Source organism: Phacochoerus africanus, chromosome 2 (assembly GCF_016906955.1).
Source record: "Phacochoerus africanus isolate WHEZ1 chromosome 2, ROS_Pafr_v1, whole genome shotgun sequence".
NCBI lineage: Eukaryota > Metazoa > Chordata > Mammalia > Artiodactyla > Suidae > Phacochoerus > Phacochoerus africanus.
Genome location: NC_062545.1, coordinates 243,596,641 through 244,173,356, shown reverse-complemented (window position 1 = coordinate 244,173,356; position 576,716 = coordinate 243,596,641). Strand labels below are relative to the sequence as shown.

The following is a 576,716-nucleotide window of genomic DNA, read 5'->3' as shown; positions in this document are numbered from 1 at the left end:
TTGTGTACTAGGCTAAGAGCGCCACATGTATTATCTAATGTAATGCTCCCAAAAATCTAATGAGGAACCTATTATTATCCTCATTTGGTAGATGAGAAAACTGAGGTTTGGACAAGTTAATTATTTGTCCAAGATTACACAGCTCATGGGCAGCAGGACTGGGACTCATCAAGATCTGTCAAAAGAGCTCATGTGGAGTTCCCGTCGTGGCGCAGTGGTTAACGAATCCGACTAGGAACCATGAGGTTGCGGGTTCGGTCCCTGTCCTTGCTCAGTGGGTTAGCGATCCGGTGTTGCCGGTGTAGGTTGCAGACGCGGCTCGGATCCCGCATTGCTGTGGCTTTGGCGTAGGCTGGTGGCTACAGCTCCAATTAGACCCCTAGCCTGGGAACCTCCATATGTCGTGGCAGCGGCCCAAGAAATAGCAACAGCAACAACAACAACAACTACAACAACAAAAGACAAAAAGACAAAAAAAAAAAAGAGCTCATGTGAGCTTACTGGCCACTAGAGAAACCTACAGGAGGGCAGCTAGGTGACTGGCAGGGGCAGCCAAGCTACTGGAAGGGAAAGATGTGACAGTTAGCTAGGTGAGTCAAAGGGCAGGGACATGGGGTTACAGTCAAGAGCCTGGAAAATTGAGAATGTCACCCATTAGACTAAGAATCCTGAAAGCGAGATAAACCAAGGAGGAGGAATTAGAGTCAGTCAAATGGAGCTAAATAATTCTGTTTTACCACTGTGTATGTTTAGGTATGTCAGCTTGACTCTGTATGTACACATATGTACTGAGCATATGTCATTTGCCTGTGTGCGTATATATGTAATGAGTGTGTCAGCTTGCCTCTGTACATATGCATAAGTGTGAAGCATATGTCCTTTCACTTTCTATGTACATATGTAGGGAATGAGTATATATAAGGTTGCCTCTGTGAGTGTGTATTCATGCATATTTTAGTGTGACAGCTGGACCCTGTGTTTGTACATACAATGTACATGTATGTACTCATGCATACATTACTGTATATAGCAACTCATCTGTACATGCACATGTGAGCTTGAATTGAGTCACTGATTTTCTAACTCTTCTCCCTTAGCAACCAGCTGAAAATTTTTCCCTACAGCCTGATGGCCTTGGGACTCAGCATCAGGGTCAATAGTTAGACTTGGCACTCAGTCTGGGTTCCTAAAGCTGTTTCTCTCAAAGCAGAACAACACTGGTAAGTCTTTGCACAGCTCTGATAATGGTGACTTCAACAACAATGGGAGCGGGGGCAGAGCATGAAGAGTGGTGACGGTAGTGCCATTCATCCAACAGTATTTAGAGATTGCCCATCATATGCCAGGCAACCGTGTAAGGCAGTGAGGATGCAGAGGTGAACTAGACAGGCACAGTCCCTTTCCTATCATCTAACGGGGAGTCAGACTTTACACAATCACAGTTAAGAATGGATTTGCAGGAGTTCCCGTCGTGGCGCAGTGGTTAACGAATCCGACTAGGAACCATGAGGTTGCGGGTTCGGTCCCTGCCCTTGCTCAGTGGGTTAACGATCCGGCGTTGCCGTGAGCTGTGGTGTAGGTTGCAGACGCGGCTCGGATCCTGCGTTGCTGTGGCTCTGGTGTAGGCCGGTGGCTACAGCTCCGATTGGACCCCTAGCCTGGGAACCTCCATATGCCGCAGGAGCGGCCCAAGAAATAGCAAAAAGACAAAAAAAAAAAAAAGAATGGATTTGCAAAGGATGTGTGAAAGCATCAGACAGAGACCCCTAAGGTCCAAGAGGTTAGAAACAAGAAGAAAAGAAGTGATAAGCTAAGGCTGGAAGGCTGGTGATGGGTTAGAAGGAGATAGATATGGAACAGTATCTTGGGAAGAAAGTTCAACATGTAAAAATGATAAAGAATATGGAAAGTTTAAGAAACAGATGAAAGGAAGCTGTGGTTGAAGCCTGGAGAATGAGAAAGAGAATGACACAAAGGATGAAATTAGAGACCAGATTATACAAGGCCTTTTAAGCCAGAATAAGGATTCAAATTTGATCCTAAGATTATGAATGGGGAATAACCTGCTCAGATTTGTGTTTCTCAAAGATTACTGGGAGAAATGCATGAGCTGCAAGGTATGTTAATTACATCTCAGTGACACTATGGGAAAAAAATCCCTTGAGCTGCAGTGCACAGAATGGATTGGAAAGACAGAACATACCCAAGAAAACCATGGGAGAGCTATTGCAGTGAGTGGTCTATGTGAGTGATGATGGTGGCTTGAACTAGGGAAGATTCAGACAAGTAAAAGAATTAGGTTAAGGAGGTAAAATCAACAGAATTTGGTGACTGACTAGATGTGGGAGCTGAGGGAAAGAAAGGGTCAAGCCAGGGTTATCCCTAGGTTCAAGGACACTTAGAAAAATAGCCATCTCTCAAGGAAAAGCAGGTTTGAAAAGAGGATGACAAGTTCAGTTGTAGGCACTCATGAGTTTGAGTGAGGCATCTGTACAAAGCCATCCAGTGGCATTTGGATTTAGAAGCATGGTGCTCATAAGAGATTTACACAGTGTAGGAGTCACCAGAGAAAAATTATTTGAAATCATAAAAGTGAGTGTGATGACAAAAGTATATAAGATACAGTTGACCCTTAAACAACATGAATTTGAACTGCAATGGTCCACTCAATTTTTTTCATGATGTAATACTAAAGTACTATACCATAAAAAGTTTACTGACGCCTCAGACAGAACTGAGAATACAGAAGGCCAATTATAAAGTTATACTCAGATTTTCAACTGTGAGGAGGGTTGGTCCCCCTAGCTCCTGGGTTGTTCAAGGTTCATCAGTACTATAAAATTAGAAGACAGCCTAGGCTGAAGCCCTGAGGAACTCCGATGGGAGGAACTGTGAAAAACTTCCCAAAAAAATTAGGAGGAAAACCAGGAAAGAACAGGGTCCAGTGACCAAGGAACAAAAGTGTATGAAGAAGGAGGCAATGGCCAACTGGTCAACTGCTGCTAAAAGGTCAAGCTAGATGAGTACTGAATAATGTCCAGTGGATATAGCCACTTGAAGTCATCAGTGATCTTAACAAGAGCCATTTGGTAAAGTGGTAGGAGCAGGATCCAGACTGGAGCCTACTGAGACAAGAGTTGGAAGTAGGAAGTGAGGACAGAACGTTTGGACAGCTTGGCTGTGAAGAGAAGAAGAGAAACAAAGCTAGAGGTGCCTGAGCGGAGGAGGGACTTTTTGAGATGAGACTGTGAAATATTGAGACAATGATGATAAAGATCCTAGGGTGGGGGAGCTAATTATACAACACAAGATAAAGGATCATCAGTAGTGTAAGATTCATGAGATGACAAAGAGGGACGGGATTCAAAGCACAGATGGAGGGGTTGACTTTTGAGGTAGACACTTTCTTCTCTGAAATAAGAAGGAAGGTAGAGGAGTTCCCACAGTGGCACAAACAGAATCTGCTGCTTCTTGGGAGCACTGAGAGACAGGTTCCATCTCCAGCCCAGCATAGTGGGTTAAGGACCTGGCATTGCCACAGCTGCAGTATAGGTCACAACTGTAGCTAGGATCTGACCCCTGGCCTGGAAACTCTGTTTGCCACGGAGCAGCCGAAAAAAAGGGAAGGTAGAGAGAAGGCTGATGTGGGTTGTTGGTGGGAGGAGGTGTTTGAGAATGTGTAATCGAGATACTGAAGCACACCTGAGATCTTGGCTTCAGTGTTCTCCAAAGACAAAGGGGATGGGGTGGAATAGAGATAGTAGGTGGGGAAGTGGCTGCATCAAAAGGTAACTTAAGGCAGCTTTGGCCCCTCTATGATCTCCATCAGCTTCCTCTCTGCCTTTCCAACCCTTCATTACCATCTTTGATGTGGGCAGTTGCATTCTCTCCATCTTATGTCTTTTTTAAAAAAAGACTTGATCTATGATATGCAATATATACAACAGACAACACTTCAAATCAAACATTCTGACCCCTTCCTTTCAATCAGATTACTGCCCCAAGTCCCTATTACACAGAAATCTGGGGACAGATTTGAGAAGAGTGGGAAAATTTTTGAAGTGGTCCTTTATGATTAGGGGAGAAAAAGCATGAGATTTTCTCCCACAGAGCTCCAGAGAGATGGAAAGTCCCAGAGCAGCCACGAGAGGTACCCTGGAGCAGGAGTGCTGAGGAAGAGAAAGTTAGGAGCACTTTTCCGCAGGTGGGCATTTATTGGGAGAAAAAAAAACAAAAAAAAAACACCTCCTACTACTCATCTCTGGGTCTGGAGTTCAAAGGGAGATATCCTCTTAAGAAAGTTGGGGCAAAGTAGACCCTTTGCTTTCTGACTTGAGGTGACCTAAATCCAGATTTTCCCCAATCCAGCATAGCTTCTTCCCATATAAATGCTGGCAAATGGTCAAGACTGATTTAATCACCATCTTGCAATTGCCGTGAAATAACTGATTCCTGTAGTGATCATCAGTGGAAGCTAACAGCATGGGGTGAAAAGTTGTTGGGGACAGGATATTCACAGTACATTAGAACATCACCCCCCAGATAACTTATTACCTTCAAGTGAAAGAAATAACTTTATAATGGAGAGATCTAGCAAACGCTCCCTTCACCAGGTGATCAAATTTAGCCTTACCAATGGTGAGGCAACTTTGGACCACACAGCTCCTAAAATGATGTCATGAGAGGTACCTGACATTATCAACAAGATAGCCTTTGCCAAAGAAGTTTAACCTGAATCTAACCATGAGGAAATAATCAAATCCAAGATGTGGGCACATTGATGAGGCCTGGACCTGAAAAGAAATTTAATGTCATGAAAAACAACAAAAGAGAGAGGTTTGTTCTAGATTAAATTAGGCTAAAGACTCAAAACAACCAAGTGCAATAAACCTTGATTGGAACTGAGAAAATAAACAGCAATAAAAGACATTCTTAAGACAATTGGAGAAATTTGAATGTAGACTGCATATAGAAGATATTACCAAATGAATATTAATGTTCTCTGAGGTGATAATGGGACTGTGGCAGTAGGAGTATGTTCTTATTCTTAGTACATGCACGCTGAAGAATTTAGGGGTGAAGTGTCAAAGTCTGCAATTTTCAAGTGGTTCAAAGAGAGAAAAGCCAACTTAACAATTGGTGAATCTAGGTAAAGGTACAGGGAAAAAAAAGGGATTTAAAAAAAAATTCAATGCAGTTATTTCATTACTTCAAATATTTTTCTGCCATGATCTTGGATAGCTTTATGCTTATAAGCATAAACTATGCTTCTTAATATGCTAAATTAGATTGAAATCTTTGAAAGCATCATAGCAAGAAAATTGCTCTGCAAAGCTTTTTAGACATGAAATAACTTCTAATCTGTGTAGGAGTAGAAGTGAAAATCTGGTAAAATGAGAGAGCCGTAAAATAAGAAGAAGAAAACTTTCTGGGAGGTGAAGACCTTTGGGTCTAGCACTTAACCACTGCAGATGTGTTTTCCTAATCAGCGAGGTGGAGCTAATGGTATTGCCTTCATCATCCTGCGGTACAGGTACAGAAGAAACAGGATATGAAAAGACTTTGTAAACTGAAATGGGAATGGAAGTAAAGTGATTTTTATCATGCTATGGTAATGTGTTGTTAGCAGGGGTTCTTGAATTTTATTATATCTAACAAGCAACTAGGAAGCTTGTTGAGTGGAGGTGCCCAGTCCTGCTCTCAGAGATTCTGATTTCAGTAGGTCTGGGTAGGGGCCTAGAACTTGCTTTGGGAACACACCCAGATTCTCTGATGCAAAGGATCTGAAACACTTAGAGAGCTGCTGTGGAAGTTACTGGGCTCTAAAATCAGTCCTTCTCAATGTGTGGTCCATAGACCAGCAACATCACTAGCACCTGGAAGCTTGTTAAGAATGCAAACTCTGGCCCTACCCCAGACTTATGGAATCAAAATCTGCACTGTTAACAAGGTGCCCAGGTGATTCTTATCCACATAAACATTTGAGAAACACTAAATGGCAAGATTGATTGGTGACCTCTCATTTTTTGGCCTTTGTCACTTAATCTCAACCTGCTGTCAAACAGAACTGGGGTACCACCTTTGTCATTGCTGATATCTTTAACCTTACTTAGCTCTTCTCTCTGCTTCTCTTTATTTCTGACTCATCAGTCCTAGCAGATTTTTTTTTGTCTTTTTTTGGGGCCGCACTCACAGCATATGCAGAGTCCCAGGCTAGGGGTCGAATCCGAGCTGTAGCTGCCAGCCTACACCACAGCCACAGCAGCGTGGGATCTGAGCCGTGTCTGCAACCTATACCACTGCTCAGGACAAGGCCGGATCCTTAACCCACTGAGCAAGGCCAGGGATCGAACTTTTGACCTTATGGATACTAGTCATATTCGTTTCTGCTGAGCTATGGACAGGAACTCCAGTCCTAACAGATCTTTATAAACATAACCAGCCATAAACAGACTAATGAACACATATTCGAATCAGGACCTAAATCTAGTTAAGCTAGGTATGCGATTTTTTTTTTCTTTTTTATTGTGGGAAAAAAATATAAAATTTACCATTTTTAAGTGTAAAGATCAGTGACATTAAGTACAAATATCTCTAGAACTTTTGGTATGTGATTTTTGAATAAGATACTTAACTTCTCCAGGCTTCATTTCATTTTTTCTTATCTTTAAAACAGGGATAATATTACCTACTCCTACAGAGTATTTTAAGAATAAAATGAAATAATATTTGACCATGCTTAGGACCCATAGAAAATATTCAAAAAATGCTAACTTCATTTGAGAAAGTTTTTCAGGCAGCACTGAATGTTTACAACAGATATCATCCGTCAAAATCAACTGATAAGAGTTTTTAAAACATATACAACGATCTACATATTTCGGGCACATTATTGCCTTAGATCAGGGAAATCTGTAAAATAGAAGAATTCTATAATCTATAGAAGTGGGCACTTTAAAAGAGCTAAAGTAAACAGCAGCCAATTACATCTTGTTGAGAAAATTACATTTTGGGAAGCAATCTTTCTGCACCCATTACAGAGAAATTCTTGTATTTAGACTGTGTTATAAACAGTTTAAATACAATCATTATGCTCATATCAATAACTTTCACAAATGGCACTTTCAACCTTGGAGCTGATCCACTTGGATGCATTATTTGAATTCCATTTGTGTACATATTATCTTTTAAGGAGAATGCTAAATTGAAAATTTTGTGTTACATGCAGTAAATTGAAAAGATTATTTTAACTTCAGAATTAGACTAATTAGAACATGGGAAGGGAATTTAGAGATCCTCTCCTCCAACACCCTTATTTTACAAACAAGGAAATTATATGATATTAATCCAAAGAGTAATGAGTTACCAGCAAAGCTAGAACCAGAGCCCAGGTTACAAGAGTGTGTCCTGGTATCACTTGACCTTGAAGGATGGGTGACACTTGAGCAACACAGGTGATGGGAAGGGACTGTGGAGAGGCTGAGAGCACTCCAGATAGAGGGATCATCAGAAGTAATTTCACAGAGCCTGGCTCTGAAACTGAGATATGAGCATGTGTTCAGGGGTTGTTACACAGGGGGGAGGCTGGAAGGAGAGATTAAGATGAGGTTTTGGACTATCTTGTAACAGTATCAGAAGAAAGTTTTAGAGACATTAGGGGTTTTTGGTACTTTATATCCTCATGTAATCACTATAACAATCTTGGAAAGTAGGTATCTTACAGATGACTGTCCGCTATTCAGGAGGCATTGTTCTTTGCAAAGCAAATCAAAGATTCAAACTCAGGCTGTGAATAGAAAGACTATATATTCTGATTCTTAAAAGCATGAGCCCAAGAGTCTGACCACTTGAGTTCACATCACCCTGGCACTATTTAGAAGTCAAATGACCATAAGAAAAAAAAAAAGGCTAAAATTTATAATGTGTGTGCCAGGCTCTGTTCTAAATACATATAACTAAATGCATATTGCTCATTTAATCCAACATCCCTAGGACATTTATTCTATGATTATCACTATTTTAAAGCCTCCCCCCTCCAAAAAAGAAAAACAATAAGGAACAGGAATACCTTTCCCCTCTAGATAATCACCTGAATTTATAATATAATCACAACTACTTGGTAGTCTACTTCCCACAGCCTTCCCACCTGTGAACTGTGGCAGATGAGATTATTGTTCAAAATTTTCACATCCTCCCTTCACCTTCTTAAAAGGAGTCTGTTTCCTTCCCCTTGATTTTTGGCTCAGCCACATGACTTGCTTTACAAAAGGAGATATTAGCAGATATGACCCTGAAACTCGAAATGTGTTTCCACATAGGTGGGCTTGCCTGCTCATACTTTTGCTGTTACTGTGATAAAAGCTTCCCAGGTCAGCTCCTGCCCCTTCACCCTGGGGCTCAGAGTGACCACGTGAGAGCAGATGTGCCCCAGAGTGACCACATGAGGAGATTTCCCAATGGCTGAATTTCTGGAGGCATGCTCCATTCCTGCAGAAAGTACAGTGTCTGCCCATCCAAAGATACTTTTGAGACTCAGGGATAAAAATCTTGATCCATATGCATCTCACCAGCCAAGCACCAGCCTGAGTTTCCTTCTCGGTTACTCTGGAAGCTAAAACATGATGAGACAAAAAGAAACTGGAACCTTAATTTCTGCTACTACTTACAGTATTTCCACTTTAACAGGTGTCCTTTGACTAAAAATAATCAGTTTCTTAAAAACAGGGTACAGAATCGTTTTCCCAACAAACCAATAAAAGATTAAAGTCAAACCAGAACCTAATTAATTCTCTTGGCATATCACTAGGAGTTAAGAAAGGGAGCCCAAGTTTACGACTAGAGAACCCCGCACTCTAATGAACATGCATGGTGAGTCCTTCCCCCCATACACACTGGCAGTGCTGTGAGGCTGTTTTGCGAGTGGAACTGGAGCTGCAGGTCCTCTCAGAAGTAGCAGGATTCCCATTCTATCTGTTCTCATCAGTGGCAACAGGGAAGGAGCCTTCATGCACAATCTGGGCACCAGGATAATGTGGATATAAAAGTTCCCCCCTAATGATGATAAACTGCACTGTTAGGTTAATAATCAGCTTGCAAACCCTACTATTATATTGGATAATAGAGGTTCAATTGAAAAGTTCTTTAAAAATCTTACATAAATCACTCTTCTATAATTGACTCTCATTCTTAATGAACCAAAGGGATTTTTAAGGAAATGTATGTTGAAAATTTTCATACACACACACACACACACAAATCACACTCTTACACCTGTTATGAACGTTTTCTATACTGGGTGTTCCTAAACCATGTATATGCAGGGTGCTTCCCCTACAGAGCAGCATCTCTACAGGTGGGCATTCATATCACAATGACAACAATAATGTTAAAATGCTTTACATCACTCTTTATTTCAAAAGTGGACTAATCTTCACAACATTCAAGGGAGGTAGATAAGTATTACACCACTTTCACAGATGGGGAAACTGAGGCAGAGACCAGTAAATTGTGTTGAAGGGCATAATATATGGCACGATTAGCAAAAGAATCTGTTGCAGTCGCGAGTCACTGTGACCTTCCACATGACTTCCGAGTCCCATTGCAAAAGTAGCAGATGCAGCATGGAAGCAGATGGTCGATATTTTGGCTAGTCTAAAGCTACACTTCACCTTGTTGATACCAAATGGTGGATATGCTGGTTTTTGGCAAGTATCTCCCTCACACACATTATCATGTAACTCAAACTCTAAACAGGAAAGAGTGGAAACTATTGTGGGTGCAGAAGGAGGGGTTGGAGAAACAGGGTTGGGAAGGAGGAAGACAGGAGAGAAAATATGAATGACATCAAAGTAAGGGTGAGGAAGAACAAGAGGACCAGCTAGGAAGCAGCCCAATAGCAAGGAAACCCCCAGCAGAAAAGAAATGTCATTCCACTTGAACAGCTCAGGCATTCAGAGATCCTATTAAAAGGGTAATTCTTAGCAATGACATTACAGAGCCACTCGTCATAGTTTTGCCAAATATAATTATCAGGCCCTTCTGACATTCCCAGGAGGCAGAGCCATTCCTTTCCCCTTGTCCAGACCCAGTGCTGATGTAATTGACCTGACATTGCAGAAGCTGTTGACAACTCAAATGCACTGCCCTGCCATGCCACCTCTCCTCTGTTTGCTTTTTTCTTAAAAAAAAAAAAAAAAAGCCAAGGTACTTTAAGTTTCTCCCGGAAAAATTCCTAAAATATTTCCTAATTTTTTTATGCATGATAAGGTACAATTCTATGTTTGGTATTTGTAAAGGGGCTGTAATAGGAATACATAAGAATTAACAGCCCCCCTCTGCCAGCACTCCTTTATATAACATGGCACACTTTACAAAAAATAGCCCTAAAATTTGTGGATGCCAACAAGAAAAGAACTGAAGCTCAATATGAAGAAATCCCGTTGACCCTTGAACAACAGGGGTTCGAACTGCACAGGTCCACAAACTTGAATTTTTTTCAATAAATGGGTACGTGAGCACTACACCATCCATGGTTGGTTGACTCCCCAGATGTGAAACTGCAGACATGAAGGGCTCACTGTAAATTTATACAGAGATTTTCCATAGCCTGGCGGGGGGAGGGGTTGGCACCTCTAGTCCCCCAGTTGTTAAGGGTCAGCTGTAATCTTTCCTGATCTGTCAAATGTGAAGCCATTCTAAGAGGCGGTGACTGACGCATCACCAGCTGCAATGAAGGTGCTAATGGCAGAGGCAGAAGCAGCATCCAATGAGTGGGGTGACAAGCACCCAGCAGGGAGGGCTTAAAATGTCAGATGAACAGGTGGAAGAGGCAGCATAGGCAGCTGAAGAGGCAGAAGTCAGAGTAAAGAGGTGACAGCTAAAGACGAGATGGGAGGAGGTGCTGTTGTTTGAGGCTAGTGGGAGGCACTGCATTAGCTTGTGTCTAGGCCTCTCCTAGGACAGGTCAGCTAGAAATGCATTCTTTCTTTATTTCAATCAGTAGCATAATGCTTCCAGGCTTCTAGCTTTAAAACTTTACCCCTCATCTCTATCCAGAGCAATCTGCTGCCAAGCCCAAATGATTCCACTTCTGCCAACGACCTGCACATTGGTCTCCCTTGTTTCTGCTAGCCTCCTCTGGTTCCTATCATCTCATCCTAACCAGGGCCAAACCCTCCTCCTGTCTCCTGGACCCCACTGTTTTCTAAATTCAGCTCCATCTTCTAATCTTCCTCCTGGAGCACAGTTTTATGTTACTGCCCAATTTGGAAATTCTCCCATTTTCTCCCAATTATGTCACTCATGGTCTTGAATCTTCAACAGGACCCTGCATCTAGGAGTCCCTCTCCCTTCTGAATCTCCATCTACCAAAATACCAACTCTCAAGATTTGGCTCAAATGCCACCTCCAGGAGGCCTTCCTTCAAAGCTTCTTTACTCTCTGCTCTGAGTAACAAATGCACTAGAAGACATGCACTGATGGCAGCTGTGTACAAGCCTTACCTCCCCAATGGGGCTGTGTCCATAATTTGGCAGGGTGGAAGATGGTCTACTGTGTCTTAATATTTATCAGTCAATTCTCTGCAACACCTACCAAGAAATGGTTACTGCATTTACACCACAGGTAAGGAACTGCTCAAAAGTGGAATGAATTGAGATGTACTTGCTTCTGAGTGGAGGCAGTACAAACACCCTATAGATGTGCTGTGGCTCTTAGGATAAAACAAATCCATGCTATAGCTTTGTGGGATGGGTTGGGGGCAGGCAGGCAGGCTATTCATTTTCGAGCTGAGACCTAGGTCTGAGGTTCTGCTTTGCCGTTCACTACTGTTCAGCCTAATGCATGTGCTTCTTCTCTGAGCATCATCTCCTCACTTTTGCAAGACCTCATAGGACTAAGGACCAAAAAAGACACATTTGTGAACTCTACTCCAGTGGTTCTCAATCCCAATTGTGTATCATCATCCCTTTCAAAGCTTTCAAAAAAGACAGTGGACCATGCCCCAACCCAGCTAAACTGAATCAGAATCCCCTGCGAGAGGGACCCAAGGGACTAATTATTTATAAAATACTGTTTCTAATGCATAGCCAAGGTTGGAAACTGTTATAAACTCATAAATACCATTAACAGTAGAACAAGGTGCTTTAGCCTGCTGGTTTAATTATCCTTTATTTGTTCATTTAGGAATTAGTTAGATGCTTTTATAGTTCCATTATGTGTGCGAGCATTTTTTTTTGTTGTTCTACATTGTCATTTGTGTGATTAGGTGGTAAATTCTGAGAGAGGCATAATATCGGGCACAATGCTATACACAATAATGTACCTACTGCAGTGGGGTTTTGTTTTTTGTTTTTTGGAGAATATGTAAAAACTTCACAGGATTCTCTAAAACCTTGCTACATAACTGTGGTGCCCAGACAAGCAGAACCGGCATAACCTGGGAGGTTGTAGGAAGTGCACATTCTCAGGCCACACTCCAGAATCTGCATATTAAGAAGATTTCCAGATGGATCGTAGGTGAAGCAAAGGCAAGCTTTTCTCAGTTCACATCTCTGTTGAGAACATGCCATTCCCTGCCCTAATCTGTCTCTCGTAAATCAGTTAAGCTTGGGACTTTTTCTAGATGCCACTTCCCTTAAGGATCCATTTGGAAAAAACTAAATGAAGAAGACAAATCCTTACAAAAGGATTTGAAAGAAGACTAGTCTTTACAGGGTTTTTTAAAATAACTAGTTCCCTAGAGATATTTAAAATATGATCAGAGTATAAAATAAACTGATATCCATTTGCGTTTCCAGCAATGCATATGAGTTTCTATGTACTTCACTGAATTTACAGTCCCCAGGACCCCAAATTCCAAAATTACGAAAGGAAGGAAGTTTAGCCAATGCAGTGAACAATTTCTCCCTGTTGACCCATGCCCTCTGGACAACTGTGATGTCAGCCAGCACTCATCCAAGACTACACAGACCACATCATAGTCAAGGAGTTGTAGCAGATTCTGAACGTTATCTAGACCAATTCTTTTGTTTTATAGACAGGAAACACCATGGGCAAAGACTAAATGGAGTTAATCAAGGTCACTTAGCACATGAGGAAGAGCCAAGCTCAGAATTCAAGCCCTGACTCCTAGTCCTACACTCCCTATATAGCCTCGGCCACACACACTCCTCCTTCCCCACCACATGGCCTTGAGATTTCATTCTCAGAAACTGCTGACTTGCCTTGGCACTTAAGTGTCACTTTGCTCTTCCAGCCACTGCTATGCCTAACTCCTAGTGTTTTAAACACTAGGTTACAGGAGAAGTTATATCACAACTCAGTCAAAATATCCATTTATTAATCCATATTCCAAATATATTGGTAATGGATTTTGAAAAAGCTCAATGCTAACTGTGTAATGCAAGCTACGCAGCATTACTATTAGCTGGCACCAGGAACATGGTGAGGGAAGGACCTTTCCTTAGGTGGCTAAAGATTAAAAACAAGGACAACCATGAGCTCAGTAGTACAAAGCTGGGAGGAAACTACAGTGGGAAGACACAAACTGGAGCACACTGGGGGAGGCAGCACCTTTAAAAAACATACACAGTGTGACTATAAAATTGCAAGTCTTGTCTTTTAATAAAACAAGCATGACAGAATGTAGAACTCTAAGCAAACATTTCTCCCTCAAAGTAGTTACATCCTTAGTTCCAACAAAGCTACTCTTCTTTGAGGAAAGGAAGGCCCTTCAAAGGCAGTTTATGAGCCACCTCTTTCCACATATTGGGCTGTTTAAAAACAGAAAATTGACACTCAGAAGATGACATGGGAGTTCCTGCTGTGCCGCAGTGGGATCGGCAGTGTCTCTGCAGCATCAGGACACAGGTTCAATCCCCAGCCCCAGCACAGCGGGTTAAAGGATCCTGTGTTGCCGCAGCTACCACTTAGTGGCTTGGATCTGATCTCTGGCCTGGGAACTCCATATGCCGTGGGGAGGCCAAAAAAGAAGAAAAAAAAAACAAAAAAACAGATGATATTGAGAAAATGAAGTGTGCCGCAGCTCTTGTGGAGGTTTCTGAAAGACCTCTAGCAAGTTCTGAGCAACAGCATCACCCCTGGAGAAACGCATGTCCTCCCAGGATGGCCACTTTCAGTGGGAGGGCATTTGTTTGGATAGAAAAGGTCTGCTGTCTATTAAAAAAAAGCCCACAAAACCAGCCACACTCCTTTAGGGTCACACTTGCATCTGATTAAAAAAATACAACAATAACACTCACACATGGTTCTTGTATGAATTCTAATTAAGAGACATTACATTCAGAATGATAGCACTCATAGTGAAAATTTCAGAAGACGCTAACAGCTTCTTTGCCACTTAAGGGGTACACAGGGTGCAGCTGTTTACCTGAATGTATTCTTAAATAAGTGACTACTACCACTCTAATTTTCCTAGTTGTAGCTCTGTAACAGGTTACTGACCGCAGGTTCATGTTCCAGACTTTGTCAACACAGATTAATTACAAGAGAGCCACCCCCACAGTCTCAGGGTGAATTGGGAAAGGGCCGGTTAAATGAAGAAACAGGCCATTCCTTGGTAAAAGTTTGTAGTTTTCTTTCCCAATACATCTTCTTTTTATTGAGAACTTCCATTTTTATCCTGTGTTCCTCCTCTGCCATCTCACACTCTCGCTCTATCTGCTGGATTTTGGCCACATGCACCTCATTCATTTGTATCAGCTGCAGTTGTAAGATGGACATTTGTTGATGGTGTTCTTCCTCATGCATCTTTTTTAAAGCACCTTCCTGAGAGGTTTTGCTCCTGTAGTTTTTAGTGGCTGTTATTCTGACAGCTGAACACGAGGGTTCAGGTTGAGAGGTCCCCTCACATACTGGAAAATGTATGAACTCTTTCTCATCATCGCACAGTTCTCTATTTGAAACAGCAAATGATTCTGAAAAACAGTAGCAGAAAACATGTTCAAAGATTTTACAGGCAGAGAGTAAATCAATCCTATTTCAAATGACAGGGTACCCCATTACAGGATGATCTGAGATAGTATCTGCTCTGGTCTACATGTCTACAGGTAGCCTTGTCACACCTGACTTTTTTTTTCTTTTTAGGGCTGCACCTGCGGCATATGGAAGTTCCCAGGCTAGGGGTCAGAGCTGCAGCTGCTGGTCTAGGCCAGAACCACAGCAACACCAGATCTGAGCTGCATACGCCACAGCTTGGGGCAACATGTGATCCTCAAACCACTGAGTGAGGCCAGGGATCAAACCTTCAGCCTCAAGGGCACTGTGCTGGGATCTTAACCCACAGAGCCACAAGAGGAACTCCCACACCTGACTTTTTAAAAACCCATAGGTCACAAACAATTTTCCCTTAAGAAGTAATGCTAAAGGGTTTCATCATGTCATTTCTGGCACTGCAAATATGGGAACTGTGGTCAGAGACTGTGCTTATCAAGAACTGGTGACCTGGTTATGTTGATCTAAGTTCTGAAATGAAAGGTGCACAACTCCCAGTGAGCAGAAGACCATAGTACGAGGCCAACAGTAGGTCTTTAGATGAAGTTTTTCTTCAGTCTGATCACCCTTTCTCAGTTTCTCCTTCAGCCACGAACACTTGTGTTCAATCTCCACAAGGGCACCATTGCTCTGGATCCTGGTCACAGGTCTTACCCCTCAGCCTGGGTAACCATCTTATAAAGGTTCATCCTTGAAAGAGGAGCCTACACTCCCTCACTTAACTCCCTCAGACTTCTTTTTAGTCTCCTCATCTGCCTGCTGCCTCTAGCACTGTCATCTGGGGTCAATATTCAGATTCCAAGGACACTTTCCCATGCCCCTCTTATGTAACTTCTCTCTGACTTGACAATCCGTCTTGAAATGTCCTTCCTCTATTAGCTTCTGAACCATTGCTCTCTCCTAAGTTTTCTTCAGCCTCCTCTCTGACTGCTCTTTTCCAAGTCTCCTTTCAGGCTCACACTTCAATGTTCCCCTGGGGCACCTATCTTTAGCTCTGTTTTCAATCTACCCTAAGTAACCCTCATAATCTGGTTCTGACATTCCTTTATCTTTCTTGCCTTATACTCTTCAAAATACCCTGTGTACCTTCCAATCCCACCACAATCTTTAAAGATCATGCTTTTTTTTTTTTTCCATAAATTCTGTCTCACTGCTCCTTCAGCCTGAAATTGGCTCATGATTGGTCCCCACTCTTCACTCAAACACACACTCTTACTCCAGTCCTACCTTTCTGCCTCCTCCTTAACCCCTACTTCATTCAGGGTTGATGCCACTTGCTCTGTGAAACGTCAGCCCTCTCCTTTCTCTATACGTACTCTGCTGTTACAGCACTTACCACATTCTAGTGTTACTTGGGGATCACACCTTATTCATTTCTTTTATCCTTGGGCACCGATTATTTTGCATGGTACATAGTGAATGCCTAGTAAATATTTATTAGCTGAAGCTTTGAACACAAGGGGAAAAGGGCTTCTGGATACAAAAGAATGCCATGTTTGTACTAGTATTTTTATAGGGCAATGATATGAGTATCAGTTGGGGAGTTTCCATAAGGAAACCACTAACTCCACTAACCCGTGGAATCTTCTAACAGTGACTCAAATGCCTTCTTGGGAAGCTTTATATTTCCAATAATGAGAATCATTTCCTTGGAGAAAAATAATATCAATTCATTAACAGAGTTGATTACATTATTATGTCCACTCCATTATTCCATAAGATGGGATGCCGGGAATGTTAATGGCTACAGGGGGAAACCTAACTCGTAATACTCTGTTAATAAAAGCAAAATGGCTACTGTTAAGATTATTTCACTCCAAGGGGTTAGGTAACAACCATAACTAGTCCCTAATTAAGAGGAAAGAAAAGGTGAAAATCTTACTTTTGAAAAAGAAGGTTAAAAGGACTTCTGTGTCATCCAGAGATAATGAAAATGTCTCCCTGGGAATCTGTCCCAACTCCAGCGGCTACAGCCTCAATTAGATGTGCTTCCTTCATGCTCTCACCGCCTCCTGAGCCTGCCTCTGGCAGAGCACTTGCGAAAACTGGCGGTGTGACTACCTTCCCATCAGGTCTCTCAATTCTTTGAAGACAGAGACTGCCTCTAATTCATCCTCCTGGAGAACCCTGCGCACAGCCCCATACACTGCTGCGCAGGTAAGAAATGCGTGCAGGATGAATTGGCTGCAGTGGGTCACATCCCTCTCAACACAGCACAACTCTGTAGAAAGAGCAGTGTTCTGAGTGGAGCCAAGGCACAGGACAAAGGAGTGGGAAAGGCTTAACACTGAGAATAGGGTCCCACAGATGTGATCAAATGCAAAAGAATTACCTCATCCATTTCCTTTCTAGTCTCAGATCTGAAACTGTCTTCCTTGAAGACTGGATACATTAGATGTTTTTTGGGGGTACCTTTAGCCTATTTTCTCTTTGATTTCATTCCAGTGGATAGTTCTGGATACTCCTCTTGAGTCTTTAAATTCCTGCTCTCACAATACTACTCATCTCTCCCATTTTTTTTTTTTTTTTTTTTTGCCATTTCTTGGGCCACTCTGGTGGCATATGGAGGTTCCCAGGCTAGGGGTCTAATCGGTGCTGTAGCTGACAGCCTACACCAGAGCCACAGCAATGCGGCTGCAACCTACACCACAGCTCACGGCAACCTACACCACAGCTCACGGCAACGCCGGATCGTTAACCCACTGAGCAAGGCCAGGGATTGAACCCACCACCTCATAGTTCCTAGTCAGATTCGTTAACCACTGAGCCATGAAGGGAACTCCCAGCACGCCTCTCCCAATTTTTAAATGCTCATTTTTATCTCGATATTTCCTGGCCCTAGGGGCTTTTTTTTTTTTTTTTTTTTGCTTTTTAGGGCCGCACCTGCGGCATACGGAGATTCCCAGTCTAGGGGTTGAATTGGAGCTACAGCTGCTGGCTTACACCACAGCCACTGCAATGCAGGATCCAAGCCATGTCTGCGATCTACACCACAGCTCACGGCAATGTCAGATCCTTAACCCACTGAGCAAGGCCAGGGATTGAACCCGAAACCTCATGGTTCCTAGTCGGATTAGTTTTCCGCTGCACCACGATGGAAACTCCCAGGGGCCTTTTGATGATGATGACGAAGGTGATGATGATGACAGCTGCTACCGTTTTCTAAATATTTAGGCACTAGGTTAGTGCTTTGTAGCATTACCTCATTTAATCCTTACAACAACCCTCTGAGGGAGGTATTATTATAGAAAACCAGACACAATGTCCAAAGTCATTTGACTAGTTGAAAAAACCACAACTCCAATCTGGGTCTGCATGACTCCAAAATCCAAGCTCAACTACTACAACATCCAGCCTCTCACTGTCACTTGCTCAGCTATTCACTTATGTATTTTGAAATGCAGTCTCCAAGGCGTATCTGCTACTAAACTATCTATCATTAAGAACATGGGTGTAGGAGTTCCTGTCATGGCTCAGTGGAAATGAATATGACTAATATCCATGAGGATGCAGGTTCGATCCCTGACCTCACTCAGTGGGTTAAGGATCTGGCGTTGCAATGAGCTGCAGTATAGGTTGCAGACATTGCTGCGATCTGGTGTTGCTGTGGCTGTGGTGTAGGCCAGGGACTACAGCTACGATTTGACCCCTAGACCAGGAATCTCCATATACCATGGGTGCAGCCCTAAAAAGACCAAAAAAAAAAAAAAAGAATATGAGTGTATATTCCAAATTTTGATCTCCAAATTTCTCTCCAGAATTGTGAACATGAAGGCAATATAGTTTATGTCTGGGAGCAGAGAAATGCCTCTACTTTAAAACTAATTTTTTTAGAATAAATGTGTGCTAACATACATTTTAAATTTTTTTAAAAACCAGGCCTCTTAAGACTCTGGCAGAAGCTAGGGCTTAAAACTGGAGAGGCCCGATGGAGTAGTTAATTAACATTCACACAAATATTAGCTCCAATGAATGGAAGCTAGTGTTCAGATGGGAGAATCTCATCTTAATTGGAAAAAGACTACCCTGGGAATGGCAACCTACTGCAAACACACTATATAATCTCTCTCCCAGGTAAAACAAAGATACCCAAAGTAGAAAACAACTCAATCATGTGCAAAATGGATAGGAAGGCCTAAAGGCTTTCCTGGGTGCAGAGAACACAGTCAAGGGGGTATTCTTCCACTTGGTCAATTTGAGTTAAGTTTAATCTCAGCAGGAAAACCTACTAATGCAGTAAAGGGATGGGAAGGAAACTATGCACAGGCTAAACCCCAGCTCTTCTCAAGAGAGCAAAGGAAGCAGGACTGATTGGGAACATGGATAAATAAGATGTGGTGGAAGCATACTCTGGAATATTATGCAGCAACAAAAAGAGACAAATTAGATTTACACACTGCAATGGGCATTGATTTTAAAACATTCTAAGAGAAAAAAGGCAAGATAAAAAAGGCAAAAGAAAAAGGAATGGTATCTATACACAACTTTTAATTTACATAAATTTAAAATATACCCACACGCAACATCAACACATGCTTTCAAGAACATATGAAAGCACCCACAAGCACACTGGAATGATTAGTGTGCAGGAGAAAAGAATGAAAGTGCTGAACAGGGATGAAAAAGGAATGAAGAGGGAGTTTCTGTCATGGTTGAGTGGGAACAAAGCCACCTAGTATCCATGAAGATGCGGGTTCAATCCCTGGCCTGGCTCAGTGGGCTGGGGATCTGGCATTGCCGAGAACTGTGGTGTAGGTTGTGGATACGGCTTGTATCCCACGTGGCTGTGGCTGTGACGCAGGCCAGCAGCTGTAACTCTGATGTGACCCTAGCCTGGGAACTTGCATATGCTGCAAGTGTGGCCCTAAAAAGCAAAAAAAAAAAAAAAAAGGAATGGAAAGAAGAAAGAGGAATGAACATGTAACACACACACAAAAAAGGGCTTTTCCAGATCAATGATGCTAGCATGCCATGACTACAAATATAAAGCAGTCCCATGTACTGGAGTTCCCACCTCCCCGAAATAGATTTGTACTAAACAGTGATAATAATGCAATCTATTAAGACATGTTTGCATTATTTAATACAGCTTTTCATACCTATGCTTGCATTACTAGACTGTAGCTTTACAGTAGAGAAATAATAGCGTATGAATTAAATGTAAGTTCTCTTAAAATATTTGAGTACTACCTGAAAGTTTAGTTTTCTTAAATGTATTTGACACTTGGCGACCTTGCCTTCCTGACCATGCTTAGCAAATTTTGTTGGCTCCCTTAGTTCTGCACACCTGTTCCCCAAGGATAACAGAAGGTAAAGTGTCAAAGCCAAATGATCACATATCATAAATCTACAAGGTATGAATTTTTTAAATATGCTTAAGGGAAAAATACTGGGATTTTGTTTACAAATACACTCCTACATGTTAAATTTTAAGACTACTATATTGGAATACAAGATGTACATTTCAGCAAAGTCACTGACTACAAACATAGGGGACGGTGATCAAGATGACACAGCTGAAGCCATCTCACATGAGAAATAGCTGGAGGGAGGCCTCTAGTGGAATCTGCTAGGCTTCTTCCTGTTTAACAAATTCCAACAAATCTTTGAGCACCTAATTCTGTCACAGGCACTCTGTAAAGTAATAGGACAGTGCTGTCTGAGGGAAATATGAGATATACATGTAGTCAAAATTTTTCTCATAGCCACATGAAAGTAAAAAGAAGTTAATTTTAGTAATATATTTTTAATCCAGTATATCTAAAATACTGTCGTTTCAACATTTAATCAACATAAATGTTGTTAGTAAGAAATTTTACATTCTTTTTTTTTTTTGGTCTTTCTAGGGCCACATTCATGGCATATGGAGGTTCCCAGGCTCAGGGTCAAATCAGAGCTATAGCTGCTGGCCTACACCACAGCCACAGCAATGCAGGATCCGAGCCACGTCTGCAACCTATACCACAGCTCATGGCAATGACGGATCCTTAACCCATTAAGCAAGGCCAGGGATTGAACCCGAGTCCTCATGGATGCTAGTTGGGTTCGTTAACTGCTGAGCCATGACAGGAACTACTACATTCATTTTTTTTTTTTTTGGTACTAAATTTTCAAGATATAATGTGTATATTTATGGCACATTTCAATTCCATCTCCCCACATTTCAAGTGCTTACCAGCCTCATTTGGCTTCTGGCTACTGTCTTGGACAGCACAGTGTTAGAGATATTAACTACACACACACAGTCCATATGTCAAAATACACACAATGGAATGAGAGCCATAACCCTACAGTAAGTTTTCAACCTTTTTCCCAACAAGACCCAGAAGGGATGATTAACAATTCCAGCCTTCTTTTTCTTTTTTAGAAGTTGAAATGCAAAATGAGTGAGGTCACCTCAAAGCTGTTTTAACATATGGAAAGAGTTCCAGGACCTTAACTACTAGAGTTTATAGATTACTTTGGCAACAGTTCCCAACTGACAAAGCAGCATAGTTCTCTACCACTCCCCAGATTTGACCTGGAAATAGGAAGCACATAGCATGTGGTTGTACTTCAATAATCACCAGCGAAAAGGGAAGTCTCATGTGTTGTATATTTACAAACATCCAATTTAAAATAAATCTCTTCTACAAGTGAGTCTCTAGCAAATGCCACTACAGGAAGGACACTGAGAATTCACATTTACTCCCTTCTTGCTAGAAATTTAGAAATTGTGTTTATGGGTAAGTGAATTACATTGTTTCCTCCAAAAAGAAAGCAAAAACATTTGTGGAATGGACTTTCTAGATCCTACCCTAGAATTTGAAAATGGGGAACTAAGACTGCCCCCTTAGAATAAGCCTATGAAATCAACACGCAATAATCTAGATCACAGCTTTTCAAAGTGAACTGAACGCAGTCCATACCAGCATCTTCATGGATAACATCTCCCATGGAATATAAGCCACTTGAAAAGCAGCCCTGCCTATTCACTTCCCTCCCTCCCTCCCCTAGCACCATTCCTTTCACTGCTTCACAAACACTGAATTGCTCCAAGGCCAGCATAATAGAGAGGAACTGGCTGAAGCTATAAACATCTCCAAAGCAAGGACACTGTCAATTAGCAGCGGGCCCTCTCCACCACAGAAGCAGCAATGAGGAGGGGTGAGAGAGAGCTGGCAGTGTTCCCATAAACAATGTCTTCTGGGAGGTGCCCTGGCTGGGAAACTCAAGAATCCAAACTCAGACACAGGGTTCCTATGCTGAGAAACAATGCATGAGTTCCTAGATATTCACCACTGTGGTTGCCCAACTGGCTCCTTAGACTTAACCTTGGCCAAATGATCAGCAAACATTTGATTGTAATTTCGCTTCCCAGCATGATCCGCAGACAGGGGGAAAATATTCTAATCAAAACCGTATTCTCCTCACTTGGTTATTATCTTTTCCACTCTACACAGAGAATATTCTTGGTTTTAGACAATTTCCTTTGACTTTTAATTAACCAGTCCCTCAGAGCTTAATTTACTCTGGGGATAGTAATAAGTGAATTTCTCAGCCTGCAAGCGAAGAATTGGATTTTCCTAGGCAAATGCTTCCTGGTTCCTTGGAGCACTTATGAGCAGCCCTCTGGCCTTCCTAGAAATCTTCCTCTGCTTCAAGGTATTATTTTCTGCAAACTGCAATGCATTTTTTTTTTTTTTTGCCCACCCTATGGCATATGGAGTTCCCCAACAGGGATCAGATCCAAGCCACAGTTGTGACCTATACCACAGCTGCAGCAATGCCAGATCTCAACCCATTGTGCGGGGCCTGGAATTAAACCTGCATCCCAGGGCTCCAGAGATGCTGCTGACCCCATTGTGCCACAGTGGGAACTCCTATATGCACCTTTAAATAAACTGGTTGTTTCTATCTTAAAAGAGGCAGGAATTACTGGCAATTTATCTGTATGTTTTCCCACCCTCCTCTTCCCTGGAGATATTTCAATAGCCCCTTAATTCCAACCTTTTAAAGCCACGGCACACCCTCATTATGGCCTCGATTGTATGAGTTTTACCTTCTCTAAGAATCATATATGACATATTTTTCTCTTTTCAATGGAAGTATATTAAAACTAAGACAAATTTTTCCCAGAATTTCTCAAGTCTCCTGGAGTGCACAGACCAAAACTACAGATCACAATATAATAATGGGTAGAAATGCTGTTTTTCTTTTTTTCTTTCTTTTTTGTCTTTTTAGGGCTGCACCCACGGCATATGGAGGTTCCCAGGCTAGGGGTCTAATTGAAGCTACAGCTGCTGGCCTACTGCAGCCACAGCAACACCAGATCCGAGACTTGTCTTTGACCTACACCACAGCTCACAGCAATGCCAGATCCTTAACCCACTGAGCGAAGCCAGGGATCAAACCCGAAACCTCACGGTTTCTAGTTGGATTAGTTCACGCTGCACCATGACGGGAACTCCAAAATGCTGTTTTCAACCTGGGTGACTGCAGCGCTTTGCACATACAGGCCCTCAACAAATATTTTTTGAAAAAAAGAATACAATATTGAGTAAGTGAATACAAATCCTCAAATTGAAGTTCCTGTTGTGGTGAAGCAGAAATGAACCCGACTAGTATCCATGAGGATGTGGGTTCCATCCCTGGCCTTGCTTAGTGGGTCAAGGATCCCATGTTGTTCTGAGCAGTGGTATAGGTCGCAGAAGTGGCTCAGACCTTGTGTTGCTGTGGCTGTGGTGTTGGCTGGCAACTGTAACTCCGATTTGACCCTTAGCCTGGGAACTTACATATGCTGCGGGTGCAGCCCTAAAAAGCAAAAATACGTACATAAATAAAACCTCAAATTCTCTTTAGTACATTGAGATAGGCTAAGATAAGCAACTAGCGTACTTCCTCAATAGCCATATTAATGTAACCCCTTATTTTTTCTTCTTAAGGAATAACAGAGATAAGTGAGATCTAGGAGAGAGAGCACAGGGAGATGAACAAGAGCTCCCGTTCTTAAGTTCGACTTGAATGTACTATCTAAACCGGAGATTTTGAATTGGGAAAGTCAAGTTTGATATGAAAGTTTCTTTTTTTAATAAGTTCCCTCAAAATGAAGGACTATAAAAAGTGCAGTGTCAAACAGGTACCTAAGGAGAACGAGCAAGCGGGCGTCAGGCACCCATACCTTGGGCAGCGGCATCAGCGTGGTACTCAGGCTCCTCCTCAGGAGGGCTCTGCAGAAAGTACAGCTGCTCGGGCAGCATGTTGGCGATCTTCTCCTTCCCCAGGACGTGGGTGCTCAGAAGCGGGCTGACGCTCCGTTTCACTTTCTCTCTCCTTTCATGGGCCATAATCTTTTTGGTCCGAGCCTTGATGTTCTCCCAGCACTTCTTCAGCTGTTTGAAATCCCGCAGCGACACGCTGGGTTGGGAGTTATATTCGTGGGCGAGCGCCTGCCAGGTACGCTGCTTGAGGGCAATAGTTCGCGCGTCGCTTTTCTTACACTCCAGCACATACTTGTACTTTTCTACTAAAGCAAGCAGGATGCTCTTTTCCAATTCTGAGAAGTATTTGGCAGGTTTTATGATTTCGTTGTTTTGCATTTTCCACTATGTTTCTCCTGGCTGTCAGCTATCCTGGAACAGGAAGTTTGGAACAATCCATTACTAACTCCAATAATTATAAAAAAAAAAAAAAAGTCAGTGAATCACGAAGGTTTAATCCCTGACTCGATTCCCTGGTCTGAAATTTAGTACTTTCTTTTCCATTAATGTTGGATTGTGATATTCTCAAGAAAACATTCGAGTTTAACAGGAATGGGGTTTTACTTTAAAGTGGATCCTTTTCTGTAAATCTTGCCCATTTTGTGATTATCTGGTACAGAGAGCAAAAAAAAGAAAAGTTGAACATCTGTGTGGAACTCTAATGTATTTACTTCTGCTCAATGTTAGGGAACTGATAATTCCCAATTCATAATGTTAGGCAGCTTTTGAATGAAACAGCTCTCTCAAAGTTTTGTCACAGCTGAAGACACGAGAAGCTACTGTGTGATCAAATATGACGGATAATGTAAATACTATCAAGATTTTAGAATCATTAAGAACTCACCCCAAAAGATGTGACATTCCCATCACTATGTCTGTCCTTGAATAGGTCCATGCTCCTAGAAGAACCTCAGTTTCTTCATCTTTAAAATAAGGGCTTGGAGTCTGTCATCCTTAACGTCTAAAGACCACTTTTAAAAGGGTACAGTTCTGGAGTTCCCTTCGTGGCTCAGCAGTTAATGAACCTGACTAGGATCCATGAAGAGTCGGGTTTAATCCCTGGCCTCGCTCAGTGAGTTAAGGATCTGGTGTTGCCGTGAGCTGTGGTGTGGGTCACAGACGCAGCTTGGATCCCACATTGTTATGGCTGCAGCTCCAATTTGACCCCTAGCCTGGGAACCTCCATGTGCCTCTGGTGCAGCCCTAAAAAGCAAAAAAAAAAAAGTGTACAGTTCTATGTAAATAATGAATATGATTTCAGAGGTATAAGAGCCTAAATGCTTGGAGATTGAATCCAATGTCCCTCTTTTTTTTTCCTGGACATTTCATAAAAATGGAATAATTCAATATGAGGTCTTTTGTGACTTGCGTCTTTCACTTAGCATAATGTTTTCAAGGTCTGCCTACATTGTAGCATATATCAATACTTCATTTCTTGTTATTCCATTTTATAGATGTAACACAGTCTACATCCATTTACCAATTAATGGATTTTTAAAATTGAGATAGCCTTGACATATAACATTAGTTTCAATAGACAGCCAACAAGGACCTACTGTATAGCACTGGAAACTATATTCAGTATCTTATAATAACCTATAATGGGAGAGAATGTAAAAAAAGAATATATATATATATTCAGTTTTATATATATATCTGAATCACTTTGTTGATACCTGAAGATAACACAACATTGTAATTTAACTATATTTCAATAAAATTTTTTTAATTTTAAAAAAGAATGGATAATAAAGATTTTATAACAGTAACTATTTTAAAACATTAGTTTTAGATACACAACATAATTATTTTTTATATATATATAGTGATATGATTACCACAGTACATCTAGTTAACATCCATCACCACACAGTTATAATTTTTTCATTTAAGATATATTCTCTCATAAACTTTCAAATATACAATATAATATTATTAACTATAGGATACCTGCAGTATATTGCATCCCCAGGACTTATGTATTTTATAATTGGAAGTTTATACCTTTTGGCCACGTTCACCCATTTTCCCCACCCCCCACCTCTAGCAGCCACCAGTCTGTTTTCTTTATCTGTGAGTTTTTCTTTCCTTCCAGATTCCACATATAAGTGAGATCATATAGTATTTGTCTTTCTCTATCTGATTTATTTCACTGAGCATAATACCCTCAAGGTCTATGAATGTTGTCACAAATGCCAGGATATCTTTCTTTTGGGGGGCTAAATAATATTCCTTTGTGTACATATATACCACATTTTCCTCATCCTTCTTTTCAACTGAGGGAACTAAGGGCCAATAAGGTGAAATGGACCACACAAGATCACAAAGATGGTGACTTTGAGAAGTCAAGAACCTGGGCTGTCCGAATAGTTTGGTAATTGTTTTAAACACAAAAAATAACAGCCATTTTTATTATGTATATTCCATTAAAGTCTTTGTTTACAAATTACAGGAAATGTTATCAATTTTATATTATTTTACAAATTTGAAATGACATTACATTTTCTCCTTATTATCAAAGTCTACTTACCCTTTTATATATATATATTTTTTTTGTCTTTTTGTTGTTGTTGTTGTTATTGTTGTTGTTGTTGTTGCTGCTATTTCTTGGGCCGCTCCCGCGGCATATGGAGGTTCCCAGGCTAGGGGTCCAATCGGAGCTGTAGCCACCGGCCTACGCCAGGGCCACAGCAACGCGGGATCCGAGCCGCGTCTGCAACCTACACCACAGCTCACGGCAATGCCGGATTGTTAACCCACTGAGCAAGGGCAGGGACCGAACTCGCAACCTCATGGTTCCTAGTCGGATTCGTTAACCACTGCGCCACGACGGGAACTCCCCTTTTATATTTTTAATAAAAATTGTATATATTTCAACATACATTAATTTCATTTGATATACACAGTAAAATGCTTACTACAATCAAGCTCAATAATATAACATTTTTCTCATGTAGTTACCTTTTATGTGTGTGATGAGAGCACCTAAAATCTCTTATCATATTTCCAATATTCATACACTATTATTAGCTATAGTCATAACTGCCATACATCAGAGCTCTAGACATTAATCCTACACAACTGCATTTTGTACCCTTTGACAATCATCTCCCCATTTCCCCCACCCCCCCCATCTCGAGTCCTTAGTAAGCACTGTTCTACTCTCCGCTTCTATGAGTTTGAATAATCTGGTATTCTTAAGATCATTTCACAATTATCTCTTGGGCTCTCACCTTGAGTGATTCCAAATTACTCAACCATGACTCCCTAGGTCATCTTGCCATCCTCCTCAGTGCTGAACTAGCATCTTTCACACAATGGATGCTTAATGAGTGTCTTATTTCACTGAACTTATGTGCATTTTACGACCTCACACTTTCCCACATCTTTTAATCACAGTATACTTCCTAAAAAATTAATCTCTCAGATACATTATGGCAAGAATGTCTCCAAGCAACAGAGAATGTGGCAATGAAGGAAGCTTTGCGTGTCCTTTTAGTGGAAAGGGCCAACATGCCCAGTCCTCCTTATGTTCTCCAAGCCTCTGATTTTTCAGAATAACAGGGAAGCATCAAGTTACTACCGATGTAGGCTATTTAAAAGTAACGAACCTGGAGTTCCCATCGTGGCGCAGTGGTTAACAAATCCGACTAGGAACCATGAGGTTGCAGGTTCGATCCCTGGCCTTGCTCAGTGGGCTAAGGATCCAGCGTTGCTGTGAGCTGCGGTATATGTCGCAGATGTGGCTCAGATCCAGCGTTGCTGTGGCTCTGGCGTAGGCCGGTGGCTACAGCTCCAATTAGACCCCTGGGAACCTCCATATGCTGCAGGAGCAGCCCAAGAAATGGCAAAAAGACAAAAAAAATTAAAAAAAAATAAAAGTAACAAACCTGTAGCAAAAAGAATTAGAAAGTAACTTGAAAGGAGTTCCTTGGTCAAAAGTGGGACATTCAAACATCGACAAGAGTGACGGGTACTCAAAGATTCATTAAATTATTCTCCTGATCTTTGTGAACATTTGAAAAGTTCCATAATAGACAGTTAAGGGGAAAAGTCTGTGGCAGTTAAGTTTACAGTACACTGATTTAAAGTCACACTATAACAAGTAAGCTATTCACGTACTATGCCTAGGGAGGGATTACTGTAGTTGTAAATAACTGAAATCTGTTAGACCTGAGCCAGATCCGAGAGCCTTAAAATTGAGGCTAAGGAATGTGGGTTTTACATGAGAGCAACAGAACCTGATCAGGGTCTCCCACTATGTACCATGCCCTCCCAAAAGCTAAAGTTGGGTGTGATCAGTGTCTCTAGATAGAAGGCATCCTGCCTCACATTCACCATGGACACATCAGTATCAGAAATCAAGAGATTTAGACAAGTCACAGATGGTTTGGCCGTCAGCTCTTCGGCAAAGTTAAACAAGGGGAAATTTATCTTTGGAGATATGTCCCTGCACTTCTAAATTCCCAGGCCTATGCTTCAGTCATGTCCCTCTAATGTTCCTAGGATGATCCAACCCAGGCCCCTTCCTCCCCAAAGGCCCACAATTAATTTTCTGCTTTCATCAATACTCCTATTTCTTAGAAACCAGTGTTCCCAAATTGAAATTTATTAACACACATTCTCTTCTGTATTATCTTTATCTGCCAAGACGTCTATGTCCAACTTTATGTCCTATGATTTTTATTATGAACTTAACAGGTATACTAAATGATTTTAAACTACACAGTCTCTAGAGCAGATTCTGATCTAATGCCTTCCAACTCTTCTGTCCCCACCCCGGAGAGGTCTACCTTCCCCCATACCCCACTCTTTTTAAGAATCCCTGCTATAGGGAATTCCCTAGTGGTATAGCAGGGTAAGGATCTGGCATTGTCACTGCAGCGGCTTGGGTGGCTGCTGTGGCACAGGTTCAACCCCTGGCCCTGGATTCCACATGCCACAGGCAGGGCCAGAAAAAAAAAAAAAAAAAAGGAATCACTGCTATAAGGATTGAGAATCTGATTCACAAATGAAAAAGGGATTGTTCCCTGTTTCATTCCTCCCCCCACCCCACTCTCCATGGCATGTGGAAGTCCCCTGGCCAGAGATCGAACATGTGCCACTGCTGCGGCAATGCTGGATCCTTAACTCACTTACCACACAAGAACTTCCCCTCTTTTGTTCTATTATAGGTAATGCTATTTTATACATTATACATTTTTTCTTTTTGTTTTTTGTCTTTTTGCTATTTCTTGGGCCGCTCCCATGGCATATGGAGGTTCCCAGGCTAGGGGTCGAATCGGAGTTGTAGCCGCCAGCCTATGCCAGAACCATAGCAATGTGGGATCCGAGCCGAGTCTGCAACCCACACCACAGCTCACAGCAACACTGGATCCTTAACCCACTGAGCAAGGTCAGGGATTGAACCTGCAACCCCATGGTTCCTAGTCGAATTCGATAACCACTGAGCCATGACGGGAACTCCTACATTTTTTCTAAGTAAAATTTTTTTCTATCTTTGATTATTTCTTCAAGATAACTTCCTAGAAGAGGAATGGTTGCCACAAAAGATAAAAACACTTAAGACTTCGTTTCATTACTATCTGTCCTCCAGAAATGGTATACCAATTGACATTACCATTTCCTTGACTTCTGCTGTTAACATTTTTTAAATCTATGCCAACTGTGGAGGTGAAAAATGTCCCTTCATTGTTTAGTGATACATGAATTGCAGCTCTCAGGCAAATAAGCCACACTCTGACTGAACAAAGTCCCTGTGATACTTAGTGGAACTGAACTCACATGGAATTAGTTCCCGGCAATAATTCTTCCTCATAATGTATGCAGTACCACTAGCTGCCACCAGGTGGTGGTGGGCTAGTGAGGCATCTAAATTTATAAAAGACTTTAACCTAAGTGTGGCCAGTTGAATCTCTAATAACAGCAATAATAACAGTAGCAGATAACTTTTATTGAGCCTTTACTGTGGGTTTGACACTATACTAACTGCTTGATACTCACTATAGCATTTAATCCTCCCCAAAATAGTCCCTGAGAGCATCATTTGTTACACCGGTTAAAAAAATAACTTTATGAACAGTACCAGAAGAAATTATACAACCACTCTCAAACGCAAATACTTAGAATTACCAACACCTGGGGACCATTAATAGCCCATTAACAAAACTGTTATTTAATCACTAGCTAAGTAAATCCAGAGTTACCAATTTATTTTGCTTAATTTTGTAGAACAGCAGGCCTCCCTCAGCCATGTGGTTGCATCCTGCGGGCTATAAAGGGATTCTGGGATAAGATAGTGTACCCCAAAGGTCCCCAATGGCTCCCAACAGTCTCATGAGGCAGGCTGTTTATCCCCAGTAACCAATTATTATTCCTATTTCCCAGATCAGAAAAGTGAGGCTGTTAACTTGCCTGTGGTCACACAAATAGTAAGTAGCAGAACCAGGATTCAAACCCAAGTCTGACTCCATGCCGGCGCTGTTCCAGGCTCTGCTTAGCCTTCTTCTTGCAGACCTAGTGACAGGCTCTAGGGCCCAAATTACATGCTCAAATTACATGTCAATTAGCAATCTGTCAGCAGGGACAAGTCCTAGGGTAGAGCAACCAGGGGGAGCTGTGCAAGCTTCTGTCCACATCTGTTGATTCTTCCCTCCCCATACCCATCACCTCCCCACTTCTATGTCTCAAGCCAAGGGTCTACCACTCCTCGCCCCCACTCAGGTGCACCTCTCTCACTCTAACCAGGATTCTGAAGTAAATTCCACTGTTTATCTGCTAAGAATGTACATTTGAAAAGTAACTGTAGCAATAATATGAAGCTTTAAAATGGTCCATGCCTCAGGGGAACAGAACGCTGACATTCTGCTTGAGCACCTGACAGTCCTAAGTAAACAAACATTTCCCAAAGAAAGAGATCTCCAGGCGAAGCTTATTAATAGAAACTTCCAGGCTATAAAGCACATTCTAGCTTAAAATGGCTGAGCAATGTCCATAATTGGCTATAGATGACAACATAACAAGCCTTTTCCCACTGTATCAGCTTTTATTAGCAACTGCCCTACCCTGCCCCCCAATTCTGCTCAGTACTAATGATCTTTTTTTGTCTGCTGTTCTGCTAGACAGAGGGGCTACCCTTTCTTATGCATGGTTGTAGCACAACAAGCAGCCCAGAGTGTAGTAAAAGAGCCCTCACATAGTGAGCCCTCAGCAAAATTTAATGAATGAACGTATTATGATATAAATATAAAACTGCCCACCATGCAAGGAATGAGTAACATACATGATAAAACAATCAGGACGCCAAAAACTACATTAAAGTAAAAATGTTCATCTGAAACAGCAAAAATGAAATGCAATGGAAGTTTGTCTCAGGCTAGGTAAAGACCCATAGACAAGACTATGTAAAATAGCAGGTATTCTAATGACTGTGAAAGAACAAAGAGGAAACAATAAGCACAATTCCCTGAATTGTAACACTGACTAAACCATGAGAAGATTATAATGAGTACATTTAATATTCACCTTAAAAATCCATCTGTTATGGACTGAATGTTTGTATACCCCCCAAATTCATTTATTGCAATGTTAACATTGACTACATTAAATACCATTGACTGTATTTGGAGGTTGAGCCTTTAAGGAAATAATTAAGATTAAATGAGGTCATAAGGTTGGGCCTTGGTTCAAGAGGATTACTGCCCTCATAAGAAAAGACAGAGAGCTTGCCACCAACCCCATGGCTCACAAAGAGGGCATGTGGGCACACAGAGGGATGGCCACCACCTATAAGCCAAGAGAAGGGGCCTCAGAGTGAAACTTACCTTGCTGGGCACCTTGGTCTTAGATTTCCTAGCTTCCATAACTGTGAGAAATAAATTTCTGTTGATTAAGCTTCTCAGTCTATAGTATTTTATCACGGCAGGCCTGGCTAATATACCATTCAATGATGTTTTAAGTCTATCGAGGATCAAATTAAGTTCTAAAATTTGAGCAAAAACGAGAGAAAACTGGTTAGATCTTAATTCTACTGCCCTTTGTAGAAAAAGGAGTTCTATGAAATCAATACATAGGGGGTTCCCTCATGGCTCAGCAGATTAAGGATCCTGCATATCGCTGCTGTGGCTCTGGTTATAGCTGTGGCGCAGCTTCAAATCCCTGGCCTCGGAACTTCTGCATGCTGTAGGTATGGCAAAGAAAGAAAGAAAGGAAAGAAGGAAGAAGGACTCAGGATGGGAACCATGACTAAGAATTTGTGACACAGAGACCTCAGACAGATGTTAGGATCATAATGCACTACTGCTCTTAAAGTGAGTGAGGAGTCCCCTGGTGGCCTAGTGCCTAAGGGTCTGGCGTTGTCACTGTTGTGGCTGAATCACTGTTCTGGCATGGGTTTGATCCCTGGCCTGGGAACTTCTGCATGCCAGGGTCATGGCCAAATAAATAAATAAAATAAAGTGAAGTGAAATAACCAAGACACTGCATGCAGAAAACCTGGGTTCGAATCCTGATTTTAGCACTCACCTAGCTGTGTGACTTTGAGCAAGTCAATTAACCTCTAATCCTTCATCTGTAGAATGGGGTTAATACCCCATCCAGCCTTATCTCTACACAACTGACCTGCAAATGGGAGGAAAGAAGCAGCACAGACTAGAGCTTCAGTAAATTTTAGTTCTCTCCACCCCTTTCGCCCATACTGAACTGTTTCCAAAAGTAGAACAGTGGCCTAAATACAATATATAGTCAAGTGTTTATGGGCTCTTTTATTTGCTAGACACACAATTCAATAAATACGTAATGAATCTCATCAAAGGCTCAGAACTACCCTAGAATATGTGGGAGATAGAAAGACAAAGCTGAACCACGTAGTCTGGAAGGAGCACCGGCATGCAGAACCAAAAGGAGAGGCACACTGAAACAGATGCCATCATAAAGGCCAAAGCACCCTGGGCCTTCAGAGGAGGGAGGCGGTGAATGTGTACTCTTCATGAACAAGAGGATGGAGCGAGATCTTTAAGCATATACAGGGTATGAACAGAGATAGCTGAAGGACATCCCTCAGATAGATGGTTGATAAGCAAGGGCCTGGACTCTGCGTGGTGGCTATGTTCATGGAAAGGAGGGGGTGCACACCAGGGACTGTTTCAAAGTGAGAAATGGGCCAGACATGCACGTGTCCACATTAGGGTGGGGGATCAAGAGAAAGCAGAGGGAAAGAGGATACGCAGAGCACTTACATATGCAAACACTGGAGAGAGGGGTATTCCTTAAGATCGAGGGGCTCACAGTCCAGTGAAGACAGAACACAACAGTGTACTGTGGATGCTCTGGTGACAAGACAGTGTGACAGAGATGTGCCCAGGATTGGGCAGGATCTAGAATAGGGACTGTAATTCTCATCAGAATAGACTGGAATTAGAATCAGCATTAGAAAAAAGGAGGGCCACTTGGGAAAGAGAGAAGCAGCAGCATACAGAATTGGTGGGTGAGCTGCTGGGAATGTGGCGCCCACTCCCTGAAGGGAGGCCTGGCCACAGGTTATGGGTGCTGAGTTTGCTCTTAAGAGATGAGAGGCTATTTCCTACCCTTGTCCATTGACTCCGTTTCCTGACTCAGAAACAACCTAGAGCCTAACATGTTAAAACTAAAAAGGGACTAATCCTCTCACTTTAGAGACGAGAAAACTGAGGCCCAGAGCAAAGTGTGGGGGTTCCTGGGGGAGCTAAACGTGAAGCTTCATTATTAGTTTTCAACCCCTCCCTCCACATCTCCTCCCTCCACTATCTCACCAGCAAGATGCCCCTTTGCTAGGTATCCTCAAGCCTTTCCCCACTACCCCAAATGAAAACTCACTTTTGTGACATCAGGCAAGTCCCCTTTCCTCCCTGACTGTTGATTCCTCATCTCTAAATGATAAAGCTTAAACAGGTGTTCCCTAAAGCCCCATCCAGTGTTGACGACGGTCCGCTGCTGCCACAATGGCTTTCCTGCAACCTGATTTCCACAGTTTTCTGCCAAATATGCATATATGGTATTTTCTGATTATTTATGAGGTTAGTGGATCTACTAGCCAATGAAAAAGAGTATTACCACAGTATAAAGTGATCTCAGCACTTTAGAGGAGTTAAGGTCCATACGAAGGTTTAACTCTATTATAGGTTAAAGAGTTCCAAGTGAAATGTCTAAAGCAGGTGCTCTGATCTCTTGTTCACTACTGTAGCCCCAGCTCCTTGAAGAGCCTCGGGTACACAGTAGGCACTCAAATATTTGTGGTATATATGTTGACACTAATCTGCTTGCCATCTGCATTTTTTATTAATTCTTTATAGACATTCTACTACCTTAAATTTCTCCTTTTATAAAGGATTTATCTTAATAAAAGTCATTTCCTGACTTCTTGTAAATACTGTTGTATTGTATGCCAAATTTTTAAGCCCCTCGCTACAACGAAAATGCTGTCATGATTTCATTTCAGGCAGCGGTAAAACTAATCAGACATGACTGTTCCAAGTACCTGCTGTCACATGTTCAGACATCTTACTCAGGTCGGCCACTCACCTGTGCCCTCTCCATCTCAGTTTTCCCCTTTGAGGGCTTTTCAGTCTAAACCTAGCACTACACTTGTTTCCTCCAAGGCTCTCCCTCCTCTTCCTCTCCAGCACCCACTCCAGGCGGCCCTGGAACGTGGAGGGGTTTATTTTTACCATCTGTGTCTGAGTGCGACGGTGCCTTGTGTTTAAGGCAAGAGCTCCCGACTCCCATCCTCCTACCCTCACAGTGCCCTCTGTAAACCAGAAGAAAGTTCTTAAAAGTCCCCACCCCTTCCTTCCCCTCCTGACAGCTCCATCCTAAGCCTTCTCCCCACCCCCTCCCAGTCTCCCTGAGATTCCCTCGTATCACTATTACAGTACCCTCCACAGGAAGTGCTTCTACAATGCAGAAAGTCCCTGTAGGCAGGTGCTCTCACTCCAGCCTGCTTCTCATCTGTGAGGACTCTCTCCTCCCACGACTTCAGCAACAGCAGCTCTCCAATCTCTGGGCCAAGGGTCCCAAGTATTTACCTTTCCCTGCAGCCCTCAGAATTACTCTGTACTGCAATCTATCCATACTCTCAAGGGTCCCCCTTATCTAAGTGTGAGCTCCTGAGGCTTGGAATCATATGTTATGTGTATCTCTGGCACACAGTTGATTCTTGGTGTTTGTGCAAAAGAAAGTGGGGGTGTCAAGGAGAACATCTCTCCAGCCCCATCCTCTCTAGCACCACACACATTTCCAACTCTCTGCCCACCACCTCTATCTAGCTGTCCATTATGGGGACCTCAGGAATCTCCAAAAACAAACAAATTATTGCACCACCCGCAAACCTCCTGATTTCTGATGACTTCAGCCACATTAACTTGGCTCAAAGCAGAAACTTCAGTGTGCTCTTCCACCACATGGAACCAAGCCCTACTCTACATTTTACCTCAACATCTCTTCTCTCTCTGCCATCCTCCCTGCCTATGTCCATCCCCCAAAATGATCACCCAAACTTGCGGCTCCTCCATACAGCTCCCAGAGGGGTCTTCCTAAAACACTGTGACGATGCCATAGTCCTACCTGTAAACCTCTGACATCTCTCCCACTGCCTAAGTGATAAATCCAAACTGCTCACATGGCATTTGAGGCCTTTCCAGGTCTGTCCCAGATTACAGTGAGCCCCCATACCCCACCCAAACCTCCCTTTCCTCCCATGTGCATTTCAACTCAGTCAGACCAAACTCACCTTCATGCCCTTGAACCTGCTGTGTTCTCATGCCTCTGGACATGGGGCTTCCTCTAGCTGGAATCCTTTACCCCAAGGTCCACCAAGGGCACATCATCCCTCAAGGTCCAACTGTCATGAAAATTTTCCAAAGCCTTCTTCAACTAACACCCAGGTTGTTATGCTTATTTTATTTATAACAGCTTCCTTCTAAAATGAGTTTTGAGGCAGTTTACAAAACTATGCACATACTGCAACTAGATTTTTTTTTTTAAGAGAGAGAATATCAGAGCAATGACAAGACAAAGATATAAAAGAAGGTAGGAGGTCATGTAGCATTCAAAACCTCTATGATAGGAATTCTCTTGTGGCCCAGTAGGTTAAGGATCCAGTGTTGTCACTGCAGTGGCTTGGGTTGCTGCTGTGGCACAGATTCAATCCCTGGCCTGAGAATTTCCACATTGTGCAGGCATGGCCAAAAACACACAAAAAACCTGTCTATGATCATGTCTCCCCTTGTTAAATCTCATTAAAGAGATAGACTGGCCCTCAGTATTCTATCCAGAATGAACAAGTTAATATTCTGTGAGCTCACTGCCAGGCGTACATGACTGTACTGTAGCACTTCCTATATTTTCTGTAATTTGCTCATTGTGTCCATCTCCCTTACTAGGCTGGGAAATTCCTAAGGGAAATACATAATTTCTGACTCATCTCTACATCCCTGGCATGAAGCATATGACTCAGCGTAAGATTGGTATTCAGCAGGCAAGTGTTAAGCAAATGTCACCACAGACAGAGAAAAAAGTCCAAGAGCTTATTGAGCTCCCCACTCCGCATGCGAAGAAACATTGTTTAATCCTCACGAAAATCACACAGCTGAGAAATGACAGAGCTAGGACTCGAACCCCTCACTTGTGTTGCTCCAGAGCTACTGCTCTTTCCACTAAACATACTGCTTCCTACCTTTATCACTACATGACCACACACACTCTCCTTCCAGGACTGGGTTGGTTTTTTTTGCGGGGGGGGTTCCGCCTTTTTTTTAGGGCGGCACCTGAGGCATACAGAGGTTCCCAGGCTAGTGGTCAAAGTGGAGCTGCAGCTGCCAGGCTTACACCACAGCCACAGCAACGCAGGGATCCGAGCTGCGTCTGCAACCTACACCATGGCAATGCCAGATCTTTAACCCACTGAGCAAAGCCAGGGATCAAACCTGCGTCCTCAAGGATGCTAGTCAGATTTGTTAAACACTGAGCCACGACGGGAACTCCATGACTGGTTTTAAAACAACCTTTCTCCAAGAAACCTTTCCTGCTCACTCGAGAAAAGTCTGGCTGAGTCCAGCCCCAACTTTCCACAACACTCCAGTATGACATGTTCACACACTGGGAGAGGAGAGAGTGCCTTCTGGGTAGCTGAGCACTGACTGGTCTGTGTGAGCATTCTGCGGATGGTATTATGGAGTCCTCAGCTCTCCTTCTACCCTCTGTTCCCTTGGTGCAGTCCCTGGGCCTTCCTGCCTTTCCCTTCCTTCTTCAGGGTCCAAAGCCTTCCAGTTTTCCCCATTCCAAATTGAACCCCCAGATAATCTCCTCAGGCCCACTCTTCTCTAGCCAAGTGAATTGTATTCAAAACACACTCCTTCTGGAGTTTCCCGTTGGGGTTTAGCAGGTTACGAATCCAACTAGTAACCATGAGGATGTGGGTTCCATCCCTGGCCTCGCTCAATGGGTTAAGGATCCGGTGTTGCTGTGCACTGTGGTGTAAGGTGCAGACACAGCTCAGATCTGGCATTGCTGTGGTTGTGGCGTAGGCCGGCTGCTGCAGCTCTGATTCGAACCCTAGCCTGGGAACTTGTAAATGCCACAGGTGCGGCCCTTAAAAAAGCAAAAACAAAACCCTACTCCTTCATTACATCATTAGGTCTTTGTATTTTAAGCATCTTACCAACCTTTAGGGTGGGTGAGTGTTCCAATATCCTCAAGCATATTAAAAGAATTTCAAGAATCATGAGAAGAAAAACCATGACATTTTGGGAGGCCTCATCACTGAACTCTCCATCCATATGAATATTACGGGAGTGGCTTGGGAGTAAGAAGAGACAAGTCACTGATCTCACCCCAGGATCCCTTCCTCCCCTTCCTTCAGACAGGATGCTTGGTCTCTAAAGACAGGACGGAATCCTGGTCCAGAAAGCTGTTGGGGTGGTGGATCCTGGTCCCTTCCTCCAGATCCTCTTCCAGAGCTTTAGAATCCTCCCTTCTCCTCCCAGTCCACCCCTTGTCTCTCTCTGGCCCCAAACTCCTATAGCATCCTCAGTCCTGACTCAGGAACTATGTCACAACTGACTTACCTGACATGCATGCTGAAATGAAGACCCCTAGCCCTGATATTATCCTATCTCCTGGATTTGAAAGTGTGACAAACACATCCCTGCATCCTATAATCACTCTCCTGATACTGCAGAAACATTTATAATCTAAAATGTTATGATGCCTAAGAAATACCCAATCTCCTGAATCAAAACAGGGAGACCAAATTCTTCTCCATTTCCTATTCCTAAATAAAGATTACTTGTGCAATTTACAGTAGCTACATCCACAGCGCTAGTGCGATGACTTAATTAGGTAACTCATGCCAACTGTTTGGTACTTAAGGCCTGGTACATAGAAAGTACTCAAAATTTAGCTATGATCATTTATGTACATTAAATGATCATAGGTACGCCTCTCACAATAGCGACTGGGAGTGCAGGCATTACCCCGAGCACTCCACCGCCACTGGCCCCCAATCTCACCCCCATTTACAGAAGCAGCACCCAGGGCTGGGAGTAAAGGCGCTTTCCCAAGGTCAGGCAGTCATCGATGGGATGCTCTGCTTTCGGCCTCCGAGTAAGGGATCCCTCCCCATTACACCCCTGAAAGGGGCACAAGAGGTCTTAAAGGAGACAAGTATGGAAAAGCGCCGAGCACAGTGCCCAGCATACAGTGGGGACCCCGGGATGGATAGACCTGGGGACTGTGGGTCATCTGGATTCCTCCCAAACGGCTCCTCAGTCCCCGGAGGTCTAGAGTCCTCCAACCCCAGTGCGCCGCCTCATCTCCCGGAGATCTGCGCCCTGGGGCTTTGTACGCTGCAGGCCGGCTCCACTCACCGAGTCCCATCAGGACGCGCGGAGTCTGCCACCGGGCCTGCGGGGCAGGGGTCGTGGCGCCTGGGCCGGAAGCCCGCCCAGGCTGCCCCGCGGCCCCGGCACGCCTGGCCCGCGCCTCCGCCGACCCCAGGCCCGCGCCCCCGCCCCGAGGCAGCCAGCCCGGCCGGGGAGCCTCCTACCTGCAGCGGCGGCGCGGCGGCCGCGGCGATCGGGGGAGGGGCCGGCGAGATGCGAGCGCGGGCGGCCTCGGCTCCTCTGGCAGGCTGGGCCGCCGGGAGGGCCGCGGGCTCCGGAGCGCCGGGCAGCGGTGGCGCGCCCCCGGCCGGCCAGGTCCCGCCACGCGCGCAGCGGCCACAAAGCCCGGGAGCCGCCGCCCCCTCGCGGGCTGCCGGCCGCCTGCGGGTCCGCCGGCGCCGAGGAGGGCGGGAGCGCGGCCCCGCGCAGTCCCCACCTCCCCAAGCCTGGGCCGCCGGCTCCCCTGCGGCTCTGGGCGGGGCGCAAAAGGGACCCCAGCCTACTCACCCCTATCCCTCTAGGCTGACTTTCTTGTGCTAATTGAATTCCCTCTTCCCACCTTAGTGGACAAGCTCCTGAAGGGCCTTAAAGACTGTTTCATTTCCATGAAGAACAACAAAAGAATGCATTTGTCGCAAGGGATTTGGCGGCCATGGGCACAAATTAGCTCAATCCAAGCTCTCCGTCGGATAAAGGCTCCTTTTCTTTCCGGGTACCTGACTACTTGAGTAGCCAACACTCTGCTGGGTTCATCTCGGAGTTTTGTTTTGTTTTGTTTTTTTAATTTGCGAGATGTGTCTCCCCCTAGGCTTTGCGCTCAGAGGGTAGACTATAACTCCTGCAGCCCAGGACCTGGTTCAGTCACTGTATGCTGAGTAAATTGGAATTTATGTGCTGACGAATGAATTTACAACATATCCAACTGTAGGACAAACCACCTTTCACCGTACCCCGACAAGGATAGGGGCTAGGTGTTTCTTTTCCCAGAATCCTTGGGAAGATTCCAAGCTCAGAAGGGCAGAGAGGGCTGTTGAGCTTTCCCTTGTTCTAATTAACATGACATTCATCTGACATAAAAATAACCTTTTTAAAATCAACAATCCAGTGGTATTCATTACATTCACAATGTTGAACAACCTCATCTTCTCTGTCTAGTTCTGAAATATTATTACCCCAAAAGGAAACTCCACACATAGCACTCACTTCCTATTCCCTCTTCTCCTCAACCCTGAGTAAACCACTAATTATTTTCTGTCTCTCCAGATTTGCCTCTTCTAGACATTTCACATCAATGGACTGGTATGTAGTCTTTTTTGTCTGGCCTCTTTCATTGCACATGGTGTTTCAGGGTTCCTCCAGATTGTAGCATGTATCAGTACTTCATTCCTTTTTATGGCTAAATAATATTCCATTGTTTGTATACCACAATGTGTTTATACATGTATCCATTAATGGATATTTGTGTCATTTCTACCCTTTGACTATTGTGGATGGTGCTGCTCTGAACATGCCTGTAAATGTATTTGTCTGTATATATGTTTTCAGTTATTTGGGGTATACACCTAGGATTAGGCTTGCTGGATAGGGTAATTCTATGTTTAGTTTTTTGAGGAACGGCCAAAAAGTTTTTCCATACTGGCTAAATGAATGATTTTACATTCCAGCCAGCAATACATGAGGATTCCAAATTCTCCACAACCTCACCAACACTGGCTATTTTTCTTTTCCTTTCTTTTCTTTTCTCTTCTCTTTCTTTCTTTCTTATTCCTTGAATATACATGAGGCTATTGCCACCCTCCCAGCTCCCACAACCTAGCTGCACATGACCCAGACGCTAAGAGGCTGAGCCAGGTCTTCTGACTGCAAAGAAACACCTAAACACTTCTAGGGAGAGAAGCACCAATTAAAAATAAGGACCCTTTCTCTAACTTAGAGTTATACTGCTCCTTTTTTTTTAACAATTTGTCTGGTGTCCAAGTAGCTTGAAATTGTCCAGAGAACTTGGAAACCAAGACCATCTGGAGGGAGCTGCTATTGGCAAATAAATTCCGTGACACTCACTTCACTGGAATCCAAGGCAGTACACCATTTCCACTTAGAGTTTTCCACTGTAGAGCCATGTTAGACATCCATGACAATTTCCTTTTTAATGGGGATACAGTCAAAGGAAAACTATTGAGGCGTGAAAACAGAAAGTTGATTTAGATTGGAAATTTGATTGACAGGTGGTACCATGGGGGGAAAGTACTAAGAAACAGAAAGTAATGTGAATCCTGATTTCACTGCTTATATTTTTGCAAACTAAGTTAACCTCTTAGATCTCTTAGTTTTCTCATTTCTAACGTAGGAATAATAATACCTACCTGGCAGGGTGGATGAAAGCATCTAGTCTTGACTTCAATAAGTGATCAGTATCATTATTATTTTTGTTGTCATTGCTTATTTTAAATAATGATGATTGACATGAACCACATGCAGAAATGCTGCTAAGGAAACAGAAAACTCAATATTTAATCATGTATCTCCTCCTCAAATCAAGAGAGTAAACTATCTCCAAAACAAATGTTTCAGGGGTATCTTATGATGTGCGATGTGGTCACTGCCCTCCCAGCTCTCTTGTTCCCTAACTTAGCTCCCTCCTTATTCTCTGCTTTTGGACAAGCTTCCTAGACTTTGTGAGTCTTATGTGTTAAGTGACCCTACTTAATAGGATTGTTTGAGAATTCAATAAGGTATTGCATTTGTAAAAGGCTTAGTACAGTGCAAATTACATAAAAGTCAATAAACATTAGCCATTATTTTTTATTATTATTATTATTATTATTATTATTATTATTTGCTGCACCCACAATGTGTAGACGTTCCCAGACCATGGACCCAAGCCACTGCAGTGATAACACTATCCTTAACCCACTGTGCCACAAGCCAACCCCATATTGTTAATAATAAAGCTGCTATAACTTCTCTGTGGAGTTAATAAAAGGGTGGAGTCAAAGGAAGCCATAGGAGTCACTCATCCCATGGTGTAATTTGTCCCTTCCTCAAGTACAGGAGGTCTATTCCCATGATGGAGGTGAGTGATGCACTGAACTCTGATAGCTTATTGAGAATAAGCTATCTTATCATTACCAATATTAACCTTGATCACCCAGCTGAGGTAGTGTTTGTCTGGTTTCTCCACTAAAAAGTTATTCTTCCCTTTCCCCCTTTCGAGATTAGTCTCCCTTTTGTTGAAATTCATTGTCTCACCAAGCAGTCTTGACATATGAGCTTGTTTCTACTTAAGTTTTCTTAAGAGAGGGAAAAAGCACTGATCATCCAACCTGACTACTCCAGAGTTCTGAGAAAGTGCAGATCTCTTTGTAAATTAATACCTTGGGGTTTAGTTTATCCACCCATTTCAACTGGCCAGATCCAGTCTCCCTAAAGTTGAATTAAGTATGGGCATTAGAGACTGTGTTCATCAGGCTTTTCTAGTGGCAAGGAACAGAGATTTATGCAAACTCTCTAATTTTAGGTGTACTGAAAAATAGTAGCCACCCAAGTTAAACAAAGCCTCACAGGAACCTAAGAGCCACTAGGAACCAATTTTTTTCTCTCTCATGTGAGGTCAATTTTTTGTGCCTTTCTATGTCTCTGCCTCTGACTTTCATTGTCTCTCCATTTCCCTCTGTCTGTTACACCTTTGTCTCACTATATACATACATACTCCTTCTTCCCTAACTCCCCTTACCTTAAGTGTGGGCTGTGCATAGTGACGAAAGAGTACAGAACCGAAAGGGGGAAAGGGAAGAGTAACTTTTTAGTGGAGAAACCAGACAAACGCTACCTCAGCTGGGTGATCAAGGTTAATATCGATAATGATAAGTGATGCTGAGAGTCTGTACCTGTGAAATGAGCTGATGAGAATGGCAGTTTACCCCTGTGTGTTTCCACCCCCAACCCCCAAATTCCAGTCTAATTGTGAGAAAAACACCAAAGACCAGCTGAGGGACAAAATACATAACTAGTACTCTTTAAAACAAGAAGGGCATCAAAAACAAGGAAAGTCTGAGAAACATTTACAGCCAAGAGGAACATAAGGGGACATGATGATTAAAGACAATAATGTGTGATTGTGGAGGGACTCTGCAACAGCAAAAGGATACTACACAAACACTAAAGAAATCTGAATACAGTATGAGCTTGAGTTTATAATAATGTATCAATATTAGTTCATTAACCGTGAAAAAGTTTCCATACTAATGTGAGAGGTTAACAAAGAAGAAGCTAGGTGTGAAGGTATATGGGAACACTGTACTATCTTTAGTTCACTGGACTTTGACAATTTTGAGGACTATCAGTCAAGTATTTTATAGGGGAGTTCCCATCGTGGCTCAGTGGTTAACGAATCCAACTAGGAACCATGAGGTTGCGGGTTCAATCCCTGGCCTTGCTCTGTGGGTTAAGGATCTGGCGTTGCCGTGAGCTGTGGTGTAGGTCACAGACGCGGCTTGGATCCTGCATTGCTATGGCTCTGGCGTAGGCCGGTGGCTACAGCTCCGATTCGACCCCTAGCCTGGGAACCTCCATACGCTGTGGGAGCCGCCCAAGAAATCGAGAAAAAAAAAAGTATTTTATAGGATATTCCTAAGTTTTTCTCAATATTAGACTGGAGTTATGGATTTGGAGGAGGGCAGTAGCTATTAGAATTTTTAAATATGCAATTCTAGGCATCTAGAAAAATACTGTTTGCACATATGGGGAAAAGGCATGAAAAAAGGTCTACTGAAGCATTATTGGAAAAAAATTTAAAATTTAACAACTATTGATAGAAAAATGGTCAAACTACGGAATAGCCATAGCATAGAACATCATATTTCATCCACTTCAAGATGTCATCAATTATAGACATCATTATTCTATGTATCATTAAGAAAGATGCTCCTAATTAAACTGTGAGCAAAAGCTTTTTTATCATTTGTAGTTTTTCTTTTATACTTACTCCAAAAGCCAAATGAGACTTAAGACATAGGTTTTTAATTTCATAGCATCCTCATGCATACATTAAAATGGAAGTGTTCATAAAATAAATTGATTAAAGCATATATAAATCTTCTTATAGTCTGAACCTTCCGAATCATGTTTAGACTCAGAATCATCAATATTCCAGGCTGCTAACATCCATTCTGCAAGTTTTGAAGCATATCCAGCAGGCAATGATAACTACATCACTACTGCTGCCTAACTGACAGCAACTATAAGATCCATACCAATTTTAGAGATCATAAAATGTGAATGAAAAAGTGCATCTTAGAATAATGAAACAACGGTATTATGCAGCAGCTAAAGGAACCAAGGAAGTATCACATAGGCCATATTGGAAAGTTCTCATTCATATGGCCAAAAAAACTCAGCAAGTGCAAAAAATCTATACAGTGTGAGTTCATCAATGGAAAAAGCAAAACCATTACCTGTATTTCTATGGCAGACACTAAAAATTTGGTTACCCAAAAGATAGTCACAGCTCACTTTTACTATGCCATGCTATACTTTAAATACTTGAAAGGTAAATTACCTCCCTAGATCACCTTGTTGATAGAGGGGTTCATGTGATATGGTATGGCCAACGAGTTGTACGTAAACATTCTATTAGGGCTTCCTTCTTTTCTTTGTTTCTTTTTTTTCTTTTTTTTTAATGGGCTGCATCTGTGGCATGTGGAATTTCCCAGGCTAGGGGTCCAATTGGAGCTGCAGCTGACAGCCACAGCAATGCCAGATCCAAGCTGCATCTGCGACCTACACCACAGCTCACAGCAATGCCAGATCCTTAACCCACTGAGCAAGGCCAGGGATCGAACCGGCATCCTCATGGATCCTAGTCAGGTTCATTACTGCTGAGCCACAACAGGAAATCCCTAGGCTTCCTTGCTTAAATTAAGATATAAAGCTTCACAAGATGGCTTTTGTCCTTCCCTGTCTAGTACATGGACTCACTTTTAGAGAAGCAGTAATCACCTTGTGACCATGAAGACAAGCCTGAGAATGGTGAAACCAAGACAGAAAGAGAATGCTCTCTCTGTGCTGCCTGCCCTTGGGCTTCTTTTGAATGAAATAAATAAACTGCTTTCTTCTGTTGGGTACTAAGTTGGCAGAATAATGTCCTAACTGCTACAAATCCTTGTAGAGATAGATTTTTAAGTATCTGAAAAAGATGCACACTAAACTGATGAGTGTGGGTGGGAACAGAATTAAGAGGGGATGTTGGGGGATTTTCTCTTCATTTTGAATTTCTGAATTTTTTACAACATAAAGGTATTCACATATTACCTATGTAACTAAAAGTTATTTGTTAGGATTTATGTCAGAAATGGAAAGAGATGGAATAGATAACCAATGAGGTCCTACGGCACAGCGCAGGGAATTATATCCAATCTCTCAGGAAAGAAAGTGATGAAATATAGTATGAGGAGTTCCCGTCCTGGCTCAGTGGTGAACGAATTCGACTAGGAACGATGAGGTTTCGGGTTTGGTCCCTGGCCTCGCTCAGTGGGTTAAGGATCCGGCATTGCTGTGAGCTGTGGTATAGGTTCAAGACATGGCTCAGATCCCACATTGCTGTGGCTCTGGCTAGGCTGGTGGCTACAGCCCCAATTTGACCCCTAGCCTGGGAACCTCCAAATGCTGCAGGTGTGGCCCTAGAAAAGACAAAAAAAAAAAAGACAAAAAAAAAAGAAAGTATGAGAAGAATGTAATATGTATGTATGACTGGGTCACTTTGTTGTACAGCAGAAATTGGCACAACAAGTATAAATCAATTATACTTAAAAAATATAACAGGAGAAAAATTTTTTTAAAAAGCTGGGAAAATTAAAAAAAAAAGAGAAATGGAAAGAGACTTGCTGACAGGAAAGGCACTTACAATGGGGCAGTATTTTAAATTCTTTTTTCCTTTCCCTTTTTAGGGCCACACCTGTGGCATATGGAAGTTCTCAGGCTAGGTTCCAAGTTGGAGCTGCAGCTGCTGGCATACACCACAGCCACGGCAACACCAGATCTGAGCTGCATCTGTGACCTACACTGCAGCTGTGGCCACATTGGACCCTTAACCCACTGAGTGAGGCCAGGGATCGAACCTGCATCCTCATGGACAGTATGTTGGGTTCTTAACCTGCTGAACCACAATGGGAACTCAGGGCAGCATCTAAGGCTGAGATCTTTCTTGCAAAGACTTAGATCTAGAAGAGATAGAAAGTTTTCCCACTGAGCAATCAGCTTACTATTCACCCAAAAAAGTTAATCTGGCTTGCTTTATTTGTTCTTCGAGAGTGCAGATTGCTTCATAGTGGATATTGGTTCCTTTTATAAAGATTCACTCTGCCTTTGGTATGATCCATCCTGGGTTTGTATTGGTGCTCAGTAAAAGTCAAGATTACCAGACTCCATTTTTCAAGATCTACTTTTTTTTTTATCTTTTCTAAAATCAGGACATCTTCTAGTCTTTAATTTCCTGTTATTTTTCATGTTCTCTGATATTTTCCAAAGATTACCAGCATAGCAGTTGCATACAAAAGATCCTGGCACACACACAAAAACATATTATGATAATTATTATGCTATTAACACTGATGACAATAATAGCACTTACCACTTATTGGGCATTTCCTTTGTGCCAGGCACTATGCTAAGCACTTTACACATACTGTTAAATGTAATCTTCACAAAAGTCCTGTGAGGGCCATAACTATTATCAGCTCCATTTTTATAGAGATGACAATGAATCTTGGCCAGGTAAATTGCCCAAGGCCACAAGGAGGCTCCCATTCCATCAGAACAGACTGGGCTCTGCAAAGCATCAGTTCTTGACCACTAAGCTTAATTGGGGGGGAAAAAAAAGGCAAAATCAGTAAAAATGTAAATTCAGGTAAGTTCCCAACAGGTTCTCTTTGAGTACCCTGGAAACAGCCGCTAAACTGCCCCACTGCCACTAAACGGATCCAGCTGAATGCCATTCCGATCCTTTCCATATTTTCCTTATCATCTCAGGCTGAGCTCCGCAGGCCCCGCCCCTCCTCTGCTCCGCAGGCCCCGCCCCTCCTCTGCTCCGCAGGCCCCGCCCCTCCTCTAATCCGCAGGATGTCCGGCGCAAGCGCACTGTGGCCCGGAACTTGACTACCCCTCCGCCAGAGTGTGAGAGCGCCCTTGCGGCCTGCACCCGAAGGTGGGCGGGGCCTTCGTGTACCCGGCGGATAGATACCGGTTTTGGACTTTCGGAATAAATGGTGGGGATTTTACGGATTATAGTTCTCGCCGGGGAGGAACTACAAGAAGTTTCCATTGAGCAAGTATTTCATCCACCTATCCATTTATTCCAGAAATATGTGTTAGTGGCTATTGAGTGCGGGTACCCGGGGCTCCCCCGCTTGATAGATATGAGAGAACGTGCGAGAGAGGAGAACTGGGAAATGTGAAAAATGTTCCTTGAACTCAACCCCCACCTCACCCCCATTCCCGCAGAAGAATTCCTAATAGTGTAGGAGGAAGAGCAGGCCCAGGTCAGTGTTCAGGTCTGCGCCTACCTGGGGAATGCCCCCTATAGACTTGTCACTTAATGCATTTCTGTTCTCCAGGGCGCTTGTACTTACCCGATCCGCATTTATGTCAGGATCCCATCAGTCCTGCTCTCTAGAAGCTTACACTATAGCGAGGTTAATATAAGTTGAAGAAAGGGGGCACTCAGCAGAGGGGCAAAAGCTAGGGATCAGCAGACCATTAATCCTCATGCTGGTCCCTAAGATTATCCTTGTGGTTCAAAGGAACTAGGTAATGATAGACCCAGGATTCAGAATACTTGGGAAAGTGTGGGCCCTCCCTCACTTTCCTCACAATGTTTAAAGAAAGAAAGAAGGAGACAGAGAGAGGAATAAAATAAGTAGTGGAAACAGGAGGCTGTGCTGTTCACTAGGAGGAAGCACAGTAAATGAATAATGAATGAGAGAGTAATCATTTTATTTGCTTGTTTATTTGTATTTTGTGGCAACTGTTTTATTGCATTTCCATTTTCTCTAAAGTTGAATCATTTCTCGAATCTGGAGCACCCACTGCCATTTTTGCATAAGTTCCTCTTTCCTCAGTGTCTCCTTCATGTTGCCCCTCTGCCTTCCCTCCCAGGTCTTCATCTCCATATTATCCACCTTCCTCTAATAATTGTTTAACAAATGTTAAATTTTAGAAATGGTTTCTGCTCTCATTGTTCAGCTTCTAAACCATCTTTTTTAAAATTTCTGGAGTATATAGTCTTTAACTTACTAAAAACAGCCAATCCTTCTCTTTCTCCTCCTCCGGTTCCCACCTCTTCCTCCTTTTTCGCTTTATTATTTTGCGATTTCTCAGTAACAAAAAAGGTTTTCTTCCATTCAGTCTTACAAGTAATCTAGTGGATTCCTTGACACTGGCATCACCACCACACTGTTATATCCCATGTACTATTCTCTGTCTTGCCATGTCCGCTCACCTTTTTAGTTCAAGCTTTATCTGAATTACTGCTATACCACCTCTATTTCATTTTTCCCTTCCTACTAATCCATTCTCTCCAAAGTAGAGTGATTTTCTTGATACACAAAATCTAACCTGTCATTGAATGACTAATACCAAGCTATCAATGGCTTACCTTTGTTTTAAGGATAAAAACCAAAACCCCTAGTGGGACCTGCAATGTGCCCCTGCCAAAATCTTTACTCTCTTTGACTGTTCTCTCCTTTATCTTTCTTTTTCACTTACTGGCCTTCTTTCTGTTCCTTGAATATGCTTTCACCTCAGGGATTTTGCACATGCTATTCCCTCAGTTTAGTGTGTTCTTTTCCTTGTTCGCAACGTTACTTTTGTTAATTTTTTTCCATTATTATTGAGGAATAATTAGCAATTATAGTTGTATATACCTAAAATGTACAATTAGAAGATTCATACATTGTGGAATGATTACCAAGTTCAAGATAAGTAACACCTCTGTCACCTCCATAATTAACTTTTTTTTCTGATGAGAATGCTTAAGCTCTACTCTTTCAGCAATTTTTGAGTATACAATACCATATTATTAATTATAGTCACCATACTGTACATTATATTCTCAGAACTTAAATCTCAGAACTTAAAAACCAAAAGTTTTTACTCTTAGACCTGTATCTCCCCGTTTCTCCCTCACCCCAGCCCCTGGCAACCAGTCTAGTCTCTGTTTCTGTGAAACTGGATTTAAAAAAAAATTGGTTCCACACATAAATGATACTATGTAGTGTCTTTCTCTATCTAGCTTATTTTATTTAGCATAATGACCTCCAGGTTATGTATGTTGTCACAGATGACAAGGTTTCTTTCTGTTTCATGGCTGAATAATATTTTATTGACTACATATACCACATTTTCATTATACATTCATCCATCGGTGACACTTAGGTTATTTCCATATTTTGGCTATTGTGAATTAAGCTGCAGTGAACATGGGGTACATATCTCTCTTTGAGATACTGGTTATATTTCCTTCAGATATATATACCAAAGGAGTAGGATTGTTGGGTCATGTGGTAGTTTTTTTGTTTTGTTTTGTTTTGTTTTTTGGGCTTTTTAGGGCTGCACTTTCAGCATATGGAAGTCCCCAGGCTAGGGGTTGAAATGGAGCTTTAGCCGCTGGCCTACACCACAGCCACAGCAATGTGGAATCCAAGATGAATCTTCCACCTACACCACAGCTCAAGGCAACGCAGGATCCTTAGCCACTGAGTGAGCCTGGGGATCAAACCTGCATGCTCATGAATGCTAGTCAGATTCATTTCCTCTGAGCCACAACAGGAACTCCCGGTAGTTCTATTTTTAATTTTTGGAGAAACCTCCATAGTGTTTTCTATAATGGCTGTACCAATTTACATTCCCACCAACAGCAAGGATTCCTTTTTTCCCACATCCACACCAACATTTGTTGTCTTTTTTTTTTTTTTTTGCCTTTTCTAGGGCCGCTTCCTGCGGCATATGGAGGTTCCCAGGCTAGGGGTCGAATCAGAGCTGTAGCTGCCGGCCTACTCCAGAGCCACAGCAATGGGGGATCCAAGCCGCATCTGCAACCTACACCACAGCTTACAGCAACACCAGATCCTTAACCCACTGAGCAAGGCCAGGGATTGAACCCGCAACCTCATGGTTCCTAGTCAGATTCAGTAACCACTGTGCAACGAGGGGAAATCCTGTTACCTCTTTTTGACTATAGCCATCCTAGCATGTGTAAAGTGATCTCTCATTGTGGTTTTAATTTTCATTTCCCTGATGATTAGTGATGTTGCGTGCCTTTTCAAATACCTGATGGCCATTTGAATGTTTTCTTTGAACTTATTACATTCTGAAGGCTTACCATCCTTTAGCTCTCAGGTTCAACATCCTTCTCAAGAGAAAATTTCTCAGATGCCTAGCCCAGGTCATTACAAAGATAAATTCTGGCAAGTAAGCATGATTAACACTAGAAAGGGCATATGTTTGGAACGCCATCTCCTCCTCCAGATGCAGTCTTCACTTTTCTTTACCATCCATTATACTCAAGGAAGCCAACCTGCGTGGACCACACCAAAGTCTCCCTCCCTGCTGGTTTCTTATCAGGGAGAACAATCTGAGTGGGGTACATAGGCAGGAGCTCAGAGCCAGATGGGGAGTTTTGGCTTTTATCTCAGTGCTCCCTCCTTCAAGGTCCCTGCAGGCTGGCTGCTCCCTCAACCAGGTGCTTACTACAACTACTGTCAGCAGGGATCTCCACTGAGCTTTCTTAATTTCCAGGTTCCTGTGACTGTCCCTCCTCCCTTCTCTCGCCCCTTCAGGCCAAGGGGTGCCATGAGCAGTGTGGTCACATACAGCATTATTACTTGTGGTTTCTCTGTTCCCTACTCACTCTTTTGTAAATGGATCTTGTGTTAAACACTCCTCAAATTACTCTCTTAAAGTGTACCATCTGTTTCCCTCAAGGACCCTGACTGAGACATTGCCCCTGGGAATATTCATGTAACTAAAATTTACATTATTGGTGTCAAAATTTTTTCTCCAGCCAACAATAAAGGATTATCTAATCCATTGTATTTACAAAATGGAATGTTATTGGTTATTGGTTTTTAAAAAATAGAAACAAGATTCAAAGAATATGTTGAATTTGACCTCAATTTTATAAAACAAAACAAAACAAAAACCCAAACTAGAACAAATGTGTGTGTATAACACATTCAACAGATATATTCCAAAATATTTGCTTTCAGAGTGACAGGATTTTTTTTTTCTTTATAATTTTCTACTTTTTCCCCATTGTCTGCAATAATGCTACATTATTACAGTGATGAAATATATATATGTTATTCAAAAATATTTTACTTGATCTAATGCCTGTGTAAAAATCATTAAATTAAAGTGAAAATTAAATAAGACAATGAAAGTATGTTGCCTGGCACATGTGCCTATTGCTTGGGACGGAGCAGGCATTCAGTATGTCAATAACTTATTACAAATCATGTTTTACCTACTTCTCTGCCTTGTGAATCTAAATACAGGGAATAGATATTAGCCTTTTCTGGATGACTCAGGAATATTAATTATTATACTGTGCTTTAATAGCATGATGCTCTGAACTCAGTTCAGTCCTATCATTCAAGATATAAGGAAATAACATAAAATGAAATCATCCCCAGAGAGATTACGTGACTTCCCTGAGGTCATATACAGCTAATTAGTGCTCTCAGCTCACCCTCTCTCTCTAAAGACTTCCTCCAAGATATCCTTCCTTCTCCCTGGAGAAATAACTTCTTTTCCTGTATTTGTCACTACCCACAACTTAGTTAATTCTATTACAGGCTTTTTGTTAAGTAATTAAATCTATTTCTATCTTTATCATAGTACATCATGTACAATTTTTTCTTCTCTCTCCTAGTCACAGTTCTATTTTGATTCTGGAAATCAGGTGAAAAGGTACTAGAGATAGAACACAAAAGAAGAAATAAAGTTTCAAAGTAAAATCAAATTTAATAAAGAATGAATGCTCTCAACTTTTTGAGCCCATTAACATGTCTTGCACTCCCCTTCAAAACTCACAAATGTCCATTGTCACCTTTCTCCAACTCTTTATCCTAATAGTTCTTTGGTGAAGTACACTTTATGTATTTAAAAATGTGTGAAACTTAATGAATTTTGACAAAAGTATATACTTGTGCAACCGTTGTCCAGATCAGGATAAAGAAATGTCTTATGAACAATGAGTATTGCTCACCACCCAGTTCAGCAGAGATTAGCCTGCTGTGGTTGTTGACTGACAGCACACTCTGTGCTTCAGACAGAGGATATTAAAATGGTAACAGGATGCTCTGTACTTTGGACAAACAGGCCCTTAGATAGTTAGATGTATCTCAGAAGAATTTTAATGAATGTGGCTTCTTGCACCTCCCCATAAATAGAAAAACACCAAAATCATTAACTCATTATATCTGTTCTTGGTAACTAGTAGTAATCTGTTACCAAGATGAATACCTGACTGGATGTATTTCACAGCCAAAAACTATGTATAAACTGGCCTTCCTGGTTACCTCTTCAGAGCAGTTTCTCAGAACTACTGAAAGGCTATCTCCAGGGCTATAGTCCTCAGTAAGACCCTAAATGAAATAGCTTACAACTCTTACATTGTGCATTTTTCTTTCAGCCAACAGTCCTTCACCTCAGAAAATCTCTCATGTTTCCTCCCTGTCTTTCCATGCCCTGCACCCTCTCTCTCCCAGCCCCCTACCATGGCACAACACAACCACTATTCTGATTTCATAGGTGGGTTTTGTCTGTTCTTGAACTTATTATAAATGGAATCATACATGCCACCATAATGGTAAACTGTTACCATGTATATCAATATTTCATTCCTTTATATGCTGTGTAGTATTCAACTGTATGAATATGCCACAATTTCTTTATTCTCCTGCTGATAAACAGTTGGGTTGTTTCAAGTTTGGGCTATTACAAATAAAGCTGCTCTAAATATTGGTGAGGATGTGGGGGCATGGGACAGAGCATTCTATACAAGTCCTTTTTTGGACGTGCGCACTATTTCTTTGGGCTCTATGCCTGGGAGTGGAAATGCTTTGTCAAGAATTGCTCTGTTGGAGTTCCCCTGTGGTGCTGCAGGTTAAGGATCTGGCATTGTCACTGTGGCAGCCCAGGTTGCTGCTGTGGCATGGATTTGATCCCTGGCCTAGGAACTTCTGCATGTCATGGGTGTAGAAAAAAAAAAAAAAGAATTGTTCTAACATGGTTCATATTTCATATTCTAGGAAATTACCAAGCAGTTTTTTTTCCTTCCTTTCTTCCTTCCTTCCTCCTTTCCCACTCTCTCTCCTTTTTGATTTTTAGGACTGCACCCTTGGCATATGTAAATTCCCAGTCTAGGGGTCGAAATGGAACTACAGTTGCCAGCTATGCCACAGCCACAACAATGTGGGATCCAAGCCATGTCTGTGATGTACACAACAGCTCACGGCAACCCTGGATCCTTAACCCACTGAGTGAGGCCAGGGATCAGGATCCTAGTCGGGTTCGTTAACCACTGAGCCACGAAAGGAACTCCCCCAAGCAGTTTTTCAAAGCGGTTGTTATATTTTATGCTCTGTCCCATTCCCCCACATCCTCACCAATATTTAGAATTACTAGTCTTTTTTTTTTTGTCTTTTGTCCTTTAGGGCCACACCCTTGGCAAATGGAGGTTCCCAGGCTAGGGGTCTAATCAGAGCCATTGCTGCAGACCTGTGCCAGAGCCACAGCAACACCAGATCTGAGCTGCATCTGCGACCTACACCATAGCTGGCGGCAACGCTGGATCCTTAACCCACTAGGCAAGGCCAGGGATCAAACCCGAAACTTCATGGTTCCTAGTTGGATTTGTTTCCACTGCACCACGATGGGCACTCATAGAATTACTAGTCTTAAATTTTCGCCATTTTGTGTTGTGTGGTATCTCATCATAATCTCAATTTGTTGAGCACTTTTTCATAAGTTTAGTAGTCACTAAGATATTTTATTTTGTGAAGCCTCTATTCAAATATTGCCCATTTAAAAAATTGTTGCCTTTTTTGGCCACACCCATGGCATGTGGAAGTTCCAGGGCTAGGGATCGAAATTGCAGTATAGCTGTGACCTGAGCTACAGCAGTGACAATGCTGGATCCTTAACCTGCTGAGCCACCAAGGAGCTCCTGCCTTTTTCTTATTGATTTATTGTGAAAGTTCTTTAGATATTCTACTAACTTGTCCTTTGTCTGATATATTTATTGTGAACATATTCTTCCAGTCTGTACCTGCTGTTTCACTTCTTTAAAGTGTCATTTAATATGCACAATTTTCACTTTTTATAAAGCCGTCATCAATTGTTTTTTATCCAGTTAGTGAATTGCATTGTAAGAAATATTTGTCTACCCCAGAGTCATGAAGAGGCATTTTCCTGTGCCTCTGTATGGCTTTAATTTTCACATTTATGCCCCTATTGAACTTGCCTTTCCTAGATCTCTGGTATACATAATAATAATCCTCAAGTAGTATTTAAAGCCAGGGGAATGGATAAAATCACCCAGAGAGAGTGTAGAGAGATAGGAGAGGCGGAAACAATATATACCAATTGAATTTCCAATAGGATTTTCCGTGTAATTTGACTAGCTGATTCTAATATTTGTCTGAAAGAGAATTGTTCAAGATTAGTTCTGAGACTTTTGCAAAGAACAAATTGATGGGGTTTGTGCCACCAGATGTTAAAGATATATAATTTAATATGTACATTACTGTGAAGAAATAGTTTTAACAAAGGAACAAAATAGAGTTCAAGCATAAGTAGGAATATTAAGCAAAGGATCTACAAGTCCATAAATGGTATTGAAACAGCTATCTATCCATTTAGAAAAGAAATAAAATTCTTACCGTACACTAAGACAAGAATAAATTCTGAGCAGATTATAGAGCTTAACAATAAGGATTTATACAAGTACTAAAAGCAAAAATAAGAAATTTGTTGAGGAGCTCCCATGGTGGATCAATGGTAACAAACCCAACTAGTATCCATGAGGATGTGGGTTTGATCCCTGGCCTCTCGGGTTTAAGGATCTGGCTTTGCTGTGAACTGTGGTGTAGATTGCAGATGCTGTTCGGATCCTGCTTTTCTGTGGCTGTGGTGTAGGCCAGCAGCTACAGCTCCAATTCGACTCCAGCCTGGGAACTTTCATATGCCGCAGGTGTGGCCCTAAAAAGGAAAAAAGAAAAGAAATGAAATTTGTTTATAATCTTTATATATACCTTAGAGTAGCAGTTAACTATATAAAAGTTGTCTTCTGCATGAGCTCATAAGCAAAGTTAAAGGACAAGCCAGCTAAATAAGGGAGTTCCTAGGTGGCTCAGTGGGTTAAGGATTCAGCATTGTCACTGCTGTGGCTCTGGTTACAGCTGTGACTCAGGTTCGTTTCCTGGCCCCAGGAACTTACATGCTGTCGGTACAGCCAAAAAAAAAGAAGGAAAAAAAGGAAAGGCTAAAACAGTAAAGATACTGTTTTTCAAGATCAGATTAACAAAAATGAATTAATCAAAAAATACCAATTGTGTGACAAAATTGATACCTCATTACATTGTTAGTCCACGTTTATATTGATATAACCTTTTCGTAAAACAGTACCTAAAATTTAGAATTTTATTTTATTTATTTTTTTTAATGTACAACATTCTATCAAGTTCTGTTATACAGCAAAGTGACCCAGTTATACATACATACATATATATATATAAAATATATATACACATTATTTTTTTCACATTATTCTCTATCAGGTTCCATCATAAGTGATTAGATATAGTTGTCTGTGCTATACAGCAGGAAGAGTTAGAATTTTTTTTTTTTTTTGTCTTTTTAGTTATTTCTCGGGCCGCTCCCGAAGCATATGGAGGTTCCCAGGCTATGGGTCGAATCGGAGATGCAGCCACCGGCCTACGCCAGAGCCACAGCAACGCGGGATCCGAGCCGCATCTGCAACCTACACCGCAGCTCACGGCAACGCCGGATCGTTAACCCACTGAGCAAGGGCAACCTCATGGTTCCTAGTCGGATTCGTTAACCACTGCGCCACGACGGGAACTCCGAGTTAGAATTTTAAATGTGCCACCCTGGAGTTCGGTCCCTGCCCTTGCTCAGTGGGTTAACGATCCGGCGTTGCCATGAGCTGTGGTGTAGGTTGCAGACGCGGCTCGGATCCCGCGTTGCTGTGGCTCTGGCGTAGGCCGGTGGCTACAGCTCCGATTTGACCCCTAGCCTGAGAACCTCCATATGCTGCGGGAGCGGCCCGAGAAATAACTAAAAAGACAAAAAATAATAATAATAATAAATAAATAAATAAATAAATAAATGTGCCACCCTATCAATCTAATAATTCCACTCCTATGTATCAGAGTAATACTACATATGTGCTCTGAAAGGCACATATGAGGGAGTTACTAGAGCTTTAATATTGATAAATGGTGCTTAAAAAGCTACAAAGTAACCATACTAAGTAATAATGTATAACATTAAATCTAATATGACATCAATTGTAAGACCCATCATTAATCAATAAGGAAAACAAAGCTGCCAATCAAGCTATTACATATTTTCTTATTACATAGAATTTATATTTTGTGTTTAATGGAAGAATTCTTTTAGATTTCTTTCACTCTAGATTTGTAAATCACAAATCACTTTTTTGCACTTAGAAAAAAGAGAATAAGTAGAAGTTTCCTAGTGGAACAGTGGGTTAAGGATCTGGCATTGTAACTTCTGTGGCTCAGGTCCCAGCTGTGATGTGGGTTTGATCCCTGGCCCTGGAACTTCTGTATGCCACGGGAGTGACCAAACCCCCCAGAACAACAACAACAACAACAGCAACAACAGCAACTACCAAAAAAAGGGAATAAGTAGGTTATGGAATTCCTAAAACAACTTCACCTTAATGCTTCTACATCACTTTTGATTCAGCCATTACTGATGTGCTTTTCCCCATCAAGCTGTTCTGTGTGCCACCTGAAACATTGGTGACACAGCATTTCTTTTTTTTTAATTTATTTTTGTTTTTTTATTTCTATGTTGAAGTATAGCTGATTTACAATATTGTGTTAGTTTCAGGTGTATAGAAAATTATTCAGTTATGTATATGTATGTATATGTGTATATATATGTATAGTGAATTTGTACAATTATAAGGAATAAGAAAAACTTAAAGACTGTAATACAGAAATACAAAATGTATGCAGCTGAAGTCCTCTTTCATCTATCCTGTCAATATCACTTCCTTCTCCACCAATCAGCCTCATTAATAGCTTGGTGTATGAGTGTACCTCTGTATTCATATCCATGTCAATATCTATATATATTATAGCTATCTGTATTTATACAAATATATTACGTAGTCAGTGTGTGTGTGTGTGTGCAAATAATCTGCTACTTGTCTTTTTTATCTGTTATGATATTTTTCACCACATCAAAGCTTGACAATTTTATAGAATGTAAAATTTTTCTTATGGATTTAGGGTTTAGTGATTTTCTCAAACATTATGTGCCCAAGAAAATATTGTTTTGTATTTTCTAAGGATTTTTTTTTAGTCTTTTTGATTTTTTAGGGCTGTACCCGTGGCATTGGAGGTTCCCAGGCTAGGGGTCCAACTTGAGCTGTAGCTGCTGGCCTATGCAGGATCTGAGCCTCATCTGCAACCTACACCACAGTTCATGGCAACACCAGATCCTTATCGACCGAGCAAGGCCAGGGATTGAACCCATGTCCTCATGTATGCTAGTCGAGTTCGCTAACTGCTGAGCCATGACGGGAACTCCTCTAAGGATATTTTTTTAATTTAGATGTTAGGTTTGGATATAAATAAAATTTTGATTTTTTCAGAGTTCCCTTGTGACTTGTGGTTTAAGGATCTGGCATTATTACTGCACCGTCTCTGATTACAGCTATGACAGGTGTTCGATCCCTGGCCCTTAGCATTCCACGTGTGCAGACAAAAATTTTTTTATTTCTCGGAACTCCCTTTGTGGTTCAGTGGAGATGAATCCCACTAGTATCCATGAGGATGTGGGTTCGATTCCTGAACTCACTCAGTGGGTTAAGGATCCGGCGTTGTTGTGACTGTGGTGTAGGCCAGCAGCTGCAGCTCTGATTTGGCCCCTAGCCTGGGAAACTCCATATGCTGCAGGTGCGACCCTAAAAAGCAAAAAAAAAAAAAAAAAATACATATTTTTTTGATTTCTCAAATCCATAACCAATATCATTTATTGAATCATGTTTTCCTTCATTAACTTGAAATGTGTACTAAATTCTTATATATATGTATATCCATAATACATGTGTATATATGCCTGTAGATATATATCTCTGTGTGTGTGTGTGTGTGTGTGTGTGTGTGTGTGTGTGAGTGTGTGTGTTTAGAGATCTCAGATCTCCTACTACAAGAGAGTAACCAGTAGTTCCAGCTCTTACACTCTGAAATCCGTCATTGTTTTTGCTCTGAGGCCTCATTCCCATGGGGTGCTCCTAGTTAGTGGCTGAGTATCCACTAAGGTAGTTCCATTTCTGTGAGACAAGGATTCCTTTGACAAGTTATTTTGACAGGAAGACTTCCTGTTGGCCTTGTCAAAACTTTTTCTTTTTCTTAGCTTTATTGAGATATACCTGAAAAAACTGTATTCTTGTTCATATACTTCCAGCTGAACTTGTCTCATAAAAAGTTTTTTTTAAGTTAGTACATACTCAGGATGACAAAATATGTGAAAAGAAAGTTTCCCCTCCCTTCTCTGACCCCCACTACCAGAGGAAGGTTCCCTTCTCAGAGGAAACCACCTAAATTATTCTAAATCATTCCAGAAATATTCTGGATATATACAAGCAAGTGTGTATGGTAAGTGTGCGTGTGTGTGTGCATACATACATATACATAGTACATACACATCTCTTCCTTCATGGCCCTGATTATGTGCACTCTGTTCTATACTTTGCTTTTTTAATTTACCAATAGATCTTGGAAAGCTTTCAGTGTCAATATTTATAGTTCTGCCTCCTTCTTTTTAATAACTACTTAGCATCCTATTGTTCCCTCGCAATGCATATTTAAGTGGTTCCCAGTCCTTTGATGTTACAAACAATGCTACAGTGAATCAAAGGAACTTTAGAATCGAGTTCTTTCTTTTTTAAATCAAATTGGGATTTTAAGTTGGAGTTGCCTTAAAATTTATAGATTTAATTTGGGTGAAAGAAACATCATTATATTTGGATCTTCCAAACCAGGCCACATAGAATATCTGTCTTTCTTTTCTGTTGGAAGGAAAAAATTTTATATTTTTTGGCCAGCTTTTAGAGGTTTTGTGAATATAGGTCTTGCACTTATGTTTAAGTTTTTTCCTGGGGTTTGGTTTGCTTGCATGGTTTTTTTTTTCTTTAATGATTACCAAAATTATTTTAGTGAACATGCATCATCGCATACAGATATAAAATAAAAGGAAAAAACTATTTTTTCTGGAGTTCTCACTGTGGTGCTGTAGGTTAAGAATCCAACTTCAGCAGCTCAGGTCATGGCAGAGGAATGGGTTTGATCCCCTGCTGGGCACAGCGAGTTAAAGGATCTTGCATTGCCACAGCTGTGGAGTAAGTCAGGCTTGGATTCAGTCCCTGGCCCCGGAATTTCCATGTCACAAGAGCGGCCATTTAAAAAAAAATTTTTTTTCCTTTGTTCTAAGAACTCAAGATTTATTCTTTTTTTATTTTTCCTTTTTACGGCCACACCTGTGGCATATGGAAGTTCCCGGGCTAGTGTTCTGTTGGAGCTGCAGCTGCAGGCCTATGCCACAGCTGTAGCAACACTGGATCCATAACCCACTGAGCGAGGCCAGGGATTGAACCCCTATCCTCAGGGACACTATGTCAGGTTCTTAACCAGTTGAGCCATAATTGGAACTCCAGGATTTACTTTTTTTGAAAAGTTTTTAATTTTTATTGAGGAATAGTTGATTTACAATATTATGTTAGTTTCAGGTGTATAACATAGTGATTCAAATTTTTTATAGATTATACTCCATTGAAAGTTATTATAAAATATTGGCTATAGTCAGTCCCTGTGCTGTCCAGTATATTCTTATGGTTTATTTATTTTATACATAGTAGTTTGGATCTCTTAATTCCCAACACTTATTTTCCCTCCTCTTCCCCCTCTCCCCTCTGGTAACTACTAGTTTGTTCTCTATATCTGTGAGTCTGTTTCTTTTTTGTTATATTCACTAGTTAGTTGTATTTTTAGATTCCACATATAAGCGATATTATACTGTATTTGTCTTTCTCTGTTTGACTAGGATTTACTCTTTTTTTTTTTTTTTTTGCTTTTTAGGGCCACACCTTCAGCATACGGAAGTTCTCAGGCTAGGGGTCAAATTGGATCTACAGCTGCCACCCTGTGCCACAGCCACAGCAACTGGGGATCTGAACCGCATCTGTGACCTGCACCACAGCTCACAGCAACGCTGGATCCCTGACCCCACTGAGCCAGGCCGGGGATCAAATCCGCATCCTCTTGGATACTAGTTGGATTTGTTTTCGCTGCATCACAATAGGAACTCCTAGGATTTACTTTTAAAATTTTTCATACATAACACAGCTTGGCATTAATTATATTAACCATGTTGTACATTATTGCACCCCCAGTGCTAATTTACCTTATAACTTCAATTTTGTACCTTTTCACCACCTTTATCTAATTCCCTTTCCTCCCACCCATTGCCTCTGATAGTCACAAATCTGATCTCTTTTTCTGATTTTGTTTGTTTTCTTTTTGAAGTTATTTTGACCTGCAACACTGTATTATTTTCTGGTGCACAACTCAGTGATTTGATATTTCTCTACATTTTAAAATGATCACCACCATAAGTCTAGTTACCATATGTCATCAGGCAAAGATATTACATAATTATTGACTGTATTCCTAATATTGTACATTTCAAAGTCAAGACTCATATATTTTAGAACTGTAAGTTTGTACCTCTTAATTTCCCTCACCTATTTTACTCATCTTCTCACCTGTTCTCTTTGCAACCACCTGTTCTCTGTTTCTGTGACTCTGTTTTGTAATGTATGCTCATTTGTTTTGCTTTTTTAAATTCCATGTATGAGTGAAATCATACAGTAGTTGTCTTTTTCTCTCTCACTTGTTTCACTTAGCCTAATACCTTCGAGGGTCCATCCATGTTGTTGCAAATGGCAAAATTTCATTCACTATTATGGCTGAATGCTATTCCATTGAATACATATGTATATCATATCTTCTTTATCCATTGATCTAGCCAATGGATAATTAGGTTGATTCCATATCTTGGCTGTTGTGAATAATGTTGCAATGAATATAGGGGTGCATATAATCTTTTCTATTAGCGTTTTTGTTTTCTTGGAATAAATACCCAGGAGTGGCATTCCTGGATCATATGGTAGTTTTATTTTTAATTTTTTGAGGAATCTTCATACTGTTTTTCACAGTGGCTGCACCAAATCACATTCCCATCAACAGTGCACAAGAGTTCCCTTTTTTCTATATGCTTGCCATCACTTGTTATTTATGGTCTTCTTGGTAATAGACATTCTGACAGGTGTGATGTGATATTTCATTGTGGCTTTGATTTATATTTCCCTGTGATTAGTGATATTGAGCATTTCTCATGTGTCTGCTGGCTATATCCATGTCTTTTTTGGAGAAATGTCCATTCAGATCCTCTGCCCATTTTTAAATTGGGTTGGATTCTTAACCCATTGCACCACAGCAGGAACTCCAGTGCCTTGCTTTCTTGATTACTGTAACTTTGTAGTATAATTTGAAATCAGAGAGTGTGATACCTCAGCTTTGTTCTTTCTCAAAATTGTTTTGTCTATTGGCATCTCTTTGTTTACATACAATTTTTTTTTTTTGTCTTTTTGCTATTTCTTGGGCCGCTCCCGTGGCATATGGAGGTTCCCAGGCTAGGGGTCTAATTGGAGCTGTAGCCACAGGCCTACGCCAGAGCCACAGCAACGTGGGATCCGAGCCGCGTCTGCAACCTACACCACAGCTCACGGCAATGCCGGATCCTTAACCCACTGAGCAAGGCCAGGGACCGAACCCGCAACCTCATGGTTCCTAGTCGGATTCATTAACCACTGTTCCACGACGGGAACTCCTACATACAAATTTTATATCTCTTTGTTCTTCTGTGAAAAATCCTATGGGTGTTTTGGTAGAGATTACATTGAATCCATGGATTTCCTTGGGTAGTATGGAAAATACTATCCAATATAACAATGTTAATCCTTCCAGTCCTTGAGCGTGATATATCTTTCCATTTGTTTGTATCATTTTCAATTACTTTTATCATTGTCTTATTATTTTCTGAGTATAGATCTTTTATCTCCTTAGATTTATTCCTAGGTATTTTGTTCTTTTTGGTGTGATAGTGAGATTTTCTTAATTTCTCTTTCAGATACTTTGTTATTAGTATATAGAAATACAGTAGATTTCTATATATTAATTTTTGTATTCTGCAACTTTACTGAATTCATTTATTTCAATAGTTTTTTTTAGTGCTGTCTTTAGAATTTTCTATGTATAGTGTCATGTCATCTGCAAACAGATTATTTCTTCCTTTCCAATTTGGATAACTTCAATTTATTTTTCTTGTTTGATTGCTGCAGCTAGGATAGCTAATGCTATGTTGAATAAAAGTGGTAAGAATGAGTCTCCTTGTCTTATTCCTTATCTTAGAGGAAATGCTTTCAGCTTTTCACTATTGAGTATGATGTTGGCTATAGGTTTGTCTTAGTGGCCTCTTCATGTTGACGTATGTTTGCTTTATATCACCTTTGTTGAGAGTTTTTATCATAAATAGATAATGAGGGAGTTCCCTTGTGGTTAAGGATCTGGCATTGTCACTGCAGCACCTCGAGTCGCTATTGTGGCTCAGGTTCATTCCCTGTCCTGGGAACTTCCGCATGCTGTGAGTGCAGCCAAAAAAAAAAAAAGACGTTGAATTTTGTCAGAAAATTTTTCTGAAGCTATTGAGGTGATCATACAATGTTTACTCTTCAATTTGTTAATGCAATGTATCACACTGACTGATTTGCATCTGTATATATAAAGTCTTCCTGCCATACCAGCAGTTTACAAGTTTGCTAAGCAGAACAGCCAGCCTGGCATCTTTGCCCCAGGTTGATTCTGGGTCCCCTCCTCCTAAAATTCCTTCCCCACCCCCAAACAAACACGCACACACAATCTCACTTGCCACTGCCACCACCAGCTCCACCCACAACACCAGGCCCCAATCCAATAACTAGAAGAGGCCTTCCTTGAGGAAACATGACTGTCCCCAGTACCATCCCTAACACTGGCCCTGTGCTGACTCAGGATGGGGGAAACCCCGAGATGCTCCTGCCCAGAAGAGCTCTCAGTGTGAGGAGGAGACAGTCCTAGAGGCATGTGACACTGACCTGCTCTCAAAGAGCATCTCAGTTCTGGGGTTCTGGGCCCCCTCCACAAAGACCCAACTGCCCTCCCCACTCCATACTGGGAAGTGGGTACCTGGGAAGAGGGTGTTCCCAGGCAGCTCCAGCAGGGAGAGGAGCTAAGAAAGTCTCCCTGACACCCTGATTATCTCCACTCCATTAGGGGCCTCAAGTCTTCCTCCCCCCACCTAGCTGCGGAGGCTGCTCGCCTGTTGGTGGGTGGGGCTTGGTCATAAGGCAGCCAGTTGCAGAGCCCTGGGAGTCTTATGGCTATTGCTGGTCCACTGGTAGGTGGAGCCAGGTCCCAGGTTGGCTGGCTGCAAGGTAGGGTGTCCCAGAGCTAGTGCCTGCTGGTGGGTGTGGTAGGACCCTGCAGTTGGCTGAGGGGCCAAAGGCGTTCTAGAGCTGGGGTTGGCCTGCTGCGTGGGTCTGGTCTTGAGATGGCTGGATGAGGGGTTGGGGTAATCCCAGGGCTGGTATTCCCCTACTGGTGGATGGAGCTGAGTCCTGGGGTCTCTGGCCACAAGGTTTTGGGTTTCCTGGAGTTGGTGTTAGGCCACTGGTGGGCAGGGCTGGGTCCCCATGTGTCTGGGGGCTCAGGGGGCCCTATGGCAGCTTGCCTACTAGTAGGTAGGGCTATGTCTCCAGCCAGCTAGTTGCTTGGCCTGGGTCATCCCAGGGCTGGTGCAAATGTGCTGATGGACAGGGCCCATTCCAGTGCTAATAAGCTAGAGGGAGGATTCCAAAATGGCTCTTGACAGCACCAGCATCCTCATAGTGGAAACAAGCCCCTCAAAATGGCTATTTACAGGAATTCCTGCTGTGGTGCAGCAAGTTAAGGATCTGGCATTGTCTCTGTGGTGGCTTGGGTTCAATCCCTGGTCTGGTGCAGTGGGTTAAGAATCCAGCGTTGCCACAGCTGCAGTGTAGGTCATAGATGCGGAAGCTAGCTAGCTTTACCAAACTAGAGGGACTGGAGTTCCCTTTGTGGCTCAGTGGGTTAAGAATCCGACCAGTATCCATGAGGATGGGGGTTCAATCCCTGGCCTCACTCAGTGGGTTAAGGATCTGGCATTGCTACAAGCTCTGGCGAAGATTGCAGATGTGGCTCAGATCCCACGTTGCGGTGGCTGCGGTGTAGGCCAGCAGCTGCACCTCTGATTCGACCCCTAGCCTGGGAACTTTCATACCCCACAGGTGTGGGCCTAAAAAGACAAAAACCAAAACAAAACAAAGCAAAAAAAAACACCAAAAAACTAAACTGGAGGGATTAACAGCCCACTAAAGTGGTCTGAAAGCTGTCTGAAAATTACTTTAAATTGGAAACATCTAACAATTAGCAGCCACAGAAAGAAATATCTGAACTTAAGCAGAACCTCTAGGAAATACAATTGTCATTAACCTTCCTCCAGGAAAGTTTCCTTCTTGGAAGAAGATTGACCCTTAGCATTAGGAAGTGTGAACTCAGCGGCCATTAGTATCAAAAAACCCAGTAGAACTTCCTTTCTCTGGAAATTAAATTTCCCATTGAAGCCCTAAAACCATCCTCCTTTAAGCTATAATATAAACCTTTCTCTCTGACTATTCAGAGTACTCTTCTGACTATTCTGACTACTCTTGCGTATATGATAAACTCTTCTCTGCTAATCTATCATTAGTTAATTTGCGGTCCCACCCCAACCAGCAACCAGTCAGACTAAATTGCTAGAGAAGTTTTCTTCCCTTCAAAAATCCTTATTTACCTGGGGACACAGTTTAACTCTATTCTCTATATTACCCCTGTGGCTGTGACTTTGTAACAGCCAATGGAACATGAATGTTGAGGAAATAATTAAAAATAAATTTACTGTCAACCCAGGAAACATCTCCACAAAGGTACTCAAGAAAGAAAAAGATTCTATTATTATTATTTTGTTGTTTGTTTTGTTTGATTTTGGCTGTACCCAAGGCATACACAAGTTTTGCATCAGGAATCAAACCCATGCCATAGCAGTGACTGGAGCCACAGCAATGACGATGCCAGATCCTTAATCTGCTGAGCCACCGGGTAAGTCCAAATCTTTATTATTGAATAAGCATTAAACAATGCCTATCACAGGTAGTGGCTAAAGAGATTGCAAAATTAGAAAAAAAAATCTTATCCTTATATATATATACGTGTTAATTATCCTTATCAAAAGGGAAAATAAAACTTCTCATATTTTTTCAACCAGCAGGAATCATGTGTTGGAGCCAAGCACCGGTGGTGGAACAGGTAAGTAGGAAGTTGTGCTCCCGGAGGTTTGTATTTCAAGAAGGTGGTGCCAAGGAAGAGGTTCCTGAAATGTAAAACTGGCAAGAAGCCGAATTTAGCTTTTAAAAAGTTGTACATACATCTCTAGGAGACACAGAAAGCATTTATATCTTCAAGTTTTCCAAAGGAAGTGCTAAATTGAAGGAAGATTGGGAAATCTCTTTTTCCCTTTTGGCACCACAGAAAATTTTAAATTAAAACTATTATTATTATTATTATTTTACCTTTTTTAGGGCCTCTCCCATGGCATATGGAGGTTCCCAGGCTAAGGGTCGAATCGGAGCTGTAGCCGCTGGCCTACGCCAGAGCCACAGCAACACGGAATCTGAGCCACGTCTGCAACCTACACCACAGCTCACGGCAACACTAGATCTTTAACCCACTAAACAAGGCCAGGGATCGAACCTGCAATTCGATTGTGGTTCCTAGTCGGGTTCATTAACTACTGAGCCACGATGGGAACTCCCAAATTAAGACAATTTTAAACATTTGGTTTGTATTTACCCTCATGTGTTCAAAAGTAATGTGCGCCTCCTGCAGGCCTGGCCCATTAATATGCTCCGCACATGATAATCCATACTCTTTTAATTCTTCTAACATCTTGATTCAAAAGAGTTCAGGAGGGGTTCCCATCATGGCTCAATGGAAACAAATTGACTAGCATCCATGAGGACGCAGGTTCGATCCCTAGCCTTGCTCAGTGGGTTAAGGATCCGGTGTTACCATGAGCTGTGGTGTTGGTTGCAGATGTGGCTCAGATCCGGCATTGCTGTGGCTGTGATGTAGGCCGGCAAGTACAGCTCCGATTCAACCCCTAGCCTGAGAACCTTCATATGCTGCAGGTATGGCCTTAAAAAGACAAAAATTTAAAAAAAAAAAAAAAGAAGAAGAGCTCAGGTGCCGTATTTATATGATTTCCCCAGTTGTTTGTTGTTAGTATGAAGAACACACACGGATACTGATAGGTTAATATGCACATAGACAGAATTTCAAACAGTATTGAAGGACATTGTAGTCAACACTCTTGGGCCACCCAGGTCCTCTTTGCCAGGCCGGCTCGCCCATTCCCGGCTGTTGCCTATTGGCTACAAAGGCTCATAGTTACTCCCTTCTCCAGAAAACTGCTCTTGGCCAAACAGGAGCTTCTCCTGGGTGGTCACCCCATCCTGAAGCGCAACCACAGCCAATGATTGACCCAATGCAGGAGTACAAAATACTGGCTCCTTTGCCCAAAGATGGGACCAGTCCTTTGCAGCAATCCATGTTCCTGCTTCTACAGTGTAAGCAGATTGAAGTAATGTACTGAGAGAACATCCTTAGCTACTTTTTTTGCTGTATCTTGCTTTCTTCAATCCCTTTCACCTGAAAATATTCCTTCAATAAACCACAAGCATGCTATTTCCTGTTTCAGGCTTAGCTTCTAGAGAATGTGACCCAAAACAGTTATACCATAAAGTGGGTTATCAGTAATGGATGCAATGACTCTTCTCAACTTGCTTTGGCCTGGTGAATTTTATCTAAGATACACTGTGAAAAGAAAGGAAAAAGACTGGAACCTACATATATTCTCTATGAAATTGCATGTCTTAGTGCATTGTTAGACATAGGGTACCGATCTCCTCTTGCATGCCAACTGCCCAGTGTGTTGTGTTGAGAAGGATTCTGAGGCCTAACCTGGGCTTAACATGAAAGACTGCCAATTGATGTGATGTTTGCTTTAGGCAAGAGACAGACAGAGGTGTATAGAAGGAGGCCATGAGGGGTAATTTCAGTATAGTTTTGCTGTTAAAACAGACCCTTCTCTTTTCTTAACATTATTCCATTTCGGATTTTGTTTTTGGTGCCAAACAGAATGTGGTAAATTCCTTAATAATTACCTTTCGAAACAAGTGTGTATTTGATATTTGAAAGGCACTGGTTATGAACACAGGCTCAAAGGCAAATGCTAGGGATGAAATTCTGGCTCCTCCACTTACAAACTGTGTAACCTTGAACAAGTTATTCAACCTCAGTCTGAATCTGTGAAACTACAATAATACTGTCTTCATAGAATTTTTATGAGAATTAAATTGTTTTATGTTAAGCTCTTTTTACAGTACCTGGTATATATTAAGTACTCAGTGACTGTAAGTTTTTATTATTTTCATTTAATGATTGCAAGGAAGTAGAGTCTTCATCAGTAAGTGAATATTCTTTACTTAAAATGTGTTTTTGAAATCATATAACTGGTTACTTGTGCTAATGTAAGGGAAAAACTTCTATACACTTTTATAGGTGTATAATTTCTAGTCAATGAAATACAACTAATTAAACCTTTAAGTGACTAAACTGCTTAATAATGCTGGTGATTGACCTCATTATCTAGGATTGATCAGGTTAAGGTTGGGCAATTTGATCCTTCTGCCAGTTACAAATGCTAATCACCTTAGGAAAGGGAGTGAAGGAACAAATGAAACTGAAAGAAATTTAATCTTAGAGATTGAAGCTCCTAGAAATAAGGGTGAGAAGACCTTTTTTTTTATTTTTGGCTTTTTGGCTTTTTGGGGCTGCACCCGTGGCATGTGGAGGTTCCCAGGCTAGGGGTCAAATCAGAGCTGTAGCTTCAGCCTATGCCACAGCTACAGCAATGCAGGATCCAAGCCATGTCTGTGACCCACACCACAGCTCTTGGCAACACCAGATCCTTAACCCACTGAGCAAGGCCAGGGATCAAACCTACATCCTTGTGGATACTAGTCAGATTCGTTTCCACTGAGCCACAATGGGAACCCTTGTGAACATGTTTGTACAAAGTGCAAGGGACTTGAAATGGGGCAATGTAAAAATACTATAATGTAGTTGGATAAATGGGATTTCTCAGTGAAAAATGAAACTGTGCGTCTCCCAAGAAAAAACAAGTGTGTATTTGATATTTGAAAGGCACTGGTTATTGAACACAGGCTCAAAGGCAAATGCTAGGGATGAAATTCTGGCTCCTCCACTTACAAACTGTGTAACTCTTCTCAACTTGCTTTGGCCTGGTGAATTTTATCTAAGATACACTGTGAAAAGATGCCCTGTCTTACATATGTGCCAGTTTGGCTATTATCAGCCTGAGAAGGAAGGTACTAGAAAATTATTGCACAAATAGTTTACATTGAGTTTTTTTCCAAGCTACATTTTAAATTCCATTATGGTAAATACTTGATTGTAACAAAAAATAGCTTGCATTTGCATTAGCATACCTCATATAGCACCTAATTGGCACATAAATTTCATTGAAAGGCAATATTCCTACTTCATTAACATACTTGCTGCAAGAATTCTTTGATGAAATAATTAAACAAATTTCAAATAAGGGCAAATAGATAAGTTATGGTTCTGGGGAGGGTTATATGTTCAGGAAACAGTTGCTGAAATCTAGTTCTACAATGCATTTTAAAAATATTTTTCTTATAATCATCATTTATTTTTATGTGTACCATAATTGATTTTTTAAAAATATAAGTGTCTTTTTCCTCAACTGGAGATAGTCTAAATAGTCTTTTATATTGATTGTGTTAATTATAACCAGGGTCTGTAAAGTCATAGTAGATAGTTAAATATTACAAGATTTATGAATGAATTTAAGTTTAATTTCCCTTAATACACATGGAATGAATAGATAAAATTTCCTACACCAAACAAGGAAACAGGTGCTCTAATCTTAAGGTTAAGTGCTATTTAGCAATAGCTTGATATTAAACTCTCACATAGAATTTGGCACAAAGTACCCTCTTGGCAAATGTCAATTTCCTTCCCTCTCCCCTCTATATTATATTGAATTTTTCTTATTAAATATGGCATTTGGGGGGTTATTTAAAGAAGTAAAATTTCTGCAAGCATTGAGCACACATATGATTACCACTCAGTCTTCCAACCCTCCTGGATGACCCAAGCTGAAGGGAACACAATTTGATAACTAAGGAAGGAGGGGAAGGCACCTGTAGATTAACAGGTGCGGACACTTGTTTCACCCAAGCCTCAGGAAAATTGTGGGGAAAAGACAGGTAGTTAAATCCTTTCCCCAGATCTCTTTTATTTTTAGTTTTTAATTAATTAATTAATTATTTTGGCCACACCCATGGCATAGGGAAGTTTCTGGGCCAGGAATTGAAGCCAAGCCTCAGCTGTGACCCAAGCCACTGCAGAGACAACACTGGATCCTTAATCCACTGCACCATAGCTGGGCTCTTTCACATCCCTTTTAATGTAATTGTATTACTCACATAGTTGATTGTGTGAGGGGAGCTAAGATTTTATTTGTGAAGTATATACTTTGGGTCATTTACCGTGATACTAAATAACAGCTGAGTAGAACTTAAAAGAATGTCTTAGACTAGAAAATATAAAAATCCAGAACTTGCGGCTGGTACATCCATTCATTCTTATTAGTAATTCACAATGAAAACTTTGAATTTCCAAAATCTCTCTCTCTCTCTCTCTTTTTTTTTTTTGCTTTTTAGGACTGCATATGTGGCCTATGGAAGTTCTCAGGCCGGGGGTCGAATCAGAACTGCATCTGCCGGCTTAGCCATAGCCACAGCAAAACCAGATCAGAGCTGCATCTGTGACCTACGTGCCACAGTTCATGGCAACCCTGGATCCTTATCCCACTGAATGAGGCCAGGGATCGAACCCATATCCTCATGGATACTAGTCAGGTTCTTCACCGCTAAGCCACAACAGGAACTCCTGAGTTACTTCACTTATTATAAAGTATTACTATAATAATTTATATTATTATTTTATCTTATTTATCTTATTATATATTGCTATATAATAGTAATACCTAAACTATAGACTCATACATTATATGAGAGTGCTTGTAACAAAGTGTATGTAAGAATTGTTTAGAATAAGGTAAATGATCAATAAATGTTAAATGAGTAAATAAATATTTCTTTAAAATAGAGGAGATGACAGATTCCTGTCATGGCTCAGCAGAAATGAATCTGACTAGTAACATGAGGACGCAAGCTCAATCCCCGGCCTCGCTTAGTGGGTTAAGGATCCAGCATTGCCGTGATGTGTGGTTTAGGTCGCAGACACGACTCGGGTCCCGCATTGCTGTGGCTGTGGTGTAGGCCAGCAGCAACAGCTCTGATTTGACCCCTAGCCTGGGAACCTCCATATGCCGCTGGTGTGGCTCTAAAAAAGACAAAATAAAAATAAAAATAAAATAAAATAGAGATGAAATAGCTGCTTACTCCATAAAGATATGTCTTAGATTTTTCAAACAGTGATACGCACACATTTTAAGAATACAGTTGATGAGCTTTGACAAATGTATATCCCTCTGTAACCCATATCCCAAAGTATAGATCTTTTCTGTCACCCAGTAGTTCCCTTGAGCATCTTCAAGTCATTCCTTCCTCCCTTGTGAGAGGTAACTACTGTTCAGCCTCCAAAAATTAGTTTTGCCCGTTGTTGAAATTCATAGAAACGGAACCATATAATATGTACTCTAGTATCTAGCTTCTTTTGATTAAAATAATGTCTGTGAGGAGTTCCCTAGTGGCTCAACGGCATTGTCCCTGCTGTGGCATGGGTTTAATCCCTGGCCCAGGAATGACTCTACGCTGTGGGTGATGCCAAAAAAAGTCTGTGAGATTTATCCATATTGTTATGTGTTTCAGATGTTCCTTTATATTGCTGAATAGTATGAATATATCACAATTTCTTTTTCTTTTTTTTTTTTTTTTTTTTTGCTATTTCTTTGAGCCGCTCCCGCGGCATATGGAGGTTCCCAGGCTAGGGGTCCAATCGGAGCCGTAGCCACTGGCCTATGCCAGAGCCACAGCAACGCGGGATCCGAGCCGCGTCTGCAACCTACACCACAGCTCACGGCAACGCCGAATCGTTAACCCACTAAGCAAGGGCAGGGACCGAACCCGAAACCTCATGGTTCCTAGTCGGATTCGTTAACCACTGCACCACGGCCGGAACTCCTATCACAATTTCTTTATTCATTCTCCTGTTGACGGGCATTTGGGTTGTTTCCAGTTATGAGCAATCTTGAACATGTCTCATGGATGTAAGTTTTCGTTTCTCTTGTGTAAATACTTAGGAGTGGAATTACTGGGTCGTATGATAAGTATACATTAAACGATTAAAAACTGAGGAACAGTTTTCAAAAGTGGACGTACCATCTATAGACCTCCCAGCAAAATATAAGAATTCCCATTACTCCATTTCCTTGCTACTATTTGTTCTTGTCATATTATATGAGCAAAGGAAACTAGAATATGTCATCCCAAAATGTTTCACGTTGGCATGTTGATTATTTTGAATTAAAGGCACTTGAGAAACAGCGCAGCAGGTTCAAACAAATATATTTTAAAACATCAGGAGTTCCCATTGTGGCTCAGTGGTTAACGAATCCGACTAGGAACCATGAGGTTGCAGGTTTGATCTCTGGCCTTGCTCAGTGGGTTAAGGATCCGGTGTTGCCCTGAGCTGTGGTGTGGGTTGCAGACGCGGTCGGATCCTGCTCTGGCGTAGGCCAGTGGCTACAGCTCTGATTAGACACTTAGCCTGGGAACCTCCATATGCCTCGGAAGCAGTCCTAGAAAAGGCAAAAAGACAAAAAACAAAACAAAACAAAAACAAAAAACAACCACACACATCCAAAAAAGAAAGAAAGAAAGAAAGAAACAGCAGATTCAAGGACACTCTGACTCTCCTTTTTCTTTCCTAAAGTAAGAGATAAAACTCCCATGTGAAAAGTACCCACCAGGAGGAAAGAAGACATTCTTATTAGCCCAGAGACTAGAGGAACTGCAAACAAATCTTTCTCCATTTATTTCCTCCCATATATACCTTCCTACAGTTGGCTGACCTTGGAAGCCTACAAGTTTCCTTTACCCTGTCATTTCTCTAGATACTTGTCCTTTTTGAAGATGCTGTGAGCTGGAATTCTAAGCCACCATTTTAAGTTGTTTTTTGTTTGGATTTCTCCCCTATGGTCTGTGATGTGCGCTGAAGGTGTTAACAGTTTTTTTCTTGTTAATCTATCTTTTTGTTGAAGAGTCCCAGTTGAAAACCTAAGATAGGTGAAGTTTTGCTTCCTTTACAACGGGGAATGTGTGCAATTCTTCCCCCACAATTCACGTCTTTCTGTCTATATATACACATTTTGTTTTCACAATGACCCAATAAAGTAGATGCTAATAGCACCCACATTTTATAGATAAGGAAACTAAAGTATATCAACATGAAACAATTTGTCCAAGGTCATACAACTTTCAAATTGTGGTGCAGGGAATTTTATTTGGTAGCCTGTCTCTAGCATTGCTCTCATTCCAGGTATAGTTTACAGAGAGAGAGAGAGAGCTGTAATATATATGATTGCCATGTATTAAATCATATTTTATATGCATACATTTTATGTAATCAATCCAGTTATTTCATTCTTACCTACAAATCATGAGACCTGAATAGATGATCTTATGAACTTGGCACTTGTGCCCTTTGCTGTTCCTAAACTTCCTGGTTGTTTTTCAAAGCTGTAGATGCCTAGGTGTATATTTCCATCCTGAGTCATGACGATGATTGAAAAGAAGAAAGGAGGACTGGGGAATAGCTGTTGGGTCAGGGCAGAGTGACAATATTCTTAGGTTTTTCTCTTAACTTCTAACATCTGATTTACTGCTTTACAAAGAAACTAATTGCTGTATAAATAAGAAATATCTGTGAACATTTGCTAATATGGAAGGAAAGTAAAAATGGAATTGGTGTTGCTGAGAGAGCTCTCTCAAATGGAGCCAGGAGAGCACTGAGGAAGTATGACTTATGCAAGTCTCAGCTTGGATGGAATCTAACCTTTTGACCACTTATTGGCCTAACAATAGCCTCCAGAACATCTGCCAGAAACTCAACGTACTTATTTATGGAGTCCTTATCCTAAAACAACTCATGACAGCCTATCTACTCATCTGACCTTTACCCTAAAACCACTGGTGACACCCATCCCTTAAGGACAAATACTTCCTATCTTGTTTCAGAGTACATCCTCACAGCTTTTGATAAGCCCCTGACTCTTTCTTTTCTCCAGAACAATCTTTTGGTTTTACCTGAATCTGTGTCTCCCTAATTGCAATTCTTAAGAACCCAAATAAACTCTTCTTATTTCCAGGCTTCATTTTGTTCAGTTTTGATTTGGTTGATATTAAAGACAAGTTAGCTATTTTATTTTGTAATTATTAGTCCCTGTAAACATATTTCATACAAAAGAATACATGGTGCAGAAAAGGAAAAACATTAATTTGAAATATTTTTCTGGTTTTAGGTTGCAACTGATATAAATGTGCAAATATTTGTGAATGTATGAATGCATGTGTATATATTTTCATAACCTAAAAAATATTTTGCTTGAATAATTTCTTTGTCCTTTCCTGTACTCTGTGAAGACAAATGAGAACATTTGTATTTTCTATTATCTGATGTCCACACTGAAAACAGAATCAAAATTTAGAATTTAGATTTAGTGATAGTAAAATTATTAAGATTCATAAATTATAAAGATGATGTTTTACAAGGTCTCAGAGTGTCTAAGTATATGTTTTGGGTTTTGCTTTTTGTTTCTTTTTTATGGCCACACCTGAGACATACGGAAGTTCCTGGACTAGGGGCTGAATCAGAGCTACAGCTGCAGACCTGTGCCATAGCCACAGCAACGCAGGATCCGAGCCGACATCTGCTACCTATGCCACAGCTTGTAGAGAGCTGCATCCTTAACACACTGAGAGAGACCAGTGTTCAAACCTACATCCTCATGGATACTAGTTGGTTTCTTAACCCACTGAGCCACAATGGGAACTCCTAAGTATACCTTATATCTAACAATAAAATAAATTTGTTTTGCCTGAGTATTCAAAAGGAAACTTCAAAATTACTAATTCTGGTTTTGTATAACTGTATAATTAATGGTGAGGTTTATATGTATGTGGGAGGTGGTAGTGGTGGGAAGGCCCAACTGGAAATTATAGATAAGAAAAATAAAATTCCACTTTTTAAAGTACAAAAACGATATCTGTTGGATTTGAGTTAGGGATGTATCACTTAAAAAGAAAGACAGACTTCTGGATTGCAAGACTAAACCTAAATTGAATTTATTTTTATAGCTAAAGGAAGAATGTGTCAATCAGAAGAGGAATTGATGGGCCTTTTAAACAAAAGAAAAGGGAAATTTCCAAAGAAAATGTTGGCTATACTCATTTAACACTGCTCCAGGGAAGAAACTTACTTGGAAAACGTCAAAATCACTTTCCCAGTGGCAAATCTAACCCAATTTTGAAAGTGACTCTGTTAAGTCTCTTAGCAGTAATCATCCAGGTTAACGTGTTCCTTTCGTTCCATTTCCATGTCCACCATTCAGCTGTGTGGTCAACTTCTTTCTTTCTTCGCATGGAGGTGTGCCTACTGGAAGAGAATGCGTTAGGCTTATTGCCTTGAGTGTTCAGGTCTCTGTAGCAGGTGTATTTTTATTATAAATCCAAACATTGACACTTAGCCTTTGGGCACTATCTCCTTTGAGCTTGGTTAATGTAAGCTTACACTAAGCCTGCCTAAAGTAACCTTTAAGCCTTCAGGGGGCAAGAGTCAGACTCTGCAGGCACACTAATAAAGTTATCAAGGTAATGGCATAAATTACCAACATTTCTCCCCAAAAGACCTCTTTGTCATAGTTTCCTTTCAAAACATCAGTGTGGTGGTTGCTCATCTCAGGAATCCATTGAAATACAGTAAAATCATAGAGAGGTTTTCTCTCCTAGAAAAGAAAAAAAGATTGCCATTTGTTACCTCACAGAATCAACATTACAGGAACTCAGATAATTCTTTTTTTTTTTTTTCTTTTTAGTGCCTGTGGCATATGGAAGTTCCCAGGCTAGGGGTCGAATTGGAGCTACAGCTGCTGGCCTACTCCACAGCCACAGCACCTCGGGATCTGAGCCGCATCTTTGACCTACACCACAGCTCACTGGAACAATTCTTTAACTCCCTGAGCAAGGCCAGGTATCAAACTCGAATCCTCATAGATACTACTCAGGTTCTTAACCCGCTGAGCCACAATGAGAACTGCCTTTTTTCTGTTCTTTTAAAACATCTTTCTATATTGCAGATGGGATGGCTTCTAATGATGCAGAGGAAAAACCCTATCTCTAAAATGGTTTGAAAAGTTAGAAGAAATTCCTGTTGTGGCTCAGTGGTTAACGAATCCTACTAGGAACCATGAGGTTGCAGGTTCGGTCCCTGGCCTTGCTCAGTGGGTTAAGGATCCGGCATTGCCGTGAGCTGTGGTGTAAGCTGCAGACACGGCTCGGATCCTCCATTGCTGTGTCTGTGGTGTAGGTCGGCAGCTGCAGCTCCAGTTGGAGCCCTAGCCTGGGAATCTCCATATGCCACAGGTGCGGCCCTAGAAAAGACAAAAAAAGAGGAAAAAGCAAAAGTTAGATGAAGATAAAATTGATGAAATATTCAAAATCTTAAATATTATGAAAAACCCCACAAAGAAATCAATTATTTGGGAGGCAAGTTTTTGAAAATAATTTTTTTTTTTTTTTGGGGGCCACCCTGTGGCACATGGAGTTGCCAGACAGGGATCAGATCTGAGGGGTATCCTTTAAGAAACTGTGCTGGGTGGGGATGGAACTTTCGTCCCTGCGCTCCATAGAGGACCCCAATCCCATTGTGCCATAGTGGGAACTCCTAATTTAAGAGTTGTGAAATGAACAGATGAGAAATAGCAAAATTAAACTTTTGCAATTTCTATTTAGAAAGTTTATTTTTAAAAAATATATTAGATATATACATATATATTCCTAAGGATAATATTAAAACCTGAATCTTTATTAATAAACATATCTGTCTGAGAATAATAGGTTTGTTCACTGCAGGAAAAATGTTTGTCAGATGCTACTTTGAATTGCAGTGGTAATTTCAGATAGAATAAAGGAAGTAATAATAATGCAAACTAACATTTAAAATTAATGCTCTCTTTCTTTTTTGTCTCAGAAAGTTGATTTTCCCAATAGTCCTTATTTATACGTGAGACACCTAGGACCTAGTGAAGTGAAGTTGTCCAGTCATAATGCCAAAACTAGTGGACTGTGATCTCCACCCAGATCGCCTAAAGAGCTCAATCCTTCATTCACTACAGTATATCCCAGAGAACTGATGCTTACTTTATAGTGCAGCCGTTTGAGCATATCTTTCATTGCTGTTATGTAAGAGAATTCTAGGTGAAGCATTGTCGACTGAGCTGTCAGATGCAGCTAACATTTCAAGAAGGAACTTGAATACTCTCTGACAATCCGTGATGACCATTGGTAAGTCAGTTTAAATTCTTTGCATGTGATAGTACAAATAAATACAGTTAAAGTTTGAAGTCAGAAACCCCAAATTCAATTGCCTACCTATTCTTAACGTTCCCCTTCGCAGCTAGATTTTCACCAGAGCACTGGGAAATTTTATTCCAAATACATATTCCACAAAATACTAATGTTATGAAATGTTAAAATTTTTTAAAATTTCCTCCCTCTTTTTTTTTTTTTTTGTCTTTTTGCCATTTCTTGGGCCACTTTGGCGGCATATGGAGGTTCCCAGGCTAGGGGTCAAATCGGAGCTGTAGCTGCCGACCTATGCCACAGCCACAGCAACATGGGATCTGAGTCGAGTCTGCAACCTACACCACAGCTCACGGCAACGCTGGATCCTTAACCCACTGAGCAAGGGCAGGGATTGAACCCGCAACCTCATGGTTCCTAGTCAGATTCGTTAACCACTGCGTGACGACGGAAACTCCTCCTCCTCCTCCTTCTTTTTTTTTTTTATTCTTTTTAGAGCTGCACCCAAAGCATATGGAGGTTCCCAGCCTAGGTGTAGAATTTGGAGCTAGAGCTGCTGGCCTACACCACAGCCATAGCAACACCGATCCTTATTCCACTGAGCGAGGCCAGGGATCAAACCTGAACCTCATGGTTACTAGTCGGATTTGTTTCCACTGAGCTGCAATGGGAACTCCTAAAATGTTAAAATCTTTAAGCAAGTAAATTTAGGAGATGCTGGACTAAATGAAAATAGAATATATTTCTTTATTCAAAATTTTTCAGAGCATTAAATTGGTAATGTACATGTTCTAAGAGGGGAATGAACCATGCAGCATTTCCTAAGTTTATTTAATTTATGCAATTCTTCTTTCTTTAAATGAACATCTTGATAGAAGATAATTTGAGAAAAATTATATATATATGTATATATGTATATATATATAGAGAGAGAGAGAGACTGGGCTACTTTGCTCTACAGCAGAAATTGACAGAACATTGTAAGTAAACTATAATAAAATTAAAAAAAAAAACCCACCCATTGAAGATTACAAAAAAAAAAAGAACACTGTAAGGTTTACTGTTTTCCCAAACACCCTGTTAAGAGCTGCCGTAAGCCAGTTTTTTGGTGCAGCTATGAGGTTCTTTTTGTTAGACCAGTGAAGCCTCTGGTAGTTGAGTAGGTGAAGACTAACTATGTCTCCTTAATCTCAGTACTAGGTTATAAGGAAAGCAAGTTGGGACACAATTATGAGATGTTTACTAAACAGAAATATATTATTAATAAAGCAAAACAATATGATCTCAATAAAATCCAGGTCTCTGTCCTTTTAAATGCTCTGATCACAGCCTGCATGCAAAGATTGACTCAAAGCAGAACTAACAATCAGGCAGGGTTGTTAAACTTGTGACTGGCATTAGGCTATCAGCTGAGTGTTAATGATGGACTCAAGATCTTAGATCTTTTACAGATCTAGCCTCATGTACCATCCCAAAGGTTACTGGCTACAGGGCTTGCTAGATTTTATTTCCTGTTTAAAGAATAAAAGGGATTATTTTAAAATATTTCTTCTAGACAAAAAAGCTTGAATAACAGTTCACCGGTGACAGTAAAATCAATTAGCACACCTTTATATCATATTGTACTGAATTATGTTAAAGACATTATAGATATCATTATACACATTGGGAAATGTTGCAGGAATAGATAACGTTACCCTAATTTGTATCTTAGAGCAATGTGGTCTTGTGTGAAATTAGGAGAGGAGAGAAGGGAAATAGCTACATCATCAAGCAATGTTGCTAAATGCTGTGGTCCATGAATCCGCTGCATCACAATCACCTATAGTTCCCTTTCAAAATGAAGCTTCATGGGCCTTACCTCAGACCTGCTGAATCAGTTTGCATGTTTAACAGCTCTCCAAGTAATTATCATGCACACCATATCTGAGTGCCAGTGGCATTGAGAATATGGTATAAATCTGTAAGTGGCTTCAGAATTTTGTTCCTACTCTACTTTTGGAGGTGTTTTATCTCTGAAAACCTCTTTGGCTAAAGCAAAGGGAGTATGATGACAGTAAAGATCTTTAAAAAAATTTAAAAGTATTACTGATTGGTAGCTAAACCAATATGATTAAAGAAAATGCCACTGTTGTCCTTTCCTCATCGCTGGCACCAGGAGTGAGATTTATAAGATTTAATAAATGACATGGCAATGATCACCAGCTAACCAGAATTGATGCCTCCAGCTTGCAGGATCAGTGAACTGGCACCTCCTTGTACCTGTTCATATCAGCCTGTAAATAACAATCTCCATGGCTGGCATACGGATTACCGCCATATATATAAATAGTTGTAAGGTGGTTTTGTTTTGTTTTGTTTTTTTTACTTTCATGTTTTGTTGTCTTTATTAGACTTACTGTATACTGATGGTTGCTTGGTTTGTTGAATGGAGACAACAGTGTGCTTGAGCCAGCCATTGGCTCTGGAAAGGCAGTTGTTAACATCTTTTCCCAACTCTGCATTCAGTCATATCACACTGTTGCTTGAAATCAATCATTGTGGGAGTGCTTCTATAATAGTAAATGCTACAAATCTGCCTCCCTCCCATAGCTGGTTTTAAACATTTACCAGAACACCACTGGAGAATGATATTATTTTTTCTCACCACTCCTATAATATGTGTAAATATATTAGATATAACATAAAATTTATCATTTTAACCATTTTAAGTGTACAGTTCACTTAAAAGTTCAGCGGTAATAAGAATGTTCGTACTGTTGTACAACTGTCATCACTATCTCCAGAATTTTTTCATCATTTCAAACAGAAGCTCCATACCCATTAAACAACAACTCCCCAGGCTTGGTAAGCACTGTTGTTCTTTCTGTCTCTATGAATTTGCCTATTCTAGGAACCTCATATGAATGGAATCATACTACAGTTATTCTCTCATATCTGACTTTTTTCGCTTAGCATAATGATTTCAAGGTTCACCCATGTTGTAGCATGTCTCAGCATTTCATTCCTTTTTAACGCTGCATAATATTCCATTTCATATATATACCATATTTTGTTTATCTGCTCATATGTTGTTGGACATTTGGGCTGTTTCTACTTATACAACTTTATTGAGGCATAATTTACATGTAACGAAATTATACATTTTAGTTGTATTATTTGATATGCTTTGAAAAATCTATATACCCATACAACTATCACCACAACCAAGATACAGAATAGTCCCACCACTCTAGAAAGTTTCATCCACTTTTATAGTAAACATGTTTCAAATCTCTTCTAACAAGCAACTACAGAACTGACTACTATTAATAGAGATTAGTTTTCTTTGATCTAGAGCTTCCAGTAAATAGAATCAGACAGTATTGTATTTGTTTTGAACCTGGCTTTTTTTACTCAGCATGTTTTTGAGATTCATCCATGTTGTTGTATGTCTCAGTGATTCCTTCCTTTTTATTACTGATCAGCATTCCGTTGTCAAGAACTGTGAAGAATCTGAGATTTTATCCCACTTGCAAACTGGTAAGTTAGGCTGCCATGGGATCATGCTTGTGCCAGTTCAAATGCACATGATTTTGTTGCCTCTAAATTATGCCTCAATAAATTCGAACAAGTAGAAACAACCCAAATATCCACATGAGATTTAGATTGCCCTCAGTGAATGCTATCCGCACAGTAAATCTGAATCACAGCTGAGCAATCTCAAGTTTAGGAGACCTCAGCCTTATAAGAGACTGAGGGGAATCTTCCCTGCGTTTGTCCTGGAGGGAGACATTCTCTTTATCATAGTGGGCACCAAAAAAATTTGCCCTCAACTCCAGATGGAGAAAACATATCTACCAAGTGTATCTGCTACACAAGCATTTTTGAAAGGATTATCTGGAGCAAAGCTGTCATTGCTGTTGTTCATAACACATGCAAAACACAAGAGACACATGGAGAATCGTTTTCCAGTATCTAACTTATAAATGCATTTTTTTATCCACTCTCCTATTCATGGACAAGTGTGGGTGGTTTACACTTTGGGGTATTATGAATAACATTGATATGAACATTCTTGTGCAAATTTTTTGGGTCTCTAATGCTTTCATTTCTCTTGGGTATAGTATAATTGCTAGGTCATATGGTAAGTCTGTTTTTAACATTATGCAAAAATTGCCTGTTTACAAAAACAGTCATAACTTTTTTTACTTCTACCACTAGTGTGTGAAAGTTGCAGGTGCTACTCCTTGCCAGAAAATGTTCGTGTTTTATCATGTCTGCTTTATTATTATTGTTTTTTTCTTTCTCTCTACCCCCCTCACTACACTTAAAGCAAGTTGCAGACATGACACCTCTTTACCCCAATGTTTTTGTGTTTTTTATTTTTAAAACAGACTTTTTTCTTACATAACCACAGTACTATTATTAAAATCAGGTAATTAATATTGATGTAATACTGTTATCTAACTTATAGATCTAATTCAGAACTCACCAACTTTGCTTATAAGGACCTACATTGCAAAAGAAAATCTGGGATTATGTGTTTTATTTAATTATAATAGCCCTTTATATTCTTAATAGAGTGATTTGCATGAGTTTTCCTCTTACATTAGGAGCAAATGGCCCTATGATGCTAATTTCTTTACCCCTTTTTAGGCATTATGATCCCATTTTAGTCTTTACTTTTAATAAATTAACTAATTATATAAAACAATACATTCACATGGTCCAGAATTTAAAAAGCACAATATATTCAAAGGGAAAGATCTCCTTTCCACCTTCTCCCAGGCTCTCAACCTCTTTCCCTGAAAGCAATGTTTCTAGCTCCATGTGTATCCCTCCAGAGATATTTTATGTGTATAGAGGAAAAAGTTAAGACTACCTTCCACCTTCCCCTCAATACAAATGCTTAAGTTTCCTTGTGGAAGATAATAAGATCCTCAGATATTATTAGAGATCCTTAGATAATAAGTCCCCTAGTACTCTTGACTTTTAGATTTTTTTTTTGAATCTATTGAAACTCAATCCTATAGAAAGAAAATCCAAGCTCCATTATTTGAGATAATGTTATACCTCAAAATCCTCCTTCCTAACTCAGTTGGTTTTAGGATCAACCTCTACTTCCAGGCCAACTACTCTTCACAGACAGCTCCCATTCTGTCTATTTAGGGATTTTTCTACTGAAAAAAAAAATCTAGAGATTTCCAAAATATTAATTTGTGTCTCTAAATGGCTGTGTGTGTGTGTGTGTGTGTGTGCTCACTATTGATTGCCAAACACTTGAGGAGGAATTAATTGTCTTTTAAAGCAATTAGGTAATCTGGCAATAATGAGAAAAGGGATTATTGTAAATCAGATTCTTCTTTTGAATTAAATTGACCTTATCCAGCTTAAGGGTTATTTGCTACCTGTCTCTACTTTTCTATCTCCTCTAGTAGACAATTACTGGGCTGGGACTACTGTTACTACTACCTGATACAGAAGCCTGTCACACATTAGGGACTTTGTAAATGTGCCTTGAATGAAAGGATAAACAAGCTTATCTACCCAGGTGATTTTGAGTGACTCCAGAATACCTCAGCATTTCTCCTCTTGTTCTTATGTTACTTGGGAAAAAGATTCTAGAGGACTGAACTAAATGAGGACCATGTTTGATTTCTGGAGGAAGACTTTCTTTAAGACTCTGGGCTAGGAGGCTCTGGGGTCAGTGCCACTGTTTTAGGGGAGATTTGTCTAATGTCCTGAGAATGGTAAAGTCCCTTGGCAGTGAAGACCCAGATGCCCAGATGCGTATTTTCACTTGCCCTCAGGCATGACTGTTGTATTTTTCAAATACAAATTCAGAGGTATATGCTAAAAAAGAATGAAAGAGATAAGACAATTTATGTTAAAATTTGCAGTAGCATAATAATTATATATTGCTATTTAGAGGTTATGTATTCATTACAAAGCATAAAAAATATAGTCCAGGAAATCTTACTCTTTTGTGAGCTATGTGCCCTTTTTGTAAGCTAGTAAGTCTCCAAATTTTTTTAAAAAAGATTTTAGTATAGACAATTTCACATGCAAAAATAAAGAATGAATCTCCATATTTTTATTATTCTCCAGCTTCAACAGTTTTCAGGGCATGGACACACTTGTTTTATTTCTGCCCCCCCACCCCCACCCCATACAGATATATGAAGCAAATCCTTCATATCATCATTTCATCCATGCATATGTATGTTTTTCTAAAAGACAGGAACTATTTAAAAAATTATAATTCCTTTATCATTATCCATTAATATTAACAATCTAGTGTTCATATTTCCTTCACTGGCATAAACGTATACTTTATGGTCTTTGCTTGAATTAGGATCTTTGGTTATGTCGCTTAAGCGTCTCTGATCTTTAGCTTCCTACTCAGTCTCTTTTTATTCCTTTAAACCAAATTTTTCCCCCAAAGAAACCAAACTGTCTTGCTGAGTTTCCTACATCCAGGAGATGCTGGTTGCATTGCCATGGTGTAGTTTCATATGCTTCTCTGTCAGTAATTTCCATAAATTCGTAGTTAGATCTAGGCTTGATCAGATTCAGTTTTGAAATTTTGGGCAAGTCTTTTAAAAGGTAGTATTTTGTACTTTAATAAGGTAAATAATGTCTCTTTCACTCTCTGTGATTTAAGCAACTATTCATGATCATTGTCTAGATCCATGTGTTTACTAAGAGCTGAAAAATGGTGGTGTTTTAATTTTTTTCATTGTCTTCATTTATCAGCTGGAACATTTCTAATAAAAAAAAAATCTTCCAATCAACTTTTTGGTCCAACTTTTCCATTGAAAATTTCCCCATATTCCTAAGTATTCTTAAAAATGCTTTAAGGAGGGAGTTCCTGTCGTGGCGCAGGGGTTAATGAATCCGACTAGGAACCATGAGGTTGCGGGTTCGGTCCCTGCCCTTGCTCAGTGGGTTAACGATCCGGCGTTGCCGTGAGCTGTGGTGTAGGTCGCAGATGCGGCTCGGATCCCGCGTTGCTGTGGCTCTGGTGTAGGCCGGTGGCTATGGCTCCGATTCGACCCCTAGACGGGAACCTCCATATGCCGCGGGAGCGGCCCAAGAAATGGCAAAAAGACAAAAAAAAAAAAAAAAAAAAAGCTTTAAGGAGTTCCCGTCGTGGCTCAGTGGTTGATGAATCCGACTAGGAACCATGGGGTTGCGGGTTCGATCCCTGACCTTGATCAGTGGGTTGCGAATCCGGCGATGCCAAGAGCTGTGGTATAGGTCTAAGACGTGGCTCCAATCCTGCGTTGCTGGGTCTCTGGTGTAGGCTGGCGGCTACAGCTCCAATTAGACCCCTAGTCTGGGAACCTCCATGTGCCTTGGGTGCAGCCCTAGAAAAGGCAAAAAGACAAAAAACAAAACAAAAAAATCTTTAAAAAGTTTTCAGCATATTCATTCTTAAGGATTTACCATACTTTATATACCCACTCCCTAAGTGCTGGACATTTAGACTGTTTCTGATTTTTCACTCTGTAAACATTGATAGGATCAATATTCTTGTACCTTTCTTCCTTTCCCCCTTCCTTTCTTATGGCCGCAGGTGCGCCAATGGGAATTCCCAGACTAGGAGTCTAATTGGAACTGCAGCTGCCGGCCTACACCACAGCCACAGCAACGACAGATCTGAGCTGCAACTATAGATCTGAGCTGCATCGACGACGTACACCACAGTTCATGGCAATGCCAGATCCTTAACCCATTGAGTGAAACCGGGGATTGAACCTGCAACCTCCTGGATGCTAGTCAGATTCATTTCTGCTAAGCCGTGATGGGAACTCCCTCCCTGTACATTTCTAATACACAAATCTTTTTTTTTTTAATTTTTTTTGTTTTTGTTTTTGTTTTTTGTTTTTTGTCTTTTTTTGCTATTTTTTGGGCCGCTCCCACGGCATATGGAGGTTCCCAGGCCAGGGGTTGAATCGGAGCCATAGCCATAGCCACCGGCCTATACCACAGCCACAGCTGAGCCTCATCTGCAACCTACACCACTGCTCACGGCAACACCGGATCCTTAACCCACTGAGCAAGGCCGGGGATTGAACCCACAACCTCATGGTTCCTAGTCGGATTCGTTAACCACTGCGCCACCACGGGAACTCCTCTAATACACAAATCTTTATTTATGTATCTGGTTATTCTTTTAGTTGGAGTCCTAAATAAATAGGAGTGCATTCTATTCTTTTAGTGGAAGTCCACTGGCTAAACAATCCTGTAGCTTCTTTTCACATATTGAGAAGCCCCAGTTTATTCCCTTCACTGAAGAGAGTGTCTCTTTCCCTCTATATCCTAACCATTCTCACATAATTAATGTGTTTGTGTTCCATGCTTATTTTAAATATAAATTGTAATAAGTGAATTAAGAATATATCTACCATTAATATAGTAAGAATATTCAAGGCTTGCTATTTTATTTTATACGATGCATAGAAGTAAGAGAAAATAATTGATTACATAGGAGAAAATTAAAAATTAATAGAATTTCAAAACCATGGAAAACTGGTGACATGCTGTTTTTGGACCTCATGTTTACTCACCTATTGTTTTTAGAAACTACTGGTAATTATAAAGTAGCTCTGTGTGTGTGTAATTCATTGTTCTAAAATTTTTGAAGTAATGTTTTAAAAAAATAAATTTCTGGAAGTTCCTGCTTGTGGCACAGTGAGTTAAGAACCCAACTGCAGTGGCTCGGGTCACTGTGGAGGCAAGGGTTCAATCCCAACCAATGGGTTTTTAGCCAGTGGGCTAAAGCATCTGGTGTTGCCAGAGCTGTGGCATAGTTCAGTAGATCTCAGCTGTGGCTCAAATTCATCCCTGGGACAGGAACTTCTGTGCACTGCTGGTACAGCCATTAAAAAAAAAATTTAAGAATATTTCTGACTAAATGTAATCTATTAATTGCAAAATGCTGTTCTAAGGTAAAGTATTTTAGAAATAATGCCTCAGGCTGTGCAGTGGCCATTTTCTAATTTTAAAGTTTTCTTTGGTGGCTGTAATAAAGAAGAACGTCTTATTTCTTAGCCTGTAAGTTTAGGAGTTTTGATATCTGGATTCAGAGCTTTATAGTTTCCTAGGTATGCACATCTTTGAACCTTACTTTCTTCAGGGCTGATATTCAACTGGGAGGCACTAGGGTAGCTATTTCGGTTATTTAAGGCTGGCCTCTTGCTGATTGTTTAGAGCTCAGCAGTATCAGTTGCTAAAGCTTTTGAACTATCATCCTATCATTCTTGGGAATAGGAATATCAACCTGGTAGTTGTACCTTCTGCCTTTTATTGCGAGATCAAGGATGCCTACCTGAACCCCTGTAGAGCCCTTAATTCACTTTCTAGCTGTGAAAATTGTCAGACTTTTTCTGCTTAGCAGAATTGGTGAGAGGGGCAAAGTGACATCCAAGTTTGGGAAAATATTTACAGAGACCGTGAATACGTGTAGTATCTGCAAGGTGTCAATTTAACCTCTGATGATCACATGACTTTTTGTCTTTTTGCCATTTCTTGGGCCGCTCCCTCGGCATATGGGGGTTTCCAGGCTAGGGGTGTAATAGGAGCTGTAGCCACCGGCCTCCCCTACAGCCACGGCAACGTGGGATCCGAGCCGCATCTGCAACCTACACCACAGCTCACGGCAACGCCGGATCCTTAACCCACTGAGCAAGGGCAGGGACCGAACCTTCAACCTCATGGTTCCTAGTCAGATTCATTAACCACTGCGCCATGACGGGAACTCCGACTTTTTCAAAAAGATTTATTAAAGGATGTACTTCCTTACATAAGTGGTCTGTTTGCTTTTTTAGCTTTTTAGGAAACAAAATTTTGAAGTTTGCTGCTTAAGGTGAATCTTCTTCAGAATTTTTTTGGGGGGGGGGTCTTTTGTCTTTTTAGGATCACAACCCCAGCATATGGAGGTTCCCAGTCTAGGGGTCTAATAAGAGCTACAGCTACCTGCCTACTCCAGAGCCACAGCAATGCCAGATCCGAGCCACATCTGCAACCTACACCGCAGCTCACAGCAATGCCGGATCCTTAATCCACTGAGCGAGACAAGAGATCGAACCCGCCACCTCATGGTTCCTAGTCGGATTCATTTCTGCAGCACCACGATGGGAACTCCTTTTTTTGTTTGTTTGTTTTTGTTTTTGTTTTTGTGCTTCAGAACTTTAAAATGGGATTTATAAGTGTGTTATATAGGGTGTGTTAATGTCTCAAGTTTTGGGCTATGGTTAAGTAAGCATTTAAAAATCAATGCTTGGACGGATAATGTATGATTATATGTACATGAGGTACCTAAAATAGATAACACAGAAAAGCAGAAAATTGACTAGTGGTTGTCAGGGGGACGGGAGGAGCAGGAAATGGGGAGTGATATCACTGGGTATAAAGTTACAGTTATGCAAGATGGATAAGTTCTAGAGATCTGCTGTGTAACCTAGTGCCTATAGTCAGCAACTTGCTGTTGTGCATTTAAAAGTTGTTAAGAGAGTAGATCTCATGTTAAGTATCCTGACCATAAATTTTTTTTAATTTGAAAAAAAATAGGGTAAAAGGACATAAGGAAACTTTTGGAAGTGATGTATATATTACCTTGATTGTGGTGATTGTATTGTAGGTACATACATATATCCAAACTCAATATATTGTATACATTAAATATGTGTAGTTTTTTATATGTTATTTATTCCTTAGTAAAGCTGTTAAAAAAATCAATGTTTATTGTAAAAACTGGTAAAGTCCAAATATGATCTATACCTGAGTTAATACTGTTGTACCAACTTTAATTTCCTGGTTTCAACAATTCGCTCTGTTAAAATAAAAAGTAATGCTTAACATTAGGGTGTTAAATGTTTTTACTTTTTGATAGCCATCCTTTCAACCACCTTTTTATACTATTTACACTCCCCTCTTTCCTTCTGGTCATCCCAGGTAACTAATAACATTCTGACTTGTTATTTTTCACATATTTCTCCATGTTTATATGATCACATACAAATATATACAATATATTGATGTTTACTTTTTCGGTTTATTTCATAACAATGTAATTAGATTACAAATACTTTTTCTTATTTGAAAATACATTGGGAAAAAAAATCTCTTCAAATTAACTGGTAGTTCCCACATGGTGTAGCAGGTTAAGGATCCGGCATTGTTGCAGCTGTGGCACAGGTTGCAACTGGGACATGGGTTCCATCTCTGGCCAGGGAACATTCACATGCCATGGGTGCAGCCAAAAAAAATTAACCAGTAGAGATGGAACTATGTCTTTTTAATAGCTCCATGAGAGTCAATGTATTAGGAGTTCCCATTGTAGCTCAGCAGGTTAAGAACCCGACTAGTATCCATGAGGATTTGGATTCAATCCCTGGCCTTGCTCAGTGGGTTAAGGACCCAGTGTTGCTGTAAGCTGCAGTGGAGGTTGCAGATGCAGCTCAGATCTGTCATTGCTGTGGCTGTGGTGTAGGCTGGCGGCTACAGCTCTGATTTGACCCCTAGCCTGGGAAGGTCCATATGTCATAGGAGTGGTCCTAAAATGAAAAAAAGAAAAGGAGTCAATGTATCAGAATTTTTTTTTTTTTTTCTTTTTAGAGCTGTACCTGCAGCGTGTGGAAGTTCCCAAGCTCAGGGTTAAATGGAAGTTGCAGCTGCCAGCCTACACCACAGCCACAGCAATGCAGGATCCATGCCTCATCTGTGACATACACTCCAGCTCATGGCATCGCTGGATCCTTAACCCACTGAGTGAAGCCAGGGATCGAACCCCTGTCCTCATGGATACTAGTCGAATTCTTTACTGCTGAGCCACGGGGCAACTCCCAATGTATCAGAATGTATTCAATTATTTCCCTTTTGATTAATAGTCATTTTTTTCTAGGGTTCTGCTACTCAAATATTGTTGTAATATATATCTCATAAATATGTATTTTGGACTGATACTTTTGTATCTATGGGGTAAATTCTCAAGGGATGGAACGACTAGATTCAAAGAATATAAATTAAAGAAAAATTTTAAATATATTTCCAGACTTCTTCCCAATATGGCTGGAGTATTTTTTTATTTTCAACAAAGCATGAAAAGCAAAACAAAGCATGAGACTACACTTTTCCCTTCATCCCTCCCGGCAGTAGGTGTTATACTGTCTTATAATTCTTGTGAATCTGATAAATGAGATGTTATATCACACTGTGATATTCATCTTACCTTTTCCTGACAATCAGTAAGTTTGAGCCAGTTTGCAAAGTTTATTAATCATTTTAATTTTGGGGATTTAAGTTGTTATTCATAGCTTTTGTCCTTTTTTCAATTGGATTGTTTTTGTCTTTTTCTTGATAATTTGGCAGAATTCCTTGTATATTACAGATATTAATAATTTATCATTCAGGTGTATTGCAAATCTTTCTCTGGGCCACTGCAGTTGGATATTTAACCCATTGCACCAGGGCAGGAACTCCTTGCCTCACCCTTTTTGCATTCTCTTATTGTTTGTAGTAGCTTTTCATTTGATATTGTCTTAGGCATACAGTTGTATCTGAAAATGTAGATAATTTTACTTCTTCATTTTCAATTCTTATGTCTTGGACTGATGTTGTGGTATAACAGTGGTATTACTGCTGGCTCCTGACTAGTCTCTTTCCTTTCTTTTTTCCATCTCTGAATTGGCAGCCTTCCTGGCCTTTCTGTATTATTCAATATTCTCTCAATAAATTCCTTTTAACTTAAAGTCAGAACTGGTTTTCTGTTACTTAAGCTAAGTAAGTTGACTAAAGGTTTCTTTTTGCACAAAGAGGGCCCAATGATACATCATCAATAGGAATATCTGTTGCCATTTATTGAAGGCTCACAATGTGCTGGGCAGTGTGCCAAGTAATTTGCATATAATATATCAATCAATTCCTGGAGAATGCACTTTGAGTTCTTGTCCCTGGTTATGGTACTAAATTTCAACTTGTCCTTTTGGGCTTTCTTCAAAGAGTCTCTGCTTTTGTGTTAGTAGTGGCTCTGAAATGTAAGATAAGAGGCAGTTTAATATATTTATGCTTTTATTTATCTTGACATTATAAAATCAAATTTATTAGATTAACAGGGCTTTTTTTTTTAAGCAATTACACCCTATTTTCAAAGCAAGTATCAACTGGAAGCCTGGTATAAAAAACAGAGAAGCTGCAAAGGTTAGGTAGAAGGTGCTGTAGTAAGTTACTTAGAATTTTGTGATGCTTCTGAGCATAGACAAAAAAGAGAGGATGTTCAGATGGTGAAATATAGATATTTCTGGACACAGATCTTGGTGACTGTTATGGGTTGAACTGTGTCCCTCTGAAGAGATATACAGAAGTCCCAACTCCACTACCTCTGAAGAACTTATTTGGAAATAGGGCCTTTGCGGAGGTAATCAACTTAAAAGATCATTAGGGTGGGCCCTCACTAAAAAAGAAAATTTGGACAAAGAAACAGACACACATCAAAGGAAGATGATGCAAAGACAAAGAGAATGCCATCTACAATCTAAGGAATATCTATTGGCTACCAGAAGCTTGGAGAGAGACATGGATCAGATTCTTCGCCAGAGTTTTCAGAAGGAACCAATCTTTCCAACACGTTTATTTCAGACTTCTAGTCTCCAGAATGGAGAATCAATAAATCTCTGTCGTTTAAGCCATCCAGTTTGTGATGCTTTGTTATAGGAGCCCCAGGAAACTAACCCAGGTGTTTATGTGGCACAGCGTTTTAAAGGTGGAATGCATGTTCACTGTACATATTTTTCTGGTATAGATCAATGACCCTTGAATAGTTTTTATGCTTTTATTTATGAAAGGTCTATTTGGCTCAGCTAAGTGGACAATCCTTGTAATTACTGAGTATTAGAGTCTATCTTCAGGTACATACTTTTCATGTCTTAAACCAGAGGCTATAAACTGGCAACCTGCTTGTAAGTATTTTGTTTGGCCCACCCAGTGTTTTATTTATTTGTTTTTATTTTTATTTTTACAGTTATACCTATAGCATATGGAAGTTCCCAGGCTAGGGACTGAATCAGAGCTGTAGGTGAGGCCTATGTCACAGCCACAGCAACGCTGGATCCAAGCCACACCTGTGACCAATGCTGCAGCCTATGGTGGTGCCAGATCCCTGACCCCTCAAGACCAGGAATCAAACCTGCATCTTCACAGAGACAATGTCAGGTTCTTAACCTGCTGAGCCACAACGGGAACTCCCTACCCAGTATTTTATAGTAGGAAAAAGATGTACTTGCTTACCAATATTTAAAGATCAGATTTCTTTTATTTTAAAAAAGTGGAAGCAGGCAGACATATTTAGAGGCTTTTTAGTGATCATGAGTTGGCTTGGACCATGATGGTACCAAGAGAGTTGTATTAAGTGGTGGAAGTCAGGATATATTTGAAGGTACATCAAATCTCCTGATGGCTTAGATGTGAGGTAGGAAAGAAGGAAAGAAGCCAGGCCAAAACTCCAAAGGTTTTGGCTTCAATAACTGGAAGGGATGGAGTTGGAATTTGAGGTGAAGAAGCTGTAGGAAGAGTAGTTTTCAGGGGAAAATCAGGAGTTTCATTTTGGACATATTGACCTTGAGATGTAGAGCAGATGTGTGTCCAAAGAAAATATTGAGTGTCAGACCTGAGTCTGCAGTTCAGGGGTATCTGAACTCCTCTTCTGACTCATAACTTTCAATGCCATGTAACACTGATAATTCCCAAATGTTTATGCTGGATTCAAGGCAAATTATGGTTGTATAGCTGAACTGCCAGGGAAGGGAGAGGTGGTTATTTGGGTCTGACTTTTTGTCTCTGATCATAGACTAGGAATAAGAGTGGTCTTAGTCCCAGTGCTTGGGTCTCCCCCCACTCAGAAATCATTACTCTGAATCTCTACCCGGCAAACTGAGGCTCATTCCTTGTCAACTTTACTAAGTTTTACACTTTGGTAAACTGTAGAGAAAAATTTAAATCAAATTCTAAAATCTACACCAGGGGCTTCTTCCTCCATGCCACCAGTCTTTGGCAGGGCTGTCTTTCAAAAGCCTATTCTCTTTGCTTTCTCATCCCCTTCCCAGGCATTTAAATTTCTCCCTTAACTTCCCTGGGTCCACTTAATTTCAGTATCAGGAATCTTAGTGCTGAGAAACTGAAATATTAGGTAAAATCTTCAACTAAGACTTTCAGGCTCCAGCTACTAGGTGTATTTTCCTCTCAGTCAACTAATTCTTAATTGCTCCATCCAGGTTAAAGTTCCCAGGAATTCCATGGTCCCTTCAATCTCAAACTTTTCACTTTCTCGATTCAGTTCAACTTAGACTCTTTGAATGTGGCTCCAGGTCTGAAGGACAGTGGTCTAGCATGGGGAGAAAGGAATGCTCCCTACTAGCTGTAGCTGGGGCAACGCCCCCCGAAAGGCAGGCCCAGGAAGTTCAGAGCTACACTTAGAACCAAGCTTTGTCCTTGGATCCTGAGCCCTCCTCCCTCGGCTTCCCGGAGAGTGGGGGGCTTCCGGCGCTTTCCCCCTCCTCCCGGGGGCGGGGCCTGCCGCTCCCGCGCCCGCCTCTCCGGCTGCGCGCGGCTGCGGGCCGCGATCACGTGAGCGCGGCGCGGCGGGGGAGGGGCCCTGATTTCCGGGCGGCGGAAGGAGACGCGGCCGCGTGAGGACGAGGCGATTTGAAAACACGCTCCGGGAGCAAGAGGCTGGGGCCGGTGGCGCACGCTGTCGCCCCGTCGGCTTCTCCTCGAACGTTCTTTCCCTCTGCCTCCGCGCCCCGGTCCCGGCCGGGCTCTCAGGTGAGCGGCCGCCAGCCGTCGGGCTGGGCCCTCCTGGGGAGCCGGACGGCGCGCGGGGCCGTCGCCCCCCCGGTCTGCGGCCCAGGCGGACAGGGCTGGCTGGGGCTAATCTGCGCCCCAAGGGGCAGGGCCGGGGCACCCCTGCAGAGCCGGGCCTGGGTGCGGAGCGGGGCTTTGCGGGGGCGGGGCGCCCCGCGGGCTTTTGAAGCGCCTCAAGTGACTGGGCGGGTTCGCGCGGTTTCGGGTCTCCGAGACTTTTAGGCCGGTGTACGTTGATTGGGCCCCACTTCCCCAACTGTGGTCATGACTGCCGTTCACCGGGGAAGGAACGGTAGTTTCCTAAAATCTCAGGGTCTTCACTTCTGGGATGCGGGACCAAAGTCTTGGGGTGGGGATGAGCAGTCGTCTCCTAATCGGCCCTCTTCTAACGTGTGGACAGGGTTAAGCGATCTGTACGGAGCAGATTCGGACCGTGGGCCTTCTCGAGTCGCTCCACTCATGGGTATTTGTTTTTTGGGGAAGTATGGTGCCTCCAATTGGCCCCCTAGGTAGAGAATTTGGAGGAACTCAGAGCGTAAAGTGCTGGAGAGGAAATTACCAAAGGCCAAGTACAGTGTCCTTTCTTTTTTAGAGGGGGGGAAGAAGTTGGATATTAGGGGAGGGTAATGAGGTGGCAGATAGGCTAGCTGGAATTCGGTTCGGTTGAAATCCTCATACACTAGAATCTCCCTTTTGTTGAAATTAGAAGACCTGCAGTTGGAGTATATGAAATTCAGTTTTAAAACTTTTGAGGCTCACCTGGTCCAGTGATGTGAGAGTTCAGCCCTGAGGCTGGAGTTCCTGTCTTCTGTTCAGTGCAGGCTACTGTGAAAGTGGCTTAGTCGGACCGTTTGGTTTGCTATACTAAGAAAATCTTTATTTTATTTATTTATTTATTTTTAGAAAATCTTTATTTTAGATGAAAATAACAGAAGTTGCTGGTAGAACTTTAAGTTTCTGGTATAACAATGTCCTGTGTATACCATAAAAATAATCTCACCAACTTTAAAGTAAAGGAAGGGCGATCAGCCCTCTAATTTTCCTCACAGAGGGGGAACAGAAGAGTGATTAATACAAAGTAATGGATAATATGGCATAAACTGACAGTAAACTTTGTTGGACACCAATCAGTGGCAAAAGATAGCAGAGAAGATTGGGAGGTTGGAAGATTCATTGAGTCCATTTTTCTGAATGTCTCGTACCATTTCTTTTCATCTCTGGTACCAGCTAATGATAAAATTTCAGGGAAAGCTAACAAAATGTGCTTGCTTAATTAACGAAAACAATTTTTATATTAAAAGAGGCCAGGTGAATATTAGGGCCTTGTTTTTAGGTTTTACTCATTTTATTTTAGACTAAAATAACTAGAGGTGTGAGTGGGATGAAAATTTTGGGATTGGGGGTAAATGAAATAAGGCAAGCCATTTTGGCACTGTTTTCCAGTCCTCACCTTAATTTCATCATGTGTAATTTGAAATTGGTTTTGCAGAGCTCAGGCTTGTGTATAAATCCCTCTTCAACTCCTTAATAAAGAACTGACAAACCTTTCTGAGCCCCATCTTTAAAATGGTTTTATTGCCACCTTCCTAATGTGGTTTTGTGAGAATTGAATGCTGTTGTGCATAATGCATCTATTATGCTTGGTATGTACTGGTTATGAGACTAAGAAAATATATATGTTTGTGATTATAGCATATCTTTATAACAGTGTGCCAAGCATAGTTCTGAGTGTTTTACAGATATGAGCTCATTTGTTCCTCATTCATCCTACCTCATAAGAATTGTATGTTGTAAGCATTAATATCCCTATTTTGTAGATAAAAACTGAAGCCCAGTGGTTAATTAATTACAGCCAGAAAGTGGCAGAGTCTGGATAAGAACCTAATCAGTCTCTCGACTCTGCTCTGAACATATGTAGCTAAACCCTATATCATGAGACTCTAATGAAGTAAAACCTTGGAATTTTTTGAATTTGGGTATAATGTCATAGGTAATTGACTTCTGGATTCCTGGAATTTGAGTTGTCTCATCTTGCATCAGCCATTTTATTAATCTCACAATACTGCAGACCTTCATTTTACTCACAATTTTTGGACTCTTCATGTGTAGCATTGTGATTTAAAAAAAAAAAAAGCTGGGCATAGGATAATTACAGTAGGTCAGGAGAAGTTTTATTGATTTCAGAGATACCTATTCCAGTGGGTGTACAGTGCAAGGCAGTAATAATTATTTGTGCAGTTTGTAGAAAAGGCTTAAAGAAGGGCTGAGCTGGTTCCAGGTATAGAAGCCTATTTTTTAAATAGAGGTTAGTTGGTGGGAAGATAAAGCTGGAGGGGAATTTAGGAAGAACTGATAGGTCACCTCAAGTCATTTTTACTGTAAGGGGTTGAAGGAGCAGAAGAAAGCTCTTGACTGATCTTTGGTCAGATTGTGTGTAGAAAGAGCCCTCTGGTGATTCTCTAGCAAATAGGCTCATAGTAGAAACAAGAGGCAAGGCAACAAGACTGTTGGGGAAACTATTGAACAGTCAAGGGTAGAAATAAAAGACTTAAGGGGCCCTGGAATGGGTAGGAGTCACAGATGAAAGATTTTGTGTGTAAGTGGGATGATTTGGATGTAGAAAGAATGTGGTGAAGAGGGGGAAGTGCAAGATGACAGGGTTATACCAGAGTTATTTATTGTGATAGTGGCCTTGCTGGTCTTTTTTGCTTATCCCTCTGTTCCACAATATTTCCTTTTATATTGCTTTTTCTCCTGTTTTTTTTTTTTTTTTGGATATTGTTTCCTGTTTATATCTAGTCTGAGTTTTTCTTGGTGTTCAAAATGCTGGTACTTTTCATTTTTTTTTTCCTACACCAGGCTTACCCCCTTCTTGTTGTCCTTACTCATGAAATGCTCTTTAACTCTCCTTGCTGCATATCTGAATATAACTCATTTTTCAAGCACCCAGCTTAGATTCATTAATCTTTTCCAAACAATTACAGGCTGCGTTAAAGTAATAACATTGGTTTTCAAACTGTTCTGCTTGAGGTTTTTGAGGGGCTTCCAGGGGCCAGGAGCTCCCAGCAGGTGCAAGATAAATCTCTAGCAACTCTGCGCTGCCTCCCCCTCGTCTTCTGAGTGCAAAAAAATATTCAAGAGTTTTCTGTTTAGCACATTGCTTGACAAAAGGTTCCATGGCCAAAAAATCTAGACAAACCAGTAATAAGACCGTTTTCTTATTTTTAATGACTCCCCTTTACGGTATCAATTCACTAAACTGACTTTTTTGGTATTTTATAAAAATAATTTCCATTTAATACTTTGATCCTTTAGTGTGGTTGCAGTTGGTCTTAATTCTTTTTTTTTTTTTTTTTGCTTTTTTGGGGCCACACTTGCAGCATATGGAGATTCCCACGCTGGGGGTCAAATCAGAGCTACAGCTGCCGGCCTATGCCACAGCCACAGCAATGCCAGATCCAAGCCAAGTCTGCGACCCTACACCACAGCTCTTGGCAACGCCAGATCCTCAACGCACTGATCGAGGCCAGGGATCAAACCCACAACCTCATGGTTCCTGGTCAGATTTGTTGCTGCTGCACCACGATAAGAATTCCAGTTGGTCTTAATTCTTGATTATCTTTGAAATAAATGTTGGAGTAATGTAAATGTTCTCTGTTCTTTTATAACTTATCTTTGTCTTTATTCATTGTTTTAAAAGTAACTCTTTTCATCATAGCACTCAAGAATGACCAAAAAAAGAAAACGCCAAGATGATTTTCAAAAAGTAAAACTAAAAGTTGGTAAAAAGAAGCCCAGGTTAGAAAATGCTACTGTTACAAACTTTAAAACGAAGACCATACATCTGCCGGAGCAACTCAAAGAGGATGGAACACTTCCAACAAACAATAGAAAACTTAACATAAAGGTAAATCATAAATATTGCTTTGTTAAAATAGAATTTTTCTTGAAATCATCTAGAATGTGAAATTTTGTGAAAAGTTGTTTTAATTCTTAGGTTTTATTAATGGCTGAAATTTGGAGTTTATCTGTTACCCACATCTGATGTTGCCATTGCAACTTTCCCACTTCTTCCTTCCTCTTAAAGGCTTGCCCAGTTAAAGCCAAAATGATTTCTCTTGCATGTATTTATTTGATCATTTAATACGTCATCTGGAAATCATCACTGTATTTGACTTTCTGATGTTTGATGTGTCAATTTGTTTTTATTTTTGTTTTTGGCTGCATCCATGGTATGCGGAAGTTCCTGGGCCAGGAATTGAACCCATGCTACAGCAGTGACAATGCTGAGACATCAGGGAACTCCCAGGTTTTATTTTTTAACTTAATTTTATTGAAGTATAGTTGATTTACAGTGTTGTATTAGTTTTTGCTGTACAGCAGAGTAATTCAGCCATACATATACACATATTCATCCCTATATAGGTTATCATAGATCATTGAGTAGATTTCCCTGTCCTGTATAGCAGGTCCCCTTTGACCATCCATTCCATAATCAAAAGTGTGCCTTTGCTAGTCCCAAACACCCAGTCCATCCCGCCCCCCGCCCCCAGTATGTCAAGTTTTTGGTATGACAGTTTTTTTAGCTGTATTTACAGCTCATTAAGATAGCATCTTCTCTTAACCTTTTTTTTTTGTCTTTTGCCATTTCTTGGGCCGCTCCCGCGGCATATGGAGGTTCCCAGGCTAGGGGTCGAATCGGAGCTGTTGACGCCAGCCTACTCCAGAGCCACAGCAACGCGGGATCCGAGCCACATCTGCGACCTACACCACAGCTCACGGCAACGCCGGATCCTTAACCCACTGAGCAAGGCCGGGGATCGAACCCGCAACCTCATGGTTCCTAGTCAGATTCGTTAACCACTGCGCCACGACGGGAACTCCCTCTTAACCATTTTTGAACCATTTCAGTATACAGGTTATTACAGGTTCATAGTGAATGCATGAAGTAAATTGAAATCTAAGCAGTTGTTTTGCTTAAAACTTTTAACAGCTTTATTGAAATGTAATTTATATGTGATAAAATTTACCATTTATTTATTTAATTTCTAAATTTTCTTCTTTTTAGGGCCATAACTGCAGCATATGGAAGTTCCCAGGTGGGGCCAAATTGGAGCTGCTTCTGGCCTGCACCACAGCCATGGCAACACCCAGTCTGAGCTGCGTCTGCAACCTATGTTGTAGCTGTGGCAGTGCCAGATCCTTAACCCACTGACTGAGGCCAGGAATGGAACCTCTATTCTCATGGATACTAGTTCAGTTCTTAACCCACTCTGCCACATTGGAAACTTCCAAAATTTACCATTTAAAGTGGACAATTCAGTGGTTTTTAATATGTTTACATTGTTAATGCTACTATTAAAATAATCTAATTATAGAACATTTTTGTCACTTCTGAAAGAAACTTAATACCTATTGGAAGCCATTTTATTAATCTCACAATAATGAAGCCACCCCCCCATTTCTTCCCCCCAGCTAGATAGCCACTAATCTACTTTTTATCTGTAAAGATTTGCTTATTTCATATAAATGGGATCATACAAAATGTGGTCATTTGTTAGTGGTCTTTCACTTAGTATATTTTTGAGGCTCATGAATGTCATAGCATGTATGAGAACAGTCCTTCATTCTTTTATTTATTTATTTATTTTGTCTTTTTGCTATTTCTTGGGCCACTCCCACGGCATATGGAGGTTCCCAGGCTAGGGGTCAAATCAGAGCTGTAGCCACCGGCCTACGCCAGAGCCAGAGCCACAGCCACAGCAACGCGGGATCCGAGCCGCGTCTGCAACCTACACCACAGCTCACGGCAACGCCGGATCGTTAACATCGTTAATCCACCGAGCAAGGGCAGGGACCGAACCCGCAACCTCATGGTTCCTAGTCGGATTCGTTAACCACTGCGCCACGATGGGAACTCCTAGTCCTTCATTCTTTTATATTGTCAAATAGTATTCCAGTGCAGGGTTATAACATTTTATCATTCATCATTTGATGGCAGTTTGGTTGTTTACACTTGACTCTTGTGAATAATGCTGTTATGAACATTTGTGAACAAGTCTTTGTGAAGATGTACATTTTCTTTTTCTTTTCTTTTTTTTTTTTTGTCTTTTTGCCTTTTCTAGGGCCGCTCCTGCGGCACATGGAGGTTCCCAGGCTAGGGGTCTAATCAGAGCTGTAGCCACCAGCCTACGCCAGAGCCACAGCAACACGAGATCTGAGCCGCATCTGTGACCTACAACACAGCTCACGGCAATGCCGGATCTTTAACCCACTGAGCAAGGCTGGGGATTGAACCCTCATGGTTTCTAGTCAGATTTGTTAACAACTGCGCCACTATAGGAACTCCGAAGATGTACATTTTCTAGTTTTGCTTTTAAGCTCTGAAGATTAATATCAAAAAGGTATTTGAAGTAATGTTTTTTTTCATAGATTATATAAATTATTCCACAAATAAAATTGCCCAATGTTATAGTTTGAGTAAAATACACAGACAGTATGAAAGATCATTTAAAATAGGCAGAAAGAACCTGTTAAGTATATAAATACATATACCATATATTTGGTACATAGTAGATCTTAAAATAGTGGTGATGATTGCTGTCCCTTTAAATGATAGTGTGCCTTATGCTGCATAGGGGATAATTTCAAAAAGAAAATTCCAAGTGAAAGTTATATAATGTTTTATTAAGTGAAAACTGTGTTAAAGATAAAACTGTTTCTGATCATAACAAAAGCTCATTTTTCTAAAATGAACATTTAGAAAATTCTTACTGAAGCAGTCCTTAATCCTCCCGCCATGGAGTGTTAGTTTATTAGCATAGTTTTAGTTAGCATGTTCATTGAAAATGGTATGATGTATATACCTAAAGCCTGTATTTTTATTTTTATTTGTAGGATTTGCTGTCACAGATGCATCATTACAATGCTGGGGTTAAACAAAGTGCTCTTCTTGGACTTAAAGATCTTTTGTCTCAATACCCATTTATAATTGATGCACACCTTTCAAACATATTAAGTGAAGTGACTGCTGTGTTTACAGATAAAGATGCTAATGTACGATTAGCAGCAGTTCAACTTCTTCAATTCCTGGCCCCCAAAATACGAGCTGAACAAATTTCTCCATTTTTTCCTTTGGTAAGTGCCCATCTCTCTAGTGCCATGACTCACATTACTGAAGGAATTCAGGAGGACTCTTTAAAAGTTCTGGACATTCTGCTGGAACAGTACCCAGCTCTAATTACTGGCCGTAGCAGTATATTGCTTAAGAATTTTGTAGAACTTATTTCTCATCAGCAGCTGTCCAAAGGACTGGTAAATAGAGACAGATCCCAGTCCTGGATACTTTCTGTAAATCCTAATCGGAGACTCACTTCTCAGCAGTGGAGGCTGAAAGTCTTAGTGAGACTCAGTAAATTCCTTCAGGCCTTGGCAGATGGATCCAGTAGGTTGAGAGAAAGTGAAGGACTTCAGGAACAAAAAGAAAATCCCCATGCCACTAGCAACTCCATTTTTATCAACTGGAAGGAACATGCCAACGACCAGCAACACATCCAGGTTTATGAACATGGGGGTTCACAGCCAAATGTCAGTTCACAGTTCAGGCTACGGTAAGAAGGATTTCAGTTATGTCCACACTCAGTTTTCCTATATTATAACTGCTGACCGTTGATAGCTAATGGTGGAAAGACATGCAGTTGTCTTTCATAGTTTTCATATAGTTACTCATAATTTGATTTTATTTACTGATGGGAGGAGTCATTTCAAAGTATATTAATGTATTCATTGCTAGCAAAGCCTAATGAAAAGTAAACATTGATAGTCTTTTGGCTTTGTCATCTTGGATTTCTGTTTTTCTTACTAGTCTTGATCAACGTAATTATCAATTCACGGTGCTTCATTTACTGGTTCTTTATATTTAAGATTTAAATTAAGTAATAATATTTCTTAGTCATTAAATTTTGTTTCATTCTTACCTTTCCTTATCAGGTACCTGGTTGGAGGACTAGGCAATGTGGATGAAGGTCTGTCATCTACTGAAAACTTGAAAGGATTTATTGAGATAATAATTCCGTTGCTAATTGAGTGCTGGATTGAAGCTGTGCCTCCACACCTAGCTGCTTCTGTTGGAAATGGTATAGAACGGGAGCCTCTGCAGGTTATGCAGCAAGTTCTTAATATTATTTCCCTTCTGTGGAAACTCTCGAAACAACATGATGAAACCCATAAATTGGTGAGAACTACTTGACTCTTTGTTTTCTGAGTGATACCTTTTATCATAACTGGATAGATTAGAAATCAGCATATTACTACTAACTGGTAATGCATTTTTAAAAAATTCCCAAGGTTTGGCGTTCCTGTCGTGGCGCAGTGGTTAACGAATCTGACTAGGAACCATGAGGTTGTGGGTTCGATCCCTGGCCTTGCTCACTGGGTTAAGGACCTGGCATTGCTGTGAGCTGTGGTGTAGGTTGCAGAGGCGGCTCGGGTCCCCAGTTGCCTTGGCTCTGGTGTAGGCCGGCGGCAATGGCTCTGATTCGACCCCTAGCCTGGGAACCTCCATATGCCACAGGAGTGGCCCTAGAAAAGGCAAAAAGACCAAAAAAAAAAAAAAAATTCCCAAGGTTTAACTAACTGTAAACTTGTTTCTTATGTTTTCTCAAAACTGTAAATTAAGGTGTTCTGTCCTGGCTCTGTGGAAGTGAACCTGACTAGCATCCATGAGGACGCAGGTTCGATCCCAGATCTTGCTTAGTGGGTTAAGAATCTGGTGTTGCCATGAACTGTGGTGTAGGTTGCAGACTCAGCTTGAATCCTGTGTTACTGTGGCTATGGCATAGGCCAGCAGCTACAGTTCCAATTTGACCCCTAGCTTGGTAACTTGCATATGACATGGGTGTGGCCCTAAAAAGACAAAAACAAAAAACTACAAATTAAAATAGTTTGTGAGTTTATAACCTATATGTTTAATTTAAGTGAAATGCATAGCTTAATGTGCTTGGTTTCATTTGTTCTTATTAGATAATAATTCATAGTAGTGTTACAGTATATTGTTTGTGACAGCTTGATCATGTAGGAACATTCTGATTTCTCTAGGCCTCTTAGAAGATTTAAAAAGTTGCTTAAGGAAGTTCCCTTGTGGTGCAGCAGGTTGAGAATCTGGTGTTGCCACAGCTGTTGCCTAGGTCCTGGCTGCAGCACAGGTCTGAGCTTCCCACATGCTGTGGGTGTGGCCAAAAAAAATTTACTTGAATATCCTCTTCCAGTTTTTGTCACATTACCAAGTTTATGACAAGAAATGGACCAAATTGAAGATCTCATAACCAGCCCTGAGTAGTTTTTAAGCTACTACATTTTTGACAAGTTATACATTCGCTTAGTGCATATTTTTTTTTTTCTCTTAATAAGGGATATAAGATCAGAAAGCATTTCCTTTTTTTTTTTTTTTTAGGGCTACACCCGCAGCATATGGAAGTTCCAGGCCAGGGGCTGAATCAGAGATGAAGCTGCCAGCTTACGCCACAGCCATAGCAGTGACAGATCTGAGCCTCATCTGCTACCTTTGCCACAGCTTGCAGCAACACTGGGTCCTTAAGCCACTGAGAACCTGCATTGTCATGGATACTAGCCAGATTTGTTTCTGCTGAGCCACAGCAGGAACTCCCAGAAAACATTTCTTAAAGTTCTCTTTACTGCAGGTAAGCTGTAGTTGTAGGTATGGTATGAGTGAAGTTAAAAACCTAAGTGAATTTGGAGTTCCCGTCGTGGCGCAATGGTTAACGAATCCGACTAGGAACCATGAGGTTGCGGGTTCGGTCCCTGCCCTTGCTCAGTGGGTTAACGATCCAGCGTTGCCGTGAGCTGTGGTGTAGGTTGCAGCCGCGGCTCACATCCCGAGTTGCTGTGGCTCTGGCGTAGGCCGGTGGCTACAGCTCCGATTCAACCCCTAGCCTGGGAACCTCCATATGCCGCAGGAGCGGCCCAAGAAATAGCAACAACAACAACAATAACAACAACAACAACAAAAAGACAAAAAACCTAAGTGAATTTGATGTTTTTCTTACAACAGTTTCTTGCTAGAAAGCTGATAGCAAAGACATGTTTCTCAGTGAGTAAATGTACCTTCTATTTGGGGAAATTTGAGCATTGTTGGCTTTTTAAAAGTGTCGTAATACGTAGTGGCATGATGCAAGTAAGGAAGAACAAGTTCTAAGATTAATAAGTGCTAGATTAATGTGGTAGCATACTTTAAAAGGGTAACTGCAGGAACAGTACTTTCAAGCTTGAAGCATCTATTCTGTAGAATTTCTGCAAGGACTTGACAAGGCAGAAGTGAATCCTTGGAGTTGCCTGCTTACGTACAAAACTGATAAGGTGGTTTTCAGTTTGGTTTAGTTCTTTTTAGTTCAACCTCACTTGAGTTAGTATGCCATGTAAAATAAGACTAAATTAATATAGTATTTGATTAAAAAATCATATTTAATAATCTTGAAAAGCATTACAGAATCATACTAAGGTGTATGTTTCTTTTAAGAGTTTACTGTTATTAACCCATTGTATGTCATCTGTAGATGTTTCATGAATTGCTTTCTCAAATAGGATGGCATTTTATTGATTATAATTCTTAATGATTCGTTGCATACATTGGCAAGAAATTGATGATTAGAGGTATAGTGTATGATTTTATGAAAGTATAGCTTTCTTTTATGGCAATTAATTTGTGATTGTAGGCTAGTCACAGTGGTAATGCATGCAGCTTCTTAGAAAATATATATATATATAATTTGAAATCCTGAATGGATCTGTTTTCATCTGAAAGTCTAAGAAAAGAAGTATGCTCACAACATTCGACATCGATCAGTATTCAACATGGATCTTAAGTTCTAGTGTCTTTCCATTCATTTTTGGAAAGCTGAGATATACAAATTCCAGGCATTTTGGTGTTTAGTTATTCATGGGCCCTGGTTAATTTTTATTATTGCTTTAGTAATAGTATTTGTAAATAGAATGTTAGGGCCAAATGCAAATTCATTAGTTGTGCTAGTTTCGAATTATCTACTATCTTTCAGATAACACTGCCTAAGGGTCTAAACACTGCCTTAATTTTATGGATATTTAATGTAGTATATTTTAGAGCTATCCTGTGCTATTATAACATGACTGTATTTGTTAGCAGTTCCTTAACATAGGAGACTAAGTTCAGAAGACTGTTTTGCATAGACTGTTTTTTTTTTTGAGCTGTGTCTGGTATGTGGAAGTTCCCAGGCCAAGGATTGAACCCCTGCCAAAGTGACCCAAGCTGCTGCAGTGAATCGCCGGATCCTTAATCTGTTCGGCCACAAGAGAACTCTCTTGCATGGATTCTTGAAGGCTATATAGAATACTAAATTGGGCTACTCTATAATACTGAAATAAAATGAGGGAGTGGTTAATTCAAATGGGAATAGTATTTAAAGAATCCACTGGTAGAATTCTCTAGTTTACCTTGGCAAATTTATGTTGAACAATAATAACTGGAAAAGATAAGATCTATTATCTTAGAGACAAAATATGTGTTAATTATACAGGGTGACATTAAAATGCACATTAGTTTATTTTTTGTTACCATTCCCACTCTTAGTTCCTCTTCCTCATTCACTTTCAGTTATAGCTTAATAGTTAAGACATTGGGTGACCTATGCCACCTCAAACTTAGAGAAATGAAATGGCATTCCTTGGTCTTAAACTTGAATCACGTACCACAGGCTGAGTTATAGCTCTTTTCTCTCAGGAAATGTAAAAGTTTTCTGTTGATAAATTGGCATCTTTATTAGGTGTAACTTTAGGATTGCTGACTGATTACTTTTAGGTTTTGCTCTATGCATGTAGTATGTTCTTATTTTGCTGCACAGTTGAGAAATTTCATTTTTACCCAAGTAGAATTTTTTTTAAACCTTTTTAAGAACTTGAAATCTTTCACCTTTGTTTTGAAAGGAAATCTCAGGTTATGTTAAATCTTATTTTCTCAGTGGTTGAGTACTCAGGTCCTAACTGAGGTTGCCTATTTCTGATATGCTGTGTGTATACCTAATTAAGTTTTGAAAATGAAATACAGTTTAACTCTTTAATACTTTGGTTTTTGGAGTTCTGTATTAATAGTTTTAGGTCAGTATTATAATTTGACACTACAGAAATTTTATTGTCTTAGCTCTGTATTTTAATGTTTGCTACTTTTATTATTAATTAAATAATAATTTTTGCTTTCTAGGGCTGCACCTGCGGCATATGGAAGTTCCCAGGCTAAGGGGTCAAATTGGAACTGCTGCTGCTGGCCTATGTCACAGCCACAGCAGCCGCAGATCCGAGCTACATCTGTATCCTGCACCACCCCTCAGAGCAATGCTGGATCCTTAACTCAGTGAGGCCAGGGATTGAACCTGCATCATGGACACCAGTCAGGTTCTTAACGTGCTGAGCCATGACAGGAACTCCTATCTTTTCTTTTAATGTTTGTCTAAATGTCTTGTCGTTTTACTGTGAAGATTAGAATTTGTGAGGAATAGTTAGATGCAATCATATATCAAAGATTTATTGAACATCTAAAAATGTGGCTATTTAAGTTAATAAAAATTCAATTCCCCAGTCAGATTAGCCATACTTTAAGTGCTCAGTAGCTTCATATGGCTCGTGGCTACTGTATTGGACAGCACGGATACAGAACAACTCCATCATTGCAGAAAGGGTCTTTAGAATGGCTCTGCTCTGCAGTTCTCCTGGTGCTTTTCTAGGCTCTGGGAATATAAACATGACTGACCCCTCACCGTACTTAGCTTCTGGTGAAGTTGATGGAAGGTAAACAAACACATGTCAATATTAGGGAGAAAGACAAAGTAGGATAAAGAGAGTGTGGGAGAGCAGTGTTGGGGGGAGCTATTTAAAATAGTTGTTGGGAAGTGCTTTTTTGAAATTCGAGTGTCACTGAATGACATGGAGGAGCAAGTCTTGTGAAGACCTGTGGGAAGAACCTTCTGGTACAGGACCAGCAAGTGCAAAACCCTGAAGTGAGAACAAGTTTGACTTATTTGAGGAATGGAAGGAAGGCCTTTGCAAGTGAAGTATTTGGAGAATGGTAGATGATGAGGGAGAGAAAGTGATAGTAACCAGATCATGTGGTACCCTGTGGTCCATGGTACGAAGTTTGAATTTCAACCTAAGTGCGGTAAAAAGACATTGGAGCTTTTAAGCAGAGTGACATGATCTAACTTACATTTATTTAACTTAAATAAATTTGTAAATAAAACACTAATGAACTCCCATGTGCTCACTGTCCATCTGTAGCACAACGGTAGAGGCCAAACTCACACCATTGATCTCATGGACGACCATTCCTGCCCTATATACACACCGATTTCATTTGTCTTTTCCTGTATTATTAATTACTTAATTTTTGGCTGCCTGTGGCATATGGAGTTCCCAGTCCAGGGATCAGATCTGAGCCTCAGTTGCGACCTATGTCACAGCTATGGCAATGCCAAATCCTTAACCCACTCTGCTGGGCTGGGGATTGAACCTGCATCCCAGTGCTGTAGAGATACCGCCGATCCCGTTGTGCCACAGCAGGATCTCCTCCTATATTAGATTTTGAAGTGTGACTTATGTTTTAAAAGACCACCCTGGCTGCTATGTAGAGGATTGACTTTGGAGGAGGGGACAAGAGGAAAAGCAAGGACACCAGGAGGCTGTTACAGTAATCTAGGTAAGAGGTAATGGTGGCTTAGAGTCAGGTGGTGGCTAGTGGTGGAAGTGATGAGAAGCAGCTGGATTCTGGTAAAGCTAGCAGGACTGCAGCTGTGCATAGTGAAGGAAAGAGGAGCAAGACTGATGCCTATGTTATGGTCCAAGTCATAGTGTGATTTCTGGTGAGAATTCAGTATGTTTGTGTTAAATTTAAGATGCCTGTCAAAAGTCCAAGGGGAGTTCCCATTTTGGCTCAGCAGGTTGAGGACCGGACATGTGGGTTTGATCAGTGGGTTAAGGATCCAGTGTTGCCACAAGCTGTGGCGTAGGTTGCAAATTCAGTTCGGATCCTGTGTTGCTGTGCCTGTGGCGTAGGCTGGCAGCTGCAGCTCTGATGTGACCCCCTGGCCTGAGAACTTCTAGATGCCTCAGGTGTGGCCGCAAAAAAGAAAGAAAAAGTCCAAGAGGAATTGTCACATAAACATTTTTAGGTCAGGAAGAAGAGAAGAATGCAGTGAAAGCAACTGAGGAGCTATAGGGTGTAGGAGCTACTTTAGCACCTGAAGTCCCACGTCAAGAAACCCCTCATTCTCTGGCACAGTGGAATGATTGGTCCTCTGGATAGGAGGAAATAATAGTGTTGTAATCTGGAACTATCTGAAGATAGTGTTTTCAAGTAGGAGGAAATGATACATTCACCAACAGTGCTAAAGAATTTTAGAGAAGTGCCTTGCTTTGTGAAAGTGTTAAATATTTTTAATGGGAAATAGAATTGCTGGGGAATAGAGTTTCAGTTAAATGGAGCACTAGATGGAAAACTTTCTTGTATATTTTATAAAATATTGTATTCAGATTCATAATTTTCTTAAATCTTGTTATTTTCTCCCTTTTTTTCCTTTTAAATAGATAAAATGCAAGTAAAAATTAAGGACCAAATAAATAAGCACCAAAAAGATCTGTGGGTGAAAATTTGATGGCTTAACAGTTTATTGTGATTTTAAAATTTATTTACATATTTTATTATTAGCAGATGGTATAATGGTAAATTTATCGTTGACAAGTTGTTAAATTTCTGCTTAGATTCTTGTTATTTTAATATACTGTTACTTATAAATTTTCTAATCTTTGCTTATTTTAATAGGAGTCATGGCTTCGAAAGAATTACCTTATTGATTTCAAACACCATTTTATGAATAATTTTCCATATGCCTTAAAAGAAATAAGCAAGCACAGAAGGAAAGAGACAAATAAAAGGTATTGCTGTTCTTTTCCACTGTTTAACCTGAAATTATCAGAAAATAATTAGCCTTAAACTGGAACTTTCTACACTGTGAGGTGTTTTCAATCTAGATTTTGTGAAGTAAAGATAAAAGCAGTAGTGTGGCTGATCTTGAACAAGTCACTTTAAGCCCTGGGACTTAAAATTTTTTTAATTTTAATTTTTTTTATCTGTAAATTGAATGTTTTGTGCTAAATGAGTATCAAGTATCAAATTAGGTAGATAGGAATTTAATAAATTTTGCTGAGGCAGGTGGCTTATTTGTGAGAAGCACTAAATATATAATTATTGAATCTCTAGGTGAGAGAAAATCTTAAAAGTCATTAGTTCTGCTCTCCTTTATACAGGAGGAAAGTAGTAATGAGATTGGTACTAGTATCCTGAAGGAAGAGGAATAATTGGAGAAAAATAGTGCTCTTTTCTAAAATAAATGGGGTTATAAATTAGAAGATAGAGTTTTAAAAAAGTGTAAGCCTGGAAATTATTTAAAATATTTACCTCAAGTGAGAGGAGATAAATGTGAAAACAAATTATCTAATGAAATTTGACAAGCAGGTACAAGCTAGAACACTAAAAGGTCACTTCCTCCAAATGAGCAAACACTTAAAGGGATCTTACAATCTGTCATAAGTCTTTAAATTGATCAAAAAGAGGAAACTACCTGGAGAGTCATTGAGACTCCTTGCGCAGGAGTCAAAGGATATGCTCAGAAGTGATACAGCTATTGTAGGCAGATGAGCTTTTCATTCACTCACTCAGTAATTATTTTCGATGCTTACTATAAACAAAGTTTGGAGATGGAGATAATCACACATCTTAGGTTGTACTTAAGCAGTTTCATAAATTGCTAAAATTGGTACAGAATCTTAAAATTGATAAAAAGAGTGTCATGGTCTAGTCAGGAGACAGAAATTATACCAAGTGATTTTAACAGAAGAATTTTTTTTTGTCTTTAGGGCCACACCTGCGGCATATGGAGGTTCCCAGGCTAGGGGTCCGGTCAGAGCTGAAGCCACCGGCCTACACCACAGCCATAGCAGTGCTGAATCTGAGCTGCGTCTGCAACCTACACCACAGCTGACGGCAATGCCAGATCCTTAAGCCATTGAGCAAGGCCAGGGATTGAACCCGCATTCTCATGGATGCTAGTCGGGTTCCCTAACCTCTCAGCCACGACAGGAACTCCCTTAACAGAGAATTTAATACAAACAGTTGTTAACTAGGTATTAAAGAACTGGAAAGACAAAAGGGAACACACTTACACAAAGTAAGGTGTTGTGGTGTTGCACCTGCAGGAAGTGGCTGGTATCTCAGGCTGGGAGAGCAAAAAGAAGAGGGAAAAGAAGCTTGGAGGAAAGGCTATCTGGAGCCAAAACTCAGCCCTCGAGGAAGGGATTGGTGCTCAGCTGGTGCTGATGTCTTTGAGATCAGAAGAGGGGCCCTGTGGGGCAGGGGTCCAGGATTCTGCAGAGGGGGTTCTGGCTGGCTGTTGCAGGTGTTTTTAGGGGCACAATGATGCTGGTTCTGTGTCAGAAAAACTGTGAGCTGGAACCATCTCTGACTGCTGGAATGAACTGCTGCTGGGCTGAAAAAGATTTGTTTTACAGTGACAGCAAAAGAGAGCAAAAATAGGACTAGGAAGCAAAACAGAAAGGAAAGTGTCCTATCTTCCTCCTATAGCTTTCCAGTCTCTAGTACCCCTTTGTTGGCAGAAGCTAGCTATAAAGGAAAAAATGTGGCTCACAGAGTCTCAGTCCCAGCATCACAAAGCAGGGTGTAGAAGGGTGATTTTGAAGCTGAGAAACATTAGTTCAGTAACTTGCAGGAGGAAAAGTGAATTTATGTATATAACACAAGGCATGTGTAGGTGTCATTAGAACTTTATATTTAAGAAGTGCTGTAGGAATCTGTAGGAAGAGACATCCTTGTTAGGGTAAACAGACAAAGCTGTGTTGGAGAATAGTATTTTTTCATGGATATGATTTTAGGAGGCGGAAGTGAAGCAGGGGATGAGAGATTACACTAACTGGAGGAGATAGCATACGAGAAAGCTATAGGATTAGATGGAGAACATGAGACAGATCTGGGTTAAATCTGATTTCTGCTGTTGACAAGAGTTCATGCTGAAAGTCATTTCTTAAGTTCATTTATCTTTCAGCTTTGATCCTTTGGCATTGGTTGGATCAAAACTATGTTGTAGAAATAATTTAGAGAGTTTCTGAAGTTAAAGGGGACAGAGAATCAGATGGGGGATATATTCTTGAGCAAGTAAATTGTTATATAATCCATATATAATTTTCTTGGTAGAGCAAAAGTTTTAATCAAGTCCATGGATAAGCTTCAGAATATCCTTGAACTCCTGAATAGAATTATATGTGTGTATATTTTGTCCAGTAAGAAGTTTCAGATAAAATTTTCATCAGAATGAGATTAAATAACGGTTAGGATGTTTGGAATTTGATAGACCATTAAATGGAAGTAAAGTATTCAAGATTGTGTGGGTATATTATCATTATTCAATTTATTGGACACTTAATATGTACAAGGCACTTGCTATACCAGGTGCTGAGCGTTTAGTGAAAAAGAAGATTGGTAGAGTGCCACTTCTCATGGAGTACAGTCTAGGGAGGGAGACATTTATTTTTGATTCTTTTTAGTGACCAACTGTGATAAGGTTAATGAAAAAGAGTTTAGAGTAATAGAAAAGTATGTAATAAGGAGCTGATCCTGCTCTTTCTTGAGGGAAGTGAGGTAGTTCTTCAGGGAAGGCTGCCCTGATGATGTAATTTGTGCCAGGATATAAAAGGGGGAGAAAAGGAGTTAATTGTCAAAAGGCTGAGGTGGTGCAATGGTGGAATTTTTAGCAAAAATGAATTGGCTGTGTAACTTATTCTTCATAAACTTGCCCAGTGATTTGTTTTAAGGGACCAGAGGCTGCTCTTTTACTTCCATAAGGAAGTGCATTGTACACTTAGCAGTAGCCTGTGGAAGGCAACACAAGTTAGGGAGGCCAACGTTGGTCTAGGCCATTGGTCTTCACACTTACTCAATATATCAGTCTCCAGTTAATTTTTATACTTTATTTTTTTTCTTTTGCTTTTTAGGGCCGCACCCACAGCACATGGAGGCTCCCAGGCTAGGGGTCCAATGGGAGCTACAGCTGCTGGCCTACACCACAGCCACAGCAACTTCAGATCCGAGCCATGTCTGAGACCTATACCACAGTTCATAGCAACGCTGGATTCTTAAGCCACTGAGCAAGGCCAGGGGTCCAGCTTGCAACCTCATGGTTCCTAGTTGGATTCGATGGGAACACGCTGTGTTCCCGCTGTGCCACGATGGGAACTCCTGTCTTTTTAGGGCTGCACCTGTAGCATATGGAAATTCCCGGGCTAGGGGTCCAATTGGAGCTACAACTGCCAACCTATACCACAGCTGCAGCAATGCCACATCTGAGCCTCCTCTGACCTACGCCACAGTTCACAGCGTTGCCAAATCCTTAACCCACTGAGTGAGGCCAGGGATTGAACCTGTATCCTCATGGGTACTAGTGGGGTTTGTTACCGCTGAGCCATGATGGGAACTCCAATTTTTATAATTTACTTTCATTTTTTGGCCATGGCTTGCAGCAGCATGATGAGGGATCCCAGGTCCTAGACCAGAGATTGAACCAAGCCACAGCAGTGGAAGTGCTAACCACTAAACCATCAGGGAACTCTCTATCCCCAGTTAATTTTTTGACCTGATGTCTAATTTTTTTTTTTTTTTGCTTTTTGTCTTTTTAGGGTCGCTCCTATGGCATATGGAAGTTCCCAGGCTAGGGGTCTAATCAGAGCTGTAGCTGCCAGTCTACACCACAGCCATAGCAACCCTAGATCTGAGACAAGTCTGCGACCCACACCACAGCAACATCAAATCCTTGACCCACTGAGCGAGGCCAGGGATCGAACCGGCAACCTCATGGTTCCTAGTTGAATTCGCCTCCACTGTGCCACGATGGGAACTCCTACTAAATTTTTTTTTTTTGTAATGGCCATGGCATATGGAAATTCCTGGGCCAGGGATTGAATCTGAGCCACAGCTGTGACCTATACTGTAGCTGCAGCAATGCCAGATCCTTTAACTCACTGTGCTGGGCTAGGGATCTATCCTGCACCTCTGCAGCTCCCTGAGCCACTGCAATCAGGTTCTTAACCCACTGTGCCATAGCAGGAACTCCTGATGTCTAAATTTTTTTAATCTTAGGTTGTAATATTGAATTACAATATTTTATTTATTTTTATTGTGATAAAATATATATAAATTTACCATTTCAACCGTTTTTAACGTACAGTTCAGTGGCATTAAGTATATTTACATTCTTTTGCAATCATCACCACATTCATCTAGAATTTTTTCAGTTTCCCAACTGAAACTCAGTGCACATTAAGCAATAATTCCCCATGCTCCCTTCCTCCCAGTTCCTGGGAACCACTCTTCTACTTTTCTGTCTATTGATTTCACTGTTCTAAGTACCTCATATCAGTAGAAGCATACAGTATTCTTTTGTGTCTGGCTTAATTTTACTTAGCATAGTATCTTCAAGGGTTTTTTGTTTTTTGTTTTTTACGGCTGTTCATGCGGCAGATGGAAGTTCCCAGGCTAGGGTTCAAATTGGAACTACGGCCACTGGGCCTACGCCACAGCCACAGACACACAGGATCCAAGCTGTGTCTGCCACCTACACCGCAGCTCACAGCAGTGCTATATCCTTAACCCACTGAGCAGGGCCAGGAATCGAACCCATATCCTCATGGATACTAGTCAGGTTTGTTACTGCTGAGCCACAATAGGAACTCCCTTCAAGGTTTATTCATGTTGTACCATGTTCTAGCATTTCATTCCTTCATTCCTTTTTTTTTAAATGTAGTTTTTTTAGAGCAGTTTTAGATTCATAGTAAAATTGAGCAGAAAATAAATAGTCCTCATATACTGTACTCCTGCCCCCACAGATGTATAGCTTCCCTCACTATCAACATCCCACATCAGAGTTACGTATGTGTTATAATCTATGGATCTAAGTTGACACACATCTTTAACACTCAAAGTCCATAGTTTCTGTTAGGGTTCACTCTTGGGTATACATTCTATGAGTTTTGACAAATGTGGAATGACATGTACCCATCATGTAGTATCATACATGGTATATTTCACTGACAATCCTCTGTGCTCTACCTATTCATCCTATTTTTCTTTTTAGTGCTAAAAAATATTTCATTATATGGATGTGTCACGGTTTATTCATTCACCTACTGAAGAACCTCTTGGGTGCTTCCACTTTTGCATTACTTTTTAAGGCTAAATAATCTTCCACTGTATGTATATACCATATATCTTTTCATCTGTCAGTGGACATGGGGGTGGTTTCCACCTTTTGGCTGTTGTGAATGACGCTGCTATGAACTTTGGTCTCCAAATGTCTGTTTGAATCCTTGCTTTCAATTCTTTTGTGTGTATCAAAGGATATAACTTTGGCATTATTGAAAAAAGAAATGTCAATTCTTAGAAAGCTCTAAGAAAGCTTTCTTTTTGCAGTCTACCTTATGTGATGATTATTCTAGTAAGTTGACTAATATGTACTGGGAGGAGATACAGCTAAGTCTTGCCTTTGGCTTACAGATCAACTTGTGAGAAAGATTCACTGCTGACTAGTCTACAGTTGGGAAGATTTTCCATTGTCCTGGGAATAGTAGTTTATTTTTTCAGAGGGATTGGAGAGCTTTGATTGATTTATTTTTAGCAGGTTTAGATTGACCTAGTGGTAGTTGGGTGCTTGGGAATTTATTGCAAGGTGTATTGGGAAGGGCTGATTTTCTCTTTATGGTAGTGATAGAAAGTTTCTTTTAGAAATATCTGTGGGAGTTCCTGTTGTGGCACAGCGGAAACGAATCAGGCTAGTATCCATGAGGGTGTGGGTTTGATCCCTGGCCTCGCTCAGCGGGTTAAGGATCTGGTGTTGCCATGAGCTGTGGTGTAGGTTGCAGATTCGGCTCAGATCCCACATTGCTGTGGCTGAGGTGTAGATTGCAGACTCGGCTCAGATCCAGCATTGCTGTGGCTGTGGTGTAGGCTGGCATCTGTAGCTCCCATTCGACCCCTAGCCTGGAAACTTCCATATGCCTCAGATGCAGCCCTAAAAAAGCAAAGAGAAACAGAAGAAATATTTGTTTGTAAAAAGTGAGTTATAGGAATTCTCTTGTGGTGCAGCAGGTTTGGCATTGTCATTGCAGCAGCTTGGGTCCCTGCTGTGGCCTGGGTTCAATCTCAGGCCCAGGAACTTCCACATGCCATGGACACGGCCAAAATATAAAACAAAAACAACAAAGGAGCTATATTAAAGAAACAGTGGGTAAATAATAAATACTTCAGACAGTATGTGAATGATTACATTTGAGAAAAATGTACTAACAAATAGATTTTTTGTGGGAACCTGAGGGTAGAATGAGCCCCAGAGAAAGACAGTGCAATAGGAATTGAGTACAGTTGATCCTTCAACAACTTGGGGGTTGGGGTGCCAACCCTCTGTGCAGTGAAAAATCCGCATAGAACTTTACAATCAAGCCCTCTGCCTCCTTGGTTTAGCATCCTCAGATTCAACCAACTGCGGATTGTGTAGTATTGTAGTATGTTTTGAAAAAAATTTGTGGTGTTCCTGTTGTGCTGCGGTGGAAATGAACCCAAGTAGAATCCATTAGGACGTGGATTTGATCCCTGGCCTCACTCAGAGAATCAAGGATCCGGTATCGCTGTGAGCTGTGGTGTAGGTCACAGATGTGGCTCAGATCCCATGTTGCTGTAGCTGTGGTATGTAGGCTGGAAGCTGTAGCTCCAATTGAACAACTAGCCTGGGAATTTCCATAGGCTGCACGTGCGGCCCTAAAAAGCAAAAGAAAAAAATTTGTGTGTAGGTGTACCCACACAGTTCAAACCCATGTTGTTCAAGGGTCAGCTCTACTTAAGCAGAAATCAAAAGGAAATTGATTTGCAGTTTCATCTGTAGAAGAAATCTGGGCTTCGTATATGATTAAATTGAATAGAAACGTTTGGTAAGGCTAAAAGAAAAGATCATCTGAAACAGTATAGAAGGTTACTTGGTAAAAAGATATTTGTTGGATGTATTGTACAAGTATATATCGTTGTGTTTCACTTTATTGCTCTTGGCAGATAGTGCATAATTTTTTTTTAAGTTGAAGGTTTTGGCAATCCTGCATCAAGCAAGTCTGTTGTCATTGTTTTTCTAACAGCATTTGCTCACTTCATGTCCGTCACATTTTGGTAATTCTTTGCAGATTTCAAACTTTTTCACTCATATTTTGGTGATTGGGTAGTATGAGTCCTCCAGCTTTGTGCTACTTCAGTCTTATGTTGGGTAGTTTAAGTATTTTGCCCTTCCACATAAACTTTTGAGTCAGTTTGTCCATAACTACAAAATAACTTGCTGGGATTTTGATTGGAATTGTGTTGAATCTGTAGATCTAGTTGGGGAACATGTTACTTTAACTACTGAGAGGATGCAAGACTGGGATTAAGTTTTGAGTAAATTCTGTTTTAATTCCATTTCACCTTCATCCTGAAAGAGAGGCCTGTAAGGATCCAGCTTAGAGTAGGGTTAATATACAAAAGTCCCCCTGTTTGGCAGGCCCAAAAGCATGGTGGGCTTTTTTTTTTGCCTCTTCTAGGGCCGGACCTGAGGCATATGAATGTTCCCAGGCTAGGGGTCTAATTGGAGCTATAGCCGCCAGCCTATGCCAGAGCCACAGCAACACTGGGATCTGAGCCACGTCTTTGACTTACACCACAGCTCATGGCAACACCAGGGATCGAACCTGCAACCTTATGGTTCCTAGTTGGATTTGTTAATAGCTGAGCCAGGGAACTCCAGGCCCTGGACTTTGACTTTTTTCTGGGATGCCTCTAAAAGGTTACTTCAGTTTTCCAGTTTTTTTGGGGTGCATTAGCACTTGTCCTCAGGACTAGGCCTTGACCCCTGAGATCTTGCTTTTTCTTAGAATTTGGGGCCCAGTAAGTGTTCATTATCTTGTTAGCTCTTGAATGCTTTTGAGTTGTTAAAAACTATTTCATCCAGTTTCTAAAAGTTATTTTCAGGAAGGGGATTAGGTCTAATTACCTACGCTATCATTACTGAAAGTGAGGGTTTCTCTAGTGGCCCACCTTCCTCATAGAATTAGTGGTTGGAATATTTAGACTTTAAAATTCTGTATAAGTTATTGGAGGAGCCAGGTGAATTCTCCCAAGTTGCAATGTCTAATGAGATCTTCCAGACAGTAATAGAATATGCTATTTGAGATAAACCTAGGTAGATCTTGGAAAGCTCTACCAGTGGTGAAGAAGTGTTGCAATTGAGTTTTTGTGTGGTCCACTTAGTGTAAAATGTGCTTTGGCTTTGGGCACTGAGCATTTTGGCAAAGAGAACCTACTAGTAATTTTGGGTTTGTGGTATAGATAGATAGCTAGTCGTCTGTTCCAGTTTTCATTCATTCTCCCCTCTCTCAATGATAAAAGTACTTGTTTTTGGTTGGGCATATGACTACACAAAATAAAAACTAGATTTCCCAACTTATTTTCTAGTTGGGGTGATTGTGTGGATAATTTCTATTTTTTTTTGTTTTGTTTGTTTTTAGGCCATAGGTGTGGCATATGGCAGGTCCCAGGCTAGGGGTTGAATTAGAGCTGCAGCTACTGGCCTACACCAGAGCCATAGCAATGCCAGATCCGAGGTGCATCTGCAGTCTACACCACAGCTCCTTGCAGTGCCAGATCCTTAACGCACTGAGTGAGGCCAGGGATCGCACCCACATCCTCATGGCTACTAGTCAGATTGGATTTATACCAGAGACACTTTAAGCTCAACATGTCATCAGTAGAATTTGTTTTTTGGATATTTTACTCCTCTCTGCTATATCATCTCCATTTACCAGTGTTGGAACTCTTGATTCCTTCATTCCTCATCATCCCAAAACTCACATGCATGTATATATTTAAGCAAACTTCAAATCCAGATAATTTTTATTCTTCCTAAATGTCCCCCTTTCTCCTAGTCTGTGCCAGCATTGGTTCGTGCACTTGTCCTGTCTTGACCATATTACTCGTGTAGACATGCAACTGCTTCTTCGTTTAGAGTCATACAACTCTGATTTTTACTTTTCCATCCACAGAATTAGCCATCTGGAAGAAGTTTTTAGCCATGGTACTCCTGTGCCTGCAGAGTTGATTTTGGTGTCCTTAGCCTTCAACTCTTCATAATCTTGTCCCATTTTACTTTTTTAGGCTCATTTGTCATTCCTAGCACTACAATTAATGTCTTGATAGCACCAAATTTATTTTATTTCCCTTCTCATGTATTTGTGTTTCCTCACTGCTGTGTCCTTGCTTATGCCAAATCCAAGATTATTTTTTTCTTTTAAATCAACTATATTCCAGAATTAAATACATAAGTAAAATATAAGTATTTTTAAATCAACATTACATGTTAGTAAACATGAAAATAAGCATGAAAATAAATGAGTATTTATATTCGAAGTTGCAAAGACATTTTATTTTTATTAAGGTATTCTATTTGAAGTTCTCTTTGAATTTCTTTTGAGCTTTTGAAAGATATGATTTGGCTAGAAAGAAATGATTTTAATATGTGAATCATAAAACTAAGTCATTTCATGATAATGCTTATCCATCTGGTCTCTTATTTCACACATAAGGAAATTGTGACCAGGAGAAATTAGTGATTCTGTTAAGTCAAGATTAGTTAGAAGCTGAATCAAAGTCTGCTGTGACCTCCATCCTAATATAAGTATCTGCTTAAAGAAAATCTTCAAATGTGTTGAGGTTTTCAAGTCTTAACTCCAAGTTACGTCTAAAATTACCAAGCAGTGTTTTAAGGGCCTGTACTTTTCATGTGAATAGCAACTCAGGTAATAAACTGAACAGTGTGCATTTTTAATTTATGCCTTGATGACCCTGATTCCTTAATGAATGGTTTATTTACAAAATGATGGCTTTATATACCTTCCTTCTTGGCAATTTATTCTAGGAGGAATATTTTTTGACCCATTGATAGATTACTTTAAGTAGTCTAAGTGAAGCAGGTGTGGTAGATATAACACTTATAGATGTGTGTGTGTCTTTGTTTTTAGCATCAAGCATTGCACAGTGCTCTCCAATAATGTAGATCATCTCTTACTGAATTTAACATTGTCTGATATCATGGTCTCCCTGGCAAATGCCTCAACTTTGCAGAAGGATTCCAATTGGATAGAAATGATAAGGAAATTTGTAACAGAGACCCTTGAAGATGGCTCTAGGCTAAATAGTAAACAGCTGAACAGATTGCTTGGGGTATCCTGGAGGTTAATGCAGATACAACCAAACAGAGGTAAGTGCTACTGCTTTGTCCTTACTTGAGTCAGGAGCTCTTATGCATTCTATTTAGGGTCTAACTTTGAATTGATTACTTTCAAACATTTCCTGTGGTCATATTACTTACATTCAAGCCATAAAAGGTAGCTAAAATAATTATAAAGGAATATCTACTTGAACACAGAAATGTTTCATGGGCTCAGCTCATCCCCTTCTCTATGGGTAGGTTGACTCTGAAGCTAATTGGTAGGATTTCTACTAGATTACAGAGTTGGAACAAAAGGAGGTAGGTGTTACTAAGATGAAATGGCATTGAGCCTAATGCTAAAGAAAACCCTCTTCTGAACTGTTTGACTAGAAATTGCTAAATTCTGTTTATCTCCTTACCTTTCTTCTAACTTAAAGTTATGTTGCATTATATCTGTTTTTAGCATGACTTAGCAATTTTTTTCATTCAGAAATAGAACTTTCCTGTTTGGTCCCCATCTTCTCCACCTTTCTAGTATTCTGGTTTTTCCCATTGTTACCTAGGTTTGCTGTCTCTTAGGAAAATTTATTCTGTAATCTCTGGTTGTTTGACTTTTGTATTAGGCAACATTGCTGTAGGATTTTGGTGGCAGGCATCAGTTTGTGGCTGTGATCTGCTTTGTCATAGGAACAAAGTAAAGTATTTCTGTGCTTTTTAGAAGAATTTGAGTGCTGGTGAACAAACATTTTTGATTCATATTCAGTTATTTTCTTTCTGTTTTTAGAGGCCACGGAGTCTCTAATAAAGGCAGTTTATACATTGTATCAGCAGAGATGCCTTATCCTTCCAGTTCGGACTTTGTTACTGAAGTTTTTCAGTAAAATTTATCAGAAAGAAGAACTGAGATCTTATAGAGTCAGGTAAAATTTCCTTTGTTATTTTGCCTTTTTCTTACCAAGTGATTTTGTAGTCTGTTTAATTTATTTTTAATTTTTATTATTACTATTTTTATCTCTTTAGGGCCATACCCATGGCATATGGAGGTTCCCAGGCTAAGGGTCCAATTGGAGCTGTAGCTGTTGGCCCACACCACAGCCACAGCAACGCCAGATAGGAGCTGTGTCTGTGACCTACAGTATAGCTCACAGCAACGCTGGATCCTTAACCCACTGAGTGAGGCCAGGGATCGAACCCATCACCTCATGGTTCCTAGTTGGATTCTGCTGTGCCACGATGGGAACTCCCTAGTCTGTTTAATTTAAATAAGATGATAGAGTGATTAATTCATACTTTTTAATCCTATTTGGTTGCATTTAGGAAAAGATAAAATTTATGAAGAAGCATACATAATAGTGCCAGTAATCTTTATATACATAACTGAGCAGATAGAGCATATGGTTCCACTTGTCCACTTATAGCTGAAGGATATTTGGAATGACCTGTAGTAGCCTCCACCTTTTCTTTTGCTTCCTAGAAAAATTAATAAATGTTGAATCACTAGCCCTTAGTGACATATTGGGACATGGTATAAGAGGGTATACTGCCCTCGTGGTATAAGAATGAGGGCAGTAGAAGGGGGTATGTGAAATAAGTGAAGAAGATAAAGAAGTACAAACTTAGTTATAAATTAAGTAAGGGGATGTGTGTATAGCATAAGGAATATTGTCAGTGATACTGTGATAACTTTCTATGAGGATTGATGTTTACTAGACTTAAAATGGTAATCATTTATAATATACGCAAATGTCATATCATTATGTAGTATATACCTGAAATTAATATAATACTGTATGACAAAAATATGTCAATAAAATTTCTTTTTAATGAGAACAAAAGAAGATGAGGTTTCTGGCTTAGTTTGGTGCTATCAGGTGAGATAGACAGCATGAAGAGTAGAACTAAGGAATTTTTTGATATGGTGAGATTGAGATTTATTTGGGATAGTCAGAAGATGATGACTGGATAGAAGATAGAGATTTGGGATACCTCAGCATAGATAGGTAGTTTCGGACATCTTTGAGTCCTTACAGTAATTGTTGTACTTTGAGGTGTAGGTACTATTGCTTCTCTCTTACAGAAAGAAACAGAAACTTAGGTTAAATAAGTTGGTGAGTGTCATGAAACTAAAGGGCAATAGAACTGAGACTTAAGTTCGGTTCTGAGTTACAAAGTTCTTGCTTAAATCACTAAACCCTTGGCAGAGAGCAAAACTGCTTATTGTTACCCGAATAAGGAAACAGCAGAAATATGAAAGAACTAAAATAACACAAGTTATGAAGCCATTTAGTGTGGGGACACCCTACACTAAATGTATCAGGGACTTAACATGGAATAGTAATTAACACTAATTAGGATAAATAGTTCATGGAGAGTTAGGTAGGATGTGTATGCTTTAAGATAAAAATGCAGTTTACACAGTGCCCCAGATTACATGGACTTTTTAATATAGTGGGTAAAACCTTGGAAAATGCTACAGCTGAATAAATAATGATGGCCATCCTGCAGGCTCTCAGATGTTTAAATAAGTGAATGTGGGGTTATTGGTAAATGATTTGTCACTTTTTAGTGTATTTAAGCTTAAAGTATTTTTCATTTAAATTTATTTCCCTTGTCTTTGAAAATTACACTTTATTTTTCTTCCTTGGCCTTTCTTAGGTATCGTAGTAAAGTGTTATCCCGTTGGTTGGCTGGTTTACCATTGCAACTTGCTCATCTTGGCTCTAGAAACCCTGAGCTCTCAACACAGCTTATTGATATTATCCATACTGCTGCAGCACGAGCAAATAAAGAATTACTAAGAAGTTTACAAATTGCTGCTCTCCGAATCTATGGTAAGAGTTTTGTTTAACTGTAAGTAGTAATTGGTCTACCCTGATTTAGGAAAGAAGTGTCAAAGAGGAGCTCTTCAGGCTTGCTTTTCCTTTAAATTATTATGTTAATTTATATAGTGGTGAAATTAACAAAACAAACAGTAAATTCATTTTCTGTAGTAAGTATTATTTATTAAAATTGTTTTAGAAAGTTAGTGGTTACATTCCCTTCCTGCCCTATGTGGAAGTTCCTGGGTCAAGGATTGAACCTGTGCTATAGCAGCGACCCACGCTACAGCAGTGAAAACACCAGATCCTTAACCTGCTGTGCCATGAGAGAACTCCTTGTTGAATTCTTAAATTGTCTTTTAAGCCACGTTATTCATAAATTCAGAACTGATCGTGTATTTTTATAAAATTCCTTTGACACTTTGGTGGCAAATTTTATTTAATCATAATTAATTTCTTGTGTGACTTGCATATATTAATAGTTCTTTATTCACCCCTGGTATTATTTCATTTTTTAAGGAAAAATATCAATTAAGCAAACAAATATATATATGGTTAATTTACATTATTGGGATGTAATTCATATACCATAAAATTTGCCATATTACAGTATGCAGTTAATTGATTTTTAACATATTCCCAAGAATGTGAAGTTGTCACCATTGTCTAATTCCAGAATATTTTTATCATGCCAAAAAAGAAACTGTACTATTCATTAGTCGTCCCTCCCTATTCCCTCTTTCCCCAGCTCCTGGCAACCAGTAATCTACTTTTCTGTCTCTGTGTATTTTCCTATTCTGGACATTTCTTACGGATGGAATTTATAACATGGATCTTTTGAATCTGGCTTCTTTCACTTAGCATACTATTTTTAGGATTCATCCATTTTGTAGTATGTATCAGTACTTCATTTCTTTTTAATGCTGAGTAGTATTCCATTCCATAAGTGGATATATCACTTAATATTTATCCTTCATTAGTTGATGGATATTTGGTTTGTTTATACCTTTTGTGGATAATATTTCTAAATCTGCATTTTTCAGTATTGCCACTGTGTGTTTGTGTGTGTATACACAAACAGGTGTTTGGCTTTAAATTAGGTTGGTATGATAATTGTAACTCTTTGGCAGAAGTGCCTTTTTTTTTTTTTTTTATTCTCTTTGTGTCCAGTCCCTTTAACCTCATCATAGTTCTTATTTCAAATAACACATTTGAATGTTATGAAATTATTACAGGGTAAAATGTACCTTATTGTTTTCAGCATTTTACTTTAGATAATACTTTAAACCATACAAATATGCTTTGTGATGAAACTTTTTTCCATGTAATTTATTATTTCCTATGTAATTAGATTTCAATATGATGGTGAAAATAATCACTTAATCTGCTTTATTAATTTAACTCTGGTTTGTATATCTTTTTTAGTTGAATTTAATGTCTTCCTACCCCACTAGATCCACAAGAAGGCACTGTGGTGGTTCTCCCAGCAGAATCTCAGCAGCTTTTGGTTCAGCTTGTATATTTTCTACCCAGTCTGCCTGCTGATTTGCTTTCTCGGTTAAGTCGTTGCTGTATTATGGGAAGACTAAGTTCAAGTTTGGCTGCCATGCTTATCGGGATACTGCACATGAGGTAGCATGCTCAAGTGAGCTGTATTTTAAGTGGATAATCTTTCTCCCCTCCCCCCTGCCCTTTTATTGGAAGTGAACTACAGAAGGCTTTTGAAGTGTGAATACTGCTCATCCCTGCATTTGTTCTTAATGCAGCAATTAAAACTGTTGATATTATTGCTAGATAGAGGAAGTTCACTAGAATAGTAAGACTATTTGAAGTTAGTGAATTGTATAGGTAGGTTAGAAGAAGGGTTAAAATTGTCAAAAGTATATAATAAGGCGAGGAGGAGAACTGTGCTTAAAACCTTAGGTGTTATAGGGAGTTCCTATTGTGGCTCAGCGGCGTCAAACCCACTAGTATCCATGAGGACACGGGTTTGAACCCTGGCCTCACTCAGTGGGTCAAGGATCTGGCTTTACCATTATCTGTGGTGTAGGTTACAGGCATGGCTCAGATCCCTCATTGCTGTGGTTGTGGTATAGGCCAGCAGCTGCAGCTCTGATTCAGCCCCTAGCCTGGGAACTTGCATAAGCCGCAGGTATGGCCCCTCAAAAAGAAAAAAAAAAACCTTTGGTGTTATAAAATTGCGACACAGATCTTTTTTTCTGGAAGGGAGCTCAGAATTTAATGTGGCCGGTGAAATAAGTAAGTTTGTGTACTCAGACAAGTAATCACTTACAGTATCTTTGTATGTGTGTAGCAAAGTGTACATCACATAAAACAACCTTTAAAGGTATACAGTTAAAACTGTTAAGTGGCAGTAAGTATATTCATATTGTTTTGCAACAAGCACCGCTGTTCATCTCCAAAACTTTTCATCATCCCAAACTTAAACTTCCCATCGATCATTTCCCCCTCCCCCAGCCCCTATTTATCACTGTTTTATCTTCTTGATTTTGATTATTCTAGGTAACTTCATATAAGTAGAATTATACAGTATTTGCCCTTTTTATGTCTTATTTCACTCAGCATAGCTCTTCAAGGTTCATCCACATTGTGGCATGTCAGAATTTCGTTTTTTAAGGATGAGTATTCAATATCCTATTGTATGCATATACCACACTTTGTTTATTCATCTGTTGATTGACACTTGGTTGTTTCTACCTTTCGGGCTGTTGTAAACAGTGCTGCTCTGTGAACATTGGTTTACAAATACCTGTTTGAATCCTTTTAATTCTTTTGGCTATATACCCAGGAGTGGAATTGCCAGATCATATGGTAATTTTCTGTTTAATTTTTCGAAGAACTGCTATACCATTTTCCATAGTGACTGTACCATTTTACTTGGGAAGGTTTTATAGCTAATAGTGTTTCATATCGTGAGTGTTCAGAGTATCCTTTAAAACCTTATATTTGTATCAGGCATAGTACTTGAGTATTCAGCAGTATTTATTACTCATTGGCTCATACATACAGGGTCTGATACAGTTTTAGGCAGAAATTGAAATCTAGGCTGTAGCTGAAAAGTTTAAAGACTAGCTTCCTTGTGACTTCTTATACAGATTCCCCTATCCTGGTTAAATAGTAGCTCACTTTTAACTGGCAGATTTTCTTTAGTTTTATTTGCCAGTCTCTTCATAGCAATATAGGATATATGTTTGAATATTGTCACCCAAAGTGTGTTTTATAACTTTTCCTTTTAGCAGAAGAGAGCTGTTTGCAATGTGTTATTTACATATGGAAATTCAAGGTTTATTTCTTGTTTATGTGCTTTAGAGAAAGACCTAGTCTTATCTTTAAGTACTTTAAATATTTATTAGTTTCCCATGTGTTTCTTCCTTAGAAGTTTTTTTTAAAAAACCAAAGCCCTGCTCTTTGTATGTATATGCCATGCTTTGTTTATTCATCTGTTGATTGACACTTGGTTGTTTCTGCCTTTTGACTATTATAAACTGTGCTGCTGTGAACATTGATGTACAAGTACCTGTTTGAATCCTTTTAATTCTTTTGGCTGTACTTACTTTGCAGGCAGTTACTTAATGCTAGGCCTTTAAAGAGGTTATTTCATTTTCTATAACTTAAATGGTTTCATATTTATTAACTTCCAGTAGAGGGTGCTCTGTTCCTTTGATATTAACTAGTGGAAATTTGCTTTAACATTGGAAATCTGCTTTAATATTGTAAATGAACTATGCTTCAGTTAAAAAAAAAATCAATGTGAAAATGAAAAAAAATTAAAGCACCTTTTGAATACTGCTTGAAATTAGAAGCTATATTTAATATCTTTATCAACATCACTTATGATTGACATGCATAATAACTTTTGTCAAGGATTTTCTTGAAAAGCCTTTTTAATTTTTTTGGATTTGTGGTGGTATTGAGAAAATGAATTTACAAACAGTGGTAATAGGGGTTTATAATCATTAAGAGCAGATTGTCATTGTAGTTAAAAGTCCTCCAAGTTAAATTTTGCTTTTTAGTATTTGCACAGAGTCTATTACTAGACTTCTTTCTGTAAGTGTGTTGTTCCTATTCAGAGTAATTTCTTTTTAAAAAATAATAAAAAAATTGGGACATTTCAACTTTTGCAGGCTAATGGCATTATTATTTTATTACTTTTCATAGATAAAGAATTTAAGAATAATGTTTGTTTCCTTAGAAATAGCCTGGGTTATTTCATAGCTTTGGTTTTCTCTTCAAAATACTCCCTTCTCTTCTTGATCATAACTATAAACTAGCCAGCTTTTTCATTGTCTCCCACCTGTACTATTACAGTAGTCTTACTGTTTTGTGCACCATTGCCAGATTAATTTTCCTGAAATATTACTTTAATCATTTGTGATTTTAGTCTCTTAAATTAATTGGACTGTGAGATCTAGCTCACTTCATGTATTGTAGTTCTGATGCTCTGCTGTCTCCAGTAGAGAGAATTTATCTAAGAGCAACTTACCACCAAAAAATATCCGTTTGTTCCATGTGTGAAAAACCTATAACCAAAAACTTTTGGTGTTCATTTCATCTTTTAGAAAGTGTACTTAGAATTGCTCTTCTTACCCTTTTTACTATCCACTTAGAGGTTTTTAAAGTTTGTTTCCTCCCCACCACCCATCTATCTGTGTTCTACTGGCCGTTACTCATTCCTTATCCTCTCTGTCCCTAATTTTACAACTGGGTTTGGGAACGTAAGACATAAATGTGGAAAAGTAACACTGTTAGATAAAAATATCAAAGAAGGGAGAAGTTCTTTTTATTTTTTATTAATGTTATTAATAATGTGCCAATTTCTGCTTTTAAGCAAAGTGGCATATATATGTATTTTTTCTTTTTTTTGTATTCTTTTCCGTCATGGTCTATCTCAGGAGATTAGCTATAGTTCTCTTTGCTATATAATAGGACTTTGTTGTTTACCCATTCTAAATGTAAGAGGAACAGGAATTCTTTTTGCCATTTCTTGAGCTGCTCCCGTGGCATATGGAGGTTCCCAGGCCAGGGGTCTAATCGGAGCTATAGCCGCTGGCCTACACCACAGCCACAGCAACGCAGGATCTGAGCCTCATCTGCAGCCTACACCACAGCTCATGGCAACACCGGATCCTTAACTCACTGAGCAAGGCCAGGGATGGAACCCGAAACCTCATGGTTCCTAGTCGGATTCGTTAACCACTGAGCCACAGCGGGAATTCCAGAAACAGGAATTCTTGAATTGAGAAAATTGGCTTGGTTTTTAAGTAGGGTGAGGAAGTGAGCTGACGAACTGCGTGGAACAGTTCTGGTTTACTTCTTTGTCTCAGCATAATTAGTAATAGCATCCCCTTTTACTCTCAGGAGTATTCTGGCTTAGACACCATATATGGTCCTCATAGTTTTAAGGACAATGTGATTATTTGCTTGTCTTTTGGCCAAACTAGACTCTTAAATGGATTTACTACCCCTTTTAGCCACTGGATGGCACAGTTTTCACTGGGTTCAAGAAAATATCAGTTTGGGAGTTCCCGTCGTGGCGCAGTGGTTAACGAATCCGACTAGGAACCATGAGGTTGCGGGTTCAGTCCCTGCCCTTGCTCAGTGGGTTGACGATCCGGCGTTGCCATGAGCTGTGGTGTAGGTTGCAGACGCGGCCCGGATCCCGCGTTGCTGTGGCTCTGGCGTAGGCCGGTTGCTACAGCTCCGATTCAACCCCTAGCCTGGGAACCTCCATATGCCGCAGGAGCGGCCCAAGAAGTAGCAACAACAACAACAACAAAAAAGACAAAAAGACAAAAAAAAAAAAGAAAAGAAAATATCAGTTTGGTTTCTAATCACCATTTTGTACTTCTTTCCATTGAACATCTCTGACTTTTTATAACCTCTTAGTTTGTGATATTTTTCTTCCATAGCCCTTTACTTATTGTGGGAATGATACTCAGAAGAATGTTTCCATTATGTTTAACTCCCCAAGTTTTAAGAATGTTAATAAATACAATTATTTTAGTGGTTTAAAATTTTAAGTGGTTTTAGTTGAATTAGAAACTCCTAATTTTGTCTGACATTTATTCAGATTTCTGTGATAAAAATTTAATCTCAGCTTTTTTTATATGATCATTCTCAGCTTTATAATTTTATTTTGCCATATCCATGGTTGACATTTGCTCTCTTCCTTCTTAGCCTTACCTTGAAGAGAGTTTTTAAAGGCGTCACAGGAAGCCATCTCATAGCAGGAACCAGATAATCCTCATTTAATGAGAAGCTGCTTTACATTTAACTATTCCCTTGAGTCCCCTTACCAATACTTCAGCTGCGCTATTGTGATGCAGACCTAGTTACAGTTTAGCAAAGTATAGGAACACATAGTTACCTTAGAGTGGCTTTAAAGTGAAGTATTCTTTGCGTAATTAAGATACTTTTGCTTAGGTAGGAATTTGGAGCTTGTTTAACTCATTTATATAAGCAAGGTAAGACTTTTTATAAAGTAGTAAATCTGGGAGTTCCCGTCGTGGCGCAGTGGTTAACGAATCCAACTAGGAACCATGAGGTTTCGGGTTCGGTCCCTGCCCTTGCTCAGTGGGTTAACGATCCGGCGTTGCCGTGAGCTGTGGTGTAGGTTGCAGACGAGGCTTGGATCCTGCGTTGCTGTGGCTCTGGCGTAGGCCTGTGGCTACAGCTCCGATTTCGACCCCTAGCCTGGGAACCTCCCTATGCCGCGGGAGCGGCCCAAGAAATGGCAACAACAATAACAACAACAACAACAAAAAGACAAAAAAAATAAAAATAAAAAAAAATAAAGTAGTAAATCTGTAACAGCTGAACCTACTACTGAAAAACAAAACTTCATCTTGGCTTCTTCAAGTAGGGTGGAAATTTTTTAAGGTGTACCATGTATATGGACCAATTATACTTTTCATGAATCTTTACATAGATATGTGTTAATAGTTAAATTTTCCATATTATGGTAGTTGAACCCTTATATATAAAGTTAATACATACAGTGGATTTTGTTTTAGCTATTAAATCAGACTTTCTTTTTTTTCTCCTTTTTATGGCCACATGTTCAGCATATGGAAGTTTCTCAGCCAGGAGTCAAATCAAAGCTGCAGCTGTGGCCTGTGTCACAGCAATACCAGATCCCAGCCTCAACCACAACCTCCTCTGCAGCTTGTGGCAGTGCCATATCCTTAACCCACTTAGGCCTGAGATTGAACCCACATCCGCAGAGAGACAATGTCAGTTCCTTAACCCACTGAGCCACAATAGGAACTCCCCATACTTGCTTTCAGTAAAGAAAAATGGTTATATACTGTGCTTTATTCTTGAGTCTTCAAGTTGGTTACTTTTAGTAATAGTTCTCCCATTGTTTATTATAGATCATCATTTTCTGGATGGAAGTCTTCAGTTAAAGAGTGGTTGATGAGTGATGTGGACTATTTCAGCTTCTTATTTTCAACACTTACAGGTAACCACATTCACCTGCCAAGTTAAGAAAAGGAAAAAAAAACTAGTTATGAAGATTCTCCTAAGATTTACTGTCTTAGTTGTTTAGCTCTAAGTTTTTGTTTGTTTGTTTGTTTTTTGGCTTTTTGGTATTTCTAGGGCCGCTCCCACGGCATATGGAGGTTCCCAGGCTAGAGGTCTAATCAGAGCTGTAGCCGCTGGCCTACGCCAGAGCCACAGCAACTTGGGATCCGAGCTGCGTCTGCAACCTACACCACAGCTCACGGCAACACCGGATCCTTAACCCACTGAGGAAGGGCAGGGACCGAACCCGCAACCTCATGATTCCTAGTCGGATTCGTTAACCACTGAGCCACGACAGGAACTCCTGGCTCTAAGTTTTGAAACCCATTGCATACTTTAAAAAGTTGATGAATAGAATATCCATTTTAAAATGTATTTAAATTTAAGCATGATGGAAAGAACGTCCGATTTCAATTAACCATTTTTTACTTTCCATTTACCTCAAAGCAAAGTTAGTAAAACAAGTCTAGAAATGTTATGTTACATGCCTAAGTATTATTCCTATTGTATTTTTGTTGTTGTTTGTTTGTTAGTTTCGCTTTTTAGGGCTGCATCTGTGGCATGCAGAAGTTTCCAGGCTAGGGGTTGAATCAGAGCTGCAGCTGCTGGCCTACGCCATAGCCACAGCAATGCCAGATCTTTAACCCGCTGAGTGAGGCCAGTGATCCACCTGTCATCCTCATGGATAATAGTCGGGTTTGTTACTGCTGAGCCACAACAGGAACTCTTCATGTGCTTTTTTAAACCTGCTATTTATTAGAGTGATTATGACTTTCACATTTATTCAGGTAAAGTAGTAAAGCCCCCGACATAAGGGGTAGAACTTGTTTCTTGCTGTATTGTAGATTGAGTCAGATCACATCTTTTGTGTACAAAATTATATGAATTTTACTACATTACATTACATTGCTTGCCTTTCATTTTTAAGTACTATGTGAAATGCAGAGGTTCAGAGAAAACAAAGGTAGCTTGAAGAAGGATTTAACTTGAAGAAACATGTAATCTCTATTTTTAAAAAATTAATGAAGACTGTCACTTGCTTTGTTCTATTTATTTTTTAAAATTGACTTTTTTGGTACCCAAATTAGGGTTTTCAAAAGAGGAGTTGACTTGGCTTCAGAGCCTTCGAGGAGTTCCTCATGTCATCCAGACACAGCTTTCACCTGTGCTGCTTTACCTTACTGACTTGGATCAATTTTTACACCATTGGGACGTAACAGAGGTAATTGTGCATTTTACAAGAAACTCAGGATTATTAGGATTCAGTTTATCAACTACTGATGGTTACTATATTTCAGGGTTTCCTTGTATAAGATACTTTTAGAGATTCAGAGTAGTATAAAATACAGTCCCTGTTCTGAAAGTGCTTATAATCTTTCGATGGGAGATGTACGTTTCTAGAAGAGTGTTTTCATTATAAGTTATGCCATTAGAATAGAATAGCAATCTGAATGATACATACAAAGTTATTTTCTTTTATCTAGCATAAGATAGAAAAGATAGGTCAAAGTTATTTTCTTTTATCTAGCATAAGATAGAAAGGAAAGGAGGCTTCATGGAAAAGGAAGAATTTGACTTGGGTATTGAAGGGTGAATAAGAGTTAAGTAGGATTTATTATCCTTGAAGGTGGCTTTTTTTCTAAACAGAAAAGAATATTTGGCATTTCCTTTGGTTTTAAGAATTAGTGTGTAGTTTTATTAAAGTTAAATTTAAAATCTTTTCCTTAAGTTTTAAAATTCAACTTAATTTTTTTTTGCTTCTTAGGGCCACATCTGCAGCATATGGATGTTCCCAGGCTAGGGGTCGAATTGGAGGTGTAGCTGCTGGCCTACACCACAGCTGTAGCAATGCCAGATCCAAGCCATGTCTGTGACCCACACCACAGCTCAGGACAATGCCGGTTCCTTAACCCACTGAGTGAGGCCAGGGATTGAACCTGCAACCTCATGGTTCCGCCTCAGATTTGTTTCCACTGTGCCATGACGGGAACTCCCAACTTAAAAATCTTAATTGTTTAGCTAAATATAGTAAATTAAGCAATCATTTTAAAGGGGGACTTGGATTATATTTAATTCCTTTTACAAACTTATTTAAAACTGTTTAACTTTTAATATGTTCACTATTTGTCAGGTAGTTTGATTTTCTGAAAAATCTTCACAAGTGTAAATTTTAAATATTTAATAAACTTTAAATTTTAATATCTTAGGTTTTGGTACAGTTTATAGTGAAATTCAAATTAAAACCACAGGCCTAAATTAATTATTGACATGTTTTAGATTGGAATTAATAGGGCTGATCTTTTACCCTAATAAGTCAAAATCATATGTTAGAAATATGTAAAATATGTAAAAACATCATAAATGTTAATTCTGAGAATTTGATTCTAAAACATTTATAATTTCTGTTATTTATTTCTTCAATTTCTTTTTTAAAAATTTTGAGGTTATGTTCTCTGGCTATATGCTGGCTAATACATTTTTTTAAACAAATCAGAAGGCTTCTGACCAGAACATTGACTAAATAGTCTTTTCTTGAAACTCCTAATTGCTAGGCCAAATGCCCTTTTTTTCTTTAATCCCTCTGTCAGTGTCCTCAGCAGGTTAGTCTCTAGAACCTTACATCTGTTTTGCTGCTGTACCAATTGATTTTATTCAACTGATCTCTTTACTACTTCTTCATTCTATTCCTGTATGTTCTTTATGTTCTTTCTATCTCTGAGGGCTTATACCTTTGCAGATACTTAACACATTTCTCTCATGGCTTTGTGTGATTCTGATTATAATACTTAGGTCATGCCAATGATACTTTCTTCTCTGCTACCCTGGTGCTTGGTACTCTGTTCACGTGTAGGCTCTCAAAAAAGTTGGCTTTGAGGAGTTTGCATAGTGACTCAGAGGAAATGAATCTGACTAGTACCCCTGAGGATGCGGGTTTGATCCCTGGCCTAAGTGGGTCAGGGATCTGGCATTGTCGTGAGCTGTGGTGTAGATTGCAGACATGGCTCAGATCCTGCATTGCTGTGGCTGTGGCGTAGGCTGGCAGCTACAGCTCTGATTCGACCCCTAGCCTGGCAACTTTTATATGCCTGGGTGCAGCTCTAAAAAGAAAAAAAAAAACAAAAAAAAACCAAAAACTGGATTTTAAAAAGTGAAAAATAATGAACTGGGTAACCAACCTAATTGTTTGATATCTGAAATTTTATCTTAATCTCCTGAAATGGAGATAGCTAATAAGAAAGACTGAGTTTAAGGCCTTGAGTACTAGAGTGGTGTGGGTTGGGCTTGCCAGCAGTAGTATTAGTCGTTGTTTTGTAGGATAGGCAGTTTCTGATGTTTTTAAAACTATTATGATTTATTGGAAGAAGCATTATGTGGGAATTAATGGGCCTCAGATTCCAGGCATAGATTCATTAGTGTCTAGTTTGGTAACTTGAGCAACCCTGGTAATCTTTCTGACAATTTTAATTTTTCATAAGCACATCGTCTGTGTAAAGCCATACTACAGTTTTCATTAAAATGTGATCAGCTATATTTCTGAGTGAGCATTGGGCAAGAACATGTTTTTTTTTTTGTCTTTTTGTTGTTGTTGTTGTTGTTGCTATTTCTTGGGCCGCTCCTGCGGCATATGGAGGTTCCCAGGCTAGGGGTTGAATCGGAGCTGTAGCCACCGGCCTACGCCAGAGCCACAGCAACACGGGATCTGAGCCGCGTCTGCAACCTACACCACAGCTCACGGCAACGCCGGATCGTTAACCCACTGAGCAAGGGCAGGGACCGAACCCGCAACCTCATGGTTCCTAGTCGGATTCGTTAACCACTGCGCCACGACGGGAACTCCCTTTTTTTTTTGTTTTGTTTTGTTTTTAAGAACATGTATTAAACTTTAAGCTTTCTGTCTTTGGAATGTTAAGACATAAATTAGGAAAAATCTGAAAGCTTCAGTTTCAGTTTTTGAAGTTTTTTTGGGGGGTGGGCGCTGGGCCTACAATATACAAAAGTTCCCAGGCCAGGGATCGAACCTGCACCACAGCAGTGACAATACTAGATCCTTAGCCACTAGGCCAACAGGGAACTCCTTTGTTTTTTGAAGTTCTTAAGTGAAGATTTCAGTTTTATTTTGGATAAATTTTACTATAATTGAGTTGGCCTTTTCATGTGTAATTTTTTGAAATATGTGTGGTTTTGACATCCTTAGTGTAAAAATTAATTTTTCTAGTGATTTCATTTGAAAAATATTAGTAGAGTGAAATTGTTTAGTTGTTTTGTTGTAGTTTTATCTGCCTAGGCTGACACGATTCTGCCTAGGCTGAAGTGATTTTTTTAAAATTAGACTTTTTTTTGAGTAGGTGTTCACAGAATACAAAGGGTAATAATAAAAGGTATTCTTCCCTTTCCTATCTCCCAGCCATCCATTTTCCCTCCCTGGTTTCCAAATGTATTCTTTTAGATACCTTTGCAAATGAGTACATGTATTATTTTGCTTTTCTCCTATTATGGCGATAACATACTCTATACATTGATTTAGACCTTGCAGTTTTCACTTAGTATCTATGTGATCATTTCTTCTGAGCACTGAAGGAAGAATTCTATGATCTTGCTGTTAATGATGGAAAAAGTAGTTAACAGGGAAAGATCGCTAAGGGAAAAGGAATCTGGACGGAGATACCATTCCCAAATGGAGATTTCTGTTCCAGAGCCAGTGAAAGGTTTTAAGGTTGATGTTGTCATTTATAAATTTTTCAGTGGTTACAAAAGAGTACTTTTTAACATAGATATGTTCTGAAGGATAATAATAAAACATTAATCCAATTTAAGAAATAGAACATTTTCCATTATTTTTGAAACCCCTTTGTGCCTTTCCCCTCTCCCTTCAGAGTAACATCTTAAATTTTATCATAACTCTTGCTCCTTTATAGTTTTACCACATTAGACTGTAACTCCGAACCATATTGTTTAGTTTTACATTATTGAACTTTTTAAAAGTGGAATATTTTTATAGCTTCAGTAATTTGAGCATTCGATTTTATCTCCACTGTTGGCATGTTAGCTATGCTTCTTTGTTTTATGTTTTTAACTATTTGCTCTGTTTTTGTTTGTTCTTGGTAACACCTAGGGCATGTGGAAGTTCCCAAGCCAGGGGATTGAACCTGCTCCACAGCAGCGACCCAGGCTGCTGCAGTGACAATGCTGGATCCTTAACCTGCTGCACCACATGTAGGGTCATTCTTATTTTTGTTTTTCTGTGTGTAATGTGAGTGTTTTTTTTCCGCTACATGCTTTTGTTCCTACAAGTTTAAAAATTTTTTCCTTTTGTCATATTTTTTCAGCTGTTTGATTATATTAATACTTTTATATTCCTTTCATCATGTCCAAGATCACTGATTCTTTCTGTAGTTAATCAATTAATTTTTTTTTTTAAATTAAGACTCTTTTTTTTTTTAGGGAGTTTTAGGTTCACAGCAAAATTGAAGAGAAGGAACAAATATACCCTTCTATATACCTTCTGCCCCCACACTTGCATAGCTTTCCCCATCATCAACATTCCCCACCAGAGCGGTAGATTTGTTACAGTTAATGAATTCATGTTGATATAATCACCCAAAGTCCCTAGTTTACATTAGGGTTCACTCTTGGTATTATACATTTCTGGGTTTGGACAAATGTATAATGACATGCATCTATCATTATGGAATCATATGGAGTATTTTCATTGCCCTACAGTCCTCAGTGCTTTGTTTATCTTCTCCTGCTTCAACGTCTTTTCAGCCACTGATCTAACTACTGTCTTCATAGTTTTGCCTTTTGCAGAATGTCATATATTTGGAGCCATACAATATATAGACTTTTCAGGTTGGTTTCTTTAACTTAGTAATATTTATTTAAGGTTCCTCCTTTTTTTTTTTTTTCCCCAATGACTCTATAGATCTTTTTTTTTTTTTTTGGCACTAAGTAACATTTCATTGTCTGGATGTGTCAGTTTATCCATTTACCTACTGAAGGACATCTTGATTACCTTCACATTTTGGCAATTACGAATAAAGCTTCTGTAAATGCTCATGTATAGGTTTTTGTGTGGTCATAAGTTTTCAGCCTCTTTGAGTAAATACTAAGGAGAGCAATTGCTGGATCATGTGGTCAGAGTATGTTTAAATTATAAGAAACCACCAAACAGACTTCCAAAGTGGCTGTTCCATTTTGCATTTCCACCAGCAGTAAATGAGCGATTCCGTTGCTCCATATCCTTGCCAACATTTTGTATTGTCAGTGTTGCAGATTTTGGTCATTCTAATAAGTGTACAGTGGTATTTCATTGTTTTAGTTTGCTTTAATTTGCATTTCCCTGATAGCATATGATGTGGAGCATCTTTTCATATGCTTATTTGCCCTGTGTCGTCTTTGGTGAGGTGTCTCTTATGGTCTTTGGCCCATTTTTAAATTTGGATATTTCCTTATTATTGAATTTTAAGAGTTCTTTGAGTATGTGGATAACAGTCCCTTATCAGATATCTTTTGCCAAGATTTTCTCCTAGCCTGTGGCTTGTCTTTTCATACTCTTTTTTTTTTGTCTTTTTGCCTTTTCTGGGGCTGCTCCCATGGCATATGGAGGTCCCCAGGCTAGGGGTCGAATCAGAGCTGTAGCCGCCAGCCTGCGCCAGAGCCACAGCAACATGGGATCCGAGCCATGTCTGCAACCTACACCACAGCTCACGTCAATGCTGGATCCTTAACCCACTGAGCAAGGCCAGGGATCAAACCCGAAACCTCATGGTTCCCAGTCGGATTCGTTAACCACTGCGCCGCGACGGGAACTCCATACTCTTGACATTATCTTTCACAGAACAGAAGTTTTTAATTTTAATGACATCCAACTTTTCGGTTATTTTATTCATGCATTTACCTTCATTTTGTGTCTAAAAAGTCATTACCACACTCAGGGGCAACTACATTTTTCCTGTGTTACTAAGAGTTTTATAGTTTTGCATTTTATGTTTAGGTCTGTTGTCATCTATTTTGAGTTAATTTTTGTGATGGGTTGAAGGTCTTTGTCTAGATTATTTTTTTTCCCATATGGATGTCCAATTGTTATAGCACTATTTGTTGAAAAGACAGTCTTTGCTCCATTGTTAAAGATCAGTTGACTGTGTGGGTCTATTTCTGGGCTCTCTGTTCTATTCCATTTATTTATCTATTCTTTTGCTAGTATCACCTGTCTTGATTGCTGTGACTTTATAGTATTTTTTGAAGTTGGTTAGTATCAGTCCTCCAAAATGTTCTCTTTAAATGTATGCTGGTTATTCTGGGTCTTTTGCCTCTCTGTATAAACTTTAGAATCAGTTTATTATTTTATTTTGTTTTTGAAGATTTTTAGAGTAGTTGGTTTTAATTTTCTATATGGTTTTTCTTTGTTTCTTTTTGGCAGCACCTGCAGCATGTGAAAGTTCTTGGGCCAGGGAATGAACCCAAGCCACAACAGTGACAATGCCAGATCCTTAACTTGCTGTGCCACCAGGGAACACCCTGCTGGGGTTTTGGTTGGATTTGTATTGAGTCCATAGATCAAGTGGAGAACTACATCTTGAGAATATTGAGTTATTCTATCCATGAACATGGAATATCGTCCATTTATTTATTTATTATTAAATTTACTGGCATATAGTTGATTTACAATATTATATTAGTTCAGGTGTACAGCAAAGTGAATCAGTCATACGTGTGAATATATCCATTTTTTTCCCCATATAGGTTATTACAAACTATTGAGTAGATTTTCATGTGCTATACAGTAGATTCTCGTTAATCATCTAGTTTATACAGTAGTGTGTGTGGGCTCTTATCCTCCATTTATTTAGTTCTTTGAATTTGGTCATCAGGGTTTTATAGTTTACTTCCTATAGATCTTAGGCATATTTTATTAGATTTATACCTGAATGTTTCATTTTTGGGATAATATATGTGGTATTATGTTTTTAATTTCACATTCCGTTTGTTCATTGCAGGTATTTAGGAAAGCAATTGACTTTTTTATGTTAATGTTATATCCTGTAATGTTGCTATAATTGCTTATTAGTGCCAAAATTTTTTTCTATTGATCCATGTTTTTATAAAGATGACCATGTGATCTGTGAACAAAGACTAACCAGTGAATTTTAAGTTTGAGATTATGTGTTTTTTAATCTCAGGAAATTTTTTGGTTCATCTTCTGTTTCTCTTACATTAATTTTTCTTTAGCTACTTGAACATATTTATAATTGTTTTAACATTCCTTTCTGCTAATTCTGTCATCTCTGTTGATTTTTTTTCTCCTGATTATGTGGCACAGTTTTGTGTTACTAGTATGTCTAGTAGTTTTTGAGAGGATATTGGACAATGGAAATTTCACCTGTTGGATTTTGTTTTCTTTTAAAGAGTGTTTTGTTCTGGCAGGCAGGTTGCTTGAGTTATGAGCTTTATCCTTTAGAGTTTTGTTTGTAAATTTTGTTGGGGTGGTTTATTAGAACAAGTAGCCTTTACCAAAGCGCAAGGGTTAACAGACAGCCGTCTACAGGCCAAATCTGGGTTGGCCCTGTTTTTGTACCATCCTTGAGCTAGAGTGCTTATGGTTTTTTTTGGTTGTTGTTGTTTTTTTAAGCCATTGTTAAAATGGGAAGTGGAGGGAACCCACCCTAGAATCCTAGAATATGTGGCAGAATCTATGTGGGCTGCAAAGCCTAAAATATTTACTCTTTGGCCTTTACAGAAAAAGTTTGCTAACTCCTACCCCAGTGCTAATGTATGTTCGACTATTGATATGTTCTCTTTTTGAGTATCATCTGAATGATCTGGGTTTTCTATGAAGACACTCCATTCTGGCTGGTTAGAACTCAGACATCTCTGCCCCGTTTGAGCTTTGGGAATTATTTTGCTCACAACTCTGCTGATTCTTTGGCCATGTGGAATTTCATCATTTTGTGCATATACAGATTTTTATTCATCAGCGTACCTAAGGAGACTTGTCTCTCAGGCAAGAAGATGAGAATGTGACTTTGTCGTATTGCCCCTATAGGAGGATGGAGAATCCAGTCAACCTTTTGACCATCTTGCTGGGCTGGATTGAGAAAATAGGTGACACAAGGGGCCTCTGAGGGGTCTGATCCCCCCAGCATTTCCCAAATTCTTAAGTGGCAGATGTAGAGGGGCTTAAAGGCTAAGCCAATAACCTCTGTGGCTCATGGTCCTAAGAAAACAATGATTAACTTAAGTTCCTGGCCTGGAAGTGGGTTGTGTCTTTGGTGCACACATCAGCTTACACTGTTCTCTTGAAAGTTGTACCTTAGCAATAGGGATACACACATACACACGCACACACAGATCAAAAGAGAATTTCACCAGAGAATTGCTGAAGACCTCTGAGGACATGGAAAACTATAAATATTACTAAGAGATATTAAATATGACCTAAATACTTGCAGGAATATATAATGTTCATGGATTGGGAGGCCCCAATATTATAAAAATAATAGCTCTCTCTGTAGTATAGATATAGAGTAATTCAAATCAAAATCAGAGCAAATGTTTTTGTGGAAATTGAAAAGGTGATTCTAGGAGTTCCCACCATGACGCAGTGGAGACAAATCTGACTAGGAACTATGAGGTTTTGGGTTTGATCCTTGGGCTTGCTTGGTGAGTTAAGGATCTGCCATTGCCGTGAACTGTGGTGTAGGTCGCAGATGCGGCTTGGATCTGGCGTTGCTGTCGCTGTGGCGTAAGCTGGCAGCTGTAGTTTGGATTGGACCCCTAGCATGGGAACCTCCATATGCCTCCGGTGCGGCCCTAAAAAGACAAAAGACAAAAAAAGAAAGAAAAGAAAAGATAATTCTAAAATTTATCTTGAAATGCAGAAGAATAAGATAGTGTTGAATAAAAATAAAGCTAGTGGGCTTATATATCAGATATCTATTATAAAGCCATTTTAATTAAGCAGTTGGAATAATAGGAAAAAGCAAGTAAGGCACAAGAGGACTCTGAACACAAACATTCTTCCAGTACCCTTGGGTGGTCTTTAGAGGCAGCTTGGTTGAAGTGAGTTTGTCCCCTCCACAAGCCGTGGTACATAAAGGAATAGTGGGGTAGGGAAAGAGAGAGCAGGCTCTCTCTTTCTCACTTTTTTTTTTTTTAATTATTCGTTGATAATAGTTGAGAGATGACTAACAGGGGAAAGGTAAAATGTAATCTGCCAAAGGTAAATTTGATGACACTTTCTTAGAACATTGAGCCCTGTTTTGTTGTGTGAGTATATGGAAACTGTCACTCTGTAAATATATTCTTTGATGTAATTTTTTGGATAAGTGAAAGCATCTCTAAATCTGAATTTTAATGTTTTAATAATTATAATTTCTTTTACCTGTTCTTTTTAGCATTTTAATATAGCAATAAAATGATTTTATAAAAAGTTCTAGCAGAGTTCCTGTTGTGGCGCAGCAGAAATGAATCCGACTAGTATCCATGAGGATTCCGGTTCGATTTCTGGCCTCACTCAGTGGGTTGGGGATCTGGTGTTGCCGTGAGCTGTGGTGTAGGTCATAGACGAGGCCCGGATCCTGCGTTGCTGTGGCTGTGGCTGTGGCTGTGACCGGCAGCTGTAACTCCAATTTGACCCCTAGTCTGGGAACCTCTGTATGCCATGAGTGCAGCCCTAAAAATGCAAAAAAAAAAAAAAGTGCTAGGTGCATGACATTTCTGTATGTATTCTGATAAATTAGGTAGAAAATTCTTCAATATAGATATTAAATGTATAAAACCTTCTTAAGAAAAATAAAGAAGTTTTATATTTTTATTTAAGTTTTTGGCTGTGCCCACAGCATATGGGCCAAGTTCCTGGGCCAAGTTTTATATTTTTTTTAAAAACCCCTTAACTTCCACATTGGACCAAATTACCATGCCTCTTCCTGAATCTTGCAATGTCAGGTCAGGTTCTGATATATGAAAGTTTCTGTTAACACTGTAATTGTAGAAAGTGAGGACTGCCTCTGTATGTGTATGTTTTTGTGTGTATAAACTCTGTGGGGGTTTTTTTTGTTGTTAAAGTGTAGTTGATTTACAATGTTGTGTTTGTATCAATATTTGCTTACTTTTATTTTGAAACAATTTCAAACTTAGGGAAAAAATTACAACTACAGTACAGAATATCTGTTTTCTCAGATAATATAATGACCATAGCCCATACTTGAGCATATAGGCTTACTTTGTTTTATTGCTCTTCACTTTATTGCACTTCACAGATACTGTGTTTTTTACAAATTGAAGGTTTGTGGCAACCCTATACTGGGTTGAGAACGTCTGTTGTTGCCCATTTTTTCCAATAGCCCTTGTACACTTCATGTCTCTGTGTCACATTTTGGTGACTCTCAGAATATTTCAAAATTTTTAATTGTTATTATATTTGGCCGTCTCTGATCAATGATCTTTAATGTTACTATTGTAATTGTGTTGGGGCATCATGAACTGCTCTCACACAAGTCAGTGAAATTAATCAGTGCTTGTGTGTGTTCTGACTGCTCCACCAACCCACAGTTCCCCTTCCGTCTCCCTCTCCTCAGGCCTCCCTATTCCCTGCAATAAAACAGTATTGAAATTAGGCCAGTTAGTCACCCTGTGTAATGTCTTCTAGGAATGTTCAAGTGAAAGGAAGAGTTGTACATCTTGTACTTTAAATCAAAAGCTAGAAATGATTATAAGCTCGGTAAGGAAGGCATGTTGAAAGCTGAGATAGGCTGAAAGCAAGACCTCTTATGTCAGTTAGCCAAGTTGTGAATGCAGAAGAAAATTTCTTGGTATTGAAAGTGCCCTCACAGTGAACATTGGAATGGTATGAAAGTGAAACAAGCCTTATTGATGATACGGAGAAAGTTTGAGTGGTTTGGATAGAAGATTAAACTAGCCGCAACATTCCCTTAAGCCAAAGCCAAATCTAGAGCAAGGCCCTAATTCTGCACTTCTTTGAATGCTGAGAGAGGTAAGGAAGCTGCAGAAGAAAACTTTGAATGTAGAAGATGCTGGTTTAGGGAAAGAAGCTGTCTCCATAACACAAAAGAGCAAGATGAAGCAGCAAGTGTTGATGGAGAAGTTGTAGCTAATTATTCCAAAAGACTGTTTAAAGTAATTGAAGGTGGCTACACTAAACAACAGATTTTCATTGTAGACAAACAGCTTTATATTGGACAAAGATGTCGTCTAGGACTTTGCATATAGTTAAGAGAAGTCATTGCCTGGTTTCACATCTTCAAAGGACAGCCTTGACTCTTCTTAGGGGCAAATGGAGCTGGTGACTTTTAAGTTGAAGCCAGTGCTCATTTACCATTCTGAAAATTCTAGGGTCCTGAAGAACTATGCCAAATCTACTCTACCTTTGCTTTATAAGTCAAACAACAAAACCCGGATAACGGCACATCTATTTACAACACAGTTTACTGTATACTTGAAGCCTACTGTTGAGATCTACTGTTCAAAAAAGATTCCTTTCAAAATACTACTGCCCATTGACAGTGCATCTGGTCACCCGAGCACTCTGATGGAGACGTACAATGAAATTAATATTTTTTTTTCATATCGGTTTGCACAGTATCCATTTTGCAGTCCATGGATTGAGGAGTCATTTACACTTTCAAGTCTTATTTAAGAAATATATTTCATAAAGCTATAGCTGCCATAGATAGTGATTCCTTCGATGGATCTGAGCAAAGTAAATTGAAAGCTTTCTGGAAAGGATTCACCATTCTAGGTGGCATTAAAAACATTTGGAATTCATGGGCAGAGGTCAAAATATCAACATTAACAGGAGTTTGGAAGAAGTGGATTCTAACCCTCATGGATGACTGAGGGGATCAAGACTTTAGTGGAGGAAGTAACTAAATGTGGAAATAGCAGGAAAACTAGAATTACAAGTGGAGCCTGAAGATGTGACTGAATTGCTGCAATCTCATGATAAAGCTTTAAGGAATGAGGAGTTGCTTCTTACGAATGAACAAAGAAAGTGTTTTGTTGTTGTTGTTATTTATTTTTGAGATGAAATCTCTTCCTGGTGAAGATTCTATGAAGATTGTTGAAATGATAACAAAGGATTTAGAGTATTTCATAAATTTAGTAGATAAAGGAGCAACAGCGTTTGAGAAGGTGAACTCCAGTTTTGAAAGAAGTTTGATTTGGGTAAAATGCTATCAAAAGGAAGAGTCAGTCTTTGTGGCAAACTTTATTGTTTACTTATTTTAAAAGAAATTGCCACAGCCGCTCTAACCTTACCAACCACCACCTGATCAGTCAGAGCTTTCAGCATCAAGGCAGGACTCTCCACTAGCACAAAGATTATGAGTCACTGAAGGCTCAGATGATGGTTAGCATTTTTTAGCAACAGAATATTTTTAAATTAGAGTGCGTACATTGTTTTTATAGACATAATGCTATTGCACATAAGTAGACTGCAGTATATAGTATAAACATAACTCGTATGTGTATTGGGAAACCAAAAAGTGCATGTGACTTGCTTTATTGCTATATTCACTTTATTGTGGTGGTCTAACTAAACCCACAATATCTGTAGGATATGCCTGTATTTATCTTACAAACAAGGCCATTCCATTTTACATAAATACAATATAGTCATAAAAATCAGGAAATTAAAATTGGTCTTACTGTAATCTAGTCCTCAAACTTTACTGATGTTGTGCTAGTTGTTGCAATAATATCCTTTAAAGGATCCATTTGAAATTATTAATTGCATTTGGTTGTAATGTATGTTTAGTCTCTTTCAAAATCTGGAATAGTTCCTCGGTCTTTCCTTGCCTTTGGTTGACCTTGACACTTGAAGAACACAGGACAGTTATTTTGTGAAATTACTCTCAATTTGGGTTTAGTTTGTTTCCTCACAGTTAGATTCAGGTTATACAAATTTGATAGGAACAAGACATGAATAATACTGTGGGTTTCTGACTGCATAGTTTGGGTGGTGCATGGTGTTGATTTGTCCCATTAGATACTGACTTAGATCACTTGATCAAGTGGTATCTACCCACCTTCTCTACTTTTTCCACTTTGTAGTTAGTAATATTTTATGAGGAGATGCTTTGAAACAATGTTAATATCCTGCTCCTTTTTGGTCTCTCAGTTTATTCATTAATTTTTTATTTTTGGTTTTTTTTTTTGTCTTTTTGCTATTTCTTGGGCCGCTCCTGCGGCATATGGAGGTTCCCAGGCTAGGGGTCGAATTGGAGCCGTAGCCACCGGCCTACACCAGAGCCACAGCAACGCGGGATCCGAGCCACGTCTGCAACCTACACCACAGCTCACGGCAACGCCGGATCATTAACCCACTGAGCAAGGGCAGAGATCGAACCCGCAACCTTATGGTTCCTAGTCGGATTCGTTAACCACTGCGCCACGACGGGAACTCCTCCTAATTTTTTATTTTTGTTTATATGGTTTCTTATATTATTCAGTGGATTAAAATTCTGTACTATCCTTACTAATTTTGATACTGTCACGTTAGCCATGGTCACCTCCTGGAAGCTGATTTCTTTGTTTTTTTTTTTTTTGTTGTTGTTGTTGCTATTTCTTGGGCCGCTCCCGCGGCACATGGAGGTTCCCAGGCTAGGGGTCTAATCAGAGCTGCAGCCACTGGCCTACGCCAGAGCCACAGCAACGCGGGATCCGAGCCGCGTCTGCGACCTACACCACAGCTCACGGCAACGCCGGATCGTTAACCCACTGAGCAAGGGCAGGGACCGAACCTGCAACCTCGTGGTTCCTAGTCGGATTCGTTAACCACTGCGCCACGACGGGAACTCCTCTTTGTTCTTTTAATGTGTCCTCATTTATCTCTGAGTACAGTTGACCCTTGAATAACACAGGTTTGAACTTTTCCGTAGTAAGTACTACAGTACCATACTTTGGTTGGTTGAATCCACACATATGGGGTGGGGGGGGGACCTTGGATATGGAGAGGTAATTATTAAGTTACACACAGATTTGCTACTACATGAAGGGTCTGTGCCCCGATCTCCACATTGTTCAAGGATCAGCTGTACTTCCTTACTCTGCCCCACCCCCTTTTCCTTTGTTGGTGGCATCTGAGGCATATGGAAGTTCCTGGGCCAGGGATAGAATCTGAGCCACAGCTTGCAACAATGCTAAATCCTTAACCCACTGCACTGGGCTGTGGATTGAACCCGCGCCGCCACACAGATAATGCCAGATCCTTAACCCACAGCACCACAGTCAGAACTCCACTTCCTTACTTTCTTGTACCACGTATTGTTTTGGTTTCATGCTGTATTTTCCCCGTCTCAGCCCTGCAATCTGGTTTTTCTTTAAGAAGCCCAGTTTTCCTTTAGGAGTAGAGTGGATTTTAGAAACCATCTTCTGGACTGTTAAGTGTGTTTGTTGCTATTAGATGTTACTGTTTCTAGACCCTGTCAGTGAACAGAAATCAGGAATTCATCACCACTGGGTTTGTTCCAGTTGTCTCCTTTTGTTCTTGTTACCTGCCTTTTCTGATGGTGAGAAACTTGGCTCCCATTATACTTAATATATTTATCCACTTGATCAGTTCCTCTGTCTGTAATCAGTCTCTTTTTGTATCATCCCTTTCCCATGAAGGTATCTTCCTTACCCCTTTGAACTCCAGCTCTTGGGGAGAGTGTGCCTCTATTTGTGATAGATAGCCTGCTCTGGGCCACTGCAGCTCTCCTGCCCACTCTAGAGCTAGCTTAGCCTCATGCAGTGGCTTTAGAATTGAATTATTCAAGGAGGGGAGGCAGAAGGGGGGAGATTGCGGTGATCACTAATTATCGAATGGGCCTTTTCAATGATCACTTACCTTTTATTAATGAAAACATTCACTGAGTTCCTATTGTGGTTTAGCAGGTTAAGAACCCAACATAGTGTCCATGAGGATGTGGGTTCAATCCCTGGCTTCACTCAGTGAGTTAAGGATCTGGCATTGCTGCAAGCTGTGGCATAGGTCACAGATGTAGCTCAGATCCCAACCTTGCTGTGGCTGTGGTGTAAGCTTGAAGCTGTCCAGTTCAACCCATAGCCTGGGAACTGGCACATTCCTCAGGTGCAGCCTTAACAAGAAAAACATTCACTACATTCATTTTGAAGTAGGAAGGCAGCATTGGAAATAATGTTGTTTACTTTGTTGCCTATAGGTTTAAAAGATAAGACAATTTGCTAGTGAAAACTCTTTAGTGGTATCAGTCTACAGGGGGTTTTATAGAGACATATGCTTAGAGCTATTGATTTTTGAGGATTGACAGTCCTCTTGAATGTACTTTAAGTACCCATTCTCTTCATAGAGTGGATAGTCTTTCTGCTGGTCTTTGTCTCTCCATGGCATTTATCTACATATTTTATTTTTGGTACCACGTTCCATCAGCTCTGGAGTTGTCTTGTGATTCTCTGAAGGACCTGATGCTGTCCTTCCCTCTTTTTATTTTAAGAACTTAGAAAATTAAAAATGCTAAAGATTTAATCCCACCTCATTCTTGTTTTTCTTCTTTTACTGTAGACTGATTTCTTCCTTTTACCTTTGGGGAATAGGCAGCATTGTAATTAATTTGAATAGGTACTTTGGACCACAGTTTTTTCTGTAATATGTTTTTTTTTTTAATTTTAATTTTTTATTGAAATATAGTCGATTTTCAATGTTGTGTTAGTTTCAGGTGTATTGCAAAGTGATTCAGATGTGCGTATATCTGTTCTTTTTCAGATTCTTTACCTATATAGATTATTACAGAATAGTAAGTAGAGTTCCCTGTGCTACACAGTAGGTCCTTTTTGATTATCTTTTATATATAATAGTGTGTATATGTTAATCCCAATCCCCTAATTTATCCCTCCCCCCCATCTCTTTTGGTAACCATAAGTTTGCTTTCAAAATCTATGAGTCTTCTCTGTTTTGTAAATAATTTCATTTTTATATTTTTAAAATTAGATTCCACACATAAGTGACATGATAGGATATTCGTCATTCTCTGACTTCACTTAGTATGATAGTCTCTAGATCCATCCATGTTGCTGCAAATGGCATTCTTTTTTACAGCTGAGTAGTATTCCATCATATATGTGTACCACATCTTCTTTGTCCATTCCTCTGTTGATGGACATTTAGGTTGCTTCCATGTCTTGGCTATTGTGAATAGTGCTGCAGTGAACATTGGGCTGCCTGAATCTTTTTGAATTACGACTTTCTCTGGATATATGCCCATGAGTAGAATTTCTAGATCATATGATAGTTCTATTCTTAGTTTTTTGAGGAAATCTCTATACTGATTTCCATAGTGGTTGCACCAACTTATCCCCTTATATTCCCACTAGCATTGTAGGAGGGTTCCCTTTTCTCCACGATAGGATTCCAGTTTTATTTCTCCGCATGTGATGGCTGGTTTTCCCATTATCATTTATTTGAAGGACTACCCTTTATCCATTGTGTATTCTTGGTAAAATACTAGAGATTTGATTCTCACCTCATTCATATTGTTCTTTTCTTGTAGCCTTTTTTTTTTTTTTAACCTTTTGAGGAATAGAAGGCAGCATTATAATTAATTTGAACAGGGTATTGTTATTTTTTGGATCACAAGTTTTTGTCTATATTTTTCCACCACATGGGACAGAGACTTTTGTTAGCCCTTTGTTCACATCACCGAGGTCTCCCTATTGTAGCAGTTACTTAATAGAAATGTAGCATGTGCCTTGGTAGATTTTAAGCTACTCAAAGGCTGTGGGACGGAAGAGTTTCTTCTTTCCTTCCTGTGCAGAGCATCTAATAGGACTAGGTTAATGCTCAGTAAATGTTTAACAAATGAACTGTTTGGAAAACTAGCCTATATATATGAGGCCTGATTGTTTGACATTTGCATTTTTAATGTCATTTTTTGTTAAGTTTTCTTTTAATTAGATTTACCCCCCCCCCCCCCAAAATCTGTTGAACTTGTTTCTGGCCTGAAATGTTCTGATTTGGTTTTGGTTGTTCTCCTTTTCTGACAGACAGTTTGTCACAATTTATTGGTTATCCCTGCCCGAAGCCAAAGCTTTGACGTCCTGCAAAGTGCCATCAGTAAGCATTTGGTAAATATACTTAAAATTTTTTTCTGTTACACCAGTAAGCACAGAGATTCATTAGTTAAGATTGAGTTTGCCATGGCCAAGGAGAGAGTGAGTCCAGAATTCTAAGCTTAATAATTTCATGGCCTCTCACAGCATGATGCTTGGGTGTCTTTTTCTGGCTGTGACTAATTAATTCTATGACTTGGGGGACATCCCCTCTTTTCCCAGGACCTTACTTTGTACAAGTGTGCAGTGTAATACTTTAAAATTATATTTCAGGTCCTTCTGACTAAAATGCTTTAATTAACATGTGCCCAGTGTCAGTGTAGAATTCAGCATCCAGATTATGGTCGAGTGTCCACCTACAAAGTTTGAGGTCTAAAGGAGGGATGTCACCTGACAGGCCTAAGGCCTGGTCACTGGAAGCGTAAGCTCAGCCATGAAACTGACTTGTCTTTTGGCCAATGGGTATCTCTTGTTCCCACTGGTAGTAAATTCACATTAGGTATTCCTGGGTCGTGCTATAATTTCCTCCAACATTTACACTTTGACCTTTGGGTTTTTAGTATAATGTACTACAGTATAAGGGAGGACTCCAAAAAATTATTTCCCAGAAACTCTCACTTATTTGGATAATTTTATAGGTGCAGGCCCCCCCCCCCTTTAACTTCTACTCCAGAAATTTATGCCCTCTTTTGACTACATTCACTACATTCTAGTAAAAAATAGCCAGTGTTGGCCACTTTTTTTCAGACAGCCTGATGGAAAGGTTAAAACCTCAGAGCTTGCAGACTTTAGGATTACTCCACAGTAGTTTGTAGGAGATTTAAACCGTATACACATAACAGCTACAAGTTAGAGTCCACCTTGATGATAGTTTATACAGTGGAGTCCAGAGAAGTTAGCCTACCATGATGTGCCTTATCTGGGCTTTGAGACAGTGAAGCAGTCAAGTCTAAGTAGAGTATTATCTTACTCCAGTACAGGTATTTTCCTTAGTTCTGTCTGAATGACTAGTTAAGTCAAAGGACAAGAGAAGGATAATTGTAAAATGAACTCTGGTTTGTACATTTAATTATTAGGGATGGGGGTGGTGCCAGATACTGGTCTTTCCAGTCTAAATAATCTAAAGATCATGTAAGTGTGATTATTGGTATCAAGATTTTCTTTGGATGCATGAGATAATCCTTTTAAATAATAGTATTTATGACCATTGGTAGAAATTGTAACATCTAGAAAATTTTAGAAGATTTTGTCATGAAAGGGAGGCGGTTGATTGGGTTAGAAATACTTCTTGAGTTTGCATATTTTTAAAGTCATTTAATGTAGCAATTAAATTCTCAAAGAAAAACAGGCCCTTGAGGTGTGGTAGGTTTTATGGCTTGTATTATATATATATTAATTTCCATCGATAGAAGTAATAGAAGGTTAACTCTCCACTTAATGGTGTTTGGTTTTATCATGAGGAAAGCAGCTGTTGTAAAGAGGTCATTAATCTCATTTTTCTCTGTCCAGGTTGGGTTGACTGTAATTCCTGACAGCACAGCTGGCTGTGTTTTGGGTGTTATCTGTAAGCTCCTGGATCATACATGTGTACTTAGTGAGACGCTACTGCCATTTCTGGCTTCTTGTTGCTACAGTCTTCTTTATTTTCTGCTCACTTTAGAGAAAGGAGAAGCAGAACATCTAAGAAAGAGGTAATAGTTTTTGTGTTTCTTTAATTTTATTTCTTCCTGTACAGCTCCCTCTCTATCCAACAGCCAGTCAGTCAGTAAATCAATCCAAAAAAAGATTATTTCCAAAATCTAATTCTCTTTCAGAGTTTGGATAAACCTAGCTAGTTTTTTCTTTGTTCTCTTGTGAATCCCCTTTGTGTTGTGGGCAGTCTTTTTGTTTTTTCCTTAAACAAATTTGAAAAGTTAGATGGCATTATTATAAAATTTCTTGTGAGCTTTCCTTATTAACGTTGCTTAGAGATCTGGCAAGAAGAAAATTTCTACTTTTAGAAGGATGGGCTTATTGGTACAAGCCTTTGTATTTTGTTTGGAGCTTTATTAGAATTAGCCAGTATGCAATTTAAAATTCCTGGATTTAAAGAAATTGTTCTAAGATGCTAGTGTTTTTAATTAGTACTGTTGCTCTATATGATTTTTAGGCCAGAGCTTTTAGGATAATACAGAGGATTTCATTTTAATTTTCAAAAAGTATTCTCATGCTTATGTTCTTACTGGTATGCTGTTAAGAATTCCCTACAGAAGGTTTTTTAAAAATCTAACAGATGAGCAAATATAAGAAAATAAAAATCATTCTATCACAGTTTAATATTTGCTTTCTGTTCTTCTTTGAGCTTTTAAATGTCATAGAACTAGACGTATATAAAACATTTAAATAGTTTAAAGACTACGTATAAACTGAACATCCATGTAACCAACCTTCAGGTTCAGAGTGGAACATCATCAGCACACACTCTGTCCACGTACCTTCCATGTTAAGTTTCTCTTCTATATCCCCACACATCGCATTTGTGTTAGGTCACTTCCTTGCCTTTTTATATAAAAAGTTTATATGAATTTATAAACAGTTTCAGTTTTGGGGCATTTTTAAAGAATTTTATGTAAGAGGAATAATTTTGTATTTATATTTTGTGATTTGATTTTCATCATCTGTGAGAGTTTTTTATGTTGATTCAAAAATGTATTTCATTTTTCTCTGTACCAGGAATCAGCAAACTTCTTTCTGTAAAGAGTCAGAGAGTGAATATTTTAGATTTTTCAAACTAAAGTCTTGTCAGAACTGCTCAGCACTAGCCTGGTCTTGTGAAAGCAGCATTAGATAATACATAAACGAATGGGTGTGACTGTTCCATGGAAGTTTTGTTTACAGATCAGATACAGGCTGTGGGCCAGATTGGCTGTGGTCTAGTGCCCCTGCTTTCTAGTATTCTGTTATATAAATGTACTATAACTTTTCCATTTTACTGTCAACAGACATTTGGATTTTAGCCTAAGTGTGTGTGCATTTAAAACTTTGTAGATTTTGCTGTTAATATATTGTAATATTTACACATAAATAAACAGACTTGATGGTATTTTTCTTACACATTATTAAACTTTAGGTATGATAGGTCAAGAAAAGGCTTTTGTGGAGTTCCCGCTATGGCACAGTGGGTTAAGGATCCGGTGTCTTTGTAGCTGCTCTGGTCACTATTGAGGCAAGGGTTCAGTCCCTGGCTGGGTGCAGTGAGTTAAGGATTCAGTGTTGCTGAAGCAAAGGTTGATCCCTGACCTGGGAACTTCCATATGCCATGGGTGTGGCCAAAAAAAAGAAAGGCTTATATAAATAGCAAGGAACTTTTCAAAGTTCTAAAAATTTTATAATAAGCATCCCCATTTATGAAATATGTGTATTTGTATTTGTCTTTTCCTGTCACTTGAAATACAGCCCTTTTGCGAAGCACTATGATGAGAAATTTCAAAGATCTCTTTTAGTTTCTTATAGAACATCCCACTTTGATTTTATGCAGCTGGAGTGAACAAAGTTCACTGTATTTAATACATTTTTCCCATTTAAAATTCTGTTTTAAAAGTAATGGTTACTAGGAAGTTTGGTATTGCCAGGACCCTTTGCATCTTTCAAGATGACATTACTTAGTCACAAAGAAGTGTTGGCAGCCAGTCTTAGGTGTACTTAAAATTCCCTTTTGGGTTGCTCCTGCCCTCCTTGAAAAGATGTTTGTGAGATTACAAATAATGAGAGTGCCAGTCAAATTACTGGGAGCTTTTGATCACAAGTACTGACTGAAAAAATCAGGCTTGACCAATTGTTCAGAACTGGCCACTGTACTTTGAAGAAACTGTTCTGTTGTCTTTTGGATTCATTGTTAGTAATGAAAATCTTTTTGACTGAGCCCTCTGGTTTGTAGGTGATAGGTAGTCTTTTCTGTGGTTTCAGTGCTTTCTCTTTGTTGTGTTGCACACCAGCAAAGTATCTTAGTGTAGGTTTATTGTTATTTATCCTGCTTGCGGCTTCGTGTACTCCCTTTTTGGGGGGCTACGCCCATGGCATGCCAAAGTTCCTGAGGCTAAGGATCAGACCTGCACCACAGCAGTGACAATACCAGGTCCTTAACCCACTAGGCCACAGGGAGCTCCCTTTAGTGTACTGCTTCAATCTGAAGACTTCATATGTTTTTTCTTCCGGTCAGGAAAGTACTCTGATTGTTTCCTGTCACCTCCCCCACTGTTTCTGTTCTCTCCTAAAAACTCCTTTAAAACACAAGGAGCCTCTCATTCTTTCCTCTTTTAACGTCTTTAATTTTGCTAATTCTTTTATTTAACCCTTTTATTGAGTTTTTATTTAATCAGCTATTACGTAGTTTTCTTTGATGTATTTTGAGTTCTTACTTAGCTCCTTGTCATTCTTGATTTATTGGTGTTAAATTCTTGTCCGCTTATTTGCTTTTTTTGCCCCTGGTGTGGGAATTCTCCCTTATTTTGGGGAGTAGGTGGGGCTGAACAGACAGACTCATGTTTTGGGTTATGTGACTTTCTCTGCATGTATTTTTTGTGAGGGAACTGTGGAGACCTCCCTATGAGGCAGTTTCACATTTGCATTTTCCTGGCTTTCAGCTCTATGCAGGGAACCTAGTTCTAGTTAACTACCTTCCATGTCTGGATTGTGTTTGTTTTTGTTGTTGGCTTGGGTTTTTTTTTTTTTTTATTTAAGTATATTATCTGTGTTTCTTTGTGTTTTGGGGGCAACACAGGTGGTTGGTATTACCTGACAAGACTATATCAAAAGTTTGCAGAGTTAGAGTAGTTTAGAACCATTGCTTTATGTTGAGCTAAAATATCTACTTCAGGGGTTCCTGTCATGACTCAGCGGTTAAAAACCTGACTAGTATGCATGAGGATGTGGGTTCAATCCCTGGCCTTGCTCAGTGGGTTAAGGATCCGGCATTGCCATGAGCTGTGGTGTAGGTTACAGACGTGGCTCAGATCTGGCATTGCCACGGGTGTGGCATAGGCCAGCAGCTGTAGCTCTGATTGGACCCCTAGCCTGGCAACTTCCATATGCCACAGGTGTGACCCTAAAATGCAAAAAGGAAAAAAAACCCTCTACTTCATTGGTCCTGGTTCTCTCCTCTGAACAATTTATAGAAAAAGTAAAATTGTTTTTGTACATGACAAATCTTAGAAAACCCTGCAATGGCTCTTCACATGGTTGTGCTTCCATGATTTGTGGTACCCAGATTGCTCTTCTTTTTGGCCTGACAGTTTTCTTTAACAGTGGTGTGTGAAGGTGGAATTCTGAACTTTACTCACCTGTTCAGTATACTTGTATTTGGTATGATGTAGAATCCAGAAGCCCTTACAGCAGTTTTGATTCACAACTCCTTAAAATCTACTCAAGTTCAAGTAGAAAGTGAATAATTTGGATCATTACAGGAGTAATTTATTTCAAAAACCCAAAGGGTAGGAATTGTGGAAGTAGAAAATTGAAACCCAGCAGAGAAAGCCCAGTTGCTTTCTCTTTTTGTTTGTTTGTTTTTTTAAAGGGTTCCACCTGTGGCATATAGAGGTTCCCAGCCACAGCAGTGTGAGATCCGAGCTGTGTCTGTAACCTACACTGCAGCTCATGGCAACACCAGATCCCTAATCCACTGAGTGAGGCAAGGGATCGAACCCACATACTCATGGATACTAGTCGGGTTCGTTACTGCTGAGCACAATGGGAGCTCCTCTATTTCTTCTAGATTGTGTAGTCTTTATCTTTGTGCCTTTGCCTCATCATTAGCTATGTCTGAATTCTGGCTTTTTCTCCTCCTTGCACATGGCTATCCTAATTTGGCTGTGCATGAGTCTCTTCAGATAAGAGCATCTGGTTGGCCTAGAGTGGATTGAGTATCCACTTTTGGTGCAGTTGCTGTATGTGGCATTGGGGTGAAAAGGTTGCTGCAGGTTTTCTTGGAAAGACTTGGAGACTGGGAGGATTATGTACAGAAACTGACAGACTAAGGTCAGAGCCTTTAGCAGCCAGTGGACTTTTCCTCCAAGTGGTTATTGCTCTAAATTGACACTCTTCTAGAATGTGGTTGCCACTACCTCTATCATAAACATTTTTGTTTCTGCTCTATAAAGATACCAAAAGAATGATGCTCATTTAACTCTAATGAAACCCAGTTCTTAATAGCTTTGGTTTGTGGGATTTTATGAGAAAATATGTAAAGGGACATTTTCAGTTTGTGGAAGTGTGGAAAGGGCACTTTTCCTGTATGTGTTGGTTCACTAATTAATTTCTCTGTTATTGAAGGGACAAGCTGTGGGGGGTCTGTGTCTCCATCCTGGCTCTCCTGCCTCGAGTCCTCAGGTTGATGCTGCAGAGTCTGCGAGTGAGCAGAGCTGGGCCTGAGGAGCTGCCTGTCGTGGGCCAGCTGCTTCGTCTGCTGCTTCAGCATGCACCCCTCAGGACCCACATGTTGAGCAATGCCATCTTGGTGCAGCAGATCATCAAGAACATCACAGTAAGAAGCATGGGATGAGGGCTGTGTCCTATTTGCACTAGATTCACGGGCATAGGCGGTGCTCCTAGGAAGCCCTGGTTCCTGTGCATTGATGGACTCCTGGAATTAAATTAAGCTCAGTGTGGTCATTTTTTAGAGCTTCCCCTAGTACCTGTCACTTAACAGGGGGGTGGCTCTGGTTCCAGAATTGGTAATAAAAGCCTTAAAATACTCAAATTGAATTAAGGTGACAGCTCAGTTGGAAAAGGTACAGGCCTCACAGTAACTCCTAACTGGATTGTGATCCAGATTCTATGATAACTATGATAGTTTGATGGTTGGTATTTTTTTTTCCCCTAGCTGTAGAAATGGGAATAATAGCAACTTTTTGGGGTTTTGGTGACCATTAAATGAGATCATCCTAATAAAGTTTATACTTTTACGGACATTTATTAAGTGCCCAACAAATGTTATCTGTCTCTAAGGAAATTTATTAGGAATAAACTGCAGGCCTATTTCTGATCACTTAACTGGAGAGGAGGAAAAAAGTTGGAAGGTACAGGCTTCAGCTTTGTCTAATGGTTCTCTGTGCACCTGGGGCAGGCAGCTCTGTTATCTAGGAAGCTTTTGGTGTTTTGGTTTGGGATAAGAGAGAGTTTTTGTGTAGGTATTTGATTGAGGGGGGTTTATTAACTGATTATATATATATATACACATATATATACATAAAATACTTCAGAGTAATAGAGTTTATACGTCCATATAACACAGGTATGTATTCTGAATTTTCTCAGTAATGGAGGAGAATGCAGAATTCAGAAATAGGACGGAAGAAAAGTCAAGAATCTGGTTTATTCTGAGATTGTAGAGTCTATCTCTATGAATGACAAATTGAGACCTGTAGACTTATTCTCAGAATATTGGTGCAAAGATCAAGGGATTCTAGAATGCCAAGTGGAGGAAGTACAGAGTGCAGGGATGGTTAATGGAGAAATTTCAGTAGTTCCTAGCAAATATGGGAGGGAAAAGACCCGGGAGGAAATTGGTAGCCCTTGTACCTGAGGATGTAGTTAGGATTTTTCACTACCTGTGGTAACATCCAATTAATGGGTTCCCCTTTTCAGTGAGATTTCTTGTGGATATTAGATGATGGGACTTGGCAATCTTACTTAAGTGTGAAGAAAAACATCAGGCAGCAGTTTTGGTACAGCTCTCATATTACTCTTGTTTTTCTCTGCAGACATTGAAGAGTGGAGGTGCTCAGGAGCAGTGGCTCACAGACTTACATTATTGCTTCAACGTGTACATTACTGGGCACCCCCAGGGGCCCAGTGCGTTGAGTACAGTGTATTGAAAAGGCACCATAGCACCTCCTGTTTGAAATTGTTTATTCACATCTAATTTTGAAGAGAGACTGATGTAATAAATGTTTGTCATTAAAGCTGAACTTTTAAAGAAGTTGTTTATGAACATTCCTTTGGACTAAAATAGGAAAATAATGCTTAGGAGTTCCAACTGCTGAACAGGCTGGCTTCCTGAACCAGCATATGATACACAGTTACAGGTAGTGGTGTATTTTGTATTTCATAGCTAAGTCTATACAGAGCATAGAGCAATAAGATGGTACCTTCTATTATACACTAAGAAATCAGCTTTATCTTTGAAGTTGTATCTAGGCACACTTCACTGTGTTCTCAGTCCCACTTCAGACAACAACAGACTAGTTTTTGGTTTGGTTTTGTGTGGGAGTAGTTGTCCTTATCCATCCTGACCTGAAGCTTCTCTATTGACAGGATTTCTAACAAGATTTCAAGACAGTGTTACAGCTATTGTGGGTTTTCCTGTACCTAAAGGGTCTTTGATCTGAGCCAAGTAACTTTTACAAAATGATTTTCTACTAGTGAGCCATTATAATAGTTCTTAATTTATGTTGTAAACATTTTTATAGTAATGAAGTGATTTAATTAGCTAGCTACAAAAAGTCTGGTTAATTAACACTTTATTGCTTCCTGTCTGTCAGGACAGAGGTGGCAGTAATCTTACATGGAAGCAGCCCTAGAAATATTTGTGAGCCTAACAGGCCACTGTTCTGCCTGTCTGCATTTCTAGTAGCTTTGCCCTTAAAAAACGTGAAAACGTCCATAGTCACTGGATTTTATTTAAACTAGGTGTTCTTAGAGAGCTAGAGTATGCACAGTTAGCTGCGTTTCCTGTGTCAGAGGAATGGCATTTTGATAAGATTGCTCACCTCTGCAGGTCAGTCAGGAAATACAAGTGGAATGTTAAGATCTGAATTGACACCTTGTGTGTGAATGATCCCGTCTGTAAAGCTGCTTGACTGAGGCCTTGGTGCTGTGATGCTGCTGGTGCTCAGCACTGGGAACGCTGTTCACAGAGAGGACATGGCAGAACCTGTGGCCTTCAGAGGCTGACACAGGAGCTGTAAAATTTAAGCCATCAACAGAGCACCTACTGTAGCCTTACAATTTCTAAAAGCAAACACTGGGTAATGATTCTGGTTTAAAAATGAAAACTGATAATGTTGGAATAATAGGATGAGGTGTCTCTAATGAAGTTTGTTGAATTAGGTTCCAGAAAAGTAGTGAAATGCAGGCAGCTGAAGGACAGGCTCCTCCCCCATTGCACTCAAGTTCCTCAACTGGAGCCAACAAACCAGGCTTGCACCAGGTGGCGAGCAGAGGGCCCAACCCAGCAGCCCCTCTACTGCTCATGTTCTTAGTTTTACTGTTATTAGAACTTTTCCTTTCCAGCTGTACTGTATCACAAGGAGGCAGACAGGCAGTTTTGCACAGGCATAGTATATATCCTGGTCCTTTCAGTGCTGGCTAAAAATTTGCAAAACAGTGCTGTGTAAGAGCAGAAAGAAAACAGACATTTTCTTTTAATTGTTACATTTTCAAGCTAATAATAATTAGTAAGGCTTTGGGCATAGATAGTTTACCACAAGAGTAAAAGATAATCGGCAGAGAACCAGAACCTGAACTCTGCACTAGCTATTGGAGCGTCCCCAGGCAGTTTTCCTCCATAGGCAGTCGAAGCTTTGTCTTGATTTTTGATGGATTAGCTGATTGCAGGTTATAAGAAAAATTCTTTGATCTTCCACTGTTGTCAAGGAGGTGTATACACTGCAAGTTGCTCACTGTTAAAAACAAATACCAGATAGATACTCAGATTATTAATTTTATTTTTGTCTTTTTGCCTTTTCTAGGGCCGCTTCTGCAGCATATGGAGATTCCCAGGCTAGGGGTCTAATCAGAGCCGTAGCCACCGGCCTACGCCAGAGCCACAGCAACGCAGGATCCGAGCTGCGTCTGCAACCTACACCACAGCTCATGGCAACACTGGATCCTTAACCCACTGAGCAAGGGCAGGGATCGAACCCGCAACCTCATGGTTCCTAATCGGATTCGTTAACCACTGAGCCACGACGGGAACTCCAGATTATTAATTTTAATGCTGAAGGGAAGTTTGTTGGTGGGGAGGAGAAAGTGTTTAGTTTTTGGACTATCCCTGGTGCTAAAGTAATAACTAGTTCATTGTAGAGAAAAGGATGGTATCAGCCTTGCATTTTCCATCATCTCAAAGATACTTGCTACTCTTTTTTTTTTCTTTTTAGGGCTGAACCCACGACATATGGAAAGTTCCCAGGCTAGGGGCAATTGGAACTACAGCTGCTGGCCTACACCACAGCCACAGCAACATCAGATCCGAGCCACGTCTACAGCACAGCTCACGGCAATGCTGGATCCTTAACCTACTGAGTGTGGCCAGGGACCAAACCTGCAACCTCATGGTTCCTAGTCATATTAGTTTCTGCTGCACCACAGCAGCAACTCTCAATACTTGCTGTTTCTTTAAGGAAGAACCTTGACCACAAGGGGGCAGGTGCTTGAGGAGCTAGGACGGGAACCTAAGTCTTCAGTCTGGAATAACTGGCATGATACTGCTTTCCTGTGCATCTTTCTAACATAACACAAACATATATACCTATCTTTTACCTTGCTATGTGTCTCATACTTGGCTATAGTCCATTCTAGGAAACAGGTTCCTCTGAAGAATATTCAGGTGATAGACTAATGGGCATATCAAACTTGAAATGGATTTTTTTGAGTTTTATGACTTGGAAATTACAAACTTACAGGATGCTACAGTTGGAAACTAGTGGTGTGCTTAACCCTCTCACTTGATAAATGAGGCTCCTGAGACCCTAAACATTTAAGACATCTTGCTGAGGGCATGCTGTATGTTGCTTCTTTGTGTGGAGCAAAGACGCAAACATTGAAAGGTGAGTAGTTTTTTTAAAGTTGTAAAAAATAGTTCTTACTCTCTTCTGGTTTTATTACCATTACTTCAATAAAGTGAACTGTTTTGGAACTCTGGTGTGTTTGTGGCTGCCTTTACTGTGTCAAGCTTGAGTTAATGTCTGCATACTCCTCTAGGTGGACAGAGATACTGTGTATCATATGAAGGGTACCAGTTTTTAGTAATCACTTAAGTTATGGTTTTTATAGTCATTGGGGTGGAATTTTTTAAAGGAAATTTTGTTTTGAAAAAGATGGTCCCTCAAATTTAAGACATTGTTATATATATGCTCTCTGATCCTTACTCTGCTGCTGTTCTTTGTGGGTGTGGGTGGGTGTAGAAGACTGGGTAGAATGTGATTGTGTCCTGGATGTATGTAGAGAAACAGTCCAAGGAGTTTACTGCTAAAGCCTCTCTCCAAATTCGAAGTTGGGAGCAACAATCCTGACTCAATGTTTGAGCCCCTATAGTGTGCCAAACAATTTACTAAAGCTAAGTAGAACAAAATCCAAAGATCCTTAACCACATGGAGTTCTCAAAGCAAAAGATGAACTAACATTTCTATTCAAGGTAAAAACTAAAATTAATGGTTTGTCCTTGATTCACATTGGCATCTGTGATTCCACACTGCAGAAACTTATATGTCCACATCATTCCCATTTTCATGGAAATTTATAAACATGTGTTCTGTGTAAAACAGGCTGCAGCTAAACCAACTAGCAGCTCTGTCTGACCATAAGCCTTATTCACAGATTAATGAATGGTTAATGTGGGTAGATGGGCTTCATAAAACCTTGTCCCCCAAGTTCAGGTTTATGGAAAGATTCTCTTTAGTCCTTGGCCGTTTTCAAGCCCATGTGGGACTAACAAGTTTATTCATATGAGGCCCTATTAAGTATTTATTTGAATTTGTTTATTTGATCCTTTAACTAAAAACTTTTTATGTTGGAGTTCCCGTCATGGTGCAGTGGTTAACAAATCCGACTAGGAACCATGAGGTTGCGGGTTCGATCCCTGCCCTTGCTCAGTGGGTTAAACGATCCGGCGTTGCTGTGAGCTGTGGTGTAGGTTGCGGACGTGGCTCGGATCCCGCGTTGCTGTGGCTCTGGCGTAGGCTGGCAGCTACAGCTCTGATTGGACCCCTAGCCTGGGAAACTCCATATGCCGTGGGAGCGGCCCAAGAAATGGCAAAAAGACGGAAAAAAACAAAAAAAACTTTTTCTGTTGCTAAACACCTTCATTTTTAAAGATTTGACAGTCCTGGACTTTTAAGACAATGAAAAAATGTTCTAATTTGTAATGTTTGATTACATGCTATTTCTTTAGTAGTTTTATCTGACAGTTCTCTTTCTGAAACTATTCAATTCACTCAAGTATATTATTTTTTACATAGAACTACGGGCCTGATTCCTTTGAAAGTTTCTACTTGCCCCACCTACAAATCCCGATCAGCCTGCCTGTATTACAGTTGTACAACTCTAATTAAAGCTTTGGCAGTAATTGCTGTCCCCCTACCTCCAGGATCACCCCCCCGCCCCGCCTCAGTCAAAAGCTAAATGAATGTAAAAGTTCATGCTGACAGTCATTGTTCACTTTCCCAGCTGTGCCCTGTTCCTGCAAGATGACTGTGGATTAGGGACTGGGGGGAGGGTGTTGCCATAGCCACCCATGAGAAACACTGGACCTGGCATTAACTGCTGACAGCACTGAACTTATCACCCAAATTTAATGCTGGCATGAATGAAGGAGCCCTAAGTAAAACTTATCTAGTGGCTAAAAAGAAAGTTCTCTGAGCTGCTCCTGTATGAGTGAAAGTGTGCAGAGTTGAGCCTGAGCTGGACATGGTTTTATATATTAAATGACCTCCTTATGGGACTATAAAAGGCAAAAGCCAGAATTTGTGGACAAGAGACTTCTTCCCATCTTTGGGAAGGAGATGGCTGATCTTAATGTGAAACCAAAATAAAACAAGAACTCCCATGCTATTACTTTGAAGAATGACAGTGTTTGTATCTCTCTCTCCTTTGTGTTAACAAGTATGTCAAAGTGATCAATTATAGGCACCATTTACTGCTTCCACTGGAAGTAATGTTAACAGCTTTTGGTTGTTAAAATAACATGCCTCTTCTGGAGAGATGTTGACTGCACTGATAATTCTAAGAAAGGGAGATGAAAAACACGTGTATACCTGAAATCAAATGATACTGGAATCCCCTGGCAGTCTGTTCTAATGTCTTCTACCTTGGAGATAAAAAAGGGAAGCATTTCCCTACGTGGTCTCCCCAGTTTGCCCATGCAGTTGCTGCCTTACCTGAGTTGAGACTCAGTACAGCGTGGGCTTTTGAAGATCGTGTGGGTTGACGTAGTTTCCCTTCTTGAGAACCTGAAATCAACCAACATTGATCATCTGTTTCTGACCAGTGACAGCTTTGGCCTGACCCAAATTCTGAATTCCCTACTGAGGTGGAAGCTTGAGCTTGTGGGTATGTGCCAAGATAAATTAGGTAGGGTATGGAAAAACTATGCAGGCCCAGGGCCATGGATCTGTTTCTAAAAGTGCCCAAGTGCCGCTGGGGGGCTAGCCAGGCTTGTTCTCTCTATTGAGTTTATTTGGACAGGCACTTTCCAGAGCTGAAAGTGTTTCAGTATGCAGTTCATTCTGCTAAATAAGTATTTACAGTAGTGCTTGGATTTGGGGCATTCCCACAGATGGGCAACCCCGTACTATCTAAGCCTAGGGAAGGCCAATGTGAAGCATGCAGCGTCTGCCTGTGCCTGGAGTCCTCTAAATGGGTAATTTAAGGCCTGGATAGGATGCAATGGTGAGGCTTTCAGTCCTGAAGCCCAGCAGACAATCTTGCCTGGAAGGCTTTCTGCGTTGAGATGCCCAGAATTGCTGGAAGGGAGGAACTAAATGTGATGCTGAGAATTCTCTTGGTGCCTGGAAATGTAATAAAGTTCCTACCTGAATGGAAGTTTACTCAATGTAATTAAATCCTGTTTTAAATTCTGATGTGACACACTCTGGGGATGCCTGTTGTAAACTACAAAGGTCCCAGGAGGACAGTTACCGTAGATTTGCTTGAGCACTGAGTGCCTGGTGAGCTTTGTGGCTGAGCTGCCCTTGGGTGGACTCTTGGTGGTTCTGCTTACTGCCATGGCTTTTGGGGGTTTCAGTTCCAAGTTCTTCCTCCAAGCGTGGAGGATCAAGGCCATGCAGTTTCGATTCCATCTATCCATGTCTCTGGTTCCAAGCTGCTTCATGTACAGAAGATGGGACAGGTGCTTCCTGAGCTGGTAGCTGGTGGGGGCAGAGGAAGAGATTTCAAGATCACAGTACTGAGAAAACCAACTAGAGGAATAGTATTTACTCAACTTTTGGGCAAGGTCCCCATTCCTAATTTCAGAGGCAGTATGTTGAATATTGAATTCTGTGTTTGTCCACCAGTACTTCCTAAACTAGGAATCAATCAGATCCCTGCCTTGAAAGTGTGATAGGCCAATGTGTAAACAAATATACACAGTATGAGAAGTACTGAGAGCAAGGAGGTAGATGGCTGATATTTGTGCTAGGTTTTAAGAGATGAGTAGGAGCTTGCTAGGCAGAGAAGGGCATTCGGGGTAGCAGAACTGGCCTGAGCAGAGGCGTGGGCATTTGTGCAGGAATGTCAGTAGTGTGAGATGTGTGTGGAGCATTGTGTACTTGGCAAAGGAAGGAGGAATGGAGGGTGTGCTCTACTGTGGAAGAAGCCATTTGGTCAGGGCCTACTGTATACCAGGCACTTTGCCAATGGTTAGGCCTGAAAATAAGTCTGAGAGGCAGACATTATGAAAACGACAAAGGCCAAGTGGAGGTGACATAATCAAAATGGTAACATAGATCATTCCTGACTTTGCTCCCTGTCACGGGAACAACAGCTAAAAACTATTCATGGACAACATACCAGTGAGAAAATCCTAGAACATGGGGGTGAGGCTGAAGAGACCAAGGCAGACCGTATTAGAAGGGTAAGAGTGCCAGCAGCCACAGGCTGACAGCATTGCCCCTCCCCCAGGCTGGCACAGCCCACAGTAGGAGATCTTCCCTGAGCCTGTGATTCTTCAAGTGGGAAAAGAGATCCCAGAATGGACATCCAGCTCCATCACCATTGTGGGTTACTTCTTAGGAGCCTCCATCCCAGTCTTCGAGATTGCAGGGGACTCTGTGGGGCTAACTGGAAATCCAGTTGTAACAGAGAAGAAGATGAGGGTCTTGCAAAAACCAGCATGTGGATCATGGCAGATCCTACCTGTAGAATCAAGGCAGTGGCTCAGTATGACCAGCAAGCCCAGCAGTGTACAAGTTTTCTTTGATCCAGGTCCTTAAACAAAAAGCCTTGCTGGCCCTGGAGTTTAGTCTGATCCTGCCCAGGGGAGCTGAGTCAGAGTCCAGTTATTTCTGAGTGTAGCTCCTGGCCCCTACCCGACCAGAAAGGCTGGACCACATCATTGGGAAGCTGTGTAGGCCAGCAATGTTCAAGAAACTGCACAGTGGGCAGAGAACTGATCATCCATAAAACAAAACGAGTAGCACTGTTCAGCCAAGGAACTTGGGGAGCAGTGCCAGCTTAAGTTAAGACCATAAACAAAGAACCTTGACCCTTAGAACCAGTTCTCCCACTCTCTCTGGGCAGGCAAAGCACTTCAAAGCCCCTGCCATTGCTGAATACAGCCTTCAGTCCATCCATTCAGGGAACTGTACTAGAGCACACAAAGTGTGGAACCCCATCCAACAGCCTTCCTTAGAGTGGCACCTAAAGAGAGCACAGCCCGTGGCTTTCACCCTCTACGAATAAAACTGGTGGCTGTGTCTGGCTAGGGAATCTGGTGTGCTATCTTGCCTGATTTGTGTCCCCAATGAGCTGTGCAGGTCCTTGGGGCCTGTCCTACTGTCCCACCAGAGGAGGGAAGCTAAAGCATAGCCTTGCTTACTGCCAAGTATAGTATCCGGTCCTTACTGTCTAAGTAACCCTGACCAGAGAACCCAGGCAACTGAAGAGCCTATCCTAAAGCCTCACTTGAGCAGGGAATCAAACAAGCAGTCCTAGACAACTATTCTCATTTAGCAGCAGCAGCACCCTCTTTCTGCCCCTGTTCACCCCTCAACCCCAGAGCTTGGGCAGTGGCTCTGTCCAAAAAGAGAGAGTAAGCCCCACCTGCCCAAGGATGTCACAAGGAGACACATCCAGAAACCTAAACTGAGCTGAATGGTGAAGAGTTATCTCTGTCAAAGCAAAAAAGGCAGGGGGGTGGGGGTGTAAACATGACACCAAAGGAAACTAAAAGAAGCTCCAGTAGAAACGGAGATCTGTGAGCTATCAAAGAATTCAGAATTCTCTTAAAGAAGTTCAGTAAACTACAAGAATACATAGACAACTGAAAAAAAAAATAGGGAAACAACGGATGAAGAAAATAAAAGCTCAAAGAAATAGAAACATTTTAGGCCACTGTAAACCAGCTATGATGGAAAAAATAAAAATCATTAAAAAAAAAAAGAAACATTTTAGGCCAAAACAAAATCCTAGCTGAAAAATACGACTGAAGAATTCAATAGAAAGCTTCAAAGGAAGACTTAATCATGCAGAAGAAAGAATCAGTAACCTAGAAGACAGTTATTTGAAATTATCCACTCAGATAAGGTGAAAAATAAAAAGAAGAAAGAGAATGAAAAAAGACTGAGACTAATGGGACACAATTAAAATAAACAGTATCTGCATTATTGGAATTCCAGGAGAAGAGAAAGAAAGGGACGAAAGTATATTTAAAGAAGTAATGGCTGCAAACTTCCCAAATCTGGGAGGAGAAATGGACATCCAGACTCATGAAACCCAAAAGACCTCAAATAGGTTGAACCAGAAGTGGGCTACAATGTCACACATTATAGCAGTCAAAAGTCAAAAACAAAAATAATTTTGACAACATCAAGAAAAAAGAGAAGTTACATACAAGGGAACTTCCATAAAACTACAAACAGATTTCTTGATAGGAAATTTTCAGGAAAGAAAATGGGATGATATATTTAAAACATTAAAAGAAAAACACCGTCAACCAAGAATACTGTACTCAATAAAGTTGTCCTTCAGAAATTAAAGTAAGTTTTTAAGTGAAGTAAAAGGACATTAATCATTGATAAGAAGGTAGTGTAGGAGTTCCCTTCATGGCTCAGCAGTTAACAAACCCAACAAGGATCCCTGAGGATGCAGTTCTGACCCCTGGGTTAGGATCAGTGGGTTAGAATCCTGCGTTGCCATGATGCTATGGTCTACGTTGCAGATGTGGCTCGGATCCCACATGGCTGTGGCTGTGGCCGGCAGCTGTAGCTCTGATCTGACCACTAGCCTGGGAACCTCCATATGCCACAGGTGCTGCCCTAAAAAGAAAGAAGGAAAGAAAAAAAAAAGGTAGTGTAAAACTCACAGGTAATGGTAAACATATAGTCAAAGTTAGAGTGATTGTGTAATATGGTAATGGTGCATAATTCACACACGACTCTAGTGTAAAAGTTAAAAAAAGTAGTAAAAATAACCATAACTACAATACACAATGTAAGAAATATGTAAAGCGTAACATCAATAACCTAATAAAAAGGGGGGGGACAAAGTATAAAATTTAGGAAAGCTATTGAAGATAAGTTACCAGTTATCAGATGTTATTTTAAAATATTCTATATTATTTTAAAATAGTTTATGTAAGCCTCATGGTAACCACAAAAGAAAAGCTTGTACAAAAACACCATGATGAAGAAGTCAAAGTGAACTGATAACAAAAGGCATCAAAATACACAAAAAGACAGCAGAAATAAGGAATAATGGATCAACAAAACAGCCAGAACACAATTAATAAAAAGGCAAGAGTAGATGCTTACCTATCAATAATTACTTTAAGTGTAAATGGATTTATTTTTCCAATCAAGACACAGAAGAGCTGAATAGATTTTTTAAAAAGATCCAATGATGCTGTCTACAAAAGACTCACTTTTGACTGAAATAATAAAGATATTTCAAGCAAATGGCTACTCCCCCAACCAGGGAGGGAGTAGCCATTATAGTTAACAAGGTTAACTATAATTATATCAGACACAACAGACTTTAGAAATGGTAAAAACAAAAAAGAAGGTAATTATATAATGATAAAAGGCTCAAACCATCCAGAAGATATAATGATTGTAAATATTTATGCACCTAATATCAAAGCACATAAATATATAAAGTAAAATGACCTGACCTAACAGGATAAATAAATAGCAATACAGTAATAGCTAGGGATTATAATACTCTACACTGAACAATGGATAAATAACTCAGAGAATCAAAAATGAAACAGCAGATTTGAACAACACTCTAGACCAAAATGGACCTAATAGACACATAGAGAACAGTCTATCCGACAACCAGAAAATACATTCTTCTCAAGTGCACATGGAACATTTTCTAGAATAAATCATGTTAGGCTACAAAACAAATCTTAGCAAATTTAAGAAGACTGAAACCATACCAAGTGTCTTCTCTGATCATATGGCACTAAGCTGGAAATCAGTAATAGGAGGGGAATTGGAAAAAACACAAAACATGGAGATTAAACAACACTCTTCTGAACAACCAATGGATCAAAGAAGAAATTAAAAAGCATCCTGAGATAAGTGAAAATGGAGACTACCCAAACTTATGGGTTACCAAAACTTATGGGATACAGCAAAAGTAATTCTAAGAGGGAAGTTCATAGCAATAAATGCCTATATTAAGAAACAAAAAGATCTCAGATTAAAAAATCTAATTGTATACCTTAAGGAATTAGAAAAACAAAACTGAGCCCAGAGTAGAAGGAAGGAAATAAAGATTAGATCAGCACTGGGAACTATATCTAGACACTTGTGATAGAGCATGATGGAGGATAATGTGAGAAAAAGAATATATATATATGTGGCTGGGTCACTTTACTGTACAGTAAAAAAATTGACAGAACACTGTACACCAGCTAAAATGAAAAAAAAAACCCACAAAAAATAAAGATTAAATCAGAAATAAATGTAATAGAGAAAAGGAAAACAATAAAAAAATTAAAAAACTAAGTTGTTTCTTTGAAAAAATAATCCAATGGACAACTAGACTAACCAAGAGAAAAAAAAGCAACAGGATTCAGGTCAACAAATCATAAATGGAAAATGAAACCCTGCAACTAATATCACAGAAATACAAAGGATCATACGAGACTGCTATGAACAAGTACATACCAACAAACTAGACAACCTAAAGGAAATGGAAAAATTCTTAGAAACAACCAACCTACCATGATAATCAGAAGAAATAAATCTGAACAGACCAATAAAATTTCTTTCATTCTATTAATATAATGTATCACATTGACTTATTTGCACATGTTGAATCATCCGTGCATCCCAGGAATAAATCCTGCCTGATCATGAGGTATGATCCTTTTTAAGTGCTGCCCAACTTGGTTTGCTAGTATTTTGAGAATTTTTGCATCTGAATTCATCAGAGATATTGGCCTATGATTTTCATTCTCTGGCTTTGATGTCAGGGTAATGTGGCCTCATGAAGAATAAAATATCATATGATAGCACTTATATGTGAAATCTAAAGAAAGGATACAAATGAACTTACCTGCAGAACAGACTCTGAAAACATACTTATGGTTACCAAAGAGGACAGCTTGGCAGGGGGTGGGGGTGGGGAGGATGGACTGGTGGTTTCGCACACACACACTATTGTATGTGGAATGACTGGCCAATGGGGACCTGCTATATAGCACAGGAAACTCTACCCAATATTCTGTGATAATCTATATTGGAAAAGAATCTGAAAAAGAATCAATGTGTGTATATGTATAACTGAATCACTTTGTTGTACAGCAGAAATTATCACAACATTGTAAATCAACTACAATAAAACTTTAAAATGAAAAAAAAATGTTAAAAAAAAGGAAGGGAAAAAAAGAGTATGAAGATTGAACCAGTAATTTAATATCTCCAAATGAAGAAAAGCCCAGGACCAGACGGTTTACTGATGAATTTTACTGAACATTTAAAGAAGAATTAATTCCAATCCTTCTCAAACTTCAAAAAATGTGAAGAGGAGTGAACACTTTCAAAATCACTTCATGAAGCCACATTCTGACATCAAAGGCAGAAAAAGAAAATCATAGGTCAATATCCCTGATGAATTTAGATGTAAAAATTCTCAAAATACTAGCAAACCAAATTAGACAGCACTTAAAAAGGATCATTCCCCGTGATCAAGCAGGATTTATTCCTGGGATACAAGGATGGTTCAATACATGCAAATAAGTCAATGTGATACATCATATTAATAGAATGAAAGAAGAAATTCATATGATCATCTCAAAAATTCAACATCTCTTTATGATAAAAACCCTTAAATTCAGTATGGGAGGAATATATCTTAACATAATAAAAGCCACATGTGCCAAGCCCACAGTAATCAATCACATAAGGATTAAAACTTTTCCTTAAGATTAGGAACAAGGGAAGGGTACCTACTCTCACACCACTCCTATTCAGCAAAGTGTAGAAAGCCCTAGCCAGAGGAAACAAGAATGCAGTGTCTTGGGTTGCTGCTGTGGTGCTGGTTCTATCCCTGGTTTGGAAACTTCCACATGCCATAGGCATGGCTAAAATCAAACTTATGCACAGAAAAAGAGTTGGTCAACAAAATGAAAAGGCAACCCATAAATGGTAAAAAAAAAAAAAATTGCAAACCATGTATCTGATAAGAGGTTAATATCCAAAACACATAAAGAACTCATGCAGGACAAGATGGTGGAGTAAAAGGACCTTGAGCTCACCTCCTCTCACAAGCACACCAAAATCACAACTAACTGCTGAATAACTGTAGATAAAAAAAGACTGGAATCTACTAAAAAAGATATTCTACATCCAAAGACATGAACAAACCCAATGGTTGGAGGGGCATACTCATGATATAAACAAATCCCTTACTCCCTGGGTGGGTAGCTCACAAACTGGAGAACAAATGCAGAAGTTCTGCAACAGGAATGAGAGTTCTGAGCCCATGAACTGAGATCTGAGATTCAGAGCCCCTGAATCAGATCTACAGGATCCTCAGCCCGTAGGTCTGGCATCAGGAGAAAGAGCCCCCAGAGCATTTGGCTTGGAAGGCTAGAGGGTTTAAGTGCAGGAATTCCACAGTACTGGAAAAAAGAGACTCCACTCTTGGAGGGCACATATGAAGTTTCACGTGCACTGGGCATAGCATAGCAGTGACTCCATGGGAGCCTGGGCTGCTGTCTTGAAGGGTCTCTTGAGGAGAGAGAGGGTTCACTGTTGGGACAAGGACTCTGGAAGTGAAAGTCCTGGGGAACATTATCAGTGTGAGCTTTCCTGCAGGCTGCCATTTTGGAACCAAGAGCTTTCCTGCAGGCTCTAATGCTGAGATGCCTAAGGCCAAACAACCTATATAAATAAAGCCCAACCCATTAGCAGATAGGCTTCCCAAAGACTATCTGAGCCCACAGCCACCTCTAGACACATCCCTTGCCACTGCTCTGCCCACCAGAGGACCAAGACCCAGGACAACCCACCAGTGGAGAGGCAATGAAGGCAGCCCACACAAGCCTTTAGACCAGCCTCACTTACCAAGGGACAGACACCAGAAGGATAAAAACTACAATCCATCAGCCTGTGGAACTGTGTCTGCAAACACAGATCAGAATATACCATGGGTCCAAGCTAGTCCCTGGTTATTAGGTTATAAGAAGGGAATATATTTCTGAGACACACAGGACATGCCCTAGAGAGGGCCACTCCTCCAAGGTTGAGAAACATAACTAACCTTCCACATACATAAAAAAACAAATAGAAATTTAGACAAAATGAGATGGCAAAGGAATAGGTTCCAGATGAAGGAACATGAAACAACCCCAGTAGAATAACCAAGTGATGTAGAGACAGGCAATCTACCTGAGAAGAGTTCAGAATAATGATCATAAAGATGAACCAAGGGCTTAGGAAAAGAGCAGGTGCATAGAGTGAGAAGTTACAAGAAGTTTTTAACCAAGAGTTAGAAAACATAGATAACAGCCAAACAGAGCTAAAGAACACAATAACTGAAATGAAAAAACATACTAGAAGGAATCAATAGCAAAACAAATGAGATGATGAACAGATAAATGAGCTGGAAGATAGACTGGTGGAAATCACTGCTACAGAACAGAATAAAGAAAAAAGAATAAAAAGAAATGAAGGTAGTTTAAGAGACCTCTGAGATAATGTCAAACACATCAACATTTGTATTACAGGTGTCTCCAAAAGAGAAGAGAGAAATGGCCCAGAAATATATTTGAACAGATAATTGCTGAAAATTTCACTAACATGAAAAAGGAAACATTCACCCAAGTCCAGGAAGTGAAGAGAGTCCCAAACAGGATTAACCCAAGGATGAACATGCTGAGAAACATAGTAATCAAATTGACAAAAATTCAAGATAAATTAAAAGCTACAAGGGAAAAGCAAAAAATATATAAGGGAATCCCCATAAGGTTACCACCTGATTTTTCAGCAGAAACTCTGCATTTCAGAGAATATGGCACAATATATTTAAACTGATGAAAGGGAAAAACCTATAACCAAGAATATTCTACCCAGCAAAGCTCTTGTTGAGATCTGACAGAAAAATCAAAAGCTTTACAGACAAGCAAAAAATAAAATAATTTGGCACCACCAAGCCAGCCTTACAACAACTCCTACAGAAACTTTTCTAGGTGGAAAAGAAAAGGCCACATTTGGAAATGAAATTATAAAATGGCAAAACTCAGAGTTCCCATCGTAGCTCAGCATAAACAAATCTGACTAGCATCCATGAAGACACAGGTTTGACCTCTGGCCTCACTCAGTGGGTTAAGGATCTGGTGTTGCCATGAGCTGTGGTGTAGGTCACAGACACAGCTCAGATCAGATGGTGCTGTGGCTGTGCTGTAGGTGAGCAAATACAGCTCTGATTCAACCCCTAGCCTGGGACCTAACATACACTGCAGGTGTGGCCCTAAAAAAGACCAAAAAAAAAAAAGAAAAAAAAGGAGAACTCACTAGTAAAAGTAAACACACAATAAAGGTAGGAAATCATCTACATATAAATATATCAAAACCAGTAATTGTGAAAGCAGGAGAGTAAAAATGCAGGATATTTGAAATGCATTTGAAGTTTAGAGATCAGTAACTTAAAACAATCACATATATAGAGAGACTGCTATATCAAAATCTTATGGTAACTGCAAACCAAAAATCTATAACAGACACATGCATAAATAAGAAAGGGAAATTCCAACACGACACACTAAAGTTGTCATCAAATCACAAGGAAGGAGAACTAAAGAGGAAAGGAAGAAAAAGCACCTACAAAAATAAATCTAAAACAGTTAAGAAAATGTCAATAAGAACATACATATCAATAATTACCTTAAATGTAAACAGAGAAAATGCTCCAACCAAAAGACATAGACTGCTGAATGAATACTAAACAAGACCTGTATATTTGCTCTCTGAGAGACCCATTTCAGATCTGGAGACAAATACAGACTGAAAGTGAGGTGATGGGAAAAGTTATTCCATGAAAATAGAAATCAAAAGAAATATGGAGTAGCACTACTCATGTCAGACAAAATAGACTTTAAAGCAAAGACTGTTATGGGAGTTCCTTCTGGTGGCTCAGCAGGTTAAGAACTCGACTAGTATCCATGGGGATGCAGGTTTGATCCCTGGCCTCACTCAATGGTTTGGGGATCCAGCATTGCCACAGCTGCAGTGTGGGTCACAGATGCAGGTTGGATCTGGTGTTTCTGTGGCTGTGGCACAGGCCAGCAGCTGCAGCTCTGATTGGACCCCTAGCCTGGGAACTTCCAGGCTGCAGGTACAGCCTTAAAAAAAAAAGACTATTACATGAGACAAAGGACACTCCATAATATTGATGAACCAATCCAAGAAGATATAACAACTATCAGTATATATGCACCCAATGTAGCACCACCAATAATACAAGGCAAATTTTAATAGACATAAAAGGAGAAAATGGTAGTAACACTATACTAGTAGGGGACTTTAACACTCCACTTACATCAACAGACAGATGATCCAGACATGAAATCAATAAGGAAACACAGGCTTTAAATGACACATTATACAGGATGAATTTAATTAGTATCTACAGAGCATTCCATCTGAAAGCAACAGAATACAGATTGTTTTCAAGTACACATGGAACATTCTCCAGGATAGAGCATATGCTAGGCCACAGGACAAGCCTCAGTAAATTTTTAAAAATTGGAATCATATCAAGGATCTTTTCTGATCACAACGATATGAGATTAGAAATCAACTACATAGAGTTCTCTTGTAGTTAAAAGGATTAAGGATCCTGCATTATTACTGCAGTGGCTTGGGTTGCTGCTGTGGTGCAGGTTTGATCCCTGGCCCAGGAACTTCCATGGGTATGACCAAAAAAGAAATCAACTAAGAGAAAAATGCAAAAAACTCAAACATGTGGAGACTAAACAATCTCCTACTCAGCAACCAGTGGATAAGAAGAAATCAAAGAGGAAATTTAAAAAAAAAACCTAGAGAAAATGAAAGCACTAAAACCTATGACATGCAGCAAAAGCAGTTCTAAGAGGGAAGTTTATAGCAATATAAGCTTAATTTAGGAAACAATAAAAATCTCAAACAACCTAAACTTATACCTAAAGCAACTAGAGAAAGAAGAACAAACAAAACCCTAAGTTAGAAGGAAATAAATAAAGCTTAGAGCAGAAATAAATGAAATAAAGACTACAAAAATAGAAAATATGAGTGAAACTAAAAGGTGATTCTTTGAAAAGATAAGCAATATTGATAAACATTTAGCCAGATTCACACACACAAAAAAAGAGAGGGTCCAAATCAATAAAATTAGAAATAAAAAATAAGTTACACCTGACACTAGAGAAATACAAAAGATCATAAAATATTGCTAAAAACAACTACATGCCAATAAAATAGACAACCTAGGAGAAATGGACAAAGTTTTTAGAAAGATACAATCTCCCAAGATTGAATCAGAAAGAAATAGAAAACATGAACAGACCAATCACAAGTATCGAAATTGAATCTGTGATTTAAAAAAACTCAGGACAAACAAAAGTCCAGGACTGGGTGGCTTCATAGGCACTTTCTATCAAACATTTAGATAAGAGTTAACACCTACCCTTCTCAAACTATTGCAAAAAAACTGCAGATGAAGGAACACTCCCAAGTTTATTCTATGAGGCTACTATCACCCTGATACCAAAACCAGAGAGAGATGCCACAAAAGAGAAAACTTTAGGCCAATATCACTGATGAACATAGACCAAAACTCCTAAGCAAAATACTACCAAACAAAATCCAACAACATATTAAAAGGATCATACACCCATTATCAAGTGGAAGTTATCCCAGGGGTGCAAGAATTTTTCAATATCCACATATCAGTCAGTGTGATACACCACATTAACAAAATGAAGAATAAAAACCATATGGTTTCCTCCATAGATGGAGGAAAAAGATTTTGATAAAATTCAACATTTTATCTTGGAGATAAAAACTCTCCAGAAAGTGGGAAGAGAGGGAACCTACCTCAACATAGTAATGGCCATACATAGCAAACTGACAGCTAACATACTCAATGGTGGAAAGCTGAAAGCATTTCTGCTCAGATCAGGAACAAGACAAGAATGTCCACTCATGCCACTTTTATTCAACATGACAATCAGGAAATAAAAGGAATCCAAATTGAAAAAGAAGAAATAAAATTGTCACTGTTTGCAGATGACACGAGGCTATATGTAGAAAATCTCAAAGACACTAACTATCAGGAAATGAGTAAAGCTCATCAATGAATTCTATCAAATTGTAGGATACAAAAATAACACAAAAAATCTCTTGCATTTCTATATACTATGAAATATCAGAAAGAGAAATTAAGGAAACAATCCCACTTACCATTGTATAAAAGAGAATAAAATACTTAGAAGGCAAAAGACCTGAACTCTGAAAGCTATACGAAACGAAAGGAACTGAAGATAACACAGACAAATGGAAGACTATACCATGTTCTTGTATTGGAAGAATCAATATTATCAAAATGACTCTACTACCCAAGGCAATCTACATTTGATGCAATCCCTATCAAATTACCAATGGCATTTTTCACAGAACTAGAACAAAAAAAATTTAAATTTGTATATAAACACAAAAGACCTCAAATGGCCAAAGCAATCTTGAAAAAGAAAAATGGAACTGGAGGAATCAGGCTCCCTGACTTCAGATTATACTACAAAGCTACAGTCATCAAAACAGGATGATATGGGCACAAAACCAGAAATACAGATCAGTAGAACAGGATACAAAGCACAGAGATAAACCCACACACTTATGGTCAACTAATCTTTGACAAAGAAGGCAAGAATAGACAATGAGGAAAAGATACTCTCTTCAGTAAGTGCTGCTGGGAAAACTGAACAGCTACATATAAAAGAATTAAATTAGAACATTTTCTAACACCATACACAAAAACATAGACAGGACACTCTTTGATATAAATTGAAGCAGTATCTTTTTGGATCCATCTCCTAGAGTAATGGAAATTAAAAAAAATAAACAAATGGGGAGTTCCTAAGGGGCTCAGCAGGTTAAGAACCTGACTAGTACCTATGAGGATGTGGGTTTGATCCCTGTCCTTGCTTAGTAGATTAAGAATCTTGCATTGCCATAAGCTGTGGTATAGGCTGCAGATGTGGCTTGGATCCCACATTGCTGTGGCTGTGGTGCAGGCTAGCAGCTGCAGCTCTGATTCGACCCTTTGCCTGGGAACTTTCACATGCCGGGGGTGCACCTTCCATCCCTGCCGCCACCAAAAAAACCCCACAGAAAAACCCTGAACTACAATGAAATATCACCTTACAGTGGTCAGAATGGCCATCATCAAGTGCTCACAAACAATAAATGCTGGAGAGCGGGCGGCAAAAGGAACCTTCCTACACTGTTGGTGGGAATGTAAATTGATACAACCACTATGGAGAACAGTAAGGAGAGTCCTTAAAAAACTAAAGGTAGGAGTTCCCGTCGTGGCACAGTGGTTAACGAATCCGACTAGGAACCATGAGGTTGCGGGTTCGGTCCCTGCCCTTGCTCAGTGGGTTAACGATCCGGTGTTGCCGTGAGCTGTCGTGTAGGTTGCAGACGCGGCTCGGATCCTGCATTGCTGTGGCTCTGGAGTAGGCCGGTGGCTACAGCTCCGATTCAACCCCTAGCCTGGGAACCTCCATATGCCGTGGGAGCGGCCCAAGAAATAGCAACAACAACAACAACAACAACAAAGACAAAAGACAAAAAAAAAAAACTAAAGGTAGAACTACCACATGATCCAATCCTACTCTTGGGCATATATCTGTAGAAAATCGTAATTCAAAAAGATCTATGCACCCCCAAAGTTCATTATAGCACTATTTACAATATACAAGATATGGAAGCAAACAATGTCCACTGACAGATGAATGCATAAAGAAGATGTGGTACATTTATACAATGGAATATTAGCCATAAAAGAATGAAATAATGCCATTTTCAACAACATGGATGGACCTAGAGATTATCATATTAGGTGAAGTCAGTCAGAGAAAGACAAATATCATATCAGTTATATGTAGAATCTAAAGAAAATGATACAAATGACCTTATATACAAAATAGAAACAGACCCACAAACATAGAAAGCAACCTTATGTTGACCAAAGGGGAAAGGGGGCGAGGTACAAATTAGTAGTATCCGATTAACATATACACACTACTATATATAAAATAGATAACCAATAAGGATATACTGTATAGAAAAGGGAATTACACTCAGTATTTTGTAATTACCTTTAAGGAAAAATAATCTTAAAAAAATAAATGTATGTGTGTATAATTGAATCATTTTGCTGTCTACTTTAAAGTAGCAACATTGTAATCAACTATAGTTCAATAAAAAATAAAAATTCAAAACAAAATCTATAAAGAACTCATACAGCTACATATTAAAAAAAAATTAATGGAAAAAAATGGGCCAAGGACCTGAAAAGAAAATTTCCCAAGACATATGAATGCCCAATGGTTATGTAAAAAGTGCTCAACATCATTAATCATCAAGAAGATAAAAATCACAATGTCTCACCTCATGCCCGTTAGAATTTCAGCTGTCATCAAAAAGACAAGGGAAAATACTAGCAAGAATGTGGAGAAAAGGGAACTCTTGCACACTCTTGATAGGACAGTAAACTGGTGCAGCCACCATGGAAAACAGTATGGAGGTTCTCAAAAAGTTAAAAATAGGACTACTGTATGATCTAGAATTTCTTTTTTTTTGTCTTTTTTTGTTGTTGTTGTTGTTGCTATTTCTTGGGCCGCTCCCACTGCATATGGAGATTCCCAGGCTAGGGGCTGAATCGGAGCTGTAGCCACCGGCCTATGCCAGAGCCACACCAACGCGGGATCCGAGCCGCGTCTGCAACCTACACCACAGCTCACGGCAACGCCGGATCGTTAACCCACTGAGCAAGGGCAGGGACCGAACCCGCAACCTCATGGTTCCTAGTCGGATTCGTTAACCACTGCGCCACGATGGGAACTCCTTTTTTTTTGTCTTTTTTTTGTTGTTGTTGTTGCTATTTCTTGGTGATCTAGAATTTCTAATTCTGGGTATATATCTGAAGGAAATGAAATTAGTATGTTGAAGAGACATTTGCACCCCTATATGCATAGCAGCTTTATTTACAATAGCTAGGACACAGAAACAACCTAAGAGTCCACTGATGGACAAATGGATAAAGAAGTTGTGGTACACACACACACAAGAATATTATTTAGCCATAAAAAGAAGGAAATCCTGCTATTTACAACAACATGGTTGGACCTTGAGGGCATTATACGAAGTGAAATAAGTGAAAGACAAATACTGCGTTATCTCACTTACATGTAAAATCTTCAAAAACAAACAAAAACCAAACTCACAGAAAAAGAAATCAGATTTGTGATTATCAGAAGTGGTGGGTGGAGCAAGGGGAACTGGACGAAGGTGACCCAAAGCTTCCAGTTATAAAATAAATAAGTATTGGAAATATAATGTACAGCATGATGACTACAGTTAACACTGCTTTATGGCATATATGAAAGTTGTTAGAGAGTAAATCCTAAGCATTCTCAGCACAGGGAGAAAAACCTTTTTCCTACACAAGATGATGGGTGTTAACTTACTGTGGTAATCATTTCACAATATGTGTACATCAAGTCATTATGCTATATACCTTAAATTTATATAGTACCATAGGTCAATGACGTCACAATAAAACTGGGGGGAAAAGGCTAACTTGCAGAAGGTCACTCAGCTAGGGCCACAAGAGGCCAACTTTCAAAAATCAGTGCTGTCTGGTCCAAGAGCCAAATACTGCTGAGGATTTAGTCTGTTCTGTTCTTGGAGGGGATGCACAGAGGTTTTTAAGAATAGTGGCAAGAGCAAAAGCTGACTTCTACTAAGATCATTCTGCTGGAGAGACGGGCGCAGCACGGGGATGATGGCTATGTTTACGGTTTTTCTGATGGTGTTTATCCCGAGTGCACTCCCAAACCTCTTATTGAGCTCAGCTGCTCTGTAGCCTCTCAAGGAACGCTGCACCAGTGTTCCTTATCTGTAGCTGACTAACTCCTCCTGGTGAGCCTACAGGGTGCTGCAGAGAGTAGCAGGCCCAATGCCTGGTCTTAAGATACACCAAATGGGAAATAATCTTCCCATGTGCTCCAAGCTTCTTGCAAGGCCTGATGCAGCCCCTCCCTTCTGGCCTAAAGGCTGATTTCAGCTGAACTACATAATTCTTCCTTTCTTTCCTAGAGAGCGACAAACCATGGCATCACTTTACTAGAATATGTACCACATTTCCAAAAAGCTAACTGTAGAGAAAATCAAGAATCATGAGACAATGTCATTCCACAGCTCAGTTCTTCCACACTCCGCTCTGTGGGCAGAGGACTCGCTGGGAAGCCCCTAGTGCCGGCTGGAGCTGCCACAGCTTAACTGGCTCTGGTACGGAGACCCAGTCTGTGTCTGATGGTCCTAGGGGTCGGCATCATAGCCTCTATTCTTCTCAATGATAACATGCACTCCTGGTTCATTGAGAATCCAAACAGCCAATTGTCCCTTCAGCCCTGGGCTCAGGGCTCTTGTTGTGTCTAGCCTACCCTTGCTTATTGACCTTAGAACATGCCTGAAAGAAGCTGAAAGAAAGTGGCTTACCCACAGCAGCACCTCTTTGCCACAGCAGCTTCCCAGACCATCCTAGCTCATCTAGTAGGTGTCCAGTTTCAATCTTTAAAATAGTCAAGTCTTTGGAAAACAGACTAGTGCCTGCCTGATGGGAGAGGGAGGGGGTGGGAAGGAAGGGAGCTTGGGCTTATCAGACACAACTTAGGATAGATTTACAAGGAGATTCTGCTGAGTAGCATTGAGAACTATGTCTAGATACTCATGTTGCAACAGAACAAAGGGTGGGGGAAAAAAATGTAAGGATAACTTGATCCCCTTGCTGTACAGTGGGAAAATAAAATAAAATAATAAAATAATCAAGTCTTGATTGGAACACTTTGAGATGAAGCTTCATTTTCTCTGGGTTCAATCTGCTCACCCCATCCTGTCCATCTTCCAGCTGGTCTGCCTCCCATGACAATGGCCTGCGTTTATGGGGGCTCAAGCACCAAGCCCTGTTCCCTGCCCCAGCCCTCAGTGCCCCTCAGGTTTGGCGTCTGACACCACACATTGTCCACCGACAGCACCTTGGGCTTCTGCACTTCAAGTGGAAGATACATATGGCTATAGCACAATCAATAAAGGCTTTTTCACTGTCACCAGCCACAGGACGTGCCACAATGTGCAGCTTCCCAGAAGCCCTTTGGGAGTGGATGTCCCGGGTCTCAGAATCACACAGAGAGGGCCTGTGTAACTGCCTCCCCAGCCGGGATGCAAACTATGGGCCCACTGTTCTTGGGGGGATGACTGAAGGCTCATTTGCTGCTATGGGCATTTACTGACAGGATTTGTCAGTGCCTGACTCTTCAAAAGAGTCAAAGGACAGTCTGACCAGGAGACACTGCAGCTGGGGAGCAGCTGCGGGGCCTGACATGGCAAACCTCATGGGCTTGTTTGGATCCCAGGTTTCGGCTAAAATACGTCACAAAAAGCTCCTCTCGGGTGGTAGCCAGTGCCCGTTCTGGCAGAGCGCCCCAAGCAGGGGGAGCAAGGACCATTCCCATGTGTGGTTTCAGAGGGAGACAGTCCCGACTGAAAGCCAGCACTGGCACTTACCAGCTCTGAAACCTGGGGAGGTTAATGAAGCTCTCTGTACTGGAGTTTCCTCACCCGTGGAATGGGGAGAATAGTATCTACTTCACAGGGTTACTGTGAGAATGAAGCGAATTAATACATGTAAAACTACTCAGAGCAGCGTCTGGCCTAAGTGCCCAGTGAATGCCAACTACTAGTATAAAAGAACAGCAACAACAACATCCCCTATAACAATATTACCTTGATGCAAGTGAGACATCCAGGCAGACTGTTCTCCTCCAGCCTGTTCTGAGGTCAAGAGCATGAGGTTGGCCTCCGCCTCCATTATTCTAACCAGAGTGAACTACTGAGGATGTAAGGGAAAGGCCCCAGGACTCAAGACAGGTAGGCCTTCAAGTGCTGGGTCTGACTCTTAGAACAAGTCATTTTCCCTGAGACCATCCGCTTACTTGTCTGAAAACCCTGATACTAACCCCTATCACGAGGGCTTCCTCATGTGGTTGGGAAAGGAGAGGGGATTGGGCACGAGATGACTCTGTAAATGACCATGAGCTTGAACAGGTGAGAGGATGCACTACAGCAAAGGCCGTGCACGCATGAGGAGACTGCCCCGCTCTGGACTAGAAGACTCGGGTACGACAGTCCCCGAGGCCTCTGCCTGGACCTCACAAGACGCTCACCTCTGCATTTGCCGATGGCAGGGTCTCTCTGGCCCTTTTATCTCCTGACACGGGCGCTAATATGCGGCACACCTGCACTCTGCTAGCTCGTGATTTGCTAGCTTTGTTCCCTATCAAACTTCCTCTAGCTGGAAATGGAGGCCACGGGACTCCCACATGTCAACAACGGGTCTGGCTCTCCCCTGAGCATGGTTATTGGTAAAAGGCCTAATCTGGATTTAGGCCCTAGTGAAGCGCCTGCTGTGTGAAGGAGATTATATATTCGCAGCAAAGGGCTCCTCCAGTATTCCCCTAACTACACTCCGCTAGTACCCGTTTCAGTAATTCAGGAAGCCTCCACTACCACTCCCCGCACCTACCCCACATTCTGAGCTTGGTCGTTGCTCACACAGGCTTTTGTGATGAAGTTGAGTCAAACAATCTAATTCCTGGGTAGTAAAAAAAGAAAATATCTTGCACGTGTGGTGCTTTAGAATTTACAAAGCAGGCATGATCTCATTCTAGCAAACTGTCATATAAGCAGGACAGGTGTGGCATTGTTCAATCCCATTTTTACAGAGGAGGAAACTGAGGGTCAGGGAGGCCAGGTGATTTGCTCAAGGTCAGATAACCTGGTAGAACTTACCTGAAATTCGGGCTTCCTAGTGTTTCATTTACACCAAGCTTTCCTGGGTGCCTTCCTATCTTTCTGGGTGAAAACACCTTCCAAATGACTTACCCAATACAAATTACTAAAATCTACATGTGTGTGAACCTCATGGCTAGGTTCAATAACATTGACCTTGTAAAAATACGCCAGCACATGGGATTCACTAGAAAGTGTTACAAAGCACAGGGACCAGGACAACCACAGAACCAAAGATGCAGTGGCACCCCATCTTCCTACCTTCTCCAGGCCCGCTGGATGACGGCCGCTGCCTTGTTCTTTTTTCGAAACAGCTCTTTCCTGCTTCGTTCTCTCTGGATTATCTGCAGCCGCAGCTCTACGGGGAGAAGGTCAATATTCACACTCTGCCCAGACAGGAGACCAGGTGCTGGATCAGTCTCCTTTGACAGCTGAGCGTCCTCAGACAGGGCAGATGTCCCCAGCTTCCTGACTCCTGACCTCAACACCTCTGTGCTCTCTGGCAAATCTGAGTAAGTCCCTCTTGCGAGCTTGTCCTGAGTCACTGTGTTTCTTGGTGTCCGGTGGTGGAGAGGACTCTGCCCAGCATGGACCGCCTCCCCTTTGGCACTGCCAGGCCGGCTGGACCCAGCCGGGGAGCGCCTTCCTCCTCTGAGCTCTTGGATGCGCCTTTTCTGGGAGGCACATTTGGCTTTGGGTGCTGCGTCCTGCCGCCGGCTGGGCTTCTGGTGGCCGTCCTGCTGTGGAAGGCTTGCAGTTGCCTGACTGGGTTCCTCTCCCTCCTCGTCAGGCCCAGCCCCCCGGACACAGGAGGGCTGCTTCAAGGAGCCTTTCCCCTTGTCACACTGCTGCTCGCCAACTGTCTCACCTCTGGACTTCTCAACAGAGGACACCCCTGGACGCCTGTTTCCATCATTGCCTTCTTTGGGACTGAAGTGGACACAGGCAGATCGGCCTTTAGAATGTTCTCTGGCTTTCTCTTGGGGAGACAAGGAGAAAGGGGGAGAATCTTTATTGTCCAAAACTTGCAGAGTAGAGCAGTTCTGCTCACTTGTTCACATAAAATGTTCATACCTGTTCTTCTCATATCACCATGACAGTGCTATTTATGATTATGAAAAATTGTTTAACTTCTATTTCCAGCAATGGTAGGTTAGAGAACCTGAAAGCCTTACCTACAAATACCCCAAAATGCTGACTAAAATACAATAAACATTATTTTAGAAGCACTACAGTGACTAAGAAAATAAATGAAATTCCTGGGTGCCAAAAACAAAGAGAAAATGGAGAACCCGAGTGAAAAGCATGTAAGCTGATCCAGCGACTGTCAGGCAGGTAACAGTGGTGAAGTGGCAACAGCTGGTCTTCTTAAATGATAAGTTCCATTTTAACATCCAGCTGAGAACAGAAAATGAAGCCTAGCAGGCAGAAGGTTAACTGGAACCAAGGCCCTGCATGAAGCCAGGACTCCTGAGGTGGTAGACCCTTGAGAAATGATAGTCCAGATTTTAAAAATCTGCTTCCCAACACTGGGAGATGACAAGGAAGTTTGTCTCAGCCTAGGTTCCGGAGGAGGTAAGTCTTCCAGGAGAATCTGAAACCAAAGTCCTGTGCCACAGGAAACATTAATATAAAAAAGCAAGTCTCAGAATGCTGGTATGGCAGGATGCCTCCTAGACCAAACACAATACTGCTTAAGGGTGGCATGTGCTCAACTCAGGCTGCACAGAGGAGACCTCCTGAAGATAACTTCACAGTCCAAAATGACAAAATTCACAAGGAAACAATCTACTCTGAGGGATGGTTAATAGAGAAAATAGCAAGGTTACATCAACAACAACTTCATCGAACAGAACAGCGTGTGTGTGTGTGTGTGTGTGTGTGTGTGTGTGTGTGCACGCGCGCATGCATACACACACACACACACTGACTAAAGACACAAAAGAAATTTTAAAATGTGAGAAAAGAATATACGTATTTTAAAATAACTAAATATAAAATCTAAAATGAAAATTTTAGTTTCAATGTAGAAAACAGTGAAGGAACTTCTATAATGACAGAATTGAAGCACACTTAGCACTAAAAACAATAGAAAAGTTGAACAAAATATTATAAACCACCTGTCTGAAGACTTAACAAGGCAGGAAAAAATGTGGGGCCAAGATCCAAGAGAATCAAGAAACCAAAAGATGAGCAAGGCATCTGGGGTATGTATCCCTAGGGAAATAAGCCTAAGGTTTGGAAGACAAAATTTGGAGTCTAGATCCTGCTGAGAAGCACTGTTTTGGACTAGGAGCTAGAAGACTATGTCTTAGCAGAAAAGGTGAACTGGCAATGGATTGACCCTTATAGGGACTGAAGCCCAGCGATGCATCATCTGGATTAAGGTGACCTTGGATTGATCTTGCTCCTGAATGTGTGACAGAAGCCAATGTAAATCCACCCTGGAGGAATTAATTTCACCTTGGGCTTCAAGTTATTTCTCTAACTTTTTATATTTACTAGTCCAGTAATTAATGAAAAATATACAGGGAGATGAGACAAGACAATTTTGAGAGAGGGAGAGAGGGAGGGAGTGAGGAAGGAAGAGAGGAGGAGGGAGAGAGGGAGAGAGACAATAAAACAGACATGCAGGTTATCTAGATAATGTGTTTTCAGAAACAGACTTTAAAATAATTACTCTTAAGTGCAAGAGTATATAAGCAATGCTACTGTTCATGTAAGAAAGAAGGGGATATATGAAATATACTTATATCTGCTCATTTGCACAAAAGAAATACAGAAAGGATAATCCAGAAACCAAAGAGACTGGATCCCTACGGGGATGGAGTGGGAAAGCGTAGAAAGAAGAGGGAAATGGAAACTGAGGAGTAGGATGAGGCAGGAGAAGCATCTCTCTGGGTTATCCTTTCTGTATAGCTCTCTTAGAACGCCTATAATGTTTCACACACACCAAAACAAACCAAACCAAACCAATTAATTAAGGCCACAAGCTACCACTACACACTTACTAGAAGGGTGAAAATCAAAAACACTGACAACACCAAATGCCGATGAGGATGAGAAGCAAGAGAAACTCTCATTCATTGCTGGTGGAACGCATAATGATACCGCCACTTCAGAAGGCTATTTGGCAGTTTCATAGGAAACTGAATATATTCTTACCATACAATCTAGCAATCCTGCTCTTTGGTATTTCTCCAAATGAATTAAAACCTTATGTCCACCCAACATCTTGCATATGGATTTTTATAGTACTTTTATTCATAACTGCCCAAACCTGAAGCAACCAAGATGTTCTTCAGTAGGTGAACAGACTGTGATATGTCCACAGACAATGGAATATTATTCAGCAATAAAAAGAAACAAACTAGGAGAGGGAGGACAAGATGGCGGAGGAGTAGGGGGACACGCTCGCCCTCTCCCACAAACACAACAAAAAAAGCACATCTACAGAATAAATGACTCGCACAGAACAGCAACCAATCGCTGGCAGAGGAACCCAAACTCCAATAACGGCAAGAAGTTCGTGACATTACGGGGCAGAACGGGAGAAAAGAGGAGAGTTAGAGAAGGTGAATCCAAGCGGGACGGGCGCTCCCGAAAGGGAACTGCGGAGGAGAAAGGGATCCCGCACCCTGGAAAGTCACCTACTCAGGGGAAAGATCAAACGAACCGGAGGAATTTCCAGATGCAGAGAAGAGTGTAGCAGTAAGTTGGAGTACGGAAAAGCCGATCAAGAACCGAACGGACCATCTGAACTACGGGCAGAGTCACCAAAAATTGAGACGCCTGGGTGGGGGCTGGGCACCAAGTCCTCGGCTCCAGAGGTTAGTCCCTGGGAAAGGGCCGGGGGACGCCTGGGGGGGGGCTGGGCACCGAGACCTCGCCTCCGAAGGTTAGTCACCGAGAAAGGGCCTGGGGGATGCCTGGGTGGGGGCTGGTCACCAAGACCTTGCCTCCAAAGGTTAGTCGCCGAGAAAGGGCCGGGGGACGCCTGGGTGGGGGCTGGGCACCGAGACCTCGGCTCCAGAGGTTAGTCCCCGAGATCGGGCTGGGGGGGCAAGGCAGAGCGGAAACTGCTTGGGAGGTCTAGAAACATTTGACGGGGCAGAGACTGCCTGGGAGACTAGAAAACAAAGCTGTCACAGAGGAAGGGAGCAATACTCTAGGGGCGGGGAAGTGGAAAGCCGCATCAGAGGGAACCTGGGAGAAGAGCCTGGTGTGCGCCCGTGCTGGGGAGGGGAGAGAAGAAGGGGTGGGTCCCCATAGAATACCCCCCACGCCACAGCAAGCTTACAGGCCTGCTAGCTAGCTGAAAGCAGTGCTTCCCAGTGCATCCCCTCCCCCCACCCCCACCACCCCCTACGCTCTTGCCGAACCTGGGGCTGCCTGCCATCCAGGAGGGCTGGCCTCAACAATTGCCTGAAGCCTACCACCGCAGGGACTGACCCTGCACAGGCCTGCTTGCCCTAGTCCAAAACAGTGCTTCTCAGCAGGATCTAGACTCCAAATTTTGTCTTCCAAACCTTAGGCTTATTTCCCTAGGGATACATACCCCAGATGCCTTGCTCATCTTTTGGTTTCTTGATTCTCTTGGATCTTGGCCCCACATTTTTTCCTGCCTTGTTAAGTCTTCAGACAGGTGGTTTATAATATTTTGTTCAACTTTTCTATTGTTTTTAGTGCTAAGTGTGCTTCAATTCTGTCATTATAGAAGTTCCTTCACTGTTTTCTACATTGAAACTAAAATTTTCATTTTAGATTTTATATTTAGTTATTTTAAAATACGTATATTCTTTTCTCACATTTTAAAATTTCTTTTGTGTCTTTAGTCAGTGTGTGTGTGTGTGTATGCATGCGCGCGTGCACACACACACACACACACACACACACACACACACACGCTGTTCTGTTCGATGAAGTTGTTGTTGATGTAACCTTGCTATTTTCTCTATTAACCATCCCTCAGAGTAGATTGTTTCCTTGTGAATTTTGTCATTTTGGACTGTGAAGTTATCTTCAGGAGGTCTCCTCTGTGCAGCCTGAGTTGAGCACATGCCACCCTTAAGCAGTATTGTGTTTGGTCTAGGAGGCATCCTGCCATACCAGCATTCTGAGACTTGCTTTTTTATATTAATGTTTCCTGTGGCACAGGACTTTGGTTTCAGATTCTCCTGGAAGACTTACCTCCTCCGGAACCTAGGCTGAGACAAACTTCCTTGTCATCTCCCAGTGTTGGGAAGCAGATTTTTAAATCTGGACTATCATTTCTCAAGGGTCTATGGAGAACCATAGAATCAACTGGAACACGAGGTTCAAATGGCAATAAATAATCATCTATCAATTATCACCTTAAATGTCAATGGACTGAATGCCCCAATCAAAAGGCACAGAGTGGCTGAGGGGATAAAAAGGAAAAAACCTTCAATATGCTGCCTACAAGAAACTCACCTTAGGACAAAAGATACATATAGATTGAAAGTGAAAGGGTGGGGAAAAATATTTCACGCCAATAGACATGACAGAAAAGCAGGAGTTGCAACGCTCATATCAGACAAAATAGACTTTAAAACAAAAGACATAAAGAAAGACAAAGAAGGACACTACTTAATGATTAAGGGATCCATCCAAGGAGAGGATGTTACTATCGTCAACATATATGCCCCAAATACAGGAGCACCCAGATACATACAACAAATATTAACAGACATAAAGGGAGATATTGATGAGAATACAATCATAGTAGGAGACCTTAATACCCCCCTCACATCAATGGACAGATCCTCTAGACAGAAAACCAATAAAGCAACAGAGATCCTAAAGGAAACAATAGAAAAGTTAGACTTAATTGATATCTTCAGGACACTACATCCAAAAAAAGCAGAATACACATTCTTCTCAAATGCTCATGGAACATTCTCAAGAATCAACCACATATTGGGACACAAAGCTAATCTCAATAAATTTAGGAGCATAGAAATTATCTCAAGTATCTTCTCTGACCACAATGCCATGAAATTAGAAATCAACCATGGGAAAAGAAATGACAAAAAACCTACTACACGGAGACTAAACAACATGCTACTAAAAAACCAATGGGTCAATGAGGAAATCAAGAAGGAAATTAAAAACTACCTTGAAACAAATGATAATGAAGACAAAACCATTCAAAATCTATGGGATACTGCGAAAGCAGTGCTCAGAGGGTAATTTATAGCAATACAGGCCTTTCTCAAAAAAGAAGAAAGAGCCCAAATTGACAACTTAACCCTCCACCTAAATGAATTAGAAAAAGAAGAACAAAAAAGTCCTAAAGTCAGCAGAAGGAAGGAAATTATAAAGATCAAAGAAGAAATCAATAAAAGAGAGACTCAAAAAACAATAGAGAAAATTAATAAAACCAATAGCTGGTTCTTTGAAAAGGTGAACAAAATTGACAAACCCCTGGCCAGACTCACTAAAAAGAGGAGAGGAAGAACTCAAATAACCAAAATTATAAATGAAAAAGGAGAAATCACAATGGATACAGCAGAAATACAAAAAACCATAAGAATACTATGAACAACTATACGGCAACAAGTTTGACAATCTGGAAGAAATGGACAATTTTCTAGAATCTTACAGCCTGCTGAAACTGAATCAAGTAGAAACAGACCAACTGAACAGACCGATCACTAGAAATGAAATGGAAGAGGTCATAAAATCACTCCCTACAAATAAAAGTCCAGGACCAGATGGCTTCACAGGTGAATTTTATCAAACATATAAAGAGGAATTGGTGCCCATCCTCCTTAAACTCTTTCAAAAGGTTGAAGAAGAAGGAAGACTCCCAAAGACATTCTATGATGCCACCATCACCCTCATTCCAAAACCAGACAGAGATACCACCAAAAAAGAAAACTATCGCCCAATATCATTGATGAATATAGATGCAAAAATTCTCAACAAAATCTTAGCCAACCGAATCCAACAACATACCAAAAAAATTATACACCATGACCAGGTTGGGTTCATCCCAGATACACAAGGATGGTTCAACATACGCAAATCAATCAGCATCATACACCACATTAACCAAAAAAAAGTCAAAAATCATATGATCATCTCAATAGATGCAGAAAAAGCATTTGACAAAGTCCAACATCCATTCATGATCAAGACCCTCGCCAAAGTGGGTATAGAGGGAACATTCCTGAATATAATCAAAGCCATTTATGAGAAACCCACAGCAAATATAATCCTCAATGGGGAAAAACTGAAAGCCTTCTCACTCCAATCTGGAACAATATAGGGATGCCCACTCTCACCACTGCTCTTCAACATAGTTTTGGAAGTCCTAGCCACAGCAATTAGACAAACAAAAGAAATCAAAGGCATCCATATAGGAAGAGAAGAGATCAAACTGTCACTGTATGCAGATGACATGATACTATACATAGAAAACCCTAAGGACTCAACCCCAAAACTACTTGAACTGATTCATAAATTCAGCAAAGTAGCAGGATATAAGATTAACATTCAGAAGTCAGTTGCATTTCTGTATACCAGCAATGAAATATTAGAAAAGGAATACAAAAATACGATACCTTTTAAAATTGCACCTCACAAAATCAAATACCTCGGAATACACCTGACCAAGGAGGTAAAGGACCTATATGCCGAGAACTATAAAATTTTGATCAAAGAAATCAAAGAAGATGTAAAGAAATGGAAACCTATTCCATGTTCCTGGATTGGGAAAATCAATATTGTAAAAATGGCCATACTACCCAAAGCAATCTACAGAGTCAATGCAATCCCTATCAGATTACCCATGACATTTTTCACAGAACTAGAACAAACAATCCAAACATTTATATGGAACAACAAAAGACCCAGAATCGCCAAAGCTATCCTGAGAAACAAAAACCAAGCAGGAGGCATAACTCTCCCAGACTTCAAGAAATACTACAAAGCCACAGTCATCAACACAGTGTGGTACTGGTATCAAAACAGACAGACAGACCAATGGAACAGAATAGAGAATCCGGAAATAAACCCTGACACCTATGGTCAATTAATCTTTGACAAGGGAGGCAAGAACATAAAATGGCAAAAAGAAAGTCTATTCAGCAAGCATTGCTGGGAAACCTGGACAGCTGCATGCAAAGCAATGAAACTAGAACACACCCTCACACCATGCACGAAAATAAACTCAAAATGGCTGAAAGACTTAAATATACGACAGGACACCATCAAACTCCTAGAAGAAAACATAGGCAAAACACTCTCGGACATCAACATCATGAATATTTTCTCAGGTCAGTCTCCCAAAGCAATAGAAATTAGAGCAAAAATAAACCCATGGGACCTCATCAAACTGAAAAGCTTTTGCACAGCAAAGGAAACCCAAAAGAAAACAAAAAGACAACTTTCAGAATGGGAGAAAATAGTTGCAAATGATGCACCCGACAAGGGCTTAATCTCTAGAATATATAAACAACTTATACAACCCAACAGCAAAAAAACCAATCAATCAATGGAAAAATGGGCAAAAGACCTGAATAGACATTTCTCCAAAGAAGATATACAGATGGCCAACAAACACATGAAAAAATGCTCAACATCGCTGGTTATAAGAGAAATGCAAATCAAAACTACCATGAGATATCACCTCACACCAGTCAGCATGGCCATCATTAATAAATCCACAAATAACAAGTGCTGGAGGGGCTGTGGTGAAAAGGGAACCCTCCTGCACTGTTGGTGGGAATGTCAACTGGTACAGCCACTATGGAGAACAGTTTGGACATACCTTAGAAATCTATACATAGAACTTCCATATGACCCCGCAATCCCACTCTTGGGCATCTATCCGGACAAAACTCTACTTAAAAGAGACACATGCACCCGCATGTTCATTGCAGCACTATTCACAATAGCCAGGACATGGAAACAACCCAAATGTCCATCGACAGAGGATTGGATTCGGAAGAGGTGGTATATATACACAATGGAATACTACTCAGCCATAAAAAAGAATGACATCATGCCATTTGCAGCAACATGGATGGAGCTAGAGAACCTCATACTGAGTGAAATGAGCCAGAAAGACAAAGACAAAGACCATATGATATCACTTATAACTGGAATCTAATATCCAGCACAAATGAACATCTCCTCAGAAAAGAAAGTCATGGACTTGGAGAAGAGACTTGTGGCTGCCTGATGGGAGCGGGAGGGAGGGGGAGGGAGTGGGAGGGATCGGGAGCTTGGGCTTATCAGACAGAACTTAGAATAGATTTACAAGGAGATCCTGCTGAATAGCATTGAGAACTTTGTCTAGATACTCATGTTGCAACAGAAGAAAGGGTGGGGGAAAAATGTAATTGTAATGTATACATGTAAGAATAAACTGACCTCCTTGCTGTACAGTGGGAAAATAAAAAAAATTATTTAAAAAAAAAAAGAAACTAAAAGGAGGTGAGCAAAAAATGAGATGTGTACTAAAAAGAAACGAGGTACCAATCCATGAAGAATATCATTAAGTGAAATATTACTTTACTTGCGTGAACATAACTAACGCACATTACTAAGTGGCGGAAACCACTCTGAAAAGGTATGATTCCAACTATATGACATTCTGGAAAAAGGCAAAATTATGGAGACTCTAAACGGATCAGTGGTTGCCAGGTGTTCAGGGAGGAAAGTGATGCACCGGCAGAGCACAGAGGATTTTTAGGGAAAAGTGATGGTCACTTTTATGTGTCAACTTGACTGGTATAGGGATGCCCAGATAGTAAAACATTATTTCTGGGTGTGTCTGTGAGGGTGTCTCTGGAAGCATTTGAACTAGCAGTCTGAGTAAAGAAGATCACCCTCACGAAGGCAAGTGGGCACCGTCCAGTCTGTTCAGGGCCTAAAGAGAACAAAACAGTAGAGGAAGGGTGAATTTGCTCTCTTTGCTTGGGCTGGGGCATCAGTTTCCTCTGCCTTGGTCACAGGTGCTCCTGTTTATAAAGCTTTTAGATATGGATCAGGATTTATATTGCCAGTCCCTCAATTTCCAAACCTTTGGACTCAGACTCAGAGCATCTGCTCTCCTGTTCTTAAGCCTTCAGACTCACTCAGTCAGGGCACTGACTTCCCAGGTTCTCAAGCTTGCAGGTGGCAGACCATGGGATTTCTCAGCCTCCATAATCAAATGATCAGATCTCCTTTTACACCTGCTGATTGATCAATTGATCTATTATCTGTCTATCTATCTGATTGGTTCTGTTTCTCTGGAGACCTCTAATACAGGGAGTGAAACTACTCTGTATGACACAATGTAGGATACAAGTCTATACATTTGTGAAAACCCACAGAAAGTATAATGCTAGGTGTGAATCCTGATGTCAACTGAACTTCGGTGATAAGGATGTGTCAGGTTCAAATGTACTGCTCTAGTACAGGATGTTGATGTTGGGGGAGGCTGTGCATGTGTAGGGTAGGAGTTTATGGGAGCTGTCCATAGTTTCTGCTCAATTTTGCTGTGAACCTAAAACCTAAGAAGTAAACTCTAGGAGTTCCCTGGTGGCCTAGTGATTAAGGACTTGGCATTGTGGCTGCTGTGGCTTGAGTTGGATTTCTGGCCCAGGAAGTTCTGCATGCCATGGGTGTGGCCAAAAAAAGTAAACTCTTAAAAAGAAAAGAAAAAAAAAGGGAAAATAATGAAGAGATCATTATATATTAAGAGATATGGATAACTAGTAATGATAAAAGTAAAGTCATTTGACTATCAGTAGGGATAGATCAGTGAGAAAGAATAGAAAACATTACCTCATATGAGAATAAACAATAAAGATGACATTTTCTTTGGCCTTGCCTGCAGCATGTGGAAGTTCCCAGGCCAGGGATCAAACCCACATGATAGCAGTGATTCAAGCTGCTGCAATGACAACACCAGATCCTTAACCCACTGTACCACAAGGAAACTCCTAAAGATGGCATTTTAAATCTTTGGTGGTGAGGAGCTGAGGTGCCCACAGGCCCTGGGCATGACCCCAGAGATCGGTGCTGTACTCCTCCAGAAGCCATTATCCACAAAGCCCACTGCCAGCACTGCAGCTCCAAATCATTCCATGTTTATGCCTAGAACAACTGCTTAGTCTCTAAAAAAAAAAAAAGTCATTCAATTCCAATCTCACTATATGACAAATTAAACATGAGATAGTAAAAATTAGCACATATATGTGTTTATTAGATCTTAACATGGGAAAATCTTTTCTTAGCATTAAACCACAAAGAGAAAAATCTCTCAAGAAAAGAATGAAACAGAATTAAAAGGTAAACAAAATGTTCATTACATAAAGGTAACTATCCTCATTATATAAAGAGATTTTAGAAATATGATGAAAATGAAAAACCAACACAAAAACTGACAAGAGGAAATCAGTGAATAATCCAGAAAATAAATAGGCAAAGCCAATAAAAATATGACAAAATTCCATCTTACTAACTAGGATTCAGTATTCACTTATTTGCTTAAGTGTTTGGAAAGAGATTTTTGGTTTTTGCTTTTGAAAAGGTGAGTCAAGCTTCTGCAACCTTCCTAGAAAGAAATCTGGGTATAAACATTAGAGATCTACACAAAAATTTATGTGAAAGGCCATATTTAGCTTATATGTCCTACAACACAGGCATGATTAAACGAAGCATGCTGTATTTATAATCTGACATAATACTAAGCAGCTACTAACATTTTTGTTGAATACAAAAACCTGAAAACAGGATGCCCACAATTTTCTGAATTAAAAAAAGTAATAGAAGCGTTTGTACAGTTTTTTTAATATTAAGGAGGATTTTTATTCTTTATTCTTTTCTCCTATTTTTTTTTTGCAATGTACATTAACTAATTTTATAACTAGGAGAAAATGTCATTTTCTGTTTAAATAAAAAATACCCAACATCCCAAATTAACCCCACAGAACTTCAGGTAGGATAGTTAGGATGTGGGAAAGAATCCAAAATAGAACAAAAATAATAACAAATAAACCCAACACTATTATAAATAGATTGGGAAACCACACTAAAAAGTGGAGAAGAAGGAAACTCATACAAGTAACTCTGTAAAACCATATTTTAGCTGAGAACTATAAGACTAAGATCAAAAAGCAATGTTTGCAAATACCATGCTCTAGTAAGTTCATTTCTCACAGAGGTATGGGCTAGCAGTTCTGAAAATACTTTATGTGTGTACTAGGAATGAACAAATAAGCATATATATCATAGTTAAGGCAGCCAGATCTTTCACCATCTGAAAAAAAATTTCAAATTAAAAAAAGATAAAAGCTAGAATAACCCTGTGGTACTGAATGGAATTGGAGGTATCAGTACGAAATCAGTGTATGTGTATGTGTGTGTGTGTGTGTGTGTTTAATACATATTGACACAGATAGATGCACACGTAGATGGAAATATTTCTCAGTTATCTCTGCTAAAAGGGCTTAGGAGCAATGACAGTGCAATAGTAGTACACACATCTCACGCTAAGATCTTGGTTTCTAATATCATTCTTCAACAAAAGGAACAAGGTTCCTTGGAGAAGTAGATTCCAGGGCTTTGAACAGGGGGGTGATATGATGAGATTTCATTTTGAGAGTCCAATATACTCATAGAGAGGAAAATGGATTGGGGGAGTCAGAGTAAGACAGGTAAGACCAGTAAGGAAACTACTGCAATAGTCCAAGTTAGAGATGAAGGCAAGCAAATGTTAGGTAGACTATGTGGTGGTGGTGGATGAGATACAGAGAAAGGATTTGAAAGATATTTAGGAAACAGAGGTGACAAGACTTGGAGAGAGACTGGATTTGACCGGTAAGGGAAAAGAATAATCAAATTTCACTCCTGGGATGGTCATACAGATGGGAGAGTATGTCATTAACCAGTGTTGGGAGTAGGTTTACAGGGAGTCGTAATCAATTCTGTCTTGGATAGGTTAAGTGTGAGATGCCTTTGGGAATATACATAACTGGAGTAAGGAAAAGAGGTCAGGGAGTCTCTAGCATCTTGGTAGTAACTGAGTTTGCTGCCTTAGCCATTGTACCTACACTAAGTGTAAGGGCCCACTTATACCCCCAGCAAGTCACACCCACTAGCTCTGGCAGCTCATATGGTGAGAATAAGAAAATGGCAGGGGTGGCCCATAAAACAGTGACTTTCTCCTCTACTAGATTCCCCTGAAAACCACACTGACTCAAAGACAACTTTATCTCAACACCTCCCACTAGTAATCTGCTACCAACTCATCTCAATTCTACATCTCAGGTCCATCCCCTCCTTATCACCCTGCCGCTACTGTGCCTTAGTCTAGACCCTATGTGGTCCTTCAAAGCCATTCGCTACTCAGTCTCAGTGGTCTTTCTAAATGAAGTCTCCTTCCTTCCCCTCCTTGAAATAGAAATGACGTTAACTATAATAACAGCTCGTGATAATAGAGTGCTGCAGGCACTGTGTTTGAATCTCCATGGGTTACCTCATTAGTGATCACAATTTTCCAAGACAGGCATTATTATCTATCCCTCTTTTTTTTTTTTTTTTTTTTTTACAAATAAAGAAAAGGAGGCTTGAAGAGGTTAAAGTAACTTGCTCAAGATTATAGAGCTGGTAAGTGGTAGGGTCTAAAGCTCATGTACTTAGCCACTAGGCTCTACACAGAGCATAAATAATAGAAAGGGAAGGGGAAGGAAGAAGAAAACAGTTACCTGTTAAGAGACCTTAGGCAAGCCCCTCTTTTAGGGCCTCAGGTTCCTGACTTGTCTTAAGGAGTCTGTACTAGACGTGCTCTAAAAGCCCTCAGGTTCTAACTTAGTCTACCTCTACGAAGTAGGATAATGGAGAAAAAAAAGACGGTTCCCATCTCTGGCTTCCTGCTGGGATGCCCACCCTGCAAGGTCTATGCTGCCTGATCACTGATCAGCTGAAGTAGCTGTAACCCTTCTTTATGTGGCTAGAAGTGTCCTTTGCCCAATTATGTTGGGTTTCCTAGGAACACTACCCTAGAGAAGCCCTAGTCAATGGCCAGTCTTGATTTTTAGAAGTATCTCCCTATTTTCTTTTGTACTCTGGCCTCTTGGGCAAGTCAGTAAGGGCAAAGTCTGCCCATGAAACTGGAGCTTCCTCTTTCTACATCTGAATCAGGTTCACTAGCTCTCCCCAAAATCCGGTTGCTGGGCTTCTCTGTGGCCCTGTTTGCATGTTTGAATCTGGCTTTTTCCAAAGGTCCCTTATTCAGGACACCATTTCCTGCCCTCAAACAAATGAGGAACTCTCCTGATTCTCAACTGTTCTAGAACAATAACTTTTAAAATTTTGTTGACAGTAATCCATACCAAGAAATAAATCTTACATTGGGGCCCAGTATACTCATACACATGTACACAGACATATAACTTTAACAGAACTTATCACTTTTACAATGTGCAAGGTACTTTGGTATATTCTACTGCAGTCTACCATGAAAATTATCCTGGTCCAATCCACTGAATTCATTCCATGAGGCCAACTGGCTTGAAAAATCATTATATAACCATGGACTAGTTCATCTATAAACCAAAAGTGTAGAGAGGAAGTCTGACTAGTATCAGAATAATTAAGGACAAGAGCACTGGTGGAGTTCCTGTCGAGGCTCAGCAGTAACAAACCCAACTGGTATTCATGAGGACATAGGTTCAGTCCCTGGCCTCACTCCTGCATTGCTCTGAGATGTGGTGTAGGTCACAGATGCAACTTGGATCCTGTGTCGCTATGGCTGTGGCACAGGTTGGCAGCTGCAGCTCCAATTTAACCCCTAGCCATAGGCCACAGGTGCAGTTCTAAAAAGATTTAAAAAAAAAGGACCAGAGGATTGGTTGTGAAAAACTGATAACTTCATGGATTTTTCAGGATGTGAGGTAACTACTTGTGTGTGATCAGGTCCACAGTAGATGTGGCTGGCTTTGTAGCATAACTCTCTCTAGGTATTAGAGAAAGGCAAATAGCCACAATTACGCTGTGTAGTTGTAAACAGTCTGAAATTACTGAATTCTCCCTTTTCTCTGCTCTGTAGAGCTTTAGATTAGGGGAAAACACTGTCCATTTTGAAGTTGCAGGAATTGAGTATAATTCTTGGGGTACAGAGTAAACGCAAAAAGCAATCAAACTTTTTTTTTTTTTGTCTTTTTGCCTTTTCTAGGGCCGCTCCCGTGGCATATAGAGGTTCCCAGGCTAGGGGTCGAATCAGAGCTGTAGCCACCAGCCTACACCAGAGCCACAGCAACGCAGGATCCGAGCTGCATCTGCAACCTACACCACAGCTCACTGCACAGCTCACGGCAACGCTGGATCCTTAACCCACTGAGAAAGGCCAGGGATCGAACCCGCAACCTCATGGTTCCTAGTCGGATTTGTTAACCACTGCGCCACAATGGGAACTCCAAGCAATCAAACTTTTAACAGGTGCTTTCTAAGAGGAGTCAGGTCAAGAAATATTTACCTATGCAACCAATATTGTGCTCAGTGCTATAAGAAAGATGCTTATGGTATGGTCCTTATTTTTTTTTTTTAACTTTTCAGGGCCACACCTGCAGCATTTGGAAGCTCCCAGGCTAGGGGTCGAATTGGAGCTGCAGCTGCCAGCCTACACCACAGCCACAGCAATGTGGGATATGAGCCACATTTTCGACCTACACCACAGCTTGCAGCAATGCCGGATCCTTAACGCACTGAGTAAGGCCAGGGATGGAACCTGCATCCTCCTGGATGCTAGTTGGGTTAGTTACCAGTGAGCCAAAATGGGAACTCCTGGTCCTTAGTAGTCTTATTTATAACTCAGTATGACTGGCACACAGTGTGGGCTCAAAAACAAATCTGTTGAATGAACACATGCATAAGTTGATTTGGTGAACTGAGTAGAAGAAAAGCTTTGCCATAAAAATGGGACTCTGTTACAGAAAACATGTGTATACCCAATGAATACTTTTCCCATCATGTTTAACCATTTCTGAATCTCTGAATCTGTACCATACAACTATACATTCAACACATATTTATTATTATCTCTGTATGCCAGACACCCTGCTGGGTGCTAAGGATACAGAAGTAAGCGACATATTGCTCCTTCTGAGAGACTGCTTAATGGCCAAAGATTCTTCCCATTGCACTATCCACTCACCTTTGAAATGGGACTTTGTAATATTCTCCATCCGGAGGTGGAGTCTATGTCTCCATCCTAGTGAATCTGGGCTGGCCTCATGAGCTATTCTGATCAACAGAATGTGGTAGAAGTGAAGGGAAAGTTCTGGAGCCTAGGGCTCAGGAGGGCTTGTAGCTTCTGCCTTCTCTTTCTCAGAGCACTGCCCTGAGAACAACATGCAAGGAAGATGGTCTAACTTACTGGAGGATAAAAGGTCATGCAGAACAGAACTGAGTCACCTTGGCCAATAGCCAGCACCAATTGCCAGACATGTGCAGGAAGCCATTTGGAATTTCCAGCCTGGCCTACCTTCTAGCAGCCACAGGAGTAAGCCCAGTTGATCCAGTAGAGATGCCCCCTAACCAACCCAGGAACTGTGAGAAAATAAACCATTGTTTTAAGCTATTTATTTTTCGGGGTAGTGTATTATGTCCTTAGAGATAAATACCACAGAAACTGATGCCTAAAAAAGAGAGGTGCTGGCCTAACGAAACCAGAACATTGACTTTGAGACTGGCTGGTGAACAGAAGTTGAAAAAGCAATGACAAGACTATTAGTGAAGGCTGGAGGAGCAGAGAATGAATTGCTCTTGGAGCCTGGGGAAATTGAACCGTGTAATTCAGTGGCAAGAAAACTGGCGAAATTATCCCCTGCAGTAACTCTGAATATGGAAAATATACCTAATGAACTTGTAGATATGGCTTAGGAGCTTTCCAGGTGGAATGTTGAAGAAAATATCAACTGGCTTTTTTAACGGTATATGATAAGGTATGGGGAAAAAGAAATAAAATGAAGAAAGAATGGCTCATCTTGCACAGAGAATTTTAGAGGAATTATAAAGAGCCCAGAATGTGCTAGATTAGAAAACTGTTTTAAATTTTCATTCTTTCCAGACAACAAGAGTCTCATAGTAAGATATGACCTAGAAATAATGATCAAATCAAGAATATGGCTGTGCAACCTTTATTAAGACCTCAGAAATATTTAAGATGATACATTATAGGCCTCTCACCTAGCCAAAAAACTTCTAAGAATCTTAAGGGGATTTTTCCATAGCTGTATGAGCCACCCAAAGTCAAAAATAATTATGGATGTGGTTTTGGAATGTGGAGTAAGCCCAATCAGATTCATAGAAGATCCATGAAGTTCCTGAGATAATTGTATCACTGAAAGTACCACTACTGAGGCAGTTCAAAACAAAAAGGAGGCTCTGGGGTCCCAGTAAACAGGCTGAGAAAGTTACTCAGCTGCAAGCATGGGCTATATGTCATGGAAAGGAAAGACACTGCAGAGAACAGAGCCCAAGAGGCCAGGAAAATAATGGAATAGAAAACCACACATAGGGGTAAAACCAGACCCTAAACAAGGCACATTTCATACCATGGAGTAGGAGCCCTGCTAATGTGTAATCAGTTGGCTTTCAGAATTGCTATGGACTAGTGACTGCTGTGTGCCTCCTATTTCTCCCATTTGGGAACAGAAGTATCTACTGTGGTTATTCTGTTCCTATCTCATAATTGCTCTTTGGGTGTGTGTATGAACTGGTGTGTTTTTTGTTGACTGATATTTGAATCAGATTCACACCTGGGAAACCTCCGCAACATGACATGGACATGACACAATGCTCAAGATGTAAGACTTCTTTTTATTTTATTTTATTTTATTGTCTTTTTGCCTTTTTCTATGACCACTCCCACGGCATATGGAGTTTCCCAGGCTAGGGGTCGAATTGGAGCTGTAGCCACCAGCCTACACCAGAGCCACAGCAACGCGGGATCCAAGCCGCCTCTGCAACCTACACCACAGCTCACGGCAACGCCAGATCCTTAACCCACTGAGCAAGGCCAGGTATCGAACCCACAACCTCATGGTTCCTAGTCGGGTTCGTTAACCACTGCGCCACCAAGGGAACTCCAAGATCCAAGACTTCTAACTTGATGTGATAATTTGGATAAGATTTTGAGGTGAGAATATTTTGCATGTGGGAAAAATGTGAATAATTTGTGACCAAAAAGGAATCGTGATAGATTGTTTAATAGTCAAAAATTTCTTCCATCCTAGTATGCACAGAGATGAAATCTATTTCTCCTTATTATTTAATCTGGGATGGTCATATAACTTGCTTTGATCCACAGAATGTAGCAAGCAAGTTCTAGTGCCTTTTCCTCAAGAGGTCTTAAAACTTTTGCCTGTGCTTTCTTAGAATGATGTCCCGAGATCCCCAAAGACCACTACGTAAGCAAGCCTTTCTAGCCTATTGGAGGATGAAAGACCATGTAAAGCAGAGTCAAGGAATCCCAGCTGACAGTCAGCATCAACTGCCAGACATTCCATCTTAGACCATCCAATTCAACTGGCCCTCCACCTGAATGTAGCCATGTAATGAGAGCAGGTGAAGCCTGTAGAGGAACTGCCCAACCAATGCACAGAATCATGAGAGAGAATAAATTGTTGTCGTAAGCCACTTGGTTTTACTGTAGTTTGTTATACTGCAGTAGATAACTGAAGTAACCCTGACTTTATAGATCCTGTAGTGTAGTGGAAAAAACAGACAAGTAAGCCATTAACAACTATAAAAGGTGGTGATCTTTAGACTAGGAAAGTCTAGGAAAGCTCTGGGCGTATATAGCAGGAAAATAAAGCCTCATCCAGTGGGAAGGTATGGCTATGTACAGGAAGGAGAATTCTTCTTGAGAGCTGAAAAAATAAGAGGCACTTTTTTCCATATGGATAAAGGGAATGTTACATGCAAAGGTCTTGGGCTGAGAAAGAACTTGAGAAAATACAACATGGCTGTCATATCAAGAGTCTAGTTAATGTTAGTTGAATGAATAAATGAACATATATACAACAAAACATTAGACCATTCTTAAGGTTTATATTGCTAATGTACTGTCACTGATTAAGTGGGATATGGAATTATATTCTAGATAGGTTTGTGGTCATTCATGTATACTTTTACCTAGATTTAATAATAGTAGTTACTGAAGCTTACCATGGGTCATGGACAATATAACAAGTATTCTACATTAATTATTTTATTTCTATTTATAACTGCCTAGCAGGGTAGAGAATATACCCCTATTTTATAGCTAAGGAAATCAAAGTTCAGAGAGAGAGACTGAATTGTCCATTAATGTGACTGGCCCTGATAAAAATCCTGGAGTTCTAGGTTTAGGTGCACTTTCCTGGTAGACACATGCTGCCTAACTAGTAGTCATAGTTCACCAGTAGAGGAATTAAGCATGTCCTACATGACTCCATTGAGAGAAGACTATTAGAAGCTTTCACCTGCTTTCCTCCAGACTTTGCTCAATGTGCCTTTTCCCTTTGCTGATTTTGCTTTGTACCCCTTTGTTACAAAAAACTCATAGCTTTGAATACAAAGATACTCTGAGTCTTGAGACCTCCTAGCAAATTGGTGAACCTGGAGTGGTCTTGGGCACCCTCAAAACACTAAGCAAAATCCAAACAAGGTAAGCTTCCAAAATCTATGCCAAGACAGATCATATTAAAAGAATGAAAGCTAAATATAGAGGAAAAAAAATCTCAATAGGACCCAGAAAGAAATGACATGTTACCTAGGAACATTACCAAGGGACACCAACCAATTCATATGACAGTGGAATTCTTGTCTGAAACCATGGAAGCCAGAGGAAGTGACAGTCTTTTTCAAGTGTTAAAAGACCTGCCAACTGTAAATCCTATATCTGGTTTCACAATTCTTCAGGAATGAAATAAAACATTCTCAGACAAAAGAAAACACAAAGAATTTGTTGCCAGTAGAGCTACCCTTAAATATTGGCTAAGAAAGTTCTTCAAATAGAAAGGAAATGATGAAAGAAGGAATCTGGAGCCCTAGAAAGGAAGAGAAAACAATGGAAAAACAGAAACAGGGGTACATAAAATAGACTATCCTTTTCCTCATGAGGTTTATAGGTTATATTCAATGATTGAAACCAAAATTGTAATAGCATCTAAGACCCAAGCAATGATAAAAGTGGAGAGTACAACACTGTAAATCAACTATACTTCAATTAAAAACAAACGAAAAAAAAGAACAACTACAAAAAAATGGGAAAGGTAAAGTTACCTTTCATTCAAAGTGGTAAAATGTTGATGCTAGTAGACTAAGTCCCTTATAATCTATATATCCTATATATAATGTACAAGTATATTATAATATGCAGAGCAACCACTGCAAAAACTAAGAAAGAGATGTACTAAAACGTACCATAAATCCAATTAATATGGAATCCTAAAGGAAGTTACTTATAGGAAGGAAAGAAAAGAGAAACAGAAGAATTAAAGAGAAGATAAATAATAAAATGGCTGCCCTTAAATGTAAATGGTCTAACTACATGAATTAAAAGTACCCACAGTATGAGTTAGTAGAGTAACAAAGACAATACACTCACCTCTTGGTTTTCTGGGGCCTGTTCTTGGAAAGTTGGGGGAAAGACGCTGCTCCTTCTGGGGGGCTCTGCTTGGAGTCTCTCTGCCTGGAGATTGTCTGCAGGCTTTCTGCTCAGGGCCCTGGGCTGTGTCGCTACAGGGAGGCTGTTTGCTAGGGGCACAGCTCTGTCTGTGAGGCTCAGACTGGGTGCTGGGCAAATGGGGAGGGGCTTGAGGTCTGCAGGAATCTGGACTCAACCTTCCCTTCTGTTGTTCTGCCTCTCTTCGCTTGTTTTCCTCTTCTCGCTTCCTGGGAGCAAAGCCAAGGTAGAAGAAGAAACAATTAAGAATGTTACCTGTTCAAGTGTTCCTGAGTGAGATTTAAATCTTAAAAGGAGCAACCTTTTTGGAAATTCACAATTTCACAATTCCTTCCTCCCTCCCTTCCTTCTTTCCTTATTTTTTGGCTTTTTAGGGCTGCACCTGAGGCATATGGAAGTTCCCAGGCCAAGGGTTGAATTAGAGCTGCAGCTGCTGGCCTACGCCACAGCCATAGCAACACCAGATCTGAGCTGCATCTGTGACCTACACCACAGCTTATGGTAAGGCCAGATCCTTAACCCACTGAGCAAGGCCAGGAATCAAACCCGAATCCTCATGGATACTAGTTGGGTTTGTTACCACTGAGCCACAATGGGAACTCCCACAATTTCTGGGGTTTTTTTGGCAGCACCTGCTGCATATGTAAGTTCCTTGGCCAGAAGTCAAATCCAGGCCACAATGGCAAACTGAGCCATTGCAGTGACAATGTTGGATTCTAAACCTCTGGTGCCACAAAAGAACTCCATGATTTCCTATCTTTTATCCAGGTCTTATAACTCAAAAGATAATGGCGCTGGAAAGAATCTTATAGATCAGCCTGTGCCTACTTGAGACACACATGACAGGTAACCACAGAACTCTTTGGTGAGACATAACACAATCCTAAGAGGTGTGTGCTCCAAGCTTGTATGTGATCCCTGGAGCTAATTATAACTACATTTCTTTTATTCCTATTCACGTAAAGCAATGAAACTAGAACACACCCTCACACCATGCACGAAAATAAACTCAAAATGGCTGAAAGACTTAAATATACGACAGGACACCATCAAACTCCTAGAAGAAAACATAGGCAAAACACTCTCGGACATCAACCTCATGAATATTTTCTCAGGTCAGTCTCCCAAAGCAATAGAAATTAGAGCAAAAATAAACCCATGGGACCTCATCAAACTGAAAAGCTTTTGCACAGCAAAGGAAACCCAAAAGAAAACAAAAAGACAACTTTCAGAATGGGAGAAAATAGTTGCAAATGATGCACCCGACAAGGGCTTAATCTCTAGAATATATAAACAACTTATACAACCCAAGAGCAAAAAAACCAATCAATCAATGGAAAAATGGGCAAAAGACCTGAATAGACATTTCTCCAAAGAAGATATACAGATGGCCAACAAACACATGAAAAAATGCTCAACATCGCTGGTTATAAGAGAAATGCAAATCAAAACTACCATGAGATACCACCTCACACCAGTCAGAATGGCCATCATTAATAAATCCACAAATAACAAGTGCTGGAGGGGCTGTGGTGAAAAGGGAACCCTCCTGCACTGTTGGTGGGAATGTCAACTGGTACAGCCACTATGGAGAACAGTTTGGAGATACCTTAGAAATCTATACATAGAACTTCCATATGACCTCGCAATCCCACTCTTGGGCATCTATCTGGACAAAACTCTACTTAAAAGAGACACGTGCACCCGCATGTTCATTGCAGCACTATTCACAATAGCCAGGACATGGAAACAACCCAAATGTCCATCGACAGAGGATTGGATTCGGAAGAGGTGGTATATATACACAATGGAATACTACTCAGCCATAAAAAAGAATGACATCATGCCATTTGCAGCAACATGGATGGAGCTAGAGAACCTCATACTGAGTGAAATGAGCCAGAAAGACAAAGACAAAGACCATATGATATCACTTATAACTGGAATCTAATATCCAGCACAAATGAACATCTCCTCAGAAAAGAAAATCATGGACTTGGAGAAGAGACTTGTGGCTGCCTGATGGGAGGGGGAGGGAGTGGGAGGGATCGGGAGCTTGGGCTTATCAGACAGAACTTAGAATAGATTTACAAGGAGATCCTGCTGAATAGCATTGAGAACTTTGTCTAGATACTCATGTTGCAACAGAAGAAAGGGTGGGGGAAAAATGTAATTGTAATGTATACATGTAAGGATAACCTGACCCCCTTGCTGTACAGTGGGAAAATAAAAAAACAAAAAAACAAAAAAAAACCAAAAAGTACATCAGAATGCAACTGAGAATGAAAACCATAGGGATAACCTTTAGTATTCTCTATTTATTAAAAACATGACTGATAAACCTTAATGACTGTACAAAAAAAAATTACAAAGCACCTCACAGCTGATTATAACACACCTGTTTTAACACTGCCATCAAGAGCTCTAGCTAATGAGTCACAGCCACTCATCTTACAGATGAGGTCCAGAAAGTAGGGTGGTTTTCAATAAGTCATACACAAGTAGTTGGTGTTTAAGTGGGAACCTTTGGGTAGCAACAGATAGAAGAGGGCTGGCCAGAGAGGGCCAGGAAGGGGCCAGGTGCTTGAGGATGAAGGGGCTGAGCTAATAAGGACAGTATCTGTTTGACCAATGCCATTAATTAGTAAGGATTTCTAAAAGAAAGAAAAAAGGAGGAAAACTAACATTTTCTGGGCACTGCCGACAGTGCTAGGCACTGAAGATACATTAATGAGGACCACGGGGCTCAGCCCTCCCTTGAAGAACCTTCCATCCAGAGGGAGACAGCCAGGCCATCTAGGGCTAACATGTAATGTAAGAAATATTATAACAGTGGGCTTGCACAGAGGAAGTAGTGATTAATACTGTGGAGGAATCTGGAAGAAGGTCCCAACCTTTGATTCTCAAAGATGTGTAGGAGTTTGCCAGGCAGGTAGGTGGGAATGAGGATGATAGTCTGAGGAGCAGTTTGGATAAAGGCAAACGGTATGGAAAGACTAGGTCTGTTTTGCTTCTTCTGATCTTTAAACAATGTTTGCTCTACACAGCAGGCACCCAGTACATACTTGCTGCTCAGGAAGAGAACTTGGTTGCCATTTAAAGGTACAGTTTAAAGCAGAATAATTAGAGGATAGTGCAGAGAACCCTGCACTGAGAAGCATAAGGATTTTTCTGGTCTGGCCTCTGCCAATAATCACAAAAAGACCTTGATTGAGTCACTTTCCTGTTGAAGACTCAGTTTCCCCAGGTCTAACACTTACATACTGGATGACCCCTTTTAATCCTGAATCCCTTAAGGGTCTGTTTGGAAACCAGATGTCTTCATAAAATCCGGGCTGTTTTGTAATGAGATGTAGAGATTTCTTTCATTGGAGTAGCTGGTATCAGGGTCCTTCTTAGTGGGGGACTTTGTTTATGCAAATACTTCAATAAACTTAGGGGCAGGATTGAGGGCTGAGAGAAGGTGAGACTTTCAGGGTGCTGGTGGTGAGTTCTGAGGCTCCAGAGAAGAAGGTTGCTGTGTCAGGACAAAGAATTTATTTGTAGCTCCTGACAGGGAGGGAGGAGATGAAAGAACAAAAGGGAGAGAAGAGAGGGCGGAGAAAGAAGAGGTAAGAGGCTGGTGCTGTGAGGAGCTAGGGCCAGGGCAGAGAATCTGCCCAGGGCGAGGGGGTAAAAGGACTTTAGAGCTGTGATCCTCACACTTTCGTGAACTGAATCTCTTGAGATTATTATTATTATTATTATTTTTGTCTTTTTAGGGCAGAACCCACGGCATATGGAAGTTCCCAGGCTAGGGGTTGAATTGGAGCTACAGCTGCCAGCCTACCCCACAGTCATAGCAGCACGGGATCCAAGCCTTGTCTGTGACCTACACCACAGCTCGAGGCAACTGACTCACTGAGTGAGGCCAGGGATCGAACCGGCATCCTCTTGGATACTAGTCGGATTCGTTGCCCCTGAGTGACAGCAGGAACTCCATTGGGGTTTTTTTGTTTGCTTGTTTTTTCTGTCTCTCATGAGATCTTGCTAGAACCTAGATTCCAATTTACCAGGCCTGGGGGTGGGGCTCAAGATTCTGCATTTCTAACAAGCACCCAGGTCATACAGGTGTTGCTGATCCTCTGCCCATAACCTGAGTAGCGAGGCTTGAGAGAATAGGAAAATCTCGTGCGGACTGTTAACTATACCATTACGGGCTATGGAATGTGAGTCTCCTCAATGGTGCCAGCTTTTTAGAAGGCCTCTCATGCTATAAATGCCTTTTTACAAGCAACCTGACAAGTTGTGGGCTAAGATATCAGAAGCAAGTGCTCAGGCAGAGACCCCAAGCCCCCAAAATCTTAGAATCCAGAATTCCACAGACTGTGCAATTTGAAACAAGGCTTATTTAACTCTCAAGGGACAGGGAAGATTCAGATGATAGATATCTGAGTTACACTTCAATATAAAGCCTTGTCAACTTAGCCCCTTCTGAAGGTCTTTCATCTTATGTGGTGAAGCCCCTGATCTGGGCTCCAGGCTTTCCTTCTCTGATAGTTTCCCATTGAGTTCCACCCCAGAAAAGGGTTGTGCTGCCTCCTGTACAGCTTGAATGTTTTCATTTGACTCAGGTCTTGCTACATGCTTTGCCAAGTGCTGACAATTGTGCACACTGTGCTGCAATCGACAGGCGAGCCAGACAGCCTGTCATCATCCGTGCCTGAGATTCATGTGGATGTTAGCAGGTGCCATTGCAGTGTGACCTATCTGGGAGGAGGCTGCCTTTCAGAAGAAGGTGGAAGCATCTGGGTGGCTGAAGTGCTGCTAATTGATCTGGTAGCCTTGCCCCTGGCAGGCAGAGGGAGTGCTACTCTTTTTACCAGCACTGATGAACAGAACTGCTTTAAAAGAACAGTGGTCTGTCAGACAGCCTCATGTGTGGGGTTGTCTGGCTTGGCATGTGCATGGGTATTTTTGCCATCAAGAGGGGCTTTGCAGTGATAACTTAGACATTGTTATTAGAGCAATCATTTCTCTTCTTTCAGGAAAACCAACAGCTTTCCTTGTCAATTCCAAGAAGGCACTGTCCATCAGCCTCTGGGTAAACCCTGTCACTACAGACCTTTCTGGGCCTTCCACAAAGGCAGCTACAGGACAAAGAGGGAATCTAGCCTTTTAAAGTGATCAGGATAGCGAGAAAGTAAGGGAGCTCTGCCTTCTGAAGACGTCTGGGGAGGGGTGGGTATGGTCACAAGGGGCTGTTTTTTCATTCTGGTAGAACTCAGTAAGATTCAGGAGAAAGAAAGTAATCATGAGAATATATAATTACATCCTCAGCTGATGAATAGAGGTAAATTAATATTTTTTAAGTTGATAGATTTTGCATTAAAAAATCTTCCAGGTAGCACACAGCCCACAATTGCACCGTTTTCCAAAGCTGTGGTTCTTAATGTAAAAGTAGTGATAACTGAAAAAAAAGGGAGTGGGATAGGAACTGGGAATTATTCATAACATGCATCCTATTTTATCTGTACTGCTGCCTTGAAACAAAATCATCAGCAACCACAACAATCAACACACACACACATATACACACACACACACACAAACAGGATACAGTTTCTGTGAATAGTGCATGAGCCTCTGTGTGTGTGTGTGTGTGTGTGTGTGTGTGTGTGTGTGTGTGTATTTCTCTGGGGAAAAAGGTCCATAACCATTGCTCAGAGTCTAGGAATTTGAAGGAATCTCAGTTTACTGAGGGTAATGCTGTTATTTGGTAGACAGGGAAACTGAGGCAGAGAGCCTAAAGACTTGCCTAAGGTTACATGGTAAACTATATACACAGCTGAGCTGGAACTCAGTAGCTTTACTTCTTCCTATAAAATTCATGTCAATGACAAAATCATTTTTTAAAAAATTCACTCAATCTTCTTCCATCATTTAAAAATGAACTGGGTCATGGGAAGAAAGTGATAATATATCAAAGTAACCATTAACAGCATTTCAGGCTAGCTTTTAATGTATCTTTTAGTACTAAACTCTTAGATTCAGTAATTTTCCTGAAATTTAAGTGTTTTTTTTTTCTTCCAACTAATTTATTAGAGAATGTCAAAGATCTTTTATCTTCACGGTGGCTCATGCTGTATACTTGACTTATCTTTTGCAAAGTTTAGGAAACAAATATAAGAAAAAGAACCAATGCTACTCTAGTTCACATGAAAATTTAAACAGAAAAAAAAAAAAAAAAGACAACCCTGTCCGTAACACAGCAGGTAACATTTTGGCAGGACATTTATTAATATGGCAGAATCTTAATGTGTAAAATAGTCCTACAATTTCTTCTCATCTTTTTCAATTGTTTTAAGGGAAATCAGGCAAAAAACAGCTTTTGATGGGCTGCCAATTAGTCTGGTTTGTACTGTTTCTTTTCTTTTCTTTTTTTTTTGTCTTTTGTCTTTTTAAGGCTGCACTCTCGGCATATGGAGGTTCCCAGGCTAGGGGTCAAATTGGAGCTGTAGCTGCCAGCCTATACCACAGCCACAGCAAGGCCAGATCTGAGCCACGTCTGCAACCTACATCACAGCCCACAGCAACACTAGGTCCTTAACCACTGAGCGAGGCCAGGGATCAAACCCACAACCTCATGGTTCCTAGTCAGATTCGTTTCTGCTGCACCACGAAGGGAACTCCTGTACTGTCTTTTCTAGAGCAATTTTTGCAGCTGCCCAGAGGCTCATAGCATAAGAAGGTGAGAAAGCCAACTGGGGATCCCATCTTTGACAACTTCTGCTTTGGGCCCTGTGTACCAAAGAGTGAAGGTCTCCAGTGGGTGAGCTGAAGGAATAGGGGCTGTTTCTCCCAGGGAAAACAAAAAGAAAAGACACACATTGTTGGTGCAAATCTCCGAAGGGCTGTTGTAAGTATATCCAGAGACATACCCTGGAGCCCTCCCAAACCAGATGTAAGACCCAAGAGTAGGGACTTCTACAGATTAGTAGCCTAGATGACAACTATACAGAAAGGATCGATAAGAAACCAAGTGATCAGGAGTTCCCGTCGTGGCACAGTGGTTAACGAATCCAACTAGGAACCATGAGGTTGCGGGTTCGGTCCCTGGCCTTGTTTAGTGGGTTAACGATCCGGCGTTGCCGTGAGCTGTGGTGTAGGTTGCAGACGCGGCTCGGATCCCGCGTTGCTGTGGCTCTGGCGTAGGCCGGTGGCTACAGCTCCGATTCAACCCCTAGCCTGGGAACCTCCATATGCCGCGGGAGCGGCCCAAGAAATAGCAAAAGACAAAAACAAAAAAAAGAAACCAAGTGATCAAAAGATTGCCTGATGTACAGAGAACCAGATCAAGGGCAGTTACCTCAAGGGCTTGAATATCCCATGGCTTCAGCAACTCTGCACTGGATGCATCCATCTGCACAATACAGCACAGACCTGCCTCTGGGCCTGGAATGTTTGAGTCCTAGAAGTTGATGGCTTTGTTTGTCTGTTTGTTTTTTTCCCTATCCCACTATGTGGTTTCCATAGACTGTTGCATTTGCCCAGTTTTCACAAGAAGAAATTAATTCTGTGAGACACTGCAGAAATAAAGCAGGATCATTCTCACTCCAGGAGTATTCAAGCTGCCATTACCATGAATTCAGGACTAAGAGAGGTTTGAAAGATGTGATTAAAATGGTTTGCACAGGGAGTTCCCGTCGTGGCGCAGTGGTTAACGAATCCGACTAGGAACCATGAGGTTGCGGGTTCGGTCCCTGCCCTTGCTCAGTGGGTTAACAATCCGGCGTTGCCGTGAGCTGTGGTGTAGGTTGCAGACTCGGCTCGGATCCCGCGTTGCTGTGGCTCTGGCGTAGGCCGGTGGCTACAGCTCCGATTCAACCCCTAGCCTGGGAACCTCCATATGCCGCAGGAGCGGCCCAAGAAATAGCAAAAAAAAAAAAAAAAAAAAAGACAAAAATGGTTTGCACAAAATGGGAGGTCAAGTTAGTGTGTTCTGCTGTTGTACTGATTTAACCTGGCTTTGCCCTAATGCCATTTGTGTTTATAGTCCTGGAGTAGGCCTGCAGCCAACTAATTTTCTTAACTTTCTCAAGGATTTAGGAGGATAATGGTGTGCTCTACTACGTTAGCTTTGAGAGCAATGAGATCTTTATTGAACTGTGTTGTAGAATTGATGCTGGTGGCTTGGTACCATTCCCTTAACAATCACTGGGAATGACATAGCACAGGTGAATAAGCACTGGATGAAAGCTGACTTGGGGGCCTGGTTCTGCCACCACCACCAGTTATATATTGGGAATAAGTCAGAAAAAAGAAGCAGAGCTGGTCCATGCTGACCTATCAGACGGTGCCGGCATCTGGAGAGAGCCTCTACATAAGCGGGGCTGGAGGTATGATTCCTATGAAGCATTCCTGTGGTAGGAACCCTGGCTTACGGTAAGACTGAGTCACATGCCAACTCTCCCCTTACAAGCTCTGTGATTTCAGGCAAATTAACCTCTCTGTGTTATTTTTCCCATGTGTGAAATGAGTTTAAGGTTAGCTGCTCTGTCTACTTTGCTGGCTTACTATAGGGATTTAATGTATAAGACTTTTGTATGGAGTTCCCATTGTGGCTCAGTGGTTAACTGACTAGTATCCATGAGGACACAGGTTCGATCCCTGGCCTTGCTCAGTCGGTTGAGGATCCGGTGTTGCCGTGAACTGTGGTGTAGGTTGCAGACACAGCTTGGATCCCATGTTGCTGTGGCTGTGGTGTAGGACAGTGGCTACAGCTCTAATTGGACAGCTAGCTTGGGAACCTCCATATGCTGAGGGAGGGACCCTAAAAAGACAAAAAAAACAAAACATTAAAAGAATTTTGTAAGCTATAAAGCACTACATCAGTATAAGTAATCACGGCTACTTTTTTTTTTTTTTTTTTGCCACACTCATGGCACGTGAAAATTCCTGGGCGGGATTAAACCCACACCAGAGCAGTGATTCAAGCTGCAACAGTGCCAATGTCAGATTCTTAACCCACTGAGACACCAAGGAACTCTTCATTGTTACTTTTTTTTCTTTTTCTGTTACACCCATGGCATATGGAAGTTTCTGGACCAGGGACTGAATCCAAGCATAAGCTGTGACCTATGCCACAGCGGCAGCAATGCTGGATCCTTAACCCACTGCACTAGACTGGGGATTGAACTGGCGCCTCCACAGAGACAAGCCAGATCATTAACCCACTGCACCACAGCGAGAACCCTTTCATTGGTACTTTTATTAACAGGTAAAACTGTTAAGCTGTGACTGGATCTGGATAGAGGTGTGGTATGAGTGCCTTGCCATCTAAGACCCACAGGGCTGGGCCTGATGATATTTTTAGAAAATGTTCATTGTTGAAACCATTCAACTCCTTTTTCTGTGCAGGTCATTTTAATCATATCTCTCAAACCTCTCTGAAGTTTTATATTCATGGCAATGGCAACCTGAATGCTCACAGAATGGAAAAGAACCTGCTTCTTCCTGCACAGTCCAATAGAATTAATTTTTTCTCAAAACTGAGCAAATATAACTCTCTGGGGAGGCTACATAGTGGGTTTAATGTTCAAGTACATGCAGTGGTGAACCCTTTTGTTCTCATGTTTCTTTTTAAAATCACAAGCCTGTCAAACGTAATTTGCTGATGATAAATATGGAGGGAGTTGGAAAACCAAAGGCACAAATATATAAGTGCTAGTATGCACTGTGAGGATAAATGGTACATAAATGTGTTTGCTGCCTGAATAAGGGAAACAAGCTAAAGTGGTCAGAGACCTCAGAGAAGATCTAGTCCAACCTTTCCATTTGACGGGGGGGGGAAACTAAGGCCCAGAATGATGAATATCTTAGGTAGGGTTTTAGATCCACTAAAGAAGCAGTTATTGAACATTTATTATTAAATTCTCACTATATGTTAAAAACTCTAAGGTACTAGAAGTACAGAGGTCCATAATGCAAATCCTGCTCTCAAGGAATTGACAATCTAGTTGGGAATCAGACCCATATACTCTTGCAGATAGTGAGTTCTAGATGTGATGTGTCCTAAAAAAGGTATCTACACAGTGCAATGGGAGGACATGGGAGACTAATTAAACTGGAAGGGAAAAAAGCCTACATGGAAACAATGTCAAAATGAGAAAGAAGGGAAGTGAGAGAAGGTTATTTCAGGCAGACAGGAGAGCAGGAGCAAAGACATGCAACCTGACTCTCACAGCATCTTTGACTTGGAAGAGATCTGAGTGATCAGCTCTTTATATAATTTTAAAAATTCCTTATATATTATCTTGGAGAGATGATAATTCAATTTCTGCTGGAATTTCTGTTGAGAGGAAACATTACCTCACAAGACAGAAAAGGTTTAGTTCTAACCTTTTCAGTTGGTATTGCATTGAATGTAGGGGGTCTGTCAGATTCTGTCTCTTCACTGTCACTGAATAACAGGCTTAGTAATATTTGGTCTTTGACTTCCTCTCAAGGGAATAAGAAAATGTCGTGTGTTTTAGGACCTTTGCCTTATAGAATGTTAGAGCTGGGAGGAAGCTCAGATATCATTTAGTCCAATTTTTAAAAAAATCTCTCTGTGATTCATGGACTCTATTCGAGAATGTGATAAACATCTATATATCCTTTCCGCCTCCCAAATGCACATATGCTCATGACAGACAAAATGCTGCCCACAGTTTCAGGGCATTCATGGAGCCCCAAAGCCCATCCTGGATTAAGAAATCTTCCTTCACTTTACAGATGAGAAACTGAGGCTCAGAGAAGTGGAATGGCATGGAGTAGAATCATGGCAGTGTTTCCCCTTGGGTCAGACCATTGTATGAGCAGAAGGTTCAGACTTATGGGTCAACCCTGAAGAAAGACACTGACAAACTGGGGAGACTGCAGACTGCAAGGGGATCTATTATAAAGTAAGAAAGAGAGCTGGGGTAGGAGTACGAATATCATGAGCACTTTCATTAATAATCTGAAAGTTGGTTTACAGAAAAGGATGCAGACTATTTTGCTTCAAGAGTTAGCTGAAGACCAAAAGGTAGGAAAATAACTTGTCAGACAGAACTAATGCAATGTGCGGCTTGAGAGGCATAGAACTCCTTATCACTTGATTTTTATCAGAACATGGAACAACCTCCTGTGGAAGGGACTTTGGCATCATGAGAGCTTGAACTGGGTGACCCAAGCTGGACTTGGCTATGTAACTCTAAGAGACATATTCAATCTCATACGCTAGCCAGAAAGAAGGTCAGGTCTCCTGAGAGTGTGGTGTGTAAGGAAAGTGGTAAGTGAGGAAGTGAAGAAAGTTCAGGATGACCAAATGTGAGGGGAGGGAGGTGGGACTAGTGGAGAAGAATGAGACTTGGAGATACAAGTGGAAGTAAACTGTTGAAGGATCTGCAGTAGCATTACGGATGGTTTTCAAGAAGGATGGCCTGTATAGAGCAGTGGGACAGAAGAACTGAAGCAAAAGACATTTCAAAAGAGGAATTAGCAGAATCAGTGATGGCAGCACTATCAGGGAAATAAGGAGGCGACAAGAGAGATTGTGGTGATGAGTCATAAGGTTCACACAGTGAGCCTGAAGTGACAGTGACAAAAAGGACATACAAATGGAAACATTCAATGATCTGACATGTTGGCAATTAACAAAAGAATACCAAAGTGGAAATGCCCAGTGGGCAACTGATGATTTGGGATTAGAGTTCCAGGAGGTCAAGATGTGAGAGATGAAGGGGTTATCTACAGAGATGAAGTAATTTAAGTTTTAAGAGTAGATACAGTTTCAATGAAAAAAGAATAGCATGAATAAAAGTCTAAGGCATTAGCCCACAGGGCTGACCTCAATGTGGACGTGGTAAAATTAAAAAGACATGAGAAGGAAGAGTTCAGAAACTTAGAAGAGATTGGAAATGAGAGAATGAAATGAAAATCTGAGCAAAAAGGATGCTTCAAGGAAGAAGAGTGCTCAACATAAATATGGTCTTATTTTCCTATACATTCGACTCTGTGCTTTGGCAGGTAAATTACAGTAAGGTTCATTTTGGCAACAACATAGGAGGTGCAGTATGAATTATAAAGTGCTTTTAAATGGATTATAGGTATTTCCTAAATAGTATTTTCTTAAAAAACATGCCTTAGAAAATATGACTAAAACTCTCTCTTCCAATTTTTCTATCAGTAAAATAGAAATCACTCTAAGTTAATCAGCTCCTTTCACATCCTTACATTAAGGAAGGTGATTTCTGCCATCCTATCATGAGGAACTGAGAAAGGTATGTGAAGTAACAGGATGTGCCTGGGCCACGTTAGTCACTGAGGCAGCAGCAGTAAAGACTGAATCTAATATTCTGATTTCTGTTTCTCAAAACCAAAACTAAAACCAAAATTAAACACTGACTCAGATTTTTAGAAATAACTTTTGAGAAATAAAATTAAGACAAATTAAATCAATTTCTTTTTTTTTTTTTGTCTTTTTGCTATTTCTTGGGCCGCTCCCGCGGCATATGGAGGTTCCCAGGCTAGGGGTCGAATTGGAGCCTACGCCAGAGCCACAGCAACTTGCGGGATCCGAGCCGCGTCTGCGACCTACACCACAGTTCACGGCAACGCCAGATCCTTAACCCACTGAGCAAGGGCAGGGACCGAACCCGCAACCTCATGGTTCCTAGTCGGATTCATTAACCACTGCGCCACGGCAGGAACTCCAAATTAAATCAATTTCTCCTCCATTTAAATATTTCTCTTGGAGGCTTTCCTGTCATGGCTCAGTGGAAACGCATCTGACTAGCATCCATGAGGATGCAGATTCGATCCCTGGCCTTGCTTGGTGGCTAAGGATCTGGTGTTGCCATGGGTATGGTATAGGTCGCAGACACAGCTCAGATCTGGCATTGCTGTGGCTGTGGTGCAGGCAGCTACAGCTCCAATTTGATCCCTCGTCTGGGAACCTCCATATGCCATGGGTATGGCCCTAAAAAGATACACACACACACAAAAAATACTTGTCTTGAAGTTCTATGCTACAAAGACTGTAGGAAGTGATGGTTAAAGTATAAACAACTTGTTTATTCCAAATAATGAAGACCAATGAAGGAAAGATTGTGACTGAGGAAAATAAAGGAGATTAACATGTTTTAGTTTTGGCAATTTCAATTATAGCAGTAAGCACAACTCCCATTTAAAAGTGTTTTTAAGAGATGAATTGGGTGCTTGGGATTAATGTATACACACTACAATGAATAAAACAGATAATCAACAAGGACCTACTCCACAGCACAGGGAAGTCTACTCACTACTCTGTAATAACCTATATGGAAAAAGAATGTGAAAAAGAATGGGTATATGTATATGTATAACCGAATCACCCTTCTACATACCTTAAACTAACACAACATTGTAAATCAACTATCCTTGAATGTAAAATAAAAATTCAATTAAAAAATGTTTTAAAAAAATCATTTCAGGAGTTCCCTCCAATGGTGCAGTGGGTTAAGAATCCAATTGCATTGGCTTGGGTTGCTGTGGAGATGCAGGTTCAATCCCTGGCCTGGCTCAGTGGGTTAAAGGAGGCAGCATTACTACAGTGATGGCACAGGTCACAGCTGTAGTTCGGATTCAACCCTGGTCCGGGAACTTCCATATGCCGTGTGTGCAGCCATAAATTAAAAAAAAAAAAATATCCATTTCAGAGGCTAAGAATTAAGAACAAAGAGGACGTGTCTTCCACAACAGAGAAACTAAATCAGGATAACAACTGAAAGGGTAGAAGATGGAGGTTGGACCAGATAGATGTTTCCTAAATCTCCATGTCAGTTCAAACCCGCCAGGCTTGGAGTTACGAGGGGCCATGTTAGGGGAAAAAATATCACAGACTACTACTCTATTTAAGCCCAGCGTTATTTGAATAGATCTTCCGACAAGTGCATTTTGAATTCCCTGCTCTATACTGACTTGGAACTCCTGGCCCCAGGCATACAGCCTCTGGGCAGCGTCACAGGCAAAGGAGAGAAAGAGGAGGCTGAGATTAGTCGTGGTGGAGACGGAGGTTTCCAAAGAACTGGGAGGGGTGCCTAGAAATCAACTGGTCTAGTCTATCATGTTTTACAGATGAAGAAACTGAAGCCCAGAGAAAGAAATGCTGTGCTCTGCTTATTGCAAGTAAACACCAAAGGCTAGGTGTGAACTCAGGTCTCCTTGCCACTCTCCCACCTTCTACTCCACTGGAAAGACAGTCTGGCGGGGGTGGGGGGGGAGTGCGCAGGAGGACTCCAGGGCCCCTCTCTCGGATAATGTAGTGGAACGCATCTGGATCAGTACTCCTCTGGGAGGAAAAAGTCAGTCACGCTGCTTTGTAGAGTCTCATCTCGTATGTGGGTAAATAGGACTCCAAATTCTGAAGACAGATTCTCACACATTAAAGTGGAGTTTACGGAAACATCAGTAGTTGGAAATACAATATTCCTTCCCTTGCAGGGTATATTTACTTGCAATTCAGGGTAATTTGTTATATTATTACCCACTTACAGTTGTCATTCACATGCAGAGAACTTTTATGAGAAGGCTGCAAAAAGCGACATGTGGAGGCTTTGGGTTCATGCTAGAATCTTTGGTAAAAGTGAAGAGAAGAGAGCCTCATTAAGAAAAGATAGCAGGAGTTCCCGTCGTGGGGCAGTGGTTGGTGAATCCGACTACGAGCCATGAGGCTGAGGGTTCGATCCCTGCCCTTGCTCAGTGGGCTAGGGATTCGGCATTGCTGTGAGCTGTGGTATGGGTCACAGACACGGCTTGGATCCCCCTTTGCTGTGGCTGTGGTGTAGGCTGGTGGCTACAGCTCCAATTAGACCCATAGCCTGGGAACTTCCATATGCTGCAGTAGCAGCCCAAGAAATGGCAAAAAGATGGAAAAAAAAAAAAAGAAAAAAAGACTGCAAAATAATATTTCCTAGGATGCTACCTACTTCGGTAGCTTCAGAGTCACCAAAAATGGTGCATTTTTGTCAATCTCGTCTACCGAGGGCTGACATAATGGTTAATGTTCCAGTATATACTGGTATTTAACTCTCACTAACATGGTTTACCCTGCCTTTTTTTATCATTATTTTAACTATTAACTATTATCCTTTCACTTCCCCCTTGTGGGCAAGATATGGTAGGATTCAAGAGTTGGAAGGACTCAAGATCTGGAAACATTCAAGATACAGCCAGGAATTTATGCCTCTGGGATCTGCCTGTCATCTGCATCTTTATCCTCAGAGGTTTTGGTATTGTATCTGCTAATGCAATATTCTCTTGCTATTTAAAATACCCAACATGAATATCAAAGAAAAGGCAAAACAAAACATAATCTAAAATCAATCACTTATGGTAAAATAATCACAATGTGTAATAGGCACATCAACCAAAAACGTGTGAGGTCCTCGAAGACGTACTTTACTTGTAGTTACTATTTTCTACTTAGGCTCAAGCCAAGCGTTTTGTATGTGTGGTAAGAATTCAATCCATATTTCTCAACTAAAGTATTTTATTTAGTACAGATTTATTAATCAAATCAAAACTAGACTTGGATTAGTCTAGCGAAAGTAGGCTAGATATTGGTGTAAGGAAAGGCAGGAAAAGTGAGAAGGCCAGTTACCCCTTTGTTAAAGCTTACTGTAGGTAGCGCCCCCACCCTCCAATTCTTTGCCATGGGTGGGTGTGGCAGTGATCTGTCCCCGGGTTAGAACACCAAGGACTAACCTAGAGGAATAGCCACCAAGTAGAGCAGTCTTTATCCTTCCTGTTAACCTCAGTCCTCTGAAGGACTGATAGAACGGAAGGGGGAAGGTAACGTGGGTACAAGGCTCACAATTATTTCTGATCCTCTCCTGATTCTCCTGGCCACTCCCACCACTGTACCTGCTTCCCTGCTGACTCTGCGTTGTGAGAACACAATCTCTAGAGCTCACACTTACTTGGCAGCAGCGTCTTTTCTCAACTGCTCATGCTTCATGAGGAGATTTTTCCGGTCTCGGAAAGCTTTTCTGACCTTGTACCCTTTGTAGACGGCCTGGATTTTGAAGGCTGCGATGTCCTGTATAGCTGCGATGGACAGGGCCCCGTGTTCCAACATGAACTGGATCACTTCATGGCGCTCACCAAGCAATGCATAATCAAGGGGAGTGTACCTGAGGCAGGGAGATTTTTTTTTTTAAGTGTTGGTATGTAATTTAAGGCACAGTTAAACTGGCAGTAGTATGCAGCAGAAGGAAACTTCATTCTAAGATGTGCAATATTCCTCAGGCAAAGCTATCTTCTTACTCCAGGGCTGTTCCTCTTTTCTCTGAGAGGCACAAAACAAGGGTGAAGCTGGGGTCAGGTGCTCTGTGCTGCTGACAATGTCTATTCCTGAGTTTTGCTCACTTTCTCATAAACTGGGGTCTGTGAGAACACATGATCAGTTTTCCTCTTTCCCACATTCCAAATAATTCCTACCTGAAAAAGTATTGCAAATAATATGCTGTGAGGTTCACAAGTCTGAGCCCGTGATTATGGATAGTTAATGCTTATGAGGTGAAAAACATACCGCCAAATGGACAATTTTAGTATCTAAGGAGGATGGCTCTTTAAATCACTGCAGAAAAGATGGATTATTAAATAGTGCTTAGGACAACTGGGTAGCCATCTAGAAAAAGAAAAGACTCTTACATCACATTTCATTTCAAAATGAATTCTGGATGAAGCAAAGAGCCAAATATTGAAAAAAGAAACCATGAAAATATTAGAAGAAATTATGGAAGATTTTAAAAAATATTAGAGTGGGAAGTTTTTTTCTAAAATAAGATACAGAACTCAGAAATCTTCATTTTTATGTATCTTAAGATAAATATAGCTACATAACAATAACAAATAATTACAGGGCCAAAAACACCAATAAAGATAAAAGATAGCTCCTCAAAAAGGAAATACTAATGGCTCCTAACATAAAAATATGTTCAACCTCACTCATTTAAGAGAAATACAATTTAAGACTAATGGGAGTGAGTACTTCAGTCTAATGATCAGCTTAGCAAAGATCAGGAAGTTTAATAACACACTGTGCTGCCAAGGATGGAGGGGGATAGGCTCTCGATATACTACTTCGATCTTTACGGAGAACAGTTTGGCAATATCTGTCAGAATTATTCATGCATATTCCCTTCAACAGAGCCAATTCACTTACAGGCATCTGTCCTATAGATCTGCTCTCCTGTGTGAAATGCTTTATGTACAAGGATAGACATAGAAGTGCACTTTGAAATAATAAAGCAACAGAAACAACCTCAATTCCATCAACAGAGGACTGGTTAAGGAGTTGCCTTTGTGGCTCAGTGGGTTAAGAACCCAACATAGTGTCCGTGAGGATGCAGTTCAAATCCTGGCCTCACTCAGTGGGTTAAGGGTCTGGCACTGCCACAAATTGCACTGTAGGTCACAGATACGACTCATCTATGGTGTTGCTGTTGCTGTTGGAGTAGGCCAGAAGCTGCAGCTCCAATTCGACCCCTAGACTGTGGAAATTTCCATATGCCGCAGGTATGGCCATAAAAACAACAACAACTGGAGTTCCCAACGTGGCGCAGCAGAAACGAATCCAACTAGGAACCATGCGAGGTTGCGGGTTCGATTGTTGGCCTCGCTCAGTGGGTTAAAGATCCAGCGTTGCCGTGAGCTGTGGTGTAGGTTGCAGACATGGCTCAGATCTGGCATTGCTGTGGCTCTGATGTAGGCAGGTAGCTACAGCTCTGATTAGACCCCTAGCCTGGGGATTTCCATATGCCATGGGTGCGGCCCTCAAAAGACAAACAATGACAACAACAATACCCCTGAGGACTAGTTAAATAAAACACAGACCATCCATGTAATACAGACATCTGTATAATGCAGGCCTTACTGTGGCATATGAATAAATAAGGTATAATTTCCAGGATGACTTGTTCAATGGAATACAAAAAAGAAACAGAACAGTATTATTATGTGCTCCATTGATAGAAAAAGAATATATCCCTGTGTGTTCATCTATATAAATTATATCTCTAGACGTTTCCCAAGAGACAGGTGACAGTGATGGCTCTGGAGAGGAAGCTAGTTGTCTTGGAGACAAGGATAGGAGGGATATTTAGTTTCACTGAATGCCCTCTTATGCCTTTTAAGTGTGGTACACTGTGCATACTTTTTTTGGGATAAATACATTATTTTAAAAAGATGGGTGTTATTGTCAAATAGTTATGTATTTGAATCTTAGTTGACTACTTTTCTAGATGTGTGATTTTAGGCAGAATCCTTTAAAAAATATATTTTCTCTATTTTTGGTACTATAAAACAAATTGAATAAAAACACAGAAGAAAATAACAGTTATCTATACTCCCACTTTCAGAATTAACCCCTGTTAATATCCTAGCAAATATGCTTTCATTTTTCAAAGAAAAATGACTACAGTGAAAAAAGGACACACAGATTAGGAACTCAAACAATGCAAAAAGTGCAAAAGTTGAAGTAAAAAAACCACCCTATATTCTACATCCAACAATGGTAATGATGACTGTCACTTCCTAACCAACTTCCTCGGTGTTTCTAAGCCCCACCTTTCCTCAACACAGACATGGCATGAGGAGAGAATGAAACACTGAATGTGAAGATGGCAGCAGTAGGAAGGAAGCAGTTAATTAATGCCATTGTTGTTACTACAGGGCATGCACTGCAGTGTCGTCAGTGATACCACAGCCGCCTGTCACAAATATTATTTGCATAGGGCCCAAACTAGTATGTGGGACCAGTGGACCTTGATCCAATTCCTCTCTGGGTGATTGTCACTGAACCACTGCAGTCAAAGGTGCTGAGAGGAACTAGCTGAGGGATGAGGTGGAAAAATGATGATTATTAGACACAAAATCATCCTGTGATTACAGAAAAGAAATTCTTTCTCTTCAAAACTCACCAACCAGTCACAGTAAAATATAAAAAGAAGATTTCAATAAAAGCAAAGGGTGACTTGATCACTTCAGTAAGGAAACTGTAAATTCAGAAGGAAGTCTTAAATGTCAAAAATGTCTTTGTTTTTTGTTTTTTTTAACAATTGGTTTATTCAAATTACAGTTCTCAGTCAATTTTTGATTCAGGGAGACATGATCCAAATATCTAGCAAGGTTTTAAGGTTGAAGTCTATGCCTACTGTTTAAGCAACTGACCATATTGTGACTATTACTATCGAATCTTTCTTCACCCCAAACTCAATTTAGAAACATTCGAGTGCTGTGCATATTCCCATCTATGTCAGAGTATGGCTGTCAGATAGTTATTGACTGAAAGCCAGCAGTAGTTGGCAAAAATTATGTCTATGCAGTGCACATCAAGTGGTTTGTGTCAATGCATGTGAAGTAAAAATTAGCACTACATTGATGGTAACCAGTCAAGAAACAATGTGGATAAAGACAAGAGACAAGATACAATTGGACTTGCCATGTGGGAATGGTCTGATGGAATGAGTAGAATGCCTAAACTAGAATGTCAATAAACATAAAAGGCAGTGCCAAGTTCTGACATTTGTACATCAAGGTGCATTGCTGATGAAACATTAAAGGAGACTGGGATATTGCCACTGTCTCTTTTCATCTATACACTGGCAAGTACAGTTAGAAGGATTTTCCCTTTGGCCCTTTGGTCTGTAATTAACATATATTACTCCAGGAGGCAGTAATCACCTTAATTCATGCACTTATCTGGTCTGAAATTCCAGGTTTAGCACACAAATGGGAAGTGAATTACAAAAAAATTTTTTATTGTTTCATAAAAAAAGGCAGTCAGGTATATCCTTTATAGAAATATATCACTAATTCTTAGAATGCTTAAAATTCCCAATCTTCCTCTCTTTTTTTTAGGGCATCAAAGGGAGAAACCTCAGCACCCTCATACATCTGCTTTAATGTCAAAACATCAGCCTTAAGGATTCTGCTTGGCTTTTCCAGTTTCGTTAAATGTCCGAATGCCTAAATCTTCACCTTTTTTGTTTTGTAACTGTTTGACTATAATAGAAAGGGTGAGTTCTTTATATAATCACTCTCAAAGTAAGGCATACCAGTCTACTTTACCTAAGTCTGCATGCAGTTTAAGAATTCTAGAATTTTCTGGGAGTTCCTGTTGTGGCGCAGCAGAAACAAATCTGATTAGTATCCATGAGGATGCAGGTTTGGTCCCTGGCCTTCTGGGTGGTTAAAGATCTGGCATTGCCATGAGCTGTGGTGCAGGTTGCAGACACAGCTCAGATCTAGTGTTGCTGTGGCTGTGGCAGAGGCAGGCAGCTGTAGCTCTGATTCGACCTGGGAGTTTCCATATGCTGTGGGTGTGGCCCTAAAAAAGCAAAAAAAAAAAAAAAATCTAGAAGTTTCTAATGTAGGTATGAAGCAAGGTAATGCTACTGGGAGCCTGAAAACACCAATTTGATAATTCAACAGTTATTTACTGAGCATCAACTTCATGAAAGGCACTTTGTGAGCAATACAGAGATGACCAGGATCTTCAAGAGTTCTCCACTGACGGGGAAGACAGATTACATAAAACATGTAGAGGAGGACACTGTTTGGGACACATGACTGTGGCATCAGAACAATATTCTGAGATGAGACTGCAGGAAGAATTACATAATAAACAGTTATATTAGCGATATGATTTAGAAAGCCTACTCTGGAAGGCAATGAATTGAAGGAGGGAAAGATCAAAGGAAGGAAAACAAGTGAGGAGGCATTGTGATCATCTCAGAAAGAGTCAAAGAGGGCAAGAATTAGACAATGGTGCAGGCTGTGAAGTGGAGATGACAGTGTGAACCAAGGACAGATACTGGGTCTGAAATCGAGAGTGAGCGCTCACCGGCACTCTGGTAAGTGTTGAAACCTCAGTGGACTGTTGAGTTGCCACAGGAGATAGCCTGAGAGAAGGGATCCAGTCCTTAAAGACTTTATATTTAAAAAATTAAAAATGGCACAGAAGCCAAAAGAAATGGAGAAGGAGCAGACATAATGAGAAGAGGATGGGGGAAAGTACACTGTTGTAGAAGCTTAGAGAGGATAGTCTCAATAAGGTAAAGAAGATGGTCACTAGGACCAGGTAATGCACAAAGGCTAATTAGGGTGGGCAAAGAAGATATCATATGATTTGCCAACTAGGAATTTGTCAGTGACCATTCGGATACAGACCTCAGCCTAAATGTGGGGGATGGAAGCCAGAATGCAAAGGCATGAATGGTGACTATGAGGAAATGGAGACAATGAAGGAAGACTTTACAGGCAAAGAAGACAAGCTTCAGAAAAAAAGAGAACTGGAAAATAACAGATGGAGAGTATAACGAATGAGGAAAGGTTTTGAAATACATGGGAAAGATGAAGGGGTAGCTTCATGTTTCCTGCAAGACAGTGGGCCTTGTGAAAGTGCCTCTTTGTCTACAAAGTTTCCCACCTCCTAACAAAAAGAAAGTGCTGTCTTAACCGCCAAAAGGATGGGGATGATGTCATAGCAGGGGCCATTTTAGTCAGAGCTTCCATGAACAATGAAAACTAAAGCACAGACCCAGGCTGGGGGAACTGCAGTGTGGAAATTTGATTGCCATCTTAGTTATTACCTACAAATCACTAGAATCTTCTTGATGCATGACCCCCAAGAATCTTTCTGCCTAGATGTCACAGTGTCTAGTCCTATTTATTGGGCCTAACTCTGTGGAGTTCATATTATTCAAGTAATCTGTATTTAGATTAAAATCCCAAACTTTTGCCTTAATTTGTCCTTACTTTTTCATGCTACATGATAATATCCTCTTCACCAAGAGAAACTTCGTGAGTATATAGGGCATTCCACTGGCCTAACCAAATTCCTATTCCTGGGCAGTCAGGATTTCCCTGATTTTATTCTATCCATAAGGCAGAAGAAGGCCTAAGATACCTCATCTGGAAAATGTAGCTTGACTACATAATATCTAAAATTCCGAATAGCTTTAAAACCTCAAGATTCTAAATCAACACTGCATGTTCCTTTTTCTGGTTCAGGATTTCTTAGTGTATAATTTCTTTATGAATATACTTATTATTTCTGAGCCAGTATTGAAACTTGAGATTTTTAATATGGCATAAAGCAAGTGAGATGAACAACACACTATTTTTATCAACAGCTTACCTCTCTTCATTGTTTTCCATCTGATTAGGGAAAGCAGCAAAGTCTAAGAGTAATTTAATGGCATCAAGGTATCCATTGTTACAGGACCAGTGCAAAGCTGTTCTTCCCTACAAGCATAAACAAAAACCTTTCAATGTCTGAAAAAAAAAGGCATGAAGCATTGCTAGATATAAAAAGGGATAGTTCATAGTGTTAAAGGAGTCAAAAGGAAGACATCATAATCCTAACACAACATAATCCTACGTCCTATATGCATCTAACAGCATAGCTTCTAAGTACACAGAATGAAAACTAACAACATTGAAGGGGGAGAGATGGTAAAAACCATCACCACTGGGAGATTTTTAACCTATCTTTTACAATAGCTGATGAAACAAATAGATAAAAAATACAGAAGGTGTGAACAATATAATGTAAAATTTGAACTAAGTGATATGTATATAAAACATTGCATCAAACAATGACAAAATTAGTACTCTTTTCAAGTGTACATAGAACATTTACCAAAATCAACCATATGCTGAAAATAAAGAAAGCCCTGAAAGATTTTGAAATATTAAAACAATTCAGAGTATTTTTTTTTTGTCTTTTTGCTATTTCTTTGGGCCGCTCCCTCGGCATATGGAGGTTCCCAGGCTAGGGGTCGAATCGGAGCTGTAGCCACTGGCCTATGCCAGAGCCACAGCAACACAGGATCTGAGCCGCGTCTGCAACCTACACCACAGCTCACGGCAACGCCAGATCGTTAACCCACTGAGCAGGGGCAGGGACCCAACCCGCAACCTCATGGTTCCTAGTCAGATTCGTGAACCACTGCGCCACGACGGGAACTCCCAGAGTATGTTTTTTGACCACAGTAAAATTTAAGCTACAAATGAATGTGGTAGGCTGAATAAGGCACTCCCTTATCTGCATCCTAATCTCTGGAATCTGTAGCTACATTATATTATATGGAGAGGGGAAAATTAGATGGAATTGAGGTTGCTAATCAGCAGACCTTGAGCTGGGAAGATTATCCTGGGTCATCCAGACAGGCCCACTGTAATCACTAAGGTCCCAAAGTGAAAGACGGAGTCAGAAGTGTGAATGTCAGAGTGATGCAGTGTGAGAAAGAATCAGCCAGTCATTGCTGGCTCTGAAGATGGAGCAATGAGGCCATAAGTCACAGAATGAGGGCAGCATCTAGGAGTAAGAAAAGTCAAGGAAACAGATTCCCCCCAGACCTTCCAAAAAGAGAAAAGTCCTGCCAACACTATGATTTTTATCCCAGTGAGACACATTTTGGACTGACATTCAGAACAGTAAGATAATAAATTTGTGTTGTTATAAGACACTAAGTTTGTAGAAATTTGTTACAGTAGCAATAGGAAAACTAATAAAACCAATAACAAAAAGTTAATGCCTAACTGCCTGAAAATTAAACAATACACTTCTAAATTATCTATGGGTCAAATAATAAATCAAAATAGAAATTAGACAATGTTTGAGTTGAATGATAGTGATGGCACAATTTATCCAAATTTGTAGGGTACAGCTAAAGCATTGCTTAGAATAAGAAGCATGCTTAAATACATATGTTAAAAAACTTCAATGATTTAAACTTTCATCAAAAGCATCTTTTTTTGGGGGTTCCTGTCTTGGCTCAGCAGAAACGAATCTGACTCGCATCCATGAGGATGCAGGTTTGATCCCTGGCCTTGCTCAATGGGTTAAGGATGTGGCATTGCCATGAAGTGTGGTGTAGGTTTCAGACATGGCTTGGATCCTGCGTTGCTGTGGCTGTGGTATAGGCCAGCAGCTACAGCTCTGATTTGACCCCTAGCCTGGGAACCTCCATATGCTGCATGTGTGGCTCTAAAAGACAAAAAACAAAACAAAACAAAAAAACTTTTTTTTCTCTTTCTTTTTTTGGCTGCCCCATGGCATATGGAGTTTCTGCGCCAGGGATCAGATCCTAGACAAAAGTGCAACCTAAGTCACAGCTGCACCGACGCCAGACCATTAACCCATTGAGCTGGGCCAGGGATTGAACCTGTGATCCAGCACTTCCAAGATAATACTGATCCCATTGCACCACAGTGGGAAGTCAAAAGAATCTTTTAAAAAATATTAAATTAAACCTGAGGAAAATGGTGGCAGGAAAAAATTAAGAGAAGAGTAAATACCAGTAAAATACCAGTAAAATTAAGAGAAGAGTAAATACCAGTAAAATATAGAAAATTTAAATACAAAATATAGAAAAATTTAAAAGGGAGTTCCCATCGTGGCGCAGTGGTTAACGAATCCAACTAGGAACAATGAGGTTGCAGGTTTGATCTCTGGCCTTGCTCAGTGGGTTAAGGATCCGGTGTTGCCATGAGCTGTGGTGTAGGTTGCATGCAGCTCGGATGCTGTGTTGCTGTGGCTCTGGCGTAGGCTGGCAGCTACAGCTCTGATGAGACCCCTAGCCTGGGAATCTCCATGTGCCACGGGAGCAGCCCAAGAAATGGCAAAAAGACAAAAAGACAAAAAAAAAAAAAAAGAAAGAAAAGAAAAATTTAAAAGATAGGAGTCCCTGGAAAAGATGAATAAGCAAGACTGAAGCTTTTTTAAAAAATGAAAGAGATAACCTGCACTACAACTACATGGAATGACTAAGAGGAAATCATCATAGGCTCTACAGACATAAAGTATAAAAGAGAATATATGATAAACTTTATGTAAACACATTTGACATTTTTAACCAAATGGATAAATTTTTCCAAATATGCAACTTACCAAAGCTGAAAGGAAAATAATTAGAAAATCTGAATAGTCTTGTAATTATTAATGAAGTTGAATAATTAACAACCTTTGCACAGAGAAAATTCCCAGACCAGGTGATTTCAGCAGAAAATTCTTCCAAGCATTGAAGGAAGAAGTAATACCAATCTTACACAAATTCTTTAGGAGAATACGAAAAGAGGGAACTACTCCCTAACTGTTTTTATAAGATCAGCATAACCTTGCTAAAACAAACAAACAACTTGAAAATATAATACTAGAAAGAAAAATTATACGTCAAGCTTTCTCATGAACAAAGATGCAAAATCTCTCTCTCTCTCTTTTTTTTTTTTGGCTGCACCCCTGGCATGTGGAAGTTCCTGGGCCAGGGATCAAACTGGAGGCACAGCAGTGACAACACAGTCCATAACTGCTGGGTCACCAGAGAACTCCAGAAATCTTACAATATTAGCAAAGAAAATCTGGGGAGTTCCCGTGGTAGCTCAGGAGTAATGAACCCTTCTAGTATCTATAAGGATGTGGGTTCAATCCCTGGACCCGCTCAGTGGGTTAAGGATCCAGCACTGCCGTGAGGTGTGGTGTAGGTTGCAGAGGCGGCTCGGATCCCATGTTGCTGTGGCTGTGGTGTAGCCTGGAAGCTGCAGCTCCAATTTGACCCATAGCCTGGGAACCTCCAAATGCTATAGATGCATCCCTAAAAGGCAAAAAAAAAAAAAAAAAAACCAACCAAACAACAACAAAAAACCTATTTGTTTATCTAAAATATATCATAGGTGGGACAATATAATCAATTATAATTCATCATATTAATAGCAAAGAGTAGAAAAAAAATGATATGATGATGTTGATAGAGCAAAAATAGTATCTGATGAAAATGAAATAGCTAATTGTGATTTAGAAAAACTCTTAGCAACCAGAAGTATAAGGGAACCTATGGCAAACATCATATTCAATGGTGAAATATTTAGTTAAGGATGTCAACTATTACCAATTCTATTCAATACTGCATTGGAGGTCCTAGATAGTTCAACAAGGTAAGACAAAGAAATGAAAGGCATAAGGATTGGAAGGAAAGAAAAGAATTTATTACTCATAGACAGAATTATTTTTATGTGGATAGTCCAAAACAATACACAAAAAAAACTAACAGAAGTGGGAAGTAGCTTACATAAGTAAAATACTACTTATGTAAGAACTGGAAACTTGTATAAAAAAATGTAAAAGGTACTACAAATTATAAAAGATCCATTTCTAATAATATAAGTACATGGACTATACTGTACATATTTTTCATTATGTGACTTTCACATATAATAATAACAATCTTGGTAAATACTTATTAAGTGAATTAATAGGGAATATATTGTCTGACCTGGAAAACATGCCAGTATTTTTAAAGAATTAAAGTAATTAAAGTAGCAAACAAATGTCAATATTGGCTAAGTTGAGAGAAGTAAATACATGTGCTATGAAGCTGAGGGAATAACAGAGTAACCTACATGTTTTAGTAATTGGTTTGACAGTATATACCAGGGCCTAGTCACAGTCATACACCATTGCTTACTTTGATTCAGTAATAATCTTACTTAGGTGAAGTTAGTCTAAGAGAATTACCCAAAAGAAAAAAGTTCAAGAAGTTAAATGCACAATGATTAATGCAATATGTTCTATAAATAATAAAAAAGTGTGCAGCAGTGGGAAGTTAATTATAAGTCTAGGTTACAGGCATAGTTTGGACCCTGACTCTACCCGACACACCCACCACTGCTGTCACCTTAGGGTAATTATTTAAGTTCCATAAACTTTTATTTCTGCATCTGTAAAACAAGAATAATAGTAGCTTCTTTGTTTTTTGGCTGCACCAAAGTGAAAAGATACTGGTGATACCGAGTGAAAAAATACTGGTGATAATTATAAGTGAACAAAACAAAATGTGCTTTGTAAAATCATATCATATATATATTTACATACATATATGCATATATCATGCATATAAATTTTATAACACTTATAAAACAACTCCCATTCTATATTATGACTTTGTTAAATTATACATGGATTTACAGACAAGGACTAGAAGAGAACATGGACAAATAAAGAGTATTTTTAATTGACATATTTGTGAGTGAGCTTTTCATTTGGTAAATTGTTGTTTTACTTAATTTTAATTGACAAAGAAGCAATACACCAAACACTTTGGAGCAAACAGTACAGAAAAGATCTAGAATTTCTACCTCTTTGTCTTGAATGTTAGGATCTGCGTTGTTTTCCATAAGCACTGCCATGCAGTTGATGTATCCCCCATATGCAGCGCACTGCAGCGGGGTTCTTCCTGCATAATCCTGCACATTTGGGTTGATCTTATTTTCTATCAATATCTGGCAGACATCAGCATTTCCCCCCAGCGCTGCCCAATGCAGAAGAGAATGCCCATCTTGGTCAACCAGATCTACCCTTGCTCCACCTGAACAGGCAAAAATAAAATGAAAATGTCTACTATAGAGAGCATTTGTTAAAAAGAAGTTTAAAAAAATATAACAACAGTCCTTTAAAAGCTTTATGCTTAGCAAAAAGCTTCCACATATATCACCTATAGTCAGGCAGGAATCCTAACCCTTTATCATGAAATGGGATGGAGGAATCAAGGAGGTGGAATGACCTTTCTAAAATCAAACAGCTACTAACAGGAGGAGCCAGGAACGGACTTCAAGTTTCCTGATGCCAGACTCTTCCCTCCAACCTTCTACCTGGGCAGCTCCCTGCCATGTAAAGCTGTATTTCAAAAGGCAAATGCAAGAAATCCCACCTTTGGAGAGTGACTTATTAGGAGCCCTTTTAATAACTAACCTTTAATAAGTGTCTGAATGACATCTTTGTGTCCCATCTCACAGGCACGGAAAAGTGGAGTATGTTTCATGACATCAGCAGCATCTACTTGAGCGTTATTTTCCAATAATAACTTCACAGTGCTGACATGGCCAGAAAGGGCAGCAGCATGCAAAGCTAAAGAGGAAGTGAAAGAAAGTGAAGAACTTTTAAATAACAACTTTATCTTTTAATTCTTCTAAATATGTATCTTTTCCTGTTTTGATTTTCCCATCATTTTGGCTAAATGCAATTTAATCTTCAGAATTTTCTGTTTTTCACTTTTATAGACTTCTATCTTCCTTTCTATTCATATGTATTACTCACACTTTTCTCCTTTCCTGTTACCTTTCCCATCTCACTGTTTTCTTCCTTTCCATCCTATTGGTCTGAAATGGTCTCTACGTCTCAGTTACTCGTTTATTAATAATCTTTTCCTTTTTCTAAGAGAATGAGAGAACAAAAAATGTCAAAGAGAAATGAGTTAAATGATGCAGGCAATTCTGACCACAAACCCACTCAAGTAGTAAATGCCCCTGAGGGACTGTGTGATGGGAGCCTTCAATTTCCTGTTCCTTCAGCTGGTTACTTGTACTATTCCTGCAGGTGGTCTGTGCACCTACATGGTACCGAGAGTGTGTGCATCTTACTGCACTGAGTGCATTTTTCATACAGCATGGCTCCAAATGCTAGCCAGCTATTCCCTTGGTGCCCAGTTTAAAAACAGCAATTCTTTTCAGCGATGGAATGTGATCTTCTCTCTGGTTAGGGTTTTTTGTTTGTTGGTTGGTTAGTTGGTCTTTTTAGGGCTGCACCCACGACATATGGAGGTTCCTAGGCTAGGGGTCCAATCATAGCTGTAACCGCCGGCCTATGCCAGAGCCACAGCAATGTGGGATCTGAGCCACATTTGCGACCTACACCACAGCTCACAGCAACACCAGATCCTTAACCCGCTGAGCAAGGCCAGGGATCAAACCTGAGTCCTCATGCTTGCTAGTTGGGTTCGCTAACCACTGAGCCAGAGGGCTTTGAAAAAGTAATTTTGACCATGTGTGAGTTTCATGTTATGCTGATCCCTGCCTATGCTATTCTACTCTAGTGTCTATGTCATGACTCATTAGATTACCCTCTAAATTCCTTCTAATTCTTCACTCTTTAAATTCTTCTGAATTTTTCAGGATAACTGTCAAGAGGCCTGGACCTTTCTCTCCAAGTATTATGACTGTATATTGCCTAGGACAATGTTGTTTTTCACAAAGTGTGATCCATAGGCCCAAACTGGGAAACCTATAAAATGTAGTTCCTAGGGATTGGTTGAGAAGCTAATGTGGGCTGGGTAATAATAATGCTGAGAATTCAGCAGGGAACAAAATAACTAAGGTTAAATTTTAGAAGCAGCAGCAAAACCAAACCAAACAAACAAAAACACTGACTCAATAAACATTTACGTATTACAGGGTGATGGATGGTAAAATTAAAGAAATAAGAAGTGTTTTAATATGTAGAATGACCAGGGGATTACTTTGATTGGTGGTTAGGGAAAGGCTTGCTAAGAGGCTGACATTTAAGTTGAGACTAAATCATAAAAAAAGAGAAAGCAAAGATCCCAAGGGAGAGTAGTCTGGGCAACATGAACAATTAAAACAAAGACTGGGATGAATCTATGTGTTTAAGGAAGATAAAGAAGCTGTGGCACAATGAGTGAGCGTGAGTTAAGTCAGAAAGGTAGAAAAGGCCAGATCATAAATGACCATACAAGTCAGAGTGATGGAAGACACTAAAGAGGTTTAAGTAGGTGAGTGATATTTGACTTATGCTTTAAAAAGATCACTCAAGCTGTTTTGAGAATGCATTGTAGTAAACTAGAATTTAAAGCATGGAGACCAGTTAACACTATTGCAGTAGACTGGGTAAAAATGGTGATGGCTTGGACTAGGGTGACAGGAGTAGAGATGGAAAGAAGCAGAAAGATTGAGAATGTATTTTGGAGGTAGAATCAACAGGACTTGACAGAATTCGATACAGGATCTCTATATAATCTGGGCATATCCCTAGTAATTCTTATGCATACTTGAGTTTGAAAAGCCTGACCTAAATGGCTCAATGTTAGTTTGGCCTAGACAAGATTCAGATTGGTGTAAGACTTCAAATATTTGAAGTATGTCATGTGCAAAATAACAGAGTTGAACATTCAGTTTGACAAATTTTGGCTCAGTATAAGGAAGAGCATCCAGCAGAATTAGATTAAGATGGAAGTAATGGGTTCACCATATTTGAGCTGTTCAACCAGAAACTGAAAGACAATGGGGAGACGCCTTTGGTGAAAAACATTGGTGAGAATGTTACAAGGCAGATCAAGGCATAATATATCTGTGAGAGTTCAGTGATTTTCACATTTAAAAACCTAAGAATTTTTTTTTTTTCTCCCACGTGGCCCTTTTTTTAGGGCCACACCCAAGGCATATGGAGGTTCCCAGGCTAGCGGTCGAATTAGAGCTGTAGCTGCTGGCCTACACCACAGTGAGAGCAATGCCAGATCCGAGCCATGTCTGTGACCCACACCACAGCTCACAGCAACGCCAGATCCTTAACCCACTGAGCAAGGCCAGGGATTGAACCTGTGTCCTCAGGGATACAAGTCAGATTCGTTTCTGCTGAGCCATGATGGGAACTACCCCAAGGGAAATTTTTAATAAAACACCCAACATATAACATAGTTAAGTAGGGGTAGAGGGTTACCCACTTAAGCAACCATATCCTTAGCAGCACTTCAGGTTCCTCTATAGGAATGTGTTATTCTGAAGTACATGGTTTGGAAAACCCTGGACTAGATTTAATTTTAAGGTACCTTTTTCTTTTTTGGCTTTTTAGGGCCACACCTGCAGAATATGGAAGTTCCCTGGCTACGGGTCCAATTGGAGCTGCAGCTACAGCTACACCATAGCCACAGCAATGCCAGATCCAAGCCGCATCTGCGACTTAACACCACAGCTCACGGTAATGCTGGATCCTTAACCCACTGAGTGAGGCCAGGAGCCTGCATAGTAGGTCGGGTTCATTTCCACTGAGTCACAACAGGAACTCCTTAAGGTACTTTTTTCTTTTTTTTTTTTTTTTTTTGGTCTTTTTGCCATTTCTTGGGCCGCTCCTGCAGCATATGGAGATTCCCAGGTTAGGGGTCAAATCGGAGCTGTAGCCACCAGCCTACACCAGAGCCACAGCAACGCGGGATCCGAGCCGCATCTGCAACCTACACCACAGCTCACGGCAAAGCCGGATCGTTAACCCACTGAGCAAGGGCAGGGACCAAACCCGCAACCTCATGGTTGCTAGTTGGATTCGTTAACCACTGTACCACGACGGGAACTCCCTTTAAGGTATTTTTAATGCTGAAATTCTACAGTCGTGTAATGTTGCATCAAGTACACAGCATATACTCTTCAAACAAATATTAATGTCAAATTTTTTAAAAACAGACAAAATTTTAATTAAGCAAAAGTTTGAATTAATGATTAAAGGAAATTCCCCATTTCTAATTTCATTTACTTTATTTAAAAATAATCTTAGGAGTTCCCGTCGTGGCGCAGTGGTTAACGAATCCAACTAGGAACCATGAGGTTGCGGGTTCGGTCCCTGCCCTTGCTCAGTGGGTTAACGATCCGGCATTGCCGTGAGCTGTGGTGTAGGTTGCAGATGCGGCTCGGATCCCGTGTTGCTGTGGCTCTGGCGTAGGCCGGTGGTTACAGCTCCAATTCAACCCCTAGCCTGGGAACCTCCATATGCCGCGGGAGCGGCCCAAGAAATAGCAACAACAACAACAACAACAACAACAACAACAACAACAAAGACAAAAGACAAAAAAAAATAATAATAATCTTAGACTACTGTTGTTGCTCCCTCTTTGAAAAAGTACCACACATTTTCATAGGAGCTTTAAAAATTATTTTTTGATAACTTTATATTATGGAAATTTTCAAACATATTCAAAAGTAAAGGTCCACTGAACTCAATATAGTCATTGCCTGGTATCAACAATTATCAACGCATGGCTAATTTGTTTCATCTAACTTCTATCCATTCCCCCCACTTCTGATTGTTTTGAAGAAAATTCCAGAGTCATATCCTTCTATCTGTGACTATCTTAGTATGTCTGAAAGACAAGGATTCTTTTTAAAATACAACCACTGTGTCAGTCTGAGTCCAATCAAGAGACAGAAACCACACTCACACTAGACACTTTAACAGAGAGATTTCAAGATAAAGAATTGTTAGCTTTGTCCTAAAGAACTAAAAAAGCAAAAAGGGAACACTAAGGTATCACACAGAGGCAGTAAATGCAGAAAACAGCTAGCTCCCCTGAGACCAAGGGAACAAAAAGAAGAAGAGGATGGAATTATTAAGACTTCAAAAGCTTAGAAGAGGCACCCTGCAGAACTGAAACTCAGAGCTCTGAGGAGGGGCTCTGCTTAGGCTGTTGCTGCTATCTCCGAGGAGGGTGCTCTTTGGCTGGTACTATGAGGGTCAGAAAAAGCAGAGTGAAATTAACTTGCTATTGGAATAAGCTGTCACTGCTCTGCTTGGTAATAAGATTTACTAGGGTAATACTGACAGGAACAGGAAACAAAAACAAGAATAGGAAGCAAACAGGAAGATGTAATCCCTCATTCCTCTTCCAGCTTTCCAGTCTCCCTGTACTGCCCGCTATAGGCTGACTCCCCTGCTGGCAAAGGGAGAATGTGGTTTGCAGAATCCCAGCCATGGCAATGCAAAGAAAAGATAGTCCCACTTGATACCTAGAAAATATTAACAAAAGTTTTATAATATCAAAAATCCAGATAGTGTTCACATTTTCCTGATGGCCTATGGTTTTTTCCTAGTGTTAATGTATTTGAATCAAGATCCCCATATACTGCTATTGATAAGAACTCATTTTTAATTAAAGGAAAACAGCCCTTTACAGGGGTGATGTAGAGGAACACACTGGCATAGAAGAGAAATGTCAGGAAAATATCTCTGACATAGTAAAATCTCCTTAGGAAAAGAGCCCAGGGAATGAATGAATTTGAGAAGAATTTATGTCTCAATCCCAACTATGATGCACATCACAAAGACAACTTTGGTTAAGAGAACACAAGTATCCCAGCCCATACTTTATTAAAATACATGAAAAGTTAAACAAAAAGTTATGGTAGTGACAAAGATTATATACTAATAACAGTCTGACAAAAATTTTAAATGTTCTGACCATTTATAAACTCAGCGTCCTATTGTACAATACTCCTTAAGAAGCTTTAGGTCTACTATGAAGCTTTGATAAAGAACTAGCTTTGGGGAGTTCCCACTGTGGGCCAAGGACCCACTGTTTTCTCTGTGAGAATGTGGGTTTGATCCCTGGCCTTGCTCAGTGGGTTAAGGATCTGGCATTGCCACAAGCTGCATGTAGGTCACAGATGCAGCTTGGATCTGGTGTCGCCATGGCTGTGGCATAGGCCAGTAGCTGCAGCTTCAATTCAATCCCTAGCCCAGGAACTTCCACATGCCGCAGGTACAGCCATAAAAAGAAAAAAAAAATAAAAGAAACTTTTGGAAGTTAAACCCTTTAATCATAATTGATATTATCTCTTTTTAAACAATTGGAAGGTGTGATGGTCTAGGACAAGGGAGGGAGACATTAGGTGTCTCCATTCCCTCAGTCCCCCAAGTGCTGCATCAATAGTTCTGGTGAACAAGAAAGATCTTATCCAGGATAATAGGTAGGTGCAAATGGCTCTCATATGTTTTACAAATAAGAAAACATAACATTGAGAGGCAAATAGCTGAGGGTTCAGGGTTACTGTGCTGTTGTGTGATTTTTCTTTCTCTTTCTGACTTGCAATGTGGATATACAGGTATCCACTGACATCTGTGGGGGATTGGTTCCAGGAGTCCCCATGGATACCAAAATCTGAAGATGCTCAAGCCCCTTTATATAAGATGGTGCAGTACAATGAATACAAGTCAGTCCTCCACACCCACAGATGTGAAACTCTCAGATATGGAAGCTTGATGGCATTACAGAAGGAAGAGACCTCCAAGGTGACAATGAGTGTTTAAAAAACTTGCACTTCTCTTAGTATTCAACACAGAGTTAGAGGGCTCTCATATTACAAAAAGAGATTAAAGGAAGCACTTAGTAAGAGTTTTTGAAACTGTGAAATGTCTAGAGTCATAGGAGATTATCTCTAAAACGGGAGATTCGGGATGCAGCGGCGCTATCCAAAACTGAGAAGAGTATACATGGTAAATGAGACCGGACAGAACATAATTAGATGTGTGCATTCCTTAAAATATAATTCTAAATTTTTGAAAATACAGTTAATAACTACTCAATATGCATAGTTTTAAAGTACAGGTTGATGCTTTTTATGCAAAGATACATGATCAGAAGAGTTCCTGCACTCATGTCTAAAGAGCAATAAGACCAAGATTCACTTGGTAGAAGCATAGGCTAATTTAAGCAATAATACTTGGAAGAAATAAAGTCACTGAAGTGATATCCTGGCAACCTAACCTTAAAAAGTAAAGATGAAAGTCAAACAATGTTAGATTAGGAACCATGGTTTCAACTTACTATTTTACAAATGTTAGAGCACCACCTACACTTTGGAGCCTGGAGGAAAGCAAAATGAATATGTCTATAGATTCTTACCTGTGCCTCCATATTTATCTGCCATGTTAATGTCAATGTCAGATTTTAAATTCAGCATAGTCCTAAGGACATCATCACTGCCTTTCCCAGCAGCCCACATAAAGGATGTTCTCCCTTCAAGGTCTGAGTCATCTTTTACTGAAGGATGTTTTAGAAACACTTTAACTGTTTCCTGTAAGAAAACTTCATTTAAATTTTTAGACAACAGAGTGAGGGGCATTTTCTATGATAATAAAGCCAGAGTTACGACTTTCACTAAAAAGCAAAGTATTTTTTCCCTCTACTTTTGAATCAAATGAAATTATCTCTTTTATTAATGATAAAACTATAATTTCCACTGAAACTAACCATATTCTGTCCTTATATATTGGTTTTAGTCTTCATAGCACTTGAAAATTATAACCCCCTCATTCAACATTCTGATAACTGAGAATGATCATGTTTAAAAACTTAACTGCAGAGAAGGCCAATATATTCTCTCACTATGTGTTTTGTTATTGTTTTTTAAAATAGTTAATACATCTATTCAATAGTGATAGGTGGTTACTGAGAAATGTAGAGTTCGATTCCTTTAAACAAGTATTTATTCAGCAATTCCTACATTTAAGATCCTTCCTCTATGGGATCATACAAAAATTAGGACCCTTATTAATTCTAATAGTGCTTGACAATTTTCATGGAGGTTAATATTTATAGCATTTAAAATTGCATCTTTCCTCAAAACTCAGATGCTCACAAACTTTTAGGCAGGTCATAGGAACTTATGCTTGAATAGAAACAAAATAGTTTCAAAAAAAAATTTCTGGAGGCTGTTAGTTGGCTAAAAATTATAAAATGTTGATGCTTAATATTTTGAAGAAAGAAAAAGTTTAAGGGCTAATTTAATCCAGCTCCTTGTTTCACAGATGAAATTTAGGCTCAAGGTCATGAAAACATTGGTAGCAGATACTGGAGTAGAATCCAAGGTTAAATCACTGCATTCTTTCCACTGCTATACACAATGCTTCCTAGAGTTAACATGAATTGTTGAGCTGCTGGGATATTATAGCTTAGTGCTCAGAGGATCTATTTTATGTGTTTATTAAGTAGATTCGAATAAATAAATGAATTTTTAAAATGGTGATTTTTTTTGTTTTCTTTTAATAATTTGCAAACATTTCTTTGTTGAATACGTTTTCTTTTTTTTTTTTAGTGGTTTTCATTTTTTTTTTTTTGAATACGTTTTCTTATTAATGAATGTTTGCAAGGATGTTATGGGTCTTTCATTGTTTATGAATTTTTGTTTTTTTGTTTGTTTGGTCTGCACCTGTGGCATATGGAGGTTCCCAGGCTAGGGGACCAATCAGAGCTACAGCTGCTGGCCTACGCCGCAGCCACAGCAACGCCAGATCTGAGCCACATCTGCGACCTACACCATAGCTCACGGTAATGCGGGATCCTTAATCCACTGAGTGAGGCTGGGGATCAAACCCGAAACCTCATGGTTCCTAGTCAGATTCATTTCCACTGTGCCATGACAGGAACTCCTGTTTACGATGATTTTTTTTTTTTCAAGAGAATTACAACCTCTTGTGAGTTAATAGAATCTAAGGGATCAAGGGACTTGAAATTGAGCTTAGAAAATCTGCATAATTATTTAAAAAACTATTTCTGTAATTGGTATATTATCTACAGCAAGTGTTTCTTTTAATAAACATCTATAATGTTCTAGTATTCTTTCCTACTCCTCTTAGCATAGTTACTTAATTACTTGTTCTTGTACATATGTTAAATTTGGAGCCTAAAACCTGGGTTCAAGATCTTGGGCAAATCATTTAATCCCTTAGAACCTTAGTTTCCTCATTTGTAAATAGAAATACCATGTCTTTTCATAGGCCTGTGCTGGAATATGGACTGAATTCTGATTTTCATAGATTGACAAGACTAGGCCAATTGAATTTCTTATTTATTTGTAATAAGAATGAACTCCTCTTCAAAATCCTCTGTATTTTTCTGAGATCTTATATGACGGTTTATCAAAACTCTAGGTGATAAATAGACTAGATTTTTAGGAATGCCAGGAGGGAGGACTATAGCTATAGTGGCTCTGGGCACCAGAGAGAAAGAAAGGTGGGAAAAACCAGGTATTTTAGCAAGCCAAGTATTCAGTATATTCAATGGTGCATTTGGTGAGGTCAGGAAGATGGAATTATACTATGTTGAAGATGACATTCTTATAATTTAAAGAAACCAAGAGTTTCACTATGCACACCCATGTAGAAGGCATCAAAGACCATTATGACTGCTTTAATATGGGTCTCTTTGGATGCATCTCTAGTTCTTAGTAGCCGCTCATACCCAGGAAGCTGAAGCAGCCTAGACATTATTGTGCTGGCTGGAACAGGTGACATAATGGATAAGAAAGTGCTTTGTAAACTGTAAAGGGCAGTAAGGAAATAACTATATGATATCACTTACATCTGGAATCTAATACATGGCACAAATGAATCTTTCCACAGAAAGGAAACTCATGGACTTGGAGAACAGACTTGTGGTTGCCAAGGGGGAGGGGGAGGGAGTGGGATGGACTGAGAGCTGGGGGTTAATAAGTGTAATCTATTGCATTTGGAGTGGATAAGCAATGAGATCCTGCTGTATAGCACAGGGAACTAGATCTAGTCACTTGTGATGGAACATGATGGAGGGTAATGTGAGAAAAAGAATGCATATATATATGTGTGTGTGTGTGTGTGTGTGTGTGTGTGTGACTGCGTCACTTTGCTGTACAGTAGAAAACTGACAGAATACTGTAAACCAACTATAATGGAAAAAATAAAAAAAGAACTATTAATGATCATGAAAGGTGGGAAAAACCAGGATATACTAATAATTCATATTTTTTCTTCTCAGATATATAATAAAATTATTAGCACAAATAATAATAATGATGCAATCTATTTCTTGGGTAGTCTCTAGGCCAAGCATTACACTAGGCACTGGTCATAAGTTTTCTCTAATTCTTAGAGTAATCCTGAAGGAAAAGGTATAATTATTTTCATTTTTACATATGAAGAAAGAGCCTCAGTTAAGAAAATTGTATAAGGTCATGCTGCTAGCAAACTGCACAATCAGGATTTTACCTAAGGTCTGTCTAGTTCTAAAGCTTTGCCCACTACCTTCAGTACAATTACAGATTGCTAAACACTAAGCTGTCCTTAGTGCCTTACAATTAACAAAAAGATGAAGTATACTGACAGCAAGGCAAACTATTACACTAAATAATAAAACAAAAATTCTTTAAAACTTCACATGTGACTAACGACTTTATAAAAATTAATATTATCACCTGATTCACAGTGAATAGTATAAGCAATTATTAAAAAAATAACTGCAACACAAACACACAAATGAATACATGTAACAGTGAAATCTGAAAGTCAGTGGATTATATCAATGTCAATTTCCTGCTTATGACATTGTATTTACACTTTTGCAAGAAGTTATCAATGTAGTAAACTGAACCGGGGGTACATGGAATTTTGCTGTTTGCTTCTTACAACTCAACATTTAAAAAAAAAAGTAATTACGGTGATTTACTTACAGCAAAGTTACTCTGAGCTGCATAGTGCAAGGGTGTTGCTCCTTGGCTGTCAGATGGGATGGTTCCAGACTTATTTCTTTCTAAAAGGAGATGGACAATCTGTGCATGCCCTAAAAGCAGACACAAGGTAGTTATCACATAAAAGGACTAATTCATCTATAATCCATTTAAAGGAAAGGGGTGAGAAAAACCACTAGCACATAAACCAGCATTTAAATGGTTTTGGAATGGCGGCCCCCAGAACTGTCTCTCCTAACTTCTCACTGAAATACTATGATTGATGTGGCACAAAGGCAAAAGCTTACACTAAAATTTAACGCTTCAATCAGGAAGGAAATAACTAACTATCATTGCCAGATTGAGAAACAAACAAACAAACAAACCGTATCAGACATCGGCTCACTGCATTCCCTGGCTTCACCTTATAAAACTGCCTATAAAAAGGGAAGGAAGGTGCATTAGAAGTCAGTCCCTCTCAGTCATCGGTGTCCCTAGCCTCCAGGTTCCATTGCACAACCAGTCAGAACTGTACGGCTGTTCTCTCCAGCTATTCAGGAGAATTATAACGCAATCTCTCGTAACCTCTGAGGCCTTCTCTCCATCCTCTCTAATCTCCCTCCCCCAATTTTTAAGCATCTACACAGTGATTTCAAATCCCAGGAAATAAGTGCACAGGAATGATGAGTTGGTTGTGGAAAAAAATGTTCTGCAACACATTCTGGAGGATGTAGATGTGGCCTTCACAAGTGAGGACCTGTAAAGAGGATCAAAGAATGAACAAGCCTGGTAACAGTATGTTTAGGATACCGGAGTGTCACACATGCCATTGTTCAGTATATAGGGAACCAGGCAGAAGAAGATTCCACATTAGCAGAGCAAGAATACACTGCATGAAAACCAGGCAGACAAAAAGGAATCTGAATGGGAGTTGAGCTCATCTATCTGCTCTCCAGCTATGGTTTGAGATAGAGTTCTCCATAACACAAATGGGCAAAAGTACCTCTTATCTTGTTTGAAAGATAAAGACAGAAATTCAGAAAAGGCTATATGAAAATATATTCAGGACAGGGAAAAGAAACACCATCAGAAAGAAAAAAGCATACCTCAGAAAATGATCTAGAGAAGGATCCAGAGGGAAATTTCAAGCAACTGTTTGGCATCCTTGACTTGTGGAAAGAGATGGTCTCTATGAAATGAGACAGAATATCCTAAGAAGAAGATAATCTGAAATGAAAATGTAAAGGAAGGAGGTAAAAAGGAAAAAAGCTGAGATAAAAAGAAATATGGATGAGAGAAGGAAATCAAAATATAACCTAAAATACAATCTACAAGAGGCAGAAAGAAAGCAGAACTTGTGGAACAAAAAGGCAGTTTAGTGTCATGGAGACAAATTTGCAAAGTCCTCCTAGAATGCAGAGGAAAAGAGATAAAACTGAACATTGAAATGAAACTGCAAAATAAATCTGACTATAAAACGGAATACAAATGTAAGCATCATTTTAAAAAGAAACAATACATAATTTAAAACTAAATTCATGATAATAATGGTTTATTAATAATTACTAATATGAAATAATAACCGTCAAATTACATTAACATATGCAAAGAGTTATAAGTGAAAGTATGCTAAAGTCCTCATTTTATCACAACTTTTTTTTTTTTTTTTGGCCATGCCCGAGGCATATAGAAGTTCCCAGGCCAGGGAGAGAACCTGCACCACCGAAGTGACCTGAGCCACAGCACTGATAATGCCAGATCCTTAACCCGCCAGGCCACAGGGAACTCCTAAATTCCTCACTTTAAAAAGATGAGAATCGGTAGATGTAGTTTTTGCTCTTGACTCTGACTTGGGCTTTAGAAAGTTTTTGATAAATTTAAAAGTAACTATTAGTAGAATCTAAAAACTCTCCCAAAACATTAGGCAATTCCAAACCAAATAACAACAAATATAATCCATATGCCACAAGACAGAAAACAAAAGAAACAGAAAAAAAACCCAAATAAGGAAAAGACTAAAACACAGCTAATACTCAAAGAGCAGAATAATGAAAAAAAGATTAATTTATACAACTTATAATAATGAATATGAATGGGTAAAACTCCTTCACTAAAAGAGAAAGACTCTCAGATTGCCAAAAATTAGTCTTATACAAATATATACATACTTTCTCTTCTAAAAAAGCGATCCCCAAAAAGGTTAAGTAAAAGACATATCAGGGAATATGAAGAAAAGAAAACCAAATATCATAGTATTACCACAAACATAAAATTAAAGCCCTTCTCCCAAAAAGCAAAGGCAATGAATGTGAAAATTATTTTAAATTTACATGTCAATGAATGTACTTTAATTTATAATAAAAATGAAAAGCTAGGACACAATGTTGCAATAATACATAACAGAATATACTTACATTGCTAAAATTTAAGCATACAACAGGGATTTTAGGTATAAAATGCCACAGGTCAATGAAAAATTAATATAATTAAATAGGAGGTGGGAGCTGACAGAGGGAGAGAAGCCAAGGAAAATTCCTATACTCATGCAGTTCCTCCTACTGTTGATACCTGGTTTCACACTTAACTTACCTAGTAAAGCTGCCCAGTGAAGTGGGGTTCGAAATAAGTTATCATAGGATGTTATATTGCAGCTTTCGTATGAGGTCAAGACATCAACCACTGTCACATTCCCATCAGCGACTGCAAAGTGAAGAGGTGTTCGACCCTCGTAGTCTTGCCAGTTCAGTAAAGACTCTGTTGGAGCAGCATCCTGTTTTTAAGGAACCAGAGGCTTCAAACATGCATGGAATCCTCAATAATTCACATTTGACATAAGTATTAGCTGAGCAATTTTTTTTTTTTTTTAGGCCCGCACCTGCAGCATATGGAAGGCTAGGGGTCAAATCTGAACTGCAGCTGCCTGCCTACAGCACCATAGCTACAGCAACCCCAGATTCGAGCTGCGTCTGCAACCTACATCATAGCTGGATGGCAATGCTGGATCCTTAACCCACTGAGCAAGGCCAGGGATTGACCCTGCATCCTCATGGATCCTGGTCAGGTTCGTTACTGCTGAACCACAACAGGAACTCTAAACTGAGCAACTTTTGAAACCTATATATTCTCTCTCAGCAGAAATAAAGTGATAAAATTCCAGAAAATAGCATATAGTCTAAATCTGTAAAAGCTTATTTTCATACTTAACTACAAAAAGTACAGAAAAGATCCAATAAACAATATATACTATCTAGATTAAACAGGAATCAACATTTTGCCTAAAGTGCTTTTTATATCTATTATGGATTCAGCTAAAGCCATATGTTTTGTATTTTTGCTTCATATATGTACATCCATAAACAATAGATAAACCTTATGCATTATACCATGTACACCCCTGAATCTCTCTTTCAACATTACACTTTTGAATTTTTTTCTTTCAACACTATACATTTGGGTATATATGTTGATACAATTCCATTTGTTAGACTACAGTTTAGTTACCGATTCTCCAACTAAAGGACATTAGGTTATTTACATTTTTTCCACTATTAACAATAATGCTGCAATAAATATACTTTCTTTACATGTACTCTTATGGCATACATATGAGATTTTTCTCTAGCCAGATGTTCAAGGGAAATTGCTGGTCTGAAGGGTACCTGTACCTCCAATTAGGTATTGTCAAACTACTCTCCAAATGGTTGTATTAATTAGCATATCCATGATAAATATGCAAGAGTTTATATTTCCCCACATGCTGACACAAATTAACTACTTGGTATTATCAAATTTACTGGTAGTCTGGAGTTAATAGATGCAAATTATTGCATTTGGAGTGGATAAGCAATGAGATCCTGCTGTATAGCACAGGGAACTAGATCTAGTCACTTGTGATAGAACATGATGGAGGACAATGTGAGAAAAAGAATGTATATATATGTATGTGACTGGGTCACTTTGCTGTGCAGTAGAAAACTGATAGAACACTGTAAACCAACTATAATGGGAAAGAAATCATTCAAACAAACAAACAAAAAACAGTATTTTTCTCCTTGTAAATATGAAAAGCATTTCACTAATGGTTAATTTATATTTCTTTTATGAATGAGGTTGAGATTTTTTATCATACATTTATTGGATATTTCATTTAAATTGACAATTCATAACACTTATCCATTTTTCTACTGGATCTTTTTTTTTGTCTTTTTTTGTCATTTCTTGGGCCGCTCCCGTGGCATATGGAGGTTCCCAGGCTAGGGGTCCAGTCGGAGCTGTAGCCACCGGCCTATGCCAGAGCCACAGCAACTCGGGATCTGAGCCATGTGTGCAACCTACACCACAGCTCACGGCAATGCCGGATCATTAACCCACTGAGCAAGGCCGGGGATCGAACTCGCAACCTCATGGTTCTTAGTCAGATTCGTTAACCACTGCGCCACGACGGGAACTCCTCTACTGGATCTTTGTAGCAGATGTGATGTACTGCTTTGGTCCCCCTTCAAGACTTCCCCAGCTGCTGCTAGGGCTGCCAGCAGATAACTCTCTACTGTCAGCCTTTTGGAATAGCTTCAGCTAAAGGGAGTAACCTCACTCAGCATCAGGCCCCTTCTTAGATTAAGACACATCCACAGCCAAGCTCTCTTGCCCCAATTTGAAAACTCTCTGAAGGGCCATCCTAGATTTAGAACTGCCTATACATCAGTGTATTTTACAAAAGATAGGGGCATAAAAAGTATTATAAACACTACAATAAAAAAAGGAGAAATGGAATATTACCACAATGGTATTCTAGGCCCTTGAGTCTCCCAAGGACTAAGATGTGTTTACAAGGGAAAAAAATGCCAAAGGTGTGAGGAAATAAGACATTTTGAGTAAGAATCATCTTTCAAGGACTTTAGATCTTGGAATTAACACATAAAGAATATAAAATAACTATCCATGAAATATGTAGGAAAATAAAAAATGAAATTAAAGGTGAACAAGGAACGAAAACTATCAAAATGACCAGGCAGATCTGAAAAAGAAGCAAATTAAACTTTTAGAAGTGAAAATATAATCACTACGATCAAAGACTCAATGAATAAAGTAAACAAGAGACTAGACTCAGCTGAAGAAAGACTTGGTAAATTGGAAGGCAGACTTGATGTAATTACCCAGAATGGAGCAGAGAGGGACAAGAAGGTAGAAATGTAAAAAAGAAGTTGAGACATGAAATGGAAAGATCTAAAATATGTATTACTGGAGACCCTATAGGCAGGGATAGAGAGAATGAAAGAGAGGCAATATTTACAGAGATAAGGGCTAAATATTTTCCAGAACCGAGATGCAATAATCAGAATGTATGCCAAACGGGGGAAAAAAAAAAGTCACACTAGGCACATGTAGTAAAACTGTAGGATGCCACACAGAAAAAAAAAAAATTACATCTTTTTTTTTTTTTTGGTCTTTTTAGGGCCACACCCGCAGCACATGGAGGTTCCCAGGCTAGGGGTCTAACCAGAGCTGTTGCTGCTAGCCTACACCAGAGCCGCAGCAACGCCAGAGCCGAGCCACATCTGTGACCTACACCACAGCTCACGGCAACGCTGGATCCTTAACCCACTGAGTGAGGCCAGGGATTGAACCCAAAACCTCATGGTTCCTAGTTGGATTCATTAACCACTGTACCACGATGGGAACTCCTAGAAAAAAATTTTAAAAGCAGCCTGAGAGAAAAGATAGATCATCTATAAAGAAATAACAGATCAATAACAGACACTTTAAGAGGAACAATGAAAGGCAGAAAGCAAAATGACAAAAATGACAAAATGAAAGAGCTGAGAAAAGTAACTATAATGACTTAGAAATATGTATACAGGAAAACTGTACATTTAAGAACATGGTGGAAATGCAGACATTCTTAACAAAATTAGGGAGTTTACCATCGTAGAGCTACAGTAAAGGAAGTTCTAAGAATTATATTTCAGGAAGTAAGATAGTAACTGTAAAAGGAAAATTTGAGATTCAAGAAGAAATGCAGAGCAAAGAAATTAGTTAACATGTATATAGAAATAAATTATTGTATAAATAAAATATTAATATATTTTAGTTTAATTTGTATATTATAGGCAAATAGAACTAAATATTAGACTACCATAAAAGTTGGAATTTAAGGAGTTATTAGAAAACCTCAAAGACTCTACTGACAAATATTCAAAATTAACAAAAAAGTATAACAAATTGATTAGATATATAATTGATCGCCAAAAGTATCAACTGCATTTCTATACACCTGCAACAACCAGTTAAAAACATAGTGTAGATATGCTTCTAAAAAGTTCAAAGCAGCATTGTTTCTAAATAGTAAAAAATAGAAAACAGTTCCAAACACCCGTCAATAACAGACTAATGTAGGTCATTTAATTTTCACAAAATGGAATACTATACAGCAGTAAAAAGTAATACATGACAGCTACTCACAGCAACACAGATAAAATCACCATAACACTGAGCAGGAGAAAAGTATGTTATGGAAGAATACATGCAGTATAATTCTACGTACCTAAAATTCAAAAGCACTAAAAACAAAACAACCTATTGTTTAGGGATACAAACATATGCCACAAAACTAAAATGAAAATCAGTGGAATGATAAACACAAAATTGAGGATAGTGGCTACCTCCAAGAAAAGAGAAAATACCCAGGGAACTTCAAAGGTGATGGTAATGTACTTGGCTCCTCAGCTCAGTGATGAGTAACAAGTTTCCTTCTTCTTTATACCTTATATGTATACCTTATATTATTGTATAAATATTCATTTATATATACTTACTATTTAATAAGAGCAAGTATAAGACAAAGTCAGGGACGATAAATATAAATTTAGAAAAGTAGTTGATGGGGGACAGGAATGAGCATGGCGCAGCAGGGGAGAATGCATTTGGAAACTGGCACATAGGACACGTCTGTGTGATCTTACATAGCAGCATTAAAATGTTCTATTGGTTGGGTGATGAGTGCACAAGTTTGTTGTATTCTTTTGCTTCATAATTTGATGGTGTGTCATATACATGCTTTTGCATATATTGGATATTTCATAATACAGTTTTTTTTTGGAAAGGCTACCCAGGTTAGCAGCACCACTTGTACCCACCAGAATGCACCGCACAGTATGAACAGCACTTGGGTCTTTGTGGTTGGCTGCCCAGTGAAGTGGGATCTTGCCTTCAACATCAGGAATTCCAATGTTGGAATCATGCTTGATGAGCAGCTTCACATGCTCAGGGTTATTGTAGTAGGCACTCCAATGCAGAGCTGTTTGCTGCAAAATTGAGAGATTCTCAAAATAACAACAATAATAACAGTAATAGTGGCAACATAAAGTTTCCCCAGCTTTTATGGTGTGACAGGCACTGTCGTAAGAGCTCTTTATGTTTTATCTCCTGTAATTGTCATGACAATTCCAGGAAATGAGTACTCTTGAATTTGCATGCGATTGATGAGGAAACTGAACAGAGATTTTAACTCAGGCAGTCTGACTCCTGAATCTAATGTCTTAATCGTGGCGGGGATTTAGGTAATCAAGTACAAATAAATGGTAATACTGAGAAAGAGAAAAGCTGCCCAATACTTTATGAATAATTACCAACAAAGTAGGTGATAGTCTTAATTTTTAATTAAAAAAAATTTTTTTTTGTCTTGTTAGTGCTGCACCCTCAGCATGTGAAAGTTCTCAGACTAGGGGTCAAAATAGAGCTACAGCTGCCGGCCTATACCGCAACCACAGCAGCGCCAGATCTGAGCCGCATCTGGGACCTACACTGCAGCTCATGGTTACCACTGAACCACAAGGGGAACTCCCTAAGTGATGGTCTTGATACTGCAGTAATCACCTTAAGAATCTGATAGAAGATTTTAAATTTTAATATCTACCAGAAAAACATCCATGCATAGGAAATCATGGATCTGGAATCTACTTATGATATCAAAGGATAAATTTAACTACAATTTTATAGGATAAATTATTAGATCTACTTACTGACATTAAGACCCATTTAGAAAATATAGCAACAACTGCTTTATTTTAGATAAAAGTTAAAAATGAACATCCTGAATTTGTTGATGTTACTTTAAAATCTCTTCTATCATTCTCATCAACTTACTGTTTTCCCTATTAGGAGAATTATTAAGAAAACACACAGAACCTGTTTAGATAGACGTTATCCCTTACAAGTATCACTGTCGTCAAGTCACTCTAGAATTAGATCATTTAACAGCAGGAACCAATCTCATTTGTCATGTTAAAAACTTTAAATGTTGACATATGTGGTATTTATTCAAAGTGTACCTATTGGCATCTAATATGAAGAATTATTATCTAACTCATTACTTTTTGTTTAGTGATAAGTGTAGAACAAAAAAGTCACAAATATCATAGCAATTAATTGCCTATAACTACATTTTCACTAAACATGTATAGTTTCTGTGATTCTTTTCTTTTCCTACATTATGTTTGTTCCGAATGTATTTACTGAAACATATTATGCCTACTGAATCTAACAGTAAAAAGTTTGGGGTTGTAATTTTTTTACATGTTTGTTTTTTCTTTTTCTAGTAATTCTTTTTTTTTTTTGACCATGGTAAAATGTACATAACATGAAATTTACTGTTTTAACTATTTCTAAGTGAAGAATTCAGTAACATTAAGTATATTTACATTGTTGTGCAACCATTAGCACCATTCATTCCTAGAATTTTTCATCTTCCCAAACTGAAACTCCATATCTGTTTAACAATAACTTCCAAGTCCCACCTCCTTCCCGTCCCCTGGCAACCAGTATACTTTCTACAAATCTGATTCCTAAGTGGAATCATACAATATTTGTCCTTTTGCGTATGACTTATTTCACTTTGCATGTGTCCTCAAAGTTCATTCTTGTAGCACGTAGCACGAAGCATGTGTCAGAATTCCATTCATTTTTAAGCCTAAATAATATTCCATGGTATGTATATACTGCATTTTGTTTATTCAGCTGTCAATAGACATCTGAGTTGTTTCCATTTTCTGGCTATTGTGAATAGTGCTGCTATAAACATGGATATACAAAGATCTGTTCGTGCTCCTGATTTCAATTCTTTTGGGTATATAACCAGAAGTAGATTTACTGGATCATATAGTAGTCCTATATTAATTTTTTTGAGGAATTGCCACATTGTTTCCCACAGGGGCCATACCATTTTACATTCCTACCAGCAGGGCACAAGGCTTCAAATCTCTCCACGTTCTCACCAACACTTGCTATTTTTGTTTTTTGTTGTTATACCTATCCTAAAGGATGTGAAGTGCTATCTCATTGTAGTTTTTTATTTGCGTTTCTCTAATGATTAGTAATATTGAGCATCTTTTCATGTGCTTATTGGCTATTCGAATATCCTCTTTGGAAAAATGTCTATTCAAGTTCTTTGCCCATTTTTAAATTGGGTTGTTTGTCTTTTTGTTGTTCATTTTTAATGTATTTTATGAAAGTATTGGTCCATGACAGATTAGAAATTAAAAAAAAAAAAAAACAGATCCTTCACCTCAGCTGGTTTGAGACGCACTGCTCTAGGCTTTTGCTCTTCTTTCTTCTCTGTGTCTGCCTGGACTATCCAGATCCATTTTCCATCTATCTGACTGAATTACCTCCCATTCTTGTTCAATAACAGAAGAATATACAGGAATTAGAAGATAGCAGGAAGTTCATAGAATATATGGGGGAAGACATGAAGCCCAAAGACAGTAGTAGCTTCTTATGTGATTAATGGGTCTTTGTAGATTGATCCCAGTGCTTTTCCACTGAAATATTAGCACTATAAATGCTGTGAGTTAAGAATAACATTAATTTACAAGAGTTGTAAAAGAAAGTTAAAGCTGATTTCAGAACTTTGGGTTATATGAGTGATTACTAAATAAAATCTAAAATTCACATAAAGAACATGAAAATGCAAAGATTATTGAACATAAACCTAGTGAATTAATCATAAGAGTTTTAATTACATAGGAATGCTAGCATTAGTAAGACTCTAAGTGCCTGATGAAAAGGAAGAGGATGATTGCATTTGTCTAACTAAAGACCACATTTTTTTTTTTCCTGTAAAGAATGATCAGAGCATTGATCAAAACAGTGACCAATGTGTACAATACGTTAAAATTCAGGAAGCAGGGAAGATAATAAATCCTAGTAAAAATGCCAGAGCAGATGTTAGAATCAAAAGAAACATAATAATGATAATTTTATAGTTAACATTTATTGCAAGCATACTATGCACTAGGCATTGTGCTAACCACTTCATTAGGTATCACCTCATTTTATCTTCAATAAACTTATCATCTCCCTTTTCACATATGATAAAATTGAGGCAGCTAAGTAATTTGTCCAAAGACACAGAACAAGTGGTGGCTTCTACATTGAAACCCAAGAAGAATGGTGCCAAAGCCCAGGTCATAAAAGCACTGTGCACTTAGTCCATGACCCGGGGCCTCTGTCCACCACAAATCTAACCACCTACAGCCCCCATCATGACTAGCAATCAGATACTGAGTTTTGGAGTTAGACAGGACTGGCTTTGAATTACAGTCCTGACACTTGGATCTTGGGCAGGATATTAATCTTTTTGAGGTTTAGTTTCTTCATATGTAAAAAGATGATACTACCCACCACACATGGTTGTTGGGAGATAAAATGACGGAATTTAAGTGAAATACTTTACTGGAGTGTATGGAGACTTGGAATTGTTCTACCATGCAGGAGTGGTAATTTAGGTTTTCTTTCTTGAGGCTTTACATCATAAAATAAAGCATTTGCTTTCTGCTCTTTTTTTATTTTTTCATGAAGAAGGTTTATTTTGCAGATAAAATTCATTGAGAAAAAAAAAGAAAAAGAAAAAAGAAAGAAATTATCGGCTCTATTTGTTTTTGATTTTGACAGTCTGTTACCTTGTTTTTATCCTGTGTATCCACTTCTCCTGGTGCCATAAACTTCAGCAGAAGTGCCAAACATTTAGGGCTCTTGTGCCGGGTAGTCAGGTGTAAAGGAGTCATTTCTTCTAAATCCTTCTGCATCCAGTTTGCTCTACGTGTAAGCAGAAGTTTCATGAAACGATAATTTCCCTAAATAAAAAACAAGAGACAATAAGAAGTAATTCAGTTTGGTGTCCAAAACACTTTTTCATTTAAAATTTTTCTTTTTTTCTTTTTTTTTTTTTTTTTGTCTTTTCTAGGGCTGCACCCCTGGCGTATGGAGGTTTCCAGGCTAGGGGTTGAATCTGAGCTGCAGCCACCGGCCTACACCACAGGCACAGCAACGCCAGATCCTTAACCCACAGATCGAGGCCAGGGATTGAACCCACAACCTCATGATTCCTAGTCAGATTTGTTAACCACTGAGCCACGACAGGAACTCCCAATTTTAAAATGTTTTAAGCATTTAAATTATTCTGCTAGAGAAATAACATTCAGATAAATTACCAAAATGAAAAATGCTTATAATTCTACCATTCTATGAATTGTTTTTCATGTTTCCTTCCACCCTCTTTCTAGTTTTTTTTTTTTTGTCTTTTTGCTATTTCTTGGGCCGCTCCGGCGGCATATGGAGATTCCCAGGCTAGGGGTCTAATCAGAGCTGTAGCCACCAGCGTACACCAGAGCCACAGCAACGCGGGATCCGAGCCACATCTGCAACCTACACCACAGCTCACCGCAACGCCGGATCGTTAACCCACTGAGCAAGGGCAGGGATCGAACCCACAACCTCATGATTCCTAGTTGGATTCGTTAACCACTGCGCCACGACGGGAACTCCCCCCCTCTTTCTATACACATATAGTTTACTTAGGAGCTAATCAATATTTCATTATGTTAAGGAAGATGTTGTCTTTAAACATCTTATTATTATTTATAATATTTTCTTTTATAGAAAACGCTACAATGTATGTAACTTTATAGTTTTTAAAAAATATAATAAATTATCAGGAACCAAAATACTGATACAAAGGAGTTTGTGAATTTTATGGTTTTTGGTGAATTTTCCAAATTGCTACCTAGTAGCAACAATGTATGAATGTATTAATTTCAGCACAATCTAGCCTGCATAGCACACATTATTCATATTCAAAATATAGTAACTTTGTGAAATAAGCAGAGGTTTTTTTTTTTTAATGGCTGCTCCTGTGCCATACGGAAGTTCTCAGGCCAGGGACTGAACCTGAACTGCAGTTAAGACCTACACCACAGCTGTGGCAATGCCAGATCCTTTAATTCAGGGCACCCAACAGGGCATTGAAACCATGCCTCCACAGTGACCTGAGCTGCTGCAGTCAGATTCTTAGCCCACTGCACAATAGCAGGAATTCCAAAATAAGCAGAGATTTTAAATCCCAATTTATGAGTGAGGGAAGTGAGATTCAAAGGGGTTAAGTATTTTGTTCACGATCATCTGGTTAATAAGGAAAAGGTGGTTAGTTTTCTTGACAAGAGCTATTTACAGGTACAACTAAGGGAGAAGCACAGCTTCCTCAAAGTTCAGGTCCTAGACTCATACGGTTGCATAAATACCAATCCAGAAGACACTTAGGCCACCCACTTGCAAGCAATGCTTTCCACACCAGTTAAATCCTCCACTCTGGCAGAATCAACCCATCTGGAGAAAAAAGTTTAGTTATAAGGGTTAGAATAATACACTAGTGGAGATTCAGGTTCACCATTATATAGCATGTCTGTGTGAGCTTTTAAATCCTTGAAAAATATTTCTACTGAGCTCTTTCCCGAGATGTAGTTCCATATTTCCAATTCCAGTTGGAGCCTTCAATTTGCCCATTATCATCGATATTTCAAAGTCACTATGAACAAACTGCATTGCATGTTCAAGTTTTCTGCCTGCTTCATGTCTATTTCTCTCTCTGTGTTCAAAGCATAGTGGCAGGAAGAGTTATCTACCTTTTTCATCTTCTGAGATCCTCTACTTTCTTAATGATGTTGGAAATGTGGCCTTTAAGTATAATAATATGTTAATGTTCTACTATCAGAGGCTATCAGTGTTAATAAGGAAGACAATTATTAATTGAGCAGGCCCCCCACTGCGGTGAAAGTGAGGCTCTAAGGCAAAGGGGACTAGCTAGTGAAATGAAGAATGAATGCCTGCTTGCCTACAGAGGTAGAGACAGAATTCAACTCAGTCCAGGATTGGGGCAGAGATAAGGCAGAACAAGGCTGGGAAAAGGGTGCATAAGACTGTCTCTATTAGATGGGTAAACTTGGAATGGACTGAAAAACAAATTGATGAGGCTCAATTATTTCCTTTCAGAAGGGCTTTCCTTGACCACCCTAAGTAGAACTTACTTTATTCTTCTCTACTGTAGAACCCTTTAATTTCCTTCAAAGTACTTTTCCTAGTTTATAGTTCCATATATATTTGTTCATTTCCCTTCACTGAGATCTCCCCCGCAGGCAGTAAGCATCATGAAGGCAGAGACTATGTTTCATTGACTGCTGTGCTAGATGTGGTCCCTGGCACATGATAGGTGCTTAATAAATACTACTTGAAGGACTGAGTGAATAAGAGGAAATGAAATAACTTTTACAGTTTTTTTTAATTTAAAAATTCTTATTTATGGTTACTAAATTAGAATCTTAATTCTCAAATATCTGGTATTTGGTTACTCTTACTTTTTAATGTTTCCTTTGTCTGAGCTTCAGTCAGTGTGGACATCATTTATCTGAATTTTCTCATTTCAACTATGCCAGCTTTTTAGAAGGTGCTAAAATTTCCTCAAGAGGGCACTCTGCTCTAAATCTCTTGCCATCTTTCCTTTGAAAAAAGAAAAAATGCCCAGGAAAAATAAATCCATGTGGTACTTCATACCAAAAAATAAGGTTTGACCTTTCTGAGTATAACATTTCAAATTTTACAGAATAATTCATCATGACCTTTGAAAGATATTCAATCGGACAATCATTGTGATTTTGAAATTTAAAGGGAAAAAGATAGGAGAAGAAGAAAACTAGAATATGATGAGGGGATGGCTACTGAGTTGTAGACACAGTGCTTAGTATATTTATACTTTGCATTATTCTGGCAATTCTACCTACACAAAATGTGGTAAATCTCAGTAATAATTATTCACTCATTCAAGCGTCATTGAGTCTTATTACAAGGCAGGTAAATAGTAAAATGTTTGTACTTTACTTATTTCAAAGCTGTTTGACATAGATTTCATCTTTGCTCCTTAGAGAAGTATCACGGAAAATTTTTACACATTAAATAAAGTATCTTCCGTGATTCTATTTCCTCATCTTTAAAATACAAATAATAGTGCCTGAGATTTTTGTGCATATGAAATGATAAAGATAATATTTGTAAAGTACTTAGAATAATACACAAAGCGAATACTCAGTAAATGTTTGCTGATTTTACTCTAAACAATTTTCTAATGTGGAGGAGGCAAGAGAACATAGATGGTCAAGTGAAACCAAGAATGACTCATGGCATGTACAGAAAGATTTGATTGAACACAGCATACACAATTCAGCTAGTGCTTAAGGAGAGAGCCAAGGTTAGGAATAGGTAAAAGTAAAAATAGCTGGAATTGTGTATAATTAATGGTTTTTCTGATTTTTTTTTTTTTTACACTGAGAATGATGTCTATATTCTACTTACAGATAATGGTGATACAGTACTAACAAGAATATACACAGTAGGAATTTAGCTGGTACCCTGCATAAAGGCCAGCTATATATGATCAGGCCAGCTTCTATTCCAAAGACACATGAGATAATAGCTACAAATGCTGGGACTAGAAACAATGTAATCCATTTGGATCAATGTCAACCTCCTTGGTCTCATGAACAAGCATTACTAAATGCCCAGTGTATGCAAACTCAGTTCTGAGAATGAACAGAGGGGACAGACAACTCTTAGAGTTAAAAATCAGGTGAGTATTTCTAGTATTCAGAGTATTATTAGTTTGAGGCAGCAAGTTATTTTGATAACTCTCCAAAGACTAGATGACCCTGGGAACCCAGGCTACTTTGCTCCCCATAAAGCACCCTCTGTACAAAAAAGCAAGCAAACAAAATGTCTTAATATTTTCTCACTACGGCTTGAAATTATGACTTCTTAAGTTTTCAGGTTTATTCTTATAACACAAATAGTTTTGGGAGGCTTTGGAAGTTAATAATTTAGTATCCTCTCTTGCACAGAACCTGATCCTGAGGTAAAGACTGTTTTGGGATCTGATTTTATAATTTCTGACTTAGTAGGAAATAGTATAAGAATTAAAGAGCTGACAGACTAAAAGAGTATATATTCTTAAGAAAATTCTGGTGGTATGTGAGCAGAAGTGAGAGCTAAAGCTACAAAAAAAGTCCTGATTTCATCACTAAAAGGACATGAACTCTGATATGACGAGGTCTACTATGCCACTGAAACGTGAAAATATTTCCTTGGGTTTCTGAAACATTGAAGAAGATATTTTTCCATTTTTGTTCTTGTTTCTGTTGTTCTTACATACTAACAACCTCGTCTTCATCCTCTCTGTAATCAATAACACCAAGAGCTTCTTTGCCTGTAATGTAAATGACTATGACATTTGGATTTCCCCCAAATACATGATAAGAAGTATAATATCTGAAAGAGCAGAAGAGAATGAAAAAGCTCTCTGACCTGGAGAATAGCACTCAGAATTAATCTGGGAAACAAACTCAAAATGCCACTTTCAAGCTCATGTTTTGTCTTTCCAATTCTCTATGATGAACTTGTTTTTTAAGGAAAAGCCATTAAATCTTTTTTTTTTTCCCCCTCTAGGTCATGGCCATGGCATGCAGAAGCTCCTGGGCTGGGGATCGAACTTGCATCATAGCAGTGACCAGAGCCATAGTAGTGACAACACTGGATCCTTAACTTGCTAGGCCTTCAGAGAACTTCAAAAGTCATTTAATCTTGATAACAATAATATAGAAGTTTTGAGTGAAATACTTTGATACTTTGCTTTAAGGTTTTCATTTTTAATAAATAAAACAGGAATTCCCTGGTGGCCTAGCAGTTAAGGATTTGGCATCTCTGCTCTGGCTCGGGTTTGATTCCTGGCCCATGAGCTTCTACATGCCGTGGGTGTGGCCAAAAAAAAAAAAAAAAAGAAAGAAAACATTACATATACGGTTAATACTCCTTTTCTGCCTGTCCTCAGTTTTATTACTCTTTCTCCCTCTATGGAGACTACTATTCTGAAATTGGTGGTTATCATTCCAATGAATGTTTTGATACACTTTATTTCTTATAAATACATGTATTCATAAACTATACAGTATTATTTTACGTTTTCAATCTTTACATAAGTAGCCCTACATGAATCACTTGCTATCTTTTACTTAAAGCAATATTATTTATTTATTTTATTTTTTGTCTTTTTAGGGATGCACCTGCACCACATGGAGGCTCCAAGTCTAAGGGTTGAATTGGAGCTGTAGCTGCCAGCCTACGCCACACCCACAGCAATGCGGGATCTGAGCTGCATCTTCGACCTACACCACAGCCCATGGCAACGCCAGATCCTTAACCCACTGAGTGAAGCCAGGAATCAAACCTGCATCCTCATAGATAATAGCCAGATTTGTTTCCGCTGAGCCATGATAAGAACTCCCAAAGCAATATTTTTTAGAGACATCAAAGTTGCTTTGGTTCATAAATTTTCACTGGAAAAAGCATTCTGTCATATGAAAATAATATATTTATTATTCCCTAAGGGGATATTTGCATGTTTCTCATTTTTCACTATTACAAGCAACATTGTAAAGAATTTTCTCCTACACATCTGGAAAATGTGCCAGAATTTCTGAAATTGCTGGGCTAAGATTGTTCTCGCAAGTAGCCACTGCAATTCACAGTCCCACCAATCATGTCTGAGACTTGTTTCCCCACATCCTCTTCACACTTGGTTTTGTCAGACTTGCTAATTTTTGCCAATATAATGGGTATATAATTATGTTTAACCATGGATTTAATTTTCATCTCCCTTCTTGAGGTAGAATGTCTCTGTTGGCTATTTGTTTCTTCTTTTGTGTAAAGCCTTTTTGAGTTGTTTACCCATTTCCCCAGTGAGCTATTTGTCTTTTTTCTTACTGAGCTGTATGAGTTATTTACATATTCTGGATATTAATTCTTGGCTTATTTTGCAAATAATGTCACTTTTTTGTGTGGCTTTTCTTTTTGCTTTGTTTATGCTCTTCAGCTAGGAATGAATTCATGATCTGAATGATACTGTTAGTCATCTTAGCACTAGATTTCTTCATGTATTTTGTTTGCTAGCTCATTTTAAAGTTAAGATTGCAGTTATTTCTTGTTTATTGTGTTTTTCTTTTTCTTATTTTCCCCTCTTTGTTCCCCCTTATAGCTGCTAACACCTAGCTCCTGGTCCATTATAAGAATTGGTTCTTACAATGATCTTTTGCAGCCCCGTGTCTAGTGATATTAGGGGTGTCACAGTTACTGGCACAGAGCTAGGGGGTACCTTCCTGGTACTGAGGCTTGATCATTGTCCTGCTCCTGCCACTTCTCTAAAACAGCTTCCTCTAAAGCTATAGCCTCATATTAAGGCAAAGAATATTCCTCAATTCCAAGTATTTTCCTGGCTTTAGTGTGAATAGAACCACTTTTCACTTACTTATTAGGAAAAAAAGGGAGTATATCTGAAATCTTATTCTATAAGACTGCTGTCTGTTAAGTGCCTTAATCATTAACTAAGTATATCTTACTTATTAGGAAAAAAAGGGAGTATATCTGAAATCTTATTCTATAAGACTGCTGTCTGTTAAGTGACTTAATCATTAACTAATTTCTAGACAATTGGTAGCTGATCTTCAAAACATTCTAGATCTCTTCCTCCACATTTCTTCCGCAAATGGCTACCATATTTTCCACATATGGCTCCTAGAAGCCCTTGCTATTTGCCTCCTCTTCAGTTGAAACAATCCCTTTTAACTGACTCCAGTGCCCAAGAGCTGGTTAATACTGCCTGTAGCAGCCCTTTCCCCACTGGAACAATGAAGAGACCAGACAGCTTCACAAAACCAATATTTTGGGACATACATGTGTCCTGATGAATCTCTGCATTCTTGTTCTCTCCATGTCCTCAGCACTTACATTTACTCTCATGGTAGTTGGGGAGAAAACAACTGTCCACCAAATGTTCACTATGTTTTTTGTTCATGTATTGGCTGTGTATAATTCTGTCTTGGAAATATTATAATTCTGTATGTAATAGCACAAATAAGTGTAAGATAGGTATTCTGCCATATTTCATTCTAAATCCTAATTATATTGCATAATCAAAGAAACATTATTTAAAACTGAAGTAGAAATAATAGGAACATGATTTGTTATTATTAAGTCTAATGATATCTATACAATTATATATTTATAAACTCAAGGCATTTACTATATTTTTTAAAAGAATCACTTGAGGGATATAAGTCACAAATATCAATAATCTCATTATATCAAGATTTTCTGTAATGGTTGCAGACACAAATGACTCCTAGGATCTCCACAGTAGTGCTGGCAGAGGCAATTTGCCATGGGCTCTGAGTGTCCCTGCATATTCTTACTGTATATGCCAAGAATGCAAAGCCTTGGCTCCTCTTTACCTGGGACATTTCTCGGAGATGGGTTTGCAGCGAGCAATCTTGAGGGATATTGATATCGTCCAGGGATATTGATATCGATACTTCAGACAAAGAGTAATCTTGCTTACCCTTTACTAAAAGCTGGAGATTCCCCAAATGCAGCATTCCTCAGATGCCATATAAACCCACTGCGTGCTCTGTGTTCATCTGGATCCTCTGCATTGCCTCCTGGTTCTTGGGGATAAGGGGGACTGATTCGAAAATACAAGCGCTCGTGCTCTCTGCTATGCCATCAGTAATAAAACTTTTTTGTTTCTGATGGTGGCCTTATGTCTTTTGTCAATACCCACAGCCAATTTATTGTCTTGTAAAAGCTGGCACATACAAAGAAAAAAGTAGGGTAAATCAAATCCAAGAGCTGACAGAGTAGGAAATAAGGAGGGGATATTGACAGAGGCATAGTTTTCTTGAAGAGTAAGGGCCCTGCACATCAGGTTCAGGGATGAGAAGATCCTTGTGATCACACCCAAGTGGTAGGCAAGGTGGGGGCAGTAAGGACCCCACTCTCCTATCTGTTAAGGACTCCCTATGATGAGGAGTAGGATTAAAACCAGCTACCCAAGTGGTGTCTTGGTCTTTCCTCACCTTCCTCTGGGCAAGCATGACAGCATGGCCCTGGGAAGGGATGATAGCATGTTAATGGGGCAGTAAGCTGAAAGGCAACATGGTTGAGGCTGCTGGGCCAGGGAAACTATAAAGTGGAAATAAATGGTGAAAAGGAATGAGGACTTTGCTTTGATATAGAACTTTGGGTGGACTGAAAGCAATTAGAGGTTTTTTGGTTGAGACATGAGTGAGCAACTACTCAAAAGGGAAAGTGAATGCAAAGCCTTGCCTAATAACACAGGACCAACCTCACAATATACATGATCCCTGCTATAGCCTGCTTTGCTGGCAATGAAGACAAAGCACTAGGTGTAAAGGTGGCCACTGTCTGAAGCAAAGCTGTTGGTTTAATGATGCCCTCGATGGAATGCCTTGGCCTGGTTTGCTGATGATTTGGCTAAGTTTAAACCTGATGGCATCCACTGGGAGGAGTCCAACCACAACTGAGAGGCAGTCCAACCTCAAAGACAACTCTGAAGACTGACTGTGGTAAGGGCAGGTCAGCCCAGTGGGCTAAAATGAAAGCCATCATCCTTACCTTAGACAATACTCCTAAGGACAGGACATGTTTTTTTTTTTTACTCATGGAATGTTGCCAATGCGCTAGTTCTCTGATGTGCCACTTGGAAGACACAGATGATAGACACTCCTCTTGGGGGCTACAAACTATGGAAACAAATTGTGGCTGCCAACTGAAAATTCTGGGTCAGTCACGGAGAAGTCCACTGTAAAGGCCTATTCTTTTATGAGACCAACCGGAATCAGGCTGCTGAACACGCCTGCACTGCCCAGATCACTGGCCACTTGCCCCTTGGATCCATCAATGCACTAAACATGACAATGAATCCATCATCACAGGCTGGGCCCAAAATAAAAGGTATGTGTTTGATGTAGAAGCTACCATTGCATACCAGGCTTGCTTGTCCTTCTAAGGTGGCCTGTTTGACTTGTTATGAAGGAGGCCACATTAACAGGGCATTGCCCCTGCCCATTCTTGGCCGGGACTTTTGACCTCGGTGCGACCTCATGCCTAACTATTGCAAATACTTTTCAGGCTACAGTGTTGCTGTTGCAGTCCGATTAGCCTACACCAGCACAGCACTGAGGCCCTTGAAACTAAAGTGTTTCATGCTTTAGGGTTTCCATACCTTCTGATTATGATGTGTTTTTTGTCACAAAGACCATCCTCAGATGGGGCAATAATTAAGGTGTCTGATAGACATTCTATGCCTCTGACTCTCCTCAAGAATCTGAAATTATCAAGAACAAGCATGGCCTCCTTGAAAATAAACTCAAAAAGATTCCTGACTCTATCTCGAATACCTCCTCCTGGTCCACACTCCTAAGAGAGATAGTTTGGTAGCTGGGCCACCCTCAGAAAGAGTTCATCTCCTCTTGGCGGCCTCTAGGGAAATAATCAGGAAAGAAGAGTAGGGATTTTCAAAACAACTTTTTTGAAAATCTGGGGTTCTAACCTGTGCATCCTTGGCTATGATGCTTCCTTCTTTCCCCTAAGAGTAATCCACCCTCTGGGTGGAAGCCCAACAAAAAGAGAGCTTAGAGATTCAAACTTAATTCTGGTTCAGCCACCTGAATTTGTCAATTGACATGGTCCTAGATCACAAACATCTATAATGACCACTTGGTTGAGCACACCGCTCATGAAATTCTCCTATAATGCCCACATGAACCAAGGTGGGGGACATTATGAGTTTCTGTAAATCTGTCCTATATGTACCCACCCTTCTAGATGAAAGGTATGAGTGCAAGTAGGGGATGGTTGGAGAGAAGGTGAACAGTTCTCACTACCAGGATGGAAAACACTGACTTTATGGCCAAGGAGGGAATGCAAGAACTTCAGCACCTGGGAAAGGAACACCTTGGGAGCAACAAGGAGGGAGAGGACAACTGATGCACTCTTTGCCTTCTTGATCCAATACTATATCCTAGAAAAACAAAGATACTGTGTCACTTCCTGAATCAAATAGCAGCTGAGGCTAGCAACAGATCTACTTTTGTGCTTGTCATCACCACCATGTGCTATGAAACAGAAAAGTGATAGGGACATGGAAGGACCTGAACTCTTCTGCCATGCTTGAAGCCATAAATGGCAGCTCCTGATTATGGACACAAAGAAACACATAGACTGGTACAGTCTTATTTTAACCTGATGGCTACAAATTGACACGCTTCTCCTGATAAGTGAGAAGCCTTGGGTTATGCCATGTATGATAATCAAAGCTGTAACTATTTGGTGATACTTCCCATGTAGCTTAGCCAAATCAATGTAATGGTGATTCAGGTTTAACAACAAATCCTGAACTGAAGTGACTTGTGTCTCTTCTCATTATATGTTTGTATGTGGGGGAAAGAGGGCCATGAAATATTCCTCCATTGGGCATAGGGGTTGCTCTTTCATCCCATATAGTGCCTCCTGTAATTACTGGCAACAACACCAAAGATCAGTAGGTCTGTCAAACCCCCTTGCATGTGTCGTAATAAATAACAGAATGGCCTTAGAGTATATCCTGGTGGCATCAAGTAAGATCTACTGTCTCCCATGGTACTTATTCACAGTTGACTTAATCTAGGACACTGAGGAACAGAGGTGAAGCCAACACTGCAGGTTGCTCTCATCCTCCAGCTTGGAGTTCTGTTACTTAAACATTGTATCAGACATATTAAACAGATTTGCTCCCAGGCTCTGCTGGTCAGATGACTGGAGTAGCTGATGGAATGGCCTGCTCATATCAAGAACATGTAGGGCTAAGTGATGGGTTGTTGGGAGAAGCAATTTACCATAAGCCCTAATCATCTCTGTATATTCTCATACAAAAAATGCAGAGATTTTACCACTCTGAGCCCAATCAACTTCTCCTGGTTGTGTTTGCTGCAATCAATCTAAGGAATGAGGTCATCTCTTCCTCTGAGCTTACTTCTACAAAAGTGAGTGCAGATTCCTTTAGTTCAATGGTTCTCTGTGCTGTGATGGAACTCTGTTGTGTGTACTGCATCTGTCTGGATCTTCTGCATCTCCCCCATGATTCTTAGGGGGGAGAGAAACAAATGCAAACATATAGGTGCTGATGCTTTTTGTTGTGCTGTGTACAATAAACTCCTTTGTCCCTGACCCTGGAGGCTTGTGTCTATTGTCAACATTTATGAAGCAGTAACAGACTAACTTCTTAGCTTGAATACAGGGTAAAATAAAATCTCATACCTTGAAAATAGTTCTATATTATTGTAATATGAAATAAAGTATAAGAAGATGTGAAATGTGATTAGAGAGGTGAGTAGGAGCTAGAAAAGAGTCTAATACAGCATTAAAAAGAGTCTCAAATTTATCGTATAGGTAATGGCGAGCCAATGAAGAGTTTAAGAAGGAAATGACATGAGTTGATTTGTGTTTTTAGAAAATACTCTGGGGGCTGAATGAAGTATTGATTTGAGAGAAACAAATCTTTGATAGTGAGACTGGTTAGGGGGTTATCACAGCAATCCAGAATAGAAATGTTGGGAGTGAAATGAAAATAAGAGAACAGAAGATGAAATATGTAAGAGGACTCCTGAACAGGTACAAATGGAGTGGTGTCAACAACCAAAAAGAGAAAAAGAAAAACAGGATTAGGGATGAAGATTTTGAGTTTTTTTTTTTTTTAAACATGTGGAGTTAGAAGCATCTGAGGGGAAGCTATATAGATATGTCTAGCAAAAAAAGAGAAAAATATATATATGGATCTGAAGATTGGAGGAAATGGCTAGATTCAAGATACAGGGTTATATATGAATCATCTATATTAATAGCTGTTTCAACTGCTTTCTCCAAAGACATAATTTCTGGCATAAATTAAAGTACATTAAATTGGAAAAATAAATCTATGCATCCCAGATGATATTAAGCATAATTTAAATATCCATATATGTAGCTAAGTACAATGTAATCTAGTATTGTACTTTTACCTAGACCATTACCATACCAAATATAGAGTATAAACGGATTGGAAAAAAGATGGGCCTTTCTTCATTATTCTTGTGCACTTGGAACATTTTCTTGTCTCATTTGATTTAGTTGTGTCATTGTACCCTGATTTCTTGGTTTTTTTTTTAATGTGAATCTTTATAGGAAATAGTTATAAAAACCAAATTTTTGAATGGCATGAATTTACTGAGCTATAGAAATGAAATCAAATATGCATTGCTCTTCCCACAGACATTCTCCTTCTTTCCTTAAATTTCTGATTGTCAAGCCTTAATATGGTTTTACAGCTAAAATTTCTAATTACTCAACAACTTTGATGGTAACCACATTACTAACCTGCCATCTTAAGCAAAGCTTTGAAAACTTTTTTCAGAAAAGGTATTTGACAATTCTCTAAGCAAAGGCTAAGAATGGCACTTCAAAGGCAGAATGGGAGCTCTATTTGTTGTTTTCCAAGTTTAAGATGTTCATCCATCTGGCAGAGCAGCTAGACAATACATCAGCCAAGAACATCTCTCTGGCTTGAAACAGATTTTGGCTCTCAAAGAGGATTTGACTGAAGGAAAGGCAACATCTTTAGTTGTTCTGTGGTTGAACTCTTCTAATATTTTTCCTCAATGCCTCCTCCAAGCCTTGGCTCCATCCACTAACTTAGTTTCCATAGGAACAGACAGAACTATCAAGTGGCAGGCACACAGTCTAACAGCACAATAGAAAGAGAAAATGCTACTGTCAAAAAAAAAAGGAAAAGAAAGGAAGAAAAACAAGGAGACAAACTTTTCTCGAAGAAACTATGGAAAGGTATCCTTGACTCTAGGACTTGCTTTACCCAATGCCAGATTTTCCATATACTTTTCCTGCCTGATATAGACTATTTTTTAAAGATTATTATAAAAATTAGGCCCTTCAGTGGAGAGCATTTCATACAAAAAATAAATATGAAAAAGTTATAAAGTGCTATGATGCTTATTTCCACAAGTACAATTCCCTTGTGCTTATAAGCTATCCTCATTTATTTAGAGTGGTGCTTTAGGTTGGCACAAGCTTTTGGGCTGACTATACAATGTATTTTGTTTCTCATAGTTGATATTTTATTTATAGGAAAACATTTATTTTCATCTTAAATCAGTAGTTCTCAAACTCTAGCATGCATCACAATCTCTGGAGGGCTGGAAAACACAGATTGCTGAGGACTTCCGTCAGAGGTTTTCACTCACTAGTTCTGGTGTGGGGTCCAAGAAGTTACATTTTTCTGGGAGATGCTGGTGCTGCTAGGTCCAGGAATTCATACTTTGAGAATCACTGTTTAAACAAAGAATCAGAGTTCTCAACTCTGAAGAGCTTAAATAACAATAACAAAAAACACATAAAGTGAAAAAAAAAAAATGCCTGTTCCACTCCAGATGAATAAAGTCAGAATTTTTTTTTTTTTCTTTTTTAGGGCCACACCGTGGTATATGGAAGTTCCCAGGCTAGAAGTCAAATCAGAGCTATAGCTGCCAGCCTACATCACAGCCACAGCAATACAAGATCCCAGTCATATCTGTGACCTACACCACTGCCTGCACCACCAGATCCTTAATCTACTGAGCGAGGCCAGGAATCGAACCTGCAACCTCATGGATCCTAGTTGGGTTCTTAACCTCCTGGGCCACAATGGGAACTCCTAGAATGAGAATTTCTGAGACTTTGGAATTAATATTTCCTAATTCTCTGTAGGTGATTTGAAAGGGAATCAAGATTGAGACATGCTCATCTAATTCAATGATTCATTCAACATTCAACATTTACTTACTATGTAATTACTCTGAATCAGACACTATGCTAAGGGGTCTGGAAGCATTAAAAATAATTAAAATACACATGTATACTCATTATACACTACAGTGTAGTATAAGCAAGGAGGGGGTAAGAGCATTAAAAATATACAAATACAGGGGAGTTCCCGTCATGGCGCAGTGGTTAACGAATCCGACCAGGAGCCACGAGGTTGCGGATTCGATCCCTAGCCTTGCTCGGTGGGTCAAGGATCCGGCGTTGCAGTGAGCTGTGGTGTAGGTCACAGACTGGGTGTAGGCCAGCAGCTGTAGCTCCGATTAGACCCCTAGGCTGGGACTCGTGGATAAATAAATAAATAAATATACAAATACAAAAACAGACCAGGCAGGTTGGATGAGGATGTACTTTCAGCCCCTTGTAGGGGAGGGGCAAAGGTTAGCTCTGGAAAGACTCCATCACAGAGATGGCCATTGAGCTGGATCTTGATTTGGGATCACCAATACTTTAGCACTTCTCCATGTCTCCATCTTTTCCAACAACAGATATTTTCTGAATTTTATGTAAAGTGCTACACAAAGATAACTTTGTCTTATTCCCACCCCTTCCAATCAATTTGCCACCATAATCTTTTCTTTTTTTTCATTTTGTAATGATTTTTATTTTTTCCATTATTGCAGGTTTACAGTGTTCTGTCAATTTTCAACTGTACAGCAAGGTGACCCAGTCACACATACATGTATACATTCTTTCTTCTCACATTACAAATGGAAATTCTGAGGCCAAAATTAGTTAAGCTGTATATATCAAGTCTCTTGTGGGGAGTTCCCATCATGTCTCAGTAGTTAGTGAACCGACTAGCATCCATGAGGACATGGGTTCGATTCCTGTCCTTGCTCAGTGGGTTAAGGATCAGGCATTGCTGTGGCTGTGGCATAGGCCAGCAGCTGCAGCTCCGATTGGACCCCTTGCCCAGGAACCTCCATATGCCATGGGTGTGGCCCTAAAAAGACAAACAAAACAAAAACAAAAACAAAAAATAACCCCCAAAATAAAAAACATTCTCTTGTATCCATTTATCACATGGTGCTGTTATTCCCACACTATCCCTCACTTTGACCATTTGCAAAAGTTATTCACTATTGTAATAATAATAAATGGGATTAGCCCCATGTAAGGACATACAGTGGTAAACTTGAAAAGAGGGCTACCTAAGCCAGCTTTGAGGGGCCAGGAAAGACTTTTTGGAGAAAACAGTGGCATTTTAAGCCACTTTAAGTGGGACGCTGATTGTGTAAGAGCCTTATGTGTGGAAAATAAGGGTGAGGAAGAGGTGATTAGTATAAAGCTTTAAAGAGTACATCCGAGGACAGAGTAGAACTGGAGACACAAGAAGCTGAAGCCAAAAAGATAAGCAAGGATCAGATGATGAAATGTGTCAGACTAAGGAATTCAGACTTTTTCCATAGGGTCTCTGAAGCAGTACTGGAGGACTTAAGTAAGGCAGTGATGAGAGGGTCTCAGCCAGCTCATCCTTACGTCTAAAGGCAAGTTACTGATTTTCTTCTAGCCTCAGTTTCTTCCCACATGAAAAATGATGAGGTTGGATTAGGATCTAAAGGCCCATCCAGCTTCCTGTTTTTCACCTCTACTATTCTGAGAAACAAAAGACCCAGTCTTTATAGCTACTTCAAAACTAAAGGTTTTTTATTCTAGCTGCCTCAATGATAACCTAAATTTCTTATAATTATGACTTTTCCTAACAACTGGGTAACAGTTTATGAGTTGATTTCCTTTTTCCTGATGTAAAAATTCATTTTCCAAGTATAATGAAGTTCAAGTTTTAGGGGAGCAAGAAATGCTACCCCATTGGGAGGTAGCATGGTATAATTAAATGAGAGTATATTATAGAAGCAGTCATATCTGGGCACTTCATTGACTATATTAACTGTGAGCATGTTACTTCCCAGATTCTCAGATTTCCCATTGGTAAAAAAGAAAAAAAAAAAAAAGAAAAAGAAAAAGAAAAAACCCCGCAGTGACCAGTTCACAGCAAGGACTCAATAAATATTTGGTTTCTTTCTCAGACATCATTATGGTTCTCTTCTCATCATAAAAGTAGTGCTGGAAACAAAATATTTTTTATTTGATCATGTTTGTTTCAGATGCCAAAAAAAAAGAAAGTATTTCTGCCAATGTTTTCATTTTTGATGAATATTATAACCCTCCTGGCCTGTTTTCACTGACCCTCTCCAGCCTTCTGAGTTACACTGCAAGTTGTTACTTTAAAAAAATCATATTTTAATATTAAATTCAGAAGCTTAATTCAGACAAAACTTCTTTTTTTTTTTTTTGTCTTTTTGTCTGTTGTTGTTGTTGCTATTTCTTGGGCCGCTCCCGCAGCATATGGAGATTCCCAGGCTAGGGGTTGAATCGGAGCTGTAGCCACCGGCCTACGCCAGAGCCACAGAGCCACAGCATCTGCAACCTACACCACAGCTCACGGCAACGCCGGATCGTTAACCCGCTGAGCAAGGGCAGGGACCGAACCTGCAACCTCATGGTTCCTAGTCGGATTCGTTAACCACTGCGCCACGACGGGAACTCCCAGGCAAAACTTGTTTAACACCTGGTTCCTTTGAAGTACTCCAAGTCTTGTGGTAGGCTCCATTTTTAGTTTTTCAACAGTGTACCTTAGTTTCATTGATCCTAACATGAAGTTTAAAAAAAAAAATCAATTCATCTACTCAGCTAAGATATGTGCCTTTGGGAAAACTGTTTCAAACAACAGATTGAATCCATCTATTGTCTTCACTGCTTCAGTTCCAGACTATAGATAGGACTTCTTGGATAGTGAAAAAGACAAATTACAGATACATGTGTAAATAAATTCAATTAAACTCAGAAACCCTTAAAGAACCTCATTCAGGCTATGCATTAAAGGTTTTAATTAAATACTGAGCACTAAAGTAGTACTCTGACTTGGTAACTATAACTCATTTTCAAAATGGGAGCCAAAGTCTGCAATGGTGATGCTTGAATTCAAATATGTATATTCTAGTCTAAAATCTAGCCATCTTTTAAAACTCATATCACAAACCACCTCCATCTACATATGAATCCCTGAACTCTTCTCTTCAACTTTCTTCCACTGATCTAGGACCTTTTCTATTTGAGACTAAGGAAGAGGCAACTGAGTTAGTAAAAAAAAAAAAAAAAATGCTACTGTTCAGTGGTTAGAGTGGGGAAGAAAGACTTGAAGATCAAAAATTATTTAAGTTCTGCCATTTGGCCACTTATCCCAGGATAGGTGTCCTTTTCGCCACAGCTAAGTTCAAGCCATCACAAGTCTTAGAACAACATTTTAGTATCTCCCTCAAGCTCTTGGTAGAACAACTGGAAATAAACAAAGAAACATTTTAGAAGCCACTGAAAAATTATGAATTCTATATTTGATACATATTGAAAAATTTGGAAAATTATTGAAAATTGGGACAATAAGAAAAAGATCACCTACAATTCCATTATCCTATGCCTAACATAAACTTTGTTAGCATTTTGGTACAATATCTTCCAATCCTTCAAAAGGTGACTTTTTTATAGTTTCCATCAGACTATACATCTAATTTCATATCTGGAATAAGTAGCTATTAAAAATAACTTTTACCCATTGGCAGCCATCATAATAACGGACTCAAGAGTAATGGACAGAAGCTAGTAATAGTGGGTAAAGGTATGAAGACTAAAAGGATGTTTACATAGTTTAAAATTAGCTCTCCAAAAATAGTTATTAATCATAAAAGAAAGAAAGATAAGGTTACAGTGGAGCAAACTGGTAGATGCCACCTTATCCAAAAAATCCAAGTTAACACCATCAGTAATGGGACAAATAATATTATGTGCTTTCTGATAGAACGCACTAAGACAGCATTCCTGTGGTTTTCTTACCAAAAATGTATAATCTAGATTATGAGGAAACATCAGACAAATCCAAAATGAAAGACAATATAATTTGCCTGTGCTCTTAGAATAATAACATCATATATAAATAATATAATATAATATGTGCACGCAAACACACATACACTAGGACTGAGGAACTTCTGTAGATTAATGAAGACTAAAAAGACATATAAGAATTGAATGAAATGTTTGATCCTGGGTTTTCTTTCATATAGATGACATTATTGGGACAACTGGCAAAATCCAAATATGGTTAGTGTACTAGTTAATAGTATTTGTGTTAATTGCCTAATTTTGATAATTGAACTGTGTTTATTTAAGAGAATGTCCTTACTTAGAGGAAATATGTCCTAAATATTTGAGGGCAAAGGAGTATCACGTCTGCAACTTTTTCCAGATGGATCAGGAGACAATGTCTCACATTCATATGTACCGAGAGAGAAGGATAAAGCACATGTGGTTAAAAGTGCACATCTGGGGAATGTGGGTGAAGAGTACGTGAGAATTTTGTGCAGAATTCCTGCAATTTTTCTGTAAATCTGAAATTATGTCAAAATACAAAGTTAGAATAAGAAAAGAAAAAACTTAATTTTCATTATAAAAGTAATAGCATATTCATTAAAGACATTTCAAAAATAAATAAAAATATAAAGAAAACAATGAGCACCGTTAGTCTCACAAACCTGAGAAAACCATGGTTTACATTTTGATACACTCTTTCTCTGTCTCTTACCTACAAGGAATGTTTCTTACCTTCAGATTGCATTTAAATTTTGAAATCTTCCATAATCTCACCTTCATTAATATTCACAATACCCCTGTTGTGAAAGCCAGAATTATTGTCACTTCATAGATGAGGAAACACAGGTTCAAAAGGATTAAACTATGGCTTGACTTTAGAAAGATTATCAATTTATATCATATAATAGAAAAAAAATAATGTCTCTAAATAACTGGTTGACTGTGATTCATTAATTGGTCATGGTTTAGTTTCCTGTAAAATAATAAGTTTGGAGATGATTTCTGGGATTCCTTCTTTTTTGTTTTGTTTTGTCTTTTTGTCCTTTTAGGGCTGCTCCTGTGGCATGTGGAGGTTCCCAGGCTAGGGGTCGAATTGGAGCTGTAGCTTCAGGACTATACCACAGCTATAGCAATGCCAGGTCCAAGCTGTGTCTGCAACCTACACCACAGCTCACAGCAATGCCAGATCCTTAACCCAGTAAGCAAGGCCAGGGATAGATCCCGCGTCCTCATGGATGCTAGTTGGGTTCGTTAATCACTCCTGAGAACAGGAACTCCAGAGATTCCTTCTAACACTAAAATGTTACAATTCTAGCCTCTTATATTATTACCAACATTTTTTTTTTTGGTATGCAGAATCTGTAGTGCCTAGCATAGCGCCTTATATACAGTAGGTACTAGATAAGTTTTTTTTTTTTTTTGGTCTTTTTGTCTTTTAGGGCCACACCCGTGGCACATGGAGGTTCCCAGGTTACGGGTCCAATCGGAGCTACAGCTGCCGGCCTACACCAGAGCCACAGTAAAGCAGGATCCAAGCTGCATCTGTGACCTACCACAGCTCATGGTAACGCCGGATCCTTAATCCACTGAGAGAGGCCAGGGACTGAACCTGCATCCTCATGGATGCTAGTTGGGTTCGCTAACTGCTAAGCCACGACAGGAACTCTTAGATAAGTATTTTAAAATGAATAACAAATGCATTACAAATTATAAAATGGGTAGTTATAAAGGTTATGAGGATAAGATCACAAATATAAAGTGCTTTGTAAAGTATAACATAATTATAATGGATCATTATTATTATTACTGATGATTTGGAAGAGAAACAATATAAAACAAATTGCTCATTCTAAAATAGAAATTAAAGTTAAGATATGCCACCTTTTAAAAAAAGATACATCATCTTTTCACAGGAATCTAAGAAATTTGCTATGAAGTTTATTTCAATATTACCCTCGTTCCAAGTATAATTCACCTTATTCTCATCAATAACCAATTTAACTGACTGTTTACAGACAGATGGAGAGACAAATGACAAATTAGTACTCCCCCGGTTTGTGGCATGGACATAAAAAGTGAATTTATTTTTCAAATACCTTTTATAGCCATAGCCTTGCAAGTAGAAGACATCTTATCTGGTTTACTATTGATCCAAATGACAAGGCTGAGCATCAGATTAAGGATATGTCAGAAACCTGAAAGAAGGCTACCAACAAATGCGGCAGGATGGTAGCTTCTTTCAAAATGATCTATTAAGGCTTCGGTGTTTACAAAGGCAGCTGAGAAAACACAGCACAATATACAGGGTTGCATTAAGTAACCAGGAGTGCACCTATAAAAACTTCTGATACTAATGTGAACCCCCATACACCATTCATGATACCTGTTTATTTCTAGCAATAAAAACTAGTCACAGATTTCTGATGCTAAAACAAAAGATACAGGGCTTTGTCTTCACCCCACATCCCTTTCTTAATAGTCGCAGGTTCTTCCTAAGAGATAATCTTTTTTAAGATGATGGGAGATACTATCTAATTTAAATTGATTGACAATCTAGAAGGTCAAGGGCGATTCAAGAATTTAATTCTAAGATATCTTGTTTGATGACAGCGAAATATGACTTAGTTAAGTATGGTAATGACTAAAAACTATCATGCCAAAATGGAGTGCTGAAAAATAAAAATTCTGAGTGTTTTTTATGTATTGTACAGTATTTCATGAAAAAAGAAACATCTTGGGGATAAGATACCAAGCATGCTAAAAATATATATAGCAAAACAAAAGAAGAAACCTGATTAGAGGTGGAAAAATCTGTCTTTTGTGATCACCTTGGGGTTAGCACTTCTTAAAGGGAAGATCCATTACTTTCTATACTAGAATGAATTGGAGAATTTTGTGAGAATCATGGGAATAGAAAGAGCTTCAGAAAATTCCCCTTTCAGATGGCTTTAGACAGACTTGTACTGTTTTTTCAAAACCCAGAGTTCTCTAACTAATTTCAAGGGACCAACATGTGACATTGTTAAGAGACAGAGAGCTATAGTCTAAAACTATTTAAAACATCAGCAAACTACTTTACTTTTTAGTTTGCCTTCTTAGCTAGCATGTAACATTTATAGCAATAATAAGATGTGATTTTAATTATCACCAGCTTAAATAGTAGCAAATATAAGTGTAAATGCATTATCATTATTAAATGCTATAGATATAGGTCAGGACATCTGGGTTTTGTTCCTGACTCTAACTAGTTACCTGAAAATGAGCATATCATTATCTATCATCTACTTTGGCATTGTTTTTGGATGTGATGATTAAGACAAATTTTCAGGCCCCAATTTCTTCAACTGTGAAAGAAAGGAATTCAATTCAATTACAGACTAGTATTTACAAAAGTGTTTGACCAATTCCTTGATATGCTATTAGTTTATGCTTTTTAAAAAAACTGAGATCAACTGATTATGAAAAATCCTGGAGTAGTTCCCAATGTGGCTCAGTGGTAATGAACCCATGAGGATGCGGGTTTGATCCCTGGTCTTGCTCAGTGGGTTAAGGATCTGGCATTGCCATGAGCTATGATGTAGGTCACAGATGTGGCTCGGGTCCAGATTGCTGTGGCTGTGGTGTAGGCCGGCAGCTGCAGCTCAGATTTGACCCCTAGTCTGGGAACTTCCATGTGCTTGTAGTATGGCCCTAAAAAGACAAAAAAAAAAAAAAAAAAAAAGGAAAGAAAGAATGAAAGGGAGAGAAAGAAATCCTGGATTGAAAAAAAAAAAAAACCACATAGGTTTCTTTACTGTAGGACTTTTCAGAGACTTTAAGATGCTAATGTGCATTGTGAATTTCCAAGAAGGAGCAGGCAGTATTTCCCAAACTTATTTGACCATAGGACCCATTTTTCTTACAACATTTCATGAGAACATTGTCCTAAGGAAGAAGCTTTGGGAATTGCTGTACATAGTGATTTTTCAGGTCCTTTTAAGCTTTTATAACTTTTTTTTTAAAATAAGAAACAGAGCAGTTTAATAACTGCCCTCATTTTTCTTAGCTAGAATAAACTTGGGAAATATGCTTGGAGCAAAAAAACCTCTCACAAAGACAAAAAGAAAGTTACTTGAGACTGTAGTTATCAACAATAAAAATCAAGCTACTGGGTAATGGGTAACATAAAATACTGAGAATAAATGTCAGAAAATGTGTCAGAAAACAAAATTCCAAAAAATCACCCTAATACCCCCCAAATACTTGAAGCAGAGATTATTTCTAGTTAAGTCTCCTTTCAACCCCCTTTATCAGAAGTAATCAGTATGTTCTTCACAGTGGCTCACTAAGTGCTGTGGATACTAAACATTATGTTTTGTACCTTACATGATACAATTTGCCTAGAGTTATTTTGAAATACCTATCTTATTATCTCCAACATACCTTGCATTCACCCTCTTCAAGCCTATCACATTACTTTCACGCTCAAACTCCCAACCACATCCGTAACTCGCCTCTGCCAATGGATAAGAGATATTGCTCTGGTTAGAAGAGGTGGCAATAAACAGGGCTGGAAAGCTCAGAGCTTCCAAGTGCAGTCATGCTCATCTGAAGAGGATTTCTGGTAGCCCATAATAAATCTAGTTAGTCCAAGGAGACGAAATTTATGAATGAGTCTGCTCAGTAACAGAACCAGGTTCAAAACTGACTTTGCTGACCTAATAGTGGAATATTCCATGGAAAGGACAAACTTTGGATATGCAGCAGAAACTTTAATGCTAAAGGCCACCAAATTGAAAGGTTTACAGTAAACCTTTATAAACAAGTAAAATAGGGAAGGAAAGAATGGAAGAAAATATAGAAAGGAAGGGAGGGAGGGAGGGAGGGGAATAAGGAAAGGGAAAGAAAATAGGAGGTGATAGGAAAGAAAAATGTTTGTATGATAGGAAACTAATCTATCTCCCATTTTCTTCTATAATCAACTTCCTTCCTTGTTCCTAAAAAAAAAAAAAAAAAAAAAAAGTGCTCTGGCCATTTCTGCCATTCAATCTTTGCTCACTCTATTCCTTCTACCTGAAATTCTATCCCCCATTCCCAATCCTTGTCTAAGGTTGACATTGTCATTAAGGCCCACCTGAAATTTCAAATCCTCTATGTATTAGCAATACTCAGTATAGGAAGCAGATATTTAGGGTATTTTATGCAGAAAGGATTTTTAATACAGGGGTATATGGGCCTATAAAATAATCAGAAGGACCCTACCTAGGCTTCAAGGAATGACTCCCTGAACAAAGTGAAGCTATTGCTATGACTACAGTATTAACTTCAATGCAAGTCTGTAGCTGCATCAGAAAGTCAGAAACAAAAGCTGCTGTAATAAATGCTCCTCAGTACCTAGGAAGATAAACACTAGAAACTGGAATGTGCCATAAAAGCTTCCCTTGATGATTGCTCCCACTTGAGAAGCCCTTATGGCCTGACTTCTTTATAAGGGACACTCAGTATACTGACACTGTCTTGTAAGAAAAATATCCTCATAAAGTAATAGGCCCATTTGTCTTCTCTTGGGTATAAAGCCTTGTAGCTAGAATCAAAATATATCCTCCTAATTTCTTCTTCCTCCAATCAAACCTAACTTAATTTCTTTGGATAGCGTTTCAAAGTATTACTAAATTGCTATTTATAAACATCTTTCCAGTTTAGTGTAAATGAGTGTAAGTGCAAGACTTCCAAGGTAATTCTAATTTTTAGCCTTATATCTTATTGTGGGATGAAGGACTGAAAATCTACTGTGGAAATGTAAGTCTATAATGAGCATGTGGTTGAGATTTCTTTTTTCCTTTGCAGATGGAAAGGAGAAGGATAAAAGGACATGGGGAAACAGATAGACACACTTCTATTATCTCTGAAATCACTCTCAAAGTTCAACCTAAGGTAAGTCTGTTTTGTCTTCAGACTTTTTGGAGGTGACTCTCCATAGTGCTGTCTAGTTAGACTATCTTTTCAAGGATGTCTGCAAAGTAAGTGGCCTTGAAAGCTAGAGATAGTATCTCCTTTCAGGTTAGAGGATGAATTTGTTTGCAGACCAGGACAATAAAGATAATGTCTGGCTTGGAGGCAAAGGTTGGGCAGGTGTGCTCACATTCCTAATGTAACATTTTTAAGCTCAAGTTTCCTCAAGTCTGACACAGTTTCACAGCCTGTGCAGCACCTACCTGGACCTGCTTCTGTATCACTCCTACAGGAATTGGAGGCAAGGAGAATCAATGCTGCTTGCTGTACTATGAATAAAAAACTATATAGGAGTTCCCGTCATGGCTCAGCAGTTAACGAACCGGACTAGCATCCATGAGGAAGCGTGTTCGATCCCTGGCCTCACTCAGCAGGTTAAGGATCTGGCGTTGCCATGAGTTGTGGTTTAAGTCTTAGACGTGGCTTGGATCCTACATTTCTGAGGCTGTGGCATAGGTCTGATGTGATCCCTAGCCTGGGAACTTCCATATGCTGCAGACGAGCGCACCCCACAAAAAACCCCAAAAATCCTTAGCACAGGGAACTCCACCCGATATTCTGTGATGGTCTATATGGAAGAAGAATCTGAAAATGAATGGATGTGTGTATAAGTTTAACTGAATAACTCTGTTGCACAGCAGATATTATCACAACACTATAAATCAACCCTATTTCAATAAAATTGAAAAAAATGAAAAAAGAATATTATTATACAAGATATTTACATATTTTCAAAGAACCTCTCCCCAACATGTTTATTAATTACAAAGATAAAAGAATACCTCTACACTGGAGAAAAGCAAAACCCATCTTAATCAAGCAAGCAGGTGAACAACACCAGAATGGGAAAAATAAAAACTGTATGACACCTGATAGGATTCTATGAGAACACAGCATCACTTCTATGATATCTTTGCCAATATGAATAACATAAATCTAATTATTATAACAAACTTAGGTGCTTAAAATGACACAAATTTCTTAGAGGACAATTTTGTAGGTCAGAAGTCTAATAAGGGTCTCATTGGCCTAAAGTCAAAATGCAGGCAGGGCTGCATTCTTTCTGGAGGCTCTAGGGAAGAGACTGTTTTCTTGCCTTTCCCAGATTCCAGAGGTTGTCCATTTTCCTTGGCAAGTGGTCTCCTTCCAGTCAACAATCACATCACTCCAATCTCAGCTTCTGTCATCACATATCCATTGCTAATTCTCTTGTTTTCCTTTTTCCCTTATAAAGAATCTTTTGATTATATTGGCCCCACCTGAATAACACAGGATAAACTCCCATGATAGAGAATCTTAATGACATTTTCCAAGTCCCTTCTGCCTTTAAGGTAACATATTCACAAGTTCTAAGGACTAGGAAATGAACATATTCAGGGAGTTAATATTCTACCTACCACATCAGGAATGAAAGAGGGGATTTCACTACAGATCTTATAAATATTGAAAGGATAATAGGGAAAAATAGAGAACTACATTCCAATAAATCCATCTGACCACTTAGATGAAAAAAGACGAGGTATCAAAAGGGGCACAGAAGAAATATAAAATCTGAAGAGCCTAAATCTATTAAAGAAATTAGATTTGCTATCAAAAAAACCTTCCTACCCAAAATAGGAAGGATGAAAACCTTCAGGTCTAAGTGTTTTCATTGGTGAATTCTATAAAAAATTTAAGGAAGAAATAACAATCTCACTCAAGTCTTTAAATACTAATGGAGGATGAAACAGTTACTAACTTATTTTATGAAGCCTGCATAATCCTGATACTGAAATTTGACAGACATAAGAAAACTAAACTATAGATCAAATATTTCTTATTAACACTGTTGCAAAAATCCTCAAAATATCAGCAAATTAAACTAAGCAAGGTATAAAAAGCATGATACTTCATGACCAAGTAGGACTTAATTCCAGGAATGCAAGATTGGGTTTACATTTAAAACTCATTTGATATAATGAGCAAAATTAATTAAGTAAAGGAGAACAATCATATGATTTTTCCAACAAATGTAGGAAAAGATTTGACAATATTCAACACCCACTCTTGGTATACATTCTCAGCAAACTACAAAATAAATTTCCTCGGAGTTCCTGTGGTGGTGCAGTGGAAATGAATCCAACTAGGAACTATGAGGTTGTGTGTTCAATCCCTGGCCTCTCTCAGTGGGTTAAGGATCTGGTGTTGCTGTGGCTGTGGTGTAGGTCACACACTCGGCTCGGATCAAGAGTTGCTGTGGCTGTGGTTTGGCTGGCAGCTGTAGCTCCAATTGGATGCCTAGCTTGGAAACCTCCATGTGCCGAGTGTGGCCTCAAAAAGCCAAAACGAAAAAAAAAAAAAAAAATTCCTCTATCATTGTAGCAATTATCAATTATTTGCCTTACAATTCCAAATCAACTCTTCTTCACCTTGTTTTATGACACTAGAGCTAAACCTTTATGATAATTTCTCCCTTGCCAGCTGACTCAAAATTTGGTTTTAATAGTAGATGGCATGGCAGGAACACTATAAGTTTCCATCTGGTATACTTTCCTTTTAGCCTGAAGTACTTTTTAGTATTTCTTATAATGTAGGTTTGTTTGAGATAAATTCTCTTGGTTTTTGTCCTTATTTTAATTTTAATATGGAAAGATAGTTTTACAACATATTGAATTCTAGGTTGATGTTTATGACTTTCACCAAGTTTGGGAAAGTTTTCATCATTTTCTTAATCATTTTTCTGTTCCATTTCCTCTCTCCTTACCTTCTGATAATCTCTCTCTTTCTCCCTTATTTTATTTTATTTTTTATTGCTTTTTAGGGCCACACCTGCACATATGGAGATTCCCAGGCTACAGGGTCAAATCAGAGCTGTAGCTACCAGACTACGCCACAGCCACAGCAACGCCAGATCAGAGCGGCATCTGTGACCTACACCACAGCTCACAGCAACACCAGATCCTCAACCTACTGAGACCAGGGATCGAACATGCACCCTCATGGATACTAGTCAGATTCGTTTCTGCTCAGCCATGACAGGAACTCCTGATAATCTCATAATAAATAAGTATGTTAGATCTTTCAATATTGTCCTACAAATCAGTGAGACACTTTTTTTCTTAATACATTCCTCTCTTTTTTAAGATCTTATAAACATTGCATAATATCAATTGTATTGATCTATCTTCAAGTCTGCTGACTCTTTTGTCATCTCCAATCTACTGATAAGCTCTTTCAGTGAAATTTTAGTTTACATATTTTTCAGTTCTAGAATTTCTATTTAGTTCTGCTTTACAGTTTCTACTTTCTATGTATTTATGCATTATGAGTATGTTTTTCTTTGCATCCTTGAGCAGAGTTAAAGTACTCGCTTTAAAATTTCATCTTCTAATTACAACATATGGATCACCCCGGGTTGTTCCCCAAGATTTCCTTTTCACTTGAATATGTTTTTTTGTTTGTTTTGTTTATTTGTTTTTGTTTTTGGCCATATCTGTGGCATGTGGAAGTTCATGGGCCAGGGATCAAACCCTAACCACAATAGTGACAACTCTGGATCCTTAACCAATAGGCCACCAGGGAACTCTTCCTGAGCATAGATCACAGTTCTCCATTTGTCCACATGTCTAGTAATTTTGGATAATATTTTGGACATTCTAAGTGAGACTCTGGATTCTGTATGTTACATTAAAAATTATAGACATAAATCATTTTATTGTGTTTTATTTTATTGTGGTTAGCAGATATTATATTTTTTAAAAAATTTAAGGTTCGTGGCAATCCTTGTTGTCAATTAATATTTTCAGCTGGAAAGTGATTTTTAGTTCAGATATGTATATTTTTTAAGACATAATGCTATTGCACACTTAACAGACTACGGTATAGTGAAAACATAACTTTTATATACACTGGGAAATCCAAAAATTCATGTGACTTGTTTTATTATGACATTCACTTTTCTTGCAGTGTTCTGGAACCGAACTTGTGGTATCTTCAAGTTATGCCTATACTGATTTTTCTTGCTGTTTTAGCAGGCAGTTAACTTGGCTGAACACAAACTCCAAACTGTTTTTCCTGCATAGGCAGGCAGCAGCTAAAACCTCTGATGAGTTATTTTAGTTTTAGATTCCCAATGTATGTTTTGGTAAGAGGTCAGGTGGAGATATGGGCAGTTTCTATGTAGAATTTGGGGCTTCACTTCTGTGGGTACCTTTGGTTCATATATCTTTCTTGACTTGGAGCCATGGCTCCAAAAGCTGTCCTCTGATTCCTCACAAGTAACAGTGCAGACTTCTATTCAATTTTCCTCCTCCTTGAAGAAATGACTAGGCTCCAATAAAAGTGGAAACCCACCTAAGGCTATCCTTGTCTTCTCTTATTACAAGAGTTTATTCCTCTCCAAGTTTTGCTGGTTTCTGTTCACTCTTCAGTTCTCCCCTGTAGTTGTTTTTATATATTGTCCAGAGTTTTAAAATAAAATTTGTTGGAGGGATGATCCAAAATGACCCACATCATCAACAGAAGGCATTGTTATTATTATTTTTTTTTCTTTTTAGGGCCACACCTGTGGCATGTTAGTTCCCACCCTAGGGGGTCGAATTGGAGCTGCAGCTGTTGGCCTATGCCACAGCCACAGCAATGCTGGATCTGAGCCACATCTGTGGCCTATGCTGCAGCCTTCAGCAATGCTGGATCCTTAACCCACTGAGAGTGGCCAGGGTTCGAACCTGCATCTTCATGGATTCTAGTTCATTCTTTTTTTTTTTTTGTCTTTTTTGTCTTTTTTGTTATTGTTATTGTTGCTATTTCTTGGGCTGCTCCCGCGGCATATGGAGGTTCCCAGGCTAGGGGTTGAATCGGAGCTGTAGCCACCGGCCTACGCCAGAGCCACAGCAACGCGGGATCCGAGCCGTGTCTGCAACCTACACGACAGCTCACGGCAACGCCAGATCGTTAACCCACTGAACAAGGGCAGGGACCGAACCCGCAACCTCATGGTTCCTAGTCGGATTCGTTAACCACTGCACCACGACGGGAACTCCCATTCTTTTTTTTTTTTTTAATTTTTTTATTTTCCCACTGTACAGCAAGGGGGTTAGGTTATCCTTACATGTATACATTACAATTACATTTTTTTCCCCACCCTTTGTTCTGTTGTAACATGAGTATCTAGACAAAGTTCTCAATGCTATTCAGCAGGATCTCCTTGTAAAGCTATTCTAAGTTGTGTCTGATAAGCCCAAGCTCCCGATCCCTCCCACTCCCTCCCCCTCCCATCAGGCAGCCACAAGTCTCTTCTCCAAGTCCATGATTTTCTTTTCTGAGGAGATGTTCATTTGTGCTGGATATTAGATTCCAGTTATAAGTGATATCATATGGTCTTTGTCTTTGTCTTTCTGGCTCATTTCACTCAGTATGAGGTTCTCTAGCTCCATCTATGTTGCTGCAAATGGCATTATGTCATTCTTTTTTATGGCTGAGTAGTATTCCATTGTGTATATATACCACCTCTTCCGAATCCAATCCTCTGTCGATGGACATTTGGGTTGTTTCCATGTCCCGGCTATTGTGAATAGTGCTGCAATGAACATGCGGGTGCACGTGTCTCTTTTAAGTAGAGTTTTGTCCGGATAGATGCCCATGCCCAAGAGTGGGATTGCGGGGTCATATGGAAGTTCTATGTATAGATTTCTAAGGTATCTCCAAACTGTTCTCCATAGTGGCTGTACCAGTTTACATTCCCACCAACAGTGCAGGAGGGTTCCCTTTTCTCCACAGCCCCTCCAGCACTTGTTATTTGTGGATTTATGAATGATGGCCATTCTGACTGGTGTGAGGTGATATCTCATGGTAGTTTTGATTTGCATTTCTCTTATAACCAGCGATGTTGAGCATTTTCTCATGTGTTTGTTGGCCATCTGTATATCTTCTTTGGAGAAATGTCTATTCAGGTCTTTTGCCCATTTTTCCATTGATTGATTGGTTTTTTTGCTGTTGGGTTGTATAAGTTGTTTATATATTCTAGAGATGAAGCCCTTGTCCGTTGTATCATTTGAAACTGTTTTCTCCCATTCTGAAAGTTGTCTTTTTGTTTTCTTTTGGGTTTCCTTTGCTGTGCAAAAGCTTTTCAGTTTGATGAGGTCCCATGGGTTTATTTTTGCTCTAATTTCTATTGCTTTGGGAGACTGACCTGAGAAAATATTCATGATGTTGATGTCCGAGAGTGTTTTGCCTATGTTTTCTTCTAGGAGTTTGATGGTGTCCTGTCGTATATTTAAGTCTTTCAGCCATTTTGAGTTTATTTTTGTGCATGGTGTGAGGGTGTGTTCTAGTTTCATTGCTTTGCATGCAGCTGTCCAGGTTTCCCAGCAATGCTTGCTGAATACACTTTCTTTTTCCCATTTTATGTTCTTGCCTCCCTTGTCAAAGATTAATTGACCATAGGTGTCAGGGTTTATTTCCGGATTCTCTATTCTGTTCCATTGGTCTGTCTGTCTGTTTTGATACCAGTACCACACTGTGTTGATGACTGTGGCTTTGTAGTATTTCTTGAAGTCTGGGAGAGTTATGCCTCCTGCTTGGTTTGGATTCTAGTTCATTCTTAACCCACTGAGCCATCAACGAGAATACCCAAGGCGTTGTTATTTTTTTTAAAACTCTCTAGGAATTTCCCTTGTGGTGCAGTGGGTTAAGGATCTGGTTTTTTTTTTTTTTTTTTGGTCTTTTCTGGGGCCACACCAGCAGCATATGGAGGTTCCCAGGCTAGGGGTCGAATTGGAGCTACAGCTGCTGGCCTACACCACAGCCACAGCAACTCGGGATCCGAGCCACATCTGCGACCTGCACCACAGCTCACAGCAATGCCGGAGGATCTGGTTTTGTTGCAGCTGTGGCGCAGGTTGCAACTGCAGTGCAGTTCCAATCCTTGGTCTGGGAATTTCCACCTACCAAAACAAAAACAAAAAACCGAAACCCTCTAGATAGTTGAGAACTACTGTACTGATCCTGAAGATGAAAGAAGTATTTAGGTAGTCTCATCCATCCTTGTAAGCATCACTTGACTATTTCATTGTGGATCTTGTTCTGACAAGAGTGAGCCTTGATTAGAGATTCACTATAATCTTTACACAATTCAACACTTCCTCCTGCTGAACCCCTATAACAAGCTGGGTTACACAACTTCTCTCAGAGTTTTCATTGCCCAAGCTGGTGAAGTCAGTGTTAAGCTTCCGTCTTTCCTCACTGTTAAGTCAAATGCTACATTTTGTTAACAAATTCCAAAGTTTGGACAACAAAAGCTTTTATAGAGTAAATGCTATTTTTAATATCTCTGCAAAACTGAAAATGAGAGAAAAAACAGATTCAAGGATGTTGGATATGAAACTGTATCCAAAACAAATTTTGACAATACTAGGGCAAGAATTCATTGTTTCATTCCTCCAAACCCACAAATATTTATGTAACACCTATTTTGTGCAATTAATTGCATGGGGATATAAAGATAAATCTGATAAGACTTCGTACTTCATGAGCTTAAAGAACACTAGGAATGCATTTATTCATGAATAATCATAATACAGAATAAAAAGTGCTAAGGTCCATAAGAGAAGATCCAGTGATATTCAGAACTGTTACTTGATTGTCTTTGTTGTTGCTTCTTAGTTTTAGCTTCAAAGTGACTCATTTAATCTGCTTGAATACACATTTTTCTTTACTCAACAGGCTTATCGTTTTGGAGTCCAAGTCAGGGCCCTCCAGACTATATGTCCCTTAATAGAAACAAAAGTTCCATACAAATCTATGAATTTATTTAACCCCCAATAGAACCTTTTGAGATCAGTATTACCACAAATTTAAAGAACATGAAACAGCAGCCCAGCGCATTTATACTTAAAACTTGTCAAATCACTTAGAAAGAAGCAGAACATAAGTCAGGAATTTAAGTTTTCTGACTTCCACATCTAGTTCAATACTTTTGCCATGGTTACAGGTAATATAATTTAGGAAAAAGAAAGAAATTTGTGGGGAGGATTTATTATAAGGAAGGTCAAATCTACCAATGAAGTCATGGAAGATGAGGACTTAGGAAACGTATTTGAACTTGGTGATCAGAAGGCATTGGTGAGTTAGCTGCAAATTTCTTTCCTTCTGCCTACTATAATCAATTTTCAAGTTTTAAATATAACCCTTCATTAAAATTTCAAATCCTTTCACTGTTCTCCCTGTAGGACCTTTTATGGTTTGACCCCATTTTACTTGTCCAATATCATTGCTCCATATTTTATACCTCATAATCAATGATACAAACAAATGAAACTATATATTTTTTACTCTCCTTGAGAGTATTATAGGAACACTCCAAGGTATTCTTGGAGTGGCCTTCCCACCTCTTTTCCCTCTTCACTTAGTATAGATGCTGTCTTTTTAAGGCAGCCATTCCAGACCACACATCCCAGTGTGGTTTAGGTGCCCCTCTTACTTTTCTCCACAATATCCCCTACTTCTTTTCTATGGATTAATACAAGAATACTATAGTTTTTTGGGTTTTTTGTTTTCTTTTCTGGCCGCACCTGCAGTATATGGAAACTCCTGAGCCAGGGATTGAATCTGAGCCACCTGTGCCACAGCTGTGGCAAAGTGGGATCCCCAACCTGCTACATCATGACTATAGTTTAATTACCATTTGCCTTGTCTCTTTTCCCCATTAAACTATGAAGTCCTTGAGGGCAGGATTATGCCCTGTTCATAATACAAAATGGTTGCATTTTCAAAACTTAGCATAGTGGCTTCTGCATACATATTTGTTAAATGAATGAATGAAAAAGATTATAAGGAGTTACAAAGCAGCTATTCTAATGTGACCTCAAGAGCAAAGGCTCTGCTTATAGGTCTCAGACAGTATGTTTTGATCAAACACCCTAATATGAATCTAGCTACTTAAACACTGGATTTCTTTGGCAAGGATATCAAGTTTTCCTCTACCATTTCCTGTGAGCAATTTTGCTTAAGAAAATGTGGTCACCATTATTCTTTCAGAGATGCAACTCTAGAAGAACTGCATGAAATCTGAGAAATTTCTGCAACTTTGATGAGTTGTATTGAAATGTGGAATTTCCCTAGCTTAGATCAAGCTAGGAAGTACTTTAGATAACAATTCTAAATACTTAGCAGTATTGAGAATTTTGCTAATCTACACGAGGGACTATAAAGTGAGTAAAATAATAGAATTTTCAAGCTAATACTCACATAGGAAGAACTTAATGAATTATTTGTAATGATAATGGATCTCAGTGTTTGAAGGGCCAAATGAGGTCACGGGGTCCATCCATCCAGTGTCTAGTTTGTACATCATTCAGTTCTTTGGAATATTTTTTTGAGTCACTTCGAGTTGGTTACCAGAACTTTGAATGACTATCGAAAAGAAACCATGAAGTTATAGACATGGGCTAAATACACAATCCATAACCTAGGAATGCCTATCTACACACTCTTGACATTACTGTCAATTCACCTTTATTCCAGGTTTTCATGAAGATGTACTGTATAAACGATGCTTACAAATGCTCTCAGTACCTAGTATATTGTTAGAGCACTTAAAAATTATATATACTTTGGATGGAAAAAATGCACTAAATTTAATTTGTACATAGAGTATGTACATATAAAGAAACATAAATTTTGTTCACAACACTGTATTTAGCATTTATTATTGTTAAGTTTGTTCCCTAGAATTTACTGAAATTTAAAATCATCCACTTCACCTTGAAGAGGTGATATTAAGATCACTGTACATTAGAGAATTAACTCAACTCACTTTTTCCAGACAACTTCCCCATTCATACTACAAATGCATTATAGCATAGGTATATAGGAGTATAGGAAAATAGCATAGGTATGTAGTGGTATAGAAGAGATTTTGAGCCTGAATTTGATATGATAGCATTGATATCATTTAAATCCAATCCTGTCACTTGTTCTAATTTGCTAAGCAATAAAGAACTGTGCATCCTTTTGAACAAACAACTTAGCCAATGCATAATTTTTCGTTCTTTGGGTAGTTCATGTAGGAGCAAATGAAAGATTTTGTTTTAAATGGAGTCACATTTCTAAATGAATATGGGGGAAAAAGACTGTCAAATATCCACACTTCATTATTAACTCATCTATCCTTTTAATGTCTCAGTTATTTTCTTTATTAATAGTTAAAAATGCTTATTGCTTGTTAGTTCTGACAATGAAATGACAATTTATGCAATTTCTCCCCTATAGTTTCATTTTAAATCTCCATTTAAGCAGTTTACCTTCTAGCATGACCAGAGACAAAGAGAACCAGTCTAGATTTGTATTGTGTATGTGTGTGTGTGTTTTGTACATCCAGACTTGAAGCTATCATTTAAAGTTACATAGATTTCTTATCCAAAGGGATGTATAATTAAATAAAAAGGGGGCATATATTAATTGAGTCGACTTCAGGATCTGCTCCTTTGTATAAAGGGCTTTCACATGCCTTCCTCCTGAATTCGGAAAGCACAGGGTTCCTTATTCCCTTCACCATGAATAAGGCCGACATTTGACAGCTTCACAAGGCTGACAGGGTTACCCAACAGCCCACCCTCCCTATTCTCAATCCAATTAGACCTCTAATCCTCCAGATGAAAGGCCCAACTGCTCACGTTCCTCATGACAACGACAGCTATTGATTATTTGTCACCGCGGCTAACACCTTCCCTGTCGAGGCTGCTCTGACAGAAGCAAACCTACCAAATTAGACAGCACTTTATCTGCCCTGGAGGCCAAATGGCACAACAAGTAAAGGCTAATAAATGGTATAAAAATGAACAAATCATAACATTATGACAGGCTGATCGTTGCCAGCAGCCTCCCAGCTCAAGCTTGATGTTCTGTTAGGCTTGCTCCTTCTCTTTCCCCTCTGCTCTAGCTCCAACTTTGACTGAATTAAAGGCCAGAACAATTAAGGCATTTGACCAGCAAAGATAAGCCAATTGAAGTATCACCAAGGGACATAAATGTCAATAACTGACTGCCATTTGTCAATACAAACATTCTGGAGATGCAAATGCTCAGGTCTCTGCTCTCCACTAGGCAGCACTGACTCACTTTCCAACAAGAGTCAGCTTAAATGGACAGTCTGTGGCTATTTAACTAGAAGGAAAAAAAAAAAAAAAGGAAAGGAAAAGAAATATACAGTCCCAAGAGAGGAAGTATTCTATGAAGAACAAGCAGGGGCCATTGGGGTGGGGGTAGAGGGTTGTATGAGAAAAAGACTAGCAAAAGAGTAGCAAAGCAGAGCTACTCTTCCTTTAAAAAAAATAGTGTAATATCAGACAACTGGAATATCATCATCATTTTTAGTTGAGAATACATGCATAATATAGGAAATGCCAGGCCACCTGGGAAAGCTAATAAAGCTGTAACTTCATAAGTATATTCATTCAATGAATATTTTTTGTGCAACAACCATGTTTCAAGGACTGTTCTAGGAAATGTGGACAAAGAAGGGAAAAAAACAGGCCAAAAAGGTTCCCAGCTTCATGGAGTTTACATTCTAGTGGGGTAAAAGCAATAAACTAGGTAAATAAGTAAAGCACATAGTATTTTAGGTGGTGTGGTGGTAAGTGCTAAGGAAAAAAAGGAGAGTAGGTGAAATAATATGTGAAGTGAGGGGGTATTAGATAGGAGAGCCAGGGAAGGCTTTACTGAAACAATGACTGTTGAATAAAGACCTGAATGAAAGTGAGAGAGTTGAACACGGAGATACTTCTGGGATGGCATTCCTAGCACAGGGAAGAGCAAATGCAAAACCTTGAGGCGAGGGCACTCTTTGCTTCTTAGAGGAACCGCACTGAAACCAGAGTGGCTTATTCAGAGGAAAGAGAGGAAGATTAAAAATTAAGTCATATAGGTAACAGGAGATTCAAAATATAGGGCTTTATAATGCACAGGAAACACTTGGGCTTTTACTCTGAGATGGAAAACACTTGGAGGGTCTGAAGTATAAGAGTGACATGATTTGACTTAGGTTTTAAGGATTGTTCTGGCTGACATGATGACCATAGTGTGCATGGGGCAAGAGCAGAAGCCAGGAGACCAGTTAGGAGGCCACTACAATAATCCAAGCAAGGCTACTACATTAATCCTGTCCAAATGCTGATGGTTACTATCAGGATGGTGGCAAATAGGGTGTTGAGAAGTGGCTGAATTCTGGAAACATTTTGGAATGCAAAGCTGACAAGATGTGCTGATGGACATCAATCTTACACAAGAGAACAGGACTCTGCATGGTAATGGGTGCTCAATGTATGTTAGTTGAATCGAATTCTATTCCTGGCAGTTCTATTAAAAATGCTCGACTTTGAAGTAAGGGAGCAGGGTCAAGTCAAATTTTTTTAAAGATGAATTTAGGCAAAGACTTTGGAGTCAGATAGATCTATGTTTGAATCCTGGCTCTGCCACTTAGTGAAATATCACTCTTCGAGTCTCATTTTCTTCATCTATGCAATGTGATGCTCTATCATTCTCAGCTAAGAAAAAGAAGTAGAGATGTAAGATAAAAGAGGGTAAGTGTAAAAAAAAAAAAAAAAAAAAAGGAAAGGAAAAGAAATATACAGTCCCAAACAAAAAATAACCACAGCAAAAAAACCAACCTGAGTCCTGAATTACAATAGGAAGTGGTAAAACTCTATTTCTTAAAATTTATTTATTTTTGGCCACACTGGTGGCATGTAGAAGTTCCAGGGCCAGGGACTGAACCTATGCCACAGCAGTGACAACAGTGGATCCTTAACCCACTGAACCACCAGGAAACTTAAAAAAAAAAAAAAATTCTAAGCACTGTGCACTGTAATGGCTTAGAAATAATCACCAGCCCAGTAACAATGAGCACCGCTAGACTTTAGCTTGTGGTCTCCAAATACATTTTCCTGCTATAAGAAACCATCATTCCTTGGAGAAATGTCTGATTCCAGGTCTGAAGCAAAAAATACCTGGAAAATCTGGTCATAGCAAATAGCAAGGAGCTACCAAATAATAGGATCATGCCAAAAGGATCCAGGAATCAACCTGAAGGACTTCTCTCAACCAAAGATGGAATAATTTGAATATCAATTAAGGATAATAATGTCACCGAATTGATATAGGAAATATATTAAAGTGATACTAAAGAATCCTATGCCTTGTTCATAATGATACTAAAAGGGGAAAAAGAAAATGATTAATTGGGGAGTTCCCGTCGTGGCGCAGTGGTTAACGAATCCGACTAGGAACCACGAGGTTGCGGGTTCGGTCCCTGCCCTTGCTCAGTGGGTTAACGATCCGGCGTTGCCGTGAGCTGTGGTGTAGGTTGCAGATGCGGCTCGGATCCCGCGTGGCTGTGGCTCTGGCGTAGGCCGGTAGCTACAGCTCCAATTCAACCCCTAGCCTGGGAACCTCCATATGCCGCGGGAGCGGCCCAAGAAATAGCAACAACAACAACAACAACAAAAAAGACAAAAAAAAAAAAGAAAGAAAATGATTAATTGGTCATCATGGGGAAGGACACAGGAAGTCAACTTATTTTGAAAACTGGTAAATAAAGGGAAAGAATCAAGGATTTATTCTTCCTCTTCTATATGAACTATACTACTGAGCAATCTAATAGCAAATAAGAGTTTGTTTCTCTTTAATGAATTATTCCAGCTAATAACTGTAGAAAGGATGGAAGAATTAGAATATCAGCGTTTTGCAACATCTAATAAACAACTGGCTTTGGGCACTGAACATGAATAACTGCTAATATCACAAAAATAGAGACAATGAAACATTATGTGTTTCCTGATGAGAAATATATTGTAACAATAAAGCGGTGTTGGAGTTCCCGTTATGGCTCAGTGGTTAACAAATCCAACTAGCATCCATGAGGATGCGGGTTCGATCCCTGGCCTCGCTCAGTGGGTTAAGCATCTGGCGTTGCTGTGAGCTGTGGTATAGGTCACAGATGCAGCTCGGATCTGGCATTTCTGTGGCTATGGGATAGGCCAGCAGCTACAGATCTGATTGGACCTCTAGCCTGGAAACCTCTCCATATGCCACTGGTGCGGTCCTACAAGACAAAAACAAAAACAAAAACCAACAAAAAAAATAAAGTGGTGTAGCAAAAAAAAAAAAAAAAAACTGAACCTGAATCAGACGAAGCCTATAGATTCAATAACTAATTCATAGGGGATTACAGAAGACAAGAGGAACAAGTTGACTATACCCAGAGAGAGAATCAACATAATCTAAACTAAGAGAATCTTAGACCAGTCCAGACCAAGATATCAAGTTAGGGTAGAAGTTAAGCTACAACTGGAGTTCCCGTTGTGGCACAGTGGAAATGAATCTGACTAGGAACCATGAGGTTTCGGGTTTGATCCCTGGCCTTGCTCAGTGGGTTAAGGATCTGGAGTCGTTGTGAGGTGTAGGTCACAGATGCGGCTTGGATCCTGCATTTCTGTGGCTGTGGTGTAGGCCAGCAACTGTAACTCCAATTCGACCCCTAGCTGGGGAACCTCCATGTGTTGTGGGTATGGCCCTTAAAAGCAAAAAAATAAAATAAAATAAAAAATTTAAAAAAAAGAAGCCACAATTACAGCAAATTGTAAGAAAAAAAAAAAAAAAAGAAAGGAAAAATCTGTTGATTAAAAGAGTCTTGAATATATTGCCCTTTTTGGATCTCTTATTGTCTTCCCCTCAGCACACTAGTTAGAATGAACCCTTCAACACACTAGCTAGATCAAATTTTCTGTGCTCATAACCTTCAATAACCTTCCTCTCTTATGCAGAGGAAAAAAAGAATTCTTAAAGATCCTACTGGCCCTACCTGACCTCTGACCTCCTCCTCACTCCACTAGCATCTACAGTGTCCTTCCAGCTGACATCCTGATAAATAGCAAGCATGCTCTCATCTCAGGGTCTCTGCATGTGGCATTCTCTCACCCTGAAAGGCTTATTCTCTCATCACTTTAGGTCCCTTTAATTGTTAAGCTTTCACTTAATGCTACTTTCTTAAGTGAGGATAAAGATGAGGTTTATCCTCACTTAAGAAAGTAACACTAAATAACTATTAAAAGAATAATAATAAAAAAATTTAATTAAAAAAATAAAGAGCCATCCCAGTTTAAAAAAAAAGTAATACTATATTTATATTTGTAACTCCATAGCTCCTCCACTGCCTTATTTTTTTTAACATAGCATGTATCCCCATCTGACATAATACTAGGTGAATTATTAGATATATTATAACACTTATTCATTTGTTTTCCACCAACAAAATTTAAGTCTCCCTCTCTTTTTTGTTCTTTTGTTTTCTTTTGCTTTGTTTTCTGCATCCTGGGCCAGGGATCAGATCCAAGGCGCAGATGTGGCCTAGGCTACAGCTGCAGCAATGCCAGATCCTTAACCCACTGCCCACTGGGGCAAGGGATGGAACCTGTGTACCAGTGCTCCAAAGACTCAGCCAATCTCATTGTGTCAGTGGGAACTCCAAAATGTAAGTCTCTTGAAGGCAGGGATTTTGTTTTATTTTGTTCACTGCTATACTCAAACCTATAGAACAGTACCTTGTGATTAGTAGGTACTTGATAAATATATAATGACTAAATGAATTCTTTGATTTTCAGACCAGTGCTCTTTACAAATATACTTTTCAATTATATTTGTGGGGTAAAGGGTGAGCTAACATAGTAGGTGGTGCATCTATTTGTTACTGACAAAGCTAAGTGATTTGGCTATTCTCTTCTTTGGGAGCATTCAGGAAGAGATGTCCACATTTGCCAAAAAAAAACCAGTAAGGACATCAAGGCAGATTAACTGCTAAATCACTCCTGTTGTAAGCAGAATACAGCTAGCTGTTTTATAGCCTAGAGCTGGAGGGCGGTGCCATGGGAGGTAGCCTATGGTCATTGCTTCAGATGGGAGTTATACATCTACAAAGCTCTGTTAAGTGTTCAAAGGACATTGTGGCTGACACTGCAGAGTGTTTGCCTAACATCTACACCCATCTTCACCCATTTTCTTCCAGGCTAACTGAACCCTTATTTTTGTTGATTCTCCTTTAAGTGGTGGTGTCTTTCAGAAGAGGCTGGAGTCCAGAGTGGCTTTGACTGATAAAAACAATCATGGCAGTTTCATTTTTCTTGCCCAGAGGGTCAAGGAGATAGAAGGAAAGACTGCCACAGTGCTGCTTCTAGAAAGGTTTTTCTCGATGCTCAAAATGTGAACAAGATAAAGATGTTCAATTTTTCTTGATTGTAGATATTGTGGTCCACGTGCTGCTCTTCCCCCGGCTTTGGGACTTATTTTGACTCTAACCAAGGAAAGCATTAAGTCCAGCTCATAGTGAGATCAGTGAGAGTTAAGTCAGCTGGGTGCCTCCTAAGGCTCTGATCCAGATAGCATAACTCAGTTTTCTGTCTTGTTCCTGTAATCTAGTCCCATTTTGTACCTCAAGGCCTAGCAAATGGATGTTCTCCAGATACTAATTTAAAAACCTGACTAGGATCAGAATTTCTTCAAGCTTTGTCTTTTATGAATTCTCCCTGGGGATGGTGTCCTGTTATGCCTCACCTGCTCTTTCAACTTTGTGGCTGAGGTGTTGCTGACAAATTACCTACTTTCCTAGTCTCTGCATGTTTTTGTACTCTTGGGATACCACCCATAATTTTTGGTTAGGCTCTCCCTCATTTTCTGCCCATCCCAGTGGTGTCCTCAGTCCTAGACACTCCAAGTCTTGCTTGTCCACTATTAACTGAATTACAAGTTCCACTTCTGATAGACCATACATAATATTCCATGGTTCTTTTTTCACTTTGAGATCATTTTAAAACATTTTATAAGATTATTTCTCATTGTTTTTTTTTAGCTACAAGGCATTCCAGTGTGTAGACATACTCATGTTTATTCAGTCCTCCAACAGGACACTTCGCTTCCTGTTTTTTCTATCACAAATAATGCTGCAATTAGATAGTCTTGTGCATAATTTCTTTTCTTTTCTTTTTTTTTAATTTACTTGCTTATGGGTTTATTATAAAAGGATACAAGTCAGGAATAGCCAATGAGAAGATATGGCATAGGGAAAGTTATATGGGAAGGGCAGTTTGCATCCTCTCTGGATGTATCATTCTCCTAGCACCTCTACTTGTTCACTAACCTGGAAGCTCTCTGAACCCAATTCTTTCAGGTTTTGTGATCCAGGCCCTCTTCCCTCCCTGGAGGTCAGGTGGAGGACTGAAAATTCCAACCTTCTTATGGAGCATACAGTTGGCTCCCCTGGCAACAGTCCCCATCCTTAGGCTTTCTAAAAGTCACCTTATTAACATAGCAAAAGACGCCTTTATCACTCTCACCATTTAGAAAATAACAAGGGTTGGAGTTCCCTTGTGGCACAACAGGTTAAGAATCTGGCATTGTCACTGCAGCGGCTCTGATTGCTGCTGTGGCATGGGTTCAACCCCTGGCCTGGGAACTTCCACATGCCATGAGAATGGCAAAAAAAAAAAAAAAAAAAAAAAAGAAAATACCAAGGGTTTTAGGAGCTCTGTGCCAAGAACAAGACAAAACCAAATATATATTTCTTTTTATAAATCACAATATCACAAGTCCTATGTCCATTCTAGCCAAATACACAGGCAATGAATCAAGGAGTAGAAGAAGTCCAACAAAAGTGACTCTATCCAGTTGAATACATCATTTTTTATTTTTACCAGTGTATGCTTTAGATTGCTAGGAGCAGAAATGTTGGGTTAAAGGTAAATGCATTTTCTTGTTAATTTTGCTGGATACTGTTTAGTTTTCCTCCATAGGGATTGCACTATTTTTCATTCCCTCTAGCAACAGTTTTGCTGTCAGAGTACACTATAAAACTTTTTGACTTTTGCCAATGTGACATACGAAAAATGTTACTGTAATTTTAACCTGCATTTCTCTTAATGATATTGAGCATATGCTCCCATATTTAAGGGTCACCTGCATTTCCTTTTCTGTGAACTATCTATTCATATCTCTTGCTTATTTTTTATAGCGTGATGGGCCTTTTCTTCTCTATTTTATACATTAGGGATATTAACCCTATTATTTTATGTTAGTATGTTAATGACATAACTTGCAAATATTGTTTCCCAGAGCTTGTCTTCTTTCTTTTTCTTTGCTTATGATGTTTTCTGGAAAAAAAAGTCTTTTCTACTTCTATGTAGACATGTTTATTAATCTTTTTCCTATCACTTCTTTATTTTTGGTTCACAGATAAGTTTTCCCTATCCCCAGATTATGCACTATAAACCTTGATGGTACATTTAACATTTTATAGTATGTATACACATTACCATTTAATTATAATTTTTATTTTTACTTTTTTGCTTTTTAGGGCCACACCCTTGGCATAAGGAGGTTCCCAGGCCAGGGGTCTAATCAGAGCTACAGCTGCCAGCCTACACCACAGCCATGGCAACGCCAGATCTGAACCGCATCTGTGACCTATACCACAGCTCACAGTAACGCCAGATCCTTAACCCACTGAGCGAGGCCAGGGATTGAACCTGCAACCTCATGGTTCCTAGTCGGATTTGTTTTCCGATGCACCACGATGGGAACTCCAAAGGTTTTTTTTATTTTTATTTTTTTGCTCCATTTAATTAAATAACAATTTAAAGTATACACCTGGTACACAATTTAAAGTATACACGTGGTGCATATGTAGACATAGAAACAGACACAGATTTTTCTAGTTTACAATCATAAACTGAAATGACCAAACAATTACATACATGGTTAGAAGTTTAAGTCATTACTTCAAAGTATAGTTGGATATTTTACCTCAAATCCCTATTAAACTGTTTGCAAAGACTCAGTCTGATGAATGACAAAGAGACAGAAAAGATTTTAATAAATTTGAAAGAATACCAACCATGTCTTCTGAAATCCAAGATGGGGATACCCTGAGTATACTCAATAAATTTCCTTAAAATGAATAGTTTTATTGGTGAAGTGTTAACTTTATGATGATGCAGCATCTGAGATACTTTAAATATTTAGACAGAGGTTGATTTTAAATACTTCAAGATATATAGTGCAATGCCTGATACATATTAAATACAAAACTTTATTTGTTGAACAAATGAAGGAATGAATTACACACTCATCAGAATCGGAAGGACTCTGATCGACTATATAAAATTTTTCAAGAGGCCTGGTTACCACTGATGACATAGAATAAAATAATCTTTTAAACTGGTGAAGTTAATTTTAGTAATAGTGTTCTAATGATTAAGCTCTCCTGCAGGCAGGATCTATTTTGATATCAAAGATTAGGATGAAAATTTTGGTGACTCATGTGTGGGAGATATGACAACTATACTGGATGACAGGCTCAGGAATCAAGAGGACCTTCACAGGTTGCATGACAAACACAATTCAACCCACCAAGCATTAACCGAGAATTTGTTAAGCACTAGGCGCTGGAAATAAAAAGATGATAATGGTGCTCTTCCTGATATTAAGATGCTCATTGTCTATCGGGAAAACAAATGTGTAAACAAATAAATATCTTTAGGTGTGACAGGTGGCATGACAGTAGCTGAGTACACAGGTACTGGAGGAACAGAAGAAGGAATAGTAAACTCTATGTAAGTCAGCCTGGGAGCTTCAAAGAAATGATTAATAAAATGCTATACTTGAGCCCAAAACCACAACAACATGAATACAGAATTAGTTTATGCAGTAGTAAGTATGAGTAGATTTTGTTTGAAAAAGCTTCAACATGAATCAACTGTATTTGGTTGCCAAAACACCAAAAATGAAAGTCATGTTGTACTCTGTGCTCATCAGAGTGACATTGTATTCTGTGTGTCTTATTTTCAGGAGAACTGGGGCAACTGTGTGCATATATGGTGAAAGGGATCAGAATGGAACAGAAATGTGAAAACAGATTTTATGAAGAAGGACTGAAGAAAAAGATAATAGTAAACCGGAGAAAAATTTCTTCACTTGACCATAATGATTATTTTCTATTAAGACACATGTCATATCATGTCACTCTTTTCCTCAAAACCCTCCACTGCCTCTTTCATCTCATTCATAGTAAAGATACTCCTGACAATGGCCAAAAGGCCCTAGTGGATCTGACCCCATTTCTTCTCTGTCCTTATCACCTACTGGTCTCCCCTTGCTCACTCATTGTAACCAGACTTGCTTCCTTGTTATTCCTCAAACATTCCAAGCATGTTCCCATTTTAAGGCCTTTTTTTTTTTTTTTTTCTGACTGGAATGAAAGAAAGTTTCTTCAGCCTAGAATTGAAGAAAGTTCTTTCCTCAGCCTTTCACATGATTAACTTCCTCACCTTTTTCAAGTCTTACTTCAAATGTTACCATCTCAATGAAGACTATTTTGACTGACTTAAAATTATAACTTGCTCCCCAGTCGCCTCTGCCCTGGCTTTTCTGATCCCCTTTACTTCGGTGTTTTGGTTGTATTTCTATTATTATATTAGTAAATGACTATCTGGGCTTTGTAAAAGCTTAAGAGTCAAAGGAGGTATAAGGAGTCCTATGATTGGTTACAGGAAAAGTGTGCCCAGGGGCTGACAATATTTATACTATGGGAATACAAAGTCCCCTGATTCTTCTCACTCAATTCTGCACAGTAAAATATCAGTAGGAAAAAAAAACAAGAGGAAATTATTTGAACAAATATGGTTCTATGACATAAGAAGGTAATTAGCAACTTAATGCTTAAATTTTCTTTGGAATTTATGTTATATACAAAATTAATTTTTAGAGCTTTAAATGAAAGTAAATGGATCTGAAGTTCCTTTTTATCAGCTGTAAAAATATTCACTGGCCCTGTGCCCAGAGTTTAAAAGAAATCAGCGTGAGTCTAATGAAAAACAAGCTGTAGGTCTCAGGGAAATTCAATATATACTCTTTCTTTTCCTTTTAGTTTTTGATTGGTTTCCATGGGAATCTAGGCTTGTAGGGGATCTCTAATCTATTCATGGAAAGCAGATGCTTGAATTTTCATGACTTAGTAAAAGTAGGGGTGAGGGAAGAGATAAAGATGATTAGAAAATGAATATGGCTATAGGAAACATGATCATGCTCAAAACAAAATTCTGCAAGCCACATAGATTTAAAAATACAAACTGCGGGAGTTCCTGTCGTGGTGCAGTGGTTAACGAATCAGACTAGGAACCATGAGGTTGCGGGTTCGGTCCCTGCCCTTGCTCAGTGGGTTAATGATCCAGCATTGCCGTGAGCTGTGGTGTAGGTTGCAGACGTGGCTCGGATCCTGCGTTGCTGTGGCTCTGGTGTAGGCCGGGGGCTACAGCTCCGATTGGACCCCTAGCCTGGGAACCTCCATATGCCACGGGTGCGGCCCAAGAAAATGGCAAAAAGACAAAAAAAAAAAAAAACCAAACTGCAGGGCTATTCTACTATGTTTTAGAGCTATTGTAAGACAAAGAAAAAACATTGGATTTAGAGGAATTAGCTCTGGGTTCAAATCTGAATCTGGCCCTTAGGTACTTCTTTGGGGGTTTGACTAGGAAACTGGATTTGGGAATTACTCTAGAACAGAAGAACCAGAAGTCTGAGAAAGCCAGCTGGAAAAGAGCAAGTAGGTTCTCTTTCAGTGGAGCATTATCAGGAGCACTGAACTGGAATCAGAAAAATAAGGTAGCTCCTACTCTGAAAGTCACAAAGTGGCCTTGAAGAACCCAATCAAGGAGTGGCTCATCAGAACTGAATCTGATTAGCATCTATGAGGATGTAGGTTCAACCCCTGGCCTCACTCAGTAGGTTAAAGATCTGGCGTTGCCATGAGCTGTGGTGTAGGTTGCAGACCCGATTTGTATCTGGTGTTGCTGTGGCTATGGTGTAGGCCAGCAGTTACAGCTCCTATTCGACCCCTACCCTGGGAAGCACCATAAGCCACCAGTGCGGCCCTAAAAATACAAAAAAAAAAAAAAAAGAACTCCATCAAACTATATCTCAGCTTACTTCTGTAGAAAATAGTTAAGGAGTTCCCATAGTGGCACAGTGATTAACAAATGCAACTAGGAACCATGAGGTTGCGGGTGCGATCCCTGGCCTTGCTCAATGGGTTAAAGATCCAGCGTTGCCATGAGCTGTGGTGTAGCTCACCAATGTGGCTTGGATCCTGCATTGCTACGGCGGTGGTGTAGGCTGGCAGTTACAGCTCCAACCTCTAGCCTGGAAACCTCCATATGCCATGGGTGCAGCCCTAAAAAAAAAAAAAAAAAAAAAAAAATTCGGCGAGCATTCAGACATATGCAAAGACAAAGAGAATGAATAATTTATCAAGAGAAGAGAACTGAAAGGAGAATTGACTCCATTTCCTCATCCAGTGCCTAACTGGACTAGAAGATCCTAAAGGACCATCTCTAATGTCTACTGATTCCTAAAGGCTAATTTGATATTTACACCTGTACTGCTAATAGAAATAACACTGATACTCTGCATTTCAGCAGAGTGTATTTCTCCACCAAGCAAAATGCTTTATATCTCAAAATTTATCATTTCTCTATGGCAGACAGGGAGTGGTATTATCCCATTTTATTTTATTTTTTTTCCATTTTATAATAAAGAAATTGAGGCATACAAAAGTTATATTGAGAAATTTATCTCACAGAGTGTTGTGAAATCCTACCTACAAAATACAAGGGTTGGGGTGAATAATGAACAGGAATAAATAGTATATAATTCACTTATATATTTATTATATGTAAGTATATTTTTATTATATTATTTATATATTTATAATTTATTTATATATTAAGTGTATTTAATATATAAATTAATTAATTAATTTATTTACTTATTTTTAGGGCTGTACTTGCAGCATATAGAAGTTCCTGAGCTAGGGGTTGAATCAGAGCTGGAGCTGCTGACCTACAATACAGCCACAGCAACGGCAGATTTGAGCGTCACCTGTGACCTATGCTGCAGCTTGCTGGAGCAAGCAAGCTGGATCCTCAACCCACTGACTGAGGCCAGGGATGGAACCAGCATCCTCATGAATACTAGTCAGGTTCTTAACTCACTAAGCCACAATAGGAACTCCAATAATATATAACTTAAACTTCAACAGTTTTGAAGTCTATACCATTCATGATAAATTTACCTGATGTTCACTTTTAGTGACTAATTGATTCATTCTTTCATTTATGTATTCATTAGACAAACATTAACTGAGTCTTTATTAAATGGCAGGAGCTGTGTTGAGACTGGAACTATAAAATCAAATAAGACATGACCTCTGCCTTCAAACAGCATCAGAGGGGGTGAAATACAGATAAGTGAAATCTATGGTTAATTGCTAGGTAAGGCATTATGGCAGATGTATATGTACTGAGGGGGACTATAGGAATACAGAGTTCAAGGGGACTTGTGAGGGATTGTTTGGTGTGTATGCGTACAAGTGTGAATGTGTGTAAGATAAGGAAATCAAAGACTGTCAGCTGGTATTAAGTTTTCCAGAAAAATTTCAGAGGTATTCTACTCATCTTTACTTTTTATAAATCACTCACAGGCAAACAACATATTTTTTGAAACAGAAGATTAATATTGAGTTTTCACAGATGACTTAGGAATTCTCTTTGTGAATCAAAAAAACAAAAAACAGCCCAACCACAACCTGAAACTTCTTTAATTTCTACATTTAACATGATATAATTTTTCAAAGTGGGTAGTCTTGATCTTCCTGAAGCCAAATTAATAACCTCCTGGAAGACTGAAAATGCATAACTACTAACATTTAGTGAGATTGCTAAAGCTTTTTTTTTAAAACCATATCAAAAAATAAATGCATCTGTGGAAGTCAGAGAAATAGTAGCTGCCCTGGAGCAAAACATTTCTAACAATTACATATCTTTTGTGAGAAACCCAGAAAAGGAATGACTGATTGCTTTCTTGGATTAAACTGAGGGTACAAAATGAAAAACAAATTAGGTACAAATTAGGTACAGATGTTCAGTATATTGAGATTAATTTTACTCTCATGGGTGCCATTTCCTTAGCTGCTTGGACTATTAGCAATTTGTTTTCCAGAAAGGTGAATGTGTCAAAATAACTAAGCCAATCAGCACAGTTCAATAACTTTTCCCATATATGTATTTGGAAACTGGATAAATGTTTTTAATAAACAAAATGTCTAGCACTTGTATTAATAATGAATTTCCATATAAGTAACATAAAATGTATTCATTCATTCAACCAAGACATTATCAGACACTGTCTTAGTTTCTGAGGCATGCAAAAATAAATAAAACAAAGTTCTTGCCCGGAGCTCCAATCCAGTGGGAAAGAGGCAAGTAAGTAATAATTACAATACATATGAGATAATGGGGCTCTAATAGAGACATGAACAAAATGCTATGTGAACATGAGTTTTCCCTGCTAATCAACCTAAGGAAAGATACCATAATATAGTTCACTGTCACAAAAAAAAAATCAAAAACATAATAAATAACATATAAGAATGGTTGCTGTTTGGGTCAGTAATAATAACAATGACTATTTACATGTTATGGCAGTTGATAGTTTATAAAACACTTAGGTATATTAATATCATGCATTGGTATATGTACCTACGACAGACAGGCCAACTTATTACTTAATACCTTTATCCATAATCTTTGTAAGCAACTTAAGAGTAAGAATCACATCTTTCATCTTTGTATTGCAAGGCCTAGCACAGTGCCTGTTACACAGTAAGAATTTCAATATATGTCGAATAAATGCATGCACGTACATATATACATTGATGTTAAACAGCATACATCTGAGTTCACAGAAAATATAGATAAGTGCAATATACAATATTTGCAAAGAATATTTGATATCCAATATATCAGATAGGGATAAATACAGTACTTATTTATAGCAGACGTGATTTGTTTTTTAAATATTCTCTCTAAGTATGTAATCATGATACACAGTAGACACTTGGCAACTACTTATTTAATGAACAGTTCTACTTCCACAATATCTCTTGGATCCAACTTTTCCTCTTTATTGACCTGAACTATAATAGCTTTCTATATCTCCATTCTCATCCTCTTCCAAAGTAGCTTTAGTTGCCATATTAGTCCCTCTAAGATAATTTGTCTGCATAACTTCGATTCTCAAATGTCCTAAGTAGCTCCCTAGTATTCAGGACACTTCATTAAAAAAATATAACTTAAAAAGGCATAGGAAGTACATAGTATAAAAGTCTGGAACTGGCACACAGCAGATACTAAATGACTAAAAATTAATGAGCTGGGTTGTCCTGGGAAAATTAGTCATTCACATGTTTTAAAATGAGAATGGATCTCTACAGAAAAACCAATTTGTTGTATTAAGACTTAAGTAGAAAAGGAGATATAGGATAATTTTAAAACAATCTCTGCTTATCTCTGTTTAGTCTCCCAGCTTTTGTTTACTGCTAGGTTTCTTAGAGGCTCATCCTACCCAAGTAGAGTTTAGGCATCTGCTAATGAATTGCAAGGATTTTTTACTCAGATTTTTGGGTTCCTTCTCTGAGGAGGAGTCTGCTCTTCAAGTTCCAGCCACTACTAACACTATTCTACCTGGGTTTCTCTAGCTTACTAAGACTACTGCTTCCTGCTAGGGTTGTATTCTTTTGCATTCCAATTTGGAAAATGCCTTAAAGGAAAAAGCCAAGGTGAATGTGGAGCTAATTTCACATGCTTCCCTTCTCCGAACAATCCTGCTTATGCTGATTATTCCCAATGCTTTGAAACAATATATTTTGTTCAGATGTTCCCACTGTGGCACAGCAGTAAGGGATCCGACTAGTACCCATAAGGATGCGAGTTCGATCCCTGGCGTCCCTCAAAGGGTTAAGGATCTGACGTTGCCGTTACCTGTGGTGTAGGTTGCAAATATGGCTCAGATCTAGCGTTGCTGCGGCTGTGGTGTAGGCCAGCAGCTGCAACTCCATTGGACCCTAGCCTGGTAACTTCCATATGCCACAGGTAAGGCCCTAAAAAGCAAAAACAATATATTTTGTTCCATTTTCAGATGTTTTTGGCAGATGAATTGTTCTAAAATACACAGGGAGAACTTAGGCTTAGTCATGTAAATCTCTGGTTGGTTTTTCCTTTTTGTAATTTCTTCTTTTATATCTTTAAACATTCCATTAATGGTTATTTTATATTGTGTTTCTAATGATGGCAATATCTGATTTTTTGATAGAAATCTGTTCATTATTTCTGTTGATTCTCATTCACTGTAGATTGCTCCCTCATGTGTTTGGTGATCTTTCATTGTGGGATAATGTTTAGTCTGTTTTAATATGGAGGAATCATGGAGGTTTAAAGGAAGATACTTTCCCTAAAGAGAATTTGTATTATGTCTGATTAGAAGCTACAAATCCGGGGCATATCATCTCCAACTATTCTTTGAAAATGATTTCTAGATCTTCCGCCATCTTATTCCCACCTTAACTGTACTATCTTTGATTTCTTAATAATGATACTTTCGCATAAAGCACAAAACCAAACACAATACCCACATTTGATTGGGACAGAGCAGAGTATTATAGAATGATTACCACCCTCATTCTGGAAATTCTGCTAGTGCTAGTATAGCTTAAAGATACATTATAACTTTTGGCAAACATGCAAAAACAAACAGCAACACAGAGATGGGAGAAAGGCATAATAATCAGATAGTTGAAAGAACATGAAACTTGTTATTTATGAAATCAGCTATATAAACTGTGATGTGTAAATCATGAAATCAGCTATATAAACTGTGTCGTGTAAATCACCGTTCTAATTATTCTTTGACACTGTAGAAAAAAAAAAAAATCACTACTTAAAAAAATAAAGGAGAAACAAAAAGCAAATGGAAACAATGCCCTGCATCTCACAGAGAGACTTAACAGCTAACATGTCTGGTTGTGCACTCCTCTTTTCTCCACCTTTTTCATATTATACCTACAAAAAAGTCATACTGTTGCATCAACAACTTAAACTCTCTTTTTTTTCTCACATGATCCACTTGATGTAAGCTGGTTTCCTCCAACTTACGTTTCTGAAGTTGAATTTTAAATCTAAATTACAATGAAGAAAATTGTAGAGTATCAAATTCCTACTATTGGGGCTATTCCAATCTGAAATGTTTACTTTTTTATGGTAGCAAGTTAAATAGAGTTACCCTTCCTGAGTGAATAATTTTAACAGCTGACAGGCCTGGGTGAAAGGTTATAAATATCTGAGCAGCAGTTAAAACTGAGATTGAAAATGAGGGAGATTTTAAAAAAATTATTATAATGAAAAGCAAATTTAAGAGCAGTAACATTGGAAATAACCTGACAGACCTGATAAAAGCATTTAACTAGCATATTCTGTAGTATATCTTAATGTCAGTCTCTTTTTATGCTTTCAACTAATGAAAAGGTATTTTCCTAACCCCTCAATTAATCAGCTATATCTGGTTCACATTTTTTTAATGGGAAATAACACTAATAGTTTCTGCTAGAGCTAATTTTCATTGCTTTTTATTCCAAAAACACATAAGTCTAAAATAACAAAAAGAAAAATATTAGGCACTGGAAATATATTTTATAGACCAAAATTTTATGGTGAGAAAATCATTTTCAGGTAAATAAGTCTTCAAATAAATTTAGGAGCTTCCCACTTTGTTTTTTGATATGTTTAATCCTAAAATACTGAGCTCTTCACAATGCTTTTAAAAACTTGAAATTATTTATACTAGCAATATAACTTTAGATCTTAAAAATTTGAAAAAACATTTCAGAAAATAATTTTATGTTCCTTAATGCCATATATTTTATAAGAGACTACAGTTTTTTATTTTATGAGTAACACACTCATTAAGGAAAAAATTTTAAACAATGGAAAGTACCAAAATTCATATATATTCCAATATATATCCCAATATTTAAACCCAACCGCCATTGACATTTTGGTGTGTGGTGTTTTTTTTTTTTTGTCTTTGCCTTTTCCCATGCATAAACTGATTCATATTATAGTTTAGTCATATTACACATATAATTTTTATTTCTTTTTCCCAATTTAACCTTAGATCAGAGAATAAATTCCATTGCTTGAGGAACTTGGATAAGTGAAAGTAGCCCCTGATGGTTATCTGTGCTTACTCTCTGCAGTTTAAAGACTGTAGTTTTTTGAGAAAACATATGAAACAAAAAGTTATATTCCTGTGATTTGTCATACGTCCACTGCACAGTTCCACTAATCAACTAACAAATCTACACAAAAGCTTCATTCTTTATAGTAATTTTACTTCTCACCTTTTGAGCTGCAAGATGGAGGGCTGTTCTCTGGCTATGGTCAGTTTTATTAACATCTGCTCCTGCCTTCAGGAGAGTATCTGCACAGTCCAGTCTGTCGGCCAACACACAATACATAAGTGGTGTTCTCCCAAATTGATCTTCTTTGTCTTTAAGGGCTGAGTTGCCTATGAGTATAAAAACAAGTAATGATGTTTGTTATGATGTTTGTTAATTATTGTTGTTATTACTAATATAACTAGGAACTATATTTACTAGTTGTTTTTTATCAAGTAATGTGGTAAATGCATTAAATATATTATCTCATTTTTATTTATGCTATGAGATAGATACTTATCATCCTTATATAATAGGAAACTGAGACTCAGAAATTAGGTAACTTGTTCACATTACACTGAAAGTAGGTAGTGAAGTTAAAATTCAAACTTACTATTGACTTTAAAGGGTACATTCTTTACTATGTCATGCCAGATTAACATTTTGACATATGGGGCTATTTTTTTTCTTCCCTTACTCCTTTTGTCAAAAAATACTTATTAATGTAGACCATACACTAGGTCTTGTGGTATGTTTCTGATAGCCCACTAAAATGAATCATGGCTGGCTTCCTGTTTTAGGCAATATGGAGCAAGTGCATACCGCCCTGATCCTCCTGCTAATTAAAAAACAAAACACCTCCTGCAAAATAATGAAAGGTGGTGAAAAAAAGGTAGATTGGTAAGGGAAAAATGAAACTCTAGGAACAACCCAGTAGTGAATTCCCTGAGTTGTTTTTTTGGTTGGTTTTGTTTTTTTAGTGTGTGTGCCTTCTATACAGCCAGCCTGAGTGTTAATGCAGCCCAAATATACCAATTGGCATACACACAAAATTTCCCAAGAAGCCTGCTCTCTCCAGTCAAAATATCAGGAAGACAATAGCTTTGCTGGAGTTAACTCTTTTGACTATACCTCTACTCAAAGCACATAAACAAAACAAATCATACCTCTATTCCTCTCCACTAGATACTGTAGAGAGAAGCCTATGAAGTATTGGGTCCTGAATTAAGCAAAGGAAAGCAACAAGGTGGTATCTTACTCTTCTCAACTAGAGAGTGGCTAAGGGTTACAGAGACGAGGAGGCTAGAGTAATTCTTTAAGTTAGTGAATAATGCCATGGATAACTCCGAGCAGCCTATGTGTGAAACCACCCATAGTCAAAATAGCAAAAGCTTTGAGAATTAAATTCTGGGTGGGATACTGCCTAGGTTTTAAATTGGTCTTGGTAGCAAAGAAGTGGGGCAGATCAGATAATAACTTGCAAGAGCTCTAAAAAATAACTTGACATTTGAACCTAAACAGACTGTAAGTCTACTAAAATAGATTTAAATAGGATCCAGAGTTTTAGAACATAACACAAAAAGGGCCAAGATATAATCCAAAATTACTAGACAAACCAAAAGCAAGGAAAATATTAAATAAGACAATCAATAGGCACCTACACTATGATGATACAGGTATCAGAATTATCTGATAAAGATTTTAAAGTAACTATCCTAAAAATGGATAGAACAAGCAACTGTGAACGCTTCTGAAACAAATGGAAAAATCCAGTCTCAGCAAAAAGAAAAAAATATGTTCACATAAAAACCTGCATGTGGATGTTTATAGAAGCTTCATTTATTACTGCCAAAAACTGGAAACATCTCAATTGTCCTTCAACTGGAGAATGACAAAAGAAACTGTAGTAATCCATACAATATTGCTCAGCAATAAAAAGGAATGCAGAACTGATCTACTCAATAACATGAAAAAAAAATCTCAAATGCATTATACTAAGTGGAAGAATTCAGTCTCAAAGGGTGCATATTATATGATTCATTTACACGGCATTCTGGAAAAGGTAAAATCTACAGGGAGAGAAAACAGACCAGTGGTATCTGGGGAGCTGAGATGTGGGGATGAATTGATGATAAAAGGATATGGGGGAATTTCGGGGTGTGATGGAACTATTCTATATATTGATTGTGGTAGTAATTACATGACCACATATATTTGTTAAAATTAAATAACTGTACACTGCCAAAAGTATAAAATTGACTGTATTTACTGTATTAAACTTCAAAAATTTTTTCTTAAAAAAAGAAACTGTGGCTGCTGAAAAAAATTTGCTACTTTTGTCACAGACAATGATCAGGTATTCACATACTGGCTGAAGGTAATCATATATGAGTTGAACATGAGGGAAGCCAAGTTACTTTTAAGGTATTTGGGCATAAATTGCTAATGGGGGAAGAAAACTGACCAAATGAAATATTTGCTTTGGGGAAATACAAGTGATAGGTGAAGAAAGAGAACATGTCACACTGGTGACTTGCTTTGTGCCTGAAACTAAGATGTTTTAGCGCTAAATATTTCAATATATATTTAAATCTTGGATACAGTGGGGCCCAAAGTACTTTATATCTACACAGATAACTCTCTTAGCTTTCCCTGTATGCTACTAATAAAGCAAGAAAGGTCACTGATTTTGGAATTTGAAAGAGCCTTAAAAAATACTTAGGTTGTGCATAGTAACTCCTGGAAGAGGCAGGTTTTTTTGTTTGTTTTCCCCCAGAATCTTGGTTTTGAAGATGGAAGCAAATTTTGCATTTGACTCAACATACCTGAAAACAGAAGCTCCTATGCACAAGTCTTCTGACTGGTAACACAGCGTTAAGTATTATTCTCTCTACAATGACCTCCATTACCTAATACAGAAGATTCCAGACATTCTATTACTGTATTTATAGATAAGGACCCACTTAAACCCAAATTCATTCACAGGACTAATACACTTTAGAACATGTTCCTTTTATCATTTCAGCCCTTCTGGAATGAAAATGATACTTACAGAGAATATGCTACAGTAAACACTAGTCTCTAGTTGTCTTTCATAATTAAAGGGTACTCTCTACCAGCATCTTATTTGTTAGCGTGAAGCAAAGACAGTAGTACTTAGAATCAGCAAGATGATGGTGATTCATATGTTTTTTATTTAATGATTTTTATTTTTTTCCATTATAGATGGTTTACAGTGTTCTGTCAATTTTCTATTGTACAGAAAGGTGACCCAGTCACACATACACACTTTCATTCTTTTTTCTCACATCATGCTCCATCATAAGTGACTACATATAGTGCCCAGTGCTATACAGCAGGATCTCATTGCTTTTCCATTCCAAAGGCAATAGTTTGCATCTATTAACCCCAAATTCCCAGTCCATCCCACTCCCTCCCCCTCAGCAACCACAAGTCTGTTCTCCATGCCCATGATTTTCGTTTCTGTGGAAAGGTTCATTTGTGCCATATATTAGATTCCGGATATATGATATCATATGGTGTTTGTATTTCTCTTTCTGACTTATTTCACTTAGTATGAGAATCTCTAGTTCCATCCATGTTGCTGCAAATGGCATTATTTGGTTCTTTTTATGGCTGAGTAGTATTCCATTGTGTATATATACCACATCTTCTTAATCCATTCATCTGCAGAAGGCCATTCAGTTTGCTTCCATATCTTGGCTATTGTGAATAGTGCTGCAATGAACATGCGGGTGCATGTGTCTTTTTCAAGGAAAGTTTTGTCCAGATATATATGCCCAAAAGTGGTATTGCTGGGTCATATGGTAGTTCTATGTATAGTTTTCTAAGGTATTTCCATACGGTTTTCCAAAGTGGTTGTACCAGCTTACATTCCCACCAACAGTGCAGGAGGGTTCCCTTTTCTCCACACCCCTTCCAGCATGTTATTTGTGGATTTATTAATGATGGCCATTCTGACCAGTGTGAGGTGGTACCTCCTGGTAGTTTTGATTTGCATTTCTCTAATTATCAGTGATGTGGAGCATGTTTTCATGTGCCATCTGTATATCTTCTTTGGAGAAATGTCTATTCGGGTCTTTTCCCATTTTGCCACTGGGTTGTGGCTTTTTTGCTATTGAGTTGTATAAGTTGTTTGTATATTTTAGAGATTAAGCCCTTGTCCGTTGCATCATTTGAAACTATTTTCTCCCATTCTGTATATTGTCTTTTTGTTTTGTTTTGTTTTTTATGGTTTCCTTTGCTGTACAAAGCTTGTCAGTTTGATTAGGTCCCATTGGTTTATTTTTGCTTTTATTTCTTATAAAAAAATAAGAGACTGCCTTGGGAGACTGACCTGAGAAAACATTTGTAAGATTGATGTCAGAGAATGTTTTGCCTATGTTCTCTTCTAGGAGTTTGACGGTGTCTTGTCTTACATTTAAGTCTTTAAGCCATTTTGAGTTTATTTTTGTGCATGGCGTGAGGGCGTGTTCCAGTTTCATTGATTTACATGCGGCTGTCCAGTTTCCCAGCAATACTTGCTGAAAAGACTGTCTTTTTCCCATTTTATATTCTTTCCTCCTTTGTCAAAGATTAATTGACCGTAGGTGTCTGGGTTTATTTCTGGGTTCTCTACTCTGTTCCATTGGTCTGTATCTCTGTTTTGGTCCCAGTATCACACCATCCATCTTGATTCCTGTGGCTTTGTAATATTGCCTGAAGTCTGGGAGAGTTATGCCTCCTGCTTGGTTTTTGTTCCTCAGGATTGCTTTGGCAATTCTGGGTCTTTTGTAGTTCCATATAAATTTTTGGATTGTTTGTTATAGTTCTGTGAAAATTGTCATGGGTATTTGATAGGGATTGCATTGAATGTGTAGATTGCTTTGGGTAGTATGGCCATTTTTACAATATTAATTTTTCCAACACAGTAACATGAAATATCTTTCTATTTCTTTGAATCCTCTTTAATTTCCTTAATGTTTTATAGTTCTGAGCATATTAAATCTTTTACCTCCTTGGTCAGGTTTATTCCCAGGTATTTGATTTTTGGGGGTGCAATTTTAAAAGGTATTGTATTTTGTCTTCTTTTTCCAATATTTCATTCATATACAGAAATGTGACTGATTTCTGAATGTTAATCTTATATCCTGCTACATTGCTGAATTTGTTGATCAGTTCAAGTAGTTTTTAGGTTGAGCGCTTAGGGTTTTTTATACGTAGTATCATGTCATCTACATATAGTGACAATTTTACATCTTCTCTTCCAATTTGGATGCCTTTTATTTCCTTTGTTTGTCTGACTGCTGTGGCTAGTACTTCCAATACTATATTGAATAAAAGTGGTGAGAGTGGGCATCCTTGTCTTGTTCCGGATTTTAGTGGGAGGGCTTTCAGCTTTTCTCCATTGAGTATTATATTTGCTGTGGGTTTGTTGTAAATGGCTTTTATTATGTTATGTTCCCTCTATACCCAGTTTGGTAAGAGCTTTTATCATGAATGGATGTTGGACAGTGATTCATATTATAATTTCTCTCGAATAGTGAGATTCTTCTTTGGAAGCTTTAGTATGGAAGAGGATTTAGGAACTGTGGTCACAAGAACAAACATGGGAAATGAAGGCAATCCTCATACCCTGGGCTAATCCTAACTCATTAGGTTTCTTAGGGCCAAAGTGAAGTCAGAACCATGGGGTTAATAGGTCACTCTATCTCCTAGAACACCAGTTTCTCTGCTCTGACCAAGTTGGCTGTTAAATACAGGGAAACTTTAAGTCTTCTCCTCAATCTCTGATGTATTTTGTTGTATAACTGGTATTTATACTTTCCAACAGAGAAGATTTAATTAGGTTGTCAACACCATCCAATATGTCATGCCTATAAGGAAACTTTCTGCATCTGAGGTAACTGAAATCTTGTATCCCCTAGTCATGATTAGAAAAAGCAGCATTTAGCCTCACCAGGATCCTAATTTCAGTTTCTTTAGGGGTGTAGTGGCTTTATGACTAGTTTCTGAGTAGTGAAGTTTCCATAAGGTTCTGAGCTTCCTGGGTAAATTGAGAAAGTCCTGTTCCTTTAGCTACCATACTCCTTTCATTTCCTCAGTTATAGCACTCAGCCAATACCTGTCCAGTCTACACAATAGCTTATTTTGATGATCGAATGAAATGACTTATTGTTTGGAAGTGTTTCATAACTGTAATATGTTTTACAAATGTAGGACTTCTGATGGAATCTAATATTTGCTGGATGGCAGTGCACTTAAATGTGCATTCCTATCAGGAATCCTAATATAGGATGCAGCTGGCTAATATGCTGTGTTGTTTTAATTATTCTGGCAACTGTGGAGATAGCCTCTAATCCACGACCAACTGGGGCTGGCATTCTGCATGTGCTCAGTCTGAACATAGCTCAGAAAGATGAGTTGGAACTATGATTGAAAAGCTGCTGCCCTACTGCATTGGGTTATTTTAAGGCTAAATGGAACAGAACAGTCTCCGTATGGACTGATATGTGCAGAAACCAGAGCTCCAACTCTAGCAGTTAGAGGAAATGACTGTCACTTATAGTGACAGTTGTGCCACTTTACACAATAGCTATGGCACCATACTGTCCAACACAAGTAAATTTAGCATTCTCTACTGACACCATTTGCTTGTTCTAAAACATTACCTTTGTGTAGCATCAAAGATGCATTTGTCTGTTTTTACCTACTTCTTCACACCTTTCATCTTGTTACAATCTTGGGAAGGTGTTTGTGGTCATTTAAAAAATATCTGCTTATTGTTAGAGAGGCAACATGGGAACAATGGAAAGAAGATAAGATTCATAATCCAGTGATTTGGTTTGAGTCTCAACTTCGCAGTTATTAGTTATGCAACTAAACTGCTTAACTTCTGAGACTCAGTATCCTAATATAAAATGAGAATAACAATAATAACATGAAACATATTATATTTTGAGGGCACTTAAGATTTCATAAAATATTTTTATATATTATAATTGTTAAGGTATCCTAAAATATCATTTACACTCATTGCTATTTTATTATTTTTTTATTACTCAAATGAATTTATCACATCTGTAGTTGTATAATAATCATAACAATCTGATTTCACAGGATTTCCATCCCACAGCCCAAACACATTGCCCCACCCCCCAAACTGTCTCCTTTGGAAATCATAGGTTTTTCAAAGTCTGTGAGTCAGTATCTGTTCTGCAAAGAATTTCAGTCTGTCCTTTTTTCAGATTCCACATGTCAGTGAAAGCATTTGATGTTGGTGTCTCATTGTATGGCTGACTTCACTTAGCATGATAGTTTCTAGGTCCACCCATGTTGCAAAAAATGCTGGTATTTCATTCTTTTTCATGGCGGAGTAATATTCCATTGTGTATATGTACCACCTCTTCTTGATCCACTCCTCTGTTGATGGACATTTAGGTTGTTTCCATGTTTTGGCTATTGTAATTAGTGTTGCAATGAACAATGGAGTACATGTGTCTTTGCAAGTCATGGTTTTCTCTGGATAGATGCCCAGGAGTGGGATTGCTGGATCAAATGGTAGTTTTATGTTTAGTTTTCTGAGGACTCTCCATACTGTTTTCCACAGTGGTTGTACCAATTTACAATCCCACCAACAGTGTACTAGTTCTCACTGCTATTTTAAAATGAACATAGTTGTTAGGTCTGCCAGTAGATCTTCCTATTTAATGTGTTAATAAAAAATGATTATACGTTATAGTGCTACGTAATAATTTAAAAATACTTTGATAACTGTATTTCTTTTATTTTTTATTACTCAATGAATTTATTACATTTATAGTTCTACAATGAACTTCTTTGCAGAACAGATACTGACTCAACAGACTTTGAAAAACTTATGGTATCCAAAGGAGACAGTTTGGGGTGTAGGCGGATGCGCTGGGGTTGTGGGGTGGAAATCCTATAAAATTGGATTATGATGATTATTGTATAAGTATAAATGTAATAAATTCATTGAGTAATAAAAAATAAAAGAAATACAGTTATCCATTGTGTATATGTCCACATCTTCTTGATCCACTCCTCTGTTGATGGACATTGAGGTTGTTTCCATGTCTTGGCTATTGAAAAGAGTGCTGCAATGAACATTGGAGTACATGTGTCTTTTTGAGTCATAGTTTTATCTGGATAAATGCTCAGGAGTGGGATTGCTGGTTCAAATGGTGGTTCTATTTCTAGTTTTCTGAGGACTCCACATACTGTTTCCCACCGTGGTTGCACCAATTTATAATCCCACCAACAGTGTACTAGGGTTTGTTTTTTTTCCACACCCTCTCCAGCACTTACTGTTTGTAGACTTTTTTGATGATGGCCATTCTGGCTGGTATAAGGTGTACCTCATAGTGGTTTTGATTTGCACTTCTATAATGATGAGTGATGTTGAACATCTTTTCATGTGTTTTGATAACTGTATTTCAATACAGCTGATTTTTAAAAATTCTTATTATGTTACGTTTAAGCTCTTAAAATTACATGTCTGAGAAGGGGTCCATAAGCTTCACCAGGAGTTCCTATCATGGCGCAGCAGTAATGAATCCAACTAGGAACCATGAGGTTGGGGGTTCGATCCCTAGCCTCACTCAGTGGGTTAAGGATCTGGCGTTGCCGTGAGCTGTGGTATAGGTTGCAGGTGTGGCTCAGATCCTGCGTTACTATGGCTGTGACGTGGCATAGGCTGACAGGTGTAGCTCTGATCAGACCCCTAGCCTGGGAACCTCTATATATCACGGGTGCAGCCCTAAAAAGCAAAAACAAACAAACAAAAACCACATAAGCTTCACCAGATTGCCAATAAGGCTCACAGCATGAAAAAAGTTCAGAAAAGTCCAAAGTAGATAACCATTAAAATTTCATCAGTCAAGGGAGTTCCCGTTGTGGCGCAGTGGTTAACGAATCCGACTAGGAACCATGAGGTTGCGGGTTTGGTCCCTGCCCTTGCTCAGTGGGTTAAGGATCCGGCGTTGCCGTGAGCTGTGGTGTAGGTTGCAGACGCGGCTCGGATCCCGCGTTGCTGTGGCTCTGGCGTAGGCCGGTGGCAGCAGCTCCGATTAGACCCCTAGCCTGGGAACCTCCATATGCAGTGGGAGCGGCCCAAGAAATAGCAACAACAACAACAATAACAACAACAACAACAAAAAGACAAAAAAAAAAAATTTCATCAGTCAAGGTTAGAAATACCTACCCATACCACAAGGCCCGACAGTTTAGTAGTTAAAAGCATGGGCTTTAGAATCAGTCTTGCAGGCTTCAATCGGTTTTCTCCCTTATTAGACAAGTTACTTAATTTCTCTATATCTCAGTTTCCTTATCTATGAAACAGGGAAATAAGAATACCTAAAACTCTTTACGGCATCTTACTACTAATGAGTTATAAAATACTTAATGCAGTTCTTGTATAACATAACTTCATGTTGGCTAATTTTATTACTATTATTAATACTGATGCATATGCATGTAAGTATATTTATAAACACATTAAATATGTAAAGCATTTATATAACATTTAATGACCTTAACATTTTTAATCAAAATATGCTGATTTACAATGTTATATTAATTTCTGCTGTACATCAAAGTGATTCAGTTATATGCACACACACACTCTTTTTGGTTTTTTTTGGCCACCCCACATCATACAGAGTTCCTGGGCCAGGGATCAGATCCCAGCTGCAGATGTGACCTACCCCATGGGTACATCAACGCTGGATCATTTAACCCACTGTGCCAGGCCAGGGATAGCACCTATGTCCTGGTGGAACAAAGACGCTGCTGATCCTGCTGCATCACTGCAGGAACTCCTCTTTTTCATATTTATTTGCATCATGGTTTATCAAAGGACACTGAATATTCTTCCCTGTGCCATACAGTAAGACTTTTGCTATTTATGCATTCCATATAAAATAGTTTGCATCTGCTAATCCCAAACGTCCAATCCATTCCTCCCCCACTTCCCCTTTTCTCTTGGTAACCATAAGTCTATTCTCTATGTCTGTGAATCTTTTGTTTCATAGATACATTGATTTGTGTCATATTTTAGATTCCACATTTCAGTGCCTTCATATGATATTTGTCTTTCTTTTTGTGACTTACTGCACTTAGTATGATAGTCTCTAGTTGCATCCATGGCATCCATGCTGCTGCAAATGGCATTATTTCATTCTTTTTTTAATGCCTAAGTAGTATCCCATTGTATATGTCTACCACATCTTCTTAATCCATTCATCTGTCAATGGACTGCTAAGTTGTTTCTATGTCTTGGCTACTGTGAATAGTGCTGCTATGAGCATAGAGGTGCACGTACCTTTCTGAATTATAGTTTTGTTCTGATATGTGCCCAGGATTGGGATTGCTGGATCATATGGTAATTCTATTTTTAGTTTGTTTGTTTGTTTGTTTGTTTTTTGCTTTTTAGGGCTGTGCCCACGGCATATGGAGGTTCCCAGGCTGGAGCTGAAGGAGCTATAGCTGCTGGCCTATGCCACAGCCACAGGAATGTAGGATCCAAGCCATGTCTGCGACCTACACCACAGCTCATGACAATGCCAGATCCTTAACCCACTGAGCAAGGCCAGGGATCGAACCCGCAACCTCATGGTTCCTAGTCGGATTCGTTAACCACTGCGCCATGACGGGAACTCCTTAATTTTTATCTTTTTAGGGCCATACCTGCAGCACATGGAAGTTCCCAGGCTAGGGGTCACAATGGAGCTACAGCTGCTGCTATGCCACAGACACAGCAACAAGGGATCTGAGCCGCATCTCCGACCTACACCACAGCTCACGGCAATGCCAGATCCTTAACCCACTGAGCAAGGCCAGGGATTGAACCTGCATCCTCACGGATACCAGTCAGATTCGTTTCCGCAATGCCACAACGGGAACTCCAGGGTTCCCTTTTCTCCACAACCTCTCCAGCATTTGTTATTTGTAGACTTTTTAATGATGGCCATTCTGACCAGGGTGAGGTGATACCTCATTGCAGTTTTGATTTCCATTTCTCATTAGCGAGGTTGAACTTCTTTTCATATACCTATTGGCCATCTGTATGTCTTCTTTGAAGTAATGGCTGTTTAGTTCCTTTGTCTGTTTTTTTGACTGTGTTGGTTTGTTTTTTTGTTGTTGAGTTGTATGAGCTGTTTGTGTATTTTGGAAATTAAGCCCTTCTTAGATGTATCATTTGCAAATATCTTCTCCCATTCTATAAGTTGTCTTTTTGTTTTAATTATGGTTTCCTTTGCTGTGCAAAAGCTTGTAGGTTTAATTAGGTGCTATTTGTTTATTTTTGCTTTTATTTTTATTGCCTTGGGAGACTGACTTAAGAAAACATTGGTATGATTTATGTCAGAATGTTTTGCTTATGTTCTCTTCTGGGAGTCTTATGGTGTCATGTCTTATGTTTAAGTCTTTAAACCATTTTGAGTTAATTTTTGTGTATGGTGTTTTTAATTGCATTGATTTATATGTAGCTGTCCAACTTTCCCAATACCACTTGCTCAAGAGACTTTTCCCCATTGTATATTCTTGCCTCCTCTGTTGAGGATTAACTGACTGTAGGTGTGTGGGTTTATTTTTGGGTTCTCTTTTCTGCGCCATTGATCCATGTGTCTGTTTTTGTGTCAATACCACACCATTTTGATTACCGTAGCTTTGTAGTATTGTCAATGACCCTAATATTTAAAGTCAGGGTTGAGGTAAAAGAAGGAAATTGAAATAATGTCACTGCTCTACCACTTATGAGGCTCCTTGCCACACCTACCTACAGTGTTGGGAGGTGGTATAAACAAGGCAAGAATGATTTGGAGAGATTTATATTCGTTGAGACCATGGACAGGCCAATATAAGCTGTAGTAGAATCAGAATGGTGCTGCCTGGTTACTTTACCACTGCAAACACCCCAAACACTGTTAGCAGTAATGCCTCTATCAGTCATTTACAACACAGTGAATATTTACAAGTGATTTTGTATGATTTTCACAAAGAAAGTAGTATCATTCTTTGTTAGCATTTAGAGCTTTTTCATCTTGAGATTTTTCTGAAACTATATAAGATTTGATTAATTTAATGTAAGTCCAACCTGCTATAACAATAGCAGTAATAAAGTTCTAATTATTGTCTACCATGTGTCAGGTGTGATGCTAGAAGTTTTACAGTCATTATCTAATTTAACTGTCTCACAAGCAAAGTATAATAATCTATAGTTTTTTTGTTTTGTTTTTCTTTTTAGGGCTTCACCTGAGGTATATGGAAGTCCCCATGCTAGGGGTTGCTAGGGGTTGAATCAGAGTACAGCTGTCAGCCTGTGCCATAGTCACAGCAATGCCAGATCCAAGCCACATCAGTGACCTACACCACAGCTTGTAGCAGCACTGGATCCTCAGCCCACTGAGAGAGCCCAGGGATCAAACCCTCATCCCCTTGGATACTAGTTGGATTCTTAATCCACTGAAAGACAAAAAAATAAAAATAAAAGAAAAGAAAAAATAAGGAGTTCCCATTGTGGTGCAGCGGAAACGAATCTGACTAGGAACCATGAGGTTCTGGGTTTGATCCCTGGCCTCACTCAGTGGGTTAAGGATCCAGCATTGCCGAGAGCTTTGGTATAGGTCACAGATGTGGCTTGGATCTGGAGTTGCTGTGGCTGTGGTGTAGGCCAGCAGCTACAGCTCCAATTAGACCCCTGGCCTGGGAACTTCCATATGCTGTGGGTGCGGCCCTAAAAAGACAAAAGACAAAAAAAAAAAAAATTAACCCACTGAGTCACAATAGGAATTCCTCTATAGTTTAGAGATAAGGAAACTGAGGCTCAAAAAGATTACGTGGTTTAGCCAAGGTAAGACAGCTAATAAATGACAAAGCCAGAATTCAAAACTCAGGTTTATTTGACTCTAAAATTCATATCCTTTCTATTATACTACATAGTATAGTATTAAAATGAATCTACTAAATAATATTATCAGCCATGTCTCTGCTACTCAATTAAATTATTTGAGTTTGATATTAAGAGAAAAAGCTACATATCTATAAATGATAGTTACAGCGTGTAAGGATTTTGCTATGTATATGTTTTGGGGGCCATCTAAATCTAGGAAGTAATGAGTTAGGTTAAAATATTAACCCATTATAATAGGTTAAACACTAAGAATTGCTACTAAAATGATGTCTCATTCAAAAAAAGCTTCTTCACTCCTCCTCCAGGACAATGGGCAGCATAGAAAGTGTTGGATTTAATCATTTGTGTATGTAGAAGGAGATGCTCATCTGTTTCCATGGAGTCTAACACAACATGACATACTTCTCCATGGAAACAGAGAAGGGAAAACAGAAAATGCTAAGGTGAATGAATTCACTGAGCAGTTGGTGAGCAAAGACTGAAGAAAAAAATTAATTCATTTGTAGTACTACGTTACTAGCTTAGAAAAGACAAATAGCATATAGTTAGAGAGCATCACCTGTGCTACATAAAAGAATGTACAAGATACACTGAAATTTAAGGTGTATCTTAATACTAAAATATAACATTTTGGTGAGAACATACAAATGTTAGGCAACACCACAGAGCAAAGATATCATTATCTTTGCACAGAAGACAAAAATGGCAGAGCGCTTGGTGTTCTCATCGTAGCTCAGCGGTAACGAATCTGACTAATATCCATGAAGATGCAGGTTTGATCCCTGGCCTTGCTCAGTGGGTTAAAGATCCAGCGTTGCTGTGAGCTGTGGTGTAGGTTGCAGATGTGGCTCATATCTGGTGTTGCTGTGGCTGTGGCATAGGCCTGTGGCTATAGCTGTGATTCAACCCCTAGCCTGGGAACTTCCATATGCCATGGGTGCGGCCCTAAAAAGCACCCCCCAAAAAAGGAAAAAAAATGGCAGAGTTCTTAAAAGGTGAATAGTGTTATAGCTCAAAGTCAGTAATGAATTTGGGGTTCCTTAGACAAGATGACAGAAAACACAAGGAACCAACTTATAAATGCATTTATCAGTTCTATACTCAGTCACATCATGACAGCTTCTTTGTTTTTACAGAATTTTTTTCTTTGGGGATATAAAATTATAGGAATATTTCAAGTTTTATTATGTAACACATTAATAAATATGTGTTATTAACATAGTGCACAGTTTGTTCCCTTTGAAGACTGTATACCATTGTAAAATAATAAAAGATTTTATAAGATATATTTTCTTGAGGAATTCTGAGTTAAAATTTTTTTTCCCAATGAAATTTAGTCCTAACTTCCTTCTCAGTTCAGTTAAACTCAATTCAGATTTAATCTCAGCCCTCCAGATGATTATGGATCTCTGAGGAAGAAAGATTTAAAGAATAATTATAACATTTATTCACTTCTTCAGCAAATATTTCTCCTGTGCCTACTATGTGCCAAGTACTATCCTGGATTTTGAGGATGTAATGATGAACTAAACAGAGCTATTCTACACTCATGCAGGCTATTAGCTTATAGAGGAGAGTGACATTAAAATGGTCATATACATAAATATACAGTTACGATCTGAGATAAATTCTACAAAGGAAAACTGCAGGGTTCCAAGAGAGCACACAATGAGAGATTTCACTGAATCTGGATGGGCAGAACAGGCCTCTTTGAAGAAGTGACCTTAATGCTGAGATCTGAAGGATGAGTCAGGGTCAGTCAGATAGAGAATGGGTAGAGAAGTATTTCAGGCAAAAGCCTTGAGATGGTAAAGGGCTTGGCAGGTTTGAAAAACGAAAAGGAAGCAGGTTTTTGGCGGGAGAGAGTGGTGAAACGTGAGGTTGGTACACTTTCAAATATTATTCCAAGTACAATGGGAAGCAATGAAAGAGTTTTGAGCAGGAATATGACATAACTGAATAATTTTTAGTACAAGTAAACATGGAACATTTAGGAAAAAAAATCCAAAAAAGGCAAAACTAAACTATAGTGTTTAAGACATATAACTAGGTGGTATGTCTACAATGTGATTACTACCATAAAGGTTAAGACAGGAAATTATTCCAAGTGGGAGGAAAGGATGCATTGAGATTCCTGGGGGAAAAATGTTCTGCTCTTTGACCTAGTGATGATTACATGGATGTTTGCTTCATATTTATTTGTGAAATTGAACACTTAAGTTCTACGGACTTTTCTATATGTATATTTCAGAATAAGAAAGCATGTCTTATTTTCATTAAATAAAATGTGGACTGAGATAAGGAAGTGGAAATGAGTGCTGGCGGCTCAAGAAGCTTGGTTTTGGCGACAGAGTGATAACTGCCCCCATATCCATTCTCTCATTCTTTTTGGGAACTGAGCACCCTGAGTTTTAGCTGGGCATGATGCCATCCAGGGATAAGAAATTTTTTTTTAAGCCTCTTCTGTTGTAGGTGTGTCTTCAGGAATGACAAATTACTATCCTGTGCTCCCTCCCTTGTCCTTCCTGCTGGCTGGGCTATGACTCCAGTGAAAGACTCTTTGACCCCAGATGGAAGTCATGTTGAGAACGGCAAAGCTAAATGCTGGCAGCATCCCTGGGTGATTCTGTGAAGCAGAGATGTCTATCCACCCTAGACTGCCCTACCTTTGTACTCCTATGAAAGTGAAATAGACCTCTATCTTAGTCAAGTCACTGTTATAGAAGTTTAGCCCATATACTGATACTCTTACAAAAGAAAGTTGAGAGATAAGGTAATACCAGAGGGGGATGAAGGAACAGAGAAGGGATTTTTACACAATGGAGACAACAGAGCATGTTTAAATGTTGATAAAAGTATACAGAATAGCAAGAAAGTTTGATGATGTGTAATCAGAAGTTTAAAAAAAATGAAACAAGATCCCAGAGAAGATAGGAAGGGATAGAATACAGAGTTTGTGTGGAAAAATGGATCTTTGACGGAAAGGGATATTTGCTCTGTTTTAGCAGGAAGAGAGAAGAAGATGGGTGTAGCTGTAGATTGATTTGTAGATATCCAGGCTGAAAGATGAGGGAGTTACTATTCAGTGTATTCATTTTCAGTAAGGAACATAAAGAAGGGAGGGAGAACTGGCAGTCAAGAGTTTCGGCTGAGTGAGGAAGTACAAAACAGTCATTATGGAAAAATGTGGTAGAATGAGCAGAAAGTGATGACTGTCTACATGAAGTGGGGAGTCATGAATTTAGGGTGTTACCAATCTTCTAGGCAGGTTCAATTGTTCAGGGGTTGGATTAAGTCCACCCAGAGTTGGGATTGCAACAGACAGGTGTAACAGGTAAGAAGAAAAGGGAATTTTTCTAAGGGAAGGATTTTAATAATAGACTATAGAATCAGGGCTGAATAGGGAAGAAAGTGAAGACAGAAGGAGCCTGATGGTTGAAAGTGGAGAAAATAATGGACTGGAGGTCTCAGTGATGTTGAAAAACTATCATTCTCATTAGTAAATGAGCTGGAACCAAGTCTTAGTTGAATGGTAGAACGTTTGAATGAGGGATTCAGAGGTGGTGAAAGATCTCAGGTTCCAAAGCGTAACTGAACATAGGTAGCTGAGGTGAAGTGAGAATCACATCTCTGATAGAGAAACCTTTACAGAGTGTGTGGTAAAAGAATTTTGTCTTTGAAGATGAGTTGGAGTTTGTTTAGTAGAGAAGGTATGGGGGTAGGAGGTAGAAAACAGGACAGGCAACAGATATAAAGACAAAATCCAAGCATAATGAGGAATAGACAGCCTAGCCAGCAGTTACAGTGCATGGGTAGAAGTTCCTGAAGAAATTGGAAATGTAGGGTGAAAATAAATTCTGAAGGAATAAGTATGGACGTTCAAGTAGGGTGGACTTTATTTTAAAGCCCAGGTTGTCAATCATGATGTCACTTGACACTGGTGTGTGTAGAGATTACAAATAACAGAAATTTTTATTTTATTTATTCTCTTTGGGACTAATGACTTGTGAACATGTGGATTTGTGGTTTTTACAGTTATGGAAAATTCTTAGCCACTGTCTTTCTCCTATTTACTTTATTCTCTACAGCTTCTCTAGAAGTTCTTCTAGACCTTCCACATTGGACCTTTCTCTCTACATAAGACAGGGTGAACACAATAAATTTCAATCAGTTGAATCAATGATAGGGAACACATTGAATCAATTTGAAATCATTAAAATTCAAATTATTTGTAAGTAATTTGGGTATATACTAAATGTTAAAGATCACTATCCAATATCTCATTCCAGATCTCTGTTAAAACAAAGATGAATTAATTCTCTTAGCACTTTAGAGTACAGATCAAGATTCAATGCCAAATACACAGATATTTCTCAAGTACTTTTCACCTATCTTAACCCAAATTTTTAAGTTTCAGGACATAATTTCTTTTTTGTACAAGTCCTGAAACAAAATATAAACAATAATGTATTTCCATTAAAATGTAAGTAGATTGCAAATTAGAACTATGATTAACATATTTCCTTATGAGACAGAGTTATTTTTAAAGTTTCAGTACTTAACTTGGCACTTACCTATGATGAGCTTGTGGAGAGCACCTTTATCTCCATTAATAGCAGCAGCATGAACTTGGGATGCTAATGAGGAACCAGGAAAGTTCTCTGATCTGTTCATAGTCTTCTCAACAACTGGAACAACCTGAAACAATGGTGTAACCAACAACTATCTGTAGGAAACATTTCTGAAACCCATCTCATCAGCTCTAAATGGGTATGTTATAAATATGGTTTACTACAAGTATTTCACAAAGACTCAAAAAGTCTACAGTCCTAATCTTAGAGTTGCCATAATATGGCAAATCAGGTGACCCTTTGTACAAGTTGTTCATCTGTAAAATGAAAGGATTAGATGGTTCTAAGACACTTCTAGGGCACTGAGTGGAAAAAAAAGGCTGAATATTTAACATTAGACACAAGGTTCAAAAGTCACAGTGATTGGCTGAGTTTATACAGGTGATATGGTTTCATATAATATGAAATACCAGAATTGATATTGAGAATAAAGGTGATGACTAAGTCACAAAATAGGTATGATGTGAACTGTCAGGTTAACATTAACTAGATTTAAGTGCTAAATTAAAAGGTATCTCATTCTTTCTCTCATGTCCACAAAAGGAGGAAGTTTTATTTGTTCTCTCCTTGTGTCCACAAGGAAAAGATAAGTAGTTAGAGACCTTGACCTTAGTAACTTACTTGGAAACATCACTAGGATAAGCCATGTTTCATTAAGAAATATTTTGCTCTGACTGGTAGACTGATATAGTTTGATAGGAACCTTCTAGAAATGTATTAGCTGTGCAGGAAAATAGTGAGTTCCCTATCATAAGGGTGTTTAAGCAGAGGCTGGATTATGTCAGAAATGCAGGAGGAGTTCCCGCTGTAGTGCAATGGGATCAGGGGTGTATCTGAAGCACCAGGATGCAGGATCAATCCCTGGCCCAGCACTGTGGTTTAAAAGATATGGCGTTGAGGCAGATGTGGCACAGGTCACAGCTGTGGCTCAGAAACCCTGTATGATGCAGGGCGGCTCAAAAAGAGGATGGAAGGAAGAAAGGGAAAGGTAGAAAGAAAATGCACCAGGAAGAATTCAAGCATTTGATGGGAAGGAAAGAGGGGGTAGTTGCATCAATGATCTTAAATTTTATTTCTAAAGCTAAGATGCTATATCAAAGTTTCAAAGTCAAATGCCTGTAAGGATCAGGGAGATAACAAATGCAAGAAACATGGAGAATTATATGGATCACAGCAAACTGGAGCATACATACCCGTCTAAAGTGAGCAGCTATTTATTAGCTACAGTTAGTATTTGCCTTAAGGGTAAGCAAGCCCTCTTCTGATTTTACTAAAAGATGACACTCCAATCTCTGTGACTCTTGAGGATATGGGAATTTTGTAAGATAAATTTATCACAACTGATGAGCTAGTACTTGGCTGTCATTGACAGGATTATTGGTTCAAGTTCTGCTTTAGAGTAAAAATACTTTCTTAATTTTGGCAAAGGTCAGCTCTTCATGTCTTTATTTTGCTGACAATTTGATTTAACACTTTGGCAGAAATTATGGGCATTTTAAGACACTTCTGTCATGTCTGAGCATGTCTGTCATGTCAGAAAAACCAGTTATATATGGAATTACATTAAAGTGACTTGAGAGAGGCTACAAAACAGGAGCATAGGTGGAAACACAGTAGAGGAGTAATTGCACTTGGGCTCAAGGTCCAGTTCTGTTAACAATATGCGGTGTGCACCTAGGCTATTTTAGCTCTGATTTTCTGTAAAATAAGAAAAATGGAGGGAGTTCCTCTGTGGCTCAGAGGGTTACAAACCCGACTACTATCCATGAGGATGTGGGTTCGATCCTCAGCATCACTCAGTGCGTTAAGGATCTGGCATTGCCATGAGTTGTAGTGCAGGTGGCAGATGCAGTTTGGATCCCCTGCTGCTATGGCTGTGGCATAGACTGGCAACTGCAGCTCCATTTTGACCTGGGAACTTCCATATGCTGCAGGTGTGGCCTTAAAAAGCACACACCCACCCACCCACACACAAAGAAATATGTAAACAGTAGGCCATGTTGATTTATTCAACAAGTGGAGGGCCAACAATGTGTTAGACACTGTTCTGAACTTTAATACCTGTCACTTTAGACTCTAAGTGATCATCAGAGTCAGAGAAATTTTTCATACCTTTTGAAAAATAAGCTTACATTTTTATCTCAGTTATATTTATATATACTTTGTCTCTTAATTCTTAGCATTTAGCACAGTAACAGCTATATAGCTGGTGTTCAGGAAATGTTTGTTGAATGAAAAGTCGTAGGCTGAGTGCTAAGTCCAGAGAGTGAGCAGGGTCAAAGTTTAGGTTCTTGGAGTGATGAGTTCATACTCATGAGTCTCTGTTCTTTAATTCCTCATTTGTCTGTCAGAGAGTTCACTGAGTGGTATGGAGATAAGAACACTGGACTAGGAGAAGAGACCTAATTAAAAATTTTGGCTCTACCGCTATTTACTTTTATTAGTTCAAGAAATCCATTCTTCAGGGTTCTTTTTTTTCTTTTTTTTAGCTCAAATATATATATATGTATATGCATGTATATACATATATATTTAGTTATAATGCTTTTTGTAAACTTCTATAGATGAAAATCAAAACCACTTTGTTAATTAAGGAATGCTATAAATGCAAAGGTACCATCATCATCAACTAATTACAAAACAAGCCAGTGTAGTAAATGCTCCAATAATTCTAACTATAGAAAACTAGTGGTGCTGTAGTCACAAGCAAAGAAGAGTAACTTTGATTAAATCCAAAGGGTTGATTGTTTGGTAAGTTGTCACTGATGGTGACAATTGAGATGCTATCCAAGTAGAGAATAGAAGCTTCCATTCAGGCATCAGGGAAGCTGAAGGAAAGGCAAGGGGTAGGGAGAACCACAGAAGAGCCAAATACCTCCTGATTACTTGGCAGTGATTGTGTGGCTACCACTTGGGGCATGTGCCTTGGCTGGGTTGGAGAGCTAACCCAGCCCAGGTTAAGTTCCTCAACTACTGGCTAACGAATATTGTAATTATTCTGTAAGAGTAGCAGCAATCACTCTCGCACTGAGTTTTCACTTTACAACGTGCTCTTCCAGTCCATCCCATATCTATTCCTTACAGGAGCCAAAGAAACAATTAGGGGTAAGTTATTGACACATTCCACTGAAACCCAGAGAAGTGGTTCTTTTATAATGCAGGAATTAGTGCAGAAAGAAGAGGTAGCAGGCAAGGAGGCTAGTGATGGAGGTTCAGGCCACAATTCAGGCCAAGAGGCCCTTGAGTTTGAGGCAGGGGCCAAGGCGTGGCAGATTGTTTAATGCCTCCCCAGCGATGCCCCCTCCTACTCACCCTCGCCTCCTCCAGGACTCACTTCCTAGGGGTGGCTCCAGGAGGGACGAGCCCCGCTGGCCCGACCATCTCACCAGGTCAGGCCACTACATCCGGCTGGGATAGAGCCCACCGTGCTAAAACTAGCGGAGTCCCTCAGAAGGCCGTCCCAGGCTCTCGACTGTACAGCCTTCTGGGAATTGTAGTTCCCATCTTCTAAAACACAGGCGTGCACCCGCCCTCCGCCCTTTCTATCCCACAGGTCCCCGCGCGCAGCGGAATCGGTGGGCTCGGGCCAAGAGCCTGATGGGAAAAGAGTTCTGGGCGCCCGCTGTCTTGATCCTTGAAAATGGCCCAGGACTACATTTCCCTAGATGCTCCGAGGTGGGCAGGACCCGGAAGTGAGGGTGTGAGAGGCCTCTCTGGAAATTGTCCCGGGTGTTCGCCGCTGGAGCTCCGGGTCGAGAGGACGAGGTGCCGCTGCCGGGAGAGTCTTCCGCTACCGCCGGCTCCCGGAGCCCAGCCCTTTCCTAACCCAACCCAACCCTCTCCAGTCCCAGCCGCCAAGGCCCGTCCCTGCCGCGGACCCCGGCTTTACCATGAATCCTGCCGTCTTCCTATCCTTACCCGACCTCAGATGCTCCCTCCTGCTCCTGGTGAGTGAGTGAAGGAATGACAGACCCTTCGACTGACTCACGGACAGCCTCCCCCGCTAGCCAAGAGGCTTACAGCTGCCCCGACTCCTGCTTTCCTATCTTTTCTTCTAGTGGCGAGGAGTGCACCTTCTCCTGCTGCCTTCATTCTCGACATCCGTCTGTCTGCTTTCCAGGCCCGGGGTTCCCGAGGCCTGAGAAACCACTGTCGGAGGTTGGGACCTGTGAACAGGAGAATTAGCCCTGAATGAAGGATCTTTGGGAGGGTGACGGCGAGTAGCGCCCCTTCCCACGGAGTTCGGAGGTTGTTTTGGTCTATAGGGCTCGTGGACTTAGTGGTAGCCTAAGTCCAAAAGGACGGGGGATAGACCTACTGCTCCCTCCCACCCCCTCCTTTTGGGAAAAATGTGAGGCCGACAGGTGCTGGGGTCGTGTGAATCTCTCTAGAGCCCTGAAACGGTGCCCGGTTTGGCGGAGCCCTCTGTTGTGGCTTGATACGATTGGTTGGGAACCCGGAACTGGAAACTGGTCTGGTGTCCACCGGGGGAGTGAAGGTTTGAAGGGTGGAGGCTTTGATTACCAGAAAGCCTCAGCTCAGGGCCTCACTCACGTCTTGTTTCACTGCCCCCCACCTGAAATATAAGCACATTTGTTCTTTAGTGCTCCTGATTTGTGAATGACCTGGTCTTCTGTATACGTACGCACTTACTCTTTAACTCTCTCACCGGCTCAGTACCATCCCATCTTGTAAAGGAATCTTCCCCTAGTCCTTCCTCCAAAGTACATCTTTGTGCAACCTAAGTAATCCAAGCTGCAGGCCACATTGAGACAAAAGTGAAAGACTAACTCCATATGATAAAAATGATGTACCTTTAATTGTTGTTATAATACAATACGTGAAAATACTTTAATCACAGTTTATTTTTTAAAAGCTGAATTTAAGGTGAACATTAAGTCATAATCACTCTTTAATATTGTGAGAAACATAACTGACATATAGCTGGTTACTGGCAGAACTGGAATTTGAAGCAGGTCTATGGACTCTCAGTGCTTATTCTACCATATTATGTTAAATTTTTAATATTTGCGTTTGAAATAATTTCTCTCTCTCTATACCTTCTCTTCTATTTCCCCTTCTCTTCTCTGTGCTTCCTCTTTCTTTGTGATTTCCAAATCATATGCAAAAGCCATACACAGAGAAAGTATTATAAGCCTTTTCAGAGAAAGTATTATAAAAAACTAAAGTGGATGTCATAGTTCTTCCTAGAACTAAAAGTTGAATATGAACATGGTAATGCTAAATGATAAAGTGTCTTATTGTCACTTCTTAAAACTAAACGTAATGAGTAGCTTCTGTATAGAGGAAAATACTCTTTGTAGAGCTGTTTCTAGGCAATTGCATTATATACTGTGGGTCTCTCCTTCCAAAAATACTGAAATAATACTCATTGTTATTAGAGACCATTCTCTCTTTAAGGATAATAGATAGTAGTCTTTTCCTTACCCATAAAAGGGTCAGAATTATGAGTTCTCTGCCAGAAATTACTTTTAGGTTACAAAAAAACAAAGGGCAAAAATCTTAAGAGATTAGAAAGAAAAGTTGAAATACTGAATAGAAAAATTACATCAGAGTCACCATGTATTTGTAGAGCTAAGTCGAAGGAAAAAGAATTTGAAATAACTCATCCTTTTTATGGAAAACCTGAAAATCTTGTTAAGCATGAAAAAGAATTTTTTCTAATATAAAATCTAGTTAATGTACACTTATTTCTTTAAGTAAATGTAGAGGAATAGAAGACATTTTAGAGAATAAATGTACAGGTTAATAAGCTGCCAAATAAAGCCCAAGAAAAGGTTTAGTAACCCAGAGTTACAAGTTGAGCTAGATTCAGTTTGGGTGTTTTTAATGTTTACTGAAGTAGTTTTAATAATACACTAGTTAGCAAATATTTATAGAATGTCTGTCTAATCACAATTTGAATTACTTATCTAACTAGCAGTTCTGTTCTAGTGATGGAACTTGCTTATTCAATATCTCACTTGTCTAAAAATATCCTTTATCTTCCCCAACATACTCTGTTCCTCCTCCCTCCAACTCCCCATCTCAAACTTCAGGTTTATTACTTCCCATGTACAGCCATTGAATATCCAAGTTCCCACCTAGCTGAGGTCATTTTTTCCACAAATGGTCTGCTCTAAAAAGCGGTATATTGTCTTACCACAATATTTTTTTTTTCAGGCAAACTATACCTTAGCCCTAAAGAAGTGGATCAATTGAGATTTAGTGCTGTTCATAAGATTATAGCTGAAACATGAAATCCTAAACTTCTGTAGACAGGTTTTTTTTTTTTTTTTTTTTCCTTCTTCTTCCTTCTGTGATCTCAAAAGCATTTTGGTACCTATCATTCAATGCCTAAAAAGTCTTTCTGGGATGGGTAGCTAAACACAGAAGCTCAATGTGATAACTTTTTTTCCCTTGATATTTAATGTATACATATATTTAAAGTTGGATCTTAGAGGATGGGTTCTTTTATTTCAGGCTTGCTTTATAAAACACCCCCATTGCCTTTAAATTATTTTTAAACTCCACTGAATTTGCAATATGTGTTTGATAAAGTGGGATAGTATAATGCACTGATTTTGGATAAATCAGAAAAGAAATTTTGAGTCAGCTGGCAAATGCAAAGAGGCCATAATCCTCCTTATACCATTTCTATACCTCATTGTATATATTGTTTCTGTTATAGTTTGAATTGGTCTAATAGATGTGTGATTACGACTTTGTGAACTATATAGTCTCTGCCTCCATAACTGTTAAATCGTATTTTATGGATGATTTGATTGCCGGAGACAGCAGTGTTTCTCTGCTAAAGCCCCAATGTATGTTAATACCTGGATTGGGAAATTGCTTCCCAGTAGTATGTGCTTTTAAGGAGAGCTGCTTGAATCAGAGAAAAGCACCTGGCCAGATGTATCAGAGCATAATATTTTCATTTTTCTATGTGACAATCATTACTTGGCAGCTCATAAGTAAGATAAGGGAGCATTTAACCAAAGAACCAGTTATTTGTTAATTAGCCCATTTCTGCTTATCTTTCTATCTCAGATGGGTTTATTCAGGATTAAAAGTGACCATTTTCTGCTTTAGTTATTTCTTAGCAGTTGTTCTTCCTGCATTGGCTATGTACAAGAGTTTTAAAAAGGTGAGATAAGAGAAATAAGACTAAATTGGAATTAACTGCCTGATATAGCCTAGATAACCTATCCTGTGGTTCAGAGATTTGTAACATTCCACTCCAGTTGTTTTATTGAGGACACTTTCTCATTAATATCTTGATGGTTAAGTTTATAGATCATAAGTTGTTACTAGCCTAATTGCCTTGTGCCTGGACATTAAGTCTTTTGCCATTATTGCTCCTGGTTTGTTCAATATAAATAAGAAGCAAAGAAAAGCTTGCTTAGGTTAGGAAAATAAGTAAATCAGAGAGCTAAATAAACATTTAAGTAAACTATAAGTACCTTGAAAATAAGTACAGCAGAATTCAGAGATGTCAGTTTTACCATTAGTGCCAATAATAAATACTGATTCTTAACTTCAAGAAGAGTGCTTTTGGAGACATGTAGTTCCATTAATAGCTCAGCAAGTTATTTATCCTCTTCGTATGACTTGCCCCAGATCAGTGGTTTGTAAAACACCTGGTTGTTCATTAGAACCACCTGGGGAAGTTTTAATAAAATGATGTCTAGGCCCTTTACCAGGCTAGTTACGTCTCAGGGGCCCAAATATTTTTGGTTGGTTTTGTTTTCAAATTCCCAGGTCATTTCTTCTTTCTTTAGTATGGCTCTCTAAAAGATAAGGATTAAACAACAAAGCAAAAACAAAATATCATTATCACATCTAGAAAATTAGCAGAAATTCCTTTATATTATCAAATTTCTAATCAATGTTCAGATTTTCTTGTTTCAAAGAAAAAAAAATTTTTTAACACGTTGCATGTACAAAACAGGATCCATGTAAACTCCAGGCATACCAGTGGGTTATTTGTCTAAAACTTTATAATCTATGGATTCTCTATCTCATGTTTTTTTTCTTGTAACTTAATGAGTGAGGAAACTGGGTCCTGTCCTATAGAATTTCCCATATTCTGAGTATTACTGATTGTATCCTCTTGGTAAAGTTTTATGTTTCTATATTGCTTTCTTTCCTTTTTTTTTTTGTCTTTTTGTCTTTTTAGAGCCACACCCACGGCATATGGAGGTTCCCAGGCTAGGGGTCCAGTTGGAGCTGTGGCCATCTGCCTATGCCAGAGCCACGTCTGTGACCTAAACCACAGCTCTCGGCCACGCCGGATCCTTAACCCACTCAGCAAGGCAAAGGATAGAACTCACATCCTCATGGATGCTAGTCGGGTTTGCGAACCACTGAGCCAGAGCAGGAACCCCAATTTCTACATTTCTTTTGTTCCCCATAAATCTGTGATTAAATTTGTGTGGTCTTAATCACCAACTCAATGTATAATTAGGTTTATTTGTTTCATTTAGCTTTTCAATTTTTGTTTTTAAAAAATTATCTTTTAATATGTAATTATGTAAAATGTATTGCTTTCAAGGCCAAATCTAGAAAGCAAACTATGTTTACATAAGGTTAGCTTCTATCCCTATCTCCTACTCACTTAGCTTCCTCTTAACATAAGAAATCTTGAAAAAATTCTTCTCAGTTCTTAATTCACTTTAAAAAGAAAATGTAATTTGGAAGTTTCCTTGTGGCACAGCAAGTTAAGGATCCAGCATTGCTGCCAGTAAGCAATCTATTTGTGTTTATATGTGTGTATATTTGTTTCTCCATCCTGATTGATAAACTCTAGCATATGATTCATGCTTTCTTTGCCCACCTCTCCCTCCTCTCTTTAAACTCTGTGAAGTATATCCTAGGGATCAGGATATAAATATTTCTTATTTCTTTTAAACTGTTTTATTTCTCCTCTGGATAGATGTGCTAATCTACTCATTTCCATCTTTTTGCTTTAACAAATATGTATACAAGCTAATTTTTGCAAAACTACTTTTACTGTGTAACTTAGAGATAGTTTCCTGCAATTGAAGTTGCTGAGGGAAAGGGTAAGTGTATTTGTAGCTTTGTAGGTGTTGCTAGATAGTGGAAATTCCTCTCCACAGGAGTTTTGCAATTTTGAGTTTTCACCAACAATGTAACAGACTTTCCCCACATTCTTGCTAACAAGGCGAATGTCAAATGATTGGGTGTTTGTCAATCTGATAGGTGAGAAATGGTATCTCCCTGCATTTTAATTTGATTCTCTTTTTTATGAGTGTGATGGAGCTTTTTTCTGTTTAAAGGCCATTTGCATTCTTTTACACTGAGTTCTTAACCCTCTATCTCCTGAGTAGATTCTAGGATGCAGCCAGATTGAGAGGCACTGGAATATATTACCCTGTTCAGTAATATTTCTGATAGTTAAAACTTGTGAAAGCCTTGGGAAAGATGTCTAATTGTCACAGTTACTGAATACATTTTTCATACTGTAGTCTATGACTTTCAGTAACTTTGTAGTAGCTCAACTTTTAGATGCACTACAGTTTACTTCATTGTTTGTTAAAATATTAGTTATTTGTAATTACAGTTTTTCACAATTGTAAAAAAAATAAATAAACATGTACAAGCGAGGAGTTTCAACTGTGGCTTAGGTTAAGAGATGAGGGTTCGATTCCTGGTATTGCTTAGATCCCTTATTGCTGTGGCTGTGGTGTAGGCTAGCAGCTGTAGCTCAAATCCGACTTCTAGCCTGGGAACTTCCATATGCTATAGGAGTGGCCCTAAAAAGACCAAAAAAAAAAAATGTGCAAGTGACATCTGTACAGTGATATTCACTGCAGACCTCCAACTATATCCTCAGGTTAGTTTTCTAGAATTATATTTCTTTTTTCTTTCTTTCTTTTTTTTTTGCCTTTTGTCTTTTTTAGGGCCGCATCAGTGGCACATGGAGGTTCCCAAGCTAGGGGTCCAATCAGAGCTGTTGCTGCCAGCCTACGCCAGAGCCACAGCAATGCCAGATCCAAGCTGCATCTGCAACCTACACCACAGCTCATGGCAATGCCAGATCCTTAACCCACTGAGCAAGGCCAGGGATCAAACCCACAACCTCATGGTCCCTAATTGGATTGTTTTCCACTGTGCCACAACAGGAACTCCTAGAATTATATTTCTTGGATCCTATAGTATGTCTATTATTTAGGATTTCTGATACAGTGTACACATTTGCCCTAATGAAAAGTTGCACCAGTATTTATTTCTACCAACACTGTATGAATATGCCCACTTGCTCATATTCTAGTTACAGTGGGTGTTTTTGTAATCTGCGCCAATTTAGTAGATCAAAAACAATACCTGATTTAAATTTACATTTCTCTGATTACAACCAAAGTTGAGTTTTTTTCATGTTTATTGGCCATATTCCTGTTTGTGTGTGTATGTGTTCATGTTATTTGCCCCCTTTTCAAAAAATTGTTTACTCTTTCTTCTTCCAGTAATTCAGAATAGAAGTGTTCACAAGATACAGTTTAAGAACGATAGTGTTATTTCTGCATTTAGTATCTATTCAACAGGTAGCATAGAGCAAGGAATACTGGACCAGGTGTCAGGGCATCTGTGTACAAGTTCCACTTCTTCCACATACCTAACACTGCATCCTTGGATAAAACATGTAACAAAACGTTTTAGTCTGTAAAGTCAGGACATTGAATTTGATGATTCAGTAGTTCTTTGTGTAGTCTATCTTGATTTTAAAAAAGGATATTCCTCTAACTCCTCTAACAAATTTATTACTTGATTGGGTATTTCCATTAAAAAAAAAAAAAAAAAAACTGCTAGCTTTGCAGGTCTGTGCCCCTATTATCCAGTGCAAGGATTACCATGCTTTGGTCATAGCTTTTCTGACATTGCTGTACTCTGTTTCATTTAACCAAGTAAATTGAAAAAAATGGTCTGAGTTTTCACAGCATATAGTACTCTTTAGCCTACCTTTGATTCTATAAAAAACTACCCATGGCCCTGGCTGCACAGACTTTATTTCTTTGCTATTATTCTTTTCTTTCCTCCTGTCATTTGAATGAATGCCTGTTTGCTGTCTGCTAGGGAAGAGAAAAAGACAGCTGAGATTCATATCATGCTTCCAAGGACTTTTTAATTCAGCAGGGGAGAGGTGTATATGTAAATAATTAGAATTCTGAAGCAAAAGTGATAGGTGTCCTTAAGATATCTGTAGAAGTGGGTTATAAATCTCACTATGTAGAAGTTTTGAGGTGAGCCAGGGCATCACCTAGGAGCTTCTTTCAGTGTCCTCACCCCAGGCCTACTGATTCAGAATCTGCGCTTTAACAATGTACCTAGCTGGTTCGTATGTGCACATTAAAGTGTGAGAATACAGTTGTAGGTGTTTGAAAGAAGCAGATTTCTCTCATTGGTAGAATCAGAGAAGTCTTCTTGAAGGAAGATAAGAGTAGAGGTTGAATTGAACCTTGAAAGGTTAAATTGATGGGTTAATTTTTTAGTCTTGAGTGGAATGGATAAGAAGGATTTTGCCCTCCAATAACTTAATAAATCTTTAATGTGAATTGGATACCAGCTGCTTGCTTGCTTGCTTGCTTGCTTCCTTCCTTTCTTGCTTTCTTCTTTTCTTTCTTCCTTTTCTTCCTTCCTTTTCTTCCTTCCTTTCTTTCTTCCTTTCTTTCTTTCTTTTTCTTTCTTTCTTCCTTTCTTTCTTTCTTTCTCTTTCTTTCTTCCTTTCTTTTTCTTTCTTTCTTTCTTCCTTTCTTTCTTTCTCTTTCTTTCTTCCTTCCTTCCTTCCTTCCTTCCTTCCTTCCTTCCTTCCTTCCTTCCTTTCTTTTTTCCTTCCTTCTTTTCTCTCTCTCTCTCTCTTTCTTTCTTTCCTATACCCATGGCATATGGAAGTTCCCAGGCGAGGGATTGAATCTGAGTTACAGCTGCAACCTATGCTGGATCCTTGGATAAAACATGTAACAAAACATTTTAGTCTATAAGATCAGGACATTGCTTGGGCCAGGGATTGAACCCATGCTTCCTCAGTGACCTGAGCCACTGCACTTGGATTCTTAACCCACTCTACCATAGTGGGAATCCTTTTTTTTTTTCTTTAAGAAGTCTTGTTGTGTGGCTTGCTGACATGGCCAAATGACAGAATTGGCCCTAAAGAAGCTGGCAAACCCTTTGGCTAGTTTCCATTAGAAGAACTTATTATTATCTTAGCCAAAATAAAAATTATAGTCTTTAGTGGATTCTTACCAGCATTCCAATTACTCCATCCAAGAGGAGAGGGATAGGAGTTCCTGTTGTGGCTCAGTGGTAACGAACCTGACTAGAATCCATGAGGATGCAGTTTCTATCCCTGGCCTTGCTCAGTGGGTTAAGGATCCAGCATTGCCTTGAGCTGCAGTGTAGGTCGCAGATGTGGCTTGGATCTCTTGTTGCTGTGGCTGTGGTGAAGACGGGCAGCTGCAGCTCCAGTTCAACCCCTAGCCTGGGAACTTCATATGCCGAGGGTGTGGACCTTAAAAAAAAAAAAAAAAAAAAAAGGAGAGGGACAAAAATGCCGCTTTTGAGAAGTTTTTTGCTGTAATGTCATGGGTCTCAGGTATTGGTTCTGTTCTTGTAAAGATTGCATTCCAATTCTAACTGCTTTGATTCCCCCACTGATATTGTGGTCAAGATTGCTGATTCCTCTAGCCCTGTGATTTAATTACTTTGTAGAATCTTGAGCATTATATTTTGAAATATCTAGTTTTTAGTTACCTGAGTTTGTAGACAGGAACATTACTAATAGAGAAAAGTGGTGAAAAGAAGGAAGAAATCATTTCAGAAAAACATTCTGGTATTGGGGCTAAAGAAAACTGTTGGGTGAATTGTAGAAGGCCAATACTTCTTCCATTTCTTCCATAAGATTATAAGAGTCTTGTAGTGGGAGCTTTGATAATTAGATTTAGAGGTTTTAGAAAAAGGTCTTTAGGAATAAGAAGAACTTTTGACCCTGGAAAAAAGGAATTGGAGCCTTTTTTTTATTTCTGTGGGACTCATTAGTGTTTTGCTCAGTTCAGTAAGTGGGGAGGGATCTGCATGAGTGGGTCACATGCAATGCAGTGACTGAAGTTATATTTATCTAGAGTTGTGCTATAAATTTAAATTTATTAAATGGAATAAAATATAAAATTCCGTTCCTCAGTCACAGTAACCATATTTCAAGGGCACAGTGGTCACACATGATGAGGGGCTGTTGTATTGAACAACGCATGTGATGAAACATTTCCATTGTCACAGAAAGTGCCATTGGATACTGCTGATCTAGAGGTTCACTCTTGCTGTCTATCTCAGAAACGAAGACAAAGGAAAGGTAAAGAATGAGGAAAATGCCTCAAATAGTGTTTCAAAGCATATGAGGAACATATATCTTGCCTGTCCAAGAAATAGTAGTAACCTGGAAAAAAATTTCAATAATCTTATTAGTGAGCACAGATTTGGCTTTTGGTTACCTAATGGCCAATTTAGGAAGGCACCAGAGAATACTAGGTAAAACTCCAAAGTAAGAATTTGAGTGTTATTGATTCTTCCACTAGTTCACAAGGACATTGAGAGCAAGTCACTTTCTTTCCTGAAGCCTTAGTTTTTCAACTGAAAATTGAGTAGGATTGCATAGCCTGTTTGAGGGAATTTAGTGGACATTCCAATGGAATCTAACCTCAGTGTTGGGATTTGAAGGCCTACAGTTTATCTCTGTGATAAAATTCCTTTTGGGGGCTTCATCTTTAGAAATGATACTTTAGGAGTTCCCATCGTGACACAGTGGTTAACGAATCTGACTAGGAACCATGAGGTTGCAGGTTCAATCCCTAGCCTTGCTCACTCGGTTAAGGATCTGGCATTGCTGTGAGCTGTGGTGTAGGTTGCAGATGTGGCTCGGATCCCGCATTGCTGTGGCTCTGGCATAGGCCAGTGGCTACAGCTCCAATTAGACCCCTAGCCTGGGGACCTCCGTATGCCATGGGAGCAGCCCTAGAAAAGGCAAAAAGACCAAAAAAAAAAAAAAATAGAAATGATACTTTAGGAATTCTGGTCATGGCTCGGTGGTTAATGAATCTGACTAGTATCCATGAGGACGCAGGTTCGATCCCTGGCCTTGCTAAGTGGGTTAAGGATCTAGTGTTTCCATGAGCTGTGGTGTAGGTCACAGACGTGGCTTGGATACAGAGTCGCTATGGCTGTGGCGTAGGCCAGCAGCTACAGCTCTGATTTGACTCCTAGGCTGGGAACCTCCTTGTGTCATGGGTGCGGCCCTAAAAAACAAACAAACAAACAAACAAACAAAAAAAACCCAAGAGAAATGATACTTTAGAGAAAATTTTATTGATTAAGAACCTACATTTTAGTTTGTAAAATTACCTGTAAAGTGATGGCCAGTTGATATGTTTTGTTTGCCTCAGGTATCAGAAGGTTACCCTTGCCAGGAGCTTAATCTTCTAATTGAATAAGCCCAGAAATTAATGTGCATCCTTTTCTGCCTACTTTAAAATGGCCAGAAGTTATATGAGCTCATGAAGACACACTAATATTTAATATATAAAGCAGTTTTCTAAGAAATTTGAGCCACCTCCAAAATGTGAAACATGATTTAGTGATGGAGTAGAGATGATGAATAAGTTTATAAAGTAAAATATTAAAGGAGTTAAAATTCCTTGGTCCTTTGGACAATATGCCCTTCTGTTTACATGCCTGCTGTTTAGCTGTTTTGTTGTATTTGAAGTTTTGTAAAATGTATGGAGAAATGCCAGCTCTTAAAAAATTACCGAAGTTCCTGTCGTGGCTCAGCGGAAGTGAACTGCAACTAGTATCCATGAGATCTTGGGTTTGATCCCTGGCCTGGCTCAGTGGGTTAAGGATCCAGTGTTGCCATGAGCTGTGTTATAGGTCACATACACGGTTTGATACCCGCATTGCTGTGGCTATGGTGTAGGAGGCAGCTGCAGCTCCAGTTCAACCCCTAGCCAGGGAACTTCCATATGCTGCACCTGCAGCCTTAAAAATAAATAAATAAATAAATTAATTAATTACTGACACAACAGTAAAGTCTTTCTGTGACTAAAGAATGGTGTCAGTTCTCAGTGTGCTTTAGAGTTATCCTGAGAGAGAAATTTGGACATTTCTTGATATCTTTCACTTTTGTTGCTATGTTTTGGCCCAGTTGCAGTAAAATCCCAGCTAGCTGGTAAAAGTTCACGTTTCTGTAATGTCTTCATATTCTGAAAAACTAAGAATAAAGAAGAGCTACATTTTTTTTGTAGTCAAAATAATTCTTCGAAAACACTCAAGTTAACTCATTCCTTAAGCTTTCTAGCACTAGCTTTTTCTATAAGAATGGCTATTGATTCTCATAGGAAGCCTTATGATTTGTTCACAATTAAGAAACGTATCACAGTCCATCCATTCATGATAAAAACTCTTACTGAAGTGGGTATGGAGGGAACATGTTTCAACATAATAAGAGCTTTTTAAGACAAACCCACAGCCGGTATAATACTCAATAGAGAAAAGCTGAAAGACTTCCCGCTAAAATTGGAACAAGACAAGGATGCTTACTCTCACCACTTTTATTTAACGTAGTATTGGAAGTCCTAGCTACAGCAGTCAGACAAACAAAAGAAATAAAAGGTATCTAAACTGGAAGAGAAGAGGTAAAATTGTCACTCTATGCCACTCCCTGAAGATGATATGATATTATATATAGAAAACCCTAAGGATGCCACACAAAAACTACTCAAACTGATCAAATAATTCAGCAAAGTAGCAGGATATAAGATTAACATTCAGAAATTGGTTACATTTTTGTATACTAACAATGAAGTATTAGAAAGGGAATATAAAAATACAGTACCTTTTAAAATTGCACCCCCAGAAGTTCCCGTCGTGGTGCAGTGGTTAATGAATCCGACTAGGAACCATGAGGTTGCGGGTTCGATCCCTGCCCTTGCTCAGTGGGTTAATGATCCGGTGTTGCCGTGAGCTGTGGTGTAGGTTGCAGACGCGGCTCGGATCCCGCGTTGCTGTGGCTCTGGCGTAGGCCGGTGGCTACAGCTCCGATTCAACCCCTAGCCTGGGAACCTCCATATGCCGTAAGAGCAGCCCAAGAAATGGCAAAAAAGACTAAATAAATAAAAAATAAAATTGCACCCTCAAAATTAAATACCTAGGAATAAACCTGACCAAGGAGGTGAAAGACTTATATGCTGAGAACTATAAAACATTAATCAACAATCAAGGAAATTTAAAAAGAGGATTCAAAGAAATGAAAATATATTCCAAGCTCCTGGACTGGAAGAATTAATATTGTTAAAATGGCCATACTGCCCAAAGCAATCTACAGATTCAGTGCAACCCATATCAAATTACCCATGACGTTTTTCACAGAACTAGAACAAACAATCCAAAAATTATATGGGAGTTCCCGTCGTGGCGCAGTGGTTAACGAATCTGACTAGGAACCATGAGGTTGCAGGTTCGGTCCCTGGACTTGCTCAGTGGGTTAAAGGATCCGGTGTTGCCGTGAGCTGCGGTGTAGGTTGCAGATGTGGCTCGGATCCTGTGTTGCTGTGGCTCTGGCGTAGGCCGGCGGCTACAGCTCCGATTCGACCCCTAGCTTGGGAACCTCCATATGCCGCGGGAGCGACCCAAGAAATAGCAAAAAGACAAAAAAACAAAACAAAACAAAAACCCCCAAAAACAAAAATTATATGGAACCATGAAAGACCCAGAATTGCTAAAGCAATCCTGAGGAAAATAAAACAAGCAGAAGACATAACTCTCCCAGACTTCAGACACTATTACAAACCTACAGTAATTAAGACAGTGTAGTATTGGTACCAAAACAGACATACTGACCAATGGAACCAAATAGAGAATCTAGAAATAAACCCAGCCAACTATGGTCAATTAATTTTCGACAAAGGAGACAAGAATATAAAATGGGAAAAAGAAAGTCTTTTTGGCAGGTGATGCTGGGAAAACTGGACACCTGCACTTAAATCAATGAAATTGGAACACAACCTCATACCATGCACAAAAATAAAATCAAAATAGCTTAAAGACTTAAACATAAGACAAAACACCATTAAACTCCTAGAAGAGAACATAGGCAAAACATTCTCTGACATCAACCATACAAATGTTTTCTTAGGTCAGTTCCCCAATGCAACAGAAATAAAAACAAAAATAAACCAAAATATGCAAACAACTTATACAACTCAACAGCAAAAAAACCAACAACCCAATTGAAAAATGGGCAGAAGATCTAAACACATTTCTCCAAAGATGATAGACAGATGGGCAACAGGCATATGAAAAAATGCTCAATATCACTAATTATTATAATGCAGGTACCACCTCACACCAGTCAGAATGACCATCATTAATAAGTCCACAAATAAATGCTGGAGAGGGTGTGGAGAAAAGAGTAGCTTCCTTTACAAAGGTTTGTGGGAATGTAAATTGGCACAACCACTATAGAAAACAGTATGGAGGTTCCTCAGAAAACTAAACATAGAATTACCATATGACCCAGCAATCCCACTCCTGGACATATATCTGGACAAAACTTTCATTGAAAAAGATACATGCACCCCATGTTCATTGCGGCACTATTCACAATAGACAAAACATGGAAACAACCTCAACGTCCTTCGACAGATGAATGGATTAAGAAGATGTGGTATATATACACAATGGAATACTACTCGGCCATAAAAAAGAACAAAATAATGCCAGTTGCAACAACATGGATGAAACTAGGGCCTCTCATACTAAGTGAAATAAGTCAGAGAAAGACAAGTACCGTATGATATATCTGGAATCTAATATATGGCACAAATGAGCCTATCTACAGAAAAGAAACAAACTCATGGACTTGGAGAACAGACATGTGGTTGCCAAGGGGGAAGCTGAGGGTGTGATGGACTGAGTGTTTGAGGTTAGCAGATGCAAACTATGGCATTTGGAGTGGATAAGCAATGAGGTCCTGCTGTATGGCACGGGGTACTATATCTAGTCACTTGTGATAGAACATGATGGAGGATAATGTGAGAAAAAGAATGTATACGTGTATGTATGACTCAGTCACTTTGCTGTATAGCAGAAATTGACAGAACATTGTAAATCAACTATAATAGAAAAATAAAAATCTTTTTTTAAAAAGTGTCACAGTGCTGTAAAATATTTGACTCTTTGTTTAATCTTTGAATGAATAATTTCAGATATCCTGACTTTGCTTTAGAACTATAAAATCTGTGCTACATTTCAAATAATGTTCTACTTATTTGTTTCAGAAATAATTCAGTTTGTTTATTATTTAATTGTGCCTGTGCTCTGGTCTTTGAGTACCTTCCAGAAGTAATGTGAAGTTTTTTCCCCATAATAACTTGAAAGTGTATCAGCCAAAGAGAAAACTTTAAGGAGAATATTTAGTTTAGGAGTCGGAAATTTGGGCTTCTCCCTTAGATCCGCTCCTTTTCATCTTTGTTATCTTGTCTATTGATTTCTGAGTATTACAGCTTTTACATCTGACTCGTAGATATTTGCATGCCTTTGTGAGTTTTGTGGATCAAAAAATGGTAGAAAGGTGTTACACCTTCTTATTCTTAGATCTTAATTCCTGGTACAATGCCTTACACAGGTTAAGTGTTCAATAATAATTTCGTTGAGAGTATGGAAAAAAGAAAAGGTGGAGCTAGGGTAAGGAGGATCAGGAATGCACAGGGGAATGGGAGTTTGTAAGCATCACTGGGAAGGTGAGCCTTGAACTAGTTGAGGGAGTCAGTTGTTTGGATTTCTTGGGGTTGGGGTGGAGTGGGGTGGGGAGAGGTAAGAGCCTTTCAGGCAGGGGCATCAGCCAGCGCAAAGTCCCTAATGTGAGAGTGTCCCAGGTGCAAGCAGCAAGAAGGGCAGTGTGGTTGTCATGCTGTGAAGAAGGTGCAGCCTGTTAGAAGATAAAGTCATGTAGCTAAAACACATTTTGCAAAAGCGTACTTATTACTGTGTACATTGTTTGCTGATATTTTCTTTTCGTTTCCTATTTTGTGCTTTATTTTTAAAATAATGTGGATCAGACCCAATGAGATAGGGTTGTAGTATTAATCTCCTCAGCCCTTGATCTACTTGGCTTTGCTGGGAGTACCTTTGCCTGTTTATCCCAGTGTGCCCCCAGTTTTGCTAAATTCAAAACATCTGTGTGTGAAAGGGTGGGTCACAACCTGCATTTCTAACAACTTAAAATGTTAACACAAAAGATTTCCTGCAATATTTTTTTGATTCCTGAAAGCAGTGTACGTTTCATGTTACAGAAAAGCATAATGCAGAAAAAAAATGTACATAACCCTACCACTGATAACATTTTAATGTATATCTTTCTAGGAGTTTTTTTTTTTGGTGTGTATGCATGTTTGAAAGGACTTTTAACAGTACAATGTATATTTTGAACTCCCTAGGGTTGGGTTTACTCTTGTTTGGTTCTGCTGTAGAGTGGTAGACCTCTGGTTACGTGGGAACAGGAGAAGAGGCCCATGTGTGTCAGTGTGCTTGTACTCATAGAACTTGGAAAAGGCACCCACACTGACCACTTAACTTTAGAAAGCTATTGAACCTTTCTGAGCTTCCCTTTCCTCACCTATCAAATGAGGATACAGCCCTCTTGTGAAGAGTTCTGGGAAGACAAAACAAGAATGTTTGGGAATGTGTTCATAGTATGTTGTTAGCACTTAAACTTTCCTTATGTCTGCGACGTAGTAGGTGTCAACAAATGTTGTTTAGATGAAGGAATCAGTGAGTGAAACGAATGACTGAATACATTTGCTGTTTGGGGTAACTTTAAAATAGTTCATCCTGTCGTATTAAAATTGCGTTCACTGGGATAAAGGGCTAGTATGACTGGCCTCCAGCCCCTGTGGTCTTCTGATACTGATGGATGTACTATTATGTTTCTGTATTATACTAACAGAAACAGCTTAAAAATATGACCATTATGTGAATAAATTATCTGCCTAACTCTGTTTTATAACTGTACTTAGTTTTGCAGTTAAATTCAGTATATATTGATGAAAATAGTTTATGGAAACAGTTGTATTTTGTTGTATAGACCATGGTTTTTAGGATTGAAGGAGACCTGGGTTTGAACCCTGTACCGCCACTAGTTTGCACAAGTCATTTAGCTTATTTGAGTCTTAATCATTTAGCACATGTTTGCATTTACTATGTTACATACCGCAAACTTTCATTTTCCTCATTTATAAAACAGAGATAATGTAATTCCTACCTCAGCTTCAAGAGTTGCTATGATGACGTAAAAGAGATACATGTTTGTAAATAGTAAATAAGTATGTCATTACACTGAAATATTCTTGTGCTTCAAACATATGTTTGTTACTTGGATTCTTTCCCCGGGAGCCTAGGTATGCGGTGGGGTACATTCCTTTCAGGGAGAGTTAATGCATTATGGAAATAGTTCTAGAGTCTGAATTTCCAGGATTATTGACAGTACTAGAAGTAGAATGACTTTGAAGCTAGAAAGTCCTAGTTCATTCTTGGCTTTACCTCTTTGTAGCTGTGTGATACTAAGCAAATTCCTTTATCTTTCTGACCCTCAAATTTCCTATTTTGAAAGTGGAGATAATTATTTTGTATGGTTGTAAAATATAGTGTATATGAAGGGCTTTGCAGGTCTGGCATGTAACAGAGAGTTTTGTTTTGTAAGGTAATAAATGGAGAAGGAAAGCTTGTCAAGTAGATAGAGTCGTTATAAAACGAGACAGTACCTTGGAGGAGGATTGTGCCTGTGCTGACTGTCTTTCTGTGTTTGTGCTACCTTTCGACCTTCTGAAATGAGTAAATGGATGAGGCTTTTTCTTTTAAAAATCGAATTCTAAATATTAGTGGTTTCTTAAAGTGCTTATCAACTTGTCTCTTTCCCCTGGTAAATTATGACAGTCTTATCAAAATAGTGACAAATGTAACTATGATTGACAGAAATAAAAATCTACCTTGATATGCATTTCTTCTTTTAATACAAAAGCAAATAAATTCCTGTAAGTGGTATAAATCAAAGTGGGAAGCATGCTTTATGCTCTGCTGCTTTTGAAAGGTATCATTTGCTCCACACAGAAAGGCATCATTCCTCTTACTTTGTACACACAAAATCATTCAAAAAAATACATCCCTGACTGGGTTGTAATTGACTAGATATCTGGGAAATGATGACGGTTCTTTAGAAATAGATAATCTTTTCTCTAGTAACGGAAGAGAAGATTATTATAGCAGAGTTTTGTCACTGAAAAGATGCAGAAATAAAATCCTGTTTGTGTAAGTGTGGAAGATTTCAAATTACTGGTTATAGTTTCGTTTGTTCCTATAAGCCTAACTTACATATATCACTGTTATTCCTTAAATTTTGCTTCCAGTGGGGTATGAAGTTATTTACACATAAACATGTGTAGTATCTACTACTTTTAGTAAGTTTTTGTCTTTAAGCTAAACCTGCTTGTAGATTTGATGAAAACTGAGGATATAACAGATCTTTTTGAACTTAGATACTACAGTTAAGGTATTTGGTAAGAACCTGTTGGCATATAAGGTAGTTTATAAGGAACTCAGTTTCAGCTTGGATCAGGAAAAGCTCTCTTATGGTTTTCCATTTCTTATCTCATGAATACATCTACATGAGGAAGATGGGTACTTGGTTAGGAGAGGAGAGTAAATTTTATTTTCCATTCTACAACACTAAGTTATAAATACCACCTGAATATACAGTGTTTTTTTGACTGGTTTAAGGTATATAATAAGATGAGCGCTCAAGAAATAGCTTTTAATTCTGAGAAGTATCCAATATTCTGTAGCAAAATAATCAGATTTTCAGTCTTTGTTTTCTCATTTGACGCACAAGACAAGAGAAACCACCTGGCTAGACATAACTGAAGTAGCTAACTACGTAAAGTGTTGTGTTTTGATGCCTTAGTGAAAGTCTTTCTTAGGTTACTTTATTTGGGGGGTACTTATAGGTACAGTAGTACTAAATTCCCTGGATCAGCTTTAGCTGTTTATTATATAAATAGGTTGTGATATATGAGGAAGTTAGCAGAGAGTTTGTCTATATTCCTACATGAGATGGTTTACCAAGAGTATACTACTTTTTGGACTATGACTTTCAAGTATTAGGTTAGTAAATATCCCCTAAGGATGGGATAGAAGATATTTTCTTAAAGGCTTAAAATGCGTTTTTATTTAGGTTATTTATAAATGATTTTCAGTGTAAGGAAGAAACAAGGATGTCTTCTGGACACATTTTCTTCTAAGAGAAATATAGGACACTTGCATGACTATCAAAGTTTATTATCCCATTGTCAATACTGGGGGTAATTCATATCAGTAAATCATTTTAGGTACGTAAAAGTCAGTACCATTCATAGAAGCCAGATGTGTGCTAGTGTGTCCTTTTTTTCTGGAAATCATTAAAAAACATAAAGAAGCATTGTTCTTTCTGTTTAGGTCCTGAAATGATGTTTGTTAATGGCCTAGTTCGTAAATCCAGAATGACACATCATACAAGGGATGGCTAATTTCATCTGTTGGTAGCAGGCAGAGTCTGTGGTTTTGTTTTATTTGCATCCGTGAAAACACATTTTAAGCTTTTAGGCTGAAAGTTTGTAAGTAGCGGAGCTGCCTTTTTGGAGACTACCAAATGTGATTTAAAAATGATGATTGTGATGTGTTCCCTAGGTCACGGTAGCCTCCTAGTTATGAATTAGACTATGCTTTCCTAAGTCTTTCACTCATAGCCCTTAGAGCATTTCATACTGTTAACTACCCCGTTTCTTTTTGAAATAGTGTTTCCTCTGGGGCTTCTTTTATGCTCCAATGGTTCTTTCTGTTCCTCTCTCTCTCTGTTCCTCCTCCCCCTCACTGGTTGGGGAAAGGGAAAAAGCCTACATTTAAGTGATAGGAGAGAAAGGAGCTAAATGTAGATATTCTCTCATGTATTGTCTAAGAGCTTCTTTTCTCTCTTCCATCATATCCTGTCATTTTAACTCACAGCTTTACCTCTTGCCTCTCTGAAGATTGGAGTAGCTTGGAAGTTTGTTAGTATTAAGTTGGTGCCTTGGGCTCACTTTCTTGGTGTTTTAGTCCTGGTGTGAAAAGTAGTCAAATACAATTTCCAAACCCTTCCTGCTAGTTAGTAAGGAGGGACTTCATCTTAGTCAGCTGTTTTCTCATTGGACAAGGCATGTAGCTACTGACATTGAAGTAGATCAGTGACTGCACAGAAATTCTTTCTCTCCAATAGTCTTACTCCTCTTTCAGTTCCTCCAGTCACCTAGGTTTATGGCCTTGGCTCATGGAATTTTGCAGCCCATTTGTTTGTCATCATAACCCATTTATCTTTCTTTTGACAGTTTCCCCAAGTCTCCCACACCCCAGTCCAGGCCCTTGTTTCCTTTCCTTGTATTCCATTTCACTCTCTTAGCTGTATAGTCTTAACTTCTTCCCAGCAGAGGGAGGAGCATAATAATTTTAAGCCTAAAGATTAGTGCTCCTCCCTTACTGAGAAATCTCCTGTGTCTTCTTACTTTGTGCAACAGGGTATCTCAGTCCCCCTATCCGGTTTTCAGGGGACTTACTCTCCTAACACCTTGTTTTTTTTCCCTTAACATTCTGGCCCCAAACTGATTAACCTTCCATCTTCATCTCCCAGTACATCACTACATGAACTTCTATAGGCAGGCTTCCTCTTCACTTATTTCATCCATAGAAAATACTCTGCTCATCTAACTTGTACAGTACTCTCTCCTTTTTTTCTGCTCTCTAAATTTTTCTGTAAGCCTTATATCATATATCTTGTGCTAACTTTTCATACATGATCATGACTCTCTTGAAGGATAGAATGTGCCTTTGATTGAATTCCCTGCAGGCCCGACCTCGTTCATTGCTTCCACCCCCATAGGTTCTCATCTCAGGACTTGTGTGAGCTTGGTGGGAGAGTAGGTGGATATGTTCCTGGTGAGCTGAACGTGATAGAATTGTGATGAATGTGTAGAAGGGAAAGGTAAGTAGATCTGCCCAGTAGGGTAAACTTTCCACTGCAAAGTGGATTGGTTTATCCATAAGCTCTCTGTCGTAGCTAGCATTGAGTTGGAGGCTAAGTGGCCATTCTCCCAGGGATGCTGTCAAAGAGTGTCCTGCATGAGGTAGGAGGCTGTGGGTAGTATTCAATCAAACAAACTAGTACCCCCTTCAACTTTATAATTCTAAATAAGTACTATTTTGACCTAATAAAGTAGAAGCCAGAGAGGCAGATGGGAATTGAGGAATTGACCAAGGTAATGATAAGAAGTTAAATAAAAATGCTAATAACTTATAGCTGAGTAATCTTTGCAGTTTAGACCTGTTTTTCAGTGCTCTCTTTATATGTCGTAATGTTGAAAACAAAATTCAGAATTATAAAGTACTTATTTTGTGGACTCTTGAGAGAGTGCCATTTAGCTGAAAACTTTATTTCTTTGAATTACTTAAAAAATGTTCATTTGCACTGCTGCTTTCATTTTACTCACGATACATAGCAAAATTATATTCATTCCTGCAATGATAGAGAATGTAAACTTCAGCCGATTAAAACTTGCTCTTTTCTTTCTTTTTAAATAGAATCCAGTGGTGAGTACAGTATTTTTAAAAATTCCTTCTCTTAATTTGATTGTGAATTGATTCGTCACCTTTTTAACTTGCTAGTTTGTACTAAGGCGGGACAATTATTCTTCTCAAGTCTTTTTAGGGGTAGGAGTTATCTAGAATTATTACTGTATAATGAATTCTGTTTTTTCTATTTAAAAGTGATCCTTTCCCTGACATAATTTGAGTTCTAGTCCCCAAGCAAAGGTTTCAGAAATTGCCTTCTATTCTAACAAGATAAATGTCATTCATGTCCTCTTCCAGCTTTAAGTCTGGGCTTCTTTTGAGGTCTCAAAGAATTATAGAATGTCTAAAAATGCAAGAATTTTAAAGTTACTTGGTTAATCTTTTTGTTCATTAAGCAAACATTTTATAGTCTATGTATTAAGCACATACTGGGTACTAGGGAAATAAACGAATAGAATGAAACAGTATAAAATCTATACCTCATTGGCAAATGCAAACTAAAATTTTTCTAAAAAAGTAAACTAAAATAAATTTTTTTGCAGAGCAGAAAATTTTAATTTTATTTTTTAATTAGAAAATGAATTTATTAAATATAAGGCCAGAGGTCAAAGCCACTGACAGAGAACTAGGCAACATCAACGTGGAGAAAGGGACTTCTTTAGGGAAAAGGCCTCTGCCACTACTACCCCTCAGAATGGGATGCGAGAAATGCCATTGTGTTCACCTCCAAGGAGTGCAGTGATGGTGAATGGGGGGTGAGGGTGAGAATGCAGTGAGGAAAGAGGCAGAGTTCTGTTGAGAGGGTATGTTTGAGAAGGAGGCAGAGGAGGAGGCTCAACCCTTTCCAAAGGCAGCCACAGCCCAGCCCTGTGGGGCCTCGTAGGACTTCAGCATCTCAGGAAGCACAGTTGCCCCGCTTTCCCTGGGCCGTGTCACAGCCACCACAGGTACAGAGGCATCCCTCCTCATTTATGAAGTTGTTCGGCTTGCCTCTGCACCCGCTGTAAGCAGAGGTCTCACAGAGCCCGGAGCTGGCGTTGTAGAATACCTGATGAACAGGGCCCTGCAGAGACCCATGTAGGGAGGCTCCAGGCAGAAGGCAGGTGATGTGGCTCAGACCAGGCTCCTTTCTTCACCCGCCCTGGTGCTGGCCACCAGGGTGCCCAGGAGGAGGAAAAGGGCTGCAGAGAGGCAGAGCCGGGTCATCTTCAGGACCTTGCAGGAGAGCTGCTCAGAAAATTTTAATTATTTATTTAATGAATTAATTTATTTTTGTCTTTTTGCTATTTCTTGGGTCGCTCCCGCGGCACATGGAGGTTCCCAGGCTAGGGGTCTAATCGGAGCTGTAGCCACCAGCCTATGCCAGAGCCACAGCAACACGGGATCCGAGCCGCGTCTGCAACCTACACCACAGCTCACGGCAACACCAGATCTTTAACCCACTTAGCAAGGGCCGGGATCGAACCCACAACCTCATGGTTCCTAGTCGGATTCGTTAACCACTGCGCCACGACCGGAACTCCCAGAAAATTTTAATTTTAATGAAGTCCAGCATATCAGTTCATTCTTTCATGGATCATGCCTTTGGTGTCGTATCTTAAAAATCATCATCGGAGTTGCTGTTGTGGCGCAACCGAAACAAATCCCTGAGGTTGTGGGTTCGATCCCTGGCCTTGCTCAGTGGGTTAAGGATCTGGCATTGCCGTGAGCTGTGGTGTAGGTCACAGACACAGCTTGGGTCTGATATTGCTGTGGCTGTGGTGTAGGCCGGGAGCTGTAGCTTTGATTGGACCCCTAGCCTGGGAACCTCCATATGCTGTAGGTACAGCTCTAAAAAGGGAAAAAAAAAAAAGGGTCATCGTCATACCTAAGGTTATGGTCATTTAGCGTTTCTCCTGTGTTCTAGGAGTTTTATAGTTTTGGGTTTTACATTTAGGTCACTGATCTGTTTTGAGTTGGTTTTTGCGAAAGCTGTATAATCTGTGCCTAGATTCCTTTTTTTTTTTTTTTTTTAACATGACCAGTTTACTACAGCACTATTGTTGAAAAGGCTGTCTTTTCTCCATTGTATTGCCTTTGACCCTTAGTCAAAGATCAGTTGGTTCTGTTTATCTGGGTCTGTCTCTGGACTGTCTGTTCTTTTCCATTGACGTGTTTGTGTATTTTCATTGATCTTTTGCCAGTACCACACTGTCTTAATTGCTGTGGCATTATAGCGAGTCTTAAAGTTAGCATTGTTAGTCTTCAGTTTTGTTCTTGTTCTTCAGTGTTGTGTTGGCTATTCTAGATCTTTTGCCTTTCCATATAAACTTCAGAATTAGTTTCTCAATATCCACAAAATAACTTGCTGGGAATTTGACTGGGTTCGCATTGACTATGGATCAAGTTGGGAAGAATTGACCTCTTGACAACTTCGAGTTTTCCTATACATGAACATGGAATAACTCCCATGTATTTAGTTCTTTTTTGATTTAATTCATCAGAATTTTGTAGTTTTCCTCATATAGATTCTTGTATATTTTGTTAGATTTATACTAAATATTTCATTTTGGGGGTGCCAGTTAAATTCTGAATTTCATATTTAACTTGTTTATTGCTGCTATTTAGGGAAGCAATTGCCTTTTGTATATTAACATTGTATTCTGCAACCTTACTGTAATTGTTTATTTTTTCCAGCAGTTTGTCATTTCTTTTGAATTTTGTATAGATCATCATGTCATCTGCAAACAAAGACAGTTTTATTTTTTCCCTCCCAGTCTATATATGTTTTATTTCCCTATCTTGTCTTACTGCATTAGCTAGGATATCCAGTATGATCGTGAAAAAAAAAATGATGTGAGAAGATATCCTTGCCTTGTAAGTGGCATTAGTGGGAATGCTTCAAGTTTCTCACCATTAAGTATGATGTTAGCTGTAGGTTTTTGTGTGTTCGTTAACAAATTGCAGAAGTTCCCCTCTATTCCTAGTTTACTGAGAGTTTTTTTCATGAATAGGTGTTGAATTTTGTTAAATGCTTTTTCGGCATATATTGATATGATCATATCACTTTTCTTCTTTAGTCTGTTGATGTGATTGATTACATTAAATGATTTTCAAATGTTGAACTGGCCTTGCACACCTGGGATAAATCCCACTTTATCATAGTATATGATTCTATTCATTATTAGATTTGATTTGCTAATAACTTTTGTTGGGAGAATTTTTACACCTATGTTCACGAAAGATACTGGTTTGTAGTTTCATTGTGATGTCTCTGATTAGTTTTGCTATTAAGGTAATGCTGGCCTCATCTAGTGTATTAGAAAGTAGTCCCTCTGCTTCTGTTTTCTGAAAGAGATGGTAGACAATCATTTACCAAATAAATGTTTGGTAAAATTTGCCAATGAACCCATCCGAATCTGGGTTTGTTTTAAAAGGTTGTTAATTAATTGATTCAATTTCTTTAATAGGTATAGGTCTATTTAGCGAGTCTGTTTCTTCTTGTGTGAGCTTTGGCAGATTGTATCATTCGAGGAATTTGTCCATTTCATCTATGTTACCGTATTTGTGGTCATTTGCTCTTGGCATTCTTTGCTTATCCTTTAAATGTCCATGAAACCTGTAGTGATGCTCCCTCTTTCATTTCTGATGTTAGTAACTCCTAATTATGCCAATGCCTTTTCCTTCTTTCTTTACCATTGTCTCATGGCAGTTAAGAAAAGGGAGACAAAGAGGCAAAAAAGAGATTCCTAAATTCAGATTTCCTTTTAACAAACCATGGTCATTTCCTTTTTGATGGTGGGGGGAAGGGAGGATTATTTTTTATTAATTTTTAGTAATTATGTAATTTCTTTTTAGCTAACATTTTTAACTCAATGAATTTTATTATATTTATAGTTGTACAATGATCATCACAACCCAATTTTATAGCATTTCCATCCCAAACCCCAGCCCATCCACACACCCTCAACTTTTCTCCTGCGAAACCATAAGTTTTTCAAAGTCTGTGAGTCAGTATCTGTTCTGCAGAGAAGTTCATTGCAGAGTTCCTGTCGTGGCTCAGTGGTTAACGAATCTGACTAGGAACCATGAGGTTGCCGGTTCGATCCCTGGCCTTGCTCAGTGGGTTAAGGATCCGGCGTTGCCGTGAGCTGTGGTGTAGGTTGCAGACGTGGCTCGGATCCCGAGTTGCTGTGGCTCTGGCATAGGCCAGTGGCTACAGCTCCGATTTGACCCTTAGCCTGGGAACCTCCATATGCCGCAGAAGCAGCCCACCCAAGAAATGGCAAAAAGACAAAAAAAAAAAAAAGAAGTTCATTGCATCCTTTAAGATTCCACATGTATGTGATAGCATATGACATTGTTGTCTCACTGTCTGACTAACTTCACTTAACATGATAATTTCTAGGTCCATCCATGTTGCTGCAAATGCCGTTATTTCTTTCCTTTTAACGGCTGAATAATATTACCTTGTATATATGTATGACATCTTCTTTATCCACTCCTCTGTCAATGGGCATTTAGGTTGCTTCCATGTCTTGGCTATTATGTATAGTGCTGCCACCATTCTCATTTTCACCATTGAGAATGATATTGGTTGTGGGTTTGTCATATATGGCCTTTATTATGTTGAGGTAGTTTCCCTCTTTGCACACTTTCTTAAGGGTTTTTAATTGGAAATGGGTGTTGGATTTTGTCAAAGGCTTTTTCTGCATCTATTGAGAGGATCATAGGTTTTTTACTGTTCAGTTTGTTAATGTGTTGTATCATTGATTGATTTGCGGATATTGAAGAATCCTTGCATCCATGGAATAAATCCCACTTGATCATGATGTACAATCCCTTTAATATTATTGTTGGAATTAGTTTGCTATTATTTTGTTGAGGATCTTTGAATCCATGTTCATCAGTGATATTGGACTGTAATTTTCTTTTTTTGTGGTATCTTTGGTTTTGGTATCAAGGTAATGGTGACCTCATAGAATGAGTTTGGGAGTGTTCCTTCCTAGGCAATTTTTTGGAGTAGTTTCACAAGGGTGGGGTTAGCTCTTCTCTAAATGTTTGATAGAATTCTCCTGTGAAGCCATCTGGTCCTGGACTTTTGTTTGTTGTAAGTTTTTTAATCACTTTCAATTTCAGTACTTGTGATTGGTCTGTTCATCTTTTCTATTTTGTCTTGGTTTAGTCTTGGAAGATTGTACTTTTCTAAGAATTTGTCCATTTCTTCTAGGTTTTCCATTTTATTGGCATATAGTTGCTTGTGGTAGTCTCTTATGATCCTTTGTATTTCTGTGATGTCCGTTGTAACTTCTCCTTTTTATTGATTTGACTCTTTTTTTCTTGATGAGTCTGGCCAAGGGTTTACCTTTTTTATTGATTTGACTTTTTTTCTTGATGAGTCTGGCTAAGGGTTTATCAATTTTGTTGATCTTTTCCAAGAACCAGCATTTAGTTTCATTGATCTTTTAATTTCTTTGTTTCTATTTCATTTACTTTTCTTTTCCGCCTAGAGAAGTTCCTTTAGTGTTTGTCGTAAACTGGTTTAGCGCTGCTGAATTCTCTTCACTTTTGCTTATCTGTAAAGCTTTTAATTTCTCCTTCAAATCTGAACAAGAGCCTTACTGGGTAAAGTAATCTTGGCTGGAGATTTTTTCCTTTCATCACTTTAAGTATATCGTGCTACTCCCTTCTTGCCTATAGAGTTTCTGCTGAAAAATCTGCTGATATCCTTATCAGGGTTCCCTTGTATGTTATTTGTTTCTTTTCCCTAGCTCCTTTCAATGTTTTCTCTGTCTTTAGTTTTGGTCAGTTTGATTAATATGTGTCCTGGGGCATTCCTCCTTGGGTTTATTTTATGTGGTACTGGTTGAGCTTCCTAAGTTTGAGTAAGTGATTCCTTTCCCATATTAGTGATGTTTTTGGCTATTATCTCTTTGGATATTTTTTCTGTCCCTTTCTCTCTTCTCCTTCTGGCACCCCTATAATATAGATGTTGGTGCATTTAACATTGTCCCAGAGTTCTCTTAGACTGTCTTCATTTCTTTTCAATCATTTTTTCTTTCTGTTCCACATCAGTGATTTCCACTAGTCTTTGCTCTGTATCACTTATTCATTCTTCTGCCTCCTGTATTCTGCTGTTGGTTGCTTCTAATGAATTTTTTTATTTCAGTTACTGTATTTTGCATCTCTGCTTGCTTAATCCTTAACTCTTGTATTTCTTTGCTCACTGTTTCCTAAAAAGCAACCCCCCCCAAATAAAAAACCACCACCATCACCAACAAAACAGTATGTGGCATATGAGGCAGCATTAAGGAATCTTTCTTCTAATGATTAATTAGTTTAGGTGTAGGGCCTTTCAAGGACTACTTCTGACTGACATTTACAATTGGTTTGGTTAGAAATAAGAATATAATTATGAAGGTAACATTTTTAATTAAGCAGTGGATTAATACATTAGACCTATATAATAATGTAATCATTCTTGGATTTGGTAATGAAAATAATTTACTCTGAAACGTAATGCTCAATAGTAGAAAGTCTGAGTTCATTCTAGTACTAAATGAATATAGAAAATAAGAAACGAAAGATTTCACCAAAGAACAATTTTTCATTGAACCTGTTGACTCACAAATAAAAGTCAAGTTCACATGTTTAATAGTGAAATAAAAACATTCTTTGGCATATGTAGAAATGGTTGTCTTCGTATTCATATTCTGTATTATAGAAATAGTATATGCCACCAGCAGAAGCTGGTAAATAAGAGTTAAAGAATTTAAATTACATAAGTGAAAACATTGGTATTTGGTTCACCTTATTATATTGTTTGTTGGCTGTCTTTCCTATCCTACTTCCTCATTTCTCTATGGGTCCTTACCTTTTCTTCCAAATAAACTGCTTATACCTTATCATCTTGTCTCAGTATCCACTTCTGGTGGGGGCCCAAGCAAAGATAGACTGTTGTTTTTCCTGCAATTTTTTTTTTTTTTTTTACATAGCTGCTTTCATCCTCATAGTGTCATTTTACATGTTCCTCTCTATTCATTGTTTCCTATACACTAGTTTTTGGGGTTGACTGGATTGAGGTCAGGTTTAGTTTTTTGAGGTTAAGATTATTTCATAAGTGGTGGTTTTAATTTCCTATTGCATCCTATCAAGAAACATCAATATATAATTAACACTGCTGTGTGTTATATGTGAAAGTTGCCATGAGAGTAAATCCCAAGAATTCTCATCACAAGGAAAAAATATATTTTCTTTTTCTTTTATTTTGCGTCTGCATGAGATGATGGATGTTTGTTTATTAAACTTATTGTGGTAATCATTTCATGAGTGTCTGTGTCCAATGATTATGCTATACATTTTAAACTCATACTGTGTTGTATGTCAGTTATATCCTAAGAAAACAGGAATAAAGAAAAAAAGAAGCAGTAATATGTGGTTGTCCCACTTTTAGTGATACTAAGATTGTTCAATGACAGTGTCAAATGCACTTGTTCCACATCAAGATTAACTGAAGACTTCTTGAAAGCCTAGGCAAAAAGGGAGTATTGCATACTGTATAATTCTCCTTGGTCAGTGCCCAGCAGTTGTTTTTTTGAGAATAGATAATGATTTTGTAGGAATTATGTTGACTCTTAAATGAAAATATTTAAGAGAATCTTTTCTCTCTTTTAAATATGAAAGTGAAATTAAATTTGAGGATCTTGCCAGATGTCGTATAAATCTCTATAACATTATCCCTTCCCTCTTTCCCCAGTGCCTAGTACAGTGCCTAGCATTTAAGAGATAACTCGGTGAAAGATTTGTGAGAGCTCTTAAGGGAACTTTCTTCAAGCATCCTGGGAAAGAAGTACATGTAGCACAAGGAGGGCAGTCATAATTTTCTTTTGGCCTATATGTATGGTTATTTGTTCTGGACTGTTACTTAAAAACATCCCGTGCTAGATACTAATCAGGAGATAGTGATGAATGGAACATTGTCTCATAAATCCACCACACCCTTAACCCTGGGTCCCAGAGTGTGCACAGAAAAAGAAGGAAACTGTTGTCATCTCCAATTTTTTCCTAGTTCCTACACTTTGTTAGTACTTTAATTGCTAGCAGCCTGGATTTTAAAAAGGCAGTGTGTGGCAGTTTTAAGAGAAAAATCCTTTCCATACATTGAGAAGCTCATTCCCAGTTCTATACAAGCTTATTATAATAAGAGCATTCTTCCCTGAAGGTCAGAGAAGTGCATTGCCTATTCCAGGTAAATTGGTCATACCATTTAGGATACAGTAAAGAACAAAACACAGATGATGTCAATTTTTAATAAATATCTATGCATGATCAAACAACAAATATGTAAAAAAAGTATAAATTATAACAACTTTTTTTTTAGTGGCAGAATTTGATTTTAGGGATTATGTTATTTAAATTTGAATTATTTTTGGCATAGAATTTTTCCCAGACATGTCTACACCTACCATATTTTGACTTATTTAATGAAGAGAATTGTGACTGTTACAGTGTTTCTTTACAAGAGCAGATTGGTTTGGACTTGTCCAAAATGGGTTGAACTAGCATTATGGGAATCTTGTATCACTGGGAAGTTTAAGGGTTAAAGTTGCTTTTCAGTGTTATTCTATACTTAGTCCTATTTTTCCCCTCTCTTTGAACTTCTAGTTCATTATAATGCTTCTGGGAATACTAACAGTGAGATATGCCTTGATTGATACTCAGCTTTAAGGCTCTTATAGTGCCTGTCAGCCTCAGCTTCTTTCCTCTGGGGACCTTCCTATCTCCTAGCTCCATGCAGCTAACTGCAAACCTCTGTGCTTCTGTTGCCTGCCAGCTTGATGTGAAACTGAGAGTGCGAGGAGAAGTGGCTCCAGGGAGGAGAAGCAGTCTGGATACCATGGCATTGGGACTTCAGATGGGAGGCTGATTTGTCAATCTGGATTAGAAATGGAAGGGAGTTGTTGCCTGGTATATTACTTATTTCTTGTTATAGGAGAGACATAGTTTGTGAAGGGCAGGTAAGTGAAAGATTTAGCAAAAATACACTATAAACTATTACTGCAGAATGCCTAGCAGATGTAATGGCAGTTGAAAACAGTAATGCCATAGGGAAGGAAAGTCCTCTATTGAGGCTTCTATTTTATGCTAATAATTTTCATGTAGAAATATGTATTCAGGCAGAAGGCAGTATACTTTTAAAAATTAGCATTGATATAGATTTCTAATGTGATTTTAGATTCTCATTTTTCTAAAATCACTAATTTGTATGTCAATACAGAATTCTCATGAATGAGTCTTACTTGTTCTTGTGTTCATATTTGAGAACTAAAAACACTGTACAAAGTTTAAAATGAATTTACATACTTGGAGTTTCCATCGTGGTGCAGTGGTTAACAAATCTGACTAGGAACCATGATATTGCGGGTTCGATCCCTGACCTTGCTCAGTGGGTTAAGGATCCGGCATAGCCGTGAGCTGTGGTTTAGGTTGCAGATGTGGCTTGGATCCCGCATTGCTGTGGCTCTGGTGTAGGCTGGCGGCTACAGCTCCAATTGGACCCCTAGCCTGGGAACCTCCATATACTGCAGGAGCAGCCCTAGAAAGGGCAAAAGACAAAAAAAAAAAAAAAAAAAAATTGCATACTTGTTTGTAGGTTCAAAAGTTTTGTTCTCTAAGGCAGTGCTTCTTAAACTTGAATGTGCAGAGGAATCACTTGGGGAATCTTGTCAAAATGGAGGTTCTGTTTCAAAGATCTGGGGCAGGGTCTGATATTCTACGTTTCTTAAAAACTCCCAGGTGATGCCAGTGCTGCTTGTTCAGAGACCACTGTTTGAATGCAAGGTTTTAAAGTATTGAGCTTACTTTTTTATTTTATAATTTTTTGGCAGCTCTCACAGCGTATGGAAGTTCCTAGGCCAGGACCCAAGACACAGCAGTGACAATGCTGGATCCTTAACCACTAGGTCACTAGGGAACTCTGCTATTGAGCTTTAAAATAGATTCTCTGGAAATATTTTCTGTTTTCTAAACTCATTTGCTTGGATATTCTAATAAAATACCTAAAGCAAGGCATGGAAATGCTTTGTGATTATAAATCTTGCTAACAGAAAAAATATTTAATAACCTCTTCTGCTTGATACTTTATTAGCTTCTGGTTCTGAAAGTCCCAAATCTTTTATTTTCATGACTGAATTAACAACTTTAAAATTGGACAATACAAGATGTATTGGATTTTTAATCCACTAATGTAACACAGCTATTTTATTTTTTATCTTATTTTTTGTGTATGTTTTTTGTTTGTTTGTTTTCTTTTTACAGCTGCACTTTCAGCATATGGATGTTCCCAGGCTAGGGGTCAAATCGGAATTGCAGCTGCAGGCCCATGCCATAGCCATGGCAACAGTGGTTCCACATGGCATCTGTGACTTATGCCTCAACTTGCAGCAACACCAGATCCTTAACGTACTGAGCCAGGCCAGAGTCAAACCTGTATCCTCACAGACACTATGATGGGTTTTTAACCTGATGAGCCACAACAGAAACTCCTAACATAGTCATTTTAAAGTGAGGGTACTCTGTGTGCTAAAGTGCCTGGAAGCCATGCTAGGGAACAGCTGGAGAAACTGGAAGAAGGTATTACTAGGGGTTCATGACAGCTCTTAAACAGTAATACAACGGGGTTTCTGCAGTGGATGGGAAGATCAAGATCACTTCTGAGATTCCTTCTAAATCTGAGTCTGTGAATCATCACCTAGTATTGTGCTTTTCACCATGACATTATTAAAAAAAATTTTTTTAATATAGACCTCATTCCTATTTGAAAATCTTATTTTCCTAAACATGTTAAAAATATTTGTTGACGCTTCCCATTTCTGGACCCCCATCTCCCTTTTTTCACTTGCAACACCCTCCCTCTAAATTCTTAGTGTATTAACATAATCTACCCATTCATTCACTTAGTACATATTTGAGTCCTTGTTGTGTACCAGGAGGGCACTGTGGTAAGTGATATGTTGAGTACAGATTGAATAAGGTAAACTCTCTACTTTCAAGGCACTCAGCCTCCTGCAGGAGCTAAGATAACAGAAATCATCTATGTGAAAAGTTGTATGTTAACACCCTGAGAAAGTGTTCTAGAGGTTCAGGGGAAAGAGAAATTAATCACTATTGCCTGGGACCATCAGGAAGGCTTCACAGAAAAGATAGAATTTGAATTGGGTCTTCAAAACTAGATGGGTTTTTCATGCACCTACAGCCACCTGATCTATGACAAAGGAGGCAAGACTATACAATGGAGAAAAGACAGCCTGTTCAATAAGTGGTGCTGGGAAAACTGGACAGCCACATGTAAAAGAATGAAATTAGAACACTCCCTAACACCATACACAAAAATAAACTCAAAATGGATTAAAGACCTAGCTATAAGACCAGACACTGTCAAACTCTTACAGGAAAACATAGGCCAAACTCTCTCTGACATAAAGGACAGCAACATCTTCTCAGATCCACCTCTTAGAGTAATGACAGTAAAAACAAATAAACAAATGGGACCTAATTAAAAGTTTCTGCATAGCAACGGAAACCCTAAACAAAACGAAAAGACAACTCACGGAATGGGAGAAAATCTTTGCAAATGAATCAACTGACAAGGGATTAATCTCCAAAATTTATAAACACCTCCTACCACTCAATACCAAAAAAACAAACAACCCCATCCAAAAAATGGGCAGAAGATCTAAACAGACGATTTTCCAAAGAAGACATACAGATGGCTAAAAAACACATGAAAAGATGTTCAACATCACTAATTATTAGACAAATGCAAATCAAAACCACTATGAGGTACCACCTTACACCAGCCAGAATGGCCATCATCAAAAAGTCTACAAACAATAAGTGCTGGAGAGGGTGTGGAGAAAAAGGAACCCTAGTACACTGTTGGTGGGATTGTAAATTGGTGCAACCACTGTGGAAAACAGTATGGAGAGTCCTCAGAAAACTAGAAATAGAACTACCATTTGATCCAGCAGTCCCACTTCTGGGCATCTATCCAGAGAAAACCATGACTCAAAAAGACACATGTACTCCAATGTTCATTGCAGCACTCTTTTCGATAGCCAAGACATGGAAACAACCTCAATGTCCATCAACAGAGGAGTGGATCAAGAAGAGGTGGTACATATACACAATGGAATATTACTCAGCCATTAAAAAGAACAAAATACTGGCATTTTTAGCAACATGGATGGACCTAGAAATTATCATGCTAAGTGAAGTCAGCCATACAATGAGACAGCAACATCAAATGCTTTCACTGACATGTGGAATCTGAAAAAAGGACAGAATGAACTTCTTTGTAGAACAGATACTGACTCACAGACTTTGAGAAACCTATGATTTCCAAAGGAGACAGTTTGGGGGGTGGGGCGATGTGCTGGGGTTGTAGGATGGAAATCCTATAAAATTGGATTTTGATCATCATTGTACAACTGTAAATGTAATAAATTCATTGAGTAATAAATTAAAAAAAAAAACTAGATGGGTTTTCCTAGTTGTTTCAAGCAGAGGAAATTGCATGAGCAAACTATGAAAGCAAGAGACCATTATGACACATTTTAGGAATTGCCAATACTGAAGACCTTTCGCATTCTTTTTTTTTTTTTGTCTTTTTGCTATTTCTTTGGGCCGCTCCCGCGGCATATGGAGGTTCCCAGGCTAGGGGTCAAATCGGAGCTGTAGCCACCGGCCTACGCCAGAGCCACAGCAACGCAGGATCCAAGCAGCGTCTGCAGCCTACACGACAGCTCACGGCAACGCCGGATCGTTAACCCACTGAGCAAGGGCAGGGACCGAACCCGCAACCTCATGGTTCCTAGTCGGATTCGTTAACCACCGCGCCACGACGGGAACTCCCCTTCGCATTCTTGACTTTATAACTTAGCAGATTTGGACAATTTGAGAGTGATTCTTGAAGGGTCATATAATAATTTTTCTGAGTTACTGATTTTATTCCCTTGTTAAAAGCCTAATATTTCAAGTCATTGATGAGGCTAGTGATTGATATAGCTTACCTTGGTCCATCTTTATTCTTCTCTCCTTCTCTTCATTCTCATTCCATTCTCGTCTTCCTGCATGTTATATGGGAGGACATTATAGGCTTATTCATAATTTAGGATTTTTGAAGAGCTTGTTACAGTTCCTCTCAGTGGCCAAGAGTCTCCTATAAATAGGGTGAACATAAATATAACTTATTGTCCAAACCGGTACCCTTTTGAAGGAGATGGTTGCTGTTAATAATATTCCAGGGCAACAGGCATAAGCTGGGTTTCTCTCAAGCAAGCTAGAGTGTATGGCCAACTAGAATGTATAGTCACTCTAACTATCGTTTATATTACTTGGAGTATAGAATGTGAATGGAGAACAGTGCAGTGTGATTTAGGAAGGCAAGTGTGGGCTAGTTTGTGAATGGTCCTAAATGCAGGCTAAGAGTTAGGCTTTTATGATGTAGACAATAAAAAACAAACAAACAAAAAAACAACTTGGAGTTTTTGTGGGGTAGACGAATGGGTATATGTAAAGCAGCATTCAAGAAGATTAGTTTGGACTCCTTGGGCACATTGGATTGAAGGGAGATACTGATTCAGAGAGTGTCATAGTAATCCCCATTAAGAGTATATTTGAGTGGTAACCACTCTAGTGGTCTTAATATTCTAGGAAAATGTGTTTATTTGTTTAAAAAATTGTGCTGAGAGCTTGAATAATTCATCTAATATGTGTTATTATTGATGTTAGTTCATACTTCTGAAGAAGATCCTGTTGGGTACATATATTGTTCAGTTAATGTTTTTTTTTTTTTGAAAGATGAATAGCACCAGGACTTAGTGATGAGTGCCAGAGAATTTTGTATGTGTTAGTATTTTAGCATGTTTATATGTTAATATTATAACAGAGTTTGACCTACCATTGAGAGTGTGTAATAAAGAAATCTTGCCAAGATTTATTTCTAAAATACTTTGTTTTATCATGTAACTCACTTTTCATTATATCTTGTCTCAAATTGATAGCTAATCTACAGAGAATTTTAATTTTGCAATAATCCCCATTTCTCTAAATTATATTTTTCATTTTTCTATCCCCATGGAGTAGGTTGGGCTTTTGGGAAAGAAAAGTAATTTTCGGAGTTCCCGTCATGGCGCAGTGGTTAACGAATCCGACTAGGAACCATGAGGTTGCGGGTTCGATCCCTGCCCTTGCTCAGTGGGTTGACGATCCGGCGTTGCCGTGAGCTGTGGTGTAGGTTGCAGACGCGGCTCGGATCCCGCGTTGCTGTGGCTCTGGCGTAGGCCGGTGGCTACAGCTCCGATTAGACCCCTAGCCTGGGAACCTCCATGTGCCGCGGGAGCGGCCCAAGAAATAGCAACAACAACAACAAAAAAGTAATTTTCTACCAAGAAAACAGACAAAGCATCTTGTAAGAGAGATCATTCCTTGAAGGATTATTTATGCAGTAGTGGAGAAAAGGATACTCCAGGTAGAGGAGACCATGTATGCAAGGAGAAGGAAGCAGAAAAATTGTAGGGGCATATTTTGGAAAAGCACCTGACTACTGGATGGCTTTAAAAATGCTATGGAAATACAGCTAGTGCACTGTTATCACTAGCCCATTAGGTGATCATGGATGGTACAGGGAAATTAAAGGAAAGGAAAGCTTTTTAAGTTCCCAAAGACATCTCAATGCTTAAAAACCATCTAATGGAAGAAAATATTCTTTACTTGCTAGAGAAGCTATTTATTTGTTTATTAAATTAAAAAAATTCTATGCAGTTTTAAAAGGTTGCTTTCCATGTCCAGTACTTACAAAATATTGGCTATATTCCATGTGTTGTACAGGACACCCTTAAGCTTAGCTTACACCCAGTAGTTTATACCTCTCACTCCCTGACCTCTATATTGGGCCCCCTAACTGGTAACTATTGATTTGTTCTCTATGTCTGTGGGTCTCATGAAGCTCCTAGTTAAAACTAGCCTTTCACTGCAGATAGCCAATAGGTACATGTAAAGATATTCAACATGGCTTATTATTAGAGAAATACAGGTCAAACCACAATGAGGTAGCACCTCATCCTGGTCAGAATGACCCTCATTAAAAAGTTTACAGATAACAGCTGCTAGAGAGGAGAAAGGGAACCTTTTTATGCCTTAGTGGGAATATAAGTCAGTGCAGCCTCTGTGGAAAATATGGAGGTCCTTCAGAAAACTAAAAATAGAATTGCCACATGATCTAGAAATCCCATTTCTAGGCATATATCCAGAGAAAACTCTAATTCAAAAAGATACATGAAGCCCTGTGTTCATAGCAGCACTATTTACAATAACCAAGAAATTAGGAAACAACCTAAATGTCCATCAAGAGATGAATGGATAAAAATATGTGGTATGTATATACAATGGAATATTACTCAGCCATAAAAAAGAACACAACAATGCCACCTGCAGCAGCATGGATGGAACTAAAGATAATCATACTAAGTGAAAGTAAGTCAGAAAGAGAGAGTCAAATACTAATGATATCACCAATGTGTGGAATCTAAAATATGACACAAATGAACTTATCTATGAAACAGAAACAGATTCATGTATATAGAGAACAGACTTTTGGTTGCCAAGGTGGGGAGAGGTTGCAGGGAGGATGGAGTGGAAGTTTGGGGTTAGCAGTTGTAAACTGTTATACATAGACAACAAAAGATCCTGCTCTGTAGCACAGAGAGTTATATTTAATACCCTATGATAAGCCATAGTAGAAAAGAATATTTAAAAAGGTGTATATGTATGTATAACTGAATCACTTTGCTATACAGCATATATTAACACATGGTAAATCTACTACACTTCAATAAAAGATATATTAAAAAATTTTAAAAAGGAGTTCCGGTTGTGGCTCAGAGGGTTAAAGACCATGTTGTCTCCATGAGGATGCAGGTTTGAGCCCTAGCCTCATTCAGTGGGTTAAGGATCTAGCATTGCTGAACGCTGTGGCATAGGCCACAGATATGGCTTGGATCCAGTGTTGTGACTGTGGCATAGGCCCCAGCTACAGCTCCAATTTGACCCCGGGCCAAACAGGTGCAATTGTTAAAAAAAATTTTTTTAAGCTACCCTTTCACTTTTTTTTTTAAATGAATTTAAATGCAGTATTCACCTTTTCGCTGATGTACCTTTTATGCTTTTATGTAAGATGATATCAGTAAACATATCTCAGACTAAAATAATTAATATTTGGTACAATAAATGCATGGGGAAGGAATCATCTAGTGAATTATGGAAGATGATTGGAGATGCTTCTCAGTTTTCTTGGCAGGAAAATGAGCTAATGAACTGAAGAGAATGACCAATTTGTAAAATATTTCATAAGTTTATGTTTACATGTTTACATATGTTTTCTAAATATTCCATCATTAGAGGCTAAATTTTCTATGACTATCTTCTGTTCAAAATTTCTGTGTAGGTTTTTGTCGTTTCTTAAAGAAAAAATTTAAAATTACAAGTCTAAATTAAAAAATTAAAGAGGTCCCCTCCTCCCTTCTTGGTTTAGAGCTACTTGTCTTTATTTTACTAAAGCACTATAGCATTTGACGTATAAAGATGTTTTCCTCAGGAGGATCTTGTTTCTGCCGAGGGCTGACATGAAAAGAAACAATTTGTCAGACTAGTGGAGCTTGCTAACAATTCAAATAAACAACCTGTCTTTCCCTTCATACTGCATATTAATAGAAATGTTAATGCCTCCTTTACAGCCTTCAGGGAGGAGAGATTATTGGGTCAGAGACAGTGTTCTTGCTTTGGGCCCCTTAAACACAGCTGTCTTACTAGTGGCATGCTTATTAGGACAGTGTTTCTTATATAATAGTTATCTATTTAATACAGCCAAATTGATCTTGCCTCATTTTTCTCAGCATATAAAAAGCAATTAAATTTAGAATATACTTCTCAGTAAACACATTTTGATAGGCAATAACTAACTCTTCAGAAAGGGGCTTCCTTGGATTATACAGCAGAAGACCATGATCTTATCCGTATTTATCACGTTTTTTTCCTCCCCTCCTTAACACCACCACTAGTTTGAGAGCTCCTTGAAATGGAACATGCCCTGCCTTATGCATTTGTGCCCTTGGTACCTAGCAGACACTGTAAATGACTGTCACGTTATTCAGTGACTTGTCTTTGATAATGACCAACTTCATTGCTTTATGATAACACTTTCATGTCATTGTCTTGAATTTTTCTTCAACACACAATCCTCTCCAAAATCTTGCTGTATCAATATAATTGTTAAAAACAAGGTAGTAGGCCCAAAATGGAGGTGCTTATGCTAAACCCCATTTCACCAAGTTGAGGCTTAACTTAATTACAGTTTTGGCTCTTCCAGAAATGGAATCTAAACCAGTCAGTCAGGATGATCTGATCACCCCTTGTTAGGTCATCTGTCAGACCCCTGACATCCTCTAAAGGAAATTAACTTTTCAGTAACAACCCACTTTTTTGCCTAGTATAACTTCCTTGTTCCTGCTCCCCTCAGCCTGTAAAAATTTTTCATTTTGTACAGCTCCTCGGTGCTGCCTTCTGACTGCCAGATTGGATGCTGTGTGATTCAAATTGATTTCTGCTCAAATAAACACTTAAACATTTTAATACGCTTCAGTTTATCTTTTAACAGGTTACATAGCTATCTAGAGCTGGTCATACACTGATGTGTGAAGGATCTGTTAATTGAAATATGGATAGTAAATAATGACTAGTAAGGGAAGTGTGATCTCTCCAATTGATATTTGAGTTGTTGAAAATAATTAAATTTGTTACCTAAGTAAAGTATACAAGGATTTTAAATTATCTAGCCTACATTATTATTATTTATTTTATTTTTTTGGCTTCTTAGGGCCATACCTGCAGCATATTGGAATTCCCAGGCTAGGGGTTGAATTGGAGCTGTAGCTGCTGGCCTACACCACAGCAGCTCAGCATCCGAGCTGCGTCTGTGACCTACACCATAGCTCACAGCAATGCTGGATCCTTAACCCGCTGAACAAGGCCCAGGATCGAACCTGCGTCCTCATGGATGCTCGTCAGATTCATTTCTGCTGAGCCATGATGGGAACTCCTAGCCTACTTTTGGAAGAGTGTAAGTTACTGGTTACTAACAGAAATGAAGTCAGCTATTGGCTACACTATTAGGGTAACTTGAAAATAAGACTTACTATTCATAAGCTTTTTTTTCTTTAAGAAAAGAATGAATTTATAGAACTATTCCAAGTAATTAGCTGGGCTTATTTACCTACCAGCTTTGGCATGTCTCTATACTATTCAGAAATTTAATTGGCGGTGAGTTACACAATTTTGAGTTGTAACTGTTACAGCGTCAAAAGTGTCCATGAAATGGGTGAACAGAGGGGTGTCTTCACTACCTTGAGTAGGGCCTAATGTTGTCACCTAATAAAAAGCAGTGGTTCAGTGAATGGATTTCCATACACAAACTGGATTGAACAAAAAACTGTCCAGGCATCAAAACACATAATGTATTAAAGGCGAAACCTAAAAATAAAATATACTAGGTATTACTTTTAAAAATAAGTAAACAGTTGGTAGTTTAGTTTAAAATTGTGTCTTTTCTTGTTTTGCATATGGCAAGCTGAAAATTTCTTTTATAAACTTGAATTTTGTGTTTTAGACATGTTAGAGTCGACTGAAAGCATTCTTAATCTCTTTTTAATAGCCTTTCACGTAACACACTGTTATCACCTGTAAGTGAAGAATAGGCAAGAAGAACTTTTGGTTCACAATTTGAAAAGTTGGAGTTCCCGTCGTGGCTCAGCGGTTAACGAATCCAACTAGGAACCATGAGGTTTCGGGTTCGATCCTGGGCCTTGCTCAGTGGGTTAAGGATCCAGCGTTGCCGTGAGCTGTGGTGTAAGTCGCAGACGCAGCTCAGATCCTGTGTTGCTGTGGCTCTGGCGTAGCCGGTCGGCTACAGCTCGGATTCGACCCCTAGCCTGGGAACCTCCATATGCCATGAATTCAGCCCTAGAAAATACTAAAAAACCCAAAAACAAACAATTTGAGAAGTCTTTCTTGAATTCTTTTTTCTTTTTCTTTTTTGTCTTTTTAGGGCCATACCCCGGCACATGGAGGCTCCCAGGCTAGGGCTCCAATCAGAGCTATAGCCGCCCCCCCTACGCCAGAGCGACAGCAGTGCAGGATCCAAGCCATGTCTTCCACCTACATCACAGCTCAGAGCAACGCTGGATCCTTAACCCACTGAGTGAGGCCAGGGATTGAACCCAGGTCCTCATAGATGCTAGTCAGTTTTGTTAAACCCTGAGCCACAATGGGAATTCCTCTTTCTTGAATTCTTTTCATTATATTGTTCTGTCTTAGAGACATGGTGGGATAGAATCAGCAAGCTTAGCGTTGGTTTTATATACTTTCAGCACTGTTAATAGTCTGGCAAAATTTTTCCTGTGGCACTAGAGAAAAGGTGTTGATGAATGTTAATCTGAAAGAGTGAGTACATTTTCTTTATCTTTTTTTTTCTTTCTTTTTGTCATTTTAGGGCCACACCTGTAGCATATTCCCAGGCTGGGGGTTGAATCAAAGTAGTAGCGGCAGACCTACATCACAGCCACAGCAACAGCAGATCTAAGCCTTGTCTGAGACCTACACCGCAGTTCACAGCAACACTGGATCATTAACCCACTGAGCTAGGCCAGGATCGAACCTCAGGGAAGCTAGTCAGATTCATTTCCCCTGAGCCATGACGGGAACTCCAAGAGTAAGTACATTTTCAACTTTTAAAATTGTTTGAAAGATATCTCTTTTAAGTGTTTAGTAGTGTAGGAAATCTTTCAGACCACTTTCCAGACTTGATAAGTTGTACTTTTCCTTTAATTGATCTTGCAAAGGGTTAGAATGGATAATAAAGATTAAAACCAATTGATAATTTTGTAATTATGGAACGAACTTAATTTATAAATTTTCTTTTTCTTTTTAGACTCTCAGCATTGTTTGCCTTTTTGGAAACATTTATTAATTTTCCATTTTTTAAATTTCCAGGTAACTTGGGTTTTTACTCCTGTAACACCTGAAATTACAAGTCTTGATACAGAGAATATAGATGACATTTTAAGTAAGTATCTTGATATTTTTTAAGTATTTTTTCTTCTCTGTGAAGAGTTAGTTTATATACAAAAGTAAAATAAAATCTCAATTATGGAACAATTGGGGAGCCAGCATTCTATGGTATACAGAATTAACAAAGCATTTTTTATTTTAATTTTTAGTAATTTTTTTTTTAAATGTGTAAGTTTACTTTCCTGTGTTACAGGTTAACTTTTAGTCTTGTTTTATTTCTCTGCCAGGTTATAAATACCACTCTTAATTCATAGAATATTTTGTTGCTTAGTAGTTTCCATTGTCAGTATCAAATGATAATGACCTTAGAACCACACTCTACATTTTTTTGGTCATTTTTAGCTTTTAGCTAAATCACCTACTCTTTTATTGTCAATGGTTCAGTTTAGTTCAGTAACTGTTTTGTTTGTTTGCTGACACTGTGATTGTAGATACACTTAACTTGGGGGAAAACATTTCTTGTTTTTAAAAGTAGTAGAGGGAAGGTGAAGATATGGTTGATAGAAAAATCCCATCTTAGGAAATTTAAGAAAATGTAGTATGGGTAAATCATTTCTTTTTTTTTTTTTAAGCACTTATTTCACCCACTGGTTTAAACAAAACTAAAAATAATAGGACATAAAGGAAGTATTCACTGACTATTATATATTGTTTTATGTTCTTGGAACTGGTTTTAAATGCTAAAAAGCCTATTTGCACATTATGGGATTTCTTTAGAGAAATGGTGCTATAAACTTTAGCCTGTCTCAGCATCCCGTGGAGGACTTTTAATTCCAGTACTCCTGGACCTGTGCCCCCACCCTCCCCCACCCCCACCCTCCCTCAGTTTCTGATAGAAATTGCTAGACTCTGCCTAAGAATTTGCATTTCTCTAAGTTCTGGTGTGATGCTGGTACTTCTGATCCCAGAGATTAGTTTGTGAACCACAGTACTGTAGCATGAATAGTAAGTAGGTAAAAAGTGCTTTGAGGGTAAAAAAGGAAAAAGAGAATTGAAACTCAAATGTCATCTTCACTCCTTTCATCTTTCAAATTCTAAAATATTTTTGTGGGTTTTCTTTTCTTTTTTGGTGAGTACTGAGTACTTAAGGAGTTTCTTTCTCTGTATTAGGTTTAGGCTAAAGAACAGATATACCTTTCTCATCTTTATATCTGGATATGCAAATGATACTGAGTTATTTTTTGCAACAAAATAACTATGAAACAGGTAGGAACCAGAAAAGGTGTATCTAATGCAACACTGTTGTAGATTACTTGTTGAACTAGTTGGCATCTGAGATTTAGAAATAGCTTAGTTATTCAAGTTTATTCTCTGAAATAGGATTTTATTTGTAGGGCTAATTCTCAATTATTCATGAACATGGAAGGTCAAAAAATGGATTATTAAAATCCAGATCACTCCACTTCACATTTTATGAAAGCAGGCTATTTAGTAGCTTAATTGCCTGATCTGGGTTTGACTCTCCATTTGTTTTTTATATACATTCAGTGGAGGTATTAAGATGGAGGATATAGAGAAAAGGAATAGGAACTCCCACAAATTATATATGCCACCCATGACTCTATTTATGGGTTTCTGAATGAGAGGTAACTTGTTTATTGTTCATTTTTAGTGGGCCTTTAACAATGGAAAAAGATAATGATGAAAAACATATCTTTAATTATGTCCTAATTATGTAGACACAAGTAACTTAGATTGTTTGGTTTTGTTTTTCAATTTCAGACAATGCTGATGTTGCTTTAGTAAATTTTTATGCTGATTGGTGAGTAAATATATTATTATTTGGGGGTGGTGCATCATTTAGGTTTTTTTGTTTGTTTTACTTTCTAAAGGTGAATTTTCTTTGCTAGAAAGGAGTGGGGAAGCCTCTTTTATGAGACGGTATTCCATGCACGAGATCAGTTAAGGTTCATTCACAAATGAAGCAGCTTAATTTGGTGAGCATTTGTTTTAAGAGAGAAAATATATACCCGATTCCTTTATCACACATTTTAAAATAAAAGCAGGTAATGTAAAAAACTCAGATCTCTCTCTCACACACACACACACACACACACACGAGTACATATTGCAGTTCTCTGTTTTTCTTAAGGAAGTAGGGCAGTGTTTATAGAGTTGAGGGTGTGGGTGTGACACATTTAGAAGGAAAAATAATGTTGACGGTAGTAGATGGTTTAACATATACCATCTACTACTACTTGTAGGAAGCCTTTACTCCCTTCTCTGTCTGAGTTGGCTTCTGTCTTGTATGTTCATATGGTTCCCTATGTACCACATTCTTTTCTTACTCCACTGTTTTATCTTTCATCTTTGTGTCCTAGCAAACAAATTTTTGGGCAGAGATGATGTCTTACTTAGTATTCCCAGCATCTAAAACAAGGCAGATATTAAAGAATGTGGCATGGGGATAGGAAGAAGGGATCCTCAGCTGGAGAGAAGTTAGACACACTCACATAATCCTTATTCCTAGACAATCTGTTTCTTATATGACCCTTTTAGGCTTACTACCTACTAGTTGCCACTGTCCTACTTCAGATCACAGTACTGCAATTCAGGTAAATTGCAGTACTGTGGTCTAAAATAGGACAGTTCCTGGTTTATTGCTTGTGCTTCTAGGCCAATGTATTTCCATTCTGTTTTCTAGAAAGTAAGCCAGAATAGTGTATCCTAAAGTGCAAATTGCATTAGTTTATTTCTTATCTTGAAACCCTTAGCTGGTTTTTCATTACCTTTAGTTGGTCCCTTACCTTGGCCTAGGAGGCCTCTCACAAGCTGGTTCCTTTCTATCTCTACAGCTATATCACTTGCTGTTCCAGTTATACCGAATGTCTTTCAGTTTCTTTAATATTCTATGCTCTTTCATCACTAAACCTTTAGTCATGGTTTTTTCTCTGTCTGAATAGGATTTCTCCTCTTTTACCCACTGTTTACCTCAGTAAGTCTGAATCATCTTTTAAGTCTTAGGTTAGATACCACTTTCTCCAGGTCACCTTTCTACATCAATATCCTGACTCCCCTACTCTCAACTCAGATTAGGAATCCTTTTTATATCTTCTCATAACACCCCATACTTACCCAGTCATAATACTTGTATACTATGGTTTAGTTGGCGGCTCCCTATTATATTATTAGCTTTGTGAGAAGTTATCGTATCTTTTTTCAACATGAATCCCCCCAAGCACTTTGCACAATACTTGTAGATAAGTACATAATAAATATTTACTGGACGAATGATGTATGGTGTCTGTATTTGAAAAATTTCTGCAAAATGTTGAAGATATACAGAGAAAATACCATTTATAAAATGATACTATGAAAGATATCATTTTCCAAGGTAAATTAGGATTACCCATGTGTAACATTAGCCACAAAATTTGGTCAAAGATTATCTAGTTCAATCCACTTTAAAAATAAAATTGAAGAGTTCCTGCTGCGGCTCAGTGGGTTAAGGTTTGGCATTGCTGCAGCTGTGGTATCAGTTGTAACTGTGGCTCAGATTCTATTCTTGGCCAGGAACTTCCATATGCCATGGTTGTGGCTGAAAAAGAAAGAAAAAAACAAACAAACAGAAAAACTGAGATCCAGAGAAATAAATGTTTTCCCAAGGTCACCTGACTAGATTGCAGCAGAGTTAAAACTAGAATGCAGTTATCTTGACAGAGGGATTTTGTGTGTTGTAGGAAAGAGAACATGCCAACAACCTTGTTGCAAAAGTCGATTGGAAATGTGGACTAACTGCAATTATTTGAGAAACACATTGCCCAAAGAATACCTGGAGTTGTTCATAAATTAATACTCTTTTATTCAACTGACAAAACTTAGGTAACTTGCTTAGGACATAGACTTACACTGTGTGGCCTCAAAGGCTGGATTCTGAGTTCCCTCTGGACGTTATGGATGTGGCACAGTTTAAGGAAGAATTCTTTAGTAGAGCTGCCTAAAAATATACCTTAGAGGACAGTAGCCATAGCAGGAACTTAATGATGCTATTATTGTGCCAGACTCTTTACATACATTGTATTTAATGCCCAGAACTACCTTGCAGGTAGGTATTATAATTTCCATTTTAGGTTTAGGAAATTCAGGCTCAGAAAGGTCATATGGCTAGTAAGTGGTGGAACTGGGGTTTAAACTCAGGTATCTCTGACTCCAAAGCTTATTTTTTTCCCTACTACGTTATTCTAATAAGTGCCCCTAAATTGTCCCTGCAGAGACTTACTCATTTGGTTGATTTGTAAAGGGTTGATTCAGACACTAGCTTGGAGATTGGATTCAAATGATCCTTTAGGCCCTTTCAATGTATCTATTTGCTTTGGTTTTGTTACTTTTATAAATGTAGCTTTCCATATGTATGAAGATATAGTAGTATTGCAATTGAATTTTTATTTTATCTTCCCCTTTCACCTTTTGGTATTAAAACATCCTGTTTTAAAGATGAATCTGTGCTTATATGCTTACTGGGAAGAAACCTGGACAATCCAGAAAGGAGTTCTTAATATCTTTTTTACCTTGCCTGTCCACTGATTCTTTACTAAGACACATCCTAACTCTTCCAGAAACCATTAATCAATCCCTACTCCTTGCCTCCCCGGTCCTCTAGAACCCTATCTTCAGCAGACTATAAAAACCCACAAATCTATGGGCCTAGCCTCTCCAGTTCCTCCATTCTATGGATTTATTCATTTAACAGACATCTACTGAAATGCTTATTAGAATATGTAGTTAAGTAAGACACGGTCCCTGATGTCCACAGACCCCACCCACCTATCCCAGATGGGAGAGATTTAAGAATGCTAAAAGATGAAAGAGCCACTTGAAAGCAAGAGATTGAAGATACAGATTGTGTCTCCTTGGTATATTCTAGGACATCTCCTTAGGAAGTCAGGTGAGTGGGCTAGAAGAGTTATATACAAAAAGAAATAGGGAGGAAGTATAAAGTTTGTTATCCTTTCATAGGCTTTATGATATTTTGTTGAATTATAGTTAATATGTATGACCTAATCCCATGCTGATTAAAGAGTTCACCAGCTTCATTTAAATGAATTTCTTGGTAGAAAGGAGCTCTGGAAGTAACAGTAGCAATTACAGTTTGTTTGGGGTTTTTTGTTGTTGTTAACAAATATTTGATACCTCTTTCATATGAGAATAACTATTCCAGCCCAGCTGCTTGTATGCTGATTCTGATTCTTCTCTTTTTTATCAGGTCCCTTTAATGAACCACAGAATATATTTTTGAAGTGGTTGGCCTGATTAAGGAGCAGTCAGAATTAGAAGTATTATGTTTCTGGAATATTGTGGGGTTTGTGCCCCTTTTTAAAAGTAAAAGCAAAAAACAAAAACTGTAAAGGAAACATGGCTGTGATGTCTCATTTAGGAATTTAAATTTTTTTCTCCTGAACTTAGTATTTTTAATAGTTTATAGATACAAAAGCCCATTTTAACCAGAGGTAAATTTTGAGAGGAAACAGTTCAGTATACCCCATGTATATCATTTCCATACTTATTTATTTAGTATGCTGACTTGCCTATTAGATTTGAGTGAATTTGTCAGGTGAATCAGTATGATATTTACAATAAACTTCCTGTTTTAAAGATTTTGTAGTCTAAAAATATATTTAGAGAAAGCTAATTTCTCTTATAGAAAATGCCTCAGTCTCAGTAGTTTACAAGCCCAAGCTAAATATATCTTAGAGGGCTTATTTCAGACTTGTTTCATTGTCTCTGTGAGAGATCCTTAGCTTTGTGTACCATAATATTGGCCATTTTCTTTCAGTGAAAAAGCTCAACATCTTTAAATTATTTGCATAGTCTTTGAAATAGAGTAGTCTTAATTTCAGAATTGTTTTCATCGCTAATGAATGACATCAGGATTCCTGAATTAACAATGTGATTGTTTCAAAAGCTGTTTATTTTACATATCCTAAATATGAATGGATAACAATGGAAATAAAATTTTATTATTTCTGCTTTTCAGTTTTAATTGGTATCCTTCTTGTGCACAGGTGTCGTTTTAGCCAGATGTTGCACCCAATATTTGAAGAAGCCTCCAATGTCATTAAGGAAGAATATCCAAATGAAAATCAAGTAGTGTTTGCCAGAGTTGATTGCGATCAGCACTGTAAGTACCTCAATCGGAAGTCTGGAAGAAACTGTCCTAAAGTTTCTCACAAAGACACACACACACACACACACTTAAAAAAAAAAAAGCTCTCCTTTAAGTAGAGAACAAGCCAGAAATGTTCTGGTGAGGTTAAAATATTAATATTTAATCTGTACGTACTTACAACACTACTTTCCATTTTGTCTGTGTGAGGGAGTTCAAAAAAATTTTTTTCATTAAAATTTAGTGGGGCAAGCAAATATCAAAATCAGTAAATACAATTGAAATATAGTTTTAGGAAAGAAGGATTTCTGTTAGTTTAAGAATCGTGCAAAATACCATTTGTATTCATTTCAAATTAATCTCAGATTTTTCACTGTTTCAGTTATTTAATTCTACTAGAATCGGTCTAGGCTATCTTTGAGACGTAATTTGCTGTAGTTACTGATTATAGTTACTGAGAATGTTGAGAAACTTAGGTTAGACTCATTTAAAACCCAGCCTCTTGGACTTGGTTTGTCCCAGTGGAGCTTTCTCTGTAAAATCCTCATGATTTTCCATATACTTGACAGATTTCTCGAGCTTGAGCTGGTGAGTTTGCAGTGGTTTTGTCTCCTCCGTGTTCCCGTTACCATTGAACTTAACTCATGGTACCAAACTCATTGCCTTTTGTAGTTCTGCATCCTTGTGTCTTAGTTGTCTCACCAGTTGTAATGTCAGTTCTTCAAAGAGAGGAACTGTTTTGTCTTTTCTTTGTTTTTAATACTCCATTTTAAGTGGTGACCAAACTAATCTTGAATTTCAAGCATCTGACAATTTCTGGGAGACAAAGATTGCTCATTAAAAGCTTGTTGCATTGAATTATTGGTAAGTTAGCCTGAATACAGAACACTTCCTTTCTGCAAATATTCTGTCCTTTATACCTGACAAGTAGAATGTATGTGTGTGTGTTTGTATGTATGTGTGTACAGTAACTTTTCATTTTGCTCCTGATGGAATGGAAATAAAGTGACTTAATCAATATCATATGCCTTAATATCTAGTCACGGCAGACTTAGAATCTAGATCTCCTGACCAAATGCTTTCACAGACCTACTTGCTTCTTTTCTGTTCAATTCAACCAACATTTTGAGGATTTTCTGATATAGCTCTGTGCTAGGCAGAAACAGTTAGCAGTAGAGCATTTCAAAATCTTACAAGCCATGCCCCACATTTCTGTCTGCTGAGATTCATAACTAGATAGGATGAAGGGAGCAATAAAAGATTGTCAGTGTGGACTGTTTCCACACTGCTTTCTGGATCTTTCCTCCCACCTTTCACTGACAGAACATGTTTTTGGTGTGGGTTTCTCATTTCAAGTCTTTCTATTCTTTATGTATTTAATTAGATATTACAGACAGCAGTCCTTACTTTCACTGAATTGGGACTGTAAAATGTGAAATTTTGCTCTCAAGCTTACAGTCATTGGGAAGAACAATTAACTATTGTTGAACCATACATATAATTTATTCTACTTCTAAACAGCTTAACATTAGAGATAAATCTGACATCATTTCTAGTAATCAAGTTCTGTTTTTAATGGGAGTGAATAGCCTCAGTTAAGATGTTTTTTTGATCCACCAGAGAAATCTACAAAATTAGTTTTTTGCTAATGAAAGTTATAATCCAAGACATTATGTATATTCTCTAAATATTTTTTCCCTTCTGTATAATTCTTCACTTTTTAAAAGGAACATTATGAAATCTTTATTGATGATTTCTTCATATTTCCACTCTCTTTAGAGATTGTATGACAACCTGTACTTTAGGTAATCCCTTATCTGCCAGTTGAATTGTAGAGATTTTGACCTGGAAGGATCCTGAGAATCCTGTGGTCTAGAGAGGAAGGCCTGTTAGGCCGATTGTCCCTCGGTAGGATTTGGCAGGTATTTATTGCAGTATAATTGACAAATAATAAGCTGCACAAGCTTAAGTTACATAATTTAATGTTTTGAACATGTATGTAGCCATGAAACCATTATCATAGTCAAGATATCAGCATATCTGTCATCTCCCAAATTTTGCTTGTGCTCCTTTGTGGTCCCTCTCTCTCCCCATCAGTCGTCAGGGGACCATGGAACCACTTTCTGTTAATATAGATTCATTTGCATTTTCTAGGATTTTGTGATAAGTGGAATCATGCATTTCGTGTTTTTGTGTGTTATTTTTGACTCAGCATTGTTATTTTAAGGTGGTTACATGTATTATTGTTTTTATTATTAAATGGCATTCCATTATATGGATGTATTCCATAATTTCATTAACTATTCACATATTAACAGACATTTGGGTTGTTGCCATTTGGGGGCTATTATAAATAAAGCTGCTATGAAGCTTCAGGTACAGTTCTTTGTACATATGCTTTCACTTATTCTGGGCAAATACCTAGGTGTGAAATACAAGTATTTGTATAATTTTACATATCTACCAGCAATATATGAGTATTCTAGTTGTTCCATATTCTTGCCAGCACTTGGTATGGTCAGTCTGTTTAATTTAACGTATCTGTTAAATTATTAACAGGTGTGACAATTTCTTTTTTAGTTTCTTACAATATATTCTTATTGTGTTTTGAGAACTCTTTATACAAGTTCTCTTTTAAGTGTGTAATTTACATGTATTTTTCTCCCATTCTACTCCCTTCTGAGTGAATTGTGGTAAAATATACAGAGCATAAAATTTACAGTATGTACCATTTTTAATTGTACAGTTCAGTAATATTAAGTATATTCACATTGCTATACAACATACCTCAGAACTTTATCTTGCAAAACTGAAATACTAAACAGATCCTATTTCCCCCTCCCCTTAGTCCCTGGCAACCACTGTTCTTTCTGTTGCTATGAATTTGACAACTGTAGGTACTTCATATAAGCAGAACCAGACAGCATTTGTCTTTTTTATGGCAAGCTTATTTCACTTAGCATAATGTCCTGAAGGTAAATCCATGCTATGACATGTCACAGAATTTCCTTCCATTTGGAGGCTGAATGATATTCCATTGTATGGCTGTCCCAGAACTTCTTTATCCATTCATCCATCAAGGGACACATGTTTCTGTGTCCTAATGCTGCTATGAACATAAGAGGGCAGATATCTCTTCAACACACTGTTTTTCATAGCAGCTATACCAATTTTTATATTCTTGCCAGCAGTGTACAAGGGTTCCAATTTCTCCACATCCTTGCCAACACTTGTTTACTATTTTTGTGATAATAGCCATCCTAAAGAGTGGGAAGTGCTACCTCATTGTGGTTTTGATTTGCATTTCTCTAGTTATTAAGTAATGTTGAGCATCTTTTCATATGCCTGTTGGACATTTGTATATCTTCTTTGGTGAAATATTTGTTTGAGTCCTTTGCCCATTTATTAGTAATTTTGTTGTTGTTGTTTTACCTGGGATTATTTTGAATCCTTAGGCCATTTTGTGGAGAATTGTCATTTTAACAATAGTGAATCTGCTAATACATGAACATTGTATATCTCCCCTTTTATTTAGTTTTTCCAGTTTCTCTTAGCAGCGTTTTGAAGTTTTCGTCAATATTTTAGGCTACAAGGCTTTCACGTCTTTGTCAGACTTATCACTATGTATTTATTTTTTGTTGCTGTTTTTAGTGATACTTTCAAAATAAACTTTTAGAAGTTCCCTGGTGGCCTAGAAGTTAAGGATCTGGCATTGTCACTGGTGTGGCCTGGGACCTTCCACATGCCGTGGGTGCAGCCAGAAAAAACCCCAACTTTTAATTTTTGGAACAAATGTAGAGATATGGAAAAGTTATAGAGGTAACACAGAGAGTTACCTTGTACTCCTTACCAAGTTTATCTTAATGTTGACATTTTACATTACCATGGTACATTTGTTGAAACTAAGAAACTAACACTAGTATATTACTATTAACTAAACTATAGATTTGATTCAGATTTTTTCCAATTGTTCCACTCATCTCCTTTTTCTGTTCTAAGATCCAGGACATTGCATTTAGTCATCAGGTCTTCTTAGTTACTGCCCATCTGTTCATTTCTCATTCTTTCCTTTTTTTTCCCACAACCTTGACAGTTTTGAGGAGTTTTAGTTGGGTATTTTGTAAAATGTCCCTTATTTTGGATTTGTCTTCTATTCCTATTTTTCCTTAGTTCTCAAACATCTTTTGTGAGATCTATTATTCCTAAGTATTTCTTATTTTTGATGCTATTATAAATGGCATTGATGGAGTTCCCTGATGGCTCAGCAGGTTAAGGACCTGACATTGTCACTGCTGTGGCTCTGGTTAATGCTGTGATATGTCTCTGGCCCAGAAACTTCTACATGCTGTGGTCATGGCCAAAAAAAAATGGTATTGATTTTTAAAATTTTAATTTCTGGTTGTTTGTTGCTAGTTTAAAGAAATACAACTGATTTTTGTATAGTGATCATGTGTATTGGTACTTATTAGTTCTAAAAATTATTAAGTAGATCTCATAGGATTTTCTACTTAGACAGTTATGCTATATGCAAATAAAAACAGTTTTACTTGATATGGTCTTTATTTCCTGACTGTTCTTTCCAGCCAAGTGTACCTACTTGGCTGCTTCAGGATTAGATTCTGTCAGGTGGAAGATCTATATGAAGCTTCCTAGCAAAAGCAGAAGGTGACTTCAGAATGAAGATATCATCCTTCCAACATATGTGTCTGTCTTATTAATTACCTGTCTGACATTGTGGCAACCTACTCTTTCCTGCTTTCCGATACTTAAGTTTGTCTATCTTGCTTCCAACTCACTGTGTCAGCCAGAATTTCCATTCAAAGTAATAGTGTTATTTATTGGAAAAGGTCCTGTAAAAAGTTTCCAGTCAAGTTTCTGGGGAAAAAACTACTGTTTATGTAGTGCTTACTTGGAGTTGGGCATGCTTTTTCCATGTATTATTTCACTGATCTTCACCAGAGCCTCTTGAGTTAGATAGTGTTATTCATTTATTCAACATTTAAAAAAAATATGCTTGTTCTTTGTATTACAGTGGGAGAGGTTCTAGATATAGCAATGAGCCAGACACACCCAGAAAGGCAAGAGCAATACACAGTTGCTCATGGAGGGAAGATTTTTGGGTGCTATGAGATAATGAGTCTAACTCATTCAAGGGGGATAGAGAAGTCCCCTCTGAGACAGTGATATAAGACCCGAAGGAAGAGTAGGAATTTTTAAGGGAAATGGGGGAAGAGGTGTTTTAGACTGACCAGAGGAGGAGTAGGTATGACATTTTTGAGGTGGTTATGAGCGTCAGACTTTCAGAGAGCTGGGGTATATTATCATTTTAGAGATGAAGACACTGAAAGTCTTAGGCTGAGTGATTTACCAAGGTTACATAGTAAATAGAGGGAGCCAGACTGTCCCCAGGAGTATGCAGCTTTTACCAGGTAACTATATTATTTTGAAGGTCAAAATAATTTAAATTAAGATTTCTCATAGAAACTGAGAATTCACCTAGTTTCTGCATAAAAATGACTTTAAATGTTTGTTTTAAATTATGTAATAGTCTGTTTAAATAATCTCTAGTGGGTCAGTGTATAAACAAAAATGTAATTACTTATATATGGTATTATTGTTTGTGTTATTGTTTCTATACTGTGTGGCCCAACCCTCTATGAAGGTAGAATCCTTTGTTTTAGTATCAGAAGCCTACTACTTAACTAAGTCGATATAGTTGGGCAAGTTACTTAAAAAAACAAAACAAAATAAAAAACACTGAACTTGCTTTCTGCCATAAAAAGTGTGTGTGTGTGTGTGTGTGTGTGTGTGTAGAGGGAAAGAGGAATGTGATGACCAACTGCAGTAAAATGTTAAATTCAGGTGAGGGTACAGGTTCTCATTATATTACTTTTTCATCTTTTATGTAAGTTTGAAATTTTTCAAAAGAGAAAGTTGGTTTAAAAGGTCACCGAACCAATAATTTGGTTAAGAAAAGAGCAGAGAGGAGGGCCTGGTTCTTTTAGAGATTCTGAGAAAATATTTATGGAAGAAGCTTGAAATCTGCACTGTACAGGTGTACTATGATACTGTTAACTGTAATTTTTGTTAATTTTCACTATGATAAATGTCCTTCAGCATGATTATTGAATTTGAAAAGAATTTCCTCAGAGTTCTCTTGTGGCACAGCGGGCTAAGGATGTGGTGTTGTCGTGGCAGTGGCTTGGGTTGACGCTGTGACACAGGTTCCATCCCGGGCCTGGGAACTTTGACATCTGTGGGCGCAGCCAAAAAAATGAAAAGAATTTCCTTGAATAGACTTTTACTGGCATTTTGTGGAGTACCTAGAGCCACTTGATGGCTTTTAAAAACTGACCCCACCAGTTGTCTCTATGGCTGTTTCAATTTTGCAGTGAAACCTCCCAAGTGCAGGGATGGCAGTTGAAGCCATTTTGTTGGTCCTGAATTGCATTCTCTCATAAGTTGCTGTCTCCTGGACAGTAGCATTTCTGCCTTACCATGGGGAACTATGGAAAGTAGATGTGCCCTTTGTGAATATTCTCCCATTACCAAGTAGAATTTATGCCAGTAACACAATGATGGCTTAATGTTAGGAAACAGAATAAATCCCATCAGTATCTACAATAGGGAAGACCAGCTAATCTTTGCAATAAATGCTGAAAGAATTGATAAAACCCATGGGTCTTGGAAGAAATTAATGTGGCAAAATGAATGAGCCATCCTTTGCTGGCATTGAATTTTTAAAATCTTTAATGACTATGTGTTGCTGCTAGTATTTTGCAGGCTCGAATTGAGGTGTGACACATGTCTGAATTTAGTTGTGAAATCTGTCTATCTTAGCTACAAATCTTGTATATTGTCATACATTTGGGAACTTTTGTCAATGCTGTGTTACAGTTTCTTTTTTTATCAGCCCTGCTTAAGAATCGAGGATGAAGAAACAAACAATATAATTATATAATATAAAATTGTAATGACAGTAATTTTCATAAAACATTCCAAGTGAGTATTTTCAAAGCATTCCCTGTGGAAGGCAGTGCATGTATTCATTCCTGAGAAGTGGGTGAGAATTCTTCTTTTGGAGTTGTCCCCTACCTAGTCAGTTTAGTGTCAGGAAAACCCACCTCAGTACATAATTATAGGTTTGCTGCTTGCATGTCTCTCTCTCTCGCTCTCTTCCACCTCGTAGCAGCCCATGGAATGCTGTCTGCTGTATCTTTATCTCACTTCTTTATATGCCCTTCCTGGGACTTTCTTTGATGAAAGGTTCAGGTAAACTGGATGAGAACTTGGAATTAAAGAAGGAAAGAGAGCAAGAGTGGATATAACAGGCTGATTTCATTCAGTCAGCCCTTTTGATTCCGTGTCTGAGCTGGATGCAACAGCTTTGAATCTTCTCCCCCATGATACCCCCTCCCCACAAAAAAGGTTGGAAATTGTAAGAAAGGCAAGTTTAAACTCAGACTGATGTTCACACGACATCAGGTAGCTTCCAACTATTTAAGCTTAGATATATTTTTTTAAACCTCAGTGTTTAGTTTGTAGCTTGAATAACCTTCATCTAGCAGTAAAATTTAGTTCTCCTTCTGAGCCCCTCACATCTCCATTTGTTGTATTTAAGGTAGGGAACAGACAAAGTGGAAAAGGAGTAGAGGAAAAGGAAGAGAAAGTCAGGGCAGTTAGAGAGACAGAATCAAGAGACAGATATTGAGGAGCAACCTCTTTCCATAGCCCAGAGGCCATTTATGCCTTGCGATGGCCACTGAGTAGTATTCTGGTGTATATATATGTACCACATCTTCGTAATCCGTTCCTCTGTCTATGGACATTTAGATTGTTTCCATGTCTTGGCTATTGTGAATAGTTCTGTAGTCAACACTGGGGTGCACATATCTTTTTGAATATAGTTTTGTCCAGATATATGTCTGGGAGTGATATTACTGGGTCATATGGTAGTTCTATATTTAATTTTCTGAGGAACCTCTGTACTGTTGTCTATAGTAGTTGTACCAATTTACATTCCCACCAACAGTTTAGGAGCCTTTTCTCCACACCCTCTCCAACCTTCATTATTTGTAGACTTATTTATTTATTTTGCTTTTTAGGGCCACACCTGCGGCATATGAAAGTTCCCAGGCTAGGGGTCAAATTGGAACTAAAGCTGCCGGCCTGTGCCACAGCAACATGGGATCCAAGCCATGTCTGTGACCTTAGTCCACTGAGTGAGGCCAGGGATTGAACCCGCATCCTTATGGATACTAGTCGGATTTGTTTATGCTGAGCCACAATGGGAATGCCCTGTAGACTTATTAACGATGGCCATTCTGACTGGAGTGAGGTGGTATCTCATTGTGGTTTTGATTCGCATTTCTCTAATAATTAGTGATGTTGAGCATTTTTTCATGTGCCTCTTGGCCATCCCTGTGTCTTCTTTGCAGAAATGTCTATTTAGGTCTTCTGCCATTTTTCAATTGGGTTGTTTAGTTTTTTGTTACTGAGTTGTGGAAGTTGTTTGTATATTTTGAAGATTAAGCCCTTGTTGGTTGCATTGTTTGCAACTATTTTCTCCCATTATGTAGGTTGTTTTGTTTGTTTGTTTTTATGGTTTCCTTTGCTATGCAAAAGCTCATCAGTTTGATTAGGTCCCATTGGTTTATTTTTCCTTTTATTTCTGTTGCCTTGGGAGTCTGACCTAAGAAAACATTTGTACAGTTTATGTCAGAGAATGTTTTGGCTGTGTTCTCTGCTAGGTTTTATGGTGTCATTTCTTATGTTTTAGTCTTTAGGCCATTTCGAGTTTATTTTTGTGTGTGGTGTTTTAGATTCACTGATTTACATCCACTGTCCAGTTCTGCCAGCACCACTTGCTGAAGAGACTATCTTTTTCCCATTTTATATTCTTGCCTCCTTTGTTAAAGATTAATTGACCATAGGTGTTTGGGTTTATTTCTGGGCTCTCTCTACTGTGTTCCATTGATCCCTATGCCTGTTTTTATACCAGTACAACACTGTCTTGATTACTGTAGCTTTGTAATATTGTCTGAAGTCTGGGAGAGTTACGCCTCCTGAAGATTACTTTGGCAATTCTGGGTTTTTTATGGTTCCATATAAATTTTTGGATTGTTTGTTGTAATTCTGTGAAAAATGTCATGGGTAATTTGATAGGGATTGCATTGAATCTGTAGATTGCCTTGGGTAGTATGGCCATTTTAACTATTAATTCGTCTGATCCAGGGACATGGAATATCTTTCCATTTCTTTGAATCCTCTTTAATTTCCTTGATTAATGATTATAGTTCTCAGGATATAAATCTTTCACCTCCTTGGTCAGGTTTATGCCAAGGTATTTTATTTTTGGGGATACAATTTTAAGAGATATTGTTTTTTAAATATTCCTTTTTAGTATTTCATTGTTAGTTACAGAAATACATCCGATTTCTGAATGTTAATCTTGTATCCTGCTACTTTGCTGAATTTGTTGATCAGTTCGAGTAGTTTTTGTGTGGAGTCCTTAGTGTTTCTATAGTATATAGTATCATGTCATCTGCATCAATTTTACCTTTCTCTTCCAGTTTGGATACCTTTTCTTTGTTTTTTATTTCCTTTTTGTGTGTGTGTGTGTATCTGATTGGTGTGGCTGGGACTTCCAATACTATGTCGAAGAAGTGGTTAGAATGGGCCTTCTTGTCTTACTCCAGATTTTGACAGGAAGGCTTTCAGCTTTTCTCCATTGATATATTATTAGGTGTGAGTTTTGTCATAAATGGCTTTTATTATGTTGACATATGTTTTCTTTTGTTTGTTTTTTTCTAGGGCCACACCCGTGGCATATGGAGGTTCCCAGATCAGGGGTCCAATCAGAGCTGAAGCTGCTGGCCTCTACCAGAGCTGCAGCAATGCCAGATCTGAGCCACGTATTGAACCTGTGCCATAGCTCAAGGCAATGCTGGAACCCACTGATCGAGGCCAGGGATTGAACCTGCAACCTCATGGTTCGTAGTCGGATTCGTTAACCACTGAGCCATGATGGGAATGAGATATGTTTTCTTTTTACCCACTTTGGTAAGAGTTTTGATCATGAATGGATGTTGGATTTTGTCAAATGCTTTTTCTGCATCTATTGAGATGATCATGTGGTTTTTGACTTTTCTTTTGTTAATGTGGTGTGTGAAGTTGATTGATTTGCATATGTGAACCATCCTTGTGAACTTGGAATGAATCCCACTTGGTCATGGTGTATGATCTTTTTTATATATTGTTGGAGTTGGTTGGCTAAAATTTTGCTGAGAATTTTTGCGTTTATTTTCATCAAAGATATTGGCCTATAATTTACCTTTTTGGTAGTATCTCTGTCTGGTTTTGGTATTAGGGTGATGGTGGCTTCATAGAATGTCTTTGGGAGTATTTCTTCTTCTTCACCCTTTTGGAAGGGTTTAAGAAAGGTGGATATAAGTTCTTCTTTGTATGTTTGGTAGAATTTTCTTTGTTTTCCAAAATTTCTCTATGCACACTTAAAACTTGTCTTTGCTTCAACTATGGATCATGATCTCACTTTATCTCATTTCATGCAGCCTCCTCCTTTGGGGAATCTGGGAGTAAAATTCATCACTCTTCCTAGTGGTCATGCTGCCTTAGGTGTAGAAAGTCCTGTCTATCTGCCCCTGGTGGGACCAGGTTCTCTGCTGACCTCCAGTGGCTATAGGCTGTATGGCACTCAGTGACAGTCATACATTATCTCTGGCCATGGCAGAATATTCAGACTCCCATTAACATTTTTAGGAAAGTATTTTGTAGTTTATCCTTGAATTAGGCAGCTCTTGCTCATAAATACCAGAGTTTCTCTCACCTGTCTGCCTTCTAGTACAACTTGAACCTTCCATGTTAGAAATTGAGAATTTATTAGAGCTGTACAGAAATGAGGCATTATAATGGAGAACAGGAGTTCTCATCATGGTGCAGTGGTTAACGAATCCAACTAGGAACTATGAGGTTGCGGGTTCGATCCCTGCCCTTGCTCATTGGGTTAAGGATCCGGCGTTGCTGTGAGCTGTGGTGTGGCTAGCAGACACAGTTTGGATCCCGAGTTGCTGTGGCTCTGGTGTAGGCCGGTGGCTACAGCTCCGATTAGACCCCTAGCCTGGGAACCTCCTTATGCCCCGGAAGTGGCCCTAGAAAAGGCAAAAAGACAGAAAGTAAATAAATAAATAAAAATGGAGAACAGGAGTTCTTTTATGGTACAGCAGGTTAAGGATCTGATGTTGTCATTGCTGTGGCTTGGGTTACTGCTCCGGCGTGGGTTTGATCCCTGGCCCAGTAATTTCCAGATGCTGTGGGAGTGGCAAAAAAAATAATATAATAATTATAGACAACAATGTTGTATTAACATCATATTTGCTAAGAGATGGTAAATATTCCCACCACAAAAAGGAAATGATAATTATGTGATAGAAGTGCTAGCTAAAATTGCAATAATAATCATATTGTAATATTGAAATATATAAACGTATCAAATCAACATGTTGTACACCTTAAACTTATATGATGTTTTATGTCAACTATAGTTCAGTAAAAAAAAAAAAAAATGGAGAAGAAAGTATGCAGTGAAGAATTCACGTGCATAATTCAGAACTTAGATGAGCAGGTTTAGCCTGAATCCTGAGAATATTTCTAGGCTTTATTTGTAATTTTTCTGATTAGAGTTTTGTTTGTTGTTGCATTTTTTTTTTGTTTTTGTGGGTTTTTTCTCACATCATCGGGAGAGCCCACTATGGGAAGGGAAAAAGGTACATAGGCAAGCAGTGGTCCTTATCCCAGAACCAGAACAGTAAGACCTTCCTATTGAAATCATCTGCTTCTTTTACTATCTGTCATGAATAATCATAGCATGGAGGGACATTGCTGAGACAAGAGAAGGACACAGTTTCCTCATCTGGAACCCTGCTGGCCACTAGGCAGGCAGGCAGAACCCATCAAGGAAAAGTAAGTGACCATTGAAGGAAAAGTACATGCTAATTTTCCAATCAGCAAGCTGTTAACCTTCTGAAATTTATAATTCTTTTGACATCCACACACACAAAAAAAAACCAAAACCAAAAACACTGAATATGTGCCTAACTTGGACCTAGTAGGATATACTTTCCTGTCCTAGGGCTTGATGTTACTTATTTAAAATTTTTCTTTAGTTTATTGCAAACTTTGCTGATAGGATGAGCAAAATGTGTTATCTGGTAGTTTTATTTTATTTTATTTTTTTGTCTTTTTGCCTTTTCTAGGGCTGCTTCCGGGGCATATGGAGGTTCCCAGGCTAGGGGTCCAATCGGAGCTGTAGCCACTGGCCTACGCCACAACCACAGCAATGTGTGATCTGAGCCGTGTCTGCAACCTACGCCACAGCTCATGGCAACACCGGATCCTTAACCCACTGAGCAAGGCCAGGGATCGAACCTGCAACCTCATGGTTCCTAGTCAGATTCGTTAACCACTGCACCACAACGGGAACTCCTCTGGTAGTTTTAATTTGTAACTTTTTTTTTCTTTTTATGGCTGCACCTGTGGCATATAGAAGTTCCCAGGCTAGGGGTTGAATCAGAGCTGCGGCAGCCAGCCTACGCCACAGCAACACTGGATCTGAGATGCATCTATGACCTATGCTGGAGCTTGCAGCAACGAGGGATCCTTAACCCACAGAGGGAGGCCAGGGATCAAACCCATATTCTCACAGAGACAACACTGGGTCTTTAACCCCCTGAGCCACAATGGGAACTCCTAATTTGCTATTTCTTGATTACAACTGAGAGTATTTTTATATTTTTATTGGCCATTTGTGTTTCTATCATAATTTTCTTTTTTTAAAGGCCACACCTGTGGCATATGGAAGTTCCTGGGCCAGGAATTGAATCTGAGCCCCCCAGCTGTGGCAACACTGGATCCTTTAACCCACTGCGCTGGACTGGGGATGAACCTGCACCTGTGCAGAGACCCAAGTCACCACTGCAGTTAGGTTCTTAACCCACTCCACCACAGTGGGAACTCTTGTTTCACAGATTGACTGATATCTTAACCCATTTATCTTTTTGTCAGTCCTTTTGTTACTGTTCTTTATATATTCTGATTATCGATAATTTATCTCATATATGTCACCGATATCTATCTTCCAGTTTATCTTAAAAATTCATGGTGTTCTTTAGCACTAGTTGCTTTCTTGCATACAAAGCTTTGGAATCTGGCAAATGTTGTGCCTATGTCTTTGATGCTCGTGTGGGTCCTTTGTACAGTTAGTATCTCCTAAGCAACCAGGCGATGGGAGATTTTACTCTGTCTTTTTAGCATAGTCCCTAGCTTCCTATGCCACACTTAAAATCAGTCAGTGTCATCTAGGGAAAACTTTCTGTGTTTCAGGGCCCTTTCAATCAATCCATTGCAGCCCAGGTGACTATGAATAGCTTCACTAAGTTCTCTTTCTCTCTGCCTATTCCGGTGTAATACTCAGCCCTACGTCTGCACAAATTGCAGATTTAATTTTTTTTTTTTTAGGGCTGCAGCCACAGCATATGGAGGTTCCCAGGCCAGGGGTCAAATCGGAGCTGTACCTGCTGGCCTAATACCACTGCCACAGCAATGCCAAGTCCAATCTGTGTCTGTGACCTACGTCACAGCTAACAGTAACACCAGATCCTGAACCCACTGAGTGAGGCCAGATATCAAACCTGCATCCTCACAGATCCTCATCATATTTGTTTCCACTGAGCCGCTCTGGAACTCCAGATTTAATTTCTAAGAGGAATATTGCATAGGAAACCTGTAGGAAAAAAAAAAAAATTGCCAGTGAGTGAGATTTGCTTACTTGAGAATGGTCCTTTCCTTTCTGGAATTTTAGTTCATTTACTCTTCATTGGTTTCATGGCCTTTGGTTTCTTGGTCTCTGGTATCTTTAAAAGTGTGATTTTTTAAAAAATTTGATTTTCTTTTTAAAAACTTAGTTTTTTTTTTTTTTCCTAGTTGTCACATTATTTACCTCTTGTCTCCTGCTTGGAAATGGAAATCCTCTCATAGATTTTTGTGAACACAGTGATATTGTCAGCAAATAATGACATTTTAATTCTTTTTCAGAGTGTATGTATATATATATATATATATTCATTTCCTTCTCGTGTTACTCTAAGAACTCCAGTACAGTGTTACATAGAAGTGATGGCAGGCATCTTTATTTCTTGATTTCTACAGAATAGCTTTTAGTGTTTTACTATCAAGTCATTTGCTCTTTGTTTATTTAGATATCTTTTCTATCCTAGTTTGACAGAAATTTTTGTATGAGTGGATGTTGATTTTATCATATGTTTTTCTGCATTTTTGAAGTAGTAGAACCTTTTTCTTTTATTCTGTTAATGTCATAGATTATATTGTTTGATTTTTTTTTAAGCATTAAACTGAAGTGCTAGACTAAATCCAGGTTGATTGTGATGTGTTATGTTTTGTACATAGTGCTAAATTCAGTTCTTAATACTTTTCAAGTTTTGCAGCTTATGTTCTTGGTTGACTAACATATATTTTCTTTTCTCATCGTTTTCTTTTTCTTTTTCCTTTTTTTTTTTTGTCTTTTTGCGATTTCTTGGGCCACTCTCTCAGCATAAGGAGATTCCCAGGCTAGAGGTCGAATCGGAGCTGTAGCTGCCAGCCTACGCCAGAGCCACAGCAACGCAGGATCTGAGCCGTGTCTGCGACCTACACCACAGCTCATGGCAACGCTGGATCCTTAACCCACTGAGCAAGGCCAGGGATAGAACCCGCAACCTCATGGTTCCTAATTGGATTCGTTAACCACTGTGCTCTCATCATTTTCTTGATAGATTTGGCAGAAATATTATGTTGACCTCATAAAATTATTTGGGAAAAGTCCCCTCTTTTTGTATTCTCTGGAATGGTTGTGTAAATAGCAATATTGGCTCCTTAAATATTTGGTAGAATTTGCAAGTAAAGCTTTCTAGGAATGGAGTTTTCTTTGTGAGAAGGCTTTGTATTATGGATTCAATTTCCTTAGTAATTTTAGGACCAGTTATGTTTTCTAGTGTTGGTTTGGTGACTTGTGGTTTTGTGGGGATTTTTTCCTTTTTTTTTTTTAAATCTCTAAACTTACAGTCATTAATTTATTGATAATATTCTCTTATTATCTGAGTTAAAGACTTGTTATATTCCTGAAATTGTGTTTTCTCTTGCTTTTTTTTTTTTCATGATTATTCTCTCCAGAGCTTTATCAATTTTATTAGCCTCTGCAAAGAAGCAGATTTTGGCTTTTTTTGTTCTTTTGTACTATGTATTTATTTTTCACTTCATTAATTTCTGATGTTATCATTTTCATTCACTTGTTTTTAATTTGTTGTTTGTTTTTATGATTTTCAGAGATTAATGGTTAACTCTTTGTTTTTCAGTCTTTTTCCCCAACATATCCATTTTAATGTTAGAAATTTCATTCTAAGTGTTGCCTTAGCTGCATGCTGCTAATTCTAATATGTATTTTCATTATCATTCAGTTCAAAGTACTTTCCAGTTTCCCTTTGTCATTTCATCTTTGATCCATGAGCATGTAGAAGTTATTTCATTCTCACTATGAGTTGAATCATTTGAAAATTTTGTGATTCACTTTATGTTTTTTATATGATATGTGTGTGTGTGTATACCTGCAAAAAAATGTGTATGTTGTAGCTTTGGGGTAGTGAAAAATATATGTGTCAAATCACTCAGGTTTCTTAGTTGCACTCTTCAAATTCTTTATATATTATTGATTCTATTTGTTATGTGAGTTGCTCTAACAGGTTAATAATCTCCCACCATGATTATAGATTTGTCTTTGTAGTTCTGTCATTTTTGTTTGCTTGTTCATTTTTTCTTCAGCCACAGCAGTGACATATGGAAGTTCATGAGCCAAGGACTGAGTCAGAGCTGGCAGCTGAAATCTATGCCACAGCTGCAGCAGTGCTAGATCCTTAACCCACTGTGCCACAGTGGGAACTCCTGTCATTTTTTACTTTATAAATTCTTAGATTTTTTTTTACTTGATGCATACAAATTCAGAATTGTTACTCTGTCTAGGGATTGAACTTTTTATTATTATGAAGGGTCTTTCTTGATTTCTAGCAATGTTTTTTGCCTTAGTGTGTATTTACTATAAAAGCAGCTACACAAGATTTTGATTGATTTTACATGGTATGTTTTCTTCCCCATTCTTTTAATTTCAAGATTTTTGCATTCTTAGATTTAGATGTAGATTTTATTAGTAGTGTATAGTTAGATTTTACTTTTGCACCTTTGTCAAAAAGCACTCTACATGTCAAGTTCCTGGCTGGGGAGCAGCTGATTAAGCATCTGGTGTTGTCTCTCTGGTGGCATGGGTTCAATTCATGGCCTGGCATAGTGGATTAAGGACCCAGTGTTGCTACAGCTGTGGTTTAGGTCACAGCTACAGCTTGGATTGGAGCCTTGGCCCTGGAACTTCATATGCCATGGGTGGGGCCAAAAAAAAAAAAAATCACCCTACATGTATTTGTGGGTCTATTTATTTTTTGACACTATTTCTCTGATTGGTTTGTCCTCTTTATGGCATTGTCACACTATAGATTCCTGTAGGTTTATAATAAGTGTCAAAACCCACTAGTGTTAAGTCCTCTAATTTTGTTTATTGGGTATATTTGTCTAAATTTTTTTTTAGATTTTTATTTTTTATATTATAATTGATTTACAATGTTCTGTCAATTTCTGCTGTACAGCAAAGTGACTAAGTCATACATATATATGCGTGTGTGCGCATATATATGTATGACTTAGTCACTTTGCTGTACAGAACATTGTAAATATATATGCGTGTGTGTGTTTGTATATATGTATTCTTTTTCCCACATTATCTTTCATCATGTTCAATCACAAGTGACTGGATATACTTCCCTGTGCTATACAGCAGGATCTCATTGCTTATCTACTCCAAATGTAATAGTTTGTATCTACTAACACCAAACTCCATTCCACTCCTTCCCCATCCCACTTGGAAACCACAAGTCTGTTCTCCAGTCCATGAGTTTGTTTTTATTCTGTAGATAGATTCATTTGTGCTCTATATTAGATTCCAAATATAAGTAATATCATATGGTATTTGTCTTTCTCTTTCTGACTTACATCACTTAGTATGAGAGTCTCTAGTTCTATCCATGGTGCTGCAAAGAGCATTGTCTTGTTCTTTTTTATGGCTGACTTGTGTTCCATTTTGTATATATACCACACTTTCTTAATCCATTCATCTGTTAGTAGACATTTAGGTTGCTTTCATGTCTTGGTTATTGTGAATAGTACTGAAGTCAACATAGGGGTACATGTATCTTTTTATTATTTTATTTTATTTTTTATTACTCAATGAATTTTATTACATTTATAGTTGTACAGTGATCATCACAACCCAATTTTAAAGCATTTCCATCCCAAACCCCCAGTGCATCCCCCCACCTCCCAGCCTGTATCATTTGGAGACCATAAGTTTTTCAAAGTCTGTGAGTCAGTATCTGTTCTGCAAAGAAGTTCATTGTGTCCTTTTTTAAGATTCCATGTGTAAGTGATAGCATTTAATGTTGATGCCTCACTATCTAACTTCACTTAGGATGATAATTTCACGTCCATTACTGCAAATGCTGTAATTTCTTTCCTTTTAATGGCTCAGTAATATTCCATTGTGTATATTTTCCACATCTTCTTTATCCACTCCTCTGTCAATGGTCATTTAGGTTGTTTCCATATCTTGACTATTGTATATAGGTGCTGCAGTGAACATTGTAGTACATGTATCTCTTTGAGTCATGGTTTTCTCTGCATAAATGCCCAGGAGTGGGATTGCTAGATCAAATGGTAATTCTATTTTTAGTTTTCTGAGCATTTTCCACAGTGGTTGTACTAATTTACATTCCCACCAATAGTGTAATAGTGTTACCATTTCTCCACACCCTCTCCAGCATTTATTTCTTGTAGATTTTTTTTTGATGATGGCCATTCTGGCCAGTGTAAGGTGGTACCTCATAGTGGTTTTGATTTGCACTTCTCTAATAATGAGTGATGTTGAACATTTTCATGAATTTTTTGGCCATCTGTATGTCTTCTTTGGAGAACTGTCTGTTTAGATCTTCTGCCCATTTTTTAATGGGTTGTATTTTTTTTGGTATTGAACTTCAGGGGGTGTTTATAAATTTTGGAGATTAATCCCTTTTTAGTCGCTTCATTTGCAAATATTTTCTCCCATTCCATGGATTAGCTTTTTGTTTTGTTTAGGGTTTCCTTTGCTGTGCAGAAACTTTTAAGTTTATTTCGTTTCCATGTGTTTATTTTTGTTTTTATTGTTATTACTCTAGGTGGTGGATCTGAGAAGATATTGATGTGGTTTATGTTGCAGAGTATTTGGCCTATATTTTCCTCTAACAGTTTTATAGTGTCTGGCTTTATATCTAGGTCTTTAATCCATTTTGAGTTTATTTTTGTGTATGGTGTTAGGAAGTGTTCTAATTTCATTCTTTTACATGTAGCTGTCCAGTTTTCCCAGCACCGCTTATGGAAGGGACTGTCTTTTCTGCAGTGTATATTCTTGCTTCCTTTATCATAGATCAGTTGAATGTATGTGCATGGGTTTAATTCTGAGCTTTCTCTCCTGTTCTACTGATCTGTATCTCTGTTTTTGTGCCAGTACCATATGGTTTTGATGACTGTAGCTTTGTAGGATTGTCTGAAACCAAGGAGCCTGATTCCTCCAGCTACATTTTTCTTTCTCAGGATGGCTTTGACTATTCTGGGTCTCTTGTGCTTCCAAACAGTCTTTAAAATGTTTTGTTCAAGTTCTGTGAAAAATGCCCTTGGTATTTTGATAGGGATTGCATTGAATTTGTAAATTGCCTTGTGTAGCATACTCATTTTGATAATATTGATTTTTCCAATCCAGGAGCATGGTATGTCTTTCCATCTGTTTGCATCATCTTTTTTGTTTTGTTTTGTTTTGGGTTTTGGTTTTTTTTTTTTTTTGGTCTTTTTAGGGCCACACCCACAGCATATGGAGCTTCCCAGGCTGGGGGTCTCATCAGAGCTACAGCTGCCAGCCTACACCAGAACCATAGCAATGCAGGATCTGAGCCATGTCTGTGAACTACACCACAGCTCACAGCAACACCAGATCCTTAACCCACTGAATGAGGCCAGGGAATGAGGCCATGCAGCCTCATGGTTCCTAGTCAGACTCGTTTCTGCTGTGCCACAGTGGGAACTACTGTTTCCGTCATCTTTGATTTCTTTCATCAGCGACTTGGAGTTTTCAGGGTACAGGTCTTTTGTCTCTTTAAAAGGTAGGTTTATTCCTAAGTATTTCATTCTTTTTGATGTGATGATAAATGGGATTGTTTCCCTAATTTCTCTTTCTGATCTTTCATTGTCAGTATATAGAAATGTATTCAATTTCTATGTATTAATTTTGTATCCTGCAACTTTACCAAATTCATTGATGATCTCTAACATTTTTCTGGTTGCGTCTTTAGGATTTTCCAGGTATAGTATCATATCATCTGCAGACAGTTATAGTTTTACTTCTTCCTTTCTAATTTGGATTCCTTTTATTTCTTTTTCTTCTCTGATTACCTTGGCTAGGTGTTCCAAAACTATGTTGAATAGCAGTGGCAAACGTGGACATCCTTGTCTCATTTGTGATCTCAGTGGGAATTCTTTCAGCTTTTCACCATTGAGAATCATGTTAGTTGTGGGTTTTTTATATATGGCCTTTATTATATTGAGGTAGGTTCCCTTTATGCCCACTTTCTGAAGGGTTTTTGTCAGAAATGGGTTTGGGATTTTGTCAAAAGCTTTTTCTGCATCTATTGAGAGGATCATGTGATTTTTATTCTTTAGTTTGTTAATGTGGTGTATCACACTGTTGATTTGTGGATATTGAAGAAAACTTGCATCCATGGTATAAATTTCACTTGATCAAGCTGTACAATCCTTTTAATGTACTGTTGGAATTGGTTTGCTACTATTTTGATAAGGATCTTTGCATCTATGTTCTCAGTGATATTGGCCTGTAATTTTCTTTTTTGTGTGTGTGTGTGTGGTATATTTGTTTGTTTTTGGTGTCAGGGTAATGGCAGCCTCATAGAATGATTTGGGGAGTGTTCTTTCCTTGGCAATTTTTTGGAATAGTTTCAGAAGGATAGGGGTTAGCTCTTCTCTAAATGTTTGACAGAATTCTCCTGTGAAGCCATCTGGTCCTGGACTTTTGTTTTTAAATCACAGTTTCAATTTCAGTACTTGTGATTGGTCCATTCATCTTTTCTATTTCATCTTTTGTATTTTCTAGTTCATTTAGGCTTAGAAGACTGTACTTTTCTAAGAATTTGTCCATTTCCTTTAGGTTGTCCATTTTATTGTCATATAGTTGCTTGTGGTGGTCTCTTATAATCTTTTGTGTTTCTGTGATGTCTGTTTTAACTTCTCCTTTTTTATTTCTAATTGTATTGATTTGAGTCCTCTCTCTTTTTTTGCTGTTAAGTCCAGCTAAGAGTTTATCAATTTTGTTGATCTTTTCAAGAAATCAGCTTTTAGTTTCACTGATCTTTTCTGTGGTTTTCTTCGTTTCTCTTTTATTTACTTCTGCTCTGATCTTTATGATTTCTTTCCTTCTGCTAACTTTAGGTCTTGTCTGTTCTCTCTCTAGCTGCTTTAGAGGTAAAATTAGGTTGTTTATTTGAGCTTTTTCTTGTTTGTTGACATAGCCTTGTATTGCTATAAACTTCCTTCTTAGGATTGCTTTTGCTGTATCCCAGAGGTTTTGGAGTGTTGTGTCTTTGTTGTCATTTGCTTCTAGGTATTTTTTAACTTCCTCTTTGATTTCCTCAGTGATCTATTGGTTGTTTAGTGTCCATGTGTTCATTTTTTTTGCAGTTTTTTTCTTGTTGTTGATTTCCAGTCGTATGGCGTTGTGGTCCAAAAAGATGCTTGATATGATTTCCATTTTCTTAAAGTTACCAAGGCTTGATTTGTAGCCCAGGATGTGGTCAATTCTAGAGAATGATCTGTATGCACCTGAGAAATATGTGTATTCTGCTGCTTTTCAATGGAATGTTCTGTAAATATCTGTTAGGTCAATCTGATCTGATGTGTCATTTAGGGCCTGTGTTTCCTTGTTAGAATTTTCTGTCTGGATGATCTGTCCATTGCTATAAGTGTGGTATTAAAGTCCTTCACTATTGTGTTATTGTTGATTTCTCCTTTTAAGTTTGTTAGCTGTTGCCTCACCATATTGAGGTGATCCTATGTTGGGTGCATATATTTTTACAATTGTTCTGTCTTCTGGATTGATCCTTTGATCATTATGTATTGTCCTTCTTTGTCTCTTATAGTAGTCTTTATTTTAAAGTCTATTTTGTCTGCTATATGTATTGCTACTCCAGCTTTCTTTTGAGTCTTGTTTGCATGGAATATTTTCTTCCGTCCTCTCACTTTTAATTTGTATGTGAACCTAGAACTGAATTTGGTCTCTTTAAGACAGCATATATATGGATCTTGTTTTTGTATCCATTCAGCCAGTCTGTATCTTTGGTTGGGGCATCTAGTCCATTTACATTTAAGGTACTTATTGATAGGTATGTTCTTACTGCCATTTTACTAACTGTTTTGCATATGTTTTTCTTGCTTTTTTTCCTTCCCTTCTTCTCTTGTTCTCTCCTCTTCTGGCTTGATGACTATCATTAGTGTTGTATTTGAGTTTCTTTTTCTTCTTTGTGTGTGTATCAATTGTAGATTTTTGGTTTGCAGTTACTCTGAAGTTTTGATGTAAGAGTCTATACATATATGAGATTGTTTTAAGTTGTTGGTCTCGTAATTTCAAGTGCATCTCCAGTGTCCTGCATTTGTACCCTCCTCTTCTCATGATTTCTGTTTTTGGTAGCATATTTGCGTGTGGATGATTTCCTACCTTTACTATGTATATGCCTTTACTGGTGAGCCTTGTCATTTGTAGTATTTTTTTCCTAGGTGTGGCCTTTTCTTTTCCACCTAGAGAAGTTCCTTTAGTATTTATTGTAATGCTGGTTTAGTATTGCTGAATTCTCTTAGCTTTTGCTTGTGTATAAAGGTTTTGATTTCTCCTTCAAATCTGAATGAGAGCCTTGCTGGGTAGAGTAATCTTGGTTGGAGGCTTTTTCCTTTCATCACTTTAAGTATATCATGCCACTCCCTTCTTGCCTGTAGAGTTTCTGCTGAAAAATCTGCCGATAACCTTATCAGGGTTCCCCTGTATGTTATTTGTTTCTTTTCTCTAGCTGCTTTCAGTATTTTCTCTATAATTTTGGTCTGTTTGATTACTATGTGTTTTGAGGTGTTACTCCTTGAGTTTATTTTATATGGTGTTTGTTGAGCTTCCTGGGTTTGAGTGAATGATTCCTTTCCCATGTTAGGGAAGTTTTCAGCTATTATCTCTTCAAATATTTTTTCTGTTCTTTTCTCGCTCTCTTCTTTTGGTACCCCTATTATACGGATGTTGGTGTGTTTAACATTGTCCCAGAGTTCTCTTACATTGTCTTCATTTCTTTTCAATCTTTTTTCTCTTTTCTATTCCACATCAATGATTTCCACTACTCTGTCCTCCACCTCACTTACTCATTCTTCTGCCTCTTGTATTCTGCTATTGATTGCTTCTAATGAGCTTTTTTATTTCAGTTATTATATTTTGCATCTCTGCTTGCTTAAGCTTTAAATCTTGTATTTCTTTGCTCAGTGTTTGCTGTTAATTATCAATCTTTGACTCCAGTTTATTTCCAGTGTCTCGAATAACTTCACAATCATCAGTCCAAAGTCTTTTTCCTGGAGGCTGATCATCTCCAAATGACTTAGCTGTTTTTCTGGTGTTTTTTTCTTGCTCCCTTATCTGAGTTATAGTTCTGTGCCTTTTTGTTTTGTATAGGTTTTTGGTGTGGTCTCCTTTATGCAGACAGTAGAGTTATAGCCTCTCTTATTGCAGTTCTATTTGTTTTGTTTTTGTTTTGTAACTAATAGGAATAGAGATGGTGCTAGAGAATTTTAGTGTTTCTTGTGCCACCATTCAGAATTCTGCCGTCATTTTAGAACTAAGTTTAAAAAAAAATTCACCTGTTTTAAGGTACTTATGCTCTCTCAGGTCTCCTTTACTCTAAAATTTTGTCATTCCTTATTTTTCTCATATTTGAGACTAGGTTGACATTTTGGCTTTACCAGTGTCTAGAAGCCATTGATTTCTCTTATTTGATACCTCTTGGAAATAAGAGCAAAAAAAATTAAAGGCTTTTGTATTCTGATTGAGTCTATATCTTAGTAATTGTGATTCTTAAAAATGAGATCAGCATACATTTTTATTTCAGGTTCTTATTTTGAGATTATAAATAGTAATTTTAATGATTTGTTTGAAAATATATCCATAGGGTCACAATAAAGGGATTTTTTTTTTAGTGTATAGTGCTGAGTTTTGGTTTTAGTTGTATTAGTTTATACACATTTTGAATATGTGTGATTATAAATTATTCCAGTAGCAAAGAATCTAATATTAGTTTTTAGCCTTTGAGTGCTTTAATTTAAGTTTAAATTTATTTTATTAAATGCTCTAAGAGATCCTTACAGTATAAAGTGACTTGAATGACTATTTTCAAAATTGTAATTTGCACATTGCAGTTTTTTCTGTACTGTTTCTATAATAAGAGTCACTGACACTTATTAAGAATTACTCTGTCATGCATTTGTATTGTGTCATTTAGTCCTTAAAACAATCCTAAATAATAGATGAGAAACTAAGGCATAAGGATTTCATGCACCTTACAAGTTCACACAGCAAATGAATAGATTTGGGATTTAAACCAGGCAGTATATGTCCAAAGCCTGGTCTCTTAATCAATCTAAACTCCTCGTGATTAATTTTTTTCTCTAACACTGAAAAAGAATGATGTGAACCAAAATGCTCTTCCTAAATGATTGTAAGATTTTTGACTGTTGGATTAATGAGCTCACGCAAATGAAGTCTGAGGGTAACGTTATTTTGTTTTTTGTTCTTTTAGCTGATATAGCCCAGAGATATAGGATAAGCAAATACCCAACCCTCAAATTGTTTCGTAATGGGATGATGATGAAGAGAGAATACAGGGGTCAGCGATCAGTGAAAGCACTTGCAGATTACATCAGGCAACAAAAAAGTGACCCCATTCAAGAACTTCATGACTTAGCAGAAATCACTACTCTTGATGTAAGTTATTAACTTTTTCTGGATCAAATGAACATTGCCTGCTTAATTAATGTAAATAAATTCTTGTTCAGTCAAAGAATCTGGACATTTTCTTATAATTCATTGCAAGCAATTTGATACATACATTCTTGCCAAGTTGAGACTTTCTTGAATTATTTCTCAAGGGAAATGCTAATAGTGTTTTACCAAACCTTTGGATAAAATATATATAGCACACAGTAAAGCTGCACTAATTTGAATAAATTGAGGACAGTCAAGAGGGCAAAAGGCAGCCTGAATTACGAAGAAACAGAAGCTGTCAGGCATACATAATTAAAGTTTCCATACTTTCCTTAGTGGAGACTCTCAGGGTATCTGCTCTTATTACTCCTGTATTAGCAATTTGTAAAAGTTTTAGTGTCCTCTGACATATAGTCACCTTTAATAATAATTTAACAAATCATTTTCTTTGTACCAAAAGTGTTTTTAAAACAAAAACAATTGATTTCAGGCTTGAGAGACTGTCATTGCTAGACTGTCATTGAGATTTGATTTGCCAGTTAGTGTTTCGTGGGTGCTGTCAGGAGACATAAGGCTCCTGGGTCAGAGACAAATGATTTTCTTGCTCACATGACACCCATCCATGTGAACATGTTTGCATTTGTTTCCTTGTCATGGAGGTAATGTGGAGGGCCCAGATGGATCCCTGCTCATGCAAGGGGTTGACAGAACTCTGTGCTCAGGGAACCCCCATTTTAGAGCCAGCAGTAAGTCTGCTCTTTGTTCTAGAGGAGGATATTACCTGATACATGAAGGTTGTTACTGTAAGCACAACCCTGAGAGATGGCCTGTGTAGAGCAGTCAGGGTCTTGCATTTTGGGAATACCTAAATGTGTAGAAGTATGAGAGACCCATGGAGGGGTCTCTACCAACAGTCACATGTTACAAATTGATGTATTATTTTAGCACATCTTAGAATTAGTCATCCTTTTTAGGAAAAGATTGTCACTGATTAACAGTTATCTATTTCTTGAAATTTTAAAATGCTAGAAGGAAATTATTATATTACATGATAGTTAAGATTGTTTTCAACCTAATGTAATACTTTTGGACTGGGTATTAAAAGCCATTTATGCATTTATAGTCATACTTCATTTGGAGCTAGTTAAAAGCAGCTGGGTAAATGAAATCACATGCTTATTTAAGAACTATTTATGTTTGTAAAGTAATTACATTATTTTACAGCGCAGCAAAAGAAATATCATTGGATACTTTGAGCAGAAGGATTCAGAAAACTACAGAGTTTTTGAAAGAGTAGCAAAAATTTTGCATGATGATTGTACCTTCCTTTCTGCATTTGGGTAAGTATCTTAATTGAGTGTATGTCATGGGTCAGGTCAACTTAGCTCAGCTATGAGCTCTGCTGCCATGTTAAATTCTTGTGTGGTCGCTTTCTGAAGATGACTTCTCTAAAGATTATCTCAGTCCTCTTACAGTCACCAGTAAGTCTTTACACCTATCTCTGACCTCTTTTTAAGAGTTTAAAATCTGGATTTCCTGTCGTGGTGTAGTGGTTAATGAATCCGACTAGACCATGAGGTTGCAGGTTTGGTCCCTGGCCTTGCTCAGTGGGTTAAGGATCCAGCGTTGCTGTGAGCTGTGGTGTAGGTCGCAGACGCAGCTCGGATCCCGAGTTGCTGTGGCTCTGGCATAGGCCAGTGGCTACAGCTCCGATTCGACCCCTAGCCTGGGAACCTCCATATGCCGCGGAAGCGGCTCAAGAAAAGGCAAAAAGACAAAAAAAAAAAAAGAGTTTAAAAGTCTGTTAATTATTCTTTCCATATACTTTTTCACATTGTGGGTCAGAGGAAAAGGATGGACACATTAACAATAACTCTCATACTTTTGTTCAGTTCGTTCACTAACACTAAATGTCCTGTGTCACAAAAAATGCTTATTAACCTGTAGGGTTTCCAAACTGAAACAACAGAATGTCTTTCTTGTTAAGAAGCATGAACTTTATCATCTTTTTTCATCTCTGGCTCTCTATCAGCTTCTGTCTTCCATGTCTCAGACAATGCTCATTTCCACAGCTAACTTCTTCACTTGTTTCCTTGTGTCCTTGTAATTGTGCCTTCAAAATCTTCTGGGGCTTTGATATCTCAGGTGTCCTTGCTCTCTCATGTTTTCCACGTACTCCTTTTCATGAACTCCTTTTTCAAAAACATGATTCTCTCTTGACCTGCTGCTTCTGTCTCTTGAATTATAATCTCTTTCTTTTCATTCTCAAGTTTTTTCAATGATTAGTTATGCTTGGCTACCTTGAATTTCTCATAATGTTTGTTTGTTTGTTTTTGGCTGTACCCACAGTAAGAGGAAATTCCAGGGCCAGGGATCGAGCCTGAGCCACAGCAGTGACCCGAGACACGGCAGTGACAACACTGGATCCTTTAATTGCTAGGCTACCAGGGAACCCCACATTTCTCATACTCTTAACAAGTTAAAAACTTTAACCTCTCGGAAACCAACTTTCTCCTCCATTATCCTAGTGAAACTAATCTCTGCCCAGTCACAAAGTGACTTCTTTATATTTTAAAAAAATTTATTATTACTTATTATTTTTTACTGTTACTGAGTTAAGTCTTTTTTTACTTTTTTCTCTTTTTGGCCACACCTGCAGCATGTGGAAGTTCCTGGGCCACAGCTGCAACCCTAGCTGCTGCAGTGACAATGCCAAATCCTTAACCTGAGAACTCTATGAAGTGACTTCTTAATTAACAAATCCAGTGGCCTTTTTTCAGTTTAAATCCTCTTTAATTTCTGTGAAGGAAGTGACCCTCAACTACTGTGTCCCTTTTCTGCTGCATCTACACTTAACATTGAATCTCCCTGGTTTGCTCCTTACCTTTATAACTTCTGACTTTATCTTTTGGGTTTTTTTTTTTTCCTTTCTCTTTGAAACCAGAGTCATTTTTATGATTCTCTCTTTGACTCTCTCTTCTCCCTGTAGGTAATCCTACCATCCTTTGATGTTAAGCGCTATGATTTCTCTTTGGCCTGTTATTGCAAGACTCAATTATAGCCCCTACCTTAAGTAGATCTCAGATGTTTGGCATAGTATGTCCCCATTTTGTGACCTTTTCCCTTGTGTTAATGCTTCTGTAGGTTTTGTATGTGTTTTTGATTGTAAACATTATCAGTGTTTTTTGAAGATTGTTGTACAAAGTAGATAATGAAGGAACTTTTCCCTGTGCTTTTAGTATTACTGCTTCCTGCCATGCAGGCCTCCTGTCATTCCTCAAAACACTGCAAGCACACTTCTGCCTTTGCCCTTCCTCTATCCAAAGTGCTTTGTCCAAATATCATCTCATCAGAAAGATCTTTCCTGATAAGTGTATATAAAATAGCACCACTGTCATCTAACTTGTCATTCTTTATCTACTTATTTTTCTTCATAGTACCTTTTTTGTTTTTAACCACTCAAAATAAAAATATCTACTTTTTTTATCTTTCTCCACCAAAATGGAAATTTGCTGAGACCATGGTGTCAGTTTTGTTCACTACTGTGTACCAAATGCCAAGAACATATCTCATACAAAGGAAAGCACATAATAAATAGCAAATGAATGAATGAAGCATGTTCTTCCTTTCTGTTCCATTGTCATCAGTCTAGCTTAGCATCACTTGCCTCTATCTCTTGTACTGCTCTAGTCAGAAACTGGAGATAAGTCAGGGTTTGATTAATCCAAAGATAATTTAAAAAGAGAACATTACCCATTTTGACTTAAAACTTGTTGTAGAGTTCACTCACCAAGTATTTATTCACCTATTATGTGCCCATACCAGGCATAGGAGACGGAACAAATTTTAAAAATTACTTATTTATGGAACTATATTTTAATGATGTAGGTTATTTCAATTTATCTGTTTTTTGTTTTGTTTTTGTTTTTTTTTTATTTTATGTATGTATGATTTATTTATTTTGCTTTTTAGGGCTACACCCATGGCATATGGCGGTTCCCAGGCTAGGGGTCTAATTGGAGCTGTATCTGCTAGCCTGTACCACAGCTGCAGCAATGCTAGATCTGAGCTGCATGTGCGGCCAACACCACAGCTCATGGCAATGCCAGATCCTTAACCCACTGAGTGAGGCCAGGGATCGAACGCACAACCTCATGGTTCCTAGTCAGATTCATTTGTGCTGCGTAACGACAGGAACTCCTGTTTTTGTTTTTTTAGAAGTTTTGGTTTTAAAAGTAGAGAATTAATTCATGGTTGAGTCCTACTTACAAGTAAATGATGTTTTTATGATTGTTTTATGTGACCACATCAGTGACCTTGAACTCCAGTATTAAATTTTTCCTTTAAATATATGTTTTTGTTGGTATTGCATCATCTTGTAAGGAAAGAAGATGTACAAGTATATATTTCAAGTTGTTAGAATTCATATGCTGCAAAACACTTAGGCAGTTCTACTTCATTCAGGTATATTATCACTATTACTTTTCTCAAAAAATATTATTACTGCTTCTCTCTGTTAGGGCTGTTTCAAAACCAGAAAGATACAGTGGAGACAACATAGTCTACAAACCACCAGGGGTAAGTTGCTGTTTCTTAGTGAGTATAATTTAAAAATAATTTAAATAAATATGTAGTATAATCTGTAGTTTTGTACATTAATGTTCACAGAATCATACAACTTTAGTAAAGAAAGGAACCTTATGGTATCATTTTGTGCTAATCCAAAACTTTCAAAGTAAAGACGGGGACACAGAGGCCTAAAGTTACACAGGCATTTAGTGGCAAGCTGGAACTAGAGGTCCCCTGAGCCCCAGGCCCTCCACCTCTCTGTTTTGCATTCAGCCTGGAACATAAATTCAGAAAAATACTTCAGTGGTCTGTTATCATCACTCCTACTTGAATGAGACTAGACAGAATCCCAGTTCTTCTGGGATATAAGTTCATCTGTACTTGCTGGATAATAATAAGGAGCTTTAGGTCGTTTTTAACCCTTAGCTAAGAAGTTAAGTGTGTCAAACCTTAGAAGCAGCTGCTTAGGCTCAGGCAATGGTAGCCACAAATAAGAGAGGCAAAAATCACAGTATTTGTCACCCTGAATTAACCTCATGATCTGTCATTGCAGTTTTTCTCACACACAAGTAGAAATTTATGGAATTTTTTCAATTCATAGTTTTTACTTTAATGTTTTTGTGGTATTTTGACACAGTGAAGTTTTCACTTTTTATGTAGTCATATGAATGAATTTTTTCCTATTTTGAATTCATACAGGTATTTGCCTATATTTTCAGCAATTGCATTTCTTTAATAATAGCTTACATAGTGTAACCACCTCTGGAATATCAGAATCTAAGTGGCTCCCAGTTTGCTTGTTAAGAGCACCAGCTCCGGAATGAGACTGTTTTAATATCAAATATGCCACCTTTCTAGATGTATTACTCTGGGAAAGTTTATTAGCTTCTCTGTGCTTTAGTATGTTCATTATTAAAAATAGCCATGATAATACCAGTATCTGTTCTATGGGGATTTTCAAGAATTAATTGCATCAACACATAAAGGTGCTTATAGTGAGTGGTACAACAGTGCTTGGTCATACTAAGTTGGCTTAGGTAATGTTTGTTATTTATCATCTTTTTAGGCACTTCATAAGTACTGATTTTGAGTGAATGTGGAAACAGATACCATAATTAATTAATTTTAGAGATGATCAAATGTTAGGCTTATAGAGTATCATGTATTTTTCAAGGCTTTTTCACTTGATGTCTCCAAATTTTCTTCCAACATTTTTGAAGGATAAAGAGCTAAATTAAATCATTAGGATAATTCTTTTTACAATGCCTAACTGCTGCTGCTGAAGATACTAATAAACATTTAATTGACCCAAATCCAAGGGAAAGCAGAGAGCCTGTCGTCACAGGTTGGATAATGAGGTCCCTGATAATCAATCATAGGGTTATCAGCTTGTTATCATCTATACCTTCTTTCTCAGAAGTTCCATATTTTTTGTTCCTTTTGTATCCTCTGTCGATTTTCTGGGCTCTTAGATGGCTTTAAGAGCACTTTGGATAGTATGGGTTAAATTTGTTTAATTTGTTTTTCTTTGTTTTTGTAACAGCATTCTGCTCCAGATATGGTGTACTTGGGATATATGACAAATTTTGATGGGACTTACAATTGGATTCAAGATAAATGTGTTCCACTTGTTCGAGAAATAACATTTGAAAATGGAGAGGTATGGTGTCATTTTTAATTAAGATTTCTGAAAGAGGAAGAAACTTCCTCCACCCACCTTACTCTTTTACTATAAAACTCATCAGTTGTAAAAAAAAAAATCACACAGTGAACCTAAGTACATTATAGCTATTTCCATAATACAGGCTAGTGGTTCTTCACCTCTGCTATCCCAGAACCCCACTGTTGTATTTCCTGCAATAGTGGTGGTTCACAATAGCCTTGAAAATGAGTTTGAAAATGCTTCTCAGGTGATTCTGATCCCACCCTTGGTTGAAGGTCTTTGTTTAAGGGAATGGCTTTAGAAGCAATGCCCTGCAGATAGTTCCATTTTACATACAGTGAATAATCCTCTGCCATAAGAAGGGTTTTCTGATTCTTGTCTATCCTAAAAGAATGAAATTGTGTTCCTTTTTCATCATAAATAATGAAAGCAATTATCAGTTACAATGTAACTGTCCTCAGTGATCCCATGCACCTGAAATAAAGTCCATCCCAAACTCTTATCAACTCTCGCAAAAACAGCACACAAAAACCCAAGAGGTTGGAGTAGCAAGTATAAAGAGCTGCATCTGTGAGGTACCTCTGTCTGTTCTTTAGTGTATTTGTAACATATCTTTCATTTCTTTATTTTATTTTTATTTTTTTGTCTTTTTAGCCTTTTTTTAGGGTCACACCTGCGGCATACAGAGGTTCCCATGCTGGAGGTCCAATCAGAGCTGTTGCTGCCAGCCTTCACCACAGCCACAGCAACGCCAGATCTGAGCCACGTCTGCAACCTACACCACAGCTCATGGCAAAGCTGGATCCCCAACCCACTGAAGAAGGCCAGGGATCGAACCCGCAACTTCATGGTTCCTGGTTGGATTTGTTTCTGCTGGGCCACAACGGGAACTCCATATCTTTCATTTCATTTCACTCCTTCATTTTTAAAACCCACAGTCTAAGAATGCAATTTGTGCGTGTGTGTGCTTTTTAGGGCTGCACCTGCAGTATATGGAGGTTCCTAGTGTAGGGGTCTAATCAGAGCTACAGCTGCCAGCTTATGCCACAGCCACAGAAATGTGTGATCCGAGCTGTGTCTGCAACCTACACCACAGCTCGCAGCAACACCAGATGCTTAACCCACTGAGCAAGGCCAGGGATCAAACCTGCATCTTCATTGATCCTAGACGGGTTTGTTAACTGCTGAGACATGAAGGGAACTCCCTAATAATGCAATTTTTAAAAAAATTTTTAAAGTTTACAAAAACTTTCTCTGGAGTTTCCGTCATGGCTCAGTGGTTAACAAATACAACTAGAAACCATGAGGTTGCGCGTTCGATCCCTGGCCTCACTCAGTGGGTTAAGGATCCAGTGTTGCCGTGAGCTGTGGTATAGGTTGCACACATGGCTCAGATCTGGCATTGCTGTGGCTGTGGCGAAGGCCAGCAGCTACAGCTCCCATTAGTCCCCTAGTCTGGGAACCTCCATATGCTGCAGGTGCGGCCCTAGAAAAATACAAAAAGCCAAAAAAATAAAAATAAATAAACCTTCTGTACGCATATATAATTCAGAGAATTGTAAGTGTATAGCTCACATATTAAATATACACTTCAAGAAATCAAGCATTGTTGATGGTATAGTGGTGAACATAGCTGCCTTCCAATTCAAGAAATTATCACAGAATAAATAAAAACACCCATATACTCCCCACTGAGGTTGGCTATTTTTTTTTTTTTTTTTGCTTTTTAGGGCTGCACCAGTGGCATATGGAGGTTCCCAGGCTAGGGGTCAAATTGGAGCTGTAGCCACTGGCCTACACCAGAACCACAGCAACGCAGGATCCGAACTGTATCTGCAACCTACACCACAGCTCACGGTAACCCTGGATCCTTAACCCACCAAGCGAGGCCAGGGATTGAACCCGCAACTTCATGGTTCCTAGTCAGATTCATTAACCACTGAGCCATGACGGGAACTCCTATTCTTTTTTTTTTTTTTTTTTTTTTTCCTTGACTGCCCACAGCATGTGGAAGTTCCTGGGCCAGGGATCTAACCCACACCACAGCAGTAACCTGAGCCACAGGAATGATAACACTAAGTCCTTAACCATTAGGTTCAAGGGGACTCCAGAGGTTGGCAGTTCTATAAAAAGTCAGATAGTAAATAATTTAGTATTTTCAGGTCATACAGTCCCTGCAACTACTTAACTTTGCTGTTGTGGCACAAAAGCAGCTTTAGACAATACATAAATCAGTGTGGTTCTGTTCCAGTAAAGCTTGCTTCTCTTGCTTGCTTGCTTAGTTTTTATCAAATGAACATCCCCGATACTTTTTTCCGTTTTCTGGGCTTCAGGTGTGTTTAGCTAAATTAACTTATATTTTTTATTGTATTAGCTCATTTAGTCCTCAGAGGCTTAGAAAGATCTAGTAACTTGTCATCATCATTCACCTGCTTTGGCAATTCTTAAAGGTATAGTTTCAAAACAGAATTTAAAGAGATAGACCTGCAAAATCTTAAAACAATTAAGCAGGGGTCTGTCTCTCTTCTCCTCCCGCTTCCTGTCCCACAATAGTTGTCATGTGTAATAATTCTTTAAATTTATTGTAACACATATTATAATCAACTATCCATAAATCCTTTAAACTGAGGGGAAAGATGTGTGAACCTTAAGTCTGGCTGTCTTTATATCCCTCTCTTGAATCATTTAATACCTGCTTGGTAAGGAATAATGTTGGTATGGATATGGACATAGGGAAACTTGGAAGCTCTAGCAGCATAAACTACCAGCCCCTATGTTAATGAATAATATAAATTAGTTTAGCAAACTAATTCACATAGATATTTTCAAATTACTTATCTATTTATTATTATTCTTTTAAGTTATTACGTTCATCCACACTTTAAATTTTTTATTTAAACAATTTTTTTTCCTTTTTTTTTTTTTTAAATAGCCACACCTCTAGCATATGGAAGTTGCTGGGCTAGGGTCGAACCAGAGCTGCAGCTGAGGCCTGTGCCACAGCCATGGCAGCACTGGATCCGAGCCATATCTGTGACCTATGCCACAGTTTGCAGCAACTCAAGATGAGCAAGGCCAGGGATCGAAGCTGCATCCTCACAGAGACGATGCTGGTCTTTAACCCACTGAGCCACAATAGGAACTCCACCAAAAAAATGTTTAGTTACAATTACTGATTTTTTAGTTATAAAGTAATATATTTGTCTTTATTTTTAACTTCGTAGCTTTTGAATTTTCTAAAAGGCAGCTAAGCCTCTTTCCCAGTATTTATTCAGCAACATTTATGTCTTCATTTATTCAATTTTAAGTTGATTACACCTTAATTGTGTACAAAAATCTGTGAGCAAAGGAGAAGCAAAATACGATTCTGTCTTTAAGGGGTTTTCAGTCCAGTAGTTCACATGCACAGAAAATATTACATAAAGACATGCCCCATGCCACATGAGGGGTACAGAGAAAATGTTCTAAGAGCTCAGAAGAGAGAATTTATTTCTACCTTTGCCAGTGATGGGGCAGAATCAGGCATGGCTTTCTAAAAAAGGCATTTCTGTTCTGAAACCAAGAGGCTAAGAGAAGTAGAAGCACTAGTGGAAATAAGGGAGTAAGGGGGCGGGGGGGGGGGGGGCCTGTGCATTTATGCTGAGTATTGAGGGTACTGGAACCGTTCTTGGAGATACAAGCGAGGGACCAGCTTGAGGTGGTGATTGAGGCTGTTGAACTAGTTGATGCTCCCAGGCTAGAGCAGAGAAGTCCAAAGACAGAACAGTGAAGGGGTGGTTGCAGTTTGTGTGTAGAGAAAGAAACAAATGTGAGCCCAAGAGATAAAAAATGAGGCAGAAGAAATTTTAAATCACTTTGCTAAAACAGCAACATGATGCCAGGGGCTGGAGGAAGAGAAATGGGAGGTGACTGCTAAAGAGTATAGGGCTTCTTTTGGGGATGATGAAATGTTCTGGAATAAGATAGTGTTGATGTTTGCAACCTTGTGAATATAATAAACCCACCAAATTTACACTGTAAAATGGTGAATTTTATGGTGCATGAATTAGTCATCCCTTGGTATCCCCCAGGAATTCATTGCAGGATCCCAACGGGTACCAAAATCCTTGGATGCTCAAGTCCCTTAGAGTTGGCCCTATAGTATCCGTGGGTTCCACATCCAGGGATTCAGCCAACCACAGAACCTGTGGATAGGGAAAGCTGACTGTATATCTCACTAAAAAAAAGAAAACTTGGAGTTCGCTCAGTGACACAGTAGGTTAAGGATTTGGTGTTGCCACAGCTGTCATGTAGGTCACAGCTACAGCTGTGAATCATTCCCTGGCCTCAGACTTCCATATGCTGCAGGTGCGGGTGGGGGAGACGTAATCATTTATCTTGTGTTTGAGTGGAACAGGCTTAAACATGGAGACAGAAGCAGAGGAAAACTCCTATCCTATGAAATAAGTTCCAGTTTCAGGTTTTTCTAGGATAAGGATGTGTGCTTTCTGCTGACGCAATTCCTAAGTTACAGAGATAGGCAAAAGAATGGAAATGAGGAGCTCCCTTCATGGCTCAGCAGTAACAAATGCTACTAGGATCCACGAGAACTCGGCTTTGATCCCTGGCCTCACTCAGTGGGTTAAGGATCTGGTGTTGCCGTGAGCTGTGGTGTAGGTCACAGACGTGGCTTGGAATCGCATTGCTGTGGCTGTGGCATAGGCCAGTAGCTACAGCTTCAATTTGACCCCTAGCCTGGGAACCTCCACATGCCATGGGTGCAGCCATAAAAAAAAAAAAAAAAAAAAGGAGTGGAAATGAGGCCCTTTCTTTATCTTATGATTCAGAACTTAGCAACTGTCAGAGACAGTAAATGATCAAAACATTCTTCTACTCACCACATTCCTTTTATTATCCAACAACAATAGTAAAAAATTTCAAGGCATATATAGTAGCAGGTATTTGTTAATAATGTTGATAAATTGTGTATTGTTTGAAAAATGGCTATATTATGGAGTTTTTGTCTTTTGCTCTGAATCACACTTTTCAGTTTTGGGTAGGTCTCATGTAAATAGAGTGGTTTTTGCAATAAACCTTAGGATAAACATAAGTTTGCAAATCAGTTAAATTTATTTACTGCTAACACACTCAGTTTTTCAAGTGTTATCCGTGAAGACTATTTACCCTCCCCTAAATTCAACATCTTGAAAAAGAACGAGCATAGTTCCTTCTTTGGTTGACTCAGGTTTTAAATGTCATGGCTTCCTCCAATACTAACAGGCCAACCCAGTTAAGGCAAATCAGTTCTTACAGTACAGCAGAACATGTGGGTCCTCTTGGATACTTCAGGCGAAGGAAATGTATTCCTTCTTCCTTAAGGCATTAGGACATTTATTTACACCACTGGATCTCTTTTTCCTGGGATGTTGCACCTGCTGCATGTTATATGGGTTGGGTTTAAATTATTCCTACCTAGAAAATAGCTGGAGCTGGATGGAGAGGTCTGATAATTCTGATTGAATATTTCTCTATACAGGAATTGACAGAAGAAGGACTGCCTTTTCTCATACTCTTCCACATGAAGGAAGATACAGAAAGTTTAGAAATATTCCAGAATGAAGTAGCCCGACAGTTAATAAGTGAAAAAGGTAGAAAGATTAAGGTGTTTATTTACATCCTTCCTTTCTCTTTGTCTTTACTTTCTCCCTTTTCTGTTATTTCTATATGGACAAAAACATATGTGGGTTAACAAATTATTTAAACTCTACTCAACCCCTGAATTTACTTGAGAACATGGGGTTGGGAGACATTAGTAGAGATAATAGGAAACATAGTTTTCTTTCTTTATTTTTTTTTAAGTTTAAACCATGAGTGTTTTAGCTCTTTAAAATCAGATATGAAATGTGAGGTCATGGGTGGACAGTGTTTTAAGGAGCTTTCTTCCAGCATCTTCATATATGTCTGCACCCTGTCTAAGAGATAGTCCCGGCGATATTGCTCATTAACATTTACTGTGTTTCTAAGTGAAACAAAGTTGGGTAGTTCTCCACGGACTTCTCCAATGCTTCAAAAAAGAATTTAAGGTATCACGAGCTTTCCCTCAGTAGTTAGAAAAGAAAGTCAAACAAATTAAACTGAAGACTTTGTATAGAACCATGCCTGTATTAGTCACCGTAAATATTTGGGGTTTTGGGGAGTTCCTCTCGTGGCGCAGTGGTTAATGAATCCGACTAGGAACCATGAGGTTGTGGGTTCGATCCCTGCCCTTGCTCAGTGGGTTAACGATCCGGCGTTGCCGTGAGCTGTCGTTGTAGGTCGCAGACGCGGCTCGGATCCCGTGTTGCTGTGGCTCTGGTGTAGGCCGGTGGCTACAGCTCTGATTAGACCCCTAGCCTGGGAACCTCCATATGCTGCAGGAGCAGCCCAAGAAATGGCAAAAAGACCAAAAAAAAAAAAAAAATGGGGGTCTTGAATTAAATTAAAAGTCAACCAGTAGCACCTGGAAGGGCATCCCTGATGAAATGAAGATCGTCCCATGAGAACGGATATATCAGTTTCTGGAACTTGCTCTCCAGACCTGGGCAGTCTGTAGAGCAGATGATTGCCCACTTAAGGAAAATAAAAAATTCACTGTAGCATTTCAATTTGAATTGAGTTCATATAATTTCTTAAAAAATTATATTCCCTGCCCTAAGAATAAAAATCCTACCTTTTTAAAGTATAATATTTAGGTTGCAAGTTCAAATTTATGACAATACAATTAAGAATATTCTAATCTACTTCTCCAAACTCTTTTTCTTTTCAAGGTACGATAAACTTTTTACATGCTGACTGTGACAAATTTAGACACCCTCTTCTGCACATACAGAAAACTCCAGCAGATTGCCCTGTAATAGCTATCGACAGCTTTAGGCATATGTATGTGTTTGGAGACTTCAGAGATGTATTGTAAGTACTCATTTTGGTTTTTTAAAATTACTGCTATGTGTCTTAAAAATGAACTTAAAAACAATTGTTTGAATATTTGCTTATTTTTAAATAATCCTATGTTGAAACAGTAATATTTGTTATTTGGAAGGAAGAGGTGTTTTTTTTTTTTTTTCCCACTCCAGAGTATAATATATTTGACTATGAGAATTATGATATTATATATCATAACATATATGACTGAGAATTATGAGATTAAAATGCCAGCATTAGGTGATCCTAAATGCTTGGGAAGTAACCCTCTGAAAGAAATATTTGACCTCTGAAATTCATTTTCCATTGAATTTGGTCTTTGTCAGCACATCAAGGAAAGTAGATTATAATCCTAGGTAGGCTGGGTAACAGGCATTTGTGTTTTATAAGAAGAGAAGTGCTCTGACAGAGTTCAGCAGAGACACCTAGTCCAAGATTTCTGTAGTTAATGCCTAAAGTAGGCCCAAAGTTCTGTAGTTTATCATGGAGGTGAGAGGGAGACAGGGCTTAGAGAAAGGTGATGTTGGCAAAACAGTTACAGAGACTGTCAGCTGAATATGAGTGGATGGGAAGGGTTGCTGAGGGGATGAGGTCAAGAGAAGTAGGGGCTTGTTCGTGAAAGCCCTTCGATGCTGTGTTAAGGAAGTTAATTACGTGGAGCCATTGAAGGGTTTTAATCAGGGCATTGGTTTTGTTTTTTGTTTTTGTGATCATTTCTGGCTGCAAACTGGAGAAGAGATTAGAGGGAATCAACATAAAATCTCAGAGGCTGTTCAGTAAACCAGACAGGGGCGGATGATAGCTAACCAGTAGATGATTCTTGAATGAATGAATTACTTAAATTCTGGCAGTAGCACTAAAGCTGGAGAGAAGCAGGATTCTTGACATTTTTTAGGTGGAATAGGAGGACTTGGTATTTCAGTAAATGGGGGAGTGGAGAGGCCAGAAGTTATGGCCAGAAATCTAATTTCAACAGCTAACTGGGTTGCGATGCCACTATCTGAGCTGAGAACTCAGTGGAGGAGCCACCTTTCAGTAGAGACGACAATTTCCCTTTCTTGGCATATTGAATTTGTGGTACTTGTGGGCCACAAAGGAGAAGAGTGTCCAGAACGGCTGGCTTACATGGCTCTGGGATCCAGCAGTGAGATAAGGGCTGGGTCTTTTTTTTTTTTTGCCTTTTCTAGGGCTGCTCCCGAGGCACATGGAGATTCCCAAGCTAGGGGGTCTAATCGGAGCTGTAGCCACCGGCCTGCAGCAGAGCCACAGCAACGAGGGATCCGAACCACATCTGCAACCTACACCACAGCTCATGGCAACGCTGGATCCTTAACCCACTGAGCAAGGCCAGGGATCGAACCTGCAACATCATGGTTCCTAGTCCGATTCGTTAAGCACTGTACCACGATGGGAACTCCAGGGCTGGGTCTTGAACAATGAAGATGTATATAGTCTTGTACAGATGAGATGACCTAGAACAGGAATGGAAACCTCATGAATACCAGCATTTAAGGAGAGGATAGAAGGAGGAACGTGTGCAAAATACTGAAGAGGAAAAGATGGAATCAAAGAAGAGAAAGAAAAACCAAAAAGTAATATGGGGAGTTCCCATCGTGGCGCAGTGGTTAACGAATCCGACTAGGAACCACGAGGTTGCGGGTTCGGTCCCTGCCCTTGCTCAGTGGGTTAACGATCCGGCGTTGCCGTGAGCTGTGGTGTAGGTCGCAGACGTGGCTCGGATCCCGAATTGCTGTGGCTCTGGCATAGGCCGGTGGCTACAGCTCCGATTCAACCCCTAGCCTGGGAACCTCCATATGCCGCGGGAGCAGCCCAAGAAATAGCAACAATAACAACAACAACAAAAGACAAAAAAAAAAAAAAGAGTAATATGGTATTTGAGAGAGGGTTACTTCTAGCAAGTAGGAATGTTCAATCAGATAAGATGGAGCATCTGTTAGATTTGACCCCATCAAAAGGCTGTGTTGCAATGAATTGAAGAGTGACTGGTGAGGAAACGAAATTTTGATATGAAAATTCTTGCAAGAAGCTAGCCTCTCAAGGGAAAGAAAAATAGTTAGCTCCAGAGAGCTAGGATGAAACTACTTAGGATGAAGTAAAGTTCTAGCTTTTCTTTTTTTCGTCCCCTAGTGTAACAAGAAACTAAACAATTAAATAAATGCTTGTGGAACAGAATCAAATGGAATAAGGAGTTATTGAAGAGATAAGGAGAAGAGAGTAACTGATAAAGCAAAGCCATAGGGAACAGAGAGGAATGAGAAGCATAGGAAAGGAAATAACCTCTGCTCTCTAGTGAGAAAGGAAAGGAAGGATGCAGTATTCTTTGTGTTGTTTGGGAATTGTTGTGTTGGTGACAGCAGCAGAAGACTGCTGAGTGTCCTGTCTGATTCTTCTTCTTAACTATGTCTAAGGAAGTAAGATCATTTGCTCAGAGTGAGGAGCTGGGGGATAACTGAGAGGGCAGGACTATGCTGGATTTAAGAAGAAAGAATAGTTGTCGCAGGCATCCACCTTAAAAAATCCAGATCTCCCTGACATCCTGGCATTTACTTGGATAAAAATTGGAAATTGTATAGTCCCTTTAGCAAGTATGTGAGTATTGACTATTATGATAGACTAGAAACATCTTAGCTGGTTGTGTGTCTCTTCCTCTTACTTCATTGGCTTACTTCCAGAAGCTACAAGCTCAAGCTAAAAGAACAAACTTTTTAGGAGAGAGGGCACCTAGTCTAGTTGTTGAACTCACGTTAGAGCTTCCAGACAGTAACTGTGCTTGGCATTAATATGCTACCCTACCTATGGGTCATTTACATGAAGTCTTTTCAACACATTTCCCTACGTTTGGTGGTAGATAAATCTTGGGTTGATTATTTACTTCTTCCTTTGACTGGAAATTCACAGCATAAAGCCCCAAATCAGTGAAAGTCAACAGGATGCTGACTCAGTTTAGGTTTACCAGTCAGCAACCAAACTATGCTCAACTTTGGTTCTTATTCCTAGGAATGTCATTACACATGAAGGAAAACCCGTGAAAGAGGCTGTCTTGGCTCTTTTTCTTCTGGTTCTGAAATCAGATTTAAAACACTCTAGCATTTCCAGTCCCATCTTTGTATGTCTGTCAGCGTACCCAAAATAAGACAAATGGTCATATTCTTTGTCACGTGTCCCACTCCCCCTACCCACCAGTGCTAGTTCACTGGACCAAAAGATGAGCACTTGACTAAGAAAAGCTAATTTATCAGCTGGTAGCATTCTTTTTATGCCCTGGTGTGAAAAGACACTGAGCCAATAAGATTCTCCAAAGAAATATGGAAATGGCAAGTGATCCTCTCCCGTTGTGCAAGCGTTTAGTCCTGTGAGCAGGGAGGGAGATAAGAGAAGTGACTATATTTGAAACTCTTTGAAATAAAGTACTTCTTTAATTTCTCCCTTAGGTACCTGATTTCCCCTCCTAGGCACTGTTATCTCTAATATTTTTTTTAATTGTAAGGGGGCACATGCTGTGTGAACTACAAATTGAGCCTATGTGAATAGATGTTAGTGTTAAAAATCAAATAAAACATGCAGCAAAGGGACGCTGACACATTTAATGGCTTGTGTAATTGTTATTGTGCTGCATGGTAATTAAGGCTTAAATGATAAGCAGTTTCCAGAAATTACTATAATTACTATTACTTTTACTTAGTAACTCAGCACTTCTAGGGTCAACTAGAGGAAGTATGGTTGTGGTAAGGAGAAAAAAAGCAGATTTATGATGCAGTTTCCTCCCGTGCTAGAGGCAGGCAGCATGGGCGGTGGTGGCAAGGGGAGGTGCTATTAGTGTTATGTTTATATCTTATTTCAGAGAAACTGCGGTTTAGGTAGGTAGCATAACTAGCAAGGCCATACAGCTAATTAGTAGCAGGGCTAGGATTCATGTCAGAGTATATTGAACCCCCAAATCCCAAACTCGTAACACTTGATACCAAAGCAGTTACATTTTCAGTGCATAGAAAAAGAGTGTAAGTATTAATATGAAAGGTGTTTGAAGAAGACAGTATTTCCTAGTAACAAACTAAATCACAGATTTGTGAATACTTAGTTTTTTTTCTATAGTTTGACCAGATTGATTTCTTGCCGAATGTAAAGGAATAGCTTTTATATGGAGATAGGAAAGAGGGGTGTTTTAAAGCCTAAGAGCATTTAAGGGCATGTCTAGGAAATGTTCTCCAGCCCAGAGAGAAGAGAATAAATGATGGGGTCTGGTATAAGGCTGTAGAAGGACTTTCTAGAGAAGCTTACCTTCTAAAAAATTGTGGCTAGAAAACATCATACCATCTGTTCCTAATAAATCAAGGGTTCTTATGTCAGCTGCCCCTGGAAGCCCCAGTAACAGGAAAAAGCAGTAGGACAGACTTCAGGTTACTCCTAGGAAAATTAACAGGTTCCTTGAATGTGAATGAAGTTCCCCAACTTGGGGATCGAGGTTATTTATCCTAAATTACTAAATCAGTAAAAATTATAATCATAATTACTTAAACTTTCATACTGGGAAAGTTGACTACAGCTGATTGGCTGGGTAAGTGGCAGAATGAGGATGGTTGTGCTGAGGAGATGAGACAGGGTGAAACTAAAGCTATAAAGGTGGCAATCTCCCTAACTTAGGCAATCTGACAGTCTGCTATGATGAATTAGCCTGCCTCCTTGAACTTATAGGGAACAAACCAGGAAATGGGTGGAATGATGAAGAGCTAGGAGGGATAGATAAAAGAAATTTTTTTAAAAACTCAGGTCACCATTAATTAAGTTCCCTTTTAATCCTGAGAATCTTATTTTGTTTTTCATTAACTGGGGGGGGGGTCTTTTTTTAACCCAAATGAGGCCTTTTTTTTTTCTTTTTAAAAAATTATAGTTGACTTACAGTGTTGTGCCAGTTTCTGCTGTACAGCACAGTGACCCAGTCATACATATATTTATATTCCCTTTCTTCTGGTATCGTCCATCATGTCTATCCTAAGAGACTAATACAATTCCCTGTGCTGTACAGTAGGACCTCATTGCTTATCCATTCTAAATGTAATAGTTTGCATCTACTGATAGCAAACTCCCAGTCCATTCTGCTCCCTCCCTCCTCTACCTTGGCAACTACAAGTCTGTTTCCTATGTCTGTGAGTCTGTTTCTGTTTTATAGATAGGTTCATTTCTTCCATATTTTAGATTCCACATATAAGTGATATCATATGGTATTTGTCTTTCTCTTTCTGACTTACTTTACTTAGTGTGTGAATCTCTAGTTGCATCCATGTTGCTGCAAATAGCATTAATCTGTTCATTTTTTATGGTTGAGTAGTATTCCATTGTATATATGTACTATATCTTCTTAATCCATTTCTCTGTTAATGGAAATTTGTTTCCATGTCTTGGCTATTGTGAATAGTGCTGTAATGAACATTGGGGTATATGTAGCTTTCTGAATTATAATTTTTCCTGAATATATGCCCAGGAGTGGGATTGCGGATAATATGGTAGTTCCTATATTTAGTTTTCTGAGGAACCTCCATACTGTTTTCCATAGTGGTGGTACCAATATATATTCGCAGCAACAGTGTGGGAGGGTTCCCTTTTCTCCACACCCTCTCCAGCATTTATTTGTAACTTTATTAATGATGGCCATTCTGACTGGAATGAGGTGGTACCTCACTGTAGTTTTGATTTGCATTTGTCTAATAATTAATGATGTTGAGCATTTTTTTCATGAGCCTCCTGGCCATCCCTGTGTCTTCTTTGCAGAAATTTCCATTTAGTTCTTCTGCCCATTTTTCATTTGGGCTGTTTTTAGGTCATTTTTGAGTTGTACGAATTGTTTGTGTATTTTGGAGATTAAGCCCTTGTTGGTTGCATTTTTTGCAACTCTTTTCTCCCATTCTGTAGGATGTCTCTGTTTTATGATTTCCTTTGCTGTGCAAAAGCTTGTAAGTTTGATTAGGTCTCATTTGTTTATTTTTGTTTTTATTTCTATTACCCTGGGAGTCTGACCTAAAAAAACATTTGTATGGTTGATGTTAGAGAATGTTTTGCCTGTGTTCGGTTCCAGGAGTGTGATGGTGTCTTGTCTTACGTTTAAGTCTTTAAGCCATTTTGAGTTTATTTTTGTGTAAGGTGTGAGGGTGTGTTCTAGTTTCATTGATTTGCATGCAGCTGTCCAGTTTCCCCAGCACCACTTGCTGAAGAGACTTCTTCCCATTTTATACTCTTGCCTTCTTTGTTGAAAATTAATTGACCATAGGTATCTGGATTTATTTTTAGGCTCTCTATTCTGTTCCATTGGTCCATGTGTGTGTTTTTGTACCAGTACCACACTGTGTTGATTACTGTAGCTTTGTAATATTGTCTCAAGTCTGGGAGAGTTATGTCTCCTGTTTTGTATTCTATCCTGAGGATTGCTTTGGCAATTCTGGGTCTTTTATGGTTCCACATAAATTTTTGGATTGTTTGTTGTAATTCTGTGAAAAATGTCATGGGTAATTTGATAGGGATCACATTAAATCTGTAGATTTCTTTGGGTAATATGGCCATTTTAACAGTATTAATTCTTCCAATCCAGGAACATGGAATATCTTCCATTTTTTTGGATCCTGTTTAATTTCCTTAATTAATGTTTTATAGTTCTCAGCATATAAGTCTTTCACCTCCTTGGTCAGGTTTATTCCTAGGTATTTTATTTTTGTGGGTGTGATTTTAAAAGGTTTTTTTCTCTATTCCTTTTCTAATATTTCATTGTTAGTATACAGAAATGCATCCGATTTCTCAATATTAATCTTATATCCTGCTACTTTGCTGAATTTGTTGATGAGATTGAGTAGTTTTTCTGTGGAGCCCTTTAGGGTTTTCTATATATAGCATCATGTCATCTGTATATAGTGCCAAGTTTACCTCTTCTCTTCCAATTTGGATACATTTTATTTATTTATTTTTTTGTCTGATTGCTATCACTAGGACTTCCAATACTCTGTTGAATTAGAAGTGATAAGAGCAGGCATCCTTGTCTTGTTCCAGATTTTGGCAGGAAAGCTTTTAGCTTTTCTCCATTTAGTATTATGTTGGCTGTGAGTCTGTCATAAATGGCTTTTATTATGTCGAGATATGTTCTCTCTATACCTACTCTGGTAAAAGAGGCCTATTTCTTAAGTTGAAAAAAATTGATGCTGACAAATCTTAAAAGGAAATTATTTAGTTTTTATTATCTCTTACCATATACTAACTGCTTTGTGATGGCATTAGTAGCTGTTTAGTAAATGCTTTAATTTGCTTCTAGTTTAATCTTATAAGTTTAAGAGTTTGACTAATTTAAATGTATATATATCTGGAAAATATCCTAATATTTACAACTAATTATTTGCCTTGTTCCCTGCCTCTCCAATTCATCTCTCTAGTTTTTGATTCTCTGAATGTGTCTCTTCTGTCATCCACCAGGCAATGTATTACAGACATCTGGGTCCCTAAGCACCATTTTTATTTTCATGTAATGTACTTACTGCACAACTGATATTGATTACATACTTATAAGTACTTTATGTTTTACAAATCATTCCAGTATATTTTACCTTACTTGGTCCTGCCACCAAGCACTGACAGAGTCAAGTACTGTACCAGCCCAGCTTTATACTTTATATGTGTTTTCAGTTAATCTATAACAAGCTTATACAATAGGTATTATTTCCACTCTTACAATAAAGAACTTAAGCTCTGAGAGATTTAGTGACTTTGCTAAAGTGGAGTCACTAAAGAGGCAATATAGTGTAGTGGTTTGGTGCACAGACTCTAGATCCAGGCTGCTTAGATTCAGATTTTCATTCTGCTTCTACTAGTTTTATCACCCTGGGCAATTTCTTACCACCTCTGTGCCTCTGTTTCCTTATCTGTAAAATGGGAATAATAATGGTATCTACTTCATAGGGTTGTTGTGAGCATTAAATAAATGTGTATATCTCTGGCTCTTAGTACAGTGTCTGATAGATGGCTATGCTATTAGGCTATGCAGTAATATATTTGGATTCAAATCCAAGTCTGTTAGAGTATAAAAACAAATAATTAAGGCAATTGTTCTCACTTTATGTATCAGAAAGCTAAAGCTTAAAAATGATTAAGTGGCAGTATTCAGTTTTTTTACACTGTAATACACTGAATGAGTTCAAACCACATTATTTTATAAGTTGAGTTAAAAAGTAGTAAATAATATTAGGAAATTGAATCCATCAATATATGAAAAAAGAATAATATATCACAACCAAGTATACTTTATCCCAAGTGTGCAAGGCTGGTTCAACCTTCAGAAATCAATCAGTGTGATTCAGCATATACTGATCACATCAACACATGCAAGAAGCATTTCAGAAACTTCAGTATCCATCATGACAAAAATGCTTAACAAACTAGGATTATGTGGAAAATTCCTCAATCTGATAAAGGACATTTACAAAGAACCTACAGCCAGTATCATATTTAATGGTGAGAGACTAATACTTTTCCCTAAGGTCAAGAAAAAGGCAAAGTTGTCTACTCTGTGAGTGTGTTTGTGTGTGTGTGTTAGCTTGTCATTCTTATTTCTAATTATAAAAATTGTGTCTTTGTTGATAATTCTTAAAGTTGATAAAATAACAAGGAATAAATTTTTTTCATATAATGATTTTTATTTTTCATTATTGCTGGTTTACAGTGATCTGTCAATTTTTTACTGTACAGCATGGTGACCCAGTTACACATACATGTATAGATTCTTTTTTCTCACGTTATCATGCTCCATCATAAATGATCATAGTTCCCAGTGCTATACAGCAGGATCTCATTTCTTATCCATTCCAAAGGCCATAGTCTGCATCCATTTACCCCAAGTTCCCAATCCATCCCACTCCCTCCCCATCCCCCTTGGCAACCACTCGTCTATTCTCCAAGTCCATTATTTTCTTTTCTGTGGAAAGGTTCATTTGTGCCATATATTAGATTCCAGATATAAGTGAAATCATATGGTATTTGTCTTTCTCTTTTTCATTTCACTTAGTATGAGAGTCTCTGGTTCCATCCGTGTCATGGCAAATGGCATTATTTTGTTCTTTTTTATGGCTGAGTAGCATTCCACTGTATATGTGTACCACATCTTCCCAATCCGATCATCTGTCAGTGGACATTTGTGTTGTTTCCATGTCTTGGCTGTTGTGAATAGTGCTGCAGTGAACATGCAGGTACATGTGTCTTTTTCAAGGAAAGTTTTGTCCAGATAGATGCCCAAGAGTGGGATTGCTGGGTCATATGGTAGCTCTATGTATAGTTTTCTAAGGTACCTCCATACTGTTTTTTCCATGATGATTGTACCAACTTACATTCCCACCAACAGTGCAAGAGGGTTCCCTTTTCTCCACACCCCCTCCAGCATTTGTTATTTGTGGACTTATTAATGATGGCCATTCTGACTGGTGTGAGGTGGTACCTCGTGGTAGTTTTGATCTGCATTTCTCTAATAATCGGTGATGTTGAGCATTTTTTTATGTGCTTGTTGGCCATCTGTATATCTTCTTTGGAGAAATGTCTATTGAGGTCTTTTGCCCATTTTTCAGTTGGGTTGTTGGCTTTTTTGCTGTTAAGTTGTTTGTATATTTTAGGGATCAAGCCCTTGTGAGCTGCATCATTTGAAAGTATTTTCTCCCATTCTGTAAGTCGTCTTTTTGTTTTCTTTTTGGTTTCCTTTGCTGTGCAGAAGTTTGTCAGTTTGGTCAGGTCCCATTGGTTTATTTTTGCTTCTATTTCTGATGCTTTGGGAGACTGACCTGAGAAAACATTTGTAAGGTGAATGTCAGAGAATGTTTTGCCTATGTTCTCTTCCAGGAGTTTGATGGCATCTAGCCTTACATTTAAGTCTTTCAGCCATTTTGAGTTTATTTTCGTGCATGGTGTGAGGGTGTGTTCTATAGTTTCATTGATTTGCATGCAGCTATCCAGGTTTCCCAGCAATACTTCCTGAAAAGACTGTCTTTTTCCCATTTTATGTTCTTGCTTCCTTTGTCAAAGATTAATTGACCATAGGTGTCTGGGTTTATTTTTGGATTCTCTATTCTGTTCCATTGGTCTGTCTGTCTGTTTTGGCACCAGTACCACACTGTTTTGATGACTGTGGCTTTGTAATACTGTCTGAAGTCTGTGAGAATTTTGCCTCCTGCTTGGTTTTTTTCCCCAGAATTGCTTTGGGAAAAAAAAGGGAAATTCTGGGTCTTTTGTGGTCCCATATAAATCTTTGGATTGTTTGTTCTAGTTCTGTGAAAATTGTCATGGGCAATTTGATAGGGATTGCATTGAATTTGTAGATTGCTTTGGGTAGTATGGCCGTTTTTACAATATTAATTTTTCCAACCCAGGAGCATGGAATATCTTTCCATTTCTTTAATTTCCTTGATTAATGTTTTATAGTTCTCAGCATATAAGTCTTTTACCTCCTTGGTCAGGTTTATTCCCAGGTATTTGATTTTTTGGGTTGCAAAGAATAAATTTAAAATCACCCATAGATCTACAAGAGATCTATTTACAAGAGATAGATCTGTAACACATACATATGTTATAAAATTGGATCCATATTATTTTTAAACTTGTCCACAAATTATAAACATCTTATGTCATTAATATTCTTCTATTATTTCTAATGTCTAGTTAGCTTGCCTTTGAATGGATTGTTTCATGATTTGCTTAAATAACCCCTGTTGTTTGAATCCAGCTTTTTCCCATGAAAAAAATGAATAACAGTGTTACTAACAAGACTTTACCTCTCTTTCTCCTTATTGTTCTTGTAGTTTTTGGTGCTGTGGAACATTCTCTGTTTGTGTTCTATGACACTATCATGGTTTTTCCCTTTTTTTTTTTTTTTTGGTAGGGGGATGAGGGGTTGTCTTTTACTAATTGTGCTTTTTGTCTTTGACCCTTGTAGTAAGAATTGTAGTGCTGTGCTGTCCAGTATATAACTAGCCCTCTATGAATCCTTAAGTTTATATTAATTAAAATGACATAAAATTTAAAGTCAGTTTCTCGGGACACTCTAATGCTATTTCAAGAGCACAATGGCCACTTGTGGTGGTGGTGGCTCCACTGTTTGACAGCACAAAAACATTTTGTGTCTTCACAAGTTGTATTGGACAGTTCTGTTGCTAAGGGCTTGCAGTTGTAAGGAACAAAAATCTCACTCCCTTGTCAAAAACAAGGGGTTGATGCTGAAAAACCACAGGAAAATGACGAGGAGTGGAACTTCTTGAGGTGCAGCTGGGCTGCACCGCTGGCAAGTGCTTGGGCAGCTACTCTCTTCTTTCCTTCCTCTGGGGCCCAAAAGCTCTTCTCTTGGCTCTCTCTTCACATCTGGTCCATCCTTCTCTCTGGATTTCAGCTTTTTCCTCTGCCCTGCTGTAACTTCTGCATGGCTGTGGTTCTGATTTACCATGGTAGAACTTAGTCTGAACTCCATAGAGTTTATAACTCTAATCAAATTTTGTGTTCCTTAAATCTCTTAATTCAATCCTCCAGACATTTGATTGGCTCAAATCGCAAAAATTAGTTGCCTCTCCACTCCAAATTATATGCCCCCCTTTTTCTCCAGCTTTGTTGAGGTATAATTGATAAAATTTTCATACATTTATTTTGAGATATATATATATATATAATAAAGTAATTACCACAGTCAAGCTCATTAACATATCTATTACCTCATATAGTTACCTTTTTTTTTTTGGTGAAAACTACTAAGATCTATTCTCTTAGCAAATTTCAAGTATACAATACAATATTAGTAACTATAGTCACTGTGCTGTACATTAGATCTCCAGAACTTATTCATCTTGCATAACGGAAACTTTGTACCCTTTGACCAACATTTTCCCATTTCTCCCACCACCCCCACCCCCAGTCCTTGGTATCCACCAGTCTGTCCCCTGCTTCTTTGAGTTCCATTTCTTTCATATTTCATTTAGCATCATGTCCTTGAGGTTCATCTATGCTGTTGAAAATGACAGGATTTCCTTCATTATATACAGTTGAATAGTACTGCATAGTGTGTATGTGTATGTAAACCTTATCCATATTTTCCTTACCCATTCATTAATTGATGGACTCTGGGGTTATTTCTCTGTCTTGGATATTGTGAATAATGCTGAAATGAATAGGAGAGTTCAAGATTTCATTTCCTTCAGGTATACCCCTAGAAGTGGGATTATTGGCTGGTATGGTAGTTCTATTTTTGACCTTTTGAGGAACCTCCATACTGTTTTCCATAATGACTTTATCAGTTTACTTTACCATGAACAACGTACAAGGGCTCTCTCATCCATATCCTTGCCAACACTTCTCTTTTGCCTTTTTGATTTGCATTTCCCTGATGACTAGTGATGTTGAGCACCTTTTCATATACCTGTTGGCCCTTTATATATTTTCTTTTGAAAAGTGTTTTTGTCAGGTCCTTTGCCCATTTTTAAATCAGGCTCTTTGTTTTCTTGCTATTATGTTCTTTCCTTATATTTGGATATTAAAATACTTAATAAGATGTATGATTTGCATAATATTTGCTCTCATTCTGTAGGTTGTCTCTTCACTATGTTTCCTATGCTATGCATAAGCTTTTTTGTTTGATATATTTGCATTGTCTATCTATGCTTTTGCTGCTTGTACTTTTGGGGTTATATTCAAAAAGTCATTATCCAGACCAGTGTCAAGAAATTTACCCCCTGTTTTCTTCTAGGAGTTTTATAGTTTCAGGTCTTACATTTAAGTCTTTAATCCATTTTGAGTTGATTTTATAAATGGTGTAAGATATGCAAAATAAAACGAGTCCAATTTTAAAAATTTTTTATTTCATTGAAGTATAGTTGATTTTAAATGTGTCAATTTCTGCTCTACAGCAGTGTGACTCAGTTATACATGCATATATATTTTTTATATTCCTTTCCATTGTGATTTTTCTCAGGATATTGAACATAGTTCCCTGTGCTATACAGTAGGACTTTGTTGTTTATCCATTCTATATGTAATAGTTTGCATCTGCTAACCCCCAACCTCTAGTCCATCCCTCTGCAACCCCTCCTCCCCATTGGCAACAAGTCTGTTCTCTATGTCTGTGAGTCTGTTTCTGCTTTACAAATAGGTTCATTTGTGCCATATTTTAGATTCCATATACAAGCGATATTATATTGTATTTGTCTTTCTCTTTCTGACTTACTTCACTTAGTATCATCATATCTGGTTGCATCCATGTTGCTGCGAATGGCCTTATTTCGTTCTTTCTTAAGGCTGAGTAGTACTCCAGTGTATACGTGTACCAAATCTTCTTTATCCATTCTTCTTTTGATGGACAATTTAGGTTGTTTACATGGCTATTGTGAATAGTGCTGCTGTGAACATAAGGGTGCGTGTATCTTTTTGAATTATAGTTTTGTCTGGATATATGCCCAGGAGTGGGATTACTGGAACATGTATGTGATAATTTTTAGGTGTGTTTTTTGTTTTCTTTTTGGCCATACCTTTGGCATGTGGCAGTTCCAGGGCCATGGATGAAACTTGTGCCACAGAAGCAACCTGAGTCACAACAGTGACAATGCTGGATCCTTAACCTGCTGAGCCACCAGGGAATTACTACTTTAAGTTTTCTGAGGAACCGCCATACTGTTTTTCATGAATATAAGTGGCTGCACCAACTTACATTCCCATTAACAGTGTAGAAGAGTTCCCCCTTTTCTCCATGATGAGTCCAGTTCTTTTCTTCTGCATATGATGTTGTTTTCCCACAACATTTATTTAAAAGACTATCCTTTCTCCATTTTTTATTCTTGGTACCTTTGTTGATAATCAGTTGACTGTGAATGTCTGCATTTCTCGGCTCTCTATTCTGTTCCATTGATCTATATGTCTTATTTTTATACCAGTTCCATACTGTTTTGATTACTACATCTTTGTAGTATATTGAAATCAGGTAGTATGATGCTTCCATCTTTGTTCTTTTCTTAAGATGGCTTTGGTGATTGAGGTCTTTAATGGTTACATTTGAATTTCAGAACTGTTTTTTCTAATTCTGTGAAAAATACCCATGGGAATTTATATAAATTATTTATATAATTTATTATAAAGTACCATTTATAATATCACTAAAGGAAAAAATTTTAACAAGTATAAATCTAACACAGTATGTACAGGAACTTTATGGTGAAAACTACAAAATGTTGATGAAAGAACTTAGAGACAAGCAAAATAAGAAATGTACTGTGTTCATGGATTGGAAGACTCAGTACTGTTAAGATATCGATTGTCCCCAAACTGATGTGTAGATTTAATGCAATCTCAATCAAAATTTCAGCCAGGTTTATTATAGACAAGCTGATTCTAAAATTTATATGTAAAGGTAAAACTAGAATAATAAAAACAATGTTGAAGAAGAAACAAAGTGGGAAGATTCATAATATGCAATTTTAAGACATGCTATAAAGCTAAAATAATTAAGATAGTGTAGTTTTGGTGGAAAAGTAGGTACATGATGCTATGGGACAGAATAGAGAATCTAGAAATAGACACACAAATATAGTAATTGATTTTTTTTTTTTTTTTTGAGGCACATACACAATTCAACAAAGAAGGGTAATCTTTTCAACAAATGGTGCTGGACCACCTGAACACCTCATACCAAAAAAGGAATTCCTTTTTATAAAATTAATTCAGAATTGATTATAGACCTAAATGTGAAAGGTAAAACTCTTAAAAAATAAACGTAAGAGAAACTCTTCATGACCCGCAGTTAGACAAAGAGTTCTTAGGTAGAACACCACCCATAAAAGAAAAAAAAATGATAAATTAACCTTCATCAAGTTAAAACTTTTGCCCCACAAAAGATCCTGTTAGAATATAAATAAGATATACAAATGATAACCAAGCACATGAAAAGGTACTCAACATTATTATTCATTAGAGAAATGCAAATTAAAACCAGAATGAGATCCCATTGCACATTGTTTAGAAATTCTAAATTAGGAGTTCCCAGTGTGGTGCAGAACAGGATTGGCAGCGTCTTGGGAGTGCTGGGACACAGGTTCGATCCCCAGCCTTGCACAGTGGGTTAAGGTTCTGTCATTGCCACAGCTGCAACTTAGGCCACAACTGAGGCTGGATCTGGTCCCTGGCCCAGGAACTCCATTTGCCAAGGGGCAGCCAAAAAAAGAGTGGCTAAACTAAAATGCTGATAATACCAGGTGTTCATGAGGATATGGAGCAACTGGAACTCTCATACATTGCTGGTGGGATTGCAAAATGATACAGCCGCTCTGGAAAACAATTTGGCGGGTTTTTTTTAAAAGTCAAACATACTCTGTCCATATAACCCAGTATTTTTCCTAGAGAAATAAACTACAAAAATATGTGCACAAATGTTTGGAGTGGCACTGTTCATAAACATCACAATTTTGAAAGAACCCAAATGTCCTTCAGTAGGTGAATGAATAAACTAATTGTGGTATATCTACTCAATGGAATACTATTCAGTAAATAAAAGAACAAACATTTTTATGCATACAACAAAATGGATGAATCTCAAGTACAGTACATTAAGTAAAAGAAGCCTGTCTCATGATTATATGCCTATAATTCCATGACCATGACATTATGGAAAAGGAAAATGATGGGAACAGGGAAGAGATCAGTGGTTAGTAGGAGTTAGGGGGAAGAGGAAGATAGGAGTTTTTTTTTAAAAGGAGTGTGTTTTGTAATTTTCTGTATCATGTTTATGGAGGTGGTACCAAAATGCTATATGCTTATGTTAAAACTCATATAACTTTAAGCCTAAAAAGTGAATTCTACTGTGTGAATTTTTAAAAATAATATAACACTTGTGCATTTCACTGTTTAAATTTTGCATCACCTAAAAGTAAATACTGTAAGCAAACAATAAAGTGGAGGATGGGAGAAAAACACAAGTGTTGAGATTAGAAAAAGTATAAAGTATGAAAATATAATTGAATTTATTATAGCAAAGTCCATTATAGCAAAGTTTATTTTCCTTTTTAGCAGATAACCATGTTGTCTGTTTTCTTATCTAATGATCAATAATTTCTAGCCACTAGCTAGATAAGAGCTCTTTTGTAATCTGTTTTTCTACCACATCAATTCAGATTCTGTCTTTCTTTTCTTTGTCTTTTGCTCACAATTCTTTCTCTCTCCTCGTGTTGTTAACAAGGGGGAAAAAATCAAAGTTGGGAAAAATCTGTTTTACGTGTTCTCTGTGAATTTTTTATACTTAGGACTTAATTATAAATTATTTCTTGACTAGCAGAAGCAATTCATACTGTATTCATTGTGATCATCTTTGAACCTTATAAAATAACAAATTAACAAGGGCTTCATCTTAAACATTATGGATTATTTGCAGTTCTTTGAATTGAATGGATATGTTGTAGCATTTTTCTTTGGGTGACAGTAGATGACGTCAGATTAAATTTAAATTGATATCCTCTCAATATTTTATCTCTAGTGCATGTGCAGTTTCTTCTGTACCAGAGAACCTTTCAGAGGCATTCTGTCAATACTGCTACCTGACAGTCATTTGTATTTGTAAACTGTGCATTTGGCACCTGCTGGCCTCTGTTGCATTGGAGCTAGTGGGGAGTCAAAATGGGTGTACAATGAAGCTACTGGCTGTTACATCTCAGTGGGAGTTATTGAAGAGAAGAAACAACACTTGCAGGACCTCAGGAGAGGATAAAAAGAAAAAAGAAACTGGTAATATTAATACAAGCCAGCTATGCTGCCGAAAAAAATAGTGATTTAAAAAGTCAGTTCTAGTGAAGGAATTAAAGTATTTGTGGGCCTGCATTTTAATTCTTACAGTAGATATGAAAAAGGATTCCTATTTTAAAATATAATGAATTTAAAAAATACCATGATCTCAGAGGACAGACAATTCATATGAGCGGAAATATAAATTAAGGCAATGGAAAAATGCTTAATTTCTGAAGGGATGGAAATTAAAATACAGATGTCTTTTATTTATTGAGTTAGCAAAACAAATTTTAATAATAAAAGACAAATGTGCTGGCAGCACAGACCACTGGCAGTAAATATTGATGTTCTATACCTATAATTTGCCTGTACTTTGTTAAAAGTTCTTATTCTTTAACTCATCACATCTACTTGATAAGATACTACTCAGGGAAATAATTATGAAGAAAAAAGGCTGATAGGTAAATCAGCTTAGCTTTATAGTGGTCTGTTTTGCTACAATGCATGTTTTTCTGTTCTGCAGATTTGCTCATACCATGATTGGTAATTAGGGGAATGATGTCAAATATTTGTCTTGGTTCTTATGCTGTTTTCCTCAAAATAGTTTAAAGCCACCAAAGAAAGCTTTTTCACCATAAAAGACAATGCCTTGGTGGTGTATGAGGACATTTTTTTTTTTTAAAGCCACTTTCATGGCCTTGAGAAGTACTTTGCTTTTCACATTGTAATAAGCTAGTCAGTAAAACTGCCTCTGGGGTAGAAGTAGTTTTGAAGAAATTTCAATACTGAAAACATGAAAAAGCTATACCCTGGTTTAGATTATTTTGAAAACTGGTTCTGCTGGCAGTGAATGCCCTAAAGGACCTGTATCTCAAAAGAGGACTACTGAGCTCCAGGTTAAGATTACATAGCATCACCTGGCTGACATAGGGCTCAAATGCTGATGGAGGCTGAAGAGTTCTAATATTTTTGTTGTAGGTTCTTAGTCGTACTCTGGTTGCAAAGCTACATAGTTTTAAGTGATTAGCCCCAACACTGTTTTTCTTTTGAGCCCCTATTATTTTTAGTGTAATTCTACAGAACATAAGGTTTCATGGTTATATACATTAAGGAAAATATTTAAATGCTCAACAGTAAAGGAATCTTACTTAGGACAGCATCTTGAGAGACTCAAACGCATGTTACAATAAACATAGAAAAACTTCTATAAAACAAGTGTAAGAATTAGAACACAAAATTGAGCATCTAGATATCATGATTACAACTGTGTAAAAATATTCAAGGTGTACCTGGCCTGCTAATAGTTATGGTAGGAGTGATGGGATTTTAGGTAAAAAATTTTTTGTTTTTAATGTTGTGAGGTTGGTGACATAGAACTAAGTTCATTTTAGTAGTTTAAGTTAAATTTTTATTTTACTTTGGTTATAGAATCCCTGGAAAACTCAAGCAGTTCGTTTTTGACTTACATTCTGGAAAACTGCACAGAGAATTCCATCATGGTCCTGACCCAACTGATACAGCCCCAGGACAGGTAGGAGTCTAATTTGTTTTTCAGTGGGGACTTTTTTTGTTTTTTTCAAGTAGTCTTGAAAAGTTTCTGCTCCTGAATGTCTTTGTAAAAACATTCTGAATGGACTCCAGATAATATACAAATTATATTCCTTTAAAAATTTTAAACCTTCAGAAAAGTTGTAAGACAATAGTTTTTTGATCATGTAAACTAAGGTGGTCTGAGTATGTTCTTTGTGGAATATAGCTATAAAAGGGTTAAATACAGTTGGCTTCAATATAGCCAGTATAGAAGGTAGGAACTAGAGGCAGGTAGATTAGTGAAGAAATCAGTGGATTCCATTAATTGTTCAAGCCTTCCTCTGTGGCTGGGAGACTGACCACACTATAAAGAAAATAACGATTTGGGGAGTTCCCGTCGTGGCGCAGAGGTTAACGAATCCGACTAGGAACCATGAGGTTGCGGGTTCGGTCCCTGCCCTTGCTCAGTGGGTTAACGATCCGGCGTTGCCGTGAGCTGTGGTGTAGGTTGCAGACGCGGCTCGGATCCCGCGTTGCTGTGGCTCTGGCGTAGGCCGGGGGCTACAGCTCCGATTCAACCCCTAGCCTGGGAACCTCCATATGCCGCAGGAGCGGCCCAAAGAAATAGCAGAAAGACAAAAAAAAAAAAAAAGAAAATAACGATTTGGTACCTTAAGAGTCCTCACTACTATAGTATTCATAATGCTCAAAACGTATGGTTTAAGGCAGCTTTTCCATTTGAGATTTAAAATGCTTGACAACTATTTAATCAATAAAATTTCATATTTACTTGATATATATATATAACCATATATATATATATATATATATTTTTTTTTTAAACCTGAGAATTTTCTTGTTACAAGTAACAAGTACCTTGTAACTTTTTTTCAAATGGCCACAGTTGTGGCATATGTTAAGTTCCCGGGCTAGGGGGTCAAATCAGAGCTGCTGTTGAGGCTTACTCCATAGCAACACTGGATCTGAGCTGCATCTGTGACCTATGCTCCAGCTTGTGGACATGTCAGATCCTTAACTCACTGAGGGAGGCCAGGGATGGAACTCATATCCTCGGAGAGACTATGTTGGGTCCTTAACCTGCTGAGCCACAACAGGACCTCCCCTTATAACTTCTGTACAAATTTCTGTTTTATTAAACATCCCTAAAATTGCATTTTGATGCATTATTGATTTATATCATGTCTATTACCGTTATACTGAGGGAAGATGATATGTACCCAAACTTTTATTTAATATGCCCCAGAACATCAATCCACTTTTGCCTAAAGAACTGTCACATATTAAGGGAAAATAAAAATGAATTTTCCTTAAGAGTCAAATTAAGTTCACAGTTAAGTACCTTTTAGGAATCCGATGACATGCTTTTTCCTTAAAATCAGAGGTCAGATTTTTTTTTCTTTGATAATTAAGCAACTATAGAAGCAGGAAAGTCTTGCTGACAGTAGAGCAAAGTAGGCCTACTTAGTATTTTATCAGATTAAGAAAAGATGTAGCTTGCCATTAGTGCATTATCCTATTTGTTTCAACTTCTCCATTAGACACTGATCTCCTTGTCTTTATTCATCTTTGCATACTAGTACATAGTAGGCACCAAATAGATGTTTGTTTTATAGTAATTCACTTTCAGCTTAATTAAACAAAACATATATGTCAGCCAGAAAAAAAAAGAATTTACTGGGGAAGAGGAACATGACAAAGTGAAAGGGAAATTTGTAGGCATGTTGCTTCCCATTATAATGGGAATGCACTATTATATATATCATGTATTATATGCACTATGTGCCTATGTGAACTATAGAAGTATTAAACAATGACAGTCATGTTTGCTTTTGAGGAGCTCATGGTATAGAGATAAAGGATAGACAACACTGTCTTTTCCTTGAAATTCTTGGAAGTCACCCTTAGAGTTCTACTGTATATTTTGACCTACTGTTGGTGCACAAGTAAAATAAAAGAGATACTAATTTCTTGCAGTGTTGAAGTGTCTGTTTTCCTCCATAATTACATCAACTACGTTTTGATAACTGCTGGCAACCAGATCTCTATCTACAGAGTAGGTGCCTTTAATTCTCTTAGCAGTCATTTGTAAGAGGGAAGGGGTTTGGCCTACATAGGGTTATACTGCCTCTATAGAATAGTATAGGAAAGCACCCAGGTATCAGATATTTTGTTTCCTTCCATCACACCTCAGGAACTGTCATCAGGTCCATGGTTAATGGCTCTGTGGCAGCTCTGCCCTGGAGAATTTGAGTAAGGGCATTTAAAATGCAGAAAGCAAGATTTAAACTCAACTCTTCTCTTTGGCACATAGAGGCTATCTTTTATTGATTATTAAGCAAATAATTATAGGCCATTACCATCCATCTAATACTCTTACTAAAATATAATTCCATAAAATATATTGATGTAAAAATGTTTTATCCTTTCTCTTGTAGGAAGTCCAAGATGTAGCAAGCAGCCCACCTGAGAGCTCCTTCCAGAAACTAGCACCCAGTGAATATAGGTATACTTTATTGAGGGATCGAGATGAGCTTTAAAAACTTGAGAAACAATTTGCAAGCCTTTCAAACAGCAGCATCAACTTACATGGTGGAAATAGTAAACCTATATTTTCATAATTCTATGTGTATTTTTATTTTGAATAAACTGAAAGAAGTTTTGGGTTTTTAATTTTTTTTTCTCCCCGACTCAAAATGCATTGTCATTTAATATAGCCTCTTTTTAAAAATCTGCTAGGGTTAAAAAATAAATAAACAGAGGCCTATCTTTGCTTTAAATCTGTCCTGTAAAATTTTTATAAATCAAATGAAAGGTGACATTGCCAGAAATAGACCATTAACTTGCACTACTAGGTTAGGGAGGACTTAGGGATGTTTCCTGTGTAGTATGTGCTTTTCTTCCTTTTCTTTACATATGATCAACTCTGTTGGTATTTTACTTATCACTTTTCTCAAAGCTAAGGGGGTATACATTCTGGATACTTGGGGGAGGGAATAAATTAAAATTTTCACACTGTGTACTGTGTTTTACTGATTGGTTGGATATTGCTTATGAAAATTCCATAGTGGTATTTTTTTCGGATTCTTAATGTGTAACTTAAACATACTATGAAGAGGAGGAGAGCCATAAGCCAGAACATTTGGCAGGAAATGTCCTTATGAATTAAGGAAAAGAAAGTGAAAAGTGTTATTAAATTTCTATGTGTTTGTCTAACAAAGTGGCATATGGATGGCATTTAAAACTTTGAATTATACCTAAATCTGGGAAAGGAAGATGCAAGTAGAGCAGGTTACTAGTATTGAACTAGATGACTTTTAAGGCTCCTCCTATCATGATACTTAAATTTCCAAAGAGAAAAACCAGCAGAGAAAATGCATTTCAGTAATTCTAACCTTCTATCTTATAGTCTTGTTAGAGTTGTATAGATCAAAAATGAATAAGGCACATACTTGTTTTTTTCATTGTAAAATTGTTAGAGGACCCTATGCCCTCTAGATTCTCTGATTTCCTAGGCCTGCAGTATATAGTCAAATGGGTTCCTGTGCCAGGCCTCAATACTGCCAGGGAACAAAACTAGAGGGAGAAGACCCTCATTGTCATATCAGGAAGCCCAATGCCAGAGGACAGGTTCAAAATTGGCTTTCCTCCAGGCCTGGGTTGGTGCTATAGGCCAAGAGTCATTTTATACTTGGAGTCTAAGTCAATCCCAGTTTGGGGAAAGATTATTTTTAAGCTTAAAAGGCTGACATGTGCCATTATATGTAGTATGTAATATATGTAACAACTTCCAATTCTTTTAAAATATTTATAATAGTTATTTAATGATTGTTATTTTTAAAAATCAGCCTACAGTTCTTACTTATGCATGACTTACCCATCATTTCTTTCAGAATAATAAGTGCTGTTAATAAGGTAGTAAGGGGCATGCTCAGTATATTTTACCGGATTAACAAGAAAGCAGGCCAGAGCTTCCTAAAGGTTGCACCTTTGTCTGTTCTTTTCATTGTTTTTAATCAGTAACTTTGAAATCAGAAATATAGTTTTCAGATCAGAGGATGGACCAAACATGAGGTGGTCAGAATGAAAATTTGCCAACATTAAGCAAGCTAGTACACAAAACCATAAGTAGCACATGCAATTGGCTGGAATAAATTTATAATCCTGTCATTGGCTTTAAAAAATAGTAAACAGAAGATAACACTTAAGAATTGGGTTGCAGAAAATCAGTTTGAGAGTAGTTATTATGATAAAGGCCTTAAGGAGCACATGTTCAGTGACCTAAGATAACTAAGTAGGCTGTTTTTTAAAAAAGGTAGATTTGAAGCTTTATTTAGCGTTCATGCATATGGGAACCTAGGCTCTAGCCCTGACACTGTCACTGTTTTCTCTAGAGTGTAAGGCCATTGAGGACAAGGATACTGAATTTTATGCCTGTTATCACCAGTATCTAGCATTTCTGGACACTTGGGAGTCATCATCTAATGTCTACAGAATGAGTGAGATACCCACAGTGACCTTAGATAATTCTGTACCCTTGAAGAGCTCAGCATTCATCAGGATTTAGTGCCCAAATTTATAAAAAGTTGTATTTTACAAGCTCAAATGTGAAACAGCAAAACACATTAAAGAAATTAAGTTCTTGCCATAGGGCTAGTACAGGGTAGGGGGTGGGGAGGAGCCTGTGGCTAGGACAACAACAAAGAAAGTTGGAGCTGATCGTGCAGGCTTTGTACTGTACCTTATAGCTAGTAGAGACCCATCAACAAATTTAAGTAGGGAAGTATGTTCATATTTTTAAGTTTGGAAAATAACACTGTGACAGCAGGTCTAGGTATGATTACCTGAGTCCAACAGGGGAGAAACAATGGCCAGAGCTAAGACAGTGACAGCAGAGGTGGAGAGGAACAGATACAAGAGATTCCCTAGGGATTTGTCACCAGCTGGATGTAGAGAGAACTCCAGGAATCTACAGCTCACAGTTTAGACTTCTTCCCCTCTGAATCATGAATCAGAAAATATTGCAGGTCAAAGTCTTATTTTATCCAGTCTACTCCAGGCCTCAGGCTCCTCAGCTGTGGAGAGAGGGGATGCTAGACTAGGCTGAAGAACACAGTCAAGTTGTAAAACCAAAATTAGAGTAAGCCCTGCTGATAGCCCGTTTTTTCCAGTTTTTCAAAAATTGATGCAGTGGTAAGGGGGACCATAAAAGGATTAAAACTAACATTAGATGAAATTCTGAACATTAAAAAAAAAAGTTAAATGAACTTTGGAAGACAGAGAATAAGTATCTAAATCATCTCACAGAGGAAGTTCCCTTATAGTGCAGCAGGTTAAGGATTCGGTTTTGCCTCAGCTGTGGTGCAGGTAACAACTGTGACATGGGTTTGATCCCCAGCCCAGAACTTACACATGCTACAGGTGCAGCCAAAAGATAAAGCCATCGTATGGAGAGGTCTCTGATGAAGTCAGGTTGTCAAAGATCACACATAAAAGAAGGGAAAACTGGCAACGATAATGCCCCAAAAGAGGAAAATGAAATATAAAAGAACGTGAAATATTAAAGCTCCAAATGAGTTTAAATTTGCAGAAAATGTAAAAGTTGCCAAAAAAGAATTTTAAAACCTGAATCACAGCAAAAATAATAGATAAAGGAGTGAAGTGGGTTAACAATCAGGAAAAGCAGAATAACTCAAGTTTTTTTTTTTTCTGACAATGAGATCTAGTCAGCCTGGACAAAAACAGAATAACACAAGCAAAACAGCAAATAAATAAATATCTTGATACCTGGAATAGTTTAGGGCTCTTAGGCCCAAATTTCAGTATCGCAGAGAGCTACTGGATGTTGCAAGTGCTGTCTGTTTGCAACTATTGGGAATTTTTGAGATGCATGAGGGAATATAAGGTAACAGAAGACAAAATGGACAAATAGTATTCCAGTTTTCAAAACATAGTTATATGGCCTCAGCTGTTTTCTTGATAAGATATTCCATGGACAAAACTGACATGCTAATCTGAAATATTTGGGGGAAATATTTAAATAGCTGGTAAAGAGTAAATAAACAGTTTTTAAGCCCAATATTTCAAGACCCTGAAGAAAATAAGTTTTTTCAGGACTTAAATTGTTTTATGCTGATTATAACTGTTTTATGTGTTCATTAAAACAGGTTGGTTAGGACCGCTGCTTGGCAACTGTTTTTTAGCTGTGTTTGAATTTTTGTATGTATTTCCAAGTAATAAAACTATATTTATAAAATATTTTTATATTTGAGACTTTTTACTAATTCAATTTGGCATAAATATCATATTGTGAACATTTTACTCAGAATCCAAATGACCAGAGTCACAAGATTTTCCAGTTTTAAAGTTATTTTTTAGATTGTTTAACAGTACTTGACTCACAATGGGAAGTTGTATGAATCCATGTGTGGATAACTCAAACCTAACCTTTAGCTGAAGCATCAAAGGTCCCTCTTGCAGAGCACACTGGGAAAGGGCTAGCCTGCCCTTAGAGAATAGGTTTTGGAGTCACTGGAAGAGAAAAGGTGCAGTTTACAAACTTCTCTAAAATGTTCCCTTTACTCCTCCCTCCCTACCTTGCGTAGTAAGTTCCTCTATCCATCCTTCAGTGTTCAGGATGGTTGTCATCCCGTGTGATCCTGCAGCCCTTTATTTACGTGTTCTTCGAGTACCCCATCTAAAAAAGTTGGATGTGTGGGTATATATATACATATATATATATACATATATATATATATCCCTTTTCCTTGTCACCATGTGAATGATCTGGGAGCAAGAACTGCGCTTTGTATTCTCACCACCTAGAGCACTGTGAGTGATTAATAAATCTGTCATTTCAAAAAGCCAAGTTATGTAACAAATAAATGAAGAAATGAATTAAGGGACAAGAAAACATTACCAATAACTGGAATGGACCTGGCTGGGTCATCTGTGAATACTAATTATCTGATGTCTAGTCACCTTTAATCCTATATCCTAAATTGACTGTGGGGTCCGAAGATTTTAGTCTAGAATAGATTAAGATCTTAGACCAACTCAGAGATAAACACGACTTTGACACTGACACTGGAGTGCCCTTTTGGGCACTGCAGGGTTCTACAGAGGTCCTGGAAACCTTCGCATGAATGCTACACATTTTCTGTGAGGTATTTCTGACTGCCTAGCTTAGTCACTCAGCCTTGTGGTAGGAGAGACTAGAATGAGTTGACAAAATACCTCATGAGGTTTATAATACATCATACATTTACCATTCAGCAAGCATTAATCTACTGTTGCCAGGCTAAGGGTACAACAGTAAACAAGAGACTGCCCCCACCATCATGGAGTTCAAGGTTGTGTGAAGAAGCAAAATAGATGGGTAAAAAGGTGATTATAATAGAATATTGTAGATGCTATGCCATGAGTTAACCACAGGAGCGTAGAGGTGTCTGTAGCCTCAAGGATCAGGGGAACTCTCCCAAAAGAAGTAATTTTCTTGGCTAGGAACCGAAAGAGTTACAGCTCCCTAAACTCTTCCCCTCCAGGAGAATTACATCAGTAGAGTTGCTCTTATTCTCTATTAGTATCTAACTGTAACAGCAAAGTAATAATAGGGATTCCAGAAGGAGAAGAAAAAGAAAAGGGGATTGAAAATATATTTGAAGAAATTATGGCTGAAAACTTTCCAAATCTAAAGGAAACAGATATCAAGATGCAGGAAGCACAGAGGACCCCAAACAAGTTGAACACAAACAGGCCCACACCAAGACATATTATAATAAAAATGGCAAAAGTTAAATACAAAGAGAGGAGTCTAAACGCAGCAAGGGAAAAAAAAGAGTTAATTATAAGGGAATCCCCATAGGGCTATCATCTGATTTCCAACAGAAACACTATAAGCCAGAAGAGAGTGGCAAGATATATACAAAGTTCTAAAAGGGAAAAATTTGCAGCCTAGAATATCCAGCAAGAATATCATTTGAAATAGAAGGGGGAAGTAAAGAATTTCTACAACAAATAAAAACTAATAGTACAGCAGTACTAAACCCATTCTAAGAGAAACACTGAAAGGGCTTCTCTAAATAAAAAAGTAAGAAAAAATAAGATAGAGGAAATCACAATTGGAAAGCAATCACTTAATAAGCCAGTATACAGATCCAAAAGGAAAAAAAAAACTGGTAAAAGCAATGATAAACACTAGGAACTGCAAAAGGACAAACATTAAGATGTTAAAAAAAGAACTTCAAACTTGTAAAATGTGGGGAAGGAAAGAAAGAAAACCTAGACACTTTTTTTTTTTTTCTTTGTAGAATGTGTTTGAGCCTATATAACTAGCAGGCTAAAGCAAGCAGATACAGGAAGGGGTTAACATACTCGAAAAACACGGCAACCACAAATCAAAACCAAACATTATATCCATGAAAACTAAAAAGAAGAGGACACAAGCATAAAATAAAAGGAAATCATCCAGGCAAAAAAAGAAAAAGGAGAAAGAGAATCAACTAGAAAGCAAGATTTAAAATGGCAATAAATACTATTTATCAATTATTACCTCAAATGTCAATGAACTGAATGTTCCAATCAAAAGACATAGAGTGTCATATTGGATAAAAAGCAAGAGCTGTCTACAAGAGACTCACCTTAGAGCAAAGGACACATATAAATTGAAAGTGAGGGGATGGAAAAAGACAATTTCATGCGAATCGAAGAGACAGGAAAGCAGGAGTTGCAAAACTCGTATCAGACAAAATAGACTTTCAAACAAAGGCCATAAAGAAAGACAAGGACACTAATGATGAAATGATCCATTCAAGAATATATTACAATTGTCAATATATATGCCCCTAAGATAGGAGCACCCAAATAGATACAACAGAAACTAACATATAAAATGAGAAATTGATGGCAATACAATAATAGTAGGAGACACCCCACTCACACCAATGGACAGATAGTCTAGACAGAAAATCAATAAGGCAACAGAGATCCTAAGTGACACATTAGAAAAGTTAGACTTCATTAACATTTTCAGGACATTACATCCAAAGAAATCAGAACGTACATTCTTTTCAAGTGCATATGGAATATTCTCAAGGACTGACCACACGAAACTAACCTCAACAAGTGTAAGAGTATAGAAATTATTTCAAGCATCTTCTCTGACCACAATGGCATGAAACTAGAAATCAACTACAGGAAAACAAATGAGAAAAAAACTGATTACATGGAGACTAAAACAACATGCTACTAAAAAAACCAATGGGTCAATGAGGAACTCAAAAGGGAAGTTAAAAAATACCTTGAGGGAGTGCCTATTGTGGCACAGCAGAAACAAATCCAACTAGGAACCATGACGTTACGGGTTCGATCCCTGGTCTCCCTCAGTGGGTTAAGGATGCAGCATTGCTGTGAGCTGTTGTGTAGGTTGCAGACTCGGCTCGGATCTGGCATTGATGTGGCTCTGGCGTAGGCTGGCAGCAACAGCTCCAATTAGACCCCTACCCTGGGACCCTCCATACGCCGCAGGTGCAGCCCTAGAAAGGACAAAAGACAAAAAGACAAAAAAATAAAATAAAATAAAATAAAACAAAAACAAAAAAAACCTTGAAACAAATGATATGAAAACACAGCCATTCAAAATCTATGGGATGCCACAAAAACAGTTCTTAGAGGGAAGTTCACAGTGATAAGGCTTTTCTCAGAAAAGAAAAAAATTTCAAATCAACAACTTAACCTACCACCTAAAAGAATTAGAAAAAGAAGAAAAAAGAAAACCTAAAGTCACAGAAGGAAGGAAATCATAAAGATCAGGAAGGAAATCAATAAAATAGAGATTTTAAAAAAAACAACAGAAAAAAACAAAACAACAAAACCAAGACCTGATTCTTTGAAAGAGTAAACAAAATTGACAAACCTCTGGCCAGAGTCACGAAGAAGAAGAGAGAAAGAACTCAAATACAATAAGAAATGAAAAAGGAAAAATCTCAACAGACACTGCACAAATACAAAAAATCCATAGGAGAATACTATGAACAATTATATGCCAACAAATTTGACAACCTAGACAAAATGGACAACTTTCTAGAAACATACATCCTGCCAAAACTGAAGAAGAAACAGATCAACTGAACAGACCTATCACTAGAAATGAAATCAAATATGTAATAAAAACACTCCTACAAAAAAAGTCCAGGACCAGATGGCTTCACAGGCGAATTCTACCAAACATACAACAAAAAACTTATACTCATCCTTCTTAAGCTTTTCCAAAATGTTGAAGAAGAAGGAACACTCCCAAAGACATTCTATGAAGCCACCATCACCCTAATACCAAAACCAGACAAAGATGCTACCAAAAAAGAAAAGTATAGTTCAATATCTTTGAGGAATATAGATGCAAAAATTCTCAACATAATTTTAGCCAACCGAATCCAACAACATAAAAAAGATCATACACCACAATTAAGTGGGATTCATCCTAAGTTCACAATGATGGTTCAACACAGGATAATAAATCAACATCATGCACCACATTAACAAAAGAAAAGTCAAAAAACACATGATTATCTCAATAGATGCAGAAAAAGCATCTGACAAAATCCAACATCCATTCATGATAAAAACTCTTACCAACATGGGTACAGAGGGAACATACTTTAACATAATAAAAGCCATTTATGACAAACCCATAGCCAATAAAATACTCAAAAGAGAAAAGCTGAAAGCCTTCCTGCTAAAGTCTGGAACAAGACAAGGATGCCCATTCTCACCAGTTTTACTCAACATAGCATGGGAAGTCCTAGCCACAGCAATCTGACAAACAGAAGAAATAAAACGTATCCAAACTGGAAGAGAAAAAGTGAAATTGTCACTCTATGCAGATGACATGATACTGTATAAGGACTAAGGACCCCATACAAAAATTACTTGAATTGTCAATGAACTCAGCAAAGTAGCAGGATACAAGATTAACATTCAGAAATTGGTTGCATTTCTGTATACTAACAGTGAAACATTATAAAAGAAATATAAAAATACAATACCTTTTAAAATTGTATCCCAAAACATTAAATATTTAGGAGTAAACCTAAGCAGGTGAAAGACTATATGCTGAGAACTATAAAACGTTAATCAAGGAAATTAAAAAGGGTTCAAAGTAATGGAAAGATATTCCATGTTCCTGGATTAGAAGAGCCAATACTGTTAAAATGGCCATACTACCCAAAGCAATCTAGAAATTCAGTGTAATCTCTATCAGATCACCTATGACATTTTTCACAAAACTACAACAAACCAAAAATTTATATGGAACCATAAAAGACCCAGAATTGCCAAAGAAATCCTGAGGGGAAAAAAAAACAAGCAGGAGGCATAACTATCCCAGACTTCAGACAATATTATAAAGCTACAGCGACCAAAACAGACAAATAGACCAATGGAACAGAATAGAGAGCCCAGAAATAAACCCAGACACCTATGGTCAATTTATCTTCGACAAAGGACACAAGAATATAAAATGGTGAAAAGACAGTGTCTTCAGCAAGTGGTGCTGGAAAAACTGGACCAACCACATGTCAATCAATGAAATCAGAACACACCCTCACACCATACACAAAAATAAATCAAAATGGCTTAAAGACTTAAACATAAGACAAGGCACCATAAAACTCCTAAGTGAACATAGCAAAACATTTTCTGACATAGCCCGTACAAACGTTTTCTTTGGTCAGTCTCCCAAGGCAACAGAAATAAAAACAAAAATAAACCAATGAGACCTAATCAAACTTACAAGTTTTTGCACAGCAAAGAAAGCCATTAAAAAAAAAAAAAAAGACAACCTATGGAATGGGAAAAAGTAGTTTCAAATAATGCAACTAAAAAGGGCAGAAGAACTAAATAGACATTTCTCCAAAAGAGATACAGAGATAGCCAACAGGCACATGGAAAAAATGCTCAGCATCATTGATTATTAGAGAAATGCAAATCAAAACTACTCTGAGGTGCCACCTCATACCAGTCAGAATGGCCATCAATTAACAAGTCAACAAATAACATATGCTGGAGAGGGTATGGAGAAAAGGGAACCTTCCTGCGCTGTTGGTGGGAATGTAAACTGGTACAACCACTATAGAAAACAGCATGAAGGTACCTTAGAAAACTATATATGGAACTATCATATGACCCAGCAGTCCCACTCTTGGGCATATATCTGAACAAAACTTTCCTTAAAAAAGACAGTTCCCGTTGTGGCTCAGTGGTTGACGAATCTGACTAGGAACCATGAGGTTGCGGGTTCGATCCCTAGCCTCGATCAGTGGGTTAAGGATCTGGTGTTGCCATGAGCTGTGGTGTAGGTCGCAGACACAGCTCAGATCCTGCATTGCTGTGGCTGTGGCAGAGGCTGGCGACTACAGCTCTGATTAGACCCCTAGCTTGGGAACCTCCATATGTTGTGGATTTGGGCCTAGAAAGGACAAAAGACAAAACAAAAAACAAAAACAAAACAAAACAAAAAAACCACATGCACCTGTATGTTCATTGCAGCAGTATTCACAATAGCGAAGATGTGGAAATAACCTAAATGTCCATCGACAGATGACTGGATTAGGAAGATGTGGTATATATACACAATGGAATACTACTCAGCCATAAAAAAGAAGAAAATAATGAATGCCGTTTGCAGCAACATGGATGGAACTAGAGTCTCATACTAAGTGAAGTCAGAAAGACAAACACCATATCACTTATATCTGGAATCTAATATATGGCATTAATGAGCCTATCTACAGAATAGAAGCAAACTCATGAACATGGAGAACAGACTTGTGGTTGCCAATGGGCACGGGGGAGGGAGTGGGATGGACTGGGAGTTTGGAGTTAATACATGCAAACTACTGTGTTTGGATTGCATAAGCAATGAGATCCTGCTATATAGCATGGGGTACTATATCGAATCACTTATGCTGGAACATGACGGAGGATAATGTGAGAAAAAGAATATATGTGTGTTGTGTGTATATGTATGAATGACTGGGTCACTTTGCTATACAGCAGAAGTTGACAGAACATTGTAAATCAACTATAACAAAAAGTAAACAAAACAAATACTAGGTATTTCTGCCCTGTTGTTTCTTTCCAAACTCTGGGCCAACCAGGAAAAAGATCACATACTTGCCTATCTATGCCATGTCTCATGTGTTTTACTTATTGTGATGGGTGCTAAGGAGGAAGCTGTATGCCCACTCTCTTGATGCCTATCTGTGCCATGTCTCATGTGTTTTACTTATTGTGATGGGTGCTAAGGAGGAAGCTGTATGCCCACTCTCTTGATGCCATGTGCACACTTGCCTAGGTAAGATCAGAGCAGTCCTAGAAGCCTGACACTATGATTGTTTTCTTGCCCTAACCATTTTCCAAGAGGGGGGTACTTGGCTATGTGCATAGTGAAGGAAAAAATATAAGGCCACTATGCTGACTAAACAGTTTTTCATAATTCTTCATGTCATTTAAAACACAGTTGAATAGCCCATTTAAGGACTTTTCTAGGATTAGAAGGTAAATTCCCTGCTCTGTGGCTTCTAGAATCCAACTTTTCCTCTTAAATTTTAGATTTTTGCCCAAGCTCAGTGTTATGGCACCTTCTCTGTTTTCTGGTTCCTCAAAGATTACTGGTATTTCACGATCCCATCTAGAATTCCCACTAAACTTAGGATATTTTTTTATCTGAGCCTAGAAAGTACAGATTCTTTTAGAACACAGATGCTTTTTTTAATGGTAACCCCACACTTATTTCCATTAAGGGTTACTAGGGTGATGGTGTAATTATTTCACCCAAACCAGACATTTGAGAGTGAAAGGGAGCATTATTAATAATTTCACCAGGTCAAGAGATGTAAATCAAGATTGTTCCATACAAATTGGGAGATATGATCACTCTATTCCTAACTAGCTCTTATACGATTTCATATTTGGTTATCATTCTTCATAGATATATGAAAAAAAAAATTTAATTTCCACCAAGCATCTGTCATCATTATGCCACCTTCTTAACAACTAAGACTTTTTAAAAGGTTATTTTAAGAGTTCTTGGTATTTTTATCAAGTCTCAACTCATTTTAAGTGCCTCCCTAACACTGATCTTCTAGGTACAAAATAATTTTTCATTAATGTGCCTTTCCTTTAAACTTTGGTAAAAAATAGGAGCTACCACTGTGGCACAACACGATTGGCAGAATCTTTGGAGTGCTGGGATGCAGGTTTGATCACTGGCCTGGCGCAGTGAGTTAAGGATCCAGAATTGCCACAGCTGTAGCTTAGTTTGCAGCTGTAGTTTGGATCTGATCCCTGGCCTGGGAGCTCCATATGCCATGGAGTGGCCAAAAAAAAAAAAAAAAAAAAAAGAAAGAAAGAAAGAAACTTTGGGGAAAAATAATAGTAACAGTTACAACAATAACAGTAGTAACTAACATATGCACAGTAACTGTGAGCCAGGTTCCACTCTAGGCACTTAACATGTATAAATTTTTAAAATCTTCATGACCACCCTGTACAATGGGCATAGTAATGGGGATGCGGGATGCAAGGAGGGGAATACTAAGGAACTCCCGAGTTATTGGCCCTACCGTACTTATGTAAGGGGCAGCCATTAATTATGAATAATAAAACCTAGAAAAGAAAGAAAGCGAACTAATACCTATGGGAGAATAAGTAAGTGCCAACCACTTTATTCTTTTTCATTCCTATCAAATCACTAAGAGGCTGCTGGGTGAAATAAGTACATGGTCTTTAGTATTAGAAGCCTTGGTTCAGGGAGAAAAAAGATGGCAGCAACAGAGTAGGATGTAAGGCTCAACCTACTCCCACAAATCCACTGAAAATCCATCTATATGTGGAAAATTTTGCCCAGAAAATCTGCTGAATGCTGACAATAAGAACCCAGGATTCCAATAGAGAAAGAAAAGCTTCACAAAATTGGCTAGGACAAAAGAAAGAAGACAAAGAGAGACAGAGGAAGAACTTTGGAGTACTGGAGGAAAACAGAGCAATCGGTATAAGGCAGTTAAAAAGGAAACAGTCCTCTACAAATGGTCAGTGTCACCGCCCGGCACTCCCCAACTATAAGCTGGGGGAGGAGAGAGGCCGGGAACTGAAACTCTAGCTTTGGATATCAGACTCAGAGAGAAGCTGGGGCTGGCCACCTGGGGAAAAACTAGGATGGGTAGCATGGAGACAGCTGGAGGGACTGCAGTCTAGAGTGACCACATTTGAAGCTATAATTTGAGGAATCCCAGGTGGGCTTGGAGGGAAGTCACCATTGTTAGGGGGTGCTTGAGAGAAGGGGCAGGATCCACCACTTTAACCTTACCACATGCGACCTCTCTCAGACCGTAAGATCCCAACTGCCCCAGATCCAGCTTAGCAATGGCTGCAGAGCAGCCCACAGCTCTTAAGGCTACAGAGAAAGTGGAGCAAGCAGAGGGAACCCTTACAGCAAATGGAGGGAACTAGGGAATAGCAGAGTCCACATGGTGCCAGCCAACAGCCAGGCAGGGGAATACTGAAGCAACCGCCCTAACAGTGCAGAAGGCTCAGCGGATCATGGATGGCGCAGAGTGTGGGTGAAGAGCCCTGTTTTCCCTAGGGGACAGAAGATGATTTTGGAAACAATGCAGACAAGCAGACTCCACAAGGGGCCCCCTGAGCAGAGGGAGAGCCACAATTTTCATGGGGGGAAAAGGAAGTTATTTCAGAAACAGTGCAAAAGATTCTGGGTCCTGGGAGTCCATGAAGAGCCAGGGGCAGGCGCAGAGCTGAAATTTAACTGGGAGGGGTGGAGAAAGTCATCTCTGAAGCAGCACCAAGGAACACAGTTCTGCAAAGGGCCTCTAAGGTGGGCACAAAGCCATGACCTTCCTAAGAGGTGGAGAAAGTTACCTCGGAAACAGGAAAAGATTCTGGGAATCCACAAGGGGCTTCTGGACAAGCAAAGAAACACGATTTGCCTAGGGGACAGAGGGTGATTTGGGAATCAGAACAGACTGTTCAAGATTCTGCAAGGGGCCTCCTGGTCAGCTACAGAACCATTATTTGCCTATGGGGTGGAGAAAGGTATCTCGGAAGCGGTGCAAAAGATCCGGGAAATCCACAAGGGACCTTCTGGGCTGGTGGAGAGCTGTGAAAAGCCCACTGAACTGGTAAAGCTATTTTAGAAAATGTGCAAAAGGTCCTGGGAGTCACAAAAGGCCTGGTGGGTGGGCGAAGACTGCAACCTGCATAGGGGGTGGAGAAAGTGAACTTGGAAATAGCACAAAGCATCCTGAGAGTTATAAGAGGCCAGATGGGCAGGTGGAAAGCCCCAAAAGGCCCAGTGAAGGGGCAAAGTGAACCTGAAAACAATGGACACAGCCCAGGAGACTCAAACAGCCTGGCAGATTGGTAGAGTGATCCCAGGAATAGCACAAGCTCTGTGATCCCTGCCAACGAGCACCAGGAGACCATGGAAGCAGCATATGTTGCACAGCTAGCCAAAGGAGTTGAGAGGGGACCACTGGTGCAGGTTTTTACTTTGCAGTGCCTCCAGGGAGCACTCTGCTGTCAGCCTGATAAGAGAAGAGACCACTGGAACATTGCAGGCCTTAAAGCTTCAGAGAAAGCCTTTTAGCAACAGTTAGGGAGCAGCCCTGCCTCTGGGGCTACAGAGAATGCCCCCCAGCACTCCTGTCCCCCCATCTACAGAGAGCAGTCCCTAGAGCCTCCTTGACAAAGGGAGGGACAGCAGGATCAACTGCTGACATTACCAATTACAGGAAACTGTCCTGACAGGTGCCTGGTCACAGGAGCCAGTAATGACCCCATGACCATACTCCCCCTACCAGAAAAGTAATCTTGTGAATTAAAAACCACTGTCAGCACTCACATAGACCCCATTCCTAACAGCCACCCGGCTTCAGGGGTGGTAGCATAATAAACTGCTCCCATCACATGCTCTAGGTACACGTGAGCCACTACCACCCTGAGAACTCCAAGATGAGGCATGAACATACCTGTCACCGAGGGGGAAATAAATATAGAAAGTTAGACACTATGAGATGGCAAAGAAATAGCTTTCAGACAAAGGAACAAGACAAAAAACACACAAAAACAGCTAAGTAAAGAGGAGATAGATAATCTACCTGAAAAAGAATTCAGAGTGATGACAGTAAAGATGATCCAAGACCTCTGGAAAAAATGGAGACACAGATAGAGAAATTATGAGAGATGTTTAACAAAGAGCTAGAAGACTTAAAGAACAAGCAAACTAAGATGGATAGCACAGTATCTGAAATGAAGAATACACGAGAAGGAATCAAGAGCAGGGTAACAGACGCAGAAGAACAAATAAGTGACATGGTAGACAGTGGTAGAAATCACTGCCACAGGGGAAAAAAAATAAAGAAAAAAGAATGAAAAGAACTGAGGAAAGTCCAAGAGATCTCTAGGACAACATCAAACGTATGACATTCGTATCATACAGGTTCCAGAAGGAGAAGAGAGACAAAAAGGACCAGAGAAAATATGTGCAGAGATTACAGCTAAAAACTTCCCTAATATGGGAAAGGACACACTCAATTTGAGGAAGCACTGAGAATCCCACACAGGATGAACCCAAAGAAACAGTGAGACACGTACTAATCAAACTGACAAAAATTAAATACAAAGAAAAAAATATTAAAAGCCAAAGGGGAAAAGCAACAAATAACATACAAAGGAACCCCTACAAAGGTAACAGCTGATCTTTCAGCAGAGACTCTGCAAGCTAGAAGGGACTGGCAAGATATATTTAAGGTGATGAAGGGGAGGAACTTAGAACCAAGAATAATATACCCAGCAGGGCTCTCATTCAGATTCAATGGAGAGATCAAAAGCTTTTAAGATAAGTAGGAGCTAAAAAATTCACCATCTTCAGAGCATCTCTACAACAACTACTACAGGAATTTCTCTAAGGAGAAAAGAAAAAGCCACAATTAGAAACAAGAAAATTTCAAATGAGAAAACTCACTGGTAGAGACAAAGATAATACGGACCTAGAAAATCACCCACTGACAAATATGCTATCAAAACTAGCAGGCATGAGAAGAGGAGAAGGCAAATGCAGAACATTGAAAATGCATTTGAAAATAAGAGAACCGCCAAAAAAAAGGGAGTTCCCGTCGTGGCGCAGTGGTTAACGAATCTGACTAGGAACCATGAGGTTGCAGGTTCGATCCCTGGCCTTGCTCAGCGGGTTAAGGATCTGGCGTTGCCGTGAGCTGTGGCGTAGGTCGCAGACGCGGCTCGGATCCTGCATTGCTGTGGCTCTGGTGTAGGCTGGCGTCAACAGCTCCGATTAGACCCCTAGCCTGGGAGCCTCCATATGCCGCAGGAGCGGCCCAACAAATGGCAAAAGCCAAAAAAAAAAAAAAAAAAAAAAAAGAACCGCAACCCCAAACAAGTCTGTACACACAAAGATATGGTCATATCCAAATCTAATGGGAACCATAAACCAAAAACTATAATAAACACACATAAAAAAGAAAAAAACAGGAGTTCCCGTCATGGCTCAGTGGTTAATGAATCCAACTAGGAACCATGAGGTTGCAGGTTTGATCCCTGGCCTTGCTCAGTGGGTTAAGGACCCGGCATTGCCGTGAGCTGTGGTGTAGGTTGCAGACACGGCTCGGATCCTGCATTGCTGTGGCTGTGGGTGTAGGCCCGTGGCTACAGCTCCGATTAGACCCCTAGTCTGGGAACCTCCATATGCCATGGTTGAGGCCCTTAAAAAGAAAGGGGCAGTTCCCGTCGTGGCGCAGTGGTTAACGAATCCGACTAGGAACCATGAGGTTGTGGGTTCGATCCCTGCCCTTGCTCAGTGGGTTAATGATCCGGCGTTGCCGTGAGCTGTGGTGTAGGTTGCAGACGTGGCTCGGATCCCGCGTTGCTGTGGCTCTGGTGTAGGCCAGTGGCTACAGCTCCGATTGGACCCCTAGCCTGGGAACTTCCATGTGCCTCGAGAGCAGCCCAAGAAAATGGCAAAAAGACAAAAAAAAAAGGCAAAAAACAAAACAAAACAAAACAAAAACAAGATCCATATATTTGCTGTTTACAAGGGACCCACTTCAGACTGCAGGGCACATACAGACTAAAAGTGAGGGCATGGAAGAAGATATTCAATACAAATGGAAATCAAAGTAAAGCAAGAGTAGCAATAATTATATCAGACAAAATGACTTTAAAATAAAGAAAATCGAAGTTCCCGTCGTGGCGCAGTGGTTAACGAATCCGACTAGGAACCATGAGGTTGCGGGTTCGGTCCCTGCCCTTGCTCAGTGGGTTAACGATCCAGCGTTGCCGTGAGCTGTGGTGTAGGTTGCAGACGTGGCTCGGATCCCGCGTTGCTGTGGCTCTGGCGTAGGCCGGGGGCTACAGCTCCGATTCAACCCCTAGCCTGGGAACCTCCATATGCCGCGGGAGCAGCCCAAGAAATAGCAACAACAACAACAACAACAACAATAACAACAACAAAAAAGACAAAAAAAAATAAAATAAAGAAAATCACAAAAGAAGGGTACTACATAATGATCAAAGGATCAATTCAAGAAGAAGATATAAAAATTTTAAATATGGATGCACCTAACATAGGAGCACCTCAATATATAAGGAAACTGATGACAGCCATAAAAGGAGAAGTCGACAGCAACACAATAATAGTGGGAGATCTTAACACCCCACGTACATCAAGGGACAGATCTTCCAGTCAGAGAATCAATAAGGAAACAGAGACCTTAAACAACACCCTAGGCCAGAGAGATTTAACTGAAATTTATAGAACTACCCATCCCAAAGCAGCAGAATATACATTCTTCTTATTGTCTGCACATGGAATATTCTCCAGGATAGATCACAACTTGGGCCACAGATGAAGCCTTGATTAATTTTAAAAAGTTGAAATGATCCCATGCATTTTCTCTGATCACAATGCTATGAGACTAGTAATCAACTACAACAAAAAACAGCAAAAAACACAAACTCTTGGAAGCTAAACAATAATCTACTGAACAAACAATGGATCACTGAAGTAATCAAAGAGGAAATCAAAAGATACTTAGAGACAAATGACAACAAAGATACAACAACCCAAAACCTATGGGACACAGCAAAAGCAGTTCTGAGTGGAAAATTTATAACAAAACAATCTTATGTCAGGAAAGAAGAAAAATCTCAAATAAACAACCTAACCTTACATCTAGAACAAACAGAGAAGGAAGAAGAGACAAAACTCCAAATTAGCTTGTTCTGTGAGGCCACCCACCCTGATACCAAAACCAGACAAGGTTACCACAAAGAAAGAAAATTACAGACCAGTATCACTGCTGGACATATACAGGAAAGTCCTCAACAAAATACTAGCACACCAAATCCAAATATATATTAAAAGGATCATACACCATGATCAAGTGGGATTTATTCCAGGGATGCAAGGATTCTTCAATATCCACAAATCAATGTGATACACCATATCAACAAACTGAAAAATAAAAACCATATGATCATCTCAATAGATACAGAAAAGGCTTTCAAAAAAATTCAACACCCGTTTCTGACAAAAACTCTCTTGAGAGTGCGCATAGAGGGAACCTACCTCAACATAATAAAAGCCATATATGAAAAACCCACAGCTAACATCATTCTCAGTGGTGAAAAGCTGAAAGAATTCCCACTAAAATCAGGAACAAGACAAGGATGTCTGCTCTCACCACTATTATTCAACATAGTCTTGGAAGTCCTAGCTATGGCAATCAGAGAAGAAAAAGAAATCAAAGGAATACAAATTAGAAAAGAAGTAAAACTATCACTATTTGCAGATGACATGATACTATACCTAGAAAACCCTAAAGACAGCACCAGAAAACTGTGAGAACTTATCAATGAATTTGGCAAAGTTGCAGGCTACAAAATTAATACACAGAAATCAACTGAATTTCTTTATGCTAACAACGAAAGATCAGAAAGACAAATCAGAGAAATCATCCATTTACCATTGCATCAAAAACAATAAAATACCTAGGAATAAACTTACCTAAAGAGACAAAAGACCTGTACTCTGAAAACTATAAGACACTGATGAAAGAAATCAAAGATGACACAAACAGATGGAAGGATATAACACACCCTTGGATCAGAAGAATCAATATTGTCAAAATGACTGTACTACCCAAGGCTATCTACATATTCAATGCAATCCCTATCAAATTACCAAGGACATTCTTCACAGAACTAGAACAGAATATTTTAAAATTTGTATGGAAACACGAGAGACCCCAAATAGCCAAAGCAATATTGAAAAAGAAAAACACATATGGAGGACTCAAGCTTCCTGACTTCAGACAATATGACATAGCTATAGTTATCAAAACAATATGGTAATGGGAATTCCCATCATGACTCAGAGAAACAAACTCAGCTAGTACACATGAGGATGGGGTTTGATCCCTGGCCTCACTCAGTGGGTTAAGGATCCGGCATTGCCAAGAGCTGTGGTGTAGGTCGAAGGCATGGCTCAGATCTACTGTTGCTGTAGCTGTGGTGTAGGCCAGCAGTTAAACGGCTCTGATTCGACCCCTAGCCTGGGAATTTCCATATGCTGCACCTGTGGCCCTATTGAAAAAATGGTACTGGCACAAAAACAGAAATATAAATCAATGGAGCAGGACAGAAAGCCCAGAAACAAACCCAAGTACCTACGGTCAACTGATCTATGACAAAGGAGGAAAGAACATACAGTGGAAGAAAAATAGTCTCTTCAATAAACGGGGCTGGGAAAACTGAAAAACTATGTTTAAAAAAAATGAAAAAAATGATTGGATTCGGAAGAGGTGGTATATATACACAATGGAATACTACTCAGCCATAAAAAAGAATGACATCATGCCATTTGCAGCAACATGGATGGAGCTAGAGAATCTCATACTGAGTGAAATGAGCCAGAAAGACAAAGACAAAGACCATATGATATCACTTATAACTGGAATCTAATATCCAGCACAAATGAACATCTCCTCAGAAAAGAAAATCATGGACTTGGAGAAGAGACTTGTGGCTGCCTGATGGGAGGGGGAGGGAGTGGGAGGGATCGGGAGCTTGGGCTTATCAGACACAATTTAGAATAGCTTTACAAGGAGATCCTGCTGAATAGCATTGAGAACTTTGTCTAGATACTCATGTTGCAACAGAAGAAAGGCTGGAGGGAAAATGTAATTGTAATGTATACATGTAAGGATAACCTGACCCCCTTGCTGTACAGTGGGAAAATAAAAAAAAATTATAAAAAAAAAAGAAAAAAAAATGAAAAAAGAATCCTATCTAATACTATACACAAAAATAAACTCAAAATGATTAAAGACCTAAATATAAGGCCAGATACTATAAAACTCCTAGAGGAAAACACAGGCAGAAGCTCTTTGACATAAATCACAGCAACATCTTGTTCGATACATCTCCTAGAATAATGACAATAAAGATACAAATAAACCGGAGTTCCTGTCGTGGCTCTGTGGTTAATGAATCTGACTAGGAATGATGAGGTCACCAGTTTGATCCCTATCCTCGCTCAGTGGGTTAAGGATCTGGCGTTGCTTTGAGCTGTGGTGCAGGTCACAGTCACGGCTCGGATCCAGCATTGCTGTGGCTCTGGTGTAGGCCAGCAACTACAGCTCTCATTAGACCCCTAGCCTGGGAACCTCCATATGCCATGGGTGTGGCCCTAGAAAAGACAAAATAAATAAATAAATAAATATATTTTTTAAAAAGATATAAATAAACCAATGGGACCTAGCTAAACTCAAAAGCTTTTGCACAGTAAAAGAAACTATTAAAAAATGAAAAGACAATCCACAGAATGGGAGAAAATAGTTTCAAATGATGCAACAGAAAAGGGCCTCATCTCCCCAATACAGACACAACTCATACAACTCAACAACAAAAAACAAATAACCCAACTGAAAAATTGGCAGAAGACCTAAATAGACAATTCTCCAAAGAAGATACACAGATAGCTAATGGACACATGAAAAAATGCTGAATATCACTCATTATTAGAGAAATTCAAATGAAAACTACAATGAGGTACCACTTCCCACTGATCAGAATGGTCATCATTAACAAATCAACAAATAACAAATGCTAGGGAGGGTGTGGAGAAAAGGGTTCTCTCCTTCACTGTTGGTGGGAATGTAAACTGGTACAACCACTATGGAAAACAGTATGGAGGTACCTCAGAAAACTAAATATAGAACTATCATATGACACAGCAATCCCACTCCTGGGCATATATCTGGACAAAACTCACTTAAATAGATACATGCACCCCTATATTCATCACAACGCTATTCACAATAGCCAAGGCATGGAAACAACCTAAATATCCACTGCCAGATAAATGAATTAAGAAGATGTGGTACATACACACAATGGAATGCTAGTCAGCTGTAAAAAAATCAAGTAACACCATTTGCAGCAACATGGATGGAGCTACAGATTCTCATACTGAGTAAAGTAAGCCAGAAAGAAAAGGACAAATACCTTATGCTATCACTTATTTGTGGAATCTAAAATATGGCATGGATGATCCTATCTACAAAACAGAAATAGATCATGGCAAAGGAGAGCAGATTTGTGGTTCCAGGGGGGAGGGAGTGGGATGGACAGGCAGTTTGGGGTTTTTGGACGCAGACTGTTGTATTTGGAATGGATGGACAATGGGGCTCTACTGTACAACACAGAGAACTGTGTGTGACTGGATCACTATGCTGTACAACATAAACTGAAGAAATATTGTAAATCAACTATACTTTAATAATAATAAAAAAGAAACCTTGGTTCAAATCCTGTCAAATGCCTACCTTCTAACTTCAACCTTGCACTTGCCTAATTCCAATCTCTGTTTGCCTGACAGAACAATTAAATTCCTGCCACTACTCTGTTTCAATACATCTATCAGATTATTAAGCCTTCTTGGTTCCCTACTATTGTGACCCCACCAATCCTATGGTACAACAGAAGACAATCCAATTTTCCTACACTATTTTTTCAGTATCTTGTATATCCTCTCTTCTAAGTCATGACTTTTAATTGGAAAAAGAGAGAGAAATATCTTTACCTTCAAATTCTGAAGTTTTCAAATCATGACTTCAAAATCCTAGAGCTGTTTTCCAGATGTCTTCTGTTGCCTTGTTCATTCCTATGTTAATATACAGAAGTGACTACTGAGCAAAGGTTTGATGTCTTAGAAAGCTTTTCAACATTTCAATACATATCCCTGAAAACAGCAGAACACACATGCCATGACCTCATCACTCACCTGGGAGTCACTAACCAGGGTGGTTTCCTTTCCCCTTCTCATCACTGTACTTCATATTATGAGATATTCTAAGAAGCAAATGATACGGTACTTGCCCTGTAAGATGCTTACATACTAGTTGGGGGGATCACACTGCCAGAAATGAAAAAATTTTATATCGTTATGAAGTTGTAAAACCCTGCAGGATTAGCCTCAAGGAAAATAAGAGCCACTGAATTGCAGTTGTCAAGAAATATTCACATAGGGATGGAAAACTGGACCATAAAGGAGGTCTTGGACACTAAAAGGCAAAAGTAAACTTCATGTCTATTTTCTCAGTGGGTTTTCAATAAATATTTATGAAATGAAACAGGATAGGAAGAAAGCAGTCATTCAGTATTAAGCAGAGGATCTCACAGCAGAGAGGCAAGAAAGCACAAATCATTTCTTACATATGGGAAAGGAAAGCAAATATGACAAATAAACCAAGAGCCCAGGCAAATGTGAGGATTATTACTAACTTCTCTAGCAATGAAGCAAAAGGAAGAACTCAGAGGGTTATAACAGTTACCTGATACAAGTGGATTATCTTAATCCCTTTAAACAAAATAAATATATATTTATATATCTATAATTATACACATATAAAAACCACCTAGTCTGTATGTTCATCTAATCATCTAATCAACTTCATCACTCACATTTAATTCCTTGGTTTTCTCTAAAGCACACTACATTTCTTAGTGTTACAAACCCTTTGTACCTGCAATTCCTCTGCCACTTGAAATCTCACAAACCCAGTTTTCAGTCATGCATATTCTTCCTTAGGGTTCTCTGCTCAAATGCCACATGTTCCACAAAGACTTTCCCTTCTTTTCCAGGCAGAGTTAGTCACTCCATTCTCTGTGTGCTAATATTACTTTGTTCATTCTATTTTAGGAAACTTAACCATGTTTTACTGTGATTTACTTGCTTTGAGAAACTGAATCATTAGCCTGAATGTTTTACAAGGGTAGATTCTATAGGACTAATATTTTCCTACATATGGCACTGGCACACAACACACAACGAGCATTCAGTGAAATGTTGATTAAGTGAATTTATTGCATGTTACCTTATAAGAGCACCACTCAGCAACATAATCAATGAATTCACAGGCTTTATAGAATTTTCAGAAATTCTTAACATTGGGTCTTCTCTTGTCCTAACTCTTGCTAATAACAAGGGTTTTAACAATAAAATGGAAAACATTTTTAGAGAAGTATTTAATGAAACCCATGTAAGCATCCTTTTTAGTGATTAACCCTAATATAAACCAATCTCAAGTACTTGAGAAATGTATGGATAACATGTACTACTGAATGTTTTCCTCAAATATCAATAGTCAAATTTCTCACAGGAGCTGGACAGTGGTCCATTCAAAACTGGAAAATCTATGCAGCTAAATCCTCATGCTTTGGCTAGCTGATGTGCAGGTGAAAAGATGGACATTGTTCTGGAGGTTAAGAAATTCAATGTAATTTCTTCTGGGAGGACAAAAGATTTCTTCTCCTTAGGAGACAACTTTTAGGCTTGTTCAAGAGCTTAAACAAACTCAACTAATTTTTTTTCCATGTAGTATCACAGGAGTTCCCTGGTGACTCAGCAGGTTAAGGATATGGAATTGTTACCACTGTAGCTCTGGTTACAGTTGTGGCATGGGTTCGATCCCTGGTCCAGGAACTTATGCATGCCATGGGCATGGCCAAAAAGAAGGGCAAAAGACTTGACTATATATTTCTATAAAGATACATAAATAACCAATAAGCACATGAAAAAAATATTCAACATCATGAATCACAACCAAGATGCAAATCAAAGCCCCAATAAGATACAACTTTACACCCCCTAGGATAGCTTATAGCCAAAACAAAAAAAAATTTTTAATTTAAAATGTAGAATTACAGAAATTACCTTAGTCTGGAAAAAATGTAAACAGTTTATTACCAGTTTGTACCTTCACTATATAAAAACCCTAAAATCATTCTTGTGGAATGTCTGATTTTCAGTGGCATTGTCAGATAGGGAGTAATGAGTTTGAAGAGGATGAAGCTGGAGCCAGAATATGGAAGACTGAATTTTATCAAGTATTCAATAGGATTCACCAAAAATATTTCAGCAGAAAACCAAAGACAGGTCTGGTAGCAGTGATGTGAAGAATGTCAGCCTAAAGTTGGGGAAGATGAGATAGGGGATGAGGTAATAAAGTCTTTTACTAAGTGATGGCTATGAATAAATTTTTTAAAATGAATGCAACTAACATGCAAAGAATTGGCAAGATCCAGTGAGAGACTAGATATAAAGAATGGGAAGGTTAAGTTGGTGACCATTAAGCTTTATGGTTGAGGAATCCCTGGCTAGAATGCAAGAAAGCATTCACGCCCAAGTAAAAGCTTACAAGAGACAAAGCCAAAATGAGAACTCTGATCTGATTCTCCATCAAATTCTCTTTCCACTACAGCTGTTGCCTGATGTAGAATGTTAAAGCTGGTCTGAAAGACCACAAGCTCCAGCAGACAACTTGATAAAGCATAACAAAAAAGTTCACATTGAGGACTTTTTTTCTTAGAGCATGATTATAACTCTAGTTTGTGCTAACTAGTTTTAATCTTGGGCAAATCATTTACTTTTGACACTTTCACTGTTTTACTTGAATTTATTTCTTTGTTAATATTGCACAGATGTTTTTCTTATCTCCCACAATATATTTCTTTGAGGACAGTGATTTGGATAATATATGGATCTTTTACCACTGATTATTTATAATATCCAAGGAGTGTCTCTGTACAACAGTGTCTAATGAATATAAACAGTTGAGAACCACCTGTTAGAAACAGCATGAAGTATTAATGCAAATAGAACCTGTTTGCATTAACTTAGGCTAGTGGGGAAGATTCTTGACCTTTTATTAGGCCTCTATTTAAGAACAGTTTCTAGCATTCATAAGTACCTGATAGCCACAGCCATGTCATACTTTATTATGAGTGCAGAATATGTCCCATTTTACAGGAGAACTGTTTCCCAAGCTCTTTTTCATCCTTCCTCCCAAAGATTTCATATGACAGCAATGAGGGACAAGAGGGACCCTGAGAACAACATTTCAGTTTCAAAGTTAACACAAAGAATGGCTTGGTTTGGCTTCTGTACTTTCAGTGGAGAAAAATGTGGTACACTACATGTTTACATTTCCGTTTCCTCAACTTCTTGTGATTGATAATACTAGCATTCAGTCCTTACTTCCGTGCAAACTACTTACAGCACCCTAGGGGCAGGCAGCCCACAGGGGAAAGTTTCTGGATTTGTGGAATTCTCCCTGTACAGCACTCAGCTTCAGTATAATCTAAAAGTTCTTGCTCTGGGAACTCTGGCCAGCACACCCCCTTTTCTGGGCACTTTTAAGTTAATGGCTGCAGCAGAAGTGGGTAGGGGAGCTAAGCCAGCAGATGAAAACAAAACTGAGGAAGGACAAGAGGAAGAGAGGTCATAAGGACAAGGGAGCATAGTCTGTGACTAATAAACACTGAGATGGAGTTTGTATATGATTTGTAAAATGTCTTTGGAGGCAATTCCAAGAGAAGTCTCAAAAATGGTCTAAATAATACTACAATCCCTAATAGTAAGTGCAGAGCCCCCCAAGAGTACTATTTAAAAGGATAATCATTTGATTCTAGGAGTTATGATTGTTCTTAAAAAAACACATTATGGATTTCCTGGGGAAAAAAAGTCTTTAGAAGTGCTGCCTTTAGCCAAAAGAGTCTCTGTATATTTTAAGAATTTAAAGTGTCCCTTACTTTATAATTTGTTGCAGTAAAAATAGACATGAATCATAGAGATAAATTTAATCTGATATAGTAGGGCATTAAATTCTATTTTAAGATTGGTTTTTCTCTCATATTGACTAATTTTATATAATTTTTTCTGTCATATTGACTAATTTTATATGTATGTGTGTATATATATATATATATATATATATATATATATATATATATATTTTTTTTTTTTTTTAAATGGGCTGCACTCACGGCATATGGAAGTTCCCAGGCTAGGGGTCTAATCGGAGCTACAGGTGCCAGCCTACATCACAGCCACAGCAATGAGGGATCCAAGCCGTATCTTCAACCTACACCACAGCTATAGCAATGCCAGATCTTCAACCCACTGAGTGAAGCCGGGGATCCAATCTGCATCCTTATGGTTACCAGTCAGATTTGTTTCCACTGAGCCATGATGGGAACTCCCCATATTGACTGATTTATACATCTAAACACTTTATAGTTATAGGTATATCATTTATAGTTGATCAAACACTTCTAGAAATTTCTACAAAAAGTTGGCTATTAGGTTCCATTATGGGAAAATTAGATACAATTTCTAAATAATTTTATATTATAAAACTTTAAAAAAGGATTATAATTTGCTTAAACATGAAGACTGCTAGAGTAATATTCCAATCCTCATCAGTAGTAAAAATCAAAGGCCTGTATGAGCACATACAGTGACGTCTCACACTGGCTCGGTAAAAAGGAGAGATCCCAAAACAAAATGCAAGGGTCAATTATAGGCCTCTTCTCTCTTCAGCTCTTGATGTAAAACCAGCCTAACAGAATAGTGAGTCCCCAGTGCTGTTAGGGTGGTGAGCTAGCCAAATTTTAGTTTGGCAGAGTAGCAATAATATGTAGTGATGAAGACTGGACTATGCTGAAGGGGAGAATATTAGAAATCACAGAATTCAATGATACAGCTGAATCTTGATGTACCTGTATCTTAGATTTATAATTTTAAATTGAATCACTTTGTCGTACAGCAAAAATTATCACAAACTTGTAAACCAACTATACTTCAATAAAACTTAAAAATTTATAATTTTAACTGACCAGGCCAGACTGGCTACTATTAGAACTCAAGGGGGATTTCCCAACGTGGCTCACCAGAAACAAATCCAACTAGGAACCATGAAGTTGCGGGTTTGATCCCTGGCCTCGCTCAGTGGATCCGGCATTGCCATGAGCTGTAGTGTAGGTCGTAGATGCAAAGCTTGGATTTGGTGTTGCTGTGGCTGTGGCATAGGCCAACAGCTGTAGCTCCGATTAGACCCCTAGCCTGGGAACCTCCATATGCTAAAAGCACAAAAAAGAGAAAAGAACCCAAGGGACTGAAGTTTAGGAATCTTGTTTTAATTTAGCACCCTGGGCAATTCAGATTCTTGTTCTGGTTTGATCACCCTGTGTAAAAGGGACAGCAAGGATCAGAAAATAGAAAAAGATGGTGTTCACAAGTAATTATCCCAACCTTATGGGTTTCCAATATCAAATGCCTGATCAGAATCTAACTCTTATTCAAAGTATTTCCTTCTTGGTAGTATATTAAAGACATAACCCAGCAGTAGTAATACTTGATGTTTTCCAATTATTTAATAACAGTAAGAAACGGTACATTTTCTCATTGGAATTCATCGGTGATAGGCAAAAGGTATGAAAGAGAAAGGTCTCTTTAGATTAAACACAGAAGTAAAAGGTAGCAACTGATAAAGGTTATTAAGAGTAAACTCAGCAAGAGAGAAGTGATAAACCATTCAACTGCCTGATGAATCCATTTGGATCACACTTCTTGTGGTGTAGATGCCTTCTCCTCTGTCCTTAGAAAAGAGTAAAAAGAGTAAGGCAAAAGGTGGTTTCCTCCTATTTCAAGGGAATTGAGGGTACACGATGAGGCTGCCTGTAATCTTAAATTCTTTTTTTCTAAATTTAGAAATTTTCTGCTATTTGAAAGAGACATTGGGTTGGGCTGGGCCATGCTTGCTATCAATATCAAGTGTTGCAATTAGCACCACAAATCCTCCACTAGGACTGAGTCTTGGCACCATGCTTTGTCCATCATCAGCTGGAACATGAGAAAAGGCAAGCATGACTGCCATTCTTGGGAAGAAATAGCAGCTGTGAAAAGTGATGGAAAGCACAGGAGATATCAGAACCTGGAGAAAGGATGACAGTAAAAGAAGTGAGGTAGAAAGCTGGTTCTTTACTCTTCCAAGTGCCAGCTAAAAAGACTTAGAATCGGCGAATCCCCATGCAGCAAGTACAGGTGAAATTGGAAGATGCCCCAAGAAATGATCTGGTGTTCCCACCTAGCCTATTTTTCAGCTCAGTCTCTTAACAACATTGGAAATATTTGGAGGTCAACATCTCTCTTTTTTACCTAGAAGTTACAGGAGAGGACGAATAGAGATGGCAGACAATTTAAAAAAAAAAAAAAAAAAGGATTATGAGAGAGGTCTGCATTATATATGGATAGAACTCACCCCATAATTCTAAGGACTTCTCAAAATTACAAGAGAAGGAAGGCAGAGCTTACTAGATATTTGAGGTGTTAAGAGAGACAGGCTAACAAAGCAAACTTAGTGACTGGCTTAATAAATCTACCACTTTGAAACTCTGTTCTTTATCTAAAGAGAGTGAGAAGAACAAGTTCAGAGAAGAAGCCAGTGTTACAAATTAAGATATTTGAAAGAGAAATTGGGCCTCTCTTTCCATTTTCTTACACTATTAGTTTCCTTCACCAGAAAATATACTTAGACCATACTGCAATAGGGCTCATCAAATGGATACCACCATGCAGTTCACTTGTGCCCCTTGCTAGATTCTGATTTCCCTATATGATATAAAAGCCTCCTGAACCTCCATTCATTATTTGCTAAAATGCTTAAATAACCTATATTTAGGAGATAAAAAAGCATATTTACAATATGCTTATTACCGTAGAGTTTCCAAATCAGGGTTACGGAAGAAACTATTCTGAAAACTATCTTTCCATAACCCAACATCTCCATATATCACAAGTCCTTAACAAAGCATGGGTTTTGTTTTCACATTTCCAGGCAGAAAATCTACCCCTTGGCAGACCTTAAACTTTACCTGATAAACATTATACACCTTCAGTCCAGGCTCCTCAATCTCTAATATATCCATTAATACCCCACCAAACAACAAAATATATCCACTTATCACAGTTCAATCCCATTGAGTATCTGTAGCCACTATCTTGATATAATCATGTTCCAAAAGCTGTCTGAGTGTCCAATAGCAGCAAAGGTCCCAATTAGGATAGACATGTTGACACCAATAATACTGAAGGTTGGTTTTAACTGCATTTTTTGTCAGTCTGGCTGGGAAGATCTGGACAGCTGGAAGTGAGCTTCTCCATCATTTTCTGTTTCTTTCTTTGTATCAATTTTCCACCTGTGAAGCCCAACACCCCACCACCAAGTGCAGCTGCAATTCCTGCCACTTTGAAGCCTGCAAGGAGGCCAATCGGACCCCCCACCATTCCTCCAATGAGTGCACCTGCCACAGGCAGAGCTGCCAGCTTGTATTTTGCAGCCTGTAAAAAAAAAAAAAAAAAAAAAAATTCAATTTAGAAATTGAGTTGAGAATATCTCCCTGTGGTGATGTGCATTTTCCTCTCATTACTCCTGGCAATGCCTCTTTAACTCGTGGTACATAATTAACCTTAGAGATGGTTCCGGGGTTGGGGGTGGAGAGAAAGTATTCCACAGGTACTAAAATTGCTCCAGATCTCAGAGAAATGAGCTACAAAGAGTGGACTGCTACAAATTGATTTTACTTGCAAAACAATCAATCCACTAACTATCTAGCTGACTTACTGAAATAGTTTCAGCAGCCACAGATACTCTCAAAGCTTTTATGTTGCAAGAGATTATTCCATGCTACCTACCTGGGGTTAAAAGCAACATTCTATGGGAAATGATAGACCCAACTCCAAGTGTGCAGTCACATCCTTATACTTTTGTCCCTACTGGATTCCAGCAACCCTCTCCGCTTCTCTCCCTGAAAATATTCCCTTGCAACACTAAGTGCCTTACAGTGGGGCTTCAGTTTATTTTCTCTTTTGAAAAAATTTCTCTCCCAACAGAATGAATCTTGGAGTAGAATATTACAACAGCCACTGATTTCCTGCACTACCTATGTGTCATTTCTTCCTTATTTTCTTAATTGCTGGTTCCCTCAACATTAAAGAGAGCAGATCAATTGGGTTAATACTAGGGATTCCTGAGAGCCAGAGCACCATTGATTTGTCAGCAGGAGCAGAATCTTACCTTCCCCAAGTTTTTGGTTCCCTCTTCAACATTCACAGCAGCACTGTTGACATGGTCTTCAATGCTGTCAATCTTCTCCTGCTGAGACTAGATGCAAAGGAATTATGAGTGAGCATTCCTGCTGGGGAGCAGCAGTCAGCCAATACACACTATTTTAATTCCTGTAATCAGGGCCCCATGTGCTGCAGACTTGCAGTCTTAACAGCAGTTGATTAATAGCATCTGATAAACTATGTCAAAAGTACAAATTCACTTGAATGAAAAAAAGGTGACTTAATTATTAGATAAGAAAAGGTGGCAACTTTATAGGAAAAAGCATATCACACTAAAATTCATTCAAACATACAAACATATTATTCTCCAAATGAACTTACTTTCCAGGAGGAAAAAAATCCAAGTAAGAATTTACATGTCATATTGGGTTTATAGAAAAAAAACAAAATCAAACCAAAAAACCTTTCCAACTTACCTTCTTTGAAGATTCAGTTTAAAAAACAGGCAAATTTGCTGTAGGAGTTAAATGCCCTTGATCTAATAAACACAAGTTATGTTTTAGGAATAAGATCATAATATGGCTTGATCTGCCATGAAATATTTCCACTTCTGATATGCACCAAAGAGCAGTGAATAAATTTACTATCCTTGTTTTATACCTGCACATTTTAATACATTTTAAAATCATGACAATTTAAAATGTTTCAGATTAAATACATTAATAAAGCATTCTACATAAAATGGCAACACCTGTGCTGACACAAAAGAAATTTTGATGCATGGAATCTCTGGATAGAAGGAATATTCAGGTCATTGAGTGCAGTTTTCCCCTCAGTTGTGTGAAGCCCCACTACAACTTCTGACAAGTGGTTACAGAACCTCTGTTCAAACAACTCCAGTGATAGGAACTCACTTTTTGCCACAGGAACATAGTCACACTTAAAAAAAAGAAAAAGAAAAAAAAGAGTATATTTTTCTTTTTGGATGACCAGCAGCATATGGAGGTCCCAGGCCAGGGATCAGATCCAAGCCTTAGTTGCAACCTATGCTGCAGTCATGGCAATGCTGGATTCTTTAACCCACTGTGCTGGGCTAGAGATCAAACCTGCATCCAGGTGCCACAGAGATGCTGCCAATCTCGTTGGAGCACAGTGGGAACTCCTATATCTCCACTTTTAAATGAATCTTATAAGGAATAATACACAGCCATTTTTATGGTATATATACTTTAGTTCTGACAAATGTATAAATCCATGTAGCCCTGAACACATCAAAATACAGACTATTTACTTTTTGTTTTTAATTCACAGAAAAAAGAAGAGAGCCCCTCTTGATCCCAGCTAGATGCTAACTTCTACAATGATTGTGAAATAATTAGACTTTAATCCTTAAGTATTTGATTCCTTATATAACTGACCTTTTCACTTATAATGAAGTGGTTTTAACTATCACTCTTCTAATTCCAATCACTGTTTCATTTGAGAACATAAAACCCAAACAACACAGCTAATTCCCCACTCTCCCTGCCGCCAATTGCTTCCTATCAGTATCAGTGATATTTCTTCTTATACACCAAGCATACCCTTTTCACTGTTAGAACTTTCACGGCATCCCTTCATTCCTATATTCTCCACCACTATCTTGACACCTGTAAACAATCTCTAATAAAGTCCCCTGCTTTTCCTTCCAGCATCTCTCTCAGAGCCAAATACACAAATGGCTCTCATACTTGAGTGTCCACCAGAATCACCTGGAGGACTCTCAAAATACAGGGTGCTGGACCTGAACCCCAGAATTTCTGGTTTAGCAAACTTGAGCCCAAAAATTTGCATCTCTAACGAGTTCCCAGGTGATGCTGATGCTACATCTCCATGATCCTCATACTTTAAAAACTACTAGTATATAGACACCAGAGGACTAAGGGCACAAACTTTGGTCAAATGTCCCATGTTCAAATCCTAGCACTGTGTATACCCTTGGACAAATTACTCAAGCTCTCCAGATGTCAGTATTCTCATCTGCCAAGTGAGGATAATACTTACACCTCACAGAAATGAAGTGAAGAAAAAATGAGATACTATGAAATATTAGAGGAAAACTTAAAAAGTCATCTTGATCTTCCAATGAAAGCTTAACTCCCATCTCTCTTTTCTATCAAAAAATGTATTAAACTTTTTCATATGATGCTTGAAAATTCTAGGGCAATAAAACATCAAATCTCTCTTAGCATTCATTCAATTTAGCTTTTTCTAAGAAAACTTCTTTTATGTTAGCTTTCGTTTTCAAAGGGCCAGCACTAATAATATCCAACTTGTCTGGATTTCTGCCATTATTTCTGTTTAGGAAATCCCCAACACTTTCTGTTCCTGCCTGAAAGTCTATCCTAGCAGATAAATCACAGGTAATAAACTCTATCATCAACCATCATATCTTGATGAGTTAAGAAGGAGAGGGAAAATAGCCAACATATCTCTTTTCTCTCAGTCCTCAAATAATTCCATCCAAATGGCAGAGGCTTCCAGGATTACTGCCATTATTTCAAAGCCTCAGGGATATATTTTTCAGTGATCCTTTTTAAAAAGGTTGGCTATTGGAGTTCCCATCGTGGCGCAGTGGTTAACGAATCCGACTAGGAACCATGAGGTTGCAGGTTCGCTCCCTGGCCTTGCTCAGTGGGTTAAAGATCTGGCGTTGCCGTGAGCTGTGGTGTAGGTCGCAGACACGGCTCGGATCCCGCGTTGCTGTGGCTCTGGCGTAGGCCGGTGGCTACAGCTCCGATTAGACCCCTAGCCTGGGAACCTCCATATGCCGTGGGAGCAGCCCAAGAAATAGCGAAAAAGACAAAAAAAAAAAAAAAAAGTTGGCTATTAAAGCTTTATGACTTTTTAAAATAAAGGAAAATTTAAAAATTATTTTAATATTTTTCTACAAAACTCTTTTGAAAAAAACTGGAGAAGGACCACAAATAAAGTCTGAGATCACAAACTATTTGAACAGTAATGTTCCCCATCACTGCCATCACCAATACTTGATGAGGCCTGCCTCACCCTAGACAGTGGTCCACACTTGTAAGGACATATTTACTATCAGGAAGCTTACTTAAATAAGGGCATGGAGAGAAGGCAGAGAGCAGTCTAACTACTATCCTGGGATCAATAGTTGGCCCTCTTTCTTTCTACATTTTCTTCTTTCCCTATTTTGCTTAATTTGAATCTCAATCTTTGTCCATATCTTCAAATTCTATTCCTTGAGTAAGGAAGACTCAATGATACAATAATTACATAGTTAGGCAGCAAAACAATGTCAGAGTTGAATCACTGTCCATAGAATGCCAAACTAGACTCCATCCAGGGCTGAATCTGGTCACCACTTGTCCACCATGGCCTTGGCTTTTTTTCCTTTCTTTTTTTTTCTTTTTTTTTTTTAAATCTTTTTAGGGCCACACCTGTTGCATACAGAAGTTCCCAGGCTAGGGGTCAAATCACAGCTGCAGTCTCTAGCCTGTGCCACAGCCACAGCAACACAGGATCTGAGCCACATCTGCGGCCTACTCCACGGCTTGGGGCAATGTCAGATCCTTAACCCACTGAGGGAGGCAAGAGATCAAACCTGTATCCCCATGGATATCAAGCTGGGTTCTTGAACTGCTGAGCAAGAATGGAACTCGCTATCCTTGGCTCTTTATGCTGAGCCAAACCATACATATACAACCTTACCCATTACAGGACACAAAGCTCCTAACAACCACGGTGGCTCAGAAGCCTCCTCATCTCTACCAACCTTCCCCTTTTGCTTCTGGTTTGCTTATGTTTGCTTTCATCTGCCTAGGCCTCCCAAATCTGACAACCATTAAACTTCCTGACATTTTATATTTTGGCACCTCATATATTTTCTCAGCATCCCTTTAACAGTGAGTTAAAAACCATTTATGAGGGATACTGCAGTGTTTCTCAAACTAGAGTACTGTAAAAAATTTTCCCTTTTTAAAGGAAAATAATTCTCCAAAGACTCTAAGAATACGTCTACAGATTTTAAGAAATACTGATTTAAGTTCCCTTACCTGCCTGAAAAAAATAACAGAATCTTGTGAACAGTTATAGGAGAACCTAAGATCCTAGAAACAATGTGATTTATTAAATAAATATTTGTCAAGTAGAATGTAACTTGGGCATTTAAGGTTAAACCTAATGAAGAATTGGTTTTCCCTGGCTGGTAGTTATGTAATTTTATTAATGTACTTGGAAACCTACAAGTTTAAGAAGCTAATGTCAAAACTCCAGATATTCTCCTGGAGTTCCTGTCATGACTCAGGAGAAAAGAATCTGACTAGTAACCATGATAACACAGGTTCGACTTCTTTTTTTTTTTTTTTTGTCTTTTTGCTATTTCTTTGGGCCGCTTCCGTGGCATATGGAGGTTCCCAGGCTAGGGGTCTAATTGGAGCTGTAGCCACCGGCCTACACCAGAGCCACAGCACGCGTCTGCAACCTACACCACAGCTCACGGCAACGCCGGATCGTTAATCCACTGAGCAAGGCCAGGGACCGAACCCGCAACCTCATGGTTCCTAGTCGGATTCATTAACCACTGCGCCACGACGGGAACTCCAGGTTCGACTTCTGATCTCCCTCAGCGGGTTAAGGATCCAGCATTGCTGTGAGCTATGGCGTAGGTTGCAGATGAGGCTCAGATCTGGCATTGCTATGGCTGTGGTGTAGGCCAGCAGATACAGCACCGATTCAACCCCTAGCCTAGAAACCTCCATATGCCGCAGGTGTGGCCCTAAAAAGACAACAAAACAAAACAAAACCTCCAGGTTATTTTCCTTTATTCTTCATTCTCTAAACTCAAGCTAGTTGCCATCTTAGACCCTGACCGATTCATGTAACATTTGAGTTATCTTGGTTCTGACTCCAGAGATACATAACCTACTACTCCTTAATCACATGCAATCACATACACAGAAAAGCCCAGAAACACAAACACTATGACATACAGGCAGAGCATACTGGCCTACAGTAGGCAATAAAGAGAGTAGGTAAGTATGGTCATGACATTACAAGATTCAGCAATAGGAAAGGGACTACATGAACTACAGTACCAAAATGTCTCAAGGTATGGGGTGATGGCAAAGAGAGAATCAAACAAAGGAGGGACAAAGGCAAGAATGTAGTGGGTCGGTGACAGGGAAATAACAGACATTATCTCATGTTGTTCTCCCATTAATTTACAAAGCTCACTGTGATCAACATTCTGAAGGTCACAGAGGTAATAAATGGGAAGTATTTGATTTAATTCATTACAAGCCAGTTTTCATGCATTGGGTATAAAGCTGGATTATACAAGCCAAAGGGAATAAGGCATAAGATAGAGACAAAACTGGACTAGCAGCAAGGATGACATGCTATTGAATGAATGGCACAGAGTTTCTCAATTTCCCCTTGACTAGAAATAAGGCTGGTTCCATAGTTAAAGGAATAGAAGAGGGTACTTAAGCAATAAAGTTTGAAGAAAAATAAGCAGGGTGCCTAGTAGATATTAATTTATTAACATCTACTGGACCACACCTAGATCTCTCAATGGCTTTGCAAGTATTTTTTTTTATTGTGGTAAAATATAGATAACATAAACTTTACAATTTTAAGTGTATAATTCAACGGCCTTAACTACATTCACAATGTTATGTAACTATCTTGCCTGTCTTATAGGTTCTTTTTTTATACTATTCTCTATTCTTCATTGAGGTTAGCATAATACCATGCACATAGAAAGCACTCCATGAATATACGGTTAATTTGCCTAAACACTATCATGTCCATGTGATGATAATGAGAGGATGTGGTCACTCTAGTTATGTTCCCAAATCATGTGGTGTCTAAATGGGGTTTCTGTTGTGTCCTTGACCATGTGGTCATGAGAACTCAGTCACCCTAGGAATAGTCATCAGGGATTCTCCTTTGAGCTTTTGTCTAATATCATTCTGTCTCATGTCCTTACACAGACTATTATAAATAGGACATTTGTATAGAGCCATGGATATACCCAGTTTTCCTGCAAAAATCTTCCTTAAATTAGGGGTTAGGAGCTGCTTACATAACCTAATCAGATATATAACTTCTTAAACTGTCACAAAGCCTTATTTTCTTTTCATGTACCTGTCCCATTGGAAGGAAAATGTTTTCATCTTGAATGAGAAGCACTCTGTACATGTTGTTTGGTTTTTTTTAATCAACTTTATTGATGTATAATTTACATACCTTGTAACTCATATATTTTTATGTGTACATATTTATGACTTTTGGCAAATGCAAATTATCTGTGTAAACATATATGCACAGACATTACAAACTGCACTTACAAACTGTGATATAACGACTGAATAAACCTTGATTCTAAAACCAACAAATATTTTGGGATGTTAATTGTATTATTCTCTTTTATATGCAACTATATTAACAGATTGTACAGATACCTAATTCAGAAACATTTTGTTCTGATTTAGAAGTAAAAAAAAAAAAGGAAAATCCTTTAAACAATTTACTTTATTCAATTTAAGGCATTACTTTTCAAGAAAAATCCACAAATTAGAAAACAAGCAGTTAAGTGGCTAGTACTAAAAAGCCTAGAAGTCGTATTTTACGACGAACACACTAGAGAATCAAGGGTTCTTAGGAAAATATGGTGAGGTATGCAAAGAAGGATAACTGTGATCTTACAGAGTTGAAAAACTTTTTCTGTTTTTTATTCTTTTCCATTATGGTTTATTACAGGATATTGAATATAGTTCCTGCCATACAGTAGGACCTTGCTGTTTATGGTTTATTACAGGATATTGAATATAGTTCCTGCCATACATAGGACCTTGCTGTTTACCCATTCTATACATAATAGCTTCCATCTGCTAATCCCAAACTCCCAATCTATTCATCTCTCACTTCCCCTCCCTCTAGGCAACTATAAGTCTGTTCTCTATGTCTGTGAGTCTGTTTGTTTTGTAAATAAGCCCATTTGTGTCATTTTACTTATTGATTTATTTTTTTAGGGCTGCACTCATGGCATATGAAAGTTCCCAAGCTAGGGGTCAAATCAGAGCTATAGCTGCCAGCCTACACCACAGCCACAGCAACACAGGATCCGAGCCGCGTCTGCTACCTATACCACAGATCATGGCAATGCTGGATCCTTAACCCACTGAGCGAGGCCAGGGATCGAACCCGCAACCTCAAGGTTCCTAGTCGGATTCGTTTCCGCTGTGCCACAATGGAAACTCCCCCCATTTGTGACATTTTAGATTCCACATATAAGTTATATCATATGGTATTTATCTTCCTGACTTTGCTTAATCTCTAATTGCATCTATGTTGCTGCAGATGGCAATATTTCATTCTTTTTTATGGCCAAGTAGTATTCCATTGTTTGTATGTACCACATCTTCTTTTTCTTCTATTTTTTTTTAAACAAAATGCCCTATCTTCTTTATCCATTCATCTTTTTTTTTTTTTTTTTGATCTCTTTGCCATTTCTTGGGCCGCTCCCATGGCACATGGTGTTCCCAGGCTAGGGGTCAAATTGGAGCTACATCTACCGGCCTATGCCAGAGCCACAGCAACGTGGGATCCGAGCCGCATCTGCAATCTACACCACAGCTCATGGCAACGCTGGATCACCAACCCACCAAGCAAGGGCAGGGATCGAACCCGCAACCTCATGGTTCCTAGTCAGATTCGTTAACCACTGTGCCACGACGGGAACTCCTATCCATTCATCTTTTGATGGATAGTTACCTTCCATGTCTTGGCTATTGTAAATGGTGTGCTACTATAAACACTGTGGTGCATATATCTCTTCAAATGACAGTTTTGTCCAGATATATGCTTAGGAGTAGAATTGGTGGATCATATGGCAACCCTATTTTTAGTTTTTTGAGGAATCTCCATATTGTTTCCCATAGTGGCTGCACAAACTTACACTTCCACCAATATTGTAGAAGTGTTCCCTTTTCTCCACACCTCCTCCAGCACTTGTTATTTGTAGAATTTTTTTTTTTATTTTTGCCTGCTGTACAGCATGGGGATCAAGTTATTCTTACATGTATACATTTTTCCCCCACCCTTTATTCTGTTGCAACATGAGTATCTAGACAAAGTTCTCAATGCTACTCAGTAGGATCTCCTTGTAAATCTATTCTAAGTTGTATCTGATAACCCCAGGCTCCCAATCCCTTCCACTCCCTCCCTCTCCCGTCAGGCAGCCACAAGTCTATTCTCCAAGTCCATGACCGTTTTTTCTGTGGAGATATTCATTTGTGCTGGATATTAGATTCCACATATAAGTGATATCATATGGTATTTGTTTTTGTCTTTCTGACTCATTTCACTCAGTATGAGAGTCTCTAGCTCCATCCATGTTGCTGCAAATGGCATTGTCATTCTTTTTTTTTTGGCTGAGTAGTATTCCATTGTGTATATATACCACCTCTTCTGAATCCAATCATCTGTCGATGGACATTTGGGTTGTTTCCATGTGCTGGCTATTGTGAATAGTGCTGCAATGAACATGCGGGTGCATGTGTCTCTTTGAAGTAGAGTTTTGTCCGGATAGATGCCCAAGAGTGGGATTGCAGGGTCATATGGAAGTTCTATGTATAGATTTCTAAGGTATCTCCAAATTGTTCTCCATAGTGGCTGTACCAGTTTACATTCCCACCAACAGTGTAGGAGGGTTCCCTTTTCTCCACACCCCCTCCAGCACTTGTTATTTGTGGACTTATTAATGATGGCCATGCTGACTGGTGTAAGGTGGTATCTCATGGTAGTTTTGATTTGCATTTCTCTTATAATCAGCGATGTTGAGCATTTTTTCATGTGTTTGCTGGCCATCTGTATATCTTCCTTGGAGAACAGTCTCTTCAGGTCTTTTGCCCATTTTTCCATTGATTGATTGGCTTTTTTGCTGTTGGGTTGTATAAGTTGTTTATATATTCTAGAGATTAAGCTACAGTTGAGACCTAAGCCACAGGTATAGAAATGCCGGTCCTTAACCCACTGTGCCAGGCCAGAGATCAAACCTATATCCCGCTGTTCCCAAGATGCTTCCAATCCTGTTGTGCCATGGAAAGAACTCCAAGGAATTGTTTTTTAACTTTCCCTTTCTGATATTTGTTAGCATTGAGAAATGTAACAGATTTATGTTTGTAAATTTTGTATCCTGCTACCTTGCTGAATTTATTTATCAGTTCTAGTAGTATTTGTTCTTGTAGTAGTGTGTGCCTTCAAGGTTTTCTATAATAGTATCATGTCATCTGCATATAATGACAATTTTACCTCTTCTCTTCCAATTTTAATAACTTTTACCTTTTGCTTGTTTGATTGCTGTGGCTAGGACTTCCAATACTATGCTGAATAGAAGTGGTAAGAGTGGGCATACTTGCTCCAGATTTTAGTGGGAAGGATTTCGGCTTTTCATCCTTGAGTATTATGTTGGTTGTGGTGGAAAAACTTTTATATGGAAACAAGATCAAACTTTTATAGGACATAGCTCCAGAGGGCAAAAGTACCAGAAGAAAGTTATTAAGGGGATAGTTTATATTACATAAGATAGAAGTTTTAAGAGCTAGAGCCTCCCAATGGAATGGTTGTATCCTTGCACTGTAATTGTTTTTAAAAAAGCAAAAGATCATTTATTTGAGAAGCTGGGACAAGAGCAGAAGGATTAGAGTAGTTGGCCTCTTAAGTCCTTTCCAATTACAATCCTGATATTGTGTCAACTAGGAACTTCTTATAATTTAAGGCCGGATTTCATGGAAACCATAAGTCAGATATGCACAACCCATAAATCATGGTCTGATCAAGAACAATGAACTAAACCCAGACAGAAGTATAAGCGGAAACAGGCTTGCACCTATATGTACATACATATATACACACACATATCTACTTTCTCATAATTCCTGGGAAGGAAAAATAAGAATAACTTAGAAAAATGACAGAAAATCTGTTCTATCTTTCCCACCAAATCTACTTTGTTTCCTAATCTACGTTAACAGTATCACTGGCTACCTGATTATACAGAATAAAACCTTAACGTTATTTTCCTTGACTCTTCTACGTTCCTCAAATTTCTACTAAGTCTATCCCAAAAATACCTCTAAAATGTCTTTTAGCTTTATACTTGTATTTCTATGCTCTCAGTGAAACTCTTGCTTTGATTCCTAAGTAATCCTTCCAGGTGTAATCTCCTTCTTTACAAGGCTATAATTCACCCTGCTAACAGTGATCTTTCTGAAGCACAGACTGAATCAAATGACCCTAATCTGCTCAAAAATCTACAAGATCCATGATACCTACAAAGCAAAGTTCCAATTCTTTGGTATGGCCTTCACTGACATCTCAATCTCCTTGCTTAATTTGCTTGTGGTATCTTATGTGTTGGTTACACTCTAGTGTAATTCATAAAAGACTACACACCTCTCTGCTCCATTCTTTGTTTAGATGTGTTCAAATGCATCCCCTCATTTCTACTTGTGGAAATTTCACTCAATTTTTAAGACTCAAGCAAATGCTACCTATCTTGTACACTATCCTTAATGCTTCTATGTCACAACCCCTGCCTCATTTCCTAAGTATTAAATGCTTCTTCTTGGAGCTGGTAATATTTCTTTTCATACCTTATTTTTACATTTAACAATATTGATTGAAATTTCAGTTTTGAGGGTCCAAGCTTATGGTGCCCACTGTAAATGCCTAAAGGCAGAGAGCAAGCTTCATGTATTTCTATATCCAACCCTGTCAGAACCCCAAGTGTTTAATAAATATTTTTTAATTGAATTGAGATTTGAGGACAGTGAGACTCATACCAGACTCATAGCTCAAAACCAGTCTTGAAAATTGTAAATTCTATTAAAATTCTTATCAGAAGCCTAGTGATTAATAAAAGTCTCTTATCCTACTAGCCTAACATCTCAAAAAGTCAAAAACAGTCATATACTTACATTCACTAGGAGAGAGAAATCAGTGACCAGTTGGCTAAGTTCAATTAAGTCCTTTAAAAAGAGAGAAAGAGGAAGTTACTCCCATGGTTCACAGCTACCAAAAGGAAAATAATTTTTAACATACCGCTTCTAAGGTTTCCCATGATTCTGCAGCATTTTGATCTTGAGGAATTTCAGGGAGTGCATATATCTGAGTCATACTCTGAGGTTCAGTTTCATCTTCAGTAGTGTGAAATGCTCCTGGATGAACATAGCCTCATGTTTAGAGTTTATCTGCTTTGTTAGAAAGACAGTAGTAGCATGAATCCATTCCATAAAACAATTACCGTGCAAAATGCTTACTAACTGAAGTCGGCTAAAAGTAAATGGATTATTTATCAATGGGAAGGTAAGTTAACAATTTTTTCAAAATTATTCTAGAAAGTTATTCCCCCAAAATGGCTACAAATACTACTTACCTAAGCTGAATAACTAGGGCTAAATGTGGAAGTAGCACCAAAGTAGAACTAGTCTATTTGGCCAATAATCTATCAAAAGCTATCCAGTAGAAATAAACTTAACACTTTTCGTTGCTAAATAATTAACCTTTCTTTAGCTATTTCAGTAATAACAGATTCACAAGATGTTTAAAGTAGGGAAGCGAAGTGGTTTTAATCAATGAAAATTGGTCATTTGGGGTAACAATAAATTTGTCATCAAACTAACGCCTCTTACTATATGTATCTTTTTGTACATATTGTCATCTTTCTTCTCCTCGAAGTAATTTTTCAGGGCCATGCTTTCCTTATTTCTATGTATTTTCTGACTTTTTAAAAAGCCATCAACCCACTAATGCTTTCTTCATTAAACACTGCTATAAGGATGAATTAATTAATGGCAGTTCTCTTGTGGTGCCACAGGTTAAGGATCTGTGTTGTCACTGTAGCAGCCTGGGTTGATGCTGTGGCATGGGTTTGATCTCTGGCCTAGGAACTTCCACGTGCCACAGGTGTGTCCAAAAAAAAAGAAAAAATGAATTAATTTATACTCCAAACCCCACCATCAAGTCTTTCTTATTTCCTTCAATTGGTTTTATCAAATATTCATTCATTAAACTGCTGTTTATAAAACGCCTACTATATGTGAATCAGTGTGTAAGGTAAATCATAAAACACTTCCAAAGAATCAACGTATCATAGTGGTTAGGAGTATGGGCTTAGTCACAAAGATCTGGGTTAGAATCCTTGTTTGACTATTTACTTGCTCTTTGACTCGGGAAGGTATTGACTTATTTTCCTCATTTGTAAAATAAAGTGATATTTATTTTGCACTGTGCCTGGCTTATCTATCAAGTACAACTGGTTAATAAATAGTTACTACTATTGCTACTGCTACTCCGCTATTATTAATGGAGCTTACTCCATAAAGTGTGTTATAGACATGTTAAGAGGCAAGTTCAGTACAGTCTGCTAAGAACTATGATATGGGTAAGTATGGAACATTACATGAGCTCAGAAGAGAGGTATTTAACTTAAGATTCATAGAGGAAGAGTGGTCCAAGAAAGTTCTGAAGCTGAAGCCTGAGAATGAACAGAAATTATATAGCTGAACTGGGGCAAGGGTAGAGAAGGAAGGAGAAGAGTATTCAGGTCAGGGAGGATAATATTTATATAAGTTTTCAAACTAAAAGGAGTCAGTAGAGCTAAGCATGGACTATAACAACGAAAAGCAAAGGTTGAGGCTGGAAATCTAAGATGACATCACGTATGGTATGTAAAGGCATATGGAGGTTCCCAGGCTAGGGGTCTAATTGGAGCTACAGCTGCTGGCCTACACCAGAGCCACAGCAACGTCAGATCTGAGCCGCGTCTGCGACCCACACCACAGCTCACAGCAACACCGGATCCTTAACCCACTGAGCGAGGCCAGGGATCGAACCCTCAACCTCATGGTTCCAGTTGGATTCGTTTCTGCTGTGCTACAACAGGAACTCCAAGAGCTTTGTTTTTAATGGAACTATCAAAAGAAGTTGGGGAATATTGGTAAGCTGAGGGTACAAAATCATATTTCAGATTTAGAAAGGTAACATAGCTGTAGTGTGAAGAATGGGTTAAGGATGGAGTTGAAAGTTGAAAAATTAGAGTAAAAAACCCATTTGGAGGCTTTTCAATGTGTCTGGTGCAAAATGATGATGGTGTGCTCTAGGATGGTGGCAGCAGAAATGGAAAGAAGAGATCTAAAGGTCTATTTCCCTTACTTCCCTTTTGTCTTCCTTTATGCAAGCTCAAAATACCTAACACTGCAGTATTTTCTGAGCACCTATTATGTATGGTGTTGAGTATCAGGGATTAAAAAAAAAAGTGTATAATACAAAGTAGATGCTCTCTTTGGAACTTATATTCTAGAAGAGCAGACATACAAAGAGACAATCCTAAAACAGTAAGAGAGTGCACTGATATATAAATAGATATAGATACATGTAGTATTTATGGTAGTTTAAGCTGGGGGTAGCATCTGACCTAGCTTAGTGTGGTGTGCAATTTATGGGATAGCTTCCTAAAAGGGGGGAATCTCACTAGGCAAAGAAGATAGGAATATAAATTCTAGGTAGAGAAACCAGAATGAAAAAGGTCCTCAATGGTGTCATCTAACAAAAAATCAGCAGTTTGGTCTTGCCAAAGCATAAAACAAAAGACCTATGGTTCCAAGTGTAAGACACTATAGATGGTTAGGAGGGGCCCTGCAAGCCAGTTAAAAACTGTGGACCTTAAATGGCAGACAGTGGAGAGATACTGAAGGGTTACAAGCAAGGAAATGATAGCGTGACATGTGACACTTGATCTCCTCCTAAAAGTAAGGCATTATAACTCTAAGTTCATCTTCTCTCTCAATGTCTTTTTTCATCCTACCCTATAATTGAATGGTATTTTTCTAAAACTGCATTAGTATTTTACTTTCAAAATTTGTGAATATTTTACCTCTTAAGGAAATAAACCCATGTGAATTATTTAGGAAGGGCACAGTCAGTTGACTAAAAGGTAATTTGTAGGCTTATCAGAATTGACAATGTTCTTTCTAATTTTGAATCTTTAAGAACTGAATACATTTCCCTACCTTAAAGCAAGAGCAAAAACATCAGATACAGAGTAAGTTTTATACTACAAAATATGGTAAATACCCAGCATTTTAAAGGCTCTGATTTTTACAAATGCTTAAAAGAGTTATTTATCACATCCTAAGTTATCACATAGACACTTTTCACTTTAGTCAAAGTTATTAATTACCCTAAGATCTTTCTTCTACTTAAAATTTCTTTTGTAAAAATAACTCTGATTTCTTTAACAGGATGATTAGTAATGATAACTATTACCATTAACAGATCAAATGTAAAGTAGAACTTTATAAACACAACACCACTCTAAAGATTTTTTTAAGCTGTAATCTTTGTACTATTAGAGAAGATTCCAATGAGCTATGCCAGAGTACATAATAAAATGAGAGACTATCATACGTAAATTCTTCATGTAAAAAACAAAGGGATGGGAAATGTTTGACATTTTAAGCACACATAAAAGATTTCCCTCACTGAAAAAATATGAAATGTTTAAGTCATTTACGTTTTACTTGAAACCAAACTGCGTATGCATCTTAGTTCAAATGGAGTCTTACAACAAAGAAATCTGTTCTCTTCCATGGAAAATCCTGCTGTAAATTTACAGCTCAGAACATCACTAATCAATTCAAGGCATGACTAACAATTAAGAAAGGAAACCCTTTAATTTCTACAACTTCCATAATTCATTTATTCCAGCTTGTATTAAAAATCATTATCTCAGCAATGATCCATTGACTTTGAACTTTCACAAATTGCTACAGACATGATGAGGCAAAACATAGAGACAGATTATAGCTGCAGAAAAGATGGCTAAAGAATTCTTATCCTGGAGTTCTCGTTGTGGTTCAGTGGTAACAAACCTGACTAGCATCCATGAGGACATGGGTTTGATCCCTGGTCCCATTCAGTCAGTCAAGGATCCAGTGTTGCTGTGAGCTGAGGCATGGATCACAGACATGGCTTGGACCTAGCGCTGCTGTGGCTGTGGCATAGGCAAGAAGCTACAGCTCTGATTCGACCCCTAGCCTGGGAACTTCCACATGGCACAGGTGAGGCCCTAAAAAAATAAAAAGAATTCTTATCTTGTCCACAGAAGTCCAAATTGCTATTCTTTTATATGACATAACAATCTCACTTCCACCCACTTGCAAACAACAGCAAGTATTAAGACCATGTGGAATATACATATCACTCAGCAATGTTTTCCAAATTCCATTTTTAATACCTTATTATTGACTATAAACTCAAATTTTTTTAAAAAAAGGAGTTCCCTGGTGGCTCAGCAGGTTAAGGATCCAGCATTGTCAAGGCTGTGGCTCGGGTTTGATCCCTGGCCCAGGAACTTCCACATGCCATAGACATGGCCAAAAACAAAAAACAAACCAACAACAACAACAAAAAAAACCTCAAGGAGTTCCCATCGTGGTGCAGTGGAAATGAATCCGACTAGGAACCATGAGGTTGCAGGTTCAATCCCTGGCCTCGCTTAGTGGGTTAAAGATCTGGCATTGCCATGAGCTGTGGTATAGGTCACAGATGTGGCTCGGGTCTGGCATTGCTGTGGCTGGGGTGTAGGCCGGCAGCTGCAGCTCCGATTAGACCCCTAGCCTGGGAACCTCCATATGCCACGCATGGGGCCCTAAAAAACAAAAATAAACAAATAAAAAATTCAAATAAACATTAAGATATTTTTAGCTGATCTGAAAAATAAGCTTAATAATGTTGACCTAAGACTTTTTCCCTTTTCTCTACATGTCTAAATATATTCTCTCCCTCCCCTCCCCCCACCTTTCTCCATATATTAAGGGCAATGATTCTAGTAAGAATTACAACACAATATTTGAGCAATTTGCACTAAATTTTGCTTCATTAGTTAAAATCCCATTATAAATCTAAGTTAATTCAAAAGCATTCCAGAATTCTTACATGCTCTCACGGCTTTAATATAGTGAAATTATTTTACGACCATCTACATAAACCTACCTGGCAAGTTAAAATGACTTCTAAATCATGGCTTAGCTGCAAAGGAGAATTCTTAAGAAAATTAAAACCAATACAAAACACAATTCTGAATAATATACAAAAGCATCTAACATGATTCACAAAACTGTCCAATACAAGCATATACACCTGTGATAAAATCTAATATTTCATCAAATTCAACACGCTGGTTTGAAGTTTCCAGCACTTCTAAGATTGGATTCCTTTCTTTTGTGAATATTTGTTTAAAATGTAATAACATTCTGTTCCTACTGCACTGGTGAACTGTGTGTGCTGGATGGGGAGAGAAGCACTGATTTGCTCTGTATGGCTTGATACACCTTTCTATATACAAATCAAATTTTTAGGTTCATCACTCCTCTTGGTGGGAAGCAATATGCTAAAAATGAAACTAGACATACAGGAGAGACAAAAGGGAATTTCTGAGATCAAGCAAGATTGGCAGAGAAGATTTGCTTTAAGAACTCTCTGAATCCGGACAAAAGAAACAGCAAAATCATCAGAGCTTCCCACCTAAACTTAATAAGCTTCTTTCTTTTTCCAGAAAACATAAAATATCCTATTCTACTTGTTATTTCTATCTGTAAATGAAAAACCACTTTTATATTTTGATCTCAGTCATGGAAATGTGGCAACATTGCTCCTGAATCTCTGCTGATGTTTCCAACTAATTTATTTAGAATCAGACTGAATTTTTAAAGGAAAAAGTATTTTAAGGCACTTAACGTCTATGCAAATCAAACACATTTTTCTGTATATGCTGTCACTACTATTATGAGTACCTAAAGCAAAAATAAGAAAAAAGCAGAGTGCACAGGATAAAAACATGTAGAGTGACAGAAAAGAGTCTATAGCTAAAAGCAGACCACACATGGAGCAAACCCAATTCCTACCCCACAACTAAAGTCTTATAAAGTAGAATTTCTTTTCATTATTCTTTTCCTTTCCTACCCTCTCAATTATTTGTTAATAATATATTTCTGGATTTAAGGCAACCCAGTTGAAACTTCACATTTGGTGAAATACTCAGGCACTGGGTAAGACAGCTAATTTTAACTGTTTAATGTTGGCAATGGATTCGAAGTCAAAACACAATATGATGTGCAGACCGTTCAGAATCTGAAAATACACATTGTTTTTAGGTAGAACTTAGGTATCTGATTTTATAAATAGAATGACCATTTCAATCAAATCATCACTAGATGCAAGTTTTGTAGTTTCTCTCAGCAGCAAGTTATTAGTTCTTAAGCTAACCTGGTGTTCCATTTATTAAGAAGTTTGAGAATCGACAGCGCTGGAAAACAAATTTCACCTATTATTCCTTCTCCTTCACCCCCTGGCTCTGCCCCAATCCTCTTCACTTCCTCTGTACACATGCTTCCTCAAATTTTGCCAGCATTTTTTTCAACACCAGTCAGCTCCCTACAGAGAAAGTTAATTGCCAGGAAACTGGGTAAACTGCCTTTTTTTCTAACAATCATCCAATTCCTCTAATGACATATAAACCCAAGTTTGTTAAGCCCAAACAATCCTACTGGTAGAAATACAAACACTGCAATAATAAAATTCAAATTAAATCAAGTATTAGAATACTTAGATAGAACTCAAAATTTGTTTGCTAGGGAATTGCTGATGATGAGCAATTCAAAACTAAATAGCAGAAGAGACTGATACCAGTGATTCTTTCCAGAAAATGCAGTATCTTCACTGTTATTACTGCCATCACAACTGTCAAAATGTCTGATAAATAAGATGGCCCCTAAATCTCATGGAACTTATAAGGCCCAGTTTCTCTACACATGAACATAAAGTATAGGTTTGTACTAAATGATAAGGACAGCATTCAGCCTCATCATTATGGTAGTAATAATTACACATGAACAAGATGATGTAAACAGTAACTACAAGCTATCAAAAAGCATTCTCCCCAAATACTCTTCAACCAAGATTGAGGGCTAAAATTTCCTTCTCCCCCCAAACACTTTAGACAATGTTGTTAGGTAGTGGTTATCTACAGAGTAAAGTGATTATAGTACATCTGAAATTATAAAATTATCTCTGAAAAGATATTTATACATTTATATTTATAAAATACTTATCAATGGTTCACTATGTGTCAAACACTATTACTATGGGTCAGGTACTAGGAGACAATAAAAGCAAGATAACCTAGAAACGCAATAGGAGTTTAGCCTAAATGTTTCTTCTACCTTTTTTTTTTGTCTTTTTGCCTTTTCTAGGGCTGTACCCATGGCATATGGAGGTTCTCAGGCTAGGGGTCCAATCGGAGCTGTAGCCACCGGCCTATGCCAGAGCCACAGCAACGTGGGATCCAAGCCGCGTCTGCGACCTACACCACAGCTCACGGCAACGCCAGATCCTTAACCCACTGAGCAAGGCCAGGGATCAAACCCGAAACCTCATGGTTCCTAGTTGGATTCGATTCCACTGTGCCATGATGGGAACTCCTGTTTCTTCTACTTTTAACACTTCCCTGTAAATTATTGAATCATTAGCACTAAAAATAAAACAGTAAAAAAATCTGGTTTGATACGGAAAACAGCATGAAGTTTCCACAAAAAACTGAAAATAGAACTACCATATGATCCAGCAATCCCACTTCTGGGCATCTATCCAGAGAAAACCCAAAGTTGAAAAGATACATGTGCCCCTATGTTCACTGCAGCACTATTTACAATAGCCAAGACATGGAAGCAACCTAAGTGTCCATCAACAGAAGAATGGATAAAGAAGATATGGTACATATATACAATGGAATATTATTCAGCCATGAAAAAGAATAAAATAATGCCATTTGCAGCAACACGGATGGACTTAGAAACATCATACTAAGTGAAGTTAGATTGTAAAAGACAAACATCATATGATATCACTTAAATGTGGAATCTAAAATAAGAATATAAATGAATATATCTGCAGAACAGACATAGACTCATAGACTTTAAAAAACTTATGGTGACAAAAGGAGACAAGTGGGGGGAGTAGATGGGGGTTTGGGATTGAGGTATATAGAATGATTGGCCAACAGGGATCTGCTGTAAAGTAGAGAACTCTACCCAATATTCTGTGATAATCAATGTGGGAAAAGAATCTCAAAGAGAATGGATGTGTGTACATGTATAACGGAATCACTGTATTATACAGCAGAAATTATCACAACACCGTAAATGAACTATATTTCAGTGAAACTTAAAAATCTGGTTTGAAGTTCCCTGGTGGCCTAGCTGTTAAGGATTCAGCATTGTCACTGCTGTGGCTCAGGTTCGATCCCTAGTCCAGGAACTTCTGCATGCTGTGGGCATGGCAAAAAAAAAAAAATCTGGTTTTAGAGACAGGTAATGATATAGGAGCCTCCTAGCTCCTAGGTAAATGAAAGAGAGAAACTGTGCAGGTGTAACATCTCTAACGTTCTAATGTGTAATTTATTTTAGAACATATATAAAATGTAGCAAGATAGTATAAATTAAAAAGAAAAACTCTAAGGAGTTCCCATTGTAGCTCAGCAGGTTAAGAATCTGACTAATATCACAAGGATGCAGGATCAATCCCTGGCCTTGCTCACTGGGTTAAGGTTCTGTCATTGCTGCATGCTGACATAGGTCACAGATGTGGCCAAGATCTCACGTGGCTGTAGCATAGGTGGACAGTTGCGGCTTTGCTTTGACCCCTAGCCTGGAAACTTCCATATGCCACAGCTGCAGCCCTAAAAAAAGCAGAAAGAAAGAAAGAGAGGGAGGGAAGGAGGAAGGAAGGAAGGAAAACTCTAAAACAAAAGAAGGAAAAACAAGGGCAGCAATTATAATATAAAGCTAGGAAAGTTCAATATTTGGGCTTTTGGTGGTTAAAAAATTTAGATTCAAACAACTCAACCTGAGAAACCTTATCAGTTACGCCATTCAATGCCGAGAAGATTAAAAAAAAAAAAGATTAATTGCCCTGAAGTACCACTGCTCATTAAACCAAGAATTTTTTTTCAGAATTCCTCATAAGGACATTTATATAATATAATCAATAAGTATCAATTACATCCTTATAAGAGTATAATGACAAGTTTCACTGCCTATTTCTTAGAGAATCATTTCATAAAAGTTCATGGCATGACTCCCAATGCACATTTTTCTGTGAAAACCAGAATGCCTAAGAAAGAAGCAAGCCTGCTTAGGCCACACCTGCATCTGGAGATGAAGGAGGAATATTCTGCAGAAAAGGATGACATTCTCCTTAGGAAATATTTTCAAATTTATTTTTAATATATGCACAAATATATACTTGAAGCCTGTAAGTTTCACACTATAGAGAATAGCCTCAATTTTTTTATACTGAAAAACTTTTAGGATATGCATCTCCAGGCACACTGAGAGTCCAAGAATTCAGCATATTGAACTAGGAGGTGATCCCTGGAGATTTACACTTAATGTGCAGTATCAATACAAGTAGGTGATTTAATCAACTGCATTACTATACTACGATCAAGAATAAAACTTAGTACATTACCACCAACAGTCATGGATCTGGTCAAAGAAGGCTGTAATAAAGCTTCTTTATCATCAAATTGTTTTTGAAGTTCTTCTACAGATTCCAGATGGAGCTGGAGAAATTCTGCTGTTGCTGCTGAAGCTTCTTCTTTAATGGGCTCTATCATTCTCTTCAGAAGTCCTAGGTCATCCTTTCGGACTTTCAAACAAAGCTTCTCCATTTCTCGGATATTGGAGCGGAGTTGCTACAAAAGAAAAAAAAATCACTAAAGCCACAATCTCTTAGTACAAAATATCTTTATTTGTGGAGATAATTTGTGGTAACGGCTTTGAATGGAAATGATTACAAATATCCTCTAATATGTTTAATGCTTTTCTATTTTTTTTTATGTCTTTGGCCAAATCCAGCTTTTTTAGAACTCACATCCTCATATTCTAAATTTATTTAGTATTTTTTCTTCATTAAATGTGATTATTACAAATGTAATAATCTTCATAATAATTAAAACACTGCAGAAAAATATTAAGAAAAACTTAATAATTTCCCCACTTCACCAATTCTACCACCTCTCTTAACTAAGTCCTTCCACACACTACTCATTGCTCATACAAACATTAATATATAGAGCCTTTCTTTTTACAAAAAACAAATTACATTATGTACAATAATCCACAATCTGTCATTCCACATCCTAACTTAACAATATTATAACGGATAATGATATTGACCCTCCTGGTCAATGACTGCACCATATTCCATAGTACTGATGTAATATAATTAATTTATTCACTCCTCCAATGATAAACAGTCATTCATTTCTTTCTTTCCAGTTTTTAGTTATTACAAACTATGAAACAAATGTACTAGACTATAAATCCTAATAATATACTGTAATAGCATATATTAGTATTCCAGTATATACTATTATGCTTTGTAGGAACAATTTCTCCAAGTTAAGGTACTCAAAGGATATATGCATTTTTGTTTTAATAGCTATTATCAGTTTTTCCACAAAAGGCTTAAAAACTCAGAATACCACTGAAGTCTGAGTTCCCATTTTCTCACATACTGCCAGTACTACACGTTATCTCACTGATGTTTTACTTTGAATTTCTGAGTGAAGTTGCTGGATTTTTATAAAATATCTTTCTACTCAGGAGTTCCCATTGTGGCTCAGCAGTTACAAATCTGACTAGTATCCACGAGGATGTGGGTTCAATCCCTGGTCTCACTCAGTGGGTTAAGGATCCGCCATTGCCATGAGCTGTGGTTTAGGTCACAGACGTGGCTTAGATCTCATGTTGCTGTGCCTGTGGCAGTGGCTGGCAGCTGCAGCTCTTATTCAACCCCTGGCCTGTGAACTTCAGTATGTCACAGATGTGGCCCTAAAAAGCAAAAATAAATAAATAAATAAATAACTTATTCTCCTTTAAAAATCATCTATTGGAGTTTTCTGGTGGCCTAGAGGATTAAGGATCTGGCATTGACACTGCTGTGGCTTGGGCTCAGTCCCTGGCCCAAGAACTGCATGCCATGGGCGTGGCCAAAAAAATCATCTATTGGTATAATCATAAATTATTCCTAATGTGTCGACATAATGAATTACAGGCAAATTTTACGGTATAGAATCATTTTAACATTTCCGAGATAAACCCTCCCTGGGCAATACATAAAAATTTTTAATATACTATTGGATTAAATTTGCTATTTTATTTGGAATTTTAGCTTATGTATTGACATACATCTCTGTGTGAATGTGTGGGTATGCACAGATGCATATTTGAACAGTGTGTGTGTCTATACCATCTTTACTAAGTTTAAACTACTCTAACAGATTTAAGGTTGTGTGAACTTCACAAAATAAACTGGGGAGCTTTTCATCTTTATCAATGGTTGATACTTTGAAAAACATAAAAACCAATTATTCTTTGATAATTAAACAACTTGTAAGAATGATCTGCATATGCATGCTTATTTGAAAACTACAGATCTCTATTCATATATTTTAAATTCTTTTCCCTTAGTGTACTTTCACAGATCCTAATGAAAACCGTGTATAGTAGACAAAACAAAATGTATTGATTTCTTTAATTCTTCAAGTGCCTACTTTGAGTGAAGTGCTGTCTTCCATATTACTACATATAGAGAACTCAAAACAAACTTATTCATGATTTACTTGATTATCTAGCAGCAAAGCTGGGTTTAAAACCCAGGTATTCCTAGAAGTCCAGCAATCTTTCCATTAAACTATAATTCCTAGCTATACGGTAAGTTAATATATGGTATTTTATTCTACTAAAATTAAAGCCAATTCTGAAAAAAAAGTTTAGCTACAACCTTAAGCATAAGATTTTGTGGGTGAATCAAAAAGCTGTACCTCTATCCTATCAAGACCTATACTTCCTTTAACCTTATGTGCACTTTTATCACTCTAATTTAAGCTGAAAAACTAAGGATAATTGGATTATAGATTTTTTTTTCTTTTTAAGGCTGCACCTGGCAGCATATGGAAGTTCCCAGGCTAGGGGCTGAATCGGTGCTGCAGCTGCTGGCCTACACCACAGACAACGCAGGATCTGAGCCAAGTCTTGACCCACACCACAGCTTAGCTCATGGCAAGGCCAGATCCCTGACCCACTGAGCAAGGCCAGGGACCAAACCCACATCCTCATGGACAGCAGTTGGATTAATTTCTACTGTGCCACAATGGGAACTCCAGAGTATAGATTTAAAATATGTGACATGTAAGCATTAATATGTAACAATCATAGAAGGGGCCAATGCAATCATCCAATTCAACCTCACAATTATACAATAAGGAAACCAGAGCCCAGCTGAACACAGCGACAGAATTAGGCCTAGAGCCCAGTTTTCAAGTCCTGGAACAATACTGTTTCCAACATACCACCATCTCTTAGATGTGTGATCCCTTTCTGGACTACAGTAAAGCTTGGTTATATACTTGCTACATAGTCCATAGAGATATTTTAGGCAATAGTATCTTGGAAAAGCATTAAGAAGTTTGTGCAGCTAATGAGCATTTGCCTGTGATATATTCGTTCCCTTATAGAGAATTAGTATTATAGTGTCCAGTTTTAAGAACTCTATTACTATGGGTGAACAGAAAATGTTAACAGAAAGAAAGAAAATATCCATTGAACTAAAAACTCTGATTCTATACTAACAAAAACACAAACAGTGGCTAAATTTTCATCAACACTATTTTAAGTTGTCCATTGTGCTAAGTGCCTTACCTTCTTAACCTTGTTTTACCTTCACAATTATTTCTGAAATAGATATTACTATTATTAATTTCACAGAAGAGAAAATTAAGAAAATATTCTAGGACTACACTTCTAGTAAAAATTAAAGCCAGGGAGTTCCCGTCGTGGCGCAGTGGTTAACAAATCCGACTAGGAACCATGAGGTTGCGGGTTCGATCCCTGCCCTTGCTCAGTGGGTTAAGGATCCAGCGTTGCCATGAGCTGTGGTGTAGGTTGCAGACGCGGCTCAGATCCCGCGTTGCTGTGGCTCTGGTGTAGGCCAGCGGCTGCAGTTCTGATTCAACCCCTAGCCTGGGAACCTCCATATGCCGCGGAAGTGGCCCAAGAAATGGCAAAAAGACCAAAAAAAAAAAAAAAAATTAAAGCCAGTAATCAAGTCCAAGCTACAGAGCATACATTCTCAACAACTTTACTATATAGCTATACTATCCAACAGAAATCTAGTACAAGCCATAAATGTAAGCCATATATTAAGTAATTTTAAATTTTCTAATAGTCACATTACACAGGAAAAAAAAGGTGAATTAGTTTTAATAATATATTTCATTTAACCCAATACATCCAAACTATTATCACTTTAATATGTAGTCAATGTAAAAATTATTAATAAAATATTTTACATGCTTTTATTTGTAGTCAGTCTTAGAAATCTGGCATATATTTTATATTCCAGCACATCTCCATTCAAACTAGCTACATTTTAAATGCTCAGCAATTAAAATGTGGCAAGGGGCTACTATACCGGACAGCATAGCTACAGAATCTCTCTAAAGTCAATATATGAAAAATTTAAAGTAGTTGTTTCTGCTTCATGGCTATAGCAGACTGGGCAATTCAAAATAAACTAGTTAAAAAAGCTGAAAGCAAAACAAGTCATGAAACAAAACAAAGAAAAATCCAAAAGCATCAAAAAGCAAACAAGATAGTAAGAAATTTGTAGGCCAAAAATTGAACAAAGATGGATATCCAAAGATTTGAGTCCTGAATTCAGGGTCACATTTGCTTGAGGGTATCTGTTTACCAGAGTAAGACTCATAAGTTTCAGGGCAAAATATCCAAAGTATAAATGCTATGGTGCTTTGGGCTGGAATCTTAAAAGAATTGCACCCTGGAGTTCCCGTCATGGTGCAGTGGTTAATGAATCCGACTAGGAACCATGAGGTTGCGGGTTCCATCCCTGCCCTTGCTCAGTGGATTGATGATCAGGCATTGCCATGAGCTGTGGTGTAGGTTGCAGACGTGGCTCAGATCCCACGTTGCTGTGGCTCTGGCATAGGCCGGTGGCTGCAGCTCTGATTGGACCCCTAGCCTGGGAACCTCCACATGCCGCGGGAGCAGTCCAAGAAATAGCAAAAAGACAAAAAAAAAAAAAAAAGAATTGCACCCTAGGAATGCAAATGATCCTGAAAAAAATCAGACCTTGCATGAACTGCATTCTGGCATCCTGTCTTATGGGTAGCCAATAAAAATCTTAATCCCTGGGAGTTCCTTGGTGGCCTAGCAGTTAAGGACTTGGTGTTGTTGCTGCTGTGGCCTGGGTCACTGGTATGGCTTAAGTATGATCCCTGGCCCAGGAACTTCCACATGTTGCAAGCATGGTCAAAAAAAAAAACCCCAAAAAAACAAACAAAAAAAACCTCCTTAATCCCTGAAGTTATATAAAGATAACCTTGCCAGAGGCTTAGAAGAAGCAAATGAAAACCCTCTGTGGAAGAAGATAACATCATTCCCAGCCACCAATAATGTCTATAAGTAATTTTTCAAATATAATATCCACCAACCAAAGACAATCAAAGCACATGAGGACATACACAACGTGAAGAAACAGCAACAACAACAAACAACTGAAATAATCAAATGGACACCTAATATGAGAATTAGCAAATATGACCTACAAAAGTATAGTTATTTTGTCCAAAGATATAGGCCTCAAGCTTGAAAAGTCAGCAGATAATCAGAAATTATAAAAAGCAAGATACAGATTTTAGAAAAGAATGAATATCATTTAAAAATAGAGTACGCAACACTTGGGTACTGTTGGTGGGAATATAAACTGGTGCAGCTGCTGTGGAAAACTGCATGGAGGTTTCTCAAAGAACTAAAAATAGAACCACCATAAGATCCAGCAATTCCACTCCTGGGTAGATAGCTGAAAAAAACAAAAACGCTAATTTGAATAGATACACGCACCCCAATGTTCATAGCAGCATATCTTACAATTGCCAAGATAGGGACACAACCTAAGATCAACAGATGAATGAATAAAGATGTAGTGCATACATATATGTATGTATATGTATAAACACAAATACAAATACATACACACAATAAAATGCTACTCAGCCATAAAAAAGAACAAAATATCGCCACTTGCAGCAACATGCATGGACTTGGAGGGCATTATGCTAAGTGAAGTCAGTCAGAGAAAGACAAATACTGTATGATATTACTTATATGTAGAAACTTAAAAATAAAACAAACTAGTGAATATAACAAAAAAGAAGCATATATTTGGAGAAAAGCGTAATTCAAAAACATACACCTCAATGTTCACTGCAGTACTACTCACAATAGCCAAGACACAGAAATAACCTAAATGTCCACTGACAGAAGAATGGATAAAGAAAATATGGTACACGGAGATGGGATTAAGATGGCAGACAGGGACTGGAGTTCAACTTCTCTACTAAAAACAACAAAATTCACAACTAAAGACTGAATAACCTTCAACCAAAAGGACCAGAAACCTTAAAAAAGATATCCTACTCCACAAGACAAAGAGGAGGCCACATCAAGATGTAGGAGGGGTGATTACACGATATAAGCAACCCCATACCTCCCAGGTGGGAAGCCCCACAGACTAGAAACTAACTGGTTCACAGAGACTCACCTACAGGAATGAGAGTTCTGAGCCCCACATCAAACTCCCACATGTGGGGATCCAGCACTGGAAGAAAGAGCCCCCCGAGCAGCTGGCATTGACGGCCAGTGGAGCTTGTGCACAAGAGCTCCAGGGGAGTGGGGGAAACAGAGACCCCTTGAACACAGACGTTCATGTGCACTGGGTCCCAGGGCAAAGCAAAGTCTCCATAGGAATCAGGGTCCAACCTAACTGCAGTTCTTGGAGGTCATCCTGGGAAAACAGGGGAGAATGTGGCTTGTTGTAAGGGAAGGACATTGGAAGCAAAGCTCTCAGGAATATTCAGCAGTGTGCCTTTCTCTGGAGGTGGCCATTTTGGGAAAATCTGGCCCCACCCATCAGTGCTGAGAAGCCCCAGGGCAAACAAGAATCCAGGTGGGATAACAGCTCCACCCCTCAGTAAATAGGCTACCTAAAGACTCCCCAGGCACAGTGCCACCTCTAATCCCATTCAGAGACAAAGCCCCACCCACCAGAGGGATAAGAAATAGCTCCACCTACCAGTGGGCAGGCATCAGCCCCTCCCATTGGGAAGCCTACAGAAAGCCCCCATACCAACTTCAGCCACAAGGGGGGCAGACACCAGAGGTAAGAGAGGCTACAACTCTATTATTTGGAAAAAGGTCACCACACCAAAAACTTATAAAAATGAAAAGACAGAGAACTATAACTCAGATGAGGGAGAAAGGAAAAACCCCAGAAAATCAGCTAAGTGATCAGGAGATTCTCAGCCTCCAGGAAAGAGACTTTAGAGTGTTGATGCTGAAGATGATACATGACATTGGAAATAAACTGGAGGCAAAGATGGATATCTTACAGGAAACACTGAACAAAGAGATACAAGATATAAAACTGAAACAAGAAGAGATGCAAAATACAATAACAGAAATAAAAAATTCACTAGAAGCATCTAACAGCAGCAGACAGGAGGCAGAAGAACGAATAAGCGAGGCAATTAGTAGAAATTATGGATGTGAAACAGAAAAGAGAAAAAGGATTGAAAACAAATTAAGAAGGTCTCGGAAAACTCTGGGACAAGGTTAAACACACCAACATCCGTATTATAGGAGTGCCAGAAGGAGAAGAGAGAGAGAAGGGGACAGAAAAAATATTCCAAGAGATAAGAGTCAAAAACTTCCCTAACATGGGAAAGGAATCACTCACTCAAATCCAGGAAGTGCAATAGGTACCATATAAAATAAACCCAAGGAGGAACACCCCAAGACACATATTAATCAAACTGACCAAAATTAAAGACAAAGAGAAAATCTTGAAAGCAGCTAGGGAAAAGAAACAAATAACATACAAGGGACCCCGATAAGGTTATCAGTGTATTTTTCAGCAGAAACTCTGCAGGCCAGAAGGGAGTGGCATGATATAATTAACCTGATGAAAGGAAAAAATCTCCAATCAAGAATACTCTACCCAGCAAGGCTCTCATTCAGATTTGAAGGAGAAATCAAAAGCTTCAGAGACAAGCAAAAGCTAAGAGAATTCAGCAACACTAAACCAGCTTTACAACAAATACTAAAGGAACTTCTCTAGGCAGAAAAGAAAAGGCCACAACAGGAAACAAAAATACCACAAATGACAAGGCTCACCAGTAAAGGTATATGTACAGTAAAGATATGAAATCATCCATGCACAACTATGCCACCAAAATCAGAAATCATGAGAAGAGGTGGGTACAAATGCAGGACACTGGAGATGAACTTGCAATTAAGAGACAAACAACTTAAAACAATTTCATATATATATAGACTCTTATATCAAAACTTCAGAATAACTACAAACCAAAAATCTACAATTGATATACAAACAAATAAGAAAAATTGACTCAAATACAACACTAAAGATAGTCATCAAACTAAAAGAGGAGAGAACAAGAGAAGAAGGGAAGAAAAAAGAGCAACAAAAACAAATCCAAAGCAATTACTAAAATGGCAATAAGAACATACATATCAATAATTACCTTAAATGTTAATGGACTAAACACCCCAACCAAAAGACACAGACTGGCTGAATGGATACAAAAACAAGATCCATATATATGGTGTCTTCAAGAGACTCACTTCACTTCTAGGGACACATACAAATTGAAAGTGAGAGGGTGGAAGGAAATATTTCATGCAAATGTGAATCAAAAGAAAGCTGGAGTAGCAATACTCATAACAGACAAAATAGACTTTAAAATGAAGAATATTTTATGGACAAGGAAGGTCACTACCTAATGATCAAAGGATCAATCCAAGAAGAAGATATAACAATTGTAAATATCTACACACCCAACATAGGTTCACCACAATATATAAGGCAACTGCTAACAACCTTAAGAGGACAAATCAACAATAACACAATCATAGTGGGGGACTTTAACACCCCACTTACAGCAATGGACATATCATCCAGTTAGAAAATCAATAAGGAAACAGAGGCCCTCAATGAAGCATTAAATCAGATGGACTTATAGATATTTATAGGATATTCCATCCGAAAACAACAGAATACACATTCTTCTAAAGTGCACATGGAACACTCTCTAAGATTGATCACATCCTGGGCTACACATCCAACCTCGGTAATTAAGAAAACTGAAATCACATCAAGCATCTTTTCCGACCACAACACCATACAACTGGAAATCAACAACAAGAAGAAATCTGCAAAAAATACAAACACGTGGAGACTCAACAACATGCTACTAAACAACCAATGGATCACTGAAGAAATCAAAGAGGAAATTAAAAAATACCTAGAAGCAAATGACAACAAAGATACAACACTCCAAAACCTATGGGATGCAGCAAAAGTCGTTCTAAGAGGAAAGTTTACAGCAATACAAGCCCACCTCAGGAAACAAGAAAAAGCTCAAACAAGCTAATTTTACATCTAAAGCAGCTTGAGAGAGAAGAACAGACAAGACCTAAAGTAGAAGGAAAGAAAACATAAAGAAAGATCTGAGCAGAAATCAATGAAATAGCAAAGAAGAAAACCATAGAAAAGATCAATGAAATGAAAAGCTGGTTCTTTGAAAAGATCAACAAAATTGATAAACACTTAGCCAGACTTATCAAGCAAAAAAGAGAGAGGACTCAAGTCAATAAAATTAGAAATGAAAAAGGCGTAGTAACAACAGACATCACAGAAATACAAAGGATCATAAGAGACTACTATATGCAACTATACACCAATAAAACAGAAAACCTAGAAGAAATGAACAAATTCTTAGAAAAGTACAATCTTCCAAGACTAAACCAAGATGAAATAGAAAAGATGAATGGACCTGTCACAAGAACTGAAATTGAAACTGTGATTAAAAAACTTCCAACAAATAAAAGTCCAGGACCACATGGCTTCACAGGCAAATTCTATCAAACATTTAGAGAAGAGCTAACACCTCTCCTTCTGAAACTATTCCAAAAAATTGCAGAGGAAGGCATACTCCCAAACTCATTCTATGAGGCCACCATTACCCTGATACCAAAACCAGACAAAGATACCACAAAAAAAAGAAAACTACAGGCCTATTTCACTGATGAACATAGATGCAAAAATCCTCAACAAAATACTAGCAAACCACATCCAACAATACATTAAAAGGATTGTACATCAGGATCAAGTGGGATTTATTCCAGGGATGCAAAGGTTCTTCAATATCCACAGATCAATCAGTGTGATACACCACATTAACAAACTGAAGAATAAAAACCATATGATCCTCTCAAATGACGCAGAAAAAGCCTTTGATAAAATCCAACACCCATTTCTGATAAAAACCCTTCAGAAAGTGGGCATAGAGGGAACCTACTTCAACATAATAAAAGCCATATATGACAAACCCACAGTGAACACCATTCTCAATGGTGAAAAGCGGAAAGAATTCCCACTGAGATCAGGAACAAGACAAGGATGTCCGCTCTCACCACTAATCTTCAACATAGTTTTGGAAGTCCTAGCCATGGCAATTAGAGAAGTAAAAGAAATAAAAGGAATCCAAATTGGAAAGGAAGAAGTAAAACTATCCCTTTTTGCAGATGACATGATACTTACTATACCTAGAAAATCCTAAAGACTCTACCAGAAAACTGTTAGAGCTCATCCATGAATTTGGCAAAGTTGCTGGATACAAAATTAATACACAGAAATCGATGGCATTTCTATACACTAACAATGAAAGAGCAGAAAGATAAATTAGGGAAGCAATCCCCTTTACCATCACATCCAAAAGAATAAAATACCTAGGAGTAAACCTACCTAAAGAGACAAAAGACCTATACTCAGAAAATTGTAAGACACTGATGAAAGAAATCAAAGATGACACCAACAGATGGAAAGACATACCATGTTCTTGGATTGACAGAGTTAATATTATCAAAATGACTATACTACCTAAGGCAATCTACAGATTCAATGCAATCCCTATCCAATTACCAAGGACATTTTTCACAGAACTTGAACAAAACATTTTAAAGTTTATTTGGAAGCACAAAAGACCCAGAATAGCCAAAGTCACCCTGAAAAAGAAAAATGGAGTGGAGGAATCAGGCTCCTGGACTTTAAAAGCAGCAATCATCAAAACCATACGGTACTGGCACAAAGACAGAAATATAGATCAGTGGAACAGAATAGAAAGCCCAGAATTAAACCCATGCACCTATAGTCAACTAATCTATGACAAAGGAGGCAAGAATATACAATGGAGAAAAGACAGCCCCTTCAATAAGTGGTGCTGGGAAAACTGGACAGCCACACGCAAAAGAATGAAATTAGAACACTCCCTAACACCATACACAAAAATAAACTCAAAATGGATTAAAGACCTAGATATAAGACCAGACACTATCAAACTCTTACAGGAAAACATAGGCCAAACCCTCTCTGACATAAACGACAGCAACATCTTCTCAGATCCACCTCTTAGAGTAATGACAGTTAAAACAGAAATAAACAAATGGAACCTAATTAACTTAAAAGTTTCTGCACAGCAAAGGAAACCCTAAACAAAATGAAAAGACAACTCACGGAATGGGAGAAAATCTTTGCAAGTGAATCAACTGACAAGGGATTAATCTCCAAAATTTATAAACACCTCCTACCACTCAATACCAAAAAAACAAACAAACCCATCAAAAAATGGGCAGAAGGTCTAAACAGACAGTTCTCCAAAGAAGACATACAGATGGCCAAAAAACACATGAAAATATGTTCGACATCACTCATCATTAGAGAAATGCAAATCAAAACCACTATGAAGTACCACCTTACACCAGCCAGAATCAAAAAGTTTACAAACAATAAGTGCTGGAGAGGGTGTGGAGAAAAAGGAACCCTAGTACACTGTTGGTGGGATTGTAAATTGGTGCAACCACTGTGGAAAACAGTACGGAGATGCCTCAGAAAACTAGAAACAGAACTCCCAGCAGTCTCACTCCTGGGCATCTATCCAGAGAAAACCATGACTCGCAAAGACACATGTACTCCGATGTTCACAGCAGCACTATTTTCAATAGCCAAGACGTGGAAACAACCTAAATGTCCATCAACAGAGGAGTGGATCAAGAAGATGTGGACATATACACAATGGAATATTACTCAACCATTAAAAGGAATGAAATACCGGCATTTTTAGCAACATGGATGGACCTAGAAATTATCATGCTAAGTGAAGTCAGTCAGACAATGAGACACCAACATCGAATGCTTTCACTGACATGTGGAATCTGAAAAAAGGACAGAATGAACTTCTTTGCAGAACAGATACTGACTCACAGACTTTGAAAAACTTATGGTTTCCAAAGGAGACAGTTTGGGGGGTGGGGGGATGTGCTGGGGTTGTGGGATGGAAATCCTATAAAATTGGATTGGGATGATCATTGTACAACTACAAATGTAATAAATTCAGTGATTAAAAAAAAGAATATATGGTACATACATACAATGTATTATTCAGCCATAACAAAAGAATGAAATAATGCCATTTGCAGCAACATGGATGTACCCAGAGATTATCATACTGAGAGAATAAACATCCATGAAGAACTTAGAATATAAACAGAATAAACAAATGCAAAGAAAGTAGAAAGGATAAATAATAAAAATGTAAATTTCATGAAAAAGAAAAAACAAGTATACAATAGGCTAGACAAAAATAAAATTCCAACTGTAAAGACTAATAAAGGTGTAAACCTCACTGAGAAGTAGTGAAAAAAACAAAGAAAGTACAAATAAGCAAAGTCAGAAATGAAAAAAAGGGGATATCACTACTGATCTTTCAGATATCAAAAAGAGGATATTATGAAAACATTTATGTGAATAAACTTAGATAAAATGGATAAAATCCTAGAAAACTGTAACTAAAATCAATAAGAAAAAGATATCTGAATAGTCACAACTATTAAAGAAATTAAACGTGTATTTTGAAATTTTCCTGCCTTCCCATACACATATACAAAACCAAAACCACAAAAAGGAGCACAGGCGGCTTCACTGGCCAATTCTTCCAAATATTTAAAGGAAATTATACTAATTATTCAAAAGCAAGAGAAACATTCTCTAAACTCACTTTATGATAGCAAACTCTAAAACCAAAATTCAACAAAGAGAGTAAGCAGAAGGAAAAATACAGATCAGTCTTGCACATTTACGAACAGGTTGTAAAAATTTTAAATAAAATGTCAGCAATTTAAATCTAGCATCATATAAAAATGTAACAATAATAAATCAATAGAACATGTTCATGGATTGGAGGACTTAGTATTGCAAAGATGTCACTTTGATAGACATCTACAGATCAAAAGATTTAATAAAAAGATATGAAAGGTTTAACATCTATAACTCATTAAAGTCAAAATATGAATATAGAATAAATTAGAATTTTTAAAAGGTTTTTTGTTTTATTTCAGAGAATCCTGAAATAAAGGTGATTCTAAAATATACATGAAAATGAACATAAAGGACTGAAACAGGCTTTTGAAAAAGAAGAATACAATTTCCTCTATTAGATATTTTTTGTCTTTTTTTTTGTTTTTTTTTTTTAGGGTTGCACCTGTGGCATATGGAGGTTGCCATGTTGAATCGGAGATGTACCTGCCAGCCTACACCACAACCACAGCTACACAGGATCCAAGCCACATCTGTGACCTACACCACAGCTCAGGGCAACACAGCATCTCATTGAGTGAGGCCAGGAACTGAACCCGCATCCTCAAGGATACTAGTCAGATTCATTTCCACTGTGCCACAACAGGAACTCCCCACTATTATATATTGACTGGTTATAAGGCCAAAGTAATTAAGACAGTTTGGTACTGGTACAATAGAATAGACAAGTAAACCAATGAAACAGCACAGAAACAACCCAAACGTATATGCCTGGATTTATGACAAAGATGGAAGTGCCAGGAAAGATGATCTTTCCAAAACATGGTGTCTGATTATTCAGGTATCCACATGGAAAAAAATAAAACTGGATACACCATCTCACACCACACACGGAGTAATCAACCAGATGAATTACAGACTTAAATGTGAAAGGCAAAACAACAGGAGAGTGTCTCTTAAATGTGGCACAAAAAAGCATCAACCCCAAGATTGATAAACTTGACTATACTAAACTAAATGAATGTCTAAGCATCAAGGAACACAACTGGGATAGTGAAAACATTAACCACTAAGTGTAAGAAGATAATCACAACACAAATACTGGTGAAGGGGTTATAGGCAGAACAGAGAACTTTTATAGATCAGTAACTAAAAGACAAATAACCTGTAGAAAGGTGGGTAAGTACCCTAAAATGAGCAATTCTCATAAAAAGAGTTAATCTCACTAAAAATCAGGTAAACATAAATTAAACTACAGTTAGCTACCCACTGGAACAGCTAAAATTAAAATATGACTTCACTAAATAATGGTGAAGATGTGGCACCCACGGGAACTCATGTTTACTGCTGGAAGAAATGCAAAACTAGTACAGTTATTCTAGAAAATAGTTTAGCATTTTCATTATAGTTGAAAATAAGGATGCTTGATGAACTAGCAATTCCTGTGCTAGGAATATACTCAACAGAAATATGTGCATATGTGTACCCATAAAAATATAGAAGAGGAGTTCCTGCCGTGGCGCAGTGGTTAACGAATCTGACTAGGAACCAGGAGGTTGCATGTTCGATCCCTGGCCTTGCTCAGTGGGTTGAGGATCCGGTGTTGCTGTGAGCTGTGGTGTAGGCTGCAGACGCGGCTCGGTTCCCGTGTTGCTGTGCCTCTGGGTAGGCCGGCAGCTACGGCTCCGATTGGACTCCTAGCCTGGGAACCTCCATATGCCGTGGGAGCGGCCCAAGAAAATGGCAAAAGAACCAATAAAAAAAAATATATATATATATATATACATATATATATATATATACACACATATATATATATATATACAGAAGAACATAGCAACTGAAAACAACCCAAACATCAGTCAATAGTAGAATGGACACATTACAGTAAACTTGTATACAATGGAATATATACAATGAAAATGAATGAATTAGTGCTACAGGCAACAATGTTGGTAAATCTCAAGCCAAATATAAGAGACATATTCTGTTTAATTCAATTTATACGATGTTCAAAACCAAACTAAACTATAGTCTTATAGACATATTTTGGTGATAAAACAATACAGAACTAAGAGATTGTTACCATATAAATCAAGATAGTGATTGTTTTTGTGGGTTGAAAGACGTTTCTAAGTGAGAAGAGGCTATAAGGGACTCTAGGATGCTTGTAATTGCTTGATCTGAGTAGTGGTTACATGAGTGTTCACAGTAAAATAATTTCTTTAGTTGTATTTTTATGCTTAATGCATTTTTATAGCATGTATGTTATATTTCTCCAAAGTTATAATAGTTTTAGAAAATTACAATATTTTCCACAAAGTGGCAGATTGGTAATGAAAAACAAGGATTTCTAACTATCAAGAAATCAGCTAGAATTCTTCCCAAGGAAGCAAAATATAAGTTACCGGCAAATAAATGAAACATTTCATCTTTCATTAGCAGGAAGTAACAATGAAATGAACTGCTTTTTTGGAATTAATTCTGAAATATAACCATAAAATAGTGAAGTGGAAATAAAATCCATGAGAAAGCAATCATGCCATCTTGAAGTTCATAATATTTACGAAAAGAAATACTGGAGGAGTTTCTGTTGTGGGTTAAAATCCCATTTAGTTTCCATGAGTATACAGGTTCAATCCCTGGCCTCACTCAGTGGGTTAAGGATCTGGCACTGCTGCAAGCTGCAGTGTAGGTCACAGACATGTCTAGGATCTAGCATTGCTGTGCTGCAGCTCGGATTTGACCCCTAGCTTGAGAACTTCCATATGCTGCAGGTGCGGCACTAAAAAGAAATACTGGTAATAGTGAGACTTTAGGGAAGTGAGTTGAGATTAAAAAAATACTTGTGTGAGGCCATAGTGGAGATTATATTATAATAGGAAAACCTTTTTTTAAGTGAGAGTTTCTAAAGTGTAAAAATTCTAACACCATAAAAAAAAGTTAATTTGATAAGAAAAAAGTGGCATCTTAAAAAATCCAGTATGATTTGGCAAAGTGTGCTATAAGTTCAGAATTTTAAGGTATTTGTTTTGTGTTTTTTTTTTTTTAAAGGAATGAAAACAAAAGGGTGATGTAAAATGAGGAGAACCATGTAAGTAAAGTAAGAGTGCAGAATGAGCGGAGGCTGGTAAAAAATGTTAAGAACAATGGAAAAGATTTAAAATATAAATCTAGAGCAAGAGGAGCAAGAAAGAAGGTTTAAGCCTACTGCTTGGGGCAGATGGTATAATGTTAACAGATGACACAGAGAAAACAGAATTATTTAACTCTTATTTTGCTTTTGATTCTCCACTAAGGAGAAATATTCAAAACTGAAAGGGGCTTAAGAAACATGTTCAAAGGAAATCTGAAACATCTTACTGTAAGGATCTAGTCAGGCTTCATGAAGGAGATGAGATTTAAGCCATTCCTGATGTATAATATTGAAAAAATACAACTTACTAAATAGAAATAATAAATTAAGGAAAGATAGAGGTAGAGTAGAAAAGTAGAAGCTTTCTAAATACTGTATTTCATCAATTTTAGGACAATATCTTTCCTGCATTTTTAACATCTCTAAAATTTGAATGTATCTTAAAATATATGGTTAAAAAAGGCATTCTTGTCATTAATCTATGACAGAGGAAGTAAGAATATACAACGGAGAAAAGACAGTCACTTCAATAAGCAGTGCTGGGAAAACTGGACAGCTACATGTAAAAGAATGAAGTTAGAACATTCTCTTACACCATGCGCAAAAACAAACTCAACATGGAAGCAACCTAAATGTCCATCAACACAGGAATGGATAAATAAGATGTGGTACATATATACAATGGAATGCTTCTCCGCCATTAAAAAGAATGAAATAATGCCATTTGCAGTAACACTCAGGACCTAGAGATCATCACACCAAGTAAAGTAAATCAGACAGAAAAAGACACATGATATCACTAATGTGTGGAATCTAATAAAAATGATACAAATTATTACAGTTAGATTGGATAAGCAATGAGGTCCTTCTGTAGAGCAGAGGGAACTTTATCCAATCACTTGTGATAGAACATGATGGAAGATAATATGAGAAAAAGAAAGTGTGTGTGTGTGTGTGTATATATATATATATATATATATTTATATATGACTGGGTCACTTTGCTGTACAGAAGAGATTGACAGAACACTATAAATCAATTACACTTTAATTATAAAAATGATACAAATGAACTTCATAAAACAGTAACAGACTCCAAGATTTTGAAACCAAACTTATTGTTACCAAAGGGGAAATGTGGTAGGGAGGGATAAACTGGGAGGTATGGAGTGGCATATACACACTACTATATACAAAACAGATAACTAAAAAGGGCCTACTGTATAGCACAGGGAAATCTACTCGATACTCTGTAATGGCCTATAAAGGAAAATAATCTGGAAAACAATGGAAATATGTGTAGCTGATTCACTATGTTGTACACCTAAAGCTAACACAACACTGTAAGTCAACTATACTCCAATAAAATAATAATTTAAAAAAAAAGCTTTGTACCATAACTGGCAGCACTTTTCTCTCTTAGAGGTACACAGAGCAATGCTGTCTCTTACAAATCAGAGTGCCTTAGATGTGATTTCTTCTCTGAGGCTCTATAGTACCACTGCCTCCTATTAAAAAAAAAAAAATCCTCTATCCTGATAAATCAGCTCATGAGTATTTCAAGGTAAAATTTAAGTTTAATTTCCTCCAAGGTCATAATAACCTAAAACAATTTGCCTCCTTACAGCACTCATTTTGGAACCTACTCTTGTATCTTCTCTTCCATTCTCTACCTGGCCTTGCTTCTGTCTAATCTTTTCCTTTCTCCTAACTTTTGTACACTATCCTTACCTCTCTCTCTCTTCTCCTCATTGCCTCTCTTTTCTATCGCTTCTTCCTTTAAAATTTTCTTTAAAAAAATTTTTAAAGTAGCTCATATTCTATATTTCTCCTAGGAAATTCATGAAAGTCATATTTTACTTTTAAGTTTCATGTTTGATTTTCATTGTATTTATGCTGCCTGTGGAACTGGGATGGACTGTAAAGCAGTATCTTTCCAAATGTGGTCTGAAATATACTGAATCAGAATATTTAAGGTGAACCCCAGAAATCTGCATTCTCAACAATCTTGCATCACCACTGCTACAGAGATTAGGCTGGCCAAGTTTCTATAAAAGCCAAGTTAGTGTTCTTCAGCAAATTTTCACAATAGTAATAATCTCAACTTTCTCAGTTTCAAAATTTGATCACAAAATCTTTCTAATGCTAATGTATTCTTATCCCAGACAAGAAAATTGTTCAAAATATTCTACTTGCAGTTTCCAAACATAAAAATAGAGGGAATTTCCATTGTGGCTCACTGGGTTACGAACCAAATTAGTATCTGTGAGGTTATAGGTTTGATACCTGGCCTTGCTCAGTGGGTTAAGGATTCCGTGTTGCCATGAACTGTGGTGTAGGTCACAGACACAGTTCAGATCCCACGTTGCTGTGGCTGTGGCATAGGCCAGCAGCTACAACTCTGATTTGACCCCTAGCCTGGGAACTTCCATATGCCTCAGGTGCAGCCCTAAAAAGCAAATCAACATCATAATCCATAAGCACAATAGACAGACTTCTGCTTCTGTGCTTCTGCAGAGTCTGTAGAACAGAGTACTGGAGAGGAGAGAGCTGAACAGAAAGTGAATGCTGGAGATATACAGAAGTAACCCTCAAGTATCTGGCAGAGAACTGATCAGAACATGTATGTGAGGAAACTACCCAAAGCTAGAGAAAAAAAAAAAATACAAAAAAGATTAGAGGGAATAGTGCCTAGACACATTCAAAGCTAAAAACAGTGTCTGTTCCCACAAACAATACTGGAAAAACCTTTTTTTTTTTTTTTTTTGGCCATGTGGAAGTTCCTGGGTCAGGGATTTAACCCAAGCCCAAGCAGCGGCAATCACTGGGCCATCAGGGAACTCCTAAACTGGAAAAACTCTTAACTGACAGGGTGTTAGGTAGAGCACTCAGAAAGGTTTTTACTTCAGTAGTAGGGAAGTAATTAGCCCTAAAACCAAGCTTTGCTCTATTCAAGCTTAGTAAATCATAAAAATGAGACCCCAAAGGATCAAACTGTTCCCAAGTAACTTAACTATATTCTAGAACAAAGCTCAAGAAGAAGATATATAGAAACATAAAAATATCTGGCCATGCAAAGGTAACCCAAACCAAGATGACCACACATACAAAGAAACAGGAAAATATGGCCAATGATAAAGATAATAATCAGTTAACTGAAACAGACCTAGAATTGACATATTAGAATTAGCAAAGCATATTAAAAGTTATTATAATTATATTCCATGTTTAAGAAGTTGAGTGGAGACATCAAAGATACTTTTGTAAAAAAACAAATCAATATTCTAGAGTTGAAAATTACAATATGAGATGAAAAACATACTGAATGGATTAACAGTAGACACAGCTACTGTGAAGACTAGTGAACATGAAGCCATAGAAAAAGAAACTATACAAAATGAAATAGAGAAGACAGTATCTGTAAGTAGCACAGCATATGTGTAATTAGAGTCCCTGAGGAGAAAAGAGATAGAAGGGGACGGAAAAATATTTGAAGTAATAATGGCCAGGGAGTTCCGGCTGTGGTGCAGTGGATTAGTGATCTGACTTGTTTCTGTGGTGGTGCCGATTCAATCCCTGGCTCCATGCAGTAGGTTAAAGGATCAGGTGTTGTGGCATGGGTCACAACTGTGGCCTGGATCTGAACTCCATATGCTGTGGAGGTGGGAAGAAAGAAAGAGAGAGGCGGGAGGGGGGGAGCAAGAGACGAGAGAGCGAGAGAGCAAGAGAAAGAAAGAAAGAAAGCAAGCAAGCAAGCAAGCAAGCAAGCAAGGAAGGAAGAAGGAAAGAAGGAGAAAGAAAGAGAGGAAAGTACTGAAAGAAAAACCCAATGTCAGAGCTCCCTTCATAGCTCAGAAGTTAAGGATCCCAACTAGGATCCATGAGGACACGGGTCTGACCCCTGGCCTTGCTCAGTGTTAAGGATCCAGCATTGCTGTGAGCTGTGGTGTAGGCTGCAGATGTGATTCGGATCCCACATTGCTGTGGCTGTGGTGTAGGCCAGTGGCTACAGTTCCAATTCGACCCTAGCCTGGGAACCTCCACACATATGCTGTGCGTTCAGCCCTAAATAAGAGAAAAAAAGAAAAAACACAAAAAAAGAAAAATCCAATGTAGAATTCTATATAGAGCAAAATTCCTTTTAAAAACAAAGCCAGGAGTCCCTGTTGTGGCTCAGTGGGTACAAACCCAATAAGTATCCATGAGGATGTAGGTTTGAGCCCTGGTCTCGCTCATTGGGTTAAGGATCTAGCGCTGCCTCAAGCTCTGGTGTAGGTCAGAAGGTCCAATTCAACCCCTAGAATGGGAACTTCCATATGTACAGGTGCGGCCCTAAAAAAGAAAAAAACAAAAAGCCAGAGTTCCTTTGTGGAACAGCTGGTTAAGGATCCCGTGTTCTCACTGCAGCAGCTGAGGTCAGTGCTGAGGCAAAGGTTCAATCCCTGGCCTGGGAATTTATACATTCTGTGGGCATAGAAAAAAAAAAGCCAAATGAAAGCTTTTCAGATAGACACACAAAAGAATTTATCTCCAGCAGAACTGTACTCCAAGAAATGTTAAAGGAAGTCTTTCAGGCAAAAGGAACGTTATACTCCACAGAAATACGGATTTATACAAAGGCATTAAAAGCACACCAAAAATGTAAATGACAAAGGCAAACAGGTAAGGCTTTTATTCCTCTTAATATTTAAACCACTTGAAAAAAATTACTGTTTAAACATTCTCAAGTATGTAACACATGTATAAGTAAAACATATGACGACAACAGCATAAAGACTGGGAGGGGAGAAAAAAGAAGTATATTGCAAATATCTTAAGTACATATGAAATAGTATTAATCACACTTGAAGATAACCTATAATAAGATGTACACTATAAACCCCAAAATAACAAAATAACTAAAATAACAAAGTTATAGCCAGCAAGACAAGAAAGAAGATAAAATGGAATAAAAAAATACTGAATTAATTCAATATAAAATAGAAACAGCATTCATCAAATGGAAATTAAATGACAATGAGATATCACTACAGACCTACTAGAATAGCTAAAATTAAAAAGACTAACCATATCAAGTGTTGGCAAGGACATGAAGGAACTGGTGGGAATATAAAACGTACAATTATTCTGAAAAACAGCTTGGCAGTTCTTAGAAAGGTAAAGAATATGATACAGCCATTCCATTCATAAACATTTATCCAAGAGAAGTGAAACACTTTATCCATACAAAGTTTTGTATTAAAATGTTCATAGTAACCTTATTTGCAATAGCCAAACTAGAAATAACCCAAATGTTCATCAACAGATGAATGGATAAACATACTATGGTATATCCACACAAGAAAATATCTACTCAACAATAAAAAGCAATGAAATACTGACACACATTACAACATGATGAATCCCAAAATAGAGATGCAGAGTAAAAGAAACTAAACAAAACAGAAGTACATACTGTATGACTGTATTTATATAAAATTCTAGAAAATCCAAATTAATGTACAGCAACAGAAAGCAGGTCAGTGGTTGCCTGGGGAGTGGGGTCTGTGTACACGTGGGAGAATGTGGAAGGAAGAAGGCAGATGGACAGTTGCAAAGAAGTATAAGGAAACTTTTAGGGACAAGGATATGTTCATTATCTTGACTGTGGCAATGGTTTCACATTATCTTGTTTGTGGTGATGGTCTCATAGTGTACACATATGTCAAAGCTTATCAAATTGTGTGCTTTATTATATGTCAATTACACCTCAAGAAAGCTGTTTGGAAAAAAGCAGAAAGAAAAAGGCAAAAAGTATCATATTATTTACACATAGTTATATGCACAAAAATGATAAAAAAATAGGGGCAAAGATTTCTTTCAGATGGAGTTATGAACAAAGTAAATAGATTCAAAGATAGGTACATATGGAACTTCAGTGGTATTTCTAAAGTTTTCTGCCAAAAAAAAGGAATAAATTGTGGCAAAATATTAAGATTTGACAAAGGTGGGTGATGAGTACATAAGTGTTATATTATTATTTCCTATGTTTTTCTAACTTTAAAGTGTGTGTATGTGTGTCTATGTAATTTTTCAAAATGGTACTTCAATGTTAAGACTGATGTCAGGGTGGTTTCTTATTCCTTTGTCAAGCTTTTGAGTTCAGAACCATTTCTCAGGGCTACAAAGAGAGTAGGTAAAAACCTAACATACTAGGCCCCTGATATTCTATACAAAATTGTCTGTATACACATGTATCTTCATTTTTCTAAAAAGGAGACCCATAATATCCCAATTATTCACCTACTGGTATTCTTTCTTTGATCCTTGCTCCCTTAGAATCTACCCTTTTCATAAGAGTTCATAAAAGGTGATCTTTTAGATATCAGATTATCACCTGCTCAGAGCCTTCCAAAGGTTTCTCATCCAACTTAAAGTTACACACCTGGCAAGGCCTTCTGTAATAAGATCCAGCTGATCTCTCTGACCTCATCTCAGCCATACTGACCTCATTACTCCCAGAATATGACACGCATCCTCTCACCTCAGTCTTCACACTTGATTTCCCTTCTTCCTGGAAAAGTCTATTTCCCATGGTTTATACCTTTAGTCCCTTCAGGTTTCTGCTCACATGTCACTGGACACCTTTTACACCCACTCTGTATAAAAGAACACTCATTACCTTCTATGATCCTTTGTTCTTTTTAACTAGCTTTTGCTTTTACTTCATGGTAGTTACAACCATCTAAACGTTATATATTTATTTACTTTAAAAAGCATCTTTCTCTGCTTTCTTCATTCCCACCTCCAGAATATAAGTTCAGTGAGAAAAGAATTTTCCTGTTTTGCTTACAGCTATATCTCCAGAATCTAGAATAGTATCTAGGACGTCATAAATGTTCAAATGTTTCTGTTCTTCTAATAATCAGGTCAGAAAGGTAGATATTATGCCAAGTTCTGAAAATCATCAAATGTATCAAGTTTGATAAATGATACTATAATCACGGAAGTAAGTTTTAAAATAAGAAAGTATACCAACTCAATAATTAATAAGCTTTGCTGTATGCAAGTAGTAAACTGTAAACTATGACCAAACTTTCAGTAAAGTAAAGGTGACATCTCTCTTTAGTTCTGTAACTAAATTTAATAACTAGCTATGGCTCTTTACCTTCTTTCAGAAATACCCTGAAATTTCTGTCTAAAGATTAAAAGATATTTAAATGTATACTTAGCCATATTGACAGCTGTAAAAAGTAATTATTCTGAATTAATTAGAATTCTGAAAAATGGCTAATTATGTATTTAATAAGAGAAGAAAGGCTATGCATATATTTGCCTTTGTTAAATATTGATTTAAGGATTTCTAATGTGCTTTTACAACATGTAATTTTGAGAGCAAATTGTATACAGCAGAAAACATTTGGTATCATAATAATCTAATTTCTTTACAAACATAGAACACAAGTTGATGGTAAACATTAAAACAACTTAGAGTAAACACATTCTAGATGTCATATAATTTATTATTAAGGACTCCAGAGTCATAACTATTTAATTAAAATAAATCTGGACTATTCCTTGTTTGTATCACCTAACTACTACAGTAAGGTATTAATAGTAAATAGTAGTGTAATACCTTCACTCTTATTTCAACATCAAAAGGCACCAAAAAGAATACATACAGCTTAAAAAATATTAAATGGACCAACAAAAGGTGGGGTTAGTAGATACGAACTGTTACATTTAGAATGAATAAGCAATGAGGTCCCACTGTACAGCACAGGGAACTATATTCAGTCTCCTGGAACAGACCATGATGGAAGATAATATAAGAAAAGGAATGTATATATATGTAAGACTGGATCACACTGCTGTACAGCAGAAATTGGCACAACACTGTAAATCAACTATACTCAAATAAAAAAATTTTTAAAAAGAAACATGAAACTTAAAAAAAAAATACCAAAAGGAATAAAAACCAAAAGAGAAAAGGGCCTCCACTCATTTACTCAACAAATATCTGACAGGGACCTACTACATAGTATTAGGTGCAGTATACCTGATAATATTCCTGAATATTCTAACCACCTGAGTTAATATTAAAAATAAGATTGGGGTAGGGAATGGGATGGACTGGGAATATGGGGTTAGTAGACGCAAAGTATTATATTTAGAATAGATAAGCAACAAGGTCCTACTGTACAGCACAGGGAATTATATCCAGTATCATGGGACAGAAGATGATGGAAGATAATATGAGAAAAAGAATGTATATATATGTATGACTGGGTTATTTTGTTGCACAGCAGAAATTGGCACAACACTGTAAATCAACTATAATTTAATAAAAAATTATAGTTGAGCATCAAAAAAAAAATAATAATTCCAGATTAGATTCCTGCCCTTCCACGTATTAAGACCTTGTGCTAAAAACAACAACAAAAAAAAAAGTTCTCTGTTCTTCAGCCTTATTTTATCTGAAAAATGAGGATAATAACACGCTTATTTAGCATCCAGATAGCTGGCACTTTATCACTTACTAGTCCCTAATACAGTTGACAATCATATGTGACTTAACATTACCTCTTTTACTAAAGGTTTAAATAAATATTTAAACATTTTATTATTTAATATCTCATGAATTTCCATCTAGGTAAGTTTCTTCATAGCAGAAACCATGACACAGTTTTTTGGATCTTCTATGGGTTAAGGATCTGGCATTGCTGAGAGCTGTGGAGTAGGCTGCAGACGTGGCTTGGATCCCATGTTGCTATGACTGTGGTGTAGGCTGGCAGCAGCAGTTATGACTTGACCCCCAGCCTGGGAACTTCCATATGCCCCAGGCGTGTCACTAAAAAGCAAAATAAAATAAAATAAATAAGATAAAATAAAATAAATAAAATAAAAAATATATATACTTTTGTACTTTTCAATAACAAGCCATTAAAATGGTAAAAAGTGATTCAATTATAATGTGTTTGAAATTTAACTAAGAAAAAGTCAAGAATTTTTTTTAGCTTCATCTAGCAGTTAAAAGTGGGAATGTCAAATCAAACTTATTCCAATTCCTCTAATTTATTGAATACCTACTGTATGACAGGGCAGTGTAAACACTTTGCACACATGCTCAACAATCCTTACAACAATCCTGCAATACAGAATGAAATTTTACTTTCAGAAAAAATATATATATAAATTGTCTTTAAGAATTTTTTTTTTTGCAGAGGCTTTTCATTTACAGTCTTTTTTAAAAGATAAATTTGAACAAGTTTGTTTATTGATCATTTCTTCCAATAACCAATGAACCAGACCAAAAAAAAGCCATACAGATTTGAAACAAGAAAGGAAAAATGGGTGAATTTAAGAAAGAAGAAAAGTATCACCCTCCCTCAAAAAATCCTATAAATAGAAAATCCAAAAGGATTTATCCCAATTACCAGAAATAATAAAAAAACTTAAAGACAATTGTCCATAAGATCTATATATAAAAACTAGCTATATTCCTATATAGACCACCAAAAGTTAGAAAATACAATTTTGTGTGTTTGTATAATTTATCTTTACTGTTATTTTTATTAAAGTATAGTTGATCTACAATGTTATCCCAATTTACAGGACACTGATCCAGTCACACATATACATACACTCTTTCCTCATACTACCTTTCCATAATGTTCTATCCTAAGAGACTGGATATTGTTCCCTGTGCTGTACAGTAGGACCTCATTGCTTATCCATTCTAAATGTAATAGTTTGCATCTACCAACAACAAACTCCCCATCCATTCCACTCTCTCCCCCCTTGTGGTTGCCAAGGGAGAAAATTTTAAAAGGACAACATGTGGAGTTACCATCGCAGCACAGTGGAAACAAATCCAACTAAGAACCATGAGGTTGGAGGTTCAATCCCTGGTCTCACTCAGTGGGTTAAGGAACCAGCATTGTAGTGAGCTGTGGTATAGGTCGCAGACGTGGCTTGGATCTGGCGTTGCTGTGGCTATGGTGTAGGCTAGCAGCTGTAGCTCTGATTGGATCCCTAGCCTGAGAACCTCTATATGCCGAAGGTGCGGCCCTAAAAAATAAATAAAGGACCACATGCAACACCTCCCCCAAACATACACACACACCCTAAAACCTTAAAGTACTTAAGAACAGACTAATGAAATATGAAATAAACAAAGTTAAGTGTAAGCCCTGTAGTCCAGTCATCTGTTGCTGCATAAAATTCCTCTAAAACTTAAAGGCCTAAAACCACCAATTAATTTTGCTAATGATTTTGCAAACCAGACATTCAGGAAGTCAGCTGAGCAGTGCTCACTTGGGGTCTCTCATGCAGCTGAGTTAGATGCTGGCTGAAGCCACATTCATTTGAATGTTCAAGTACACTGAAGGTCCAAGATGGCTCACTCATACGACTGGCACCAGAGGCTGGACCTAAGAGATCAGCTGTGGTGTGGCTATCTTCCAAATGAGGGTCTGTAGATATCTGAGCATTTCACATGATAGCTAAGCTCCCCCAGTGCAAGCATATACTCAGAGAACCAGTGAGAGCTATCTGGCCTTTTCTGATCTAGCCTCATAAATCTAGGGATATTTCTTCCGCTTCAGCTCAGATTCAAAGGGAGGAGAATTAGAATCCACCTATTGGTAGGGGAAGTAGCAAAATCATACTGTTGAAGACCATGTAGAATGGAAGTTACTTTGGAGGTATCTTTAAAAAGTACAAACTACCACAATCCATATGCAGAAAACTATAAAGATACACAGATATTAAAGACACAAACAAGTACAACAATATTCCACACACATAGGGAGGGAAACGGGTCATTGCAGATATGTTAATTTCCTTTTTTTTTTCCTTTTTAGGGCCACACCTGCGGCATATGGAGAGTCCCAGGCTAGGGGTCGAATCAGAGCTATAGCCGCTGGCCTAAGTCACAGCCATAGCAATGCAGAATCCATGCCTGCAACCTACAACACAGCTCCAGGCAATGCCAGATCCTTAACCCACTGAGTGAGACCAGGGATTTAACCTGCATCCTAATGGATACCAGCCAGATTCATTTCCACTGAGCCACAATGGGAACTCCCTCAATTTTCTTTAACTAGTTGGATAAATCCAATGTAAGTCCCAAATTTCCAAGAAGATTGTGTATGAACTTTGAAAAACAGATTCCAAATTTTATATGGAAGACTAAACAGCCAAGTATAGCCAAAACACTGCTGAAAAGGAAGAATAAGGCAACAGTATTATCCTACTAGATATCAAGCCTTATCACAAGACTGTCTTAATTAATATAGCATAGGCCTTACTGGAGAAATAGACAAGTTGACTAGAGTAACAAAATAGACCAGAAACGAATCCATGCATATATGAAATTGTGATATGTAAATAACACTACAGAAATCAGTTAATAATAAGAGATAACTGATTTTCCAAATGGAATAAAATAATATTTTCTTTATATCTACCTCATACCATCAATACCAGGTGGATTAACAACTTAAATGTTAAAAGAAAAATATTTAAAACACTCAAGAGAAGATAAAGGGAAATACCCTCTTTTTTTTTTTTTTTTGTCTTTTTCGCTATTTCTTGGGCCGCTCCCGCGGCATATGGAGGTTCCCAGGCTAGGGGTCTAATTGGAGCTGTAGTCTCCAGCCTACGCCAGAGCCACAGCCACAGCAACGTGGGATCTGAGCCGCGTCTGCAAACTACACCACAGCTCACGACAACGCCAGATCATTAACCCACTGAGCAAGGCCAGGGATCGAACCCGCAACCTCATGGTTCCTAGTCGGATTCGTTAACCACTGCGCCACGACGGGAACTCCGAAATACCCTCTTAATCTTAGGATATAGAGCATTTCTTGAACAAGACATCAAAAGTATGAACCACATACTTTTTATAAATTAGACAGATAAAGATTGATACATTTAAATTAAGAACTTTCAACAAAACACAATGACAAAAGTAAGAAGACAGTTTTTACAATATAAATCTAAAACTAGAAAGTTTATGGTAACTGTTCATGAAATTGTCTAAAAAGAAGTTTTAAACAAACTAGCTAAGAACAAGCCTATACAAAAAAATGCAAGGCAGATATGACTAAAACTAAGCAGATACCCACATCTAACAACAGTTTCAACCTCACTATTTTAATGGCAAACATAAAGCTTCTGTGTCAGACGGAGATCAATAATGTAAATATACATATATATTTTAATGAGTAAACAAATACTTTGACCATACCACTGTCTGAAGAAAATCATAAGTGATTTTTAATGACATGTTAAACAGTGAAGATAGTAAGAATCCAGGTCATAACAATCTCACTGACATTAATGTGTGCAGTACCATTCAATAAATTCTGAATCTTGCTGGGTATCTGGCACTGTGAGATACACAATTAGTGGAGACACAAGTCCTTGATCTTTAGGGCTATATTCTAGGTGGCAAGAAGTAAAATACATGTTTAGAGAGACTCCACCTAAGTCTCAAATCAATCTTTTTTCCTCCATCCTCACCATCTCTGTAACCACTCCCTAAATGATCTCTTGCATTTGCTTCATTCTATCACACTCTATTTGCAGGAGCTGCAGCTATAGTAACCTTTTTGAAATATAAGAGGACCAGAGGTGCATTTTTTGGTGAAACAGACTCTAGATTCAGAAACAGTCTCTAGATTCAGAAACAGTGGCTACAGGGCTGAAAAAAGGGATTCATGTGAAACCCTGTACTGAACAATGAAAGCCCAGCAACCTTCAGTTAACCTGCTTCTATAATTAGAAAATAAGTACCTACTTACCCTAGGAAGGGGAAATGAGGATTCCTCTTTATAAAACTAAACCAGAACCACCTCCAGATACTGAGACTTGGGGATTGCTCCAAGGAAAATGCCAGCCTGCCAAAGAATATTTAGGTGAAGTCCACCAGGAAATAAGCAATCAGCTTTTTAACGTCTCGGAAAAGCAAGAAAAATTATTATGTTCAAAGATAAAGTGCTACAAAAAAAGAAAAAGAAAAAGCCCTTGGAAAATAAATACTGTAATAGCAGAAATAAAGAATTCAGCAGAAAGAATAGAAGATAAAGCTGAGGAAATCTCCCAGAAAAAAAGGACAGAAAATTAGACAAGCAACTCAAGAGTCTTCCATTCAACAAAACAGGGATCAGGAAACTTTTTCTGCAAACAGCCAGATAGTAAATAGTTTAGATTTTATAGGCCATATGGTCTCTTGTTGCAACCATTCAACTCTGCTGTTGTAATATGAAAGAAGCCAAAGACAAAACAAAAATGAATGAGGCAGTGAGCAGATTTGGCCTGTGAGCTATAGTTTGTGACCCTGGCAATAAAAGAATTTTTTTAAAAAGACAAGAGAAAACCAGAGGAATAAATTATCAAACAAATAATTTAAGAAAAAGTCACAGAACTAAAACCATAGGTTTGGGTTTTTTGTTGTTTTTGGGGGGGGGGGGGTGTTGCTTTTTAGGCACAGCATATGCAAGTTCCCAGGCTAGGAGTTGAACTGGAGCTACAGATGCTGGCCTACACCACAGCTACAGCAATACCACATCTGCGCCATGTCTGTGACCTACACCACAGCTCACAGCAACACTGGATCCTTAACCCACTGAGCAAGGCCAGGGATCAAAACCATTTCCTAATGGATACTAGTTGGATTCATTTCTGCTGCCCCACAACAGTAACTCCCAAACTGTGAGTTTTTAGATTAAAAGGTCTGACATGAAGCACATCATATTATCAAATTTCAGAACACCAGGATAAACAGATCACAAAATTTCCCAAAGAAGATAAAAAAAAACTGGTCATATATGAAGATTGGGAAACTAGTTATCTCCTTTTTTAAGAGCAACACTAAACTAGAAAGCCTAGAAAGGTTTCAAAATACCTAGAAAGCATTCTATGTACCTACTGAGATTAACAATCATATTTGAGGAGAGAATGAAGGTATTTTTCAGACACTTAAGAAGTTAAAAACTTACCTTTAAGTTACCTTTACTTGAGAGCTAGTGAAATATGTATTCTAACAAAACAATGGAGAAAACCAAAAATGAGGAAGACATGATATCCAGGAAAAATAGGGACCCAAAACACGAGCAGCTTAGGGAAGTTCCAGAATAACAGCTGTGCAACAAGCCTAGAAAACAAATCCAAATTGGATCTGGGAGGAAGAAGCACTTCAGGAGAGAGTCTTCAGGATAAAGTATGAAAGTAATGTATTTGAGCATACGAAAAATACTGACAGCATGTGTCAGATTTGGAACGTTTAGGAAAAAATTAACTAAAAATACACAAAAAGCCAGGAAATTAAAAAAATAAGAAAATAATTAACTTCAAAAAAAAGTAAAAGGATAGCCAACATCATACCCAACAATAAAAAGAGGAGAACATCCCCTAAGATCAGGAACAAGACTAGGACGTCCACTCTTGCTACCTTTATTTAACAGAGTATTGGAAGTCCTAGACACAGCAATCAGACAAAAAAAAGAAACAAGAGGAATCTGAACTGGAAAGGAAGAAATAATATTATCACTGCTGGTAAATGACATGATACATACATAGAAAATCCTAAATATGCCACCAACAAACTACTAGAGTTCAAGCAATTAGATAAAGTTGCAGGATACAAAATTAATATACAGAAATATGTTGCATTTCTATATACTAACATGAACTATCAGAAAGAGAAATTAAGGAAACACTCATATTCACCACTGCATCAAAAAGAATAAAATAACTAGTTATAAACCTACTTAAGGAGGTAAAAGACCTGTACTTACAAAACTATAAGACACTAACGAAACAAACTGTTGGCAACAAACAGATGGAAACAGATGAAAAGATACACCATATACATATACATTTTAAATTGTTAAAATGACCATAAGGCAATCTACAGATTCAGTGAAATTCTTATCAAAATACCAAGGGCATTTTTCACAAAACTAGAACAAGTAATTTTAAAATTTGTAATGGAAACACAAAAGACCCAGAATAGCCAAAACAATCTTGAGAAAGAAGAGAGCTGGAGGAATCATGCTCCCTGACTTCAGACAATATTACAAAGCTACAGTCATCAAAACAGTATGGTACTGGCACAAAAGCAGACACATAGATCCTTGGAAGAGAAGAGAAAGCCCAGAAATAAACACATTTACCTATGGTCAATTAATATATGACAAAGGAGCAAGAATATACAGTGGGCAAAACACAGTCTCATCAATAAGCAGTACTGGAAAAACTGGGTAGTTGTATATAAATGAGTGAAATTAGACCATTTTTTCACACCATATAAAAAAATAAACTCAAAATGGATCAAAGGCTTTAATGTAAGAGCACAAACCATAAAACTCCCAGAAGAAAATATAGGCAGAACATTCTCTGACATAAATTGTAGCAATATTTTTTGGATCTGTTTCCTAAAGCAAAAGAAATAAAAGGAAAAATAAACAAATTAAACCTAAAGTTTCTTCACAGCAAAAGAAACCACTGACAAAAATGAAAACACAACATAATGAATAGGAGAAAATATTTGCTAATGATATGACCAACAGGGGTATATATCCAAAATATATAAACAGCTAATACAACTCAACCTCAAAAAAAAAACAAACAACCCAATTAAAAATGGGCAGGAGTTCCCGTTGTAGTACAGCAGAAACAAATCCAACTAGTATCCATCAGGATACGGGTTTGATCCCTGGCCTCACTGGGTTCAGGGATCTGGCACTGCCACGAGCTGTGGTATAGACTGCAGATGCAGCTTAGATCCCACTTTGCTGTGGTTATGGTGTAGGCCAGCAGCTGCAGCTCCAATTCGACCCCTAGCCTGGGAACCTCCATATGCTGTGCGTACAGACCTAAAAAGCAAAAAAAAGGGAGGGCAGAAGATCTAAATATATATATTTATTTCCAAATAAGACATACATAAGGCCAACAAGCACGAGGAGACGCTCAACATCATTAATCACCATAGAAATGCAAATTAAAACCACAATGTGATATCATCTCACACCTATCAGAATGGCTATCATCAAAAAGACTTCAAATTATAAATGGTGAGGATATGGATGAAAGGGAACCCTCATACACTGTTAGTAGAAATAAACTGGCATGGCCATTGTGGAAAACTGTATGGTGGTTTTGCAAGAAACTAAAAATAGAACCACCAGAGTTCCCATTGTGGCTCAGCAGGTTACAAACCCGACTAGTATCCATGAGGATGTGGATTTGATCCCTGGCCTCACTCAGTGGGTTAAGGATCTGGCATTGCTGTGAGCTGCAGTGTAGGTTGCAGATTCAGCTCAGATCCCACATTGCCACGGCTGTGACATAAGCCAGCAAAAGCAGCTATGATTCGGCCCCTAGGCTGGGAACTTCCGTATGTTGCAGGTGTGGCCATAAAAAGCAAAAAAAAAAAAAAAAAGAACTACCATATGATCCAGCAATTCCATTCCTGGGTATAAGTTCAAAAAACCCAAAAACACAAATTCAAAAAGATACATACATATACCCCTATATTCATAGCAGTGTTATTTATAATTGCCAAGATATAGAAGCAACTTAAGTGTCCATCAAAAGATGAATGGATAAAGAAGATGTGATAAATGGACAAAGAAGATGTGATGTGCACACACAAATACTACTCAGCCATAAAAAAGAATGAAATTTTGACTTTTACAACAACCTGGATAGACTTAGAGGGTAAAAGTGAAATCAGTCGGAGAGAGAAAGACAAATACTGTATAATATCACCTATATGTGGAAGCTAAAAAATAAAACAAACTGCAGTTCCCGTCGTGGCGCAGTGGTTAACGAATCTGACTAGGAACTATGAGGTTGCGGGTTCGGTCCCTGCCCTTGCTCAGTGGGTTAAGGATCTGGCGTTGCTGTGAGCTGTGGTGTGGGTTGCAGACACGGCTCGGATCCTATGTTACTGTGGCTCTGACGTAGGCCGGTGGCTACGGCTCCGATTCGACCCCTAGCCTGGGAACCTCCATATGCCGCGGGAGCGGCCCAAGAAATAGCAAAAAGACAAAAATAAATAAATAAATGAATAAATAAAACAAACTAATGAATATAAAAAAAGAAAACAGACTCACAGATATAGAGAATAAAATAATGGTTACCATTGGGGAGAGGGAAGTGGGAAGAGGCAATGCAGGGTAAGGGATTAAGTGGTATAAACTATTATGTATAGAATAAATAAGCTACAATGATATACTGTACAACACAGAGAATATACATAATATTTAATAATATCTATAAATGGAATATAATCTCTAAAAATGGTGAATCACTATGTTGTACACCTGTAATTTACATGATGTTGTACACCAACTATATATCTCTAATAAAAATAAAAAACACGGAGTTCCCGTTGTGGTGCAGTGGTTAACGAATCTGACTAGGAACCATGAGGTTGCGGGTTTGGTCCCTGCCCTTGCTCAGTGGGTTAACGATCCGGCGTTGCCGTGAGCTGTGGTGTAGGTTGCAGACGCGGCTCGGATCCCACGTTGCTGTGGCTCTGGCGTAGGCCAGTGGCTACAGCTCCGATTCAACCCCTGGCCTGGGAACCTCCATATGCCGCGGGAGCGGCCCAAGAAATAGCAACAACAACAAAAGACAAAAGACAAAAAATAAATAAATAAAAAAATAAAAATAAAAATAAAAAAAATAAAAAACACTAGGGAATTCCCTGTGATACAGCAGGTTAGGTGTCCCACGTTGTCTCTGTATTGGCCTGAGCTGCTGCTGTAGTGTGGGTTTGATCCCTGAGCCAGGAACTTCGACATGCTGTGGGTTCAGCAAAAATAATAACAACAAAAAACCAACACTAAACACATAAAAGTCATTAGAATAAAATGATATCTTAAACAAAAAAAGCAAAAGTCTGTACTGTATGTCACTATGTAGCCTAGCAAAAAACAATATCTTTATAATCAAAATAATGAGGTAATAAGTATTAATTTAACCAAAAGTGATAATATATGCAATTATAAGTGGAAAAGGAAGGAGGAAAATAGGGTGGAAAGCTAGAGCTGCACCTCCTTCACAGCAAGAAGTGAAGAGATAATGCCTAAACCTGGTTAATCAATACCAGGGATTTCCCACTGTGGTACAGGGGGTTAAGAACCTGACAGCAGTGGCCCAGGTTGATGCCTGGGTTCAATCCCTAGCCTGGCACAGAGGGTTAAAGGATCCTGTGTTGCCGCAGCTATGGCATAGGTCGTAGCTGTGGCTTGGATTCAATCCCTGGCCAGGGAACTTCCATACGCCAGAGAGATGGAGAAGGGTAGGTACTACAAGCCTTTTAATTTTATCTGGCTTTTAACTAAGTAAATATGCTTTTCAAAAATTAATTTAAAATAATTAAAATTTATGTATTAAAAAGCTAGTAACTGGCAAAAAATTTTTGTAACACTGTATTATTGTAACAGTTTTATAAACAGAAAACCGGTATCTTAAAACTATAAGAACTATGACAAAAGACAATAGCATAATATATCAAGGGACATGAAAGGGCAATTCACACAAAAAACCATTACTATCCAAGGTGCACATAAAAACTTTTCACCCTTCAAAGCAGTAAGAGTTAAAAAAAAAAAAAAAATACAGATTAAAAGAACAAAGGTTGCATTATGTTAGCCTATTAATTAGCAAAAATTTGAGGAATGGTTAATACTAGTGTTCTAAAATTTTTGGAACATGCAGTTATTGTGACAGTGTACGTTGACACATCATTTCTGGAGAAAATTTTGCTAACATGAATTAAAATCTTAAAAATATGTACGACATTCGATTCAATAATTCCTGCTAAAAATGCATCCTTAAGTAAATAGTTACAAATACACATAAAAGGATTCAGCCACACAGTATTTATTTTAGCAAAATTTCTTTAAGGCTGTCTTTTTTTTCTCTTTGGCCATACCCACAGCATGTGGAAGTTCCTGGGCCAAGGATCAAACCCAATGATAGCAGTGATAATGACAGAGCCTTACTTAACCCACTAGGCCAGCAGGGAACTTTCAAGGCTGTTTTATCATACTGATTTACTAGAAATAACATAATAGCCTTACCTGAACTGTACGTCCTGCATTGATATGCTCTTCATGCAATTTGTCCCAGATTCTGCACCTTTGATACTATACAAAAGAAAGGGGAAAGGTACTGAATTCTTTTTATCATTGAGTGATTATTTATAGTTTACCATAAAAATCCCTATTTGCCCACCCAAACTTAAACACACCAGTCAAAAAGTTACTGACTTTGTAGTGGTTCTTAACAGTCCAAAGACCATACAAGTAGGAAATTTTCAGAAACATTACATACAAAATTCTGGAAAATGGTAAAACAAGCAAAAATCATGAAACACTATTTACTTTACCAAAAAAGAGTATTATTTTGTCTCTAATTCACAATCTTTGGAGGTGAAAAAAACAAAGAATGAAAAATGACAAAAATCAACAGCATTCATCAATCTAGAATATAGGTATTTTTACTATTTAAAGACTGAAATGTTAGTCAATGATAGAGTCAATTACTGAAAATTAAAATCTGATTTGAGAACATTGTACTGTTGACTAGAAAGTATATAAAAATAAGAATGAACATTTAATATGTATGTCTCAGTTTTTACCAAGGCAAGGTTTAGTTTTCAGAGTTTCATCCAAAAAGCTTAATGAGCATGACCATGGAAAACTTTCCATTTGACAGGAAACATAGCAAAATATAACATTATGACAGAATACTTATACAAAATATAAACAACACCAAAGGTCACATATTATTTTTGTTTGAAATTTAAAAATCCAAATAAGATGTTAAATGTGAGTAATGACAGTAAACACATTTTTGGTATAATCTCACTCTCACACACACACACACTCAACCTAGGAATACTTTGAAAGGACAGAAATGAAAATGCCGGATACACACAAAGAAGGCATAGCAGATTATCAACGTAGGGCGCTAAAATTTTTCTAAAGTATTTTTATATTCCCTATTCTGCATATTCTTTAAATTTGGTAGCAGCAAAAAAACCTTTTTTTTTCTGGCCATGCCTATGGCATGTGGACTGCACTACAGCAGTGACAACTCTGAATCTTTAACTTGATAGGCCACCGGGGAACACCGCAAAAAATTCTGATACGCCTAAATTTTGTTTACATCATCTAAGAAATAAACAATACACATTAAGCTTAAAAATAACTAGACTATATTAAAAATGTATTTACCAAAAATAAACTTAAAGCTACTATCCAATTAAATAAATTTAAAACCACTATCAAACTACTTTCATGTGTAAGAAAAACTGAATTGACGCCATCAGATCTACTATAAATACTATTCTAGACAGTGTAATGATACTAATAAAAAGATGAGAATAGGAATTCCTGCTGTGGCACAGTGGGTCAAGTATCTGACTGCAGTGGCTCAGTCTCCAATTCAATCCCTGGCCTGGCATAGTGGCTGCCCTAGCTGTGGCACAGGTTGATCCCTGGTCTGGGAACTTTCATACGCCATGGGTGTGGCAAAAAAAAAAAAAAAAAAAAAAAAGGTGAGAATGGAAGCCAAAGATACATGTCTGAAAATAAGCCACTTTAAAATTTATTACTTGGAGTTCCTGTCATGGCTTAGCAGAAACGAATCTGACTAGCATACATGAGGATGCAGGTTCAATCCCTGGACTTGCTCAGTGGATTAAGTATCTGGCACTGCTGTGAGCTAAGATGTAGGTCGCAGATGCAGCTTGGATCCCGTTGCTGTGGCTGTGGCTTAGGTCGGCAGCTGTAGCTCCGATTCAACCCCTAGCCTGGGAACCTCCATGTGATGTGGGTGCAGCCCTAAAAAGACCAAAAAAAATGTATTACTTAACACTAATCTGTTATGATATTTTAGGAAAAATTGATGTTAAGGAAACAGAGTTGAAAATTCAGAGAGGTCAAGGCTGCAAGAATTCATAGAGCAGAATATCAGAAAGGAAAACGATGCATGTGAGGACATAGTTGCAATGAAAGGAGAAGACTATGCTGAGAACTCCAGAGATATGTAGGGTTTTCCTTTAGAGTCTTCAGCTGAGTACAGAAGAGCACATGCACATAAGGAAACTATCTGAAGTCAGAGAAAAGAACCACTGGAAAAGACCAGGTGGACTAATCCCCCAAATCACACAATGCCAGAAATAGTTCATGTGACCACAGGTTAGAGTGGAAAAACCTTTCAATACTAGAATACAGATAGAGTACTCCAAAGTACTGACTTTTATGGGAAAAAATTAGGCTTGGAATAAAGCTTGTTCTGATCCCATATAAGCTTAAAAGGATCAAACTGTTACTAAATAAATGACTCAGAATAGATAGATAAAGCTCAAAAATACTTAAAGGAATTTAAAAATATTCAGTATCCAACAAGTGAAGAATATCTGGCATCCAATAAATAATTACCATGCATGCAAAAAAAGCAGGAAGGGAGTTCCCTTCGTGGCTCAGTGGTTAACGAACCCAACTAGTAATGATGAGGGTACGGGTTTGATCCCTGGTCTCGCTCAGTGGGTTAAGGCTCCGGAGTTGCCATGAACTGTGATGTAGGTCCCAGACTCGGCTTAGATCCTGTATTGCTGTGGCTGTGGTGCAGGCTGGCAGCTGTAGCTCCAATTGGACCCCTAGACTGGGAACTTCCACATGCCGCAGGTGTGGCCCTAAAAAGACAAAAAAAAAGAAAGGGCAGGAAAATATGATCAATAGTGAGAAAAAAAAATCAATAGAAACAAATTTAGATATGATAGAGATAATAGAATTAATGCACAAGGATATTAAAGTTATTATGATGTATTCCACGTCCTTAAGAAAGAAGAAGAAAACATGAGCATACTTAAACGTTGAAGATATTTTTAAAAATTCAATTCCTAAAATTAAAAAAGGCATCTGAGGAACTCCCTGGTAGTACAGCAGGTTAAGGATCTGGCATTGTCATTGCTTTGGCTCAAAACGCTATTGTGGTGTAGGTTTAATCCCTGGGCCTGGAACTTTTGCATACCCCAGGCATGACCAAAACACAAGGGGCATCTGAAATAAAAAATGCAATGGATAGAATTAATAAAAGGTAAAAAATGCAAATAAAAGATTAGTAAACTTATTCATGTGCTTTTAGGCCATCTGTCTTCTTTGAAGAAATGTCTATACAGATCTTCTGCCCATTTGATTGGGTTGTCTGGGTTTTTGATAAAGAACTACAGAAGATGTTTGTATATTTTGGAGATATATCCCTTGTTGGTTTCCTTGTTTGCAAAGATTTTCTCCCATTCTGTAGGTTGTCTTTGCAATTTTTTTTTCATGGTTTCCATTACTGTGCAAAAGTTTTTAAGTTTAATTAGGCCCCACTTGTTTTTTTGTGGCTTTTTTGGCTTTATTTTCATTATTCTAGGAGGTGAATCAAAAAAGATACTGCTGTAATATACATCAAAGAGTGTCCTGCCTATGTTTTCCTCTAGAGTTTTAGAATATTTGGTCTTAAATTTGGATCTATAATCCATTTTGAATCTATTTTTGTATATGGTGATAGAGGATGTTCCAATTTCATTCTTTTACATGCAGGTGCCTGGTTTTCCCAGCACCACTTATTGAAAAGAATGTCTTTTCTCCATTGTATATTCTTGCCCCCTTTGTCATATAGATTAGGTGCATGGGTTTAATTCTGGGCTTTCTATCCTGTTCCCCTGATCTGTATTTCTTTTTTTTGTGCCAGTATCATACTGTTCTGATGACTGTAGCTTTGTACTACAGTCTGAAGTGACAGAGCCTGATTGCTCCAGTTCCATTTTTCTTTTTCAAGACTGCTTTGGAAATCTAGGGTCTTTGATGTTTCTTTGATGTTAACATTTTTTTTGTTCTAGGCCTGTGAAAAATGCCATTGGTATTTTGATAGGGATTACACTGAATTGCCTTGGGCACTATAGTCATTTTGACAATATTGATTCTTCCAATTCAAGAGCATGGTATATCTTTTTGTGTTATCTTCAACTGCCTTCATCAGCATCTTAAAGTTTTCAGAATACAGTTCTTTTGCTTCCTTAGGTAGGTTTATTCCTAGGTATTTTATTCTTTTTAACAGGATGGTAAATAGAATTGTCTCCTTAATTTCTCCTTCTGATCTATCATTGAAAAGATGCTCAACATCACTAATTATTAGAGAAATGCAAATCAAAACTATATCACACCAGTATGAAAGGCCATCATCAAAAAGTCTACAAATAGGAGTTCCCTTTGTGGCTCAGTGGGTTAAGAACCCAACTAGTATCCATGAGGATGGAGGTGCTATCCATGTCTTGCCCAGTGGGTTAAAGATCTGGTATTACCGTGAGCAGCAGTGTAGGTTGCAGACATGGCTCAGATCATGCACTGCTGTGGCTGTGGCATAGGCTGGCAGCTGCAGCTCTGATCTGAACCCTAGCCTGGAAACTTCCATGTGCTGCAAATGTGGCCCTAAAAAAAAAGAAAGTCTACATATAATAAATGCTGGAGAAAGTGTAGAGAAAAGGGAACCCTCCTACACTGTTGGTGGGACTGTAAACTGGTACAATCACTATGAAAAACAGCATGGCAGTATGGAAGTTCCTTCTAAATAGAGAACTACTATATGATCTGTGGGGAGCCGAGAAAATGCAGGGACTCAAAACAAGGACTTTGACTGATGGCAAAAAAAAAAAAACCCTGAAGGCAGGTTCCTAACCAAGGAAGAGGGCTCACCTGAACGGTACAAGCCAAAGGTGGGCTTCTGGTCAGGATAAAAAGCCTGCCTGAATGGTGCATGCGAAAGGTGGGCCTCTGGTCAGGATGAAAGCCTGCCTGCAGGGTACAAGCCGAGGGCAGGCCTCAGGTTACACAGCTCTCATTCTGATGTTGATGGGGAAGAATTGGGGCTTTCCTGGGAAAACAATTTCCATGTTTGTGCCAGAAAACATGGATTGTTTCTCGCTCGGGTGACCTAGTCTTCCTTATTGTTTTATTTGTTATTCAGTTTTCCTCAGTCTTTCCTGATTATTTGCTTATTATTCTTATTTTCCATTCTTATTTTCCTGTGGTGATTTGTGATTTAACAAAATTACAACAATAATATAATAAGAATTTCATCCTAAAGGACTTTCCCCTATTTAAATCCAACTTAGTTAAAACATAGTGTTTATCTATTAACTAGTTATATAGTAAACTTTAGAGTTAGGATCTTAATGAGGTTCATAAAAGTTAGACATATATTATCCAAGAAACCTAGCTGTGAGTTTTGTCCTTGATTTTAAAAGCTTTTAAGTGATAGCTAGTTTAGTTGGTTTATATTTACTTACACTGTCTCCCTGCCATAATGCTTTAAAGATAACCACTAGTCTACAAACAAGATTTGTGCATGCCAAATTCTTGTGTCTGTGAACTCTTCAAATCGTAAAGACTGGCTGGCCATGGGATGATTTGTACTGAGTCTCCTCCTTTCCACACGATGTATTGTACCTAATTGCCCTTAAATTGTACTCACTAAGTTTAGTTAAGATAGAGATCTTAAAACATGATGTATTGTACCTAACTGCCCCTAAATTGTACCCACTAAGTTTAGTTAAAACAAAGATTTTAGAACATGATGTATAGCTGCTATATCACGTAAAAGTTAACCAATGTACTTTTAACACTGTGATGTAATGTGTAGTGAAAAACTGTCTATATAATCAACCACCTATAAAATTTGAGCAGTCCAGAGCTCTGAAAGAAGGAACAAAGAGGCTGTCTCCATATTGTACATTCACCGACGCCATCCATCTCCGATCAGGAAAAAGTGTACACTCCCTGGCTGCCAGAGCTGGCCTCCTGCAATGATCTAGCAACCTCACTCCTGGGCATATATCCAGAGAAAACCCTAATTCAAAAAGATACAAGCACTCCAATGTTCACTGCAGCACATTGTTTTTTTTGATGTTGTTGTTTTTGTTGTTTTGTTTTTTTGGTTTTTTTTTATTTTTTTGCCTGTAGCTACTGGCCTATGACACAACCACAGCAACTCGGGCTCTGAGCTGCATCTGTGACCTACATCACACCTCACAGCAATGCCAAATCCTTAACCCACTAAGCGAGGCCAGGAATCGAACCTGTGTCCTCATGGATACCAGTCAGATTCATTTCCGCTGAGCCACGACAGGAACTGCTGCAGCACTATTTACAATAATCAAGACATAGAAGCAACCTAAATGTCCATGGACAGAGGAATGTATAAAGAAGATTTGGGGAGTTCCCATTGTGCCTCAGTGGGCTAAGAACCCAACATAGTGTCTGAGAGGATTTCAATCCCTGGCCTCACTTAGTGGGTTATGGATCCAGCTTTGCCAAAAGCAGCAATAGAGAACAGAGCTGTGGCTCAGATCTGATGGATATGATCTGGCATTGCTGTGGCTGTGGCCTAGGCCTGCAGCTGCAGTTCTGATTCTACCCCTGGCCCAGGAACTTACATATGCTGCAGGTGTGGCCATAAAAAGAAAAAGGAAAAAAAAAAAAAGAAAAAGATTTGGTACATATATACAACAGAATATTACTCAGCCATAAAAAAGAACAAAATAATGCCATTTGCTACAACATGGCTAGACCTAGAAATTATCATACTAAGTGAAGTAAGTCAGAGAAAGACAAATATCACATGAAACCATTTATATGTGGATTCCAATTAAAAAAAACACAAAAGAATTTTTACAAAACAAAAATACTCACAGATTTTGAAATCAACCTTATAATTACTGAAGAATAAACATGGTGGGGAAGGATAAATTAGGAGTTTGTAATTAACATATACACATTACTATGTCTATAAAATAGATAATAAGAGCCTACTGTATAGCACAGAGAAAGCTACTCAATATTCAGTAATAACCTATATGGAAAAAGGATCTAAGAATAAATATATGTATAACTGATTCACTTTGCTGTATACCTGAAACTAACACAACATTGTAAGTCAACTATATTCCAATAAAATTAAAAAAAAATAAAAGGTGGAGTTCCTGTCATGGCTCAGTGGTTAACGAATCTGACTAGGAACCATGAGATTGCGGGTTTGGTCCCTGCCCTTGCTCAGTGGGTTAACAATCCGGCATTGCCGTGAGCTGTGGTGTAGATTGCAGACGCGGCTCGGATCCCGCGTTGCTGTGGCTCTGGCGTAGGCCGGTGGCTACAGCTCCGATTGGACCCCTAGCCTTGGAACCTCCATATGCCGCGGGAGCGGCCCAAGAAATAGCAAAAAGACAAATAAATAAATAAATAAATGGTTAGTAAATTTAAAAATATAAGAATAGAAACAATCCAAAATGAAATACAGAGAGAAAAAAAGATGGACAAAAAGTGAATAGAGTATCAGTGAATCATAAGCCAACTGAAAGCAACATTGTGCATATGCAATTGGACTCCCCAAAAAGAGAAACAAGAGGACAGAAAAAATATTTGAAAAATTAATGAGATGGTGGCTGAGATGGTGGAGTAGGAAGACCCTGAGCCCACCTCCTCCCAAAGGCACATCAAATTTACAACTATTTTCAGAGCAACTATGGATAAGAATTACTTAAAGACCAGCAAAAAAGATTTCCACAACTAAAGATATGAGGAAGGAACTACCCAATTTATAGTCAAAAGGTACAAACTTTCAGTACTAGCAACATAATGTACAACGTGATTAATATAAGTAACACTGCTGTGTTAATAATGAAAGTTAAGAGAGTAAATCCTAATTTAAATTTAGTAACAAGGAAAACAATTTTTTTCTTTTTCTTTTCTATCTGTATGAAATGATGGACGTTCACTATTTTATTGTGATAATCATTTTATGACTTAGGTAAGTCAGATCATTATGTTGTACACTTTAAATTTATACAGTGCTATATGCCAGTTATTTCTCAATAATGAAGGAAAAAAGAAAAATTTTTTAAAAAAGGAGTTCCTACTGTGGCTCAGCACTAACAAACCCAAGTAGGATCCATAAGGATGTGGACTCAATCCTTAGCCTTGCTCAGTGGGATCCCTCATTGCTGTGGCTGTGGTGTAGGGCAGCAGCTATGACTCCAATTCAACTCACAGCCTGGGAACTTGCATATGCCACAGATACAGCCCTAAAAAGACAAAAAAAAAAAAAAAGAATTGCCAAATCTTTTCCTAATTTGATAACAACTATAAACCCACAGATCAAGAAACTCAAGGAATACCATAAGAAAAATGAAGAAAACTTTACTAATGCACACCATAATAAAATTACTTAAAATAAGTTGAGAGAAAAAATGATAAAAATAGCAAGAGGAAAAAAAAATATGGAAGACGAACACAAATAAGAATGACAGAAGACTTCTTGAGAGAAACAGTGCAAGCCAGAAGACAGTGAAACAACATCCTGAAAGTATTCAATCAATCTAAAACTCAACCTAGAATTTTAGGAGTTCCCGTCATGGCTCAGAGGTAACCAACCTGACTAGTATCCATGAGGATGTGCGTTTGATCCCTGGCCTCAATCAGTGGGTTAACAATATGACCTTGCGGTGAGCTGTGGTGTAGTTGGCAGATGCAGCTCAGATCCTGCACTGCTGTGGCTGTGGTGTATGCTGGCAGGGGCAGCTCTGATTCAACCCCTTGCATACAAACCTCCATATGCCGTAGGTACAGACCTAAAAAGCAATAAATAAACAAATAAATAAAACTCAACCTAGAATTCTATTTCCAGAGAAAACTTTTTTTTTCAAGTGAAGTTAAATATCCTTTTCCCTTCCAACACAAAAAAGCAAACAGAATTCATCACCAGCAAATATGTACTACAAGAATGTTAAAGGAAGTCCTTCAGGTTGATGGGAAAATGATACCAGAGAAAAATCTGGTTCTGCAAGAGTGAGAGCACCAAAAATGGAAAATATTCTGATAAATACAAAATATATTTTTCATTATTTAAAAAAATCTTAGAGGGAGTTCTGGTCATGATAAGTAGAAACGAACCCAACTAGTATTCATGAGGATGCTGGTTCGATTTCTCCTCCAGCTCACTGGGTTAAGGATCTGGTGTTGATGTGAGCTGTGGTGTAGGTCACAGGTAAAGTTTGGATCTGGTGTTGCTGTGGCGTAGGCTGGCAGCTGCAGCTCCAATTAGACCCCTAGCCTGGGAACTTCCACGTGCTGTGGGTGCAGCCCACAAAAGACAAAAAAAAAAAAAAAAACTCTTTGAAGGATAAAACTTTAAAATAAAAATAACAATGCTACATAGAAGTAACATGTGTTACAACACTACAAAGACCCTGAGAGAGTAAACTCAAGTATGTTGTTATAAGATTATTATACATAAAATGATATATATATGATGAATATATGATGAATAAGTTATACATATGTATTTGAAGGTAGACTATCATAAGCTAAAGATGGTACTCTGAACTGTAAAGCAACCATTAAAAAATAAAAAGTAAAGAGGTATAATTAATAAGCTAATAAAAGAGAGAAAGTGGAATCTTAAAAAATATGCAATTAATCCAAAAGGGAGTAAGAAAAGGGAACAAAGAACAGATGGGACAGAGAGACAAAAAGACAACCATTTGACAAACATCTGTTCATTATAAAAATTCTCAGCAAACTAAAAATAGAAGTTAACATTCTCAAACTGATAGAGGTATCTACAAAAACCATATAGTTATCATGATGCTTAGTGGTATTAATACAGTGAGAACAAGGTAAGGATGTCTAACTGGCCACTCCTATTCAACATCACACTGGAGGTCCTAGTTAGGATAATAAGGTAAGAACAGGAAATGAGGGAAGAAAGGAAAGGAGGGAAGGAAGGGAGGAAGGGGGAGGAGAAGGGAAAGAGAAGGAGAAGGAAAGAAGAAAATGGGCAGGCAAACACTAGAAAGGAAGGAACAGTCTGTCTCCACATGATCTGTCTACATAGGAAATATTAAAGACTTGATTCAGAAACTGAGTAGCAATGATGGGGACATCATCTGTCAAGAGACTTGATAAAAACCTTGTCTTTGCCAAGGGTTTCTTAGGGCTTCTCTCTAAAGGGTTTTTAGAGACAATGGAAGCTTTGGAAGGAAATAATCTCTAGATGATCTTGGATATATACTTGTCCTTTATCTTCAGAGTGGACAGAAAGATTTGTCTCAGCACTACCCGCTCTTGAGTGGCTTCCTGGCCATTTAGGCTTTGCCCCAGTATGTCAAGGTGAGTGGAACTCAGAATGACATGCCCAAAGTGCATCAGATTCTGCTCCTTTCTCTGCTGGGTACTGCATCTCCCAATAAATACCTATAACTGCTATGAATAAACTGGACAGAAAAAGAGAAAATCAACTAGGGAAAACATTTATAGATGCTGTTTTTCAGTCATTTCAGACATAGGTATTGTCCCACTACATGCATTCACATTGATCTTCACTGACATAATGTATTAGGGCTTCATGGTTTACCAATGGCCATGGTTCTTTGGCACAGACACAAGCAAAGAGTCCCAACACATTCACGCAAACAACTTTCCTCCTAGATTTTCACATGAGACGGAAGCAGCACTCTTATCCTTGTGAGACAAAAGCCGTATTTACCATTTCTATCCCAGTGAATATATTCTGTCCTTTTACCCTCCTTTTTTTTTTTTTTTTTTGGACTGTGCCAGAGGGATGTGGAAGTTCCTGAGCCAGGGATTGAACCGACACCACAGCAACAACCAGACACTGCAGTGACAATGCCGGGTCCTTAACCCACTACAACACAAGGGAACTCCTATCCTCTCTTCCATTTTATCTTTTTTGATAACCATGGCCTGATAAACGCCTCTGCACAGGTGTTTTTAGGCTTCCCAACATTCCTGTATACCTGCTCTTTGGTAGTGAAACCCAGGTTTGTCCGCTGAGCAAGGAAAATAAATATTCTCAGTGTAGTTCCTGGGCTGTAAGTTTTCCCTAGAACATCCCATAATTTATTTTATCAACTTTATATATTTGTAGGCTGACATTTATGTCATTTTATCTTACAGACTATTTTCATTCAAAATGAGTAAATGGTAACTCTGCTTCACACTGCATAGAGTATAAAATTATGAAAGCTACTCATAATTATTCGAAAATAATTTCCTTGGCTGCAAGATGGCAGAGTAGAGCACTGGAGTTTACGTTCTCTCATAAAAGCAACAAAATTACAACCAACTTCTGAACAACATTCAACCAAATAGACTACAAACTATCAAAAAAAGATATCCTACTTAGAAAACAAAGAAGAGGCCACACCAAGACAGTAGGAGGGGAGATTACATGGGAGATTACAGTATATAAGCAACCCCCGTACCTGCCATGTGGGCGGCTCACAGACTGGAAAGTAACTGTATCACAGAGACTCACCTCAAGGAGTGAGAGTTCTGAGCTCCACCTCAGGTCCCCACAAATGGGGATCTGGCATTGGGATAAGGTGCCCCCCGTACATTTGGCATTGAGGGTTAGTGGGGCTTCAGCACAGGAGCTCTGAAAGACTGGGGGAAACAGAGACCCTATACTTGAAAGTCGCACATAGTATTTCATGTGAGCTGGGTCCCAAGGCAAGGCAGAGACTCCATAGGAATCTGGGTCAGACCTGGCTATGGTTCTTAGAGGATCCTCTGAGAAAACAGGGGGTGACTGTAGCTCATTATGGAGGAAGGATACTGGAGGGAAGGTCTTGGGAATAATCATCAGCATGTGCTCCTCTAGAGGGGGCCATTTTGGAAAAATCTGGCCCCACCCATTAGGGCTGAGAAGCCCCAAGCCAAACAATAATCCAGGTGAGAACACAGCCCCACCCATTAGGAAAGAGGCTGCCTAAAGACCACCCCAGGCACTAAGCCCCCTCAAATCTCACCTGGACAAAACACCAACCACCAGAGGGATAAAAATCGGCTCCACCTTCCAGTGGGCAGGCAACAGTCCCTCCTATGAGGAAGTCTACAGTAAGCCCACGTACCAACTTCAGCCACAAGGGGGGGGCAGATATCATATGTAAGAGAGGCTACAACTCTGTTGTCTGCAAAAAGGAGACCACACAAAAAACCTATACAAAATGAAAGAGAATTATGTATTGGATAAGGGAGCAAGAAAAAAAAAAACAAAAACAGAAAAACAGCTAAGTGATCTGGAGGATATCAAACTGCATGAAAAGGCTTTGGGATGATGATAGTGAAGATGATTCAAGACTTGGAAAAAAACTGAGGCAACGACTGAAGAATTACAAAAAACAGTGAGCAAAGATATAGAAGATTTAAGGATTAAGCAAGCAAAGATGCAAAATACAATAACTGAAATAAAAAACTCATTAGAAGCAACCAACAGCAGAATACATGAGGTAAAAGAATGAATAAGCAAGGTAGAGGACAGAATAGTGGAAATCATTGATGTGGAAAAGAAAAGGGAAAAAAGGTTGAAAAGAAATAAAGACTGAGTTCCCTTTGTGGCTAGTGGTTAACAAATCTGACTAGGATCCATGAAGATTCAGGTTCAATCCCTGGCCTCACTCAGTGGGTTAAGGATCTGGCATTGCTGTGAGCTGTGGTGTCAGTCAAAGACATGGCTTGGACCCTGAGTTGCTGTGGCTGTGGCAGAGGCCAGCAGCTGCAACTCCAATTCGACCCCTAGCCTGGGAAACTCTGTATGTTGCAGGTACAGCCCTTAAAAGAAAAAAGAAAAAAAAAAAAGGAAAAAAAGAGAAAAGAAATAAAAGACAGTCTAAGAGAACTCTGGGACAATATTAAATGGATCAACATCTGTCTAACAGAGGTGCCAAAGGGGGAAAAGGGAGAGAAAGGGCCCTCAAAAAAAAAATATTTGAAGGGATAATAGATGAAAACTTCCCAAACATGGGAAAGGAATCATTCACTCAAATCCAGGAAGTGCAATGAGTACCATATAAAATAAACCCAAGGAGGAACACCCCAAGACGCATTAATCAAACTGACCAAAATTAAAGACAAAGAGGAAACACTGAAAGCAGCTAAGGAAAAGAAACAAATAACATACAAGGGAACCCCAATAAGGTTATCAGCAGATTTTTCAACAGAAAGTCTGCTCGTCAGAAGGGAGTGGCATGATACACTTAAAGTGATGAAAGGAGAAAGCCTCCAACCAAGACCACTTTACCCAGCAAGGCTCTAATTCAGATTTGAAGGAGAAATCAAAAGATTTACAGATAAGTAAAAGCTAAGAGAATTCAGCAACACTAAACCAGTTTACAACAAATACTAAAGAAACTTCTCCAGGCAGAAAAGAAAAGGCCAAAACTAGAAACAAAAATATACAAATGACAAGGCTCACCAGTAAAGGTATATATACAGTAAAGGTAGGAAATCATCCACACACAAATATGCTACCAAAAAATCAGAAATCATGAAAGAGGAGGGTACAAATGTAGGACACTGGAGATGCTCATGCAATTAGGAGACCAACAACTTTAAATAATATTGTATACATATACAGACTCCTAACTCAAAACTTCAGGGTAACTGCAAACCAAAAATCTACAACAGATACACACACAAATAAGAAAAAGCAATCCAAATACAACACTAAAGAGAGACATCAAACCACAAGAGGGGAAGAAAAAAGACCAACAAAAACGAATCCAAAACAGTTAATAAAATAGTAATAAGAATATACATATCAACAATTACCTTAAATGTAAATGGACTAAATGCCCCATACAAAAGACACAGACTAGCTGAATGGATACAAAAACAAGACCTATATATAGGCTGTTTTCAAGAGAACCAATTCAGTTCTAGGGACAAAGTGAGAGGATACACAGTTCCCGTCAAGGCTCAGTGGTTAACGAATCCAACTAGGAACCATGAGGTTGCGGATTCGACCCCTGGCCTTGCTCAGTGGATTAATGATCCGATGTTGCCATGAGCTGTGGTATAGGTCCCAGACACTGCTCGGATCTCAAGTTGCTGTGGCTTTGGCGTAGGCCGGTGGCTACAGCTCCGATTAGACCCCTAGCCCGGGAACCTCCATATGCTGCAGGGGCAGCCCTAGAAAAGGCAAAAATAAGAAAAAAAAGTGAGAGGATGGAAGAAAATATTCCATGCAAACAGGAATCAAAAGAAAGCTGGAATAGCAATACTCATATCAGACAAAATAGACTTTAAAATAAGGACTATTATAGAAACAAAGAAGGACATTACATAATGATCAAAGGATCAATCCAAGAAGAAGACGTAACAATTTTAAATATATATGCACCCAACAAAGGATCACCTTAATAATATGAGGCAATGTAAACAACCTTAAAAGGAGAAACTGACAATAACACAATGATAGCAGGGGACTTTAATACCCCACTTACAGCAATGGACAGATCATCCAGACAGAAAATTCTAACAAGGACACACAGGCCCTAAATGACACATTAGAACTAATGGACTTAATAGATATTTACAGAACATTCCATCCAAAAGCAGCAGAAAACACATTTTTCTCAAGTGCACACAGAACATTCTCTAGCATTGATCACATTCTGGGCCACAAATCAAGCCTCAGTAACTTTAAGAAAATAGAAATCATATCGAGCATATTTTACGACCATAGCACTATACAAATGGAAATAAAGAAAAAAACCACAAAAAACACAAACACGTGGAGACTAAGCAACATTCTACTAAACAACCAATGGATCACTGAAGAAATCAAAGAGGAAATTAAAAAATACCTAGAAGCAAATGACTACAAAGACACAACAATCCAAAACCTATGGGATGCAGCAAAAGCAGTTCTAAGAGGGAAGTTTATAGTCTACCTCAGGAAAAAAGAAGCAGCTCAAATAAACAACCTAACTTTACACCTAAAGCAACTATAGAGAGAAAAGACGAGACGTAAACTTAGCAGAAGGAAAGAAATCATAAAGATCAGAGCAGAAATAAATGAACTAGAAACAAAGACAACCACAGAAAAGATCAATGAAATGAAAAGTTGGTTCTCTGAAGAGATCAACAAAATTGATAAATCCTTAGCCAGACTCATCAAGAGAAAGATAGGACTCAGATCAACAAAATTAGAAACGAAAAAGGAGAAGTTACACGGACAACACAGAGATACAAAGGATCACCAGTCTACTATAAGCAGCCATATGTCTATAAAACAAACAACTTAGATGAAATGGACAAATTCTTAGAAAAGTACCATCATCCAAGACTAAACCAAAATGAAATAGAAAAGATGAATGGAATGGATAAGCAATGAGGTCCTCCTGTGTAGCACTGGGAACTATAACTATTCACTTATGATGGAGCATGATAATGTGAGAAAAAAGAATCAATACATTTCTGTGTAACGGGGTCACCATGCTGTACAGTAGAAAATTGACAGAACACTGTAAACCAGCTATAATGAAAAAAATAAAAATCATTATATCACAAAAAAAGAAAAGATGAATGAACCAATCACAAGTACTGAAACTGAAAGTGATTAAAAAACTTGCAACAAACAAAAGTCCAGGACCACATGGCTTCACAGGTGAATTCTATCAAACATTTAGAGAAGAGCTAACACCTCTCCTTCTGAAACTACTCCAAAAAATTGCAGAGGAAGGCATACTCCCAAACTCATTCTATGAGGCCACCATCACCCTGATACCAAAATCAGCCAAAGATTCCACAGAAAAAAGAAAACTACAGGCCTATTTCACTGATGAACATTGATGCAAAAATCCTCAACAAAACACTAGCAAGCCGCATCCAACAATACATTAAAAGGAATGTACATCATGGTCAAGTGGGATTTAACCCAGGGATGCAAGGGTTCTTCAATATCCACAAATCAATCAGTGTGATACACCACATTAACAAACTGAAGAATATGATCCTCTCATTAGATGAAGAAAAAGCCTCTGACAAAATCCAACACCCATTTCTCATAAGAAATCCAGAAAGGAGGCATAGAGGGAACCTACCTCAACATAATAAAAGCCATATATGACAAACCCACAGTTAACATCATTCTCAATGGTGAAGAGCTGAAAGAATTCCCACTAAGATCAGGAACAAGACAAGGATGTCCATTCTTGCCACTACTATTCAACATAGTTTTGGAAGACCTAACCATGGCAATCAGAGAAGAAAAAGAAATAAATGGAATCCAAATTGGTAAGGAAGAAGTAAAACTATCACTATTTGCAGATGACATCATACGATACCTAGAAAATCCTAAAAACACTACCAGAAAACTGTTAGAGCTCATCAATAAATTTGGTAAATTCGCAGGATACAAAATTAATACACAGAAATTGACTGTGTTTCTATATACTAATAATGAAAGGTCAGAAAGAGAAATTAGGGAAACAATCCCCTTTACCATCACATCCAAAAGAATAAAATACTTAGAAATAAACCTCCCTAAAGAGACAAAAGACCTGTACACTGAAAACTATAAGACACTGATAAAAGAAATCAAACATGACACAAACAGATGGAAAGACATACCATGCTCCTGGATTGGAAGAATCAATATTGTCAAAATGACTATACTGCCCAAGGCAATCTACAACTTCAATGAAACCCCTATCAAATTACTAAAGACATTTTTCACAGAACTTGAACAAAATATTTTAAAGTTTGTATGGAAGCACAAAAGACCCAGAATGGCCAAGGCCATCCTGAGAAAGAAAAATATAGCTGGAGAAATCAGGCTCCCTGACTTAAGACTATACTACAAAGCTACATTCATCAAAACAATATGGTATTGGCACAAAAAAAGAAAGAAAGATCAGTGGAGCAGGATAGAAAGCCCAAAATTAAACCCATGCACCTACAGTCAACTAATCTATGACAAAGGAGGCAAGAATATACAATGGAGAAAAGACAGTCCCTTCCATAAGTGGTGCTGGGGAAACTGGACAGCTACATGTAAAGAATGAAATTAGAACACTCCCTAATACCATACACAAATAAAACTCAAAATGGGGAGTTCCCGTCGTGGTGCAGTGGTTAACAAATCCGACTGGGAACCATGAAGTTGTGGGTTCGGTCCCTGCCCTTGCTCAGCGGGTTAATGATCCAGCGTTGCCGTGAGCTGTGGTGTAGGTTGCAGACACAGCTCGGATCCCGTGTTGCTGTGGCCCTGGCGTAGGCCGGTGGCTATAGCTCCTATTAGACCCCTAGCCTGGGAACCTCCACATACTGTGGGAGCAGCCCAAGAAATGGCAAAGACAAAAAAAAAAAAACAAAACACTCAAAATGGATTAAAGACATGTTCCCATAGTGGTGCAGTGGAAACGAATCTGACTAGGAACGATGAGGTTGCAGGGTTCCATCCCTGGCCTTGCTCAGTGGGTTAAGGATCCGGTGTTGCTGTAAGCTATGGTGTAAGTCGAAGACACGGCTCGTATCTGGTGTTGCTGTGGCTCTGGCATAGGCCAGCAGCCGTAGCTCTGATTGGACCCCTAGCCGGGGAACCTCCATATGCTATGGGTTACATAAATCACAGCAATATCTTCTCAGATCCACCTCCTAGAGTAATGACAATAAAAATAAAAATAAACAAATGGGACCTAATTAAACTCAAAAGGTTTTGCACAGCAAAGGGAACCCTAAACAAAACAAAAAGACAACCCACAGAATGCAAGAAAACATTTGCAAATGAAGTGACTGGCAAGGGATTAATCTCCAAAATTTATAAACACCTACTGCAGCTCAATACCAAAAAAAAAACACACACCACCATCAAAATATGGGCAGAAGATCTAAACAGACAATTCTCCAAAGAAGACATACGGATGGCCAAAAAACACATGTAAAGAGATTTAACATCACTAATTATTAGAGAAATGCAAATCAAAACTACTATTAGGTACCACTTTACACTAGCCAGAATGACTGTCAACCAAAAGTCTACAAACATTAAATGCTGGATAGGGTGTGGAGAAAGGGGAACCCTACTACAATGTTGGTGGAATGTAAGTTGGTACAACCACTATGGAAAACAGTATGGAGATTCCTCAGAAAACTAAAAATAGAATTACCATTTGATCGAGCAACCTCACTCCTGGGCATCTATCCAGAAAAAAAACATAATTCGAAAAGATACAGGTACTCCTAGTTCATTGCAGCACTATTTACAAGAGGCAAGACATGGAAGCAACCTAAATGTCCATCAGCAGAGGAGTAGATAAAGATGTGGTGGATATACACAATGGAATATTACTCAGCCATAAAAAAGGAAAGAAATAATGGCATTTGCAGCAACATGGATGGACCTAGAAATTATCATGCTAGGTGAAGTCAGCAGGACAGTGAAACACCAACATCAAGTGCTATCACTTACATATGGAATCTAAAAAAAGGACACAATGAACTTCTTTGCAGAACAGATACTGACTCACCAGAATGGGAGAAAATATTGAAAAACTTACGGTTTCCAAAGGAGACAGGTTGGGGGGGTGGGGTGATGGGCTGGGAGTTTGGAATGGAAATGCTATAAAAATGAGTTATGATGTTTATTGTAAAACTATATAATAAAATTCATTGAGTTAAAAAATAATTTTCTAAAATTATATAATGTTATTCACTAGAGGTTCAGGGAATTTTATGATAATATAGAGAATGTTCAAAGTTTATCAGTTTAGGGTATAAAAGCACTTTAATTTACACTTCCGCTGACACTTAAAAGATGTATTTGAATTTAAAAAGCAGAAAAAAAACCAAACATTTTAATTGGAAAGAAAAAGACCTGGGAATACTTTGATTTGTAAAGTCACATGTGGAATTCAAAGAACTGAAGGAAGATCAATTTGTTTGTGGTATAATGTATGATGGGAATAATGATGAGAAAAGAAGCAGAGAAAGTAGGTGAAGGCTTCTTTCGCCAGGTAGCAAAGGGTATCCCAATGATCAGAACCTTTTGTAGGGAAAATGATGGTTTAATTAATCAGGTGGGTGTTAATCAGGTGGGATAATAATCAGTACTGTAGATGATAAAAAGTATAAGTATTCAAATCAAATAAATTTACTTTATCTTATTCAACTCAAGAAATGAGAAAATAGGAGTTCCCGTCGTGGCGCAGTGGTTAACGAATCCGACTAGGAACCATGAGGTTGCGGGTTCGGTCCCTGCCCTTGCTCAGTGGGTTAACGATCCGGCGTTGCCGTGAGCTGTGGTGTAGGTTGCAGACGCGACTCGGATCCCTCGTTGCTGTGGCTCTGGCGTAGGCCGGTGGCTGCAGCTCCGATTCGACCCCTAGCCTGGGAACCTCCATACGCCGCGGGTGCAGCCCAAGAAATAGCAACAACAACAACAACAACAACAACAACAAAAGACCAAAAAAAAAAAAAAGAGAAAATATCAGACTCTAAAAGTAAAGCTATATAGTATTAATAAATGGCCCAATGAGTATAAGCCATAAACTTAGGATTATTCACATAATGAAGATAAATAAATAATATTTACTCTATTGTGTAGGTAAAAGTAATTCACCTCACTGTGCCTACCAAATATCAAAAATATAAAATCGAAAACAAACACAAAGGATCTCAGGAATGTTGTGAATCTCCTAAAGATTAAAAACTATTAACTGACAGCGTTAATGCTGAGTACTTAGGAACAATAACTTACTTGTTAATTAACTCATTCTCAAGTATCAACCTTGCATTCAGGGGTTCATCACATAGTATCTCAATCCTCAGAATTAATCTATGACAAAGATTTTAATGTTATTTTTATAACTCTGTAGATCATGGGCATTTACAGCTTTCCTATGAATGGTTTAAACGGTGGTGAACCTTAAGGTCTACTGCACCCTTCTGCCTGGGGAGTATATTTGTAATTGACCCAGGATGCAATCAACCAGGGCATGTTCCATAGGACATAACTAAATTGGGATATGAACAAAAAATAAAGTTTGAAAGGTGAACAAATAGAATGTATACTAACAGATGTGGGAAAGCCAAAATACTTAAGTCTGTTTTTTCCATCTTCCTTCTTCATTGAGGAAAATGATCTTAAAACAGAAAAATCCAGGACTTTTCCCATTGCTCAGAAGGTTAAGGATTCAGCTTTGCCACTGCTGTGGCATCGGTTTGATCCCTGGCCTGGGAACTTCCACATGCAGTGGATGTGATCCAAAAAAAAAAAAAAATCCATAATAAACATGATTAATAGGGAAATGAAAACCAAGAAAGAATAAGAACAAACCGAGGCATTTCAAATGAATTCAAGTCAACAAGCTCAGAAAAATTAGACTCAAGTGAACCAAGGAATCTTGCCAATGTAATCACAGAAACACTCTGACTTATCTATAAGCAACTGTGAGAAATCTGAAAGGCTCTTAGACACCAGCCAATATTGACCCAATTTTCACAAAAGAAAGTAACTTTGAAACACTGCAAACTGTAAATCTTAATATAAATCTTTGGAAAAATTCTATACCAGATTATCAGAAATGGTTTATGAGAACTTAAAAGAAATGGTGACAGTATATACATATATATATCAGTATTTATCTTCCCCTTTCCTGTCCAGTATTTTTTCATGAATGCCTTGAGAACAAAGGACACAAAATTATCAAATCTGAAGACAACAAAAACTAGAAGGGATAACTATACAGATGAAAGATCACAATTACGCATGATAAAAACAAATGTAATAATGATAAATGTACAGCCTAGCATTTAAACTAAAAAAAGCAATTGTACAAGCACAAGAAACAGGTATGATTTGGCTCAGTAGCTGAAGTTCCCATAAAAAAAAAAAGTCCTGTGGATTTTATTTTATTTTAGTTATACAAAAACCAATAAAAAAGTAAGCAATATAAAGTGGTTTCTAAAACAACTGATGTGATTTTAGGCTTTACACATGCATACTTCATTCGTTCAACAGTTTTATTAGGAGCACACTGTTTCAAGCACAACATTAGGAGATTACTACACTTAGCAGCACAGTGGTCCCAAGAAAGTAATTTAACTACTCTAGGTCTGCATGCAGTGGCTTGATGTGGGATCTCAGTTCCCAGACCAGTGATTGAACTTTGTTTGCAGCAGTGAAAGCACCAAGTCCTAACCACTAGGCCACCAGGGGACTCCTTGGGCTGTAAATTTATTGCAGATTACAAGCCTAATTTTTTACATAATTTTCAATGTTAACAATATAGAAATCATAAACACCAACACTTATGAAAAGCTAACATATAACATATCCTGTAATGATTTCCCTTCTCATTAAACCTTGCAGGCTGAACACATTCGTCTCTGCTCTTTTTCAGAACTTAACTAAAATAACAGTAAAGAACTTTAAAAAGTATGTTGGAGTTCCCGTCGTGGTGCAGTGGAAATAAATCCAACCAGGAAGCATGCGGTTGCTGGTTCGATCCCTGGCCTCGTTCAGTGGATTAAGGATCCAGCATTGCCATGAGCTGTGGCATAGGTCGAAGATGTGGCTCAAATGCTGCGTTGCTGTTGGCTCTGGTATAGGCCAGCTGTAGCTCTGATTCAACCTCTAGCCTGGGAACCTCCATATGCCACAAGTGTGGCCCTAAAAAGCAAAAAAAAAAAAAAGAAACAAAACTTTAAAAGGCATCAGTTCACAAAAATAAAGAGTACAAAAGGTATCAATTGACAAGAAATTTTAACAAAATTGTGGAAGCTTGAAAGAGTATGGATATGCTGCAGCTGACTTGGCAGACCAGAGAAAGTGAAAACCTAGGGCTGCAGAAGGAGGGAATGGTGGGAGAGAGAGGCAGTGAGAAGCAAGCCAAAGGCGCAGCACTACTCCAAAAAGACTCAGTAACCAGAGGTACCAGCTACTAAACAATCAGGAAGATACATACGGTGGAACTAAAAACAGATGGATTGGTTGGAAAGCCTAAAGAAAAAGAAAGAAAGGGAGAGAGGAAGGGGAAAAGGAGGAAGGGAAAGAGATAAATATATTTACGAAAAGAATAAAAGTAAAGAAGGAAGGATGAACTAAGAAGGGAAATAGGAGTTCTAATTGTGACTCAGGGGTTAAGAACCTAACACAGTGTTGGTGAGGATGCAGGTTCAAGTCCTGGCCTTACTCAATGGGTTATGGATCTGGTGTTGCCAAAAGCTGCAACGCAGGTTGCAGATGCAGCTCGGATCCAGCATTGTTGTCGCTATGGTGTAGGCCAGCAGCTGCACTCAGCTTCAACTCCTAGCCTGGAAACTTTCATATGCCACAGGTGCAGCCCAAAAAAGGAAGGAAAAAAAAAAAAGAGCAGAAGGATGGACATACCGAGGAAGAAGAAGAAAATTTTAAAAATTACTAACAGCACCATAGAGAGATTATATAATACTGCATCCATAAACAAGAACAGAAAGATTCTCTTTAAAAGAAAAAAAAAAAAGGAGTTCCCATCTTGGTGCAGAGAAAATGAATCCCACTAGGAACCACGAGGTTGCAGGTTCAATCCCCGGTCTCACTCAGCAGGTTAAGGATCCAGCGTTGCTGTGAGCTGTGGTGTAGGTCGCAGATGCAGCTTGGATCTGGCGTTGCTGTGGCAGCAACAGCTCCTACTGAACCCCTACATTGAGAACCTCCATATGCCCCAAGTGTGGCCCTAAAAAGACAAAAGACAAAAAAAAAGAAAAGAAAAGAAAAGAAAAAAGAGAACTGAGGAGTTCCCCTGTGGCTCAGTGGTAATGAACCTGACTAGTGCCCATGAAGACACAGGTTCGATCCCTGGCCCCACTCAGTTGCCACTGCCACTGAGGAGCTGGAGTTGCTATGATCTATGGTGTAGGTCTCAGATGCAGCTTGGATCCCACATTGCTGTGACTGTGGTGTAGGCTGGCAGCTACAGCTCCAATTCAACCCCTAGCCTGGGAACTTCCATATACCACTGGTGCAGCCCTAAAAAGACACACACAAAAAAAAAGACTGAGAGAGAGAGAATTGAGAGAAAGAACATAATCAGAAAAAACAGAATTCTGGTTCTTTTGTCTTAGCCGGAATGTGGATGTGATAGCTGGAGCTGGAGCTTCCATTTTACATTCAAGACAGAAATAAGCTGAGGTTTGGAAAGACAAGATAAAAACAGCCTGAGTCTTTAATGACTCTTGAGCTGCTGCTGGAGCCCTAGATCACTTCCAAAATTAAAATTAAAATTAAAGATTAAAAATGCAAGTAAAACCAAAAATCCTCTATCTCACTTAATATACTATCTTGGGGTTTTTTGTCATTTGCATTTTAACCACATACTATACGGTACATAGCACATAGTAAGTTTTTCCTCAAATCCCTACAAAATGAAAGAAAATTATGTTCCAAGCTTATCATCTTGTTGTTCCTATTAACTGTGCTTAAGTCTACTTCACATTAGCCAAGAAAGCTGAATGCTAACACCTCAAATTTCAGGACTACATTCTAATCAAGTCTATCATGTGTAATAAAATGTAATGCTGAAGGACCTATGGAATACAGCCCCAGGTGTCCATAGCACACTACTCTCATTGTTGTCAGATGTTGCAGAATCACTCCACTAAGGCTCACTTTCAATTTCCCTTCAGTCTGACTTTCTTCTTTTAAATTCATATTAGATGACTGATGGCTAACATAATAAATATTTTATCTTTCTACACCCTTCCCCCAGCAGGAATATGCCTTTTTGAAAATGAGGCACTGTTAGACACCTGGAGTCCAAATTTAGTTCTTAACTCTTTTGTCCACAGTGAACTCTGCAACTTTTAAATGTTTTTATATTGACAAACTATTAAAATACGCTATTCAACCTTATATTGATAAAGAGTCACTTTCATAACTAAACTAGAAATCCTAGAGACAATGATCAAGATTATGGGATAAAACACAACTCAATATGAATTTAACTGCTTAACTTCAAACAACATCACTTATAAATTATAATTATTCTGATACTGTCTAAAAATTTCTCAATAAGTAAAAAATGTCACAAAATTCTAAAGAAAAATGTTCTAGCAAAAAAAAAATCTATTTAACTCTGGAATAATTTTCTTCTGAAGTCTGGAACAGCTCATCAAATCAGTAACAGACCTGTTTCTATCCCCTCCCACCTTTCTCCCAGAGTTCTGGCCTTTCTATTGATTATTAGGTAGTACATGTGACCAAGATCTGTGGGCAATGACAGCAGGCACATTCATATAGGATAAATACAAGGAAAGGGAAATCTGCCAAAGGGAAAATGCCAAAGATAAAATGGCACAATAAAAGAAACAAATGGTCTACTGCCTTTAAGAATCAATTTTATTTGCCAAATTCTTATCATCTTTGTAACTGAGGACTGCAACATGAGCTCAGGACTCTGACACACACCTTATCAAACCTCCCACCTGGATATGATTAATCAAAAGTAAACAATTCTATGTCTATATCGTTACAGTGCTAAAAGAATAAGCCCTCCTTATTAATCAAAGCATGGAACCCTTCATTCCTGCTCATGACAAGAATAACTAGTTTATCAGATAACTACTCCAACCTTAAAAAGTCATAGAACTTATTGCTTATGGATAAAGAAGTTAAAAGATGACAAAACAGTAACTTTGAATTCCATTCATATTTGCATTGGAATTTCATCTTATTATTCTTGGCATGTAGGAAACAGGATGGGAGAAGGCAGGCCACAACCCTTAAAATGACATAGTCCTTGACTATACCATAAAAACTGTTTAGAACCAACGAGGTCCAAGACGGTTGGATGATTTGATTTCCAGTGGACCTTGAACTTCATTATATGCTCATTGTAACACATTAGCATGCTGAATGACATGCTCACGAGGGCCATGACAGTTCCAAGGCTGACCATAAAAGGCCAAAAAAGTGGGTGGTGGCCCAATTCCTGGAAACTACGTCCCCTTCCTGGAAATAGTTGGAATAATCCTTCCACCCATTAGACTATGAATTTGCCCAGCTCATAAAAACTCATTACTCCTTATTTCGGGGCCTCTCATGTCTTGCCTCTTGCCTTTTGAAATGGCCCACACTCTGTCTATGGAGCGTGTTTCTCCTAGTGGTGCTCTTTGGCCTTTTGAAAGGGTCCACTCTTTATCTTTCTCTCAATAAATCTACTTCTTACCTATCAATTTGCCTCTTGTTGAATTCCTTCTGCACTGAGACATAAAGAACCTAAACTTCAGTTAAGTCCTGGGACCAAGTGTGTGATTTTAATTTAAAACACAGTATGTTCAAGCCCCAATTTGGGTTTTGGCCAAGTTGAGTCCTGGCCTGTGGGTTCGAGTCTCAATCTGAATCTTGGCTGGGTTAGTGTCCTGGCACACAGGTTCAAGTCTCAATCTGAGGTGCACGGTTTCACCTATTTTCTATACTTTTAAAAAAGACTTACAGAGTTCTTGCTGTGGCACAGACAGTTAAGAATCCAACTGCAGCTGCTAGTGATAGGGATAAGTAGACACAGGTAGTTGTAGAAGTCCCGATAAAGGACCATATTTAAAGAGGGGAACTTAGGGGACATTGGGAGATCACTGTAAGTTAATAAATTGCTCAAGAAAACCATCAGCACAAGGCAGGCTTGCTTCATTAGTGGAGACTTGAGAATTGCCTCAGGTCATGGGTGGGGGATGGGATTAGGCCTGCATTCATATTCAGACCAAGGGCAAGAGTTTAAGGGCCACCCTTCTGCGGATTTGAATATACACCTTACTGGACACCAAGGAAGAGCTAGTACTCCCAGAAAGGAAGACGCTGTCTTTTCCAACCCCCACTCCTCTAGGATGATAAAAACTGTAGCCCACCAGATCCTAAGGGCAGAGCTTCCATGCCTGCCTGCTTGCATCTCTCACAAGCGTCCTATCCTAATAAATCTATTTCTTGCCTATCACTTTGTCTCTCGCTGAATTCCTTCTGGGTGGACACATGAAGAACCTGAACCTCAGTGAGTTCAGACACAGGGTGAGTGATTCTAATTTAAAACCATGGGTTCAAGTCCCAATCTGGGTTTAGGCCTGTTTGAGTGCTGGCATGTGGGTTCAAGTCCCAATCTGTGTTCTGGCTAGGTTCAGGCCGTTAATACTGTCAGTTTCACTGGGAGAGCTGTGGAGGAAGTGGGTTTGATCCTTGGCCTGGTGCAGTGGATTAAAGGATCCCATGTTGCTGCTGTGGTTCAGATTCAGTCCCTGGCCCTGAAACTTCCATATGCTGCAGGTGCAGCCATTAAAAAAAAAAAAAAAAAAAGACATAACTAGAAAGATAGCGGATATCTATGGGAGAAAAAGCTGACATTCCTCTTGTACAAGGTATTTAGTTGAGGGTGATACATAGTTTATATTGAAAAGATTAATGACCACTTCCACCCTCATACCCCCCAAAAAATCAATGGAGGACCGCATAGCTTAAAATTTATATTAGGGAGGTCCTTTTGAAGGATCAAATACCACTGACTTGTCCCATAGCAAATAAGACCACATAACCTGCCAAATCAATGATCAGGAGTCAGTAAACTTCATGTTCCTATAAATGTGACAACCATTCCATCAGACCCTTGCCAGTCCAGGTTCTACGCAACCTCCACCATAGTCTCTGAGACTAGTTACTCCTTCTAGCTATCTCCTAAACTGACTTCTAGTTATTATTACTCAATTTTGGGCTTTCTTCACTTGGGCATGAAGTTGGGGAATTCCCCCGTATTACACAGTGATTTACCTCTTGAATCACTGTGCACCTGAAGAGGTTACTGATGAACAATACACTCACAGTTCAGAAAAGTTGAGAATGTAACTGAGGTGAACCTCTCAAAGTCTACCACCTTCATGTTATAGTGAACTATCATATAATTTGGTTGTTTTGTTTTTTGTTTGTTTGTTTGTTTTGGCCGTGCTTTCAGCATGTGGAAATTCCCAGGACAGTGATCGAATTCAAGCCATAGCAGCAACCTGGGCTGCTGCAGTGACAGCACCCCCAAGCCACTCAAGGGACAATGCCAGATGCTTAAACTGCTGAAACACAAGAGAACTCCTCAAACAGTTTGTATTTTAATTATTAAACACTTAATTCATCAGTATGTACAACCAAAAAGGTATATATTCTATTCTTAAACCCCTTTCTAAAGGAATAATGTGAAAGGGGTACTTTTTGAACAGAAAAAAAAAAGATGAAAAAATGAGTACTGTTGGTAAATCAACAGGACCTACATGTTTTATTTAGCAAAGCCTCTTATCTATATTCTATGTAGCTGAAATGCACAATAAACATAAATCAGAATATGTAACTGTTTCTTGCAGTAGAAAAAGAAAAACCTGAAAAAATGAAAAAACTCACCTTCTCAATATTTATCTGGTGCTTTCTTAACCTTTCCAGATCAGTTGGGACTACTATCTTAATAAATTTCTGAATAGCTGGTTCAAGACGGCGTAATTTCACTTTTTCTTCATCTTCAGACATCCTAAAAAAAATGTTTTATCTCTTCTATTTGCAACAACTGTCTTCTCCACTCATGTAGAAAAACCTAAAAGGGAAATATTTAAGAATTTTTAAAATCAATTTCCATTTTTAAAATTTTTTAAATTTTTGTCCCTATTTTGTACATGGTCATCTTGATTTTTCTATTATAGTTGATTTACAATGTTCTATCAATTTCTGCTGTACAGCAAAGTGACCCAGTTTTATATATATACACACATTCTCTTTTTATCACATTATCCTCCATCATATTCCATCACGCATAACTAGAAATACTTCCCTGTGTTATTCGGCAGGATCTCACTGCTTCTCCACTCCAAATGCAAGAGTTTGCATCTACTAACCCCCAACTCCCAATCCATCCCACTCCCACCCCCTCCCCTTCAGCAACCACAAGACTGTTCCCCATGTCCATGAGTTTGTTTCTTTTATGTACATAGGTTCATTTGTGCCATATATGAGATTCCAGATATAAGTGATACCACTGTAAACTGGTACAACCACTATGGAAAACAGTATGGAGATACCTCAAAATTAAATATAGAACTACCATATGACTCAGCAATCCCACTCCTGGGCATATATCCAGACTAAACTTTCAATTTCACTATTTTAAAAAGACAACAATTAGGTAATTTTATGACATATTCTAAATACATACTCAACTTAATGCTGGACTTGAGTGACTTGATTTTCAAGAAAACGTGTTTTTTTCGGCCACCCCAAAGGATGTGGAGTTTCCAGCAAGGGATCAGATCCGAGCCAAAGCCATGAACTAATAAGCCAAAGCTGCAGTAACACTGGATCCCCAACCACTAAGTCAGGGTAGGGGATCAAACCCACATCCTAGTGCTCCCAAGACACTGCTGATCCCACTTTGCCACAGCAGGAGCTCCAAGAAAACTGTTATTTTAAAAATCTTTTTTCTCTCTAAAAAGGTAATGTATATTCACTTTAGAATGTTTAGAAAATAGGAAGAGGAGTTCCCTCGTTCCCTCAGCAGGTTAAGGATAGAGCATTATCATTGCTGTGGCTCTGGTTACAGCTGAGGCATGGGTTTGATCCCTGGCCCAGTAACTTCTGCATGCTGCAAGTGTAGCCAAAGAAGAAGGAGGAGGAGGAGGAAGGGGTGGGAGGAGGAATAGGAAAAATCCTATAAGAAAATAGGAATAAGATAGGAGTTCCCGTCGTGGCATGGTGGTTAACAAATCCGACTAGGAACCATGAGGTTGCGGGTTCGGTCCCTGCCCTTGCTCAGTGGGTTAACGATCCGGCATTGGCGTTGCCGTGAGCTGTGGTGTAGGTTGCAGACGCGGCTCGGATCCCATGTTGCTGTGGCTCTGGCAGAGGCCGGAGGCTACAGCTCCAATTTGACCCCTAGGCTGGGAACCTCCACATGCCTCGAGAGCGGCCCAAGAAACAGCAAAAAGACAAAAAAAAAAAAAAAAGAAAATAGGAATAAGATAAAATCAACAATCACCTCCTCACCTAAAGTTAACTTCTCTTTTTATTCCCCCCACCCCCGCAACCACCTACCCCCCAACTCTTTCCATTTTGATGAATATCTTTCCAGGTCTTTTTTAATACAAGGATGCATATATTTAAGTAACTTTTTCAAAAAACCAAGAGTACACTGCCCAAGTTTTCATCTCCCAATTTATCTTGGACTGCGAATGATGTTCTTTTAAAAGGTGTCAAATGGCAAAATTACAGGAAAAAAATTTAAGTCTCAACATTTCTGCTCTATCAGCTCCATTTCTCATATAACACATGTAATTACATACTTCAAATAGATAATATAAAAGGCAACTTTTTTTTTTGGTCTTTTTTTTTGGGGGGGGTGCGCCCACAGAATATGGAAGTTCCCAGGCTAGGGGTCCAATTGGAGCTGGAGCTGCACCTGCCAACCCATACCACGGACACAGCAATATGGGATCCAAGCTGCATCTGCAACCTACACCACAGCTCAGGGCAACGCCAGATCCTTAACCCACCGAGCGAGGCCAGGGATCAAACAGCCGTCCTCATAGATGCTAGTTGGGTTCATCAACTGCTAAGCCACAACAGAACACCAAAATGCAACTCTTTTCATTGATGTCCTTTAAATTGCCTCTCTTTCCTTTCTTACAAAGTAATCTATAATTAATAGAAGTAACCAATGACAGAGATGGAATTAGAACCTAGGACTTCTGAGAGTACAAACACCTTCTAATTCACCAGTAGTTCTTAACCAGTCTATGCCTTTGGATCGGGGTAGGAGAGGGTAGGGGCTGTCAAGTGAGCAGGTTCCAGGACCACCGCGCCACGACGGGAACTCCGTATTTTTGAGTTAATTCAGAAGACATGAACGAGTACACTGTTTTCATTATATTGTCAAAAGAAATCTACCACTCCAGAAACATTAAGAATTATTATTCTGGAGTTCCCATCGTGGCGCAGTGGTTAACGAATCCGACTAGGAACCATGAGGTTGCGGGTTCGGTCCCTGCCCTTGCTCAGCGGGTTAACGATCCGGCGTTGCCGTGAGCTGTGGTGTGAGGTCGCAGATGCGGCTCGGATCCCGCGTTGTTGTGGCTGTGGCGTAGACGGGTGGTTACAGCTCCGATTTGACCCCTAGCCTGGGAACCTCCATATGCCGTGGGAGCGGCCCAAAGAAATAGCAAAAAGACAAAAAAAAAAAAAAGAATTATTATTCTAATGTTTTATTCATTCACAGTTGAAAATCTTGACTATCACTAACTTGGTCTTTACATTTGATCTAAGCTTGAAAGCAAAAAAGGAAAATCCCCAAGCCACCAAAAATAAAGACTTTAACAGCTACAGTAGTTAGTGGGAATTAGAGATGTGTGGGGATGTTCACTGTCAAAAGAGTTGGTCCACAGACCCAACAACATGGAAAAATTCACAGCTAAGGGAGTGGAGATAATAAAGTGATCTAAAAATAAAATTAAAATGGGTAATTTTATTTTTTAGCTCTCCCTGCACTATGCAGAAATTCCTGGGCCAGGGATCAAATCCATGCCGCAGCAGCAACCCAAGCCACAGCAGTAACAATGCTGGATCCTTAACCCACTGAGCCGCCAGAGAATTCCAAAACAGATACACTTTAAAATTAAGATATAAAGAAAAAGTAGGATCTCTTAAAAAATTAGATAATACTATGAAACAGTTAAAAGGCCAATCTGAAAATAAACTTAAGTAAAAATTTTACAAATAAAAACCTCCAAAGAAGAGTTAAACAGCAAACTTTGTAGCTGAAAAGAGAATTACTGATTGGAAGCTATCAGTTCGAACACAGAGGAATAAGGAAATTTAAAATATAAAAATATGAAGCTCAGTAATAAGAGTCCCTTAAGGAAAGAGTAAAGTGGCAAAAAGGCATTATTCAAAGAGAATGTGCAGAGAATCAAGATGAAAAACCTCAAATTAAAAATGCACATAAGCACCAAGTACCATAAATAAAAAAACTGGAGTTCCCACTGTGGATCAGTGGGTTAAGACCTCGACACAGTGTCTGTGAAGATGCAGGTTTGATCCCTGGCCTTGTTCAGTGGGTAAAGGATCCAGTGTTGCCATGAACTGCAACACAGGTCACAGATGCAGCTCAGAACCAGCATTGCTGGGGCTATGGTGTAGGCCAGCAGCTACAGCTTGGATTCAACCTCTAGCCTGAGAACTTCCATACGCAGCCCTAAAAAAAAAAAGGAAAGAAAATTTAAGAAACAAATTTAACTAAACACATGGGAGAGAAATTTCAGGACATTAAGAACAAAAGAAAAAAATCTTAAAAAGCAAACCAGAGATAAAAGACAATAAACTAAAACAAAAACAGTAAACTTTTCATCAAAGCAGCATATCAAAAGACGAGTATCTTCAAAGTACTGAGAGAAGTGGTATAATAGCCAGGTAAATTGTTACTGGGAAATGAAGATAAAATAATCATTTTCAGACATACAAAGACTAAGTTTATTATCAAGCCCTTCATTAAAGGAACTACTGGAACTTCCTGGTAGCACGGTAGATTAAGGATCTGGCATTGTCACTTCTGTGGCTTGGGTCACAGCTGTGGTGTGGGTCTGATCCTTGGTCTAGGAACTTCCCTATGCTGCCAGCGTAGCCAAATAATAATAATAATTAATTAATCACAATTTTAAGAAAAAGAACTGGAGGAGTTTCTGTCATGGCTCAGTGGTAACAAACCTGACTAGTATCCATGAGTATGTGGGTTCGATCCCTGGCTTCGATCGCCAGTGGGTTACAGATCCGGTGTCGCTGTGAGCTGTGGGTGGGTCACAGATGTGGCTTGGATCCTGCATTGCTGTGGCTGTGTATAGACTGGCTGCTGCAGCTCTGATTTTACCCCTAGCCTGGGAACCTCCATATACTGCAGGTTCTTTCCTAAAAAGCAAAAAAAAGAACTGGAGTTCCTGCTGTGGCACAGGTTATTAAGAATCCAACTGCAGGGAGTTCCCATCGTGGTTCAGTGGTTAATGAATCCGACTAGGAACCACAAGGTTGCAGGTTCAATTCCTGGCCTTGCTCAGTGGGTTAAGGATCGGGCGTTGTCATGAGCTGTGGTGTAGGCCAGTGGCTACAGCTCCAATTAGACCCCTAGCCTGGGAACCTCCATATGCCACAGGAGCAGCCCAAGAAATGGCAAAAAGACCAAAAAAAAAAAAAAAGAATCCAACTGCAGCAGCTCAGGTTGCTGAGGAGGCATGGATTTGATCCTGACCAAGCATAGTGGGTAAAGGATCCAGCATTGTTGCAGTTGCAACACAGGTCACTGCAGCTGCAGCTCGGATTCAATCCTGGCCCATATGTTGCAGATGAGGCCATTTAAAAAGAAAAAACAGTTACTAAAATGCAATGTTTTAACAATAAAGAAAATAAACTCAAAGGAAAGGAATGGCAAGGAACAATGAATATAATAAAGTACACTGTTACTGAGTGAATAAAGGAAGAATGAAAGAACAAGTAGAAGAATAACCTGATTAAGTATAATAAAAATGTTTCCATGTAAGTTATTATTTTTTATATTTTTATAGTATTATGGTATCACATTGCATAGATGTTTGATAATAAATCAACTATTGTTGGCTATTTAGGATATTTCCAATACCATAGTGTACCTCCTTACAAATAAGTCCATACTACCATTTATGATTATTTCTTTAAAGTAAATACCTGGAAATAGAATAAGCATACACATTTTTTAAGTCTGATACCAAATGTCCCCAAAAAGTTGTGCTTATTTACATCCCCTTTACCAACATATCAAAATGTCCATTTATCTGAATTAAAGACTTAAATGTTAAGACCTAAAAACATAAAATCCCAGAAGAAAATATGAACAGTACACTCTTTGACACTGGTCTTAGCAATATGTTTTTGGATCTGTCTCCTCAGGCAAGAGCAAAAAAAGCAAACAAACAAACGGGATTAAATCAAACTAAAAAGCTTTCTCAGTGAAGGAAATCATCAACAAAACCAAAAGGCAACCTATTAAATGAGAAGAGATATTTGCAGATGATATATATCTGATAAGGCATTAATATCCAAAATACATAAAAAACTCACATAACTCAGTATCAAAAAAATAAACAAAACAATTAAAAAATGAGGACCTGAACAGACATTTTTCTAGGAAAGGCAGGCAGATGGGCAACAGACACATGAAAAGATGCTCAATATCACTAATCATCAGAGAAATGCAAATCAAAACCACAATGAGATATCACCTCACATCTGTCAGAATGGCTATTATCAAAAACACAATAACAAGTTCTGGTTGTTAGCAAGGAGGTGGAAAAAAGGAAACCCTTATGCACTATGGCAGAAATGTGAATTGGTACAGCCACTATGGAAAACAGTATGGAGGTTCCACAAAAAATTAAAAACAACCATCACATGATCTAGCCATTCTAATTCTGGGTATTTATCTAAAGAGAATGAAAAGACCAACTGAAAAGTGCAGGCACCCCTATGCTTACAGAGCATTATTTACGTTAGCCAAGATATAGAAGCAACTGTTATGTGCCCAAACATAGATGAATGGATAAAGATGGGATATGTACACACAGACATAAACACAGACACACACAAAATGGACTATTATTCAGCCATAAAAAAGAATGAAATTTTGCCATTCACAAAATGTATGGACTTAAGAGGGTATTATGCTAGTGAAGTACGTCAGAGAAAGACAAATACTATATGATATCACATATATGTTAAATCTAAAAAACAAAACAAAAAAACACAACAAAAACAGATCCGAAGATGCAGAGAGCAATACAGTGGTCACAGGCGGGGGTCGGGGGGAGGGAAAATGGATAAAGGTGATTAAGGAGTGCAAATTTCCTGTGATTTGTTTTATAAAACAAACAAATCACAGGGATGTAAGGTACAACATAAGGAATACAGTCAATAATAACATTGTAATAATTTGTAGGATGACAGATGGTTACTAGACTAATCCTGGTGATAAATTCAAAATGTATACAAATGTTGAATCATTATGTTGTACACCAGAAACAAATACAGTACTGTATGTCAACTATACCTCAAATTAAAAAATGTTTAAATGGAATTCCCTGGTGGCTCAGTGGGTTAAGGATACAGCATTGCTGCTGCTGTGATGAGGGTTCAATTCCTGGCCCCAGAATGTCTACAAGCAAGGCAAGACAAATAAATAAATAAATAAATAAATGTTCATTTATCCACACATGAAATTATCATTCTTCTTAGACATTCAACGTGGAAACAAAAATGGTGTCTCATTATTGGTTTTTGTTTTTTTTTTTGTTTTTTACTTTTTAGGCACACACCTGTGGCACATGGAGGTTCCTGGGCTAGGGGTCAAATTGGAGCTATACCATAACGACACAGGGTCCGAGCCACATCTGTAACCTACACCACAGGTCACGGCAAAGTTGGATCCTTAACCCACAGACTAAGGCCAGGGATAAAACCCAAGTCCTCATGGATACTAGTCAGTTTCGTTACCACTGAACCACAAAATGGGAACTCCTCGTTATTGTTTTATATTACATTCTTTTTTTTTTTCTTTTGGCCGCACCTGCAACATGTGGAAGTTAACGGGCCAGGAACAGAACCCAAGCCACAACAATGACCCAAGCCACTAGTGACAACACCAGATCCTTAACCAGCTGTGCCACAGGAGAACTACATTCTTTAAATCAGGAATGAGATTGATTAGCCATTTGCATTTCTTCTTTCATCAACTGCCTGCTCATGCTACAAGGAATGTCTTTTTCTTATAATATAGAACATATAAAAGTCTCACAAATTATAAATTATTTGTCTAGCACTGTTCCCGTTTATCACATTGCCTCTTCTATTTTCTTCCACTATGCAAATTATGTAAGAAGCTACCTTTTCTTTTTCTTTCTTTTTTTTTGTCTTTTTGCCTTTTCTAGGGCCGCAGCATATGGAGTTCCCAGGCTAGGAGTCCAATCGGAGCTGGAGATGCTGGCCTACGCCAGAGCCACAGCATCGCGGAATCCGAGCCGCCTCTGCAACCTACACCACTGCTCACAGCAACGCCGGATCCCTAAACCACTGAGCAAGGCCAGGGATTAAGCCCGCAACCTCATGGTTCCTAGTCGGATTCATTAACCGCTGCGCCACGACAGGAACTCCAGAAGCTACCTTTATATCTATTACCATTCCAAAAAAAAAGTTTTTGAACATAACTAGTATTTAACAGATGATAATGGAACTAAAATGTTTCTTCACATGTCTCTTCATATTTCTAATCCTACCACTCTTGTCAAATAGCACATTATGCATAGTACATTACAGTATCTTATTTAGCCTGCCCTTAGCCTCTTCCCTCTCTAATTTTCCCCACAGATTACCACCAATTAATTTATCTAAACCACCAAAGGCAACATGTTCCTCTTCTGAACACAAACTTCCAAAGCTCCCTATTGTCTGAGCAAGAAAATGCAACAAAGTTCATAAGTAATCCACCTACTCTATCGAAATATTATCACCCAATCTACTTTTGGCTTTGCAAGATGCTCCCTCTGTCTGGATGCTCTTTTATATCCCATCTGCCTCTAAACTTTTTGTATCATTTGGGATACAACTCAAATGATTCTGCCTTCTCTTCCACTAATCAGCTTACAGTGTACTTGACTAACCCCAATTACGGACTATTTGCCTTGTTTTCACTGTTCCCACATGCTATGATGATAGCTTTCTTTTTTTTTTTTTAATTTTTTTTTTTAGGGCCACACCCTTGGCATATGGAGGTTCCCAGGCTAGGGGCTGAATCGGAGCTACAGCTGCCGGCCTATGCCACAGCCACAGTAATGCCAGATCCCACTGTGCAAGGCCAGGGATAGAACCCGCAACCTCATGGTTCCTAGTCAGATTCGTTACCACTAAGCCACAACAGGAACTCCACTTTCTTTTTCTGAATTAAGTTATATTAATTCAGAAAAGGTCAGAGTGCATGACTCTGCTTCCCAGCTTTCTGTGCTCAAGGAAAACCTGCTGTCTCATAAGAGCTATCTCTCAGGAGTTCCTGTCGGCACAGAGGAAATGAATCCAATTAAGAACCATGAGGTTGAAGGGTTCGATCCCTGGCCTCATTCATTGGGTTAAGGATCTGTTGTTGCCTTGTAAGCTGTGGTGTAGGTCACAGATGCAGCTTGGATGTGTGCAGGCTGGCAGCTGCAGCTGCTTCGACCTCTAGCCTGGCAATCTCCATATACCATGGGAGTGGCCCTAAAAAGCCAAAAAAAAAGAAAGAAAGAAAGAGCTAACTCTCAGGGAGGACATTCTAGCCCAAGAGCTTCCCAAGAGACGTTTCTAATTCTTGGTCTCCTTCCGGAGTAATGTTTCCTTTTCTCCATTTCCATTTGTATAAAATTATAATCAACTGCCTATAAGAGACTAAGAAGAGAACATAAAATTCAAAGAATTGCATAAAGCATGATGTTACTGAAGCAAAGTCATCCAACATGGCTCTGATCATAAAATAGCTCAAATAAAGTTTATAAGCTATTAGGAAAGCTCTTAATATGCAAAATGTGGTTTAATGAGCCAAAAGTGTATTTCAGCATTTCTTAATTTTTCAGTCAGAACAGTGGGGAAATATTTTTGATATAATCCAAACACAAGATAAAAAATATTTACATTAACACCACAAATATTTAAACCACAATGAAAAAGACAATATAAAACACACAAAAATGAGTAATTTCCCAAGCTCCCATAAAGTTGTATTACTTTTAATTTTTTTTCCAAGTGTAATGGAATATTTGGAGTGATAGAATTGTTCTGTATCATGCACAGCAGTAGTAGATACACAACTATATGTGTTTATTAAACCTAACACAAATGTACACCATAGAAGATGAATTTCAGTATACTGAAAAACAACAAGATGTAACGGAACCCAAAGTGAAATGCAAACTATAAAAAATAAAAGTAACTGCATTACAAATGAGCAGCGTAATAACTAATCTAGGTAACTCTGGAAAATAGTAAACTGGATTTAAACACAAAGCTAAAGACAAAAAGAATTATGTAAGTACTATACTGTACTCTAGTTAGTAAATTTCTCATAGGACTATGGGTTAGAAATCCTGAAATTTATTAATGTATATACTGGGATTGAATAAATAAAGGAATATTTTGTAAAACATAAAAGCAAGATTTCTCACTATTGGAGAAAGAAGTTACAAATAAGGGGCAAGACTAGAAAGAACCCTGTGGTATTAAATTAGAAATGGAAGTATCAAAATAAAATTTAAATATATATATATATACACACACACATATATATAATGTGTATGTATATATACACAAATAAAAAATGTCTTAGCATATGAAAGAATAAATAATGTATGCCTGTGTGTATCTATATGAACCATATGCATATTCAGTTGACCCTTGAAAATATGGATTTGAACTGTGAGGGTCCACTTACACATGGATATTTTTCAGTAAGTACTACACTACAGGACTCACAGTTGAGTCTGCAGATATGGAATCTCAGATACAAAGGGACAAATCATGGGATCTGAGTATCCGTGGATTTGCATGGCTTTGGATTTTAGTCTGTGACGGGTCCTGGAACCAGTTCCCTACAGATACCAAGGGATGATGGTATGTACAAATAGCTAGAAATATATATATATATTCACACTCACACACACTTCCTAGATGTCTTCTGCCGGGCACTAGAAGCAGTGATACCCCAGTAGCAATGAATACACCTAGCACCTAAATCGTTGATGGTTAAAAAATACCACTCTCCAAACCAACCAGGGGGTCCTTGGAGAAGCGGTGGATTCAAGGGCTGTGTCAAGGAAAACACAAGAGAGCCTGGAGCATCCTCAGGTGTCAAAAAGAAAAGAAGTTCTCAAAAAATAACAAGGACCTATGAAGAGGGCACAAGAAGCACCCTGAAAAAACTTCCAATGGCCAAAGTTGGAACAATTTAAGACATAAAATAAATAACCACAGTGTAGGATAATAACCAACAGAAAGATAAATGAATCTATACTGATACAAAAAATTCACAATAAATAAATGAGAAGAAGGGGCAGCTCTTCTTTACAGAAAAACTCCAGGAGTTCCCACTGTGGCGCGGTGGTTAACGAATCTGACTAGGAACCATGAGGTTGCACGTTCGATCCCTGGCCTTGCTCAGTGGGTTAAAGATTCGGCATTGCCATGAGCTGTGGTGTAGGTCGCAGATGAGGCTCGGATCCCGCATTGCTACAGCTCTGGCATAGGCTGGCGAATCCCGCGTTGCTGTGGCTCTGGCATAGGCTGGCGGCTACAGCTCCGATTGGACCCCTAGCCTGGGAACCTCCATATGCCATGGGAGTGGCCTAGAAAGGGCAAAAAGACAAAAAAAAAACAAAAAACTCCAATTAATAAGTGAAGAAGGAATGAGAGAAACAGAAAACCACCATTGAGATTATCACAGTAACAATTACTGAAGGCAAGAAAAAGTAATGGATGCTCAAATCAGCTAATTAAAGTTTGAAAAGAAACTGAGTATTTGTCTTGTTTAAAAGTTCCCCGGGGGGAGTTCCCGTTGTGACTCAGCAGGTTAAAAACGTGACATAGTGTCCTCGAGGACTCAGGTTCAATCCCTGGTCTCACTCAGTGGGTTAAGGATCCAGCATTGCCACAAGCTGCAGTGTAGGTTGCAGATGCAGCTCAAAACCAGTGTTGCCCTGGTTGTGGCATAGACCTGCAGCAGGCTCTGACTCAACCGCTAGCCCAGGAACTTCCATATGCCACAGGTACATTCATAAAAAGGAAAAAAAAAAAAAAAGTTGTCAGAGTTCCCGCAGTGGTGCAGTGTGGGTCACTACGGAGGTGATCCCCAGTCTGGCAAAGGTGACTAAAGAATATGGTATTGCCACAGCTGCAGAGTAGGTCACAGCTTGGCTCAGATTCAATCCCTGGTCCAGGAACTTCCATATGCTGTGAGTGCAGCCAGAAAACAAAACAAAACAAAAATTAAATAAAGTTCTCCCCCAAAATACTGATTAATTACAAAGGGAAAAGTAGTAACTTTAGAGAATCCCAACAGATACCACCTTAACCAGTGATCAAGAGTAATTTCAAAAGCAGTGTCATATCACACACCTCCTTACATGATGAACCACTGAGAAGGGCATACACTTCTGAGACATCAACAAAAACGCATAACCCTAATCTCACCGGGAGAAAAAACATCAGACAAAACTCAACTGAGGGACTCTCTACAAAACAAATTACCAGGACTCTTCAAAAGTGTAAAGGACCTAAAAGACAAGAAAAGACTTAGGAGCTGTCGCAGATTGGAGGAGACTCAGGAGCCATGTTAACTAAATGCAATGTGGGGATCCTGGAACAGAAAAAGGACATTAGTATAAAAAAAAGATGAAATCTTAAGAAAGCTGATAGTTTAGTTAACGGTGTTGTACCTAAGTTGATTTCCTACTTTTGATATTTGTATTACGATTATATGAGATGCTAACATTAAAGGAAACTAGAAAACTCTGTATTACTTTTCTAACTCCTCCGTTATTGTAAAATTATTTCAAAATAAATTCTTTTTTAAAAATGTGTTGAGCTGTTTCATGTAAGACAGGCCAAACATTTCTACATCAAATAACTGCAACCATATTCACTGCACAGACACTTGGCTCGGGGGCTGGGGATGGGGGAATGGCAGGTGCTTACAACTATTACCAGCTGAATACCATACCATTCGTTTCCAGTAAGGAAAAAGTACTGGGAGGTTAACCAAATTACTTCAGATTATTTATAAAGGAAAAGCCCTATTTCTCAGAAAAAGTCCAAAATTGCTGGCAACAAAAAAAGTGATGAACATCTTCCAACATTTCCCCACACCAGTGGCACCGAATGTCTTCAGCCACGTCGCCCTGACTTGTTTCGGACAAGATTCTGACTTGGGGACGCGTTCCTAAATTTGGAAAGAAAAGTCAAGGCCCCTGGTCCTACCCTATAGTCCGCTCTCTGAGCCTCTGATTCCGAATTTTAAAAAAGGGGGAGTTAAACATGGGACCTTCTAAGAGCCACCTCCCGGTCTGGCTGATAGGAGACTCCCACCCTCTCGCTTCGGGTCCTCCCCTCACTACCTCGGAGCAGAGTAACCCATAGCGCACCCGGGCCACAGAAACCAAACGCCCCTCCCCCCACCCTCGCCGAGAACGGGTACGCGGACCAGTCTCAGGACGTAGACGCCCACGATCCTGACGACCTATGACCCACAGTGCGTCACGGCAGGGCAGACGATAGAAACTTTTCCACCCTGAGACCCCAGGAGGCCGACCAGCTCCTCCGGTCGGCCGCCCCCTATACCCGCTTCGAATAGCGCCTCCAAAACCGAAACCATCACTTCTTGGAGCTGAGAGGAGCCCCACAGAGCTCGCACTTCCGAACTGATACCCTGCTTCCCGCCGGGCGCCCCTCCCGCGCGCGAGGTTGGCACCCGGCCTACCATGCCACACAGGGCCAGACACCTCTGAGGCGGCCCGTCGCGAGCCCCTTACCTCCCGCCGGGGCGCTTGAGACCAGTAAGCGCGCACAGCGCAGGCGCGGGGGCGACAGGGCGGGGCACCACGATAGGCCTGCCGGGCTGCGCCACGCCCCCTCCCGCCCTGCTCCAGCCTCGAGGGGTGTGGCCGGCTGTCCCGTGAGTACAAGCGCTGTTGCCAATCTGGGCTGAGCCTTAAGAGGTTGTATTGAGTTATGGTCTGGGTTTGTAAGTCTGTTGTATTTTAGGTGTGAGACGATTCACATACGTATAGGCCTCTACATTTTGCAGGGTTTTTTTCCTGTTCATTTTCCTGTGTTCTAGGAATTTTATTAGTTGGCCAGGTGTTCTTACCTCTTTACACATTGAAACTAAAGCTCAGAAAGGTTGTGCCTCCTCCCTCTCGTCCTCCAAAACCCTCTTAGGTGTTCAGGGCAAAAGTCTTGACTGTTACAGGTGCAGAAATTGAAGCTCGGTCCAATGCTTCCCTCCCCTCCCTGACCTGCTCCTGCCTCCCACCAAACAGGTGGAGCCCTTAATGCCACTGTCTTATCCTAACTTTATAGATAATGACATTGAGGCTCCAAGAGTTTCTGCTGACTCACTCCAGTTCAGCCAGTTAGTGACAGAGTTGGAACTCCGAATGGGTTTTTTAATTTCCTTCCCAAGTTTTTCCAGTTATACCAGCTGCTACCAATGAACAAGCAGATGGTTGGCTTTGAAGCCCTGTTCTAGATCACAGGTCTCCCCGCTGGTTAGACTGACTTACAGATCCAGCCTTTTTAATATGTGTTTGAATATTCAGATGACTTGCTCAGAATGTATCCACTGAATGATACTGTCCTCAGAAGTCATAAGGATGTTCAAGACATAGCTAAGTAAACTCAGCTCTTGGGGTCTTGCAGTGGAGTGGAAGTAGAAGTTGTGGATCAATAAATATTAGAGGTCTATAAGAATTCCCTTGAAAGCAATTTCTAAAGTAAAGCATAAAATCTGCTAAGCATTTTGGATTTTCTTTGTGAGTGTAGTGAACACTGGTGTTTTTTTACTCTAGGAATGAGGTGCTGGTAAAATTTTAATTCTAAGGAGAAAAATTAAAGTATTATATAATACCATGGGAAATATTTTTTATGCAAGGGTCAGTTAAACAGATCTTTTGAAGTAGAAGTGTTGGTTTTTTTTAAGGGCCGCTCCCGCTGCATATGGAGGTTCCCAGGCTGGGGTCAAACTGGAGCTGTAACTGCTGCCACAGCTCATGGCTATAACTAGGCCACAGCCACAGCAATGCTGGATTCAAGCCACATCTGTGGCCTACACCACAGCTCCAGATCCTCAATCCACTGAGCAAGGACAGGGATTGAACCCACATCCTCATGAATACTAGTCGGGTTTGTTAACCACTGAGCCACTATAGGAACTCCTGAAGTAAAGGTCTTTTGAGTTAAGTTCTGAAAAAACTACCTCAAATACACTAGGGAGGTGCAACACTCAAAGATTCTAAACCTGAAGCTAGGCTTCTAGATTATATTTATGTTTGCTATAAGTTAGGTCTATCAGGGTAGCTGATACACATATTTAATACACATATTTGCTAAGAACAATGAACAAGCAGATGGTTGGCTTTGAAGCCCTGTCTAGATCACAGGTCTCCTCGCTGGTTAGACTGACTTACAGATCCAGCCTTTTTAATATGTGTTTGAATATTCAGATGACTTGCTCAGAATGTATGTAGAACTTTTTAATCTAACAATTCGTTAGCTTGATTTATAAATATTACATATTTAGAAATATGGATGTGGACCTCTTTTTGTACTCTTACCTGGGCCCTGAAGTTGTTAGGGACAGGCCTCCTGCTCCTAGCCTACATTTTTCTAAGATCCTAACTGAATCAGGAAGGCCAAATGAGATAAAATGGTAATAGATAAATAAATGGGGGGGAAAAAAGAAAAATATTCTTTTAAGGCATTATGATTGCTTACTTGGAAAACCCAAAAGAATGGATTGAACAGAGATAAAGTAGCTAGAAAAACAGCTTTCCTAAACAATCACCTATTTAAAAGGAGGTGTAATGGAAGGAAAGATAGCATTTTTAAAAAGAGCAGAATCTAGTTTGTGTTTGTAAGGAATTATTGGAGCTATTTGAAGAATTAAGAATAATAACTAGGGGAGTTCCCATCATGGCGCAGTGGTTAACGAATCCGACTAGGAACCATGAGGTTGCGGGTTCGATCCCTGCCCTTGCTCAGTGGGTTAACTATCTGGCATTGCCGTGAGCTGTGGTGTAGGTCGCAGACGCGGCTCGGATCCCATGTTGCTGTGGCTCTGGCGTAGGCTGGTGGCTACAGCTCCGATTTGACCCCTAGCCTGGGAACCTCCATATGCCACGAGAGCAGCCCAAGAAATAGCAAAAAGACAAAAAAAAAAAAAAAGGAATAATAACTAGGGAGTTCCTGTTGTGGCTCAGCAGAAATGAATCCAGCTAGTATCCATGAGGACTTGGGTTAGATCCCTGGCCTTGCTCCGTGGGTTAAGGATCTGATGTTGCCGTGAGCTGTGCTGTAGGTCACAGCCACAGCTCAGATCCTGTGTTATAGGCTGGCAGCTATAGCCCTGATTTGACTACTAGCCTGGGAACTTCCATATGCTGTGAGTGCAGCCCTAAAAAGCAAAAAATAATTAATTAGTTAATAATAATAATAGCTAAATTGGGTTGGGGTGAAAGGAGGGATTTCCAAGAGGCATAAGGAAAATTTGAAGGTAATGGGTATATTCATTATCTTGCTTGTGGTACTGATTGCAGGCGTGTACACGTATATTGAAACTTAGCAAATTATGTGTATTAAATATGTGTATGTGTTTATTATATGTCAGTTATAACTGAACAAGGCTATTTCTTGAGAAAATATTATTTACTTAAAGCCTACCATGGTTCGTAGAATAGACTAAGGGAATGATGTATATTCACTATTTTGAATTAAGAAATCATTTTTACAGGATCATAGCGCAAGTATATGGAGAACATGAGAATCAAATTCATATTTGGAACAATGATATAGACCTCCTAGGTGATCTTCCTGGCTATTCCTTTTCTGGGGCCTGCTGCTCCCCACCAGGGAGCAGGTGCTCAGTTTTGAGCCTCTGGCAGCCATTTTATACAGGCATGAACCCATGCTCCTGACCATAGTGAATTGGTCCAGGAGTAGACTCCTGACTCAAAATGAAGCAGTAAGATATTTGTTCCAGGAATCTGGGATTGGGACTAGGATTCTAGCTTTAATCTGGCTTGCTTGCTTGCTTTTGCTGCTTTCTTGAACAGAGAAGATGGCTCACAGCAGATATCCTGGTGGCCATGTTTTTGACTCCATAGACTAGTGACTCAGAGAAAGCCAGGCTGCTCATAAATCCCATATAAGGTTGTGGAGAGATGAGTGTATGTATGTCCTAGGTCATGGTGTTAAATTTATTTTATTTTATTACTGTAGGTCATGTTCAAAAAACATTTAAAGCCACTACCTTCACTAGGTTCTTTCTCTATCCATGAATTATTGAAATATCTGTGCAGTTCTGGATGCATTATATTTCTTTGTGCATCCTATCATTCTAACCATCTTGTGAACTGAGAGGAAGAAAGATTAAAAATAAAGTGATAATAATGGTTACCTTCGGCATGGAATTAACTGGGAGAGAGCATAAGTAGCTTTCTCGGGTGCTGGAAATGTTCTTTGTATTGATCTATGTGACAATTCATCAAGCCGTACACCTAAGATTTGTGTGTGCTTTGTATGAGTTATACCACAATAAAAAAAGAAAGTAAATAAAGAGCTAGCAATTCCTGATTTAAAACAAACAGAATCTTTTAGTAGACAAGGAATAGATTCTGCCTTATTGTTTCTCCCTATTACTTCTCTCTGAAATACTGGTAAAATAGCAGCTGTAGTCCTTACTGTTGTTAGAGATCTTCACTCCTTGGAATATAAAATAAAAAGCCACAAAAGAGATAGGAGAGGGAGGTGAGAATGATCAGATACACGAAAAAGAAACAGAGTTTGCAGCACATTCGAATTCCTGGTTCCAGCTTATTCCTGGGGCTTAACCCCAACCAACACTTAGGTCTGATTATACCCCACAGCCTTCTAACCCCCAACCCCAGTTCTCACCTCTACTTTGTCTTTAATTGCTTAAACTGGGTAGATGAACTCTACTCCTTTCAGTCAAGACAATTCTGCTAAAGAGACAAAGCCTTATTAGTTTCTATTATTGTATGATATCATTTTAAACTCATACGTAGTGTTCACTGGCTTTAGTACTTAAACCTCTCCACTTTCTGCTCTAGTGTCCCTCGCCACACACACACACCATCACCAAACAGTCTGTTCATATGTATTAAGGTTATAGAGCCCTAACATCAAACTAAAAGTGATGAACTCTGCAGGCAGACAGTAACACTAGAATTCTCCACTCATCAACCGTTCACTACTTAGGAATTTGAGAATCATGTTGCATGTAGAATAGCCTAAATACCCAGACTATCTAAAGACTCCTTTCCCATCTTTTTGTTCTTCTAATTATCTTAATTATTCTCAAAACTCAGTGTGCCCAAGAATTATTGCATAAGGTGTTATTTATAAAACCATGCTTAAGGAACCTTATGAGCAATTTAAAATTTTTTCAGAGTTCCCGTCGTGGTGCAGCAGAAACGAATCCGTCTAGGAATAATGAGGTCGAAGGTTTGATCCCTGGCCTCACTCAGTGGGTTAAGGATCTGGCATTGCTGTGGCTCTGGCGGAGGCCAACAGCTACAGCTCCGGTTAGACCCCTAGCCTGGGAACCTCCATGTGCCCTGAGTGCGGCTCTAAAAAGACAAAAGACAAAAAAAAATAAAAATAAAAATTTTTCAAGGGCAGTTTTGTCATAATTTTTGCTTTATCAATCACTTTAAATCCTCATACCCAAAGCACTTAACTATCCAACTCACTTTCAAAAGATGCACCTTATGCTGTGCTTGCAACTAAAACACAGTAACTTACTTAGCATTAGAATCATGTTAAATGTTATTTTAACTTTGACAGCTTACAAGGCATCTTGACTTTTGTAGTATTTAATTACATTGTCATGAATGTCAATTATCATCACATGATAAATATACAGACATGCAAATCAATAGATATTCCACATGCATCCAACCTTGCTTTCTAACTTTATCTCCCATTACTTCCCTTCACACATTCTCTGCTCTAACAAAATTGAACTCCTCAGTATTCTTCATTCCAATCTTTTCCCCAGTCCTTAGTATCCACCCATTGCCCCTCCCTGGCTACAAAGCCAAATCCTACTCATCTTTCCATGTTCACTCCAAAGGTGACCTCTCCTAATATTTCTAGAATTTCTAGATTTAATGCCTCCCTCCTCTAAACACCCACCTTATAATTTGATCTTTTTTTTTTGACACATCACTGTCTGCATTTTATTATAGTAATTTTAGATGTGTCTTATTGCCACCTCCAGTGTTTTTCACCCTTTTCCTTGTCATGACACAAATAGAAAATGATGATATTTATGAAGCAAAACTAAGAAAGCTGCTCTCAGCCTCTGCCATTGGTTCAGTTGCAATGGGAGCTGGGAAGTTAATGCCTCCACACATCCTTGACAAAATCAAGCACAGGCCTAAGAAGCTGTCTGCTACCATCACATGTTGGACTATAAGCTCCCTGAGAACAGGATCCATGTTTGCTTATCTCTATCCACCTACAGATTCTGGTTCAATAACATGCCCCTATAATAAATAATAAATGAATAAATGACAAAGTGATAGTTAAGTTTGCTTTTACAGAGTTCTGAGGGCTTTCAGTTTCAGCTCAGATATGTAAAGAACTTGAAAGTCATCACCCCCATCCTTAAAATAGGAGAAGATCTAAACAGACTTAAATTACCTTTCTTGGACTCATCAGGTTGCAGGGCAAACTTCCTCCCAAAATCTGCAGAAACAGGCAAATACAGAGGATCACAGCTATAATTCTGAAACAGAAGCCCCTGGAGCCTTAAGCTGGTAGAAATATTTAAATGGTAACTTGAACAAATCTTTGGAGGTGGAGTGTGGACTAGTGTGAGAGTGAGAAACTCTTGGGGGCCTGCTGTCTTAGGAGGGACCCCATATGTTCATGAGTTTTACCTCCAGGAACCTCGTCAGGTTCTCATAGCAAAGAGCCAAGAAAAAAGCCTTATGTTTCTGGTAGAGGATTTTGAAATATACCTAGAGCCTCTCCATAACAAAGGCCCTCTTAGTTATGGTGGGGGGAGGTGCTGAGAGAGGTTTGCATTACCCAGATCCAGCCCTTTCTAGCCTTCCTGTCTCTCCTAAGGAGGGGAAGGGACTGAGAAACACTTGTGAAGGTCACAGCCCAAGGACACAAGCCTACTAAAAGACTGAAACTTAATTATAGGTAAATCGTAAGTACAGAAAGCTTCGCCTCTCCCTACACTTTACCACCACATCTGCAAGTCTCCAAAATAATAACTGTGCATTAGAGCTGAAAGAACTGCAAGACGCAGTCTCTATATAAGGAGTTTTTAGGAAAATCCAGACAAGTCCCCTAGAGGAAATTGAAGCCTCTAATACCTATCAGTACAGCAAACATTAAACTCAACCCAGCTCCTAACCAGATTAACATAAAACCTTAGACTAAAAGCCTGTTCACCTGAGTTCCTATTACCTGATATATCGTGTCTGACTTTCAACAAAGAATTATAAATCTTACTAACAAGCAAAAGCACTGTCTAAAGAAATAAAGTGAGGATGGAGTTCCCATCATGGCTCAGTGGTTAACGAACTAGGAACCATGGGGTTGCGCGTTCATTCCCTGGCCTTGCTCAGTGGGTTAAGGATCCGGGGTTGCCGAGAGCTGTGGTATGGGTTGCAGACGCGGCTTGGATCCTGCGTTGCTATGGATCTGGCATAGGCCGGTGGCTGCAGCTCCAATTCAACCCCTAGCCTGGGAACCTCCATATGCCACGGGAGCGGCCCAAGAAATGGCAAAAAAAAAAAAAGAAAAAGAAAAAGAAAGCAAGGATCAGAACCAAACTCAGATATGACATAGATTTTGTAACTATTAGGCAAGGAATTTTAAATAACTGTGATTAAAATGGTAAGAAGTCTAATTGAAAATAACATGCAAGAACAGATGTGTAATAAAGCAGAGAAATGTAAACTCTATGAAAGAATCAATAGGAAATATCAAGAACGACACCCCCCCAAAAAAGAATGAAAAACCCTGTAATGAAGATGAAGAATGCCTTTGATGGGCTTATCAGTAGACTGGACATGGTCCCAAGGAACAAATCAGTGAGTCTGAAGATATATCAATAGAAACTACCCAAACTAAAATGCAAAGGGGAAAAAAAAAAAAAAGAACAGAATACCTAAGAACTGTGGGAGTGTCAAAAGACGTTAGCAAATACATAATCGGAATACTAGAAGGAGAGCAGAAAGAGAATGGAGAGGAAATATTTGAGGTAATAATAGATGAGAATTTTTCAAAATTAATGACAGACACTAAATCACGGATGCAGGAAGCTCAGAGAAAACCAAGCAAGATAAATGCCAAAAAATATCTACACCTAAGTATATCATATTCAAACTCAAAAAACCAAAGACAATAGGAAAATCTTGAAAGAAGCCAGAGGGGGGAAAATACCTTACCTATAGAGGAACAAGGATAAGTATTACTTCAGAATTCTCATCAGAAACCATACAAGCAAGAAAAGAATGGAGTGAAACATTTATAGTGTTGGGGGGAAAATAAACAAACAAAACACAAACCTAGAAATTGATATCCAGCAAAATTATCCTTTACAAGTGAAAGAAACATAAAGACTTTTTTTAGATGAAAAAATAAAAGTGAGGGAATTCATTTCCAGCCGACCTGCTCTGCAAGAAATGCTAAAAGAAGTTCTTCCAGGGAAGCTCCCCTGTGGCTCAATGGATTAGAAATACAGTGTTGTCATTGCAGTTGCTTGGGATTTGATACCTGGCCTTTTAACTTCTACATGCCAAGGGCCAGCCAAAAAAAAAGGAAAAAAAAATCTAACAGTATCAATATATTGGGTAAAATAAATAGTAGCAATGTTTTAAGGAATAGGAGGAAGGAACTGGGAATACTCTGTTTATGGTAACTGCACTACCCATAAAGTGCTACATTTGAACTATATATTATAAATTCTACAACAGTTACTAAAAAACACTTAAAAAAGGAGTTCCTGTCGTGGCTCAGTGGTTAACAAATCCGACTAAGAACCATGAGTTTGTGGGTTCGATCCCTGGCCTTGCTCAGTGGGTTGGGAGTCTGGCGTTGCTCCGATTCGACCCCTAGCCTGGGAACCTCCATATGCATGGGAGCGACCCAAGAAATGGCAAAAAGACCAAAAAAAAAAAAAAAAAGCTTAAAAAGAAATTCAATTGAGATTCCAGAGAAGGCAGAAAGGGGCAGGAGAGAAACAAAGAACAAGTACAAATAGAAAACAGTTATAAACATGATAAATATTAAATCAACTATATTAATAGCCACTTTAAGTATGATTGTGCTCTGAATATACAAGTTTTTTGTCTGCATGATTGTTCAAGTGAACAGAAACACATGCTCTTGTTATATGTTTTTTGCAAAAAACCCACTTTAAATATAAAAATACAGAAAGGTGATAACTAAAGGAATGGAGAAAGATATACCATGCTAATGCTAATTCTAATCAAGAGTAGCTATATTGGAGTTCCCATCGTGGCTCAGTGGAAATGAATCCGACTAGGAATTCACGTCTCGGATCTGGCATTGCTGTGGCTGTGGTGTAGACTGGCAGCTATAGCTCCGATTTGACCCCTAGCCTGGGAACCTCCATATACCTCAGGTGCAGCCCTAAAAAGCAAAAAAAAAAAGAGTAGCCATATTAATTTCAGATGAAGCAGTCTTCAGAACAATGAAAACTATCAGGAATAAAGAGCCTCACTTTACATAATGATAAAGGGGTTAATTCTCCAGGAGAATTTAACAATCTTCAATGTGTGTGTGCCTAACACCTGAACATCAAAATACAGGAGGCAAAGCCTGACAGAAGTGCAGGAAAAAATAAAGGGACTTCCAAGTAGAATATGAGAGCAATAGTGCAAAAATTAAGCTTATGAAAGTTGCCATTTCTTCCTAGACCAGCAGGTAGAACTAAGAAAGTATAACAATAGGGCAAAGTGATTTCGAAGATAGCAAATATTTCTGGATTCCTGTTGGAGAAGCTGCCAGGGCTCTCTTTTACAGGATTATAGAATCTATCCTCAATCCTTTGACAACTGACACTCTCACCAGTAAACCTTTTAATCCTCCAACTAGTGAAATACATTTAAGGGATTGGAAATCAACAAAATTCGCAAAGAGCCCAACCCTCCCTCTTCTCAGCCCAGCAAGCCCCCACATCTCATTGTTACACCCTTTAGGAGATTTTTTTTCCCTCTTCTGTAGCCCTCAATGGATTACAGGAGCTTTTTGAGTGGTATTTATATTTATTCTATACCAAAAACACATTAACTTTAATATTCCTTTGGCAGATTATTACTAAAGAAAGAAATATGGCTTGCTCCATGGAAATAAATTGATAGGTTCAGCAACTGTCACTTTGCTTATATAAGTGAACCCTTCAGAAAAGAAATATTTCAAGCCTGAGAAAGTAGTTTTAAATATGGAAAAAATATGTCCTGAATTTCTGTACTTAAACATTACAGGACGTAAGTGCTAAGTTTGAATCTTTCTAACATTTGGTAAGTGCTTTCCTTGTCATTCAGTCAGTCAGTCAGTACAGCCAATATGCCAGGCACTGTGCTGAGTCCTAGTGATTGAAAGTTTAAAAAGATCCCATTTCTGTCCTCTAGGGGCTCACGTCTGGAGGAAGAACAGACAGGTCAATAAATATGGTACAATTAACAAGCACTATTAGTAGCTGTCCCTAAAAAAGTACAATAGAAATAAGCACAGAGAAGGTGACTTCAGAGTTTGATCAGTATGAAGACAGCAGGAAAGAGCATTTTGAACAGAGAGAATATATGTAAAAAGCACAAAGAATGAAACAGAGGTGTATTTAGGTCCCCAAAGTGTAGGGCAGGTAAGCAGAGAGACGGTTGCCACAGGGTAGGATGAGTAACTACCTCAGATGTGTTTTTCAAAGTTCCTGTTGATCATGTCACTATTTGTTTCAGATCTGGTCATGGCACTATTTAGTTTTATTTATTTATTTATTATTATTATTATTTTGTCTTTTTTGCCATTTCTGGTCTATGCCAGAGCCATAGCAACTGGGGATCTTAGCCACATCTGCAACCTACACCACAGCTCATGGCAACACCGGATCCTCAACCCACTGAGCAAGGCCAGGAATCGAACCCACAATCTCATGGTTCCTAGTTGGATTCGTTAACTGCTGAGCCACAACAGGAACTCCTGGCACTATGTAGTTTTAAACTCTGGTCCCCTCCATCGAAGACACACATCATACAGACGCACACAAAATTTACTGATTCCTTGAGGGGGCTTCTGAGACTTTTCAAGCTTTAATTTAAATTTCCAGCTTCATGGTCCACCATTTTCTGAAGTGCTACCAGGTTCCTATAATTCCCCAATATCCCATCCACCTTCTTCTATGTCTTTGCTCAAGCTGTTCTTCTCTTTGGAATATTTTTTGCCTCCTTTCCAATGATCAAAACTTCTCCCTGAAGTCCCACCTCAAACCCCTTCTCTCCCCACAGATCTTCCCATCTTCCCACCACCTGTGTTCCCACAATACCTTGATTTAATTTTGCTCTACAGCATAGTCATTCACATAGCTGTCTTTCCAACTGGCCCCGAGCCTTATTGCGGGCAGGCATCTTATGTCATTTAGTGTGTTGCCAGCACATGCCCTGGAAGGTTGTCCTTGATGATTATTTGTCTTAAATGATGTGCTTGTCTCATCACCTTTGTGATCTCATTGCTCTTTTCTCCAGTTTCACGACGGAGTTCCCCCAGCTGGGCAAATATTTTTTGGGGAGGAGGGGGTTAGGGCCACACCCACAGCTTATGGAAGTTCCCAGGCTAGGGGGTGAATTGGAGCTGCAGCTGCCCAGCCTATGCCACAGCCACAGCAACTTGGGATCTGAGGTGCATCAGTGACCTACCCCACAGCTCACAGCAACATGGGATCCTCAACCCACTGAGGGAGGCCAGGGATGGAACCCACATCCTCATGGATACTAGTTGGATTCGTTTCTGCTGTGCCACAATGGGAACTCCTAAGCAAACATTTTTGAAGCTCAATTTGTCACTGAGGGTGAGATCAGAGGAAAAACAAGAAAACTAACTGCAGCATACGACGGAGGTTTTTTTTTTTTTTTTTTTTTTTAGGGCCGTACCTGTAGCATATGAAAGTTCCCAGGGTAGGGGTCCAATCAGAGCTACAGCCACCAGGCTGCACCATGCCCACAGCAACTCCAAATCCAAGCCATGTCTGTGACCTACACCACAGCTCATGGCAACACCAAATCCTTAACCCCATGAGCAAGGCCAAGGAGCAAATCCATATCCTCATGGGTCCTAGTTGGGTTCGCTAACAGCTGAGCCACATAGGGAACTCCACTTGGAGTTCTTTTAAAAAATGTAGTTGCCTGGGCCTCACCTTCAGAGATTCTGACTTAATTGGGCTGAATTGGGAAACAAGCATCAATAAGTTTTTTAAAGTTCTCTGGAAAATTTTAAAGTACAGTCAGTTTTGAGAACCATAGATCTAAAAGGCAGGTGAGAAATAGTCACCAGGCCTCATAAGCAAATTAGAATAATTTCTAATTCACTTTTCTCAAATGGTAATGCTTTTCCCGGGGGAAAATATAACTAAAGGAATAGGGCCACATGGTTTGGGTGAAATTGACCTTTTTCCAAAGAAATGTTTGCTACAAGGAGCCTGAGTTTCTGTGGGAGGAATCACACATTGGGCATGACACTCGCCTTCATGTTCCTGATCAGCATGTCTAGAGAATGCCACTGCGCCCCCTCACAAGCATCCTTAATATGAAATTACAGGAAGCCCTAAAATGAGCTGAAATCAAAATGCCAGGTACCACATCATCAAATGAGTTAGAAAGCTTGAGAGTTCCAACTCTCTTGACAGCCTCCAACATGGATATCCCCTATGGTGCAGTCAGACGCCGTGGGGAGGATTCCATGTTGCACAACTCCAAGGGCCCCACGCACATTGTATCCATGCAAAAAGCACCCGCTGGAATTATGCAATGCCATGTCTCGGCACAGGGATTTTCCTGTCCTCAGGCCCAGGAGATTTCAAGCAGTGGCCTCCATCTCAGTATCTTGGTTCTGTTCCCCAGACTTCCTCTGGCTTAAAACTGCCACTCTGAGCCAAGGTGAGGAGTGAAGAGCCTCCTCACCAAAATAATTCTGCTGGAGTCTTTTCCTACTGATGTCTTCATCAGAAGTTCTCCTGAGTGGCCGCTCCTGTCAACCCATCCTTGATCGACCCAATGTGTTGTATGTTCTGCTGAACTTCACCCAGAACTGATCTCTAAATCAGTCACTGCAGCAGAGTTTTCAGAAGAGGTGTCAGCTCCTTCTGAGGACTGCCACCTCTTTCTTTTTCCTTATTAGAGTATCCACAGCAAAGGAAAGTAAGCTTTTGTTTTTGTTTTGTTTTGTTGGCCGCACTCAGAGAATGTGGAAGTTCCTGGGCCGGGGATCCAACCCACATCATAGCAGCAACTTGAGCCACAGCAATGACAAATCCCTAACATGCTGAGCCACCAGGGAACCCTAGAAAGTATATATTCTATTTCTAGATTTCAGCTGGATTTTTGTTTTTGTTTTTGTTTTGTAGGTAGGGAATTAAATTGAACAATCTAAGGGCAAAGAGGAGGTAAATTGAAGCTGTACAGCCCTTCCATGGAATCCACAGGGGATTGGTTCCAGGACCCCTGTAGATACCAAAATCCAAGGATGCCCAAGTCCCCTTATATAAAATGGCACAAATGTAAATACTATGCAAATAATGGTAAATACAATGTAAATACTACATAAATAGTTGCCAGTGTGCTGCTAATTCAAGTTTTGCTTTTTAGAACTTTCTGGAATTTTTTTTTTATGTTTTCGATCCATAGTTGGTTAAATCTATGGATAACCTGTAACCTGAGGATATGGAAGGTGAATGGTATTACCTATAAAAATATTCTCAGCACCTAACAGAGAATAGGGAGCTGAAAAAATGTTAGTTCCCATTGTTCTTGGAGGATGATGAAAAGTGTGGTGGTGGTTGGTGGTATTAATCTACCAAGTAGCTTTTACTTTTTATATTTTTAGAAAGTGTGGAGAGAGCAGCAGGGTACTCAAGATGAAAAGGATAATTTTTTCTTTAAATGAAGTTGTTGTAAGAATGAAAAAGAAACCTAAATCTAGCACAAAATCTAGCAAAGTGTTGTAAACTGTAATGTACTATATAAAATATATGGTGTTATTATTTAGTGCAAACCAAATGCCAGGAGGATTTGAAGAAGAGAAAGAAACCACATCCTATTGTAGAAATCAGGAGGAAATATGGAGTTCCCGTCGTGGCGCAGTGGTTAACGAATCCGACTAGGAACCATGAGGTTGCGGGTTCGGTCCCTGCCCTTGCTCAGTGGGTTAACGATCCGGCGTTGCCGTGAGCTGTGGTGTAGGTTGCAGACGCGGCTCGGATCCCGCGTTGCTGTGGCTCTGGCGTAGGCCGGGGGCTACAGCTCCGATTGGACCCCTAGCCTGGGAACCTCCATATGCCGAGGGAGCAGCCCAAGAAATAGCAACAACAACAACAAAAAAGACAAAAAAGACAAAAAAAAAAAAAGAAATCAGGAGGAAATAGCATCCATCACTTAATAATGACATACCTTCTATAAGACTTGATTTCTGTATTGTAGGAAGGACCATGATCCCTACTAAGGCCAAAGCAAGCTGGTTGTGGAGTTCTTGTTGTGGCTCTGTGGTTAACGAATCTGACTGGGAACCATGAGGTTGCAGGTTCGATCCCTGGCCTTGCTCAGTGGGTTGAGGATCCGGCGTTGCCATGAGCTGTGGTATAGGTTGCACACACGGCTCGGATCCCGAGTTGCTGTGGCTTTGGTGTAGGCTCAACCCCTAGCCTGGGAACCTCCATATGCCGCAGGAGCGGCCCTAGAAAAAAAGGCAAAAAGACAAAAAAAAAAGCAAGCTGGTTGTGAGAATAGTTCTAAAATTTTTGTGTCTGCACTTTGTTAACTGTAGAGCAGTACACAAATGCAAAGTGATGTTTTTGTAGCTGTTATTGGTGATGGAGATTTTATCATTATTACTGACTTCGAAGATACTGGTCAGCATTCAACAGGAAGAGCTGTCAGTGGAAGGCCTTATAAGTAGAGAAATGAGGGCTGGAGAGGTTTCCACAAACTTTCTTGGCTGATTGGCAGTTCCTCTATATAACATCTTTGAGCATCTGTTGACACCTACGCTGTCATAGAGGCCTGTGACAATGATAGTAACACAATATTAAATAAAAATGCTGTCTGCAGTCCCACTCCTGGGCATATACCCAGAGAAAATAGTAATTCAAAAAGATAATATGTACCCTGTTTATAGAAGCACTATTTATAATACCTAAGATATAGAAGCAACTTAAATGTCTATAAACAGAGGATTGGATAAAGAAGATGTATATTATATACATTTATATGCAATGGAATATTACTTGGCCATAAAAAGAATGAAATAATGCCATTTGCAGCAACATGGATGGACCTGGATATTCTAAGTGACATAAGCCAAAGGAAAATTTTTTTTAATTTATTTTTTAATTTTTTTTCCATAGCATGTGGAAGTTCTTGGGCCAGGGATAGAACCTGAGCCACAGCAGCGACCTGAGCCACTGCAGTGACAACACCGCATCCTTAACCTGCTGCGCCACAAGGAAACTCCCAAAGACAAATTTTATGTATCAATGACTTATATGTGGAGTCTAAAAAAAATGATACAGGAGTTCCTGCTGTGGCTCAGTGGGTTACAACCCCAACTAAGATACATGAGGATGTGGGTTCAATCCCTGGCCTCACTCAGTGGGTTAAGGATCTGACATTGCCATGGGCTTGGATCCCCTTTGCTATGGTTGTGGCATAGGCCGGCAGCTGCAGCTCTGATTTGACCCCTAGCCTGGGAACTTCCTATATGCTGTAGGTTTGTCCCTAAAAAGCAAATAATAATAATAATAATAAAATGATACACATGAACTTATATACAAAACAGATATAGATCCATAGACATAGAAATTAAACTTACAGTTACCAAAGGGGAAAGGAAGGAGAGGGATAAATTAAGAGTTTGAGATTAACATATACACACTACTATATATCAAATAGATAACCAACAAGGACCTACTGTATATATAGCACAGGGAACAATACTCAATATTTATAATAACCTATAACGGAAAAGAATCTGAAAAAAATAGATTTATCTGTATGTATAACTGACTCACTTTGCTGTACTCCTGAAACTAACACATTATAAGTCAACTATACTTGAATTAAAAAAAAAAAAAAGAAATGCTGTCTGCCTTCAAGAGAGCTCACCTTAATTTGGTTTTGATATTTCAAATATCAGATCAACTATTTTCTAGTTAATTTATAGGCAGTGGAGGGCTCCTGAGCTTTTTAGAGCAGAGGAATGACATGGTCTGAATTGCATTTCAGCTACTCCTGACAAAACACTAGTTTAGCTTCAACCAGCTCAATTTACCACCGGGAAATAGTGGTGAATTGAGCCCCTCCACCCACCCTCAGGCTTCAGAACCTAGAATGTTGTCCCCCTCTAAACAGACCTAAAGTTTCCCCAAACTTTATGAATCATGGAACTGATTGTTTCCTGCTTTTCAATAGCTATTAAAACCTACGTCAAATTTAGCAAGTATATCAGACCTCAAATTATGCGTGTGAATATTCACTTCAGCCCTTTCTTATTCTTTTTTTTTTCCCTAGGGCCACACCTGTGGCTATGGAAGTTCCCAGTCTAGGGGTCAAATTGGAGCTGGCCTAAACCACAGCAACAGCAACACCAGATCTGAGATGCTGAGCAAGGCCAGGGATCCAACCTGCGTCTTCATGGATACTAGCTGGGTTCGTAACCTGCTGAGCTTAATGGGAACTCCCTCGTTCTTACTTTGGCCACATTCGTTTTCTTTTAATCCTTCCCTTGCTTTTCAAAATCTTCATTGAATTTTTGTAAGATCATTTCTTATTTTTCTTATTCCGTTAACTTCTGGTGAATATTGTTTGAAATGTCCCCTGGGGAAGTTTGCATGGAGCGGGCATATTGGAAAAATAACATTACAGGCATTACTTTGTGGTTCTACTGCTGATCTCCTAACTTTTAAAATTTGGCTCAAGTCCTATATAACATAGCACTTGAACATAATGTGAATCTATTGGTAACTGAATATTTTTGCATTTAAAGTTTGAATTTTGTTTTCAAAAGAATTTGAGATACAAACTTAAAACTACCTAAATCTTTGTTCCTGTGTGTTTTTAAAATTCTATTTAAGTTTAAATAAAAGAGCTAAGATTTATAACCTATCAAAGCATTAGAAGATAAAATCTGTTATCCTGATTTTAAAATATCATATGTATAAAAATGCATTTGAAATGGAATGAAACCTATTCTGTTACTAAAAGATATTTGTAATGCTCAAAGCACATCACTAGATCAGAAAAAAAGATATAGAAAAGTCTGTATGTCTTCCTATATTCAATCTCCCTTATTTTAAACTTGCATTTTAAATATTTGAAAGCAACATAATCTTTAAGAACTTGAAATATTAAGGACATTTTCCTCCATTAAAAAAAATCCAGGAGTTCCCGTCATGGTTCAGTGGTTAACGAATCCGACTAGGAACCATGAGGTTTGCAGGTTCGGTCCCTGCCCTTGCTCAGTGGGTTAAGGATCCAGAGTTGCCGTGAGCTGTGGTGTAGGTTTAAGACGCAGCTCGGATCCCACGTTGCTGTGGCTCTGGTGTAGGCCGGTGGCTACAGCTCCGATTCAACCCCTAGCCTGGGAACCTCCATATGCTGTGGGAGCAGCCCAAGAAATGGCAAAAAAAAAGACCGAAAAAAAAAAAAAATCCGTGTTTAACCTAGAGATTATCATAGTAAGTGAAGTTAGTCAGTGAAAGACAAACACTGGATGATGTCACTCATATGTGGAATCTAAAAAAGGATACAAATGAACTTATTTACAGAACAGAAACAGACTCACAGATTTTGAAAACAAACTTTTGGTTACCAGAGAAGACCGGTGTGGGGTGGGGAGGGATGGACTAGGGTTTGAGATTGGCATATGTGCACTACAGTATATGGAATGACTGGTCAATGGGGACCTGCCCTATAGCAGAGGGAACTCTAGGCAATAATCTGTGATAATCTATATATGGAAAAAGAATCTGAAAAAGAAAGGATGTGTGTATGTATATGTACAACTGAATCACCTTGTTGTACAGCAAGAATTATCACAACATTGTAAATCAGCTGTACATTTTTAAAGTTTTAAAAATGAAAAAAAAAATCCATGTTTAGAGATTGCTGTCAGAGTCAGCTTACAAAACCACCAACTAAATCACTTTCCTTGGCTTACCCTTTATCTTTGCCTTCCTCACTTCCCTGCCCCCTCATTCAATTGACAAGGTGATCAAAGTATATCTTTGTTTCTAATAGACTTGATTTTTCTAAAAAAGTTGAAAATCCATTCTCCAAAGGACAATGACTTTCTACATGTAAAGACAGAAAGTAAACTTCAAAAGAGATTTCTTAAGGAATAAATTAGAGATGTTCCAAATAAAGGCAATATTATTAGAACTAAAACATTGCCTTCAAGTTGACCACAGGAGGTAGAGTGAGCACATGATCTGTATAGACTCACGATAGAGTTTTACCCAAATTTCATTCTTTTTTTTTTTGGCTGCATGCACCCTTGGCATGCAGAATTTATGGGGCCAGGGATTGAACTGGCCCAATAGTTGCAGCTGCAACCTGAGCCACAGCAGTGATAATGCTGGGTCCTTAACCTGCTGCAACCACTGAGGAACTCCCTTTCAAACTTCTGATGCATAAATAATTGCTGCTGATGTGCAACATGGAAAATTAAATATCAACTAGCAGATTTTATGATTTAAATTTGGGTTTCATCTCAAATCTGATAAACCAATACATAAAGGTGTCTACTAATAATGCAGCCTAGAATGTAAATGATGAACTGGTTGAATGGCTGATGCATTTGCAGTGCACTCATGTTGCTTCCTGGTGATCTTTTCCATGCTCACTGCATTCTTTTCTATGCTCAGTGATCTGCATGAACTTTTTTTTGAAAAGACAGACTTATTTTTCCTGTCTTTTCAGGCTTGAATAATTTCTCTATTTAGAAAATCAGAACATATGCTTATTTCTAGTGTTCTAGCACCTCTTCTCATCTCTATGATGTCTCAAAATGTCACAGAGGATGATAAACAGTGTCTGTGTTTCTTGTACATTATAGGCTAGAATTGATCTAGGTCTAGGGATTCGAAGTCATGCATAGTAGTTAGAGCACTCTTTCTCCCTCCTCACATATCTTGAGCCACAGTTCTCTGCTACTGTGGTGTGTCTGACTTTTTTGAGTTCCTATTATGCCTCCATTTGCACCAGGAGAAAATGGATATCAAGTTGAAATTGAATATAAAATTCCAGAATTAGAAAAGCTGTTCGATCAAATGCAGATGAAGAAACAAGTGACGGATTTGAGCTGTCTTGTTCTTTTAGAGACAAGTATGTTGGGTTAGATCAAAGTTAATGCCATTTAACTTTAGAATCATATGCTCCTTCCACTTATTCTAAATCTATGCTTATGTACAGCAAACTTCTGAAAATAATTTATCTTTCTATGTAGCGCTATCTATAGATCACAGGTAAAAATCAGAGAATCCAAGTTTCTAGTTATAAGTTAATAAACAAGCTTCTCGTTTATATTTCAGAGGTTGTTGGTGTTTGAGAGAGAGAAAGAGTGAGAGGAGAGAGAGAGAGATCCATTCTCCCCAAGCTGCTAAATCAGGTTCCCAAGGTATAAGCCTGGCACATGGAGCTCACACCACAGTACTGCCACTTTGAAGTCTCCCTGGGCACCTAGCAACTCTTCACCATAGGGAACTTTGATTCCATCTTGTTGCTAGTTGTCCACAAACACCTGCTCTGTAAAGACAGAGCACCTCTTGGTTTGCAAGCCAGAAATACACACAGCTATTTCTTAAGAGGCAATTACTGACCATGATAGGTCTTTTATGCTTAAGAGAAAAAGTTGGAATTCTCCCATCTGTTAACACCTGTTAATCTTCTGAAATGCTCCATGAAACAAAGATTTGTTTTTTTAGACATATGATGTGAAAATCCATTTTTACAGCCATGCAGTTGTCTGAGAAACTTCAGAAATAAAGATTACAATGGAGCACCTTCCAGACCTTTTAGAGATAGTTCAATGATGAGAGTTTGATGAATGCTTTCTTTTTTTCTTTTTAGTGCTGAATCTGTGGCATATGGAAGTTTTCAGGCTAGGGATCAAGTTGGAGCTGTAGCTGCCAGCCTACGCCACAGCCACAACTCAGGATTCAAGCCCATCTGTGACCTACATCACAGCTCACAGCAATGCTGGATCCTTAACCCACTGAAGGGGGCCAGGGATTGAACCTGAATCTTCGTGGATACTAGTCAGGTTCATAATCTTCTGAGCCACAAAGGGAACTCTGAGAGTGTGATAAATGTTGATGAGAGTTTGATACATGTTCCAAGGACTGAACAGTGGTGGGCCTTTACAAATAGGAAAAAGGATAAAAATGCCTAAAAGCTCTAACACCCATTTTTAAAAAATGCTTGCAAAATATAATTACTGAAAAATACTATTTGGAATTTTATCATGATTAAAGAAGCATCTGAAAGTAAAGTTGCTTGGCAATTTTGAATTTCTAACTGAAAATCTTTTTAATGGACTTTAAAATGATATTGTATTTGTGTTTTGAAAAGTATGCCTCTCTCTCTGGTTTGACAACTTAAATACTAGGCCCTAACCAGATAAAATCTGAAGTGACTAAGGCAGTGCTTCTTAAATAAGAGCAAATTGGAACTGCCATCCCAAATCACTACCATCTCTTCTGGCAAGACTAGATTAGCACTGTTGCTGGAGCTCTGTGCACCAGCTGAATTGAATCTTGGAGACAGTTTTGGATGAAGGAAAAAATAGCTTTATTGCTTTGTCAGGCAAAGGGGGACACAGTTAGCCCAGGCCTTCAAAATCTGCATCTGCCACCTGGGAGGATTTGGTGAGGAGTTTTATAGCAATGCTTCAAGGGTGGGACTGCTGATAAGGATCAGGGTGCCTACAGGACCTCTCTTACAGTTATCTGGCCTCTAGTGGTCTCCTGATTGAGATTCTGTTGTTCCTTTCATCTGGCCTCAGGGGGTTTCCTGATGCGTTTCTGTGGTTCTTGAGATTATCAAACTGTGACCTCTCTGGAATGAAGAATGCTTCATCAGGAGTTCCCAGTGTGATACAGTGGGTTAAGAACCTGACTTCAGCAGCTTGGGTTGTTGCAGAGGAGCAAGTTTGATCCATGGCCTGGTGCAGTGTCCTAAAGGATCCACTAATACCTAAAATTTGGGGGGGGGGGTTAGTTCTGCAGAAGTGCTCAAAGATATTTTTACATGTATCCCTTGAGAGGGAACCAGGACCTTGCCCCCATGTTGCAGTATTGTTTCTTTCTTTTTTTTTTTGTCTTTTTGCTATTTCTTGGGCCACTCCCTCGGCATATGGAGGTTCCCAGGCTAGGGGTCAAATCGGAGCTGTAGCCACCGGCCTACGCCAGAGCCACAGCAACGCGGGATCCAAGCCGCATCTGCAACCTGCACCACAGCTCACAGCAACGCCGGATCATCAACCCACTGAGCAAGGGCAGGGACCGAACCTGCAACCTCATGGTTCCTAGTCCGATTCGTTAACCACTGAGCCACGATGGGAACTCCTTGTTTTTTTTTTTTTTTTTTTTTGAGTATTGTTTCTTGACTGCTCCTCCCTTGTCTCTGCATCCCCTCCCTTCCCTGATTAGCAAGTCTTTGAACCTGCCCTTTGGAACTAAGGGAAGGTCACAGAGGCTGAATCTTACCCCTATAGGCAAGAAACATGGGGCACAGTGTGCCCAGAAGCCCCACAGGGTCCTGCTTGGTTTCATTTTAGCGTTAACTCTCATCTGATGAAGGAGTCACCTGAAGCTTGGAAAGAGCCATCTAGCAAGTGCAAGGTACATCCAGAAAAGGATCCCAAAACTCTGCTCTTGGCCAGCCCACCCACAGAGGATGGAGAAGAATCTTGTAGAGGTGATGTTAACACTTGGGTACATTTAAGAAGAGAGCATGACTCTGGTTTGTCTCTTAGGCCAGCTCAAAATAAACAAGAACTTGCCCTCGCTGACCTCTAAAATTAAGTTGCTGTTAGGTTTCTTACCTGTTCTTACTTCTCCTCTTTGTCTCATTCAGCTACCTGACTTTCGTTCTGCTTCTGGCCCCTTGGTATTGGTGTTTGTGTTCAGTCTCTGTTCCTGTAAACCCTGGATTTTCCTAACAGATTCCAATTTGGTTTTTTTCTGCTGGTTTTCTATGCTCTGGGCTATCCTAGTTCTTACCCTTCTGAAACTAGTTTCCAGCACTGTCCTTTTGTCTGGTTGACTGGCTGTTTTCTCTGTGTCTTCAGGAGTCTATGTGGGCATTCCTATTATGGCTCAGTGGTAATGAACCTGACTAGTATACTTGAGGATGAGAATCCAGGCAGGTCCGATCCCTGGCCTCACTCAGTGGGTTAAGGATCTGGCATTGCTATGAGCTGTGGTGTAGTTTGCAGACGTGGCTCAGATCTTGTTGCAGTGGCTGAGCCTGTGGCTGGCAGCTGCAGTGATTTGACCCCTAGCCTGGGAACCTCCACATTGCTATGGGTGTGGCCCTAAAAAAGCAAAAACAAACAAAAAAAAGAGTCTATGTGAGTGTATGGGGGAGCAGGGGGAGGGGATTGCACAATTTGGATAATCACTCACTAAAATGAGAGAGAAACTAATCAGAAAGAGGAGGTAACACATTTCTTACTCCTTATTAACCACCCTGAGGTTTGAAGCAAATTTTAACTGTTTATTTTCCTGCCAAGAATTTTATCTCAGCTCTCAGATTTTGCTGCCACCTGGTGCTAAACTGTTCTAGGTAGTGATGACTAAATAGACCAACTCCAGAAGCATAACCTAGATTTAGAGATGACACAGATTAGGATACTGGATGCTTAACATAGTAAATAGAAGTAAAACATTGAAAAGCTTAATATAATAATATAATCATTTAAGAAATGACTATA

The 576,716-nt window shown here is 38.8% G+C and overlaps 5 protein-coding genes and 1 pseudogene across 12 annotated transcripts; 2 read left to right on the top strand and 4 right to left on the bottom strand.

Annotated features, from left to right (window-relative positions):
- Positions 1-14,262: 14,262 nt before the first annotated feature.
- MSANTD3 (Myb/SANT DNA binding domain containing 3) lies at positions 14,263-39,572 on the bottom strand. Of its 2 annotated transcripts, none has more exons than XM_047768049.1 (3): positions 39,331-39,572; positions 24,173-24,623; positions 14,263-14,936 (listed from the first exon to the last, which is right to left on the bottom strand). In XM_047768049.1, exons 2-3 carry the CDS (start codon positions 24,588-24,590, stop codon positions 14,527-14,529), a joined length of 828 nt encoding a protein of 275 aa, XP_047624005.1. In that variant the 5' UTR covers positions 24,591-24,623; positions 39,331-39,572; the 3' UTR covers positions 14,263-14,526. The 2 variants fall into 2 exon arrangements, with proteins under 2 accessions (XP_047624005.1, XP_047624004.1); XM_047768048.1 differs by lacking the exon at positions 39,331-39,572 and adding an exon at positions 39,152-39,283.
- Positions 39,573-92,988: 53,416 nt separating this feature from the next.
- On the top strand, positions 92,989-154,990 carry TEX10 (testis expressed 10). The gene is made up of 15 exons (XM_047768046.1): positions 92,989-93,173; positions 96,931-97,119; positions 100,110-100,822; positions 101,202-101,445; positions 108,070-108,182; positions 118,398-118,636; positions 119,373-119,508; positions 121,244-121,419; positions 122,862-123,039; positions 128,802-128,890; positions 130,041-130,174; positions 146,971-147,051; positions 148,546-148,727; positions 153,343-153,553; positions 154,773-154,990. The coding sequence occupies exons 2-15, from the start codon at positions 96,940-96,942 to the stop codon at positions 154,884-154,886; spliced, it is 2,790 nt and encodes a 929-aa protein (XP_047624002.1). The 5' UTR covers positions 92,989-93,173; positions 96,931-96,939; the 3' UTR covers positions 154,887-154,990.
- A 1,414-nt stretch (positions 154,991-156,404) lies between these two features.
- INVS (inversin) lies at positions 156,405-322,585 on the bottom strand. Of its 5 annotated transcripts, XM_047768043.1 has the most exons (18): positions 322,379-322,580; positions 319,010-319,133; positions 301,688-301,854; positions 249,303-249,476; positions 245,481-245,648; positions 240,937-241,117; positions 238,351-238,460; positions 234,771-234,942; positions 228,062-228,217; positions 227,449-227,678; positions 222,452-222,558; positions 216,228-216,440; positions 200,188-200,474; positions 180,442-180,552; positions 179,835-179,931; positions 160,927-161,156; positions 160,167-160,238; positions 156,405-156,692 (listed from the first exon to the last, which is right to left on the bottom strand). In XM_047768043.1, the coding sequence occupies exons 2-18, from the start codon at positions 319,107-319,109 to the stop codon at positions 156,547-156,549; spliced, it is 2,721 nt and encodes a 906-aa protein (XP_047623999.1). In that variant the 5' UTR covers positions 319,110-319,133; positions 322,379-322,580; the 3' UTR covers positions 156,405-156,546. The 5 variants fall into 5 exon arrangements, 4 of the variants coding, with proteins under 4 accessions (XP_047623999.1, XP_047623997.1, XP_047624000.1 ...); XM_047768041.1 differs by having other exon boundaries at positions 179,835-180,552; XM_047768044.1 differs by lacking the exon at positions 180,442-180,552.
- A 175-nt stretch (positions 322,586-322,760) lies between these two features.
- ERP44 (endoplasmic reticulum protein 44) lies at positions 322,761-428,447 on the top strand. Of its 2 annotated transcripts, XM_047768039.1 has the most exons (12): positions 322,761-323,013; positions 363,839-363,911; positions 365,639-365,678; positions 369,919-370,034; positions 394,106-394,290; positions 395,515-395,630; positions 398,811-398,868; positions 400,403-400,519; positions 406,038-406,149; positions 407,308-407,449; positions 425,666-425,768; positions 428,224-428,447. In XM_047768039.1, exons 1-12 carry the CDS (start codon positions 322,957-322,959, stop codon positions 428,323-428,325), a joined length of 1,221 nt encoding a protein of 406 aa, XP_047623995.1. In that variant the 5' UTR covers positions 322,761-322,956; the 3' UTR covers positions 428,326-428,447. The 2 variants fall into 2 exon arrangements, with proteins under 2 accessions (XP_047623995.1, XP_047623996.1); XM_047768040.1 differs by lacking the exons at positions 322,761-323,013; positions 363,839-363,911; positions 365,639-365,678 and adding an exon at positions 368,781-368,801.
- LOC125120184 (uterine plasmin/trypsin inhibitor-like) lies at positions 344,435-344,962 on the bottom strand (annotated as a pseudogene).
- A 26,885-nt stretch (positions 428,448-455,332) lies between the features above and the next one.
- On the bottom strand, positions 455,333-554,343 carry STX17 (syntaxin 17). 2 transcript variants are annotated; one of them, XM_047768037.1, is made up of 8 exons: positions 554,267-554,343; positions 541,068-541,254; positions 513,890-513,955; positions 478,887-479,112; positions 469,401-469,516; positions 469,277-469,327; positions 458,293-458,379; positions 455,333-457,556 (listed from the first exon to the last, which is right to left on the bottom strand). In XM_047768037.1, exons 2-8 carry the CDS (start codon positions 541,188-541,190, stop codon positions 457,317-457,319), a joined length of 909 nt encoding a protein of 302 aa, XP_047623993.1. In that variant the 5' UTR covers positions 541,191-541,254; positions 554,267-554,343; the 3' UTR covers positions 455,333-457,316. The 2 variants fall into 2 exon arrangements, with proteins under 2 accessions (XP_047623993.1, XP_047623994.1); XM_047768038.1 differs by lacking the exon at positions 554,267-554,343 and adding an exon at positions 554,215-554,233.
- Positions 554,344-576,716: the final 22,373 nt, after the last annotated feature.

Coding starts and splice junctions, on each gene's coding strand:
- TEX10 (XM_047768046.1), top strand. CDS start 96,940: ATGACCAAAAAAAGAAAACGCCAAGATGATTTTCAAAAAGTAAAACTA. Junction 123,040..128,801: donor ATCGGGATACTGCACATGAG/GTAGCATGCTCA, acceptor TGTTTATTATAG/ATCATCATTTTCTGGATGGA. Junction 130,175..146,970: donor ACCATTGGGACGTAACAGAG/GTAATTGTGCAT, acceptor CTTTTCTGACAG/ACAGTTTGTCACAATTTATT.
- ERP44 (XM_047768039.1), top strand. CDS start 322,957: ATGAATCCTGCCGTCTTCCTATCCTTACCCGACCTCAGATGCTCCCTC. Junction 370,035..394,105: donor AGTTGATTGCGATCAGCACT/GTAAGTACCTCA, acceptor TTGTTCTTTTAG/CTGATATAGCCCAGAGATAT. Junction 406,150..407,307: donor ACAGTTAATAAGTGAAAAAG/GTAGAAAGATTA, acceptor TTTCTTTTCAAG/GTACGATAAACTTTTTACAT.
- INVS (XM_047768041.1), bottom strand. CDS start 319,109: ATGAACAGATCAGAGAACTTTCCTGGTTCCTCATTAGCATCCCAAGTT. Junction 249,477..301,687: donor TCCATCTTGCAGCTCAAAAG/GTGAGAAGTAAA, acceptor TTTTTTATTTAG/GGAAATTATCGTTTCATGAA. Junction 216,441..222,451: donor ATGGAAAACAATGAAGAGAG/GTAAGCTGTTGA, acceptor TCCCTGCCTCAG/GTACACTCCCCTTGATTATG.
- STX17 (XM_047768037.1), bottom strand. CDS start 541,190: ATGTCTGAAGATGAAGAAAAAGTGAAATTACGCCGTCTTGAACCAGCT. Junction 513,956..541,067: donor ACCAGATAAATATTGAGAAG/GTGAGTTTTTTC, acceptor TCTTTTGTATAG/TATCAAAGGTGCAGAATCTG. Junction 457,557..458,292: donor GAACCAAAAACTTGGGGAAG/GTAAGATTCTGC, acceptor TTTTTTTTACAG/GCTGCAAAATACAAGCTGGC.
- MSANTD3 (XM_047768049.1), bottom strand. CDS start 24,590: ATGCAAAACAACGAAATCATAAAACCTGCCAAATACTTCTCAGAATTG. Junction 14,937..24,172: donor CGCTGATGCCGCTGCCCAAG/GTATGGGTGCCT, acceptor ACTGTTTTTCAG/AATCATTTGCTGTTTCAAAT.